Source organism: Phytophthora sojae, assembly GCF_000149755.1.
Source record: "Phytophthora sojae unplaced genomic scaffold PHYSOscaffold_13, whole genome shotgun sequence".
Taxonomy (NCBI): Eukaryota; Oomycota; class Peronosporomycetes; order Peronosporales; family Peronosporaceae; genus Phytophthora; species Phytophthora sojae.
The window spans coordinates 670,043-1,172,600 of NW_009258127.1; the positions used below are offsets into that span (position 1 = coordinate 670,043).

Consider the following 502,558-nt stretch of genomic DNA (forward strand, 5'->3'; position numbering starts at 1 on the left):
CTACGTAAATTTCGTTTGATGGCTCGGCGAAGACCGAGAAGCATGGTGGATACGGCAGTTGCGCCTGGATACTATGGCGACTTCCTGAATGGAGTGTAGTGGTCGCTGCGAGTGCGTATCTCGAGACCACGACTGTAAACCTCGCTGAGTACACCGGAATGAACAACGGGGTCTCTGCCGCCCTGGAACATGGGGCCGAGGACTTAGTCATCGTCGGGGACTCGAGACTCGCAATCCAGCCATCCCTAGGGGTGATCGCTTGCCGTAAGGAGTCGCTGATGGCACAACTGAATAAGCACAAGGAACTGACCGCGAGATTTCGGTCCGTGAAGTACCTACATGCTATCCGAGAGTTCAATGCAGCTGCAGACTCTTTAGCGAGCGAAACGTTGGAGAAGAAGGTGTCGACGACGGTGAACAGCGAAGACCGAAAACGAGAGTTGATGGAATTGAATCGGATCCGAGAAGTGCTCTATGAACCGTCAGCCGAAGCCTCCGAAGCTTCTGGAGAAGTTGCAACGTGTCACGTGAACTCGATACGCGTGATGTATACGCGTGACAGTGACCGTAGTAAGAATTTTTCGATTTTGTACGGGATACTGGACATGTAGCCGCGGTAACGAGGCAACAAGCCCGCGCGCGTGCGAAACAAGTACGCTTTGCCGATGAAACTTCGGGTGATGAACCAGAAGAGAGAACAGAAGGAGACGAAGCTAACGACGCCAGCAACGAAGAGTCTAACGAACTTCCGGACCAACCGAGACCTGACGCAACGGTGGTCCATGAACCGAGTGCTGACGACATCGACCCGCTAGTTGTGCAGGAAGAACGGCGCAGGCGCATTGGCACAGCCCAGGATGAGGAGTTCCGGTGGTCAAACCTCATAACGCTGCTAAAGGGAGACGAAGCGAAGCTTACCTACAAAGCTGCACGCGAAGCCTGGAAGATGGCTGACAAGTTCGTCTTAAGCGAAGATGGCTTGCTGTATTTCCTTGGTGCGAATCGTCGGTGGGGTCGCGACCGGGCCGAGGAGACGACACTACGCCTAGTCGTGCCAACAACGATGGTTCAGGAGATCCTACAGAACTGCCACGACTCGTTGGAGGGCGGTCACCAAGGTATCGTCCGAACCTACCACCGAGTCAAGGCTGACTACTATTGGATTGGCTTATTCGCCGATGTGGAGAAACACGTACGCTCGTGTCCAGACTGTAGCTGAAGCAAGAGTCGCCCGCAGCTACGTGGGTACTCCCCAGGCAACATTCTGGCCGAGCGTCCGCTACAAATTGTCTCGATGGATTTTGTGATACCCCTACCGAAGACTCGGCGGGGCAATACCGCACTGCTACTGTTTCAGTGTGCGTTCACTGGATTCGTCATGGGCAAGGCGATGGCGGACACATCTGCACTCTATGTAGCACAAGTATTCGAAGAGTGCGTGTACCGAAGGTTCGGAGCGCCGTCTCTGATCAGGCATGACCGAGACCCGCGCTTCATGAGCGAGGTCTTCCAAACCTTCGCCGAGATGATGCAGTCGAGATCTAGGGCTACGTTGAGCTATCGGCCTCAGGCTAACCGCCAGCAGGAACGCTCGGTCAAGACCGTAATGAAATCGGTGCGAGTGTACGCGGAGGACCCGCTGCAATAAGACTGGGATGAGATTGTGGAGAAGTTGATCTTTGCGATTAACAACTCGCAGGACGCCACGAGGAAGGACACGCCCTTTTACTTGGTGCACGAATGGGACGCAAGGTCCACCCTCCGAGCAATGTCCTCATCACTGAAGCGAGGTGTCGGGCGACAGTTCGATGCGTTGTCACGGCGCAGAGAAGTCAACAGGCAGCAGGGAGTTGCGTTGGAAATGGCTAAGGAGTACCAAGCAGTCGAGAAAGCTCGGCGTGCTCAAAAACATAACGAGGCTTTGAGCCGAGCAGAACGTGCTGCGCTTCCACCTTCCGCGACTGGCGAAACCTCGGAAGATGATCCGACAGGTGCAGAGGGTGACACACCAGACCCCGCACCGAAGTCTCTCTCCCAGCCTGGTGATCGCGCGTGGCTTTAGATGGAGCGCGTCAATCCAGGATTGACCAAGAAGTTGGCTCATCGATGGCATGGTCCCTTCCGCATCAAGCAGAAGGTTGACGAGTATGCGTACGAGTTGGATTTGCCTGACCAGAGTGGTTACCGGTTCTACCCTGTAGTGCATGTGTCCCGGTTGAAGGCGGTGAACGAGTTTGGTGATCGGCCGAAGGCTCGACTTGCTGCCGAAGTAACCGAGGAGACGCGACTGGATTTCGACGAGGAGTCACTCCCGGAGGATAGTTAGAAACCCGACCACCTGGTAGGCGAGTATGAGGTTGAAGCCATCTTGGATGACCGAATTCCCCTCTCGACGAGCACGGAGCGAGCCGTCCGAGAGTTCAAGGTGAAGTGGGTCGGCTATGACGAACCCTCGTGGGAGCCCGCGTCGAATCTGTCTTGTGGCGTACTATCTACGCGAGAAACGACGTGACCGAAGGTTGCAAATGGTCCAAGTCGCTGACGAGGACTACTGCATCCCTCTCAACATGATGAACTGCCGGCAGAGCTACGCAGCCTGCCTCAGCAGACGAAATATGTTACTACGGAAAGAATATTGTATATTTGTATGTTGCAGTGGACAAGACTTTACGAAGTGGAGATCACGACTGGAGAGACTATGGAGAACAGCTGAAGAAGGACAAACGACTATTGAATTGCATGGGCGAGCTAGTTATACTACGAACGAATTGTCTGAATACCCTGATCGAACTCAACCTAAACATGAAGGAACGATGGAGAACTGGAACGAAGCTTAGGCGTCCGAAGATGAGGCAACCTTGGCCAAAACGCGGAGACGCGCAGCCGGAGAAGCTTCGGCTTGCGTGGCAGCTTGATCAGCAGCACTTGGAGGCGAACGTGGTGCGTCAGCCGGAGTCTCGCTGGCTGGGGCCTCCTCAAGAGGGGCCTCCGAAGCCGCGACGCGATCTTGAGCCGAGCCCTCCGTTGCCGTTGCTGCATCTTGAGCTCCTAGCGCTTGTGTAGCTTCACCCGAAGTCGCTTGAGTATCCACGACGCGGCGAGACTCGTCCCGAGCCTCTTCCGAAGACTCTTCAGCAACCGGAGACTCGATCGCTTCAATCAGCTCCTCGACCTCCTCCTCTTCCGAGACTTCGTCTTCACCTGGCTGCCCGTCCTCCTGCAGACCGAAAGGAGGTCCGTGGAAGTTAGTGAACTCACGCACCCACGGGGCCGTAACACGGCGAGAGTCCAGCACAGGGTTGACCGTAATAGCTGTCGCGACTTCTCGAACGGTCATGCCACGCGGGACGAAGAGTGGAACCCTGGGGTTACACGGAGCGAAGGTTGTGTTGTACGGGTGCTCGGACGGCACATCGGTGACGCACCAAGCCGATCATCAGCTGAGCGAAGTTTGCGAAGCGTCGTTCCGAATGTTCGCGGAGCTCTTCGACCTCAGCCTGCACCTCGTGGTGGACGATGTCTTCCACAGCGTACCACTGCGCAGAAGAACGCGGAATAAGTCCCAAAGCCTCGTGCGCAGTTGCAGGCAGCGGGTCACCCGTGCGGCAGAAGTGTGCAGCATTTGACGAAGGCTCGTGCAGAGGACTGGAGTCGGGCGAGGACCTGAGGACCAGCTGAGTACACGCAGGGTCCGACGAAGCCCCGCTAGCGGACGGCAAAGCGGGAGTTGGCAACGTCGGAGCCACTGCACTCGAAGCCGAGGTCTCTCCGGTGCTTGCAGCCGAAGCATGGTGCGCGATGACCGAAGGTGCGGCCTGGAGACCGCCCGCCACCCCGCGTGCTTCTGCAGAGGCGGGAGTTGGTGACGGAGCAGCCCCGGCGCTGCCACCAGCACCAGACGATGGCACTGAAGCTACAGGAACTGCAGCCGAAGCCTGGGACCGTCGGGGCACCCCGCTTGCTGACGCAAAGGCGGGAGTTGACGCCGCCGAGGCCTCCGAAGCTGGCGCAGAAAGGTCGACGACGTGCCCCGCCGGGCTGAGGAATGATGTGTTCTGCAGCAAGACGCAGCAAGTTGAAGACGGTTAGACGCGATGAAGAGATCAAGCACAGTACTCAGGCACCTCGCACGAAGACTCACCTGGACGACTGGACCGAGGTCCGGGAAGGTGAAGGGCGGCGCGCTGCCAGGACCGCCAGAGTACTGCATGGCGTCGTAGCGCAGAGAGGCACGAAGGCAACACTGCGCTCACCACTTGGGACGGCTCGGGCCGAGTTGGGGGGCGCTGTGAGATCGGGAAATGACTGCGGCCGGGCGAGTTCCGGCCGAGGTCTAACTGCCTTGAGCTTGCGAGTGATGGCTGACCGAGGGCTCTGATTGTCGGTCACATTCCCCGCGCTTTAGTGCCCAGGAGATTGATAGAGACTACGGAGGGACAGGAGGGTCTCGGCGGGTCAAAATAAACCGCCTGCCGAGACCTCCGAAGTTTCATAGTGGGTACACTTTATGCCCAGTAGGAGTTCGGATTTAGGACGAAGCTTCGTCCGATTGTAGGATCAGCTCGAAAGCTCGGTCCACACTTGATATTTGTATAGACCTTAGTGGTTAGCTATAGGAGAGGCCTGACAGCCTCTAATCATTAAACAGAGCAGAATTTTCCCCCCAAGCCACACAAGGGTCAAGTCCGTCTACGGTAAGTCGCTAAGCTTAGCGTAGGGTCTGGATACACTCGGCTGCACGGGGTATGTCTGCCGGTGAGCATAAGGTGCATTGACCGAGTGTTCATCCTGGTAAGGCCAAGAGTGAGTAGGTGGCCGAGTGTTGGGAGGTATTAGAGACCTCTGTGTACAGTTGTACGTTTGACTGGGTGTGAGGCAAGGACCGCCAGTGTATTTGACTTCTAGCCGAGGCTTCGCCCCGGCGCCCCTGTAAGAGGCTTCGATTGGCCTGGTACCCTTCCTTTCTGAGGGACCACAGAGGTTTAGCGCGAAGCACGTATTATACATTGCATCCTAGCCGTGGCTCGTGGCTAAGGGTTTAACGAAGGGTATACCTACCTGACCCGCAACACACAGGGAGGCACATTCCAGCCCGTATAAGGGATCGGACCTGGTCTTCAGATTTATTATCCCGACAATCTATCGCCGACTCTTCGGAGACGGCGTGTGTTGTTGGTAGGGCTCGCCCTAGAGACTTCGGTTGATAGGGCGAGGACTCGTAAACTCGTGTTTTCCTACACGACATTACTGCGATTACGGAAGATGTCACGGCGGATAAGTTGACCCCTACGACTTCATGTGGCAACCCACCTACTTCACTTGTGAACGCTACCAAGCGCCTTTGCGCAACAACCGGTATTGTTTGAGACCGGTGATCGCGATGTGGTTCGTATTGTTCACCTCAAAGCATCTTGCTCCGAGGCATGGCGGCTAAATGATGGTGCCAACCGGGCGTTTGAGAGGCTTATCGCTACAAAGACTACTGGTCTACTCCACGAACCTCTTGGCCGAAGGCAGCGGCGAAAGGTTTCCGCCTTGCACGGCAATGCTATTAAATGGTCTTTATACCTGGCGCATCGTATGCACATGTCCTCCGCTGGTTGGATCGTCAACATGGCTTCAGCATCGTGCGAGTGTTGCTACTATTTGAAAATGGGGTACTGCTGTCATATTATTGGAGCCCGATTGATATCCGGTATTACCACGTACAGTGGGACAGGGAGTTGCATGCGGCTGAAAGATCGCAGGGTGAGAATAGCACGCCAAGCTCAGGTTAACACGGACAATATGTGTCAGCACGAAGGAACCTCACCGAATGGCCAAGATGTGGCAGGGTTGTCTGATGTTACCGCAGACGTCTCTGGCCATGTTTATAGCAACGCCCTGGAGCGTTTCAATGCCGCATACCATACCAGCATTTCGAGTCTGCTGCCAGATGAACTCTACATAACACGCAGAGGGATTCCCGAATCCAGATCACCCCTCCGTCTCGATGGCTTCAACCAGGACTATGGATTTAACGTGCAACCCCAAGTGACGTCAGCGCTTGAGCTGCTCTATCGTGTGCAATCACCTCGGAATCACGGTGGCTTCTCTCAGCGAATACTGAATGAGAAAGCTATGGACAGTGAGCAAGGACGTGTTCGGGAACCGCGGAGGCTAGGACGACCTCCGTTAGCTCGGCGCGCCTTAGAGATCCAGTACCTTCTCAATTGACACCGCAGTGAAGACAATTGATTGTAGAAATTGGTAGTGGGACTGCTCTAGCAATCGGCATGAATATGTATTCACAAGGAATAAACTCCATCTTAACCCTCACTGTAATATGCAGTTGTCTAAGCTTGATCTAACCATTAGTCGGGCCACTGTTCTCAGCAATCTGACCCAGTCATTTTATTGTGAATACTTGCGGGCCGATTCACAGGTGATCCGTACGCACGGTTCATATCAATCGGGCCGGTTCATATATCAGGATTTGCGGTTGAGATCCGCGCATTCCGGGTTTCTCGCTTCCCCCCCCCTCCCTCCCCCCTCCACCCAACCGACGACATGGGGAAGAAGACGTTAGTGCTGGAGCAATGGGAGGCTGTACAGCGTTGGAAGCATCACGGGTGGAGCACTGCTGAAACTGTGAGGATTCCGGGTGTTCTCAAACCCACGCTGTTAAGCTGGAAAAAAATACTGGAACATGCCCGAGCCTCCACCAGATGCCAACGCTCGCTACCGTATCAAAGGAGGGGGGGTGCAAATAGAGGTTTGCTCCGTATGAGTTTGATTTACTAACGTTCTATGATGGGTGCCTACGTGAGAAGAATGAAGCCACGTTCGCTGAGATGATGGAATTCTGTCTCAAAATCCCCGTGTTCGCAAAGCTGAGGGAACGCACCCAGCACACGCGTGTGCGGCGGTTCATGGACCGCTACAACCCCAAGACCGTGAAGACGGCGCCGGCTGGTGCGGCTCTCCGAGAAAGCGCACAGGTAGCTGCGAGAGAAGCCAACCAACGACCAACAAGGCTACGGTTGCTGAGCGCACTGCGGTAGACAGTGAAGCCAAGACCAGCGAACCAGGCGAAGAATCAACTTCAGAGCCCGCCGACCAATCAGGACCCGCCGACCAAGGACCCGCCGAAGGACCCGCCGACCAATCAGCTCACGAATCCCGTGGCGATTCAGTTGAAGAGTCCGGTTCCGAATCAGATGAGGTCTCGGTCAGTTCCCAGTCAAGTGCCATGGGGGCAGGACCAACAGGAACATCGGCGCCTCAAGCGACTGGATCAGGCGCTGCTGGATACGCATTCAGGCGCCGTCAGGACCCTCGCGTACCAGTCTCCGTTCCTGTGGAAGTGGGTGGTGACATGAGGCCCGTCACCATTTCCGTGCCTTTGTTTGCGGAAGACTTAACAAGCATCAGGGCAGGGAATATGGTGACGGGCGCCGTTGTAGACTACTGTGTCTCCCGTTTCGCCAAGAGAACCGAAGGACTCGTGTTACCGGTTCTAGCTGCCCTTTTCTCAGAGATCGTGTTTGCCTACGAGCGCCGGACAGAGAGGGTGCGTGGCGTGACGGAAATCACGGGTGATATGACTTGGGAAACCTTCCGGTATTTTTTGTTGCCCGTAATCTGGACGAACACTGGAGTTTACTTGTTGTCGAGCGTTCTCCAACAGGTGAAATGGTTTTCTACCACGTGAACTCTGTCGCCGGTGTGCACGAGCCGGGCTACCTGTTTGCGGAGCTCAAGTGGTTTTTCCAGGCACGACACTCTGGTGCGGCGGGGACGTTCAAGAACAGCTCAATTGCGTATGTAAGTAAGCCGCGTCAAGCCAACCGGGTCGATTGCGGTATTTATATGCTGCACTATCTGGACAAGGTAAAGTGCTACATCGAGAACCACCAGCCGCGAACGCTCATGGACGTGATGCGACTGCTAACGATTGGCCCGTTCAACAGTTCAAGCGCAGAGAAGGCGAGGGAGTCACTGCTGAGCCAAGTAACCGGAAATGCTTAGCAAAAGACCAACTGAGGTGCCTTGGATAACTACCATTTCAATTCAATCAAATGTTTGTACTGCTAGTCTTGCTTGGTTAAAGCTATATGCATCTCGCCTCCGCCAGCTCTTTCTACATTCGTCAGCTCTTACATACATCGTTGTCCCCTGTAGCAGCCCCGACGGTGCCACCTGAAGTAGCTGTGAGACGAGCTGCAAGCGCAATCGATGGCGCTACAGAATTGGGCAGCATGGACCCTGCTCTGCCGGGTAATTTCACATCACTGGAGACGACTTGAGAGGTGACAGGGCGGGAGCCGCGAGAGAGGACGTGTATCCAGCGAAGTGGCGTCCACGCAGGGGCGGCGGGGCTCTACAGACTTGAACAGAGCCGGCGGCCCCCGCGTAGTCTTGCGTGCTTGCATCCTTGGCGTGCTCGGTCTGGAATGAGTTCTCCAAAGTGGCTACACCTGCTAAAAATAGAGCCTGTCTTAGATACTCAAATGCCTACGATATGCACTTTGATAGTTCCTTTCCCTGGCGGTTGGCGCTTTCCTTGCCCCGTCTACTGCACATGTGTTTGGTTTTGATCTCTTTTACATTTTGATCGTGTCCCAAACGCGTTTTGATCGTGTACTTTACCCATCGACAGCGGGCTCCCCGCTAACTGCAGCGGGGCTACATACAAATTCCTATATTAGCCGTACAGATGCTAAAAACCAAAAACGGGCAGCTGGTACAGAAATATGCTTTTGGGATCGATTTGCATATTTTGACAAGCGTTGGTACTTTTTAGTAGTTCGTATGGAATTCCTGTTTGGAGCCCCAGACAAGAACTGCTTCACGAGCGTACTGCGCTGTGGATAGCTCCACCACCTCTAAAGGTAAGTCGACTACAGCAGTGCAATACTTGTACTTACCGTCATAAGCTGCATTATGCAGCCTGCATACTAAGGCGTATGCACGATTTTAGATCCGCTTAGATAGTATCATGGATCCCCTTTGGTAGATCATCGATCCGCTTCGGTAGTATCATCGATCTGCTTCGGTAGTATCATCGATCCGCTTGGGTAGATCATGGATCCGCATTATTAATAGAGTGTCATGCATTTGGTTGGCCTCTCATGAGCCTGCAGTCGCCATTATTTTGTCAATTTCTACATGTATCGTAAGGCATTTTACAGCCGACGATAAAGCTCATGGGTTTCACATGTACTTCTATACAGCTTACGTCTATTTTGAGGTTTACCGATAGCAATCTTTCGTGCATATCTTAGGGTACAGAAATGCATGCCTAAGTGTGAATGCATGTAGGTGGAACTTAGTGGTGGGACTTAGTAAAACAAGACACAACCTACTACTGTTCAGCGAAGACTCAAGCCAGCTCCCCGCATACTTACACCCCAGATAGCTAGCTACAGGTAGGCTACATGTATTGAAGCCGTTCATTGAACGTTAGCATTGTACCAACGTTTGTCAGTACTGTTGCGCCTGTCCTCGCTCCCCGCTGCAGTTAGTGGGAAGCTCGCTGTCGATATCACCTCCCCTGAAACGTCTAACAACAAAACTCTTCGTCGAAGTCGTCAGTCGCAGATCTTGGCCTACCGCCTTATCAACGCCAAGTAGACAATAAGCTAAGACGCCTGTTTGACCAGCGTTGTACATTTTGACACCTTGAGCTCTATTGCCTTTAGCTGGCAAGCTCCGCAGCAAGCTTAGCGAGGATCTGTCCTTGCCAAGCGGTGTCAATACGGTACCTACACCCACCGTCTGGGCTTTTCGTTTGCCTGTTCTGCTTGGCTCTGCGTACAGCAGCTCGATGCTGGCGCGACCGCGCTTCCAGCTCTGTGTGAGTGTTTGCCGACTTTGGTTGGGTAGTGTAGGGTAGAAATTGTTGATGGTGGCAAGGAAGGATATTGCCATGCTTGGTCAAGTACTTTGAGCTTCTCGGCAGCAGGGGACGACGTCACCGAATGCCTTAATGCCTTCCTCTCGTTTGTGTCAGGCAAGCGAGGCCACCCGAGTCAGTCCGCAACTGAGCGTAATTGGTAGGCGAGGAGTGCATGTATGCCATAACAAGTGCTCAGGTGAAAATGCCATTGATTGGCTAATATTAGCCTGTATGTCATAACAAGCAGTATGTGATGACAAAGGGATGCCGGTATACCTACAGAACTCCCCTGCTTACCCTCGCCTGCATAAAGTTTGATATCTCGCACAGGTAGTGCAAATCACTGAAGTCAGCATCCATGCCCATCCGTGCATAAACTCACCACGTACTGATTTAACTGAAAACGGGAGGGAAAGTGTCGACCGCGGGAAGCTTGCATGCACCCACTAGTTGCTAGATGGAAGTAGGAAATGAAAGGCTGCAAATGGACATTACATAGTGCGGTGAAGGAGTACGTGCGTGGTGTCTGCCTTCACTTGCCATTAAGCCGCAATGACCTCGCATCCCAACAAGAACGTTCGCCTGACTGTCGGGCAGAAGCTCGAGTTGTGCAAAGTTGCCAGCATGCGCATGGACTGGGCGGCGAAGGCATGGAAGGAGGTTACACCAGAGATTATTAGGAACTGTTGGGTGCACTCCTGTATCATCCCGAGGCCGACATACACTATGGCTATGCGCCGCATTCTTTGCAATTAGGCGGTAAGTTGTAATAAATCAGTACGCTTAGCCTCCTTCGCAATTCTCTTAACCTCGCAAGATTTATCGGTCCCACCTTTGTGGCTAAGGCGGGGAGTTCTGTATTTGTGAGAAGCTGTCCTGTCGTCGAATGCGTACTGTATCAGCATTCATCAGTGCACTGGATCACAGATAAAGACTTCGCCGTGTCGTCTGAGCGAAAATGCTGTGTCTTGACAAATCTCCACAGGGTTGCGCACAACACATCTCAAGGCTGTGCATTACAGCCAACCACAGCTTGAATTTTGCCCACACCGGCTATGCGAATGGACGTGAAAGCGTATTTTTCAAAGCCATACGATGCTTGTGCCGTCACTATTATACATGTGTGTCAGTGGAACCGAACAGCGCGTATCTAGCACCAAAGTGATGTGCTTCAGTGCTTCAAGCTGAAGCCAGCTGCATCGCCGTTCCAACCTGTATTGTGACTTTCACATATTTTGTCGGGTGACCTGTTAATTCAGGGGGAATTGGAGTCATAAAAGGGCGATCAACGCTTATTTAGTGCAAATTCTGCCTAAGATTGTGAGCGCTTCTCCTAACATCCGCGATCAGCATTTGAGAGCCAATCGACGGAGATACGAGCAGAATGGCATGGATTGGCGGGTAGGAAACCGCCAATCGCTCTGTTTCCGCCTACACTCCACGACAAAAAGATATGGACACCACCAAAAGTAGCTGTAACTTCGTCATTTTTTATCGTTTTAAGGTGCGGTTCGGACTAGAGTTGCAGAACACGCTGATAAAGATCTGCACGCTGCTAACACGCGCGCTTTTGCGCTTCTTCAGGTAGCTCACATATACAAAATCCTATATTAACCAAAACCCCTTACAAATGATACGACTTGGACTTTGTATGGGGCGACAAATTTCAAGTGTTGTTGTAGGGGAAGCTCCGCAAGCAGTAAAACCCCCGTGGACTCTTCCTGACTACATTGGCCTCAGCCAATCACAACAACTACACGCATCCAGGAGTCATTCTCAGAAACCCTCGGGTCTCTTCGAGTAGTCATAGTCCTCAACCACCACTTCATTACTCAGTCACAGACAACACGCAGTTGCTGCAGACTAAGTTATCCTCGAAATCACTCTTGATTTCTCGTATATCGTGCCACCATGCTGCAGTTTTATCTTTTGCTTGGTATCTACTGCATAGCCCCTAGTTGTCTCGACATCATAATATTTTACACCATTTCCGGGTCGTTCTTCCCAAATGCTCGATTCAAAACAACCAGGCCGAAAAAAGTACATTATACACGTCCGAGTTCGACCATAACAACACACGGCTTCAAAACAACCACCCGTAATGGTATTCCTGATGAGAGGGTATTCCTTACCTTGGGATTACTACCGAGAGGATCGTCTGTATTGTATAATGGTAACTATGCTGTGCAAAACAGCACATATACTTAGTTGCTATGGTAGAATATCGTGTCCGTTCGGACATCTAGAATTTCGCATTACAATATTACACTAGCGATTGACCTATCAGGAGACTTTGTCATACTTTGTGGGCCAATGGGCATTCCTAAAATCTCATGCTGTGCTGTAAGTAGCAAATCGGACAATTCGGACATATTTTGTCCGATCCTAAGAAAAAGATTTGATATGTTCATAATGAAAGCAAGACAATCTCATATTTTAAAAATACCGTGCTCGTTCGGACATATATCGATTTGGATAGGGATCCTGCAATGCATTGGAGTCGTCGTCACCAAGAAGAGCTTGGTGTCTTGCGGTCTCAATGCTGCAGGTGCACACCTCACTCCAACAGAAAAGCAATGCTCATTCACTAAGTCATTATAATAAATACGTATGGATTTTACTTTAGTATTGCGTGCTACATCTCTTAATTCGCGCTCCTCCTTGCGCACTTAACCTGGTCCTTAAACGCTAGAGCCTGTGCGTTCTCCTCAGGTCTTCCGGGTCAGGTAGAAGCGCTGGTAGCCAGCGCTCATGCCGGAGATGAAGACGTGGACTTGGGTCGCCATGTCTACGGCTTCTCTAGCTCTTCTGCCGCGCTCTTATCGACAAGCAGCTACCGCTGCACCTGCTGCCGCGCAACCGTACCCGCGTCTCGCTTCCGTCTTCTGCTGCTGCCTGGTGCGCTTGCACTAGAGGCCGCCGAGATGTTCCTCTCCTTCACAGTGCCACCTACACGGCCGCTCCGCCGTCCTGCGTAGCGCCCTTCTCCTGCTCCAGCTGCTGCCTCGTTGCCGTCATGACGTTCTCACCCTCCTCCACTTCGGCTTCTTGACCACGAGGGCCATCACCGCAGCCAAGGCCCAGCCGCCATCCTGCACGGCGTCCTCGTCCTCATCCTGCTGCTGGCCTCGAGGGCCAACACCCCGCCCGAGGACTAGCCACTGTCCGCCCCGCCTCCACGCATGACGCCCCCACTTGAGCATGCTGCTGCTGGCCCCGAGGGCCCCACCACTGGCGGCGGACGCCCGCCCGACGCCAATCCACTGTCTACGCCGCCATCGTCCTTCCTGCAACTCCTGCTGCCGCTAGCTGCGGCAGCGGACACTCCTCCCTGTCAAACCGCAGTCTATGCCACCGCCGTGTCCGTCCTGCCGCTGTGCTGCTGCAACCGCTGGCCCCGAGGCCGAGCACCTCCCCCGCCTAGGGGGCACGAGACCGAGAGCCACCACTTGCCTTTTGCTGTGTGTTTTTCAGTGTGCGCCACATTATCACTGTTAAAATTCATATATCAAATCCTACAATTGTCCGAATCCAATTTTCGGACATGAAATTGTCCGAACCTGCACGGTATGGTCAGCACTTGTACGTAAGCATGGATTCAGTGATACATACATACATCCGCTAGAACAACATTGCGCCCAATTCCGATTGCAAGATACCCATCGCGACCTATCTGTAAACCCTGTGAGCCCACATTTTGGTCTATCACTTTTAGGGGGACTCAATTGTCGCTTCGCCCCCCACAGGAAAAACGGGAGGGGTGGCGAATATTGTCCCTTGTTATAGTCGACCGCAGCGTTGCTGCGGTCGTGAACGTTATGATTGCGTTAGAATCAGTTAGCACGCAAGCTACACACGATTCGGCTCAACGCCCTCGAGCTTCTCACTCCTTTTGAGACCTTAGCCCGTGCAATCAGGAGCTATACAGCAAACTATTTTCTCAACTCGCATAATCTATCCTACCTACAGGTCGAATCCACGACTCCATCCAATGGAGCACAACAAAGTTTTTATCGTGATACAAATTCGGAGCTCCAATAGAAACGTTGTACTATGTACCAAAGGTGGAAAAAACATTTTTTCATTCTCTCACCGGCGACTTTCCATTTAGTGGGGATACATTGCATTCTCGACTGCTACATCGCATTTCTGATGGATTTATTTCATTCTGTACATTCGAAATGGCTGTTACACGCATTGCATATATTTTTCGGTTCAGGGCTTGTAGGGTTAACTGTTCGGTGCCGTACCGAAAGAATTAGAAGGGCAGCATCGAAGCAAGTTTCTGGAACTTTAACCTAGCGTCATTTACAGTATTTCTGGCTTTTAAAGGTTCGGACAAGGTTCACGGCAGGTTTAATCTTTATTACCCAGCCTCAAAGCGGCTCGGTCCAAATCCCACGCGTGGGCTCAAAAACAATAGTTGTAGATAAGACGTTTTCACTTCCAAAGCAATATAATTGATTCTAAAGAGCTCTAAATGACACAATGAAGTACAAGTGACTAGCCACGGACCCCCAGAAGCAACAGCAATTATTTATCAGATTATAGTTAGTGTGGAAAGTCGATTTGCCTATCTACCTCTAAAATGATACCGGCAATGGCCCAAGCTCTATAGACACATTGAAAACAGCACAGCAAGCCAAATGAATTCGCGTGATGCATGCACTGTTGGGACATAACTGATTGTAGCCTTCAACAGCCATAAGGCGTCACCTTGTTGTACCCATGACGAAATTGTAGGGATTCCGACTTTGGGAGTAGATCAGTGGCCAAGTAACGCTCTATCGAGTTGGTAGTGCTTACAGTAGAGTCTACACAGTATTTGAAGTGTTTATGTGGTCGGCTCTTGCTAAGTTTCACCGCCTACCACCATTAGAACGGCTAAGAAACAAACAGAGGTCCGAAATAATAATTGCGATCCAATAAATAATTGAGTTTTACAATACTAATTTTTATTATTGGAGATCAACGATTCCAATACAATACAGTATTGTACCAATTATTGAGAGGTTAATATGAAAAAAGGTTGCACGGGCACCAAACATAGCAAAGTACTCATAAAAGGTCTACATATGCAACGATTAAGGTGCAGTAAAAGCCATAATGGGCAATCAACATCTTTACAAACCAATATGTACGCAAGTCAGAACATCAATGACGTCCAGATGTAGTGAATCCCGCCGAACACATCGCATCAGGGAACGGCAGCGGATGGCAATCCACTAGGGACTTGAGCTTTATGTTTTGATATAGTGTGTATGCCTTTTGAGGCAATTGTAGGAGAAAAAGCGAAGTGGGTCCGCGAAGCAGTTGATCATACAAAATGCTTAGTCTGTAACTCATATCAGGTGCACACACTATGAAGTGTGTCTGTGTGAAGCTTGGTCATGATGCGGTGAACCCGTTACCTGTGGCTGGCGTGGGTCACCGCTGACATGCTATCGAGCCCTTAACTGCGGTGATACCAAGGTGAAACCCTGGAATCCACTACACCAGATTAACGATATATAGCAAGATCCAGATATATCTCGCTCACGTATTACTACCGGTAGGTTGTTTAAGCATCCACCATGCAAAGTTTTCTAAAGCAACACCCCAAAAAGTGTTTCTAAACGACTGTAATCATATGACGCACAGAAAGTGGTTTATTTCTTCAGTAGAAATGCCTCAAATTGAAGAGCAGTATATTTATATTGCGGCAATTTTTATTATTTCTCATTGCTGAATTGTAATTTTTATTACGGTCTGATCTCGTACTCAATTCAATATAGTACTGTAATTTCGGACCTCTGGAAACAAAATGCCAGCTATAATAGGTCATTTTTTGGCCCAATCTTAGCCGCTGTTGCTACTACTGCAGTACTTGCTTAATGCATTCCTTCCCTTATACGTAGAGGTACACCTCGATTATGCCAGCACCGATTCTAAAAACATACTTAGCAAAATGTTGCGATCAGGTCGCTATTTTCTCGACCAAAATCTTTGTCCGGACATTTTTTCGTGAAGACGACTCCGTTTGAAGCCGGGCAAAAGGCGCTGAACAGATCTCTATTTATATGCGGAAGGGTATCTTTAAATATGCCAGACAACAATAGTATCGGCGTTTTGAAGTGAGCCCACGCGTGGGCTCAATCGGTAATAAAGGTTCAGTACAGAAGTCGCTATCATATATATATTATCTAGGTGATTTAAGTACAGAAGCCGCTATCACATATTTTGCACCTAGGTGTGAAGCTTACCTTGCGAGGTTTGTCTGGCATGGCACAAAGCAATTTGCCATACCACGCGAACCTCGACGCCGCTTCCACAACGATGATGAAGACAGCGAGGCGCACATGGACGCTCTCGCGCGATGCCTAAAAGGCCAAGAGCGCGCCTGAGACCGGCTGATCGCTCGTCTCCGACGCCTCGACGAAGAAATCGAGGCGATGGAGCAATCCATGCAGCGGCTCGCTACGGCATTGAGGGCGATCCAGCACCAACGCCTCCGCCACAACACAGTCGCCTGAGAGGCGCTCTCCACGAACTCCTGAGTTTGTCGAGGCCTACGGAGACCATGACGACGACCTGTTCGATTCCGACTAAGTCCCCTGCCAAATCGGATTGTCTGAAATTGCGTTAACAAGAATACATGTTAGTCAGTAGTTTTTCGGTTAATTTCGACAAAAACTTCAGACAAGTGTTCATTGTCCAAATTTATCTTACTGGATATCTTTTAGCAAATCGTTCTTTTTTGGTATTTTATTTTTCATTCGGGTCATTTATTTAATTTCAGTTATCGTTACACATCCACCGTGCGCACGCACAGTTACTTCGCTCTGAATGGATTTTACATAGGCACAAACACGTTCGACGGTACAGAGTGTATGAATGTACACGCATGGTGCTGGAAAAATTATAATGTATACAAATATGTACGAAAATGTTCAGAATAAATTATAGTGTGTTTGTCTGAAAAAATCATAGTATGCTTGTCTGAATATCATATAGTGTGCTCGTCTGTCTGAAGCGGCTCTCTCCACCACGACATCGATCCCGATGCGCCAAACCGCTTTCCGCTCGTTGAACTATCATTCATTCTCGGTTTTTCCGGCAACCTCTCAAGGCCTACAAACAACTCTCGGCTGTTCAACACGCACCTCCTCGTCAACTTCTGGCTCCGTCCTCGTCTCGGATACCGACAGCGCCTGGCATCGAGGGGAGGATCGCTACGTCACCCCGCTGTGTGTGGACCGCTAGTGCGATGGTCTTCACTAGGGGATCTACGGAGAATAGCCCACGATCGAGCGGCAGTGAGGATTTTACGGGAGTCGTAACGCGTCGTCGTTCCCGAGCAACTCGCCGGCGTCAACGCAGTGAAGAGACCAACACGACCGCGGCTAGCCCCGGTGGTCCAGGCTTGGATGCACCTTCATCGCACGATGACAGCAGCGAGGAGTACCAGTATGAAGGCAGCGACAATGATTCTGACCCAGACGATTCAGACCAAGACGTGTCGTCGGAGATTTCAGAAAGCGAGAAGGCCGCCCCAGCAGTACGACAAAGCCAGGGACTGGCTATTGATGGGACGCTCGAACACCCAGTACGCTTTGAGTCTCTAGCCGAGGCTCGAGGGGTTCTCGATGGGCTCGAGAACGCAAGATCGCGCTGTCAAACAACAACAGTGTCACCAAACGTCTCTGGTGTAGTTCCCATGTCGATTGCACAGCTGAGGCACGTATCACTCTGGATCCCGACGGCAAGATTTGGTTGTCGCGTAGTGGTATGTGGCACCGATTGAGACGCACCGGACGGGGATGCACAAGCCATTACTTCCGGAGAACGACGGTTTATTGCTGGGAGGCCAAGGTCCCAAAAAGTGTTTGAACACCCTACGCATGAAGTACGGTCACTCCGAAGAAGTTCTCGCCTTGCTGCCATCAGCTTCCCAAGTCAAAAACAGAGCACACCGACTGCGAAAACGGGGGGATTTCGACATTACCACCTACGCTGATGTCATGGTTTGGGCGACGCCAAGACTCTGCACAACCCCAGCAGCATTTTTCGGTCATATGCGCTACAATCGCGAGCGGGACGCTCGGCGCATTGCTCGCCAACCCTTTGAGTTTCAAAATGAGCTCATAGTGCTGGACTGCTTCGCCGACACAATCGACAGTGGTGACACCTCAGTGCGCGATGGAAATCGGGTCGGAGCCTATCCAGCACTTTGCCGCTGGATCAGTTTCCGCAGAGGTTCTAGAAGCTGGTATACTCCTCTGCAACGACAAACGCTTCCCGACTCACAAACACAAGTCGCGCAGAGCAATCCGCAACATCCAGGCGAATTTCTTCAACCAGAGATACTATATCGTCCGGGACGACAATGTGCATGGATTGAAGGTGAACGCGAGCCGAACAAAGACCTATGAAAGCTCGCTCAGCGGATTCCTTAAGGATGATGAAATTGTGGAGAATGTCCAGCTTCGATATTTCTCACTGCACAAGGTGACGGTGTTGGATCGACTTCCGTATGAGCACGACTGGAACTCTCCGTTGTGGTCCCTGGAGGAGATCAACACCATCAGAAAAAAAATTCAAGTGTGACTGCAAAGATTTCTACCAGACGGGGTGGATGTGTGCTCATGTACTAGCATGCCTTCACCTCGTTGACAATCTTGATTTGACGGTGATGCTTCGAGGGCTCCCAGCTCGCAGGCCTCCCGGTAGACCGCACAAGAAAAGCAAATGCCTCCAGCGAGATGGTGTGAGAACATCCTAATACTCCGTCGATGCCCTGGTGAAACGACTTGTGGACAAGCCAGCAAGTGTTATCAACTGGAGCGTGCTAATCGAAAAGACAGTGGCCGAGGCGGATGACGAGGAGTCCCAGCGGGCCTATGTTGGCAAGATTAACCCCCCCTTCACTCGTGGAGGAAAGCGGTTCTGGGAGATCGCGTACGAGGATCGAAATGAGGTGACTGTCCTGGAAGTTGAAGCTCTTGCAAGGACGATCAATTTCTCCTTCCAAATGGGGGACAACATTGTTCCCAACTAATGCATATCTTCGACACAACAGCGGTAGCGTGAAGCTTCAGCAGAATAGCAAGTGGACGACATATGGCTAGATGTAGTGAGCACTTCGGGTGCTACGAACTAGGGACCGAGTAACCCGGATATTTGTTTTACATTTTCAATAAATGCAATATAACCCATGCGAATGCAATAACACCATCGAAATGAAAACTAGCCAATAATAAATGAAAAACAGACTTTTTGACCATAAAAAAAAGTAGCCGCTGAAAGAATGAAAAAAAACCGCGCCCACCAAAGATCGGTAGGGGGTTGTGGCGATTATTGTCTCCCGTCGATGACGATAAGGTCTATATTGGACAACTGGAACAACACGGTCACCGAGTCCTAACAGCTCTACTTTCGTGGGTTTACTCTTGGCCGATTCTTATGATGTCGGGGTCTGCCAGCAACTCACGCGCATCTCCGCTTCGGTTGCTCACAGCACCTCCTAGGCCCCCAACTGGCTCTTGTTTGTACTTAGTGCACGCAGGTAAACTTACGCTTGCGTAGGAGGTCGAGGCAACGCTGACGACAATAACGCGCACTACTTCACTTGGATGCTCAGCTGACGTTGTTTTTATTGTGTTCCTATCACTCACTAGAGCTAGTGCTAGCTTGTTCGCGCGAAATCTATTGATTTTGTTCAAATTTCTCGAAATGCATAACCAAACGCATACTATTTCTCTCTCTCTCTCTCTCTACGAAACACTGCACTTTTATTTTTTCGCGTGAATAGTAGATTAAGCTGTGCTGCATGCGCTAGAAGACGTGGCGCGCTGTATTTCAGTTATGCCGTAGCTTATGAGCCCTGTTGTTCTCGTCATCACCTTAGGCAAAGCTCAGCTTGCATTTCTTTAGAAAGGTCTTGTACGCGCACCAAGTACTATCAGCGCTTGTGCCACGCCAAATACCAGGCCCAAGGATGAAGGTTTCCTCGGTGACTGCGCTTGGCCGAATTCTGTGATTTATTCACTTTAGAGCAAGAGGGGTCCAAGACGAACCCAAAGCGAAACAGACGCACGAAAAGGAGCAATCCGTTAGTTGTTATTTCATTGAATTTGAATATATGTTGACTTGCAGTGAGAAAATGCACCGCTGGGCTTTAACGCCCAATAATTCGGTGGAATTGCCTACTACTTGAAGTAAAAGGCAAGTGTTGCCGAATCGCGATCGTAGCATGCTCTTGTGATCGTTCAATTTTCAACCTGAAGAAGCGAGAGTAGTTCTACCTTAAGGTAAGGTGCCAGTTGCGTGCCTACAACCAGCTCCGTGCCTACTTGTTTTAGCCAATTAGCATCTTCTCCTTGTTAAACTCTCGTAGTCTATTGGTAGATTTTTCCAGCGTCACATGCAATTTCCGGTGATGAGCCTCCTAGGATTTGCATAGCATACAAAACTGCTATCAAAAAGAGGCAGGAAACTGGCAGCTCACTCCAAATCAACAAGCTTTTCAAAACAATAACAAGAAGTTCTGCAACGTTTACACGGACCAGCGTGAAGTACATAAATTCAGCCCAATCGCGCAGATTTAGCGGGTGCAATCAGATTTCAGAATGGACAATTCAATGAAAAGTTATGCCACAGCAAGTCCGCAAGTTCGAAGGACGGCACGAAACTGGCAGAAGACCTTACTAGCAATTTACTAACGCAAACTAATGTACACAAGCAGCCCGGGGCCGCGCCGGACAAGTTGTTGTATCGCACCTAAGCGGGCTGCCCGCTCTGATTTTCCACCAATGGGCTCGTCTCTCTACCCGCCCATACTCAACCCAAGTCCCCGCCAACAACGAGATCTCGCCAATAGGGGTTTCACTATACCGTAATCGCGCGCGGCCAAGACCAAGCTCCAAGGCTCCAAGGCTCAGCTAAGCTCCTCGCTCCGCGTCCGCGCCCCTCGTCTGTGTGAGTCCGTGTGCGTGCCGTCAGCGTCAGCGTCAACGTCTTCTCCGTCCCCTCCTCCTCCTCTTTCGCCCCCCATCACTACCAGCAGCATGGACGTCTCCCCGTACGACGCGGCCGAGGCCGACCCGTCCGCCGCCAGCCCGCGCGCCTCTTCCTCCTCGGACGCCTACGCCGACCAGCAGCACAGCGGCCCCGTGAAGCTGTTCGTGGGCCAGGTGCCGCGCACCATGGAGGAGGACGACTTGCGCCCCGTGCTCGAGGTCTTCGGGCCGCTCGAGGACCTCGTCATCATCCGGGACAAGATCACGGGCGCGCACCGCGGCTGCGCCTTCGCCTCGTACTTCACGCGCGACGCGGCCGAGAAGGCCGTGCAGGAGCTGCACAACAAGGTGACGCTGCCGCAGAGCATCAACCCGCTGCAGGTGCGGCCAGCCGAGGGCCAGGCCGGCGCCTCGCAGGAGCACAAGCTCTTCATCGGCATGATCCCCAAGACGGCCGACGAGGCGGCCATCCGCGAGGTCTTCGAGCTCTTCGGCACAATCGAGGAGGTCTACATCCTGCGCCACCCGGCCACGGGCCAGAGCAAGGGCTGCGCCTTCCTCAAGTTTAAGGAGCGCAGCTCGGCGCTCGCGGCCATCGAGGAGGTTAACGGCAACGTCACGATGGATCGCGGCACCTCGCCGCTCGTGGTCAAGTTCGCGGACAGCCGTCGCCAGCGTCTCCAGCGGGCGCGCAACTTGGCGGCCGCCGCCAACGCCTACTGGCCTCTGCCGCCCGGAGCGGGCCTGGCGTTCCCGCAGCTTCAACAGCTGCAGCAGCAGTATATGCAGCAGATGCAGGCCTTCGGGGCACAGGCCGCGGCCGGATTGAACCCGGCCGTGGCTGGACTCGGATCGCCTGTCGAAGCTACGGCCGGCGGCCCTGGAAGCCCCACCAACTCGTTCATGTACTACAACCCGTACGGCTTCGCTGCCGGCGCGGCCGGACCCTACGGATTTGGCGGCCTGCCCAATGTCGGCGGAGCTGGCTTCGACATCCAGGCGGGCGGCCTGGGCGCTGGGTTGGATCTTCAAGGACAGGGCGTGGAAGCTGCCGCCAAGGCTTCGCGGACGACCAGTCAGCTCGAGGGCCCGACCGGTGCCAACCTGTTCATCTACCACTTGCCGCACGACCTGACAGACGCCGACCTGGCCACTGCGTTCGCGCCGTTCGGAACTGTTATCAGCGCCAAGGTGTATATGGACAAGATCACGGGCGAGAGCAAGGGCTTCGGCTTTGTTAGTTACGACAGCGCGGATGCGGCCGACGCAGCTATTGCTAGTATGAACGGCTTCCAGATCGGCACCAAGCGACTCAAGGTCCAGCACAAGCGCATTCACCAGAGAAACGACTACCTCGGCGGTTCCAGTAGCAGTCTTGTTGGACACGACGATGAGCTCGCGGGCATGGAGTACCACCACCAGGCGCAGCAGGGTATCCCCGGCCTGGATGATGGTCTGCACCCGCACGATGATGACAGCGGCGCCAAGTCCCCGAGCAGCGCTGCGGAAGGCAACAACGGCGTCGACACGTCATTAGAAGAGGCCGTGCAGAACCTGCGCATTGACGCGTAAGCCCGAGATCTCCCTCCCCACGGTGTGTTTTTGTGACTCGTCGATCATGTCAGTCAGTCAGTCTGTCAGTCGGTTGGTTGGTGGTGAGTTTTGAGGCGTGAAGGTGTACAAAATGCCGTGTACAAACAGCGATGCGATACTGAGATCAGAAGGACACGCATGAGACACGAGAAACTGAGAACCTTGCAAGTAAACGAGCATCACGAAGAGAAAGACAAGCAAGCAAGCGACGAAGAAGAAAGAAGAAGAGAAAGAGATGTAGCAAGCTTGCAGCGATAGCAAGCCAGCGAGCGTGTGTTAAATCATTGTGTATTCACTTGCACTGCTGTCTTTCTTACTCAACGTTGTCGCTCGATTTTCTTTTTACTTCAAGTTTGTGCGACGATTTCTCCTGCAAATACATATATGCAACAGTATCCGCACACTTTACGACCACTTCGCGAGCAGGCCGAAGATGGCATAGCCGGCCACCAGTGCAATGGACTTCTTCAGTGTGGCCGAGTCCTTCTGCTGGTGGCCGTGGCCCTCGTCGCCGCCTCCGTGGCTGTGGCGCGGGAACTCCTGTGGGATGACCTCCATGACGGCCACGTAGATGAAGGTGCCGGACGCCAGGGCCACACAAATGCCCGCCGCGGCCGAGTCTTCCGACGAGTCGGCCGCAATGATCCAGCCGACGACGATGCCGATGATGCTCATGAAGGAGAAGACGAACATGTAGAGCATGACGTAGGTCACGGGCATGGCGCTCTGCACGAGGCCCGAGCCCAGCGCGAAGGCCGCCAGCCCCTTGTGCATGATGATGGCCATGAAGACCCCCCACGCCGTCTCCGTCTGGGCGCCGATGCCCAGTCCCTCCAGCACCGAGTGGAAGGACAGCGCAATGAACAGCACAATGGCCACGGCCAGCGACCCGGCGTCGGCCTCATCGGCATGGCCCGGGCCGTGCGAGTGGCCCGCGTGGCTGCGGCGCACGTTGCTACCCGCGGCCAGGGCCTGTTCTTCGTCGTCCACGTCCAGGTCCCCCAGGTACGTGTCGTCGCTTTCCGTGGCCCCGCGGAGCTCCTCGTCGTCCTCCTCACTCTTGGCGGCCACGTAGGTGCCGGCCTCGCCGGCCGAGCTGCTCATCTTGGCCTGCGCGGCCTGTTCCAGCAGCAGCAGGCCCAGGAAGCCCATGGTGCAGAACATCTCGGCGTACGGGAACTCGTAGCGGCCCTCGTCCTCCGTGGACCAGCGGCGCAGCGCCGGGTTCTCCACGGCCGAGTGCAGCAGGTGGAAGAAGCCGCCGGCCAGGAAAACGCCGCCCGAGAACGCGCTGAGGATGCTCAGCGTCGGCGACTTGTCGTGTCGCGACGCCAGCAGCGCCGGCGTCAGGCCGCCCACGAGGCCCACGATCCAGATGCACCCGATGGACACGAGCTTGAAGACCGTCACCGGATCCATGGTCACTTCACCTTTGGGCGAGATCTGCACGGCCCGGTCACAGGTACCATTTTAGCGGTACCATCGGTCTCTCGGTCGAGCGCTGGTTTTGCGTCCTTAGCAATGAGATCTACCTTGCCACGTACTCGTGGCGTAGTTGGCCCTCAGCAAGGTAGCTCTAGTAAGACAACTATGCTCGTGGGCTTAGAAGGACTCTAGAAGATATCCTGGATGGCCTTGATTTGCATAGAGAGAAGAGAATGAAATTTATTAAAAGGCTATAGACTTGTAGAGCTGGCTAAAGAAACCTAATGCTGCTGCTGAGGGGTCCATACAGGCGTAGCTACAGAGAGATCATCGTCGTCGATGGGTTCGGGGAAACCCAGACGGCGCAAAACTGTCTTTATATCGTCGCTGACGAGATGAAACTCGGCCGATCGGCGATGGAGATGCTGGTAGTGTTGCCGAAATGAGAAGCCCAAGCGAGGAATGCTGGGGCTGACCACGCGAACACCGTTGAAATGTATGTCATTCCGTAGGCGCCACAGAGCGTGGAACACAATAACCGAGTGGATGCGCCATACCTTGGCATCGGCCAGGCACATAATATGTGCACTGCATCGTGCAGCGGGCTAGAGAAAGCGTATAAGCAGCCACTCGTGCCAAATTTCAGCCCCGTGAATAGTTCAGACGCAGACACATATTGCATGTATCCATCGGGTGTTTCATGTATACGGCAGCGTCGAGTTTGCCGTCCACGTTGACAGGGGGCACCGTTCATATACACGAGCTACCCTCATAATGCCCAGTGTCACTTGGGCATTCGACGTGATTTGATTATAAATCGACGGCAGTCCGCGGTATATGAACAGAGTTGGGGAACGCCAAATCGGAGTAGCATCCTATTTATATATAACAAAACAAGGTCTCAGCCAGTTTTGACCCTGGTTTATGGATCCGGCGTCATCAGTATCGAAAGCAGAGCACTCAGCACGGGGTGCCTGCCGCCTAGACATGAGCTTCCCCCAGCTCGGCTTGTTTCAGGGTACATGCGCCGAAGCTGCCTAGCTGTTGAGCTGCCAAGCTGACCTGCGTACGCCTCGCACCTCAGTTCAGCTCACCGCACATTCGAAAAGTCTTTGAACACCGCAAGCAACCACTTCACCACTTGAACCAACACCCACCCACCCTCACAGCCTCCATGTCTGCCTACACCAAGTTCGCCATCATTGGAGCCGGCGGCATCGGCGGCACCGTCGCGGACGAGCTGCTCAAGAAGGGCGCGGCTGTCTCCATCCTCACGCGGGACGACAGCCAGGAGGCGCTGCAGGCCCTCAAGGCTCGCGGCGCCAAGCTCTTCAAGGTCTCGTACACGGACGAGGACGCCGTCAAGAAGGCGCTGACCGGCAGCGAAGTCGCAGTGAGCGCCGTGTCGCCCTACCACCTGGACGTACAGCCGCCTGTTGTGCGCGCGGCCAAGGCGGCGGGCATCCAGCTCTTCGTGCCGGCCGAGTACGGCGTCAAGGTCACCGAGGGCCCCAACGCCTACAAGAAGGTGGTGCGGGACCTGCTCGCCGAGGTGAACCTGCCGGCCACGATCTTCTACACGGGCATCTTCGCCGAGTTCCTGCCGATCTTCATGGACTACCACTTCGGCGACGGCTACATGAACGTCGTGGGCAAGGGCGAGACGCCCTACAGCATCACGTCGCGCAAGGACGCCGGCCGCTTCGTGGCGCACGTGCTGTCGACAGCGCCCAAGAGCGCGCTCGAAGGCGCCAAGCTGCCGATGTTCCGCGTACAGACCCGTCCTATGAGTGGCGCGTTGCCCACAGCGTCGAACATTGTCGCCTTTGTCGGTTGTCAGAGCGTCGATCAGAATTAGGTTGGGCTTGGCTGGTACTAGTACACACAGCGTGTGAATAGCCAGTGTATTCCCGATGTTCAGGACATCGATCAGTGTCCTGAAGTCGTTTCCTGCATGTTGGGTACGCGCATTGCTGGCGTCCGTCGTGGTCGAAGCACTTGCCGTCCGCGCCGTGACAGTTTTAAAGCATCCATCGGTCGAGCAGATTCTCCTTCCTCCATGATGTAGGCACTTGCCCTTCCACGTTGGAACTTTGGTACAGCCATCTTCGGAGCATCGGGTGCCGCCACCATGACTGCCGCACCTGCCCTTCGACTGGACGGCTGACGTGCAGCCTGGTGTAGAACATCTTCGCCGTCCGCCATGAGCCATGCACTTTCCGTAAACACCGGCAAGCCTGGTACAGTCTGGCTGCGAGCATCGCTTGCCCCCGCCGTGCTGAGCGCAGTACCCTCCTTTCAAGCGCCCTTTGATGCAACCAGGATACGAGCAGAATTTCCTGCCACAGGGGGTGCGTCCAGCCTTGCCTTTTATGGGACGTCGGGGTTGCTCATTGTGATGAGCCTCCCTGTCTCGTCTTCGGCAACACTTCGTACATCTAATTCGCCTCTTGATTCATGCTGAGAAGCGGCTATCGGCATCACGATCTCCATTGAAGCCAGCCCGTCGAACACGAATACATCCCCGCCCACTTTCTTGAATAGATCAAGATCAGCCTCCACGAGCACTCCTTGTCCTTGGGCTGATGAGAAAAGCAAAAGACGCGGGATGCTAAATCCGGAACTCTTGCTATTTACAGCAGCTGACGGGATTTCTTGAGCAGCATTCTTATGCGGGGAGTAAATGCGGATGTTGAAGTGGACAACGTCATTCATGGCTGTAGAAATGTGTTGTTGGGCGTCTTCAGATGAAGATTCACCAAACACTTCAGGGCTGTCTAGCAAGTATCGAATTTGTCTCCGCCTTGAATGTCCTTGGTAACGTTAGTCGAATATCTCGATTCTGCGCCTCGAGCGTGCTCACAAACAATGCCACAGACAGACCGTCACGACACGGTTGTCGAAACCAGTCATCGTTGCCTTCACGGCAACGATAATGGTCGTCATTTCGAATGCAGAACTTGTACGTATACGATTCAACCCAGAACGGTACAGCATACATATTGCAATCATGCCCCCCCCCCCCCCAGCAGTGCTCTCCATGTATGCTCTTCTAACACGCATTTCCCTCGTTACCTGTAGCGAACTCGTTATCTTGGTTGACAAGCCAGCCGTCATTTGTTGCTGTTCCGCATAAAAAAAAATAGTAAGATGCATGTCACGGTGGCTCAAACTTGCTCCACCATCATTATAACGGGAAGCTAACTTTGAAGTGGTGCTGGCACGCAAATGCAACGACGGCATCGACAACTCGGAATGTTATAGCGAGGAGTAAGCAAACGCTTCCTATTGCATATACATTGCGACACTGGGCCTGGTTCCGTCATGCTTTTCCGTCGCAAGAAGTGCGTCGGGCTTCATGAACTTGGGGAAAAGGGCAACTTCCTAGCGAAATGTAGCCATCTGACGCAATCCGCACCTGCGACGTGTGAGCGCGGGTGTTCAAACAAAACTCCGAGCTAAGATGGCTCAGCCAACGCTTGTCGTGCACTCTTCGTCTGCAGCAAACATGCACACAATCAGCTCTTGTCCCACCATCTCCAACCTGGCCGTTGATTGGCTGAAGGAACCTACGTGGCGCACACCACCCGATCTCCGATCTTCAGCCCTGACGTCACACAATCCAAAAAGCTCCCAAGAGCTCAGCAAGGAAGACCCCCCCCCCTCTTTTCCATTCAACTCTCTACAGGATGAGCACGGACGTGGTGTACGACTACGTGGTGATCGGCGGCGGCAGCGGCGGCATGGCCTCGGCCCGCCGCGCCGCCACGTACGGCGCCAAGGTGCTGGTGGTGGAGCGCGGCCGCGAGTTCGAGGGGATGGGCCTCGGCGGCACGTGCGTCAACTTCGGCTGCGTGCCCAAGAAGGTCATGTTCAACGCCGCGGCCCACGTGGAGCACCTGGCGCGCAACAAGGACTACAGCATCAACACGGCCGCCAAGGACTTCGAGTTCGGCGACTTCGACTGGGCCAACATGAAGACCAAGCGCGACGCGTACATCAAGCGCCTCAACGGCATCTACGAGCGCAACCTGGGCAACGCGCAGGTGGACCACGTGCAGGGCATCGCCAAGCTCGTGGCCAAGGACAAGGTGGAGGTGGCCGGCAAAGTCTTCACGGGCAAGCACGTGCTCGTGGCGCCCGGCGGCGTGCCCAGCGTGCCGGACCTGCCCGGCATGGAGCACGTGATCGACAGCGACGGCTTCTTCAAGCTGGAGCAGCAGCCCAAGAAGGTGGCCGTCGTGGGCGCCGGCTACATCGCCGTGGAGATGGCCGGCATCTTCAACGTGCTCAAGAGCGACACGACGCTCTTCTGCCGCTTCGACCAGGTGCTGCGCAAGTTCGACCCGATCGTGCGTGACCTCGTGAACGAGGAGATGGAGAAGGCCGGCGTCAAGTTCGTGCGCAACATGCGCGCCGCGCGCGTGGAGAAGCAGGCGGACGGCAAGCTCACGTTCGTCGTCACGATCAACGGCGAGGAGCACAAGTTCCCCGACTTCGACGCCATCCTGTACGCCGTCGGCCGCGAGCCGCGCACCAAGGACCTCGGCCTGGAGGAGGTCGGCGTCAAGCTGTCCGAGGGTGGCTTCATTGAGGTGGACGCCCAGGAGAACACGTCCGTGCCTGGCGTGTACGCTATTGGCGACGCCACGATCACGGGCTGGGAGCTCACGCCCGTGGCCATCGCCGCCGGCCGCCGTCTGTCCGACCGCCTCTTCGGCGGCGAGAAGGACGCGTGCCTGAACTATCACCAGATCCCGACCGTCATCTTCAGCCACCCGCCCATCGGCACGATCGGCTACACAGAGCCCGAGGCCGTGGCCAAGTACGGCGAGGAGAACGTCAAGTGCTACACGAGCAAGTTCGTCAACCTGCTGCACTCGATGGCCGACCCGGAGCGCAAGGGCAAGACGGCCATGAAGCTCGTGACGGTGGGGGAGCAGGAGACCGTCGTGGGCGTGCACGTGGCGGGCGAGGGCGCCGACGAGATGATCCAGGGCTTCGGTGTCGCTGTCAAGATGAACGCCACCAAGGCCGACTTCGACAACATCGTGGCCATCCACCCGACGGCCGCCGAGGAGCTCGTGACCATGGCCCCGTGGGGCATGATCAAGGACAAGATCGTGCTGTCCCCCACGCCGGCGCGCCCGGCCCCGACGCCCTAGCAGTAAGTAGATACGCTGGCCCATTCATCGCTGCAGCCGTTTGACGTGAGGCGAATTAAATAAAATGCAACCTTTGACGATGCACCATACTCAACACTGCCGCTTGATTGCCAAAGTTCCCATCAAAGTTCTTTTGACCCAGCCTGAAAGAAATTCCGCCAGCTACTGTAAATTTAGTTTGAGTTATCCGTTTTTTTCTTCTTCTTACGAACGAGTTTTCTCACTACAACTAAGTTCCGGATTTAGCACTGAGCGTCCCGGGTCGGTTGCTTTCCTCAACCGCTCAAAGGAAAAAGTGCTCCTGAAGGCAAGGGAATGGGTGGGGACGTGTTTGTGTTCGACGGACTGGTTTCGACGGAAATCGTGATGCCGATAGCCACCGCCCAGCATGGGTCAAGGAGCGAATTAGACGTACCAAGTGCTGTCGAAGACCGAGACAGTAAAGCTCCCGGCAAAGGCAAAGTTGGTCGCACTCCTGGTGGCAAGAAGTTCTGCGCGTATCATGGATGCGTTAAGGGGCGCTTGATAGGAGGGCACTGCGCTCAACACGGCGGGGGCAAGCGATGCTCGCCGCCAGACTGCAACAAGTTGGCCGGCGTTTTCGGCAAGTGCCTGGCTCATGGCGGTTGGAGGAAGTGCTCCGTACCAGGCTGCACGGCAGGCAGAGGTCGCAAACAGTATGCACCGGCTTACCCGGACCGCCCGGCAGATGGCACCGGGTACCCGAATCCGCCCATGTGGGCCTTGTCTGAAGTTCGGGTACCCGGACCCGTCCGTAGATCCGAATCCGTTCGGATACCCGAAAAATCGGTCCGCCCGAAGTTGCGGGAAGGCATGTCCAACATGGATATGATGCGGAAATGCCATTTCGCGGTATTCACGGTAAGCTTCTAAGCTAAGATTTGCCTCGATCTAGCCTTCCTCCTTTAGGTGATCGCGGAGTTATTGTTGATCTAACGGTACGGTCATATGTCGAACAGCCTACGGCACTGCGTGCATGTATCAAAACAGCCCAACATCACAGGTAGCGGCCAGAGCGCTGTTCAGTAGATGACAAAGGTAGCATAACTATAAACTTGTGATAGTCTTCACTTCGATCTGCACGTGCTTCGCTCTTTGGCTCTGGCCAATACCTGAATAATCTGGATGGGAATTCTTGCACGGTTCGGCCCGAACTTCGGATACCCGAACCGATCCGAGGCTGCTTCAAAACTGGATATTTATCACTACTGACCTTGATTTCGTCGTACTTTATCAGTAGTGACCTTGAATTCGAATTTCGGCCAATGAGAGAGAGAGGTGCGTGCGATAATCTTCAGGTAACGATTATGTAATCATAAATTGTCAAAACGTGCTCTACTAAATTGTACTTCTACCAAAATGTGAAGCCAAGTTTACACAAGAAGCGTATAAAAAATAAGAGAAAAAACAACTTAAGCCCTGTACAAATTCGTTTATTCCAAATGATGCCTACCATGTTGTGCTAGAGCTGCCTACCATGTTGTGCTAGAGCTGCCTACCATGTTGTGATAGAGCTGCCTACCATGTTGTGCTAGAGCTGCCTACCATGTTGTGCTAGAGCTGCCTACCATGTTGTGCTAGCGCCTGTATTAGCCACAGGTTCGTCTTCTTCAAGTCATCATGGCATGTATTCACGAGTTCCTTCGCGTGTGGCGAACCGTGTACAGCCACAATAGCCCAAAACGCTTCATGGCAGCGCATTGCTAAGACACATCCAGAACAAGAGAGATGTAAAAAGCATTAGAACACTGTCATGAAGTGACTAGGCTACAAAGACACTACACCTGCGCAACACAGCAGTAACCAGCTAGACGGCAGCGAGGCGGCAGCTAGACGTGGAAGGCGATAGCGCGAAGGAAAGCAACTGGTCTCTGAGCGCAGAACTCTCGATAAGATAGCAGTGGCGTTCGACCAATCAGCAGTCGTCTTCTGAAATCAAGGTCACTACTGATAAAGTACGACGAAATCAAGGTCAGTAGTGATAAATATCCTTCAAAACTACATCGGGTACCCGTACCCGTCTGAAACTCAAACGGACGGGTATGGACGGCCGGTTTTCGGGTACCCGTTGCGAGCTCTGTCGGCAGCTGTCCAGTCGAAGGGCAGGTGCGGCAGTCATGGTGGCGGCACCCGATGCTCCGAAGATGGCTGTAGCAAGGTGCCAACGTGGAAGGGCAAGTGTCTGCAGCATGGAGGCAGGATAATCTGCTCGACCGATGGATGCTTTAAAACTGTCACGGCGCGAGACGGCAAGTGCTTCGACCACGACGGACGCCAGCAATGCACGTACCCAACATGTCGAAAACGACTTCGGGACACTGATCGATGTCCTGAACATCGTCAGCGTACTGGTTGCTCACACTCTGGATGCACCAACCAGGCGCAACCAAAATCGGATCGATGCTCTGAGCATAGTGGAGTCAGACAATGCTCAACGCCAGGTTGTGGGCAACGCGCCACTCATAGGACGGGTCTGTACGCGGAACATCGGGGCATCACGTTGTGCTCGCATCCAGGATGCACTCGTCACCCCAAATCGTCAAAAGGTTTCTGCAGTCAGCACGGTCGCGGCAAACAATGTTTATACCCAGGCTGCACTGCGCGCGCTGATTTTACCCATGTATGCGCTGAGCATGGCGCTACCCCGTGCTCCCACCCCAACTGTACGCGAATGGCCTACGTCAAGGACAAATGCAATTTACATGGGGCCAGGCGGTGCAAACATGAAGGGTGTGAGAAGCAAGCGAAACTCAGGGGGCTGTGTATCGCCCACGGAGGGGTTAGAAATTGCTCGCAGGAGGGGTGCACGAAGCGAGCCGAAAGGGGCGGTAATTGTATCAAGCATGGCGGGGAAACCAGGTGCCAAGTATCGGGATGCAAGGCACCAACTTTCAGGCAGACCAAGTGCTATGCGCACCGAGCAAAGTGTAAACAGTGAATACGAAGTATCCTTCGGAAGCAATGATGGTAGTATTCAATCCAGCCAATGAAATATCAAATGCTACACTAAATAGAGCTAGACTAGCCCTCTTGTCTGCCTGCATCCATCGTTATATACTCACTACAAGTGGATTTACGCAATGAAGGACTCGTACTTGGCCGGGTTCCAGTCCGGGAAGAACTTGGCCACCGTGTCCGCCACCTCCTGCTCCGTGCCCACGACGCCGCGACCCTCCTCGAAGATGGTCGTCAGGAACGCCACGAAGTCCGTGTTGAAGTTCTTCTTGTTCTCCTCGTAGTCGACGTGGCGCACCTCGATCTTCTTGCCCAGCTTCTTCTCGGCGAGGTCGCGGATCTGCAGCGGCGACAGGCGCTCGGCCTCGAACGGCAGCCTGGCGCCCTCCAGCGCGCTCTTGGGCGCCGTCGACAGCACGTGCGCCACGAAGCGCCCCACGTCCGTGCGCGAGGTGATGCTGAAGGCTGTCTCGCCCTTGCCCACGACGTTCATGTAGCCCTCGTCGTAGTGGTAGCCCAGGAAGTAGGGCAGGAACTCGGCGAACAGGCCCGTGTAGAAGATGGTGAAGGGCAGCTCGTGCTGCGTCAGCAGGTCCTGCACCTCCTTCTTGGTCGCGTTCGGGCCCTCGGTGACCTTGACGCCGTACTCGGCCGGCACGAAGAGCTGGATGCCCGCCGCCTTGGCCGCCGGCACGATGGCCTTCTGCACGTCCATGTTGTAGGGCGACACGGTGCTCACGGCCACCTCGCTGCCGGCCAGCGCCTTCTTGACGGCGTCCGCGTCGTCGTACGAGACCTGCACGAGCGTGGCGCCGCGCGCCTTGAAGGCCTGCAGCTCCGGCTTGCTCTCGTCGCGCGTAAGGACGGTCACGGACACGGCCTCGCCCTTCTTGAGCAGCTCGTCCGCGACGGTGCCGCCGACGCCGCCGGCTCCGATGATGGCGAACTTGGTGTAGGCAGACATGGTAGTGGAAAGTAGAGTGGGGGTGGAGTGGAGTGGGGTGGTTCGACTTGCGTCGTTGGAGGAATTTTGGATAATGAGATGGCAACACTCGCGTCAAGGTCGCACTATGGTCAGGGACGCGGAGCTGATTGTGTCCATGTTAGCGCTGTTGGATGCCCACCTGATCTACTGAATGCTCGTGTTATACGGTAGAGTAATATGGAGCTCCTGTGGCTGCTGACGTACTTGAGTTCAAGGCGAGATTATGGGAATACCATAGATAATGTATCCGAAAATAAGCATTCCAAAAGTGTGACCGAAAATAAGAATCCATTCACTGAAATCTTTTTCATAACGGGTTTTGCGTGTTTTTCAAAAGCGCAAATGTCGTAAGCTACTGCACAACATTTGCAGAGCTTTCGCGCGTGCGTAAGTGGTATTCATGCTGCTTTCGGAAATATGTACAGAAGTAGGTAGTTGTGTTCGATTCAGACCTTTGTCCTATCTTACACTCCGTAGTCTACGTGGAACAGCAACGTATCTCCATACATTGCACTGCGTGCACCCCAAGCAGCTTCTTTTATCTCTTCGACTGTGTCGTAGAGCTTTAAGCGGCTTGAGAGCTTGAGCCATCCCCCCAAGGAATGATGACTACACACTTATCACCTCGTTGGAAGTTGCCACAGTAACACTCTGTTTGGGTGTGTGGTCCCAAGGTACTGGCTCCGTGGATGAGTCTCTTCATCACTGTCGATACAAAAGCTTTTCACAACTCTTATTTACTTCGCCCTGAATTCTTGCGAAGCCGCTACGAGGCAGTCTACAGCTGCGTCGACGCGAGGCCATCGACGAAGAACCGCTCCCGCCTCTGATAGGTGCGGCGAGCGATTTGCTGTTTAATCTATCTACGGGTGTTGAAGTGTCATGTCGAAGCTGATTATTACCCATCTATGGTATTCGCAAATTTCAGATCCCGGACTTTTTTTTCTCAAGACACGTGCTCTTGTTTTTGGGGTCACAAGTTTATTTTCGGCTTCTACTTACGGTGGTCCGTCATCTCGACGTACGTCAGCAGCTCTAACCAGATTATTGACGAGCTTTCAGTGACATTCGAAAGTCCGCACAGTCCCCTACTGGTAGGTCGCTCCCACGCCAACCTGTGACCATGACGCCATCTCAATCTCCAAAACTCCTCCAACGACGCAAGTCGAACCACCCCACTCCACTCCACCCCCACTCTACTTTACACTACCATGTCTGCCTACACCAAGTTCGCCATCATCGGAGCCGGCGGCGTCGGCGGCACCGTCGCGGACGAGCTGCTCAAGAAGGGCGAGGCCGTGTCCGTGACCGTCCTTACGCGCGACGAGAGCAAGCCGGAGCTGCAGGCCTTCAAGGCGCGCGGCGCCACGCTCGTGCAGGTCTCGTACGACGACGCGGACGCCGTCAAGAAGGCGCTGGCCGGCAGCGAGGTGGCCGTGAGCACCGTGTCGCCCTACAACATGGACGTGCAGAAGGCCATCGTGCCGGCGGCCAAGGCGGCGGGCATCCAGCTCTTCGTGCCGGCCGAGTACGGCGTCAAGGTCACCGAGGGCCCGAACGCGACCAAGAAGGAGGTGCAGGACCTGCTGACGCAGCACGAGCTGCCCTTCACCATCTTCTACACGGGCCTGTTCGCCGAGTTCCTGCCCTACTTCCTGGGCTACCACTACGACGAGGGCTACATGAACGTCGTGGGTAAGGGCGAGACAGCCTTCAGCATCACCTCGCGCACGGACGTGGGGCGCTTCGTGGCGCACGTGCTGTCGACGGCGCCCAAGAGCGCGCTGGAGGGCGCCAGGCTGCCGTTCGAGGCCGAGCGCCTGTCGCCGCTGCAGATCTGCGACCTCGCCGAGAAGAAGCTGGGCAAGAAGATCGAGGTGCGCCACGTCGACTACGAGGAGAACAAGAAGAACTTCAACACGGACTTCGTGGCGTTCCTGACGACCATCTTCGAGGAGGGCCGCGGCGTCGTGGGCACGGAGCAGGAGGTGGCGGACACGGTGGCCAAGTTCTTCCCGGACTGGAACCCGACCAAGTACGAGTCTGTTACCCGCCAGCGGGTAGTGACAGTAGCAACGGAGCAGTTAGGAGGCGAAGCAGTTAGGAAACTCCAAGAGCAGAAACGGACGCCGCTCCAGTTAGGCGTCCTGCAGGCTAGATCTCCTTTTCAATGCTCACTTCAGATTTCTACTACTAGAGCTCAAGTCAAACAGGGAACAGAGTCCTTCATTGCGTAAATCCACTGGTAGTGAGTATATAACGATGGATGCAGGCAGACAAGAGGCCTAGTCCAGCTTTATTTGGTGTAGCATTTGATATTTCTTTGGCTGGATTGAATACTACCATCAATGCTTCCGAAGGACACTGTTTACACTTTGCTCGATGCGCATAGCACTTGGTCTGCCTGTAAGTTGGTGCCTTGCATCCCGATACTTTGCACCGGGTGCTTAATTAGCATTCTCAGTTGACGTGGTTGCTACGTTTTCCTTGCTAATACCTTCTTCCTAATTAGTATTTGCTTCTGGTGGTTAAAAGCAAAAGACCAGACTGTAGTGTAGACTCTGTAGCTAGATGCACTTGCAGGGTATCAGTATCGAGTCTTAAAGCGCCAGATGTACACCGTCCTCTCATCGCTTAGTAATAAAACTATGCTTAACCCTCTAACTTGGCGAAGTCGACAGTAGTATAAGAACCGAAGATGTATTTTATCCTTAGCGCTGACAACCAGCTGCCTAAGTGAACAATGTCTGATCGTCGGCCATGCCCTCAGTTCGTGTTTAGCTAGTTGAAACTTAACCTATATCCCCCGCGTCTCACTCAATCCAAGCATGGACCAAGACCGCTTCACGGTGAACCCATTCCCAGGACTACAGATCCCGGCAAACGACCAGGCCCAATTACAAGAGCTCGCCAGCTCTCTCCTGCAGTCCAAGATCGACGACTACAACGCGTACGTCTTGGCGCAGCGCAGGGTCGACTCTCGGCACTAGAAGCAGATCAAGGAGCGTGAAGGACTCGTCGCGTATGCGGAGCGACCGGAGTCTTCCCCGGCCGGTACTGGTTCACTCTCGGGCTCAGGTCTGCCAATGGTGCTGTGTGTCGGCACCATGAAGGGCAACCTGAACGACCTCATGTATGGAGTGGTAGGCAAAGACTTGAAGGCGATGCGCCTCATCGCCTCGTACACTAACAACCTCAGTGCGGGTGCTGTGCTGGACCCGATCATCCAGCCGACGATCCAAGACCGGTACCACACGCTAACGATCAAGTGGATGGAGCTCGACTTCCCCTTAGCGTCGACGAACCTGGTCAAGAACCGCGACTATGTGTGCTTAGAAGGCACGGGTTTCGTCACAGCGCAGAATGGAGATCGGCTCGGCTACCACCTGCTGCACTCGGTCAGCTTTGAGCAGACGCCGGAGCTGCCCAACCGCGTGCGCGGCAACGTCTCGATCATCGGCATGTGGCACCAGGCCGGGCCTAACACCATCGAGATGTACGGCACGGGCATCTTCGACCCGTGCGGCGACATGATCCGCATGCTCGTCGTGCCAGGCATCGCCTCCGGGTTTATGTCGAGTGTCAACTACGTGCACTGCGGTCAGATGCGCAAGCTCTCGTTCATGCTCGAGAAGGCGTACGCCGAGTCCAAACTGCTTGGAACGCCCAGCAAAGACAACGAATGCGTGACGTGTTCGGCGTCGGGCCGGCGCAAGAGAGACTTCGCCAGGAGCAACAGCACCTGCAAGCTCTGCTTCGGCCACGTCGTCCAGAAGCTGAGCTTTGAGAATCACGACCTGCAGCTGCAGAAGCGCAAGGTGACGTTCTGTACCAAGTGCATCGGCTCGGTGGTGAGTATGAACGCGATGGACTGTGCGCGTGCGAAGGTATTGGGAGTGCAGAAAGGTGGTGCTCGGTCTAGTATCGGGACCGACGGCTCGATGCGGAGTGGGGAGTTTCCCACCGATCTATCGTACGTGAGCAGCTCGTAAGAATGCGTGGTAGTAGTATTTACCCGCGTGTGAGTCGGAGGGGAGCAGTCTGCCCTGCCACATCAAAGTTAACGTGCGTGCTTCTTGGTTTACTTGTTGATCAAATAGTTTATTGCCGAATAATTTATTGACTCGAGTTTGGCCCCCTCGTAAAATAAAATAACCGATTTTACCGAATATAAGGCGGTCTTCTAATTCTCAGCAAACCGAACGATTCTGACGAGGGGACTTGTATTCGGGTGAGGACTTATATTTCATGGAAGCGTTGCATCAAGGTTGGTTCTGTACTAAGGAAGATCTACTTTTCTTGGTTAAATTCTCTACGAGCTCGCAAAGGAGCGTCTCGCTCGTTGTAAGAACCCCAAGATCATCGCATTGGTTCGTCTGAAAGAATTGGTGCCGTTCTCATCTACGACTGACACGCTGGCCAAGTCGAGATGCCAAGAAGTTTTGCCTAGGCTTAGGTAGGGCCGCTAAATCAGGGTGCCTGGAGGTACGCTCAAGCTCACATCGATAAACTTTTGGGAAAGAAGCAGTCCCTCGAGTGCATTAGCCGTGGGGGTTTAACCGCTTCTGCTATCTGTTTGCCCTGCACTTGCAGCAGCAGCAGCTTAAAATGGTTTTGACACTTTGGGCTGCACAAGTAAGTTCTAGGCCGTGCAAGACGCTGCAAAGGCGCAAGTAGGCGTTCAATGCTCGTCACGAAAAAGATAAACAGTCGTTCAGTTTCATCTTGTTTTAGCAGTTTACAGGTAGATCTTCGTCCAAGACAACAATGCTGATGGAGTGCATGTAGCGAGATCGGTACTATTCGTTGCTTTTTCCAGGTACATAGGGTTGGAATGAGTTCGAGCTCCAAAGCAAACAGAGTTTGGGCGAACATTTAAAAACTAAATGTTCGAGTAAGCTTACATTTATAAGAAATAGATGTCCGGTCTTGTATTTGATACAGGACTTCTGTTTTCAGGCACTCCAACCAATTCCTGACCGGACTTCTATTTCCTACAGCCTGTAGGCTACAGTTCTTGTATTCGGGGAAATCCGTTAAGTATTTTTCCGAGCTCTGGGTATTATCAGCTATAGGGGCGAGCACCTTTCAGCATGATTCGCGCCTTTTAGCATTGTTCTCTGAAATTTATTTCAGAGTCTACCGGTGGTACCACTTTCCGCGCAATTTTTATAAATCAAAATTTATACTGGGATAGCAGTGGCCGATAGGTTAATTCGCGCCTCGGTAACTGAAGTCAGTAAACTGAGGCCGGTATCGTGGTCCTTTGTCACTGGCTGTCTTTCTCCTGGTGACCCGGTAACTGGAGCTGGTAACTGAGTCCGATCTCGAGTCACTTGACTTCAGCCATTCGCATTCTAAAGCAACCGGCACCTACGTACGTACCTATCCCCCTGCTTTTCCTTTATCTCGCGAACTATTGCTCAGTACAGCCACAAGTTCCCTACACTAACATGGTCGTGCGTTTTTCGCCATAATTCGCCACTATCAGGTTCACTACGACGCTGAATTCGAGACGTGGTTTCGGCTGACTGTTGTAGTTGATGTCGCAGGCCGTGTCTACCTCGGTCTCGCTGATAGGCGCCATGGGACTACAGCTATTGTGCAATTTCACATTCTACCACTAAACCAAGCAGCCGGCCTACGTACCTAGCCACCGCACTAGGGCCCCCCAAAGGCTAGGATAGGGGTCTTTTGACCGTATCTGTAGTTGTTTTGTTTTTAGTTTATAGCAGGCTTTTTATCATTACCCATTGGCGTCTCCTGCGCCTGCTTCGCAGCCGCAGCATCTGCCTGGTAATGCGATCTGAAAAGTAGATACTGTCTAGTAAGTTTGGAGCGGTATGAGGACAACACGAGTTTTAACTACGAAATACAAATGCAGTAGCTACAAGACCGAATGTGTGACCGCAGGAGACACTAACTCTATGTCTGTAGTATAGCCCTCAATTATATCAAACTTTGACATTGAGCAGACTATTGTTTTTAGAAATCCTTAAATTTCAAAGCTTACGACTACGTTAATGGCCCCACGACCGCTACGTGCGACGATATTGCAGCTGGGGGTGTGTGTATACGGCGCGCATCTTGGCGCAAGAAGTCGTGGTCTACAGATAATTTTCAGGGTACAAACAATGCAAAGAAAACAAAACGCAACGTTAACTATGATACAAGATATTCAATGCTCCAGGTTTCTCATAAAGGTCGTCCATGAAGCTGATAGTTCTTCCTCTCACTTGCTAGGCAAGAGAGGCGACGAGTTTGAGGTTGCGCTCGCACGCCTTGATAGTCGTCGTAATACTACTGCTGCGGTGAAAGTTCTGGCTGCCCCCGTAAATTTGCTATCCCAGCCTATGCGTAGCCCTAGTCGATACCCTCTTTGCCTGATAGTATACATGTATTGTGCCTTTCACTTCTTTTGGCAAATCGGACTTCGGAAAGTGCTCGCTTAGAGAGAGGGCTAGGTTATTACGTCTGTTTTGACGGTGATTGGCACCACGAATTACCCACGTACTTAAAATAACATCAAATTTTACCCAGTCACAGTAGCGGAATTCTCAAATTCCCTCCAATTATATAGCTTCATACTACACTCTTGTGAAGACCTACGGAGCTAGTCACAAGCTCGGGAAAAGCTTGAATGGCCGACACTCACCCGGCCATTTTAGGTTTTCGTCGCTACGGAAGAGTTAAAGATGACCTACTCAATTGACATGCGTTAGAGAGGGATCGTGCTCATGTACGTATATTCCATAGACACAGCGACAGTAGCTAGTGTTCTAGGTCTATCGGTGCGTAGTTTAGGCCGCTGGTACCGTCGCTTTCGTACGACAGGAAACGTACTGAAGAATGAACCAAGGGCCAAGACGTCAAGATGGCCAAGTGAGGTGTGTGCATTTGTACGATCGTATGTACAAAACCACCCTTGCTTCTACTTCGAGGAGCTGCGCCTCGAGCTGCGAGCTAACTTCCGAGACACGATCAGCCTGTCGGACTCAACTATCTGCCGAGCACTTCGCTTCGACCTCAACCTAACCAGGAAGGTGCTCACAAAGCGGGCACGAGAATGTGTGCCTAGTGAGCGCCGTGAGTATGTCGCTCGGCTTCTGCCCTTCTATAGTGGCCCCGACCAGCTCGTCTTCATTGACGAAACGTCCAAGGATGTAAGGTATATTTCATACTTGAAGTTTTATTACTGGGAATTACTGACCTAACCAAATCGATGCCTATCTTAATGCTCGCTAGATCTCTTCTTCGTCGGTATGGCTGGTCAACCCGGCATACCCCTGCCCAAGTGACCCTACCGTTCAGTAGGGGAAAACGAGTGTCCATTTTGGCCGCAATGGACGTGCAGGGCTTCTTTGGGTGGGGCAATGTGGAGGGTACGTTCACGCGTGTTGATTTCCATAACGTGTTTAAGGAAAAAATCATCCTATTCCTCCACCCATGGCCTTTGCCGCGCTCAATTGTGATCATGGACAATGCCAAGATCCACATGTAGAAGGAACTTCAAGAGCTCATCCACGCAACAGGGGCTTTATTATTCTTTTTGCCCCCGTATTCGCCAGGAGAGTGGTTGCTGCACCCGTCTACTGGAGTCATCTTTTGAATTGTCCGCACCAATAACCTAACCACGCTTCTGACCTCCATCCGAACTTCGTATACGCGGTATACTTTCGACTTTCAACCATTCATTCGTAAAACTGCGGCGAGCCGCCACACGCATGAATCCCCCCGCCGCGCGGTCGCCCTGTTGGCCGTACAAGCATGCGCATGATGTCGACGACTACCGGTAGCGCCTAGTGGTGCTGCAGCGACACCTCGTGGCGACGATGACGTGGAGCGCTCCCTGACTGGCTGCAAGACTGCGGTCGACGCAACACAAAAGGCGTCAGAGCCCCCCCCTTCCTCCCTGCGCGCGTTTGAAGAGATGCACGAGCATCAGGCCACCTGTCAGTCCTGTCAGGCAAGTGACTGTTCGGGGGAGATCTACGCATTACTTGGTGTATTCATACTCGTGTCTGTACGCGCAGCGGCCAGCTTTAACCGGCGGAGACAGAAGGCACTTCCTGCTCCGCTTTTAAACAGCTTTACCAGGAGAACAAGCGAAAGAGCGCAAGCAGAATGCGTAAGACTTCAGCGTTTGGGATCAGTTCGAGGGCGGGGCTCGCTATGGCTATCGTCAGTCGGGTACAGCGGTATCAGTCGGGGAAAATAAGTTTCCAGTCGGGCGGTCGGGTACGGTGACGGGTGACGGTGTTCTCAGTCGGGTACCGGTGGTGATGTTTGTTGTTTGCGTGGCTAGGTCAACGCATGCGCTCAAGTTGTTTACCTGTACAAGACTACAGCTAGTGGCGTGGCCACAACAATCTTGCGAGCTGTTGGTAGGAGTTAACGTAAGAGAACGATGGAAAAATCAATGTAATGGACTGTCCGAGATGTGTAGTGTCCTGTACTGTTCGAAAATTCGCTCCCCGTAAGCTATGCACTTAGTCATTTCACTTAGAGGCCTCAGAGAGACCATTTGCAACCGAAGCAAAGCATAGGTCTGCAATATTCGGCGCGTGGGCCGGTAGGTATGCCTAAGTAGGAGTTTCTATCTAATCCAGATACCTCGCCTGGCCGAGCCGAGGACTTAGCGTAAGGCTCGAGGGGGTGGGGGAGGTCGCGCAGCGGCGCCCCTCGAAGTGCCGTTGCTAAGTCTACAGGCGAGAACCAACGTGAGAATGTCCTACCCTCTTTAACATCAAGCAACAAGTGCTTAGTCGCTTTGGTGGTCGGCATTGGGCCTTCTCGAACACTCTTCATCTAACCGGTCTATACATGGAGTATACAACTTGCTTCAGTTTTGGCCGGTTCTTGACGGTCGTGGTCGGGCGCAAACGGGTACAATAGTCTCGTCACAGCCTAGTTTTCCATATGGTGGACGGGTGCAGCAACAAGTGCCATTCGCCAGACCTGAACCCGATTGAAGTGGGGTTTTCCCTCCTAAAGCGCTGGATTCAGCGGCACGCCAACATGGCATTTCGCGAAGACCCACTTGCCGTGCTGAATGTAGCGATGTACAAGTGTACTAGACAGAAAGAAGAAGTGGGGAAAAACTTATATAGTCATTGCGGATACAAACCAAATGACTGAACGATAACAAGCTAATCTAGTACACACGCTCGTTCGAATGTGTGTGGTTTTCCTCTTATTGCTCCATCGATTCGACATTCGGGTCTCTGTGCTCCTTAGAAACGCCTGCTTGCCTCACCGTAATAGCTTCGCTCTGCATTGGAGTCGCGTCACGAGGCTAGCATCCTGACTCAGCAGTAGAGATCTAGAATCAGAAGGGGCCTCCTATGTCTGAGCAAAGCAAGCGCAAAATCGAGAAGCACACACACACCATCAAGCCAAAGGCACATACACTGACTCCCAATGGTCGCTGCTCCGCATTACCAGCTGTGCTTACCCTTGTCGCCTCTGTGGACACGTGTACGCAAGTCACATGCGCACCGACATGCCTTTTAGTCGCGCTCACCCTCACCCTCACTGCATCTGCGGATAGGCACACACAGCCCACAACCACGCGCACATTGCCTCTCAGCGCAGGCTGCGTCGCGCCACCAGCTGCGCTCGTCCTCGCCTCCTTTATATCTGAGCACTCACAGCCCGCAAAACGCGCACATTGCCTCTCAGCGCAGACCGCTTCTCGTCACCAGCTGCGCTCGTCCTCGCCTCCTTTGTATCTGAGCACACACAGGCCACAATCACACGAATACACTATCGAGCATATCACCCCTCAACCGCAAGTTGATTTGCATTTGTAGTTACCCGCTGGGCACTCCCTAAGATCAGCCCCCACTACGCTTTTTGACAAAACTTTAGTCCGACACAAATTTACATTTGTGAATTACAATTTTGACCTAAACTGGGTAGTGTTTGCGGATGCCCTGCACGAGGCCGTCAAGGTACTGGCACTTCGGGACAGTGCCGTTGAAGTACCAGGACTTCCACAGGTACATGTCCAGGTACTGGTCCAGGCGCTCCTTGGGGACACCGCGCATAGCCTTGATGTAGCGCTTCACGCGCACTTCCCACGTCCCTTTAATGCGGTTCGTATGGCCCCCCGTCTTGGGGTCCACAAAGAACTTGTCGTGGTTGACCCACTTGTGGGTGTAGTTCTTGCCCTTTAGCCACTTGTTGTTCTCCAACGTATGCTTCCCGTTGACAGAAACATACGAGGAGAACTGGTCGGAGATGATGGTCGACCCGGCCATGATATGCTTACCGATGAGAGGAGACAGCGTCTTCTTTTTGCGGTCGGGGCCGGTGACGATGCCGAACCACCGCCCCGTGGCCCGATCGACACCGCCGAAGAGCCAGTAGTCCTCGTGCTGCTGCCGCGCCCGAACTTGGACTTCTTCTTTAGGCTCGTCTCGTCGATTTCGACGGTGTGGCCCACGCCGCCGATCTGTATAAACATAGTTAGTACATATGTCACATATTGTAGTCGAATATTAGGTGTACATACCATCATGCTGCACTGCAGCATATCGGCGGAGCAGATGTCGCGGCAGAAGCCGTACCAGTCGATCGCCGTGACGTCTGAGATGCCCAGGAACTGCTCCGCGGTTCCGACGGGGATGTCCGACGCCCAGAAGAACATCAGGCGCAGCACAGTGCGGTACGCTCGCTTGGTGCCGTCGAAGAAGGAGCCTTTCTTCAGGCTGAGCTCCTTGTCCGGGTGGCCGCTACGGCGGCATCGCCAGCGGCGGTCCTCGTCCTCCGTGCCGCGTTTGTAGACGCACAGGTTCATGGGATAGTCGCAGTACTCGCATGTCTTAGAGGAGGCGAGGAGGCCGTGACGCAATAGGAAGCTCACGGCGGTGTCCTCGCTCGTGGTCGCCACCATTATGTTGTCGAACGTGAACGGGGACACCGCCGGATCCGCCACCGCGTACGCGTACGCGTACGGCGAGTTGTACACGACGGGCTCCTTGGGCGCGATGTTGGGCGGCGCTCTGGATGCGCGCACGCGCTCCGACCGTGATGCGCGCTTGCGTGGCGCGCGTGCAGAGCGGGGAGTCGTCTTCGAGGATGATTTCTTGACTGGGGCCATGGTGCGTTGCGTGTCTTGGGGCGGGGGCTCTTTTTCGAAAGTGATAGTGTTTGTGTTGTGGCGGCATCGCCGTGGGCGCGAAAAGTGGGGGCGCTCCTCGGGTTCACACGAGTACGCGCGCAACGCAAACTGATACATGGGTGCACTTAATATGTAATTTGTGTCGGACTAAAGTTTTGTCAAAAAGCGTAGTGGGGGCTGATCTTAGGGAGTGCCACCCGCTGCTGAGTCACTTGCCGCTTGTATACGGCTGTTGCTCAGCTCGAACCAGACGCCACACGCGCGCACGTAGTAATACCCACGGGAGGAATCGAACCTCCGCCCCCCGCAAGCGAGACTCTGCCGTTGAGCTACGTTGGTGCTGGAGTGTACGCTCGCGATTCGGTCTGGTCGCGAGAGCGGGCGGTTGCGCTTGCACTTGAGCCGGCGAGAGTTGGAGTGTGGGCCACGTGTGTTTGTCGGCTGTCCAGTCACATGTTTTATCCAATCAGGACAGCCGTTAATTAAGCCAATTTTTACTGGTCCATCTTTCAGATTAGGAAGACCAATCTATGCTCGGAACCCCTCCGGAGCTATCTCTGAACGTGGCAAAACGACAGAAAGGCACAATATATGCTGTAGGGGTCACCCATTTCTCAAACGTTGTAAATATAGTTTTTTTGGTAAAAAAAACACAGCCTTCGTAATTTAAAGGATCTGATTGTCTGGAAATCTTATAGATAAGTCTACAAAGTGAAAAATTGGTGATCCAATGCATGATGAAAACCCTGTAATATTGTATACCTCTCTTCGTTTTTAATCACCCACGTAAATGTTGACAACGCGTCCTGAGGGCTGAGGGCTGCCTTCGATACTTCACAGGCGAAATTTCAGAGCTTCTTCGTGCACAGCACGACTTTGTCTTCATATTGTGAACACCTACAATTGCACCGAGGAGCGCCAACGGCTCATCGCGTACGTGAATCGCCCAGAGAGTCTTCCCCCGCCGCGGCCGGTTCTCTTGTGTAGGTGATTATGGAGTGCGGCAATTACGAGGTTGTTTATGAAGGCTAAGTGTTGACGGGGTGCGCGGTATCTATGAAGCTGCCATTCATAGCCTGCACTATACGGACCGACCTGTGCGCACACGTAGCGCAAAACGAAATGCACATGTGAGCGCGTACTGCGTCCGTGTACAGTACCCGCAGATAAAATGATCATGTATACGATGAAATCTAGTCCATGGAGAACTGGCTCACGAGAGCTACAGTATAGCCCATTGGCGAAATGGAGGTAAGCTTAACACTGTCCACGTAGTAATTGCAAGCAATGCATCCTAGCAAGTGAATGCTACTGGAGCGATTTCCGCAGCACACAGAAGGCTGCGAGAACCGCCATTAACTGTAAACCCACTCCTAGTACTACTGTTGTAGTCTAGCACCTCTATTATCACGACGCCGACCCCCTGTTTTTTTTTGCGGCCTTTTCAGCAGTTCACTTCGCTGCTGCACCACATATATGGTAAATCTAATGCATGTACATTTTCGTTGGAGATGCTCTTGTAGTCCTTTAGTTTAAGTACATGTAAAAAGGAACCAAATCGTTCCCGTGCTTCCTTCCGCATGGACATCTGCATTGAATTACATGTAGATAGTCGGCAAACGGCAGTGCAAGACTTGCCGTCAGTAGTTTCATTCCACAACTTTCCCTACGCGCCAAACCCTCCAAAGCAGAATCCTTCAAACACTCTGCGTGTGTGCTACGTCGCCGTTGGGGTGCTACTTATTTTTGAGGAACTTTTTCTTACTTCTGAGGAAGGGCTCGCCAAGTCTGACTTCTGAGGAAACTTCTAACTTCTGAGTACCTACGGTACAATGTCCATTTTCCGTAAGAAAATGAACATTACGTACGTGACTATCCATTCGGGCACATGCGCAAGGTACTCCGGGTCCCATCATCGCGCCCTCCGCTGCACTACGGGGCTCGACGGGAACCTACTCAGGTCGACCGCGGAACGCACGACCTCCGCTACGCTCCGGTGTGCATCCTGGTCGCATATAGAGATAGAACCTACTTCGCAGCGCAACTCCTCCGGCCTACGCGCCGTCCCCTGACAGACCTCCGCTTCGCTCCGGTTGTCAAGGAGCCTCTCTAAGGCCTCACCAAGCACCGCTGGGTTGGCGTCGCAACGTTTCCTCAGAAACCAGCGGTTGCAAGAGCGCGTACCGCAGGAGTAGCGATTTGTAGGTTTTACTCATTTTTCCGAGCAGAATATGCTTTCCTCAGAAATCAGCAGCGTTTCCTCATTTTTAAGGCCGTTCCTCGCCGTTGTAACTGTGGCGATGATGCTTGCCAACTGTGTCGAGGAGTCCACTGCCTATCAGTCGCAAGTCTCGAAACTCGCTGTCGCGTCCGGATACAACAAACGTTTCCTCAGAAGAATCAAGGCCAACGCAGCAAACGAAGAGCGATCGGGAGTGCCTGACGGTATCGAAAAAAATGATCGAAGTCTTGAGCGGCAAGAACAAGGAGCAGGCGTTTCACTTCATGCAGACTTCCTACCCGCACTTAACCATGGAAACGCGTATAACTAGAGGCGAAGCTTTGGTCTGGAAGGACAGTGTAGACTTCCTTTGTGTGCCTATATTTATAAACGTGGGGTAGGCAAGAATAATGTAACATGAAAATTGGTGGCAAGTTTTCAAACCCTGGTGTAGCGCCTTTAAAAAAATGGCGAAATTGCCGCGCAAAAGACACGAAAGAACTTAAAGGCGCGCTCGGCCGGGGGCATAGAAAAAATAAAACCCAAAACGGAAATAAATATCTTTGCCCCCGGCCGAGCGCGTTGAGGTCATGCATTCCAGCTATACATATTTACACAAGAAGGATTCATGGGGTATACCGTTGTCAATTTACAGACGCAGGAAAGAGTGCAATCCGTTAGTTGTTATTTCAATGATTTTGAGTAAATGTTAGCTTATAACGAAAAAAATGCAGCTATCCTAGTTATGATTTTCCGAATAAATTTCATAAATTTAAGAACTGCTCACTAGGGACACGCCACGGATACGGTCGACATTCTGAACATGCTGCGGATGAGGATCGCAACGCTTGCGGTCACGCTTCTTCGCATCGAAGCTCGCGGCAGGCTAGCAGCAGACGCACGCCGTACAGGCTGGGCTTCATTGTGCTGAATTAACCAGGCAACTGTCGACTGCTACTTCGCGGGGCGCTCGAGCTCCACTGTATGCAGGCATGTCGTTTGTTAGTTAACCAGGCTACTTAAGTACACAAGTGGACTCGGCGCCACTGCCGGTGATGTCGAGACCGGAGCCAAGTAAGGCCAGAAGTGTCCAGTTTGACCGACAAGTACAGCGTGCTGGGTGGTTGCGAACTCATTGAGCATTTTCCCAGGTCTATTGTGAAATTTCCGATATAGCGCCAAACTACCGATTAGATCAGTCCTACGCCCCGAGCTAAGCTATTCAGACTTGCTAAAGTATTTAACGAAGATCACCTTCAATTGCGAGTAGCTAATCTAGGTTGGAACGACCTCAGTCTTCGACAAGTGTATCATAGCAAAATCGTGTAGTGCTAAGAGTCTGATAGAGCGCTGACAAACTCGTTTTAAGGTCTAGTGATCTGCTAGCACACTTCGTAAATTTACAGCTCACTTTGCAATCTCCCCCGATCTGTTCAAGACTACCTGCTGTCACTCGACTTAGCCAACATGCGCGTTCTCAACCGCCTCCTGCTCGGGGCAACCATTCTTGCAAGCATCGCCAGTGTTTCGGCAGCTGCCGACACGAAGCAGACCCAGCTCCTGGCGGCCGCCCACTCAACGGAGGCGACTCTCTCGGGCAACACGCGTTTTCTAAGAAGTCACAAGACCCAGAAAATGGAGGCTGCGGAGGACGAAGAACGGAGTGTGAATGAACTTGCGGCCAAGCTGGACGACGTGCTTAACCACGTCAAGTCGGTGAAAGACCTGAGTCTTAACAAAGCGATGCACCACCTTCAGATGGCCAGGGTTCCTTTTGAGAAGCACGAAGCCATTCAACGATTCGTGACTCTTGACGCTGCCGAGCGTAAGATCGTTCTTGATATGATAGTTGCTAACAACGCGGCAAGGCGTGCAGTCCAGTAAGTGGGTGAAATATTCTTCATGGCGAATGGCGAATACACGGTTTTGATTCGAGTGTCATTAGCAGTTGACAAGTACATTTGTTCACCAGTCTGAGCCATCTGAAGTTTTTTTTCTTTTCCAATATAAAAGCTAAGATGCTGCATCGCGTTTGGACTTGATATACAGCTTATGCATATTGCACGCACTTCACGGTAAAGCAATCACTAGCAGGAGAACAAAACTTGACACTTAGCAACCATGAGTATCGTTGACTTTACCAGTCCATTGTTCTCCACAAAGTAAGCACCCGAGCTCGCAATCGGCGAAAATCGGGTACAGTACCCACCCGACGGAAAGGACTTGGTTTTCCCACCCGCGCTGAATTGTGTTCTATCAATAATGGCCAAATCCATGTACATGTATTCGAAAGCCCGAAATTGTGGGAAAGTTTCCGAGTATGAACCTCTCTTCCGTCCATCTGCTGGTGTGCACCACACCAGCAGATCCGCTTGACACGCATCGCAATCGCACTCTTCCACCCACCTGCCGACGATGGCGGGTCCCTCTTCCTCCTCTTCCTCCTCTTCCTCCACTTACAGGCCCTCGTTCCTGTGCGTGGACGTGGTGCTGCGCGAGTTCCCGCGCGTGGAGGCGCTGGACCACGTGGTGCAGCAGCTCAAGGCGCTGCTGGACGTGTCCAAGGTCCTGTCCGTGGCCGTGGCGGCGCAGCACCAGCACTTGGGCTCGCAGTCCCTAACGCTGTTAGAACACGCCGCGTTACGAGAGAAGAAGAAGCTCTCGAGCTGGTCGTCCGAGTTAAAGCGTGGTTACAAACAGTTTCAGTTCGAAACGGCGTTAAATAACGCCGCCGCGAGAGGCTTCTTCGCCGGCGTCAGGTGGCTGCGCTCCAAGTACTACCCCAAGGGCAAGTTTCGCGGCGCCGAGCGCGCCGCAATGTACAGTGGGGACCTGCAAATGTTACGCTATTTGCACGACGAGTTCAGTAATAAAATGGTGGAGGACGCGGCCGTGGACAGCCAAGACGCCGTGGCCCACGCGGCCGCCAATGGACGGCTGGACCTCGTGCAATGGTATTGCGAGATGAAGGGTCCTTACGCCTTCGGGTGGAGCGTCATGGACGCCGCCGTGGCGCACGACCACATGGACGTGGTGCAGTATCTGGACAGTGTGGTGGGCAACCGCTGCACCCGACGAGGACTGGAGCTGGCCGCTCGAAATGGACACTTGCGCGTGGTGCAGTGGCTCAACGACACACGGTACTACGAGATCCGCACGTTCCGGTCGCTGGAGAACGCGATTGCAGGAGGACACTTGCATCTGGTCAAGTACGTCATGGAGAACATCGTCGTGGCCTACACGTCGTGGACGCAGGCGGCGTTGACGGCCGCGGTGTCATTTGGACAGTGCCACATTCTGCAGTGGCTGCACGATCGAGCGTCCGCTGATGCCGCGGCGTACAACCGCCACTTCCGGTTCGAGATCCACACGAACGAACTGTACGCAGTGGCCAGAAACGGACATTTGGACGTGCTGAAGTGGCTGGACGCTCATAATTACCCGGTGCACTGCAGACGAGCTCATGCCGTTCGAGGAGCGGCCGCTGGTGGACACAAAGAAATTATCGAGTGGATGGAAGAGACTTTTGAGCGGTTACGTAGGCAGCTACATCGTATTCGCGTGGACGGAGCTGCGGGATACGGAGACCTTCAGTTCGTGCAGTGGCTTCACCATCAAGGATACCGATTCACAGCCCACGCCGTGGATGACGCTGCTGCGGGTGGATATATGTCCATTGTGCGGTGGCTGCACGAAAATGTCGAAAACGCCAGCTGTACTACGGCTGCAATGGATCGGGCCGCTGCAAATGGGCACCTGGATATCGTGATTTTCCTCCATCACAACAGGAAAGAAGGATGCACCACTGCGGCCATGGACGATGCGGCTCGCAACGGCCACTTTGAGGTTGTTAAATTTCTGTACAAGAACCGCAGCGAGTACTGTACGGCGATGGCAGGCGAATCTCGATCAGTGGCAGTGCTGGAGTTTTTGAAGACGAAGAACCGCCTGCGCTCTCGGCTGCCTAAAACGACGGAAGCGGCGACAAGAGGCGACTTGGAGCTGTTGCAGTGGCTTTATGCTCATGACAGGAGGCACTTTGGCTACGAAGCTGTGGTTGATGAGGCCCGCGAGCGGAACCACTTCCTTCTCCTGCGCTGGCTGGAGGTCCTACCGGAAGCGGGCAGATAGATACTTCTAGGTATTAGTGTACTGAAATGAGAGTCCTCCGCATCGCTTCGTTTTTGAATGCACATGACAGGTCGGAAACCTGTGATTTCGGCGAATTTAACTCTTCAATAAGAGGAACATCGCCGTTGAGACCGACATGGATAGAAAGCCCTGCATCTAGTTTGGGTAATGCCGCTGTATGAAGCGCTAAATGTATGTAGATCTCGAGCGATTTATCCTCAAAGTTGGCGTTGCCTGGCGCCTCTGCGATGTTTCTTACCGTTATTTATGCAGCATATAAAAAGCTATATGCATTTGTGTGACCTTTCAGGAAGGGGTGAAAGATCGCGCATTACTAGCGACAAGATGACTGACAAATAGTAAGGGGGGAATGCACACCATGTCCTCGTTGCCGAACGGGACAAGAAAAAGAGAAGCCACTTTGGCATTACTCCTTTGATGGACATATTAGTAGATATGCAAAGTTTCAGCATCCCTAGACTCGCCAGGAAAAACCGAATTTATTATTTTCCCGAGATTCCCGTACATTGTTGAAGGGACGTCCAGTTAATACTTGCCCGCGGTAATTCTACAGTACCGTAGACAACCGTACGAATGGCGCTATCAAGGCTGAGGAATTCCAGAATGGCTTCGCACTTTTGCCTGGAGAGCCCGGTCTGCTGGAGATGGGTCATCACGCCTGTGAGTGATGTTTTGTTCATCGTATGCGGACCGCAACGAGCCGTCAACGAGCGACTTTCTACGTCCTCTGCGTCGCGTTTCACACTGCCACAGCTTTATTGAGCTGGCCTGCCCCAACGTTTGTAGTCTGCCGACGCTTGCCAGTACGGTGGCTGAGGCAGCCAGAACGATGTAGGACGCACGGTACAAGGCTGAAATATATTGCGAATTGGGTCTGTACCATAAAGCCAGTATTGTACGAAGGACGCACGACTAGAATGGTGACTAAAGGCATGCTTCTCTATCCAGCTCATCTTCGTACGCTGCGCCTACAGTTCTATTGTAGAAAATCCCACATTGCTGTGGAATACTCTTTGGAATATGCAAGTGTTTCCAGATCTGTGTACTGCTTCATAAAAAGAAGTGGAGAAGTGGGAACACAAAAATTACCTTTAAATTTAAAACTTACAGGTGTCTCAGCCCCAGGTCAGAATAACCCAGCCGCTTGTCACCCCTTCGCATTGCAACACTCTTGTTGTTGTCGTTGGAAAATACAGAATCTGCACGTACGTGCCAACAGAAACTCAGACAGATCATGAATTGCAGAGTCAGTTTCTTTGAAGATTTGCATCAACGAAACCCTGACACATTCCAAATACACACCACGTCCAACTATGTTTGTTTAATCATCGAACAGGTATCGCCTTCCAGATGCTAGTCGATCAATTCACAGAACATAGTGTACCCACATACTTCAAAGTAGCATCTTTTAACACTTTTTTTAAAAAAAGCAAGACAAGTGAACTTACCATATAGTATGATAAGTGACAACAATGTACCTCAATGCGAAAAGAAAAAGACAAGTGAATCATTTGTCTTGCATTTGAAATGATCGGTAATAAGAACATCTTCCTTTTATGTAATACGTGCCGACAACTAATGGAAATTTGTATGACTTTGGCAGAAGGCTACGTTTTCGTGACAGACTGGATAGTTATAGTATGGAAATCTTGATACTGCAGATTCATCAATCCGTTTGCGAGTTTGCACCAACAACTACACTGTTCACCCTAATTGGTCGTGTGACCTAAATAGTCGTGCACCTTTGGTAATCATTCCACCGGTTTTGAAAAATATTTTTAGTTTTATTAATACCTTAAATTGAGAAAAGAGACCGGTTTCGGGTAGATCTTGGCAATACAAATTGCGTGGTATATTTTGTTTTCAGTAAATACGAATTGTTTCCGAGAAAACTGAAATTCAAAACAGGGTGAGGCGCCCTTCAGGTCGTACATGGTAAATACGTCTTGTAGTCATGGCACGACTAATTAGGGTGAACGGTGTAGAAGAACGACTACACATGATACCCAAGAGCCAGTAATATATCACTTTGTGCGTGACCGTTTTCGTGCATCACTGCGAGCTGCTACTGGTAGTAGTATCTCTGAACATACCCAAGCTGAAAACAATGTTTGCTCTATCCCATTCTACGAGTGTATTTCCTGCAGCCAGGCGAAAAGAGCATGGCTACTTTACGCGTGTAGCGAAGATGTAGTACCAGATCATCACTTGCTCGATTGCAGCTTCGTCCTTGACGCCGCTGTCCCGCATTTCCTGAGCAGCCTGTTTCAAGCTAAACTTCCGAGTCTTCCAATCGTCAAAGGCCTGTACGAAAGTCTTGTCCATCTCCTCAGAGCTGATCTCATTCTTCGCGCCGTTAAGCTTCTTGAGATCAGCCGTGTCGTCAAGTTTCTTTGCATCCACCACGTCGTCCAGCTTCTTTGCGTCCACCACGTCATCCAGCTTGTTTAGGTTGTTCATTTCACTATTCATTTTGGGGGCCACGTCATCCAACTTCTCGCTGCCGAAGCTCTTGAACCAGTTGGCAATCATTTCCAAGTTGAACGCCCTCTCTTCTTCGCCGTCGCCGTCGTCTTGCATACCAGCGTGGGCTTCGCCGTGCTTCCCCAGGAATCTGCTGGTAGCGCCGGTCTCGCGTGTCCAGATCATCTTCGTTTGCTCCGTATTTGCGGTGGCCGAAGCAGCGTGAGCGCTAGCAAAAAAGGCCGCAGCGGCCAACAGCAAGAGGTGGTTAACGCGCATCGTAGTGAAGCTGTCTTCGTGGTCTGAGGAAGGCGAATTGCAGAATAGAGAGGTTTCGCAAAGCAACTTGTGGGAGTTAGCGACAATACATTCCCTACCCCTCTATAGAGACGTGTGTCTACAAGTTGTTCTCGACTCGTCTAGAACGTCTAGAACGCCTTGTACACGTTGGTACTTGAGGAGATACGGGTAAGCATTTTACAATCTCCCAGCAATCTTTACTATGGAAAAGCCAAGCCAAACGCACAACAACCCCGTGGAGGAGGCCCCACCAACGAAGCGTCGTAAAACGATGGTCCGCTTTACGGATGAGCTTCACTTCCAACTGATCCAGGAAGCTCAAGCGAGAAATCCGTATGGGGAAGACTACGGGAAGAAGTCCCAGGCTTGGGCTGATGTAGCTGCAGCTTTCGAAGTGGACGTCGACGGTCGCCGTTACCGCGAGCGCTGCAACCAGCTCTTAGATGCGTATGAGGCAAAGCAGAAGGCGGGTGAGAAACGAAGCGGGCCGTGTGAAGAGTACACGCCGAAGGACGAATGTCTAGCGGAGCTGCTGGAGATGCGCGAGATAGAGGCGCTGCTGAAGAACGACAAGAAGCAGCAGAAGGACCAGCAGCAGCAGGAGGACGAGCAAGCTAGCGCTATGCGCGACGCAGCCTTAGCTGGGATGAGCCGAGGAGGAGGGAAAGGTGGATCGCAGCAGCAGCAACTGGTTGCTTATCCCGAACGCCGCGACCAACTCGCTCAAGCACTGGAAGGGAAGAAGGTCGCCAACGAGGAGAAGCGGCTTGCGTTGGAGGAGCGACGCCTGGAACTGCAAGAGCTGCGAATGGAGCTTGAGCGAGACGAGCGACTTGCGTTTATTGAAATGTTAAAGGCTGTCGTCAGCAAGACTAGTTCGTAGTAGCTAGACTAAGATACTCCTCGAGGCTTGGCGGCTTAATTGAAAAGTATTTGCTGATCTGGTTGGGGTTGGAACAGTTGCGGAAGTTTGTCAGGAGTACACCGACCAAGTAGTGTTTCCACACAGGTGATAGATATAGTCTTTGACTCAGTCTCAGATCAAGAAACGGCCATAAGCGAATGATCCCTCCGAACCCCCACTCCACTGCCACGCGAACTTTACTCATAGCCGCATTGAATGCCTTTTGCGTATCACTCAGATTGGAGTCCTTGAAACCGACGTGCAGCGTTGGTTTGAGTGGGTAGGCAGGATCCCCATAGATGCAATACGGAAGTTCCCCGTCGTGATGTAAGACACGCGGAAGGCGCTCCAGCAGTCCACTCTGCCTTAAAAGCCAAGAGTCGTGACGACGTCCAACCGTAGGACCGTAAAAGTCGATGAATAGTCCGTCCGGCGCCATTACTCCTTGGTTTTTTAGCGCGTGTTTCCTCTTGTGTCCGTTGTAAACTTGTTTTTGGTTGCGCGTTGGGCGTTGGGCGTGCAATAGCACGCACAATGCCATCGATAAAACCAATGCATCTCGGCTCCGGTGCTCCACGTTGTGCCACAACAGCAGCGTACTCCTCCAATCGCGACGATGTAAGTAGCCCACATTCAATGGTGAGTAGGCATTTGTACTTGTCGTACACCAACCCCAGCATGAAGTTAAATATCATGCAGACAATAGGGGCGGACCGCCCGAAAAAGCGGCTTAAGTCTCCATAACGTCCCGGGTATGCCATGCGGCGCAAAGGCCCTCGACACCGGAGAAGACAGCTCGATTTGGGAGTTTATAGCTGCTGTCTAGGCGGAGTCGAAATAGGTCTCGCTTCCAGAAGCGAAAGTAGAACCGTGTTTCGTAGTCGTTGAGCGCGTTGATGTTAAAGCGTTCGCCGTAGGAAATGGACCGGGGAAGGTTGCTTGTGGACGACGTTCGAGCAGAGAGGAGACAAACCGCTTCTTCCTCTGAGAGCATGCCGAGCACGAGAAGGTCTTGTACGTAAGTAGAGTTCATCTTTGAAAATGCTACATACATACAAGTCTAAGTTGCGAAAGCTCGTTCTAGAACTTGGCAGAATAAATCTATGGCCGCTCTCTGTCAAATCTTTCGAACGGCTCTAACTTCCACAAGTTTAACTTGCGAAACCTCTCTAATGACCGGTAGAGCGCAACGACTGCAGATTAATCCGGTAAGTGTACGGTTTTGTCCCTAAACCGCATCCGATCTCATGATACATGTACCTGTAATACAGGTACCTGAGGTCCTGTATCGCGCAGATCCGGATAGTTGTTGTCTTCAAGAGCGAAAGTTTATTACAGTCACACCTCTATAAATGACATCCAGTTCGCTCGGTCTAATATTGTGTGTTCTGTTCCAAATTTCCACCCGAGCCAAATCTCCGGCCATCTCCGGGGCCACTAGGATTGGTTATAGGCACCCGTTTAAGTACGAATTGGCCTTGACATGCGGGACCTTGGACCATATGGTTTGGGCCCGGAGATTGGGTAAATGACTTGAGTTTTGTATTTGGCGATTGGAGCGGGGTCTCCAAACCGCCGCGATTTGGAATTTTTTTACCGGAATTCACAATACGCTGTTTCAGTTAAGGAATTGATCAGATAAAGAAATGGCTACACTTCTAATGGCTACATTTTCGTATGTTAGGTGCACAATAGATAGGTTTCGAAGCGTTCCTCACCCTCACTTTACCTTCACAGCCGTCTAAGTTCGCACTCGTTGCACTTTTTGCACACAGATCAGTGTGCAATCAGTGGGCAAATCCCTACATTTTGCAAAGCCACCAGAATTTGATCCTCAGATGCACCTGTACGAATTCATTGAGTTCACGTGCGAACTTTCCAATTCCGAACATTATCTATACAGGTAGACTGTACAACTGTATGCGCACCTATCTAGAGCAGCTTCCTGTACTCTGGTCCCGATTTTGCTCATTTTGCTCTGAGGGTGAAGGTGGGGTGAAGCGAATTTCGAAACCTATCTAATACAAGGGTTTTCCTTACCTGGTACCCCTCCAGCATTTTCGTACTCTTGTTTTGTTTCGTCTTCACACAAACAGAACTCAACCAATAACGGTAGGCGCGGTATTGTCTGTTCCTGCTCCTTCTTCTCATTGGTATTAGCAGAATCGCATCCCCTCAGGTTGTACGTGAGTTTCAATACAGCGAGGTTATTGGAATATTTGTTGTCCCGATATCCTGCCACCATGTAGCAGTTGTATCTTTTGCTTGGTATCTACTGCATAGCCCCTATAGTTGTCTCGACATCATAATATTTTAGTTTTTCGTAAAAAAATATATGTACGCTGCGCTGATTGTAAAATGCTGTGGCTAGCTTATTTATCAGTAGCTAGGTTGTCAAGGCTACAATACTAATATCAGAGCTAAGCAGGAAAAGCCGCAAGCTATAATACATGTACCTGATATATGCAGGCGACGCGTTTAAGCGCGGTGTTGTCGCTGCACTTGGCGAGTCTCGGGCCGAGGGTACTGTACATGCATGTTGATCGAAATTGCTAGGCTGCACATAATTACGAGACCGATGAGCGATTTATATTCCGATTATAATTGATACATCCCCGATTTATTAGTCTTCAAATCCGCATTGAGCGATGTTTAACCGGCTAATTCAGCAGTTTGAATTAGCCGGTTAAACATCGCTCCAACAATGGCGACCATTTAGAGAATAAAGAGATTTTTGATCAGTTATAGAACACCTATAGTGAAATCCATATAATCCCGTTTGCAGTCGAGGAATCCTAACCAGATAGGGAACACATAGTCAGTTAGAGGGGTTCATTTAGGGAGGTTAGAGGTGTTCATTTAGGGAGGTACCACTGTAAAGAGAGAAACGTAAGACCTCGGAAGCAAGTCTGCTCTAGCTACATGTATGTATACAACACCAGCTCTCTCCTAGTGCACGAAGCCACAGCCATTCACCTCAGTGTGCCCCGTAATCTTGTTGCCTGCATCATCAGCCCCGTAAAACACCATCGTCATAATCGTGCCCCGTAAGCAAAGTGACTCCACAATCTGAGACGGTCGAGCTGATAAGTAACACTTGCAGCTGCAACACCGCCCCCATCAGCTCGTACCGGTCATGTAACAAGGTTACACGAGAGTTACCCGCAGGGTTACGAAGTGGGTACACACTGTCTAACCTAAATTAGTAGGAGAATCAGTACATGGCGTCAGAGCCACGGATTATGCATATGACTAGGGTTCACTATGCTAGATAGTGAACCGGATACATTTACACCGTAGGCGGCTTTGCCGCAATAAAGGGAAATTCATTCAGTTTGGGATTTACACACTTAAGAGTTAAGGGTAGACTCTTGGAGTCCGTAAGGTGTACGGACTCGTACGTTCTGGTATTAGAACGGGCTATTTTAAGCTGAGACTCTGTGAGTCTGTTACGTCATCCTCTGACGCTAAAGCTACGGCAGCCCCGCTGCACTTGGTAGCACTCGTAGTCAATCCGACACCTGAGTCTGTATAGACTGACCCTCTGTGGAGAATGGAGCAGTTCGCTCAGTTGCCCCCGAAGCAGCAGGATGCGCTTAAAAAGCTTATGTCCTTGCTGGGCCCGGAGGGCGTGACGCAACTTGCGCAGCAAGGCCCCGACGCGGTAAACGCGCGTCTCGAGGCGTTTTCAAGCTACGAGAATTCTCTTCTAGAGCACCTCCAGCAGAGGATGGCGATGGCCGCGGCGCCCCAAGCGCCCGCTTCGTCATTCGACGCGGGAACAAGACCCAAGCCGCTCATGTTGAGCGTGAAGACCTTCGAAGGCGTGGAGGGTGAAAGCTTGATGCTTTGGACCCGTGAGGTTGAGATGGCTATGAGCTCAGCTCTACTCCGGACGGAGTCGCAGCGCGTGACACTAGCTATCCCGAAGCTCGGTGGGCGAGCGAGAGAGTGGGCGCTAACGTCCGGGACGTCGGTCGAGGTGGCCTTCCCGACGTGGGACCAGTTGAAACAGCAATTGTCCCGAGTGTTTGCTCCGCCTAACGAGGCGTATCGCGGGCGCTCACGCTTCCTAGCTACTCGGCAGAGCAAGAAGGAGTTGGTGGACTACGTCCAAGAGCTGAGAACTGTCATTGCAGGGATGTCTGCTGACCCGTTGCCGGAGGCAGTCACCGTTACGGTGTTCATGGAGGGCCATCGCACTGGCGTTGGCAGGACGGAGGTGTTCCGAACCCACCCAAGGTCTTTTGAAGAGGCTGTGAGCGTCGCATTGAATGCGGAACACAACTTTAAGTCGTCGCGACTTGGGTGGAATGCGTCTTACGCTAGCGCGTCGAGTGGTCCGGAGCCCCTGGACCTCAGCTATGCTGAAGACGAAGAAACCGAGCTTCGTGCTGCTGAGCAGCCTCGCGGTATCCGCAGATGCTTCATCTGTGGTGACACCCGTCACCTCCGCGCTGGGTGTCTGCTGCGCCATCAGCGCCAGGCTTCGTCAAGCCGCTCTTCGTGTTCGAGCCAGGGCTCTGGTTCGTATCGGGGAAACGAGAAGTCCCAGTAGGCGCGGGGCGGCCTACTGGGGAAGAACTAAGTTCTTTTGAGCCTCGGCGAGGTGGAGGTCGACAGGACTTAGCCCCGAAGAGAGCCGTACTTTCTAACACGGAACGTGTATGCAAGCCGGGCTTGCTAGTTGTCCAAGCTTGGGTGAGGGGCTTCACGAAGCCATGGACGATTTTGATCGATTCGGGAGCGTCGGGTAACTACGCCCGGCGTTCTACGATGGACGGATGTCAGCTTTATGCTGAGGCGCTGATAGCGCGCGGGAGTGACATCGTCACTGTTCGTCTCGCGACGGGCACTCGTGTCACGGTGCCTAAGGTCCCTGTGGACCTGGGCGTGAAGTTTTTGGATTTTGATAGCGTGGAACGCTGTCTGGTCTTAGACCTCAATTCGAGGTATGATCTCATCCTTGGTATGGCGTGGCTGGAATGCCACGAGCCTTGGATCGATTGGAGGTCGAAGACCCTTGGTGCTACGCACTTCTCTCCTGGCGGAGCATTGGCGAGTCATGAACCCACCCCTGCTAGGAAGCAGAAGCGCTTCTGGTGCGAGCACTGGACCGAGTCGGTCAATGTGCTGGACATCGGAGTTTCCTAGTTGCTGGACACTGAGTGTGTCGAGAACGAGCGTTCCGAGCGTGGCTCACGGACGGCAGGTGGAGCGGCACGAATTCCGCTGAGCGGGTGTGCGTCTGAGTGTGACGCCCTGCTGTATTCAATTGAATACAAGGTCGGCATGAAGCCGAGGAGCCATGGGCACGGCCGGCTGTTGAAGGACGTGGAGCGGCACTAATTCCGCCGAGCGGGCGTGCGTCTGACGGCGACGCCCTGCTGCGTGCCAGCGACGGCGCGGTCGGCACGATGCCGAAGAACATGGGGCTTTGCCCGGATGAAGATCGTGGAGTGGCACGTAATCCACTGAGCGGAGGCTGCGGATCCTGCAGCTCTTCGCTGAGTGTTCGTAAAGCCACTGGAGCTCCCCAGGAGCTGAACAAGGTGGTGACACCTGGCGTCAAGACGCATACGAAATCACGGAGCTCTTCAGGGCGGACGGTGTCCATGAAGAGGAGGCAGCGCCGCAAAGCGCTGGCTGCGAGACGCAGCCGTCTGCGATCTCACGAGTCGAGAAGGGCGTGTCGAGCGGTGAGGCTCCACGCGAGAGCGAGCAGCTCTATACACTCGTGAATGTAGTGACGGGCGACGTCGACGGAGGTATCAATCTCGACGACTTGCCCTCACTGTCTGCTCTCCTGGAGCTGGACGAGATGTCCTTGGCCGAGTTCGGCGAAGCCTTGAAGGCTGGAGACTTGGCTGAGGTAGTGGTCATGCGACCCGAAGAAGAGTTGAACTCGTCCTCGCTTCTGGATGAAGCTGTGCTGGAAGACACCAAGAAGGCGCTGAATGCGCGGAGCGGATCAGCAATCCTGAAGAACCCGTCGGATCCCTTGTATCAAGTGGTAAAGGATTACCAGGACGTGGTCTCGAAGGAGCCGCCCTCGGGGCTACCTCCGGATCGAGGTGTTCGACACGAAATCGGTCTCGTTCCGGGAACGAAGTACTGCGTGACGAGGCAGTGGCCCTTGCCGAAGGAGCAGTGCGACGTCATTGACGCGTTCTTCCGTGCGAAGCACGAGGCGGGCATGGTGCGTGAGAGTAAGTCTCCACACTCTACGCCGACGTTCTGTGTCAGAAAGCCGAATGGCAAGTGGCGTATCGTGCATGCTATCAACAAGCTGAATGCCGCTACCATTCCGGCGCAGACGCCGATTCCTCGGAAGGATGTTCTTCAGAACAACATGACAGGATGTACGATGTACGGTGTGCTCGACTTGGTCGATGGATATTACCAATTGCTCATGAGGACGAGCGACATTCCTCTCACTGCGGTGAGTACTCCGAGCGGCATGCTCTGGGAGTGGTTGGTGATGCCCCAAGGCCTTTCGAACGCGCCAGTGACGTTTAATCGTCTTGTGACGCATCTCTTCAGGCCCCATCGGGCGTACGCGCAAACGTACTTCGATGACATCTTTGTCCACAGTCGTGCTGAGCACGGAAAGACTGATATGGAGAACCATGTGGAGCACCTGCGTGCTGTGCTCGAATGCATGCGTCAAAACAAGTTGTATGCCAACATTGACAAATGCATCTTCGGAGCGGAAGAGATCCCTGCTTCATTGGAAAGGGTGGCCTGAGGGCCGACCCGGTCAAGGTCAAGGCCATTGTTGACTGGCCGGTTCCCAAGAACCAGAAGGATCTTCGCAAGTGGCTTGGCTTGGCCAATTACTTGCACAAGTACAGCGAGAACTACGCTGAGATGGCTCGTCCACTCTCCAATCTCCTGAAGAAGGATGCGGAGTGGTGTTGGGACACCGAGCATCAAGATGCGTTCGCGGCCATAAAGGACAGCCTCCTTCATGCGCCTATTCTGGCTTTGCCAGACCCCGCTCGTCCGTTTAGTGTCGTCTGTGACGCCTCGGACTTTGACATCGACTGTGCACTGCTGCAAGCAGACGCCGAGGGGCACAAGCGCGTGGTGGCGTTCGAATGTCGCCAGCTGAAGGCTGCGGAGAAGAACTATCCTGTCCATGACAAAGAGCTACTTGCGATGAAGTATGCGCTCGTCAAGTTCAGCGTGCACCTGTTGGGCTCTCAGCCGTTCGTGATTTCCACGGATCATGCGTCGTTACGCACTGCGACTCAGTCGCCTCACCTCTCGCAAAGGATGGCCCGTTGGCTGTCCTCTTTCGCGGAGTACAACTTCGAGGTGAAGTACAAGCCTGGCAGGCAGAATGTCCTTGCGGACGCGCTGTCGCGCAGGCCGGATTATGAGCTGGCTCATGATTTGATCCGAACGGCTTATGCCAAGGACGACACCTGTGTCGCGTTGCTGAAGGATCTGGGGAGCAAGGAGTTTCAAGACTCGGACATGGAATTGTCAGCGCGGCTGCGCGCGCGGCTACACCGCTATTCCCTGGATGGTGGCCTGTTGTTCTACAACACTGGCCCCGAGGATACGCCCCGCGTGGTCATCCCTCATGATGAGGATCTGAAGTACCGCATCCTCTATGAGGCACACGACACGCCGCTGGCCGGTCATCTTGGCCGTGAGAAGACCTACAGCTCGGTGAACACCCACTACTGGTGGTCGAAGCTGTACAAGTGGACGAGCACGTATGTGCGCACGCGCGAGACGTCAGCGAGTGAAGTCGTCATGTCATGCTGCAGCGCCGTTGGCGAGTTTGCCTATCCCTTCGGGCTGTTGGCAGTCCATGAGTATGGACTTTGTGTTTGGCCTGCCGGCGGACGCGGCGGGCAACACTGGAGGCGTGGTCTTCGTGGACCGACTGAGCAAGATGGCTCACATTGCGGCTGTGGCGGACGCCATCAATGGTAAACGTACAGCGACGCTGTTCTTGGACCGAGTGTTTCGACAACACGGACTCCCTGAGTCTGTAACGGGGTTACACGCACAAGTGGCTACAGTCACTTGTAACTCTAACAGACACGACGTCTGTTAGAGGTTCGAAAGACTTTCTCGACGTTGGTGTAGACACACCAAAGGCTACATACATTTACGATCACCACGACGGGTGGTCCATAGAGACTTAGAATTCCTATTGGCTGAGAGCAGCATCTCTTAGCCAATGAGCGACATGCATAGCATTGGAATTCTGCCAACGGCTGGTTGGCAGATTCCTATCTTAGAATATTACATTTAGAGGAAGTCAAAAACATAAAACAAAAATAGCAGTTCTCATCTTTTACCAAAACCCGCTACTTGGAGTCTTTATCTTGTTTAAAGTAGACTCGTGGATCTCGAGTATACTTAACTCAAGTAAAAGAAACCTACGCTTCCTCATACACGTGCGCATACGTGTACGCCGTAGTAGTGAGCCAAGGTAATAGGCCCATTACACCTGGTAGCACTTTGTAGTCCGTCCAACGACCGACTACCTGAACGTTCGTACGGAGCTGTACGAACGAGGAGCCGAGAACCTTTTCATGAGCGCGGAGGTGCCCACGGAAAGCTCCACCTCGCCTGCAACTCATGTTGCACGCGCTGACTGCCTCCACCTGTCGGATCCAGAGTGGGAGGCACTCCAACGACTGTCAACAGTCATTGTGGAGGCGGCAGTAGCTGCAATGCTGCGTACGCTATCGCCGACAGAGCAACATGGTGTTGCTCTGGGGGTTCATCATGAAGGAGCAGCGTGATGCTGCTTCCTCTACCACGGTGGCGTCCGAGACGGCACCGCGTGGACAATCGTTGAAGCTAAACGTGAGCAACTATGTCGGAAGAGAGGGCGAGCCTCTCCTCCGTTGGCTTGTCGAACTCGACACTGCCATCGCGGCTCGACGTATCGTCGACCCGTTGTCCAAGGTTGCGTTCGCCATGTCATGCCTTGGCGGACGAGCGAGAAGTTGGGCGTATGGACGTCGACTCTCTGATCCTACGTGCTTCAGCACGTACGAGGGTTTCAAGGAGGAGCTCAGGCAAGCGTTTGAGCCCCCGCAAAATGAGTTTCGGTCGAGGGCAGAGTTCCTCGACCTACAGCAGGGTAAGCACGATGTCCATGCTTACGCGCAGAGAGCACGGTACTTGGTCTCGAACATTGTGACCAACCCGAGGCGACCAAGGTCGTCACGTTCATGAAGGGTCTGAGAGATGGGCCTGTAAAGACCTATCTCTTCCGTGAGTACCCAGGCTCTCTCGAAGCTGCGATTACTCTTGCAATGCAGGAGGAGTTTAGTCTGACGCAGGCTAAACTGCATGCGAATGTGCCGAGGCTGCAACCGCCTCCGGTCGAGATAGCGGGAGGTCCGGAACCAATGGACCTATCGAATGCTGTCGGTTATCAACAGCAACAAGGAAGTAATATACGATGCTTCCGTTGCGGAAGGACCGGTCACTATGCCCGAGAGTGCACGGCACCCGTGCACCGAGATGGTGGTCGACGCGGCGAAGCCGGGCATCGTCGCGGACAAACAAAAAACGCTGGAAACCAGTAGGCACGGGGCGCCCTACTGGTGAAGCAGTCGCGCATGTCCAGTTCGGACATGCGCCACTGAGGACTGCAGCCCCCACTGAGGACCCTTCTCACTGCAAAATGCATGATGACAAACCGAACCTTATCATCTTGAACGTGTCTTCGAAGAGAGAGAGCAACTCTCTTCGTGCTTTGGTTGATTCGGGCGCGTCGAACAACATTGTTCGACTGCGAAGTCTATCAAGGCTTGACTTCGAGGATTTAAAGATACCTCGAAGTATGCTGGAGGTACGACTGGCAACGGGTGCCGTCGTGAAGACCGAGAAGCGCATGGTACGCGTGCGCTTCACGTATGAAGATCAAGAGTTTGTCGAGCCCTTTATCGGCCTGGATCTGGATGATAAGTTTGACATTGTATTGGGCATGCCGTGGCTTGCACGGCATGATCCGGTGATCGATTGGGAGAAGCGCACTCTCGTGCCCTTCGGTCGCGACAGCAGAACAGTGGGCGATGGACCTGTTGCCGCTACGCACGCACCGACAGGTGCGCGCGACTCCCCACTCAAGACATCGCCTAATGCCGCTGTCCCGGAGCACCCTGGGCGCGCGCGAGTACGCGCGCAAGAGCAGCTAGCGTCGGCGTTGCCGCCGACAGCTAATGAAGGAAATGTGTTGACCTCGGAGGTCGACACCCGATTTTCAGCGAATCAGGAAGAGTCTCCGACCTCAAGGGGCACGGATGACGCAGGCGAGTCATACGCCTCAGCTGTGGAGGCTGACGCGAACCTGATTGGATCAGGTCTGGCCAATAATAAGAGCCAAGGTGATGTAACGCCGTCGACTCCGGGAGTCGATGGCTTGGGTGAATTGGATTCGTTGGCTCGGGGAGCCGACCCACCCTCCGTAACGGGGGTCTCCGCCAATGGTTGGCGTCGAGGTATTGAAGTCGCATCGACTCCGGGAACCGGCGCTGCGAAAAGGAATTTCGCGTCGACTCCGGGATTCGACGCACCCCTTGTAATAAAAGGGCTCCGCCAATAACAGGCGTCGAGGTAAAGATGGCGTGTCGACTCCGGGAGTCGATGCTGCAAGCCGTGCGGACGGTTGCAAACGTTCCGCACCGGAAAAACTTGCATGCTGTCGTGCAGCCCGGCTGCACGACAAAGCGCCGGGCGACCAAGCCGGGCTTGAAGTCGCTCGCCGGCGGTATACAAGAAGAACACCCGTCCACGGCTGGGCCTGGACGAGGTCAAGAACCAGGTGGAGCGGGGCTCCGCAAAACAAGAAGACGGCGCATGCGAAGGTCGCTGCGCAAGTCTCGGCCTGGGGCCGAGACGCGACAAGAAGTGTCTGCTGGGCAGACGGGGGCTGAGAAGCCGGACGTTGAGACGTTGAACGTCTTGACGCGTACCTGTGCCGGGTTCCGGTACAGGGAGATGGCTCTCGCTAATGCTCCGACGCAAGCGTCGGAGTTGACTTCGCTTCCAGTCATGAGCTGGAAGCGCTTCGCGCGTGACTTGCACGATGGGCACATCGAGCAAATATGCATTCTCTCGGACGCCGAGAGAACGAAGAGCGAGAATGAAGAACTGAGGCAGTTCTTCATGGAGAGGATAACAGAGAGGGAGGACACTCTCAGTGCGAAGACTAAGAAGGAGCGCTTTGAGGAGCATAGCTGGGACTCGCTGAAGTCGAGTCCCTTCTGCGAGATTCTACGGGAGCACGCGGACGTGCTTCCGGAAGCGATCCCTGCGGAGCTTCCGCAGGACAAGGGCATCCAGCACGAGATTGATCTCGTGCCGGGCACGAAGTACTGTGTCACGCGGCAGTGGCCACTGCCGCGAGAGCAGGTCAAGGCGATCGACGACTTCTTTGAGAGTCGTCGCAGAGCTGGACAAGTGCGGGAATCGAAATCCCCGCACAGTGCTCCGACGTTCTGTGTCAAGTAGCCACAGGGCGGCTGGCGCATCGTTCATGCGTACAACATGCTGAACGATGCGACGATACCGGCGCAGACACCGATACCGCGAAAAGATGTCATCATCGATTCGATGGCCAGGAGCACTATCTACAGTGCTCTTGATCTGCGCGATGGGTTCTATCAGATCCTCATGCGTGAGAGCGATATCCCTCTCACGACTGTGAGCACGCCGCGCGGCATGCTCTGGGAGTGGCTAGTGATGCCGCAGGATCTGAAGAACGCCCCTGCGACCTTCAACAGGTGCGTGACGCACTTGTTGCGCTCGGTGCGCGACTACGCACCGAGCTAATTCGACGATGTGTTCGTCCACAGCCGGGCTGCGGACGGGATGAGCGATGTTAAGATGCACAAAGTGCATCTCCGGAAGCTGCTTGCGCTCATGCGCAAGCACAAGCTTTATGCGAACCTGAAGAAGTGCATCTTCGGGGCGAGCGAGATACCTGTGCTCGGGTGTCTCGTTGGGAAGAACGGTGTCCGCACTGACCCTGAGAAGGTCAGAGTGATCAATGAGTGGCCGACGCCGTCGAACGTCAAGGAACTGCGGCAGTTCCTTGGCTTGGCCACGTACTTGTGCAAGTACGTGAAGGACTACGCGGGCATGATACGCCCGCTGTCACAGCTCCTGAAGAAGGACGCCGAGTGGATTTGGACTGCTGAGTGTCAGCAGGCCTTCGATGCAGTCAAGCGGGGCTTGACCGAGGCGCCGATCTTGGCGGTGGCCGACCAAGATCGCCCATTCCACGTTGTCTGTGACGCATCCGACTTCGCAATCGGATGTGCGTTGATGCAGCACGATCACGAGGGCCGTGATCGTGTCGTCTACTACCAATCGCGTTAGCTGAAGCCAGCTGAGCGCAACTGCCCGGTACATGACAAGGAGCTCCTTGCCATGAAGTACGCACTCGCAAAGTTCCGAATGTATCTACTCGGAACCAAGCCGTTCGTGGTCTACACAGACCACGCGTCGCTGCGGACGGCTGTGAAGTCGCCGCACATCTCGCAACGGATGGCGAGATGGCTCTCATTCTTCGCAGAGTATAACTTCCGGGTTGAGTACAAACCCGGAAGACTCAATGTGGTGGCCGATGCGCTCTCGCGTCGACCTGACTACGCCACGACTGACGCCGACGTCAATGCCATTGACGCCATGTGATCGAGCACCCCAACGTCGTCACTGTTGGACGACGTGAAGTTCGCGTACGCGCACGACGCGGACGCGAAGCTCTTGCTGGCCTACGGCTCAGCGCCTTCTGACAAAGCTCGCCAGAGGCTGCCGAAGCATCTTCGTGCTCGTGCACACCGTTATCGGGTGCACGAGGGGTTATTACTCTACAGTGCAGTCGACGACAACGCGGTCCGCGTTGTCGTGCCCAATGGTCATGACCTGCGACTCAGGATCATGTATGAGTATCACGATGCACCGACGGCGGGGCATCCGGGCCGTGAGAAGACATACCTTCTTCTCACGCGAGACTTCTACTGGGCCCACCAGTATAAATGGGTGCGCAAGTACGTCCGTGCTTGCGAGGTTTGTCAACGTGTGAAGCCTGCGCCTTTCGCGCAGGCTCCCTTGCAGTCACTACCGACTCCACGGGAGTGTTGGCAGTCCATGTCTTTGGACTTCGTGTTCGGTCATCCCCCAAACAGCCAGGGGAACACGAGCGTAGTGGTCTTTGTTGACCGCTTCAGCAAGATGGTACATCTTGCTGCGGTACCCGCTGAAGTGACTGCGAAGCAGACGGCGCGTCTGTTCGTTGACATGGTATTCAAACACCATGGCATGCCGATCGACATTGTGTCGGATCGGGACCCGCGCTTCACTGCACACCTTTGGCAAGAAGTGTTTACACTTATTGGGAGTCACCTTTCGATGTCGACTGCGGATCATCCGCAGACGGACGGGCAGACCGAGCGCGTGAACCGCGTGCTCGTAGACGTGCTTAAGAGCTACGCTCACTCGTTCCAACACTGGAGCGAGTGTCTGCCGATGGCGGAGTTCGCCATCAACAACTCGGTGCATGCCTCGACCGGGCATACACAGTTCTACGTGAATGCCATCAGGCACTCACGCCGCCCGAGTCTACTCGAGATGGTGGCTCCTTCCTTAAGTGGGGGAGGATCTACGACTGCAACGCAGCAGCCGCAGAATGCCGCTGACACTTGCACAGTGTCAGCCGCAACGACACGAAGTAAAGCCAAGAACCGCGCGTCTGTGCAGGGCACAGACACCAACAAGAACAAGAAGACGAAGAGCGGGTCCGTGCAGGGCACAGACACCGCGAAGACGAACGCAGATGCCGGGCCTACTGCTGGAAACGAGCTGAACTCGTTCAGCTCGGACACAATCAACTTCGTGCAGCGCAGACAAGCCGTCATTCGGTTTGTCCAAGACGCTATTGCAGCTTCTGTTGATCGGCAGAAGCTGAACGCAGACAACGTTGGCAGGGGCAACACAAATGAATTCAAGAAGGGTTCATTAGTCTCGTTAGCTACTCAAAACTTGCCTAAACATGCCGTTTCCGACTTCGGGGCAAGCAAGCTTGCTCCGCGCTTCATCGGGCCGTTTACTGTGCTGGTACGGCACGGCAACGCCTACACACTGGACATACCGTCTAGTATGCGCCTCCATCCGACGTTCTACGTCGGACGGCTGAAGCCACACCTGCAGTACGAGCTACCTAGCTCGGCTGAACCGAAGCAGAAGACTCGGCGGAAGCCGCCATCCTCTCCAGCGCGACTTCGCGCTGGAGCAGCGGGTCCAGCTAATGGTCCAGCTCGGCCGGAACGATCGAGGCGGTCTGGGAGGCCGCCGCAACCTGAGGATACTTCCGAGCCCTGAACCCAGCGCTCTGGAACTACTTCACGACCGGAACTCGGTCGTGGGGAGACGCGAGATCAGGGTCAACACCAAGTTGACCACACACGGGGCGTGTTTCCACCACCACCGCCGCCGATTCGTGATGCACACGGCTCAACTCGATGGATTGTTGAGCGGATTGTTGATCACAGTATCCCGAGAACGAACAGGCAACCAGTTCGTTTTCGTACTCGTTGAAGAGGATTTCCTCTCAACCAAGATACATGGGAGCCACGGAACGTTTTGCTCCAAGACGTTCCAGACTTGGTGAGGGCATACGAAGCCCACCATGCGCTACATACTGGAACGTAATGCGAGCGCTGCTGTTAACAGCAGCGCCCGAAGGCTCTTCGAGGGCAGACATAGCTGTATTCCATGGTAGAACCAGGGAATTGTGTTTTCCACTTCAAAATAGTACTTTTGATATACCGGTACGCACCGGTATTATACCGGTAACCCTGACCGCCCACAGTCCAACCGATGGACGCGTGGCGTTCTCCCCTCACTTCGAATCAAGACCAACAAACAAGCAAGCAAGACCCGCCTCTCCTCGTCCCTTATCGGACTGAGCTGATGGTCATCGCACAAGCACCCATTAATGAAATTTCGTTTGACCCCCAATGTAGTGGAAAGGTACCTGCCCCCGCGGCAGCGACGCGCTTCGCACGTTGCCGTGCATGCTACTCAGCAGCAGAGAGGTTCTCCGCTGCTGCGCCAGCGGTCTTCAACTTCGACGCGCTCGTTCCATCACGAGCGCGCTCTCTTCAACGTCACGCATTGACCAAGCGGTCAATGGTGGTTGACATGCCGGGACCGGCACGTCTAACCTTGACGGGGGGATGGTGTAACGGGGATACACGCACAAGTGGCTACAGTCACTTGTAACTCTAACAGACACGACGTCTGTTAGAGGTTCGAAAGACTTTCTCGACGTTGGTGTAGACACACCAAAGGCTACATACATTTACGATCACCACGACGGGTGGTCCATAGAGACTTAGAATTCCTATTGGCTGAGAGCAGCATCTCTTAGCCAATGAGCGACATGCATAGCATTGGAATTCTGCCAACGGCTGGTTGGCAGATTCCTATCTTAGAATATTACATTTAGAGGAAGTCAAAAACATAAAACAAAAATAGCAGTTCTCATCTTTTACCAAAACCCGCTACTTGGAGTCTTTATCTTGTTTAAAGTAGACTCGTGGATCTCGAGTATACTTAACTCAAGTAAAAGAAACCTACGCTTCCTCATACACGTGAGCATACGTGTACGCCGTAGTAGTGAGTCAAGGTAGGCCCATGACAGAGTCGATTGTCTCGGACCCGCGTCCCGCTGACGCCGCCACGTGGTGGCCTCGGGCTTGGTGGGGGAGGAGAAGCCGACTTAGCTGATCGGCTAGCCGATGTCAGCCCGGCTACTGTTCGTAAACAGGTTGACGCTTTCTGTCGACGCGTCTGAGTGTCTTACGTCATGCGCGTGACGCAATGGCTGAAAGCCAAGACAAGCAAAAGGAACATGCAGATGCCAGAGGCAGAGGCAATGTTGAAAGTTATGAGGTCGGGGACCTGGTGCTGCTTAACGCTAAGAACCGACCTACACATGCAGTGTCAGCCGTCTTCAAGATGAAGTCGCGCCCGCGCGTCATCGGACCTTTCAAGGCTGTGACCAAGAAGGGCCTTGCGTACACGATCAATCTTCCGAAGAAGATGTGGATGCACCCCGTCTTCTACGTGGGTTTGCTCAAGCCGTACCAGGACCCGATGCAGGTGCAGATGGAGGCACCGAGGGTGACGAGGTCACAGGCGCGGAGGTTGCGGTCGTCGAGGACGCAGTCGCAGGCGTCGAGGACGCGACCATCAACGCGGGCACCGCAGGCACAGGCAGAAGAATCGGCGCCGGAGGTGCCGCGGGCACAGCGAGAGCCGCAGGCGCAGGAGGCGCAGCAGTCGGAGCCTGCATGCGGGCCAGGAGGTCGAGCTGACCCTGAAGCACAGCCTGCTGACGCTGTAGCTCCCCGAGCTCCCGGCCACGCTGCTCATCGCGATCGCGATAGTATCGCACCCAGTCCTCCAGGGCCCCAAGGAGGTCTCAGACCTCTCGAGGCACCTCGATCCATTGCGTCCGCTCGGCGAGCTGGTCGAGTTCAGTGGCAGTCCGGCCCAGACGCGCATCAACGTCATGGATGTGATCCCCGAAGGCGGCTCGCCTGCTGCCGCGCCTCCAAGAGCTCGTCTTGGGTCTCAAAGGGGTGCCCAGCGGCCTCCACCGGCTCTGCTCGATGAGCATGGGAATCTGCATTACCTTGTGGAGCGCCTCCTGGCGATGCGGCGGTGCCGGGATCAAAACCAGTATCTGGTGAAATGGCGAGGGTACCCTCACTCCGAGAACTCATGGGAGTTTGAGGTACCCCTCCGCCAGGATTGCCCAGACGTCGTGGACGCTTTTGATCAGCTTGATCGCCAGCGCCCCGAGGGTTCAAGGCCGGCACGCCGGCCGTCCCGCGCTTCCCGGCAATAAGCTGGGGAGCTGCTGGGTCAGCCGCATTGCTCCGAGGCTGACCCTGAGCCACAGCGCTCACTCCCTCGCGGGAAAGAGCGGCTGGAGTGCTCGAAGGAGCGAAGCGCGCAGTGCTAAACTGGGTCTGCGGCTGGGCGAGTGCCGAGAGGCTGCGCTTGGCTCGGACCTTCGCGAAATCGAAGCGGAGCTTGCGTTCAACGTGAACATCCACTTCACTGAAGCTGGCTCGGAGAGCATCCATGGAGCTGAGCTTCAGGCTGTGCTCGGCCCAAGACTCGAACTGAGCTTCGTACTCAATTGAGTCTTCCCCCGGGCTAAGTACCACCGGGTACGTCCGCATGGCGGGCACGGACTTCTGCTGGGCTTGCAGCCGCAGCCTCTCGCGATACTCCGCGACAGTCGTAGACTGTGGAGTGAGGAGTCGCTCTCGCAGAGACGTACGCAGTGCGAGCTCCTCCGGGGTACGGGCCGCGTGCCCAATGGCGTGCAGCGCGAGAGACTGCTGGAACGCCTGGCGACAAGCCTCCGCGGGGTCGCGAGGTCGGAAGCCGTAGTCGGCAGTGCTGGGGTTCAGCAGAGGTCGCAGCTCGGGGCGCTGGGAGCGCATGAGAGCCATCTGCGCCGCAACCGGCTCGGACTGAGCTTCGTCCAAAGGGTTGGAGATGACGGGGCCCAGGGGCACGTCCTCACCACGAGGTGGCGAGTACCGTGGCTCAGTGAGCGCACGCAGCTCGTAGAGACCGGGGGAGCGTTCAGGGAACGGGTTTGGAGTTCGCAGCGGTGGTCGTGGCTCTTCCCTCGACGGCGCGGCGCGCTCTGCAGGTGGACGGCTCGGCGATCGCACCGGAGACGTGCGCGCGGGGCGCTCTTGGTCGTGATGGCTCGGAAAGCCAACTGGGGCCGGCGAGCCTTCTTCACGGCATGTCGACGGCGTGTCGACGGCGTGGGCGAAGCGTCGCGGCGGCTCGGGGAGTGTCGCGTGGCTGGGGACGCATCTCCTCGGTTCGGAGGACCCAGCATGGACTCGTCCACCTCGCCCTCTTCACCAAAGAGTTCCTTAGGATCCATGATCGGGCGGGTTGATGCTCGAGGGGAGCTGGGGCTTGCGCGCTGCGAGCTGTGCTTCTGGCGGTGCACCGCGAAGTACTCGGACACCGAGAGCCTGGAAGGGGTCGAGGGTGTGCGCGTGGGCGCCGACGTTCGCGAAGGTGCGGAGGCACGCAGTGCAGCAGCACGAGAGGAGCGAGGCTCCGAGGCGGATCTCGCGAGAGGCTGTCTGCGGTCGAAAGACCAAAAGGCTTTATGACTTGAAGTCATGTGAGGGCGCGTTGCGCCGAGAAGTTCTCAGAGACGTCCACACGATATGGATTGACTCCTTCGAGAAGGAGGCTTGACGGAACAAGACCCGGCGGTTGACCGTTAAGCGTGAACACCCGTGCCCACGGTTTGGTGGGGGAGGGTGTAACGGGGTTACACGAGTTACCCGCAGGGTTACGAAGTGGGTACACACTGTCTAACCTAAATCAGTAGGAGAATCAGTACATGGCGTCAGAGCCACGGATTATGCATATGACTAGGGTTCACTATGCTTGATAGTGAACCGGATACATTTACACCGTAGGCGGCTTTGCCGCAATAAAGGGAAATACATTCAGTTTGGGATTTACACACTTAAGAGTTAAGGGTAGACTCTTGGAGTCCGTAAGGTGTACGGACTCGTACGTTCTGGTATTAGAACGGGCTATTTTAAGCTGAGACTCTGTGAGTCTGTTACGTCATCCTCTGACGCTAAAGCTACGGCAGCCCCGCTGCAGGTCAAGTCCAGCAGGGCCTCGCGCAGCTCTTCATCGTGCACGTCGTCCACATAGCTTCCGACCTTGGCTGGGACGTCTTTCAGCATCTCGGCGGCGGATTCCCACGAGTCTTCGCTGTTCGTGAGGCCGACCCAGCACACGAGCAGCTCCCATCGGCGGAGTGCGTCATTGAAGCGGTGGGATTTGAACTTCTCAACCCCCAGCAGCATGCCCTGATTAGAGACGATCTCCTCCGTGATGTTGAAGCTCAAGTCGGAGTAGAATTTTAGCCTCGAACCGTGGACTTCGTACTCGATGCCGGTGAGCAAGTGCTTGATCATGAAGGAGTTGGGTCGTAACTCCCCCACCTTGAACGGGCCCACCCATCTCGCGAGCAGCTTGTTGGTGCTGATGCGCTTGTCTACGCGCGACCAAAGCACATAGTCGCCCAGATCAAAGTTGCATGGAGATCCTTTCGACCTTGCCATCGCCTGCAAACGCTTGCGCTCCTTCCTGTCGATCACCTCCTTGTGCATTCCGCCCAGAGCCGCTCGCAGGGTATCGAGGTACATCGCCGCATCATCGCCGACCTTGCCCGACATTATTGCGGCCTTATCGCCAGCCTTGCCCGCCACGTGTCCAGCGCCGACGGAGCTGGTAATCCGAGGAAAAGCTCGATGGGCGAGAGGTTGCCCAGCGACTCAACTGGCGTGTGGTTGAGATTAGCTTGGACTATCGGCAAGAGATACGTCCACTCCTAGGCTCCAGCTTGTATTCGATCAGAAGCGCACGTAACACCTGTAGGATGTCCTTGTTCACCCGCTCGATAGTTCCATTAACCCAAGGTGAATATACAGGGGTGAAGGACTGCTCCACCTTCAGCTTGGAGCACAGCATCTTCACCATCTCATTGTGGAAGTGCGATCCTTGGTCGGACATCAACACCTCCGGCTATCCGTAGCGCATGTACCAGGAGACCATTCCGTCTGCTGCATTCCAGGCGGAGGGTGAGGCGCTCGGAAACAGCTCACAGTAGTGCGTGAGCGCATCCTTGATGACAAGAACGTACGTGCTCTCGCCAAAACTCTCTCCGAGAGTGAGGTAGTCCCAGTGCACGCCTTCATTGCGCCGCTCCGCCTTGAATGTTGGACCCCAGTGGCGCTGAACGAGGTGACCACCCTCGATGTGCTTACACAGCAGGCATCCTTGCAGGAACTTCTGCACCTTCGACAGCAGTCAGTGAATAGCGAATCGCTCGCTCAGGAGCGTTGTCATTAGAGCCTCACCTCGATGCCCATGACTTCCACGGTGTGCAATGACCATCAAGCAAACGATTAATTCATGGGCATTATCCGGTACCCACACTCGTCCTTCCACCATGATCACACCATCCACCACCTCGTGTACCATATCCCGCAGCACCTTCACGTGCTTCCGTTGGCATTTCACTATTTCATCACGTTGGGGCCATTTGAACCCAGGGTCTGACAGCGGCCGGATAGCGGAGACAGCGGAGCCTCTGCGTGTTCGCACTGCGAGGCATCGTGCTTCACCGCTCTCTGCGCCTGGTTGTCCCCATCGGCTGATCATGTCCGCCGACACGTTGCTGCTTCCGTCGATGTGTTTGATAGTGTAGCGCAGGCCCCAGAGGCGCATTGCCCACGGCTGCAACTTGTCACGGACGTGACGGTTGATCTCCATCGCCGGGTTGAAGATGTACATGAGGTTTGCGTGGTCTGTGTACATCCTGAAGCCCTTCTCTCGTTGAAGCAGGTACTCCAGGTCAGTACATGCCTTCACCAGTGAGTAGGCCTCCTTCTCAACAATGGACCAGTTGAGGGAGAAGCCTTTGAAGAGTCCACCTTTGCAGATAAGTAGCTCATGATCCTGTTCGTGCACGGGCACCTCATTCTTCCAGTTGCGAACTTGTGAAACAATAAGCCCCCAGCCCCCGTGTGAGGCGTCCGAGAGAACACAAATCTCCGCGTCAGTGGCAGAAAAGTGCTGCGGTGCCGAAGCTGCAATCAGACCACGCACCGCATCAAAAGCCTCCAGCTCCGGGTTGGTCCCTGTGATCCCCGCCTATAGCGCTTTCTTGTTGCGTCTGCCCACCGCCTTCACGTGCATGTCCAGCTTGGCCGTAAGAGGAGCGGCCATCCTAGCGTAGTCAGGCAGCGACGCTCGAAGCCAATTGGCTGCGCAGACGAATTGCTCTAGTGCCGCAATGGTTGGAGGCGGTGGCAGCGTCGACAATGCTGCAAGCCGGCTGGGATCGTGGCGCACGGTTGTACCCGATACGAGCCGTCCACACCACATGACCTCTTTGCAGTAAATGATGCTCTTCTTCACGTTCAATCTGAGGCGGTGGTCACGCACGAGTTCGAAGAATCTGCGAAGCGCAACCACAAAAACTGCCGCCGACTCGGCATAGACGATAATGTCATCGATCCAAATGAGACAATGGCGATCCAGCAGCTCGCGAAACACATCCTGAAGCTGAGTCTGGAAATGCACAGATGAATCCATCGCCCCTTGTGGTACCTTCACTGGCGTGAACACAAAGTCTTCGGTCATGAACGATAGCACTTCTTGCGAGTCAGGATGAAGAGGCATCTGCCAAAACCCCTTCATCAGGTCAAACTTCGCGAAGCAGGAGCCTGATACCTGCTCCAGCTCTGCGTCCAGGTTAGGCATTACACCGGCAATTGGGATCGTGAGCTTATTGACGGGCCAGTAGTCGTTCGTGATCCTGAAGCTGTCGACTGTGCCAGCTTTGCGGACAGGCACAGCAGCGCATGCCCATCTCGCAGCATCATTGCGCCGCACGAAGCCAAACTGGACCAACTCCTTCGTATAGTCCTTCAGAAATCGGCGTTGAACTGGAGAGTATTCACGAGCATGACATCGATATGGCACCGCATCCGCACGCAACGTGATCTTCAGCGGCGTAATCTTAGCTGGCGGGTCCGGGCCCAGCTTGTCGCGCCATGAGTCTCGGAATTCAGTCAGCAGATCCTACATCTCGGTGGTATCGAAGCCCTCCTTCACAGCGCCAATGATCATCTCCTCCAGAGCACTATCAATCGCGGTGTGGTCCACATCTCCATACTCCACCGCAGGAAATTCTTCGACTTCTTCGGCCATGTGCCAGGCGTGCCAGTTGCTCGTTGACATTAATGCCAAGAGATTGCAGGGTGGTGTCGCCAAGCAGCACCTCCTCCCTACTTGTAGGCATCACTAGACACTCCACGCCAGACACGTTTACAACGCCCGCTCTCGTCACCAGCTGTAAGTTTAGCCCAACGCTAGTCACACATTCCACCTTGGTGCCATCCGCCAGACAGATCCTTCGCGTGTAAGTCCAGTTGCAGTGCCTGGAGTTCCTCCAGCACGGCCGACGGTACGATCGTCCAGTCCGAGCCACTGTCGGCCATGAGTGGCACCGTGATTAGGCCATTTAGCTGCACCTGCGTTTCCCCCTCATTATCTGCTCCGAGGCCGACATGTAGCGCACGGGTGCCACCACCATCAGCTTGCTTGCTCCTCTTCTCTTGCAAGCGGTCCAGCACATTCTTGCGCTGCGCCTCCGTCAGATTCGGGCAATCCTTGACCCAATGCGGTCCTTTACAGCTCAAACACCCATTGCGTGGTGCAGACGGCGCCGCCTTCCGGGGATGATCAGCCGTGCGTCCTGGCGACTTCTTCGGTGTTTCCTTCTTCTCCTTCACCGTCGGGGTCGCGCGCTTGGAGCCGTCGCGCTGCACCTTCATCTCATGTGTCTGTTTGTGGAACTTGTGCTGGTTGGCTGCTCCACGATCAGCTTGTAGAGAGCACGGTCATCACTCCGGCACGCTCGAGCCTCAAATTCCACCAGACGCTGGATTTGCGTCCGCAGCATCACTGGCTGCACATTTTCGACCAGTAGGGTGCACCGAGTGTTCATGCGGGTCTTGAACGATGATGCATCGGTGGAGTCGCCGCGTCCGATCCAGCTTTGCAGTCGATTCTCCTGCACCAGCTTGTTGAAGTCCTGGAAGTATGTCAGAACACGAGCCTCTGCATCGTCGATCTTCATATCCATCACCAGGGTCTCTCGAAATAGGGCGCGCAGGTCAGGGATGTTCCCTCCGTCCATCGTCTCACATCGCGCCTGGATTAGACCACGCAGGTCCTCATCCGTCACTTCCCCGGAAGGCTTGCCCAGGATGTACGTGGCCATAGTCTCCAGCATCTCCGGGAGCATTGAGCCACGCACCGTTACACACACACATTCTCGTACGTCTCAGCCGTGACCGCGCAACGCGCGCGCATCTGCGACTCGTAGTGGGATCTGTCGCGGCTCCACTTCACCAGGGCCGGTGGATCGCAGCTCTTCAGCCTGGGGGCCGCGATGAACTCGTAGATTGGCTGCGCACCGTCATGTCGACGTCACCCTCGGCGTCCAACGCGTAGCGCCCGTTCATCGTCTTCGTTTCCACTGCGTGGCAAACTTCGGTAGCTTGTTTCTTGATCAATAAACGCCTCTTGCCCCAGCACCAATGACGCGACGTGTCCAGTGGAGCAGGGAACCTTGACAAAAGAAGCGTAAAGCTAGCTTTATCGCGCAGATCCAGATAGTTGTTGTCTTCTAGAGCGAAAGTTTATTAAAGAGAGAAACTTAAGACCTCGGGAGCAAGTCTGCTCTAGCTACATGCATGTATACAACACCAGCTCTCTCTTAGTGCACGAACCCACAGCCATTCACCTCAGTTTGCCCCGTAATCTTGTTGCCTGCATCATCAGCCCCGTAAACCAACATCTTCATAATCGTGCCCCGTAAGCAAAGTGACTCCACAATTCGAGCCGGTCGAGCTGATAACACTTGCAGCTGCAACAACCTGCAAGGAACAACATGGAGATTTGACAAAACGATTTGGTTGAGTAGTTGAGCCTGTGGTGATCAACTGCAGCTTCCTGAGGTGATAGAGTAAAAGAAAAGTTGGGCCTTCATCGAGGAAATATTGTTTTTTATGGTATATGTAAGTATTCAGTCACGGAGGACACAACGTTTCGCCATTAAATAGTTTCGCAGTTAAGCTTATAAAAAATTATTGGCGTAACGTTCCGTTACCTATAGTGCATGTATTACGCAAGTATCGCGCCATCCGTGCTTACCCGTTGCAGGAAAATGTGACCCCCTTCAATGAAGGGGGAAAGGAAGGCTTAATGCATTCTATTACAGCATTACATGTACTACAGTCTTGTCTGACCCAACAGTTCGCTGGATAACTTACAGTTCACCAGCCTGTGGCGGGGAAACCCCAGAAAAGGGTGTAGTCAATCCTCTTTACTCCGACATTCCGATAATTCATTTAAAACATATTCTAATATCATGTGATGTCTGAGTACTACACAGGCATCACACAGTGTGTAGTACAATACAATCGTCTAGAGGTAAAACCTAAAAAATCGATTTATATATTTATGCGTAATAAATACAATAGGAAACGAGCACTGTTCTCATCCCATATGAGATGCACTGTGTTACAGACATCGACGGTGAAATCCGCCATCCGCCATACCTTTGAAATCCGCCCTCATGCGATCAACCAATCACATCAGCGGTCTGTATATTTTGTGTAAAACGCGAACTTTCCACGTAATATATGCACTTGATCGTATACATTTTACAGTTTTATGCATACTCAAGACCCTGATCGGCCAATGGAAATACACTCGAAATCCTTAAAGATTAGTGTTATACTGGAGGATGGTTTTCAAATAGCGGGCGGATTTCATCGTCGTTGTCTGTATTTCTGTAGATCTAGGACACGCTAAATGAAGCTGGAGTAGTCAACCTTGTAGTATTCTTCACATTTTGCTTCGAAATTGTCTAAAAGGCAATATCAGTTCAAGTCTGTAGCTCTGTTGCGGTGTTTGCACCACGATCTAGCAGAGAAAACCGTGAACAGAATAGAGCAGAATAGAACAGAATTTTTTTTACATATTTCAAACAAGTCATGTAAGGCTGATAGCGTTAGATCTGTAGTGCCGGCTGCATCTACAGTTTCATCTTGCGCCGTGACGACATCCTGTCTAGTTTATTTAAGAGAATTTCCGGGCAGATACTGCGGCTGCGAAGCATGCGCAGGAGATGACCGGGGATGTTAGTCGAAAAATAACTAATAAAGGGGAATGTGCCAAAATCCTCCTATCCCAACCCTTCGAAGCCCCTAAAGGATGGGAACGGTACCCAACTATGACGAAAGGAAGCAAAGTATGGTCAGAGGCAGCGTCCTACACTATGGGGCAGGCAAAGGTGAGTCGATTTGCTTGGGTACCTGGGTTACCCTCCGAGAGTACTGAGAGTACAGCTGCACCATCGACGCTAATGAACGATCCCGAAGACATTGCCAAACGCTTTTGAGGGATGTGAACCTGGGAATCAAAACGAGACGTCAGCAATGGACTCAACGAACTCAAAGTCAACTGTCCCGCCGCCTCCGAGAGCGAAGAGACCAGATTTATGAGCGTGGCGAACGCTGGCATGCGCAACGAAATCAACAGCTTGGTATGTACCGACGGCATGACCTAGCGTGTTTGGTATCAAGCTCTTTGCTGCAATGCATATGACCTGGACAGCACTGGTGACGCAGTCTCTGCGACTGTGTAATCAGTGCTGTCATGTATGGGCGACTACCGCGGGCGCGTGTTGTTCCAGCATGCGATCCGTAGGCGAGGCTGCAGCAGCGCGCAGTATCGGGACTGCGTTCCGAACCCCTAAAAAGGTAGTCACTATGCGAAATTGAGCAACTACTTTTCGGCGACACGCCCTGGGTTATGTTGCTAATGCATAAGACGAACCGCTGCGAGACCACTTTAAAACATGGGCAAAGCGAAGTTGTGGATGCTAACGGGTATGTGTTGAGGCAAGCAATGAATCTACCTAGATGGGGTATTTTTGATGGGGACGTTCGAAGTAGATTATTTTACCGAGTCAGCGGTGAACATCCCGTTGCTGAATGATGTAAATTAAAACGCAAGTTTGAATTTCCATTTACGTGGAAGCGAAATGAATCAAGAAGCAAAATAGAATATCCAACAACTACGGCAAAAACTAAAATGAAGTCGACATCTCGTGGTATGCACTTTTTCGCTGGCGGAAATGGAATCCGATCGAACTGGAGCAGGCAACAGCTTGTGCTCCAATGTCCTCTTTCAATGTGAGCACCGAAAGATCGACAAGTGCGTTGCAGGGGACTTGTTCAATTACGCCAACGTAAACGCTATCCGCTTACTCTCAACTACGGCTTGTAGCTGGCATACCACTTCCGCAGGGGCAACGGTACCACAACTTTCGTCTTGGTTGGGTTTGGTGCAAGTTGTGGACATCCGTTGGTGGCGTTGAACAGCTCGGTGAAGTCGTCCTCCGGGGGGAGCTCCTGCCACAGCTCTGGGATGCACACACGCAGTCCGAAGTCGTCCTCCTCGCTCTCAACAGACCAGCAGGGAGGGGCGTCCTCAGTTTCACTCGAGTCATAGCCGTAGTTGTAGCCACCGTCTTCCTCCGATATGGTGTAGTTCCTCCCGCCAAACACGACGGTCACTTCACTCTCGTCATTGGGGTCAGCGGAGGTCCAATTGGCAGTGCGCAAGACCTCATCAACCTCAATGAGAGACGCAGTGCGGTTCGACGTCAAACAGCCGTCTGTGACGATGCTATCCCCGTATCCCAGTGAAGTCACGGCCCACTTGTAGCCCCTCCCATCGTGCACGACGATGGACTGCCGGGTTGGCAGCGCCACGCCCGACTCAATCGTCACCACGGCGTCGAACGGCAGCCACGTTCCGCTGTCATTTCGCGGGAACAGCAGGCCGCTCACGCTCGCGTTGCTGCTGCCGCCGTCCACGACGAGCTCGCTGGCGTTCTGCATTTGCTTCAACCACGCGACCAGTTTGTGTTGCGGACCGGTGAGGCTTCGCCCAGTCATCATTGCTGAGTGTCTCGAGACGAACGGGTCTCCTTCGGCAACCACGATGCCTTGGTGACTCGGGTCGTCTCGGTCCAGCGCGAGCACGAGCGCAACGGCGACCAGAATCAAGCCCGCCAGCACGACCAACGGCGTCCACGAGTGCCGCTTGTGCTGCGGGCTCTTCTCCGCAGCTTCATTATCGTGGTCGTACGTCGAGTCGAGCGACACGGTGCTCGTCGGCGCCACGCGCTTCTGCGGCTCCTGCAGCTCGCTCTCGCCCTCCATCTCGGTCGCAAAGTGGAAGTGAGAGGCTGTTGGTGGCTGAGCTCGAAGTCTTACGGAGAAGAAGGAGAAGAGTACGACAGCATCGCCGCCTCCCAGGCGAGGCCCAACTGTAGGAAGGCAGGGGTATGTACACATGAATGGGGCCTCCTGCCAAGAAGCATTTCGTGCTGAAGTGCAGGTTTCAGGCACATGAAGCTCCATTTGGTGCCGTCGCTGTTGAAGCAGAGAAGCTCATCTCAAAACTGCATTATGCACGCACGATCTGCTTCAAGTGCACCTACATTAATCGACCAGGTCCCAAACGCCGCTCCCAATGAGGAGAGCCAATCATAAGTGAGATTCCAAATGACTTCAACAAAGTATGGGCTGGTTTATCGGCTCCAAAGCCAGGAAAAAACCTTAAGGTTTTATTTTTGGCCGGCTGCGCAGCCTTCTCCGCCTTCACACTTTCCGCCCCCGCATCTCCAACACGACAACGCGCTCCGAAACAAATTTAATTTAAAAATTATCCCATCAAAATTTGCTTTCGTCAAATCTTTCTTAGGGGCCGTTTCACTCTATGCAATACATTTTAACATAGAAACCCTTGGATTTACGGTGATAACGATTCATATTCGTTATTTTTTGTTACTAATGCCAGCATTTTCTTTTCTGATATCTTCAACATATTTCACAATATATCTTTAATAACATACAGAATGTTCACGCTTCCCCGCCGACCACCCCAGATCTGAGTGCCCCCAGGCGCGCCCCACGCAAGGACCCGTCGAAAGCAGCTACAAAACCCGGCAGGGCGGGTGTTATGCTGCCGGTTTTGGTAGCTGTCGGCCAAGCACGCGCTCGCTGACGGTATGTGAGCGTTTTTCTATTGTGTATGACTTTGTATCGGGACTGACGGGAATCCATGCGCTGTGCTTAAGTTGTGGGATGGCGATGACGGGTGCATTTGCGCCTTGAATTCGATTATCCATGTTGTATGAATAGGAATGTATTAAGCGTTAATACAAGCTGCGTGATCCTACGACTCCAAGTCTTTTTGCTTCCATTAGTGACTAGCTGGTGTGCAGCGGTCGACGATGCCACCGTTCGCTTTGCGGGTGATAAATGCTGAGCAGAGCGCGTCGTACGCAGAGCGGTGGTCAACGCGCAGCTTTCTCCAGCGCTTCCGTAGCGACCCCGCGGTTTTGGATCGGCCTTTACCGTCGATACTCCCAAGCGCAGTGTTGACCTTCTTGTCCAAGTCTTCCGCTAGTGTCCAGACACGCTGCTTCCACAGCCGATACGCGACGCCGTCCCGGTCCAGTGGCGCCGTTGGTACGTCTACCTCTCGCTCTGCTGCTATGATCATGATGTTGACGCCTGCCTTGAGGTCAGCGCGAACAAACTGTTGTTTCTTTTGGGTTGCAGTGTGCCACAGCTCGAGTGTGTACCAGTTGTAGAAGCAGCCAGCAAGAGAGTGCGCTTCAACGACGGTGTCAGTGCTCGCCTGCGGGGCCTGGCCAGCACAGCGACAAGGAGCAGGACCGTCAGCGCTGGTGGACTTGCTCTCGTGGACCGCGACGAGCTTCTGAAGTGTGCGCTGCATTGCTGCGATGGACGATAGCATCTGGGTGACGGCTGCGGCAAGTATGGTCGTGTTTCCATTGATGCGTTCACCCAGCTGTCCGAAGTTCTCCGTTTGCCAAGCCGTGCGAAGCTGCCGACCCCAACCAATGCACGTGTCCAGCGAGAGCCGAGCTCCCAGCGCTACGTTGGTTGTGTCCAGAGCTTCGTGGAAGCGGTACAGGTAATGCGATGTGAAGCCTGTGACAGCCTGCTCCTGCTGGACTGCCGTCGCGACGTCGTCAAGATGGATGAGCAGGGACGCGAGCGCCGCATCCAGGACTAAGGCGTCAACGTTGAGCGTGGTGTCCGTGAAGCCGCTCGCGTTCTTGAAGAGCTGGCCGCGCAGGGTTAGCAGCTGGGCGTACTCGAGCGCAGGAAGAAGCTCGCTCAAGGTGGCTATCGTGGGTGTGACGCATGGCAGGTGCGGGTCTCGGTATCCAGCGAGGACTTTGCCGACACTCTGGTCCTCGCGTGTCGTGGTACCCACGTACGCGAATGCCTTCGTGAGCGAGTCCAGCAGCCAAACTCCCCGGGTCGAGATCCACTGGATCGCAAGCTACGGTGAGGCGTTTGCATACGCTGCGGAGCCGCGGCGCAAGGAGTGGCTGCTCAGCCCTGCGGTGAGCGTCGGGGGCAGCGGGGCAGAGGCCTGGGCTTGGTGCTCGCAGACCATGGTGATGACGTCCTTAATATACTTGGACACGTTGGGCCTTCCTCTCACGCGCTTTGTTGGTGGCTCGTTCCTTGGTTCAGCTTTCTCTTCAAGGTTCTCCCAGTAGAGTATAGCTTCGTCTTGGCTGTAGGTCTTCTCCCCTGGCAAATCCGATGCCGCCGCGTGCGGCACTAGCGGGAACACATAGCTGAAAGGCTACGACGCTCCGACGAGCAGCATTCCGAGGCCGTGCAGCATACACTGCTCCCAGTGAGTCGCGGCCTTGTAAATTGAGATGCCTTGAACCACCGAAGTCTTGATTCGAGCTAGATGCAGAAAGAGCTCCCCCGATGCCGCCATAGATAGATGGCTCTTCCTAGCAAAACAGGTATCGATCGCTCGACCAAACGTGTGCCACATTAACGTTGGTACAGCAGCGTCATGCAAACTCTTATAACCTGATCCAACCCCCTTAATCGCAGTTTCCTGCACCAGAACACGCAAGTCGCTGAGCGTGCAGCCTGGGACTTCATCAGTCTGCACGCCAGCTAGCAAATTTCGCTCCTCAATAGTTGAACCCATTTTGTCGCGTATTTTCGCAATTCGCTTGCTGTCTGACAAGTACAGAGGGTACCGCTCTCGGAGCAGGTTCATAACTTGGAACATTTAGCCCACAGCAGTAGCCTTAGCATGACGGCCTCCTCGAGCACTTGGCTTAGTTTGCAAGAAAATGGAGAAGGCGGTTAGCAAAGAGTAAAAGTTTTGACTTGGTAGAGCATCAGGAATAGACAATACTAGCAATTGACTCCTCATTCATGTTAGCAAGAGCTAAGAATTCGCTGAAGCACTTCATCGCCACTGCCTCCTGCCCTGCTGTCCCTTGCGGGATGTCAAGCCCTCTCGGTGCCCGCTGCATCTTTTCAAATGGGAGAGGAGAGAAAGCAGACGAGTCACATGAATAATGCAACAATTACACTAAACTTTTGTATTGGACATTATTCTAGCAAGACTGTAAATTCCCAAAATAATTGGGAAAATGTTGGGATACACACGAATCGATCGTGATTGGCTAAATTCATTGAAGAACTTGTCCTGATTGGATAGATGCAATGACAGAGAAGCGCAAGGAATGCCAAGTTGGGAGAAAGCTTCCTTATCCTAAATACTACGTCACTTGCCCTTGTCCGGCGTGTCATCTCTCATCTCTCTCTCATCTCTCATGACTCCTCTCGCTTCATGCGCTTCTTGCAAGCATCGATGTGTGGACCGGGGCATCGCATCGGCTGCACCGCGCACAGCTCACCTGAGGTCATGGGCGCTTCAAGATACTCGCAGTGAGCCAGCCCTTCAAACGGTGGATCCGCCTCCGTAGTGGTGCTGGACAGCACGTTGAGCTGCAGCGCAGCCTGCTTGCCACGAACCACAAGCCACTGGCTGTCACCACTGCCGCTGCCGTTGTCGCTTGCTGCGCTGCTTGATACTAGGATGTCGTTCTGCGCGCGCAGCCTCGCTCGAAGCCAGTCCTCGGCGCACGCCACGAAGGGCAGGCCGTCGAACTCGAACTGCAGCGGCTTGCAGCTGACCTTGAACGCCGTGTAGACCTGCGGCCGGAACGCGCTGTGCACTGCGTCCGCCAGCGTGTGCAGCGGCGGAAGGTCCTGCGTCGTCAGGCACGTTGCATTCGCGCCGCTGTTGCCAAGCGGCCGGCGGTACCCTCGATGGTTCGTCAGCACATACTCCTCGGTCTGGTTCGAGGACGCCACCACCATGCGTCCGTCGAAATGGAGCCTGCGCGAGCACTCCGAGAGACGAGGCCGCAGTCGGCCCGTCACGTTGAGTGCATGCAGTGGGCCAGCAGAGCTCATGTTCGTCTGCAGCAGCGACAGGTTGAACTCGATTGTCGACGCGTTCCTCACTGCGAAGAAGACGGCGTCGGCTTGACGCCGCGCGGTTGACATGGAAGTCGCAGCCACCCACAGACACATGAGCACGTTGAGCAGCACGAACACCGCGAGCCCGAGACAGACCGAGTCGCGCGCCGTCCAGCGAGGCTTCTGCAGGGTAGACAGCACCTCCATTGCAGCCAACTGGCAGATCGATCGAACACGGCGCTTTTCCCAATGTACAACACGCCTCCTAATTAATACCAAACGCCTTCCTCCTCCGTCTCACACACAGCTAGCTACAGACTCATAAAATACCGGGTGGCAACGGGCTCCAAAAGCAACGGCATCCGTTCAGGCTTGGGACCAGTCGGTCGGCAGATCACGCTCCACCGTACAGTTGGCGCGAGTCTGCGACGAAGAGTCCTCGTTGCCCTCACGTCACCCTCATCTGCACCCACCCGTCCCACCCACTCCTACCGCTGGCTTTTACAGAGTGATCAGCGGCCCGACAACCAGGTTCTCCCACCTCAGCGCTAGTACCAGCACCTCGCGCATCCAGAAGGCGGCGTCCGATGAATTGGCCGAGCCCAGGGAGCCGCCGTACTCGACCTCGAAGCCGCGGATCGGCTGGCCCTCCACCTCCGGCAGCGTCGTGAACTTCCACCAGATGAAGGCCTTGGACCAGATCACGCACTGCGACGGCGCCGTGGTCGCGCCGCCCATCATGAGGTGCAGGTCGTCCGCGTCCTCGGGGTTCATATCCCGGATGCACACGAGGTGTCCGTCTGGCGTCTTGGTCCGGAACAGCAGGTAGATGGTGTGGTGCACCCACCCGTCGATCGTGTGCTTGATCTTGCGGCGCACCACCACCACGTCGTTCTCGAAGCGCTGCAGCACCTCGACCTTGACCTCGAGGCTGTGGCCGAAGTAGCGCGTCACCTGGTCCTGCACCGCGCGCATCTCCCAGCTGCGCGCCGCCAGGTCCTCGCTGCAGTCCTTGGCGAACGTCTTGTGGAACATGAAGTTGACGTTGTTGCCCACGAGCTTGCGCTTCTCGCGCCAGCCGCAGATCTCCAGGCCGCTCGAGACGAAGTCCTCGCTGTTGGAGAAGGCCTCGATCTCGAGGAACGAGTCGCGCATGATGCGCAGGCACATGGCCTCCTCCATGGGGCGCCACGAGCGCGGCGTCTGCAGGTCGAACAGCTCCTCCGCGACCGAGTCGGACGTCGTCTCCCTCTGTTTAGATAGAGAACAATCAATACACGAGTCAGGAGTTGCTTCTCCGGATTTGCAGGAAAGGAAGAGGCTGAAAGAATAGGAGCCCGTCCTCCTTCCTCGGCGAGAGAAGGAGGCGGGGGAGGACATGAAACGTACGTGGTCGTACTCGAGCTGCAGCATCGAGTGGAAGAAGCGGTGGTCGTCCAGCGCCTTGCGCAAGTTGTAGTTGTGGTTGGTCAGATGCTGCGCCTCCATGGTGAGCTCCGAGATCTTCTGGCGCATAGGGCTCTCGCTCTTGGCGCCCTCGCACAGCTCGCGGATGCGGACCTCCATTGCTGCCACGGTCTCCTTCATGGTCATCATCGTGTGCTACGCAATGTCAAACAGGCCAAGAGACAGCCACAGCAGGCACAGACACACACACCACCGCAAAAAAGAACACGTCAGTCCTCAACGAACGAGTTAAACCATGCTGACTCAGCCGCCGACATGACACCGGCACATCGGCACCGACACCGGCCGTTACGGCTCCGAAATGGCCACTCACCTCTCTCTTGTGGCGGCTGCGGCGCTCGTAGCTGCGTAGCCTGGCCTTGGCCTCGGACGGCGGCGGGCGCTTGGGCTTCTTCTCCTTGGCCTTGGGGGACGGCTTGCGGCCGCGCCTCTTCTTCTCCGGACCGGGGGGCGGTACCAGCGCGCCGCGCAGACCGAGCGGCGGCAGCGGGGCCACGGCCGAGGACGGGAACAGCGCGTCGGCGTGCGCGGCGGCCTCAGGCGCGTGCTCCATCATCATGGTCATGACCTCGTCGGGCCCGCTCTCGGACAGCTCGCCGCTCACGAGGTCGTCGTCCTGGTCCTGCTCGTGCGGGCTCTGGGCCGCGGACTCGCCCAGCGCGGCGCTCCAGAGCGAGTCCAGCTCCTCCTGCTGCTGGTTGGCCTCCTGCTCCTCCTCCGACAGCGTGCCCGGCAGCATGATGGCCATGACGGCGTTGCCGGCGTCCTGCTCCAGCTGCTCCAGGCGTAGCTCGCCCAGCTCCTCGTCGCTCAGCATAAGGCCGCTCAGCTCGGCGTCCGCGGCGGTCGGCGCCTGGTGCAGCGCGTGCATCAAGTCCAGCATCCTGCTTAGGTATTCGTTCTTTCCTTCTTTACGGCCGGCAAATCAGACGGCGCTGGCTGGGGCTTTTTAGCTCCTGGCCGAGGACAGCTCGACGGGCAGCGAGCGAAAACGATACTGAGGGCGGGGCGGGGTTGGGCATGCGGGGGGTCAGTGGGGCCATACTGGGGCCAAGTCACTTTATTTTACCGGCTGGGCGAGAGGGGCTCACTTGCTTCCAGTATGCTTCCCGTTCTTCTTTTCCTGCGACTGGTTACTTCGCGCAAGTTCAACCTCCACATTAGGGGCTCTGCTGGACGCTCGCAAAACGGGGAAGGAAGCACGTGCGGGGAGGCAGCCGGCGGCTCTGAGCCCATACTGGAGCCCTGTATCAGCACGATTGCCACCTGGCGGCACTCGGCTGCTTTGGGCAGGGTGTGCCGGTACGGCAGCGCCGGCCCCGTTTCGACGGTGAGGCTTTTGGTACAGCGTACCGCTTTGGGCATGTCGCTTGCAGTCTGCTTGGCGTCCAGCGATTGGGTAGAAAAGGGTCGGTCGTGACGCGCCAACGTCTAAATACAGCTATCATATCGGTACAAGGCATCCAAAAACCAAGAGCGCGCGAGGTGTCAATTGAAATTCAACCAAAGGTCGCGCGTATCTTTACGACGCCAATTCGATTTCAGCAGCCGCGGCACAACCAGCCACGAAGGCCACCACGTGGCTGGCCACTGTTCACGCCACCACCAGCGCCTCCGCGAAAGAGCAGCAGGGCTTGCTCTGCTCGGCCTAGGGAACGCCGCAACGGCAGCCGCCGCGGCAACAGCAGATTCCTGCCGCCCGCCTGCGTTGGCTCACGAGCGACTTCAACATGAAGGGTTGTTAAAATACCTTGCGTTTCGCGCCGCGCCGCGCGACTCCTGTCAGCAGACGATTAACGCATGATTTCTTTGAGCGCTCTACTCAACCTGCATCACTCGTTTTGCCTGCGAACGGCGTTCGCACGCGCGGACATGCACCGCTCGAATCGTAGATGGCATGGCCGCTGCGCTCTGTTAAACAAACTAGCAAAGCAAGAGGGTAGAGCTGCGTGGTGCCGCTTCCTCCGTCGCCATAGCAGATAGAGAGCATTCTGGTGTTGCAGCCAGCCACGGGCTCTGATATTCTATCTAATGCGTGTGCGGGCTGCTAGCTGCGGTGAGGCGATCACATTGGTCTTGCTAATGGCGACACTGCTACCTGGCCTTCCCTGCCTCACTATCTGGCCCGTGCCGCCGCCACCTCGTCGTTAGCAACGCTCGGGCGCTGGTCATCCGCGTTTGCCGCACGGCGCAAACTCGGCGCGGGATTGCTGGCGCTCGTTGAAGTGTCCACCACGGAGTGACGACGCTCGTACGTTTTCGCGTACTAATCCGAGCTTCTTCGCGTGCTTTGACTTCAATGACGTCGGGTTTTCAAATTTGGTCTAGTGATTACAGCGCACTTAACAATCGCACTTAGTCGCACTTAGCACATCAATATGACGCTCGTCTTGCAGTCTCAGCATCCATTCCATACGCCTCTCGTCGTTAGCAAGCTGCAAGTAGCCTGCGTGTGCATGTATTGCTACAGTACATGGAGCTTGAAAGCTACAGCTCGCGTTCCGGCGGTCTCGTAACACCACATTGCACGAATGGCTGACGTTTAACAGTCCAGCCGGTCTCGCGTCGCTGCAACATGGAGCCCCATTAATCGGTCTCAGACCGCGTTCGTCCATTACGACCGTAGTCGTTGCACTGGGCATGGCGCTAGAACTGTAGAACTGACTGGTGCTGCCGTTGCAGCACGTCACGCCAACGCAGGATGAGTGCGAGGCCGCTTGGCTTCAGGGCTGAAGCGAGGGATGCGCCGTGAGCTTCAAGCCCGAGTCGGCCGCGCCGACGTCGCCTCTGTCACCCGCTCCAGTTCGACACCGACCGATGCGCTGACTCAGCTCAGCGCCGCTGAGTGGAACGGCGGACCAGAAAGCGACAAATCCTCTTATGTCTTATCCTTAGTCGTCGCTATACCTAGTGTTGCCGCAGGTAGGCAGCGAGTCTTCGCAATAAATCCATCGCCCGTCCGCTGCTCAGCTGATCTGCATGTCCTCCGCCACCTCGCCGTCCTCAACTGCATCAGCAGGAGCACCACAGGGCGCCGCCGCTTGGACGGGTGCGACCGGCGCGCTGGCCTCCTCGCTGCTCGCCGCCGCGGCGTCATCTCCCTCGGGCGCGAGTGACAAGTCGTCGAAGCCCAGCTTGGCCAGCGTGTTCTCCATGCGCTGGCGCTGGCGGTTGCGCGCCTTCTTCTTGGCGTCCTTCTTCTTGCGGTCCTCCACCTCGTAGATGGTGCGGTAGACTTCCTTCGACACCTTCTCCTTGAGCAGCGTGAAGAAGACGCCGCCGGACGTGCGGCGTCTCGGCTTGTACTCGTGCGAGACCTCGTCCACCACGAAGAAGAGCTCGGGCTTGCCGCTGGCCAGCGCGTTCACCTGCTGGCCGCCGTCCTTCTCGAGCCGCAGCGTCTCGCGCAGCAGCTGCCACGACACCTTGGGCCCCACGTGCTTCACCACGCGGTGCAGCAGCGCCACCTTGGGCTCCTTCAGCATCTCCGACAGCACGCGCGGCATGTCCTTGGTCAGCGGCTGCTTGAGGTTGTTGCGGCGCCGCTTGGGCTTGTGCGTCCCCTGCTGCTGCTGCGCGCCATTGCCGTCCTTCCTGTGCTTGCTCCTGTGCTTCTTTTGCTTGTGCGGCGAGCGCGCGGATGTGGACGCGGGCGCGGGCGCGGCCTCCGTCGTGACGGCCACAGGCGCCGGTGGCGGTGCTACTGCCGTTGCTGCGGTGGCGACCTCCATAGTTTGTCTATAGTCAAGTGAAGTGATGGATCCCGACAACCAGCAAAAACAAAACGGCGCTAAAAGTAGCGCGCCAAAAATAATTGTCGAATTTTAGATTAAACCTATTGGACAGAATACAATATGATAGTTCGTGGGGTGTTGAAGGCAGCTTCAACTTGACGCGTTACCGCCGCTGCATCGAGCCTGTCCACAATGAGCAGGCAAAGCAATGGTTTGTTGGTGTGGGTTGAATGCTACTGCAACACGGTCTTCACGCACGTACCAGCGCTCGCATGAGCTCGAGTTCTCGTTGCTGCAGACGCTGTACCTGTTCCTGCAGCAACAAAACCATCCGCGCGTCGCTGGCCCTGTCCTCGAGCTACTGCTTCAACGCTGCGATCTCCTCCGAGAGCTTCGCGTTGCTTGCCCGTAGTGTGAGCAACTCCTTGTCGTGTGCTTCGTCTCTCAAAGTTTGTTGAACTGCGTCCACTAGACACGGACGTTCAGCGCTCAAGCTCAAGCTTGACACCGGATCAACACTGGCTGGTTCTTGGGGCTGCTGCTTGACTGCGGCAGTCTCCATCAAGGCATCGGCCTCTGTGGTGCGTTCTGCGGCCGTCGTTGCTGCAACTTTTTCGATGATGTGGGCCTTTGGTGAAACAGAACTAGGCACAGTTTTCGCGTGAACGTCGACGATGTCGGCGACCTGCTGAAGCTCGTGCAGGCAGCGCGCACGCTTTGTTTTCCTCTCACCCAAACCCTACTGCTTTTCATCACGTTGCCGCTTATGAGCCGACACATTCTTTTTCGTCTGCTTTCGCTGGAGCTTGTCCAGTTGCTGCAAACACAACACCTTCCTCCAGTCCATCGGAGTCGCAGCTTTGGCCAATGGAGTGGAGGCGTCAAGTTCTCCGTCGGGTTCCTGGTTGCTAGCAAGCACTCGCGACCGACGGCCCAATAATCCCATTTCCCGTCGCAGCAGCGCTTCAAGCTCATCATCTTCTTCATCGTCTTCTCCATCGTCTTCACCGTCAGTCATGGACGGCGACCCTGGCGTACTAGCCACTTTCGCTGAAGCCTCCACGGCACCAGTTACTGCACTATATGGCACGCTCAATCTGCGGCGCTCCACGAAGAGCAGCATCGCTCGCCTCAGCAGCCGGTCAAGCTCGTCGTCGTCATCGTCCTGCTCTGATGTCGCCTCAGCTTTAGTCACCTTTGATCCCTGCTCGTCTCGTTGCCGCAGTAGCATCAGAGCTCGTTGCAGCAACTGGTCCAGCTCGTAGTCTCCCTCGTCCTCCTCAGGCTCCGCTGCCTGAACACCGCGGGCGCAGCCTGTCGGATCCGCCTTTGCACGTAGCAAAAGCACGAGTTCGCTGTCGTCCTCGTCCACTGCCGAGTGCGCGGCCTCATGTTGGTTGCCAGCAACGCACTCCTTCGTTGACTCGCGGTCGTCCCCCAGCTCACTCATAATGCGCTTCAGCCATTGAATCTCACGCATCGCGGCGTCCGACGGGTAGGAAGCTACTTCCTGCAACTCAGGCAAATTCGAAATGCGGTGCGCCTCTAGCCGCCAATCAACTTTTTTGCCGCCAAATTGTTTTTCGCGGGAAAGCAGATTCCATCTGGTAACCGACCAATGACAGGCCTTGAATCATTTATTTTTACTTATTCACTGCAGAAGTTCTGCAGCAGCACTAGATGTGTACTCCATCGATCTCCTGACTGGCCTGTACCGGGCCCAAGGAGGCACGATAGCGCGAGAGTCCCGGGGTAGCTGCTTGTAGTGCATCTGGCAGAAGTTGTGCGTGCGCTCGAACGCAGGTTTGATGCAGTCGGAGACCAGGCAGCGCTTGCCGCCGCCGTGCGCCCAACAGAAGCCTTTGCAGATGGTGACTTTGGTGCACCCCGGGTGCTGACACTGGGTGCCGCCGCCGTGAGACCAGCACAGGCCGCGCGCCTTCGCCTTCTTGTTGCAGCCATCGACCGTGCACTCCGTACAGCTGCCGTGTTTCCAGCACAAGCCGCGGTGCTTGGCGCCCGTGAAGCACCCGTCCACCAAGCACTTCTTGCCGCCCTGGATCGCAGACACAAGAACCGACGCAAGTGAATACGCAGCTCAGCTATAATGAGATATGTATGGAGGGTGTGTAGCCGTACCCCGTGACGACAGCACCGACCCATCTGGACGATGTACTTGGTGCAGCCCGCCACCTTGCACATGCGGCGCCACTTCTTCTCGTCCTGGACCGGACTCTTTTGTGTCGGCTCTGAAGAAAGCGCAGCTGTGTTGAGGATAAAGGGAAGCCCCCACTTATTCGGGCTGCTAGGGGGTTTCGTCGTCACTCGCATTGTGTCTTCAGTGTCGGTGAGTGTCGAGCCCAAGTCGAGTTCCCCGGCGAGGTGCTGGTGGATGTTCATGGTCGGCCTTCGCGCGCTGCGTCTCGTTGGGGAATGAACTGCCTGCTGGTTGTGCGTCCGCTGGGTGGACAGCTGAGCGACAGCATCGTTGAGACTCAGCGGTTCAGAAGCGGCGTGGATCGGGTGGTGAAAAATCTTCTGCCGTTGGAGGCCCGCCCGACGGGCGTGTAAACGCACGCGCTGCGTCCCCTTCAGGCGCTCAAAATCTGCAGGGCCTGCGCTGCGTTCGGCTGAGCGTGCGGCTGGATCAAACCTCGCGCTCACAAACTCTACGTGCCGCTCAGAGTAAACACCAGGTCATTAGCTCACCTACGTCCACGCAGCATGGCCACTGGTATGCAGCATCGCCAGGCTCTCGCTCGAATGCGGCTGTTTCTTTCTACGCCAACGCAAGGACACACACGATGCTGCGGCCGTTGCCACGGTCGCCGTGCTCGGAACTGCTTCTCGGCACGTTACGTGGGGCTCTGTGTGCGTGGGCTATGCCTCAGCTCAGGTCAGCGACCTTCCCCGCCGGAGGCGAACCCGCCGAACGAGACCAGAGCCGTACTGTTACCTTATTGGCGCAGTTTTACGTCTCCAGCAGGCCGCCGTGTAGTAGGCTACTACTAGCAGTAGCAGCTTTCAGCACGCAAGTAGCTCCGAGCGAGTTGCTCGGGCGGCGATGTCGTGCGCTGGAAGGCATGCACCTGGGGTTTCTGGGCTGCTTGGATACCATTTGTCTGCCCTGCCACGATGTCTATGTGCTGAAGTACAGTGCTGTAGTAACTGTTGGGTGCGAGCTGGTGAGTCGGCTCAGCACGAGAATCTCGCCAGCTGAGATGTAGCCCGCGGTCTGCGTAAACTCTTTGAGCCAACGACCTGCTCGTTGACGGTGCTGAGCGAACAAACACGTGGCTGGCAAGGCAAGCACTGGATCGATACGAGCTGCTGCTTGGGCCGAGTGCCTCCCGGCGGTTTCACTGCTTCACTTTGTCGCGGACTCTAGTACAATTTACATTGCTAATCTTCTAGCGCAGTGACTGCGACAGAATATAAATTGGTGCCGAGCTCTGATAGGGCGATCGCCTTCAACTTCAATCGTTGCAAATCTCAAGCGAAATGCCCAGGTGCAATTTTGTGTTGGTTTTCCGGCGTCGGCGCGATAGTTGCCACGCCTGAAGCTCAGCTTTGTCAACTTAGGAAATACGTGTTTGTTTTGTTAAAACATGGAGTTTACGATGACTTCAACTTGGTTACAGCTCTCGATTTAAGGCTGGGTAGGTGTGTGTACGCACTGACTTGTAGTGCCGCAACCGAGAAACGGCTCGGAGCGCCCCGAAGGGTACTCATTCTTACCGTTCTCAACCACGGTGGAAACACGCTCTCGACCACAGGTGAGTTGGTGGAAACACGCTTTTGTGCCCAAGCCGACTACAGCAGCAACGTCACGGGCTTTCCTTCAGAACGAGCTGCAGTCAATCGCAACAGAACAGGCCGGTCTCGAGTCTGGTACATGTAACTCGACGATGACCGGTTCCCAATGCCTGCACAGGACGCGCACGGATAGTGCTGAATGCTACGCAATGGTTAGTTTGTCGGAGTCTCGGACGCTGGCTGAGCAAAGAGAGCACCTTAGACAGAAGCCAACACCTCTGAGAGGAGCAAGGCTCGATCGACTCGGTTAACCCGGCGTCAGCCGGATCCAGGCTGCGACTGGCCGCAAACAGCATTTAACCAAGGGTGGTGGTCCTGAGCCAGGACTCCCGATCGTGTTTTTGCAGCCGCAGAAGAAACAGGGTTTGAAGGCATCGCTACAGTGCCCTAGCCAGTGTAGCTTGCTAAGTTGGGAAGCTACCGAAACAGAGGTCCAAAAACACACAAGACTCTTGCCCTTCAGTTCCGCGAAGAACAGCGGCAAGGTGCTGTCCGATAGTATCTCGAGACCAAGCGCTCCGTGTGGAGGAGTGCTGTCTAAGGGCGCCTCGCATGGACGCAGGAAAGTTTGTAAAACGGTTTCGTGAAGGTTTCAGGTGGAAGATTTTTTCACGCCGCCTACAAGAGCTGCCCGGGCGTCTACTACTCGACTGTCTTGCTCGTTCACAACCAAATCCTCCGCTTCGAGCCACCACCACCGCCGCCCGATATCATCTCAACTCCAACGAGCAACATGTCCACCTCGCAACTCCGCTTCCGACGGAAAATAGGCAACGCGCTCTACGGCGAAGTCATGGAGTGCGAGCTCCGGCAGTCCAACCAGCACCAAGCGCACGTCCCACTTCTCCCTCCTGGCCGGCGATGCATCGTCGCCGTCAAATGCATGTCACTGCCATGCGCGCGCGACGCCCAGCATAGGTTTGGCGTTCATCGCACTATTGACGATCCGCACCAAGAACGCCGAGTCGCTGAACTGCTGGCGAAGAGCGGAGGTCACCCCAACGTCGTCGCGTCCTACTTCCACTTCCAAGAGCACGAGTGTGTCTACATGGTAAGCGAGTACTGCGCCGACGGAGATCTGTACACCTACACCACCTCTCCAGCTCAAGGCGGCTCCGTAGACGAGCACACGTCCATCCGCATCATGAAGCAGATCTTCGCTGGCGTGGACTTCCTGAATCACCAGCTCGGTATCGCACACCGCGATCTGTCGCTCGAGAACGTGCCGATGCACAATGGAGTGTGCAAAATCTCCGACATCGGGCTATCTGTGAGTGTTAACGCTCGCTGTAGAGGTCGTGTGGGGAAGGACTACTACATGGCCCCGGAGGTGGTCGAAGGGGAGCAGTACGACCCAGTGGTAGCCGATATCTGGTCACTCGGTATCATGTGGTTCATCATGCTGACGGGGTCGCCTCTGGTCTCGATCGCGTCGCGGGAAAACAAGGCGTTCGTAGCGCTCGAGCAGTGCGGGGTTGAGGACGTCTTCACGTCGTGGTAGATCGACTGCAAACTATCGGGAGGTGTGATCGACCTCATCTCTCGAATGCTCCAAGTTGATCCAGCGAAGCGAATTTCCCTTAGTGAGATCATAAAACACCAGACTGTACAGACAGAGGTGACGCGATAGTTCGTCAACAAGCACCATTAAATTAGCTATAACGGAAGGAGGAATGCGCAACGATTTTTAGGCTGCATACGGACAAACATTTACTATACATCAGCAGCCATGGCTAGCTAGGCAACACAACCCGCGCTTTACGCGCAGCTATCTAGTTACGAAGCCTGCGACGCTTGCAGCCCTTGCCACCACTCGGTCCAGAGGCAGAGACACCGACCACCTTGCTGCCGGCGTCCTGCACAGGGCTGTCGGACTGCTCGGGGCTGTCGTTCTGGTCGGGACTGTCGGACTGGTTCGGGCTATCCAAGGTGCTGCCAGAGTCGCTTGACCCGTAGTCACCGCCCTTGCCCTTCTTGGCACCGTCCAGGTCGAGTCCCGTCGGGTGGCTTCCAGACCCGCTGGGAAGCTGCTTTGGGCTGTCTTTCGACACGGTCGGCATCGGTGTCGGTACTTCTTCCGAATCACTGCCGCTTGTCGTAGTCGGCGCCGGAGTCGGGGACGAGTCGGTGCTGGCGTCGTCACTGGTCGACGTTGTCGGTGCCGGTGTCGGAGACTCGTCAGTAGCGGAGGACCCTGCGACGGAGGACCCTGTGCTCTCGTCCGAGTAATCGTCACCGCTTGACGTGGTCGGTGCCGGCGTCGCAGCCGAACCGGTCTGGTCAATAGCCGAGGAACCGGTGGCCGAAGATCCTGTGCTGTCGTCCGAGTAATCGCCGCCGGTCGACGTTGTCGGCGCGGGCGTCGGAGACTTGCCACTTGAGACTGTCGTCGGAGTGTGGTTGGTAGGGTTGCCCTGCTCGAGGCCCGTCACCCCGTTCATGGCCACGGCCACGGCGACAACCAGCGAGAGGGCTTTCCACGAGAACATTGCGGTCGAAATAGATGCGATGAGGTGGTGAGTCGAGTGTGCTCTTGCCGAGGCAAATTGAGTAATGAACTTCCAGTAAATTTGGTGGTTGTTGACCGCACCTACACTAAAGAGGATACGGTGCGCATGCTGGTGGTGGAAGGCGAAACATGGTAAAGGGTGAGCGACACGATGGCAAGCCAAAGGGTGAACGTACCGAACTCGTGAACTGCAAGCTACTTGGCGCAGCGCTGTTCGAGCCAAATGGCGTCAACCGGATGTCGACTAAAGAACAGGGGGCGGGTCTTGTGTGGTGACGGACCTACACGCCTTGTCGTATGCTGCCACACTTCTGGTAAACAGATCCCCGGTCGATGCAACGTACAGAACAAATTGCCACAGCGCCAAAGCCAACGCCAACGAATCTTTGGTGCTTGTAGAGTTCCTGGTATGCAATGCCAGTGTGCCAACTGTCGTGACAGACGAAATGCTAGGAAAGCAGTTAGCTGCTAGGGTAATGGGCCGGTTTTCGGCCACCTAATTTTAATATAAGTTTTTTTTTGGACAGCCTACGCGCCCAGATTTCCCAGGTTAGAAAAATACTCAGATTTCTGATTCTGCAGGTATTGCCAGGTTATATCCAGGTATATGAATTATGAGCGTTATCAGATGAAAGTAATTTAAACAAGGATGGTTAAATTACCAGAACAGTTAATGTCCAGGTTAAAAACCTGGAAAACTCATGTGTGTAGTACTTGAGGAAAAGTGAAAATGACGGCCTACAGGCTGCGTCGGATGCATTCTAGCCATTCATTTCTTGTTTCAGTGTCCAGGTAGTTTGCAGGTATGAAAACCTGGAAAACTCATGTGTGCACTACTCGGAAAAAAGTCGAAGTGGCGTCGATTGGTATCGATCGGAACCACACGACATGATAATGGCTTCAAAACAATCATTGTGTACCCATCTACTCGTACAGGTTTCTAACAGGTTGTAAACAAAAGTTGTCCATGTATTATCCATAAGATGCACTTCTCGCTGCTGCTCACTGTCTAGCTACGCTTCATCGTGGTGATCTTGTGCAGCATTGCCCAACGCAGCTTGGTGACGCCACTGGGAGACACATCACTTGGCACTTCGCTGTCAACGCACGTCCACAATAGACGGCACGCAAACACCCCGCAGCTATCGCTATCTGTCTGCTTCGGCTCCGTCACTTCGACGTCGCTGTACGCTTCATCCTCAAGGGGGCCTGCAAGGAGCTCGCTTGCCATCTTCTTAAGCCGTTTCTTGTTTCTCTTCCCACCCATGCTGTCATACGTCTTCACTAGCCGCGCTTCACGGTCCACTACGATGCATCCCCAATGAACTCCACCGAAATTGACCGGCATAAATACAAAAGCATGCGCCTCAATACCACAAGCAACCTCGTCCAGCGACGTTGGTGCGAGTATGTGATTCCCCATCTTACCCTTCTTAAGAGGGGGAACCATCACCGTCACATTGTTCTTGTAAGTAGACAGAAACACGGTAAACGCCCGCAAGGCGTTGTCGTTCAGCCAAGCGGAGTGTCTGAAGCAGAAAAGGTCTGCGTAGGTCAGGTCGAAGCCAAAGCCATGTAGCGGTGTGTATGGCCAGCACTCGAGTACTTTGCCAAGAAACAGCCCAGGGGGGGCGGGGTCCGCTACGATACCTTTCACGTCTTGGCTTAGCCATGTGCGACACAGTACCGCATTCCGGCATGTAGCCTGCCAATTCCACAGCGACTGCATCGCTTCTAACTGCACCCGGGTAAATCTGCCAACTCTCTCAATGGCGGCCACGTAACCTTCCGTTTCGCGTGTCACCCCTCCATCACTGTCCAGCTCACTCTCCTCCCCTTTTGCCAAACCACCTCTCAGTTTAGCTAGAGCGTCTTCAACGACGGACTCCGGTAGTCGGAAGCGCACAACCTCCCAAATATATTCCGTGTCCGACATCCACTGGATTGATTTTCCGTCACCTTTCTTCTTTGTTTCATGCGTAGTCAAATACGAGCTGAGCTCGCGGACACCTGGCTTAATCAATTCCAGCGTTGCTGCCACTTCCGTCACGTCCTTATCTCGTAGTAGAGCTCTGAGTTTCATTCCATTGTTGTATTCTTTCAGCGCCAATGCTGCCTTCTCTCTCATCTGAGCACGATTCAACCGTGGTCGACCGACACGCCTCTTGTTTGCAGTCGAACCTTTGAGCCTTTGCCTGGCTGCACCGATTCCTGGGCGGAGGCTGTCACTTGTGTCGGGGGTTCGTCTTCGTCATCATCTGGTCCTTTTCCGTGAGCTGCATCCTCTCTACCAGAAGCACTAGGACGAGCATTCGTACCCCCGTTCCTGGGCTACCTCCACCGCCTCCGTGACTATCACTGCTAATACTGTTGCCCCCGCCACCACTAGCGCCAACCCGATCGGGGCCCGAATCGTCGACGAAGTCTGCATCAGCTTGCACCAGCGGAAACTTCCCTTGACGAAAGTCGTATCACCACTTATCAATCTGCTTCATCGCAGACTCGAACACAGTGTCATCGCATCGGACAAGCTCGCTGCTGATTCGACCAAACGCCTGCTGCGAACGCCGATACTTCTCGGCTTCACTCAAACTACCAGCGCTCGCAGCTGGATGCCCTTTGTAGAGCTTAGCAACGAACGGATTTTCCACCTCCATCAAGTCCTGTTGCGAGATGCGATTCTGTTCAAACCACCTATTCATGCACATCGATAACAAAACATGGTTAAAACTTGGTCAATACATGGGTAAAACGAGATACCTGGATAACACCTGGTCAATACTCATAGAAAAACTAGACATACCTGGGCGAAATGGAAGAGAATGGGATGATGAAGGGGCTTCCACACACTTTTCTGTAGACCATTGCATGTATGCACGGAAGCTTCATAGTCTGCGAAAACTCGCAGTCGCACACCCAGCCTTCCTTCTCGAGGAGATACTCGTTCTCCTCGCTTTGTACGGTGATCGTAGCGCCATTGTCCTTGAAAGCGTAGGTATCGACAACCCCGGGGTTCGTAGCAATGTCAAATTGTGTCTTCAGAGCAGCTGCTACCCACCTCGTGGTCATGCCCAGAGCGACGTTCAACTCCTCAGGGTACGAGGCGTCTCTCAGGGTACCCGGCATCCCGACCTTGGACCGATAGGCTTCTTCTTTGCGGCACTGATATTCCAGAAGCACCTCCAGACTAGCGCGCATAGTTAGATGGTCTTTCAGCTTTCGCTTCAGCTTACCGAATAGGCTCTCGACACGATTATTCGTGTGATTGCCGAAGTGTGGCAAATCGACACGGTAAGCCATCACCCACATCTCTCGGCACGCATTCCAGTTCTTGTCGAAATACTCCCATAGCTCCACACGACCATTCCGCGAGGCCAGACTCTTGAACTCATCCCGATGCCGCACATAGGCTTCCTCAGTTCTGGAGTATGTCATGTTCGTGATGGTGTGCTTCATCTGCGTCAAAACTTCTGCTTCGTAGGCTCCATAGGTCTGCGATTTCTTGATGGTTTCATGAAGCCACTTGATGACATGAAAGTGGCAGAGAAGAATCCGTGCCTCCGGAAATTTCTTGCGAATCACATCGATCTCGCGCATGTCCTTGTCGACGATGACTATCCGCACGAACCGCCAGTGCTCATTTGCACGCTTGAAGTGGTCGAGGCACTTTGACATGTGCCAATCGCCATTCGTTTCAATGAGGGAGTACTGCACCGGTTACCCTTGGCCATATTGATCCATAGCTACAATCGTGAAAAGCTGGTAGTTGTATCTATCCACAATTGATATGAAAACATGGTTAATACCTGGTGTAAACCTGGATGATATGCATAACAAAGTTGGGGGACTCACTGATTTGTCTGATGCGTGCAGTCCATCTGCAGAACCTCGGGAAAGTTGTCTACCATCGCGCGCATGTGTCCACTGGTAAACGAGATAACACCAGTATCTCCTCGTTGGCTTTCGTGAACGGAAGCTACATTAGCGGGCGAGTCTCCATTGAAGTTCAGGATCATCTCCGCAACCGCGTCGTCATCGGACAGTTCCACGCCTGCAGTCATAAGTAGTATAAGCATCAGCACACATATAATATAGAACAGCAGCATAACTGCCTTGCGTCTTCATTCGCCTGATCATGCTTCGCACGTCGTCCATCGAGACGCGGTGGTTCGAGATCTCCCTGATGTACTTGTACACGCTGGAAGTGCTGGCTTGGGCGTCGACCAGGAGCTCGATTCCGGGCATGAGCGGAGACTCGGCAGGAACCTGGCGAATACCTGGCGAATACCTGGGTAAGACCTGTAGATGTCGTTGGAAATGGGGTGGTTGTGGCTGTAGACTTCTCGCTTCATGACGATGCCCAACTTTCCATCTCGGCGAAGGACGACTTGTGCAAGCATCTGGAACGGACACTCAGTGCGGCGGAGCTTGTGCGACGTCCTCTTCCCCGTCGATTTCTCACGCTCCTTCCAGCCGTGTGTGCAGATGTACTTCCGCTGATAGGGCTCCCACTCGTCGGGCACGAGAGGAATTTCTGTGTCAGGAAGCCCTCGGAAGCGGACCTGCTTACGCAAGTCTGCGTTGCGGCGAGCCACGTTGATGACCTCCGCGATGACGATCTTCTGTCGCGTCGCATCCATGTACTCCTGTAGGCTGACATCAAGCAGGGGCCACGATCATGCTGGGCCTTGAACGCTAGAACGTGCACCAGGTCCTCGTCTTCAACGTCGGAAACGGTGTGCTTCTTCCATTGGCGCTGCCCGCCCTTGGTAGCTCCTTTCTTCTTTTTCTTCTTCTGCGCGCCCTCTTCTTCATCTTCTTCAACCTCTTCATCTCCGTCTTCCTCTTCGTCTGCATCTTCTTCCTCTTCATCTGCATCTTCGGCGTCTTCTTCCTCTTCATCATCTTCTTCTTCCTCTTCTTCTGCGACATCTTCTTCCTCTTCGGCCGTTTTCTCCTCTTCATCGCCAGTGGATGAGTCACCTTCTGCAGTCGCATGAGGGCCGAACTGCGTGGCCCGTGAGTCGCGGGCATCCTGAAGCGCCTGTGATCGCTGCGATCTGGTGCGCGCTGGTCACCTTCCTGCGTGCCTCCTCCTCCTGCCGCGCCCGCTCGGCCATCTGCGCCTTGATATGGGCCGTCTTGGGGGTGCGCGCCATGATGCTGGGGTCTCCAGGGCCGAGCAGGCACCGCACGTCGAATGCCACGTGGCTGGAGCTGCCCCCCCCCCCCCGAATTGGTGGCTGTGAGGCAAAAGCTGAAATGACGGTAATAAAAAACGGGATAAATTATCCCTGGACAATACCTGTCGCCAGACCTGAATAATAACTGTTTTGTAAAACTTGGGCTAGTAGCTTGCCGTTTTTTTTTGAACGGCTGCGTCAATTTTGGCTTGAAAGCCGCCATTGAATTGACTTGAGAAAACGTAAGTCCTGGACGCCGACGCTTGGAGAGTTCGCTCGTATTGGTTAAAATTGTGAATTGTAGACCAACACAGCTCCTTGTACAACGAAAAAGTCAGCGGCTGCTTGCCCGAGTGTTTAGGAGAGCTAGACTGGTTTTGCTCGGCCTCGATTCACTTGCACCCAGAAAAAAACTGCTTCATGTCATCTCCGTATTCTACAGGCAGCGCTACTCGTTTCAATCGATACAGATCCTTTATCGCGCTGCGATAGCCGCTTAGAGTCGCCGATTTGGCTGTACTTCGTTTGTACACCAAAAATTGCTCGAAGCAAGCTGGAGTGAACTCTGTGAGGTTTAGATCATCATCGGCATCGAAGAATTTAGCTGTATTGCGATCCTCCAGCGTCAGCGCATACACTTCTCTGATCCACTTCTTGATGCCGTTGATATTGCTGGTGTACTTTTTTCTCGTCTCTTTGGAGATGCATGCGTCGCGTATTGCCTTCATCTCCGCGACAGCGTCCTGCGAGCTTCCATCAGCCATCTTCGCACGAAGCGTTAGTTCTTAAAGTGATTTTGGCCAATCATCGTGGCGCCTTATCGTCGGCTACCGCCGCTTACGCCTTCCCGTAAGGATGCGATCCTAACTGCCCCTATAGTGGACCTCAGTCAAATGTGTCGTCCTCCAAGGGGTGGGAATACACCAATTCTGGAAATCATAAGCCAATCCGTCTACGTTTTAACAGGAAGTCCCATATGTAACTTATGTAAATACGAGAATGTAAAGAGTAGAATCTCCTCTATCTCGTGTACTACTTATAGCTTTGTGGAGCGAGGCATGTGATCAAGATCGACGAGCGGACATTATGCTTCGATTGAGATTATTTTCAATCGCCTCCCTTTTTTCGGCCACCTGGAGCAAATCAAACTGAAAAAAACAACGAACTTTGGCAACTAATTTCGGCGAATAAACATTCTTAGGGAAATAAAGTAACGGGCAGCACTACAACCACGAGTGACGTCTTGGAAATCTATACATAGCTTTGGATACCAAAACAATGCTTTTGGTGCTGAGCCTTACAACGAAGTTCATTGGAGTATCCGTAAGAGAGGACTGCGAAACTCGCTTGGGCTCATACGCTGGCAGTTAACGACACCGTACATGTATCGCACTCTTGATGACTACAATGGATTGGATTACTAGACTTTAGGACAAAACTTTACAAACTACGCGCTCATCAAATACTCTACGTCGAGCCATCTCCAGCCGATTCACGACTAGTGAATCGGCAGGAGATGGCTCGGCCGCGTAGTGAATCACTACGCGGCCATCTAGTAACGGCGTAGACGACGCTTGCAGCTCGTGCCCGTGCTCGGGAACGTCGCCGATCCGCTGCTCTCCGTGGCGGCCGACGCACCCGTCTGAGTCGGGCTCGTGGCGTCACTCCCGGCCTCGCTCGTCGGCGTAGAAGCCTCGCTGCCGGTCTCGTTCGTGCTTGGGGTAGCGGCATCGCTGCCCGCGTCCTGTGTGGTAGAGCCTTGCGTTGGCGTGGTTGCCTCGCTGCCGGCCTCGCTGGTAGGAGTAGTCGCGTCACTGCCCTGGTCCTGGGTGGCGGAGCCCTGCGTCGGCTGGCTCGCGCTCGAGTCGGAGCTGCCCGCAAGCGACAGAGATCCCTCGCACGGCTCCGAGCCTGAAGCACTGCTCTCGTCCAGAGCCGACGAGCCGGCCACGTCGCTGCCGGTCGCGGAGCTGCCGGCAAGCGAGAACGAGTCGTCACACGGAGCCGAGCCCGACGCCGAAGTCGACGCGCTGCTCAGGTCCAAGCCGCTTGAGCCCTGCTGCTCCTGGCTGCCGACAGAAGCGTCGAAGCCACCGGAACCGCTTGCAGTCGAGGACGTGTCGGGCGTCGCGTTGCTGCCTTGGTCGATGGCCGATGAGCCTTCCACGGCACTTCCGGCACTGCTGGCGGTGATGTCGGTTTGGCTGGGAGTGCTGGCGTCGCTGCCCTGGTCGATGGCCGACGAGCCTGCCACGGCGCTACCAGTGGACGGGTTGCTGCCACTGCCGCTGCCGCTGGGCAGAGCCGTGTCGGTCTTGCTCGGGTACGACGTGTCGGTGCTGCTCTGGTCGACGGCCGACGAGGCGTCCACCGACGAACCGGTGGTCGTCGACTGCACGGGGGACTCGTCCGACGAGGGAGTTGCGGTGGTGGACGCCGGCAGGTTCACGCCGCCGCCGTAGCCCTGCTCGATGGCAGCGACGCCGCTCATGGCCACAGCGGCCGCAACAAGCAGAGAGAGGGTCTTCCAGGATAGCATCGCTGCTGGTGCTGTTGTCGATGCGGATGTGCTGGTGTGTAGTGAAGTCTAGTGCGTCGAGCTGTGCTGCGACGCCCGAGGCAAATTGGAGAATGAGCTGCTCAAATGACCGCTCTGATCGATCGATCGATCAATCTACGGGAACGAACGGGTCTTCGAGGCACTCATCATCTGCCCCTTGCTACAGAGACTCGTTGATACCCGAGCCAGCGGTCTGACATCTCGCCCCGTTGCTCGTATCCATCTGCACGATCATTTGGTTACCTGTTTGCACCGCAGTCGTCACGAGGACCATGAACGGTGAGTGTCAAGGAACATCAGAGAATGGACGGGCGCACATGCGTTCATTGCAGCTCATGGACGCTCGAAGCTTGATCAAAGAGGGTTCGATACCGTAGTCGTTCATGTGCAACCCGCTCAACGTGCTCGCGGCATCTGCTGTCGAGCGTCCAGCAAGAGCACCCCCGCAGCTGGGTCTGCGGCGTTCTCGAAAGCATTGTGAGGCGGGCAGCCGATTTCCGCGCTAGTGTCGCGAGTGTTGCCGTCGTTGCTGTGGCACAATGAACTACAGGCGAAGTTTAACGCGACGGGGCTAGTGGTTTGTTCGTTTTGTTGGCTGGCATACGAAGAAAACAGCAGCGCGAGAAGAACGAAGCTCAATGGAGCCTCTAGCCGCATTTTATGCTTCGAGGAGCTTTTGCCCAACGTCCATGGTGTCGCCGTGCCAAAGGTATATGCACCTAGTTGCTCCGTTAACGCATTGATACAAAAGCATATTGGTCAGACCAGTAGCCTGAGAAGAACGAACTACTCTCACCGAGTTTTGCGTTTATCATTGCGGTGCGTTTGTCAATGCAGCGAGAGCCTTGCATGTCCAACGTTCGCGATATCTTCGTGTCAAAAGAATTCGTCCAGTCGCCCGCAACATCTTGGTACAACTTGGTACAAGCCTGAGGTGAACAACGTAAGAACAAATTGCAAGGATATTCAACGTTATCTGAGCCCTAGACCACCTTCGTATAATGAGGGTCCTAGCTGTCGGATAACCTCCTCTGCTCTAAACATGCTCGTGAAAGCGAAACTCACGTCGAACGTACGATGAATGAATGCACAGGGTGCTGGTCCTCGGTCTTCTTAGTGACGGAGACGACGAACTTGGCACCCACCCTTGGGAGGGATCTGGTCATCGTCGCCAGCCATCGAAGCTTCACCCGCGACGCTGTCATCGTCCGTGGAGGCGTCCCTGTCGCTGCCGGGGCCGCTTGAAGGAGGGTAGACGCCTCCCTTGCCGGGAGGAGTTCCAGCACTGCCGCCGCTACCGACGTCACTCGGAGGAGGAACATCGACACTGCCGCTACCGCTGGGCGGGTGGTACCCGCCCTTGCTCGGGTATCCACCTTCGCTGCTGTCGCCCGTATCCGACGGCGCGTCGACGTAGACGATGCTGCCGTCACCGCTGGCCACCTTGCCACCCGAGAAGGACTCGCTGCCTCCCGTAATGGACGAGCCGTCCCAGCTCAAGCTGTTGCCGTAGCTGCTGTCCGGGCTCGGAGTCTCGCCGGGGTAGCCGTCGCTCCCTTCATCACTCGTCGACGAGCTCTCCACTTGGCTTCCAGTGTCAGAGTCGCTGTCCTCGATGGTGCTCGACGAGCCTTCCACTTCGCTTCCAGTGGTGCTGTCGGTCGACTGCGAGTAGTCCTCACTGCCGCTCTGCTCGGCCGTGGAGCCTCCCGTTGACGTGGGCGGGGCGGTGGTCACAACGGCCGTAGCTGTCGTCTGACTCGGCGACTGGATGGGCGAGTCACTGGACGAATCGGTTGACGGCGCGGTGGTCTGGATGCCGCCTCCGTAGCCCTGCTCCAGACCCACGACTCCGTTCATGGCGATGACGGCCGCGACGACCAGCGAGAACGTTTTCCAGGACAGCATCGTCGTTGTAGGGAGGAACTGAAGAGTGCAGTGGTTGGGAGTGTTGCGCTGCAACTGACTTAGTAAGTTGGGGAATGAGCTAGGATACCCGACAAGCAGCGCTCAAAAGTCCAGTATCACATCGGGACTAAGAGACCGTAGCGAACCCACAGAGCTACATGTAGCGAAGCGTTCGACACCATCGATCGGCGAAGGAACATGTCGCTCGCGTTCTTGGCTGCACCAGGCCCGACTCCAGGGTGAGGAGGATGTTCGCCACAAGACCGAACATTCCACATCCCCACGTGGCTCCATGTTTAGCCCACCGCCAAGCGACTTAGCGCTCGTCGACCCGGCCCGGAAGCCAAAAGCGTAAGCCGTACGTATGTGTGGATATGCGGCTCACCTGTTTCTAGTCGACGTAGTCCATCCACGCGCACCGAAACGAAACGAGACGTGCGTCCGGAGCAACTGGCATCTGGTGCCGCGCCATGGACTAAAAGACAGCGCCAGCGAGTTGTGGATGGTGTCGGAGTCGGCCGCCGGTGCGTGTGGCTCACTCGAGCGCGCGCAAACCCTGCCACGCGCGTCGAGCGGGCACTACTGGCGAAATGATCGCTTGAAGTTCAGCAGCTGGTTTCGGGGCGCCTTCGCTCTCTGACAGCCAGTCAAAGAAAGTTCCGATCCGAATTATCCGGACAGTCTCAGAAGTTCAGCACTATATCCGGATGCGGGCGTTGCACGCCGCTCGCAATTCGACCAGTCCAGCTTCGAGTTCTTCCTTTGACCTGCCGAACAGCACGACGAACCTGCCTGCTTGTCTGTTCAAGGAACGATGGAGGCGGCACTTCGATCGATGTAGAGGAGGGTTTATTTTTCGCGTCGAAGAATTGAGCAACACGCCCATCAGTACAACATGTTCGACGTGTATCTTCGGCGCTTGGGCGACCCGTTGCTCTCTTTGGCAGCCGCTTCGTGGCTGTGGCGACCGAAGCCCGTGTCCATGGATTTTTTCTCGGGCAGCACGCGATAGAAGCCGCGGCGCGCGCTCAGAAAGCGGTCGTTTTCGAGCAACACGCCGTGCGAGAGGTACTGCACTGGCCAGAGGAACTGCTCGTCCCCCACAGTTTTCTCCAGACTGCCGATGCCAATGCCACCGCTACGAACAATGTGTTTCGATCGAATAGGAATGTCCAGCAGCTCTTCCAGTGGGAGTCTCTTGTACCCAGCCATTGCCGCCTGAGCAGACGAGAACCCAGCGATCGAAGGTCTTCTATTCGACGGCCGTGGGTGAACTTCCTGAACCTCGACAACAGCAGCCACAGCTTTAGTAACCCGGCGACGACGGTAATCGTGGAACAAGTAGCGAGCCGTCATGCCAATCCCAACGATCAGCAACGAGACCAGCAGCAACTCCACCAACGGCTCGTAGATCATCCACAGCACGGGGTTCCGTGAGCGAGCCGGAAGCAAGTATATCCTGTCTTCGAAAGCGTTGCTGATTGCCATTCTACCCGGAAACGCGGCTCCATCGACAATCCGCTGGTGCTCCATGTCGTGTTTCGTAGGCAGAATGGACATCAAACGACTGCGCAGGATACAGCCTGCAAGAACCACAGCCGCCACAAGCTCGTTGCTCGACACAAATGTGCGCGATGCCAGCATGTATGCGCGTCCTTCGTCAATGAGAACAAACACGCCCCAAAGACTGTGCACGAGCAGCAGTAGCAGTACCCACACGCGCACTGCAGATAGTAGGGTATTCAACGCAGCAACTGAGACGGAAGCTTCGTCACCACTAAGCGCCCACACTGCGGTGTGTGGTAGTAGCAGCAGCCACGACAGCAAAGCGGACAGAATGGTAAGCAGCGCAACCGGCGAGCTGTGTACCAAAGAGCAGGTGAATAACGTCCCGCGTCCTTCGCCCTCGATGAGATCCCTCATCTCCTGCTTGGTCGGTGTCCGCAGCAGTGGGGGAAGAACAAGACGTTCCAGTAGCTCAGCAGCGCTCCACGCGTGCATCACCAACAGCACCAGATCTATCAAAATCATGACATTGTACAGGAACCCAGAGCAGCTCAAGTTGAGTGCTGTGCGCACCTCCACCCGGCCTTGAAACGATGTCTGGCCTTCCCGACCGGAAGCTGCCGAGAGGGACGAATAGTAAGTGTAGCTCCGGACCGCATTTTGACGGAAGATGAAGTGCATCCCCAGGATGTCCACGTCGTCCGCTGTGAGCCGAGCCTTGTCCGTTTGCAGCGCCGCGAAGCCCGTTGCGAACTGTCCGACGAAGGCTGCACTTCTGCCGGGTAAATCGGGGCTTGCACAGCCAAAGATGCGTCTCAAATCTCCTTGACGGTCTGGTTCTTGGTCGCTACTCGGAAGCTCAACGCCTCCGACGCACACTACGGAGCTCAGAGGCATGCTCTTGCCGATTACGTCCAGCAGAGCCTTCAGTTCACGCTCAGCTGCCGACATTGGAGGCGCCATCACGGCACTAGTCACGTGCGGTGATCCGAGCCGATACTTGTGCAAGAACTGCGTGATCATGGCGTCTTGGCACAGCGGCGGTCGTCGCGACATGTACAGCAGCTTGCAGGCCGCCCACGCCATCGCATCCGCTCGCATATCACTGGTGAGAATCATCGTAGGGAACTGAGGCTCCATGTCTTCAGTGAGACCGTCAGGCGCCGAGCAGTTGGTTGCGAGCACGTGGAGGAAGTGGGAATGTCCTCGTCCCCCGGTCCAGCGATTGCCACTCAGAGCACGCAACTCGCTGCAAGTGGCGTGGAAAGCGCGCCAGCCAGTCGAGCTCTCGTTCATCGTCTTCTCTTCGGAGGTTGCTGACAGATCCAGAAGCCGCACCGAGTTCTTGGTGGTGAACGCGTAGGCGTCGCTCGGCCCGAGCCATCGCGTCTTGTACCACAGATCGCGGGCGTCTAAGGCTAGGAGAAGCAGCAGCAAGAGCGCATCCAGCAGCGCCTGCAGCTTCCAGTGCATAATCAATGGCTAGGGGTGGAAGTGCGGGCAGTCGCGACCACTCGACTTCAGTAGATTTAGGTTTTTGTTATTAATAGGTACTCGTATACAAAGTGGTGTTGAAGGGAGTAGAGCTAAATGATGAAGAACGCGCGAAAATCTTAATAAATATGGCTTGATCCGGTGAGCCACACGCCACGTTGGACGTGTGAGCCTTCGTGCCTCGATTGAAGGTAAGGTGCTTAGAATGGTTCGGTCTTCGTTTGCAACGAATCGTTTCGGTGCGCGTGGGTGGATCAGATCGGTTGAAACCAGCGTTTGGTGAAGTTGTTCAGGCGCTTTAACTTTAGTCTGTGTCTGCATGCCCGTCAACGCCAGCCAGAACGACCAAGCATGTACAGTAGATGCTTGAAACACACGTGGGGAATGAAAACCATCAGTATTATTGCGCGATGTCATTTTCACCCTGAGCTACGGCGCAGGAAGTTGAAGCGGAACAAGTAGCAGCTATTGAACCCAACTTCATGGCTGTGACCATGGCAGCGTGGAGTGAGGTGGTGATGTAAAGCTCCTTCTTGTCGGCACAAGTTCCCTGAAAGTCGGCGCTAACAGTTTATTCTCCAATTTTCTCGGTCACCTACCAACCACAATATCCGGACATCGTACACCAGCACCAATGCTATCGTGGAAGGCTCTATCGATGCTCCTCGCGACTGCCGTCGCTATGAACGGCGTCGTGGGCGTTGAGCAAGGCTACGGAGGCGGCGTTTGGACCACCGCGCCCTCGACTGACTCATCCAATGACTCGACGTTGACCCCAAGCGTGACGGCTGCTGCGCCGACCTCGACCGAGAGCTCTACCGACGAAGCAAGCGAGAGTGAGGGGTACTCCGGATCGACCGGTGGTGACGACGACAGCTTCAGCGCTGCTGAAAGCGATTCCGACACGGGAAGCAAAGTAGACGGCTCGTCGGCAATCGATGAGGGCAGTGACAGCCAAGCGGGCAGCGTTCACCCTCCACACTCGAGCGGTGACGGCAGCTGCGATCTCCCGCCGATGGCCAGCGGCAGCAGCAGCAACTTCCCACACCCGCCGTTCGGGAGCGGCAGCGTTGACTTCCCAACTCCACCAAGTGGCAGCGGGATCACCGACTTCCCACCGCTTCCAAGTGGAAGTGGCAGCGTTGACTTCCGGCCTTCACCGAGCGACACTGGCAGTAACAGCGCTGCCGGTCCCCCCGGCAAGGGTGGGGTGTCGCTGCCTTCCAGCGTCGATGGCAGCAACAGGGATTCCTCCTCGAGCGATGACAGCACCGCGGGCGAAGCGTCAACGGGAGGCGAAGGCAGCCACACCCTGCCGACCGGAGGATGCAAGGTTCGCACTCGTCGCCTTCGCCAGTGAAGCTGGCGACCTCTCTGCATTCCTCGGCGCGTTTGATTGATTACTCGGCGACGCAGGCGACGGGAATCTGTTTTTCCGGATCTTCGAGGCAGCCTAGACAAACGCGCTCTACACTCAACACTCTAGTTACGACGCATACGACGCTTGCAGCCCTTGGCACCACTCGGCTCCGAAGCCGATGTCCCTGCCACCTTGCTGCCGGCGTCCTGGACAGGGCTGTCAGACTGTTCGGGACTGTCGGACTGGTTGGGGGAGTCCAGGGTGCTACCAGAGTCACTTGATCCATAGTCGCCGCCCTTATCCTTCGAGGCGCCATCCAAGTCGAGGCCCGTCGGATGGCTGCCAGATCGGATGGGCAGAGTAGGTGGGTTCTTGGGGTTGTACGAGCCATCACCAGACGTGGGTGCCGGTGTCGGAGCGTCTTCCACCGATCCACTGTCACTGCTAGTCGTAGTCGGTGCCGGGGTCGAAGACTGTCCGGTTGAGTCGCTGCCCTCATCAATGTCCGAGGATCCAGCAACGGAAGATCCAGTGCTAGCGTCGTCCCCGCTCAACGATGTCGGTGCCGGTGTCGGCGACTGCTGTGTCGAGTCGCTGCCTTCATCAATGGCGGAGGATCCTGCGACGGAGGATCCGGTACTCTCGTCCGAGTAATCGTCACCGCTGGACGTGGTCGGTGCCGGCGTCGCAGCCGAACCGGTCTGGTCAGTAGCCGAGGAACCGGCAACCGAAGAGCCTGTGCTGTCATCCGAGTAATCGTCGCCGCTGGACGTGGTCGGTGCCGGCGTCGAAGACTTTCCACCCGAGACTGTCGGGGTGAGATCGGCAGGGTTGCCCTGCTCGAGTCCCGTCACGCCGTTCATGGCCACAGCCACAGCGACAACCAGCGAGAGGGCTTTCCACGAGAACATTATGGTCGATGTAGATGCGATGGAGAGGGAGCTGGCTGGTGGATCGAGTGCGCTCTTGCCGGGGCAAATTGGATAATGACCTATCGGTAGATAAGGGGGATTGTTGGCCACGCCTCCCCTAGAGAGGATACGGTGCGGTTGCGGAGACACTCTGCTCCAAAGGCACAGCATGGTAGAGAGCAAATGACATGCTGGTAAGCCAAGGGTGAAGGTGTTAATATCAGTTTAGAGTCTCTGAGCTCAAAACTGCTTGGCACAACGTTCGCTGTTCGAACCAAATGGCATCAACCGGATGTCGACTGGGGAACAGGGGGCGCGCCTTGTGTGGTAACGAGCATACACGCTGGCCGTATGCTGCCACACTTCCGCTGGAATTGCTAGATCCGGCGAGGCATCTGCTCGAATACCTGCCCGTAAAACTGCCCCCTGGGCGGTCCAAAGTACACGTGAAACCACAGCCGAAGTCAAGGCACTCGCTGGGCTCCGTGCAGAAATTTCAGTCTGCCAAGATGCTAGGAATGGGGTATCTGTTAGATTGCTCGATACCAGCGATTGACCAAGAGATACTTTTCAATGAATTGGATTACCAGATTCTAGGGACGAAACTTTACAAACTACGCACTGATCAAATACTCTACGTCCGGCACCATTCCGTGTCGATTCACTACACTGCATACGCCCATTCAGCCATCTAGTGACGGCGCAGACGGCGCTTGCAGCTCGTGCCCGTGCTCGGGAACGTCGCCGATCCGCTGCTCTCCGTGGCGGCCGACGCACCCGTCTGAGTCGGGCTCGTGGCGTCACTCCCGGCCTCGCTCGTCGGCGTAGAAGCCTCGCTGCCGGTCTCGTTCGTGCTTGGGGTAGCGGCATCGCTGCCCGGTAGAGCCCTGCGTTGGCGTGGTTGCCTCGCTGCCGGCCTCGCTGGTAGGAGTAGTCGCGTCACTGCCCTGGTCCTGGGTGGCGGAGCCCTGCGTCGGCTGGCTCGCGCTCGAGTCGGAGCTGCCCGCAAGCGACAGAGATCCCTCGCACGGCTCCGAGCCTGAAGCACTGCTCTCGTCCAGAGCCGACGAGCCGGCCACGTCGCTGCCGGTCGCGGAGCTGCCGGCAAGCGAGAACGAGTCGTCACACGGAGCCGAGCCCGACGCCGAAGTCGACGCGCTGCTCAGGTCCAAGCCGCTTGAGCCCTGCTGCTCCTGGCTGCCGACAGAAGCGTCGAAGCCACCGGAACCGCTTGCAGTCGAGGACGTGTCGGGCGTCGCGTTGCTGCCTTGGTCGATGGCCGATGAGCCTTCCACGGCACTTCCGGCACTGCTGGCGGTGATGTCGGTTTGGCTGGGAGTGCTGGCGTCGCTGCCCTGGTCGATGGCCGACGAGCCTGCCACGGCGCTACCAGTGGACGGGTTGCTGCCACTGCCGCTGCCGCTGGGCAGAGCCGTGTCGGTCTTGCTCGGGTACGACGTGTCGGTGCTGCTCTGGTCGACGGCCGACGAGGCGTCCACCGACGAACCGGTGGGCGTCGACTGCACGGGGGACTCGTCCGAGGGAGTTGCGGTGGTGGACGCCGGCAGGTTCACGCCGCCGCCGTAGCCCTGCTCGATGGCAGCGACGCCGTTCATGGCCACAGCGGCCGCAACAAGCAGAGAGAGGGTCTTCCAGGATAGCATCGCTGCTGGTGCTGTTGTCGATGCGGATGTGCTGGTGTGTAGTGAAGTCTAGTGCGTCGAGCTGTGCTGCGACGCCCGAGGCAAATTGGAGAATGAGCTGCTCGAATGACCGCTCTGATCGGTCGATCGATCAATCTACGGGAACGAACGGGTCTTCGAGGCACTCATCATCTGCCCCTTGCTACAGAGACTCGTTGATACCCGAGCCAGCGGTCTGACATCTCGCCCCGTTGCTCGTATCCATCTGCACGATCATTTGGTTACCTGTTTGCACCGCAGTCGTCACGAGGACCATGAACGGTGAGTGTCAAGGAACATCAGAGAATGGACGGGCGCACATGCGTTCATTGCAGCTCATGGACGCTCGAAGCTTGATCAAAGAGGGTTCGATACCGTAGTCGTTCATGTGCAACCCGCTCAACGTGCTCGCGGCATCTGCTGTCGAGCGTCCAGCAAGAGCACCCCCGCAGCTGGGTCTGCGGCGTTCTCGAAAGCATTGTGAGGCGGGCAGCCGATTTCCGCGCTAGTGTCGCGAGTGTTGCCGTCGTTGCTGGGGCACTGCGAGCTACAAGCGAAGTTTAACGCGACGGGGCTAGTGGTTTGTTCGTTTTGTTGACTGGCATACGAAGAAAACAGCAGCATGAGAAGAACGAAGCTCAATGGACCCGCTCACACCGACTTCCGTATCATTGCTGCGTTCAATGCTGGAATCGTCGAGGAGCTTTGCATCTTCAACGTCCGGAGTGTCGTCGTATTCATTTATCCATACGACTACCAACCGTAAAAGGGAGCATCTTGGTGATCTAAGGAGATGCCAAAACGGCAATCGACTGCCTAATACAAGTAACCCCTTAGGTTCTACACGAGGCAAGTCACATTGTTCGATTCAAAGCTTAGCTATACCTAGTACACAAACGATTCCTCTGCTCTAGACAAATTTTAACAAGGACGACATCTAAACTTTCCAAGGATCATCTCAGTGGGGCTAAGCAATAGTGTATTGCCTCGTTGCCTGGGAGTGGCGTGGAGGCGCCCCACATTGAATCTCTCCACGTCGATCACTGGCAGCGTTCACGACCACTGCAACTTCGCGTTCATCAACTTGAACGACCCAGCAGTACCTTACCGCATCTCTCCATGTCGATTACCGGCACATCAACTTGGACAATCCAGCGGTGCCTTCCGAGGTTAGAACGGGATAGTCTTCGAAGCAGGAAGAGAGACAACGCCCGAGCAGTTTAATCACTAATCGGTCTGCACCAGCATTCAGCAGCTTGGTTGCACCGCCGATCCGCACAGAGTGAGTTGAGAATCGAGAAGCATCGAGACCGGCCTTGGTAGCTGCTGCCTTGATTATCTTAGCGACTTGGCCGGATGACACACCGCCGGAATCGCCCATCTTGAGGGCTGGTTCATCAGGCCTTGTTCCTAGTCGTTTTGCCGCCGTCTTGATCCAGCGTGCAGCTCGCACGGGGCACAGCAAAGAGTCCCCCGAGGCGTGTTGAAATCGAAACTCTTCTCTTCCAAACTGATTATTCTTCGCTCCCCGCAGTAGGATACCCACGATCGAAGCCTTCCGCGGCTTAATGGCCTGCCCTTCATTATCGCAAAACTGAATGTCGCTGAGTCGAAGTACGAAGGGGTGAAACTTCTTGCCGATGTAGAGGTACTCTGACCGACGCAGCAAAAAGAAGTACGCGAGCAGTAAACCACCCCACAGGAGCTGATACTTAGGTCGGTAGATATCCAACAGAGTGTAGATTTGCCGAAGTAAGCTCGGCGACAGCGGTTGCTGCTTGACAACCGGATTCGTGAAACGACGAATGCCGCGCAGGAGTAAGGCATGATGAGCAGTAACTCCAGGGTCATATCCATGTTCGAAACGATGCCGCCAACGCACGGCGCACAGCTTCGCACATATAGTGCCGTACGAGTTGTCTTGTTGCCGGCGGTTCATCCCGAATTTCCAAAGGTACACGGCGAATCCACCAAGTTGGGCGGTGGACGCAGACGTTGCATCGCGAGGGAGCCACGGAGAGTAGTTCATAAATTCACACCATGACAGCCATTGCTTCCAAGCGCGGGAGTAGGCAACACGCGACGACTCGGCTAAAGCTCCCACGCGGAGCAGCGCTCCCAGACCTGCGAGAGTTTCCGCAAGCTCGGCGGGACATGAACCTGCGTCCAACCAGAGCACATATTAGTAAATTGCCGAAACTTGGTCGTCGAGTCCCAAACACGGCTGCCGGCGTCCGCCATCACGTTCTCCACACCAGGAATGTGAGCAGCAGAAACGTAGAAGTGGTGGCGAGCTTCATGTAGAGCGAGAACCCGAAGCAGAAGCTGGGCGAACGGGTTTCGGGATGCCCTCTTGTTGTTCCAGGCCACAGCCGAGGCATTGTCGATCCGCAGCAGGACATGCACGTCGTGGTCGTTGGTAGCCTGCGCCCAAAGAGGTCCCCAAATGAGTGCAGCGTAAACTGCGCTCATCAGCTCGCGCGTGTTGATGCCAAAGGCGCTGGGGCGTCCTGCCTTGAGATCCCGAATAGATGAAAGCTCGTCTTTCATCAAAGCAGACTTGTAGAAATTCTCGCCGAGCGGGATAGATAGCACACAGCCTGACATCACTGGCGTCCATGAAGATCTCGACCGCTGCGTGCTGAGAACTAGTAAACCGCGCGAGCGGGACGGAATTCAGGGCTGTTGCGGACAAAATTGCCAGAAACCACCGAAGATCATCACAGGCACCTTCGGAAAGCGGGACGGCGCCGTAACGCGGCGATCGACGTTGAGTGGTAGCCAGCCGCTGGAAAAATGGGGCCGCCGAACGGACACATGTAGCAACATGGCGCAACGAGCCCATAAGCTTGTTGAGTTGGCTCCGCGTGGCACGGGGTCGATCCAGGAGTGCTCGCACGCGTCGACGGGCTTTGTCGATCTTTGCAGCTGGAATAGAGAGCGTGCGGCGACTGAGGTCCCATTCTAGTCCCAGCGCTTTGCCTTGACGAAACCAGCCAGTGAATTTGTCTTCGTTGCACGCTGAAGGACCAAGTACTTGAACCATAGATGTCCGAAGCGCTGATTCTGCCTCCGCTAGGCGGGTGCCGACATCGGGCTCCGCACAATTGTGGTCATCGCACCAAACCTTTCCGTCGAAGGCGGCAGTTGCATGTGCAGGCTGGCCTGGCCAAGAGGGTCGGGACGAAGAATACAAATGATTGATCGCTCCTCCCGCGATCGCGTATGAAGCGGGCGAGTTGCGCCAACCAAAAGGACAGCACAGATGCACAACGAGAACGCCCAACTCAGGAATTGTGCCCGCAAATTTGCAGCAGTGGTCCGCGTGGAGAGGGATATGACGAAACGCACCACTGACATCGCCAGACATCATGCGAGCCAGGCCAGAAAAGTCGCGCTCCACCTCTTCAATGCGAGATGCGATAGCCCGAGCACCGTCGTAGCGAATATCGATGTCGTCTTGCAGGACAGTGAAGTCGTTTATCGATCGCCCAGGGGGGAACGAGCCGTGGTTTGGTGGAGGCGTCTGTTGCGAGGGAGGGATCTCTTCCCACTCTGGCATGACGCCATGCCGGACAATAGCTGCCTATTGGGCGGCAAATCGATAGGACTTCCACGCAGGAACGTTAGATGGCACCTGTAATGCCTTGTTGGGTCCGGGGTCGGAGGGTCGCTCTCCACGCAAGAGCCGAACAAATTCAGCAAGACTCGTGCCTGACCGTCGCAAATACTCACTGTAGGCTGCTTGTTTGTTCTGGTCAAGCTGATAGCGCGGTGGCCCCGCGGCAGCAGACGAACAAGTAGTGGGACAAGGAGCTGGGGCCGAGATACCGTAGTCGGCTAAAGCAGCGCGGAGTGCGCGTGCTCCAGCTGCCTTACGTAGGCGAATTTGGCTGAGTCTAGCGTCAATCCCGTAGCGCTGAGCGAGTGAGCTCGTGTGCAAGAAATCCGTAGCGTCGTCCGTTGACTGTTCCAGCCGCGACGGCCTCCACATCGCCGACGGTGACGCCCAACACTGCGCCGACCGTGGTGACTCTGACTGCGCCGACAGTGGCGTCTTCAGCTGCGCCGACCGTGGCGACTTTGACTGCGCCGACCGTGGCGACTTTGACTGCGCCGACAGTGGCGACTTTGACTGCGCCGACAGTGGCGACTTTGCCTGCGCCGACAGTGGCGACTTTGCCTGCGCCGACAGTGGCGACTTTGACTGCGCCGACAGTGGCGACTTTGCCTGCGCCGACAGTGGCGACTTTGACTGCGCCGACAGTGGCGACTTTGACTGCATGCACCGAAATAGGCGCCGGTACTACCGTTGACGATGGCGAACGAGAGTGCAGCAGCTGCGATGTGGAGTGACTACACCGGCACCAGAATTCTTGGTAGAGCACTTTGCATCGGCTCGATGAATCACAGTATCGTGGGGGTAAGTACCCAGCCCGCACACCTCGCCCCCGAGAACTCCCCGCCCGAGCACCTTCTCAGGTCTTTGAACTCCGGTTTAAGGCCGCCGTAGTTGGCCTCAATGAACTATTTCACAACTGCAGGGAGTTGCTGCGGACGGAAGTGGCCCCGGTAATTGAATGTGCACTGTGAACCACGCCCACGACAGCTCTCGACGGCCAAGAACCTCATGCACAGCCTTTTCCCATTCTGACTGGGTAGAGCGGCCAATACGTTCTCTGGAACGTGCTTGCCCTTGGTCCCTTCTCGCCCCCGAGGACGGTGGTTCTTGGAGATGCCGTGAGAGCCCCCGTGTCACTGCTCGAGCCGCGCAAGCTGTCGTCCGTAGATGATGTTCTGCACTTGCACGTAAGACTCGTGGGCCACATTGAACTCGCTCTGGATGGCTTCGCAACTCTCTGTGGACCCCAAGACCACGCGCGTTCGGATTTTCTCCAGGCGTTCATCGATCCAGAACACTAGGTCAGCTAGCGCTTCTTTGTCGACGATAGCGCGGAGCGTCTTCTTGCGGAGGAGAAACTTTCGTGCCGCTGTGACCACCGCCCCGACAAACGACTGATAAACCTCTTCGACAAGAAGAGCCAGAACATCCAACGCGGCCAGTATATCATCCATGTGCTCAGCTTCAGGTGGAGAAGGAAGACTGTTGCTGCTGGAGAAGTCGCACATATCGTAATGTCTTAACCGCTGACGTCGAGAACTCACATCCAGCCGCCCGAAATGCAGAATCGATAATCCTCGTGTTCCAAATTCCCAAGCGTAGAATCCCTTCAGCACAGCCGGATGAGGGAGGAACGCCAGCAGCTCGATTTGGGCCTGAAGTTGCTCCACAAACAGTTGAGCGTTCATATAGGCGTACGTACCGTTCACAATAGCGTAGTGTACCGTATTCTGTAGCCGTGACGCCCGAAATTGACCCTTGCCGACGCTGTCGGATGCTCCATTGTCCAGTAGCGGCTGGTGCGTTGACATTGGAAGCCTCTCCGACCCAATTGTCAGCCGAGGACGTGCCCGCGCACGGACACCGAAATCTATGAGATCGTTTTCACGTGCTCGTTTGGCAGTTTCTCGTGCTGCAGAAGTATCATCCGCCCGTGGTACATCGCTGGCGCTGGAGTCGCTGTCATCATCAGATTCTTCGAGTAGGCTAGGCTCCCCAGTGTTCCCTGCTGCCCGCTGCCTGCGGTTGCCCACGCTGGTTGCCGCTGGCCGCTGCTCGTGACCACTCAAGCGGGTTGCTGCTGCCCGCTGCCCGCGGGTGGCCGCTGCCGGCACCTCCGTGGTCGCGTCAGCCGGCGAAGTCGTTGCCGACAGCGCGTCCGGTGTAATGGGCTCATCGAAAATTGATTGGCCAAGCTCGATTGAGGAAGGGACCCTACGCCGTCCGCCATGGTAGAATGTGAAGTCCAACACATATTTAGCCGATACTTGAGATACCTGCATGCTGGAAATGTCCAACAATGGAACGACCCCTGACTCGTCCACATTCTCAATCTCGAGCTTGTTGCAGATTGTGGTGACCGCGCGCACAGCCGAACGTCCTCGCCCGTGGAACAACTTGTAAGCTGCCTCGTGAATAGAGCGCATCTCGGCTGGCATCACGGAGAGAGTTGGCTTCCCTTCGCACAACCTCATCGCTTAGGTCTCCGCAGCCAGTTCTTGCAGGAGTCCTTGATCGTAGGTGAATTCGAAGCTACCGGCGGAGGCAGTGATGTGGAGAACACATCGGTCCGGGTCCGCACTCCATCGGAACCCCGTTACTACCCCGTACGTCCACCGCTCTGCGCTTCCGTCCCATCGATGCGTCACGCAGACACAGCTCCCAACGTAGCTCCCAACGCGCCGCTTAACGCCTCTTGCTCGGACACTTCACGGTGACGAACCGCCGAAACAGGCAGCTCTGCTGCAAACTCGGCGAGGTCGATCCAACGTCCACTCGCTAGGCGCCGCACGTGCACTGTTGCGTCTCCGTCAGGCGAGCTATCGCTAGCTCCGTAGCAGAACCCAGAGGTGGAGAGAACCTCTGGCTTGAGATAGAAGTAGCGCGTAGTTGACATCCGTAGATCCGAGGGCTTCTAGACTGAGGGTCAAGGTTATTAGCTTGGGACTAAATCTAAGAATGAGCAGGCCTGAAGGCCCCCTCCTCTACCTGTCGCCTAGTCGTTGTCGACACGAACTGGCGCTCCTCTTGTACGGGTAAATCTTCTCTCAGCGAAATTTGCACGTTAACTCGCACTTTGGTGTTTCTTTTGAGGTGTTCAAGGAGAGATGTGAGTTAAACGTTTGCTTGAATGTATTAGAGCCATGAATTTGCTCAGACATAACAGTCTGTTGTTGACCTAGAGTGCTGTTCCCCCCTTGGTAACCACCACGAACAGCTTCTTGATAGTCTCCGCCTGCTCTTCGATCATGCTGTTCTGGCGCTCGAGCAGGGCGTTCTGCTGCTCCAACAAAGCCAGCATGCGATCACTCTTGGATTGATTTCCTCCGGCGTTACTTGGCTGCTGCTCTTGTAGTTGCGGTTGTTCTGCCTGGGACTGTTGCTGCGGCTCTACTTGAGGTTGTTGCTGCCGTTCTGCTTCGTCTTGTGGCTGCGATTCTGCCTGATCTTGCTGTTGTTGCTGCTGCTGGAATGTTATTGCGATGGTATTTGCCATTTGCTGTTGGTACTGCTGCAGTTGTTGCTCGTACGCTTGCTGCGCCATCGCTTCCATTTGTTGGAGCTGCGGGGACTGGTCTGCGGCCAGCTCTGCTTCGTTGTCAGGCTGACGATCATCGCCCTCCGGTAGAGCGTCTCTCTCCTCCACCAACCCGCCCGTGGTCAAGTTAAATCGCCGGCAGAAGTTGTAGTACCATCCGTTGGACGCCTGGAAGTTGCCGAGCCCGTACTTGGGCACGAGCAACTTGGCCTTCTCCTTGACAAGCGACGGCGGGACGGGCACTTTCCGCGCCTTGAGTCCGCGGACCCACTCGAACAACTCGCGCTCGAACGGCACACTCATCACGTGGCCTCCGCGTTTGCGGCCATCTCTGGTTTCGGCGCTGCCGTAGCGGTACCGCGCTCGCACCTCGGCGCCCTTGAGTTTGAGCTTCTGGATCGCGGCGCGCGTGATGCCGTAGCGTCTCGCGATCTCGGCGTTCGACAGGCTGCCGCCCGACTTGTCAATGAGCTCTAGGATCTCCACGCGCTGTCGGTCGGTGAGTCGTTTGCCGACGCCTTTGCCCTTCTTCACTGGTTCCGTAGAGGCTTCGGCGGCCTCGGACGGCGCAGCGGACGCCTCTGGCTGGGCGGTCGGCAAGACTGTTTGTTGCGTCGCCTCCAGAGCTCCGTTTAAGGCGGCGGAGGGCGCGAAGGACTCCGCAGACACAGCGGGGGCCGATGTGGCGACTGGTTCCGGGTTACCGTGGCTCTGGGGCTGCACAGGCGCCGCCGGAGCTGGCGTCGGGTCCTCAACGCGCGGTGTCGACATACTGAAGTCGCGCCTAGCGCAGCCTTCCATACAAAAATTCCTTCTTCGTATACTTTACCTCCTTTTCGTACTTAAACGAGAGTGCAGTATTTTACCACTCAGGATTCACCACTTACGGTATCGGTACACATGCAGCGGGCGGTGCTCACGACGCGGCGCCGGGCCTTCTCGCAGCAGGCTCTGCGGCGCTGGGAGGAGGTCGCCAACGGGCGGCGCGCGTCCACGGTCAAGCCCGCGAGCGCCAAGACGCTGGAGCTGGAAGGCCGCTCGTACCTGCTGCCCACGCTGACGCTGCCCAAGGGCTCGGGAAAGGCCAAGGACGCCAAAGACTCGCAGTTCTTCCAGACGCGGGCCAACAAACCCACGCCCGTGGTGCTGGACCTGCAGCAGGTCTCCAGTGACGGTGGGATAAGAGAGAGATAAACTATTTACTTAAGTATGCAGTATATTTTTCTAATCATGTTTATTTTAACAATGTTTTTTAGGCTCGCCGCACTCGCAGTCGATCAAGAAGCATGAGCTGAGGAACGAGATCCTGCGCCTACAGGTTGGCTGGTTAAGTGTTATTGTTGTGCTGTGTGAAATGTTACTTTGCTAAGTGTATCTGTTTCTGCTGCAGGAAGCTGGCTACATGCCCGTGGGCATCACCAATGCGAGCGAGGACGTCAAGAAGGCTGCGGCGGCGCTGAGCCTGCCCTACTTCATCGGCACGAGGCTGCATCTGGAGCAGCAGAAGGCCGGCGTGGCTGCGGTGGAGGAGCAGGAGGTGGAGGAAGATGAGATTCCCGATGCCGCTTCTAACGCGGCAGCCTTCGCTGAGGAAGAGAAGCCACGCCCGACGATTTCCGCCCAGACGGCGACCGAGCCGCTGCCTCCCATGGTTGTGACCCACTCGGTACGCTCTGGCCAGCAGATTTTCGCGCAGAATCGGTCGCTTGTGGTGCTCGGCAACGTGAGCTCGGGTGCCGAGGTGATGGCGGACGAGGACGTGCTAGTGCTGGGCGCGCTCAAGGGCCGCGCGCTCGCCGGCATCGGGGGCAACGCGCGCGCACGCATCGTCTGCCAGAGCTTCGACGCCGAGCTCATTTCCATCGCGCACTGCTTCACGACGTGCGACGAGCTGGAGCAGGATGAGACCGGATCGCTGCAGCTGCACAAGCCGACGGCCATCTCGCTGCAGGACGACCGGCTGGACTTTGAGTCGTCGACAGTGTGACCGCATTCGACGGGTTTTGCACGAGAGGGAGCGCACTTTCACCACCAAGACTGGCGCTTGTATATCTACCCTACTGTCCTCCTTCTCCGCCGAGGACGTCCTACAGCTTACTCTTACTCCTAGCCAAAAACTGCAATAAATAATCTGCTCTACACTACACTGGATGCGGTTGATCGTGTCTGTCTGCTACAACTCGCTGCTGCGCGTCCAGCCCACGGTCGAGCGGAAGGTTTCGCACTCGTTCACGACGTCCTGCAGGTCGCGCCGGTACTCGAACGTGCTCTGGCAGTCACGACTGCAGAACGCGCTCGTGTCGGGCGCAACAGCCAGCAGCCGGAAGAACAGCAGCCCGCAGTTGTAGCACGTGAGCTGCGCCGCCTTGCGTTGCGCCTGCGTGCGGAAGGCCGGCCGCACGCGCGCGTCCGTGGGCGTCCACTCGGCCGTCTCCTTGATGCACTCCTGGCAGGCCTGGAACTGCAGCTGCTGCCGTCGCCACTGCGCGCGCGCTCCCGCCTCCTCCAGCTCCTTCAGCAGGTGCACGCGCTGCCAGTCCGAGCAGAAGCTGCTGGCCGCGGTACTCGCCGTGCTACTGGTATCATCCGCATCAGTCTGCGGGTCGTCCACCGTCTTGGCTGGCGCTCGGGTCTCCATGTCGACGGGGCAGGAGCTCGCGCGCGGCCGCAGATGCAGTCGCCGCTGCACGAAGCGCCACGCGCGCGCGTAGATGCTGGCGTCCTGCGGCGACGCGCAGCAGTCCGCGCTGCTGGCGGTGCAGGTGAGACTCGGCGCGCATTGCGCGGGCGACACCCGCGGGTTGTTCGTTGGTGCTGCCGGCATGAAGAAGGAGGGTGGAGTGGGGGTTCTTATTCTGTCTCGGTCTTGCGGGGGTTTCCTCCTGTCGGTTTGTGAGAGAAAATGAGGCCGGACATGGCCCGCGTGTATATGTGTGCGGGTGACGTACGCACTGATCTGAAGTCGTCGCCGCGCCGGTGCTGGGCGACAGGACGGGTCGAGAACACGCTGGGGTTTGTTTTGGGTGTGTCCATTCTCCGTGACACAGCGCGACGCAGCTCTGAACCTGAAGCAGGCGTCAACAACTCTCATGTGTCGGGACCAGGCGCAATAAGTCGCTTCAACTGTCCACTTCAATGAGTACCGTTCTTCGGGTACATTCGGCGACATCTGCGATACGCGCAAGTCGCAGAATGACTGCGTCTTCATGTATGTGCACCACATCAACCATCGGATATCTCATTCCTAAATAAGGGGTCAATGCGGTGGACACCCCTATATCGGAGCGTAGCTCTTCGAGCTCACCTGTGGTCATCAAAGTCCGATCGTCATCCACCATGCCGAGCCTGTTCCTGCGTTCACGCCGCGTGCTGCCGGCGCTGGCGGGCCCCGCCGCCGCGCTCGCCGTGTCCTCCGCCCGCCTGGAGGCTGTGGAGCCTGAGGCCGCCCCGGCCGCCCCCGCCGTCGACTTCGTGGGCGTCTTCGTGGAGAAGGAGTCGGCCGCGCGCCTGCGTCAGCAGTTCCCGGCCAAGTTCGGCGGCGCCGACGAGCCGCTCGTGGTGGTGCTGCGCTTCCAGCCGTCCGAGAAGGAGCAGGAGGCCTTCGCGCCCATCCTGGGCCGCGCCGCCAAGCTGCACGTCAAGGGCCTCGTCGAGGACGACCACGCGCAGACGGTGAGAAGGCTGCAATTGCTACAGCGGAGCATCTATCCACCTCAGTTTTAGGCTTATTCTCTTTGGTGTTTGTGTAGGTGCTGGTGTCCGTGACCACGGAGACGGGCGAGTCGCTGGAGTACGAGGGCGCCGCGGAGCCCGCGCACCTGACGCTGTCCACGTCGGCCGGCGGCCTGAGCACCGGCTACTCGAGCGTGCTGCTGGAGCGTCTGCGCGCGAGCGACAAGCTGCGCTACCTGCTGGATGAGAAGGAGGAGACGAGCCAGTGGGCGGGCGAGCTGCCGGCCTTCGACTCCAAGCACCTGCCGCTCTTCAGCCCCTTCCCGGCCGTCGAGGCCAAGGTCTCTAAGGTGGACGTCAAGCAGAGCGACGAGCTGGCGCTGCAGGGCATCGTGTGCCTGTCGTCCCGCTTCGACACGACTGCGGGCGAGTGTCTGGCCCCCAAGGCCGAGTGCGGCTTCTGCAAGTTCATGAAGGCCGGCCCGTGCGGCAAGGAGTTCACGGCCTGGGAGGCCTGCCTCGACCGCTGCAAGAAGAGCGGCGACGACTTTATCGAGAAGTGCGGGCCCCAGACGCTGGCGCTGCGCGACTGCGTGGACGCCAACCCGGAGTACTACCACGTGCTGAACGAGGGCCCCGAGGAGGAGAAGAAGGAGGAGGAGCAGAAGGAGGACGCTAAGCAGACCGAGGAGGCCAAGCCCGAGGACAAGTAATTTTGCTTCAGCGTTTCTCCCGGTCACCGCGCGAGGACGTTCATTTTAGAGAAGCACGGCTGCTTTCCTCGCGCGCCGTTAGCTAGACGAGCTAGGAAGCTGCAGGGCGTAAGCGTCCCATTCAATACCGGCACGGAAGTGCGCCGTTTTTTTATAAGGTGGGGTGACTGGTCGTTACCCCGTGCTGTCGAGTCTAATTGGTGTTGCTGCTGCTGTGGTCTTCTTCCGTGTCACAGGATCCAGACAACGCCGTTAACCGGATGATCTCAAGCTCGAATGGATCGCAGACACAGCGTGAGCCCTCTGCTTCAAGCGGCCAGCGACTCGAAGCGAGGGCTTGGCGCCGACTTACTCCCAGCTTCAACGTCGTGGGATAAAGCAGCTCCAGCGCGGCGAGTGCAGCTAACGCAGCTTCCATCGGGCCCTGTATCCGCTCCGAAGAAGCTCCAACAACAGCAGCAGCAGGACGTTAGCCAGAATCAGCAGCAATCTGCAGCTGCACCGGTTCAGCCACTGCGAAAGACTTCGTCGGGTGTTCGACTTGCCAGGAATGCAGCGAAGCGCGTCACGAAAGTGCCGAAGCTTGCATTTGCCCAGACCACCAGAAAGCGAAGGGGAAGACACGCGATATCGAATCAGTTCAACGTCGATGGCGACGCAGAGGAAGCTGCGCGACAAGTCAACGCTGGCGTGTACTTGCTGGATAACACCAAGACCGGGCATCGCTACTTCGGGACGACCTGGGACCTTCAGAATGCAGCCGCGCAGAATTTTCACGACCTGCAGCTCGGCGTACATCCTCACCACGCGCTTAGCACGTGTTTCAAGCTATACGGCGAAGCTGCCAGCGGCATTCGCTTCCGAGTTCTGGAACACGTCAGTCCTCCTTCCTCTCCAAAGCCGCCCTCACACAACGACCAGCTCAGAGCGAAAAGGAGGAGGATAAGGCGACTTGCAGCTGGTGGTGGCGATAGCAATGACGACGGCTTTGACGTCCGGGCCATGGAGCGGAAACTGGCGGCTCGACTTCGTTTCCATCAGCGGAGAGTAGTTCGCCGAGCTGCGTACAGAATTGTTCGTAGGTTTCTGGTTGCGCCGGTGCTAGCGCGAGCGTGGCCGCGTTGGGTCCGAGCTACTGAAAGCTGCGTGCTCGTTGAGCAACTCGCAGCTTGTATAGAGATACAGCGTGTGGCGCGTGGTTATCTAGCTCGAGGTTTCGTCACTGGTATTCGACGAGATCGTGCAGCGCGGACGTTGCAGCGATTTATGCGCTACACGCACTTCACTTTAGCTTGTAGACGACGCGCGCGCATTCTGCGCGAGTCCAAGGCGGCCTGCGTTCTACAGCGGTCGATGCGCGAGTTTGTTGCGCGCCGAAAGGCTCGCAGAAGACGCGATGGGATCCGGCGGTGGCTTGCAGCTTGGAAGCTCCAGGCCCACATCAGAGGACATCTAGCACGTCGTCTTGTGAGGCGTATGAGAATGGATAAAGCTCGAGAAATCGCTGCTACGCGCGTGCAGCGAGTGACACGAGGGCATTTATCACGTTTACGAGTCCAGCGTCTCCGCCAGTGGCGTGTTGATATGCAAGCTGCAACTCAGATCCAGAAAATCTGGCGAGGTCACTCGACACGAGTCAAGGTCAAGCTGCAGCGTAGTCTAGGTGGAGCGCTGCCGACTCATCGACGTCTGGATCAAGGCCCTCTTGACGAACTGAGAGACGAAGCTGCGCGTACAATTCAGCAGGCGTACAACCGGTGGAGCACTCGACGGCTTCAAGAGCAGAAGGAGAAGGCCACAACGATCCTCATGGCTTATCGCAACTACGTGGCGCGGAAGTTCGGTTGGGCAGCAATGACGTTGATGCTCGAGACTTCAACGGCGAATCGGATCCAGCGTGCAGCACACCGCTGGATGTTCAAGTGTAGATTCCGCCGGGTGGTCGGCCATTATCGACGTAACAAAGCTGCGCTTACCATTCAATGCTCCACGCGGCAGCATCAAGCGAGACGGAAAGTTCACGTACTGCGAGTGGAGAAGCAACGTTTAGCGGCGGTCAGACGGATACAAGCGTTCTGGCGAGCGAGCTGGATGTTGCTCAAGCTCCGGGAACGCATTACAGCTCGGAAGCGCGAGCATGCAGCACGACAGATCCAGTCCAGCTATCTCGCGTGGAAGGCACGATGCAAGTACATCGCTATTCGAAATCTGGCGAGGCGCAATCGTGCTGCCACGAAGATGCAATGCATGTTTCGAGCGCGCCAGGCACAGAAGGAACTCATGCGTCGGCAAGTGGTCCGACGACTGGGTGCCTGCGAGAACTGCCGCTCTCAACTCGCTACGGTGTACCATTTTGAGGCCGAGAGTGAGCTGTGCGCTGCATGCTGCGCTGATTTCGCCTCTCTTGGTGATACCCCGATGGAGACGATCGACGTGAACGTGTATCGACGTATCCAGGTGCCTATCGTGAGCGCTCAACGTGCTTACCGAGCTTTCCAGAAGCGGATGATACAGCAGTTTGGCACTTGCACGCTCTGCGAGAAGCACGCTGTACGCAGAAGTTGCTGGTCATGCTTGCACAGTCACGGCTTCAATGTGGATGGCCAACGCACTGGTAAGTCTGTAGTGGGGATGACCTTCTGTCGGTCATGTGATGCACTCTTCCACGAACGTCGCCAATCAACTGGGGCCTCAAGCGTGCTCCAGCATCAGAGGAAGGATATCGAGCGTGCCTGGGCTGAAGACGATGCTGCTGTGACGATACAAAAGTACTACCGCCGCTTTGCTCAGCGTGATACGATAGCAGACCTGCAGTTCACGCGAAAGACAGCCGCTGCAATGCGTGTGCAGGAATGCTACAGACGTCACCGCCAGCGCAGGATCACCAGAGCAATTTGTGCTGCTCACAGACGGCGGCAGGCGCTAGAGGCCCATGCTGCGCTCACGATTCAGCGTGCAGTGCGTGGCCATTTGGCTAGGTGTGAACTGCGGCGCCTGAAGCACGAACGTGACTGTGCAGTCATAATTCAACGTGCGTTCCGTCGGTATCAAGCTAGGCGCGTGTACAATGCAGCGGTTGCCATCCAGAGCCACGTTCGCGCTTGGATTGCACGATGCGTAGCTGCCAAACTACGCCAAGAGCGGCTCGAGAAACAACAAAACGCTGCTGCTTGCTGCATCCAGCGCTACGTCCGTGGGTTTTTTGCCCGACGACGCGTTATGCACATGAGACGGCAGGCAGCAGCAGTGCTCTTGCAGTCTGTCTGGCGTGGATACGTCGCTAGGTGCGAGCTGAAAGTGCTGCGTTTGAAAAAGCAGCGGGAATTCAACGAGGAACTGCATCAGAGACTCACCGATCTAGCTGCGCAAATCGCCGAGACCGAGCGAGTTGCAGCCACGCGTCTCCAGACGATGGTGCGTGGACAACAAGCTCGAACTAAGCTGTACAATCTGAAGCTCGAGGCTGCTAGGAGTATCCGTGAAAAGCTTCGTGACAGTGCCGTGGCTCTCGAAGTTGCGGGCGCAACTTGTATTCAACGTCATGTACGTGAGCGAATCACGGAGATTGCTAGCCGCCAACGACTCCGAGTCCATTGCTGCGCTCGGTGCTACTTGAGTCGGCGCACTGTAAGACGAATGCGTCTCGAGAGACAGTCGGCCGTGCGGATCCAGCGCGCGTTCCGGTACTCCCGTGCTAAGCGGCGAATTGCTCGACTCGTTGACGCTGACGGAGCTGAAGACACTGCAACGAAGCCAGCTTCTGGTTGGGTCGAGCTCTTCGACGAGGCCAGCGGCTACGTGTACTATTACCACACCGAGACTGGACAAAGTGTCTGGGAGCGTCCACCAGAGATGGACGCTGCGTCTTCGACACCGGAGGACGCTTCCAACGAAAGTGTGGGCGAGTGGGTCGAGTACTGGGACGAGAACGTGGGCGCCTCGTACTTCTACAACGTTAAAACCGGTGAGGCTACGTGGACGACACCGGCAGGCTACCAGAGTAGCTACGGTAACCAGGAGGACACGTCAGCTGAAGCATGGCTACCGGAAAGCGGTGGGGCATACACGGAGGCAGGAAACCAACAACTGGGAGCCTATGGCGACCAGTACTACGGCTACGCAGACCAGGCTGGCACATACGCCAACTACAATGACAACAATGGCGACGGTGGCTACTACTATTACTACGGCGATGATGGTGGTGGAGCGTACGCGTATCCATTGGAACATGCAGACAGCAACGTGAATGAGCAGTACGAACCTGTGGACACGGAGTACGACATCAACTACAAGATTTACCTGACGCAAATCGACCGCGAACGGCAACAGGAGCAGCAGCAGGAAGGCCACGAAAACGCAGATGATAGCAGAACGCAGCAAGCTCACAAGCCTAATGAATAAAAGTTCACTCCGCCGTTGTACCTTGCACTCTTCGTTTATTCATTGAGTTTGCTGGCTGCCCCTGGAAATGTTGTTGCTCTACATGCGTCTACAAGGGACAGTAAGTAGGTGGGCATGTCGATCTACCAGGAGGGTTGGTAAGCCTGCGCGGCCTGGTTGGCCATGAGAGAGGCTTGGTTGCGCTGCTGCTGTTCGCGGTCGCGAATTTGTTGCTGGCGCAGACGCGCCGCCTCCATGTTGCGAGCAACTTCCTCTTCGTCGCTCTTGGCGAAGTTGAAGCCACAGCCCATGCAGAATTTTGCGGTGGACTTGCACTCCTTGCTGCAGGTCGGACAGTTCTTCGTGCTGGGCTGCGAAGACGGCGCCGACCATGACCCCGAGGTCGGGATCGGGGCTGGCAGCGGAACGGACGTGTATGAAGACGACAAGCTTGGGGTCGATGCAGGTACAGCGGCTGGTGCCACCTTGGTCCCGCAGTGCAGGCAGAATTTCTGAGTCGGCTTCAGTGGCTGGCTGCACTTGGTGCAGGCGCTCGGAGCTGCTGGAGTCGGGTCCGGCGCTGAAAATGATGATGACGAGCTGATGGACGATACAGGCGATGAAGCCGCGACGGGCGCTGGAGGCGGAGCGGCAGCAGCGCCCTTCGTGCCACACTTCGGGCAGAACTTCTGCGTGGCCTTAAGTGTGAAATGGCACGACGCGCAGCTGTGCTCACCGCCAACGAGCGATGACGATGACGACGAGTTCGACGCAGACGAGCTCGTGCGCTGCAGAGGGGCCGATGAGAAGCTACTGCTTGGTGGGAACGGGGCAGGCGACGAGAAGCTGTTGCTCGGCGTGAAAGAGGCAGGAGCGGCGGCAGGGGCAGCAGCGACGACCTTCGTTCCACACTGCAAGCAGAACTTCTGCGCGGGCTTCAAGGCCGCATGGCAGCTCACACACGAGTTGGACGCAGCAGCAGGGGCCGCCGCTGGGGCTGCGGCGCTCGAACCCGTCGAGGACACTGACAGCGTCGACAGTCGCAAAGCTTCCTGGCGCAGCTGCTCCTCCTGTCGCTTGGCTTCGAACGCCTTGCGCGCTTCCTCCTCCGCCTGGCGGCGGTTCGCTTCGCGTCGAGCCTGCTCTTCCCGAAGTCGTGTCGCCTCCTCTCTCTGTTTCTCCTTGGCCGCGCGCTTGGCCTCCTGCTTCTTCAGCTCCTCCTGAGCGGCCTGCGCCTCAGCGCGCAGTCGCTCCGCTCTGGCCAGCTTCTCCTGCGCCAGTCTCTCGGCTTCCTCGCGCCGTTCACGCGCCTGCTGCGCTACCTGCAGATGCTGCTGTCTCTGCGCCTCCAGCTCCTGCTGTCGACGCGCGTTTTCGCGCTCCACCGCCGCACGCTGCTGCGCTTCGTAGTCCGAGATGGCGTTCTGCGCGGATAGGCGCATGGCCTCGGCACGGTCGCGCGCGTCCTGAGCCTGGCGCTCCGCCTCCTCTCGGCGGCGCGCAGCTTCGTCCCGCTGCGCGTCGATGGCGCGGCGCTCGTTCTCAGCGGCGATGGCGCGCGCCTCATTCTCTCTAGTAGCTTGAGCTTCCACCTGCGCGCGCTGCTGCGCCTCGTACTGCGCGATGGCATTGGCCGCCTCCTGCTGGCTAGCGTCGGCGTGCATGCGCGCCTCGTGTGCGAGTAGCTCCGCCGCTTCACGCGACTGGCGGGCACCCTCAACGTCCGGCGTGGGGGCAAACGTCACGTGGCGCGCGGGAGCAGGAGCGGGGGCCGGCGCGGCGCCGGGGATGGCTTCGCCTGCAGTACACAGCCAGATAGATAGAGAGACATGGAGCGTTATGACACATGGGATTACGGGGGTTCTAGCGCGAGTTCGGGGGCGATTCCGACACGCCGCAACGTACCGCACTCGGGGCAGAAGGCGCCCTGCAGGTCCGGGGCCAGATACGAGCCGCACTCGCCGCAGAAGCCCATGGCGACAGAACGGGGAGGGAGTGAGGGGGGAGGTCCGACTCGCTTGATGGATTTGATGTGAGCTGCTGCTGACTTCCGTCTTGAAGCTGAAGTACCGTGGAAGGTCTCCACTAAGTGCGATTGTCGTTTTGTGTAATGTACGTTACACAATGTATCCATCTCGGGATCCGCCCCCGGCCGATCGCCACGTAAGACCCACAAAAGCCGAGAAGCGCTCAGGCTCAGGATCTCCGCGACCGCAGCTCCAGCGCCCCGCGTCTTCCTCTCTCGTCCTTCTAGCCCCTCGGCTCTCTCTCTCTCTCTCACAGCGCCGCCACAGTCTCCACCATGGGCGCCATGGACGTGCTGAAGAAGTGGGACTTCTACAAGAAGATCCCGGAGGTGCGGCCCGCCACTAATGCCAAAGCCATCAACCATGGACAATTGATGCTAACCTCGTGTGCGGTGCAATGCAATGCATTAATTAATTGTGGCAGGACCTGACGGTGAGCACGCTGCCGGGCGTGAGCCTGTCCATCGCCGGCTGCTTCATCATGTTCCTGCTCTTCATCCTCGAGTTCAACAGCTACCTGACGGTGGACTACAAGTACGACATCGTCATGGACGAGGGCCTGGACCAGACCATGCGCATCAACTTCAACATCACCGTCCCCGACCTGCCCTGCGAGTTCGCCACCGTGGACGTGTCGGACATGACGGGCACGCGCAAGCACAACATGACGTCCAACATCTACAAGATCCGCCTGGACCAGAAGGGCCGCAGCGTCGGCCTCGCCCAGGAGAAGCAGATCATGCCGCAGTTCGCCGAGGACGCCGAGTACGGCGACCTGCCCGAGTCGGACGCGGTCGTGACCGTGCTGGACGAGCAGACCTTCGAGCCGTTCCTCAAGCAGCACCACTACGTGGCCGTGGACTTCTACGCGCCCTGGTGCGTCTGGTGCAAGCGCCTCGAGCCCGTCTGGACGCGCGTGGCCAAGACGCTGCCGTCGCTGCACTACGGCCAGCAGCTGCGCGTGGCCTCGGTGGACTGCCAGGCGCACCCGCAGCTCTGCATGAAGCAGTTCATCCGCGCGTACCCGACCATCCTGTTCTACAAGGACGGCGACGTGTCGCCCGTGGAGATGTACTTTGGCGACCGTACCGTGGAGGCGTTTGTGGACAAGTTCAAGCAGCTCATGGCCGGCGAGGTGGACGCCGTGGAGGCCCGCAAGAAGGAGCTGTTCGAGCAGGACAAGAAGAACGCGCGCGAGCAGGGCAAGGCCATCGCGCGCTCGGCCGTCGGACCTGAGGGATGCCGTCTGTACGGCCACCTGTACGTGAAGCGCGTGCCCGGCAACTTCCACGTGCACCTGGCTAACCCGGCCTACTCGATGGACTCGTCGCTCGTGAACGCGTCGCACACGGTGAACGAGCTGTGGTTCGGCGAGCACCTGACGTCTGGCGAGATGTCGATGCTGCCGCGCGACGCGCAGATGCAGCTGTACACGCACCGCCTGGACAACCAGGACTACACGTCGTTCTACAAGAACCACACGTACGTGCACTACATCAAGGTGGTGACCAACTCGTACGTGCAGAGCGACGCGGCAGACATCAACGTGTACAAGTACACGGCGCACTCGAACGAGTACCTGGAGACGGACGACCTGCCGTCCATCATGTTCCGCTACGACTTGTCGCCCATGTCGGTGCGCATCTCGGAGGACTCGGTGCCGTTCTACCACTTCCTCACGTCGGCCTGCGCCATCATCGGCGGCGTCTTCACGGTCATCGGCATCCTCGACCAGATCATCCACCAGACGGCGCGCGCGCTCAACAAGAAGGTGCTCTAAGCTTAACGTGGGGGCAGCAAGCCATCGCCAATAACGAGACAACCAAGGTAGAACTGCTTGAAGTGTGTCAATCAATACACGTTGAAGTCTCCGCTCGCAGCACAAAACGTTACGCTAGACGCGTCGGATACCATCTGTCTCTTTTTTTCTCTGTCCCAGCCCACCCCCGTCCAATCCGATTCACGGCATTTTCGTATGCGCCGACCGAATCAGGCCGCCCTTTTGCGCGGTCCCTCCATCCATATTCAAATCTCCACCAAGCATACCGCACGGTTCATAATGGAGGACGCCGTGGTGGCGCCTTCGCCTTCGCTGCTAGCGGACGCGGCGACGCGCGCGCCGGCCAACAACATCTGGCACGTGGACTACAACGCGACCGTGGCCAAGGACGCGGCCATGGGCTGGCAGGGCATGGGCTTCGTGCTGGGCTTCAACGGCGTCATGTTCCTCGTGGCGCTGGCCGTGTTCCAGGCGGGCGCGCGCAGCACGCGCTTCAGCCTCTTCCGCTTCGGCTCGAGCTCCATCCTGTCGGCGCGCGCGCAGCAGGCGGCGCAGTTCTCGCTCAAGAAGTGGGGCGACCTGCTCTGGCGCACGCCCATCCGCGACTCGGACGTGGAGCTGCAGCTCGGGCCCGAGGGCACCTTCTACCTGCTCTACCAGCAGTACACGGCGCGCTTCCTGGGCGTGCTCAGCGTCTTCGCCATGCTCGTGCTGCTGCCGCTGTACCTCACGATCGGCGCCAACGCCATGCAGCAGGTGGAGGCGGTCGCGGAGGCCGCGGTCAAGGGCATCGAGGCCATCGCCGACGGCTCCGCGCGCGGAGCCACGGACCTCTTCGCCATGGACGGAGGCGACGCTGCTGACGCTGCTGCTAGTGCCGTCGGAAGTGCAAGTGGCAGCCTCGCAGCCTCATCGGCCGCGCAGGACGAGGACAGCCACTGGTGGAGCTTCGCGCACGCCACCATCCGCGTCATGCCGCACGAGTCGCCGTACCTCTGGGTGCCCGTGGTCATGTGCTACCTGACGACGCTCGTGTTCCTAGTGTACTACCGACAGCTGAGCGCGCTGGCCACCATTCCGACGCACAACTCGAGACGCCACAAGCTCGCGGGGCTCACTACGAGATCGTCGTCCATCATGTCCAACGCCACGAGTGTCGCGACAATGGGGCAGCCCGCCGGTGAGGTGGACAAGTCGAGCGCCAATGTCGCGGACGAAGCCGTCACGCCGGAGGTCGTGACCTCGCCGTCCAAGGCGAAGATGGAGGCGGAAGCGGAGCCCGAGGACCCGGAGAGACAGCCGCTACTAGCCAAGGAGAAGGCCAAGGAGGAGAAAGACCCGGCTGTGGTGGTGGAAGAGCAAAAGCCCAAGGCTCCTGAGCGCACGCATCTGATTGGAATGCAGCCCTCGGCGCTCAGTAACAGGTCGCTCTTCGTCCACCGCGGACTGCCCAAGCAGCTGCGTGAGCAGCGCATGCTGCGCTTGCTGGACGAGGTTTTCCCTGGCTACGTGGAGGACGTGAGCGTCGTGTTCAATCTGGCCGAGTTCCACAGCCTGCAGGCTCGTCGGCGCCGCGAAGAGACGGAGTTGGCGCGCATGAAGATCCTGCACGAGCTTGAACTTAACGGCGAGAAGCCCTCGTGGTCGCTTCGTCTTTTGCCCGGCGGCGTCATGATCCCTTCGCTTCGGTCGCTGTTGAGCAACTTGTTTTGCTGCTTCAGGTGGTGCTCGAGGCCTGTTCCGATGGAAGAGCAAGAGGAGAAGCTCCAATACCACATCAAGGAGCTGCGGGAGAAGGAGGCCATGTGCCTGTCCCGCATTCTGCACGAGAACAAGGGCGCCGGACGCGCATTCGTGATCTTCAAGTCAGCGAGACTGCGCGCCCGCTTTGTTCGTCGCGTCCGCAACCAGAGCATCACCTCCATCTTGGCGCGCTTTCCGGAGCACGCTCAGCCCAGACTTGTGCGCTACGTGCGCGAGCTGGGGCTTACGCGTTGGCAGCTGGAGGCGGCACCTGAGCCCGATGACATCGACTGGCAGAGCGTGTCGTTCCCGTTTGCGAAGCGTACTGTCGTGGTTCTGTTGGTGAACGTGTGCATCCTCGTAGTGCTCCTGCTGTTCACGTCCCCGATTGCTGTGACGTCGGCCATTTCCAGCAGCTCGTCGTACTCGACAGGCGCGGCTCAGTCGCTGTCGGACCTGGTGGCACAGCTGGGCGACCTGGTGAAGAAGGTGTCGCCCCACATGGCGAAGCTGTTGGCGACGTACATCCCCACGCTGATCCTGGTGATGATCAACGCCGTGCTTCTGAACGTGCTGCAGATTGCAGGGCGTATCCAGCCGATTTCGACGGACTCGGCGAAAGAGCGGTTGATCTTGCGCACAGCCTCCGTGTACTTGATTTTCAACACCATCTTCGTGCCCAGTTTGGCGTTTATGTCGATCGATGCGGTGCTGCTCTACCTCGAGGACGACGGCGAAGTGCTTGGCATGCTCGGCACACTCTTCCTGCACAACTCGGGCATTTTCTACGTGGATTATGTGCTTCAGCGCTGCTTCCTCGGTACTGCTCTCGTGCTGCTGCGCGCCACCGAGTACGTCAAATTCTCGTGGGCGAAGCCGCGCGCGTTGACGCCTCGGGAGAAGGTCCAGGCTGTGGAAGCAGATCAATTCTACACGGGCACGCAGTCGGCCATGCAGATCAGTACGCTGACCGTTGTGCTCATGTTCAGCACCGTCGTGCCAATGATTTTGCCGTTGGGAACGCTCTATTTCGTGATGCAGCATGGTGTGGATAAGTACTCACTGCTGAATGTGCGTCGCCGGATCAAGGGACGTGGTAGCATTGCCCGTACTGCCACGCACGCCACCTGTGTGAGCCTGCTGCTGTATCAGGGTGCCATGAGCGGATTCATCCTCGAGCGGGGCACCACGTCGCAGAGTGCCGCCGTGCTCGTATTGCTCATGGGCACGTACATCGTCGTACTGTGGGGCTACGTTCAGGACAAGGACCAGCAGCGCCACATGATCACTCGTAGCGGACACAGCTCCCTCGAGCACGTTCCTAACGCGCAGAACTCGGAGTTCCCGTTGAGCATGCTCAACTCCAGCCTGCAGCCGCTGGAAGAAGGCGGACCCAAGGGCCAGGACGAAGAGGAGCAGGAAGGAGGAGAGCAAGGCGAGCCCGAGGAACCTCCTGCCGGCGACGAAGAAGAACAAGCTCCAGCTGGACCACTTCGCGGTCGTCGGCCTCTGGAAACGCTCACCGAGTCTTCGGCACTGCTGATGTTCCCGTCTAGCAGCGGGGACCCCGACCTCCTCGCTGGCCCCGACGCCGACTCGAGCGACTTGTACCGCGAGCCCGCACTTCGCAAGTCCATGCGCATGAGCTTCGGCCCTCAAGATCTCGGGGACTACGGCACCTGGCGCCAAGTCTAACGGATCTATATCGAAATATGAACAACATGGGTACTCTTGTGTACACCACACCAATTCCATGTAAACGCACACAAACTCAGCTTTCTCGATCCCCCTCAATTATTGTGTTCCCCGCATCCGAGCTAGAGCAGCCGAGCCGCCATGGAGACCGAGTGGCACACGCTGGGCAAGGTGCAGTACCATAAGTGGGCCGTGTACGGCATGACGTGGGCGGCCGAGGGCGTGACGGACCTGCGCGACTTCGTGGCGGCCTGCGCGCCCTACGGCGGGCCCGTGGCGCTGCTGCGCGACCCCAAGAAGCTGGTCAAGGTAGCGTCGGACGCGCCGCTCGCGCGCCAGCTGCTGCTGTTCAACGCGTGCGGGCGCAAGCTGGGGCAAGTGGACTGGGCGCCCTTCGAGGACGCACGCGAGACGCTCGTGGGCATGACGTGGACGGACGAGCTGCGCCTGCTCTGCGTGTTCGCCAGCGGCAGCTGCGTGGCCTTCAGCATGGCGGGCGACGAGGAGACGCGCTTCTCGCTGCTGCCGCCCGGCTCCAAGGACAAGGTGGCCACATTCGAGGCCTGGGGCGGCGGCCTCGTGGCGCTCACGGAGAAGATGGCGCTCGTGCAGGTGCTGGACGTGGACTCGGTGCGCCCCAAGGTGTCGCTGCTGCCGGACTGCGGGCTCTCGGACGCCAACCCGCCCACGTGCATGGCCGTGCTGGAGCCCAAGTTCCTCAAGAGCATCTACCCGGAGGTGCTGCTGGGCACGAGCAACCGCTCGCTCGTGGTCGTGAGCAAGGACGGCGGCGCGCAGGACATGAAGCTGCAGGACTCCATCGCCGCGCCCATCTCGGCCGTGGCCATCGCGCCCAACGGCCTCTTCATGGCGCTCTTCTCGCAGGACGGCATCCTCACGGTGCTCAACACGATGATGGACAAGAAGATCCTGTCTTTTGACACGCAGAGCAAGGCCAGCCCCATGAGCATGTGCTGGTGCGGAGAGGACTCGGTGCTCATGTACTGGCCCAGCGCGGGCCTGGTCATGGTGGGGCCCTACGGCTCCTGGCTGCGCTTCCCGTACTCGGAGAGCATCGTACTGGCCCAGGAGGTGGACTGCTGCAGAGTGTACAGCGCGTCGTCGCACGACATCGTGCTGCGTGTGCCGACCTGTGTGGAGAACATCAAGGGCGTAGGTTCCACGGCACCCGCTGCCATGTTGTACCAGGCGCTGGATGCGTTCGACTCGGGAGACGCCAAGGCGGACGAACACATTCGGTTCATCTTGAGTCAGAACGCGCTGGAGGACGCCATTAAGGACTGCGTGGACGCAGCGGGAAGCGAGTTTGACTACGCTTCGCAGACTACGCTACTGCGCGCCGCATCGTACGGCAAGTGCTTTGTGGACTCGGCCATGGACGCGTCTTCGGCTCTTCCTGGAGGCGCTGGAACTGGCGGCGGCAACGCTATGATGGATGCAGAGTTGTTTGTTGATATGTGCCGCAAGATTCGTGTGCTGAACGCGCTGCGCCAACAGGATGTCGGCTTCCCCCTGACAGTGACACAGTTCGACCGATTGACAGCGGAGGTTGTCGTGAGTCGGCTGGTAGCAATGCGCCACCACTTTTTGGCACTCAAGATCTGTGAGTACATGAAGATCCCCACGGACCGCGTGCTCGTCCACTGGGCTTGCGAGAAGGTGAAGGCCGCCACGTCTTCTGATGTTTCCGATGAGGAGCTCGTGGCGCTTGTGCGCAAGAAACTCAAGAACGCGACGTTGGTGTCCTACGCTGACATTGCCAACTGCGCAGAGCGTGTGAACCGGCGGCGACTTGCTACGATGTTCTTGGATCTGGAGGAGAACGCGTCCGACCAGGTGCCACTGCTGCTGTCTATGGGTGAGTTCGAGCTGGCGCTGCGCAAGTCGCTTGAGTCCAACAACACCGACCTCATCTATATGACACTGTTCCACCTGGAACGCACGCTGCCGTCTATGGATGAGTTCCGATACGTGCTGAACCGCGAGCCCATGTACGCGGAGGCTGTGAACCTGATGTTGCTCTACTACCGCGCTACGAAGAGCTCGGGCAGCCCCGCGCTGTGGACCGACGTGGCCAGCGCTGAAAACGACCTACTGCTCTCATTCAAGACGTCAGATGTCGAAGAGAAGATCACGGCGCTGAAGGACGCCACCACCAAGTACACAAATGCCAAGCTGCCGTCGCACGCCAAGCTCGCCGAGGAGCAGATTGAGCTGCTGCAAGAACAGGGCAAGCTGGAAGAGAAACCGGAGAACGTGAAGCGCCGCAAGCTGGTGGGGCTGTCGATCTCAAACACAATGAAGCTGCTGCTTCGCGACAGCAAGTACGAGCCCAAGTTGCTGCCGCTGGTGGCGGCGTTTGCCAAGAAGTTCAAGGTCCCGGACAAACGCTTCTATCGCGTCAAGATTAAGGCCCTTGCCGAGACGCGCCAGTGGGACGCGCTGCACAAGTTCTCGATGGAGAAGAAGAACCCGCCCTGCGGCTTCAAGGCCTTCGCCATCGCGTGTCTGGAGGAGGGCGAGAAGCAGCAGGCCGAGAACTACACGGCCCGCATCACTTCGGTGGACGAGAAGTTCGAGACACTCATCCACCTCGACATGTACAGCGACGCTCTGCAGCTCGCCATCAAGCTCAAGGACCCGGAGAAGCTCACGAACGTGCGGAACCTCTGCAACGACGACAACATCTGCAACCAGGCCGACAAGGCGGCCATGGAGCTGGGCTTTGTGTCTTAGAGGGAGACGGCATTGAGCCTTCGCGGGTTCTTCACGTCGTGCGCGTTTTATATTGCCGTGCTTGTTGTGTTGGTAGCACAGCGTGGGTGCACTTGGTTGTGGCCGGGTAATACCAGGATCCACCGGCGTAGGTCGAGTAAAATAAGTAAAACTCAATTTTACAAGCAGAAACAGCTCTTTGCTACTGATCTCACGCTAACGCTCATGCATCCGAGATTGATCCGAACTCTGAGGTGTCATGAGCGCGAGCTTTACGTTTCGCGAGACACTGTATAGCTGCAGGAGTACATGTATCTGATATTCTCCGGACAGTCCACACCACTTGCGCTAGCTCACATCGTGCGAGAGATTGATGAAGTGTCAGAGCGGGAGCTTCGCACCTCAACAATTTCACACCGTTCGAGTTACGAGCGCGGACTCACAGGGACAGCCTAACAAGTCTGAGCTGACCGGCCAAGCAACCGAATTAGCCTATCGCTAGTACCGGCAACAAACGGCGACCTCTGACCTCCACGCTACTAGGGGCATGCCCACGCTAGCCCCAATGACATTACGTCACCGAGGCTGTGCGCTGGTCCAGCGCCGCTGGATAGAGAAGCCCGCAAGTTGTAGGGGATAGCTTCGAAGCGCGGCGAAAGGCGCGGAATGACCGTGGTTACCGTTGTACGACCACAACGCCCAGCAGCAGTTCTGCGTGTGGATAGATGTACAACTACCTACATCTGCTCATGCTACTAGGAGGGCTAGAAGCCAAGAGTAGAATCTAGCTGTACTGCTGAACTCCAGGGACTTGCTACGAGCACTAGCAATGCCAGTCGCCGGTGCATGGATGTTACTTCAACCTGAGCCATACTGAGTCCAAGTGAGAGGATGGGCAGATGGTATACTTCCATCCCTTTCAACGCAAAGTAATCACCGCGCGTCAGCCACTCGGTTCAAGCCGACCGAAGCCAACGCGCTCACCTCCACCTCTCGGTGCCAGCAGCAGCGCTGGTAGCGCCCAGCATGGTGCTGGGCGCCACGCGCTTCCTATGAAGTATCAGCAGTTCTGATTCAGCCTCCAGGCTTCAGGCTTCTTCGGCAAAGTTTCAAGATTTTCGAAAAGTCCAGCGCAACACGCACGTCATTCTCAACAGTCGCGGCGGGCGACAATGTACTGCGACTAGGATAACATGAATACCCCCACCGCCGCCGCTGAAGTGCACTACATGGAGTGGGCGGGGCGGGGCTTGGCTCTCCCTGCGGCTACTGCGTCGGCTGGGCCATGAGTTGCCGCTCCTCGGCCACGGCGGGCTCGTCCTGCTGGCTGTACCACGCGTAATGGTCGGTGCAGAAGTTGTTGGTGCGCTCGGACGCTGGCTTCCGGCACGTCTCGACGGAGCAGCGCTTGCCTGTATGAAAATGGACAGGGGAGGTCAGCTAAGATGACCCAAGCGTCGAAGCGGCAGCAGCAGCACTCACCTCCGCCATGCGCCCAGCAGCGGCCTAGCGAGACGGCGATCTTGGAGCACCCCTCGGTCTTGCAGCGGGTGCCGCCGCCGTGCGACCAGCAGATGCCCCGCGACTTGGCGCGCTTGGCGCAGCCGTCCACCTTGCAGATGGTGTAGCCGCCATGCTTCCAGCACAGCCCTCGGTTCTGCGCGCGGCAATTGCAGCCCTCCACGTTGCAGCGCTTGCCTCCCTGCCCAGTCGAACACAACCAACATCCGTCAGCAACAGAGTAGCACCCTGCAGCCACTAGTGTACAGCACACACCCCGTGTCGGATGCACAGGCCGTGGTCCACGACGTATTTATCGCAGCCGGGCTCCTTGCAGATGCGCGCCTTCCTCTTCTTGCGCTTGGGCGCTGAGGGCGTGGTGGCCTCCGCGTCCTGCCGGCCGCGCTTGGACGAAGTTGAAGTGGGCGTGGCCAGCCGCAGCTCCTGGCCCGCCTGCTCGGCGCCGGGCACCGTGCTCAGCTCCATCTTGACGGCCGCGTGGCTCGCGTCGTCCAGGATGAAGTCGATGGAGCCCTTGGGCGTCGCGGCCGCGTCGTAGCTGCTCAGGCCGTCGAAGGCCGAGCTGGGCGACAGCAGCGACGTGGCTGGCGGCAGGCGCGCGGGCTCGCTGGCGGACTTGACGAACAAGTCTTGGAACGACATGGAGCGCATGGTCGCACAATGTTGGTTGGGGTATAGTATGACTTTGATGGCGGTGGGGGTCTTGTCTTCTGCCCCTTGCCTGTTGATCGATGTGCGCACTTGGTCTCTTTCTGACGACTGAGCTTCGACGTTGGCTCGAGTAGCTAAAGTATCAAAAATAAACCTTTTGGTCGGGGCTATGCACAGATATGATCTTCTGTCGGGTAATGACAACGTCATGAGTCTCACCTGCGGGCCTCACTCCTTCACCCGCTCGCTGCGAGTTCAGCCGGCGGCGCTGGCAAGAGGCCGGAGAAGTCTCTCGTTTGATGCCGGCACCTCTATTTCTCTTTCGCTTGTCGTGAGCGCCGCGCTGCCACGAACGCTGGCTACCCACCCCAAACGAGGAGCGAAAGTATGTGTCCGAGCGTCGTGGGCTCGTACGGCCGGCCCCGCGCTGGTCAGCCGGGCGAGCCGTTTGTGCTCGTCGGCAGCAGATCTCTGGCGACGCCTGAAGACGGACGCGCTCCCTCCTGCAGGCAGGCAGGGCCTTCCTTCCGCCGGCTTTTCCGCCAAGAAACAATGGAGCCGAAGTAATCAGCAGCGCTGTGTGTCTCAAGGCTTCGAGCACGCTGTGCACGAGCCTTGCTTGTGTGGTCGTCGGCAGCAGGAAGGTCATCGAACGCCGGGGGGTCTGCATGTACTGCCTGCTCTGCCCTGTCGTCCAGAGGTTTCGGCCGGCCACAAGCAGACCCGGCTGACGGCGTTGCATGCGCTGTCTCATCGGCTGCAGGCCTGCCAAAGCGAGCAGTTTGGCGGAGCTCGACGCTATGCTCGACTTGCTGGAATTGGGTCCTGGACACCTCCAGCTCGGCGTCCTTGAAGCTGCCGATCGCGTTCGCACTGCTCAACACGTTGCCGCGTGGTACGGGCCGCTTTGGCGTCGTCACATGCAGCTGAGGGAGGATCGTCATCACGCGAGCGAAAGCAACAGGAGCTGTCGGCACCAGTCTTCTGAGCGACTTTGTCCCGGTGAAAGCAGCAAAGAACATCTGAATGGACGCGGTTGTCTTCATGGACGCCGAGTTGGCCGGCAAGTAGCTTTGGCTCGACTAGCGTAAGCGCTCGTGTAGCGCTCGTCACGCGATCCCACGCGTGGCGACTGATGAAGCGGGGCCAGCATCTGGCTAGGTGAGCGATCTCCACGCTGTCGACATCCGCTTGCTCTCTCTAATACATGCACTGCTTTCAGAGAGGGGCTCGAATCACACGTCGCGCGTGCAATCGCTCGCTTCTGGACCGTTGTCGGCGAGCTGCGTCGAGCGTCGATGCGTAGACTTCGGTCGAGATGGCACGCGCTTAGTGCGTGGCGGCCAGCAATGCACTGGCATGTCAAGCCACGTCGGACTCGACATTGACGCTGATTCATGGTGCAGGTGCCGATTGCCAAGTGATACGCAGCAAGCGCATCGCAATCGACAATGTGAACGTATCTGCAGAACTCAAGACGAATGCAGTGCATGGATAATATGAAGCGCGTTTATATATTTTACACGGCTGGCTGGCTGGTTGATCGTCTCCTAGCTAGTTCTACTTAGTTGGTCGCGGGCACGGGAGCAGCAGCCTGCGCTTGCTGGTTGCGCAGCGCGCAGTGCTCGGCGCAGAGGTTGCCGTTGCGCTCGTAGGCCGGCTTCTGGCACGTCTCGACGAGGCAGCGCTTGCCGCCGCCGTGCGCCCAGCAGAGCCCGTGCGAGACCGCGATCTTGGAGCAGCCGCCGTGCTTGCAGCGAGTGCCGCCGCCGTGCGACCAGCAGATGCCGCGCGACTTGGCGCGCTTCGTGCAGCCCTCCACCGTGCAGCGCGTGTAGCCGCCGTGCTTCCAGCAGAGCCCGCGGTTCTGCGCGCGGCAGTTGCAGCCCTCCACGGAGCAGCGCTTGCCGCCGCCGTGGCGGATGCACAGCCCGCGGTCCACCACGTACTTCTCGCAGCCCTCCGACTTGCAGATGCGCGTCTTGCGCTTCTTCTTGGGCTGCGGCTTGGCGTCCTGCGGCTGGATCATGCTCGTGGCCAGGGGCGCCGACGCAGCGGCGGCGTTCGAGTACGGGTGGTACAGGATGCTCGACGGAGCAGTCGACGCCGCAGGGACGTAGTGCTGCTGCTGCTGCAGCTGGTTCATGTGGTGCTGGGCGTCCGCGGCTTGACGCGCCGGCGGGTTCAGCAGGAACGAGATCGACGATGACGTGCGCGAGGGCGACGAGTTGGCCGAGCCGACGGGACCGCCCTGCGCTGCGAGCGTGCTCATGAGGCTCGGCAGCGTGGGGAGGCGCGGCGCCAGCGACGGCAGGCGGATGGTGCGGATCGTGTGCGGGGCCGTGTAGGGCTCCGACGGGAGCGAGGCCGCCTGCAGTAGCGGCGCGAGACGCGAGGATCCGACGGGGACAGCTTGCATTGTCAATGTTGTAGGTTGTGTGAAGCTTGGGGGCTTTGGCGCTCTTTGACAAGTGAGTCAACTGGGCTTGACAAACGCCTCTCGTGTGTGTTGGTTGTTGGGACCACGCCTTTGGCGACTGGCAAGATCGGCTCGTGGGATTTGAACGCGCTGGGCGCCATAGAAACCCTTTCCTGAGCATATGCCACAATAAACAAAATAAACAATCCGGCTGTCCCACACAGATGGGAACAAGGTCTTCTGTGCAGGCCGAGGAAGCCCGGGGAAGACTAGGAAATTTGCATGCAGAGCAAAGTCTTCTATGCCCTGCACGCAAGGAAAATGCAATGAAATGCGAACAGGGCAAAGGAACGCATGGACTCCTTCAACTACAAAGGCTGAAAAAAAAACAATTCACGATAGGTACACATTCAGGAACGGCTGGCCAAACAACCTACGCAGGTTCACTCCGATCTATGCGCGATTTCGGTAGGAAGCGTCACGCTTCAAGCGTGAATCCGTGCAGGATGGGATGGTGGCGGGGATAGGGCGTGACTGCCATCAAGGCGTTTGTCCAGCCCCGCCGTAAACAAGCTGCAGCTGGTCGTCAGAGCTGGCATCTTAGCGAAAAGTTGTGTGTTCGGGCTCGCAGCGCAGCAGCTATGCTATTCTCCAAGCCTTTCGAAGCACAGCCGCTGATCGAAATCCAAACTCTCCACCGCTCTTTTATTTGCGGATTGCGGATTGCGTGAAAGCCATTTGGTCTCGAGCAACAACTTCGCTAGTATGCATGCAACAGAGAAATAATTTGTGAATTGTGAGTCAACTTCAAAGGAATTGATGCATTCAGCCTTAGGTATGTTTAATGCAGTGTGAAGGACCGCGGAACCCACCAGAATGGGGGAGCGACGCTCAAATGCAACGCGAGAAAGTTTGTGGAGACGGTGGCCGACCACCCAGCAGCGATTATTCCGTGATTACTTTGACACGTGCAGGAACAGAGCGTCATCGCCTCCAATCGGTTGTTTAGAGGACGCCTGCTGCTGAAATCCCATCGTGCGCTCGTTGAACACACAAAGCACGAGCAAGTTGAACTAGCCGGCCAGCAAGTTGGTCCTCGAAGAAGCCAGGGTGGCTACCCCGCAGTCGTTACAGCACAGATAACTAGTGGTAGTACACACTGTAGTAGAAGAGATTTTATTTGGCCCAGACGGGATATCTGCGCCGTACTAGTGTGTGTCCGTACATAAAGTGATTATATGTGCCGTAGCGAGTAATCTGCGCCGTATCAATATCGTGTTGTCGTAGTTATCTGTGCCGTAACGAAAGTCCCGTCCGACCAAGTCCGAGTCCCGATTTTCTGACAACCATCGGGCGCACAACCCTCGACTACACCGATGTCGCTCGGCCGAAGTGCGCGAAAGCAATCATAATCTTCCTTCCTTCGTCCGCTCGAATCGATGCGAGCGCTGAGCGCCAGCCAAGCCCCACGAGTAACGAGACGTCCTGCCGGCAAGCACAGGATCGCCGGCGGGGTTTACGGCGCGTCGCGCAATTGAAAAGCATCCCCAGCAGCATGTCGCGGGCTGCTGCGAACTGTTCGAGCTGTCTTTCGCGCTCGGCACCGGCGATTGCACCTTGAGACGGACACCGGGTCGTCCTCTGGTGTTGCCCGCGGTGTCCAGTTGGTAAAGGAAATCGGAGCCCATGCCGCGAGAGCCCCACGCTGCTGAGATGGAGCACGCTCACAAACGGAATGGTCCGAGCTCGCCCGACCTCTCACCGACGGCTCCCTGCATTGTGCATTTCGCCAATCCATGCTGTGTTGCACTGGCACGAGTGTCTTCAATGCAATTCAATGCCGAGCCTGCCTCTATGTTATCCTTACTGTTAATCGAATGGGCGTCAGACGGGTGAATCTGAATGCAGCAGAAATGTCGATGCAAACTGCTGTATGCAATGCGAGCTTGCCCAGACTCGAGCTTCATTGCGTTCGGGGTTTCCTTCCACCAGCGCTCGCAGACTGCAGACCAGTCCGCTGCTGCGGCGCGCCATGAGCTGCCAGAAGCCACTGATTATTCGTTCTAGGGGTTTTCCAGCGTATTCAGCCCAGCTGTACATATATGACCGAAGCACACGCTCGCTCGACTAAGCGCGAGCGCGGCCATGCACCGCAGTGTGCGGCGCACACCTGGGATAGTCGCGCCCGCAACCTGATGCGGGGTTGAGGCAAATTTGTGGCGCGGCTTGTGCCGCGCAAATAAAAAATTCAACGCGTTCACCAGCGGGTGAAGCTTTCCCGCTTTCCTCGCGATTTGCAAAAGGCCGTAAACGCGAGTAGTGAAAGGCAGAAAGCCAGAAACTCGACTGTCACCGCTAATGGGTTAATTTATGTTAGTACAGATATAGTGTAGATTGGTTAAATTAGTAAGGTAATGGGGCGGGCTCTAGATGTTGTTAGCAAATTTTTGGTGAGAAAGTAAAAATCGTAAATGATATAAATATGGATTCTCCTAAAAATTCTGGATGGTTGATTTTAATTAAGTTTTGTTGTTGTTTACTTCTACTGTACGGACATGTACTTATATAAATGAGTTTCAATGATAGTTTTGAGCGCTGAATGACGCTTTCGCTGGGGATGCCGATCCATAATCACTTGCTGCTCGCCGGAGTTGAAGGCAGTCGCGGGCTTATCCTGCGGGAGCCGCTTGCTCGACGGATTTTGTGCAGCAACGGCGCGGCCTTCAGCGAGCAAGACGCAGCGAACTTGATTCCGTGAGTCAAAAACAGATCGGGGCTGCCGCGTTTGCCTCGCGTTTGGCTAGTTTGCTGGCGGAGCTGAACGAGGCCTTTGTCGAGAAATGCGGTTCGCTGGCTGGAATCCCATCGCCAGGAGCCCAATCGCGGTGCTACAGTACCTACCATAGAGCAATCCGATGCTGGCGTGCTGGGTCCAGCTTTGCAGCATGGTCTGTACATGTATTTCGCGGCTGGAGAGCTGCATTGCAGCAGCCGTCGGTCAACTGTAGGACACAAGACCACCTCGCTGGGTCCAACACGCGCTGGGCGTAGCCGTGTTGGTTGCATGAGACACCGGCGTGTTCACTTGAGGATTGGCTCGAAGCAGGTAGAATGAGGCCCCGAAGCGTACAGTATGTTCCAGCAACAACCTCTGATCGATGCAGCCCATGCAGTGCTGTGCAGCTTGCTCCTGGGCAAGTCCGAAGCCGCCAAAAATGCCTCTCATTCCTCTCCGACTTTGATGACGGGAAGCCCGAATCTGCCAGGTACAGTACAACGCCACGATGCATTTTGCCAGTTTACTGACGCTGCGCCGGACCAGCGCATTGATGGCAAGCGCACTGTCTCGGTCGGGGCTTTTCCGCCGGGCGTTTTCCTACTGAAATCGCGTGCAGCAACAGTTTGGTACCAACAAACAACCCACGCGCGAGCCAGAGGGCTTCGCTTGTTTACTCTGGACAGGCCTAATCAACATCTCAACGCCGCTCGCCTACGCCTCCTCGCAGAAAACTCCGGGCACATGCGGGTGTCGGTGTGAGGGTTGCAACCAGTCGAAGCGCGCAGAACCCTCGGCGCCAACCGAAGCGGATCAGCGCTTGGTGGGACAGCCGGCTTGTTTACTTTGGCATGCCGGGGGGAGGCAAATCGGCCAGCGTTTGACTTGGCTTTTGAATGCGGACAAATCCCCTCAGCCGCTCTTGCCAGTCGCCACAGCTGCGACCAACAACTCAGGCGTTCGGTTGTCAAGACCATTCAGGCTCGATGAGAGTGCTTACGTACACAGTCTTTTTTGATGGGGGTCGAGGGGGGGTGAATGTGATATAGAAGAGGAGGAGGCTCGCGGTTGCGAGGAGCGTAGCCGCAGCAAACCCGCGCGGGGTGCCCGCGTAGCAGGGCCGCGCGGTATTTGCGGAGGCGGGCCCAGCGACGAGCATTCCAGCGAGCCGAGCACTGTTCTCGCCAGGTGAGAGAATCTTTTTATCGCAGGAGCGCAGCGCAGCGGAGCAAAGCCATTTCCCGCGGATGACATCCGTCCTGCGGGAAGGTCGTCACATTGTGGGGTGATGGGCTGCCTATACAAACACCAAGATATCACCGAAAATAGACTGTGTACGTAAGTCCTGCCCAGGCTCGATCTCGACCAGTTCACTTGTCAATACGCCTCGAAGCCCGGAAGCGCCTCGACCGAAAGCTCCTACCAGTTCTCCGCTCCATCCATTGACAATGCAAGCTGTCCCCGTCGGTTCCTCGCGTCTCGCGCCGCTACTGCAGGCGGCCTCGCTCCCGTCGGAGCCCTACACGGCCCCGCACACCATCCGCACCATCCGCCTGCCGTCGCTGGCGCCGCGCCTCCCCACGCTGCCGAGCCTCATGAGCACGCTCGCAGCGCAGGGCGGTCCCGTCGGCTCGGCCAACTCGTCGCCCTCGCACACGTCATCGTCGATCTCGTTCCTGCTGAACCCGCCGGCGCGTCAAGCCGCGGACGCCCAGCACCACATGAACCAGCTGCAGCAGCAGCAGCACTACGTCCCTGCGGCGTCGACTGCTCCGTCGAGCATCCTGTACCACCCGTACTCGAACGCCGCCGCTGCGTCGGCGCCCCTGGCCACGAGCATGATCCAGCCGCAGGACGCCAAGCCGCAGCCCAAGAAGAAGCGCAAGACGCGCATCTGCAAGTCGGAGGGCTGCGAGAAGTACGTGGTGGACCGCGGGCTGTGCATCCGCCACGGCGGCGGCAAGCGCTGCTCCGTGGAGGGCTGCAACTGCCGCGCGCAGAACCGCGGGCTCTGCTGGAAGCACGGCGGCTACACGCGCTGCACGGTGGAGGGCTGCACGAAGCGCGCCAAGTCGCGCGGCATCTGCTGGTCGCACGGCGGCGGCACTCGCTGCAAGCACGGCGGCTGCTCCAAGATCGCGGTCTCGCACGGGCTCTGCTGGGCGCACGGCGGCGGCAAGCGCTGCCTCGTCGAGACGTGCCAGAAGCCGGCCTACGAGCGCAACGGCAACCTCTGCGCCGAGCACTGCGCGCTGCGCAACCAGCAAGCGCAGGCTGCTGCTCCCGTGCCCGCGACCAACTAAGTAGAACTAGCTAGGAGACGATCAACCAGCCAGCCAGCCGTGTAAAATATATAAACGCGCTTCATATTATCCATGCACTGCATTCGTCTTGAGTTCTGCAGATACGTTCACATTGTCGATTGCGATGCGCTTGCTGCGTATCACTTGGCAATCGGCACCTGCACCATGAATCAGCGTCAATGTCGAGTCCGACGTGGCTTGACATGCCAGTGCATTGCTGGCCGCCACGCACTAAGCGCGTGCCATCTCGACCGAAGTCTACGCATCGACGCTCGACGCAGCTCGCCGACAACGGTCCAGAAGCGAGCGATTGCACGCGCGACGTGTGATTCGAGCCCCTCTCTGAAAGCAGTGCATGTATTAGAGAGAGCAAGCGGATGTCGACAGCGTGGAGATCGCTCACCTAGCCAGATGCTGGCCCCGCTTCATCAGTCGCCACGCGTGGGATCGCGTGACGAGCGCTACACGAGCGCTTACGCTAGTCGAGCCAAAGCTACTTGCCGGCTAACTCGGCGTCCATGAAGACAACCGCGTCCATTCAGATGTTCTTTGCTGCTTTCACCGGGACAAAGTCGCTCAGAAGACTGGTGCCGACAGCTTTCGCTCGCTGTACTGACGTTCGCTTATTACTGACAATTGATTATAGCCAATCAAAATACCTTATCGTGTGCCTCCACTTGTTGCTGAGTCAGTAATACTGGCAACACAAAAATGGGCAAGGGTCAGTCATTTCCCAATCTCCAAGATAGAGTTGGGTCAAATCATTACCGAGTTAATACCAATTACCGTTATTACCTCCCTAATACCTTCCTATTAACGGTATTACCTTTTGTGTAAAGTTGGTGTGTCAAGACTACTTTAGCTAAAAAAACAAGGACGAGATGTGGCTAGCACCAATGCGCTCATCATACCTTCCTAGTAGTTAGAAGACACTAGGTGAGAACAAGCAAGAAGTCCTATTATTGTGGAGAAGCGCATTTTTGCGGACTCTGAGCGGAGTTTTGACTGTACACAAAAAATTCAGTTTATCGTACACAATCTTTACATAATGGTATTACCAATCGGTATTAGATAGCTAAAAATCCCAATACCAGTTATTAGGAGTTATCAACTTGGTAATAAACAGCACTACTCCAAGATGCCACCTGCCCGCAGACGCACCGCAATTGCGGCGGGACAACCACTTGAAAACTCAGAACAATCCATCTTGGCACATTTAATGCGTGATATCACCTTAATATTTATATATATTTAAACACATTGAAGATCTGAATAACACACAAAACACTGAAAAACACTGACGGGCACATCATTTGCCGGTGCCTCCACACAATGCCAAAAAAAATGCGCCGGATCCGGCTCTATTTGTGGCCACCCTGGCCGTCGTTCTCGTCGACCACAAATTGACTGGCACATGAGGTGCCCCCGAGCTAGCCTAATAACTCTGGAGATATAGCTCGAAGAAGAAAAAGCGTAGTTAATTCATGTGTGGTAGATGAAGACGAAGGGAACGGCGTGCCGCTTGCCTGCTCCCGACCAATATTGAGCGAGGAACAGTACTCAAAATCAACTGTCGGTACTTTTCACACAGAAACGGTACCACTAAATACCAATACGGTACTTGTGACTACACCACGGTACATACTCTGGCTGCACAGTGTCTCATTCGCTGCCACTCTCACTTGTGGATTCGTGTCAACCTTAAGCCACGATGGGGAGGGATCCCATCGAGTGGCGGGAGTTGGCCTACGCCGTAGCGCAATATGACGGGAACGAACTGCTCAATTTCAGGAAGGCGTCGCGTATTACAAGGTGCAACACGACTCGCTGCACGATTTGTGGAGATGCAACGAAGCATAACATGCAGTACCGGCTTCTCGAGTGCACGTCGGCAGCGTGCTTGCAAGGCCGCTGTGAATGGCGCGGAAAGGCCCTCACCTGCCCTACCACCCACAGAATGACCTGTATGAAGCCGGTCGCCATTGGTCAGATGCAGCGTCGCCCCGACGCGTGAAACTTACAAGACAGCAGAAGAAGTATTGTGGAGAGCTTGCTGCTCAGAGGGTGAAGCAAGTCCGCGTCCGTAATGCGCTTCGAGTCAAGTTTGGTCTACAAGGGGAATCGGTGCCACGATTGTGCTCCATTCAAAATTTTGTCCACTACTATTCATAGACACAGCTTGGCTGCAATGACGACCACGATGAAGTTGTGAAGATTGTGCGCGAGATGGCGTACCAAGATGGCGCCGATGACTTTCGACCGATTACTTTCATGGATTTCAAAAACCCCGATGGCCTGCTTCACGTCGGTGATGGCTCGGACGAGGAGCCTTTTGTCGTTGGAATAACAACCCGGGCGTTGTTGACACGTCTGGACCGGGACCCTTCAACGTTCATCTTCCACATCGACACAACGTTTAAGCTATCTCAGGTGGGCTACTCAGTGTTGGTTATGGGCATATCAGACCGCTCGCGCTCGTTCCACCTCGTCGCGTTCTGTATCCTATCCCAGCGTATCGAAAGCGTCTACACTGCGGCCTTAAGTGCTTTCCGCGCTATTTACACGGGGACTACAGGAAAGCAGATTCGTCTAAAGTTTGTGATGGGCGATGCTGAGAGTGGCCAGCTGACCGCGTTGGAGCAGGTTTTCCGACATGACTCGGACTTCATGTTCCTGATGTGCTTCTTCCACGTAATGAAGAAAGTTCAAGAGAAGACGAAGTGCCTCCTAGATCGTGTTGCCAATGGAGTACTCGCCCAGATCTATGACATGCATTTTTGCTCAAGTTTTCCCGAGTTGGTCCAAGCCACAAACTGTTACTGGAAGGAGTGAAATGAGCGAAGTGATCTCGAAGCGTTTGCTGCCTATTTCAAGTCTCAGTGGCTTGGTGCCCGATTTTCGCGCTGGCAATGTTGTTACGCGGCGCCAGGGTTTGCCAATACCGACAATCCTGTGGAACAGTTCAATCGTGTAGTCAAGCGGGACTACACGCTGCGGTCGCGGTTGAAAATGGGCATGCTGATAAACGTCCTGGCGGAGTGTTGTGCGGATATGTCACACCAACCTAAACCATTCCGGATGCAACCTGAAGCCACAACCCCTCTTGTCCGACGTGCGAAGCAGTTAGCCAGCGACAAACTTCTGCAGCTGAACAAGCAACCCACTGGCAGCCCCAATCCTGCCCATGTTCGAGTTCAATCTCGTCCGGCCCCTCGATTCTACATTCCCTCGAAAAAGAGAACCGTGGAGTACGTAGCTGTAACAGCGCAAATGGGTGGGAACTACGCGCGAATGGAGTACCACGGGCAGCCTGACGAAGGATGGCTTGTCGATACGGCGACCGGATGGTGTCAAAGCAGGTATTGGAAAAAGTTTGGATCGTGCATCCACCTCCTTCACGCGAGGTTCGCTTCGCATAGGGTGAGCGCCCAGGGATGGCGCATCCTAGTAAACCGAAACATCATCCGTAAGGCTGGAGAGAACCAAAACGTGGCTGCAAATGCTTCGGCAGGACGGCCACCGTTGAACGGTGCTGCTCTATCGCTCACGTAGCGTTTCATTGAGTCCCTCATCCTCGATATTGCGAATACAAAGCAAACGATCATGTAAAAGGGTTTGTTGACGTTGCTACATTAGCTTCTAACTACGCGTTTCGCATGAAACCCTCTTCGGTTGCTGCTTCCGGCACGAAGTATTGTGTTTTGCGGTTGGCCCCTCACCCTCAATATTCTACTAAAGCATGAGGCTGGTGTTGTCGTTGAACATTTTCTTAACCCACTTTAAGATGTTACTACGGTTTGCTTCTCTCACGCATTATCTGGCAAGTTATTTCGCCGTCGTTGCATCTGCTTCCACCTCCTTCGTTTCCTCCATCGTTTCCGTGCAAATACGAAGTAGGGCCGCGTTGTAAGACTGTGCCTCCGTACGCCGTCTTTCTTGTTGTAGCAACCGTTTCCGATTCAGTCGCGCGACTCTGATGCGCTTGGTGTAGCTGTCATGGGTAGCTTTTAGCAGATTGCTATTCGGTGCTCCGCACACTTCTAAGTCCGCGCGCCGCAGACATCTCTCCAACAAAGACCTTCCATGCCCATGATGTCGCTCTACCTAGTGCTTACGCTTGACCAAGCTGAATACGAAATAAGTGGTTTGTGTGCTTAAATCATACTAATTTGCGCCGTGCGGTATGAATGTTTTACATACGGTACCCCTTGGTAAGTTAAGGTACTACCTACTGTTTGGTCACTGTACACCAAATCAGGATACGGTACATCACGGTAATAGAAAAAGTACCGTGACCAGGTCAATATTACCGTTGGTAGTATGATAATACCGTTGGGCTTAATTGCAAGTCTAGCGAAACGGTACAACTTGCACTGGCACGGTAAAGTTGATAGTACAGTGACAACATTACTGATACAAATGACTCAACTTACAAATTTCAGTGTGTCGTTTCCGAGCCCCTCACTCTGTCGGTTGGAAGCGTCCGTGGTGTTGCTCGCTTCGCCTTGATCTATTGCATCCGAATTTACTACGCTTATTTCTCAACTGTACATATTGGCATGGCTACATAAAGGTTTTCACCGCAACCCGCGTCGCGTATTAAATCGAAGGTGTCAGTAACTGAACCAACCTCTGCGTATTTGACATAAGACACGATACTTCAAGCCACAATATCTATTAAAACTAGTAAAACGTTTTACCTGAGCCCCTCACTCTCAATATTGCGTCTTTAAGTCTGAGTGCCGTGGTATTCAATAGGTCTTGTTAGTCTGCACTCTACTTACTCGACTACGCTTATGAGCTAACTCCGAAGCGCTCATCCGAAAATCGGGTTGTTGGGGTCGCGACACTCTGTAGTGTGACACGCGTGCGTGAACCAGATGCGTTTAGAGTCTCGCACAGCCTTTCGGCGCGCTTTGTGGCCAGGTTTGCGGGAGAGAGGCTTAGGTTGGGGGTTGTTTTTGGGGCGCATCTGGCGGTGGGAGATGACGCGGCCACGGTAGCTTCTAGTCTCAGCTTTTGCGCCTTCTACGACTTCCAGCTTCACTTGCTGCGGTGGGGGCGCCCTCACCATGACCGGAGCCGAATCGTCGTCGGTATCGGCGGTCAAGTGGCGGGCGTCTGCATGGCTACCTCGCGCTGGGCTTCCTCGTCTTTGCTGCTGTCGCCGGCCGACAGCTCGTCGCTGTTCACCAGGTCGACTACGTCGGCGGAGCGCATTTTGCACAATGAAGAAAATGAGCACCGCACCACACTAGAAATACACAAAGTTGTGTATGCACACCAGCAGTGAGTGTCAAAAGTTGATACAATCAATAGCCAGACGGCGTCATCAACCGTCTTGTCCCACCTGACCTCATAAAAAGAAGTGTCAAGCGCAGCAGAGCTGCACTGTACGCTTCGTCTCTGTAAAACACACAGAAGTTTGTGTGTGTTTTCAGACCTGTGTCGGTATTCCTTATATTTTCTCATGCCTGTGCACAGTGCGGCGACATCACCACCGCTATCAACGCCTTCTACAGCGGCCTAGATGAGTTTGCGCATGAACAGCGGCGCAAACAGCTTAAGCGAAGGAAGGCTGGCGTTCCGTTCAAGCTAAGTAGTGCCGCCTGACAGATCGCTCATTGCCAGTTGGGTTGAGCGAGCGTGGGCGGAGTTAAGCGAGAAGACAGTCAAGACTGGGTACAAGAAGTCAGGGCTCGCAGTACAGGATGTAGACGTTGTAGCTAGTGAGGTGATCGCGGAGCTTTCTAGTCTGAGCCTGGTAGATCATCGCATTGGGGCTGTGGCCGACGAGCATGATACCATCGTAAGCAGCTCGGTCTGCGACGAGCTTCTCGAGTAAATAACGAACTTTTTTCTGTTTCACAATGCGCGGCAGACATCACTTTTTTACCCATTTATTGAAGCCAAGATGTAGCCAAACATGGTTGTCAGTAAAGAACGGAGGATGCCGGTATTGTCCCGGACACCAAACCTTGGACGGACTTTGAGTAATAATTAGGGCTACTTCCTTGCATAAAACCTATAACGATAGTTACATATAAGGGGTAGAATCGGGCATAGATTCCGATTTTGCGGTCTATTTTAGCGTATCTGAACTCCTTCCCGTTCATTTCGGCTGTTGGAAAATACTTCTATTTCTTGCAATTTTGTTTGCAATTGAAAGCCTGCCACGTAGTTGTCTTACAACTACCCAATTGGCCAAATCAGGATAGCAGCTGGGGATAAGCTCATAATCACGATAAAATACCACCATCGCGTCATTTATCCTACATGTTATAATTTGACAGCTGGTGTTAGAAACCTCGCACAACATATATGCAGTCCATTTTCAACGGGTAGGTCTTCTTCTGTGAAGAAGACCTACCCGAAGACCAGAGGGTCAAGGGGGCGCCGACGCCATGCACCGTCAGGTGCTTAAGGGGGACACAACCACCAGTAAGGACGAGGGCCTTGCTGGGGTTGGCCCGAGTCTTTGTGATGGGTGTACGGAAGGCGTACACCACAGAGTCCCGGGGTCCCTTGCGAGCACTGCCGCTCGCATTGGTGAAGGACAACGGTGGGTTGTCGGTAGTACACGTGAGTGTACGGGGATAATGGTATCCCTAGACATGATTGAGTCTGGGACGTCGCGCGGATGTTCGCACGTCGCCAGATGTGTCGGTTGGAATAACGACACAAGTGCCAAGACTCTGTGAGAGAGTCGAAGCACAAGGGCAGGTCTCATTGACTGAGGCTGGGCCGAAGAAGAACCTTGGGGTCCGCTGTGACCCTGGCTGCCGCGCTCGAGGGCGCTGACAGCAATGGAACCGCACATGGTCCCGGACATGGAACCGTACATGGTCCCGGACATCGTGCCGAAGTCGGCCCTGGGCATGGAACCGTACATGCCCTCGGCTTGAGCAAGTATGACTTGGCCCTGAGTGCGCCGTGCAAGCTGCACAGGCTCTCGGTCGAGTAGCGCGACAACGCCTTGAGGCTAAGTCAGCCCTCTGTGTCTGACAGAGCATTGGTGAGTCATGTTCCCACCTCTGGACAAACACAAGGGCGTCCGATGGGACCGCCAGGGCGCTGGATGCATCCGACAAGACGAAGAAGAAGGAAGGAGGCATCACTGACATGATGATCTCCATGAAGAAGGTGCAGTGTATCTGCAACCGAGGGCTGTTATGCCTGGCATGTGGAGCTGCCTCAACAAGCAATTCCAGTGCTGAGAGTCATTGCTCGGCATGAGCATTGACAAGGGTGGTGTTCGATGACACCACCAGGTGGGTAACCAAGGACCACTAACTAGCGGGTAACTTAGTTCCGCACAGAGCATGTAATGCTGAGGAGGCCGCTCAAGGCACCTCCGGCGTGGGTAACCAAGTACCACGGACGGTCGCCCAGACCTTAACCGAAGAGGAACGCGCTGCACGCGCTTCCTGTGTGGGTAACCAAGTACCACACACAGTCGCCCAGACCATAACTGAAGAGGAAGGCCCTGCAGGCACTTCCTGTGTGGGTAACCCAGTTCCACACCAGGTCAACTCAGACCTAAACTGATGAGGAAGGTGCACGATGCACTTCCTGTGTGGGTAACATGGTTCCACACGCGTCACTCAGACGGTGACTGATTGTGAAGCCGCATGATGCGCTTTCTGTGTGGGTAACGTAGTTCCACACGATGCCGTAAGGCTCCGCATGAGCCGAAAGGAGTCGCTCGAAGCGACTTCAGCGTGGGTAACTTAGTTCCACGCACGGTCAGTGTGACCAAGACTAGTGATCAGGTCACTTGGGTCTCCTCGCGTGTGGTGGATGACCACACGGAGTTTAAGAGGCTCGTGACACCGTCACGATGTCATAGCTGTACGGTCCTCTTGAAGGTGCCGCGCGGCTTTGATTTTAAGCGGGGGAGGAGTACTTACTTCCTCCAAGGGCTTGGCACCCGGTCATCATGGATGACGTTCGACTGGGTGTCGACCAGCGCAGCTGTGGCCATGCGCACAGAAGACGTGGCTTGGGTACACGACGTACCTGCGGCGATGCATGTTGCGTCGCCGCCGACTCGGCGAGCATAGTCGATCACGACTGGAACGTGTCTGCCGGAGGGCGACACCTCAATGACCACATGCAGGAGCATGCTCGGTCTGAAGGCAAAGGCCGCTGCGCGGCAGGGATCGTTGGTACGGTCTGTCGCGCCTAGCACTGTGCGGCGTTGGGACAACAAGTGTCCATGACTCGGTGCCGAGATGGCTGAGTCTGAGTATGCGTGCATGCCATGCAGCTACGCTGAATGCAGGACAAGCCGTACGCTGTCATGGGTGTCATTGCCCGAAGACGTGGGTAACTGAGTAATACGTCAAGTTACGCAGACTCAAAACTGCATCCAGGCTGGTAGATGCCAAGCCCTGGTCGCCGATGTTGACCCAGAGCCAAAGAAGGGTAGCTGCCCGTGCCACCAGAGTCTGCTGGCACAGTGACTCAGTGCTGCAGGGCGGCGCGAAGTTAGGCGGCCGGCTGGCGCCTGACCGCCGGGGCTCAAATCGTAAGTGGGGGAGGGGATCGGAAGTGCCCTTCCTCCCGAGGTCTCTGGCATGAGACTTGCTTCGTCGTAGAAGCCAGTGTAGTGTAGTCACTCGCGAAGTATTGCACGAAGGTGCTGGACCTGATGCATCGCTGCTCAGGTCCCATCGTCATGGTGACCGATAGCCAGCAACCTTGGCAGCGGCTACTGTCGCTGCTGGGCCGAAGATGGCGCGCGCATTCGCTGCTGGAAGGCTGCCTCTGTCAGGCAAAGACATGGCAGCCAGTCTGCGGCTTGGTCCGCGGACGATGGCATGTGTACATACACAACACCATACCCCAGCGTGCTGCTGTTGCAACACTGGACGCGGTACGTCTACCGGCCAGGTAGCCATCAGTCCCGAGCATGGGTGTTGCTCACGAGGGGAGAACCCGAACGTGTTGCCTTTGCAGACATTCACAGTTGGCGCGGCACATGCCGCACCTGTAAGGCGCGAAGCCATACGCGTGCACGTGGCACATACTACCTGTGAAATAGTCGCGGTGCGTGACGCTCACTGTGCGCGTGGCACTTGGTGTACGCGAGGTACCCCTAGTGCACGCGACACTACTTGTACACGTGGCACTTGAGGTGCACGAGGCACTTATGGCTGTCGTGGTACGTGCCATACACGACGTGCCTTTGGTGTATGTGGTGGTGCTCTCGTACACCTTGAGGTCCTGTATGGACTGTGTGCCATGCGGTCTTGCACGCACATCGGCCTGGTGTTGGTCGCCGCGACGCAGGATGCGATCGCCGGTGACGGAGGGCAATACACCCCACCCCACGATGAAGTACCCTTGCGGTACCCTGGTGTCGAAGGAAGACACCTTAGCGTCGGCGACGTGGTGGCCGTGACGCGCTGCAGGGCTTTAGACAAGTCCGCCGCGTTGCTCTGTATGATGAGCGGGTTGCTGGAAGCAGCCATGGTCGCTCAAGCAAACACGACGTTGAAGCATGACGCTTCATGGCTGTGGTCAGCGCTTGACCATAGCCCATGAGTCGAGCCGACGTATTCGGCCGACCGGCACACCGTGCTGTGACGAGCGGGGCCCTGTCATGGCCGGAGATGAGCAGCACAGCTCTCTCCATGGTTACGCTACGCGCTGACCGGAAAGGTGCTGTCCCTCGCGGGAGGCACTGCAGCACGAACGTGCCAGCGGGGCCCGACGGCCATGCGACGCCAACTGCTGGTTGTCTACGAGGGACACCGCAAGTTTGGAGGCACATGCATCCCGTGCCGAGGCACTCCGCGCCTGCTAGCGCTGTGAACACGGCCACTAAACACGTCGGCTTCGCGGCCAACATCGCCGAGGGCAAGGGGGTTCCGCGCGGGGTGCCCGCTGCGGGCACAAGTCACTGTGGGCGTGACGATGAGGCGCGCCCGCCTTGCGGCGGCAGCGCCCGAGAATCCGACCTTTGGGTGTTCGGATTCTCTCGAAGCTGATTGGAGAATCAGATGTGATTCTCAGATAAGTGGGGGAGGATGTAACGGGGTACAATCAAGTGTACCCATTAAATGAAGAGTGACGGGTGTCACTCTCCCGAGTACATGGTACATGGTACATGGTACCAGTAGCTCCGCAAGCCAACCATTTGAGTTTGTGTGGGCTTTTGTATAGTTAACTTGTAGTTTGTATTACGACCAAGTTAACCTCTACCAAAATACAGTCAGCCTTATAACCTACTCCTTTGTAGCAAACCGTTCCCTTTGAGGCCGGGAACTGGTGAACTGCTGTTCACCTGTATAGTAATATCCACACGCACTTCCTCTGTGCATTGTGCTGGGTGACCCCGTCACATTGCCAATTAAGGGCCGATTCGTTTGACTTGGGTTTCACTATAGAACTGACATCTGTCATTCGTATGGTATACTATAAGCGACCAATCAGATTCCATCTGATGAGGTGTATCGAGCATTTACTGATCAAAAGAATCGGCCCTTAATTGGCAATCGGCCCGAGATTGGGCTCACTGCCAAAACGAGCCCATTTTTCAGAACGGTGTAGTTGGATGGCCTGTCACGTGACGAAGGGCCACGAACAGGCAGCGCCAGACGATCGCGCGCTGGTGATCGACTTGACAGACGAGTAGTGTGGTGGACATCGGCCAGATCGGGTCGTGGTGTACGGCAGGAGGCGTGTGATGAAGAGGGCAAGCCAGTGGACTAGTGCCACCGGCTGAAGGCGGTCGTTTAGCAAGCAGTGGAAGTTGGTGATGGCGACGACAGAAGATCGCAGTGTGTGGGCGACATGCCGGGACAAGAGCGAAGAAGTATACGAGCGAGGAGAGGCGAGATCAAGGACAGGAACGTGAGGCTGTGAGGCCACGAGCATGGAGAAGGAGTCGAAGAGGGAGAGGTCCAGTAAGTAGGCAGGCGCCCGTGCGTAGGAGTAGATACAGCGGGGATAGGATTGAGTAGGAGGATACTGAGCGGCGGTCGGCCGACTCGACCCTCAGTTGCGGTTTTTCATAGGATTGTGGAGAGTCAAGACTAATATACACGAGTTGCGCCGAACGCACGGGATTCCGGTCTTTGGAGCAGCGACGAAGAGCGTCGGCCAAAGCGACGGCAATAGCGAAGGTACGGCAGTGGTAGGCCAGTGCACAGATGAGGGCAGTGTTCGAGTAGGGCGGCAGGACTGTGGAGAGAGACCACGGGGGCTGTGGTGTTGGAGCAGCCGCTGGTACCCCTCCCAGACACTCTCACACCTCCAAGCGTTGGTATATTGACTGTTTGCTTGTATGTAGTGCTTCCACACAACCCCATAGATATGCATTCCGTATTCTGATGAGGAGTAGCTGCGAAATGGCCGACCCAAAATCCGAATCCGAAGCAAATCCTTTTTGCAATAGGTCTGTTTGCGAAAGCTCTCTATTAATAATAGTTCGGACCAGTGCGGCGTATCATTGGTTGAAAATCTATTGCACACAGGCACCTTCATGTCCGCTTAAGTACGCAAGAAATTCTCCCTCCCTTCTGCGGGCTCGAGGAAAGATGGTGAAGCTCTACTGTGCGGTCGTAGGTGTGGCAGGCAGCGCGTTCTCGGTGCGAGTAGATGAGAGCGACACGGTGGACGACTTGAAGGACGCGATCAAGGCGAAGAAGCCGAACGACTTCAAGGACATCGACGCAGACAAGCTGGAGCTCTACGTGGCGAAGAGGGATGGTGTGTGGCTGACGGAGGCAGACGTGAAGAGCGGCGTAGCGGACATCACGGGCCTCGTGCGGTTGGAAGTGGTGCGGGCGAAGCTATTTAGTGTGGGGCTGTCGGATGAAGTTGTCAGCGAAGTGGATGCCCAAGAAGAAGCAGCAGGGAGAGGCCCGGTGAACGTGCTGGTGGTGGTTCCGATGAAAAAGCGCAGAGTGGATGCGGGAGTGGACGAGGAGAGGAGATTTTTCGACACGAGAGACTTCCCTCCGCTGCTGGCGCCGCCACAGCGTGGCGCGACTGTGGAATCACCAGAGGCGCAGTGGGAGAAGTTGTTGAATTCGCTGGAGTGGAAGGAGCCAAAGCGACTTTGCGCAAGTTCTGGACAGAATTGGCCATATCAAGGGGAATCAGAGCTTGCGGGTCATCTTGTGGAGCCGCTTGCACTGCATTATACTGCCTGGTATCTCCAGAACGAGGACAAGCAGAATCACGCCATCAACCTAGTGCTGAGTGGACCAGGCACGGGAAAGTCGCGCATGCTGGATCAAATGAAGGGCTTGATGTGTGCAGCTGCTGCCCGCTCGAACAACCGAAAGCTCAAAGAGAGAATGGAGAACGCATTTGTGTTTAGTGTGACGTTCGAAAACGGCACTTCGGCGACTGGATCATTACTTGATCGTGACAATCCTGAGTTCGACATCAGCTACCGAATGCTCTACCAACTCTCGAAAGACAAAAAAGCGTGGCCGGTGTTTGTTGACAAGCTGCGCATGATGTGCTCATCACTTCCTTTGCGTATTCAGATCGTGATTGACATTTTGGCCAAACTGAAAGGGATTGACGATGTGAAGAAAATGACGGTGATTTTGTGTGTCGATGGCCTCCAGAAGCTGGTCAATGATGGTACCAAAAGCTGCGACTTCTACCGCGTGTTGGCTTCAGTCTGCAGCTTCTTGAATTCGTCCAGAGCGTTTGCTGTTTGTGTTTGTTCGGCAACCGTTCAAAGTCCCGTCGATAAGGCACTTTCGGACTCTCCTCAGAAGCGCGTGTTTCTAGTCCCACCTCCATTACGTGGCCACGAAGTCCTGCCAACGAAGACAAGGATCGAGAAGCAGTTGGTAGACGACATGGGTGGGCATGGACGAGCTCTGGAAACACTACAACTCTTTCTGAGCCACTACACGAAAGACCAATTGGAGGAAATGGACCCAACATGGATGTTTGAGAAAGTGTGCGATGCGTTGCGACTCCAATATGGTGATATCTTTGCGTCTCCGTTTTTCCAAGATCCGTACAATTGCCGAGAAGTGCTCGCCGCAATCCTCTCTCGTCGTCGTTATAAGCTGTTTGATCGTATTGGGCGCACGGACATGACCGTAGATTGTCTTCGAAGCTTCGGATTGTTCCGATGGGGCGCGGAAGGCCATTTGGAATGCGCTTTCATTCTTCTTGTGCTGCTGATGCAGAAACTCCCGAAGAAGCTCGGTGAAGTAGATAATTTCGACGACCATCTCACGCGTACGGTTTTGGTATGGCAGCGATTTGAACAATTCGTGGCGTTTTACCGTCGAGTGAAATCGATCGCCTACTGCGAGACTCCGGTCGCACTGTCCAGTTTCCACGCTGGCGCTCGTTTTGGTGCTATCCAAGACATTATTATAACAGAGCCGACTTCACGCACTGTCGTGGAAGCACTGCGCCAAGAAGATACAAAATCCAGTTCCGATGATTCGACGTGCTTCACAAATCGTGATGGCGGCGTGAAGATTTCAGATATGGATACGATCGTCATCAACGGTGCTAGTGCTTCAGCTGGCGACTTATTTATGCGAGTTCAATTGAAGGTCGGTCGTCAAAACGTCCAATGCAACGAAGTGATTCAATGCAAGCTGCTTCAAACCAAGCAGAAGATACACGAAGACGCGTATGCCAAAGAACGAGCTAAAGCGGCAAACGAAAGCTCGGATGTGTTTTTGCTCGTTACGCCAGCACAAGCGACAGAGTTTGATCTTCCTCCACGATGTGGACTTGTTTCAGCAAACGAGTTTGGCCGATATTTTGGACCGTTTACAAGTCGCGCGTATCGGAGTTTTCTGGAGCCACCAAATATCAACACAGCTTCATTCCATGAGTTACGTCGACTCGAGGGCGTGGGTGACGCAACTGCCGCGAAGATTATCGCTGAGAGAACGATACGCCGATTCTCGAATCTCGAAGATGCATTGAATCGACTGGTTCCAAGCAAGAAAGGCAAGACCGCCATGATTCTGAGCCGCATGCATTACGATGACGATGAGGCTGATCTGTAACTCGATTTACATTGGCTGTTGTGCAAATGCTCGTCTAGCATGGCACTTTTCTTAGCGCAGCGCAGTCCCCCCCCAAATTAATCGAAGCGTCGCTTATTGCAATCGCGATCGACTTGTCTGTATTTCGCCGTCATGGTTATATCCCGAGTGTTGAGCATTTTCACATGGCGTATGCTGCTTCGAGTACCAATGCGGGAGTAATTTGGGTACTGTACAGTAGAAGCCACAGCAATGAATTGCAACTGGCTGCGGTGCAAACAGTGTGTGGCACCTCTGGGTACGGCTTTTTGCATGGAGGGCTCTTTCGAGAGGAAACATTGCTGCCACTGTATTCCGGTGTTTGTTGCAAGTACTCCACCACCTCCTCGCGTACGTCCGCCATTGCCAAGATACCCAAATGATGCACCTCGTTCCTACTGCTACCCAAGTCGTCCGACAGCTATCTGGATCCTCGTATTTGCTCCAGATTTTATCGGACCCCGATCAGGAAAACGAGCTCAAGCACATGATGGAGTTGTTCGCACCATACTTGCAAACTGCTGGTCAATAGAAACGAACATGATATTGGCTCGAAGCAACATGCATCTTTCCCGCTACAGTACACTATCCGACACTGACGACTGCTTAGCGGCGACGGCGCTCCTCGTACTCTGCCTGGATCTCCTCGTTGGTCTTTCCCGCCGTCTCCGGCACGAGCATGAGCGACAGGAAGTAGAAGATGATGAGCAGCACCGTGAAGGGCGTGTAGCTCCAGTCGTCGAAGGCGTCGGCCAGGTACGGGTAGCCCACGCCGACGATGAGGTTGCACAGCCAGTTGGCGCCGATGCAGATGGACGAGGCTCTGGCGCGCACCGAGTCCGGGAACATGTCGGCCGTCATGACCCAGACGAGCGGCCCGAGCGTGACGCCGAAGACGATGACGTAGAGCGCCGTGAAGACGATGGAGAGCGCCGACACGTCCACGAGGAAGGCGACGGTCATGCCGATGGACATGACGACCATGCCGGCGATGCCCCAGAGGATCATGTTGCGGTTGCCGAAGCGCGTGGCCAGCACGCCCGTGAAGAAGGCCGGCCAGATGTTGATGAAGTCGATGATGAGCGTGCCGACGCGCGAGTCCGAGATGCCGGCGTCCGAGAAGATGTTGCCTGAGTAGTAGAAGACGGCGTTGATGCCCGAGAGCTGCTGCGTGCAGGACAGCAGGAGCGCGCCGAGGAACTGCAGGCGGTACTTGGGCGACCAGATCGACTCGGCCGGCTGCGAGCTGGCGGCGTATCCGGCCTCGGCCTCGCTCGGCTGCTTGTTGGCCTCGAGCCAGCCCAGCGCGGTCTGCACGTGCTCCTCGCCGTACAGACGCGTGATGACCTGCCTGGCCTCCTCGCGGCGGTTCTTCATGAGCAGCCACGCGGGGCTCTCGACGGCCAGCGAGGGCGAAAGCAACATGTAGATGGCGGCCAGCACGATGGGGAAGCCGGCCATGTAGCGCCATCCATCGCCGCTGTCGGCGAAGAAGAAGCAGATGGCCGGCACCAAGATGCCGATGGTGGTGGAGATCTGCAGGCCCAGGCCGAGGTGGCTGCGCAGGTGCGGCGGCGACAGCTCGTTCACGTACGCGCCGATGGTGCCGGTGGCGGCGCCCGAGGCGATGCCGGAGACCATGCGGTCGACGGCGAAGGGCCAGATGTTGGAGACGACGGCCTGGATGACGGCGCCGCCGACCACATGAAGAAGCAGTTGAAGAAGAGCAGCTTCTTGCGGCCCATGATGTCGCTGAAGTAGCCGCAGAGCAGACTGCCGCACATGGCGCCGAAGATCCACGCGTTCACGGCGAAGGTCCACTCGAGCTTGGAGTGGCCGCTGAAGAGCGTGCATGTGCCCGGGACGACGGGCCGCGCGTTGCACTCGTCCGTGTTGTTGTAGTCGGACAGGTTGAGCTGCGAGGTGGACCATCCGCTCTGGAAGGGCTGCAGCAGCGCCAGCAGCACGCTCGTGTAGAGGATGCGGTTGGGCTTGATCTGGAGCGCGGCGGCCTTGTTGGCATCGTCGAAGGCGACGTCGGCCTTGGGCGTGGAGACCTCGTTGTAGACGTCGTCAGGGTGCGGCGGCATGTCTAGCGAGTTAGTGAGTTGGTGCGTAGTGGACACTTGGCTTGTGCGTTGCGCGTCCAAATGAAAAATGAGCAAAGTGCTGGTCAATGAAATGATAATTCTAACAACAACTAATAGAGCGACCGTCAAGTGTGTGCGTAATTCCGTCTGAAGCCCCATGGCGACAAAATTAGGGTGGTCCACATAACATAAATACACAGTCTTGGACGCCGAAGGCGGCCCCAAGCTGCCGAGCGCAGCGATGGCGGCACCCGCGTGCGTTCTAGCGGGCCGCAGGGCCCGCCCTACAACTATGTACTAATAACACGGCGAGTAGTGCAGCGAGCCGACGAGGCGTGCGGAACGGGGGCGATTACGTCACCCTGGCGCGACGCTTGGCCTTATACTTTTTGGAACACCAGCTATTAATTAAAATGGGCCCGCCGAGTAGTAGCAGCTATCGCTGGGGTCGGGCACCCTACTACTTAGTATAATAGCGCTGTAGCGAGGTTTGCTTCATATAAACACATGCTACGATAATTGGTATGGTAGTGAGCGATAGTAGCGCATAAGTTAGCGATAGCGGCGGAGAGTAGGCGATAGAAGCGCATAGTAATCGACATCAGTGCGCGTACATATAGTGGAGGGCGTTCACTGACTCGCATAGCATATTTTACTGTAATTATTTAGGAATGCACATACTTAAGTATTATAGCTACAGCGGCGCTCTGTGTTCATCTTGGGCGAATATTTAGCTACACTTGCTTGAACGTGTTTCGTATCTTTTATTAAGGCACAGTATGTAGCGGTAGGTTAATGCGTTATTGGGATAGTAGATATTCTGACATTCATTGAGCTGGGGCTTTTTATAAGAGTTCACGTAGAAATTCCTTCTCTACCATGTTTATTGGACCGATATACATGCAGGAAACGGAATTAGCATAGCGCAAACGCATAGTTACGGGGTAAGAACTTCTTACTTTCAATCCCTTAGCTACTGTAGCGATAGGTAAACCTACCATGCTACTTACTGTAGTACAATATCAATGTTGGATCAATACAAACACATAGTAAGCTACAGAAGCGTGCGAGAAGAAAAACTTTATAGCTAAGCTAGAGGAGGATCCTAAATTTGCAGCTAGACGGAATGCGGACATTGCTGGGATTAAAAAGAAGGAGAACCGTAAGCGAAAGCGCCGTAAACAATAAAGGCTTGCAACACTTTGCTGTACCGAATAAAAACTTCAACTACAGCGTTTTCGATACGTTATCAGACTTCCGCATGGGAATCGTTATGGATTATTGTGAACGGTAAGAACTCTTTCTACGTTGGATTTCTTGTTTATAGCTGTCAGTGAAGACGGCTCGCTCCATATCGTTATCAATACTTGTAGAGCAAACTGTCACGAGTTGTACACCTCAACTTAATGCCGAACCCAAGTAATATTGATAGCTGGGAAGCAAATTATCTACCATTTTTGTTTAGAATCGATAGTTAGTAGGTGAGAGGTTTTTAGTTGCGGTGGCTTTCCAACTGATATCGACGCAAACCTTACTATCATGACGCATAACTGTGAGCATGCTGAGTGTGTTCCAGTAACGTCATGCACGATACTGGCAATATTGTACGCGCGGGAGCAAATTAAATTGAGGGAAAAGTATCGGATTTGATGAAAGTTCATGTCCATCTACGCTTTTCATTCAGAATGTCCCTCTTGTTGTGCTCATATGCTTAAAACTGCCATACCTTACTATCATATAATGTAATGACGTGCACGTAAAAAGGCATTATTTGGCGCGCGGGAGCAAGTTATAGTGTGGAAAGTATCAGATTTGATGTAAGTGTATGTAAACCCTTCACATATAAACCAGAATTTCCCTCATTGTAGTGCTTAGCTGTCTATAATGGGGAGCAGTCATGAGTACAAGTTTATCATCGTGCTAGCTCAGAAGGTTATGAATTACTAGGTTGCGTGGCAACTTTCGTGAAACCCACAAAATTATGAGGAAGGGGTAAACAAAACACAGCTCTGAATTGCTCTAACAGGCGAATGACAGTTTCATACTCCTAGATATTGTGTTGAGCAGTGGTATACGTGGTAGTTTCCTGGTCTAATGTAATTTGGAGGTTGCAGTATGCCGAAAAGCGTTGAGTATTCTAAACATGTAAATCGAAACGTGTATTTAAACCTCGATTTATCTCAACAGGTACTGAATGTCTAGACATGCGATGCAAGAGGGGTCCGGCATTTGTTCTTGGGCTGGCGGATACACCAGTGGCAGGACAGAAGTTGCCCAATTCGGTGAAATGTCACCGGGCTGTGAGAATGGGGTGGGGCTTGGCGAGGCTAACAGCGAAATGTCGAATCCTGTGTAGTGTGGAGGCATTCCTGTCACAGTAATATCTGCACTGAGTAGTTGGCTCCAGCTGGCGTCAAATTGACTGTAGCCACCGCAAATACTTGCGTCCGTTGACGCCGAGAGATCCACATCATAGAGGTCGACCGTATCGTCGTGCAGAAAATTCTGTACGGCAGAGCTGACAAGTTCAAATTGCTCCGACGGACCGGTGTATGAATCGAGCACAAATTCTGCATTGGGAGCCGCCTGTTCGAACGAAGTCGAAGGCGCGCTGTGCACCCTCAAAGGAACCTTGGTTTTGGGGCCACGTTGGCCGCTACGGCGAATGCGTTGATTCTTGAATTTTTGGTGCTGCCCGTCGACACCAGGAACACTTAGACCAAACGCAACTCGACCGCATGGGCGCACGATAAAATTTTTGTGAAGTAGGGGCACATACACTCGAAGGTGTTCATGCGTACTACCCACCCACCTGGTGGCATACCTATGTGGTGAGACTGTCGGACTGGCCACTTCACGGCAGAGCGGTAAAACGTAGCTGCAGACCTTTTCTCATCAACCATCAAGCAACCTTCAGAGACAATAACCCCATTTGGATGCGTTGCGGCCGTCTGTGAATCTCCAATACCGGAAACTTCTTCATTATCTCCAATTCCATCGCCTAGATACAGCACTCGTACGACCGACTGCTCATCCGTATTGAACACAGCAATACGCTGCGATGCGACTAGGACGTTCGCAAGCTTGTAAGCCTCTTACGGCGGGATGGGCGCGCGGAAGTGGTACCATGTTGAACACAAATTGAAGTGTATTCCGCAATAGTCAGGAGCTTAAGAATTAAACGACGAGTACCCATAGCCTTGCGGAGCGTGAAACGCTTGATACTAGCGTTAAAAACTTCACATGGGTTGTTCGTTGTTGCGAATCCACCAGGAGAATGATAGATCTGCCATCGCCAAAATCTGCTGCTGAGAATCGAAATACTCACAAAAACTCCACAGTCGATTGTCACCTTTTTCACTCGCTAGACACTCGAGCCCACACCGTCATTAACTGGCCTTGAGTAGTTGCGTAGTGTATATCAAGAATGCCACTGTAAACCGCTCCACGAACGGTATCAGGTAGATGCCGGATGCGCTTACGCACGTTGTAAAGCACGTGAAAAAAAACATCAAGTAGGTGGCGTTCTCACACCCCGTAATAGGTTGTAGCGCATTGAGCTGGGCGGCCTCCGCGTCTCCCATCACCGTGTCAATTCTGAGTCTCGTTTTCATCTGCTTCTGAAAAATCTTGGAGAAAGTTGCAATCGCCTCGTAGTACTCGCTCTGTGTTCTTTGACTTACGATGAATAGAGCGGCGAGTCGGTAAATGCGATGCTTATCAGTGAAGCCACAGGTAATAACAGGGTAACCAAGGTCGCTCAGCTTGAAGGTAGCGTCCAAATGGAAAATCAGAAACGGTTCTTGAAGTTGAAGCGCCTTTGCAGCGGGGCTGCCGTAGCTTTGCGTCAGAGGAAGCTTAACAGACTTACAGAGTCTCAGCTTAAGATAGCTCGTTCTAATACCAGAACGTACGAGTCCGTACACCTTACGGACTCCAAGAGTCAACCCTTAACTCTTAACCGTGAATCTCAAACTGCATGTATTTCCCTCTATCGCGGCCAAACCGCCTACGGTGTAAATGTATCCGGTTCACTACCTAGCATAGTGAACCCTAGTCATATGCATAATCAGTGGCTCTGAAGCCGTGTACTGATTCTCCTACTGATTTAGGTTAGCCAGTGTGTACCCACTTCATAACCCTTCGGGTAACTCTCGTGTAACCCCGTTACACCCTCCCCCACCAAACCGTGGACACGGGTGTTCACGCTTAACGGTCAACCTCCGGGTCTTGTTCCGTCAAGCCTCCTTCTCGAACGAGTCAATCCACATCGCGTGGACTTCTCTGAGAACTTCTCGGCGCAACGCGCCCCCACATGACTTCAAGTCATAAAGACTTTTGGTCTTTCGACCGCAGACAGCCTCTCGCAAGATCCGCCTCGGAGCCTCGCTCCTCTCGTGCTGCTGCACTGCGTGCCTCCGTGCCTCCGCGAACGCCAGCGCCCGCGCGCACACCCTCGACGCCTTCCAGGCTCTCGGTGTCCGTGTACTTCGCGGCGCAACGCCTGAAGCGTAGCTCGCAGCGCGCAAGTCCCAGCTCTCCTCGAGCACCAACCCGCCAGATCATGGATCCTAGGGAACTCTCTGGTGAAGAGGGCGAGGTGGACGAGTCCATGGAGGGTTCTCCGAACCGAGGAGACGCGTCTCCACTCACGCGACGCTCCCCGAGCCGCGGCGACGCTTCACCCACACCGTCGACAAGTCGTGAAGAAGGCTCGCCGGCCCCAGTTGGCTCTCCGAGCCGTCGCGATCAAGAGCCCCCGCGCACACGTTTCCAGTGCGCTCGTCGAGCCGACCGCCTGCAGAGCGCGCTGCGCCGTCGAGGGAGGAGCCGCGACCACCGCTGCGAACTCCGAACCCGTTCCCTGAACGCTCTTCCGGCCTCTACGAGCTGCGCGCGCTCACTGAGTCACGGTATTCGCCACCTCGTGGTGAGGGCGTTCACCTGGGCCCCGTCATCTCCAACCCTTTGGACGAAGCTCAGTCCAAGCCGGTTGCGGCGCAGATGGCTCCCACGTGCTCCCAGCGTCCTGAGCGGCGGCCTCTGCTGAACCCCAGCACTGCCGACTACGGCTTCCGGCCTCGCTACCCCGCGGAGGCTTGTCGCCAGGCGTTCCAGCAGTCTCTCGCGCTGCACACCATTGGGACCGCGGCCCGTACTCCGGAGGAGCTCTCACTGCGTACATCTATGCGAGAACGGCTCCTCACTCCACAATCTACGACTGTCGCGGAGTCGCCAGGCGTTCCAGCAGTCTCTCGCGCTGCACACCATTGGGCCCGTGGCCCGTACTCCGGAGGAGCTCTCACTGCGTACATCTATGCGAGAACGGCTCCTCACTCCACAATCTACGACTGTCGCGGAGTCGCCAGGCGTTCCAGCAGTCTCTCGCGCTGCACACCATTGGGCCCGTGGCCTGTACTCCGGAGGAGCTCTCACTGCGTACATCTCTGCGAGAACGGCTCCTCACTCCACAATCTACGACTGTCGCGGAGTATCGCGAGAGGCTGCGGCTGCAAGCCCAGCAGAAGTCCGTGCCCGCCATGCGGACGTACCCGGTGGTACTTAGCCCGGGGGAAGACTCAATTGAGTACGAAGCTCAGTTCGAGTCTTGGGCCGAGCATAGCCGAAAGCTCAGCTCCATGGACGCTCTCCGAGCCAGCTTCAGTGAAGTGGATGTTCGCATTGAACGCGAGCTCCGCTTCGATTTCGCGAAGGTCCGAGCCAAGCGCAGCCTCTCGGCACTCACCCAGCCGCAGACCCAGTTTAGCGCTGCGCGCTTCGCTCCTTCGAGCACTCCAGCCGCTCCTTCCCGCGAGGGAGTGAGCGCTGTGGCTCAGGGTCAGCCTCGGAGCAATGTGGCTGACCCAGCAGCTCCCCAGCTTATTGCCGGGAAGCGCGGGACGGCCGGCGTGCCGCCTTGAGCCCTCAGGGCGCTGGTGATGAAGCTGATCAAAAGTGTCCACGACGTCTGGGCAGTCTTGGCGGAGGGGCACCTCAAACTCCCATGAGTTCTCGGAGTGAGGGTACCCTCGCCATTTCACCAGATACTGGTTTTGACCCCGGCACCGCCGCTTCGCGAGGAGGCGCTCCACATGGTAATGTAGATTCCCATGCTCATCGAGCAGGGCCGGTGGAGGCCGCTGTGGGGTCCTTCGCGACTCAAAGTGAGCTCTTGGAGGTGCGGCAGCAGGCGGGCCCCCTTCGGGATCATATCCATGACGTCGATGCACGTCTGGTCCGGACTGCCACCGAACTCGACGAGCTCGCCGAGCGGACGCGATGGATCGAGGTGCCTCGAGCGGTCTGGAACCGCCTTGGGGCCCTGGAGGACTGGGTACGATACTATCGCGATCGCGATGAGCAACGTGGCCGGGCGCTCGGGGAGCTACAGCGTCAGCAGGCTGTGCTTCAGGGTCAGCTCGACCTCCTGGCCCGCATGCAGGCTCCGACTGCCGCGACTCCTGGCCTGCGGCTCTCGCTGTGCCCGCGGCACCTCCGGCGCCGATTCTTCCGCCTGTACCTGCGGTGCCCGTGTGGATGGTCTCGTCCTCGACGACCGCGACCTCCGCGCCTGTGACCTCGTCACTCTCGGTGCCTCCTTCTGCACCTGCATCGGGTCCTGGTACGGCTTGAGCAAGCCCACGTAGAAGACGGGGTGCGTCCGCATCTTCTTCGGAAGATTGAGCGTGTACGCAAGGCACTTCTTGGCCACAACCTTGAAAGGTCCGATGAAGCGCGGGCGCAACTTCGTCTTGAAGACGGCAGACACTGCATGTGTAGGTAGGTTCTTAGCATTAAGCAACACCAGGTCCCCAACCTCATAACTTTCAACATTGCCTCTGCTCCTGGCATCTGCATGTTCCTTTTGCTTGTCTTGGCTCTCAGCCATTGCATCACGCACATGTCGTAAGACACTCAGACGCGTCGACAAGAAAGCGTCAACCTGTTTACGAACAGTAGCCGGGCTGACATCGGCTAGCCGATCAGCTAAGTCGGCTTCTCCTCCCCCACCAAGCCCGAGGTCACCACGTGGCGGCGTCAGCGGGACGCGGGGATGAGACAAGCTGTTCACGTAGAACGGCGTGTAGCCTGTCGAGGCGTGCACGGCGTTGTTCAACGCAAACTCAACGAGTGGCAGCATGGCGCTCCAGCGCTTCGGCGTCTCAGCGCAAATGCTGCGGAGCACGTCCTCGACGACGCGATTTACGCGCTCGGCCTGACCATCGGTCTGCGGATGGTCCGCCGTGGACATGTCCAGCTTGGTGCCAAGCACCGCAAAGACCGCGCTCCAGAAGTTGCCCATGAAGCGGAGGTCTCGGTCCGAGACAATCGACTCAGGGAGTCCGTGTTGTCGAAACACTCGGTCCAAGAACAGCGTTGCTGTACCTTTACCATCGATGGTATCCGGCACAGCCGCAATGTGAGTAGTCGGTCCACGAAGACCACGACTCCAGTGTTGCCCGCCGCGTCCGCCGGCAGGCCAAACACAAAGTCCATACTCATGGATTGCCAGCAGCCCGAAGGGACAGGTAAACTCGCCAACGGCGCTGCAGCATGAGGTGACGACTTCACTCGCTGACACGTCTCACACGTGCGCACGTAAGTGTTCGTCCACTTGTACAGCTCCGGCCACCAATAGTGGGTGCTCACCGAGCTGTAGGTCTTCTCACGGCCAAGATGACCGGCCAGCGGCGTGTCGTGTGCCTCGTAGAGGATGCGGTACTTCAGATCCGCATCATGAGGGATGACCACGCGGGGCGTATCCTCGGGGCCAGTGTTGTAGAACAACAGGCCTCCATCGAGGGAATAACGGTGTAGCCGCGCGCGCAGCCGCGCTGACAATTTCATGTCCGAGTCTTGACACTCCTTGCTCCCCAGAGCCTTCAGCAGCGCGACACAGGTGTCGTCCTTGGCATAAGCCGTTCGGATCAGATCCGGTAATGACGAAGTCACGGTCGTTATATAAGCCAGCTCATAATCCGGCCTGCGCGACAGCGCGTCCCGTAAATACGTAATCTGCCCGATCTTTGTTAGCTGAATGATATCCATGTTGAAGTGGCATAAGTCACTGACGCGTCCTCAAAGCAGGGACCTCGTCACGAGCATCGACGGGTTGGAACGAGATCAGCTCACCGAAGGCTGCAAACTCTGCATCGCTTTTCCTTGTGCACATGGCCCATGTCATGGGCTCCGCGCTGGAGCATTGGATCAGCTCGCACTCGCCTTCCTGTCACATCGGGCCGATCTATGTGAAATAAATCAAATGGCCGAGTCCGCTTCACTCGACTGCTCTGCTCCAGCATCTTGGCGTAATCGTTCGTGCGACTGCGAGTCACAACTTTGGAGCTCCACCAGCAGATCCTAGCAGAAAGGGGTTGTATCGATAGGACAGCTCCAACTGCAACATCGACGTCTCCTCGACAAGCACCACAACGCTAAAGTGCACGTTCCTTGCCGCCACCAGACTAGCGCAACGTTACCAAGCAGCAACAACTTCATTCAAGGTCTCATTTCCAATTCGGACGCACAACATACAAACCAGTTTCGCCCAGTACTTCTCGGTTCCACATGAAAATGCAGTCGATCGCCAGAAAATATTAAGTGTGGTCCACACTTACAATTCGATTGGCCAAAATAATATCTGCTACATCGGAGCTCACCGATCTCTAAATTGCTGACATGGGTCGCCTGCTCGGAGCAAGCGACCTCCCACCCGAGACAAAAGTCGCCGTTGCGCTCTTTCTCGTCGACCTGGCCGCCCGTGGTACTGGTGCGTCAGCAGCGGTTGCGGCCGCTGTTGATAGGTAAGTACCCTATCAAGCCTCGGACGGCGTGACTGTTGAGGAAGGACCGCATGTTTTGTGCGCACTGAATTAGTTCTGTAGTCATTTAATAAAATTTGGGTACAAAGTTGAAGCAGACGGTGGCCGAGTCCGCGACGGGGGCCAAGATCCTGGCTAAGACGCACGAGCTGGCGGACAAGATCGCGGCGGGCGCGACCATCGTCGACAGCGCCATGAGAGATGAGGAGAGCATCTTGCAGGAGCAGCTCGCCAAGCAGCAGCACGAGGAGGCTGAGGAGGCCGAGCGAGAGCAGACCCGACTCAGGCAAGAAGAAGAAGAAGCAGACCGACCCGAGCGCGCCGCAGCCGAGCGCGTGGATCGAGCAATGGGACGAGGCGCTGGCAAGCTCTCCTATGTCAACAAGCAGACGGACATGTCCTCCTGGGAGAAACCCCGACGAATTCTAGCAATGAAGTATTACTAGACCGCCTAGACCCCTGAATCGTCTCACGGTGAGCCTCACCGGGTCAACAAGAATGCCACCGAGGGTTATGTGTATGCTTGCTTACGCGTAGCTGCGGGTGTGCAGCGCTTTCATGGGGGCCGTCAGCCGTGGTCTGGGGCAACTCCAGTTCGCAAACAGGTAAATCGATCGAGCCCTTCACCTGGCGCGCTCCCGGCGGGAGCCCCGCGCTCCACTTGTTCACATCGTCCAGTTCAAGTTCACCATCCCGATCTTTCTCGTCGCCAAACTACCGGTAGCGTTTATATAGAGGCTCCTTCTCGCGCTGCAACCACAAGTACACGGCTTTAGACGTACCAAGGCAGTGCCGTATATGTTCTGACACCTTGACCAACCCAGGCGAATACATGGTCATCAAGGTCAAGAGTAAGGTGCTGGTCTCTTGGGAAAATGACAGAAGTCGGAGAAAAGGTATCTGGTCAATATAGGACCCCGGCTATGGCAAGTTTAACACGGTATACCGTATTAATACCTCTCTTGTTAAGGCAAATATGCATTCTTCATGTTAACACGCGGTATCCCAGCCTACCCGCACCCCCCAGATGACAAGCCCTATGATCGAGAGCTCAATTGAGCTGAAATTTGGCACATAGTGTGCTGACAGCATAAAAAGATGTACTGTGAAGTTCCGCCTTCGTAGCGCAAGTAGAAGGTATGAATGGGCAAGGGACTACGAAATCTGCCGAAATGTGTAAATGAAATGTGCCTTTTCTGTCCATTATGGCTACATTATAGTTTGTTTTATGCCCACAATGGACGAGTTATGGTCAAAATGTCATACATTGATTGCGATACCCGTCGACGAAGGGCCTCATTGACGAGACACATATCAGGTCTCGCCTCTTTGATCCATCGTATCTCCTCCATTTTCAGTGCTGCGAGTCTACAAAGGCTGCATCTACCATTTCTTGATCGGGTCTTTCCTTTGAACTCTAAGCGAGACCAATTTAGGTTGATTTAAAAATGTTGGAAATTTACACTTGCCATCCAAAAAGTGCGAAAAGGTGCGGGTTGTTACAGAGACAGGGTGTTAAAGTGTAGCTCCGTAACTTCAAAAGCTGGAAAATGATCTACTCAGGGCTGAGCTGTCTGATTCAAGAGGAGGGAATTGTAAACCTCGTTGGCTTGCGGTTGGCCCATGTGCTCTTGGCAAAGTTCGTTATTCTCTGGATTTTATATCCAGAGTTCCTCCGAGGATGGCACTCGAACCCAAACTAACTTTTATTTCGTATACTTCCGAGGAGCCCAAACTTAACTCACGCAGAATTGTCGTTACTTCGTACCCAAAATAATCTCAGAACTTGATCAACCTGTTATATCATGAGAACATTCCGATAACGCGTCCTGTTGGGTGGTATTCCTTCTTTAAACTTATTCAAGGGTTCCATGTATGGTAATGATAGCGCTGATTACATACTTATCTCATGCGACTGTAATATCAGATAACCGGTGTACAACGAAATAACCCTGGTGAATATTGCCTGTGGTCTTGACATTCACGCAAATACCCAGAAATGTCGTTTGAATGTACGTGGGTAAAGCTGTGTTAATTTCACATGTTTAAAAATTCTAATGGGATATAAGGTAGTTTTACCCTCCTTAGCTGATTTCCACTATAATACTGTAGAAATACCAGCCAGTCCAGCAACCAGCTTTGCAACCGTCATCTCATTGGTTGAAAATTGATTTGCAGGTAATGTGTAACATTGCCGTCACTTTGAAGCACTTAGAGGTAGCTGTATGAGCAGCGCAGCTGTGAAATGAGCTGGATAACACTTTTAGGAGTAGTACTGACGGCGAGCACCTCTTTGCAATGCACTATAGCAACTCACGGGAATGTAATACTGACTGCGATAATGACCAGGCCCTTGAACTCCTTCAACTCCTTCAACTCCCGTCGACAGAGCTACAACAGCTCACGCGGCACGCTGCTGCTGCTGGCCCCCTTCATGCCGATCCTGTGAGTCTGCGCCTACGGTAGCAAGTATTAGTCTGTTTTGCTACTCAACTCCTATACAAACTGCAAGTCACGGTAGCAAAACGGCGCCGTGTGGCAGATACCATACAAAACTCAAGTTAATTCGTTTATGCAGGGTTGCAAAGCGTTTATCACCCGTGGTAAGCCGTGTCGCCGCATACGGCGGCCTAGAGCTTTCCATGACCGGTCGAACGAGCCCATACTGTCGTGCCTGCACACGCCGGTGCTGAAGGCCTGTTGTGGTGGCGAAACTACCGGTAGAGCTTTCTCCGCTCCCTCCTGGTGCTGCTGCACAACCCGTACTACTTCATGCAGGCTACTCTATCACTTCCTCACCTACGGCTACTAGATAGGATTCAGACGCGCGCTCTACCCAGCTCTCACCGCAAAAGAGAGAACGCACAATGTAAGTTATGTCGCCATTTCAAATATTTTCTCATGTAATAGGCCATACTTGCCGCACAGTAGCATGCTCCGTGGGTTTGAAGCCATGTCGCGGCTGCAACCGAAGTTGCAAACGATACCGTACCATTTGGCTGTGACACCAACAACAATCGTGGTCGATACCGTGCAGCTGACCAATCAGAGCTGGTGATTTCTAGACATACAACCTGGGTTGCAAATGGCCGGTAATGTAGCAGTACTGTTGCAGCAGAGTCAACACTGGGATTTACTAACGCTACGTGACAGAAATACTAAAGCTCCGTGGTGGTACCCACAACGCCAGGATCATCTGCGTCACATTTACCGGATACTCAAAACTTATCAACGGCAAAGTACAGGCTTTGACGAACTCCAACGTAGACCCAAACACACGTATCCCGTTGACTACCACTAGAACGTCTAACTCTGGGTAACTACTGAAAAAGAGCTTATCATGCAAATGAAGAGCAATATTAAGAATACTAACCGGTATGACGCCATTGCAACGGGTCTGAGTCAGGTCTAACGCATACAAGTCGCTGAAACTTTCTCGGCATGACCAAGTAGTAGATGAAGCAGAGGTAACGTTTTATAGCTAACACGAAATCAGTTGTGACTTTTATTAAAAATTTGAAGAAAAAAATATGAAAGAAAACAAACATGACACAGTCACACTAACTGTTTCGGCTCTCGTATCTCCATCCCTCGACAACAGGCAAGGACAGTACTTACGGGCGTTGGCGCTGGATGGCAGGTTGCCGTATGGCTTGAATCTTACTTCAGGCTCGGGCTCGACTTTTTTCTTCTTGACTGTCCTCTTATTCTTGGCGGTGATGGTCGCTGTCAGCATCGGTGACTTTGAGGTTTGTCCAGCCCCCATTTGACTCGTTTGCACTGATCAGTGAGAAATGCCAAGGACTGACCGTAGAGAAAATGATACTTGGACCGCTACGCCACCCTACACGACATGCACCGCAACGATCATCATTCTACGTTGCCGTAACGAGGGTGAAAAATCTACGGCAACTGTATCTAATGGAGCCACTCTCCTTACAATTCCTGCAATATTTCAAGCCTCGTCCGTATGCTCTTCAAGAAAATCTTCGAGTCGAAGCAATCGACTTGGCTAGTTGAGAGGTGGATGATGAACAACCCGCTAGCAACTGGCAGTATATTGCGCTAACGCTAGTAAAAAATCCAGAGCTTCTCCGTGTATACACGGCGTTAGTTCGTTATTAGGCTGCGGGACTGTCCGAGGCGTCCAAACAAACAGTTACTCTATCTTCCACACCGAGGCCTGTTGCTCTAGTATTCGGCAGGCGAAGCTCAAACGCTTCAAATTTTATGTTAACCAGCGATTTGAAAATGCTTTCTTTGTGTTAAGAAAAAGCAATGAAACGAAACCAAATGCTCAAAAATCTTGTTTTGGCATTCTGTAGGTAGTATCATAATTAGGTATTTCAGCTACAGCCTTCCTTTCCTAGAGCTTATTCAGGGTGTGCTTGCGCCTCACTGCATGAGGGAGCAACATGAAGCATCCAATGACGCTGAGACTCGTCCTTTAAAGCCACGTCTTTTCGAAAAGACGGGATATAATCAGGGCGTTTCGGCCAAACTATATAAAAGCAATAGAGAGCTTTCGCAAGTGTCCTCGGTCGAGTGGCGCGGAGCTCGCATGTGCCAGTGTGCGAAGGGCTCTTGCTGCCTGCTGTATATAACCGGGCTTTACGAGCTGGAAACAGCTAGTGAGGCTACCCGACCACTAGTGCTTATAACGTTTCCTCCTAGCCATCCCTATCCTAGCCATGCGTGCAGGCCAGTAACGTCTGGTCGACACTGAACGGCCTCGCACTGGAAGAGACTCTGCTTACCGAGACGCTCCCTAGGTGCTTAGGTGAGCAGCTTGTGTTAACGATCTCCCTCCGACGCGGTGCAAGAAGAAGGGCACTCGGAGTGGAGATAACGACATGGTGGTCATGACAGGAGCCGTCTGGGCAGTGTCCATGAGTGGCGCTGGCGGTTTGGCTTCAGTGGGCTGAGCCCGTGGCGGAAAGAGAGGAAACGGAAACGATAAGGAGACGAGAAGTATACGATGGGCTAACGATCTTTGTATTACTGTGACAGAGTACTAGCGACGGAATGACGACCGAGGGAGTGATGGCACGTGACGAACGAGCTCAACGCCGAGCTGCGTCGGCGGAGCGAGCGGCGACGGAGGCGGCGAAGCAACAGCGGCTCCCCCAGCAACCGACGACGGTGACGACTTTGGAAACGGAAGACGGCGCCACGGTGACGTTGAGTACGGAGGAGATACGCCGTCCGACGGGCAACACGCCCGTGGCAGCAGGCGGCGCTGGACAACGCGACCTTGGCGGAGGTCAAGGCGGCGACCCTCCAGCTGGACAAGGCGACGGTTCGAGCGGCGGTGACAGCGGTCGCGAGAACACGAGTACGGCTAGTCAGCAGACCAACACGAACACGAATACGAACGCGGACACGACGATGGAGGAGAGGACGGTGGACTTGACGGGGAGTGGCGGTGCTGGCGGTGCCGGAGCGGAACACCCACCACCACCTCCACCTCAACCACGTCCCGCAGCGGCGGCGGCATCGAGTGGGCATGGTACGTCGCGTGAGAGTGCTCCTTAGCGGCCGATCATCGTCCGCGAGAAAGCCAAAGCGCTGAAGTTGAAGAAGTTCAAGGGCTTGGATGACTCCATGCCCGTGACGATGTGGCTCAAGACGGTGCGCGCGGAGGTCAGGCGCCAGGCTGTGTCGATGGGCGTCACGTGACAAGAGAAGCAGCTCTACCACGAGGTCGCTTCGCACCTCGAAGGCGAGGCGCAGCGCTGGTTCGCTACGGTGATGGAGTCCGTGCCGGAAGACGAGGAGAACATCAGCACCCTGGCCAGAATGCTGCGCGCCAAGTACATGACGCAACGCACCGGACCGGAGGTGGTTCAACGCGAGACGACAGATGAGAGGAGAGCGGTTGATCGAGTACGCGCAGTCGCTGCGCGAGATCGGCGAGCGCGGCGACGTCGGAGAAGATTGGCTGGTGAATGCCCTCTTGAAGGGGAGGAGCAGCCCCGAGGGCGCGACCCATGTGCGAGGCCACAGGCCTCAGACGCTGGATGAAGCAGTGAGCCTGGCGGTGCCCCACATCGGCGAGTATGGTGCGGGGTACGGCGTCGGGTTGGAGACGGCGATGGAGCGCTGGGATGAGCGCGAGACGTCGAGCGGACGCGGGCCCGTGCAGGGGGCCGCGAAGGGAGTCGGCGGCCAGGAACAGTCTGGGGTGGCAGGGAACTACGGGAGTGTGGTGACTGGCTACGGGCCCATGTGGGGCACGGCGGCGAAGCCGCCTAGGTACGACACAGAGGACAGGCAGGTGAGCTCTGGAGGAGCCAGTGCGACCGAGTGGTGGAAGGCGATACCGCCTGGGTTCCAGCTGGTGCCCGCGGGAGCGGTGGGTACACCAGTGGGTACACGTGGCAGTTTGGGAGACGGTTCGAAATTTCGAACGGCCAGCAGTGACCAGTACGGGACGAGGGGAAAACGGCCAGCAACGGCTGTGGACCAGAAAACGAAGCGAGCAGCCCAGACGCTCAAGGTTGAGGGCAAGTACGGCGGCGATGGAGCGAGTGGCGGGCGGTCCAACCCTGCGCTTGCGACGCGTGAGGGCAGGATGATAAACCAACAGCGCTATCTGCAGCGGCAAGCGCAGCGAGTTCACGCCTCGGCCGGGCACGGAGTGCTACTACTGCGGACGCACTGGGCACTTTGCGCGGCACTGCGAGGTGAAGGCAGCGGATCTCAACGCCAGCGGCGTGAACACGGCCGCTGACGCGACGGATAACACGACGGAGGAGTCGGGAAACGGCTCGCGAGCATAAGGGCCCTGGCCTTACTGCTCGCAGGCACAGGACCGGGTAAGACGGCGAGGAAGCCGTTGGTGGAACGGCAAGGACGGCGGCGAGATGGCGGTCGAGACGAAGGCCGTGGTCGAGGACGCGGACGACCCCGAAGACAGCGAGGACGTCGAGGACAACGAGGGCGCTTCGAGTCTGGTGATGTCGCGGCGGAGAATGGCGCGCCGGAGCGCGGCGGAGAGACCGACGGTACGAGCGGAACTGGGGATGGCGCGAGAAGCGCTGGACTCAGCGAAGAACGGAATAAGCGGCTTACGACCGGGGATGACGCCGAACGGCAAGTGGCGGTGGCCTCCCAGCCCAACGCCAAGGACAGCAATAGCGGAGCGTCGACGAAAAAGCGCGTGCAGTTCGCGGACAACGCGGACGGCGTCGACGAGAAGCCGTCGGCGAAGGACGCGATGAGCACCAGGGAGGCGACAGGCAGCTGCGCCGCGGTGGCGGACCACGGCGGTGGGGCTGGGAACGCGATGGTGGTCCAGCGCGCGGAAGGGAAGCGCGTGGTGATCGACTACGGCAAGTTGAGGACGACGGACGGCGGTCGGATCGACGGCAGGCCGGACGAGGAAGAACTACGGAGGAAGGTGGACGCGCAGCTGGCAGCAGCGCTGGCGGCGACCGAGCAGTCAGTAGATCGGTCGACGCGGGCGGCTATGAGTACGAAGGGCTCGAAGGACCACGCGGACGAGATGAGTGCGGGAGGCACGAGCAGGGGAGACACCAGCAGCGCGACGGACGACACGCTGAAGGCGGAGCTGCGCGTGCGTGACAAGGAACAAGGGCTAGTATTGCTGGTGAAGGCCCGGCAGCAAGCGCGTGACGAGGCGACGAAGCAGGAGATGGAGCGGCAGCTCCACAAGCGACGAAAGCGGCTCGATCACACCAAGGCGCGTCGAGAGCGGCGTGCTGAGCGTGAACGGATGGCGGCTGGTGCAGACAGAGCTACTGGGGTTCATGCTGGTGAAGAAGCCGATGGTGACAAGGGAGGCGCTGCGCGACGAAGTGGTGAAGGGCAAGACGAGCACGTGCGCGTCGGAGAAGCTGTCGGTGGTGACGAAGACGCAGAGGGTCGCGACGACCAAGGTGCGGCGGCGGATATGCTGCGCGGACGAGGACGAGCACAATGGCAGCCGCCAATGCCGGAGCTCCTGCAAGTGGAGACCGCTGGCTACATTGTTGAACGAGCACGCCGGCGAGTGCGCAACCGCGCAGGACGCTACGTGCGTGAGCACCAAGTGGAGTACAGCACTGGGCCAGGACGACCAGCGGGACGGCGATGGCTCACGGAAGCAGAGTTCGAGCAGCTCGAAGATGCTGCCAAGGTCGAGGACGACCTTGGAGCCGGGGATGGCGTGTAGTTGGATGGCCTGTCACGTGACGAAGGGCCACGAACAGGCAGCGCCAGACGATCGCGCGCTGGTGATCGACTTGACAGACGAGTAGTGTGGTGGACATCGGCCAGATCGGGTCGTGGTGTACGGCAGGAGGCGTGTGGTGAAGAGGGCAAGCCAGTGGACTAGTGCCACCGGCTGAAGGCGGTCGTTTAGCAAGCAGTGGAAGTTGGTGATGGCGACGACAGAAGATCGCAGTGTGTGGGCGACATGCCGGGACAAGAGCGAAGAAGTATACGAGCGAGGAGAGGCGAGATCAAGGACAGGAACGTGAGGCTGTGAGGCCACGAGCATGGAGAAGGAGTCGAAGAGGGAGAGGTCCAGTAAGTAGGCAGGCGCCCGTGCGTAGGAGTAGATACAGCGGGGATAGGATTGAGTAGGAGGATACTGAGCGGCGGTCGGCCGACTCGACCCTCAGTTGCGGTTTTTCATAGGATTGTGGAGAGTCAAGACTAATATACACGAGTTGCGCCGAACGCACGGGATTCCGGTCTTTGGAGCAGCGACGAAGAGCGTCGGCCAAAGCGACGGCAATAGCGAAGGTACGGCAGTGGTAGGCCAGTGCACAGATGAGGGCAGTGTTCGAGTAGGGCGGCAGGACTGTGGAGAGAGACCACGGGGGCTGTGGTGTTGGAGCACCTCGGTCGAGTGGCGCGGAGCTCGCATGTGCCAGTGTGCGAAGGGCTCTTGCTGCCTGCTGTATATAACCGGGCTTTACGAGCTGGAAACAGCTAGTGAGGCTACCCGACCACTAGTGCTTATAACGTTTCCTCCTAGCCATCCCTATCCTAGCCATGCGTGCAGGCCAGTAACGTCTGGTCGACACTGAACGGCCTCGCACTGGAAGAGACTCTGCTTACCGAGACGCTCCCTAGGTGCTTAGGTGAGCAGCTTGTGTTAACGATCTCCCTCCGACGCGGTGCAAGAAGAAGGGCACTCGGAGTGGAGATAACGACAACGGTCTAAACCTAGAACGGAGACTTGCAAAAATGGTAGTTACCGACACTTTTGATGTGGCCCCGCCACTGCCTGCTACTACCCTGGATCTTGGTAGGTAGTTCCGAGCTTTATCTGGGGAAACCGATGACAACAGCGCCTCTGGTTGAGCGCGGAAAAATAGATTTTTAGTGCGGAACAAACATATTCAAGTCAGCCCTGATCGCAAGGCATACTAAACAGAAGTAGCGCCGGGGCTGGTGGGCGTGTTGTGTCGAGTGGGTGTCAACATAAATGCAACACAATGGGGTTCGTAATACAAACACAGTAATATCTGCCCCGTTTCTAGAATTTGAATGCTCTAAAAAGTGGTCTAATCTGCCGGTGAGCCCGAGATTGGCCATTTCCCTTACTAAAACATTCTTTGTAGTAGGTCGCACTGAAAAAACGCGAACACAGATGAGAGAAGCTGGCACTTCCTTCAGTTGTCTACCGAGTGTATTGCGCTTGCCAGCTTTGAGATAAAACCAAAAGTGAGAAACCTAAACATGCATGTCGACTAGCTGCTCTACATCACCACAACCAGCGTCCCAGTGGTGGCACTCTTCACGACTTTCCGTAAGAGCTCCTTACTGCAACTTGCCCCTTCCACCTCGTGCCAGCTTGAGTCAACGAACGCACGCATGATGTGCTCTTGAGCACGCCAAGCCAGCACTCGCTGGTTGCGGCGCCGCTGCATACTCGGCCACAGCACTGGCTGAGCAACAGCACTCGCTGAGCAACAGCGCACATGGCTGACTGCAACTGCATGCTGGCAGCAGCACGCTGCCCAGCATCGCCGCCGCACTCGATTGTACTGCGTGGTCGTGGTTGGGCTTTCATGTCGCCACCCACTACAGTGAGTACCGTAATAGTGAGGTCTCCCGTTAAATACGCCGAACGGCTACAACAAGGTGCTCAGAGCTCCGTCGCGTCATGCAACTTGTCTTAGCGATTGCCTTCCGTTTGTTTAGTGCAGTCGCTTGACCGTTTATGCAATATTTACCAAGAGTGAATTTTTATGATGTCCCATACTGATTCCTATATAAAATGCTGTCCCACAAATGTGTCTCAGAACCGTGTCGGTACGGAGATAAATCAATCTTAAAGGAGCAGCTGCAGGTCCGCGAGGGCGCTCTTTAGTTCAACGTTCTTGTTCCTGAGAGCAGTTCTCCAACTCAGCTCGTGGGATCCTTAATGTTACCAATTAGCCAACTCGGTGTCTTCAGTGATGAGCATTTCCAATGCTACTAGTATGCCAGCAAATAAAAGGCGGATCTGTGTCCGTGCCTGTGCTGTTCTTCACGTACGGTGCTTATACTGTAGTAGAGGTAGGTTGTACGCAAGTTCTCTCGAAGTGCCATTCTCCTTTTTACTCCACTGGTAACAACTCGCTCACACCCCTCACCGGACGAATTGAGATCTTCGACCCAGCATGCGCTCGTTCTGTGTTGCGCTTGTGGCGATTACCGTCTTCCTGGCGACATGCGCTACTGCCATCGATCAGTCTCCGCTGGTCAGCGTCGCCTCCACGGAGTTTGACGGAGGGCGTCGAGTGACTGAAGCTGCGAGAAAACCCAAACGATCTCTGAGGCGGGGGAAGGCGTCTGAAGACAGTGGCGTGGATGTGAAGGAACTTGATGAAGATCGAATGTTATTGCTGGTATTTTTTTTACTGTAAAACTCTGAAAGCCGAACTCATTTCTGTAGTCGCAGCTGAACCCACTGAGATGGTACTCGTTTAGCGGTTGGGCCTGCGGTGGGTACCGCTTGCCCTTTCGACGGACGTGCGCGTACAATGGGGGCCGGACGGTTATTTCGACCTCTGCAGTCCTCCCACCCGCCAGAACTCGGCGCTTATTTCCTCTTCTGCAGCCCCGCGCGCACGCTACGCGTCGCTTGTACCCCGCTGTTAATTCGAGCGTCGCACCATGCTCCGTGCACCTGTCAACGCAGTGGAAGCCTCGTGGACGGGGGCAGGCACCGGCTCCCAGCTGGGACGAGCCAGCATAAAGGCCTCCTTGGGCTTCATCATGAACACCACCGACGTATCCGCGTTCAGCCACCACTGGGGATCCGATGCGGTTGAGTCGCCGCTCACCACGCCGCCGATCTCGAGTGAGAATCAGGCTGCTGCAAACACCCCCACGCCTGTCAAGGTAGACCCCAATCTGAGCAGCCAGTCCAAGCCCAAGGTCAGGAGGACCCTCAGCTACGAGGAGAAGCGGCGCTCTCGAGAGTGCAAGGTCGACGGCTGCGTCAACTATATCATCAACAAGGGCCTCTGCTTCCGCCACGGGGTGAGTTGCTTGCTTGCATAAAAGGTAATACGATAGGGGTGTGCAGATACTTATTTCAACCTTTGTGGCACATTGCTGCAGGGCGGCAAGAAGTGCTCCGTCCAAGAATGTCGCTCCAGTGCCAAGAACGCGGGGCTGTGCTGGCGTCACGGTGAGTACGAGCAGTCCTGCAATTACATTATCATTCGTGGTTTGCGACTTAGGTGTTCATTTTTTTCTGGTTGATCGACGAATTAACAAGGCGGGTCTGTGAAGTGCGTTGTGGAAGGCTGCGAGCGCCGAGGGAAATCGCGGGGTCTGTGCTGGGCGCATGGAGGAGGCACCAAGTGCTCGACGCCACTTTGTACGAAGGTGGCCGTGTCGAACGGCTGCTGCTGGGCACACGGAGGAGGGAAGCGGTGCGCGTACGAAGGCTGCAAGAAGGCTGCGTACGAACGCACACACAACTACTGCGTCAAGCATCACGATCAGCTGAAGGATGGAAGAGAGATCTTGCACGTTTGACGGGCGCGGCGAGGCTCCTGCAATATATACAAGAAAATGCAATGGCAACGGAACTAAATTGCATGTAAATCATCCACCGTTAAATGCTTTCAAGTTCAGCATACAGTCCACGTACTCGCCTGCATTGGTGTCAACGGGGTGCCCCTGTTAACAGACACACCTATGCCGATCTTCGATTTACCCTTGTGAGAATGGAGCTTCGGGAGCATGTAGTACTGACAGAGAGCCCCCCCCCCCTGTACGCACCTTCGAGTAGGTAATCCAGCAAACGAGGCTCGTCGAACACAGAAACTCCACTCCCTCGTTAACCAACTTCAACTGAGCGACTGCTGATAAAGTCGTCACTTGTTCCTTCGGCCTTGAACGAGCAATCGTAGTTCCATACCTGTAAACCCACAAAACGCATAACTTAGTTTATCGGAGTCAGCTTGCGCGTTTGATGAGACCGTCATCTTGTCAAGACCCACCTTGCGCTTCTAGGAAAGACTTGACGGGGGTTGGAGTATGAACGCCACGCTCAAATGTCCAAACTCAAACCGTGCTATTATATTCTTTAAGGCGACAGATCGATAGTGGCGTCTGACAGGCGCACTGTTAGACGGACCTTCGACACCACCAGAATACGATCAGCCCGTTACGATAACCCCAGTCGGCCCTCTTGCTAGGACAAACGGGAGGACAAAATCGGTTTTTACTTGATTTCAATATAGTGTACCACAAATTTTGTCCTAGACGGACCGCTCCTACAATATATCCATGATTAGCAAAGTTATTTCGCATTAGTGGCTGCCCCATTTGTGTCATTTGCACACCGCCTTCACGAACCTGTTCCATCCGCCACTGCTCTGTGTTGACTTTTCTCCATTTTTTGCCTGTTCTGCTTGCTTACGCTGATGTTGTTCTAGGACAAATATTCTCTGAAATTTATTTCAGAGTCTACCGGTGATACCACTTTCCGCGCTGTTTGAATATATTAGACTATAGCAAACGCCCTCTTTGCTTGAATGCTACATCTGCTGTACGGGTCACCCATTTCTCAAACTTCATAAATAGAGTTTTTTGATAAAAAAACACAGGCTTCGTAATTTAAAGGGTCTGATTGTCCGGACATTTTATAGATAAGACTACACAATACGCAGTTATCGATGCAGAGCAGTTTGTAAAACCCGTTATATCGTATACATCTTGCCGTTATGAATCATCCACGTGAATGTTGACCCTGGTCCATCTTCGCGCAACCCGCATCCGTAAGTAATTTATACGGTAATTTATGGCGTGGGTTTTTCTTGGGATAAATGCAACTTCCTATTTATCCCGTAGGGTCCGAGCCCTGAAAATTCCAGGCGCAAGCCCAACCCAAGGCCGTGGTCAACAAGGTCAACCGCGCGTGGGCTGCCCGGGCAGCGTTTCTCCTTCGTGTCCACCGTGGCGCCATCTCCACGCGCCGTATCGGGCGCGTCGGCCTGGCGAGAACATGGTGGTCGAGGAGATGCTCGCGTTCTGCGAAGGTCTGAGCAACCCAAAGCTGGGTGTTGGGGCCTATCATCGTAGCAGCTGCGAGGCTCATGCTCATGGCTCTCGCACGCAGATCAAATGTGGGGTCACGCACTACGGCGCAGCCCGCTCGGTCAACTACGACTCCTGCTACGGGCTTTACCCGGAAAGGGGCGAGGAGTACGCGGACGGGTCCATCAAGAATATCCATCTCGTGGGCCACAGCGACGGCCAACATCCACACCCAAGAAGACCTCGAGGCGCTGTGCAAGAACCCCATCAATACTTACGTGGAGAACAATTGCGCCACGATGCTCAGCACCACGCTAGTGAATGACACTATCGCCACTGCCGCAGAGGCGACTACGACGGACAAACCCGAGGACTTAGTGCAGTATTACGAATCAGTAGTAAGTGAGAATAACTAGCTTTTGCTGTTCTGTTGCCCTCCTACACTATTCATCGTTGCTACCTCTCACGATGTAGCTTTCTAGCCATGCCAACGTCGCACTAGAAATTTCAGAGCTTCCTCGTGCTCAGCACGACTTTGTATGGTACACTATACTTTACGTCCGTGAATTTCGGATTTGTCCTAGCATTTTTTCGGTTTGTCCTAGCAAAGTGCCCGACTGGGGATAAGGTGACGAAAAGGGCGCTCACGAACTTTTAGTCAAGAATGTAGACCTGATTTCTCCAGTCGTTCGTCCACAGACCATGCCGCAATCTTGTTGCTCATAAATATCCGCCGCCGATGCTCCGGCGAGTTCATGACCGCTTCATACAGTTGGGGCCGTTTGAGCAATCTGCAACGCTGCCCTTAACTTATTCGTATTGCCGTAATCTACAACTTGCACGGGTGAGCTCGGCACCTCGATTGTTTTCCTCATGATAACATCGTGTACCTGTCTGCGAGAGTTAATGTACGCAGGGTCGTTGTGGGGTATAAAGCAGAAAGTGGCGCGCAGGTACTAACCCAGAGCTCGTTTGATATATGCGTGCATGGTTAACGGGGAATATGAAACAGTTGGCGGGACCCCGGGGCCCCCCATCCAAATTCATCGGTATCGGCAATTATTTAATTAATTTTCGAGAGTGAGGGGGCATGTTTATCACGTCATTTCCATTTTTGATTTATAAAGTGGATGGAATGCGCAAGCGTTCTGTAGGCGACCAACAGAGAACGACGACGTTGTAGGAGCTTCACGGGTGAACAGTTGAATAAATCTATGTTCTATCATAGGCGAAGGCAGAGCGGCCTGCATTGTCGGTGCTTCCTACCACGTTCAAACCAGCACTGCTTTATGACTACATCAACACTATCGAGAGTTGAACCATACATGTTTGACATCTCACTCATGTGCGTGTATGGCATCGGGGCAGCTAACAAAAAGGTGCACAAGGACGTTCGTTCTGAGTCAGAATCTGACGCCAATGCATGAAATGGAAGGTACCCTTGAAGCAGAGAACTTGTTCTTTCACTAGAGTTGGCATTCTCAACGTGAGAAGGATTCATGGGCAACGAAACGTTGCGTCTTCTGTGGCACGACGCCCTGTAAATGCGCTGACTTGTTTGTTTCGTCCAGCGGTTCATAGGTTTGGTAAAGCGACGTTCCATATTGTCGTGCGCTGTCGATTTTATTTTGCAACTCGAGATTTGACAGTTTTGAATCGATAAACCTTCCGACAGCTAACTTACCACTTCAACTACAGGAAAGGATTTGCCACGGCGGTCGCTTTCTTCGCCAGTCTCAATCACTCCAGTCTGTATTTCTACGTCTTGGCAAACAGTAATCTAACGACATAGATGTCGTTTGAGCAAGCTATTTAGTGCTTACACCGTGCAGTGAAGCAGGTGAACGTCCGCCTAATGAGGGATCCTGCGACGTAGTTGCTGCAACCTCTTCCGCTGGTCGCTGTCGTATGCAGTCTGATCAACGCTCTGGTAGCTTCTTTCGCTCCAAGCTGCTGTCACAGCCGCACTCTGATGTCTATCGAGCCTTCCTCTCCTCTCGACTTGCATCAATTCACCTGGCAAATACACACGACACGACTGCGTCAGCCTGGGAGGACAAGGCTACGAGACTCAACCCAATCGTACGCACAGCTCATAGTAGTTGGCGTGACGCAACTGCACAAAGTGCTTCTCGCACAAGTTGTGCGTGCGTTCGTATGCCGGTTTGATACAGTTCTTGACCTCGCAGCGCTTGCCGCCGCCGTGCGCCCAGCAGAATCCGTTGGAGACGGCCACCTTGGCGCACCCGGTGTTGCGGCACTTGGTGCCTCCGCCGTGGGCCCAGCAGAGCCCTCGCGCCTTGGCCTTCTTGTCGCAGCCGACCTCCTTGCACTTTACAGAGCCGCCTAGCATACAGCAACATTTACAAGACAGACACAGACACCACAGTCAAGCGTCCTGTCAGCCCTGCTCCGAGTCGGCCGTCCAGTCGGTCGGCAATAGCACTGGAAGTAGCCTCTTGTTGCGTCCAACTGACCGTGTTTCCAGCACAATCCGCGGTGCTTGGCGCTGGTCGAACAGCCCTCCAGCGTACACTTTTTGCCGCCCTGCGAGCCACAGTGGACAGAGGGGCCAGTAACAAGTGTCCGCGTGAGTGTCACCATCGCGTCCACGGCCCCGGGACGGACCCCACGTGGCTGACTAAGCAGTCCCACACGCAGACACAGACAAAGAGAGAGACAGAGACTCACCCCGTGGCGACAGCAGAGCCCCTTGTGCACGATGTAGTTGCGACAGCCCTCGTGCTTGCAGGTGCGGCGGCGCTTCTTCTCCTCCTTGCTGAGCTGCGTCGCGCTGCCGCTGGAGCTGATGGCGCCCACAGATGCGGCCGCGGCCGGCACGTTGAGGATGAAGGGCAGGGCGAACTTGTGCTCGTCGGGCGGCGGCGTGGCCGGTTCCGGCTCGAGCGCGTCTGGCGGCTGCAACGCCCTGTCAAAGTCGCTCAGCTCCATTGAGATCCGTCTCCAGCCTCGGTGGTCTGTCAGGAAGGGCAGCCCAAGCCTCAAGCTCAAGCTCGCTCGGCGAATGAGGCCATGTCGGTCGGTCTCTTCACGGTACCGCGGCGCCTTCGAAATTATTTGGTCCGTGGATCGGCTGCGGCGGGCCAGAGACGCGCCTCATTCGGCCAGGTCCCACTCTGCCTTATTATTTACGACGAAAGGGGAGCGGTCGGACCAAAATGCGCTTGGCGGCGAAAAGCGGACGAGTGAGGGCGGTGAGCTGGCCACGGGAGAAAATGGAGCTAGCTGGGTGTCGATGTGTGCGCAATAACGGCCGAGTGCATGAGGCTGAGCCGCCCCCCTTCGATGTCCTCAGAAAGGTCGACCCCCGAAAGATACAAATGCCACCACGCCGATCTGGTGAAATCAGGCGTCTCGCCTGCCATTGGCGCGCGTTCCTCCGGGCTCGCTGCCCTCCGCCAACCGTTTCCTCCGATGAATTTGGACTGGGCATGCAAGGCGTCGAAGCGGGGTCGAATGTCATCTCGACTCTGAGCGTCTACGTGGTGCGGGTGCGTGTTGGTGGCCTGGCTCCCATTCTCGAGCCCTTCGCTTCGGCGTTTCGCTGTGGTTACCTGGTGGAGACCAGGTCTTCCGCCGTAAATAGCTCGACCTTCACCTGTACTGACCTAACTGGCGGTGTGTGTACAACGGCCACGAGAACTCCATGTCCGCTTAACAGTCAGCACTGGATAGCAGATCTGATCCCACACACAGTAATTGAGAGCTCTCCTTGCACTGTGCTGCATTTAGCTGCGCTGGCCTGGCCAGCCAGCTGGCTGGCTGGCTGGCTGGCTGATCGCACAATCGCAACGCGGGCTACGGGTAAGACTCTTAGCCTACGAGCCTCGCAGGCTAAGATTAGGGCGCAAAATGCATTCAAAGAGATCGCAGCTTCAAGAACAGCTTCAAGTTTGGCCTTGCAGAGGTCAATGGCCCTCAGAAAACCGAGGTCACTTCTTATGAACCTTCAGTGCTGCTCTTTGAGTGGTGGCGTCCTTCTCAGCAGCTTGTTGTGCGCCTGCTTTCGTGCCGATGAGACCAAGACCCCAGGCGGAATTGGCACTCGTTGCTGTCCGCGCTACAAGAAGACCATTCCAAGAACTTATCCAAGCTCTAGTGTCAGCAAGTTTGTGGGAATAAGAGGGGTGTTCTCACGCGCGCGGGCTCTACGGCGACACTGACTTCTGCGTGGACAGACTTGGAGATGTGGTTTTTTGGGTAGACTCTCGCCTGACGCTGCAGCAAGCACGAACATGCTGAGTCGTTGCTTCTTTCGTGGACTCCATCCGAGGACGACGCTTCGATACTAATCTGGACAGCTATGTGCTCGGTCTACGGGATAGCCCCATGGGTCCTGGGACTCTGTGGCTGGACTGGAGTCGAACGTCGAGGAGCAGTCAAAACTGCTGCGTAGTTTGGCGAATGGGAGCTCGAGCAGCGGGTGGTGAGGGGCAAATGGTGTGTGCGCTGAGATGGGACTCCGTTGCGAACAGTCCGGGTTTTCATCGATTCGAGCTACAACATCTTGCTGAGCGGCAAAAAGGCCGAGTGCAAACGCCTGTCTTCGCCGTGCGTACGCCCATCAAACGTGTGAAGATGCACATGCAAATGGTAAAACATCACTTTACAGGCGAGTTGAGTGCGGCGGCTCATGACGACGAACGCATAAAGATCGGATCACGGCTGCAGCGCTGGCTACATAACCCCCCCCCCTCCCCGACCATTTCATTTGAAGCATCACCGTCGACTGTGCGGCTGGCAAAGGAGTGACATCTTCCAGAGTTTCCTCCGGAAGACGTCTTCTATGACCACGAAGTACTAGCTCGTCGGTCTGCGAACAGTGTTCAGTTGATAACAACATGCATAATTTGACGTATCCAACGGCTCGTGAGTCTGTGGGTTTGGACATTTATCTGCCCGTTGTTGACATGTGCGCGAAGTTTTACTGCTATCGTATATCAATCTGGAAATTCAACCGAGATGGCGGTTGTCTTGCGTGCGTCAGCTAGCGTGCTTCATTTCAGTATCATGGCGGCTATTCAGTTGCACCGTCAGTTGGCAAGCAATCGCGGTCGGAGCGGACGAGTGCAGCAAACCGCGAGCTAAACAAAGATGACACGCCATTTCCAGTCTGTTGATATCGTGAAAAGGCAGTGAATCAATCTGAAGTAGGAGTTGACGCCCGTCAGCACGTTGACTATTTTTTTTACGAACAGGTTAGTGTAGTTTACCATGGATGCTTCCTTCGGCTAGATGATGCTTACCTGACAAACCCACCGAGCAGACAGACAATTCCTGCGTCAGACAACTTCTCATCTACAAAGCAAGACCACCCAATGATATAATGCGCACACTTCAAAGTAGTTGGCGTGGCGCAAATGCACAAAGTGTGCTTCACACAAGTTGTGCGTGCGCTCGTACGCCGGTTTGATGCAGCCGTTGATTCCGCAGCGCTTGCCGACGCCGTGTGCCCAGCAGAATCCGTTTGATACAGCCACCTTGGAACACTCGGCGTTGCGGCACTTGGTACCTCCACCATGGGCCCAGCATAGACCTCGCGCCTTCGCCTTCTTGTTGCAGCCGTCCTCTTTGCACTTTACCGAGCCGCCTGATTTACCGAACAATGTGAAGCAAAACACAACAGACTCAGCACCCTCAACTATTTCACATATAGGTATTACCTGACTCAATTAGTAGTGCACTACTAACCATGCTTCCAGCAGAGCCCTCGTGTTGCACCCTTCCAGCGAGCACTTCTTACCGCCCTAACGAATGCACGATAATATTATCAACAAAATCAGTTCCACGCCTGATGTAATTAATCACAGCACAAAGGGTGGGTCGTACCCCGTGGCGACAGCAGAGCCCCTTGTGCACGATGTAGTTGCGGCAGCCCTCGTGTCTGCACGTGCGGCGGAGCTTCTTCTCCTCCTTGCTCAGCTGGACCGCGCCCTTCTTCGCGCTGCCACTGCTAGTGGCACTAGAGCTGATGGTGCGGCCACGAGAGTCTCAGTCGGCGCCAGAATGAAGGGCAGCCGAACTTGCTCGTGTGCTCGTCAAGGCTTGGCAGGGGCTCCTGGCCCTGGCCGCTCTCGGAGGCGGCTGCATCGAGCTCATCGGGCCCCACCTCCATTTTTACGGTCTCCGGTGCGATCCTCGCCGCAAATGAGGCACTGCAGGGCCAACTCAGAATTGGGTCGTCCAGGTTGAGGTCCAGATTGGCCTGATGGACGCAAGTCCCACTCTGGCAGGTCTTGCTTGCACCTGCGACTCGCAGGCTGCGAGCCCCGAAACGTGAGCGCCCAATCCGGCGGGATCGTGTAAAGCCCCCGCCGGCTTGCTACAGTTTCCTCGTACTACCTGCATGACAAGGCAAGGGTATCTCGGGACAGGAAGAAATGGTCGACGCTGCAGCTCTTCCTTCTTCCGCCTCGGCGACGTTCAGCCTGAAATGAGCGCGATACATGTGCACGTACCAAAAGGGCACTGAGTCAGACCTTGCATGCCTATGCGACGAGATGCCGGACCACCCATGTTGCGTTCCCACTTTGCAGCCGCCTCAGGACACTCACTAGCCGTGTGAGCTGAAGTGTGTCGTTCTGGCAATCATATCCACCGAATTTATAGTCGGCGACGCTGACGACAAACGGCTGCGGTGTTATCTCCACAATTGGTCCTATTGTCATTTTGCTGGCAATGCTCGGGTCTCTTTTTCATCGGATAACGTTGCTATGGGCCACCGAGCAGCTCGTGCTATGCATGTTTTGCCGGCAAGCTTGTAAAGCTTCTGTTTTACCGTCGGATTATTTTGTGATCACAGTGTACCTTTGCCCTCAAAACCACGAGGCAAAAATATTGACGTGTCTCCATTACGCGGCCTTCAACAATCCGACAGGTCGATGCAAGTACTCACATCGCTACCACAACCAAAACCCAAAAAGTTGCCACCCACGCACTCGATCGCCGATGAAAATATTTGCGGTCTGGAGACGACTATCCGATCAGAGAACGGCGATCACTCGATCATGTGGCAGGTCGACGTGGGCCGAACTCAACTCGCTCGTAAAATGAACTCTACCACTGCACGGTGCATCTTCACACGCTTTGATGAGTGTCCGTGCAGCGAAGACAGACGAGTGTACTGTACATGCTCCATGGCCTTTTTGTCGCTCAACAGGATATTGTAACTCGAATCGCTGAAAACCCGCACTAGCACCGAACACCAAATATGCTGTCAGCAGTGCTCCCTCTCAGCTCAAACACCATTCGCCTCTCGCATGTTGCTGCTTGAGCTCTCAATCACCTACGCCAAACGACGCACTGGTTTTTGGCTACTCGTCGACCTTCGACTCCACTCCGACCGCCGAGGCCCAGCACCATGAAGTCCATCCCGTAGACCTAGCACATAGCTGTCCGGATTATTGTAGTGTCGAAGTGCCTTCCTCGGATGAAATCCACTCGTAGGGAACAACGACTTAGCATTCTGTGCTTGCTCCAGCGTCAGGCTAACATCCTCTCAACGAACCACAATATGAAGTCTGCCCATGCAGATGTCAGTGTCGACGCAGAGCCCGCGCGCGTGCGAAGACACCCAACCCAACGTACACTCCACCTGCGAGCTTGCTGACACACGACTCGACAGGTTCTTCGGGTAGCTTTCCAGTAGTGCGAAGAGCAACGAGTTCCCACTTCCGTCTTGGGTCTTGGTCTTCAGCGCGGAAAGCAACGCACAACAAGCCCTCGAGAGCGTTGTCACCATCCGGCTTCGTCTCCTGCGCAAAGCAGCAAGCGGCGAAGGAGTGTTCTTGGTTTTCTGAGGCCATCAACCTCTGCAAGGCCATACTTGAACGAGAGTGCTTACGTACACAGTCTTTTTTGATGGGGGTCGAGGGGGGGGGGGTGAATGTGATATAGAAGAGGACCAACGGAGGCTCGCGGTTGCGAGGAGCGTAGCCGCAGCAAACCCGCGCGGGGTGCCCGCGTAGCAGGGCCGCGCGGTATTTGCGGAGGCGGGCCCAGCGACGAGCATTCCAGCGAGCCGAGCACTGGTCTCGCCAGGTGAGAGAATCTTTTTATCGCAGGAGCGCAGCGACTGCCTTTGCGGAGCGCAGCGGAGCAAAGCCATTTCCCGCGCATGACATCCGACCTGCGGGAAGGTCGTCACATTGTGGGGTGATGGGCTGCCTATACAAAACTCCAAGATATCACCGAAAATAGACTGTGTACGTAAGTCCTGCCACACTTGAACCAATCCTTGAAGTTGCGACCTCTTTGAATGTATTTTGCGCTCCAATCTCGGTCTGCTCTTAGCCACTCGCCGCTGCGAGTGTACGCTGCGATTGTGCGATCAGCCAGCACAGCGCAGTTAAATGTAGCACAAGGCAAGAATAGCTTTCAATTACTGTGGGTGGAATGCCGACTGTTAAGCGGACACGGTTGTTTTCGTGGCCGTTGTACACACACACATGGCCAGGTTAGTTCAGTCCAGGCGAAGGTCGAGCTTTGTACGAAGGAAGAGTCCTGGTCTCGATCAGGTATGACCCACGAAACGCCCAACGCATCGCAGTCTTCTTCGAGAACAGGACGCGGGCCAACCGAGTCGAGCTGATTTTCGCGTCCAGGGCTGCATCGGAGGAAACGGTTGGCGGCAAACCCCGCGGCAAGATTCTCCTCCACGCCGGGACAGCGAGCCCGGAGGGACGCGCGCCAATGGCAGGCGAGACTTTCGAGGGTCGGCCTTTCTGAGGACGTCAGCACAACCCCATGCACTCAACCATTGCGCGCTCTGAGCGGTAGCGCTGACGCCCCGCTGCGTCTTTCTCCCGAGTGTGCCAAGCCTTCACTCGCTTTTCGCTCGCCTCCAAGCGCATTTTGGTCCGACAGGTTTGGTCCGCTCCCCTTTTTTTCGGTTCGTCGTAAATAATAAGGCAGAGTGGGACCTGGCCGAATGAGGCGCGTCTCTGGCCCGCCGCAGCCGATCCACGGACCAAATAATTTCGAAGGCGCCGCGGTACCGTGAAGAGACCGACCGACATGGCCTCATTCGCCGAGCGAGCTTGAGCTTGAGGCTTGGGCTGCCCTTCCTGACAGACCACCGAGGCTGGAGACGGATCTCAATGGAGCTGAGCGACTTTGACAGGGCGTTGCAGCCGCCAGACGCGCTCGAGCCGGAACCGGCCACGCCGCCGCCCGACGAGCACAAGTTCGCCCTGCCCTTCATCCTCAACGTGCCGGCCGCGGCCGCATCTGTGGGCGCCATCAGCTCCAGCGGCAGCGCGACGCAGCTCAGCAAGGAGGAGAAGAAGCGCCGCCGCACCTGCAAGCACGAGGGCTGTCGCAACTACATCGTGCACAAGGGGCTCTGCTGTCGCCACGGGGTGAGTCTCTGTCTCTCTCTTTGTCTGTGTCTGCGTGTGGGACTGCTTAGTCAGCCACGTGGGGTCCGTCCCGGGGCCGTGGACGCGATGGTGACACTCACGCGGACACTTGTTACTGGCCCCTCTGTCCACTGTGGCTCGCAGGGCGGCAAAAAGTGTACGCTGGAGGGCTGTTCGACCAGCGCCAAGCACCGCGGATTGTGCTGGAAACACGGTCAGTTGGACGCAACAAGAGGCTACTTCCAGTGCTATTGCCGACCGACTGGACGGCCGACTCGGAGCAGGGCTGACAGGACGCTTGACTGTGGTGTCTGTGTCTGTCTTGTAAATGTTGCTGTATGCTAGGCGGCTCTGTAAAGTGCAAGGAGGTCGGCTGCGACAAGAAGGCCAAGGCGCGAGGGCTCTGCTGGGCCCACGGCGGAGGCACCAAGTGCCGCAACACCGGGTGCGCCAAGGTGGCCGTCTCCAACGGATTCTGCTGGGCGCACGGCGGCGGCAAGCGCTGCGAGGTCAAGCAAGAACTGTATCAAACCGGCATACGAACGCACGCACAACTTGTGCGAGAAGCACTTTGTGCAGTTGCGTCACGCCAACTACTATGAGCTGTGCGTACGATTGGGTTGAGTCTCGTAGCCTTGTCCTCCCAGGCTGACGCAGTCGTGTCGTGTGTATTTGCCAGGTGAATTGATGCGAGTCAAGAGATGAGAGGGTCAGTTGACAGCAGACTGCAGCTGTGGCGAAAGTAAAGCTGCCTAGGACCGATCGTACAGGTAGAGTTTAGTAGAAGGAAGGATCGAGATTCTCATTTACAATAGTATCTCCATCAGATTGTGTGTATTTATCACTGCAATGTCACACGTGCTTGCTTGCTTTCAGTCAGGTGCAAAGGCTTTTCACGGGTTGGTCGTCGCTAACTGCTTCCGCCTCAGCAATATCTGCAAGTTATCGAGGCCACGTACGTGAAGCCGATTTGAGCATGCCGACCACCGAAAATGTATATTTCCTTCATTGCGGCATCGTAGGGGGCAAACGAGAACTTACCTTTTGCTGTTTTGAACTTACAATTTGCAGTTTTGAAGTTGAAAAGGTGCAGAGGAAACCCGAGTATCCTTCAAACTGCGCTTCTCTTCACTGCACTCCGTTGTGTTCCGCTTACTCCGTCCGAATACTCGCCAGGCACTCACTCTGGAAAGAATATCGTGTCCAGTGAAAAGAAGATTTGCCAATCCACCGCTTTTTAGAAAAGCCTCGCTTGATAGCAGTCCTGCTCAGCGCTTCCTACAGCTTCAGCGTAAATGACTCGACCAGCCGCGAACCACCCTACGTTCCACCCAGTCGATGAGTAACACAACTGTATCAGCGTCCAACAGCCATGCCTTACCGATCTGATCTCGCAGATGTCCAGGCCTTGGTTCGCGACGCTGCTTTTCACTCGACTCACCGAAATCCGTCGTGGGACCCTACATCCCAGCAGCTCCACAATGGATGGATTGCAGCTCGCGCTACACAACTTGTTGAGCAGGCTTGTTTGCTATGGGATAACGTGGCTCTCAAGCGCAAGGCCAAAGTCAGTCGATAATTGCGCGGAGAACACGGCAATTGTCTTTACAGCTCGCACGCACAATGATGCCCATCTCGCCGATTTGCTTCCTCGCACCGCGCAACTCAGATCCCCACCGAGACTACGGGATGCGTGAGTCCACCGCTGCTTAACGGCGCTGGGACGCTGCCAACTCCTCCTCCCATTGCCGCAGTCGAAGTTGTGTTCTCAAGTCAGTACTGTATTAGCTCAAATACGAGTGCCGGGCTTAACAAACCTATTTCTCGCTTCGCGAATCAGTGGGACAGCCGTTTTTGGACCGCGAAAGCGACGACCAAATAATAATGTTCAAGCACAGATCAGTTTGCGCTTCGCGGTGAAGGGCGCACTTCGGCCAGCCAACCATGGAGCTGGACCCGGGCGAGCTCAATAGCGCTGGCGACGAGAGTCCGCAACCTCCACAACGCGCCCAAGGACTCGAGCCGGAAGCAGCCAAGTTTGGATTGCCGTTCATATTAAACGTTCCCACCCGGTGCCGATCTCAGTCAGCGCTGGCTGAGACGGTCGGCGTGGCAGCTCCAGCAGGAGGTGGGAAGAAGGCCAAAGATGCTGGCACGAAGGAGGGGGCGGAACTGAGTAAGGAGGAGAAGAAGCGCCGCCGCACGTGCAAGCACGAGGGCTGCCGCAACTACATCGTGCACAAAGGACTCTGCTGTCGTCACGGGGTACGTCGGGCGTGAAATGATTGTTGTTGCAGAAGACTAATTGTTTTTAGGGAGGCAAGAAGTGCATTCGAGAAGGCTGCTCCACAAGTGCCAAACACCTTGGACTGTGCTGGAAACATGGTGAGCAGTCAACTATCCATCAGTTCGAAGCAAAAACGCCAGAGTTCTGACGAATGTTGTCTTTTGGTGCTGTCAGGCGGATCCGTGAAGTGCCGAGAGCACGGTTGCGACAAAGGCGAAAGCTCGCGGGCGGTGCTGGGCGCATGGTGGAGGCACCAAGTGCCGCAACAGCGAGTGCTCCAAGGTGGCTGTGTCGGGCGGCTACTGTTGGGCGCATGGCGGTGGCAAGCGCTGCGGTTATGACGGCTGCGTCAAACCGGCATACGAGCGCACGGGCAACTTGTGCGAAATGCACTTCGAGCAGCTGAGTACCGTGACTTACGTCGAGCTGTACGTAGTGTGCTGTGTGACGAGTAGCGGTGGTCGAGTGTCGTTGCTGAAACCATATTCTTGTATTGCAGGTGAATTTAGCTGGAGGTGACTTCAGGGAGTGAGCCGCTTGGCGCCTACCGGTGGAAGTAGGCGTGCAGGCGAGTGGAGCCCGATCCTTTCGAGTTGAAGTAAGGCAAGCCATCTTTTAAGCCCACAAGTGTCAACTTCAACATTCGGGTCCCAACTTCGTCACCGTTCACATCAAGTTCCGTTTCAACGCAGGGCTACGCGAATGGGACAAGGTGTCCCTGCCCAGTGCTCATCTGCCTTTCCAACCGCTGAAGCTTTCGAATCGCTCCCAAGAAGCCCCACCCCCCCTACTTCGACCGCCACGTTCAACTTCACGTACTCGAGCTATGACTGTATGCGGAGTCGACTTCACCTTCAGCATGAAGTGAACACAGCCTCAACTTCGCATTCGTGCGACGATCGGCTTGGTGTCAATCTCGCAGGTTCGGTGCAACGCCTCATCTTCAACAAGGCCAGCGGAGTAGAATCTATTGGCTTGGCGACCGATGCGTAGTACAGTGCCTGAGGCAAGTGTCGGTGACTCACAGCCGGTTGCTCGCGTACGGTACACTTGCGCTCAACTCGATCACGTCAGCTAAAGTGCATGTACCCCAGTCTTTTCTGCGCCCCCGCACAAAAGTCAACGCAGATATGTACACATTCCTCGTATCAATTGTTCGCGACCTGAAAAATGTGCTCACACATGTCAGAAACGGAGAAGTTGATACTAAGGCATCCTGTATCCTATACGTAATATTGGTATTGTTTTCAAGATGTATGCTGCAGCTAAACTACGTCAACTTGACTTCAATACATGTACTTCAGGTCTTGCAGTGGACGAGAGTTGGACATACGTCAGCGTGACAAAACTTCACGGCAACTGCATGTATTTACGTACTGTGCATACCGTACTGATACAGCACGTGGAGTTCAAGTGCTAAATAGTTGTGTACTTTAGATTACAGTTGCTAGGTATTCACTGCGCCGAGGTTGAAGTTTTGGGTCTCTTGGGCTGGTGCTTGGTGCAGCAGTTCTGCTTGCTCTGCGACGCCGGCCGCTTGCAGCCCTCGAACGCGCAGCGCTTGCCGCCGCCGTGCGTCCAGCACAGCCCCTTGGAGATCGTCGTCTTCTGGCAGCCGGCCACCGAGCACTTGGTGCCGCCGCCGTGCGACCAGCACAGCCCACGGGACTTGGCGCCGCGCGTGCAGCCCTCCACCGTGCACAGCGTGGAGCCGCCGTGCTTCCAGCAGAGGCCGCGGTGCTTGGCGCTGGCCGTGCAGCCGGGCTTGGAGCAGGACTTGCCGCCGCCGTGGCGGAAGCACAGGCCGCGGTCGATGGTGTAGTTGGTGCAGCCCTCGACGCAGCACTGGCGCGCCGCGCGCTTCTCGGTGGCCGAGAGCTTGCGCTTGGGACTGCGTTGTGTGGGCGACGACGACGACTGCTGCTGCTGTTGGTGGACGATTGCGGGGCTGCAGGGCGACTGCAACGCCTTGCAATCGTCCAGGATGAAGGCCAGCGAGAGCTTGGGCGTGCTCACGGGCGTCGTGGGCGAGGCCAGGTCCAGGCGGCGGTCGCTCGCGGCGAAGGCGGCGAACACCGGCAGAGGGGGCAACGCTATCGAGAGGTTGGTCATGTGGGAACGCGCGAGTGCGGCGGATCGAGAGAATGAGGAAATGCATCAATGCGCGGTCTCACGTGGCGAGCTTTGTCGGTGCGGATCGGCCGGCACTCGCTTCACTTGGCTTCAGTATGCGCGACACTGTCTAACGGCGGCTCTCGGCCTATCCTGTGGACAGGTCTCTGGACGCAGAGCAGCTGGTTCGGCCAATCGCGCTACGAACAGCGCAAGATTTCGGGCGTCACGCATCCCGCAACGATGTGCTCGGCACGAACAGCATGAGATGACAAAAGGCGTAGGCTTCCGCTGCTACTGTACAGACTGTTGCCTACTGTGCAGTGCTCACCGTGGCATTGAGTGGCGAGCATGTTGTCGCTCTGCGCTCCCAACGCATCGGCGACCGAGGACGCTGATTGCCGCTGGGCACGAGGCTGACTGGTACTGGGCAGATACCAGCTCGCAGAAGCAGCAGAGCACTGACGCTGAGCGCGGACGCAGCGGTCGTTCGCAGCGGGTGCAAACACGATCTCGATGACAGGATACTTTGGAGCCTCTGTCGCACTCGGCCGCACCTGCAAATGAATCCTCGCGCGAGCGTAATAGATGAATGCATGCATCAGACCGTGAACACAGATCTCGCTTCCGATAAAGAATATGACGGCGTCCTGGTGACTCGCTTCGTTGATCGCATCGCTGCCTTGTCCTGCGTTTGCCATTTGAAGGACGAAGGACGAGCGACAGAAGCAGGATCCTGAGATCAATGTCCACGGACGGTAAGTCGCCGGCCAGAAAAAGGGCTGGGGCATAATCACGATTGTTCTCTCAGACGCAAAATAGTCCGACCCCCCCCCCCCACATCGTTTTGCATACACGCATACAGGAACAGGCAACCATCTTGCCTTAGCCGGCACTGACACCCAGCACAGGACAACATGCACCCCTACTTCATACAGGCAGCGAGGCTCGAAGTGGTTGTTCTGTCCACTCGGTCACTCGCATCTAAATTATCTCAGGACGCGCATGGCCCAGCCGGTTGTTCAAGCAGTGCAAAGGTTTTGCTAAAGGCAAAGAGGAGATGCAAAGCGTCCACAACGAGTCTGCCCCAGCGGCACTTTTGCAACCGCTCTTAGCTGGAGCTCGGTGTACGTGTGTGTGTGGACCGGCAACCACGCTCCGTCTTGTCCGATCCTGCAACTGTGCAAGAAATCGATTAAGCGTGCGTGTACTTGGCCAAGATGGCGTCGCCACTCAACAACTGGCACCTACCCAAGCAAGACGAGTCCCCGCTCGGCACGCTGAGATCGCTGTTATTGTTGAACCGGAGCCCTCTTCGCGCAGAGCAGCAGAGCCCGCGCCATCCTGTCGCCATCGCCGGCTTCACGACACCTCTACCCTGTCGAGATCGGAGCGGAGCGAACAGAAGAAACTGGGCAGCCCCATTCGAGCTGAGCTGCTCGGCGCGATGCCGCCACGTAGGCACCTGCTAGGCAGAGTCTGCCGCAGAATGAAGTGACCACGTTTCGGGGCGCCCGCCCTATCATGAGATGCACGAAATGAACAGCAAAACGCTGCTTCTGGGCTCAGCGGCCCATACAAAAAGGCCCCCAAAAAGACAGGTTGTGCTGTTCGTCCCCGCTAGCTGGCTGCAGGATCGGCCAAGAGCTCACGCACTTGCTTGGCGTTAGACAGCAACATCTTGGTTACTGTCCGTCGACTAGCGGACTCGCCCTTGCAGAGAGAGACGCGTGACACGACACGCTTGAGACGGAGACGCATTCGCCAATTCACCCCGAGACGTGCACAACGCTCAGGAAAGCTGCAAGCAGACAGACGAGCATGAACAGCGTCACCGTCACCCTCCCGCCGCTCCGTGCGTGGACCAGCTTCGCGCTGCCGGCGCGCGCCAACCCTATGGCTGCCGCGAACCCCATGGTGTTCCACCCGTGCCCGGCGATTCACCAGCACCAGCACCACCATTACGCTCCGAGCACGCCCACCACCCCGAAGCTCTCGCTGTCCTTTATCCTGGCAGACAGTCGTCCGCTGACCCCGCCGGCGGCAGCGGCTCGTGCGCGCGAGGCGAGAGTGCCCCCAACGCAGCACCCTGTCGCCAAGGAGCGCAAACACAAGCGCAAAATGACGTCGGCGGAGAAGCGCGCGGCCCGCTCGTGCTGCGTCGAGGGCTGCACCAACTACACCATCGACCGCGGCCTGTGCTTCCGCCACGGCGGCGGCAAGTCCTGCTCCAAGCCCGGCTGCACGGCCAGCGCCAAGCACCGCGGCCTCTGCTGGAAGCACGGCGGCTCCACGCTGTGCACGGTGGAGGGCTGCACGCGCGGCGCCAAGTCCCGCGGGCTGTGCTGGTCGCACGGCGGCGGCACCAAGTGCTCGGTGGCCGGCTGCCAGAAGACGACGATCTCCAAGGGGCTGTGCTGGACGCACGGCGGCGGCAAGCGCTGCGCGTTCGAGGGCTGCAAGCGGCCGGCGTCGCAGAGCAAGCAGAACTTCTGCTCCAAGCACCAGCCCAAGAAGCCCAAGGCTAGCCCAGCTACTGGTATGTACGTGCAGTAAGCGCGGAAGTGAAGTCCTTACATTCTAATTGTACATATCTAATATAGCCAACAACATTGTACTATACCACATTTGCTTGTTCTCCTCACTCCACTTGCCGGCGTTTGCTTTCGGCCGGTATTGAGACTCGGGTTTCACGCAGCTCTTTTGTCCAGAACTTGCGGCATACGCTTTGTAGGTCACAGTACAGTACAGATACCACCCAGAAACTGCAAACCGTATAAATTGATACCCTTGTGGAATCATGATATCAATGGACATCATCTCAGGAGGGAGCGCCCGTCACATTGAAGTACCGCCACTGTGTGGTCTACACATTCCATTTTCATTTGAATCATCCCGCCAAAAGCATGGCGCACTTTTCCACAGACAAACTCAAGGCAGCACTGAGCACAGGACGCCCAGCCTCCAGAAGCGTTCTAAGAGCACCCAGAAGCGTATCAAGGGTGTGTGGCTAACCATCCAGCAGAAGTGCGATGTTATTGAGGAGTATCACCCTCTCTCTTAGAAGTAAAAATGAAGTTTGAGGAAATAGTGGTACAGTAATCTGCCCGAGTAAGGAACGCCTGATATATATAAAGACGCAGAATAATAACTTGATGTTAAGTTGAGTATACTTTTCCAATGTACTGATTTAGTTATTTCAAAATGAACTGAAGAACAGCTTTACCTACGAGTCCGGAATGATTCCAACAGTGACGTATGGTCGAAGCACTAACCTTTGACCAGGTATCCTCGCACCACAACAGCGCTGTCAACTGGTCGACCTCGTAGGGATTATCTAGCCCTTCACCAAGCCGGTCTAGAGCCTGCATCATCTTGCGGGATAGAATGTGTCGCTTAATACAATGAATGATTCCTTGGTCCTTCTCCAGCGGCCGCCCCAGCAGGACTGCACTTGACTTGATTATGCGGCATATCGTTGTCTTGCCTGGGGCGGCCGGGAGGCTGAACTCCGTCACAGCCCACTCAGCCAGGCCTCTGTAGGAGAGAGCAGGTGTGCGGGCTGCCTTGTCGAGGATGCCCACTTTCTCAGACCAAGTGAGGCGGAGACGCTTGGACGGTGTGGACTTCATGGGTGGAGTGGGGGGAGGGGGTGGGCTTGTGGGGCGCGGTGCAAAAGCAAAAGTGCGAGTCTACCACTACGGTACATGTAGTTTGAAGTCTAGTAAGATCGCTAAATGCGCGCCATTTTTCAAACGAGGGTGGAGAGCTGATGATTGGCACTGGATTTTTCACCTTAGTACCTCAGTACCTTGCAGCACCTTGCACATCCCTCTATCGCCACATCGACTGGAAAATAATATTAAGTATGTGAGGCTATTAGTTGTACACCCGTTCCTTATTCGGGCAGAATTCTGTAGTAACGCACCTCAACCCTGGTCGGGTTGGGGTGACGCCCTCCCGGGAAGCTAGGGCCGGCATGATGCTAGCCCAACGCTTCCGGCAGGTGCTTCACCGCATCTGCCAGTCTTTCACGGGTCTCTCGCTCTCTACTATCACCTCTCAACCAGTCTCTATCTCCCCACAGTCACCGCGCGGCCGCCCCGCGCGCACTGCGCCGCAGCCATGCCGTCATCTCCGCTTAGGTACGTTTAATGTGCAATCGCTTGGTTCACAGCACAAGCAGCACGAGACGCTTCCACGCGACCTGGATGCGTACAAGGTCGACATACTCGGGCTCCAGGAGACACGTCTCGCTATCAGAGCGAACAGAAGGCAGGTACGTTCACGCTGCTAACTCTACCGACATCAAACCCCCGCCATGGCATTGGTTTTGCTGTTTCCTCTCACCTCCGCAGGTTCTTGTACAAGTATTGGGCTGAATCAGACCGGGTTGGCGTGCTTCAGCTTCGCCTCCCTGCGGGGACAGCGTGTGAACGTTATCAACGTGTACGCGCCGCACAGCGGCTACCCCCTGACCGAGGTCGACGCCTTCTACGGAGATCTGCATGCGGCAACGTCCAAGCTACCCAAACGAGACACGACATTCATTCTTGGTGATTTTAATGCCAAAGTGGGCAGGATTCACGACCAAGAGCCTTCCCCTGGGGTCGATGCCGCCGCAACCGAAACGGCCACATTCTAGCGTCGTTTTGCGATGCAAATGATTTGTTTATCACTAACACTGCTTTCAGGAAAAGAGCGCGCAACATTACAACGTGGACACTGCGAATCCCAAGCTACAGCATTTTCAACCAGATCGACTACATCATTTGCAGCCAACATGTCAAGCAACTTTGTCGCAACGCCCAGTCATGGGGGGCACGCTCACCCCATCCGACCACAAGCTCGTGACACTCGCCTTTACCTACAAGCCCTCCGGCGTCTCCGCCGGAACCGCCGTGCCCCGCTTCACACTCCCTACACCCGCCTCGCAACCCGCAGTCTCGTACACAACTCGCAACTCCGTCATGAGTACCGACGGACTCTCGCAGACAGACTCATCGAGCTAAGGCGGGCAGGATCGGCCGACCAACAATGGAACGTAGTGCTAGCAATAGCGCTGGAGGCCGCAGCTGACACTGTCGGCTATCAGCCTCTGATACCTCACGCAAAAATCGTCGACCCGGGGCTTGCCCGACTCACGTTCGAACAGAGACGGCTCCGCCAGCTTATCAACAATGATCACGCCCAAGACGTCGCCGACCTACGAAAACGTCGTAACCGCCTACTCCATGAGATTCGAGAACGCAGCAAGGTACTGGCCAGCGAAGCCATCAACGCCAAGTTGGAGGCCATCGAGAACGCTCCCGTCACTGCGCAAATGTTCGAGGCCACCAAGACCCTCTAGCGACGACGCACCCCTCTAACCTCGTTATGTGACTCAACAGGCAAATATATACTCAGCAAGACACGCGCCGGCGAACGGATCAAAAAGCACTTCGCAGAACAATTCATCGACCCGACCAGAGAACCGATTGCCCCGGACGGCATTCAACGAGCCCTCCAGAACCCGATCACAGCCGCCGAATTTGAACGCGCGTTCAACCGCCTACGCAACGACCGCGCGTCAGGCCCCGACACCATCCCAGCCGAGCTACTGCAGTATGGAGCCGACGTCTTAGCTCCGCCGCTTGCCGAAACCCTCAACCACGCACTGTCAATCGGAGAGCACATCCATCTGGGAGATGGAATCCTCCTAGGCCTACCGAAGCCTAACAAACCTGCTGGTCACTGCTCCAGCCTTCGACCGATCGTCCTCCTGAACAGCATCCGAAAAGCCGTCTCGCTCGTGGTGCTGAACAGGATATCACCGAAAGTTGAGCAGTACCTGTCGCCACATCAAAGCGGTTTCCATCCCAGTCGCAGCACCGCAGACGCGGTGTGGGCTCACAGGTGGATAGCAGCTCGCGCCCAAAGATACATGGAACAATTTCACATCCTAGGGATCGACCTCACGCGAGCTTTTGACACGATCAATCGTGACAAACTACTCTCCGTGCTGGCTACAATTCTCGACAACGACGAGCTCCGACTCATACGACTTCTACTCCGCGGGACCCAACTCTCAGTCCGGCATGGCCACCATCTGCTCTCACCGTTTGAGAGCAATACAGGTACACCCCAAGGTGACTCACTCTCACCAGTTCTCTTTGTTGTCTATCTAGAAGCAGCTCTCCGTGACCTCGCAGATCAACTCGACGTGCCGCATGACCTCCTCGCCAATATGATTGTCTACGCGGATGACGCTGATTTTGTCTGCGCCAACCGCACGACGGTCGACCTGATCAAGTCTCAAGCCCCCGCCATTCTGTCCAAGTGGTCCCTCAAGATGAATACAGCAAAGACAGAGCACACCGTTGTTCATCGCAGCCTCGCGGCCCAGCCAAACCGAACAGACCGCGCCAAGGAAGAAACGTGGCGCAACACGCGCAAACTCGGATCTCTACTCGGCGACGCCGAAGATGTCTCCCGTCGGAAAACTCTTCCGACCGCAGCGCTCCACCGGATGTGGAAACTCTGGTTGCGACCGACAAATACCAAGGAAGCTACTCGTACCCGCCTCTACAACTGCTTCGTCCTGCCAATCTTGCTCTACAACTGCGGCACATGGGCCCTAACACGCGCCGACCTGCTCAGTCTTGAAGCTTTTCACCGTCAACAACTGCCCACAGTCATTGGCCGCAAGTACCCGTACTCCATTACAACGACCAGACTCTACGAGCGCACAGACACCGAGCTTCTTCGATACCATATCCTTCGGGCTCGATGGAGACTGTTCGGTCACATTTTACGACGACCACCGACGATTCCAGCATACAGATATATTCTGAACTACTTCGGCCCTAGCACCAGTGGTGGATGGAAAGGCAGGCGGAGACTGACGCTCCCCATGGTCCTCGACGCTGACCTACAGACGCTTTCCTTTGGTCACCGCCTCCAACGAGCCGCTGACCTCTTCCTATTTCGCCTCTGCGCGCAAGACCGATCCGGCTGGAGACATCTCACTGGCAGACTCCTCGACTGCACGCCTACCGACTGAGAGATATGAAGCCACAACATGAGAGATAGCACGAGAGAGAGAAACCCGACGCATGCGGATGTTCGACCTACCACACGTAGAGAAGACTGCTCGCGTAACGCGTTTACAATACAATACAACGCACCTCAATCACTTATCTCCTCAGATTATATAATTTCCTGTAGGAACTTGGATGTACCACTCTTTGCAGTTTGTGGGTGTAAGTTCGAGTACATTCGTCATAACGCCGATATCGACCCCGTCACAACTAAATAGCCCCGATCTTTCAAAAATAGATGTTTCAGAAATAGGCATCCAAGAGAGCAACTTTGTCATATGAAAAGCGCATCGTTGCGCGTAGATTATCATAATGCTCACCACGTCACATTACAGATCGAGAAACCAGCTTGCGAGATGTCCGGTAAACCTCAGTTGAAGTGGATGCGGCGCATGTGGCGGCCGCCCATACCCAGCTTCGTGCGCGCGTGCAGTTGCGAGATGTTGTCCATGACCACGAACTCGCCCTTCACCCACTGGTGCCAGTGAGCGAACTCCTCCGAGTACAGGCGCTGCCGCAGTGTCTCCGTGACGAAGTCGGCGTCCTCGTCCTTGTCGTTCGACTTCGGGTCAAAGCCCACCGACTTCACGTACGTTGGGTGCATCTTGGTCTTCTCGGGCCCCCATGGCTCGTGATACCGCAGCGCCAGCTCACCTGTCATCGGGTGCGTCACCACCACGGGAGACGTGTGCACAAACTCTTGCTGCTTGAAGAGCGACGTGCAATACTGCAGCGAGATCTTCTTGAGACGCTCCACCGTCGACTCGGGCAGCGACGACAACAGGCGGCGCGTGTCCGTGATGATGGTGTTACCGTGCTTCGGGTCGTCCTCGGGCGGTGCCGCCTCGACACAGTGGAAGAACATGAACACGGGTGCATCGCCCAGCTCCGTGGCGTCGGGTGTCTTCTTCTTGAACATGCCGTCGTAGTGGAACGACATGGCCTCGAGCGTCTGCGCGGGCAATGCGGTGCCAGGCTCCGTCTTGATGTCGAAGATGTTGCCCGCCGCGAACGTGCCCTTGGGCCACTGCAGCACGTCGCCCCAGCGCTCCGTGGCCGTCTCGAAGTCGTCGTCCTGCTTGAATCCGCGCAGCGTCACCACGCCGTACTTGAGCACGAGGCTGCGGATGGCCTCGCGCGGCACGTCCATGATGGACGGAGCCGGGAATCCCTCCATGGCGCGCGCGATGATGAACATTTTGGTGCGGACGAGCTCGACGTGCAGCGGGGCCCATTGTGCGAGTTCTTCGGGCGTGCACGGAGGTCTCTCGACGAACCCCCACATGCGGCCGTGCTTGTAGACGAGGTCGTACTTGTCCTCGTCCACGTCCTTGAGATCCATCGCGCGCACCGTGCCGTCAATGGCTTCACAGATAACTGAGTGCCACGGCGTGCGCGGGGTGTCCATGCGCTTCGCAGGCAGCAGGTGGATGCCAAACTTGGGGCCGGCGTTGTTGTAGCAGTGGATTGAGACGCGCACCGCGTGGGCGTACTCCTCGGCCACGAGCGAGGAGAAGCCCACGTTGCGCAGCATCATCTTGCGCGCGACGTCGTCGCAGCCCTTGCGCATCTCGGCCTCCGACTTGCCTTCCCAGCGGTCGGCCATGTCGCGCTCCATGAACTGCGAGAAGGAGCGGAAGTTGTTGCCGATGTCGGGCTCGTTCGCGATGCGGGCGTCCATGTCCATCTGGTTGATGCCGAAGCGCTCCAGCACCTCCTGCACGGGGTCGTCGGTCTTGGTGTAGTTCTCGAGTCCGTCGAACTGGATGTGCGTGTGGCCCGCTTCCTTCACGATCTCCTTCAGACCATTCTTGTACGCGCGGATGTTCTCCAGGGGCGCGCCCACGAGGTCACCGAAGACGCGGCCGTCGCTGAAGATCGTGACCTTGCAGCCGACCGGATAGACTTCCTCGATGGACGCGCAGAACTGCTCCAGACGCTCGAGCGCCAGCTCTTCGGCGCGGTCGGGCAGCGGGCCCAGCACCTTGCCGCCGTGGTTCGGTGTCTTGGTCGGGAACCCGGGCAGCACGATCGTGATGGGCTCTTTGCGGTCCACGAAGCGGCCGATGGTGGCTTCCAGGAAGCGTTTGCCCTTGGACTCGAACACGTCCGTGGGCGCGTCGAAGTGGCTTTGCAGGTCGGCAAACTTGGAGATGAAATGCGCCGCGACGGCGTCCTTGTCGACGGTCGTGTAGTCGCCGGAGTGTGCAGACTGGGTGGTAGCGTTGGGTGCCATGCTGAACGGGGTAAATCAGCTCGAGAGATGCGGAAGCGATCAGGGGGCGCTGTTGTGCGCGGGGTTGGTGGAATGAGGTGCGACTGGAAGTCCGGTAATTGAGGAATGACTCGTGCCCAGGCCGATCAAAACCGCCGGTTGGGTTTTCGGTGAGAAGGCAGCACCCTCGACGCGCTGCCGATCGCTAGGCTGCCAGCGCGTGGTGTGCACCGCTCTGCGACGAGTGTAAAGATGGCGCCCCCTCGCCCGCCGCCTCAATGCCAGGAGCGGTGTCTTGAATGTCACTGCTGATCGGCGCCTTGCTCTCGATAACGGGGGCGCGTTTCTGGGTGGACTGTGCTGCATCAACATCTCGACGCTATAGTGCGTTTACCAATGCAAGACCGTGGTCCAGTCTCGTTTACTTTGCCGTCGGTAAGCCCGTCTCGGCCGTGGTCCACACATCACGGCCGTGGGACGTTTTTTTTCGAACGTTTTACCGTGAGTGATCACGTCAGGATCGGCGGCTCATCGCTGCTCATCCCAATCGTGGGGCGCTGCGATTGGCGGAATCAGGCGGATCCGTAAACGAAAAGGATGACAAGGACACGCCTGCACGACGGGTCGACGACAGTCGTCTCGAAAGTAGCGTGATGAATGTGGATGACTGCCTGTTTGACCCTGCGACGAGTATTCCGAGCGGTGCGCTCCACGTGCCATGCGTGCCTCAAGGCTTACAGCTGGGTACATGTACTGGATCCTGAGGGTCTCACGTCGGCCCAGTCATCCCGGATTGCGGGCACGGGAATGTGCCACGGGAATGGCACACACAGGCAGTGCCTGTGGAGATTGAATCCTTCCCGTTGAGACTGACCAGCATCTCCGTCTACTCGACAGAGAGGCAGCGTTCTTATGTATCTGCTCATCTCGGTCTTTTGGCTAGTCGTACTGTAGATGTGCTCCGTGAACGATTGGTAGCGAGTGAGCGCGTCTAGCGAATTTCATCCGCCAGGATAGGGCTGTTGCGCGTGGACACCACCGGCATGGCTAGATCCTCCACGCGCAGCAGCCCTATCTTGACTGATGAAATGGTCGGCTTACTAGATAGATGTATACTAGCAGCGATGTGGCTGCAAGCAGCTCTGAATGGGCACGCTCCCAGATGTAAGGCTCACGCGGTAATAGAAGCTCATGGGCGTGTGGTGACGCGGTTAAAGCACCGCTTGGCTGATTGGTCCGGGGATAACGCGATATCGGATGACTCCTGCCATTACTTGTACAGTGTCCAACGCACTGAAATTCAATACCGCGTCCCAATTCCCGTTCCTTATGAGGCGACGTCTTAGAAGAAGAGCTTATGGAATGATGTCCCACAGCAACTCCGCTGTACTGTAGTGCAGCTCAAGCTGGAAGTTGTCCACTGAGAGAGGCGTCTCTCAAAAACTCGACAACGTGCGCACGCACAGTACATGTACACTGTAGTTGTACGGCTCTTGCTGCTGATACCGAAAAAAAACAAACACCCCAATGCAAATCGTGTTTTTTATCATGGCCATACTTTGGCCCAGTCTGGCAGCTGGGCGGGGACGGAGGTCACCCACGCCAAATCTACGAGTGCTCTAGGAAACGGAACGGCCTGAAGGCTGCACGAAATATCATTAAGTGAAGTTGGTGTTGTTGGAAAGCTAAAGGGCAAGGCGAGCTCTCCGATGAGCCCAGGCTTGCCTATAGTTAAGCGAGCGCCAGGTTCGGTAGGGGCGAATTTGTGAAATCCTGGAAATCGCTTTCACCTGCCGGCTGGTAACCCTAACCCGCATTGAGACACATAGATAATCATACAACTCACACAGTTCGTGATACCGCAAAACACACTTAGCCCTACAGTCTTGCGGTATCAGCAGAACTTCTCGTAGTTGTACTCGTACATGTACAGCACGCCACTTTTGTCACACAACAAGTGCCTGTGCTTGGACACCGTGGCACGCTGCATGGATGCGACCAGCGAAATCCGGTGCATCTCCCGTAAATTTATTACATGGCAAAACTGGGGAGGACTAAGCATCACACGGTGAGCGATGGTTGCCAAGGCTCATTATAGCGCTTTACCTGTCGACCACACGCTCTTAGCACCTTCTCCAATGGTAGTGCCAGCACTGACAGGACGCACGCGCTGTCGTTGAGCTCTCGATGAAAGACTCATGTCACCCTGCACCATGTGTGTCCCGTAAATAACATGGCATTACGCAAGCACCCGCGATCGACGGCATCGAACAAAGACACACGGCCGATGAGTGGGGTAAGCCTACATGTATACAGACAACGACGGATAAATCCGGCATAACTGAATGACATCCTCCATAGTAAATGTGCCAGAATTCTCTGTCGGGAACGATAGAGAATGTACAAGGCAATGACATAAAGTACACGTAACGGAGCATAAAGTACACACAAATTTAGAGAAAGTACTTAAAATCATATGGAATACAAATGTCAAGTGTAACTCTCGAAGCTGATTGGCTATCTGAATTACTTATTGTAAAAAGTACAACATATGTGTGCCGGGTTTTGCGTTGCCGTATTTATCCGTCGTTGTCTGTAATAGTCCGCCCCATCGTCGCTCTTTCTGTTGGTCCAGCCAGTCTTGCATTGACTGGCAGTCAATGACTGCTGGTGAAGGTGTTGCACGGTTTATGTGGATACGGCTCGAAAAGATCCGATGCGAGGAGCTCCCTGTGGCCCACAGGCTCCTCAACAAGACCACCAAAGACAGGGCGCTTCAGCGTTCGATGCGACTTGCTCGACTCCTCATTCCTCATTTTACTCGCTGTACCGCACCTCAACACACCACCAACATGGCGCCCAACCTCGACCAAGCCACCTACGTCCACCCGGTCACGTCTACATGGTCCAAGGAGCAGCAGACCAAGGTCTGGGACCACTTCCTCGACCAGTTCGCCACCATCCAGAGCCGCTTCCCGGCGCCAATCGACCGCTTCGACGCGGAGGGGAAGCACAAGATGCAGAAGACCGTCATGCGACTCATTAAGCGTCGCGCACCCATCACGCTGGTGTTGCCGTCGTTCCCCTTCAAGTCGCCGAACTCGGCCGACAAAGTGCTGGGCAAGCTGCCAGACCGCGCAGAAGAGCTGTCCTTGGCTCGGCTCGAGCGCTTCTGCTGTCAGGTGGAGGAAGCATATCCTCCAGGATGCAAGATGGTCATCTTCAGCGACGGTCGTGTCTTCAACGACCTGCTTGGCGTGAGTCTGAGTGACCTGCGTGCATTTGAGGACGAGCTGCAGAAGATGGTGGAGGAGGCCGGCCACACGCACATTTCCTTCGACTCGATGGACAATTACGTGAAGAACGTGGCCGACCCGATTCCCGAGATCCTCGAGCGCTTCAACGTGCTCCACATGGACTTCGACGCGCGCATCAAGACGGAGCCTGCCATCCGCAACACGTACTGCTCCTTCTGCAAGTTCCTCGAGCGGGACTTGGCGCCCCAGTGGGTGGGCATGTCGCGAACGGCCATGAAGCGAAGCTGCAGCAAGATCGCCAAGCAAATGATGCACCGCAACGTCGGCTTTTCCGCCTTGGTGGACGACTCGTACCCGGATGCACTACGTATTTCCATTCACCAGTACAACAATGCCGGCCCTAAGTTCGGCATCCATCTCATCCCGCAGAAGTCTGGCAAGCCTCGCACCCCCTGGCACTCGGCCATCTGCGAGGATATCGATGGGACCCCGCACACAGTTGATCTCAAGGACGTGGACGAGGACAAGTACGACCTCGTCTACAAGCACGGCCGCATGTGGGGGTTCGTCGAGAGACCTCCGTGCACGCCCGAAGAACTCGCACAATGGGCCCCGCTGCACGTCGAGCTCGTCCGCACCAAAATGTTCATCATCGCGCGCGCCATGGAGGGATTCCCGGCTCCGTCCATCATGGACGTGCCGCGCGAGGCCATCCGCAGCCTCGTGCTCAAGTACGGCGTGGTGACGCTGCGCGGATTCAAGCAGGACGACGACTTCGAGACGGCCACGGAGCGCTGGGGCGACGTGCTGCAGTGGCCCAAGGGCACGTTCGCGGCGGGCAACATCTTCGACATCAAGACGGAGCCTGGCACCGCATTGCCCGCGCAGACGCTCGAGGCCATGTCGTTCCACTACGACGGCATGTTCAAGAAGAAGACACCCGACGCCACGGAGCTGGGCGATGCGCCCGTGTTCATGTTTTTCCACTGTGTCGAGGCGGCACCGCCCGAGGACGACCCGAAGCACGGTAACACCATCATCACGGACACGCGCCGCCTGTTGTCGTCGCTGCCCGAGTCGACGGTGGAGCGTCTCAAGAAGATCTCGCTGCAGTATTGCACGTCGCTCTTCAAGCAGCAAGAGTTTGTGCACACGTCTCCCGTGGTGGTGACGCACCCGATGACAGGTGAGCTGGCGCTGCGGTATCACGAGCCGTGGGGGCCCGAGAAGACCAAGATGCACCCAACGTACGTGAAGTCGGTGGGCTTTGACCCGAAGTCGAACGACAAGGACGAGGACGCCGACTTCGTCACGGAGACACTACGGCAGCGCCTGTACTCGGAGGAGTTCGCTCACTGGCACCAGTGGGTGAAGGGCGAGTTCGTGGTCATGGACAACATCTCGCAACTGCACGCGCGCACGAAGCTGGGTATGGGCGGCCGCCACATGCGCCGCATCCACTTTAACTGAGGTTTAAAACTAGGCCAGCCGAGTGGTTGTACGTATACGAGTATTGTCAATTTAATAGACCATTTTGCACAAACACAGATACTCGTGAAAAGTTGGTGCTAATTCCTTTAACTGGTGGCTCTTGTAAGCTTGGTAAGCCAAAATATTTAGTCTTATACACCTACTCTAAACTTAGCTGATAGAACAGCCTCGAGTAGTTGGCTGCCTCAGGCAGTGATCATTTACTTTTGTGTGGTACCATCTTATTAACATGCCTATGACGTTTGTGGTATCACGATCATGAATCCTACCGCTAGTGTTCGCACAAACACTAGCTGTATAGTATAGCTAACACTAATGTTTGCAAACTGTTTGTTAGTGTGTTGTGAATCTGGTTTACATGTTTGTGGAGTTAGACAAATTCTGACTACTGGTATTTGTCTTGAACTAAAAAGAGTTGAAGCTCTTTTCACTGGTCGGAAGCTGACTTGCACGCGAAGGTCTTTGTCTTTACACCAACCATGATCTCTTCAAACTAAGCAGAACTAATCTTTTTTTTGCATTGTAGTCACTTAGAGAAATACTAACGACTTCTAATACAAACTCCTGCCTTCGCTCGTTTACGTCGCTGGTAAGCTACCACTACATAGCGTAATGGGGTCCGTTAATGCGGTGGACTACGCCGTCGTGAGCACTTACCGTTTTGATAGGCGCCCATCCATCCAGTATTGTATATCCCCAGCCGCGAGTTGAACTGCGGGCCTCCACAGTGTTTCGCTGTGCGCATTCCCATCAAACACGACCTGTCTGCTAAATCTGGAGTCAGCACTAGATTAATCTTGCTACGCCGTGGTGCGTACACGGATTGTCGACTCGGCAACGGGTGCTACTTAATTGTGAGTACACTTCACAGAGTAATTCCACATAGGGTGACTTGGAAAGATGCCACGTCCGGCATCACCACCTTGGACCAGACCGGAGGAGGATACAGCTGGGGAAGTGACGCATCGATCCACTTATGCGGACGTGAGTAAGCTAATAGAGAATTCAAGCGTCACCCAGCAGAAAACAAAAGATACTTTGCTCTAAAGGGTTTGTAGCACGTTATTTGTGTTCGAATGGCATCCCAACAAGCAACATCTTTAGCGTTTAGTCAATAGTTTCAAGTTGACGCAGCGCACGAGTTTTTAAACTGTAAACTTCATTTAAAAACGAAGTTTACATACTTGGAAAGTCCGAGCACATTACTCATTACTCGAAACTCCGCGAAATGTATTCAAAAGTAAGGATGGCCCCTCGAACACTAGCCATTAATTTGATCTGCTAGTGATAGAGCAGCAAACATCCAAACGCGTTTGCAAACAACACTTACTGTAAATAAATGTGTTGTTAAAATCACTAACATGTTTGTGGAGTATACTACCTACAGTCAAACCTCTAGAAATCTCAATATCGACACCGTCGGCAGGCCGAAATCCCATAGAGTACTCTGCTGTCCATGTACTGTACCTGCGCATGTAGTCGTGTTTTTGAGAGGACCTCACCGGAGCTGTCTTGGTGAGACCTCCGCATCATTCTACAAGCCTTCTAAGTGTTCTAACGCGCAGGGAATCGAACCGCGTTATTGTACTTCAGTGCGTTGGACAGTCCAATGACAGGAGACATCCGATATCGCGTTATCCCCGGACCAATCAGCCAAGTGGTGCTTTAACCGCGTCACCACACGCCCATGAGCTTCTATTAACGCGTGAGCCTTACATCTGGGAGCGTGCCCATTCAGAGCTGCTTGCAGCCACATCGCTGCTAGTATACATCTATCTAGTAAGCCGACCATTTCATCAGTCAAGATAGGGCTGCTGCGCGTGGAGGATCTAGCCATGACAAGGTTCCAAAACCACCACAAATGCCTGAAAAACACCATGCACACTGACAAGCACAATACCACGTGTTTTCACCACATCAGAACATTTACAGCCACTACAAAATCACAGGGGACCACATGAATTTATAAGCAATCGTCCCTTAGTGCGCACCAACACAACCGAAAGTATTCATCCAATCGTATACCTCTATTTTAAGAATTTTACCCAACCACATCACGCACTCCGTGGCCTAAAGTACAACTTGACTGGTCGCGCTCGTCCGAGACCTTACTTTCAAACAAATGCCTTCTCGCCTAGACCCCCCCCCACTCGCTTCTCGACAATGCCCCGCCCGTACGCCTGGAACCTGCTCTGCAGCGGTGTTTCGGCCGAAGACGCCGCTCTCCTTCTCCAAGGAATGAAAACGTGGAAAACTGTCAAGAGCCAGCTAATGTCGTGCGCGGCTTGCAGCAGCGGCACTCCGCACTCTATGCGCTACAAGGTGCTGCGCTGCGCCTGCAAGCACTGCACGGACGCAGTTCCCTACCTGGCCTGCCCGTGGCGGCTGAAGCTGCACGTCTGCCAGGAGACCGACGTCGTCGACATGCACGAGCTGGGCGAGCACCATTCGCGCGCTCGAACGCCGTCCAAGTCGTGCATCACGCCGCAGCAGCGCGACTTCATCAAGGAGATGGCCCGTGAAAACCTGATGCCGCTACGCATCCGACACGCTTTGGGATGCAAGTTTGGTCTCCGTCCTGCCGCGCTACCTAGCCTGCGCTCAGTGCAAAACATTGTGCACCACTTTCGTCGAACGCGGCTGGGCGGCAACGACAAGCGCAAGGCGATTGTGGAGGCGATGCGGGCCTCCGCATTTAGTGGACGTGAAGGCGACCACGACGCCTTTACGTTCACTAATGCGTACGATACCTCTGGTCTCCCCGAGATTGGAAACGGCTCAGATGCTGGGCCGTTCTTGGTCGGCATGACCACCAAGGTACTCCTGCGCAACGCCGCGCGGGACGCGAGCACCTTTGTGCTGCACCTCGACGCTACGTTCAAACAGAACAGCGTCGGTTACCCGGTGCTTGTCTGCGGCATCACCGACGCCACCATAGCCTTCCACCTGGTGGCGCTCTTCATCACGTCGCAGCTCCAGTACGAGCACTCTGAAGCCGCGCTCGTTGCGTTGCGCCGCGTGTATGCTCGGGTCAACGGCGCCGAGTGGCAGGTGAAATTCGTTCTTGGAGACGCAGACAAGGCACAACACAAAGCCTTCCGCAGTGTCTTCGCCGACTGCTCATTTACGTACCTCATGTGCTGCTACCACGTAGTGGCAAAGCTGCGCGAGACGACTCGCGGATTGAGCTCGGAGCTCTCTACATTAGTGTACAAGGGCGTTTACGACTTGCACTTCGCGCAGAGCAAGAGCGAGTACGTGGACCAGAAGGCGACCATGCTTAAGGAGTGGGCTGGGCACGCAGACCTCGCCGCCTTCGCCACGTACATGAAGTCCCAGTAACTTCGCGAACTGGCAGTGCTTTCTTACCCCGCCTGGGTACGCCACCACCAACAACCCGGTTGAGCATTTCAACCGGGCGCTGAAGCGTGACTACACGCATCACCGAGAGCTGAAAATGGGATTGCTGCTTGCACAGCTACTCGCATGTTGCGGCCACCGCTTCATGGCGTTGGCTCGATTCGCGCTCGCCCCTGCCTGTGCAACGACCTCCAGACCCGCACACGTGGGCTTCGTCGCCGTGGCCTGCTAAGCGAAAACGTAGTCACCAGATCCAGCATCGACTTTCTCCTTGGCGACGCCGACCCAGAACTGGTACACGTGCGTACACTGCCTCCCGTGAGGACGTTCGTCCCGGAGCTTAACCGTGCGAGAGAGGACATGGCGATTTCCGCCCAGTTCGGCGTCCACTACGCGCGCATGGAGGTCGAGGGCCAGTCTCGCACTGGCTGGCCGGTCGATCTTCGGGCCGCATACTGTCCCTGCAAATACCACTTCAAAATGGGGTACGGCTGTCACTTACTGTTTGCCCAGCAGTCCCGCAGCGTTGTGGACGAGTCTGGCGAGGAAATCCTTGTACACAGGAAGCGAGTTCAAAACGCTGGGCGCCCGCAAAGTATTGGCCACGCTCTCCAGCGTCTGTAGGTAGCAATGATAATAACACACGTTTGCAGCGCTCGCATATCCATTATGCTTGCCATTATCTACACAGTAACAGACTAAACCACACATACAGAACGCAACATGTTAACGACGAAGAGATAACACCCCGGAGTAAAGCGTCCACAACAGCTATTACCTTATTGCACTTACGAGATGATGTCTCGATCCTGCAGCAACCAACATGACGCTCATCGCGTGATGCAGGCAGTCGTCCGGGCAGGCAGCAGCGTCGTCTGCGAGCAGCAGGCAACCGACGCCGCACTCCAGTCCAACTCCAGGCGCTGGTCGCGCCAGCCGCGCGCAACATGCCACCGACGATACTTCTGCCCTGCTGTCCACGCGCAGCAGTCCACGGACGACGCGCTCCGCCCGCGCTGCAGCCACCGACGACACTCCGGCTCCGCAGGCAGCGGGCCACAGTCGACGATCTCCACGCCTCGCTGAAGGCCGTCCACCCAGCCGAGTTCTTGAATGGGGAGCGGGGAAGGGAGGGAGCTTTCGGGAGGTGAGACACTTAAACCTTGACCTAACGACAAGTTGCAACTGACTGACAGGATGCGCCGATGAGCCGTCTCTGTCATGGTGCTGAGCTGGATCCCATTGTGTTTGTCAGGGATCGTATGGTGTTTATGATATTTTGTGTCTAGCCATGCCGGTGGTGACCACGCGCAACAGCCCTATCCTGGCGGATGAAATTCGCTAGACGCGCTCACTCGCTGCCAATCTTCAGGCATCAACAAACTAGGCACTTGGTACATAAACAATCCAAAGTACCTAAATGGAATTTTCAAAATGTCCTTGTTTAAGAATGGCTTCAGGCTCGGTTCTATAGTAAATATGTCGTTGGTACATGTATTTCTCGGTGGTTTTATCTTATCTAGCGCAGTAGCAACTGGGCTAGAACTACTAGAACCACTCATTCCGTCGCCGCTACAATAACCACTGCCACCACCCTCCTCCCGTTACTTTCGTCACTATGCCTTCAAGCTTCGCGCTCTGCTCTGTGCATTTGGCACGCTAATGAAGCTCTCATACATGACAGCTCATTCCGCGTCAGCTGTACCTGCCAAATTATGAGATGGAGCTGGGTCGACCAGGCAATCGTAACAGACCAATATACCAAAGTAATTATTTTAAATAATAAACTAACTACATGTAACCTGGCAATCGACTTATTATCAAATCTTCGTTACCTTACATGGTTTGTGGATACCACAGAACGAGCAAAGAGCAGCTACACAGTACCTGCGCTCTGTTGCGCATCATGGAATTTATCAGATATTATGGGTAACAACTGCTCTCTAGCTTGGTGGACCACCACACAGACTGAAATTCTTGATCGGCGCAGTGTCGGGACTACCCGTGAATTAGTCCCGGTGTGAGAACGATTCACACTCGGCCCCATGAATAAATCTCTTGCCAGGAACACAAAAACTGTTGATAGCGACTTGTAGAACACATTATCTAAATCATATGCTTCACTTGCCTTACTAATATATAGATCTTTGTATGTTGCCTAATTCAAGATTTCCAAAGTGCCGATTTCAAGTCCAAATGGGCATTAGGCACAATATCCTAGTTTGTTGATGCCTGCCAATCGTTCACGGAGCACATCTACAGTACGACTAGCCAAAAGACCGAGATGAGCAGATACATAAGAACACTGCCTCTCTGTCGAGTAGACGGAGATGCTGGTCAGTCTCAACGGGAAGGATTCAATCTCCACAGGCACTGCCTGTGTGTGCCATTCCCGTGGCACATTCCCGTGCCCGCAATCCGGGATGACTGGGCCGACGTGAGACCCTCAGGATCCAGTACATGTACCCAGCTGTAAGCCTTGAGGCACGCATGGCACGTGGAGCGCACCGCTCGGAATACTCGTCGCAGGGTCAAACAGGCAGTCATCCACATTCATCACGCTACTTTCGAGACGACTGTCGTCGACCCGTCGTGCAGGCGTGTCCTTGTCATCCTTTTCGTTTACGGATCCGCCTGATTCCGCCAATCGCAGCGCCCCACGATTGGGATGAGCAGCGATGAGCCGCCGATCCTGACGTGATCACTCACGGTAAAACGTTCGAAAAAAAACGTCCCACGGCCGTGATGTGTGGACCACGGCCGAGACGGGCTTACCGACGGCAAAGTAAACGAGACTGGACCACGGTCTTGCATTGGTAAACGCACTATAGCGTCGAGATGTTGATGCAGCACAGTCCACCCAGAAACGCGCCCCCGTTATCGAGAGCAAGGCGCCGATCAGCAGTGACATTCAAGACACCGCTCCTGGCATTGAGGCGGCGGGCGAGGGGGCGCCATCTTTACACTCGTCGCAGAGCGGTGCACACCACGCGCTGGCAGCCTAGCGATCGGCAGCGCGTCGAGGGTGCTGCCTTCTCACCGAAAACCCAACCGGCGGTTTTGATCGGCCTGGGCACGAGTCATTCCTCAATTACCGGACTTCCAGTCGCACCTCATTCCACCAACCCCGCGCACAACAGCGCCCCCTGATCGCTTCCGCATCTCTCGAGCTGATTTACCCCGTTCAGCATGGCACCCAACGCTACCACCCAGTCTGCACACTCCGGCGACTACACGACCGTCGACAAGGACGCCGTCGCGGCGCATTTCATCTCCAAGTTTGCCGACCTGCAAAGCCACTTCGACGCGCCCACGGACGTGTTCGAGTCCAAGGGCAAACGCTTCCTGGAAGCCACCATCGGCCGCTTCGTGGACCGCAAAGAGCCCATCACGATCGTGCTGCCCGGGTTCCCGACCAAGACACCGAACCACGGCGGCAAGGTGCTGGGCCCGCTGCCCGACCGCGCCGAAGAGCTGGCGCTCGAGCGTCTGGAGCAGTTCTGCGCGTCCATCGAGGAAGTCTATCCGGTCGGCTGCAAGGTCACGATCTTCAGCGACGGCCGCGTCTTCGGTGACCTCGTGGGCGCGCCCCTGGAGAACATCCGCGCGTACAAGAATGGTCTGAAGGAGATCGTGAAGGAAGCGGGCCACACGCACATCCAGTTCGACGGACTCGAGAACTACACCAAGACCGACGACCCCGTGCAGGAGGTGCTGGAGCGCTTCGGCATCAACCAGATGGACATGGACGCCCGCATCGCGAACGAGCCCGACATCGGCAACAACTTCCGCTCCTTCTCGCAGTTCATGGAGCGCGACATGGCCGACCGCTGGGAAGGCAAGTCGGAGGCCGAGATGCGCAAGGGCTGCGACGACGTCGCGCGCAAGATGATGCTGCGCAACGTGGGCTTCTCCTCGCTCGTGGCCGAGGAGTACGCCCACGCGGTGCGCGTCTCAATCCACTGCTACAACAACGCCGGCCCCAAGTTTGGCATCCACCTGCTGCCTGCGAAGCGCATGGACACCCCGCGCACGCCGTGGCACTCAGTTATCTGTGAAGCCATTGACGGCACGGTGCGCGCGATGGATCTCAAGGACGTGGACGAGGACAAGTACGACCTCGTCTACAAGCACGGCCGCATGTGGGGGTTCGTCGAGAGACCTCCGTGCACGCCCGAAGAACTCGCACAATGGGCCCCGCTGCACGTCGAGCTCGTCCGCACCAAAATGTTCATCATCGCGCGCGCCATGGAGGGATTCCCGGCTCCGTCCATCATGGACGTGCCGCGCGAGGCCATCCGCAGCCTCGTGCTCAAGTACGGCGTGGTGACGCTGCGCGGATTCAAGCAGGACGACGACTTCGAGACGGCCACGGAGCGCTGGGGCGACGTGCTGCAGTGGCCCAAGGGCACGTTCGCGGCGGGCAACATCTTCGACATCAAGACGGAGCCTGGCACCGCATTGCCCGCGCAGACGCTCGAGGCCATGTCGTTCCACTACGACGGCATGTTCAAGAAGAAGACACCCGACGCCACGGAGCTGGGCGATGCACCCGTGTTCATGTTCTTCCACTGTGTCGAGGCGGCACCGCCCGAGGACGACCCGAAGCACGGTAACACCATCATCACGGACACGCGCCGCCTGTTGTCGTCGCTGCCCGAGTCGACGGTGGAGCGTCTCAAGAAGATCTCGCTGCAGTATTGCACGTCGCTCTTCAAGCAGCAAGAGTTTGTGCACACGTCTCCCGTGGTGGTGACGCACCCGATGACAGGTGAGCTGGCGCTGCGGTATCACGAGCCATGGGGGCCCGAGAAGACCAAGATGCACCCAACGTACGTGAAGTCGGTGGGCTTTGACCCGAAGTCGAACGACAAGGACGAGGACGCCGACTTCGTCACGGAGACACTGCGGCAGCGCCTGTACTCGGAGGAGTTCGCTCACTGGCACCAGTGGGTGAAGGGCGAGTTCGTGGTCATGGACAACATCTCGCAACTGCACGCGCGCACGAAGCTGGGTATGGGCGGCCGCCACATGCGCCGCATCCACTTCAACTGAGGTTTACCGGACATCTCGCAAGCTGGTTTCTCGATCTGTAATGTGACGTGGTGAGCATTATGATAATCTACGCGCAACGATGCGCTTTTCATATGACAAAGTTGCTCTCTTGGATGCCTATTTCTGAAACATCTATTTTTGAAAGATCGGGGCTATTTAGTTGTGACGGGGTCGATATCGGCGTTATGACGAATGTACTCGAACTTACACCCACAAACTGCAAAGAGTGGTACATCCAAGTTCCTACAGGAAATTATATAATCTGAGGAGATAAGTGATTGAGGTGCGTTGTATTGTATTGTAAACGCGTTACGCGAGCAGTCTTCTCTACGTGTGGTAGGTCGAACATCCGCATGCGTCGGGTTTCTCTCTCTCGTGCTATCTCTCATGTTGTGGCTTCATATCTCTCAGTCGGTAGGCGTGCAGTCGAGGAGTCTGCCAGTGAGATGTCTCCAGCCGGATCGGTCTTGCGCGCAGAGGCGAAATAGGAAGAGGTCAGCGGCTCGTTGGAGGCGGTGACCAAAGGAAAGCGTCTGTAGGTCAGCGTCGAGGACCATGGGGAGCGTCAGTCTCCGCCTGCCTTTCCATCCACCACTGGTGCTAGGGCCGAAGTAGTTCAGAATATATCTGTATGCTGGAATCGTCGGTGGTCGTCGTAAAATGTGACCGAACAGTCTCCATCGAGCCCGAAGGATATGGTATCGAAGAAGCTCGGTGTCTGTGCGCTCGTAGAGTCTGGTCGTTGTAATGGAGTACGGGTACTTGCGGCCAATGACTGTGGGCAGTTGTTGACGGTGAAAAGCTTCAAGGCTGAGCAGGTCGGCGCGTGTTAGGGCCCATGTGCCGCAGTTGTAGAGCAAGATTGGCAGGACGAAGCAGTTGTAGAGGCGGGTACGAGTAGCTTCCTTGGTATTTGTCGGTCGCAACCAGAGTTTCCACATCCGGTGGAGCGCTGCGGTCGGAAGAGTTTTCCGACGGGAGACATCTTCGGCGTCGCCGAGTAGAGATCCGAGTTTGCGCGTGTTGCGCCACGTTTCTTCCTTGGCGCGGTCTGTTCGGTTTGGCTGGGCCGCGAGGCTGCGATGAACAACGGTGTGCTCTGTCTTTGCTGTATTCATCTTGAGGGACCACTTGGACAGAATGGCGGGGGCTTGAGACTTGATCAGGTCGACCGTCGTGCGGTTGGCGCAGACAAAATCAGCGTCATCCGCGTAGACAATCATATTGGCGAGGAGGTCATGCGGCACGTCGAGTTGATCTGCGAGGTCACGGAGAGCTGCTTCTAGATAGACAACAAAGAGAACTGGTGAGAGTGAGTCACCTTGGGGTGTACCTGTATTGCTCTCAAACGGTGAGAGCAGATGGTGGCCATGCCGGACTGAGAGTTGGGTCCCGCGGAGTAGAAGTCGTATGAGTCGGAGCTCGTCGTTGTCGAGAATTGTAGCCAGCACGGAGAGTAGTTTGTCACGATTGATCGTGTCAAAAGCTCGCGTGAGGTCGATCCCTAGGATGTGAAATTGTTCCATGTATCTTTGGGCGCGAGCTGCTATCCACCTGTGAGCCCACACCGCGTCTGCGGTGCTGCGACTGGGATGGAAACCGCTTTGATGTGGCGACAGGTACTGCTCAACTTTCGGTGATATCCTGTTCAGCACCACGAGCGAGACGGCTTTTCGGATGCTGTTCAGGAGGACGATCGGTCGAAGGCTGGAGCAGTGACCAGCAGGTTTGTTAGGCTTCGGTAGGCCTAGGAGGATTCCATCTCCCAGATGGATGTGCTCTCCGATTGACAGTGCGTGGTTGAGGGTTTCGGCAAGCGGCGGAGCTAAGACGTCGGCTCCATACTGCAGTAGCTCGGCTGGGATGGTGTCGGGGCCTGACGCGCGGTCGTTGCGTAGGCGGTTGAACGCGCGTTCAAATTCGGCGGCTGTGATCGGGTTCTGGAGGGCTCGTTGAATGCCGTCCGGGGCAATCGGTTCTCTGGTCGGGTCGATGAATTGTTCTGCGAAGTGCTTTTTGATCCGTTCGCCGGCGCGTGTCTTGCTGAGTATATATTTGCCTGTTGAGTCACATAACGAGGTTAGAGGGGTGCGTCGTCGCTAGAGGGTCTTGGTGGCCTCGAACATTTGCGCAGTGACGGGAGCGTTCTCGATGGCCTCCAACTTGGCGTTGATGGCTTCGCTGGCCAGTACCTTGCTGCGTTCTCGAATCTCATGGAGTAGGCGGTTACGACGTTTTCGTAGGTCGGCGACGTCTTGGGCGTGATCATTGTTGATAAGCTGGCGGAGCCGTCTCTGTTCGAACGTGAGTCGGGCAAGCCCCGGGTCGACGATTTTTGCGTGAGGTATCAGAGGCTGATAGCCGACAGTGTCAGCTGCGGCCTCCAGCGCTATTGCTAGCACTACGTTCCATTGTTGGTCGGCCGATCCTGCCCGCCTTAGCTCGATGAGTCTGTCTGCGAGAGTCCGTCGGTACTCATGACGGAGTTGCGAGTTGTGTACGAGACTGCGGGTTGCGAGGCGGGTGTAGGGAGTGTGAAGCGGGGCACGGCGGTTCCGGCGGAGACGCCGGAGGGCTTGTAGGTAAAGGCGAGTGTCACGAGCTTGTGGTCGGATGGGGTGAGCGTGCCCCCCATGACTGGGCGTTGCGACAAAGTTGCTTGACATGTTGGCTGCAAATGATGTAGTCGATCTGGTTGAAAATGCTGTAGCTTGGGATTCGCAGTGTCCACGTTGTAATGTTGCGCGCTCTTTTCCTGAAAGCAGTGTTAGTGATAAACAAATCATTTGCATCGCAAAACGACGCTAGAATGTGGCCGTTTCGGTTGCGGCGGCATCGACCCCAGGGGAAGGCTCTTGGTCGTGAATCCTGCCCACTTTGGCATTAAAATCACCAAGAATGAATGTCGTGTCTCGTTTGGGTAGCTTGGACGTTGCCGCATGCAGATCTCCGTAGAAGGCGTCGACCTCGGTCAGGGGGTAGCCGCTGTGCGGCGCGTACACGTTGATAACGTTCACACGCTGTCCCCGCAGGGAGGCGAAGCTGAAGCACGCCAACCCGGTCTGATTCAGCCCAATACTTGTACAAGAACCTGCGGAGGTGAGAGGAAACAGCAAAACCAATGCCATGGCGGGGGTTTGATGTCGGTAGAGTTAGCAGCGTGAACGTACCTGCCTTCTGTTCGCTCTGATAGCGAGACGTGTCTCCTGGAGCCCGAGTATGTCGACCTTGTACGCATCCAGGTCGCGTGGAAGCGTCTCGTGCTGCTTGTGCTGTGAACCAAGCGATTGCACATTAAACGTACCTAAGCGGAGATGACGGCATGGCTGCGGCGCAGTGCGCGCGGGGCGGCCGCGCGGTGACTGTGGGGAGATAGAGACTGGTTGAGAGGTGATAGTAGAGAGCGAGAGACCCGTGAAAGACTGGCAGATGCGGTGAAGCACCTGCCGGAAGCGTTGGGCTAGCATCATGCCGGCCCTAGCTTCCCGGGAGGGCGTCACCCCAACCCGACCAGGGTTGAGGTGCGTTACTACAGAATTCTGCCCGAATAAGGAACGGGTGTACAACTAATAGCCTCACATACTTAATATTATTTTCCAGTCGATGTGGCGATAGAGGGATGTGCAAGGTGCTGCAAGGTACTGAGGTACTAAGGTGAAAAATCCAGTGCCAATCATCAGCTCTCCACCCTCGTTTGAAAAATGGCGCGCATTTAGCGATCTTACTAGACTTCAAACTACATGTACCGTAGTGGTAGACTCGCACTTTTGCTTTTGCACCGCGCCCCACAAGCCCACCCCCTCCCCCCACTCCACCCATGAAGTCCACACCGTCCAAGCGTCTCCGCCTCACTTGGTCTGAGAAAGTGGGCATCCTCGACAAGGCAGCCCGCACACCTGCTCTCTCCTACAGAGGCCTGGCTGAGTGGGCTGTGACGGAGTTCAGCCTCCCGGCCGCCCCAGGCAAGACAACGATATGCCGCATAATCAAGTCAAGTGCAGTCCTGCTGGGGCGGCCGCTGGAGAAGGACCAAGGAATCATTCATTGTATTAAGCGACACATTCTATCCCGCAAGATGATGCAGGCTCTAGACCGGCTTGGTGAAGGGCTAGATAATCCCTACGAGGTCGACCAGTTGACAGCGCTGTTGTGGTGCGAGGATACCTGGTCAAAGGTTAGTGCTTCGACCATACGTCACTGTTGGAATCATTCCGGACTCGTAGGTAAAGCTGTTCTTCAGTTCATTTTGAAATAACTAAATCAGTACATTGGAAAAGTATACTCAACTTAACATCAAGTTATTATTCTGCGTCTTTATATATATCAGGCGTTCCTTACTCGGGCAGATTACTGTACCACTATTTCCTCAAACTTCATTTTTACTTCTAAGAGAGAGGGTGATACTCCTCAATAACATCGCACTTCTGCTGGATGGTTAGCCACACACCCTTGATACGCTTCTGGGTGCTCTTAGAACGCTTCTGGAGGCTGGGCGTCCTGTGCTCAGTGCTGCCTTGAGTTTGTCTGTGGAAAAGTGCGCCATGCTTTTGGAGGGCTGCACCAACTACACCATCGACCGCGGCCTGTGCTTCCGCCACGGCGGCGGCAAGTCCTGCTCCAAGCCCGGCTGCACGGCCAGCGCCAAGCACCGCGGCCTCTGCTGGAAGCACGGCGGCTCCACGCTGTGCACGGTGGAGGGCTGCACGCGCGGCGCCAAGTCCCGCGGGCTGTGCTGGTCGCACGGCGGCGGCACCAAGTGCTCGGTGGCCGGCTGCCAGAAGACGACGATCTCCAAGGGGCTGTGCTGGACGCACGGCGGCGGCAAGCGCTGCGCGTTCGAGGGCTGCAAGCGGCCGGCGTCGCAGAGCAAGCAGAACTTCTGCTCCAAGCACCAGCCCAAGAAGCCCAAGGCTAGCCCAGCTACTGGTATGTACGTGCAGTAAGCGCGGAAGTGAAGTCCTTACATTCTAATTGTACATATCTAATATAGCCAACAACATTGTACTATACCACATTTGCTTGTTCTCCTCACTCCACTTGCCGGCGTTTGCTTTCGGCCGGTATTGAGACTCGGGTTTCACGCAGCTCTTTTGTCCAGAACTTGCGGCATACGCTTTGTTCGACGCAGCACGAGCGGGCCGCGCGCTTCTCCGCCGACGTCATTTTGCGCTTGTGTTTGCGCTCCTTGGCGACAGGGTGCTGCGTTGGGGGCACTCTCGCCTCGCGCGCACGAGCCGCTGCCGCCGGCGGGGTCAGCGGACGACTGTCTGCCAGGATAAAGGACAGCGAGAGCTTCGGGGTGGTGGGCGTGCTCGGAGCGTAATGGTGGTGCTGGTGCTGGTGAATCGCCGGGCACGGGTGGAACACCATGGGGTTCGCGGCAGCCATAGGGTTGGGGCGCGCCGGCAGCGCGAAGCTGGTCCACGCACGGAGCGGCGGGAGGGTGACGGTGGCGCTGTTCATGCTCGTCTGTCTGCTTGCAGCTTTCCTGAGCGTTGTGCACGTCTCGGGGTGAATTGGCGAATGCGTCTCCGTCTCAAGCGTGTCGTGTCACGCGTCTCTCTCTGCAAGGGCGAGTCCGCTAGTCGACGGACAGTAACCAAGATGTTGCTGTCTAACGCCAAGCAAGTGCGTGAGCTCTTGGCCGATCCTGCAGCCAGCTAGCGGGGAGCCTCGCAACACGAACAGCACAACCTGTCTTTTTGGGGGCCTTTTTGTATGGGCCGCTGAGCCCAGAAGCAGCGTTTTGCTGTTCATTTCGTGCATCTCATGATAGGGCGGGCGCCCCGAAACGTGGTCACTTCATTCTGCGGCAGACTCTGCCTAGCAGGTGCCTACGTGGCGGCATCGCGCCGAGCAGCTCAGCTCGAATGGGGCTGCCCAGTTTCTTCTGTTCGCTCCGCTCCGATCTCGACAGGGTAGAGGTGTCGTGAAGCCGGCGATGGCGACAGGATGGCGCGGGCTCTGCTGCTCTGCGCGAAGAGGGCTCCGGTTCAACAATAACAGCGATCTCAGCGTGCCGAGCGGGGACTCGTCTTGCTTGGGTAGGTGCCAGTTGTTGAGTGGCGACGCCATCTTGGCCAAGTACACGCACGCTTAATCGATTTCTTGCACAGTTGCAGGATCGGACAAGACGGAGCGTGGTTGCCGGTCCACACACACACGTACACCGAGCTCCAGCTAAGAGCGGTTGCAAAAGTGCCGCTGGGGCAGACTCGTTGTGGACGCTTTGCATCTCCTCTTTGCCTTTAGCAAAACCTTTGCACTGCTTGAACAACCGGCTGGGCCATGCGCGTCCTGAGATAATTTAGATGCGAGTGACCGAGTGGACAGAACAACCACTTCGAGCCTCGCTGCCTGTATGAAGTAGGGGTGCATGTTGTCCTGTGCTGGGTGTCAGTGCCGGCTAAGGCAAGATGGTTGCCTGTTCCTGTATGCGTGTATGCAAAACGATGTGGGGGGGGGGGGGTCGGACTATTTTGCGTCTGAGAGAACAATCGTGATTATGCCCCAGCCCTTTTTCTGGCCGGCGACTTACCGTCCGTGGACATTGATCTCAGGATCCTGCTTCTGTCGCTCGTCCTTCGTCCTTCAAATGGCAAACGCAGGACAAGGCAGCGATGCGATCAACGAAGCGAGTCACCAGGACGCCGTCATATTCTTGATCGGAAGCGAGATCTGTGTTCACGGTCTGATGCATGCATTCATCTATTACGCTCGCGCGAGGATTCATTTGCAGGTGCGGCCGAGTGCGACAGAGGCTCCAAAGTATCCTGTCATCGAGATCGTGTTTGCACCCGCTGCGAACGACCGCTGCGTCCGCGCTCAGCGTCAGTGCTCTGCTGCTTCTGCGAGCTGGTATCTGCCCAGTACCAGTCAGCCTCGTGCCCAGCGGCAATCAGCGTCCTCGGTCGCCGATGCGTTGGGAGCGCAGAGCGACAACATGCTCGCCACTCAATGCCACGGTGAGCACTGCACAGTAGGCAACAGTCTGTACAGTAGCAGCGGAAGCCTACGCCTTTTGTCATCTCATGCTGTTCGTGCCGAGCACATCGTTGCGGGATGCGTGACGCCCGAAATCTTGCGCTGTTCGTAGCGCGATTGGCCGAACCAGCTGCTCTGCGTCCAGAGACCTGTCCACAGGATAGGCCGAGAGCCGCCGTTAGACAGTGTCGCGCATACTGAAGCCAAGTGAAGCGAGTGCCGGCCGATCCGCACCGACAAAGCTCGCCACGTGAGACCGCGCATTGATGCATTTCCTCATTCTCTCGATCCGCCGCACTCGCGCGTTCCCACATGACCAACCTCTCGATAGCGTTGCCCCCTCTGCCGGTGTTCGCCGCCTTCGCCGCGAGCGACCGCCGCCTGGACCTGGCCTCGCCCACGACGCCCGTGAGCACGCCCAAGCTCTCGCTGGCCTTCATCCTGGACGATTGCAAGGCGTTGCAGTCGCCCTGCAGCCCCGCAATCGTCCACCAACAGCAGCAGCAGTCGTCGTCGTCGCCCACACAACGCAGTCCCAAGCGCAAGCTCTCGGCCACCGAGAAGCGCGCGGCGCGCCAGTGCTGCGTCGAGGGCTGCACCAACTACACCATCGACCGCGGCCTGTGCTTCCGCCACGGCGGCGGCAAGTCCTGCTCCAAGCCCGGCTGCACGGCCAGCGCCAAGCACCGCGGCCTCTGCTGGAAGCACGGCGGCTCCACGCTGTGCACGGTGGAGGGCTGCACGCGCGGCGCCAAGTCCCGTGGGCTGTGCTGGTCGCACGGCGGCGGCACCAAGTGCTCGGTGGCCGGCTGCCAGAAGACGACGATCTCCAAGGGGCTGTGCTGGACGCACGGCGGCGGCAAGCGCTGCGCGTTCGAGGGCTGCAAGCGGCCGGCGTCGCAGAGCAAGCAGAACTGCTGCACCAAGCACCAGCCCAAGAGACCCAAAACTTCAACCTCGGCGCAGTGAATACCTAGCAACTGTAATCTAAAGTACACAACTATTTAGCACTTGAACTCCACGTGCTGTATCAGTACGGTATGCACAGTACGTAAATACATGCAGTTGCCGTGAAGTTTTGTCACGCTGACGTATGTCCAACTCTCGTCCACTGCAAGACCTGAAGTACATGTATTGAAGTCAAGTTGACGTAGTTTAGCTGCAGCATACATCTTGAAAACAATACCAATATTACGTATAGGATACAGGATGCCTTAGTATCAACTTCTCCGTTTCTGACATGTGTGAGCACATTTTTCAGGTCGCGAACAATTGAAACGAGGAATGTGTACATATCTGCGTTGACTTTTGTGCGGGGGCGCAGAAAAGACTGGGGTACATGCACTTTAGCTGACGTGATCGAGTTGAGCGCAAGTGCATGTGCACTGTACCGTACGCGAGCAACCGGCTGTGAGTCACCGACACTTGCCTCAGGCACTGTACTACGCATCGGTCGCCAAGCCAATAGATTCTACTCCGCTGGCCTTGTTGAAGATGAGGCGTTGCACCGAACCTGCGAGATTGACACCAAGCCGATCGTCGCACGAATGCGAAGTTGAGGCTGTGTTCACTTCATGCTGAAGGTGAAGTCGACTCCGCATACAGTCATAGCTCGAGTACGTGAAGTTGAACGTGGCGGTCGAAGTAGGGGGGTGGGGCTTCTTGGGAGCGATTCGAAAGCTTCAGCGGTTGGAAAGGCAGATGAGCACTGGGCAGGGACACCTTGTCCCATTCGCGTAGCCCTGCGTTGAAACGGAACTTGATGTGAACGGTGACGAAGTTGGGACCCGAATGTTGAAGTTGACACTTGTGGGCTTAAAAGATGGCTTGCCTTACTTCAACTCGAAAGGATCGGGCTCCACTCGCCTGCACGCCTACTTCCACCGGTAGGCGCCAAGCGGCTCACTCCCTGAAGTCACCTCCAGCTAAATTCACCTGCAATACAAGAATATGGTTTCAGCAACGACACTCGACCACCGCTACTCGTCACACAACACACTACGTACAGCTCGACGTAAGTCACGGTACTCAGCTGCTCGAAGTGCATTTCGCACAAGTTGCCCGTGCGCTCGTATGCCGGTTTGACGCAGCCGTCATAACCGCAGCGCTTGCCACCGCCATGCGCCCAACAGTAGCCGCCCGACACAGCCACCTTGGAGCACTCGCTGTTGCGGCACTTGGTGCCTCCACCATGCGCCCAGCACCGCCCGCGAGCTTTCGCCTTTTTGTCGCAACCGTGCTCTCGGCACTTCACGGATCCGCCTGACAGCACCAAAAGACAACATTCGTCAGAACTCTGGCGTTTTTGCTTCGAACTGATGGATAGTTGACTGCTCACCATGTTTCCAGCACAGTCCAAGGTGTTTGGCACTTGTGGAGCAGCCTTCTCGAATGCACTTCTTGCCTCCCTAAAAACAATTAGTCTTCTGCAACAACAATCATTTCACGCCCGACGTACCCCGTGACGACAGCAGAGTCCTTTGTGCACGATGTAGTTGCGGCAGCCCTCGTGCTTGCACGTGCGGCGGCGCTTCTTCTCCTCCTTACTCAGTTCCGCCCCCTCCTTCGTGCCAGCATCTTTGGCCTTCTTCCCACCTCCTGCTGGAGCTGCCACGCCGACCGTCTCAGCCAGCGCTGACTGAGATCGGCACCGGGTGGGAACGTTTAATATGAACGGCAATCCAAACTTGGCTGCTTCCGGCTCGAGTCCTTGGGCGCGTTGTGGAGGTTGCGGACTCTCGTCGCCAGCGCTATTGAGCTCGCCCGGGTCCAGCTCCATGGTTGGCTGGCCGAAGTGCGCCCTTCACCGCGAAGCGCAAACTGATCTGTGCTTGAACATTATTATTTGGTCGTCGCTTTCGCGGTCCAAAAACGGCTGTCCCACTGATTCGCGAAGCGAGAAAAAGGTTTGTTAAGCCCGGCACTCGTATTTGAGCTAATACAGTACTGACTTGAGAACACAACTTCGACTGCGGCAATGGGAGGAGGAGTTGGCAGCGTCCCAGCGCCGTTAAGCAGCGGTGGACTCACGCATCCCGTAGTCTCGGTGGGGATCTGAGTTGCGCGGTGCGAGGAAGCAAATCGGCGAGATGGGCATCATTGTGCGTGCGAGCTGTAAAGACAATTGCCGTGTTCTCCGCGCAATTATCGACTGACTTTGGCCTTGCGCTTGAGAGCCACGTTATCCCATAGCAAACAAGCCTGCTCAACAAGTTGTGTAGCGCGAGCTGCAATCCATCCATTGTGGAGCTGCTGGGATGTAGGGTCCCACGACGGATTTCGGTGAGTCGAGTGAAAAGCAGCGTCGCGAACCAAGGCCTGGACATCTGCGAGATCAGATCGGTAAGGCACGGCTGTTGGACGCTGATACAGTTGTGTTACTCATCGACTGGGTGGAACGTAGGGTGGTCGAGTCATTTACGCTGAAGCTGTAGGAAGCGCTGAGCAGGACTGCTATCAAGCGAGGCTTTTCTAAAAAGCGGTGGATTGGCAAATCTTCTTTTCACTGGACACGATATTCTTTCCAGAGTGAGTGCCTGGCGAGTATTCGGACGGAGTAAGCGGAACACAACGGAGTGCAGTGAAGAGAAGCGCAGTTTGAAGGATACTCGGGTTTCCTCTGCACCTTTTCAACTTCAAAACTGCAAATTGTAAGTTCAAAACAGCAAAAGGTAAGTTCTCGTTTGCCCCCTACGATGCCGCAATGAAGGAAATATACATTTTCGGTGGTCGGCATGCTCAAATCGGCTTCACGTACGTGGCCTCGATAACTTGCAGATATTGCTGAGGCGGAAGCAGTTAGCGACGACCAACCCGTGAAAAGCCTTTGCACCTGACTGAAAGCAAGCAAGCACGTGTGACATTGCAGTGATAAATACACACAATCTGATGGAGATACTATTGTAAATGAGAATCTCGATCCTTCCTTCTACTAAACTCTACCTGTACGATCGGTCCTAGGCAGCTTTACTTTCGCCACAGCTGCAGTCTGCTGTCAACTGACCCTCTCTTCTCTTGACTCGCATCAATTCACCTGGCAAATACACACGACACGACTGCGTCAGCCTGGGAGGACAAGGCTACGAGACTCAACCCAATCGTACGCACAGCTCATAGTAGTTGGCGTGACGCAACTGCACAAAGTGCTTCTCGCACAAGTTGTGCGTGCGTTCGTATGCCGGTTTGATACAGTTCTTGACCTCGCAGCGCTTGCCGCCGCCGTGCGCCCAGCAGAATCCGTTGGAGACGGCCACCTTGGCGCACCCGGTGTTGCGGCACTTGGTGCCTCCGCCGTGGGCCCAGCAGAGCCCTCGCGCCTTGGCCTTCTTGTCGCAGCCGACCTCCTTGCACTTTACAGAGCCGCCTAGCATACAGCAACATTTACAAGACAGACACAGACACCACAGTCAAGCGTCCTGTCAGCCCTGCTCCGAGTCGGCCGTCCAGTCGGTCGGCAATAGCACTGGAAGTAGCCTCTTGTTGCGTCCAACTGACCGTGTTTCCAGCACAATCCGCGGTGCTTGGCGCTGGTCGAACAGCCCTCCAGCGTACACTTTTTGCCGCCCTGCGAGCCACAGTGGACAGAGGGGCCAGTAACAAGTGTCCGCGTGAGTGTCACCATCGCGTCCACGGCCCCGGGACGGACCCCACGTGGCTGACTAAGCAGTCCCACACGCAGACACAGACAAAGAGAGAGACAGAGACTCACCCCGTGGCGACAGCAGAGCCCCTTGTGCACGATGTAGTTGCGACAGCCCTCGTGCTTGCAGGTGCGGCGGCGCTTCTTCTCCTCCTTGCTGAGCTGCGTCGCGCTGCCGCTGGAGCTGATGGCGCCCACAGATGCGGCCGCGGCCGGCACGTTGAGGATGAAGGGCAGGGCGAACTTGTGCTCGTCGGGCGGCGGCGTGGCCGGTTCCGGCTCGAGCGCGTCTGGCGGCTGCAACGCCCTGTCAAAGTCGCTCAGCTCCATTGAGATCCGTCTCCAGCCTCGGTGGTCTGTCAGGAAGGGCAGCCCAAGCCTCAAGCTCAAGCTCGCTCGGCGAATGAGGCCATGTCGGTCGGTCTCTTCACGGTACCGCGGCGCCTTCGAAATTATTTGGTCCGTGGATCGGCTGCGGCGGGCCAGAGACGCGCCTCATTCGGCCAGGTCCCACTCTGCCTTATTATTTACGACGAACCGAAAAAAAGGGGAGCGGACCAAACCTGTCGGACCAAAATGCGCTTGGAGGCGAGCGAAAAGCGAGTGAAGGCTTGGCACACTCGGGAGAAAGACGCAGCGGGGCGTCAGCGCTACCGCTCAGAGCGCGCAATGGTTGAGTGCATGGGGTTGTGCTGACGTCCTCAGAAAGGCCGACCCTCGAAAGTCTCGCCTGCCATTGGCGCGCGTCCCTCCGGGCTCGCTGTCCCGGCGTGGAGGAGAATCTTGCCGCGGGGTTTGCCGCCAACCGTTTCCTCCGATGCAGCCCTGGACGCGAAAATCAGCTCGACTCGGTTGGCCCGCGTCCTGTTCTCGAAGAAGACTGCGATGCGTTGGGCGTTTCGTGGGTCATACCTGATCGAGACCAGGACTCTTCCTTCGTACAAAGCTCGACCTTCGCCTGGACTGAACTAACCTGGCCATGTGTGTGTGTACAACGGCCACGAAAACAACCGTGTCCGCTTAACAGTCGGCATTCCACCCACAGTAATTGAAAGCTATTCTTGCCTTGTGCTACATTTAACTGCGCTGTGCTGGCTGATCGCACAATCGCAGCGTACACTCGCAGCGGCGAGTGGCTAAGAGCAGACCGAGATTGGAGCGCAAAATACATTCAAAGAGGTCGCAACTTCAAGGATTGGTTCAAGTGTGGCAGGACTTACGTACACAGTCTATTTTCGGTGATATCTTGGAGTTTTGTATAGGCAGCCCATCACCCCACAATGTGACGACCTTCCCGCAGGTCGGATGTCATGCGCGGGAAATGGCTTTGCTCCGCTGCGCTCCGCAAAGGCAGTCGCTGCGCTCCTGCGATAAAAAGATTCTCTCACCTGGCGAGAACAGTGCTCGGCTCGCTGGAATGCTCGTCGCTGGGCCCGCCTCCGCAAATACCGCGCGGCCCTGCTACGCGGGCACCCCGCGCGGGTTTGCTGCGGCTACGCTCCTCGCAACCGCGAGCCTCCGTTGGTCCTCTTCTATATCACATTCACCCCCCCCCCCTCGACCCCCATCAAAAAAGACTGTGTACGTAAGCACTCTCGTTCAAGTATGGCCTTGCAGAGGTTGATGGCCTCAGAAAACCAAGAACACTTTTTCGCCGCTTGCTGCTTTGCGCAGGAGACGAAGCCGGATGGTGACAACGCTCTCGAGGGCTTGTTGTGCGTTGCTTTCCGCGCTGAAGACCAAGACCCAAGACGGAAGTGGGAACTCGTTGCTCTTCGCACTACTGGAAAGCTACCCGAAGAACCTGTCGAGTCGTGTGTCAGCAAGCTCGCAGGTGGAGTGTACGTTGGGTTGGGTGTCTTCGCACGCGCGCGGGCTCTGCGTCGACACTGACATCTGCATGGGCAGACTTCATATTGTGGTTCGTTGAGAGGATGTTAGCCTGACGCTGGAGCAAGCACAGAATGCTAAGTCGTTGTTCCCTACGAGTGGATTTCATCCGAGGAAGGCACTTCGACACTACAATAATCCGGACAGCTATGTGCTAGGTCTACGGGATGGACTTCATGGTGCTGGGCCTCGGCGGTCGGAGTGGAGTCGAAGGTCGACGAGTAGCCAAAAACCAGTGCGTCGTTTGGCGTAGGTGATTGAGAGCTCAAGCAGCAACATGCGAGAGGCGAATGGTGTTTGAGCTGAGAGGGAGCACTGCTGACAGCATATTTGGTGTTCGGTGCTAGTGCGGGTTTTCAGCGATTCGAGTTACAATATCCTGTTGAGCGACAAAAAGGCCATGGAGCATGTACAGTACACTCGTCTGTCTTCGCTGCACGGACACTCATCAAAGCGTGTGAAGATGCACCGTGCAGTGGTAGAGTTCATTTTACGAGCGAGTTGAGTTCGGCCCACGTCGACCTGCCACATGATCGAGTGATCGCCGTTCTCTGATCGGATAGTCGTCTCCAGACCGCAAATATTTTCATCGGCGATCGAGTGCGTGGGTGGCAACTTTTTGGGTTTTGGTTGTGGTAGCGATGTGAGTACTTGCATCGACCTGTCGGATTGTTGAAGGCCGCGTAATGGAGACACGTCAATATTTTTGCCTCGTGGTTTTGAGGGCAAAGGTACACTGTGATCACAAAATAATCCGACGGTAAAACAGAAGCTTTACAAGCTTGCCGGCAAAACATGCATAGCACGAGCTGCTCGGTGGCCCATAGCAACGTTATCCGATGAAAAAGAGACCCGAGCATTGCCAGCAAAATGACAATAGGACCAATTGTGGAGATAACACCGCAGCCGTTTGTCGTCAGCGTCGCCGACTATAAATTCGGTGGATATGATTGCCAGAACGACACACTTCAGCTCACACGGCTAGTGAGTGTCCTGAGGCGGCTGCAAAGTGGGAACGCAACATGGGTGGTCCGGCATCTCGTCGCATAGGCATGCAAGGTCTGACTCAGTGCCCTTTTGGTACGTGCACATGTATCGCGCTCATTTCAGGCTGAACGTCGCCGAGGCGGAAGAAGGAAGAGCTGCAGCGTCGACCATTTCTTCCTGTCCCGAGATACCCTTGCCTTGTCATGCAGGTAGTACGAGGAAACTGTAGCAAGCCGGCGGGGGCTTTACACGATCCCGCCGGATTGGGCGCTCACGTTTCGGGGCTCGCAGCCTGCGAGTCGCAGGTGCAAGCAAGACCTGCCAGAGTGGGACTTGCGTCCATCAGGCCAATCTGGACCTCAACCTGGACGACCCAATTCTGAGTTGGCCCTGCAGTGCCTCATTTGCGGCGAGGATCGCACCGGAGACCGTAAAAATGGAGGTGGGGCCCGATGAGCTCGATGCAGCCGCCTCCGAGAGCGGCCAGGGCCAGGAGCCCCTGCCAAGCCTTGACGAGCACACGAGCAAGTTCGGCTGCCCTTCATTCTGGCGCCGACTGAGACTCTCGTGGCCGCACCAGTGGGCGGCATCAGCTCTAGTGCCACTAGCAGTGGCAGCGCGAAGAAGGGCGCGGTCCAGCTGAGCAAGGAGGAGAAGAAGCTCCGCCGCACGTGCAGACACGAGGGCTGCCGCAACTACATCGTGCACAAGGGGCTCTGCTGTCGCCACGGGGTACGACCCACCCTTTGTGCTGTGATTAATTACATCAGGCGTGGAACTGATTTTGTTGATAATATTATCGTGCATTCGTTAGGGCGGTAAGAAGTGCTCGCTGGAAGGGTGCAACACGAGGGCTCTGCTGGAAGCATGGTTAGTAGTGCACTACTAATTGAGTCAGGTAATACCTATATGTGAAATAGTTGAGGGTGCTGAGTCTGTTGTGTTTTGCTTCACATTGTTCGGTAAATCAGGCGGCTCGGTAAAGTGCAAAGAGGACGGCTGCAACAAGAAGGCGAAGGCGCGAGGTCTATGCTGGGCCCATGGTGGAGGTACCAAGTGCCGCAACGCCGAGTGTTCCAAGGTGGCTGTATCAAACGGATTCTGCTGGGCACACGGCGGCGGCAAGCGCTGCGGAATCAACGGCTGCATCAAACCGGCGTACGAGCGCACGCACAACTTGTGTGAAGCACACTTTGTGCATTTGCGCCACGCCAACTACTTTGAAGTGTGCGCATTATATCATTGGGTGGTCTTGCTTTGTAGATGAGAAGTTGTCTGACGCAGGAATTGTCTGTCTGCTCGGTGGGTTTGTCAGGTAAGCATCATCTAGCCGAAGGAAGCATCCATGGTAAACTACACTAACCTGTTCGTAAAAAAAATAGTCAACGTGCTGACGGGCGTCAACTCCTACTTCAGATTGATTCACTGCCTTTTCACGATATCAACAGACTGGAAATGGCGTGTCATCTTTGTTTAGCTCGCGGTTTGCTGCACTCGTCCGCTCCGACCGCGATTGCTTGCCAACTGACGGTGCAACTGAATAGCCGCCATGATACTGAAATGAAGCACGCTAGCTGACGCACGCAAGACAACCGCCATCTCGGTTGAATTTTCAGATTGATATACGATAGCAGTAAAACTTCGCGCACATGTCAACAACGGGCAGATAAATGTCCAAACCCACAGACTCACGAGCCGTTGGATACGTCAAATTATGCATGTTGTTATCAACTGAACACTGTTCGCAGACCGACGAGCTAGTACTTCGTGGTCATAGAAGACGTCTTCCGGAGGAAACTCTGGAAGATGTCACTCCTTTGCCAGCCGCACAGTCGACGGTGATGCTTCAAATGAAATGGTCGGGGAGGGGGGGGGGTTATGTAGCCAGCGCTGCAGCCGTGATCCGATCTTTATGCGTTCGTCGTCATGAGCCGCCGCACTCAACTCGCCTGTAAAGTGATGTTTTACCATTTGCATGTGCATCTTCACACGTTTGATGGGCGTACGCACGGCGAAGACAGGCGTTTGCACTCGGCCTTTTTGCCGCTCAGCAAGATGTTGTAGCTCGAATCGATGAAAACCCGGACTGTTCGCAACGGAGTCCCATCTCAGCGCACACACCATTTGCCCCTCACCACCCGCTGCTCGAGCTCCCATTCGCCAAACTACGCAGCAGTTTTGACTGCTCCTCGACGTTCGACTCCAGTCCAGCCACAGAGTCCCAGGACCCATGGGGCTATCCCGTAGACCGAGCACATAGCTGTCCAGATTAGTATCGAAGCGTCGTCCTCGGATGGAGTCCACGAAAGAAGCAACGACTCAGCATGTTCGTGCTTGCTGCAGCGTCAGGCGAGAGTCTACCCAAAAAACCACATCTCCAAGTCTGTCCACGCAGAAGTCAGTGTCGCCGTAGAGCCCGCGCGCGTGAGAACACCCCTCTTATTCCCACAAACTTGCTGACACTAGAGCTTGGATAAGTTCTTGGAATGGTCTTCTTGTAGCGCGGACAGCAACGAGTGCCAATTCCGCCTGGGGTCTTGGTCTCATCGGCACGAAAGCAGGCGCACAACAAGCTGCTGAGAAGGACGCCACCACTCAAAGAGCAGCACTGAAGGTTCATAAGAAGTGACCTCGGTTTTCTGAGGGCCATTGACCTCTGCAAGGCCAAACTTGAAGCTGTTCTTGAAGCTGCGATCTCTTTGAATGCATTTTGCGCCCTAATCTTAGCCTGCGAGGCTCGTAGGCTAAGAGTCTTACCCGTAGCCCGCGTTGCGATTGTGCGATCAGCCAGCCAGCCAGCCAGCTGGCTGGCCAGGCCAGCGCAGCTAAATGCAGCACAGTGCAAGGAGAGCTCTCAATTACTGTGTGTGGGATCAGATCTGCTATCCAGTGCTGACTGTTAAGCGGACATGGAGTTCTCGTGGCCGTTGTACACACACCGCCAGTTAGGTCAGTACAGGTGAAGGTCGAGCTATTTACGGCTGAAGACCTGGTCTCCACCAGGTAACCACAGCGAAACGCCGAAGCGAAGGGCTCGAGAATGGGAGCCAGGCCACCAACACGCACCCGCACCACGTAGACGCTCAGAGTCGAGATGACATTCGACCCCGCTTCGACGCCTTGCATGCCCAGTCCAAATTCATCGGAGGAAACGGTTGGCGGAGGGCAGCGAGCCCGGAGGAACGCGCGCCAATGGCAGGCGAGACGCCTGATTTCACCAGATCGGCGTGGTGGCATTTGTATCTTTCGGGGGTCGACCTTTCTGAGGACATCGAAGGGGGGCGGCTCAGCCTCATGCACTCGGCCGTTATTGCGCACACATCGACACCCAGCTAGCTCCATTTTCTCCCGTGGCCAGCTCACCGCCCTCACTCGTCCGCTTTTCGCCGCCAAGCGCATTTTGGTCCGACCGCTCCCCTTTCGTCGTAAATAATAAGGCAGAGTGGGACCTGGCCGAATGAGGCGCGTCTCTGGCCCGCCGCAGCCGATAGTGGGACCTGGCCGAATGAGGCGCGTCTCTGGCCCGCCGCAGCCGATCCACGGACCAAATAATTTCGAAGGCGCCGCGGTACCGTGAAGAGACCGACCGACATGGCCTCATTCGCCGAGCGAGCTTGAGCTTGAGGCTTGGGCTGCCCTTCCTGACAGACCACCGAGGCTGGAGACGGATCTCAATGGAGCTGAGCGACTTTGACAGGGCGTTGCAGCCGCCAGACGCGCTCGAGCCGGAACCGGCCACGCCGCCGCCCGACGAGCACAAGTTCGCCCTGCCCTTCATCCTCAACGTGCCGGCCGCGGCCGCATCTGTGGGCGCCATCAGCTCCAGCGGCAGCGCGACGCAGCTCAGCAAGGAGGAGAAGAAGCGCCGCCGCACCTGCAAGCACGAGGGCTGTCGCAACTACATCGTGCACAAGGGGCTCTGCTGTCGCCACGGGGTGAGTCTCTGTCTCTCTCTTTGTCTGTGTCTGCGTGTGGGACTGCTTAGTCAGCCACGTGGGGTCCGTCCCGGGGCCGTGGACGCGATGGTGACACTCACGCGGACACTTGTTACTGGCCCCTCTGTCCACTGTGGCTCGCAGGGCGGCAAAAAGTGTACGCTGGAGGGCTGTTCGACCAGCGCCAAGCACCGCGGATTGTGCTGGAAACACGGTCAGTTGGACGCAACAAGAGGCTACTTCCAGTGCTATTGCCGACCGACTGGACGGCCGACTCGGAGCAGGGCTGACAGGACGCTTGACTGTGGTGTCTGTGTCTGTCTTGTAAATGTTGCTGTATGCTAGGCGGCTCTGTAAAGTGCAAGGAGGTCGGCTGCGACAAGAAGGCCAAGGCGCGAGGGCTCTGCTGGGCCCACGGCGGAGGCACCAAGTGCCGCAACACCGGGTGCGCCAAGGTGGCCGTCTCCAACGGATTCTGCTGGGCGCACGGCGGCGGCAAGCGCTGCGAGGTCAAGAACTGTATCAAACCGGCATACGAACGCACGCACAACTTGTGCGAGAAGCACTTTGTGCAGTTGCGTCACGCCAACTACTATGAGCTGTGCGTACGATTGGGTTGAGTCTCGTAGCCTTGTCCTCCCAGGCTGACGCAGTCGTGTCGTGTGTATTTGCCAGGTGAATTGATGCAAGTCGAGAGGAGAGGAAGGCTCGATAGACATCAGAGTGCGGCTGTGACAGCAGCTTGGAGCGAAAGAAGCTACCAGAGCGTTGATCAGACTGCATGCGACAGCGACCAGCGGAAGAGGTTGCAGCAACTACGTCGCAGGATCCCTCATTAGGCGGACGTTCACCTGCTTCACTGCACGGTGTAAGCACTAAATAGCTTGCTCAAACGACATCTATGTCGTTAGATTACTGTTTGCCAAGACGTAGAAATACAGACTGGAGTGATTGAGACTGGCGAAGAAAGCGACCGCCGTGGCAAATCCTTTCCTGTAGTTGAAGTGGTAAGTTAGCTGTCGGAAGGTTTATCGATTCAAAACTGTCAAATCTCGAGTTGCAAAATAAAATCGACAGCGCACGACAATATGGAACGTCGCTTTACCAAACCTATGAACCGCTGGACGAAACAAACAAGTCAGCGCATTTACAGGGCGTCGTGCCACAGAAGACGCAACGTTTCGTTGCCCATGAATCCTTCTCACGTTGAGAATGCCAACTCTAGTGAAAGAACAAGTTCTCTGCTTCAAGGGTACCTTCCATTTCATGCATTGGCGTCAGATTCTGACTCAGAACGAACGTCCTTGTGCACCTTTTTGTTAGCTGCCCCGATGCCATACACGCACATGAGTGAGATGTCAAACATGTATGGTTCAACTCTCGATAGTGTTGATGTAGTCATAAAGCAGTGCTGGTTTGAACGTGGTAGGAAGCACCGACAATGCAGGCCGCTCTGCCTTCGCCTATGATAGAACATAGATTTATTCAACTGTTCACCCGTGAAGCTCCTACAACGTCGTCGTTCTCTGTTGGTCGCCTACAGAACGCTTGCGCATTCCATCCACTTTATAAATCAAAAATGGAAATGACGTGATAAACATGCCCCCTCACTCTCGAAAATTAATTAAATAATTGCCGATACCGATGAATTTGGATGGGGGGCCCCGGGGTCCCGCCAACTGTTTCATATTCCCCGTTAACCATGCACGCATATATCAAACGAGCTCTGGGTTAGTACCTGCGCGCCACTTTCTGCTTTATACCCCACAACGACCCTGCGTACATTAACTCTCGCAGACAGGTACACGATGTTATCATGAGGAAAACAATCGAGGTGCCGAGCTCACCCGTGCAAGTTGTAGATTACGGCAATACGAATAAGTTAAGGGCAGCGTTGCAGATTGCTCAAACGGCCCCAACTGTATGAAGCGGTCATGAACTCGCCGGAGGATCGGCGGCGGATATTTATGAGCAACAAGATTGCGGCATGGTCTGTGGACGAACGACTGGAGAAATCAGGTCTACATTCTTGACTAAAAGTTCGTGAGCGCCCTTTTCGTCACCTTATCCCCAGTCGGGCATTTTGCTAGGACAAACCGAAAAAATGCTAGGACAAATCCGAAATTCACGGACGTAAAGTATAGTGTACCATACAAAGTCGTGCTGAGCACGAGGAAGCTCTGAAATTTCTAGTGCGACGTTGGCATGGCTAGAAAGCTACATCGTGAGAGGTAGCAACGATGAATAGTGTAGGAGGGCAACAGAACAGCAAAAGCTAGTTATTCTCACTTACTACTGATTCGTAATACTGCACTAAGTCCTCGGGTTTGTCCGTCGTAGTCGCCTCTGCGGCAGTGGCGATAGTGTTATTCACTAGCGTGGTGCTGAGCATCGTGGCGCAATTGTTCTCCACGTAAGTATTGATGGGGTTCTTGCACAGCGCCTCGAGGTCTTCTTGGGTGTGGATGTTGGCCGTCGCTGTGGCCCACGAGATGGATATTCTTGATGGACCCGTCCGCGTACTCCTCGCCCCTTTCCGGGTAAAGCCCGTAGCAGGAGTCGTAGTTGACCGAGCGGGCTGCGCCGTAGTGCGTGACCCCACATTTGATCTGCGTGCGAGAGCCATGAGCATGAGCCTCGCAGCTGCTACGATGATAGGCCCCAACACCCAGCTTTGGGTTGCTCAGACCTTCGCAGAACGCGAGCATCTCCTCGACCACCATGTTCTCGCCAGGCCGACGCGCCCGATACGGCGCGTGGAGATGGCGCCACGGTGGACACGAAGGAGAAACGCTGCCCGGGCAGCCCACGCGCGGTTGACCTTGTTGACCACGGCCTTGGGTTGGGCTTGCGCCTGGAATTTTCAGGGCTCGGACCCTACGGGATAAACAGGAAGTTGCATTTATCCCAAGAAAAACCCACGCCATAAATTACCGTATAAATTACTTACGGATGCGGGTTGCGCGAAGATGGACCAGGGTCAACATTCACGTGGATGATTCATAACGGCAAGATGTATACGATATAACGGGTTTTACAAACTGCTCTGCATCGATAACTGCGTATTGTGTAGTCTTATCTATAAAATGTCCGGACAATCAGACCCTTTAAATTACGAAGCCTGTGTTTTTTTATCAAAAAACTCTATTTATGAAGTTTGAGAAATGGGTGACCCGTACAGCAGATGTAGCATTCAAGCAAAGAGGGCGTTTGCTATAGTCTAATATATTCAAACAGCGCGGAAAGTGGTATCACCGGTAGACTCTGAAATAAATTTCAGAGAATATTTGTCCTAGAACAACATCAGCGTAAGCAAGCAGAACAGGCAAAAAATGGAGAAAAGTCAACACAGAGCAGTGGCGGATGGAACAGGTTCGTGAAGGCGGTGTGCAAATGACACAAATGGGGCAGCCACTAATGCGAAATAACTTTGCTAATCATGGATATATTGTACCGTCTAGGACAAAATTTGTGGTACACTATATTGAAATCAAGTAAAAACCGATTTTGTCCTCCCGTTTGTCCTAGCAAGAGGGCCGACTGGGGTTATCGTAACGGGCTGATCGTATTCTGGTGGTGTCGAAGGTCCGTCTAACAGTGCGCCTGTCAGACGCCACTATCGATCTGTCGCCTTAAAGAATATAATAGCACGGTTTGAGTTTGGACATTTGAGCGTGGCGTTCATACTCCAACCCCCGTCAAGTCTTTCCTAGAAGCGCAAGGTGGGTCTTGACAAGATGACGGTCTCATCAAACGCGCAAGCTGACTCCGATAAACTAAGTTATGCGTTTTGTGGGTTTACAGGTATGGAACTACGATTGCTCGTTCAAGGCCGAAGGAACAAGTGACGACTTTATCAGCAGTCGCTCAGTTGAAGTTGGTTAACGAGGGAGTGGAGTTTCTGTGTTCGACGAGCCTCGTTTGCTGGATTACCTACTCGAAGGTGCGTACAGGGGGGGGGGGGGCTCTCTGTCAGTACTAAATGCTCCCGAAGCTCCATTCTCACAAGGGTAAATCGAAGATCGGCATAGGTGTGTCTGTTAACAGGGGCACCAATGCAGGCGAGTACGTGGACTGTATGCTGAACTTGAAAGCATTTAACGGTGGATGATTTACATGCAATTTAGTTCCGTTGCCATTGCATTTTCTTGTATATATTGCAGGAGCCTCGCCGCGCCCGTCAAACGTGCAAGATCTCTCTTCCATCCTTCAGCTGATCGTGATGCTTGACGCAGTAGTTGTGTGTGCGTTCGTACGCAGCCTTCTTGCAGCCTTCGTACGCGCACCGCTTCCCTCCTCCGTGTGCCCAGCAGCAGCCGTTCGACACGGCCACCTTCGTACAAAGTGGCGTCGAGCACTTGGTGCCTCCTCCATGCGCCCAGCACAGACCCCGCGATTTCCCTCGGCGCTCGCAGCCTTCCACAACGCACTTCACAGACCCGCCTTGTTAATTCGTCGATCAACCAGAAAAAAATGAACACCTAAGTCGCAAACCACGAATGATAATGTAATTGCAGGACTGCTCGTACTCACCGTGACGCCAGCACAGCCCCGCGTTCTTGGCACTGGAGCGACATTCTTGGACGGAGCACTTCTTGCCGCCCTGCAGCAATGTGCCACAAAGGTTGAAATAAGTATCTGCACACCCCTATCGTATTACCTTTTATGCAAGCAAGCAACGCACCCCGTGGCGGAAGCAGAGGCCCTTGTTGATGATATAGTTGACGCAGCCGTCGACCTTGCACTCTCGAGAGCGCCGCTTCTCCTCGTAGCTGAGGGTCCTCCTGACCTTGGGCTTGGACTGGCTGCTCAGATTGGGGTCTACCTTGACAGGCGTGGGGGTGTTTGCAGCAGCCTGATTCTCACTCGAGATCGGCGGCGTGGTGAGCGGCGACTCAACCGCATCGGATCCCCAGTGGTGGCTGAACGCGGATACGTCGGTGGTGTTCATGATGAAGCCCAAGGAGGCCTTTATGCTGGCTCGTCCCAGCTGGGAGCCGGTGCCTGCCCCCGTCCACGAGGCTTCCACTGCGTTGACAGGTGCACGGAGCATGGTGCGACGCTCGAATTAACAGCGGGGTACAAGCGACGCGTAGCGTGCGCGCGGGGCTGCAGAAGAGGAAATAAGCGCCGAGTTCTGGCGGGTGGGAGGACTGCAGAGGTCGAAATAACCGTCCGGCCCCCATTGTACGCGCACGTCCGTCGAAAGGGCAAGCGGTACCCACCGCAGGCCCAACCGCTAAACGAGTACCATCTCAGTGGGTTCAGCTGCGACTACAGAAATGAGTTCGGCTTTCAGAGTTTTACAGTAAAAAAAATACCAGCAATAACATTCGATCTTCATCAAGTTCCTTCACATCCACGCCACTGTCTTCAGACGCCTTCCCCCGCCTCAGAGATCGTTTGGGTTTTTTCGCAGCTTCAGTCACTCGACGCCCTCCGTCAAACTCCGTGGAGGCGACGCTGACCAGCGGAGACTGATCGATGGCAGTAGCGCATGTCGCCAGGAAGACGGTAATCGCCACAAGCGCAACACAGAACGAGCGCATGCTGGGTCGAAGATCTCAATTCGTCCGGTGAGGGGTGTGAGCGAGTTGTTACCAGTGGAGTAAAAAGGAGAATGGCACTTCGAGAGAACTTGCGTACAACCTACCTCTACTACAGTATAAGCACCGTACGTGAAGAACAGCACAGGCACGGACACAGATCCGCCTTTTATTTGCTGGCATACTAAATGCTCATCACTGAAGACACCGAGTTGGCTAATTGGTAACATTAAGGATCCCACGAGCTGAGTTGGAGAACTGCTCTCAGGAACAAGAACGTTGAACTAAAGAGCGCCCTCGCGGACCTGCAGCTGCTCCTTTAAGATTGATTTATCTCCGTACCGACACGGTTCTGAGACACATTTGTGGGACAGCATTTTATATAGGAATCAGTATGGGACATCATAAAAATTCACTCTTGGTAAATATTGCATAAACGGTCAAGCGACTGCACTAAACAAACGGAAGGCAATCGCTAAGACAAGTTGCATGACGCGACGGAGCTCTGAGCACCTTGTTGTAGCCGTTCGGCGTATTTAACGGGAGACCTCACTATTACGGTACTCACTGTAGTGGGTGGCGACATGAAAGCCCAACCACGACCACGCAGTACAATCGAGTGCGGCGGCGATGCTGGGCAGCGTGCTGCTGCCAGCATGCAGTTGCAGTCAGCCATGTGCGCTGTTGCTCAGCGAGTGCTGTTGCTCAGCCAGTGCTGTGGCCGAGTATGCAGCGGCGCCGCAACCAGCGAGTGCTGGCTTGGCGTGCTCAAGAGCACATCATGCGTGCGTTCGTTGACTCAAGCTGGCACGAGGTGGAAGGGGCAAGTTGCAGTAAGGAGCTCTTACGGAAAGTCGTGAAGAGTGCCACCACTGGGACGCTGGTTGTGGTGATGTAGAGCAGCTAGTCGACATGCATGTTTAGGTTTCTCACTTTTGGTTTTATCTCAAAGCTGGCAAGCGCAATACACTCGGTAGACAACTGAAGGAAGTGCCAGCTTCTCTCATCTGTGTTCGCGTTTTTTCAGTGCGACCTACTACAAAGAATGTTTTAGTAAGGGAAATGGCCAATCTCGGGCTCACCGGCAGATTAGACCACTTTTTAGAGCATTCAAATTCTAGAAACGGGGCAGATATTACTGTGTTTGTATTACGAACCCCATTGTGTTGCATTTATGTTGACACCCACTCGACACGACACGCCCACCAGCCCCGGCGCTACTTCTGTTTAGTATGCCTTGCGATCAGGGCTGACTTGAATATGTTTGTTCCGCACTAAAAATCTATTTTTCCGCGCTCAACCAGAGGCGCTGTTGTCATCGGTTTCCCCAGATAAAGCTCGGAACTACCTACCAAGATCCAGGGTAGTAGCAGGCAGTGGCGGGGCCACATCAAAAGTGTCGGTAACTACCATTTTTGCAAGTCTCCGTTCTAGGTTTAGACCGTTGTCGTTATCTCCACTCCGAGTGCCCTTCTTCTTGCACCGCGTCGGAGGGAGATCGTTAACACAAGCTGCTCACCTAAGCACCTAGGGAGCGTCTCGGTAAGCAGAGTCTCTTCCAGTGCGAGGCCGTTCAGTGTCGACCAGACGTTACTGGCCTGCACGCATGGCTAGGATAGGGATGGCTAGGAGGAAACGTTATAAGCACTAGTGGTCGGGTAGCCTCACTAGCTGTTTCCAGCTCGTAAAGCCCGGCTATATACAGCAGGCAGCAAGAGCCCTTCGCACACTGGCACATGCGAGCTCCGCGCCACTCGACCGAGGTGCTCCAACACCACAGCCCCCGTGGTCTCTCTCCACAGTCCTGCCGCCCTACTCGAACACTGCCCTCATCTGTGCACTGGCCTACCACTGCCGTACCTTCGCTATTGCCGTCGCTTTGGCCGACGCTCTTCGTCGCTGCTCCAAAGACCGGAATCCCGTGCGTTCGGCGCAACTCGTGTATATTAGTCTTGACTCTCCACAATCCTATGAAAAACCGCAACTGAGGGTCGAGTCGGCCGACCGCCGCTCAGTATCCTCCTACTCAATCCTATCCCCGCTGTATCTACTCCTACGCACGGGCGCCTGCCTACTTACTGGACCTCTCCCTCTTCGACTCCTTCTCCATGCTCGTGGCCTCACAGCCTCACGTTCCTGTCCTTGATCTCGCCTCTCCTCGCTCGTATACTTCTTCGCTCTTGTCCCGGCATGTCGCCCACACACTGCGATCTTCTGTCGTCGCCATCACCAACTTCCACTGCTTGCTAAACGACCGCCTTCAGCCGGTGGCACTAGTCCACTGGCTTGCCCTCTTCACCACACGCCTCCTGCCGTACACTACGACCCGATCTGGCCGATGTCCACCACACTACTCGTCTGTCAAGTCGATCACCAGCGCGTCTGGCGCTGCCTGTTCGTGGCCCTTCGTCACGTGACAGGCCATCCAACTACACGCCATCCCCGGCTCCAAGGTCGTCCTCGACCTTGGCAGCATCTTCGAGCTGCTCGAACTCTGCTTCCGTGAGCCATCGCCGTCCCGCTGGTCGTCCTGGCCCAGTGCTGTACTCCACTTGGTGCTCACGCACGTAGCGTCCTGCGCGGTTGCGCACTCGCCGGCGTGCTCGTTCAACAATGTAGCCAGCGGTCTCCACTTGCAGGAGCTCCGGCATTGGCGGCTGCCATTGTGCTCGTCCTCGTCCGCGCAGCATATCCGCCGCCGCACCTTGGTCGTCGCGACCCTCTGCGTCTTCGTCACCACCGACAGCTTCTCCGACGCGCACGTGCTCGTCTTGCCCTTCACCACTTCGTCGCGCAGCGCCTCCCTTGTCACCATCGGCTTCTTCACCAGCATGAACCCCAGTAGCTCTGTCTGCACCAGCCGCCATCCGTTCACGCTCAGCACGCCGCTCTCGACGCGCCTTGGTGTGATCGAGCCGCTTTCGTCGCTTGTGGAGCTGCCGCTCCATCTCCTGCTTCGTCGCCTCGTCACGCGCTTGCTGCCGGGCCTTCACCAGCAATACTAGCCCTTGTTCCTTGTCACGCACGCGCAGCTCCGCCTTCAGCGTGTCGTCCGTCGCGCTGCTGGTGTCTCCCCTGCTCGTGCCTCCCGCACTCATCTCGTCCGCGTGGTCCTTCGAGCCCTTCGTACTCATAGCCGCCCGCGTCGACCGATCTACTGACTGCTCGGTCGCCGCCAGCGCTGCTGCCAGCTGCGCGTCCACCTTCCTCCGTAGTTCTTCCTCGTCCGGCCTGCCGTCGATCCGACCGCCGTCCGTCGTCCTCAACTTGCCGTAGTCGATCACCACGCGCTTCCCTTCCGCGCGCTGGACCACCATCGCGTTCCCAGCCCCACCGCCGTGGTCCGCCACCGCGGCGCAGCTGCCTGTCGCCTCCCTGGTGCTCTTCGCGTCCTTCGCCGACGGCTTCTCGTCGACGCCGTCCGCGTTGTCCGCGAACTGCACGCGCTTTTTCGTCGACGCTCCGCTATTGCTGTCCTTGGCGTTGGGCTGGGAGGCCACCGCCACTTGCCGTTCGGCGTCATCCCCGGTCTTAAGCCGCTTATTCCGTTCTTCGCTGAGTCCAGCGCTTCTCGCGCCATCCCCAGTTCCGCTCGTACCGTCGGTCTCTCCGCCGCGCTCCGGCGCGCCATTCTCCGCCGCGACATCACCAGACTCGAAGCGCCCTCGTTGTCCTCGACGTCCTCGCTGTCTTCGGGGTCGTCCGCGTCCTCGACCACGGCCTTCGTCTCGACCGCCATCTCGCCGCCGTCCTTGCCGTTCCACCAACGGCTTCCTCGCCGTCTTACCCGGTCCTGTGCCTGCGAGCAGTAAGGCCAGGGCCCTTATGCTCGCGAGCCGTTTCCCGACTCCTCCGTCGTGTTATCCGTCGCGTCAGCGGCCGTGTTCACGCCGCTGGCGTTGAGATCCGCTGCCTTCACCTCGCAGTGCCGCGCAAAGTGCCCAGTGCGTCCGCAGTAGTAGCACTCCGTGCCCGGCCGAGGCGTGAACTCGCTGCGCTTGCCGCTGCAGATAGCGCTGTTGGTTTATCATCCTGCCCTCACGCGTCGCAAGCGCAGGGTTGGACCGCCCGCCACTCGCTCCATCGCCGCCGTACTTGCCCTCAACCTTGAGCGTCTGGGCTGCTCGCTTCGTGTTCTGGTCCACAGCCGTTGCTGGCCGTTTTCCCCTCGTCCCGTACTGGTCACTGCTGGCCGTTCGAAATTTCGAACCGTCTCCCAAACTGCCACGTGTACCCACTGGTGTACCCACCGCTCCCGCGGGCACCAGCTGGGACCCAGGCGGTATCGCCTTCCACCACTCGGTCGCACTGGCTCCTCCAGAGCTCACCTGCCTGTCCTCTGTGTCGTACCTAGGCGGCTTCGCCGCCGTGCCCCACATGGGCCCGTAGCCAGTCACCACACTCCCGTAGTTCCCTGCCACCCCAGACTGTTCCTGGCCGCCGACTCCCTTCGCGGCCCCCTGCACGGGCCCGCGTCCGCTCGACGTCTCGCGCTCATCCCAGCGCTCCATCGCCGTCTCCAACCCGACGCCGTACCCCGCACCATACTCGCCGATGTGGGGCACCGCCAGGCTCACTGCTTCATCCAGCGTCTGAGGCCTGTGGCCTCGCACATGGGTCGCGCCCTCGGGGCTGCTCCTCCCCTTCAAGAGGGCATTCACCAGCCAATCTTCTCCGACGTCGCCGCGCTCGCCGATCTCGCGCAGCGACTGCGCGTACTCGATCAACCGCTCTCCTCTCATCTGTCGTCTCGCGTTGAACCACCTCCGGTCCGGTGCGTTGCGTCATGTACTTGGCGCGCAGCATTCTGGCCAGGGTGCTGATGTTCTCCTCGTCTTCCGGCACGGACTCCATCACCGTAGCGAACCAGCGCTGCGCCTCGCCTTCGAGGTGCGAAGCGACCTCGTGGTAGAGCTGCTTCTCTTGTCACGTGACGCCCATCGACACAGCCTGGCGCCTGACCTCCGCGCGCACCGTCTTGAGCCACATCGTCACGGGCATGGAGTCATCCAAGCCCTTGAACTTCTTCAACTTCAGCGCTTTGGCTTTCTCGCGGACGATGATCGGCCGCTAAGGAGCACTCTCACGCGACGTACCATGCCCACTCGATGCCGCCGCCGCTGCGGGACGTGGTTGAGGTGGAGGTGGTGGTGGGTGTTCCGCTCCGGCACCGCCAGCACCGCCACTCCCCGTCAAGTCCACCGTCCTCTCCTCCATCGTCGTGTCCGCGTTCGTATTCGTGTTCGTGTTGGTCTGCTGACTAGCCGTACTCGTGTTCTCGCGACCGCTGTCACCGCCGCTCGAACCGTCGCCTTGTCCAGCTGGAGGGTCGCCGCCTTGACCTCCGCCAAGGTCGCGTTGTCCAGCGCCGCCTGCTGCCACGGGCGTGTTGCCCGTCGGACGGCGTATCTCCTCCGTACTCAACGTCACCGTGGCGCCGTCTTCCGTTTCCAAAGTCGTCACCGTCGTCGGTTGCTGGGGGAGCCGCTGTTGCTTCGCCGCCTCCGTCGCCGCTCGCTCCGCCGACGCAGCTCGGCGTTGAGCTCGTTCGTCACGTGCCATCACTCCCTCGGTCGTCATTCCGTCGCTAGTACTCTGTCACAGTAATACAAAGATCGTTAGCCCATCGTATACTTCTCGTCTCCTTATCGTTTCCGTTTCCTCTCTTTCCGCCACGGGCTCAGCCCACTGAAGCCAAACCGCCAGCGCCACTCATGGACACTGCCCAGACGGCTCCTGTCATGACCACCATGTCGTTATCTCCACTCCGAGTGCCCTTCTTCTTGCACCGCGTCGGAGGGAGATCGTTAACACAAGCTGCTCACCTAAGCACCTAGGGAGCGTCTCGGTAAGCAGAGTCTCTTCCAGTGCGAGGCCGTTCAGTGTCGACCAGACGTTACTGGCCTGCACGCATGGCTAGGATAGGGATGGCTAGGAGGAAACGTTATAAGCACTAGTGGTCGGGTAGCCTCACTAGCTGTTTCCAGCTCGTAAAGCCCGGTTATATACAGCAGGCAGCAAGAGCCCTTCACACACTGGCACATGCGAGCTCCGCGCCACTCGACCGAGGACACTTGCGAAAGCTCTCTATTGCTTTTATACAGTTTGGCCGAAACGCCCTGATTATATCCCGTCTTTTCGAAAAGACGTGGCTTTAAAGGACGAGTCTCAGCGTCATTGGATGCTTCATGTTGCTCCCTCATGCAGTGAGGCGCAAGCACACCCTGAATAAGCTCTAGGAAAGGAAGGCTGTAGCTGAAATACCTAATTATGATACTACCTACAGAATGCCAAAACAAGATTTTTGAGCATTTGGTTTCGTTTCATTGCTTTTTCTTAACACAAAGAAAGCATTTTCAAATCGCTGGTTAACATAAAATTTGAAGCGTTTGAGCTTCGCCTGCCGAATACTAGAGCAACAGGCCTCGGTGTGGAAGATAGAGTAACTGTTTGTTTGGACGCCTCGGACAGTCCCGCAGCCTAATAACGAACTAACGCCGTGTATACACGGAGAAGCTCTGGATTTTTTACTAGCGTTAGCGCAATATACTGCCAGTTGCTAGCGTGTTGTTCATCATCCACCTCTCAACTAGCCAAGTCGATTGCTTCGACTCGAAGATTTTCTTGAAGAGCATACGGACGAGGCTTGAAATATTGCAGGAATTGTAAGGAGAGTGGCTCCATTAGATACAGTTGCCGTAGATTTTTCACCCTCGTTACGGCAACGTAGAATGATGATCGTTGCGGTGCATGTCGTGTAGGGTGGCGTAGCGGTCCAAGTATCATTTTCTCTACGGTCAGTCCTTGGCATTTCTCACTGATCAGTGCAAACGAGTCAAATGGGGGCTGGACAAACCTCAAAGTCACCGATGCTGACAGCGACCATCACCGCCAAGAATAAGAGGACAGTCAAGAAGAAAAAAGTCGAGCCCGAGCCTGAAGTAAGATTCAAGCCATACGGCAACCTGCCATCCAGCGCCAACGCCCGTAAGTACTGTCCTTGCCTGTTGTCGAGGGATGGAGATACGAGAGCCGAAACAGTAGTGTGACTGTGTCATGTTTGTTTTCTTTCACATTTTTTTCTTCAAATTTTTAATAAAAGTCACAACTGATTTCGTGTTAGCTATAAAACGTTACCTCTGCTTCATCTACTACTTGGTCATGCCGAGAAAGTTTCAGCGACTTGTATGCGTTAGACCTGACTAAGACCCGTTGCAATGGCGTCATACCGGTTAGTATTCTTAATATTGCTCTTCATTTGCATGATAAGCTCTTTTTCAGTAGTTACCCAGAGTTAGACGTTCTAGTGGTAGTCAACGGGATACGTGTGTTTGGGTCTACGTTGGAGTTCGTCAAAGCCTGTACTTTGCCGTTGATAAGTTTTGAGTAGCCGGTAAATGTGACGCAGATGATCCTGGCGTTGTGGGTACCACCACGGAGCTTTAGTATTTCTGTCACGTAGCGTTAGTAAATCCCAGTGTTGACTCTGCTGCAACAGTACTGCTACATTACCGGCCATTTGCAACCCAGGTTGTATGTCTAGAAATCACCAGCTCTGATTGGTCAGCTGCACGGTATCGACCACGATTGTTGTTGGTGTCACAGCCAAATGGTACGGTATCGTTTGCAACTTCGGTTGCAGCCGCGACATGGCTTCAAACCCACGGAGCATGCTACTGTGCGGCAAGTATGGCCTATTACATGAGAAAATATTTGAAATGGCGACATAACTTACATTGTGCGTTCTCTCTTTTGCGGTGAGAGCTGGGTAGAGCGCGCGTCTGAATCCTATCTAGTAGCCGTAGGTGAGGAAGTGATAGAGTAGCCTGCATGAAGTAGTACGGGTTGTGCAGCAGCACCAGGAGGGAGCGGAGAAAGCTCTACCGGTAGTTTCGCCACCACAACAGGCCTTCAGCACCGGCGTGTGCAGGCACGACAGTATGGGCTCGTTCGACCGGTCATGGAAAGCTCTAGGCCGCCGTATGCGGCGACACGGCTTACCACGGGTGATAAACGCTTTGCAACCCTGCATAAACGAATTAACTTGAGTTTTGTATGGTATCTGCCACACGGCGCCGTTTTGCTACCGTGACTTGCAGTTTGTATAGGAGTTGAGTAGCAAAACAGACTAATACTTGCTACCGTAGGCGCAGACTCACAGGATCGGCATGAAGGGGGCCAGCAGCAGCAGCGTGCCGCGTGAGCTGTTGTAGCTCTGTCGACGGGAGTTGAAGGAGTTGAAGGAGTTCAAGGGCCTGGTCATTATCGCAGTCAGTATTACATTCCCGTGAGTTGCTATAGTGCATTGCAAAGAGGTGCTCGCCGTCAGTACTACTCCTAAAAGTGTTATCCAGCTCATTTCACAGCTGCGCTGCTCATACAGCTACCTCTAAGTGCTTCAAAGTGACGGCAATGTTACACATTACCTGCAAATCAATTTTCAACCAATGAGATGACGGTTGCAAAGCTGGTTGCTGGACTGGCTGGTATTTCTACAGTATTATAGTGGAAATCAGCTAAGGAGGGTAAAACTACCTTATATCCTATTAGAATTTTTAAACATGTGAAATTAACACAGCTTTACCCACGTACATTCAAACGACATTTCTGGGTATTTGCGTGAATGTCAAGACCACAGGCAATATTCACCAGGGTTATTTCGTTGTACACCGGTTATCTGATATTACAGTCGCATGAGATAAGTATGTAATCAGCGCTATCATTACCATACATGGAACCCTTGAATAAGTTTAAAGAAGGAATACCACCCAACAGGACGCGTTATCGGAATGTTCTCATGATATAACAGGTTGATCAAGTTCTGAGATTATTTTGGGTACGAAGTAACGACAATTCTGCGTGAGTTAAGTTTGGGCTCCTCGGAAGTATACGAAATAAAAGTTAGTTTGGGTTCGAGTGCCATCCTCGGAGGAACTCTGGATATAAAATCCAGAGAATAACGAACTTTGCCAAGAGCACATGGGCCAACCGCAAGCCAACGAGGTTTACAATTCCCTCCTCTTGAATCAGACAGCTCAGCCCTGAGTAGATCATTTTCCAGCTTTTGAAGTTACGGAGCTACACTTTAACACCCTGTCTCTGTAACAACCCGCACCTTTTCGCACTTTTTGGATGGCAAGTGTAAATTTCCAACATTTTTAAATCAACCTAAATTGGTCTCGCTTAGAGTTCAAAGGAAAGACCCGATCAAGAAATGGTAGATGCAGCCTTTGTAGACTCGCAGCACTGAAAATGGAGGAGATACGATGGATCAAAGAGGCGAGACCTGATATGTGTCTCGTCAATGAGGCCCTTCGTCGACGGGTATCGCAATCAATGTATGACATTTTGACCATAACTCGTCCATTGTGGGCATAAAACAAACTATAATGTAGCCATAATGGACAGAAAAGGCACATTTCATTTACACATTTCGGCAGATTTCGTAGTCCCTTGCCCATTCATACCTTCTACTTGCGCTACGAAGGCGGAACTTCACAGTACATCTTTTTATGCTGTCAGCACACTATGTGCCAAATTTCAGCTCAATTGAGCTCTCGATCATAGGGCTTGTCATCTGGGGGGTGCGGGCAGGCTGGGATACCGCGTGTTAACATGAAGAATGCATATTTGCCTTAACAAGAGAGGTATTAATACGGTATACCGTGTTAAACTTGCCATAGCCGGGGTCCTATATTGACCAGATACCTTTTCTCCGACTTCTGTCATTTTCCCAAGAGACCAGCACCTTACTCTTGACCTTGATAACCATGTATTCGCCTGGGTTGGTCAAGGTGTCAGAACATATACGGCACTGCCTTGGTACGTCTAAAGCCGTGTACTTGTGGTTGCAGCGCGAGATGGAGCCTCTATATAAACGCTACCGGTAGTTTGGCGACGAGAAAGATCGGGATGGTGAACTTGAACTGGACGATGTGAACAAGTGGAGCGCGGGGCTTCCGCCGGGAGCGCGCCAGGTGAAGGGCTCGATCGATTTACCTGTTTGCGAACTGGAGTTGCCCCAGACCACGGCTGACGGCCCCCATGAAAGCGCTGCACACCCGCAGCTACGCGTAAGCAAGCATACACATAACCCTCGGTGGCATTCTTGTTGACCCGGTGAGGCTCACCGTGAGACGATTCAGGGGTCTAGGCGGTCTAGTAATACTTCATTGCTAGAATTCGTCGGGGTTTCTCCCAGGAGGACATGTCCGTCTGCTTGTTGACATAGGAGAGCTTGCCAGCGCCTCGTCCCATTGCTCGATCCACGCGCTCGGCTGCGGCGCGCTCGGGTTGGTCTGCTTCTTCTTCTTCTTGCCTGAGTCGGGTCTGCTCTCGCTCGGCCTCCTCAGCCTCCTCGTGCTGCTGCTTGGCGAGCTGCTCCTGCAAGATGCTCTCCTCATCTCTCATGGCGCTGTCGACGATGGTCGCGCCCGCCGCGATCTTGTCCGCCAGCTCGTGCGTCTTAGCCAGGATCTTGGCCCCCGTCGCGGACTCGGCCACCGTCTGCTTCAACTTTGTACCCAAATTTTATTAAATGACTACAGAACTAATTCAGTGCGCACAAAACATGCGGTCCTTCCTCAACAGTCACGCCGTCCGAGGCTTGATAGGGTACTTACCTATCAACAGCGGCCGCAACCGCTGCTGACGCACCAGTACCACGGGCGGCCAGGTCGACGAGAAAGAGCGCAACGGCGACTTTTGTCTCGGGTGGGAGGTCGCTTGCTCCGAGCAGGCGACCCATGTCAGCAATTTAGAGATCGGTGAGCTCCGATGTAGCAGATATTATTTTGGCCAATCGAATTGTAAGTGTGGACCACACTTAATATTTTCTGGCGATCTACTGCATTTTCATGTGGAACCGAGAAGTACTGGGCGAAACTGGTTTGTATGTTGTGCGTCCGAATTGGAAATGAGACCTTGAATGAAGTTGTTGCTGCTTGGTAACGTTGCGCTAGTCTGGTGGCGGCAAGGAACGTGCACTTTAGCGTTGTGGTGCTTGTCGAGGAGACGTCGATGTTGCAGTTGGAGCTGTCCTATCGATACAACCCCTTTCTGCTAGGATCTGCTGGTGGAGCTCCAAAGTTGTGACTCGCAGTCGCACGAACGATTACGCCAAGATGCTGGAGCAGAGCAGTCGAGTGAAGCGGACTCGGCCATTTGATTTATTTCACATAGATCGGCCCGATGTGACAGGAAGGCGAGTGCGAGCTGATCCAATGCTCCAGCGCGGAGCCCATGACATGGGCCATGTGCACAAGGAAAAGCGATGCAGAGTTTGCAGCCTTCGGTGAGCTGATCTCGTTCCAACCCGTCGATGCTCGTGACGAGGTCCCTGCTTTGAGGACGCGTCAGTGACTTATGCCACTTCAACATGGATATCATTCAGCTAACAAAGATCGGGCAGATTACGTATTTACGGGACGCGCTGTCGCGCAGGCCGGATTATGAGCTGGCTTATGTAACGACCGTGACTTCGTCATTACCGGATCTGATCCGAACGGCTTATGCCAAGGACGACACCTGTGTCGCGCTGCTGAAGGCTCTGGGGAGCAAGGAGTGTCAAGACTCGGACATGAAATTGTCAGCGCGGCTGCGCGCGCGGCTACACCGTTATTCCCTCGATGGAGGCCTGTTGTTCTACAACACTGGCCCCGAGGATACGCCCCGCGTGGTCATCCCTCATGATGCGGATCTGAAGTACCGCATCCTCTACGAGGCACACGACACGCCGCTGGCCGGTCATCTTGGCCGTGAGAAGACCTACAGCTCGGTGAGCACCCACTATTGGTGGCCGGAGCTGTACAAGTGGACGAACATTTATGTGCGCACGTGTGAGACGTGTCAGCGAGTGAAGTCGTCACCTCATGCTGCAGCGCCGTTGGCGAGTTTACCTGTCCCTTCGGGCTGCTGGCAATCCATGAGTATGGACTTTGTGTTTGGCCTGCCGGCGGACGCGGCGGGCAACACTGGAGTCGTGGTCTTCGTGGACCGACTACTCACATTGCGGCTGTGCCGGATACCATCGATGGTAAAGGTACAGCAACGCTGTTCTTGGACCGAGTGTTTCGACAACACGGACTCCCTGAGTCGATTGTCTCGGACCGAGACCTCCGCTTCATGGGCAACTTCTGGAGCGCGGTCTTTGCGGTGCTTGGCACCAAGCTGGACATGTCCACGGCGGACCATCCGCAGACCGATGGTCAGGCCGAGCGCGTAAATCGCGTCGTCGAGGACGTGCTCCGCAGCATTTGCGCTGAGACGCCGAAGCGCTGGAGCGCCATGCTGCCACTCGTTGAGTTTGCGTTGAACAACGCCGTGCACGCCTCGACAGGCTACACGCCGTTCTACGTGAACAGCTTGTCTCATCCCCGCGTCCCGCTGACGCCGCCACGTGGTGACCTCGGGCTTGGTGGGGGAGGAGAAGCCGACTTAGCTGATCGGCTAGCCGATGTCAGCCCGGCTACTGTTCGTAAACAGGTTGACGCTTTCTTGTCGACGCGTCTGAGTGTCTTACGACATGTGCGTGATGCAATGGCTGAGAGCCAAGACAAGCAAAAGGAACATGCAGATGCCAGGAGCAGAGGCAATGTTGAAAGTTATGAGGTTGGGGACCTGGTGTTGCTTAATGCTAAGAACCTACCTACACATGCAGTGTCTGCCGTCTTCAAGACGAAGTTGCGCCCGCGCTTCATCGGACCTTTCAAGGTTGTGGCCAAGAAGTGCCTTGCGTACACGCTCAATCTTCCGAAGAAGATGCGGACGCACCCCGTCTTCTACGTGGGCTTGCTCAAGCCGTACCAGGACCCGATGCAGGTGCAGAAGGAGGCACCGAGAGTGACGAGGTCACAGGCGCGGAGGTCGCGGTCGTCGAGGACGAGACCATCCACACGGGCACCGCAGGTACAGGCGGAAGAATCGGCGCCGGAGGTGCCGCGGGCACAGCGAGAGCCGCAGGCCAGGAGTCGCGGCAGTCGGAGCCTGCATGCGGGCCAGGAGATCGAGCTGACCCTGAAGCACAGCCTGCTGACGCTGTAGCTCCCCGAGCGCCCGGCCACGTTGCTCATCGCGATCGCGATAGTATCGTACCCAGTCCTCCAGGGCCCCAAGGCGGTTCCAGACCGCTCGAGGCACCTCGATCCATCGCGTCCGCTCGGCGAGCTCGTCGAGTTCGGTGGCAGTCCGGACCAGACGTGCATCGACGTCATGGATATGATCCCGAAGGGGGCCCGCCTGCTGCCGCACCTCCAAGAGCTCACTTTGAGTCGCGAAGGACCCCACAGCGGCCTCCACCGGCCTTGCTCGATGAGCATGGGAATCTACATTACCATGTGAAGCGCCTCCTGGCGAAGCGGCGGTGCCGGGGTCAAAACCAGTATCTGGTGAAATGGCGAGGGTACCCTCACTCCGAGAACTCATGGGAGTTTGAGGTGCCCCTCCGCCAAGACTGCCCAGACGTCGTGGACACTTTTGATCAGCTTCATCACCAGCGCCCTGAGGGCTCAAGGCGGCACGCCGGCCGTCCCGCGCTTCCCGGCAATAAGCTGGGGAGCTGCTGGGTCAGCCACATTGCTCCGAGGCTGACCCTGAGCCACAGCGCTCACTCCCTCGCGGGAAGGAGCGGCTGGAGTGCTCGAAGGAGCGAAGCGCGCAGCGCTAAACTGGGTCTGCGGCTGGGTGAGTGCCGAGAGGCTGCGCTTGGCTCGGACCTTCGCGAAATCGAAGCGGAGCTCGCGTTCAATACGAACATCCACTTCACTGAAGCTGGCTCGGAGAGCGTCCATGGAGCTGAGCTTTCGGCTGTGCTCGGCCCAAGACTCGAACTGAGCTTCGTACTCAATTGAGTCTTCCCCCGGGCTAAGTACCACCGGGTACGTCCGCATGGCGGGCACGGACTTCTGCTGGGCTTGCAGCCGCAGCCTCTCGCGATACTCCGCGACAGTCGTAGATTGTGGAGTGAGGAGCCGTTCTCGCATAGATGTACGCAGTGAGAGCTCCTCCGGAGTACGGGCCGCGGGCCCAATGGTGTGCAGCGCGAGAGACTGCTGGAACGCCTGGCGACAAGCCTCCGCGGGGTAGCGAGGCCGGAAGCCGTAGTCGGCAGTGCTGGGGTTCAGCAGAGGCCGCCGCTCAGGACGCTGGGAGCACGTGGGAGCCATCTGCGCCGCAACCTGCTAGGACTGAGCTTCGTCCAAAGGGTTGGAGATGACGGGGCCCAGGTGAACGCCCTCACCACGAGGTGGCGAATACCGTGACTCAGTGAGCGCGCGCAGCTCGTAGAGGCCGGAAGAGCGTTCAGGGAACGGGTTCGGAGTTCGCAGCGGTGGTCGCGGCTCCTCCCTCGACGGCGCAGCGCGCTCTGCAGGCGGTCGGCTCGACGAGCGCACTGGAAACGTGTGCGCGGGGGCTCTTGATCGCGACGGCTCGGAGAGCCAACTGGGGCCGGCGAGCCTTCTTCACGACTTGTCGACGGTGTGGGTGAAGCGTCGCCGCGGCTCGGGGAGCGTCGCGTGAGTGGAGACGCGTCTCCTCGGTTCGGAGAACCCTCCATGGACTCGTCCACCTCGCCCTCTTCACCAGAGAGTTCCCTAGGATCCATGATCTGGCGGGTTGGTGCTCGAGGAGAGCTGGGACTTGCGCGCTGCGAGCTACGCTTCAGGCGTTGCGCCGCGAAGTACACGGACACCGAGAGCCTGGAAGGCGTCGAGGGTGTGCGCGCGGGCGCTGGCGTTCGCGGAGGCACGGAGGCACGCAGTGCAGCAGCACGAGAGGAGCGAGGCTCCGAGGCGGATCTTGCGAGAGGCTGTCTGCGGTCGAAAGACCAAAAGTCTTTATGACTTGAAGTCATGTGGGGGCGCGTTGCGTCGAGAAGTTCTCAGAGAAGTCCACGCGATGTGGATTGACTCGTTCGAGAAGGAGGCTTGACGGAACAAGACCCGGAGGTTGACCGTTAAGCGTGAACACCCGTGTCCACGGTTTGGTGGGGGAGGGTGTAACGGGGTTACACGAGAGTTACCCGAAGGGTTATGAAGTGGGTACACACTGGCTAACCTAAATCAGTAGGAGAATCAGTACACGGCTTCAGAGCCACTGATTATGCATATGACTAGGGTTCACTATGCTAGGTAGTGAACCGGATACATTTACACCGTAGGCGGTTTGGCCGCGATAGAGGGAAATACATGCAGTTTGAGATTCACGGTTAAGAGTTAAGGGTTGACTCTTGGAGTCCGTAAGGTGTACGGACTCGTACGTTCTGGTATTAGAACGAGCTATCTTAAGCTGAGACTCTGTAAGTCTGTTAAGCTTCCTCTGACGCAAAGCTACGGCAGCCCCGCTGCAAAGGCGCTTCAACTTCAAGAACCGTTTCTGATTTTCCATTTGGACGCTACCTTCAAGCTGAGCGACCTTGGTTACCCTGTTATTACCTGTGGCTTCACTGATAAGCATCGCATTTACCGACTCGCCGCTCTATTCATCGTAAGTCAAAGAACACAGAGCGAGTACTACGAGGCGATTGCAACTTTCTCCAAGATTTTTCAGAAGCAGATGAAAACGAGACTCAGAATTGACACGGTGATGGGAGACGCGGAGGCCGCCCAGCTCAATGCGCTACAACCTATTACGGGGTGTGAGAACGCCACCTACTTGATGTTTTTTTTCACGTGCTTTACAACGTGCGTAAGCGCATCCGGCATCTACCTGATACCGTTCGTGGAGCGGTTTACAGTGGCATTCTTGATATACACTACGCAACTAGTCAAGGCCAGTTAATGACGGTGTGGGCTCGAGTGTCTAGCGAGTGAAAAAGGTGACAATCGACTGTGGAGTTTTTGTGAGTATTTCGATTCTCAGCAGCAGATTTTGGCGATGGCAGATCTATCATTCTCCTGGTGGATTCGCAACAACGAACAACCCATGTGAAGTTTTTAACGCTAGTATCAAGCGTTTCACGCTCCGCAAGGCTATGGGTACTCGTCGTTTAATTCTTAAGCTCCTGACTATTGCGGAATACACTTCAATTTGTGTTCAACATGGTACCACTTCCGCGCGCCCATCCCGCCGTAAGAGGCTTACAAGCTTGCGAACGTCCTAGTCGCATCGCAGCGTATTGCTGTGTTCAATACGGATGAGCAGTCGGTCGTACGAGTGCTGTATCTAGGCGATGGAATTGGAGATAATGAAGAAGTTTCCGGTATTGGAGATTCACAGACGGCCGCAACGCATCCAAATGGGGTTATTGTCTCTGAAGGTTGCTTGATGGTTGATGAGAAAAGGTCTGCAGCTACGTTTTACCGCTCTGCCGTGAAGTGGCCAGTCCGACAGTCTCACCACATAGGTATGCCACCAGGTGGGTGGGTAGTACGCATGAACACCTTCGAGTGTATGTGCCCCTACTTCACAAAAATTTTATCGTGCGCCCATGCGGTCGAGTTGCGTTTGGTCTAAGTGTTCCTGGTGTCGACGGGCAGCACCAAAAATTCAAGAATCAACGCATTCGCCGTAGCGGCCAACGTGGCCCCAAAACCAAGGTTCCTTTGAGGGTGCACAGCGCGCCTTCGACTTCGTTCGAACAGGCGGCTCCCAATGCAGAATTTGTGCTCGATTCATACACCGGTCCGTCGGAGCAATTTGAACTTGTCAGCTCTGCCGTACAGAATGTTCTGCACGACGATACGGTCGACCTCTATGATGTGGATCTCTCGGCGTCAACGGACGCAAGTATTTGCGGTGGCTACAGTCAATTTGACGCCAGCTGGAGCCAACTACTCAGTGCAGATATTACTGTGACAGGAATGCCTCCACACTACACAGGATTCGACATTTCGCTGTTAGCCTCGCCAAGCCCCACCCCATTCTCACAGCCCGGTGACATTTCACCGAATTGGGCAACTTCTGTCCTGCCACTGGTGTATCCGCCAGCCCAAGAACAAATGCCGGACCCCTCTTGCATCGCATGTCTAGACATTCAGTACCTGTTGAGATAAATCGAGGTTTAAATACACGTTTCGATTTACATGTTTAGAATACTCAACGCTTTTCGGCATACTGCAACCTCCAAATTACATTAGACCAGGAAACTACCACGTATACCACTGCTCAACACAATATCTAGGAGTATGAAACTGTCATTCGCCTGTTAGAGCAATTCAGAGCTGTGTTTTGTTTACCCCTTCCTCATAATTTTGTGGGTTTCACGAAAGTTGCCACGCAACCTAGTAATTCATAACCTTCTGAGCTAGCACGATGATAAACTTGTACTCATGACTGCTCCCCATTATAGACAGCTAAGCACTACAATGAGGGAAATTCTGGTTTATATGTGAAGGGTTTACATACACTTACATCAAATCTGATACTTTCCACACGATAACTTGCTCCCGCGCGCCAAATAATGCCTTTTTACGTGCACGTCATTACATTATATGATAGTAAGGTATGGCAGTTTTAAGCATATGAGCACAACAAGAGGGACATTCTGAATGAAAAGCGTAGATGGACATGAACTTTCATCAAATCCGATACTTTTCCCTCAATTTAATTTGCTCCCGCGCGTACAATATTGCCAGTATCGTGCATGACGTTACTGGAACACACTCAGCATGCTCACAGTTATGCGTCATGATAGTAAGGTTTGCGTCGATATCAGTTGGAAAGCCACCGCAACTAAAAACCTCTCACCTACTAACTATCGATTCTAAACAAAAATGGTAGATAATTTGCTTCCCAGCTATCAATAATGCTTGGCTTCGGCATTAAGTTGAGGTGTACAACTCGTGACAGTTTGCTCTACAAGTATTGATAACGATATGGAGCGAGCCGTCTTCACTGACAGCTATAAACAAGAAATCCAACGTAGAAAGAGTTCTTACCGTTCACAATAATCCATAACGATTTCCATGCGGAAGTCTGATAACGTATCGAAAACGCTGTAGTTGAAGTTTTTATTCGGTACAGCAAAGTGTTGCAAGCCTTTATTGTGTACGGCGCTTTCGCTTACGGTTCTCCTTCTTTTTAATCCCAGCAATGTCCGCATTCCGTCTAGCTGCAAATTTAGGATCCTCCTCTAGCTTAGCTATAAAGTTTTTCTTCTCGCACGCTTCTGTAGCTTACTATGTGTTTGTATTGATCCAACATTGATATTGTACTACAGTAAGTAGCATGGTAGGTTTACCTATCGCTACAGTAGCTAAGGGATTGAAAGTAAGAAGTTCTTACCCCGTAACTATGCGTTTGCGCTATGCTAATTCCGTTTCCTGCATGTATATCGGTCCAATAAACATGGTAGAGAAGGAATTTCTACGTGAACTCTTATAAAAAGCCCCAGCTCAATGAATGTCAGAATATCTACTATCCCAATAACGCATTAACCTACCGCTACATACTGTGCCTTAATAACAGATACGAAACACGTTCAAGCAAGTGTAGCTAAATATTCGCCCAAGATGAACACAGAGCGCCGCTGTAGCTATAATACTTAAGTATGTGCATTCCTAAATAATTACAGTAAAATATGCTATGCGAGTCAGTGAACGCCCTCCACTATATGTACGCGCACTGATGTCGATTACTATGCGCTTCTATCGCCTACTCTCCGCCGCTATCGCTAACTTATGCGCTACTATCGCTCACTACCATACCAATTATCGTAGCATGTGTTTATATGAAGCAAACCTCGCTACAGCGCTATTATACTAAGTAGTAGGGTGCCCGACCCCAGCGATAGCTGCTACTACTCGGCGGGCCCATTTTAATTAATAGCTGGTGTTCCAAAAAGTATAAGGCCAAGCGTCGCGCCAGGGTGACGTAATCGCCCCCGTTCCGCACGCCTCGTCGGCTCGCTGCACTACTCGCCGTGTTATTAGTACATAGTTGTAGGGCGGGCCCTGCGGCCCGCTAGAACGCACGCGGGTGCCGCCATCGCTGCGCTCGGCAGCTTGGGGCCGCCTTCGGCGTCCAAGACTGTGTATTTATGTTATGTGGACCACCCTAATTTTGTCGCCATGGGGCTTCAGACGGAATTACGCACACACTTGACGGTCGCTCTATTAGTTGTTGTTAGAATTATCATTTCATTGACCAGCACTTTGCTCATTTTTCATTTGGACGCGCAACGCACAAGCCAAGTGTCCACTACGCACCAACTCACTAACTCGCTAGACATGCCGCCGCACCCTGACGACGTCTACAACGAGGTCTCCACGCCCAAGGCCGACGTCGCCTTCGACGATGCCAACAAGGCCGCCGCGCTCCAGATCAAGCCCAACCGCATCCTCTACACGAGCGTGCTGCTGGCGCTGCTGCAGCCCTTCCAGAGCGGATGGTCCACCTCGCAGCTCAACCTGTCCGACTACAACAACACGGACGAGTGCAACGCGCGGCCCGTCGTCCCGGGCACATGCACGCTCTTCAGCGGCCACTCCAAGCTCGAGTGGACCTTCGCCGTGAACGCGTGGATCTTCGGCGCCATGTGCGGCAGTCTGCTCTGCGGCTACTTCAGCGACATCATGGGCCGCAAGAAGCTGCTCTTCTTCAACTGCTTCTTCATGTGGTCGGCGGCGCCGTCATCCAGGCCGTCGTCTCCAACATCTGGCCCTTCGCCGTCGACCGCATGGTCTCCGGCATCGCCTCGGGCGCCGCCACCGGCACCATCGGCGCGTACGTGAACGAGCTGTCGCCGCCGCACCTGCGCAGCCACCTCGGCCTGGGCCTGCAGATCTCCACCACCATCGGCATCTTGGTGCCGGCCATCTGCTTCTTCTTCGCCGACAGCGGCGATGGATGGCGCTACATGGCCGGCTTCCCCATCGTGCTGGCCGCCATCTACATGTTGCTTTCGCCCTCGCTGGCCGTCGAGAGCCCCGCGTGGCTGCTCATGAAGAACCGCCGCGAGGAGGCCAGGCAGGTCATCACGCGTCTGTACGGCGAGGAGCACGTGCAGACCGCGCTGGGCTGGCTCGAGGCCAACAAGCAGCCGAGCGAGGCCGAGGCCGGATACGCCGCCAGCTCGCAGCCGGCCGAGTCGATCTGGTCGCCCAAGTACCGCCTGCAGTTCCTCGGCGCGCTCCTGCTGTCCTGCACGCAGCAGCTCTCGGGCATCAACGCCGTCTTCTACTACTCAGGCAACATCTTCTCGGACGCCGGCATCTCGGACTCGCGCGTCGGCACGCTCATCATCGACTTCATCAACATCTGGCCGGCCTTCTTCACGGGCGTGCTGGCCACGCGCTTCGGCAACCGCAACATGATCCTCTGGGGCATCGCCGGCATGGTCGTCATGTCCATCGGCATGACCGTCGCCTTCCTCGTGGACGTGTCGGCGCTCTCCATCGTCTTCACGGCGCTCTACGTCATCGTCTTCGGCGTCACGCTCGGGCTGCTCGTCTGGGTCATGACGGCCGACATGTTCCCGGACTCGGTGCGCGCCAGAGCCTCGTCCATCTGCATCGGCGCCAACTGGCTGTGCAACCTCATCGTCGGCGTGGGCTACCCGTACCTGGCCGACGCCTTCGACGACTGGAGCTACACGCCCTTCACGGTGCTGCTCATCATCTTCTACTTCCTGTCGCTCATGCTCGTGCCGGAGACGGCGGGAAAGACCAACGAGGAGATCCAGGCAGAGTACGAGGAGCGCCGTCGCCGCTAAGCAGTCGTCAGTGTCGGATAGTGTACTGTAGCGGGAAAGATGCATGTTGCTTCGAGCCAATATCATGTTCGTTTCTATTGACCAGCAGTTTGCAAGTATGGTGCGAACAACTCCATCATGTGCTTGAGCTCGTTTTCCTGATCGGGGTCCGATAAAATCTGGAGCAAATACGAGGATCCAGATAGCTGTCGGACGACTTGGGTAGCAGTAGGAACGAGGTGCATCATTTGGGTATCTTGGCAATGGCGGACGTACGCGAGGAGGTGGTGGAGTACTTGCAACAAACACCGGAATACAGTGGCAGCAATGTTTCCTCTCGAAAGAGCCCTCCATGCAAAAAGCCGTACCCAGAGGTGCCACACACTGTTTGCACCGCAGCCAGTTGCAATTCATTGCTGTGGCTTCTACTGTACAGTACCCAAATTACTCCCGCATTGGTACTCGAAGCAGCATACGCCATGTGAAAATGCTCAACACTCGGGATATAACCATGACGGCGAAATACAGACAAGTCGATCGCGATTGCAATAAGCGACGCTTCGATTAATTTGGGGGGGGACTGCGCTGCGCTAAGAAAAGTGCCATGCTAGACGAGCATTTGCACAACAGCCAATGTAAATCGAGTTACAGATCAGCCTCATCGTCATCGTAATGCATGCGGCTCAGAATCATGGCGGTCTTGCCTTTCTTGCTTGGAACCAGTCGATTCAATGCATCTTCGAGATTCGAGAATCGGCGTATCGTTCTCTCAGCGATAATCTTCGCGGCAGTTGCGTCACCCACGCCCTCGAGTCGACGTAACTCATGGAATGAAGCTGTGTTGATATTTGGTGGCTCCAGAAAACTCCGATACGCGCGACTTGTAAACGGTCCAAAATATCGGCCAAACTCGTTTGCTGAAACAAGTCCACATCGTGGAGGAAGATCAAACTCTGTCGCTTGTGCTGGCGTAACGAGCAAAAACACATCCGAGCTTTCGTTTGCCGCTTTAGCTCGTTCTTTGGCATACGCGTCTTCGTGTATCTTCTGCTTGGTTTGAAGCAGCTTGCATTGAATCACTTCGTTGCATTGGACGTTTTGACGACCGACCTTCAATTGAACTCGCATAAATAAGTCGCCAGCTGAAGCACTAGCACCGTTGATGACGATCGTATCCATATCTGAAATCTTCACGCCGCCATCACGATTTGTGAAGCACGTCGAATCATCGGAACTGGATTTTGTATCTTCTTGGCGCAGTGCTTCCACGACAGTGCGTGAAGTCGGCTCTGTTATAATAATGTCTTGGATAGCACCAAAACGAGCGCCAGCGTGGAAACTGGACAGTGCGACCGGAGTCTCGCAGTAGGCGATCGATTTCACTCGACGGTAAAACGCCACGAATTGTTCAAATCGCTGCCATACCAAAACCGTACGCGTGAGATGGTCGTCGAAATTATCTACTTCACCGAGCTTCTTCGGGAGTTTCTGCATCAGCAGCACAAGAAGAATGAAAGCGCATTCCAAATGGCCTTCCGCGCCCCATCGGAACAATCCGAAGCTTCGAAGACAATCTACGGTCATGTCCGTGCGCCCAATACGATCAAACAGCTTATAACGACGACGAGAGAGGATTGCGGCGAGCACTTCTCGGCAATTGTACGGATCTTGGAAAAACGGAGACGCAAAGATATCACCATATTGGAGTCGCAACGCATCGCACAGTTTCTCAAACATCCATGTTGGGTCCATTTCCTCCAATTGGTCTTTCGTGTAGTGGCTCAGAAAGAGTTGTAGTGTTTCCAGAGCTCGTCCATGCCCACCCATGTCGTCTACCAACTGCTTCTCGATCCTTGTCTTCGTTGGCAGGACTTCGTGGCCACGTAATGGAGGTGGGACTAGAAACACGCGCTTCTGAGGAGAGTCCGAAAGTGCCTTATCGACGGGACTTTGAATGGTTGCCGAACAAACACAAACAGCAAACGCTCTGGACGAATTCAAGAAGCTGCAGACTGAAGCCAACACGCGGTAGAAGTCGCAGCTTTTGGTACCATCATTGACCAGCTTCTGGAGGCCATCGACACACAAAATCACCGTCATTTTCTTCACATCGTCAATCCCTTTCAGTTTGGCCAAAATGCCAATTGCCGCCTCAATATCGAGTTCCAGAGATCGATATGACTTCAACGTCTTGGCAAACTTCTTCCAGTTTGGCCGATCCTTTGAGAGTTGGTAGAGCATTCGGTAGCTGATGTCGAACTCAGGATTGTCACGATCAAGTAATGATCCAGTCGCCGAGGTGCCATTTTCGAACGTCACACTAAACACAAATGCGTTCTCCATTCTCTCTTTGAGCTTTCGGTTGTTCGAGCGGGCAGCAGCTGCACACATCAAGCCCTTCATTTGATCCAGCATGCGCGACTTTCCCGTGCCTGGTCCACTCAGCACTAGGTTGATGGCGTGATTCTGCTTGTCCTCGTTCTGGAGATACCAGGCAGTATAATGCAGTGCAAGCGGCTCCACAAGATGACCCGCAAGCTCTGATTCCCCTTGATATGGCCAATTCTGTCCAGAACTTGCGCAAAGTCGCTTTGGCTCCTTCCACTCCAGCGAATTCAACAACTTCTCCCACTGCGCCTCTGGTGATTCCACAGTCGCGCCACGCTGTGGCGGCGCCAGCAGCGGAGGGAAGTCTCTCGTGTCGAAAAATCTCCTCTCCTCGTCCACTCCCGCATCCACTCTGCGCTTTTTCATCGGAACCACCACCAGCACGTTCACCGGGCCTCTCCCTGCTGCTTCTTCTTGGGCATCCACTTCGCTGACAACTTCATCCGACAGCCCCACACTAAATAGCTTCGCCCGCACCACTTCCAACCGCACGAGGCCCGTGATGTCCGCTACGCCGCTCTTCACGTCTGCCTCCGTCAGCCACACACCATCCCTCTTCGCCACGTAGAGCTCCAGCTTGTCTGCGTCGATGTCCTTGAAGTCGTTCGGCTTCTTCGCCTTGATCGCGTCCTTCAAGTCGTCCACCGTGTCGCTCTCATCTACTCGCACCGAGAACGCGCTGCCTGCCACACCTACGACCGCACAGTAGAGCTTCACCATCTTTCCTCGAGCCCGCAGAAGGGAGGGAGAATTTCTTGCGTACTTAAGCGGACATGAAGGTGCCTGTGTGCAATAGATTTTCAACCAATGATACGCCGCACTGGTCCGAACTATTATTAATAGAGAGCTTTCGCAAACAGACCTATTGCAAAAAGGATTTGCTTCGGATTCGGATTTTGGGTCGGCCATTTCGCAGCTACTCCTCATCAGAATACGGAATGCATATCTATGGGGTTGTGTGGAAGCACTACATACAAGCAAACAGTCAATATACCAACGCTTGGAGGTGTGAGAGTGTCTGGGAGGGGTACCAGCGGCTGCTCCAACACCACAGCCCCCGTGGTCTCTCTCCACAGTCCTGCCGCCCTACTCGAACACTGCCCTCATCTGTGCACTGGCCTACCACTGCCGTACCTTCGCTATTGCCGTCGCTTTGGCCGACGCTCTTCGTCGCTGCTCCAAAGACCGGAATCCCGTGCGTTCGGCGCAACTCGTGTATATTAGTCTTGACTCTCCACAATCCTATGAAAAACCGCAACTGAGGGTCGAGTCGGCCGACCGCCGCTCAGTATCCTCCTACTCAATCCTATCCCCGCTGTATCTACTCCTACGCACGGGCGCCTGCCTACTTACTGGACCTCTCCCTCTTCGACTCCTTCTCCATGCTCGTGGCCTCACAGCCTCACGTTCCTGTCCTTGATCTCGCCTCTCCTCGCTCGTATACTTCTTCGCTCTTGTCCCGGCATGTCGCCCACACACTGCGATCTTCTGTCGTCGCCATCACCAACTTCCACTGCTTGCTAAACGACCGCCTTCAGCCGGTGGCACTAGTCCACTGGCTTGCCCTCTTCATCACACGCCTCCTGCCGTACACCACGACCCGATCTGGCCGATGTCCACCACACTACTCGTCTGTCAAGTCGATCACCAGCGCGCGATCGTCTGGCGCTGCCTGTTCGTGGCCCTTCGTCACGTGACAGGCCATCCAACTACACCGTTCTGAAAAATGGGCTCGTTTTGGCAGTGAGCCCAATCTCGGGCCGATTGCCAATTAAGGGCCGATTCTTTTGATCAGTAAATGCTCGATACACCTCATCAGATGGAATCTGATTGGTCGCTTATAGTATACCATACGAATGACAGATGTCAGTTCTATAGTGAAACCCAAGTCAAACGAATCGGCCCTTAATTGGCAATGTGACGGGGTCACCCAGCACAATGCACAGAGGAAGTGCGTGTGGATATTACTATACAGGTGAACAGCAGTTCACCAGTTCCCGGCCTCAAAGGGAACGGTTTGCTACAAAGGAGTAGGTTATAAGGCTGACTGTATTTTGGTAGAGGTTAACTTGGTCGTAATACAAACTACAAGTTAACTATACAAAAGCCCACACAAACTCAAATGGTTGGCTTGCGGAGCTACTGGTACCATGTACCATGTACCATGTACTCGGGAGAGTGACACCCGTCACTCTTCATTTAATGGGTACACTTGATTGTACCCCGTTACATCCTCCCCCACTTATCTGAGAATCACATCTGATTCTCCAATCAGCTTCGAGAGAATCCGAACACCCAAAGGTCGGATTCTCGGGCGCTGCCGCCGCAAGGCGGGCGCGCCTCATCGTCACGCCCACAGTGACTTGTGCCCGCAGCGGGCACCCCGCGCGGAACCCCCTTGCCCTCGGCGATGTTGGCCGCGAAGCCGACGTGTTTAGTGGCCGTGTTCACAGCGCTAGCAGGCGCGGAGTGCCTCGGCACGGGATGCATGTGCCTCCAAACTTGCGGTGTCCCTCGTAGACAACCAGCAGTTGGCGTCGCATGGCCGTCGGGCCCCGCTGGCACGTTCGTGCTGCAGTGCCTCCCGCGAGGGACAGCACCTTTCCGGTCAGCGCGTAGCGTAACCATGGAGAGAGCTGTGCTGCTCATCTCCGGCCATGACAGTGGCCCGACAGGGCCCCGCTCGTCACAGCACGGTGTGCCGGTCGGCCGAATACGTCGGCTCGACTCATGGGCTATGGTCAAGCGCTGACCACAGCCATGAAGCGTCATGCTTCAACGTCGTGTTTGCTTGAGCGACCATGGCTGCTTCCAGCAACCCGCTCATCATACAGAGCAACGCGGCGGACTTGTCTAAAGCCCTGCAGCGCGTCACGGCCACCACGTCGCCGACGCTAAGGTGTCTTCCTTCGACACCAGGGTACCGCAAGGGTACTTCATCGTGGGGTGGGGTGTATTGCCCTCCGTCACCGGCGATCGCATCCTGCGTCGCGGCGACCAACACCAGGCCGATGTGCGTGCAAGACCGCATGGCACACAGTCCATACAGGACCTCAAGGTGTACGAGAGCACCACCACATACACCAAAGGCACGTCGTGTATGGCACGTACCACGACAGCCATAAGTGCCTCGTGCACCTCAAGTGCCACGTGTACAAGTAGTGTCGCGTGCACTAGGGGTACCTCGCGTACACCAAGTGCCACGCGCACAGTGAGCGTCACGCACCGCGACTATTTCACAGGTAGTATGTGCCACGTGCACGCGTATGGCTTCGCGCCTTACAGGTGCGGCATGTGCCGCGCCAACTGTGAATGTCTGCAAAGGCAACACGTTCGGGTTCTCCCCTCGTGAGCAACACCCATGCTCGGGACTGATGGCTACCTGGCCGGTAGACGTACCGCGTCCAGTGTTGCAACAGCAGCACGCTGGGGTATGGTGTTGTGTATGTACACATGCCATCGTCCGCGGACCAAGCCGCAGACTGGCTGCCATGTCTTTGCCTGACAGAGGCAGCCTTCCAGCAGCGAATGCGCGCGCCATCTTCGGCCCAGCAGCGACAGTAGCCGCTGCCAAGGTTGCTGGCTATCGGTCACCATGACCGTGGGACCTGAGCAGCGATGCATCAGGTCCAGCACCTTCGTGCAATACTTCGCGAGTGACTACACCATGCAGCCACTACACTGGCTTCTACGACGAAGCAAGTCTCATGCCAGAGACCTCGGGAGGAAGGGCACTTCCGATCCCCTCCCCCACTTACGATTTGAGCCCCGGCGGTCAGGCGCCAGCCGGCCGCCTAACTTCGCGCCGCCCTGCAGCACTGAGTCACTGTGCCAGCAGACTCTGGTGGCACGGGCAGCTACCCTTCTTTGGCTCTGGGTCAACATCGGCGACCAGGGCTTGGCATCTACCAGCCTGGATGCAGTTTGAGTCTGCGTAACTTGACGTATTACTCAGTTACCCACGTCTTCGGGCAATGACACCCATGACAGCGTACGGCTTGTCCTGCATTCAGCGTAGCTGCATGGCATGCACGCATACTCAGACTCAGCCATCTCGGCACCGAGTCATGGACACTTGTTGTCCCAACGCCGCACAGTGCTAGGCGCGACAGACCGTACCAACGATCCCTGCCGCGCAGCGGCCTTTGCCTTCAGACCGAGCATGCTCCTGCATGTGGTCATTGAGGTGTCGCCCTCCGGCAGACACGTTCCAGTCGTGATCGACTATGCTCGCCGAGTCGGCGGCGACGCAACATGCATCGCCGCAGGTACGTCGTGTACCCAAGCCACGTCTTCTGTGCGCATGGCCACAGCTGCGCTGGTCGACACCCAGTCGAACGTCATCCATGATGACCGGGTGCCAAGCCCTTGGAGGAAGTAAGTACTCCTCCCCCGCTTAAAATCAAAGCCGCGCGGCACCTTCAAGAGGACCGTACAGCTATGACATCGTGACGGTGTCACGAGCCTCTTAAACTCCGTGTGGTACGCGAGGAGACCCAAGTGACCTGATCACTAGTCTTGGTCACACTGACCGTGCGTGGAACTAAGTTACCCACGCTGAAGTCGCTTCGAGCGACTCCTTTCGGCTCATGCGGAGCCTTACGGCATCGTGTGGAACTACGTTACCCACACAGAAAGCGCATCATGCGGCTTCACAATCAGTCACCGTCTGAGTGACGCGTGTGGAACCATGTTACCCACACAGGAAGTGCATCGTGCACCTTCCTCATCAGTTTAGGTCTGAGTTGACCTGGTGTGGAACTGGGTTACCCACACAGGAAGTGCCTGCAGGGCCTTCCTCTTCAGTTATGGTCTGGGCGACTGTGTGTGGTACTTGGTTACCCACACAGGAAGCGCGTGCAGCGCGTTCCTCTTCGGTTAAGGTCTGGGCGACCGTCCGTGGTACTTGGTTACCCACGCCGGAGGTGCCTTGAGCGGCCTCCTCAGTATTACATGCTCTGTGCGGAACTAAGTTACCCGCTAGTTAGTGGTCCTTGGTTACCCACCTGGTGGTGTCATCGAACACCACCCTTGTCAATGCTCATGCCGAGCAATGACTCTCAGCACTGGAATTGGTTGTTGAGGCAGCTCCACATGCCAGGCATAACAGCCCTCGGTTGCAGATACACTGCACCTTCTTCATGGAGATCATCATGTCAGTGATGCCTCCTTCCTTCTTCTTCGTCTTGTCGGATGCATCCAGCGCCCTGGCGGTCCCATCGGACGCCCTTGTGTTTGTCCAGAGGTGGGAACATGACTCACCAATGCTCTGTCAGACACAGAGGGCTGACTTAGCCTCAAGGCGTTGTCGCGCTACTCGACCGAGAGCCTGTGCAGCTTGCACGGCGCACTCAGGGCCAAGTCATACTTGCTCAAGCCGAGGGCATGTACGGTTCCATGCCCAGGGCCGACTTCGGCACGATGTCCGGGACCATGTACGGTTCCATGTCCGGGACCATGTGCGGTTCCATTGCTGTCAGCGCCCTCGAGCGCGGCAGCCAGGGTCACAGCGGACCCCAAGGTTCTTCTTCGGCCCAGCCTCAGTCAATGAGACCTGCCCTTGTGCTTCGACTCTCTCACAGAGTCTTGGCACTTGTGTCGTTATTCCAACCGACACATCTGGCGACGTGCGAACATCCGCGCGACGTCCCAGACTCAATCATGTCTAGGGATACCATTATCCCCGTACACTCACGTGTACTACCGACAACCCACCGTTGTCCTTCACCAATGCGAGCGGCAGTGCTCGCAAGGGACCCCGGGACTCTGTGGTGTACGCCTTCCGTACACCCATCACAAAGACTCGGGCCAACCCCAGCAAGGCCCTCGTCCTTACTGGTGGTTGTGTCCCCCTTAAGCACCTGACGGTGCATGGCGTCGGCGCCCCCTTGACCCTCTGGTCTTCGGGTAGGTCTTCTTCACAGAAGAAGACCTACCCGTTGAAAATGGACTGCATATATGTTGTGCGAGGTTTCTAACACCAGCTGTCAAATTATAACATGTAGGATAAATGACGCGATGGTGGTATTTTATCGTGATTATGAGCTTATCCCCAGCTGCTATCCTGATTTGGCCAATTGGGTAGTTGTAAGACAACTACGTGGCAGGCTTTCAATTGCAAACAAAATTGCAAGAAATAGAAGTATTTTCCAACAGCCGAAATGAACGGGAAGGAGTTCAGATACGCTAAATACAGGCATCCTGACAGGAAGGGAAACAACTAAGTAAGACTACTGTAGACACAAAACAATTCATGTATTGATACTCATTAACTCTCTTACTTCGAAGTACCTTACATATGAAAGTCAATGGCGCCTTGGTCAAAGCATTATACTCGGTTGTTGGCGTACTAATACTACGGCACGACCTGAGTCTAGCGTAGTCGTTGCCCACGACTCCTTGGCCCAGACGTTGTTGTTTCTGCGCTGGTTTCGAGGAATACGTAGTCTCCATAAACGAATGGAATGCAATAACTCACCACATACATATAAGGATGAGCAGCATGTGAGGTCTTACTCTGGCGAGCAGCTATAATATATAGGTACAGGTGATAGCTTACTAAAAATATCTAGAAACGACTAAGGGGGTGATAGTGAGACAGTGGTGGGCTACTACGTAGTATTTGTCCTTGCAGAATGTCTCCTCGTCCAAATAGTCGGCCCACATGAACATCTTTCACATTGCCAGCACTCAGTAGGGCAAAAAGATGAGCTGATAAGATATCCAAGAAGACAAGTTGAGCCATGATCCACTGTTGCGGTTGTTTGGTCCAGGTCTTGCGATTCGGTCATATAATCAATATGTTCAAATCCTACGCCTGATCTGCATAAGAACCAAAATAAAGGCAACCTGCTCAGTTGACGGAGCTCGTTCAAACACGTTGGAATCGACTGCAACGCGTCCATGTCGTGGCACAACCAAACGAGAGCTGGCTTGCCTCAATCCTTGAGCGTCAAGTTGATGTGGCGTAACGTCGTGAATGAAGAGTGGACAGGCAGGCAAGCGGCCTGTCCAACTTGAACCAGACAAGTCGATCGATTGGTGGTCCAAGTTGAAGTGCACGCGAACAGCAAAAAAGTGCCAAACAAATCTGATAGGGCATGAATATACATGTAAGTACATTTATCAGCATAAGCACAGAGAGATGATACCTGTGTGTGTGAGCTAAGATTTGCGAGCTTGACAACGCTCTTGTGCTGCAATAAAGCAGTCAAGTGGTTGAGCAGCAGCTTGGTTTATGAGTTGAACCTATGGAGCTCTACCAAAACCCACACAAACTCGATATTTGCTACGGTCATAAACATGGCGTATTTCTCGTAGCAAATCCGTCGTAATTTGTGGAGACGAATTGACGTCTCCACGAGCGCAAATGAAGCGTACCATTATTTTGGTTCAATTCCCAATCTCCAACTATAGTAACTTCAGTATAGGGATTTTTACTCCGGTGTAACCAGCTCGGCTTACCATTTCTCATAGTAGTAGTAGTAGAAGAGATTTTATTTGGACTACTATGATAGCCATTAAAATCCTAAAGAAGATTTCATCATCACCACTAATGGCGATTCTCTTGGTAGCTGCATGCTGCTTACCCGTACTTGTCCTGGTTGTTCAAGGATTATTAGAAAACTGTCGATACAGTCCTCCATCAACTTGCCTTGTTCAACTGTTTGTGGACTCATCTTGTCCCTCCTTGCTATTGCCTCCAACTGACGAACTCCCGTCACCCGGAACTCGACGCAACTTTGCTCTACCGATGTTGGTTCTCCTTCAAGATGAGCCTGTTGCGCACCATCCATTGCGTTGTGCTGCAAACGGTAGCTAAAATTCCCCAAAGACGTTTCAATGTGTCTTCATGCTTGGCCGTGCAAGACCCCGCCGTGAGGGCCACTCTCCTCTTCAGTGAGTCCGGAATCGGGGGAGCTTGCCGTGATGCACAGTACTCTAGGTACCCGAGGAGGCCACTGTCGGTCACGTCAGCGCCACCCCAGTGTCTAGTTAGCCATTTCCAGCATGCCACCGCGCACGGACATTCCCAGAAAATGTGACTCTGGGTTTCCTTTTCTTGGGTACACGCGCTTGTTTTCCTGCATGAATTGCTGTGTTGTCTCCCTTCAAAGAACAGGTTTAGCTGTCTGAGGGCCATTCTGTACACCGTCCACACTTGGTAGGGAGTTAGGGAATGGTCATGGCTCCATAACTGCTTGGGTCGTTGTTGCTGAAGCCCACGTTGCCACTGGTCTTGTTTCGCCTGCGTCTCCAGTCTCTCTATGACCACGCCAATACCGCCTCGCAATTCTGTCCGAAATCGTTCGAAGGCTTGTCGTTTGAGCCCCTTTGATACATGTTTGTTCTTGATTCTCTCCTCCACAGTCCAATGATACTGATGAAGGCTCGGATGTGCGTAAAATACTACGCCTTCAACTTGGGCCCACTTCTGTAAAGTCTGCGTAGTTTCTTCTGTGCAATTCTCCACTTCTATCTCCCAGTTGATGCCGTTGGGTAGTTGCCTGCAATTGAGTTGCCAGCTCGCCGTGCCTTGTGAGGTTGCTGCGCCTGAGAGATGCCCCGTTGGCCTTAGTCGCCACGACACATTGCGTAGCCATTGCGGCAGGTGCCTTAATTTGAATGGTGGATAGAGCCGACCTTCTTGCCAATCTCTCTGAGATAGTAAGATTACTATAATCGCCCACTTGCACATGGTTCTGTGACGGTGCCGACGCCCTTCATTTGATTTCTGTGCGACGCTAAACCAAAAACGCCCCTCACCTTCTTTTCGAGGTTCAAGTTGATCGAGAGTACCATCCCTTATCCGTGAAAATCTTCTCCCGCGTAACAGAAATCCAGATGGTGCTGTCAACCATGGGTTATCACTCCAACCGAAGGTCCCCCAAAATGTTTTAATGTGCTCCGGCCACGCTAGCCGCGAGGGCTCTACCTCATAATTCAGCTGAATCACGAACCCGCCATCGGTATCCCACCAACTAGTGCTCGCCTCTAGGATTGCTGCGTAATTAGTCTCCACTATTTCTTCTCGTTGCTTTACTTCTTCGTCCGCTGGCTGGAGCGATTCACTGATGAGCTGCATTCCTGGCTCTACTCTCTGATTTTTTGCATTTGACGTTCTTGGCGAGACCGACTTGTTTGGGGCCTTGAGTACCCAGAACTTCTAGGTTTGCAGGTAAAGATCGGGTTTTTGAGTCAGCCATAGCAATGCATGTTTCGCTTGCTGTGTTTTCACCGTTAACGGGACAGACACCAAACCGATCCCTCCTGCCTTTCTTGGTAGAAACACTAACCCAGGGTTAATCTTGTGTTTTCCTCCACTCGTTTCCACGTGCGCTTGCCAAAGAACATTTTTCTGAAGGCACTGAAGTTTTTTCTCCGCCCACTTTGGTAGTTGGAACGCTGCAGAAGTGAAAGTCACGGCTGGAAGCACCATCGCATTTAGTATTGACGCTCTGTCTTCTACCGAGGTAGCTACCCTGCACGCGGTGGCCAAACGTCTTTGTATTTTGCGAATTCGATCTGCCCAATTCACATCGCGCATCTCCGCAGTCCGTACTTGATACCCCAGATACCGGGTCGTCTCTCCATGTCTGAGAACTGGGATACCCAAAATCGTCTTTCTGTACTCGACGGCGGTGTTCAAACTTATAAGCACGATTTTCGCCGGCTGCACTCGGAGCCCCGAAAACTCACCAAACCTTCGGACTACCTTGAGCACACGCGGCAGTTGCTTTGCCTTTTGCATAAAAACCGTCGAGTCGTCGACAAACGCAGAGAACAAGTGCTCTCGCCGCTCCTTGTCACCCGGCACTGCTACACCCGCAATTTGCGATTCTTGTGGCAGCGCTAGCCCAAGGATCTCAGCAGCTAAAATGAAAAGCAAAGGTGCCAGCAGGCACCCCTGCCTGATACCAGATCCTATCGGGCTCTGATCCGATAGCTCTCCATTGAACATAAATCTAGCTGTTGTCCCAGCGTGTAGGTTTCGCATCACTTCCACAAATTCACTACAAAAGCCGAACTTGCTTATTACTGCAAACATGAATTCACGATCGAGCGTATCGTAGGCCTTCTTGAAGTCCAGCAGTAATATGCCGGCGCTGTCTTCTAAGTCTGCTAATGGGTCCGCCACCGCACTTTTTAAGTGAGCTAACATCATCATTACCGTCTTGTTCATATTCCTCCCATGTACAAAGCCTTGTTGCGAGTCTCCAATTAATCGCCCTAGAAACATTTGTAGTCTTGTTGCCAACACCTTAGCCACAATCCCGCAGCTGGTTTGCAATAGAGTTATCGGCCGGTAATCCATAGCGCTCGTCGAGTCACCCTTTTTCCTCAACGGAATTATCAGACCCCTCAAAAAAGTCTGAGGTGGGCGCTCGCCTCGAAGGATCGAATTTCCTACTCTCGTCAGGATCGGCGCCATTACGTCTTCCATATCCTTGTAAAAGTCGTTGTTCAGTCCATCTGGTCCTGCCGCTTTTTCTCTATTCAGCGCTCTGATAGCCTCCACGACTTTGTGTTCGTCCATGTTAGTAGTAAGCGCTGCGTTGTCCTTGTCGGTTACCATTTCTCATAACAATTTTGATCAGCTCAATACAACGATACAATCAAACACGATGGTGTATCAACTTTTTTAACAGTGAAAGCGTAGCATGGGTTCGTTACACTGGTTCTGCCTGTTTGATTGGCTCAAATGTTCGCCCACTTCTCGCACGGCGGGCGCACAAGGGAACAGCATACCGTCGCTGCGATGGCTGCCTTCGTCGTCATGAACGCAGGCGCCAATCTAGGCGGGACAAGGTGGCAATTTGGGCGAGACCGCAAGCCGTCACAGCAGACCCTGTAGTCATGAAAACTACTTTATCAATCGGTAGACTCACTCGGAAGACTCGATACTAACTGGTCTGAGCAGTGGCGGTCGTCCTGGTACTGGGGCCCAAGTGCTGCCACGCACGGCACTTGCAGTCATATGACCAAGGTCGCGAGCGCGGATACGACGTCTTTGGTCTGCTCGCCGCTAGCAGCAGAGGCGGGCTGTGAGCTTTCGTTGCGCTCAACTAAGACATATTATAGCAAGGGCTTTGTATTTGAGGTTGTTGTACGCGCCATCTCGTGGTCCAGTCGCCGAGAAACGCCGACAGGAGCACGAGCTCGTCCGGAGTCCCAGAGCGGGAAGGCAATGCGAGCAGCAGGAGATGGCAAGGTGCCCAGCAGCGGCGTCTAAGTGCCCGCACCTGCTGGGGAGGAATTGCACCTAGTCCAGTGGTGGTAATATGTAGGAGAATGCACTTTTAAATACCTATTAAAATAGGTGTAGACGAAAAAACTCATGAGCACTTTCAAGCTCCAGGACTCCTCGGTCCATACGCCGTCGTCTGGCAAAAGCACTTCAAAGCCTTATTTTTGACCAATTACATACCTCTGTCTATGCGTCATCTGGTCTGGTTACGGAATCTCGACACAAGTCAATCACCACTCATGCTGAGCGTTCACGCCCGCGCTCTCAAGCTCTGCGTCGCGCGCCCAAGCCGTGGACAGCAGAGCCAGCGGAAGAGACTGAGAGTTTACTACCACCCAAAGTTGATTGTACGTGCACCTTACGCATTGTTTGTTACTGACGATAAGTGAGTGTAGCCATGTATTTAGCACTCAAATGTGATGGTTTTGGTCGGTATCATCGGTTGTAGCAAACACGACGCAAACGAGGACATATTTGGCACACAAATTGCGATTTGTGACAGCGTTTGTGTTAAGAGCTCCTATGTATGCCACACAGTTGTTGTATCTGATTTGATTTTTGCGATCTTCCAGCGACTCACATTGGCGAGAGTCGCCATTCGCCATTCGTCTCCGCCGAGGCCAAGCTCAAGCCGAGGACATGCTGCGCTGCGTCCTCCCCCTCCTGCTGGCGTCGCTGCCGCTCACGAGCGCGTGGCTGCCGCCGATCGTGGCAAAAGGCAACAAACTCTTCGACGCGGAGACGGGGCTGGAATTCCGCATCAAAGGTTTGGCGTTGATATCGATTCGTGTATCACTCCCCTCGACCTAACTGCAGCGGATGAATCCCTGTTGGCAGGCATGGCGTACTACCCGCGGCCAAACAGCGGCGAGCTGGCCGACGTGAGCAACTACGACTGGGCGTCGGACGACCACGAAGACGTGTGGGCGCCCCACCTCGAGGTCATGCAGGACCTGGGCGTCAACACCATCCGCCTCTACTCGGTGGACCCGAGCAGGTCGCACGACAAGTTCATGTGCGCCTGCTCGCAGGCCGGCATCTACGTGTCGGTGGGCATGGCCGCGCCCTGCAAAGGCTGCTCCGTGGCCGACGTGGCCGCGCCGGACTGCTACCCGGACGGCATGTTCACGCGCATGCAGATGGTGTACAACGCCTTCGCCGTGTACGACAACACTCTGCTCTTCAGTGTGGCCAACGAGCCCAACCTCATCTCGGTGGACGGAGACACGGGCGAGTCGGTCATGCCCTGCGTCAAGGCCATGATCCGAGACATCCGAGCCTACGCGGACGGATGCGTCGGCAGCTTGAGGGAAGTCCCCATTGGGGTGGAAATGGCGGATATCCCGCCCAGAGCTCAGTGGCTGCAGTACTTCGACTGCACGGCTAGCAACGGCAGCTCCAGTGGCAGCGGAGATTCCAGCGAGAGAGCGCAGTGGATGGGATTCAACCCGTACGTTGAGTGCGACCCGACCGGACACACCGAGTACTCGCAGTCCACGGGCCTGAACACGCTCATGAAGGACTACAAGGACGCGGCATACCCACGCCCCATCATGTTCGGAGAGTTTGGCTGCAACACGGGAGACAACACCATGGACGGATACGAGAACCAGCGCACATTCTACGATGTGCGTATTGTATTTGCTGTCTATGTGGTTGGGGAGAGGCTGGTGGAGACTAACTCGCCGGTTGAATTTTGTTGTGTTGTTTCGTTTCACAGGCCAAGTGGATGAACGAGGAAGAAGACATGACGGTCGAGATCGTGGGCGGCAATGTATTCGAGTTCTCGACCGAGATTGCCAATCTAGAGGGCACAAAGAGTAGGTTTGGAGGGTTTGGCGCTGGAGCATTGGTGCGGAATCTAATGTTTGTTTGTTGTTTCGAGTAGAGCTGACGAAGAAGGCGGACAAGGGCAAGTACGGCGTGGGCTACTTCCAGCCCGACAATTGTGACAACGAGAACACAACGTGCGAGTTCACGCCTTACCCTGAATACGACAACCTCAAGGAGGCCTACACGACCACCAAGAACTCGACTATCGAGATGGATTCGTTCACGCCTGCGAGGACTTCTGCGCTCAAGTGTCCGTCTGCCCTCTCGATGGACCTCCCGGACACGCCCGATGGTAAGTATCTGCATCGCGCGAGGCTACAGTCCAAGCATTCGCTAACAACTTGACTATTGTGCTGAGCAGTCGAAAAGCTGTCTTGCTCTGTGGCGCAGCCTGTATGCGACGGCCAGAAGTCCAACAACTTTGACTCGAGCACCTTGGCCGACCTCAACGACGGCAAGACAGCGAGCAGCGGGTCGTCGACGGCTACGAAGGACGGAAGCAGCGATGCTCACACCGTCGTAGCCGCATCCGTCGAGGCACTGGCCCTCGTTCTCGCTGCCTTCCTGGCGCTGAGCTAAGTTCCCAGCTCCGATCTTTCATTGTGTAGCGATGCAGGACGCGTTTCACGTCACTATATATTAGTTGCTAATGAACGGAAGTAGATGTGAACGACAAAAAGTCCCATGCAGCCAGCTCCCGTTGCCTAGGGGAAATTGGACTCCATGTCCCCGCTGCTAACGGCAGCTTCGCGGCGCTCACCGAATACGTAGTGCCCCGCCACGTAGCCTGCAACGACCCAGAGTAGCAGCGTCAAGTCGTACGTCATGGACACGAGCATGAGCATGTACGCCACTAGGAGCGTCACGCCGTGCAGCAAGCTGTGCACGCCGTGCTGCGTCTCCGGCGACAGCATTCGGAACCACGCAGGACCGCACGAATCGGCCAGCGGCATGCTCTGCGCCGTCGACCGCAGCAGCTGCGCGCTCTCCGTCGCGTGAGGCGCGTTGCTACTGAGCAGACGCTTGACGCTGCTCTCCTTACGCAGCACGCGGCGCAGCTGCAGCAGATACTCATTGAACACCGCCACCAGCGCCACCAGAATACCACCGAAGATGTAGCGCACGCGCGAGTCCAGCACCCACCCGGGGAACCACAACAAGATGCACGGCGTGGAACTGCCGCTGAAGGAGAAGCCGTTGAGCATGGTCGTGCCAGGCCCCGAGCAGAACCCGCGCTCTTGTCCAGCGGTAGCAGCGGCGGCGGCGCCTTCCTTGGCGGCTTGGAACGACAGAATATCGCTGTAAACCTCGCGCGCGTGGGTCATACTACACGTGTGCACTGCTTGCTCTCCGTGCATCATCAGCACCTCGGGTCCGCTGGACACTGACGACTCCATGCCGCACACTGGACACAGCACGCTCCCCTCGCTCTCGTCGTGGCGGTGGTCGTGTGATGTCGGGGGAGACGCCGCGCCCTTCAGCCCCAGTTTCTGCAGGAACAATAAGGAAGGATAAGAGGAGAGAGTTAGGACTCTGCTCCGTGTGTACGTCTCCGCGTGCGGTGCAGGACGTACCGGGTCCTTGAGGAAGGCGTCGAGCGAGTCCTGGCTCGCGAAGCGCAGCTTCTGGCCGTTCTTGAGCTGGAAGTTGTAGGCCTGGCTCATGACCATCTCGCCACTCACCGGGTCGTCCTGCAGAGCGAAGAAAGCAGCAGGTTAGAGGTGGATTGCTGCTGCGGTTGATGCAGGTGGTTGATGCACGCGCACCGGCATGTCGTCCATGTCCATGGCGGAGGCGGCGCGCGCCACCCCGTGCAGCGCCAGAGTAGCCACCAGCAGCAACGCGAGGAGAGGTGAGAGGCGGCGGCGGAGTGTCCCGGTCATGGTGTGGGCGAGCGGAAGCGGGTCTGGGGCTGTGCGGCCGCAAGCAAAAGCTCTTCGCGTCTTGCTCTTGATGGTGCAGCTTCTCGACTGACGCTGACGACTGGAAAACGGGAATGACAGGGACGCGAGACTTGATATGTAATGCGACGAGTGAAGTATGGAAGTTCACCTTTCAAACAGCATATTAGGTGATTGTTGACTCGTTCAAGAGTGCTCGACGAGTTTACCAGCCTAAACTTTAGGCTAAAGCGGCTTGCCCGCCTCAACAACACTCCCCGGTAGAGTTAGACCTAGCTAGTCTTGCCTACTCTAGCGTTGGCTGCGTTCACATTGGGCCAACAGGATCTACATTGATGCAGACTGAACTTGGTATTTATTGTTGATGTGCCAATCCAACTGTTGCAAGTCTGTCGGGAGAGATACCGCTTAGGTGAGCTTCGCTTGGGCTGCCCAAGTTGGGCATTGCTTGTGTTTTTTTACAGTACTAAAGTATCGAGGTTGCTTGCAAAATCTGCAGGTTTTGTTTCTTACAGAACATGCACGTGTATGGTAACTTAGTTCTCGTGGAAATGCTTCATAGTTTTGCCCTTGCAGGTACAGTGAACAAGGAAGACTTACACGATAGTTTTCTTCCTCATCTTTTAAAAAATTCAACAACTTCGATGTTCATGCAATGGTTTACCATGTTCCCACTAAACGTGTATTCGGTGCTACTACACTGTTCTCGAGTAGCTCGGTTGCTTCTGCACTGCAGTCAAGCGTAGTGTGCAGTGTGTTCGCTTTTCATTCTGTGTTCGTGCTACAATTTGCAGCCTGCAAATTGCGAGGTTGCAAACGTTCTGCAGCAAGACTGGGAGCTACAACTCTCTCTACCCTCACCGTCCGTTGTCTTCTTAGCGCTATCACTTGCATACCATCGATCTCGAACAACAACACGGAACGCGATCGCTCTCAGAGCACCCACCTCTCGGTTTGGCTCTCGCATTTGAACCGTCAAAACGCAATTTTTTCTTATAAATCCGCCCTTTTATGCCGCGTATCTCATGTGTGCAGCGCAGCCCCAGTTGCCGTCTTACCCGGCTCGATCAAAGAGCTCATTGCTTCACTTCGCCAGCTACGATGGAGCACGGCGGCTTCTGCATGGGCCCGGGCTCGCTCATGGGCACGGCCGGCTTCAAGTGGGCGGGGCGCGACCCCATGGCGGACTGCTCCATGCTGTGGCTCGAGAGCTGGGGGCTCACGAGCGTCTCGCGCGCCGCCGCGGCCTGCATGCTCGTATTCCTGCTGGCCGCACTGTCCCAGTACCTGACGACGGCCAACGAGTGCCAGCTGCAGCAGTCCAAGAACTTCGCCAAGCGCCGGCTCGCCAAGGTGCTGACACAGCACACAACCAGCAGCAGCAGCAATGCAGCAGGCGGAAGCTTCTACGACCCGGAGCTGGGCCACAGGCGCTCGTCATCGTCCTCCTCCTGTGAGCGGCGCAAGGACTGCAAGCACGCGGAGGAGTCGGCGGTGCATCCCGAGCGGCCGGAGCTGCTGCAGGCGCTGGACAACAAGAGCACGACGCTGTCGACGGCTGAGAGGGCGCACCCCACGTCGGCGTCGCAGCCCGTGAGGCCGACGCCGCCCATTTCCGTCAAGGTCGGCAACTGGACGCACCTGGGCGACTCGCTCATGCGCGGCCTCAGGATCCTGCTCGCGTACCTGCTCATGCTGGTCGTCATGACGTACGACCTGTCGCTCGTCACGAGCATCGTCTTGGGATTCATGACGAGCTTCTTCGTGTTCGGCAAGGACACGGCCAAGGTGCCAGTCTCAGCGGACCCCTGCTGCTCGTAGATAGCGAGACTGCGAGATCGTACCTGCACGTTCACAAGTTTATCTACACCGTAATTTACTCTATTTGCCATCGTTCGCTGCCACCATCAAAGAAAACAAGAGTCGTTCGTGTATTATGCGTGCGCGAATTTTAGCGGATTATCATAACGCGCTCCCGAGAGCTCCATGCTCTTCTTCACGCAATTACTGACCGCACGTCGGAGGCTTCACTGCCGCGTCCGTGCTCACCCTCGCCTACTTACTGCTTCTTGGCCGCGCTGGCGTCGAAGTCCTTGGGGAGGATGCCGTCGCTGACACCGCGCGCCACGGTGTCCTGGAATAGCGCGGCCGCGTTGGGGATGTCCAGGGCGACGTCGTCCAGTACGAGTTTGAAGCGCTCGAAGCCCTTGATCAGCTGGCCCGTGGACACCACCTCGTGCGAGACCAGGTAGGCCAGCAGCGACGCCATCGCGGCACTGTTGGCCTCGCCGCCTTCCTCGAGCGAGTTGGTGATGCCGCGCTTGACCACCTCGTGGTGGAAGTGCGGCACGTTGAGCTCGCGAACGCAGCGCGCAGCCTCCTCGAGGTCGCGCGACAGCAGGTACTCCTTGGTAAGCTGGTCGATGGCCACCTTGAGCTCCTCGACGGGGCGGCCGTCACCAGGTCCCCAGGCCTTCTCCATTCGTGCCGTGGCGTGGTTGATGCTCAGCTTCTTGATCGCCTCCGCCGCAATCTCCGGGGCGTATCGCGTGATGAACGGGTCCTCCAGGAAGCTGGGCGGCAGGATCTCATCGACTACCGCACGGGCGCAGAAGATGGCCAGCATGTTCTTGGCGGTGGGGATGTCAATCTGCAAGTCGCCGGCCAGCAGCAGCACCCGACGGAAGCCCATAAGCACCTGGCCAGCCGTGAGTCCGTCCAGGTACAGCGCCGAGAGCAGACGCGACGCCAACTCGCGCTCCTTGTCGTTCTTGTCCATAGCCATGGTGATCGCGCGCTTGACCACTTCGTAGTTGAACTCGGGCTCGTCCAGGTCGTTGAGCGAGCTCAGCACTTCGTCGGCGTCGCCGCTGGTGAAGTACTCCTCCAGGATCTCGATGATGCGCTTCTTGATCTCGGGCGGAGGGTTGAGCGCCAGCTCCTTGGCCGCCAGCTCGTCCGGCTCGAGCGTCGGCGTCGACTTGGACTTGGTGGGCGAGCCGGGCGTGGACACCAGCACCACGTTCTCCTCCGCCTCGCTGTCGTAGTTGGGGTCGTGCTCGTCCGAGGGCACGGCCCGCGGGATCTCCGTCACCTTCCAGGACGCCTTCTGGCCGCCGCCCATGCGCTTGCCGGCGTCGCGCGACTTGCTGCGCTCCTTGCGGGCGGGGAGCGGCTTGTCGCCGCCGCCGGAGCCGCCGCTGGAGGCGGACGCTGGGGCCGGGGCCGGCTGCGCCAGGACTTCCTCCATGGTGGTCACGGTCTCTGCAGCGACGTCATAGCAGCAAGATAAAGTTAGCTAAGATGGCGATGATGAGGATAAATAACGGATACCGTATTGGGGGTGTCGGAGTTCCTCACCTTCGGGAGCGGCGGACATGGCGAGGTGGGAGGTGGGGGACAGAGGGGAGAGGAGAGGACGGGGGGAAGAGAGAGGGGGGACGAAAGGGAGTTGGCTGGCGTCGGGCTGCTCTGCTTCCGGGTGTCCTTCCTCCGGAGGTGCTGCTTGCTGGTGCTTCTTGAGCTTTTACTTTGGATACTGCCCCCTTTGCGCCGCGACATAAATAGTTGACTTGGAATTTGTATGCTGGAAAACTTCAATGTACCGGTAGTCACTGAAGTGAACGGCACGATTCACTCAGAAGAGTGACGGATCCATTCGAATATGGCGTGCGTGGAAGGTATATGGGAACCTTGGTTTGGGCGCATTAGCGCCTGGGTGCATGTGCGTGAATATGGAGCGCGGGACTATCTGCACAACAAGGTGCTGAGCGTCTAAGTGTAATCCTTTATTAATAAATTAAATTATACGCAAAATTGACCTTTAGTTGAAGCAAGTTGAACCACTCGCAACTCTGTAGATGTACGAGTTCGTTGTCTAAACAGTAATTCACCCAGGCAATGCCCGCTCCCTGGACTGTGCAGGTAGAAAATGTGTGTTTGCCTCAATCCCGAGGCTGCTGCAACATGTTCACGTTGATTGTGACTGGCGTTTGGTTTTGAAATTGGTTTTGAGAAGCAGCTTGCAGTCATTGTCATTCAAAACTGGTTGGTGGTAGGATGCAAGGGCTACTCGGCTTGGCAAGACTCCGTCCACCGGTATCATTTGCTACGGACGGCACGACTTGCTACTGGGAGGTGGCAAGATTCACGGGCAACATCTTCATCGGTCGCTTTCGTGGGACTTCGCACGTCAAATGCACTCAACGATCACGCACTCATACACGCACACGAGCAGACACACTCCACACGCACGAAACTCAACATGAAAGGCCATCACACCGCCTCCTTCTCCATCCCTTCCACTCGCGTAGGCTTGTTAGCTGACGCATCGGTTTGGGCAATTGCAGCTGGCAGCGTGCGCAGTGCCTACCCGACAGTCGTCGGGCTAAGATGTGTAGAACGTTGAGCGATCCACTTCAGGTAGAACCTCACTGCAACCGTGGCAAGATGTAGCGAACGAATCGTTAGCGGTGAAACAACTGTGCACGCAACAACAAAAAATGAGTCAATAAAGACTAATAATACACTGCAACCACAGATTATGCTGTGTTGCCTAGAGGGACGCCAGGCAGACACACTTACATAGAACATAGCCAAGAGTCAGCCACAATCTTGATATTGCTTGGCCCAAACACACGCTTCTGACCGCATTTGTCGCATTTGGGATTCCACACGCTTACGTCTGCTCGGCACTGGGTTCCAGCGCACTTCCACGTATCCCGCACCGTTTCAAACTGCACCGTAAGTATGCGCTGCGTGTGGACGTCCATTCGGCGTACGCGGATCATTGAGTTCTTGACATTTTTTGCTATAAAGAAGGCAAGAAACAAGTGCTCCCATCAGAATCGACTTCACCAGCAAAGTGGCACCCACCTTTGACGAAATAACGTACAGTTGAGTTCTTCCACTGCTTCTTCGGCCCCTTCCTCGGTTTCAAACGTCACACATGCGTCACCACGCCCAAGATGAGTGCGCTGGCTGGGGAATACTTCAATTGCTGGAAACCCAGTGTCGCGATCAACCTTCAATTCAGAGTCAGTTAGCACATCAAAACCCGCCAAAACCCCATCCGCAGGCACTTACCGCAACACCAAAACGTGCGAAGTCCCCCTCAATCTGCTCAGCGCACACCGTGGGATTTACCCCGGTCACATACACCTGCCTCACCATCAAATCTTCGTCCACTGGTACGCTATCCAGGTCAAAGCGAATGTCTTCGACCTCCTTAACAAAAGCGTTGCCGTCGTCGTCCGAGTCTGAAATGAACATGTCACCATCGTCATCGAACGTTGCCAGAGCGCCAGGTGAAGGAGGGACGTCTTCACGAGGTGATAATTTCTGCTTCTTCGCAAGACGATTGTTCTCGTCAATTTTCCCGTTTCGACAAACTTCACCCAGCTCAGGCGGATCACTCGGCTTATCGACGCTCTTCTTGCTGGAGTCACGCTTATCCGACGAAGGGGATCGACGATTTATACGGGGATCTCGGTCCCGATCGCGGCTACTCGAAACGGTTTGCTCCGAACGGCGATGATCATGCTCGCTCGGCCTCTCTCTTGACCATGATCTTGACCGCGAGCGGCGACGGTAACGATTACTACCATAGTCTCGACCTCGGGGGCTTGGAGAACGAGATCGAGAGCGTGACGACCCTCTTCGTCTACGATCATCACGTAACTTGCTGTCTCGGCTGTAACGATCACGCTCTCGAGATGGCGGTGATGGCGATCGCTTCCTCCTACGATCGTCGTCGCGTCTGTAGCTACCGTTTTCCCGACCACGACGCCCACGCGATGGCGACTCATACTTATCTGGCATAGATGATTGAGAAGCTTGAGGACCGTAGTAACTTGGTCCGGAGTTTTTGCTGGGTGGCCCGAAGCTTTTCTTGCGACGTTTGTTTTGAGTTTTCCCTGGGGTGCTTCTAGATCCATAGTCGTTTGCTCGTGAAGCTTTTGGTGGTGTATCCTGCTCAGCTTTCTCCGCCTGTGGGGGCTGTTTCTTCTTCTTTGGGATCGGAAGTTTATCCAAATCTGTATCTTGCAACCGGCTCTTAACCATCGGGGTGCCATTTCGCGCTGCTTCTTCCTGCATCTTCTTAAAGCGACTGGGACGCTTGTAGCCGGTCCCTTCGCGAATATCGCTAGCACTCTCTTGTCCATCCATGTGCAGCGCATCATAAATACTTATTTGTGGCTCTAGCCTGTATCCGCCTCGAGAGGCGGTCTTATCGTTCATCTGCGAATTTTGCCCATTTGTTGCAGCTGAAGAGTTTTGTGTTGTCGAACTAGATTCGCTGCCCCCGCCAAAGCGGGATTTCGGGACATTGCGAGTTGTTTCGACTGCATAGCTAGGTGCATCCTCGGTCTTCTTGGCACCAGCATACGCGAGATATCTGGCGTTGGATTTCTCCTCTGTCTTCTTAGACAGTTCTCTCGCCAACAATTTCAACGGCACATCGTCAAGGTCCTTTGCGGCATTCAAACCATTAGGCTTCTTCGTTGGCACCATCGTGTAGTGGTTCTTGTGTGGTCGTTTGGCTCCAGGGGTATCCTCAGGGTCGAGCATTTTCGTACTGCGTCTTGTCACGGCAAACTTGCCCTTCATGACGGTTGACGTTGCGATGGGCTTCTTGCTGGGACGAAGTCCGTTGGATCCAAGCGATGGCTTGTCCGGCGACGGTGTTTGCTTTGGCTCGACTGTTGCCTTCTTTGCATCATTGCTTCCCTTCTTTGCGTGGGTCTCAGTGTAGTCGTGCACTGGCAATGGCTTTGGCGCTGTAGTCGTCGTAGTCTTCGCCTTGGGCTTCAGTCTCAATGGCGTGAAATCAAAGAATTGCTGTACTCCAGCTGTCGAAGAATCAACCGCTTCATCACCACTTTTGCCATTCATTGACTTTCCACTGTCACCAACATCCCCAGCCTCGGATGTTTTCTGCGTGGGGGCAGCTCCATCCTTCTCGTCGCTCGGAGCCTTCGTTTCCCCACCTGCACCATTCTTTTTGCTGTCCGCAGGCTTATCGTCAGCATCGCTGTCATCACTGTACTCGAGTCCGAGATCGTCTGTGTCCGGTTCATCGTCTTCCAAAATCTCGGTTTCAGCTTCGGAGACGTCTTCATCCTCCATTTCCACATTCTCAGCGCTAGTTTCTGTGTCAGCATTCTTCGGCACAGTATCCACACTCTTTACTGTTTCCTCCCGCGCTCCACCAGCGTCACTGCCAGTTTTCACTTCGAGTGAAGCTGCCTCTTCACCAGCGTTACTGTCCTCATTCCCAAGTGACAATTCTTCTTCTTCCAAATCAAGGGTCCCGGTGTCCGAAAGATCAGTATCGCCATCACTCGAATCCGCCGGTTGCTGGGTGGCTTCCTCCTTGTCTGGCTGATTTGCATCTTGTCGGCCAGCGGTGGTTTGATGCAAAGCAGATCCAAGCGGAGCAACTGCAGCAACGTTGCCAGCTCTGCCATGAGCTTCTGAAGGCACCTTGTCCACTTCTGCATCGACGGTTCGCATTTGCTGTGTATTTTGCGAAGCATCTTGAACAGTCTGCGGGCTCTGGAAGTCTGCAGGGATCTTCAAGCGCACAATCGTCGATTCCTTCGTCACATCAACGTCCACCACCTTCTCCTGCGTACCATTTACTGTTGTCGAGGTACTGCTTTTATCATTGTCTTTTGCTTCATCCTCGCTGGATGAAACTTCGATCGGCTGATTCGAATTCCCTGATGCATCTTTATCTGACACTTCCGTCGATACACTTTTGGTCGTAGCTACCGTGTGATACGCTTCGCTCGCTGGCGAACCAACTCGTGTCTGCACTGGTGGGGTTTCTGCTTGAAGTGGGGCCTCCTTGGTGGTGCTATCTTGCTGACTCAGTTTCCGTGTGACGGCTGGCTTGCGGGGCCGTGGTTTCTTTTTCTTCTGCGTCGACGCTGCTTGGCGCAGCCGCTTTCGTTTCCGCTTTACAGGTATCGTATCTTCGTCACTGTCCAGGTAGTCGTCGCTGAGTAGGTCCACCACTTCAGGCTCGTCCGGCTCAGGAACCTCTTCTTCTTCCGCTGGAGAGTAGTCGCTGCTGAAGTCGTCTTCACTTTCACTGTCGCTATTTGTTATTTGTTTGGCCCTTCGGAGGGCTTCGCGCTGCTCTTCCTCTGAGCTCATCCCGTACCGATTTGTGTGCTTTCGTCTCCGTCGCATGTTCTCCTTGCGTCGAATCACCTCTGGATCGCGGTAACCTGATACCCAGCTCAGCATCTCCGCGGCGACATCATCTGTCATCGTCGTCGTCGTCGTTGTCGCCGGCGCTGCAACCTTCTTCTTGTATGGATCCTGCGGGCTCTTCAAGGATACCTGTTGCATGAACTTGGACTGCGTTGATCCAGCTGCGTGGGCTGCGCCACCGCTCGCCACCTTACTATTCGCTCCAAACTCCTTCAGTAGATGCGGGGGCGTGCTCTCCTCCGTCTTCGTCTCCTCAGCATCGGAGCCCTGCAATTGAATCACATCCACTTGCAAATTCTGCATCAACTCGTGAACGGCCACATCGCTCCCTAGCGTCGCGCTACCAGTCGCCGCCGTGGTCGCAGTAGTCGCGGTACTCGTCGCTGTCCGTACCGTCTTCGGATCCAACTGGGACATGGGCACCGCCTTCACCTTGGGCTTCAACGTGGGCGACGCCAGGTTCGACGGCATCGCGAGCGGCTGCATGAGCTCTGCGGCGGTCGGCATGCGCGTCTTCAGGGGTGGTCCAACCTCTACGTGCGGCATGAAGGCCGACGCCTTGGCCGCTTCCGCCTGCAGCAGCGCGCTCATGTCGGAGGCGTCCACGTCGCCCAAGAAGTCGAGCGCCAGGGCGTCGTCCTCGTCCTCGCTGGCCACGGCGTCGCTCTGCAGCGAGCGCTGGTGGTCCTTGAAGCCGATGTGCGCCTTGACGCGCTGGAAGAGCTGCTCGCGCTCCTGCTGCTCGTCGCGGCGCCGAGCCGCGAGCCACTGGCGCGCGCGCAGCAGCTCGCTCTCCCATAAGGCCGCGGCGCTGTCGCCCATGGCGCGATCTTCCTTCCGTCGGACGCCTGCGGGCGGCTTGGCGGCTTGCTTGCTCCTGCCGCTGCGGGCGGGCGTCGAATGCGGTGCGGGAGCTAGCGCCGGAGTGCGGAATGCAGAGTGATGGTCTCTGGCGCACTTGGCTCACCCTGATTCCCGTTGTGAAAGGCTTCGCTCTTGGTTTTAGAGTGGGCAACGGTAACTTGCCTCCTATTGGCTGAAAATACGCGATAACGTCCAATGGCGACGGCATTGCATCAAATGGCGGAAGAGCGACACTTGCCCGACAAGTCGACCTCGAGCATGGTGAAGCTGCGCGGCTACGACTTCTACCGCGCCATCGGCTCCCCGAAGCGCATCGTGGCGCCCATGGTGCGTGACGACTCTCAACTGTCAGCGATTTCCGCGTTGGAACGGAGAAATTCCGCCGCGTGACGACTCTTTAAGCCTCATTGAAGCGTGTCAACTAACTACGACTCTTTACTTGCTTTGCTGCAGGTGGACCAGTCGGAGCTGGCGTTCCGCATGCTGTGCCGCAAGCTCGGCGCCGACTGCTGCTACACGCCCATGCTGCACAGCCGCCTGTTCGCCGAGAGCGCCGAGTACCGCGAGAAGATGTTCGAGCGCCACATCCAGGACCGGCCGCTGGTCGTGCAGTTCTGCGGCAACGACCCCAAGACGGTGCTGGCGGCCGCCAAGATGGTGGAGGGCCACTGCGACGCCGTGGACCTCAACCTCGGCTGCCCGCAGGGCATCGCCCGCAAGGGCAACTACGGCTCCTTCCTCATGCACGACAAGGACACGGTCCAGGCCATCGTCGAGACGCTGAGCGCCAACCTCAACGTGCCCGTGACGGTCAAGATCCGCGTCTTCCCGGACGACAACGAGACGCTCGAGTTCGCCGACATGCTGCAGAAGGCCGGCTGCGATCTGCTCACGGTGCACGGCCGCACCAAGGAGATGAACAAGACGGCGGTGCGGGAGGTGGACTGGGACATCATCCGCCGCATCAAGGAGCGGCTGACGATCCCTGTGATCGCCAACGGAGGCATCGAAACACACGAGGACATCGCGCGCTGCATGGAGGCCACGGGCTGTGACGGCGTCATGAGCTCCGAAGGGCTGCTGGAGAACCCAGCGCTCTTCGCCGACACAAACAACAAACCTGGCGAGGACACGTCCTTCCTGGCACTGGCCAGGCAGTACCTTGAGTGCGCGACGCTGTACCCGCCTGCGAGCGACAAGATCGTCCGTGCGCACCTCTTCAAGATCCTGTTCCAGGACCTGCGCGTGCACTCAGATCTGCGCGATGCGCTGGCCAACGCCAAGTCTCAAGACGAGATGGTCGACATTGTTGAGGAGCTGGCCGTGCGACTGAAAGAAGCAGAGAGCGGCAACGCGGGACCGGAGACAAAGAAGGTGGAGTACGCTGCCGAGACGAGCTGGTACCGCCGCCACCGACAGGGGCAGGAGAAACTTCGCCGCCGTGACTCGTACGAGAAGTGCCTCGACACAGGTTTCGGCAGTCTGTTCGCGTAAGCAGCGCTGGTTGAGACTCCGTGCTGCACAGAGCTCACTTTGCTTACAAATAGAGTCTATTTGATCCTTTGCACGCGACTTGCGGTACTGCAGTTGCTGATGCGGTCGTGTTGTTCTCTATGGTGCTCCCTGTCGGCGTGCGTGAAGGCATGTTGACATCCTACCCTAACTAATGCAGAGGCTGCCTCACTATGATTCCGAGTTCAAACCCATGCCCCAGCCCAGCTTCACGCGCTTCTCACGTCGAGGCAAGCTGTCGTCGGTATCAACCATCGGCTGTGAAGGAGAAGACCCGGCGGAGGCGGTGAAGCTCGCCGGCAGCGGGACGTACTCACTGGCATCATGCATTTCTACGTCCTCCGCCGGGTGTTTCAACTCTCGTCGCGAAGTAGACAAAGATCTGGACTTCCGCTTGTCACTCCTGGACCTGTGCCGGTCGTGATGGCTTGACTTGTCGCCGCCTGAGGATGATCCATCGTGAGCCGAGGACGCCGACCGCTTGTGGCGATGGTGATCACTGCTATGCCTGTGTGAGGAGTGGTGGTGTGACGGTCGCCCCGAGCCGCTGCTTCGGCTGCTGCTACCAACACTTCGGTGTTTCTTGGCCTTCGACTTGAGCAAGTGCTGCACGAGCTTCTTCTTCTGCACTGGGAAGGTTGATGGAAGCCCACTGAAGTCGAACGTCCGCTCGCTGCTGCGAACGCTGTCAAAGTACCGCATCTCGAGCAGCTTCTTCACAGTGTAGCGCCTTGACGGGTCCAGCTGAAGCATGGCCTCCAGCACCTCCACAGCATCCTCAGGGAAGTCGGGGAACTTGGAGCGCTGCTCTAGGAGCGTTTTACGGAGACGCATCTTGTACTCGTTCTTGGGTCGAAATGTGTTGTACAGAGGGAGCTTGTGCGCGCCTTCCCACGACGAACTAGGAGTGCCACAGAGTCGGTAAATCAGATCCAGCTGCACCTTGATGTCGGGTCCTTGGAGGAACGGAACCTTCTCGAGAAGAATAGCAAGGGCGACACAACCTGCCGACCACACATCCGCTCGCCACGTGTACTTGATCTCACCAAGCAACACTTCCGGAGCAGTGACATACAGCCAAGCGCCATAGCAGTGCTCTTTGCGTTCTCCATCCGTCATCTCGTACGCAGCAGTGGAAGATCCTTCGCCGTCCTTTGGCTTGATATTGGCGATCTTCCGCATCGCATGGAAGCCACCGAGCTTGATGCCGTTCTTGAACACCAAGAGATGTGAGGGAGCAACGAAGCGGTGGACGTAACCTTGGTCGTGAACAGCAGAAAGACTCTGAAGCATATCGAAGATGGCCTTCTTGCGCAGCTCCGGTGTAAGTGAAAGGTGGGCTTCAAAAATTCCCGAGAACATGTGAAGCGGCTGCTCGAAAGCCAAGTAGTGCTTCTGCCGTGTCAACCGGTCCATTCCTTCAGGAAGCGGGTTGCCATCGTCATCAATAGTTGCTGCGAGCAGATCAAGTTCATCGGCGTCGACCGCCGTAGATGATGACTTGCTGCCAGCAGCTCCCGAGTCGTTTGTCTGACGGTCCTTCCTATCAGCAGGGAAGATAATTCCATAGAGCTTCATAAATCGGTCGGGTAAGAGCGAGGAGAGAGTTGTTGCAGCCGACAGCTCACGTAGACACGCCTCGTTGATGCCCCTCTCTTCAGTGAAAAACACCTCCTGTTCAAGGTATGGCCACGACTGTAGGTACACGGGTTGTCCGGCCAAATCCAAGTTCACCTCACTAGAGATGACGCCTAAGAAGGCTCGTTTCCGGATAGACTCGACCTTGACAATCTCATCCGTGTGCAAGCGCGTATCGCCGACAATCGTGTCGCTAGCTGCAGACTTATTCGGGAAAATAGACAACGCCGAGATGACACTCTCCGCTTCATAATTTTGACCGGTAGAAGAGCTAGGCACTGGAACTGAGCTGCCCATTGCCTTGAACGTGATGAAGTTCTTCACTCCATTCTGTGTAGGAATTGTTGGCGCAAAGCTCCTCATTCCCGTCGGTACCGGTGGTGCAGCGGGTGTTACACTTAGAACCGATGGAATCATCGGGGTAGCAGGTACGTTAATCCAAAGCTTCAAAAGCCGAGCTATCCGCTCAGAAATCTCCACATCTTTCTTGTCTTTGGAGACAGCAAACTGCTCCATATCGAATTCACTGGAGTCGGAATCCTTCGTTTGCTTTTGCTGCTGTGATGCCTTTGACTGCTTCTCCAGGCGCAGCCATCGATCTTTCAGCTGAGTGCAGATCGACAAGGAGCACTCCAGCAGCATTCGTGCCTCAGCAGCGTTCGCTTGCAAGTCCAGCTGCGGCAAAAAATCGGGCATTCTGGCAATAGGAGAGGCTGAGCTAGGATTCAGCGCCTCTGTAACAGCAGCGCTCACGTACACAACGCTGAGCATAACGCATTCCACCGGAGTATGCGTCCAAATAGGCAATGGAAGAGCCTCCGCGACCAAATGCTTCGCTTCTTTCTGCACCTCCGGCGGAGGCAGCGAGGAGAGAAACGGAGTTACTTGTTGAGTAAAACCGTTCTGAGACAGTGAGATTAGTTTCTTCGAGCTCTTGCGAGTTGTGAGGAGGTCAAGCAACGCGTAGGGGTCTTCACCAGTTACGTCATAGTGTAAACCTTCCAGTAGTTCACCTTCTGCCTTGACGAGGTGGCGCTTCAGGACTCCGAGTTCTGGTGAGGCAGCCGTGAGACGTTCAGCGGCTGCCGCGCCGTGCTTCGCTTTGTATACTTCCTTCACAAAGGCCGTCCACGGCACTTTTCGGGCGTGAGCCTTCAAGAATAAGTGCAACATCGTCGCAGCGTAGATATCCACCTCCATGGGCATAGCGTGAAACGTGAAAAACCTGTTTAGCGCGATGATGGCACTCGTGGCATCCTCCCGGTCAAGACGCAGTCCCTTGGCGATGTGGAAAATACTCTTCACATACTTCACCCGCAAAGTTTCCTCCAGCGATGCAGAGAGGACTTGCTGGACCGATAAATTCTTCAGTTCTTCTTCAGTAACGAGCCAGTTGAGCTTCCGTCCAAAGCAATATGGATCTTTACGCTCCGGAACCTGCGCGTTCTCCTTCTCTTCGGACGGCGATGAGTTGCTCTTGTCAGTGTTTGCATGTTGCCGCATCATCTGCACTTTGTTCTTCTGGTAACGGAAATTTTCCAGTTCCTTTGCACCTGCTTGGTACACTCGTAACATTTTGTCTAGCAAATTACGGCGGTCCAAAGTCTTGCGAAATGAAGCCGCCAACTCGTTGCTTTCCAATTCCACAAGCGCCCAGCCCGTACCGTCTAAAAAGTGAAATACATCCGCATCTACCAGTGCGTTCGGGTGCTTTCGGCTGAGAAACAAGCTGCGCAGCGCACGCGCGTCATACGCCTTCGGCAAGAACTTGATCAGCAACGTTTTGGATATAATTTTGCCGTCGCGGTCGAGCAGCTCCCCGTACTGGTTCTTCTTGACCGTACTGAAGCTGCTCTCCAACTTGGCCATCGCCACAGGAGGCGGTGTACCGGCAGGCGACTGCGACATTACTTCCCGCTTGGGCGACGGCTCTCGGCTCCCGGCGGCACTCGACATGCCCGACGAGGTCGGCAAGTGGCGTTTTTTCGGGATAGCGAACACTACATCGCCCTCCTTCTCCCCCGGGGGACAGAAGAGCTGCCACCCGTTCTCCTTCAGCTGCACATACTGCTTCTCACCCGGTTCCTGCTCCTCCTCGGTATCATTTTCATCCGTCTCGTACCCTGCAGGCTCCAGCAAGTCCTCCACCTCGTACCTGTCCTGTTCCTCGTCATACGCCTTAATCAACTGCACATCGTACTCCGTCTTGTCGTCGGGCGACAAGAAAACCCGCACGCGCTTCCCCACCAACGCCCGACCTGTGTCCTCCTTCTCCGGGTCGCGGAAGTATCCCGTCTGGGCCTCCGCGTCCTTGAGCGCGTCGTTCTGCGTGCCAATGACCCCCTTGCAGCTCGGCGCGCCGCAGTAACACTTGATCTGCCTCGACCCGAGCGCCTTCCACTGGTAATCGAACGTCAGCTCCTCGCCCACTTCAATGTCCCTCAACGCAATCACCGCGATCCTCGTCTCGCCCTTCACCGTCCACTTCTCCGTCTTGCAATTGGGCTCGCAGCTGTGGTTCACGAACCGCGTGAAGCTCCCCTTATTGCGCGCGTCAATGTAGACCCCCGGGGCCAATAGCAAGTAATAGAAGTTGAGCTCGTGCCGCGGCACGCTCTTGAGGCGCCTGGCCAGCTCCTTCTGGTCGATGATCTCGCCCACGTACTCGCCCACGATGCTCAGCTGGCCGATGTGCTGCCGCGTGCGCACGCCGTAGCCCTTGTGCTCCGTCTTGAACGGCTCCAGCTGCGGGTACCGCTCCGGGTGCTGCAGCCGCTGGTTGCGGCAGTACTGGCCGGCCGCGCAGGACGGCGAGCACTCGACGTACGTGGCGAAGTTGAGGCACGACACGTCGTCGCAGCGGCGCACGAGCTCCTCGCTGCGCCGCGCGTCCTCGCGCTCGACGGCGTCCGGGAACGTGCAGAAGCACAGCGCGCCGTCGTCATCGTCGTCGTCGTCGTCGTCCTGGCGGCTGGCGCGCGCGCGGCGCCGCACCTTGTCGCGCGCCAGGTGCCTGAGCGGGTACTCGTTGCGCTCGATGAGCTGCACGTTGCGCAGCGCCTGCAGCTGGTCGAAGCTCGTGGTGGCGTCCGCGTCCTGCTGCGCCTGCTGGGGACTGCGGCTGCGAGACCGCGAGCGTGAGGAGCTCCTCGCCATGGCTTTTAGTGGCCTCGGAGCGACGAGTTAGCGGCGGTTTGAAAGGGGAAACGGCGCAATCGAGTGACGAATTGCGCGCGGGGTGGCCTGGAGTTGACTCGCCTGTTGCTGCCCCTTGCCTGCCGTGGCCCAAGGAAGGCCCTTTGACTGTGGTGGTGTCTGGGCTGCGCGGCGAGCGGACACGGGTGGTACAGTGTACCGTTTTCAGATTACGGGATCGGGCGAAGTGGCGGACAAGAGACGTACATTTGGTGGGCGCTCGACATGTAGGCGACGCTACGTTGTGGTTCTACCTAAGCTTACGTGCAAATTCGTTGCTCTACTTACACGTTGAGTAGAGCGGCGATGGCGGCTGAAAGCATTAGGGCTGCGACCGAAGCGGCGGGCGTTGACGTCGTCGCGCCGGATTCCTTGGCCGTGCCGCTGCCCGAGGACGTGAGCGCGTCCACGCCGTTCGACGGCGTGCGCTTCTCGCCCACGGACGTGCTCGAGTCGGTGTGCGTGTACGAGTTGGCGCTGCTGCCTTTGCACACGGGTTGCAGCGCGGTGCACTCGAGGATGGTCACTGGGTCAGTAAGTATAACAGGGGATTGGTCAGTCAACTTCAACTTGTGTATACGAATCGTGTCGGTGGACGTACCGTTTGGCGTGGGCGGCAGGTCCGTGGACATGGTCTTGGGGCAGGACAGGATCTTGGAGCGCGTCGGCTTGAAGCTGTCGTGCGTGACGGTCGAGTTGGCCGTGGTGGTGTACGCCTTCTTGAGGTTGTCGTACTCCGGGTAGGGCGTGAACTCGCACGGGATCTTGTCGTGGTCGCAGTCGTTCGGCTCAAAGTACCCGATGCCGTACTTGCCAGCGTCCGCGGTCTTTGTTAGCGCTGCAGCAACACATCACTGTTAGTTAGGTGGGAGGTAGTCGTGGGATGTAGGTAGAGCTCAGCGTACCATCCTTATCGATCAGGTTGGTCAACTCGGTCGTAAATTCAAAGACGTTGCCGCCCACGATCTCCTGCGTCATGTCCTTCTCCTCGTTCATCCACTTGGCCTGCATCAAGTGAGGAGTTCGAGTTAGTATTCTCATGTCGATAGCAATGCACAGGCGGTGCGAAGCTTACGTCGTAGAATTCGCGCTGGTTCTCGTAGCCGTCGATCGTGTTCTCGCCCTTGTTGCAGCCGAACTCGCCGAACATGAGCGGGCGAGCGTACTTCACCTCAGCATACTCGGCCATCAGCGTCTTCAGACCGCTGGATTGAGTGTACTTCGTGTGGGTGGCGGGGTCACACTCGACGTAGGGGTTGAATCCCATCCTACGACACACAATCGAAGGAGGTTAGCTAAGAGAGCAAACCCCATCTAACCGGTGCTCATCTTACCATTCAGCTCGCGTGTTCTCGTCGTCGTCCACGGCGCAATCGTAGTAGGAGATCCACTCCCAGCGCGGCGGAATGTCAGCAATGTCGAGACCGAGAGGCACTTGACGCACAGCTCCCGAGCAGCTCGCAGCATAACTCCGCATGTCACGCAGGAAGGCCTTGACGCAGGGAGCGGTCGTGGTTCCGTCCGCGCCGTATTTCACCTGGAGGTTGTTCTCGTTGCCCACACTGAATCCCAGTGTGTTGTCGTACACAGCGAAGGCGTTGTAGACCATTTGGCCTCGAGTGAACAAGTGCTCTGGGTAGCACTTGGGCGGCTCCAGGTCCTGAACTGAGCAGTCCTCGCACCTACAGCACGACAAAGTCCGTCAGAATCGACGAAAAGGAAGGACCAGTCTGCAGAGAGTAAACTTACGGTGCAGTGATGCCCACGAGCACGTAGATACCAGCCTCCGAGCACGCGCACATGAACTTGTCATGCGATACGCTCGGATCCACCGAGTACAGTCGGATCGTGTTCACGCCGAGGTCCTTCATGATCTCCAGGTGCGGCTTCCACACCGATTCATGCTCGTCGGCAGCCCAGTCGTAGTTGCTGACGTCGGCCAGCTCTCCGCCGTTAGGCCGGGGGTAGTACGCGATGCCTTTCTGCCTAAATTCCAGGCCGATGTCCGAGTCGAAGAACTTGTTGCCCTTGGTGATGATCGGGGGGAGCCACGCATCGGTTTGGGGGAGGATAGTAGCGACAAACAGCGCTGCAAGGGCGCAGAGGCTGCGAACACGGCGGCTGAACGTCATTTTGGGTGGAGTTCGGAGTACTTTGCGGGGGGCTTTTGTCACCGAGCGGCAAGTTGGGGAGTGACCTGTGAGCAACTCGACGCCTTGGTCTCCATTGAAAGCCGCTCTTGTCACCTCCCATGTAACGTCCTGCGATTCCGAACAAGTCGGGTCGTTGCATTTTTCCAGTCACCTGAATGCCCTCGACTGTTTGTTGGTATCTGCTCCTCAGTGGCGGTTTTCATCTCGCCGATACTCCATCTCATGCCTCGGAAGGATGCCGGCTCCAGCTCCGCAGTCATCTCGCAGTGTCACCGCAACTGCCGCGTCGAAACGAATGCTGCGTGGGAGTTCTGTTGCGATTGTGCAATGTGTGAATTGAAACCTTCTCTGGGGCCAGCCAAACTCAAATCAGAAGTGTGTAAGTACGTTTTGCATTAACCTCTTCGGCCTAGACACTGTGGTGTACCCAAGCCAACCGACAAAATCTTGATGGAGGGCAACCAACTGATAGCTCTAGAAGCCCGAGAGAGCAGTGGTTGCAATTGTTGCTGCCAATAGCACGAAAGTTGGCATCAACATTGCAGCGGCAGAGGACGTAGTGCTGTCCGTAGAGTTCAGGGCGGACGCCGCACTGCTTTCGTCGTTTGTAGGCGTCACCTTGTCCCCGACCTTCGTACGCGACGACTGGTGCTTATACGAGTTGGCCTTCTTGCCGTTGCACACTGGTTGCGCCACCGAGCACTCCAAAACAGTCACTGCAGTAAACAGATTCAAAGACGCACACACCAATTCGTGACATATCCGTCAGCAAACTCCTTACACTTCGTCGGGCCTCTCTCAGCATCGCATGACTAATTAATTATCCACCACCGATATCGTACCTTCAGGGGTTGGCGGCAACTCGATCGACATGTTCTTCGGACAACTCAAAATTGCGTCGCGTTCAGGCGTGTAGCTATCGTGCATGACAGTCGAGTTGGCCGTGGTGGTGTACGCCTTCTTGAGGTTGTCGTACTCCGGGTACGGCGTGAAGACGCACTCGGTTTTGTTGTTGTCACAGTCGTCCGGCTGGAAGTAGCCGACACCGTATTTCCCTGCGTCGGCTGTCTTGGTCAAAGCTGCACAAATACACAAGCCGAAGCCTCAGTCCGGAAGTCCAGGCAACAAATCGACCAAGGGAGTATAGCTATACCTGAGCTATCCAGCAGATTGGCGACTTCAGTGGAGAATTCGAACACGTTGCCGCCCACGATTTCGTCCGTCATCTCTTTCTCTTCATTCATCCACTTTGCCTGCAGCACGAAGATATTAGAATTCCTCAAAGCAAATAATGCGCTTGACGGCGTGACTTACATCGTAGAATGCGCGTTGATTTTCGTAGCCTTCGATCGTGTTCTCGCCCTTGTTGCAGCCGAACTCGCCAAACATCAACGGACGAGCGTACCCAACCTCGGCGTACTCTGCCATGAGCTTCTTGAGCCCAGTTGACTGCGAATACTCCGTGTGCGTTGCTGGATCGCACTCAACGTAGGGATTGAACCCCATCCTGCAAATGCACACGACAAGATAATGTAAAACGCTATCGATCCGCAGTAATTCTCAGGTATCAAACAGTTTTCAGACTCACCATTCCGCGCGTGTGTTCTCATCGTCGTCCACAGGACAGTCGTAGTACGAAATCCACTGCGACCGAGGCGGAATGTCAGCAATATCAAGCCCGATAGGTACTTGACGCACGGCACCCGAGCAACTCGCCGCATAACTTCGCATATCGCGAAGAAATGCCTTCACACACGGCGCTGTTGTCGTTCCGTCAGCTCCGTTCTTGACCTGCAGGTTGTTTTCGTTGCCAACGCTGAATCCGAGGGTGTTGTCGTAAACGGCGAAGGCGTTGTAGACCATTTGCCCTCGCGTGAACAAGTGATCAGGGTAGCATTTGGGCGGCTCATAATCCAAAATGGAGCAGTCCTCACATCTATCATCGATTACCATAGCAGCACGAAAGACTTAGTCAGGAATGCCAAGTAGAATACAAGTACTAGCAAAGCAAAAGAAGACTTACGGAGCAGTGATGCCGATGAGCACATAGATCCCCGCCTCTGAACAAGCGCACATGAACTTGTCGTGTGATACGCTCGGATCCACCGAGTACAGTCGAATCGTGTTCACGCCAAGATCCTTCATGATTTCGAGGTGGGGCTTCCACACCGATTCATGCTCGTCGGCGGCCCAGTCGTAGTTGCTGACGTCGGCCAACTCTCCGCCGTTGGGTCGTGGGTAGTACGCCATCCCTTTCTGTCTAAACTCGAGGCCGCTGTCGGAGTCGAAGAACTTGTTGCCCTTGGTGACGATCGGCGCGACCCACGCATTGGCATGGTTCGCAATGACACCAACGCAAAATGCAGTGACAGCGCAAAGGCTTCGAGCACGGGAACCGAAGACCATGACTGGGTTGCGTTGATACTGTAGCTACGCCCTGTAGTCTGCTGCGGTCGAACAGCAAATTGGAAGTGACCAGATCGGCCACGCGCCAAACGCATTGCGATCGATCGACTTCTATCCACGACAGTAGTAGTCAGAGCCGAATTTCGCGAGGTTCGAACAGAAGTATCTGAGACTTCCCGACTTTGTGACCAACACATCGTACTAAGTCGGTTCAGTTCCTTGGAGGTTCGGGCCTCTAAACGCAGAAGTCGTATCCATTACGACTTCAATATGAGGCGATCGACAGCGTAGTGTATACTTGCTCTATCTGGCGTGTCCAAAGCTCTGAACACAAATATTACTTTGTGCTATGAACTTGTCGGGTGTTCGTTAGTACCTTAGCCAATGCAAGCATGAAGACGATGGTCACTGCAGTAAGCAGTATGACTATGGGAAGTCATTACCATCTTAACGTTCACAGCAGAAACGGTGGCAAACATAAGATAAAAACGTTGAGGCGAGCAAACATTTTTGTGTACTTTGCTTGTACTTGAGTATGTCATGGGCAGAAAGCGCATGCGTCCCAGCCACAGCTTCAAAGCATGATAGAGCGGTGAATAGCACTGCTGAGGTCACCAACGCAACTGCACCGGATACGCTACTGCCCAAGCTTGTGATTGCCGTGGTTTCTTCATTCTATGGAGTCCTTTTGTCGCCAACCGCGGTATGATAGTGGAGTCGACATGCTCGTACGAGTTGGCGTTCTCAGCGTTGTAGTGGATCATTACTTCAAGCCAGCTTACTGGAAGTTTTCTTCAACGCGAATTGTTTTACGCCACGCACAGCACAAGAAGCGCCGCCGTGGAGTCCTAGCCTAGACATTCTAGACAGTCTTAAATTTGCCTCGTAAGGCACAGGCCAACTCTTCACCAAGCCTCGAAAGGCACAACTAACAACAATACACTTGGCTCAAAACTTCCAGCAGGCTTGCCACCTGCCCCACTGCCGGAAAACATTATAACCGTTGCACACAGGCTGAGTCACAGAGCACTCCAACACCGTCACACATGTGACCAAAACCAGATACTTTGCTAACCAGCAACGCCCTTGTTACAGCCAAATTGGCATCAGCGGGCAACTGTACGTCGGCCATCAGACCCGTCGGCCTCCGCGTGTACCTGGATCACCACTAACCATACAGGATGAATCCATGGCGTTTCCGATGACATAAGGGAAATAAAAATAAGCACCTTGGCGAACATCTCACGGTTTTTGATTGAAGGTCCAATACACAAAACATCGGTGGAAAAGGTATAGTTGCCAGCACTCTTGAAATCACCCGTTCCGGTTCCCGTTTTGTCAGACTTGCCCTTGCTTACAGCGGCTCCAGTGACGTCCCATCCACTCACCCCCACACCGGCTTCGCTGCAGCTTTCGGTCGTCATTGCCGACTGCAGCGTGCTGATACTTGTTTGCGTTGTGGCCTTCATTTTAACCATCCTCGAAAAGACCCCGCCAAGGTGCTGATTCCCCGAGGGAATGTGGGAACCGTAGTCTTGCAAAAAATATCGCGCGTGGATTCGGCTTGAAACGGCGAGAGCAGCCCTCTGGGCCTCTGTTGTCAATGTCATTTCTTCCTTGGGAATCCGAAAGGCCTTGGTCGGGATAATTTCGTAGATAATCTGAACAGCAACCTCGCTCTTGGATTCTGCTTGGATCGTGACTGTGGAATTGGAGCTTTCAGTCGTGCTGTGGCTCCCTTCGACGTAAATGCCCCACCCCGAAGCTTGAGCAGCCGCTGCGATGCTGCTACCGCAGGATTCCATGGCAGACAGGAATCGGTCGGACGACTCAGCACTGAAAAGCATCACCTCCTTGGTGTACAGCCAGGAGTAAACAGCGGACAAAACAGCGGCGCTTCTATCAGAGGTTTTGGTGGTTTCGCCACAAGATCGCGCTCACCCACGCCCAGACAGAGCCCGTATGTTGCCAAGCACCCGCTTGCTTTCCCGACCACCTGCTCATCAGAGCTGTAGCGATTGCCCATTTCCAGTTCGCTTTCGGACGCTGACAGTACTTTGATCATCGAAGAGAGCCTGTCCATCACTGCCTGTGGGTCGCTTGAGCTCTGCAGCCCTTTTCTCCATTCACCGAGGCCCAGGTCCGACCCTATCTGTGCTAGACGCTGTTCGGACTGGCCAAACGCCTCCATTCGGCCGGCAGCGATGTGGCTCCTCATATCGGTGACCACATCAGACGCTTCCTTCGTTTTCGCCTTCAAACGCTCGGATCTCGCTTTTCGTTGAGCTTCAGTTCCCTTCCCGTCAATGCTTTCACTGCGCCACATCGTCGTGAGCTTTAGCCGTTCAGCAGCCGGCAGCTGGCTCATGATGGGGTCTAAGTCCTCCTTAGCGCAAGTCAGAATTGGCGTGGAGCCGATCACGTCCGCGACCCCTGCTGGGAGTCCGTACGTGCGCACCAGTTGACGCACTTCGTGATCTTGACTCCAAATTTGCCACACAGCATCTTCTTGGTCGCTCGTTGCTCTGCTCTCCTCGTGCTTCAGTAGCGCTTGCAAGCTGGCCCACGTCGCGTTTTGAACAGCCCTCTCAGTCGGGAACTCCCTGCAGAAGGCGCGAAACCAAGCGCTGGCGCTGGGAACCGAGGTCTTGGCCAAGATTTTGGCGCGAGTTCCCAACGTCAACATTAGCGACGCTCGCGCAGCTGGCGGGAGCTTCGGCAGGGCTTGTTCTGCTTCCAGTGCCTGTGCCAGCCCATTCAGATCGCAGACGTGATTTTCCACCAAGTGCGGCGCAAACTTGCTGACATTGAACTCGTGCAGCAGCTCAACGACGTCTAGATCCAAAGTGGCGGTCGCAGCCTTGAGCAGTCGGTCTCTCTGCTCCACGGAGTACGAGGTCTCATCAGGCTGGTTCCGTCGTATATCCACGATTAGCTCTTCCAGCTGATCCGTCGGCAATGGCGCCTTCGAGCTGCGCCCAGCGCTCATCCATGAGGCTTCTTATCGGGGAGGCGAAAGAAAGAATGAACTCCCCACGGACGCACTCATGCTTCCTTGTGGCGGAAGCACAATATAGCGAGATCTCGCTGTATCGTCCTGAATTTGGTGTCGTCATCTGGGTAGTATGTAGAGCGTGAAAGCCCTGCTGAACTGGTGTAGAAGCAGCTACCATCGGGTTGTAAGCGTACGTACTAGATTCGTTCGGGTTCACGCATGAAGTCGTAATGGACGCGGACGCCACGGACCGGCCCATACCTGTAGGCGCGCATGTGCTAGCCACCACAAGTAGCTAGCAAGCTGGCAGAAGATGTGTAGGATTCTGCTGGACGGAATTGGCTGAGTTGTGAGCAAGACTAAACGACTGTAACGTACCTCACCAAAAACTAAAGCTATGAGGTGGTAATGGATACGAATCGTATCATACGATATGAGGCAGTCGACAGCGTTGTGTATCCAAAGCTCTGAACGCAAATATCAACTTGCAGCTATGGATTTGTCGGGTGTTCGTTATTGCCTTGGACGATTCAAGCAGGAAGAAACTTCGCTGGTGAGCAAAAAAATGTTTGTATATAAGTTCACCATGGGCATGAATTGCCTAGCGCAGGCCAAGCGTCCTTTAAAGCGTGGATAGAGCGACCAAGATCAATGCTGAGACCGTTAGTGCAACTGCATCGAATAGGCTACTCCCCGAGCTTGTGATAGCCGTGGTTTCTTCGTTCGATGGCGTTCTCTTGTCGCCAAACACGGTGGTGGAGTCGGCGTGCTTGTACGAGTTGGCCTTCTCCCCGTTGCACACTGGCTGAGCCACAGAGCACTCCAACACCGTCACTGCTTATACAAAACCAGCACGTCAGATAACTTTGCCAACTTCCTCGACTAAGCGGACAGGTTTCTTACCTTTAGGGGTCGACGGCAGTTCCGTCGATATGTTCTTCGGACAGCTCAAAATCGTGTCGCGATCTGGCGTGTAGTTATCGTGCTCCACCGTCGACGCTGCTGTAGTCGTGTACGCCTTCTTGAGGTTGTCGTACTCCGGATACGGCGTGAAGACGCACTCGGTTTTGTTGTTGTCGCAGTCGTCCGGCTGGAAGTAGCCGACACCGTATTTCCCTGCGTCGGCTGTCTTGGTCAAAGCTGCACAAATACACAAGCCGAAGCCTCAGTCCGGAAGTCCAGGCAACAAATTGACCAAGGGAGTATAGCTATACCTGAGCTATCCAGCAGATTGGCGACTTCAGTGGAGAATTCGAACACGTTGCCGCCCACGATTTCGTCCGTCATCTCTTTCTCTTCATTCATCCACTTTGCCTGCAGCACGAAGATATTAGAATTCCTCAAAGCAAATAATGCGCTTGACGGCGTGACTTACATCGTAGAATGCGCGTTGATTTTCGTAGCCTTCGATCGTGTTCTCGCCCTTGTTGCAGCCGAACTCGCCAAACATCAACGGACGAGCGTACCCAACCTCGGCGTACTCTGCCATGAGCTTCTTGAGCCCAGTTGACTGCGAATACTCCGTGTGCGTTGCTGGATCGCACTCAACGTAGGGATTGAACCCCATCCTGCAAATGCACACGACAAGATAATGTAAAACGCTATCGATCCGCAGTAATTCTCAGGTATCAAACAGTTTTCAGACTCACCATTCCGCGCGTGTGTTCTCATCGTCGTCCACAGGACAGTCGTAGTACGAAATCCACTGCGACCGAGGCGGAATGTCAGCAATATCAAGCCCGATAGGCACTTGACGCACGGCACCCGAGCAACTCGCCGCATAACTTCGCATATCGCGAAGAAATGCCTTCACACACGGCGCTGTTGTCGTTCCGTCAGCTCCGTTCTTGACCTGCAGGTTGTTTTCGTTGCCAACGCTGAATCCGAGGGTGTTGTCGTAAACGGCGAAGGCGTTGTAGACCATTTGCCCTCGCGTGAACAAGTGATCAGGGTAGCATTTGGGCGGCTCATAATCCAAAATGGAGCAGTCCTCACATCTATCATCGATTACCATAGCAGCACGAAAGACTTAGTCAGGAATGCCAAGTAGAATACAAGTACTAGCAAAGCAAAAGAAGACTTACGGAGCAGTGATGCCGATGAGCACATAGATCCCCGCCTCTGAACAAGCGCACATGAACTTGTCGTGTGATACGCTCGGATCCACCGAGTACAGTCGAATCGTGTTCACGCCAAGATCCTTCATGATTTCGAGGTGGGGCTTCCACACCGATTCATGCTCGTCGGCGGCCCAGTCGTAGTTGCTGACGTCGGCCAACTCTCCGCCGTTGGGTCGTGGGTAGTACGCCATCCCTTTCTGTCTAAACTCGAGGCCGCTGTTGGAGTCGAAGAACTTGTTGCCCTTGGTGACGATCGGCGCGATCCATGCGTCGACTGAAGTACCTTGGATCGACACAATGGCAGCGGTGCATAGCGCAACCGATGCACAGAGGCCACGGACTCGGGAAGTAAACGCCATGCGTGCGCGGGCCAAAGATAAATGCAAAATGACGGATACCTGCCCAGTATCGACCGTCACCTTTCGGGGAAACCCCTCGGTTAGGACAGGCGATGGTGACCGACCTGCACTTCATGTATGAGCCACAACCAAATTTTTCAACCATTTCATGCACATCATACGGCAAAGAGAGGAGCACGTTACAAGGAGCACTCGCACGCGAATGGCGTGCCGACCTCTTAGGCGCCCACCAGGAGTTCTTCCTCTTGTTCACGGTTGGAACGCTGCGCTGCGTTCCGCTGTGTAAGTACGTTTCGCGCGACCTGTCGGCGGTTCATCCGGTCGCCAGCAAACCAACTTTGACCGTAGCTTGGCTTGACGCTATTCGGGTACGAGGTGACCTCCCTCCAGACAATCGATCCGTCCGAGCTGCCGGCGCCTCTGAAGAAGCTCGTGGCGCCTCGGATGCTGAACTCCCTCGTGACCTTGTTGTCCTTGCGGTAGCCGTATCCGCAGCCTCGGGACGTGGGGACGTTCACTTCTACCTGCCCCAGATAGACCCCCACGACTTGATCGAACGACTTGTGTGCGGTCCTGACTTTGAGCTCCGCAGCCTGAATCTTCTCTGGTGTAGCTTTACTTGATGTGCGCAATTTGTTGAGTCGACGATTCATCTCCACCACGTTGGCGCGTTGCTGCTTGACAGACAGCGCCGCCTGAACATTCTGAGCGTCGAGTTTGGCGGCCGCGATCTCATTCAGAGGAGCATTTTGGGTTTTCAAGGCCTTCCATCGAGCTTGCAACGCCGTCACTTCACCTTGGTTGATGGTATCGATAAGAGGGGACTTGTCCAGCATTACGCCGTTGATGCGGTGGGCCGCTTCAGGGAGGGCCATCTCCCGCACCTGGTTGGCCGTCTCCAAGTCGTAGAAGCGGCTCGAGTCCGTCACATTTTCCTGGCCCTTCTCGTTGAACCGGCCCTTGAGTTTGCTGTGGTGGCGATCGACATGGTCCACGTCGCGATGGCCGCGCGGATCATTGCGCTCGGTGGCCTGCTCGAACGCGAAGTCGACGCCGTCCACGTGACGGATTTCCTCGACGACTGCGCGCCGTTCGCGCTCGATCCGCTGCCTGCGTCTGACGTACTTCTTGGAGCTGCACCGCATCGCCGTCGTGAACGTACCAACAGCAGCCCCCGTCGCGAGGCCCATTAGCGCGGCTTGCTTCATGTCGGCTCCGGTAAGCCAGGCACCAGTGACGCCGCCCACGACCGACGATGCCGTGTCGATGCCGACGCCAAGGCCGTGGCGCGTTACGACCCAACTCGCAGCGCTGCGCTTGAGCGAGTCGAAAGTTGCCGCGCCGGCGCAAGCAAACAGACCGCCGACGGCGCCCACAGCCGCAGCGACGCCCACACCTTCAAACGGCTTGCGGTCATTCCACACGTTAGTGATGGTGTTGCACGTCACGGACGAAAGGGTGGAGCCAGCCACCATTCCGACGCCCTTGGTCGCGATCGCCTTCCACGCAGCCATCTTGACGCCCTGCGCGACCCCCTGGGCGAGCCCGCCGACACCCGCGCACAGCGCGCCGCCGACCAACCCGGTGACGGCGCCGATGGCGGTACTCTCGCCCCACTCTTTCCATGATGCCGGTTTGCCCTGCACGCAGTTGGTGATGGTCGTTGTCGCACCACTCACGCCAGCCGAGATGAGGCCACCGGCGACGACAGACGCGGCCCCGAACGATGACGCTGCAACGACGGCGCCGGCCACCACGAGCGCGACCGACACCAAGCACTGCGCGATTGCGGAGCCTGTGCCCCCCATCGCCAATGTCGAAATGTTTCTGCCGACCGTCCAGCACTCAAGTCCAGCGGGCGGAAGGCATCCGGCAGTGCACCTGGGTGCAGTGGTTCACTGCTCATTCCCGAATCATCAGCAGAATGGGCACAACGGCGTCCGCACCCCAACGATCCGCCTCCGACTGGCGCTCCTCCTCCGAAGCGTCCGATGACTCGGAGCCGGAGGAGCTGCTGCCGCCGTTCGTGGGGAGCGTGCAGGACATGGTGGTCCTCGCCAAGAGCGAGCAGGACGGCGTGAGGCTCACGACGCTGGTGCACCAGGCGGCCGAGCAGGAGCTCGACCTCTTCCACTACGCAGCGGCCGTGGGTGACCAGGACTTCTTCAGTATGATCATGGCGTTCCTGCCCACGCCCGTGTTCGCGCGCGAGATGCGGCGCCGCAACGCTAACGACCGACGGCCACTCGAGTGCTGCGAGCACATGCACCCGGCGCTGGCCTCGGCGCTCAAGACCTTCTTCATCAAGAACGGCGTGGATCTGGACGCCGACACCAACACTGCCGGGGCTGACAGAGCGCAAGTCGGACGGGCCGTCAAGCTGGATAAAATCGTGGGGATGAACGAGCCTCGCGAACGCATCATGCAGGCCATTCGGCTGAGTGAAACAACGCCCGACGTGCCCGTCAAACCGCTGCTGCTTGAGGGCCCGCCTGGTACGGGCAAGAGCTTTTTGGCGACGTGCATCGCCGCCGAACTGCAGCGCGAGGTCGTGGAGATCAAGACGCACGACGTGCTGAGCCACCGACTCGGTGGAACCGAGTCCCAGGTCCGCGCGTACTTCGAGCGCGCTGCGCGGGTCAAGCCCTTGCCAGCGCTCGTGGTCATCAACGAGTTTGAAAGCTTGTGCCCGAAGCTAAAGGACTCGAGCGAAAGCTGGCACTCGACGCTGCGTCAGTGCTTCCTCACGCTCTTCGACGACACCATCGACCCCGCGTCCAAGTTGTGCGGAGTCCGCGTGGTCCTGACGACCAACTTCGTGGACAACGTCGACCCCGCAGCCTTGAGCCGCATGGAGCGCATCCACATTCCGCTGCCGTCCGCGTCCGGCCTCAAACTGCTCTTCCCCAAGCTCTGTCGCGAGCGCGTGCCGCAACTCGGCGTCCAGCGCGTAGATTGGGACTCTGTTGCCTCTGTTGGTCACGAACTGCTGTCTGTGCGTGGAGTTCAAGACGTGATCGCCAGTGTGGCGAGGAAGCAGCTTGCGTCTGACACCGCTGTGACCTCGAGCGACTTCGAGGCAGCAGTGTACGAAGTAGTCGGCGACGTCCAGCCAGAACCACTCAAGCGCGCCGACAAGTTCATCCGCGTGGATATCCCGCCCAAACGCGTGCGGTCCGCCAACCTGGCGTCGTGTGTCGCGCGATGCGGCTGGCGTTTTTCCAGCGCTCCGACTGCGGTATACCGACAGGTTTTCACGCTTGAAGAGGTCAATGCGACGTCGGCGTTTATCCTCCGTGAGGTGGAGACAGAGAAGGTGTTTTCCGGTCGAGGCTGCTACCGCGCACTGGTTAACCCACGCGCCGACCAAAGCCAGTGGAAGCCTTTCGACAAGTACGAGGTGCGAACACGCTGGTCGCGTTTGTAGGCTCCATTACTATGCTGACTCGCTCTTTGGCTTGGTAAACTTGCAGGTCTTCGTGCGGTGCGTTGCCTCTGACGGTGATAAGATGGTGGCGGATGAAACGACCTCGATGTTCATCGAGTCGAGCGGGAACGCAGGCGTGCAGAGACTTGAGTGGACAAACACTGGAGCCCACCTAGCAGTGTATGAACGCGGGGCGTCGTCGGCTACTGTGTCGGCATGCCTCGCACCGCGGATGAAGCTGTTTGAAGCGGACTGTGTTTTCGTTGAGTCCAAAGCCAAAGCCGAGCTCACGAACGCAGACCCCAAGTCCGTCTTGGTGCTCCGCACCGACGACGACTCGTACCTTGTGGGCAGTGATGCTGTTCTAGTGGTGGGAGGAGCGACTTTGGACACGGCGGATCGACTCGGCTACCGAGTCTTCCTGGCTGCAACAGCGCCAACTGAGCTCGTTCCACCGCACGTTGCCGTCGCCTACCTTTCACCTCCTGACACACCGGAGAACGCGGGTTTGAAGCGGCTTGTGATCGGCCAAAAGAGATTCGTCGTGTGTTCAAACACGGCGACCACGGTCGGTTTGACTTTGCGCGCCAATAGCGTCTTCTACGCGGCGTTGGGCGCGGTCTACGTGCGCCAAACGCAGTTTAATGCCGCAGACATCGAGAATCTGCGCCGGCTTGGCCACAAAGTGCTGGCAGTGCCTTCAGACGGCCCCACGTCAACTTGGAGCGGCCCTTCCATCGCCGACTGCGCTCGCGAGGCCAGTTTCCTCGCCCTATTCGACGTGTACACACCGTGCACCGGTCCGAGTCAAGTGCTTGCGGCCGGAACGACTGTGATGCTCGACGTTGAGGTAAGCCATCGCAGTTTGATCTATTGACGGTGATGCACAGCTAACTAACCCTTACATTGTCGGTCATTTTCCAGGCTCTGTCGCAACCGCTTTCGGCCGACAAGAAGTTTGTCATCCTTCGGTACTACCCGTCGGCGCAACTGGTGCTTCAGGAGCTGTCGACGCACCACGGCGCAGTCATCAACGAGTCGGGTGCACGGGTGCGTGACAAGGGCTACAACGACGATGTGTTCCTCAAAGGATACCGCAAGGGCTGGTATGAGGACGTCTACTGGCGCACGGTGGGCGACCACCCGAATCGGTTCCTCTCCGGCGGCGTGGACGGCAGCGATTACAAGTTTAACATCCGCAATGAACACGGCTTCGGCTTCGACAACCGCCGCATCATGGTCAAGTTACCGGGAGATGGCGTCGTTTTCTGCCGAGGCGTGGACGGTGACGCAGGAAATCCCAAGATGGCGTGCGTACTGTTCAATGCCGACGGGTCCGTGCGGGATGCAGAGGGGTACAAGGGTCTTCTTGGACGCTGGAGCGACATCGTCCAGTAAGAGGAGTTCTGGTCAGCATGAACGCAGCATATACGTATTGTTTTCGATCACATTCATGTACATTTTAACCATTACATGAGAACAGAGTGCGGCATCCATAGGAGCGCATTACAAGGAGCCTTCGCACGTGATTACCGATCTAATTGACGCTCTAGAAGAGCGACATGGCAGTGGCCGCCACCGTGGCCACCGACAGAACGAACGCCGCGGCAGACGCCGTGGCACTGGCGCCGCTGCTGCCAGTGGTGGCGTCCGTAATGGACGCGCTGCTGCTCTCCTCGTTCGTGGGCGTTCGCTTCTCACCGACGGCGGTGCCCGTGGAGTGGTGCTCGTAGCTGTTGCCCTTGATGCCGTTGCAAACGGGCTGCGTGATGGTGCACTCCAGAATGGGGACTGCAAACAATGCACAGGATTGATAGGGTGAGTTCTCAAGCCCAAAGCTGCGGTCACACGAGTAGGCGGAGATAGCTTACCCTTGGGCGTAGGCGGCAGCTCGCTCGAAATGTTCTTCGAGCACTCCAGGATAGCGGTGCGCGTCGGCGTGTAGCTGTCGTGCTCGACCGTGGAGTTCTTCGTGGTCGTGTATGCCTTCTTCAGGTTGTCGTACTCCGGGTAGGGCGTGAAGACGCACTCGGTGAGCTCGTTGTCGCAGTCTTCCGGCATGAAGTAGCCGACGCCGTACTTGCCTGCGTCGCCGGTCTTGGTCAGGGCTGAAGAAGGGTTACGAACACAGATTAATCGTAAGTAAAGAGTTGAATGAAGCAGCATCAACGGAAGAGGACGCACTCTTGCTCTCGACCAGGTTGGCGATCTCCGTCGTGAACTCGAAGACGTTGCCGCCCACGATCTCGACCGTCATCTCCTTCTCCTCGTTCATCCACTTGGCCTGCACACACCAATTCGTCAGCAACCGATCCTTATCAACATCTTCACAGTCCTTTGGCACTTACATCGAGGAACGAGCGCTGGTTCTCGTAGCCCTCGACAGTGTTCTTGCCCTTGTTGCATCCGAACTCGCCGAACATGAGCGGGCGAGCGTAGCCGACCTCGGCGTACTCGGACATGAGCTTCTTGAGACCCGTCGACTGCGAGTACTCCAGGTGCGTGGCGGGGTCGCACTCGACGTACGGGTTGAAGCCCATCCTGTTGTGGAGCACAAGAGACGGTTATTAAGTGCAACCAGCTCTCTCTTTGCGGGGAGATCGTACCATTCGGCACGGGTGTTCTCGTCATCGTCAATGGGGCAGTCGTAGTACGAGATCCACTGCTCACGAGGAGGGATGTCGGCAATGTCCAGGCCGATCGGCACCTGACGCACGGAGCCCGAGCAGCTCGCAGCGTAACTGCGCGTGTCACGCAGGAAGGCCTTGACACACGGAGCCGTGGTCGTGCCAGCGGCACCGTTCTTCACCTGGAGGTTGTTCTCGTTACCGACACTGAAACCGAGCGTGTTGTCGTACACCGCGAAGGCGTTGTAGACCATCTGCGCGCGCGTGAACAGGTCGTCCGGGTAGCACTTGGGCGGCTTGAAGTCGAGCACCGAGCAGTTCTCGCACCTGCCAGCAGAACACTGTTAGTAAATTTCAAGAAACTACAGCAGCACCTAAAGTCTATGTACTCACGGAGCGGTCATGCCCACGAGCACGTAGATGCCCGCATCGGAGCACGCGCACATGAACTTGTCATGGGACTTGCTGGGGTCCACCGAGTACAGTCGGATGGTGTTGACGCCGAGGTCCTTCATGACCTCGAGGTGGGGCTTCCACACGGCCTCGTGCTCGTCGGCGGCCCAGTCGTAGTTGCTCACGTCGGCCATCTCGCCGCTGTTGGGGCGCGGATAGTACGCCATACCCTTGATGCGGAACTCCATGCCGGTCTCCGAGTTGAAGAACTTGTTGCCCTTGGTGATAATGGGGGGCACCCACGCATCGGCCGGGGACACGACGACAGCGGTGGCGAGTGCGGCGGCGGCGCAGAGGCCGCGGGCACGGGAACCGAAGGCCATTGTTGATGAGGTTGGAGTGAGGTGAGGTGAGGGGCTGTAAGTACTGAGTCGACCTGTGCAGGGCTTGTCAGTGGGGAGTCCGGTCGCTTCTCGTCGACGGCGAGCAGCAAAATGGAGAATGAAGAGCGGTCAGATGTCAGCAGGTGGGAGAGCGAGCTCAGCTCATGCGCTCTTATGAGCTGGTGTCAGGATTTGGGGCTCTACCGGCATTTGGACGACGCAGCTGCAAGTGACGATTTCGTGTGTGGGAGGCTGGATATTTCGTTTGCTTGCACTCGTGCATGACCGGGTTGACCACTGCAAACTGTTGCTGTTTTTGCTGTTTGTGAGATTGATTAATCCCAGCTGGAGGTAGTACAGAAGTTTGTCCTACAATTCATGAAAACTTTATGCATAGATATCTCAGGTAAAAGTTGTGTAAAGAAATACATGGGTACTGTAAGGTAAATAGTTACTATGGTAGCTAATTACTTTGGTTCTTGGTATACACATGAAAACTAAATTGATTTGGGAAGGTTATTATTTTGCATTGTTCCCTTTGTGCTGTAGCATTGTAACTTTCGCGTAGAGACGACCTCTGCATGTTGAGACTGCAGAGAGAGTCCCAGGGAGGGAACACGCCAGTTGTGTAGGGATCGGCGCCGCCAGCCGCTGGCAACTCGTCGTGTTGCTGGCGCAAAACGCTGTCCGAATCTCGTTCTGTGTTGCCCTCTCGTCCTTTTCGCCCACTTCGAATTGACACGACCGCGCTACAGCAGCGACACCTTGTCCAGCATGACGCTGCGTGGCGAAATACAAAGCACTGGAGCTGCAGGCTTCGACTTGCAGTAGAGGACTGCCGTGCGGTGCGTGTTGTAACCAGATCGCTCACCGAGATCGCTACCCTGGCTGCATGGGTTTCATACACGAAATATATGACCACCATCGGCGTCAGGGTTCGGCCAAGCTGGACTAACCGACAAGGGGGGGGGGTCCAGTAGCTTATAAACGCGCTTCCCGTGGATACTGCAGCGACGTGCTAAGCTTTTGGCGGTTACCATCCCAAAAGATCTGTGCGTGCACTGCAGCAGAATCCTTCCGACAAAAATGTAAGTTCGCTCAAGGTGAGCTGAGATCGGTATATGATCACCTGGACACCGTGTCCTCTCCTCGGTGTTCGACCGTAAGCAGCAAGGTGGCATTGATCATGTTAACCATTTAGGATAGTCTGGCCAGGGTCCTGGTCATCACGACCACGATGCTATCGACGAGGCGGGATCGATGCATTTTCCAACTGGAGCGGAACGACACAATGTCCTGTACATGAAACACTGCAAGTACACTTAAACGAGGTACCGGCCGCATCAGTTGAAAAGCCTGATGTACATGTTTCGAGGAGGAAAGTTGGAAGACACCTCGCCAGGACTACAACGACCACGATGCTAGCAATAAACCCTCGTTAGCTGTGGAATTCAGCGAAGCAGTTCCTCTTGCCGTTGAGGCAGAGGTGCAGCCAACAGACATCGCACATTTTCCTGGTTTGCTTCGTCTGGCCACCAGCAAGTCGCGCTTTTCGGCTGCAAAGGAAGCACGGGTGTCGAGTCTCGCTAAAAGCGGGCAAGTGAAGTATGCGCCGTGCTGCCACTCCGGACTCCAGTCTCGCTTTATTGCGAAGAGAAGACGGCGGCATCACACGGCACAGCCCCTCAGAGTCCGCGTCCGCAGCACGCCCGCTCTCCACGTCGTCATCGTCGAGGTCATCGTCGCTATCGTCGTCGAAATCAATCCATGAGATGCTGGAGCCCGTTCGTTGGCCGTAGAAAGTCTTGGGGACAATGGACCCGCCCTCTTCTTCTTCCTCCTCCTTCTTGTTACTTTGGCCTGCGCGCATCGTGGCTTCAACCTGCTAGCAGAAATCTTTTTTTTTCACTGATGATGTTGGAACATTATTTCATGTACGTCACACCATATTTTTATCCCATACAAAAAAGGCTCACACGCAATAATGGAGATCCAGCTGAACGCGGCTCCGGACGACGAGGCGCCCGCGGCGTCCCCGAGCCTCTCGCACGCCGTGCCCATGTCCTCTCTGCTGTCGACGGACGTGAGCACGCCTCGAGAGGATGACGCAATCCGCCTGGACGCAGCTGCCGCCGCCCCCTCTCGCTCCGGACTCTCGAGCCTCATGAACTCGCCGCTCAAGGACGAACAAGAAGAAGACGACGGAGAAGAGGAGGGCAGTGTGGGAATCGTCGAAAATGACGTCGTACTTAGTGCGAGTCAGGAGTCCGACGCTGTCCAAAACGACGACCAAGATGTCGAAATGGAGGCGCCCGTGTCGAAAATGCCGGCGCTGCGGCGGCCCGAGCTGCGCGCGCTGCAGACGCAGCTGCAGTCGGCCCTGCAGCGCGTGAGGACGGAGGCGGCCCCCGCCGCCAAGCGCGCCAAGAAGGGCAAGCAGAGCCGCCGCGCCAAGGCCGCTGTCAATAATGCACCGGCTGAGGCCGAGCTGGAGCTGCACCGCGCGCTGGACCAGCTGCAGCGCGCCGTCAGCACGCAGTTCGCGCGCCCGGACCTGCTGCTTGACGTGGTGCAGCTGAGTCTGGGGCTCTGTGAGGCCGCGGACGCCAAGGACGCCGTGCAGAGCTGGGTGGTGCTGACGCAGGACAAGCAGAGCGTGGATTTCGACAAGACCGCGGACAAGCTGCCGGCCAAGCCCATCTACGGCCAATTGGCGGCCGTCGTGCGGCGCGCCGTGCTCGCGGCGGACGAGACGACGGCCTCCGAGCTGCTGACGCTGGTGCTGGACTGGACTCTGGCGCACCCGACGCCCGCGCACTGGATGTGGCTGCTGCTGTCGGTCTCGCACATGAACTCGTACTGCGTCCAGGAGTTTCTGTTCCGCGCGGCCATCGCGCGCTGCCAGGAGGATAAGGAGGAGGTGGCCGAATTTCTGCCCGTGTTGGAGCTCCTGGCCACCAAAAACCCAGCTCAGATGGTGGACATTCTGCGGGACGTGCTGGACGAGTGCGTGGCAAACGACAAAGTTTCGGTTGGAGCAGGACTCTGTGCATTGGACGTGGTGTATCGACTTGTGGCTCTGGCGAGCGGCTCGGCGGTGCTGGTGAGCTCGTGTGATGACAACCTGCAGTGGATCGTAACGCAGGAGCTGGTCACGTCTCTAGCGGCCAAGTTCACAACGCAGAGTGGCAGCAGTAATGGGAGCGTCGGTGTTAACTTGGCGAGCTTGGAGGCGCAGCTTCTGAAGTTTCTCCGGGAGCGAAGCGCGGAGCTGCCCAACTCTGGCTTCCAGTTGCTGCTGCTGCTGCAAAATCTAAGGGCGTCGGAGTTGCCGACACAGGTTGGAGCTTCCGTGGTCTCTTTCCAGAAGAAGGTCCTGGAATTTGCCGGATCTGAGTCTTCATGTGCGTTCGCCAAGGGAATCTACCGCTTCCTCCCGTATATCTGCCAGAATACCCTTCGGTTGCTGCAAACGATGGTCCCAGCTCAAGGAACGACGGCGGACGTTGACATGCAATCAGGCAACGACGAAAAGGTCTCGGACGAGGCCGCTTGCCAGCGTTTCGATGAGTGGAAGCAGTGGCTGTGTCTGCTGGCGAAGGCGATTTCGCGCAAGGAGGTGACGGAGCAGCTGATCAAGGCAGAGTTGATGCTGGCTGAGCTCAACGAGGTGCCTCTCGCGCTCCCACTCACAGACGTCCAGCCGGCCGATCGCGCACTGTGCGAGCTGCTGACGTCGTTGTTGACGCCGGCGTCCCCTGAGTATGTTGCCTTTGTGCGCGGCATCATCCATGAGTGCCAAGCGGCTGCCCCACAAGCGCGGCGGTGCATTCTCGGCCTTATCCAGACACTGCTAAGTCTGAACGACATCGAGGAGTTGATTAGTGCCGCCTACGAGCTGCCGGTTACGCTGTCCACAGAGCAAGCTGCTTCCTGTATGCAGCAGCTAGCTCGCGCAAAGAGTTGGAGCGGCAGTCTGGATTCATTTGCGTTGTGGAAAGGAGTGCGGGGAGTCGAGTTTTGGGAGTGCTTTCTTGACTTGGTGCGCTCCAAAGATGGGGTGGTTGCTTCACGCGCGCTTCACCTATTGGCAAGGACGCCATTCTTGTCTCTGGAGGACCCGAACTGGCAATATCGCTGCGTGCGCAAGCTGTCAGGCGTATATTTCTCGCTGCTGCGGCAATATCGCGCCGAGCTCGTGCTGCAAGGCGACAAAATCTCAAGAGTGCTGAGTGTTCCGACTGACAGTGATTTACAGAGCCGCCTGCAGTCTCTAAAGATGATCTTGTTCCGAGTATTGGCGCTCGACGGAGGCGTTGCGCACTACCCGTCGTCTGTCTACAGCATGTTCGCATCCGTGTGGCTGGATGCTCTGCTGAGCACGACGTCTGCAACGAGCATCCCGACACATTTCCCGAATGGAGTAAACTTTGCCGACATGGATAATGACGACGATCTACTGGACGAGCGACAGGTGATTCGCAGTGAGCGTACCATCAGTTCGAAGTGTACGAACTTGCAGTCATCACAAGTGATTACCAAGGTTCCCGAGGCGAAGCTCGTCTACCGCAAGACGCTCGACTCGTCATGGGAGCGTGAAATGCACGCGGCGCGCGTCTGCAGTGTGTACGCGACCGAAATCTTCTCCCAGCTTCTAGCGTCCACAGGAACAGCGGCCAGTTTGCTGGTGGATGATCAGGATAACGCCAATACTATGCCCAACGCTGAGGAGGACGAGCAGCTAGAGCGGCGACTGAAGATAGTGGTGGATATGCTGCTGGAGCGTGTGATCCCGTGCTGTGGCATCCCAAGTGACGACATTTACAAGGATATGCTGCCGAATCGCTCGAGTTTTGACGTGGATTTGCGTGTGGAGCAGTGGCTGAACCACTTTCCTGCGTTCCTGCCGCTGCTGCGCACGGTCATCTCAACGTCGACAGCACTGGGCTCCTTGCAGTTGCTACGCCTTGTGCCAGTGTTCAAGTCGGCACTTATCGTCTTGCTGGGTCACTGGAACAGCGTGAAGGGGGAGCTGAGCATGGAGAACATCGACGTGCCGCCCTACATGCGCAACCAGAACCAACTCGCGATCACGTGCGAGTTGATGCGCCTGTTGCGCTCGACCAATTGGCTGCCGACGCCTTTGGGCAAGGCCGCAGAGCTGCTGCCACTGACGACGCCAGCCGACATTCGCTCGATCCTCTTCAGCTGCTGGTTCTACCTGTCGGACCACCCTCCGAGGATCGGGTCGCGTGCCCCCACTCCTGCGACGTCTGCGACCACGTCGCCCATTTCTTCGGGCTCCTCTCCTGCCGGCTTCAGCATTACGGGGCTGGCCACTGGCGGCTCCACCTCAAGCTCGAGTCACCCACCTCTCGAGTTCTATCTAATTCCACTGCGGAAGGCTCTGCATCGCAACATCCGCAAGGTTGGCGCAAAGTACCCACTCTTCATGTGCTGAGATCCCTGCTGTAGCAGTCAAGAAGAAATAAATAGTCGGTGGATGTCAATTACGTCGAAGTGTATGCACTTGTATCTGAACTGAGCTTGAGCCCGATTCCACTCGCAGTGATACTTCGAAGTACTAAGTACAGTCACCACGTGGCGACTAAAGCTTATGGTACTGCTCGTACTGCTCGTACTGCTCGTTCAGGTTCAACGTGGTTGTGACTGGCAGTTCTACAGTAGTGGCTTCCCGACTTTTTTTGCGAGTGAATCAAAACGGTAGAGTCCGCCTTCATTGCGATCCTCTACAGTAGTAGGGTATTGCAATGCAAGGAACTTGCACGGTGTTGGCTTGCTGGCCTGCAAGGCAGACCGAATACGTGTACTTAAAAGTAGTCAAGTGTGTGGGATACGCGATTACTACTACCGTATGACAAATACTTCACTTGGCAATTCGTACAGACCGATACGTACGCAACATCCGACTAATCATTGAGTGATCTAAAACACCAGCCAAAGTTTCCGCTCCGCAACGCCTTCAAACCGCAATTTGCGCCCCGTTAATTCAATCTGACCCCAAGCCCGTAAGCCCATGCAGACCACCACTCTCCACCCGCCCAACTGCCTCGCTCTGAGCGAGGACGTCATCAGCAGTGTGATGCAGCGTGTTGCGCCATATATACTACTGCATTGTATTCTATAGTGAAATGAAGTAAGAATCAAAGGATATGTTTTAGGGCATCTGATTGGATAATACAAAGGGCATTAAGAGCCATTCAAAGGGAAAGAAGCCAGCGCTGCTGGCAGCAATATGATAAGCCGAGGGATGTGAAGGAAGCAGGCTTTCATTGCCATCACTTCCACTTAGAAGGTGTAGGCAAGGAAGGGCTCTTGGTACAGGCACTTGAGGTGTTTCGGAAAGTGAATACGTGTTGGGCGAGCGAACTGCGCTCGCCTTAGCCTAGCTACCGAGGTGTTGATGCCACAGATTATGCGCAGAGGATACTTACAGCACTAGGGCCATGAGCAATCGCTCTGGCAACTACAACCACCATACCTATCAAGTTGACTTGTACCTAAGCAATGTCATACTACCTGTCTCATCTTTGGTTCGTAAATTGAGGTTGTGTCGCGGGGTCGTCCTTACCGTCAGGAGTGTGGGCACAATGGTGATGAAGTCGATGATACTGACAGGTGCTATGAAGTAACTGAGGCGGTTCTGGGCGGCGTACAAGTGCATGACCTAGAGTGCGCAGCAAACGATAAACGTGAGACTATGATTTTCTCATCGAAGTCATCGTGTACAAATGTGGTCAGGGCCTGTCACCGAGGCAGGCTCAACACTCCCCCTCAACTTGATGGGAAGGCAACCCCGCTTGCGGCGACCAACTTCATGAGCTGTGGCGTCGGCAACGCCTTCGTGAGGAAGTCGGCGAGCTGTCTTGAGGACGGAACGTGCTCGATCTTGATGTGACCGGCATCAACATGGTCACGAACGAAATGCAGACGAAGATCGATGTGCTTAGCTCGAGCGGAGCAACCGCGATTGCAGGCAATGCTAGTCGCAGCTAGGTTGTCGACGAGAACCCGGATGGTTGCACGCACTTCAACATGCATTTCAGCGAGAAGCTGACGAAACCACTGCAGCTCTTGCGTTGCGAGAGCGAGGGCCATGTACTCAGCTTCAGCAGTGGAGAGCGCGACAGCATTTTGGCGCTTGCTATTGAAGATCACAGGACATCCGTCCATCAGCACTAGCACTCCTGAAGTCGATCGGCGTGTAGCCATGTCTCCACCCCAGTTAGCGTCACAGTAGGCACCAATCGAGAGGTTTGATGGAAGGCCACGCTTGAACACGAGCGACGCACGCTGTGTACCCTTCAGATAGCGGAGCACACGGATAGCAGCGTGCCAATACATTGCCTGAGCCTTGTCCAGGTACTGGGATAGCGCGCTAATGGCTACACAGATGCCCGGGCGCGAGCCATTGGCGACGTAGAGTAGTGAGCCGATGAGTTGGCGATACGGCATGTTCGCAGCGAGCTGCGGGGCTCCGTCGATGGGACGCAGATCTTACCCGACTACATTCGGGTTGCGTACTGGCACCGCATCAGTTTGACCAAACCGATCCACCATGCGGGCAATGAACTGCGACTGCCGCAGATGTAGCTCCCCCTGCACACGATTGTAGTTGATCTCCATACCCAAAACAAATCGTGTGTCTCCTAGCGCCTTCATCTTGAAACGCTTTGCAAGGCACCGCTCAATGGCGACAGCTTCTTCCTCAACTGCAGAGCCCACCAACAGGTCGTCGACGTAGAGAACCACGAAAATAGGTCCATGTGGTCCAACACGTACAAACAGGCACGTATCACTCCGGCACTGGAAGAAGCCCATGTCAACGAAGGCAGAACGAATAGTATTGAACCAGACCGCTGCTGCTTGTTTCAGTCCGTAAAGACTGCGAAGCAGCTTGCATACCATTCCTCGTTCCGCGCGCACTCCCAAGGGGATGGCCATGAAGACAGCCTCGTCCAGGTCACCATTCAGGAAGGCGGTCTCGACGTCGAACTGCTTGATGAAGTAGCCCAGGTGATTGCAGACAGCAAAGAAGACGCGTAGAGTAGGAAGACCAGCAACAGGGGAGTAGGTTTCATGATAATCAATTCCAAACGTCTGCAAGAAACCCAAAGCGACAAGCCGAGCCTTGAATCGCACGATCTCGCCTCGCTCGTTCTGTGGAGTAGCGGCCTCACAGAAATCGCGGAGTTCGTCCTCGCACAAACCCGACGCGTCCAATCTGCGGTCGCGACGGGCAATTTCCCGGATCTTGAGTAGCGTTTCTTCGAATATAGAGCCCAAGTCTTCGCAAGCTTCAGAGTTGGGGGGGGGGGGGGGGGTTGAGTGGACGCTTGCTCCTTGTCTTAGGGCGTCGGTTGTTCCTTGGGCGTGCGGACTTATCGGGCCGGCGTTTCCTGGGGCTTGTTGCGTGGCGTTATCGGGCCGACGCGGGGTCTTGTGCACAGCGGTTATCAGGCCGTGCGGTCCTTCGTCTAGGCTGCGCGTTATCGAGCGCCTCCTAACCGGTATACGTTTTACGTGCCTTCGTTTCCAGCACGGGGTTTGAGGGGGTGAGTGCCCGAGCCAGCGAGCGACGGGGGGCCGCGTGTTCCTTGCGGTTCTGCTTGCCGACGCTTGGTGGTTTTCAAGAACCTGGCGATCTTCCGGAGGGGAGAGGCCTGAGTGGTTCAGAGAAATTTCGGGACTGAGTCCTTACCCTATCCTATGTCCTTGCTACTGGCTACTCTGTACTACTGCTTGCCAAGTCTACCGCTCTGTACCTATCCTTACTTCTGTCGTGCTTGCACTACCGTCCTTCAACCTGATTTGCGTGGCGTAATCACAACTCGAGCTCGATGGGATTCCCTCGACGGGATTTTCTCGACGGGGTTTTCTCGACGGGGTTTAGGGCTGACGGTTTTTTGGGGTCGACGGGGTTTGCATGACTGGGCGTATGAACCGGCTCGTCGAATCAGCCAGAATCAGCCTGATTCCGCCGCCGGTATGCGTGTCACACGGCCCATCATCCCGTTAACCTCTCTGGCCATCCCGACGCGTCGTATTCCATCCGTCTCGTCGGTTGCCATCTTTCCCGGCACTTCCCGTCACCCGTCCTCTGGCGCGACATCTCGTGGGGTGCTATTCCACATCCGTCCCGCTGCCACGCACGCGCACTCCCCAGGTGGGTGTGCCGTTGCAGAACTCGTCTCGCGCCCGTCGCGCCCCGTCCTGCTGAAGCCTCTCCTGTCGCCGTGCATCACCGTCGCTCCTCTCAAGTCCATGGTTCGTCGGGAAGACGTACGTGCTGCCGACATAGAGGTGGTCGACGACGAACTCGACACCGAGGACCTCGAAGCTGCCGGCTGTGCCGTCTGCGCGAGTGGGGCGCACCGCCCTCGTCCTCCTGTGCGTTTTACCGTCACGCTTCCAGCACCTGGTACGCCCGTTCCCTCGGTGGCGGCTCTCGTCGCCGACGCACATGCCCTCGCCCAGGAGAATCAGGCGCTCCGGGCTCAGTGTGAGCTTGTGTCGGTGAACAATGCCGGCTTGGCTGCTCACGCCTCCGTGTTGCACGATCGGAACCTCGCTCTCCTTCACCGCGCCCGCGAAGGTTACCAGGCGGGTATGGTGATGCTTGAGCAGGCGCTTGTCTCGCGCGCGCACGGAGCAGGCTAACGTCGACCTCGAAGACCGCGTACGCGGCCTCCGCGACCAGGCCGGACGCGTGGATGCGGCCGAGACCCAGCTCGGGGTGTTCAAGGCTTCGTCGGTTGAGGATTACCACGCCCTCCAGGACCAGCTCGCCGCCTCTCAAGCGCAGGTAGCTGACCTGTCCGCGCGGCTCGCCGCGGCCCCTCCGTCGACGTCTACGGTTTCTATGGCGCGGTTGTTCGCTGCGCTCGGTGAGCGGGACGACGCGCGTGCTGAGCGCGACGACCTGCGCACTCGGCTGGCTGCTGCGGAAGCTGCCCTCGTCCCTGTCCAGGCTCAGCTCGACGCTGCCGTAACGCAGCGAGATCGGGCGCGACAGTCTGTCGCCCGTCGAGAGCGAAAACGTGACGGCGCCCTCGCCGAACGTGACCAAGCACGTCGGGATCTCGTTGCGCTCGAGCAGGAGCGTGACGCAGTCGTCGGGGAGCGCGATCAGGCTCGGCAGGTGTCCCTAACTCTGGAGCAAGGTCGTGACGCTGCAGTCCGTGAGCGCGACCAAGCACGTCAAGCTCAGGCGGGAGTTGAACAGCAGCGCGACGCTCTGGTTGAGGATCTGCGCGTCGCTCGCAACTCGCTTGCTCAACGTCGAGCTGAGACTGAGTCTGCCCAGCGGCTGAACGACCCGCTGCAAGCCGACGTCCGGCGCGTGAATGCGTTGCTGGTTGCCCACGCCGAGGAGCTCCAGCGTGAGACGGCTCGCATACGCGAGCTGGAGGAGACAGTCGCAGCTGCCTCGACTGCACGCGTGGTCGCCGAGGCAGAGACGGCCCGGGCCCAGGCTAATGAGCTGCAGGCTGCCTCGCGATCCGGGCAGTATCGCACCGGCTGGTTGGCCATGCGGCGCCGGTCGCTGCAGCGAAGAGATGCGGCCGGCGCGCACATCCGCCGTCTGAGCGTCCGCGTTGCCGACCTGGCTGACGAACGCGATCTAGCGGTCCGGGAGCGTGACGAGCGTGCGGTGGCCTGGAGGCGCATGCTTCGAGACGCGCGCCGGAGCCGAGAGTTGGCTCAGCGCGTGCGCGACGACCTGGCCGGCAAGCTGGCCAACTCCGTTTCGTCGGTAGGCTGTACCATCGACACCGCCGACTTGATCCGCCGCCTCGAGGCTACCTACGCAGCGGAAGTGAACGCTGCCATCCCCCTTCCTCCTGCCGATCTCGCCAGGGCCACGCCTGTGGCTGTGTCCGTCGCGTCGCCTCCTGTTGTGGTCGCTGGGTCGTCCGGATCAGCCCCCAGCTCTGGCACCGTGCCTTCGACGAGTGTTTCAGCTCAGCGGCCGTCTTCCTCTGTCGGTACTCCGGCCCCTCTTCAGGTTCCGGGGTCTTCCTCGGCTTCGTCATTGTCGGGTACACGTCGACCTCGACCCAGTGGAGCCAGGCCTTCAGACTCTCGGCGCCCTTCTTCGAGCTGCGCAGGGCTCCCGGCGACCTCCACGTCGAGTTCTTCGCCACGGCGTCGAAGTCAGCGGGCTTCTACAAGGGCTGACACAGCAGCCTCGAACAGCACGGCCGCACAAGCTTCCCCTGTCACATCGTCGCCGGCGGCGGCTGTGACTGCGGCTGCGGCGCGTGCTCGTGCAGACGCGTCTCTCTTCGGTTCGGAGTCCTCGGAGAGTGACGCTGGGGCGCACTTTCCTCAGCCAAAACGCCGCCGTTTGCGGAGCCCTTCTTCCCGCTCGCGTTCTTCGCCGCGTTCACGTTCTCGATCGACTTTGCGTCCGCGCTCCCGTTCGCCCTCGGCGTCGCGTTCGGCGTCGCCTTCCCTCGCGGCTTCGCGTTCATCGTCGCGCTCGTCGGATCACTCCGTCGGCTCGGCGCGTTCCGCGGGGTCGGCTGCTTCCGCTCACTCGACCCGCTCGCGTCGGCCGGCGTCGCCTTCGCGGTCGGCACGTTCTCCCACGCGAAGTTCTCCCACGCGAGGTCGGCGACCGTCTCAGACTGGTTCGGCGATTCACTCCGGCGGGTCTGATGACTCTGACGGCGGTGATTCGTCCTCGTCGTCCTCTGCCTGCTCTTCGTCTTCCAGTTCCGTGTCAAGTGGCTCGGAGGGAGTCGCCCCTGTGGTGCCGTTCTTCGTTCCGGTAATCCCCCCGGCTGGCACGCCTTCGGGTTGGACACAGCGCCGCTACTTTCCGTGGCCCAAGTCCGTACGTCGTCTTCGGCTCCACACCATCACGGCTCGCGAATTGCGAGCGCGCTTCTTGCCGCCGCGGGGTTGGATCTGCCCCCGCGCGCCTGTCCCCGAACCGAGCCTTGGTGACACGCGCCAACGTCGACGCGTTGTACGCCACGCGGCCATGGCGCTACTTGGCTCAGGAAGTGGAGTCGGTGCTGTTCGCGTCGGGCGACGCCGCGTTCCAGCCGTTCATGCGTCGACTTCGGCACCACGTCGAGCGCTGGGCACAGGCGTACTGGGAGTCTACTCACGAGCTCCATGTGCCTGGCGCTGCGTGGCGGTCGTAGCGTTCGTCTCAGAACTCCCGTCGGCCGCACGCAGGCGACCACCTGAACAGTCTCCTCCAGCTGGTGGTCGACTTGTTTCGCCGCGGGCTCGCCGACATGGACTTGCTTCTGGACCCCGCGGTTCTTCACTTTCCACCGGCGCACTCACGAATCGGACGGTGGTTTCTGGGCCTTCAGCACACGACGCTGCTGGAAGCGCTCGACGACGTTGACGCCCAGGAGCCTTGACGTCGCTTCCACCGAACGCCGCTCACCGTCGCGCAGATGGATGTCAGCGTGCGTTGTCGCGTGACGCGTGCCCACCACGCTTACCTCGTGCCTCGCCTTGCAGGCAAGTTCGTCCAGCAGGTTTGAGCGTAGCCCGTTACTTTGGTGTATCTCGCAGCCGTAACTTCAATGCATCCCCTTGACACCTTCCCTCTTTTCTTTCTCTTTTTCACATCTTTTATGAGACGGCCCTCCGCCGTCCATCCTCAGCAACAGGCTGGTCCGCCTCACTTCCCTCATCCAATCCCTCGCTCCAGCCATTCCCAGAGTCGAGGCTTCCCACCTGTCCTCCCGTCGGCAGCCCCCTTGCCGACTTAGTCGCACCCGTGGGCGCTCACCCACCAGGCTCTGCCGCCTCCGAGTTCTCGTGCGACTGCATCGCCTCAAACCGGTTGCGTCCCGTGCGCCGGCGCAGGAAGTCGTACAGCAACCCGCCGCAATTCAGATCGAGCTCGTCGACCCACGTCGTGTCCGGGTAGCCTTTCCATTTGACTTCGAACTCGCGTCGCGTGCGCCCATACCGGGTAGCCCGCCCCTCGCGCATATTCACGATCTTCTCGACCTCGAAGACGTCGTCCTCCAGCTCGCGCGTGGCTTCCCAGCTATCCTCCGGCAAGAGCTCCTCGTCGAAGTCGAAGCGCTCCTCGGCCGGCACCGTCAGCTGCGTCGCGGGTCGCGACGGGAATTCTCGGATGGGCTTCAGCTTGGAGATGTGGACGACGGGGTACAGCTGATAGGGCGTACCCGCCGTCTCGAGGCGCACTGCGAACGCGCTGACCAGCTCGGCGACGCGGAAGGGTCCGTGCCACATGTGGGCGAGTTTGCGCACATACCCCGGCTTCACCCGATCCAGGTACAGCCAAACTTGCGAGCCCGTCGCGATCTCATGTTGCGTCGCGTTTTCAGTTTGTCGACGCGCTCTCTCTTCGACGGCCTCTCGGACTAACTCCAACGCTTGTGCCCTTGCCACCTTGTAGTGTCGCTGGATACGGAGCCTCCGCCGCCTCGCCTCGGCGTCCCGGGTCGACGTGTTCCCGACGGCCAGTGTCGCTTCCAGGGTCGACCGAGGATCCCAGCCATGCACTAAGAAGAACGGGGTTTCGTTCCTCGTCCGGTCGTGCGACGTGTTTAGCGCGAAGGTAAGACGCTCGGCGTATTCGTCCCAGTCGCGTTGGTCGACGTCCGCGGTGTACATCTTGATCGCTCTTGTAACCGTCTGCACCATCCGTTCTGCAGCACCGTTGGCTTGGGGACGATAAGCGAGCGTCGCTCGCTGTCTCTGACCCATGAGTTTGCTGAACGCCTTGAAGAAGTCGGACATGAAGCCCGGCTCGCGGTCGTGGCGGATAGCCTCGCTCGCGCCGAAGCGCCTGAACACCGCCTCCTCGTACGCCTCGGCCACCGTCTGCGCGGTTCGTGTTGCATTCGCTTTGACCACGACAAACCCCGTGAAGAGGTCGACGCAGACTAACAGCTCTGTGTTGCCTTTGTAGGATGCCGGCAACGACGGAATATGGTCCATGGCAATGACCTGGAACGGGTACGTCGCGACGATGTTGCCCGGCGACTCGCCCTGGATGGTCGGCCGATCCTTTCCGGTCTCGCAGTCGGTGCATTCGCCGACGTAGCGCTGGACGCTTCTGAAGATCCCTGGTCAATGGAAGTGGCGCCTCACGCGTTGGTACGTGCGGCCAATACCCTGGTGTCCGCCCTCCAGGCTCGCGTGATAGTGGTGGAGTACATCTTCCCGAAGCGTCTCCGGGATCACCAGCTTCATCATCACATCCCGATCCTCGGCGGAATCGTCACTTCTCGGCTGGTAGTAGAGCAGCCCGCCTTCGCCCTCTTCGTACTGAGGCGCAAGCTTTTGGCAGTTCTTCACCTCGCGCCGAGATAGGTCTCCGACGTCGCTGCGGAGATACTTCTTGAGGTTGACGATCCAGACCTCTTCGTTCTGGGCGACGCGGATGCGGTCCAGGCGCAGTCGTTGCACCACCCGCTCCTCCAGGACTTCTGGAGGTCGGACCCTACGTGTTTTCGTGCGTGCGGCAGCCGAGCGCGTCGTCACAGCGAGGACTTGTGCTGTCCCGCGTCCCGCGTCCATGGATTTCCCGACGGGGTCATTTGCGCCGCGCGTTTTCGCGTCACGATTTTCCGCGTCGCGATTTTCCGAGTCGAGGTTTTCCGCGTCGAGATTATCCGCGTCGGGACTGGCTGGAGACGCCATCCCGGGACTCGATGCCCGTGGTCGGATGACTTCTACCAAGCGATTCAGCGTCTTCAGATCTTGAATCTCCTCGGGACTGTGCGCGTTGCGGCCTCCTTGACGCTGCAGAGCTTGTCCAGCCAGCATGTCGGCACTCGCGTTCCAGTCTCGTCGTACGTGGAAGAGTTCGTGGCGCGGCCATGCCTGGAGTGCGTTTCGCGTCTTTTGTCGCAGCAGCTTCAGCCCCGGGGACTTGCAGTCCATCTCGTCTCGCATCTGCCTGATGACAAGGTTGGAGTCTCCGCATACGACGAGTCGGGTGACGTCGTCGAGCTCCTCTAGACGAGAACATCCGAGCAGCAGCCCGCGGTATTCCGCCTCGTTGACCGTGAGGTCCGTCGCATATCCCGACGCGGCGCGCACGATCTCCCAGTTCGGCAGCTGCCAAATGACGGCACTGTATGCTCCGCCTTCTCGCTTCGCCTTGGCCGATCCGTCAAAGCTCAAAACGTGCAAGACCTCGTCGCGCGCCTGGAATGACTACAATCCTGGACGCCCGTCTCCATGGGGCGATCTCTTCTAGCGCCGCGTCGACGAAGGCTCGCGGGGTAATGCTCGCGGCCAGCGCGCCGAGGAGTTCTTCTTCTCCCTTCATGGATCGGCAGATTTCCAACTTCCACGGCGAGAGGATCGCGGCCCACTGTGACGGCCGCCCCTGTAGTCCTTTGGACCGGAACAACCAGGCGAGCGTCGTGTGACGTGTCAAGACGCGGACCGGTCTCCCTGCTAGCATCGTGTAGCACTCGTTCAAGACGCGCAACAGGGCCAAGATCTCCTTTTCGACGATGTCGTAGTTCAGCTCGTTGGGCTTCAACGTACGACTGGTGAACTTCACAGGCATGTACACTTCGTCGTGGACCTGCGTGAGCACCCCTGAGATGGCCCAGTCGCTGGCGTACACGATCACGACGGATTCTCGGTTCGCGTCGAAGGGCTTCAACATTGGGGTCTCGGCGAGTTTTGCCTTGAGCGCGTCGAAGGCGCGCGTCGCGTGCGTCCACGTCTCATGTCCGTGGACTTCTGGACGCTTGGCGTACTCGTTGAAGTCGGTCTCCGTCAGCGAATACAGCGCGGTTGCATATACCGCAAAGTCTGCAATGAACCGGTGGTAGTAATTGAGGCTACCCAAGAACGATTACAGGCCCTTGAGCGTGCGCGGGAACTCGAGCGACGTCAGCGACTCCAGATTCTTCGACTTCGCCTCGAGACCGAGTCCTGAGACTCGGTGGCCCAGGTAGTCGACCTTGGACATGCCCCACTCGCTCTTCTCGACACTGATGGACAAGTGCCGCTGCTCGCAGACATCCTGCAAGCGTTCGACCTTCTCGCACAGGTCGTCCCACGACGTACCCCCGATGAGGATGTCGTCGATGTACGACCTCCGTCCCAGAACGGAGTGAATACCTGGCTTCACCGGTTCGCCGTCTTCAAAGACGTCCTGAGTGCTGCCATCCGGGGACAGCTTCATGAACCCGTAGAGCGCGTTGTCGATCAAGCGTTGGTAAATCTGCGGCGCGTTGCACAGGCCGAACGGCATACGCAGCCATTCGTACAGTCCCATCGGCGTGATGAAGGCTGAGGTGAGCCGGGCCCGGTCTGTCATGGGGACGACCCAGAAGCCGCTCGCCATGTCGAGGGAGCAGTACCACGGATACTTGTCCAAGTCTTCGAGCAAGTCGTTGACGAGCGGCATGGGGTAAATCATCAACTGTGTCAGCCCGTTGATGAACCTGTAGTCAATGCAAAGCCGGATATCGACGCCGTTCTTCTTAATGATCACGACAATGGGCGACGCCCACGGCGACTTCGACTTCTGGATCATCCTCGCGCTCAGCAGCCCTTTGATCAAGTCGGCGACCTTCTCTCGAAACAGCGGCGGGATTTTCCGGACGCGTTGCGCGACGGGTTTTGCGTCGCCCACGTCGATGTCGCAGACAACACCCAGGGCGGCCGGCGGCAAGGCGTTGCCTTTGCCGATCAACCACTTCCGTCGCTTCCAGATGATTTGGCGTAGCCGCGTTTCTTGTCCCGTGGCTTCCTCGGGCGGGAGTCCAGTCGGCATGCCGACCTTCAAGTCCTCGATCTTCACCTCGGCGGTCAGCGAGAGATCTGGCAGCACTGCCATCTCAGACTCGAGATCCTCTACGAAGAGGCCGGACCCCTCGTGGATGAGGACCGCGTCTTCTTCCTCCTGCTCATCCGGTTTTGCCTCGTCGCGTTCCGGCTCGGCGGGTTCTGGTTCGTCGAGTTTCGGCTCGGCGAGTTTTGACTCAGGCGATTCCTTCATCGCAGCGCTTCCAGCCACTGTCGGAGGCCCATCGGGTTCCACTTCCACCGCCTCCTCGCCCGTTTTCCGCTTGTGGTCGTCGGGCGGCACCTCTACCCCGCTTCCCTTCGGCGCGCTCGCGACAGCCGCCAACACTGGGTCACGGCGCGTCGCGTCCCGAGTTGTCTCGGCTCCGGGCGCAAGATGGCTTTAGGCGTCGGGTATGAGGGGCGATTCGTCATCGGCCCGTCGAGCTCGGCTAGGATCCAGTTCTCCTCCGCGTCGCGCATCGCGCCGTACGCCAGATTTTGCCACTGCTGGTACCGGGTGGAGCCCAGTCGGACGAATCCACGATTCCGAGGCTGGCCGTCAGACGGCGTCCACCACCCAAGCGTTTCATGCGCGTCGAGGGTTATCGCTGCGTCTCCGATGTTCGTGACACGCAGGTACGTTTTCTTTCCGACTCTCCCCTTGCCAAAGGTAGTCACCCACGACTCTGCCCGTGTCACCCACAGGAACGGCGCGTATCGATCCGGCCTCAGCAAGACTTCATGCGTGTCTCCTGGTTCGAGCCTCACAGGCGTCTTGACGTTGACCGGGTGCATCCGTGCGCCGTATAGCGGTCATCTGGATATGCACCTCGTCGAGGAGGCACGCCGTGCCATCCGCAGTACTCCAGCGGGCACCATGAAGTTCATTCCCAGGATTGCGTGTTGGCCGACCAAGTCGCCGACCCACAGGTGCATGTAGTACACCAAGTTACCAGCCAAGGTAATCTTGACTCTGGTTCTCCCCACCGTGTAATATGTCTCATCACGAATTCCCACACACTCTTGCGTGATCTCTGTGTCGATCAGGCAGCCTACCTCACGAGCAAAGGTGGTGACCAGGATGGACACCTCGGCACCTGTGTCGAGCAATAGCACAGCACGGCACTTGTTCAGCTTTCCATGAATCTTGGCCTGCTTGTACCACTTGTGCGGCGCGTAATGTTTCCAGTATCCGCGTCGCTCTCCTGGTTGCAAGTCGATCTCGTCCAGGGGTGGTTCACGTGCAAACTCGTCGTCCGTCGTACGTCGGACCGCCGAGATTCTCGACGCGCGTTCTTGCGTGGTACGTTCCAGGTTGGATTTACATGTATTATCATTCAGGGAAGTCGGGCTCTCACAAACCGCCTCTCGCGACTTCTTCGTCACATATGCATAGATGGAAACAGGTCGCTCGTCTCGTACTGGTTTCCAAGCCAGCGAGCGTCTTAGTTTAACATCTTCTCCGCGGCCGGTGGCAGCATTCCCGCGTGTTTATTCGGGTCAAACCACTGGCGCAATTGGTTGAAGAACTCCTCAATCGGGCATTCTCCGGCTTCGTGCACGTCACCGCAGGCCTTGCACACCCTCAACCATCGCTCCGTCGGGTGCTGGCCACCACACTTCTGACACGTCAACAACTTCCAGCAGTCTCCTTCGACATGGCGACGTGAACCACAGTGGCGGCACCGCGGGCGGTCGCGTCCCGAGTCGTCGGGATCGAAGTTGCGACGCGCCGGCTCTCCCGGCGGGGCCTGTCCCGCGACGAAGAACTTGGCGCGTTCTTCGTCCGCCTCGTCTTGGTCGTACTGGCGATCGTCGCTGTCGCGACTTTCGCGTTCCGAGCCGTACTCGTCCGACGCAACGTGAATCGCATGTACGGCGCGCGCCGGCGGAGTCGGCGCCTTTTGGCGGAACTTGTTCAAGCCGAAGAGGGTCTTCTTCTGGTGAGCCAATCCACGTTGTCGGGCACGCAGCTTCATCTCCAGCGCCGCGGAGTCGGCGACCTCCATCAGCGTGAGACGCGAGGCGAGTTCGGCTTCCTGCGTGTTCAGCGTCCGGATGAAATGCTCGACGTGTTCGCGCTTCTCTTCAGTCGTGCCCTCGGCGTATGGGATGTTGGCCCTCATGCCCGCGACGCTGAGCCGGTACAAGTAATCCAGAGGGGTCTCGTCGGGGCGCTGAACCGCATGGTAGTAGCTACTGGCCATTGACACGCCCTTGCCGCAGTACTGCACCCGGAATTGCTCCATCAGCTCGGTCCACGATTTCTTGACCTTCCTGGACAACTGGAGATACCATTGGCGCGCAGGGCCGCTCATTAGATCGCTGAACTGCCCGCACACTTCTTCGCCCGTCATCCCGTCGCGCCGCGCGGCGGACTTCAGACGGTTGAGCCACAGTCTGGATTTCTCTTCGCTGGCGTCCCGTCCCGAGAACTCTTTCAGCTCGGAAGATGCTGAGAGGCGTACGCGGGCGAGGGCTACGCCGCCGGCTGTCGCCGTCGAGACGGCGGCCGCGGTTCTTGGCACTCCGGTGTCCAAGTCGAACAGGTCATCGGGGTCCTCGTCCGCGTCGCGTCGAGTTCTGGACCTCGTCGAAGAACGCAAACTGACCGACTCCATGGCGACATCGGCTGCCTCCTGGGGACGAGCCACCGTGGGTGTGGGATTCGAGGGCGGCTTCGGCCCCGTCGGAATTGCGGCCGTGTCGGCGCGCGGGGTGGTTATCACTGTCGTCTGCATCAGCCTGATGATAGATTCTCTCAAGGCCTTGGGAAGCACCTCCTCGGCGGGTTTCGTCACCTCTGTGCGTGTGGGCGCCGCGGATAGCTGCATGATGCGCGGCGGCCGGTTCATGGGCATGCGCTTGGACGACTCGAAACTGCTGTCGGAGTCCACGCTCGATTGGTATCGAGGTGGAGGCGAAGGCGTGGTCGTCGAAGTCTGGGCTGGACCCGCCGAGGGGCTCGGCGCGTCTCGGCCCGTCGCGGAACTCGTCGCGTCTTGTTTAACGGATCCGGCGAGAATCGTCAAGGGCTCCTGCACGACGCTAATCGCGCGCAGCCAAGACTTGAGGTCCCAATCGCACAGCCTCTCCATCTCGAAAGCTCCCAACACGAACCCCGAGTCACGCAGCATCTGGAAGAGAGTCGGCGCGGCGTGGGCGACGCTGGTGAGGTTATCGAAGTCCGGCGCCACGAAGGGGCCTGTGAAGTTGCTCATCAACATGGACTTAAGGAAGACTAAGATTGGGTCTTGTTCTAGCAGACGGAAGAGCTCCGTGCGCGCCACGACGTACCGTACCTCCTCGACGGTGTACTGACGTCCCGTGTCCTTGCCTTGCGCCTTGGACAGCGACTCCTCCGCCGAGTCCGGCGCGCGCAGCTTCTTTTTCTTCCTCTTGGGCGACTTGCGCTTCGTGGCTGCCTTGGCGGTGGGTTGTTGTTGGTCGTCGGCCTTTGCAGGCTTCCGACCGGTAGGACTGTGACTTGCGTCGCGGCCCTTCGCGGCTCCCTCGTCGGGAGCCGCATCGGGAACGGCAAACTGTTCTTCGTAGCCCTCCTGGTCGTCGCTAGCCCCGTGGCCTGTCGTGAAGGTTCCCTCAGAGCTCCACGACGCGACAGGTCTCTCCCTGTGTTCTCTTGCGGTCGGCGACCTTCCAGCCGACTGCGCACCTGCCTCCGATGCCTCTTGGATCGTTGGCCCGTCATTCGAAGTAGTACTCCCGGGTCGCGGCACCATTGTGGAGTAGCGCCCTTGCAGAAATCTCGCGAATGCGATCTCGCACAAACTCGGCGCGTCTGGATAGCGGTCGCGCCGAGCGAATTATTCTCGGTTGTTGGAGTAGAGTATCTTCGAAATACAGGCCCAAGTCTTCGCAGGCTTCGGAGTTGGAGGGGGGGGTTCTTGTGTTGACGCTTGTTCCTTGTCGTAGGGCGTCGAGCCTTGGGCGTGCGGCGTTATCGGGCCGGCGTTTCCTCGGCGTTCCCGTCAGGCGTGCGGCGTTATCGGGCCGGCGTTTCCTGGGGCTTGTGTGGCGTTATCGGGCCTACACGGGGGGCTTGTGCACAGCGGTTATCAGGCCAGTGCGGTCCTTCGCCTAGGCAGCGCGTTATCGGGCGCCCACCTAAACGGTATACGTTTAACGTGCCTTTGTTCCAGCACGGGTCTGTGGGGGGTGAACACCCGAACCAGCAAACGACGGGGGGCCGGGATATCGAGGCGGCTCTACTTGCCGGCGCTTGGTGGTTCCCCTGGAACCTCGGAGAAGACGGGAGGTCTTTGTGGTTCAGAGAAATTTCGGGACTGAGTCCTTACCCTATCCTATGTCCTTGCTACTGGCTACTCTGTACTACTGCTTGCTAAGCCTACCGCTCTGGGCCTATCCCTACTTCTGTCGTGCTTGCACTGCCGTCCTTCAACCTGGTTTGCGTGGCGCAATCAAGATCTTACCTCGGCGCGTTTTGGTCGGCGGGGGTTAGGGTCGGCGCGTTTTGCAGAACCGGGTGCGCTGGTCGACCCGTCGGATGACTACGCGTCGCACTGGATTCTGGCACCGTGTCTCACGGCCCATCACCCACGTCGACTTTCCCGTCGAGCTCGGCCCTGCGTCGCGCCCATCAATCCGCGTCGCGTTCCATCAGCCGCGTCGAAGTCCATTACTCGCGTCCCGGCGCCTTCTTCCTCCGGCGCCCGGCGCGCCCACTTCTTCCGCGGGGTACTACACCACAGTGAAACTGGATGGTCAGTGTGTCAATCCCAGCGCGATACATGTGCGTCGCCCCTCCTGCTTTTAGGGAGTGGGCACTGTAAGAGCTGGGGTTGCTACCGGACTGAGCCGCCGCCCGTTGAATTGCCTTGGACAGGGTTGCGGAATATACGCACTCTGGAATGCCGTCCTTGTTCAGGTACACGGCTGCAGAAATGTTGTGCGGCAGTGACCTTCTTGCGTTGACAAGGCACAATGCTCCGAATACGGGACACACGAGGCGGTGTCCGGAGCGGTTTAGCATCCGTAGTGTTGGCTCGCCGCGCTGTTTTGTCTTAGAACCGGTGAGGCGGATGTGTACAGACGCCGCTGTCCTTGGGGATACCGACGGTGTGCCGCTATCGTCGAGAATAGCGATATCTTCGGCTTTCAGTGCGAACCACGCGAAGTTCCCCTTGTTGAGCGAAGCGATCTCGGATCGACGAAGCAGAAAGAAGAAGGCCAGACATATGACCCCCCAGAGAGCTTGATCTGAAGGTCGCACCAGGTTGAGTGTTTGAAAGCACAATTCAAGCTGGTGGATGGAGACGGGAGCCTTGTGCTGGACGGGAGTGTCGAGGCGACCGATGCCCTTCAGAAGCATGCGAATGTGTGGATGGCCACAAGGGAAATCGGACCCAGCAGCCACGAAGAAGTGACGAATGCCGGACAGCGTTGCCGAGATGGTCGAGCTACGCACGGGATGGCCCGCGCCGTAGCCTTCGCGAAAACCCCGCAGAACAAAGTCGGTGATGTGTTGGACGCTGGCTGATAGCGTCTCGTTCTCGAAGGTTGGGGAGATGCCGCTGCGCTCGCACCAACTAAACCACTTGCGTAGCGACTTGAGGTACTGATCATAGGTAGTTACAGGGACGGAGTGGGCTCGGAGATGGAACGCCAGATCGTCTCCAGATCGGACGAAGATATGGTGGCTTGAAGCTGCGACCAACCAGGAGTCAGAGGCGCAAATATGTTAGCACTCAAAGAATTGTTAGACATGCGTGAGCCCGCGTCCGCGACAGTGTTGTCCACCCCGGCGATGTGTGATGACGAGAACCGTAGATTGTGCTCCACTTCCCATAGCGAAAGCAGTCGAATGACCGTCTGAGCACGGCGGTTGCCGGAGGCCAGCTTGGATTGCCAACTTACTGCCGACGTATTATCGATGCGGAAGTGTACGTGTAGCGGGATTCCGGTGTTTGTGGTCTGACTGCGCGCTGCCCACGATGAACCCCATGTGTGAACCGCGAACGCACAAGATAGAATCTCCCGGTAGTTAATGTCAAACCCGACGGCGGGTACATTCTTGGTCTCCTCTATCAGCTTCCGCTCGATCTCGTTGCACTGGTACGTCAGCGCGCGCTTCTCAGCACGGATGATGGCGTATAAGCTCGAGTCGGAGGCATCCATCTCGACGATAATACTGGCTTCTGGAAGCATGTTGAAGTATTCTAGCGGGACGCCGTTGAGTGATGTCGTGGCCAGGATACGAAGCCACCAATGTAGGTCGTCACGCATTTCATTGTTCACCGGAACCGATTGCCAACGGTGCATGTAGCGTTCGTGCTGCCGCAGGCGTTGCAGGAAGGCTCGGGCCGGGCGGATGCATGTCGCCACGTGACGGAGACTCCCTAACAGCGAACGGTATGACGTCCGGCTCATGGAGGTGCATCCAAGAGCAGCACGCACAATACGCTGAGCTTTTGCGACTTTGTCGGCGGGCATCGACACCACCCCAGCGGCGGAATCGAAAATCAAACCAAGCGCCTTCTGTTTCGTGCACCAACCAGAGAACTTGTCCTCCTTGATAGCGGAAGGGCCAAGGATAGTCAGCATTGCGTGACGCAGAGACTGTTCCATGTCCATGCAATTGGACCCCACGTCCGCGGCCACATTGATATGGTCGTCCACCCAATGGTAACTGAAGAAGTCGTCAGGGTTAAACTTGTTCACCGTGTTGCCGTGGATGAAGGAGATAGCACCGCCCACGACACCATAATTACCCGGTGAACCTGACCAGCCGAAGGCGGCGGACATGTCAATGATGAGGGCAGCATCCCGGTGGAGACGTACACCGAAGAGGTGGACACACTGGCTGTGGATACACACATGTCGGTAAGCCGATGACACATCGCCAGCTTGCTCCTTGACCTCTGCGCCTGGGTGGCGTTTCTTTTCTTGTACAATAGTTGTCGCTACGGCGTCGCAATGTTGATATTTCGGCTGACAGATCGCGGTCCGGTCAGTGTGGTCGTTGAGAGACACGTTAACCGGGCAGGATAAGTCATGAATGACCCGGCCGGTGGTTTGAGGGTCACCGTTACCTTTGTCCACGACCCCGAAGGGGCTGATGTGAACTTCTGGCCACAACTCCAGAATGTCTTCGTCGACGACGATGCAGCGCTAGGCATCTTGATCGCGCCGGATGTTTTTGACGAGCACATTGTATCTTTCGTCTGCGGAACGGTGGTTGGGCGGGCGCACGGATTGGCGCGGGAGCGGGCCGGCTAACGGCACCCGCGCACCGGATTCTGCAATGTCAAGTAGGTGTGGTAGATATTTGTAGTCTCGACACGCTTGCCGCAGCACGGCTGGAATCATGTTTTTGTTGGGCCTGAAGTCGTCCGATGTTTGGCCCCGTAGTAACTCAACCAATTCCGGCAGCCCAATACGTGTGCGGCGGACGAATTCGGACAGAACTGACTGCAATGCTTTGTTCAGGTAGTATACCCCTGCCTCGGCAATAGGAGGCGCAGGAGGAAGCACCAAATCGACAGCGCCGAGAGCTGAACGAATGCGGCGAAGGCGCACGGTATCCCACAGCGCAGCGCGCTGAGTGGCGGCCCGGGCATACAAATGAGTCTCGGTGGCGGACGGGGCGCGACGAAGTCGCAGTTGCAACGGAAGAGTCCCAGGACACCCTGTGCCGCTGCCTGGGCGTGTTCGCTGATCCACAACGTCTGGCGCGCTGCTACGCTCGATCGTCACGGAAGCGGTTATTGCCCTGGCTGGCGGCAGGCCAGGGGGCGCTGCGTCTGAGATGCCGTGGGGTGACCTTGTAATAAGTATGCTGCCGTGGGGCGAGCATGGTGGCCGGCGGGACAAACTGTCCTGCGGAGTGTCTGAATGCAACGACATGCCATGGGGCGATGCCGCGCGTTGAGTGCTAGAAGATCCGGGTGGTATGGCGTCGGATGCGTGTGTAGCAGATAAGGGCTCACTAGCAGAGATAAAGCCACAAAGCGTGTATTTGTGTAATCTGCCGTTGATCCGAAGTGACGGTGAACCCGCATCACCTAGGCGCCCTCACTGACGCCCACGCCGGGAGTCTGCACTAGCGTCATTGCGGGAGTCGGAGCGGTTCTCTTGACACGCTGCCGCGCGAGACCCCAAACCAGGGCCGTAGTGGCGGTCAATAAAGTCTTGGACGTCGCGGGGCTGCCGGCGGTCAAAGCGGTGCGTGCGTCGGGAATGCGCGCAGCGTTCAGCGCTCCCACCGTAGCAAATACCGCCGCTGAAGTACCGGAGGCAAGGCTCGCGACCGTCGGCATCGCGAGGGATTTGGCGGCGTACATGGTCCGGCATGATCGGGACGCGGCCGGCCGGAGCTCCCCGGGGGGGGGGGGGGGGGGGAGCAGCGGTGCACCGCGGGGCCTGGCGCACCGATGCCTCGGAGGCTTGTGGGCGGGCGAGGCGAAGCGCCAAACCATTGAGGGCCGCTTGCCAATCCGCCGCGTGGTAATCCACGGCACGCACGGCTTCACAGTAATTGCGCCACCAGTCAGGCAAGTCTTCAACGAGATGGGCCATGGCCCGGCCGAGGTAGTTGTTGACGTACAGGAGGGTCAGCGTGACGCGTTCCGGTGTGTTCGTGTCTCTCTCCATGTTGGCCAATACGAATCGCTTCAAGCGAGATGTAAGGCGGCGTACGTGATCATAGAAGAGCGCGTCACCAAAGGAGGTAAGCCCGCTGATTGCAGCCAGCAGATCTTCATAGGTCGCGCACTGAGGTGTCGTCACTGCCAGTACGGCACCAGCCCCGAAGTCTAGCGCAAACTTGGCGTTCGTTGAACCACGGTGAAGCTGTTCCATCTCCGTCAACGGCCTGAAGTACATGATCGTTAGACCACGGTTGCCTTGACGGGCGCTGTACAGAGCCATCAACACGGTGGGGGGGGTTACCTCGAAGCGCACAAACTCGAGCTCACGCAGCTCTATAACAAAAGACAGCGGAGAGGCGTACGCACCTGCCCCGGAGCTCAATGTCTTGTACAGTCGATGCGCTGCGAGTCGGTCGCTTGCGGAGGGTAGTATTCTCCCTTTACCCGCGTCCGCGGGGCTGGGAAGCTGGCACAACGTAGATGTTGGATCGCAGCCGGAGGCATATCCTCAGGGTGCCCGCTCAAGGGCAAGGTCCATGCTGTGGTTGAGCTGGCCAGGCTCGCACCGGACCCGAGGGCGCCACTAGCGTCACTGCCACCTTCGCTGGCGTGGTGCTGGAGTCGGTGCCGGCCTGGCCGACGCAACGACTTGTTGCTTTAACTCGTGCACCATTGCAAAGAGCCGATCCAGCTTGCTCTCCAGCGACGAGGCAGGTGCGAAGGCTGGAGCCGCTGGCGGCCGCGGGGCCGACAAAGGTTGCGGGGCTGGTGCCGACAGCCTACCGCTGAACTCCTCCAGGGAGGTGTCGAGGCTGAATGCTGACGGTGCAGCCTGTACAGGATTGGGCGTGCCGGAAGGCCCCGCCGGAATGGGTACTGACGCCGACGAGGTCGCCGCGCGGGGCGCTGATGTGCAAGGTGCGGTGCTGTCGTCGTCGCTCAGCCAGACGAGGAACGACGAGGAGTACGCTCGCCCGAGTTCGGCCGCAGCGGTGCTAGCGCACTCGTGGCTGACTCGCGCTCGACCGACGAAGTGGCGGTGTCGGACTCGGGCAGCGCAGAGCTCGTGGTCGCAGGAGCGTCCGATGAGGACGTGCCGGGTTGCCGGCCGCCAGTCTTGGCAGCCTCGGCGACAGCCTTGACAGCTTTCCGTTTCTTCTTCCCGGCCGCTGCAGAAGGGGCGGCCGCGATGCTGCGCTTGGATTTCGTTCGCGCCGCCGCCGCCCGGGACGCGATCCGCGTGCTGGACCGTGACGGCGAAGCCGAGGGTGCGACTGGAGACGCTGCTGCATCGTCGACGACGATGACGTCGACCGCAGCGCCGTTATCCCCGGAGGTGGCCGGAGGCGCTGCCGCTTCGCCGCCGGTGGCTTTACCCACGGACAACGTGGCCGTGGTAGACACTGGGGCTGTTCCAGTGCCCTGGGCATGGTTGGTGTCGGACGCGGACTCAGTCGGGGCATGATCCTGGCTGCGCGGTGCAGACGCGGGCGATCGAGGCGACGACATGATCACGGGATCGGGAGGAAGACTAGTGTGGAAGGTAACTTGCTTGTTGTTTGCTTGGATGGCGGACACTTGCAAACTGATCGAGCTGCCCAACAGGCTAGCGGCGCCTTGACCTCCTGCGGTAGCACAGCCCCCGCCAGGCTACCCGACCCTCGTCCTCGAAGTCCTACCGGTAAATTCCTCTGCCGCATCACTTCTTTCCGGCGGAAACCTACATTCCTGTTGCTGCGCCCACGAATTACAATTCCCAAGCCCAACTGGCAATCAATCGTTTTTGATTTCGAGACGAGCATCAAGTCCAAACTCCTTACGCGTTGACATTCAGTCTACAATTTCACCCCCGCCGATCAAGTCTTTCTCCATGCGAAGCCACGTTCTCCATCCTCCCGCCAGCCACGCGTTGAGCGAAGACATTTTTGGTAGTGTCACCCAGCGCAAGCTGCCACTGCAGCACTCCTACAAAGCATGGTTCAGCAGCAGGGTTACAGACACCAACGAGTCGTCAAATAAACTTCCTAAGGTGAACCTCTCTATGTCTGACATCACGGCGATAGTAGACCCATCCACACTGAAGACGCTGCATATGCTGCAGCAGCTCAAACGAGAGCGTCGACGCGTATCCCAGCAGAAATACATGAAGAAGAAGGCCACGGCTGATGCAACCCTCGAGAGATACATCCCGCTGCTACGTGACGAAGTGAAGAGACTGGAAGTCCAGGGAGACCGTCTCCTACGTCCGAAAAAAACTCTGTGGTTGGCAGCAGTCGAGTACTTCCGCATCTTCGAGCACGGGCTGTCTGGTCCAGACGAGCCACACGCCAAGGACTTGGGGTTCCTGCGCGCAGTGGTGGCGCCGGAGGTGGATTTAGGTGCGTGTACTGGTTTCGAGGCGTTGATGACGAATTGGCGGACGTCCACGTAGTTCTTTCCAGACGTTAGCGTTCAGCTCACGAGCCTCAACCAGATCACCAAAGCCTCCATCGTTGCAGTACCACCACAACCATCACAATGACGGAGCAATCCCTGCACACCGTGTTCCCACGCTTGGTCGATGGCACCAGAGATGAGAAGGCTCACCGGGAGCGCATCGTTTCCCAATTGTTGGGGCAGCGGATCGTGCTAAGAGGCTCAGTGCGTTTTGGTTGGGACAGCGCGAGTAGGCGCGTGACTCAGTTGTATACCTACGCCGACATGGTTTGCCGCTGCTGCAGTTAGTCGGCAGTCTTGAAGACGTTTTACTCATTTTTGGTGACGCTCGCATCACTCTCGATTGCAACTTGGTCGCAGCGACCGCCAGGACACAGTTGTCACGGCGTCCATAGTGACCTTGATGGAATTGTGAGTAGGGACGACTTCACCTGTGCTTCCCAATTGTGCTAACCGAAATGATCCTATACCGACTTCCCACCTACTTCCCCCTTCTAGCCCCAGACCTTATTCTGTATCCTACAGAATAAGCATTAGACTTGATTAAAGTATACTTTAAAACCTGTCAAAGATTTGCTGTTGGAAGCCCTTTCGCATCTTGCGGTCAAGCGCTGGGTACATTGTGCACAGAACAGCTACGAAAGTGAACAAAACATGCTCAATGTATCCACCATATGCCGAAATGGCGAGCTTCTATTGGTCGTGGCGAGCGTAGAGCACGCTCAAAACCTGCTACATGGTAATATCTTGCAAGGCTGCTAAGGCAGCATACCTCGGCTCCAGCCACCCATCTTCGGCACGTCGCGATAAACGCGGAGGAAGAAATCGCCCTGTTCCTAACTGACGTAGTGAGGAGGAACTGAGCGAATTCTTCCTTGTGCTTGACATTAGCGCATCATTAGATTTCTTTAGCCCACCTAACAAGCTTGTTACGATTGTCTCTCTAACAACACCAGGGAGCTTGCATGCTCAATAGCCCGTAGTGATACGCACTACACACGGTTCCTCTTCTACGAAACAGGACAATATATGATATTCATGCCAACGTCTACTTCTTCCTTTACATGCGCACGCTCTTCAATGTTCGCGCCAGCCGTGGGTCATCTTCGCCATTTTGGCAGCCTCCGCTTTGCTCTGTAGCCTCCGGCACTGCCGCTCCATTCCTGCCGCTTTCATCGGTAGCCTCCGTCGTAGCCTTTGTCCATTCTTCTGTAATCTCCGGTGTAACCGCATCACGCGGAGAGCTTCTTCTGTAGCATCCGTCGTAGCATCTACCGCTTCTTCTGTAGTCTCCGGTGTAGCCACACCATGAGGAGCGCTTCTTCTGTAGCCTCTTGAGTAGCCACTGCATCAGCTACAATATAGCGGTAGACCCGGCTGTAGCCGGCTTCGTAGGAACCGATGAGGTTGTGCGCTGACTCCGCAATCGATCTGCCAATCGGGCCACACGCGAGAGCTCATAGCGTCGTCTGGATCGGATCACCAGGTCTGGTAATCAACATCGCAACGTAGAATCAATATACCACTAGTACGATGTTACAGAGCAAAGTACACGCTCTCGCTTACCTGTAGATCACAATGGCGCTCATCATGATCGTCTTCGGCCATGGTCCTTGGCCACTTGGGCGCGCTCGACGGGCCCCAACAAAGCTTGTATTGCGACGTCTTGAACAGCGCCGTTTCGGAATGAAGGAAAGTACGAGTGGCTGACACGCGGCGGTTTTAGGCTTCCGCCCGAATTTTCAAACCTGTTGGTGGTTTATTCTCGTCCGTCTATTACCGCGGAATAAACCCCGTTTATCTTCCCATCGCTAATCTAACAGGAAGATGTGCACAATACCGGCTATACAAACATCCATATGCGAAGTTCGAAAGAGAGGACAAGTTTGCTGGATATTATGTCCTGTGACAATGCTTATTCTGTAGGATACAGAATACGGGGTTAGAGGGGTTAATCGATCGCACGGCAAAGGCTGAGGTGACATCGTTCACCCTGCCCTCTATTCTTTGAAGTTAATTAAAACATGTAACTTGGGTGTAACTTACTTAAGTACCAAGTTGCTTAGGTGTATGGTATCCGGAATTCGTTTCCCTACTCTCCGAACAGCTTGGGTTTCCGTCGTTCTCGATGAGTGTCAACAGGGTTTGGTAGTAGTCTTCAGAATAGTAGCGTTAGTAGGCATATTATGACTACTACTACTATTACTACTACTATAGCTCTGGGATTGGAGCCATTAGTAGTACTATTTATAAAGCAGCCAAACGAAACATGGATAGTAGTACTATTATCACTACTAATGTACCCATTCCTCAACCGACGGCAGATCGCACGAGTGAGTGGCCACGCACCAGTCAGGATCCCTCATTAGGCTTCCAACTTCACGCAAACGTGTCATGAAGTGCGTGAAGAGTGATTGCCACCAAAGTGCCATATCGGAGACTTTTCCGTGCTGTGTATGCGGCCGACAGGTGCATCATTTGTGCAACAACGTGCTGTGTGGCAAATGCAAGCTAACGTTATCTCAAAGGTAACGCTTCTGTTCGTGGTTCCCTTTGTAGCTTCAATTGTACTAAGCAGCTCGCCATACGGATTTTGCGGCCGCACACGTGTTACCAGGGACTTTAATGCGGAGATACCGACTCCCAGGAGCCTACACTCAACTGTACATCTGAGAATTGTCCTTACTCTCAAGCCAGCCTTCTGAGTAAGAGTAACATACTTCAACTTTCGAGTACATTATTTCTTTTGGAGTTAGTTTGCTGTATAAAATAGAAGCTAGATATATCAACGTAAGGTGCTACAAGCGAAGTGAATAGCATATTACAAGCAGTCTGGGGAGTCTTCTTGGCCTGACGACGCTTAACTTTCCTATTAACCTCTTCTCGTCAGTACATGTATGCCGATGATCTCCTCCTCATGTATACTTGCGCTGTGCCTTCCTCCTCTTTTTTCTAGGTTGCCATACTGGGCATGGCATCTTTCCAAAGAAACCAGAAGCCATTTGCGAAGTTACTCAGAAGTCATCACTTTACTCTAAATCAAGTACCTCACTCTATCGCTTGTGATCGAGCAATGCGCCGACATTCAGGCAAGGCAGACGGATCGTGTGAAATAGAAGACGCAATATAAAGGTTTGGAGGGTTGAGCAGCTTTGAGGAAGCATTTACGTGTGCTGTTGGTTCGCGGAGGATCGCGAAAACTTACTCATGCTTGAACGCTGCTCGTCGCCAAGCGCGTCTAAACCGGGTCTTTCGTGAGGGATCCTCTTAAGATGACAACGGACAGCGCGCACCTACAGTTGTAGTTGTAGTTCATACTTCGCATATGGAGGCCAGTAAGCACCATTGCGGTCGGAATTCGGAATGATGGTCAAATAGTCAAAATTAGTAGTCATATTTGTAGTCATATTAGTACCACCGATGCCTCACTACTAATAGATATACCATTCTACTATTGCCAGAATTTGGATAGTAGTAGTATGACTACTAGCCAATATTCCCACTACTACCAAACCTGAGTGTCAATCTTCCATTCCACTCGCAGCGCTCAAGTCATTTCCAAGGTCCCCACTGCCCAACCTGGTAATCAAATCGATTAGTTGCGAGCCAAGCTTCACGTTCAACCTCCTTCAAGCGTGTCCGCCCCAACCTGACCCCATTCCGCTCGCACCAATCCAATATTTCTCCATGCGAAGCCAAGTTCTGTACCTAGCAGAGTTCCAGATGCCTTGCCGTCGAAGGAACGCGGTCGGATCAGCGAGTCGCCGCAGACCAACCTCTCCATGGCCGACTTGGTCACGATAGCAGACCCGGCAACGCTAGAGATGCTACATGAGCTGCAGCAGCTCAAACGCCAGCGCATATCCCAGCGGAAATACGTGAAACGGAAGTCCAAGGCTTACGCAGGCCTCGAGAAGTACATGCCGCTACTACAGTGTACGTGACGAGGTTAGTCGACTGCACATCCGACGAGACCGTCTCCTGGGCGCCAAGGAAACTCTGTGGTCGGCTGCAGTCGAGTACCGGCATCCTCCGTTCTTTACTGACAACCATGTTTGGCTACATCTTGGCTTCAATAAATGGGTAAAAAAAGTGATGTCTGCCACGCATTGTGAAACAGAACTAGAGGATTGGGCTGGTAGTGCGCCTGAATATGCAATTTCGTCGAAGCAAACCAAAATTGTTCGGTTAAATGAACAGAAACTTGCCAACATTTGATACGCATCTGCGGCGCCAGTGCTATTCACGGCGCGCCCCGGAAGTGATGCAGATGTGCTGAGCGATGTAGTGCAGCGGGTTGTTCTTAAACGGCGCGTGGAGCTGCTCCTCCGTGATCTCCTCGCCGAACTCGAGCACCACGTGCAGGTGCGCCATACGGCTCTCCGTCTTCTCCACGAGACTGGAAGCCGACACATGGCGGTTGGCCGCGTCCATAAGCGTTGAGCTGCGCACGTTCGATCAATAGTAAAAATGCATGACGGCTTACAGATTCATGCTATTTCTTCGCGTATTCTCAATATATTTTCGCATTGAATGATGTAGACTAGATATTGATCGACCATCGGCACCCAACGTTGCCACAAAATTAATTTCTTCGAGTAATCCTAAGAAAAGTTGTATGTAGATTTCCGCATTGAATGGTGTATACTAGATATTGATCGACCAACAGCACAAATATCCAGCCACAAAATTAATTTCTCCGAGTAATCCTAAGAAAAGTTGTATGAAAACGCGGTGAAAATGATGAGTGATCTGGACTACAGAGCGCTCCTACGACCACCACCTACGAGCGGTGTTCCGGCCCTCAGTTCAGCTTTTTCGGTCGCTGCAGCAGCCAACCCCCCCCCCCCCGTACTCACGGTAAAAAACTCCGCTGCTGTGGTGCCGAACTAGCTAGACTCACCTCGCCGCAGAACCACCGAACGGACCGACACTCAGACACCCCCCCTCCCCTCCTGCGACCACCTAGGTATGTCGCCGCGCTACCTACCGTGCCTCGCTTCATCATCATCTCGCCTTTGCGCATGCTATCTTAGCCGCATACTGCTGAATGTGTATTAGACTTTAGCATTATTCTATCTTGGTCGCAGCGCGTCAAACATCCTTCGCGTTTTTGTAGATAGATCAAATATTGCTGCACAAACTACTTGCATAGCAACTAGAAAACCGGGTTGCCCGCTATCGTCTCCTCCTTCATTCAAACATTTCAGAGCTGGCACTTTCGTACTTAACGTTTACTCTTAAGCTCTGGAAACGAATATCCTACTGAACTAGTTTTCCACTCCACCGAAAAAGCCTCTGCTTTTACGTGAATTTCAAGAAACTATGCGATTTCTGAGATTATTAAATGACTTTACTTGATTTCAGTAAACTTTTACTTCATGTGCGCCACATATCAGGTGCATCGAATTAGTCCTGGTTGGGCTGTCCATACTTCGTAACCGAAGCACTACCAGGAAAAAGTTCGTTGTTTACTCGAGAAGCTCGTCGCAGACCGAGCTGCTCTCGATGGTATCATGCTCGTCGGCCACAGCCCCAATGCGATGATCTACCAGCCTCAGACTCGAAAGCTCTGCGATCACCTCACTAGCTACAACGTCTACTTCCTGTACTGCGAGCCCTGACTTCTTGTACCCAACCTTGACTGTCTTCTCCCTTAACTCCGCCCACGCTCGCTCAACCCAACTGGCAATGAGCGATCTGTCAGGCGGCACTACTTAGCTTGAACGGAACGCCAGCCTTCCTTCGCTTAAGCTGTTTGCGCCGCTGTTCATGCGCAAACTCATCTAGGCCGCTGTAGAAGGCGTTGATAACGGTGGTGATGTCGCCGCACTGTGCCCAGGCATCGAGCACCGCGAGCTTCTCTGCCACCGCAATTGCGGTGCGTCTGCGGGCAGGTAGATTGGGAAATGACTGACCCTTGCCCATTTTTGTGTTGTCAGTAACAAGTGGAGGCACACGATAAGGTATTTTGATTGGCTATAATCAATTGTCAGTAATAAGCGAACGTCAGTAAAGAGCGGAGGATGCCGGTACTTCCGCACCTTCGAGCACGGATTTTCTGAGCCACATAACGAGAACATTAGGGGGAGTCGAACCTTAAAAATGGCGACAAAAATATCAACAGAGACGGGGCCGAATAATCAGCAACGTTCTGCCCTAAAAATCAACAAATCAAAGTAGGGTACTCACTCAGTTTTCGCATGTAGTTTGGTGAAAACAGCGAGCTATCACTTCCTTTTTCGCCAGCACGCGCAGGCTCTTGCTTAGTGCATATACATCTTCTTATATTCAGCTTTATACCTAGCAATGGCCGACTCCAACGTAACACTGTCCAGCAGCTCACAACGTCTCCATCATCGCGAGTTGACATCTAAAACTTGTTTATAGTGATAGTAAACATGTTTATTTGGAGAGGATTCGTGTGAAAACTTGCCTAAACACATACACAACAGTTTCTAATTGAGGAGGGACTTCAAAAACAGCAGAAATTGTATCAGAGGTCGAGGAGGGAACAGCAAGCGGTACCACTTGAAGTTCGAAATCATCATGATGATTTTTCAAATCAACCACCTCCGGAGGTGGTTGATTTTGAGAATCAACAAGATTTCGCCGAAATAATCAACATCAAATCGCCCTAAAAATCAGCACGTTTTTTGCCAGGTTCACTCCCCCTATTGAGTTCTTGCGCGCAGTCGTGGCACCGGACGTGGATTTAGGTGCTTCGACTGGTTTCGAGGCATTGATGGCGAATTGGAGGACGTTCACGAAGTTTTTTCCAGATGTCCGAATCCAGCTCAGGAGGTGAATGGGGGGTTAAGCATGTTGCGAACGACTCCCTCGTTGCCAGTACCACCACAAGCATCACAATGAGGATGAAAACACTGCAAAACGTGTTTCCACACTTGGTGGACGACTCTAACGTCTAGAAGCAGCGCATCGTTTCACAGCTACTCGGACAGCGAATCGCGATGACAGGCTCAGTGCGTTTTGGCTGGGACAGTACCAGCAAGCACGTCATCGCGTTGTATGCTCATGCCGACTTGGTGTCGCCGCTGCTGCAGCTTAGTCGGCAGTCTTGACGATGCTGCCTTTTTTTGATGACGCTCTCATCACACCAGACTGCAATTTGGTCACACGTCACAGAAATACTAGTAGAGCAACAGATACGACACCACCCACACGATACGACTCACTTGCTCGCCAATGCATTAATTCTTTCCACTAACAAAACCTCTGGAACTTATCTTCTTCTCTTCATGTTGGTAGCATCTCTGCGGTACAACTTCAGCTTGAGAGCTACACCCAGCTGTACGATCGACTCCATCCACTTTGGGCGCGGGCTCAATCAGCTTGTTTGGCCTTCAGCAGAGCCAGAAACTCGCGGTTCACTTTGCGATCTTCCTGACGCTCGCGGCGCTCCGCCTCCAAGCACTTCAACTCGCGCTCGCGGATCTCCAACTCCCGCTGACGCAGACTGACGTAGTCCGCCTGGATACCCGCCATCATGGTCTGCAGTGCCTCCGCGCTCTTGCGCTGGTTGGCCATGATCTCCGAGATGGTGGCCAGCAGCTTCTCTCGACCCGATTGGGTCTCCCGCTCAAGCGCAGCGGCAAACGACTCTTGGCCGGCGTCGGTCTCATCGAAGCTGACAACTTTCTCCTCGTCGTTGAAAGGAACTTCCTCATCTTCCTCCTCCTTAATGCTAGGCTTCTCTTCTTCCTGCCCCACATTCTCCCCTACCTCTTCCGCCTTCCCCTCTTCCTTAATGCTAGGCTTCTCGTCTTCCTCCTCCACTTGCCCCTCTTCTTCTTCGTCCTCCTCGTCTCCAACTCGAAGGTACTTGTCCTTCTCCTCCTCGGACTCGAGCGTCTGGTAGATGGCCCAGTGCACTTCGTGCTGAGCCTTCAAGTGGCGCATGAAATAGTCCGTCCGGAAGAGCGGCCCCGCCCAGCTCTTGACGTCCGGCTGCAGCTTCCTCTTGCTACCAACCGCCGCGTCGTCGTCTTCCTCGGGGCCGAACGCCCGACACATCCGACACTCGACTTCTCGCACGCCGTCCACGATACTGCGTCGCGACACTCGCAGCGCGTACTTGACGGCGTGCGCGTCTTGGAACGGCAGCTGGCGCAAGGGCTTCTTGGCCGCCGACGGCATCCTAACGGGATTTTAGCAGCAACCTCGTTCAGTCTCAAAACTCAAATCTGATAATGCTTCTCATTGGCTACCACAGCTTCTATTTTCAGCCAATCGCAGCAATTCGTAGCTCCTCAACCAGCACAACCCCACAATTAGCATAGCACTTTTCTTCTTCATTACAACGGACACGTCGATTACTATGGGCGGGTGTCCGACCATGATCCAGCGCCGCAACAAGGTGGCGCTGCCCCCAGGCTACAGCCAATTGGTGCGTGCATGCATGCACCTCACCTCAAATGCAGCAATGTATAAACAGTAATTGTTTTATTTCTTACTGCAGCACTGGATGCGGCTGTGCCAATCGGGACAAGACCTGTCGGGGCTTCGCGGCGGCCCGCCGCGCCGCGCCATCACCATGGAGGAGGTGAGTCGCCACAACACCGAGGAGGACTGCTGGAGCGTGCTGGACGGCAAGGTGTACAACATGACGCCGTACCTCAAGTTCCACCCGGGCGGCGTGGCCGACCTCCTGCTCTCGGCGGGCGGGGACTGCACCGACCTGTTCAACGAGAAGCACCCGTGGGTGAACGGCCACAGCATGCTGGAGAAGTGCTACATCGGCCAGCTGGACCCGGACTCGGTGGCCTCCTCGGCCTCCTCGGCCGAGTCCAAGGTCGCGCTGGACAAGACCCAGTGGCGGCCCTTCACGGTCGCGTTCAAGCAGACGGTGAGCCACCAGACCGTCAAGTTCACGTTCGAGCTGCCGGGCAACAAGCTGCTGGGCCTGGACACGCCCGGCCAGCACCTCAAGGTGCGGGCCAAGATCAATGGCCAGATGATCGAGAGGGCCTTCACCCCCACGTCCAAGTTCTCGCAGCCGGCGTCCTTCGACCTGATCGTCAAGGTGTACCCGGATGGCCTCATGAGCAGCTATTTGGACAAACTGGCGGTCGGAGACAGTGTGGAGATGCTGGGCCCGCAGGGAGTGCTGGGATACCCGGAAGCAGGCGTGGTCACGGTCGGCTGCCAGCCTAAGCTCACCAATGTTCGCCACGTTGTGATGATCGCTGCGGGCACGGGCATCGCTCCGATGCTGCAGCTGATCCGGGCCATCATGGAGAACAGCAAGGACGCGGCCAAGATTACGCTCGTGGACTGCAACCACTCGCTGGCGCACATCATCGCGCTGACGCAGCTGGAGCCGCTGGCCAACATGTTCATTGATCGCGTCAAGGTTAATCACATTCTTCGCGAAGCTAGCGACAAAGACTCCCAGGAGCTGGGGTCGTTCCGAACTGGCAAACGTCTGGATAAGGACACTCTCGCTGAGCTACTGCCGAGGGCGTCGCCCGATGTTGCAGCCTTCCACTGTGGACCGCCAGAGTTCGACGAAGCTGTGAACAAAATGCTGAAAGAGATTGGATTCAAGGACAACCAGATATTCATGTTTTAGATAACGGGCGATAGACTGGATGCTGTCAAAGGTAGACTTGTCTCTTCATGGCCTATTCAAGATAAACATATTTTTTGCTAGAGATTGCTAACTCGGCATAAGGCATGGGTATTGTTGGTCGTGAACAGCGCTGCAACACTTTTCAAAGAACAGGAGGGAGACATGTTTATTGAACGATCGCAATCGAAGTACTGTACCAGCAACTCCAGGATTGCGACCGGATATGGTGGCTTACTGCTATTGTTTTTTGGAGCGGGCAGGAATCGCGTGCCAGTAGTGTCAGTTCGGAAATTTCCGAAGTCGCAAGCCAAACTGCTGTCGACACCGGAATAACTCATTTCCAATGTCCGATCGACTCACAGTCGACACGACCGAGCCTGCCTCCGACGATCTGCCAAACCACCGAAATGCTCTGAACGAGCAGCGTTCGTCGCCTGAGTGTACGTCGCAAACAGGGTTCTGGTGTCCGTTTCCTCCTAGCGCATCAGACAACGAGGTGAGTAGCACGACAAGTGTGGAGACCTACCGACGTGAACGGCACCGACAGAGCCAACAGCGTTACCGGATGAAGTAGCGGAAGATTCGTCAGGTCTTGTAAGTCTCGATCCAACAACTGCGAGATGATCTTGACCACCTCGAGCACATGCGGGACAAGTTGTTGCTCAAACTCACAGCGAGACAGACAGTTTGGTCTGTTGCAGTGGAATACTTTCGCGTATTCAGTCGCGGGATGGCCGTACCTGAGGAGCCCTGCCCCTCCGTGGAGCTGGATTTCCTGCGTGCAACAATGGCTCAAGACGTCGATTCTGGGAATGTACGAGGTGTTGAGGCCCTGGCAAGGAGCTGAGGGATTTTTACTGCGTGCTTTCGAGATGTTCGCGTGCAGCTCGAGGGCGTGAAGAAGATCACAGACAATTCACTGGTCGCCGCCACAACCACGAGCATCACGATCACGAGCAGCTCCATGCGCTACGTGTGGCCGCCCTTGACCAAGCTGCAAGCTGCTGCCAAACTGCTAGGCCAACGCGTCGTCATGCGCGGCTCAGTGCGCTTCGAGTGGGACAGTACCATCAACCGTGTTGTGAGATTAATTTTTCAAGCCGACATGGTGTCACCAATGCTGCAGCTGCTGGGCAGTCTGGAGGACGTATCGCTCCTATTTAGCGGCGGTCTTCTCACGCCTGAAGGCAACGTTGTCCCTAGAGACTACCTGTACCGAGGTCCGCTCTACTTCTGCTAGATTACTTCCAGCGTAAATGCATCTCCAATACAAAGCAACATTTACTAGATCGGGTGTATCTCGAATGGTTAGTTAGTAGGCATTGTAAGTTAGTAGGCAGCTTGACAGGGAAGACCAAAGCTCGAAACCTTGCGTTGCCCCGCGAAATCCGTGCCAACTCCGCCAAGATGGTGAACACCGGCGGCATGTTGAAGTGGTGGGAGCCTCGATTCAGACACGATCCACACGGCCGCGTCAGCGGGAGCGTGACAACTACTACTACAAACTACAAGCACGGCAGGAAATTCTTGCGCTTCAACGTGGTCTGTGAAAGGACGTTGAGCACAAGTCGCAGATGGCACGTGCGCTCCGCTGCACTTCAGGCTGCGCGGAATAGCTGCTCGCGGTGAAGCTGCTGCAGCCGATGAGATGAAGCGCGAGATCCGTTCTCACTATTGCATTGGCGTCGCGGAGATCAAGTCAACGCCCCGATCATGAGCAGCGGTGAATCCTTCCGTTGTAGAGAGCTCCAGTGCCACCAAAGCGTCAACGCCGTCAACGACCGATCCAGCTACGTCGCCCGTCAACTGACCGAGCTTGACGTCCTCAGTGCCGTCGGATCGGTTGTGAATGCTGCTCAAGGCTGCGGGGTTGCTCGGTTCACGCAGTGTGAAGCCACGCGGACGACTTGGTTATCTTCGATTGAGCGAGCGCTGTTGGAGCGGCATCTGTCGCGCGTGCTGCGGTTCTCTCCGTCGCTGGAAGACACTTGCAGGCACGTTTGCAGCGATGCGCCGAGCGTCGTTGGCGAAGGGCTGGATGACTGCAACGCACTGGCCCATTACGCTGTCTTCGCATTGATCGATCAAGGACTGCATGACGATAAAATTGAGATGAAACCCGAACGGCTAGCGAGGATGTTGTACTGCGCCAGACAGAAGGCACTGCCGATGCTGGTGGCGTGGCTACTTGCTGAAGACTGCGCGTCGTTCCAACAGCTGATGCTGAACTACGGCAGCCAACTCAAGATACTTGAAGCGCTTCGACTGTCGGTGCGTCAAGAGCTAGCAGCAACACGCGTGTTCATCACAAAGTTCTTGGGTAAATTGGCCAAGAATTACGGGTCGGACGGCGGTGTTCTCATGGCCACGCATACCCCCGAGACTTTTATTCGCGACGGAGGGGGTACAACCTTCGGCGGGGGTGAAGCCATGCAATGCTTCAAGGACGAACTGGAGGAGCTTCGTGTTTCGTACGTGAAGTCACAAGGTTGTGCCAGCAGCCCGAGGTCAGCCATTCAAAACATCTTGGACCCGTCACTGAGATGCCGGGTCTACAAAGATGGCGACGAGCAGAAGTATCAGTGGCTGCCGACTGAATTCCACGTTGGACGAGATGGAGTCGTATCAATTCTCTCTCCGCTGCATGGGTCGATCCACCCGCACCAATTCCCTGGGTTGTGTGCGGTTATCCCGAAGATCCTCGGTCGCCTGTTGCCTCTTTTCGAGCGCGTCCTGGGTAGCATTGCAACGCACGATCCGCCATCGCCCTATCAAGCTGGTCTCGGCTCTTCTCGCCAGCTTCAGTATCGCACGGCAAGCAACAACGAAAGCCTCACTGGGTTCAGTCTCCGTGACCGAAAGCTCCAAGTGGTCGTGAAGCTCTCGACTATCAATCTTGACCAAGACAACCCAGCATTTGCTGGCGAGCAAGACCACGATGATAACCTCAACCGAGGTTGGCAACTCGATGGAGACGACCATGAGAACATTGTGAGTGTGGGCTACCACGTGCTGCAGTCGCGAAACATTACGCCGCCTAGACTCGCCTTTCGAGCATTCGCCCACTCTCCAGAAGAATCAGACTTGACGTCGCAAGAAGACCCTTTCGTTGCATTTGGAGAGAGGACATCAGCCTTCTACCGTGGGAGGTATGGACGACAATTCCTACAGCCGTGGGGGTCGCTGGTGCTGCACGAAGGCCGCTCTATCGTGGCCCCCAGCTTTCTCGCCCACCGCTTCGAACCTTTCGAGCTGTTGGATGCCACGAACCCCGAGGGTGGAGAGCTCACACTGGCCACCTTCTACCTCCCCGACCCCACCAGAGAGCCAATTGTCTCCACTCGCACGGTTCGTCCCGAGCAGTGGCAGCAGACTCGGCGATTTGTCCAAGCGAACGTCGATATGCTGCGCTGCAGCTCAGTTCACCCTTTCCTACCCGATGAAGTCTCGACCCTAATTGCAGACTTTGCGGCCTCCCACATCTCGGAAGCTCAGGCTCAACTCACCCGTCAGCTCCTACTGATGCAACGGCGAAAGCTGCAAGAGCTCCGCTTCATGACGCCGTCCCTACGACTAGAGGAGATGATGCTGCATCTTGATGAATGAAGTGCAAAGTTCCCCAGATTCAATCTATCAAATTGTGGTAAGCCTTAGCCGTGAAAGCGTAGGGTACATTTTTTCCTTGTGAACTTTCAATAAAACGTGTGCGAGCCACGTATTTGCCTCTCTTCAATTGAGATCATGAGCTTGTCTGCAGTATCAGAACACGCGGGCAAGCTCGTCCCGCAAGCTGCGAAACCCTGCGAGTTCATCGTCGAATACCGAGGTCGGTGCTGGGGCTGGTGGCTTATCATCCGATGCTTTATCCAATTCTCCGTCTGGTGCCGATGGAGTGAGGGCAGACGCTGACTTACTTAAACGTGGCGCGTTCTTGATCTGGTGCAGGAAGTTCCCCACCGACGCCGTATCCAACGACGCGCCCGACGAACGGTTTAGCGCGCTGCCAGCACCCGTTGAGACTGAGTCGGCAGCTGTAGTCCCGCTTGATCCAATTGACGATCTCTCCCCGATCGCAAATGGCAAAATCATGTCAGCGCCGTCGGCATCCAGGTCGTCACTCTGCCCGTCGCTTGAAGCTCCTCCTGCATCAGCACTTCCTGATAGCGACAAGAACCGTGGGCGACCGCCAGACGAGCTCCCCGCTGCATCAACGATTGCTAAGCCGAACGCGTCAGGCGTGTCGGGAGAGATTCCCCATGCAGTCACACCGCTGTCGCTGAAATCGGGCGAGAATCCGCGTTTCTTCGCCGATATCAGGCCTGCCGAGGACGAGAATGACGAGCGCTTCGCGCCATGGAGTCCCAGCTGGAATTGATCCGTCGTGATAAATGTCGGCACATTGCTGGAGCCGGACCGAAGGTAATTCTTGCTGTACGAGTATCCTGGCGACGTGGATAGCAGCTCGCACGGATTCGCTTGAAACGGGGGGCTTGAGGAGAACATGGGCATGCCGTCGATCGGTGAATTCTTTGCACCACCCGGGCGAATCGTGATAGCTTCTGTTTTCGTGACAGCGTCCGAAGTTACCGCAGCACTCTTGGTCTGGAGATCCTCTTGAATGCCTTCCGGAGCCGCAGTGAAGCCTGTATTGTCGGACACAAATGCGCCGTTGAACGAGCTCTTCCTGCGTCTCGGAACATGCGGCTGCTGCAGCGGTGAGGGAGATCCACTATCGAGCGTAAAGTTATCCAAAGACCCAGGCGCGTGCTGCGTCTCGTTTCCAGGGAGAAAAGGTTTGTGCGTCAGCGCAGGAGACGTCCGTCCACCGCGCAAGAGTGAGATAGATTTCGGGTGCCGAGGCGGGGTTGACAGGCGGTGATATGCCGCGTTGCTGTTGCTGGTCGGCGGTTCGTCGTGGAAGGACGTCTGTGAAACGTGTAAACCGCTTTCGGCGTCCTGATGGCTCGCTCCACCTTCCCACAGTTGCTGTTGGCGCTGCTGGAACGCAAGTGACGGCGATGACGTATGCTGCTGCTCGCGATCAATCGCAACATTCCCGTAGCCATAGGGTGCCGCCGTTACGTTCGGGTTGGCGGCAGCGCTTCGTAACCGGACATCGTGCTCGCCTCCGTACGAGTGAGCATGCTGAATAATCTTTCCGTCACTCTGTTCGTCCCCATATCCCGCCGCACCAGCGCCCTCTCGACCGCCTGCTGCCATAGCTCCTTTGCTGCTAACCCGCGGGATCGCCATAGGCTTAGACATTCCTGGCTGGGTCCGCACCGCTACATCATCATCCACTCCAATGTCACCTACAGGACCCGTGCTGCTGAACTGCTGGTGTGGTGCCATTGGGATCGAGCGAGGCGACGATCGTCGACGCTGAAGAACGCCAACGTTACCGCCGAACTTCTCCGCGTCACTTACTGGCACAAAGGAATCTGTCCGTAAGTCTGTCACCCTCATTGGGACGTCCGCCATCGCTGCGCTGGTACTGGACGGCACCGGTGCACTAGCAGGCACCAACTCCGGCGACCCGGGCACATAGTCTTGAATAATAAAATTGTCCTGGAAGATCCGCGACGGCGCCGCTTGCTCCTGCCGCTCCGTGAACTGGTCACAGTCCCGCCGATACACCGCTGCGACCTTCAGCAGTCCAAACGGCGTCGTAATGGGGATAAACGAGTACCCACTGGTTGCCACCCGCTGCGTCTCGAACGCGCGCGCGGCGTCACTAGCGGGCGCCGCGTGCATCGCGTAGCTGAGCATGGACGGGTACGACTGCGCGAAGAGCCTGTGTGCCGGGAGCTGCCGCATGAAGGAGAAGAGCGCTCTGAGCAACACGCTGATGCGCTTGCAGACCTCCTTAAGTTGCTGGATCACGTCCTGCGTCGAGCCCAAGTGCGCGCCCGATCCGCCGTCCCCGTCGGCCGCGAAGGTCACGCTCCAGCGCTCGAGCAGCACCTTGTGGCCGTCCCCGGCGTCCCAGAAGATGTCGATGGCCAGCGGCAGGCGCACGTCCTCCTTCCAGGCCGACATGGCCTCGCGCACGGCCTGCACCTCCTCGATGTCCAGGTTGAAGCGCGCGCGGCGGCTGCCACGACGAAGGTCCGGCTCGTGCTGGAAGTTGACGCGGCTCTGGACGATGAGCTCCGCCGCCTTGTACAGGAACTCGAGCACCACCTGCTCCGTCTTGGCGCGGCCCGCTGCAATGCACAAGTAAATATAACATTTAAGTAAAAAATATTGTAAAGTTATGGTAAATTACTGTACGCTGGGGACGCACTGGCAGACCCGGAGGCGCGCGGAGGCGGCGCGGCGTATCGCATGTTGTGGGCGTTGTAGCGCGCGTTGGGCGCTGCGAATTGCTGCGTGGAGGCGCGAGGTCCGCGGCCGGAGGTTGACAGGTCCACGGACGACATCATGGCGCCCCTGGAGACGTAGCGGGCGCGAGGTGGACGGCGCTGGGAGCGGCCTCTTCTTCCTCTTCTCCGCCTTCTCCGCGGGAATTATGCACCGCTTTGGGTTCGGCGGCGGCGATTTTGACCAATGGGGGGGCGGATTGGACAGCGGGGAGAAATCGGTACGCTGATTGGACAGATTGAGATTATTTTAACCCCCGAGAAGCCAATGGGAAGCGAGATTTCTTAGCTTTCTGCGACGTGTGCGCTTCAGCTCTTCAAGATGCAGCCTGCCAGCGGGTCAAGAAATTTATGCGCTGTGCTGGCCAATATGCTGACTATGCTGAGTGTAGCTAAGTACCAGCTACAGTAGTGGGAGGAAGAGGATGCGATAATGTGTCTTCCATAGTAACTAGAAGCAGCCGGCAGTTTAACATCAAAGCTGTTGGGGATCTATTCCGTACTGACTGCTTGCTGCGATGAACGCGGCAGAATACGACCAAGATTTTACTGTATGCGATCGATACAAAGCCATTTGGACGTGACGACATCGCCAACAAGAGAAGACTTATCGTGCATGTTGAAGTTGAAGTCGCTCGACGGTCGTAGGCTCTTCGTCCAGCACTACCACTAGCAACGCGTCTCCTTATCAACGTAAGCACTGCTGCAAATGCCCGTCCTCTGGTGTGTTGTAACGACGAACTACAGCATAAACACACAGTCTTGTTTAGACAATAGGGTGTATTAGGACTCTACTCTATTCCCTGCCTGCTTGTTGCGCCGCTTCTTGTTCTTGTTCTTATTTTTCTTCGGTCCCGACGCATTCTGCTGCTGCTTTTGCTGCGGCGGCTTCGACTTCTGACCAGTCGGACGCTGCTGCGGCTGCTGTTTGGGTCTCTGTTGCTGCTTCGGCTTCTGCTCCTGCTCCTGCTTCTTTTTCTGCGGGGACGGCGTCGTCTTCTTCTCCTGTTTCGTCTCATCTTCCTGCTTCTTCTCCTCTTCCTTTTTCTTCTCCCCTTCGTCTCCTCCCTCGTCCTCCTTCTGCGCCTCCTCCTGCTCCTTCTTGAGCCGCTTGGCCTGTCGCTCCTGCTGCTTCTCCTGGCCCTCCCTCTTCCTCCGCTCCTTGCGCGCCGCCTTGGCCGCCTCCTTCCACTCCAGGAACGTCTTAGTGCGCTTGGTAGCCAGCGCTGTGTCCAGCCACTGCTGCTCGGCCTGCCACTCGTGCACCAGCACCTTCTGCAGCAGCGCCGGGCTCAGCACGTTCATCTCGAGGAAGCCCTTGCAGCCGCTGGCCGCCACCTTCTTGCGGCCCAAGACGTCGATGAAGCGGTCCACGCAGAGCTCGCCGCGGCTGTTGGTGTCGATGTCGCGCGAGCGGTAGAAGGCCAGCAGCTGGTCGTTCTGCGCCTCGCTGGCCGCCACGAACAGCAGCTGCAGGTCCGTCCCCATGGAGATCACGCGCCCGTTGGCGATCTGCAGCTCCTCCAGCCACGCGCGCAGCACCGACACGTACGTCGCGCGCTCGTGGAAGTGGTCGATGCGCACCAGCAGCAGCTCCACGTCGCCCATGGCCAGCAGCAGCAAGACAAGACAAGATAGCGGATCCCAAGCGTCGGTCGGGTAGTGCCCACCAACGGACACGAACACGGCGCGCGATTGGTCGAAAAGAAGATATTACTGGGTAGAGGCACGTAATTAATGCAGCGAGTTGTTTGGGAGACGAATAGAATCGTAGGAATCCTTCAATAAGTAATATACAGATATCTTCCGAACAGCTTACTTATTTGCTTGTTAATATGTAGGTACAGTACGTGTATTACTATGTAGTAGGATGGAGTTGTGTCCTAGTAGTCCACCACTCGAGGCTAGTACACTGCTGGGACAGGTGCTCTCCGATCACGAGGTTGCAGTCTGGCTGGATGAGCGCGTTCTGGAACACAAGCGACACATCCTCCAAGCTTCCCAGGCACTCGAGTAGTGGGGCTATCATGTCGGCTTGAGAGACGAGGCCCACCACGCGATTGTTCAAATCGTCCCAGTCGAAATGCACCGAGCCACGCATCACGAGACGACGCCCCAGCAGTTTGTCCGCGATGGGAGACCAGCGGCATCGATTTGAGTCGGCCGAGGCAACCGACAGCCAAGTTTGGCAACATGTAGCGCAGCGAGTGACTGGTGATCGTGATGCTCGTGGTGGTCGTTGCTATGAGCGACCTATCCGAGGTCTGCTCGAGTCGTCTGAGCTGGACGTGGACGTCCTTGAAGTACTGGGTGAAGACTTTCCAGTTCCTGGTCAGCAGCTCAAAGCCGCGCACATTGCCAGCATCCAAGTCTTGGGACATTGTTGCTCGCAGGAATTCGAGCTCAACGATTCGATCCCCCGGAGAAAGCCGTGTTGTCGGTACGTGTAGCCCCCGACGGAAGACGCGAAAGTATTCCACGGCGACAGACCACAGCGTCTCTTTCGTCGAGATGCCGCAAGAGAGACCGTTGCGCTGGTTGTGAAGTCGCTCGATCTCGTTCCGTAGCTGCTGGTTGTCGATTTCTAGTTGCTCAGCTAGCTTCCGTTGCTTCTTTCTGTATCGTTTCTGGTTTAGACGACGGCGTTCTCGGTGATAGGCCTCAAATGCAATATCTAAACCTGAATTAGACATAGCTACAATGTCGATGTCGCGCAATTTGTCCAGTGTAGTTTGGTTGTATCAGATTACAGAGGTAACAGCACCGTAGGTATCATTCGCATTGTTAAGGACATAATAGGATAGAGCAGATGTAGGGTGGTTGTGGAAGCTTCTAGAAAGGAGCTTCCATCCACTCGAACTGCGGGGGCGGTCACTTTTGGTTTAGACCCGCCATCCCCCCAAGCCTGGCTTCCTCTTCGTTTTGAAATACTGGTAGCACTTGTTGGTCCCAGCAACCTGACAACGAGGAGCCCATGCCCACCATCACCCAACTACGCGCCGAGATCGATCGGCTGAACCAACCGATGGCGGACCGCACGCGAGTGCCGAGCAACCTGCCGAAGTTCACCGGCAAGCGAGGGGAGGATGTACGCGAATGGCTGTTCCAGATCGAGAACGCCTGTCGAATCAACAACATCCCGATCGAAGACGCAAGCACCCGACTACCAGGAATCGCGGGGTCGGCGATGGAGAAGCCTGCCTCCGGCTGGTTCCTGCACTGGTCGTCGACGACTCGAAGCGAGGAGCACACGTGGGGGATTTTCCGTGAGCATGTGCTCCAACACTTCGAGGCATCGAACTACCAGGCTGTCCTGCGCGAGAAGCTTCAGCGACTCAAGCAGGCAGCAGACATTGAGACGTACAACGGTAAGTACTCAGCTCTCATCTTCAGAGTGGAGGGCATGAGCGTACTCGACCAAGTTTTGTGCAACGCGAACGGTCTCAAGCCACGCACGCGCAGCTACGTCAAGCTCGAGAACCCCCAGACCCTGAGCGACGCTATGGACTTGGCTGTCAAGTACGAGGTGACTCACTTCGTCGAAGAAGCTCGCGACCGTCAACCCAAGCGTGACAAGAAGTTCTCGTCGGCTGATCAACCTCACGCCCAAGGTAAACCCTTCAAGGGGAAGCCGTTCCGCGGGAAAGGCCGCTTCAAGCCGAGAGCTGAGCCCAAACGCGCCGAGGGTCGTACCTGCTTCCACTGCAAGAAGCCTGGTCACATCAAGACCAACTGCTTTCTCTGGAAGAAAGAGCAGGAGAAACAGGGAAACGGGCAACCACGTCAGTGAAGGAGGGTCCTGTTGTGGCTGAGAGCGTAACCAGAACACTTACGATTGAGAATATCAGCCTTAACGTTCTGTGTGAAAACCCTCTGGTCTACAAGTCACGTCCGCTGTTCTCAGTAACTGGTGAGATCAGCGTGAGTGACAAGTGTCTCGCTACACGCAGCATGTTGCTGGGCTGTGGAGCCACCACAATCTACGTGTCAAAGCGTTGGGTCAGGGAGCACCAGCTTTGAACGACGAAGTTCAGCGACAAGAGCATTCACGTGAAGCTTGGAGACAACCAAATCGTGGAGACGGAGCTGGAAGTTCTGCCTTTGAAGATCCACGTGTCGGGTCTGGACGAGGCGTACCAGTGTGTCGCCGTCGTCTACGCGATACCCGACGAATTCGACTGCATCCTCGGGATACCCTTCTTCGAGGACAAGCAGCCCCAGATTGATTGGAGAGGTCTACGTATCGAAGGAACGAGAGAGAAGACTCTGCGCTGAGAGCGGACAGGTGATACCTGTGGACCGATCGAGGAAGGCGGACCGGTGATTGTCTCCGGGCTTCGGAGATCTGTCGAGGCGAAAGGCCTTTCGGCGAAAAGATCCGATTCCTGTCGAGGCGCCGCGCTGGAAACGGGTGTGAAGTCCACGTGCGAAGCTGTTCGCGACGCAGTGCTGAAGGAGACCCCGACCGTTGTCAGCAGACGACGAGGAGATGACCCGCAAGCTGGCGCGTGTTCAGCTGGAGAAGACGACGTTGCGATGCCAGAGCGCGAGAGTACTGCACGAGAAGCCGACGAAAGAAGCAGTACCAGGGGCAAAGACACCGTCGTGGAGAAGATGTTCACGATGGGTATTGTCGACGAGAGTGGTGTGCAGACCAAGTACATCACCCGCAAGAAACTGCGGAAGTTCCTGAGAATCAAGACCAAGTCAGCCGAGGAGCCCGACTTTATGTTGGTGCTCTCGAACGAGACGATCAAGCAAGTTGCACGCTCACTGCAACGACGAGACCAACCCGACAATGTTGGTAGTGCGAAAACACAGCGCTATCTGGAAACGGACTGGGACAGTTTCCGTGAAAATCCAGCCTTCGAACTCCTAACGGAGTACAAGGACAACGTGTTCCGTCCTGAGCTACCCGACGGTTTACCAGAGAAGCGCGACATTGAGCATCAGATCGATGTGAAGGATTCAAATCTGGCGATGTACCGACAACAGTGGCGACAGTCTCCTGAGCAGTAGCGTGAGATCGTGCGTTGGGTCGAAGACATGGTGAAGAAGAAGCTCATCCGACCAAGCATCAGTGGAACAGCCCGACCACCAGCTGCAACAGGCTGTTGAGGTGGTTGCCCGCGTGTGAGCGACGCGAGTTGCGCGCCGTGCGCCACCTTTTCCACGCCGCGCCCTGCACGAAGAGCTCATGCAGTACGCCTGAGCCCAGTGCTCGATGTGGTGCCGGAGCCGACGTAGGAATGGGCGGAACGCCGCGTCGCCGGACGCGAAGAGAAGCGCCTCAGAGGCTTGAGCGAGGTAGCGCCACGGCCAAGTCGCGTATAGCGCGTCCACGATGGCCAGAGTCACGAGGGCGCGGTTCCAGTTCGCAGGCGCGGGGGGAACACGGCGCGGAATGATCCAGCCGGGCGGCGGCAGGAAGAGCGTTCGCAACTCCTGCACGGTGATGAGATGAAGGCGGAGACGTCGTACCCGCTTGGGCCAAGGAGCGTAGCGAGGCTGCCAGCCAGACGGAGTTCCGGCAGGCGGAATCACAGGGTCGAAGAAGGGCGCCGCCGGAGCACTCCCCGCTGAGCCGCTGGAGGCGGTGCTTGAGGACGAGGCGCGGGACGACGAGGAAGCGGACGAGTCGTTGCCACTGGAGTAGCCCGAATCGCCCGGACCAGTGCCTGGTCCAGCTCCGGCTGCCGCACGGCCCCTCGACGAGGAGTGCGTCGGCCGTGCAGGAGAAGAGTGACGCGAGGCCTCCGACCCCGCCGAGTGCGCCGACCCCGCCGCGTGCGCCGAACGCGTTGAGCCGGCCGAACGCGTCGACGCCAAGGAGGGCGAGCGCGAGCGTGGAGGCGAGTGGGAACGCGAACGAGAGGCCGAGCGGAAACGCGAACGCGAAGCAGAACGGGAGCGCGGGGGTGTCCGGGAATGTGACTGCGAACGTGGAGGCGGACGCGCCGGCGACCGTGAGCGAGGCCCGGGGCTATGCAGCCAGCGGCGCTTGGGCTGAGCTCGCCGCGCTTGGTCCTCGCTGTCCGAAGACTCGGAGCCGAAGAGCGACGCGTCCTCTCGTGCGCGCGCTGCAGCTGCAGCGGCCGCAGAGGGCGTAGCTGCAGATGAGGCCTGCGCAGCGGCGTTGTCGGAGGCCGCAGTGTCGGCCACGGTAGAGAGCCGTTGACTACGTCGAAGGGGGGGAGAACCAGACGACGTAGCGGACGCCACTCCTGACGGCCTAGACGCGCGTGACTGAGAACCCGAACGACTCGACGCGCCGTGTCGAGGTCGCCGAAAACCCGACGAGGACGAGGCAGCGGACGAAGTCGGAACAGGACGGGAGCCCGAAGGACCTGCTGGAGGGGAAGCGCCAGTCGTCGAGCCCGCCGTCGAAGCCGACGAGCCCGCCCGGGCACCAGAGCTCGACGCAGTTGGAGCAGGAACAGGAACCGCGGATGCCACAGGAACTGCTGCGGACGTAGGAATAGCAGGGGGGAGGGGGATCGCACCGTCGATCTCCGCCGTGAAAGTGGCTTCGAGTCGCCTGACCAGGGCAGCGGTGTCGATCTGCCCGCCTACACGCGTTACGACGCCGGCGAGACGATCAGCAAGCTCGTCGCGCACCCGCCGCGCCAGCTCTCGGCCCCGACGCGCGTCTCGAAGCATCCGACGCCAAGCCACAGCGCGTTCGTCGCGCTCTCGGATGGCCAAGTCGCGCTCCTCCACCAGCTCGGCGACGCGAGCGCTGAGACGATGGGTCTGGGCGCCGACTGCTCCTCGACGCTGCTGAGACGACCGCCGCATGGACAGCCACCCAGCTCGATACTGCGCCGTGCGAGATGTGGCGCAAAGTTCGCCGGCTTGAGCCCGCGCCATCTCGGACTCGGCGGCCACACGGAGAGTCGTAGCAGTAGCCACTGACTCCTCCAGCTCGTGGATACGCGTCGCGCCGCGGCGGAGCTCCTCGGCGTGGGCCACTAAGAGCGCGTTGACGCGCCGAAGGTCGTCCCGCAGCGGGACGTTCAGGTTCTGGGCTGCCTCGATCTCCATGCGGCTCTGAGAAAGCGACGCACGGGCCGCGCAGAGCTCTTCGTCGACAGGGGCGCGCTGCTGCTCCAGAGCAGTCAAGGCCTGGCGAGCCTGATCTCTCTCGGCGACGGCAGCGTCTCGCCGCTGCTCAAGAGCGGCCACGGCTTGACGTTCCCGGTCCCTCTCGGTGACAGCAGCGTCTCGCTCGCGTCTCAGCGCCGTGGAGGCGCGACGCACTCGATCTCGCATGTCGAGGGCCCCGTCATGCTCTTGCTCGACGACCATGAGAACGCGGGTCACGCGGTCACGCTCGGCGAGAGCGGCGTCGCGCTCGCCTTGTGCAGCAAACAGCCGCGCTAGCGACACGGTGGAGGGAGGCGGCGTAGCAGGAGCGCGCGCGAGTTGGGCAGTCAAGTCAGTGACCTGGTCTCGTGCCGCCCGGAGCTGAGCTTGACGATCACGATATTGCTCTGTCAAGGAGCCTCGCTCGGCGCGGAGTAGAGCCTCGGCAGCGTCGGCGCGTTCAGCACGAGGGCGGAAGTCGGCCACTCGGTCCTCCAGGACGGCGTAGTCCCGCTCGGCGTGCTCCCGGGAGAGGAGCGCCTGCTCGAGCCGGATCATGCCTGCGCGATAACCCTCGCAAGCACGATGCAAGATCGCGAGATTGCAGTCATGCAGCACGGACGCGTGAGTAGCCAAGCCTGCATTGTGCGCTGAGACGAGTTCGTACTGGGCGCGCAGCTCCTGGTTCTCGCGCTGGAGAGTGTGCGCGTCGGCGACAAGAGCTGTCACCGAGTGGACGGGGGCGCCTGAAGCCGGAAGCTGGGCTTGGGGCGCGACGGGGAGGCGAGGACGATGCGCGCCGAGGGCACAAACCGCGCAGCCAGCGGCCTCGAGGTCGTCGGTGTCAAGCTCTTCTTCTTCCAGGTCGATGTCGTTGACGTCGACGTCGTGGCGGCGAGCTATGAAGCTTGGAGTACCGCGAAGCGGACTGCGAGGGCAGAAAACGCGATGGTGTCGAGACGAAGCGAAGGCGCGGGGCAGGTTCTGCGACGACACACCCACCTGAGGAGGGCGCGTGCGTGGCAGCGGGACGAATGTGGTGTAGTACCCCGCGGAAGAAGTGGGCGCGCCGGGCGCCGGAGGAAGAAGGCGCCGGGACGCGAGTGATGGACTTCGACGCGGCTGATGGAACGCGACGCGGATTGATGGGCGCGACGCAGGGCCGAGCTCGACAGGAAAGTCGGCGTGGGTGATGGGCCGTGAGACACGGTGCCAGAATCCAGTGCGACACGTAATCATCCGACGAGTCGACCAGCGCACCCGGTTCTGCAAAACGCGCCGACCCTAAACCCCGCCGAGCAAAACGCGCCGAGCAAGACGCGTCGAGCAAAACGCGCCGACCCTAACCCCCGCCGACCAAAACGCGCCGAGGTAAGATCTTGATTGCGCCACGCAAACCAGGTTGAAGGACGGCAGTGCAAGCACGACAGAAGTAGGGATAGGCCCAGAGCGGTAGGCTTAGCAAGCAGTAGTACAGAGTAGCCAGTAGCAAGGACATAGGATAGGGTAAGGACTCAGTCCCGAAATTTCTCTGAACCACAAAGACCTCCCGTCTTCTCCGAGGTTCCAGGGGAACCACCAAGCGCCGGCAAGTAGAGCCGCCTCGATATCCCGGCCCCCCGTCGTTTGCTGGTTCGGGTGTTCACCCCCCACAGACCCGTGCTGGAACAAAGGCACGTTAAACGTATACCGTTTAGGTGGGCGCCCGATAACGCGCTGCCTAGGCGAAGGACCGCACTGGCCTGATAACCGCTGTGCACAAGCCCCCCGTGTAGGCCCGATAACGCCACACAAGCCCCAGGAAACGCCGGCCCGATAACGCCGCACACCTGACGGGAACGCCGAGGAAACGCCGGCCCGATAACGCCGCACGCCCGACGGGAACGCCGAGGAAACGCCGGCCCGATAACGCCGCACGCCCAAGGCTCGACGCCCTACGACAAGGAGCAAGCGTCAACACAAGAACCCCCCCCAACTCCGAAGCCTGCGAAGATTTGGCCTGTATTTCGAAGATACGCTACTCCAACAACCGAGAATAATTCGCTCGGCGCGACCGCTATCCAGACGCGCCGAGTGTGTGCGAGATCGCATTCGCGAGATTTCTGTGAGGGCGCTACTCCACATCACGGTCGTTGGGCTTCCGACACTTTAAAGCAGTACACGCGGCTGTGCAGGGAATCCGTCTCAGCCCTCGCGTCTCGGATCATCAGCGGCTCGAAACACGTGAACAACCTCCAGTGAAGCCCACGATATCGGGCAATTTGGGGGGTTTCAACTTATCCCCTGCGGGGATCACATTAAAGGCCGACACCACGGCCTACCCTGCAATGATATCGACCGGTTGTCCCCATTACGAGTAAGTACCAAGGAAATGGCTTGTGCGTTGCGAGTGGAATTGCACACTGAAAATTATATGGAGGCTGGTATGATGTTTTTTGATTGCGAGCCAAATTGTGCAATTCATTGGTTTGAGCGCAAAACCACAAAACGTTTGATTTTAACTAAGTACGTATGTGTACATTGATCAGGTGTTTCCTACACAGTTGGTGGGGGCCAATCAATGGCAAGAATTGAACTATACTTAAGTACGTAGCATGCAAGCGCAGCAAGTGGTTACTGGACAACTGGCAGTAAAAAATACAGTCAAACCTGTTTATATGAGGCCCTGTTGGTGACCATCTACTACAATGACTCATATAAAATGGACTCAGTTTAAAACATTATGTGGTGCACGTAAAGAAATCGTGCATAGTCCGCTGCCGCTTTGCCTTCACCGTAGTCTCTCGAACCAAAGCGGTCACGGTCTGTAAAGCTCTTCGTTTTCTGTCAGTCTGCTCTCCGCATTGCAGCAGAAATGCAGCCAGCTCCATGCAGTGTCTCAGAGCAATGGCAGGTTGAACTGCGGGTTCCTGTTCCACCTCTTCCTCCTAAGCGCTCCGCCAGCTCATGCGCCTTCAGCAGAAGCACGTCGTCCGCCATCGCCGTTTTAGTTTCGTTCTGAAAGAAAAATTCCCTCAGTTCCCGCTCAAACTGAGGGAATTTCACTCGGCGCCGCTTGGTCCCACTCAGGTCGACGTGGCTGAAGTAGGAAGAAGGCAGGTTGCGCAGTCGGGCGAGTGTGGCACGGTTGACCCGGGCATTGAAAGTTGCGTAGATCCACTCGGCGGGCATGGGGTTGTTCATGCCAGGATTCTGCTTGAGTTTTAGGTGCACTTGGAGCTTTTGTTCTAGCGTCAGACAGGTGCGAGGAGACATGGCGAGCGAAGAAGGCTTGCGGTAGGCGTTGAGTGTTGAGCAGTGGTGCTTTGAAGAGTGTGTGGCCGTGAGCAGTGTGAATCAAATAAACAGGTGAGACCTAATTTGGTACCCAAAAATGTGACTCATATACCTTGTATGCATATAAACAGAGATCATACAAAAACTAAGTGAAATATTTGGTAGCGACAAAGCCTGCATCAAATAAACGGTATGGCTCAAATAGAGAGGATCATATAAACATACAACTTTTGAGTTGCGATGAAGCCATTTCATGGTTATGATTTTTCCGAAAACCTCTGAACCTATTTTCCACCAACCGCTCGCTCTGTCTCTATCGCAATATCCACCAATTACAGCCCCGCTGCCACTGATACGCCTTCATTGGGTTAATCGCGCCAGGAAGCACAGGTGGTGTCGTCTTCCGCGTGTGCGCAGTGTCCCTCTCACACATCCTTCAAGTTCACTATGCGCGCCATAGTTCCGCGCCGACGGCGCCGCAAGTTACAGCTTCTGACGCTCTCTGTAGCCCTCGCAAAGCCCGGAAACGCGTTGGTGTTCGGCTTGTCCGCCAGTAGCGACGTTCTGGCGCGCTGCGAGAGCCTCCAGAGCAACACCGCAGCGCTCACAACCCCCAGTGAGATAGACATCCCCAGCGACGTGGCAGCCACGCTGTCCGCGTCCTCTAATTCGGTCTGGAGCGACCTGGACGACGTCGCCAAGGTGGGGTTGCTGTGGGCGCACGGTTACGTCTTCTCGGGCGGCTCCAGCAACGGCGACAAGGCTGGAGACGCTCTGGTTCAAGTCTACACTCGCTGTAGTGATGGCTCGGCAACGGGCGTGGACATGGCGGACCTGGGCGTCTCGTACGACGACTTTACCGGTCCAGGAAGCGGCTGTGAGGCTGCGACCTGTGGCTCGTACTACCAGGCCACTAACGCCAACTGCGTGGCCAATGTGACGAGTTTTATTCAGTGCGCAGTGGATGGGGCGTCTTCTGCGCTGCCGACAGCTACGGAGGTGTCGTTCTGGTCCTCCGTCACGTCTTCCAGTACGATCCCGTACCCACAAGTGTACGAACACAGCATCACGTTGACTGACGCGACAGCGCTGCAGGTATACTCGATCCACATGCGGAACAGTGACTCGGGCGTAGTATGTGGCAATACGCTGGATACGATCATCCCGTGCTTGAGACTGGAGGACGTGGCGACATCTGGAACGACTTCAACCAGCGGGACGTCCGGATGGTGCAGACCGACAGTTGATGCGGATAAAGTCAAGAGCTTCCTGGCTGCAGTGACCACAGTGCAGGTGAACAAGCAGTCGGACGAGAGTGAGACTTCGGACAGTGGAAGTGACTCGGGGTTGCTATTGGGCGTGGCGATCGGCGGTGGCGTTCTCCTCATCGTCGTGATATTTATCGCGTGCTGTTGCTGCCGGAGGAGGAGGATGCAGAGAGAGGAACAACCGTCCGAGACTGCAGCTATTGGGACGGCGCGTGCACCGAATGAGACCGCAAGCGCCACGCGATCAGATCTGGGCTTCATTCCTCGGGTGATCGGTCGACGCGGGAAGAACAGCGACAGTGGCAGCGACACCTCGTCGAACGCCGCCACGAACGTGAACGTGCAGACAAACCGCGGTCGACGGTCCTCTTGGTACACTTTCGGCAACGCGAGTAACCGCGAGTCCTCAGCGTACGGGCGCCGCTCGTCTATGGCTGGGTCGTGGGTGGGGGCTGCGGGTGGCGGCAAAACTGTGAGCGAGTACTGCAACGAGTCCGAGACTCTGACGGAGTTTATGCAGGACCCGGAGGTGTTCACGAAGCGCATCGCCTTCGACGAGCTGACCTTCTTGCGGATGCTGTCGAAGGGAGCTTACGGCGAGGTGTGGCTTGGCCAACTGGAGACGCGTCACGTTGCCATCAAGCGGTTGCTACCGGAGAAATGCCAGTTCACAACCAGCTTGGAGCAGTTCGCGGGCGAGATCCAACTCATGTGCACCCTGCAGCACCGCAACATCGTGTCGTTCGTGGGCGTGAGCTGGAATCGACTACAGAATCTGTGCGCTGTGGTGGAGTATATGGACGCGGGCGACCTGGAGGAAGTGCTGAAGAAGAACCGAGAGAAGTTCACGTGGCAGCGCGAGAAGATCTCGATCGCGATGGATATAGCGGAAGGCTTAGTCTACCTGCACTGTTTACGGCCCATTGTGGTGCACCGCGACCTCAAGTCCAAGAACGTGCTGCTGAACCGCAAGTTCCACGCCAAACTGAGCGACTTCGGGGTTAGCCGCAAGACTCACGTGAACGAGACCATGACGTCGGGCGTCGGCACCCTGTTGTGGACAGCACCGGAGATCATCGAGGGCAAGAAATACTCGGAGAAGGCGGATATCTACTCGCTGGGGGTCGTGCTGTCCGAGATGGACACGTGCGAGCAACCGTTCTCCGACGTGACTTCGGACAAGGGCGAGCGGCTGCCAGGCATGCAACTCGCTCAGCTCGTGCGGCTGGGCAAGATCCGCGTGTCGCTGCGGGAGGACTGTCCGCCGAATCTCCGCAAGCTGGTAATGGACTGCACGCAGTTGGACCCGGACGCACGACCAAGCTCGATGCAAGTGGCCTTCACTCTCAAGAGTATCATCGCACCGACGCTGCGTATGTCGTCGACGACAACCACGACAGGCTCGACGTCTTCCTCAACTGGTTTCCCATCCAGCGGTAGCCATGCTACGGCTGGACAAGCTCTTCAACGCCCGTCGCCTTCAGTGAAAGGCGGTCGTATTTAATTACGAGCCAGTATGTCAGCTAATGTTGTAAGCATCTTAAAAACTTGTTGTTGGGGTGCTCTCCTGCTGATATCTGGTCGCGATTCCTGTAACATGTACTATCTACCTGATCTCAGATTTTAAGCATTGAACATGATGTTCCATTGAAGTAAAGCATTTTCGTGTGATTAGTAAAAATAGAAGTAAACTCTGCCAATGCAGAAGGTCTGTGCAAAACAGCCAATCGAACGCTGCAGCAACGTTCGATTAAAATTGAAAATCTATTTTTTCAAATGAATCTATTACTTCAGTAAAGACAATACATGAAATACTTCCAGTATTCACAGCACTCATTCCCTCGTATCGACCTGTTGCCATGGAAGATTGGTATCTCATCGTATACGGCGGGCATGTTGGGTTCTGTTGGGCAGTAGCCCACCAGAAATCCATGCGCTTGGCTTTGTACAAGTGAATGAAGCACAAGATGGAGCTGACAGCATCACTAAATCTCTAGAGCGGGCGATGAACCAGGTAGCACACTGCACCTTGTTGTCGACAGTTCGACTCTCACTCCAAGGCACCTTCCGGACTCCGAGTAGTACAGTGCCGCCAGTTTTGAGTATTAGGATGCTGATACGGAAGGACCACGAAAAGCCGTAAAAGCCTTGGTAAAAAATCACGCCAATCGGCAAAACATTCCGATGCAGTGCTTCAGAGAGCAGATATTCCGCAACAATTTACCATCAGTTCGGAGAACGAAATAAAGCCCAGCAGTAGCGAAAAGGGATTACTGGACTATTATTCGATTCGAAACACCCTACAGCGATTGCAGGACTCGATGCTTCTAGTTAAACGTAAATAAAAAACCTGTTACCCCCCCCCCCACGAAATACTTCCAGTAGTGTTACTAAGACCCTGACGTGCGGACCTACTCTTTCACTCCATTAATTTTGCTACTTTGCGTAAGACCCTAGCAACAAACATTTTCTTCACAGTGCAGTATATAATACAAAGTTGAAATAGCTAGGTTTAAAAGAAAATGGAAAGCAAATCTAACGCAAGCTATGGCACTTCAAAGTACATTTCCTCTGTTGCCCTGTGCAACAGTAATACTCAGTATCGAACCGATATGCCCTTATAGATAATTTCGTGGACAGCTCTAACGCGATCTAAACTTTTCAGCTGCTTCAGACTCGAATAAAAATGGCATTACAGGCTGGGAATCATCTGTACAGAGTGTGTATTGTATCCATTAATTAAAGAAAAAGTTATCCATTGTTCTAGAGCAGAGTAATTTGGGCGCCGCTGGTGCAGGCACCTTCTTAACGGGGTTGCAATTCAAACTAATTCATATTCGCGTTTGACCATTCTGTCCGCTTTTTTTAAAAGAAAAGAAAGAAATACTGGTACGAGCGGGGGTGATACTTCCCTAAGAAGCGGATAGGCACTCCTGCTTTTATCACCCTAGTCAATGGCTTCAAGCCGTTGAAGCCATCGTCTTGTTAGAGTGTGTTCTGCCTGGAAGATGTGCCGACCAGATGCATCGGTTCGAACAAGGAGCAGTTACAGCACACCGACAATCACTGGGGTTTACTCGAATGGCTGTTAGGTTGGCGGAGGCTGCCACCTCTGGCCTATAATCTACCCTCATTGTTCCATTCACTTCGGACACGACAAGCCACTCGCCAGCTCCCAACACTCGGATCAAGCGTGCTTCACATACCATGAACGAGCTCATCCTTCTTCTCGTGTTCGCGCTGACCCTCCTCGTGAGCGGTGACGCTCTGTCGGCACACTCCCAGACCAAGCTGCCCAAGTTGCTACCGTGGAGGGCGCTGCCCACCCCGACATCGACACTAAACCTTCGCTTCGTGGACTCAAGTCGACAGAGGTCACCGAAGAGAGGGGAATGACGGAACTCTTCGAGAAGATCAAGGCGTGGCTTCAGCGCGCCAAAAAGTGGATCGCCAGCTCCAAGACGGTGCAGGGGGCGAAGGACGATGTGCGGGCGTTGGCTCAAAAGAGGCGCGCTGCTACGGCCTCCAACCTTGTCAAGAAGGACGCCACGAATGACATGCTGCTCAAGAACAAGGTCACTCCGGACGAGTATTTCCTGGCCAAGGGGCTCAACTCCAAGGTGAAAGATTTCAGTGACGTACCGGAGGTGCTGGAAAAGAACCCCGGGCTGAAGGAGTGGGTTGCGTACGTGAAGTACTGGGACGAGATGGCATACAAGGCTCCGGTCTAGACAGCGAGGCGACACTTTACCAAAGACAGTAAACAGAAACGAACAACAAACATGTTTTTTTTTAGTTGTAGGCGAGCGTTATACGGTCTCCAAAAGCGATTTTTTTCTTTTTAGGACCCCCCTACTGTACTACCCGGAGCAATCGTCTCTGCAGATACAGGACTTTGGGATTAACGTCACCAATGACGAGCACTTATTGCGAAACCACAGCCACACACTCGGTCGACGCATCGATGAGCTAATGCCGTTGAGGTCAAGAGCGAGAAGAAGTGTATAGAAACTTACGAGGCTTTGAAGTTGGCAGCATTCTATCTTGTAAAACGATGTTTAGCTATACCCTTCATTGATATTGAAGACCACTATCGAAGGCATCGCTCAGAGACTGAGCGCCACCCTCGAGAAAATGGCTCCTAGCGCATCAATCCCTCACCGGAGCGGACGCGAAACCCAACTACCCGGCGCTTTGACTACCGTACTCGCAGCAGTGCGGTGTCCGCCCTCAACAAAATGGTCCTAGTTCGTCGACAACTTGAGGTAGAAGAGTCGGGTTTTGACCTTGTGGGAGCCGCAGTGGGGCTCAATCGATGTGATGAGCTCGCCTGGCTCCAACACCAACTTGTGCGACTTGCCACCTCCTCCACCATGAGCGAGCGTGCTGGCGGTGGGCTCCGAGACTTCCAGCTCGACGCCACCGACACGTGCTGCTTGCTTTGATCCGTCGAATTGGGAATGCGGAGTTACTTTGTACGGACAAGCAGGTCGCGGATGTCGGGGTCCCTTGGAATACATGCTAACTTCGCAAAATATTCTTCGCCGATGTCTGCATGTAAGCTAAGTTATCTAGCTTATATGGTTGCCTACAGTGACGTTTCCATCATGCCGTCGTTGTTGTAGTTGTCTGGCCAGGCATGTTAATATCTTGTAGAAAATGCGTTTACAACAATTACTTTTTCGAACGAGTCGTTTACGCTTTCATCATCTTTATTTATATGTGTAATACTACAGTGCTTTACCTTTTTTATGGGGAGGGGTCCAGGGCCTCGCTCAACCTCAAAGCTGTTATATAAATCGCAAACACACACCTAGCACAGCGCTATCATAGCATGAGCCTTTCTCTCGCCATTGATTGATCCCACCAACTTTGAAGGAAACACCTGCCCATACTTAGTTCGAGTCAAAAGTTTGTGGTTTCAAATCTCAAATAAATGTTTTATCACGACTTGGCTCGCAATCAAAAAGGTACATAATCATTAGCATCGCCACGAACTTGGGGTTCCACAGAGTTTCAGTCTACCATTTTGGTCGCACGGCTCAAGTCATTTTGCAAGATCTCGACTGCACGGACAACTGGCAATCAAAAACTTCTGATTGCGAGCGTCAAGCCAAACGTTTCTTCAAACTCTGCGCGCCACAGACAGCGTCGACTTTCAGTCTCCAAGCCCACTCGCGCCAACCAAGTCTCCCTCCATGCGCAGCCAAGTTCTCTATCCTCCCACTAGCCACGCGTTGAGTGAAGACGTTATTGGTAGTGTCACCCAGCGCAAGCTGCCACTGCGGCACTCCTACAAAGCAAGGGTCAGTTACAGACACCAACGAGTTGACGACGTCAAATAAACTTCCTAAGGTGAACCTCTCTATGTCTGACATCACGGCGATAGCAGACCCATCCACGCTGAAGACGCTGCACATGCTGCAGCAGCTATGAGCCTTTCGGCGGTAGTTCCAGGAAACTCACGTACTTGTCAAGGCCCGTCAGTATTGACTGGGGTCGACCTGCTGACTACATGGCAGTTGGCCAAAGGGGGTGTTTGTGCCTGGGGCTTTCCTCCTCGTGCCCGAGAGTGTGGTACGTTGCATGTAGTTGAGTGTGGTTGGCTAAGAAAAGAATGAATCACTTTGGAATTTGCCTCACTCAAGACAAGAGCCTCTTCTCCCTCGTTCACTGCTTCTCCTCGTCGTCAAGACTCAACACTATTCGCTGCTACTTCCGGGCACCGCGCTGCTACACTCAAGGCTCGACGCTGTTCGTCTCGGAGCGTAATAACTGCTAGGTTATGAGCCCAAAGCTCTACTGTTGGTGACGAGTCTCTTGAAGTGAAAGCGACGCAAGAAACAAAATGAGCAATGCTGGAGCTGGCAACGTGCAAGGCCAGCCGCAACAACAAGCACAACCGGCCGTTAATCCAGCGCGGGCGAGCAACAAAGCGCCCCGGTTCGAAGGCACGTTTGAGCTCTATCGCGCCGAATTGGAGCTCTATCTGGCAGAGCGCGACTCGTGGGCTGTAGTGAGCGGCGGGGAGACACGCCATGCTACGGATGTGGGCCTGCAACGCCAGTATGACGGGCGAGATCGAATTGCACGTGCGGCTATCCTACGCGGTCTGCGCGGATGCAAGAATGATGATGCTGCCAAGGTGTGTGGAATGGCTACGGCTGCGGAAATGTGGAATACACTGGTGGCGGATAACACCCAACGCGACTTCTCCTACGCGGTACTCCTGCGGCGACAGTTGCATCAAACCTCTCATAATGAGGGCCAATTATTGGCCGAGTACATCACGACAATGACGCAACTTCGGCAAAAGCTGCGCAATATGGGCCCGGACCATGCTATTACGGACAACGACATGGCCCAGTTGCTGCTGATGGGCGTGGCAGTGACGCATCCTGAGTTACTGGACCAGTTCGACCTGCCTACGCGTCAAGGCAACCCACCCACGCTGCTACAAGTGACCAATGCTCTAAGATCCAAGGATGAGCGTACACCCATGGCCGAGCAAGTGGGTGGGACGCGAAATGGAAATGGCAATAACTGCTATTAGCAGTTATTGCGCTCCGAAACGAACAGCGTCGAGCCTTGAGTGTAGCAGCGCGGTGCCCGGAAGTAGCAGCGAATAGTGTAGAGTCTTGACGACGAGGAGAAGCAGTGAACGAGGGAGAAGAGGCTCTTGTCTTGAGTGAGGCAAATTCCAAAGTGATTCATTCTTTTCTTAGCCAACCACACTCAACTACATGCAACGTACCACACTCTCGGGCACGAGGAGGAAAGCCCCAGGCACAAACACCCCCTTTGGCCAACTGCCATGTAGACAGCAGGTCGATCCCAGTCAATACTGACGGGCCTTGACAAGTACGTGAGTTTCCTGGAACTACCGCCGAAAGGCTCATACTGCGAATTGCCCGTAGCAATGTACTCCACTGGCAGTGGCACGTACGGGATCTTCTCGCCCTGATGTCTGCCCACCAAGAGCTTGTTCAGGTACTTGCTACTGACCGTGGCATCTTCGCGGAACTGCACGTCTCGGGCTTCGACAATCTTTCCAGTCCGAAAATTTAGCAGTCTGTAGCCCGTAGTTGAGCGCGCGAATCCCAGCAACAGCGCCGGATCTGCCTTTGGGCTCAACTTGTGCTTTCGCACCGCTTTTGGCACAAACACAAATCCCAGACACCCGCATACCCGAATCTTGCTGATGTCAGGTTTCTTGTTGAAGAGCTTCTCCGACGGAGTTCTGCCCTTGAGTGCCCGTGTTGCCGTCATGTTGTCAATGTCCACCACATACCGCAGTACTTCCGGCCAGAGTTTCTGCGGCAAGTCTGCTGCATGCATCGCGGCGCGCATCTTGTTCACCAGCACACCGTTGAGCTTCTCAACGAGTGCATTCTCTTCAGGGGTGTGCTGGTGAGTAGGCACGAACTTAATCCCATGTAATTTCAGGAACCCTTTGAGCTGGTTGTTCACGAATTCGCCTCCGCCGTCGCTTGTGAACGTCTTGATCTTGTGCCCCTGCGCACGCAGCTCCGACATCAGCTCCATCAAGTTGGCGTTGGAGTCGCTCTTCTGCTTGAGCGGATACACCCATTTATACCGAGATCCCTCGTCTTGGTTAGCTGGAAGTACCGATAGTTGCTCACACCGGGGAGATACTTCTGCATATCACAGACATCCGAACTCAAGCGCTCATAGGTAGTGAGTGTCACCCAGCACAAGCTGCCACTGCGGCACTCCTACAAAGCAAGGGTCAGTTACAGACACCAACGAGTTGACGACGTCAAATAAACTTCCTAAGGTGAACCGCTCTATGTCTGACATCACGGCGATAGCAGACCCATCCACGCTGAAGACGCTGCATATGCTGCAGCAGCTTAAACGAGAGCGTCGACGCGTACCCCAGGAGAAATACATGAAGAAGAAGGCCACGGCTGATGCAGCCCTCGAGAGATACATCCCGCTGCTACGTGACGAAGTTAAGCGACTGGAAGTCCAGCGAGATTGTCTCCTGAGTCCGAAAAAAACTCTGTGGTTGGCGGCAGTCGAGTACTTCCGCATCTTCGGGCACGGGTTATCTGGTCCAGGAGAGCCACTTTGGAGTTCTTGCGAGCGGTGGTGGCGCCGGGCGTGGATATAGGTGCAAGGACTGGATTCAAGGCATTGATGACGAATTGGAGGATGTTCACCCAGTTCTTTCCGGACGTTAGAGTCCAGCTCTCGAGTCTCATTCAGATCACCAAAGACTCACTCATTGCCAGTACCACCACAAGCATCACGATGACAAAACAATCCCTGCAAAACGTGCTCCCACATATGGTCGATGACACCAGAGACGAGAAGCCCCGTCGGGAGCGCATCGTTTCCCAGTTGTTGGGACAGCGCGAGTAGGCGCGTGACTCAGTTGTACGCTCATGCCGACATGGTGTCGCCGCTGCTGCAGTTAGTTGACAGTCTCGATGATGTTGCGGTTATTTTTTGCGACGCTCTCATCACACCCGATTCCAACTTGTGTCGTAGCGACAGCCACGGCACGAAAGAAGACTAAATCCTAGCCGCTTGATTTTTTTTCTCCGCCGAATTTGAAGTCAAAAAGATAAGTTCACATGCGAGATCTCTCGGCTACACTCTTAACAATGGGCTGGTTTGCAGATCCCTTTAGAGCGAAGTAAAACACAGTGAGTCACTGTCAGTGACCATCCTAGGCAGTACGACTTCCTACTGTGAAGTATACAGGACACTCACCCCTCAGGAGGGTGCATCCCCATGGCTCTCACTATGCGGTACCACCTACGCCGAATCCCCACCAGCGCACGCCACAGCCTTCTCCAGCAGCACTTCACGTTCGCGTAGCTGAGCCCAATCTCGGTGACAGTGTCAGCATCCGGCTTCTCCGTCAATAACCACAAGAAGTCCGGGTGGTCGTCGTTCGATCCGTAGAGCCACTCACCGCCGATGATCTCCTCATTGTCGTCCATCTCCAGTAGGTAGTCGTAGTAGGAGGCTCCCCCCGTGAAGTTCGCGATCAGACCCGAGGCGATCAGTCCGTCATCCTTCTCCGACTGCTCGATCCACGACAGACGCGACTTAACGTACACGATGCTCGTGGCGTTCTCGTTCCAGGGGTACGACTCGAGTCCGTAGAAGGTGTTGGCCGCCTCTTTCGTGCTCATGGCCGTTTGCTCGTACACCTTGAACCCAACGACAGGCTGGTTCCAGACCCTGTAGTTGGCTACGTGGTCAACGACGAAGGTCTGTTCAACAGGCCGAGGAGATTGGCAGTGGCGATGTGGAAGAACCCAGGGTTCAGGTCGCGGTACGAGTAGTCTGTATGGCGGCCGAACGCGTCAATGGAATCAGTACCGTAGCCGTCGTAGCGGGACCCTGCGAAGACGAGTGGTAGGTCGTCTATGGCGCCGTCGTAGACCTCCGTAATCAACGCCTGGGCTGGAAAGTCACGCCGTTGAACGTCACGGGGCAATTCGGTTCAGGCTCCAGGATGGCGGCTGAGACCCACGCACAGTCCATAGCGTACCACGTCGGGATGCAGTAGCCTGATGTCTTGTTGGGGCGTATCGCGCAGGCAATGGACTCATCAGCGCATTGATTGTCCGAGGAGCAGTTGGGAAACGTGTTCCTCTAATCGACACCATTCTCGGCTGAGACGTTGTTCATGAACGTGGTGACGTCTAGTCCAAATGCCGTCGCGTACTTCTCGGAAGCGCTCGGCTGGCCCTTGTTCCACTAGAAGTTAATGTTGTCCTGGAAGACGGGCCAAGGGCGGCCGGGCCACGGCGACGGACTGTGGACCGCAGTCGTGGGCATGCTTTTCAGCTTGCGCTCCATCGGTTTGCCGAAATAGTCCTCGATTGCGGCAAGGTCATCACTGTAAATCGACTCGAGCCTGCGGCCGCTACTGGTCGAACCTGAGCTCGAACTCGAGCTTGAGCTTGAGCTTGTCAGCTTGCGATCCATCGCGGTACCTTCGCTGGGCTACAGCATGCGACCGCTACTGCTTGGAGTCGAGCTTTGTGCAGGTGAACTGCCCGTGCTGTGTGACACAGGCGTCCGGGTCGCTGCCGGTGGGGGGCGTATTCTCCGACATGATCCGCTTCCCCACCTTAGTGAACACGGGCTGGGTCGGGGATGCGGATGCGTTCGACATCAGACCCTTGTACTTCACGGGGACGGCTGGTGTTTTGGCGGCCTGGTGCGAATGGGGGTCTTCCGGCACGGTGACGACGCAGTTGCCGTCGTCGTTGAGCGCACTGCCGCGGCCGGGGAAGCACTTGTTGCCGATCTCGTACGAGGTGCACGTGGTGTAAGGGTCGTACTTCAGCGACGTCGCTGTGGTCTGCTGCAGCTGGAGCGCCACGGGGGCGGCTGCAGTAACGAGGTAGGCACGGGGGAAGCACACCATGCCTTCGAGCTGGAGGTTCGTCCTGGGTCCGACGCAAGCTGGCTTTGCTGCTGCGGAGGAAAATGGGGAATGAGCCGAGTCGTAGTTCGATGCGTCGGTTGCCAGCAGGAGTTGGCGCCATACTACCTTCAAGTTGATGAAGTTGAGTCAAAAGTGCTGGTGTGGGATCGCAGTGCATGGGATCGGCTGGAGTACATAAGTAATCACAGGCCACCGCTACACACCGTTTGCTGTCCGAATTCATTGAGACCACAATTCAACTCAACGAATCGTTGGAATACGAAGTTCTAGAGTTGTAAGTATTGAATAGAGGCGGCATTGACAGAGGAGTGCTCTCCGCTGCAGCCCCCCATTTGATTGCAGCATTCGCTGTAGACTCTGTAACACCGAAGCAGTTCTAGAAACAGGTTAGTGGCTATCAGAGGCATTCAGAGCTCATTCGTACATAGTATGTATTACAGGTTCGAAATAGTCATAGGGCACGATAATCACTACTAACGAGAGCTATGCATAGGCTGGGATAGCTAAACAACTTAGTGTGAGCATCTTCACCGCGGCCGCGCCGTCACTATCTCTATCGCCATAGCAGCAATTCAACGAGAAACATAGTCGCGCGCGTTGCACGAAGATGCTCTGAAATCTACGACTTACCTGTTACCTACAATATCTGTGTCAGGTAAATTTGCTTTCCATTACAACGCATCTCCTGCGCCTGCTTCGCAGCCGCAGCATCTGCTACATTGACTTAGTGCCTATCAGGATTTTTTATTTATGAGCTTTTCGCCCGTCGACCATTATCATCTTCTGCTGACGCAAAATTTTCTTTCTTTATTTTTTTAGTAGTCACCTCAGCAACGTAGTACTAGATGCACTTGAGTGCGAGGGGGTTAAAGAGGTGACAGATCGTTCGGGGCGTACGTGTCGGCTGGAGGTGCAGCACTGAAAACGCGCGTTGTACTTCCTTACCTGTCAAGTAATATTAATACATGTAGTTGGATGTGCATCACTTACGGCCTCGCGGCGACAACCTGACATCGTTGATCACCGATGTGTGGACTGGTACGCGGTAAGCCGTCGCTTTCGAGGTATCTCGAGCTTGTGTCGGATTTGAGATGGGGAGCATAGGCGACAATCAGTTAACTTCAGTTACCGGGGCCAGTTTTCCGGCTTCAGTTACCGAGGTGCCGCCTAATTAATCTGTGTTGGGCTGGCCACAGCACTCCCACCGGGGTTACTGCTATCCCAGAAAAAGTACCGATGTCTTACAACTCTAAAACTATAGGCAGTGAAACGCGGGGTTCTAACGCACACCCCAACAATAGGAGTTAACTGCACGTGGCGGTATTGTAACTCGCTTAGCTAAAATGCTCGTCTAGTTAAGATTGCGCGGCAGGTTTGTATGAACGTCCACCGCCTGGTGTGCGATCCAGCATTTGCTGTCTGTAGCTTTTTAAGGCAATATGTTGTATTAATACTGCGGGTTGTTATTCTGTCTACTAATCAGGGGAGAGTCCGAGTGCATTTTGATTAGCTCTATTTGCGGTAAAATGAGAACTCAGTCCAGAACACATACGAGTATCGAAACTCTCAACGAGAGCGATTACATAGTGTTTTTTTCAGGTTCTAATAGATGCAGAATGTAAAAATAACATTACCACCGATACATGTCAAGATTGCAATATCCCCCCGCTAGGCCTTGCTTGGCGTGGTTACACGTACTCGTACGAGCAGGTGCTAGTCAAACAGCTACACACTGTCGAGGTAGTGAAGGCCAGCGACGACCAGAGGAACACTGTCGGTAGCAGCGAAAACGTTCATAAAAAGTGTTCTAAAAGTGCTCTAATTGTCCTAACGTATATTAACCTAATTAAGTAGAAATACCGGTAATTTATTCGGACGAGGGCGAGCGGATGCGAGCGCGAGGCTCACTCGATGCATTCACCGATAGCCAACACCCGCCGATCAGGCGGGGGAGTGTCTGCGCGAGCGAGTGGACGCGAGCGCTGCAACCCGATATATTTTTTTTCTAGACACCGCACCTGGCCGAGCCGAGGACTTAGCGTAAGGCACGAGGGGGTGGGGCAGGCCGCGCAGCGGCGCTCCCCCAGCGAAGCGAGAGAGGGGCGGCCCCCCGAAGTGCCGTCGCTAAGTCCGCAGGTAAGAGCCAACGGGCGAGTGTCCGCCCCCTTAGAGATTTTGGCCATGTTTCTGAGACTGTTCTTCCAGGAAGTGGTCCCGAGTACTGACTGTTAACTGGGAAATGTGCTTACTAAAGTCAAGTTAATATTTTTAGGAAAATTAGGGCAGTTTAGTTCGGTTTTAGGAAGTTTTAACCAGCACCACACCGTCACGGCTAGCGCCAACACGGAGGCCAATAGCACGCACTGCAACGCAGCAGTCTCACGTGCTCGGCTTAAGTACAGTACTATTAATAATATAGCTGAATACTAACTCGTCGGAAAAGTACTGATCAGTAGTTTTCTGGAACTTTCAAATTATTCGTCATCGGATGTCTAATGTGGTTGCCTCATAGGTTGTCTGCCTATCTCGTCCTTAATTGTCGTGTGTCCAGGGTCAGCACTTGACTGGCTCTGAGATTCGCCCCCTTTAGCTTAGCGAGCAGCACGCTCACGAGATGGAGAATGGGTAAACCTGTTGCTACGAAAAGTAATATGTACTTCGTGCAAAATCTGCCCTGAATACACATGTGGATCGAGGACATACAGTATTACTCTTTCCAGCAAGGCGGTTACGCTTTCACCATCTTTTGATTCCTCTGACTCCCCACTCAGGTACAGGTATTAGACAGACGGCTATGGGACTAAGCTCGGCGTGACTAAGCGCTTCGTCTTGATCCGTTGTCGAGGAGTCTGTTACATGTACCACCCCCAGCAAGCTGACACCCAGCAGCAGCACCAAGATACGACCTTACTGTAAAATTATTTATTTATTCTTTCTACACGAAGGATAATGCTGCACGCGGTACGCTGCAGTGTTTGCAGCAGCCAACTACGTGTAGATGTAGCTCGACTTTGCGTAGCCCGGTATTCTTCTTGTAACTTACCACTCATTGAAGAATCTTCGACTACATGTAGTCAACAATTCTTACGGTACTATAATGAGCAGACCTCTACTAATACGGGAAAGGTCAATTTTCCCACTTTTTCAGCAAATATGACCTTTTTTGAAGGTCAAAATATGGGAAATGTGGGCTGTTACTGCACGCTATATATATCAAATAGATAACACTAAAGTGGTTTGCGAAGGTTTTCAAAGCTATATTTCAGGTCCGATTTTGATAAATCGGACCCAGCAATTGCAGCGTTAGTCAAAATTACAGAAACTGTGGAAACCCCGAAGAACATCGCTAATGAAGAAAGCACCGTGGAACGCTTTAGCTCTATAACACTTGAAGTGACAATGACGGAGGCTGGCGACAGGTTTCAGCTTGCTGCTGTGCACAGGCTATTGCAATTTGGGTTAATTGTGTTCATGGCTTCATCTATAGCGTTGTTCGTTTTAACATACCCGATCTCCAAACACCGGCAGAATCTTGGTGTGCGGAAACTCATAAACTCATCGTCAGATTCAGGATTTTGACCGAGAAGTGAGAGGTTCCAAGCTAAAGCGCTGAAACATATATTGGGGTATATTCTGCGTTTGTTGGTGGTGTGGGCGGCTTGTGTTGTTCAATAAAAGAAGTCTTTACGTTCGAGAGAGCAGCAAGAAATGGCAATTAGCGGTCTCATGCAGTGGTAAGTTTACATTCTAGCACATTCTATTAACCCCTTTACTCCGTGTGCTTTTTCTGGGATAGCAGTAACCCCGGAGGGAGTGCTGTGCAGCCCAACACAGATTAATTAAGCGGCACCTCGGTTACTGAAGCCGGTATTACTGAAGCCGAAAAACTGGCCCCGGTAACTGAAGCTAACTGAATATCGCCTATGCTCTCCATCAATCTCAAGTCTCGAGAGTGATGGAGAGCATTTCGAAAATTCCGTATTTCGTCGCATTTGCACACGAGTGCTGCGAGGAATCGTTGCCGAGATCAGCGCTGCTCGCCGGACTTCGGCACCACGTCGCTGATGAGCGATGTTCTTAGCTTACGCTTGTTGCCGTAGCTCACCGATATGTGCCCCAGCAGCTGCGAGCCGACACCGGAACTAGTGCCGACGCCGACATCGTCAACTCAAGGAACGTCAGCTAATCGTGTAGCCGTTAGGCCGACGGTCGGCCTCTCAAGCGACAGCATATATGAAAACTATTTGCCGATCTGGTGTGGCAGCGTGTGGCAGCTCGTCCATCTACAGTACAAGAGCAAGTAATTTAAACTTACTATATTACCTTGAAAACACAGACATGCTCTCTGACGCCCTGAGCTCAAGGAGCGAAGCAAAAGTATCGGATGACATCGTCCGGTTCCTGATTGATCCATAACGGTGCGTGTTTGAAACGCTATCTGCTCATAGCTGCTTCATCTTGCTGGAGCATGTATCCTGGGAGACCAGCTTGCTGGCTTACAAGTACCAGCCTCACAACCCTTAGTTCGTCACGAAATGTATTCCCAGTTACAGGTAACTTCGCAATTAGCGAGAGTGCAAAAACTTCTGAAGAGCAAAATAATTGTTTGCAAGTTTTTAAAAGTAATCATTTCTCACTGAACTATCCTGTATTACCGGCCAGATGCTGCGGCTGCGAAGCAGGCGCAGTAGATGGCCGTAGTTATCGTCCACTAACCGCGCTTGTTGACTCGAATATTGTGTTATATCAAACCTTGTGCTGGCAAAACCGCTATCCACAGACATCTTCTGCGCCTGCTTTGCAGCCGCAGCATCTGCCTGCATTCGACTATTAGAACCTTCCATAGAGTTGTGGCTTAGCCCTCAACGCGCAGTTGCACAAGTAGTCGGCAACTACTGTACCGGACACTAAAGTATATAACGGGTTCTATACTAACGCCAACTAGAAGCACACGCGTTCACTTTACTTACTTCGAACAGTATAGTTTTCGATTGTGTCACATCGGCATACTGCATCTGAGAATCTTTCTTCTAAACTATCTGTCTGAGAACAACCAATGCAGAACTTGCACTTTCAGGATAAAACTAATACTAGTAGAAAAATGGTCTCTCAGACAATGCGCAGCAACCTTGTGAAAACATAGACCTTGTCTACAACGCGCTGAATTCTCGCTGGCGTTACCGGTCAGTGCCCACGAGCTCGGCCAGGACGTTAAGGCTTCGTTTTTTTTACAGCACGCTGCCGCCCTATCACTATCGCCAGACCCTAAAATAAATATATTACGAGGATTGAACGCACCCACAGCTACGTAAATTGTTGTTTTTCGTAATTTTCCCAGAATTGTCGCGTGGCATTACCTCACACAAAATCCTTTAGCTATCCCAGCCTTCGCATAGCTCTCGTTTTTCATCCAAAATGCGTTTGTTTTGCAGGCTTCTACGGACTCGTACTGGGAACACCCGAAGAATGAGGGGTGGACAGCTCCCAACGGATTAATTGGACGCGTAAGCGTAACCTGGCGCAACCTTCGTGCTACACCAGCCAGAAGGATGTCGACCGAGCAGGTTCAACGGCAACTTTCAGCAAGGCAGACTGAGGCAGGAAATGCACGTCAACAGACCCATGCACCAGCTTCAGAAAGTGAACTGCGGCACGCGCGATATTCATGGGTGTGGCCCCGCAGGGGCCACGCCCTTGAATCACGCGGGCCACAGTTCTCCCTTATCATGGCAATTAGCACCGGTACCATCACCAGCGTTTTATACCACTGGTGTTCCCAGCCAAGTCGAAGACGACCTAGTTATTGGGTTCGTGGACAAACTAGTCAATAAATGCGTTAAGTAGGTAGGTAGCTCGCTCGTTCCGGACCAGATAGAATAAATCCTGAAACTGATAAATAGAAGAGAACTGATGCATGCACTTATGCAGCAAGGTATAAAATGCAGTTGCTTCGATGTACCAACAGCTACATATAAAGCAAAAATGACCAGACTATCAACACGGGTGGATAGCTCCAATAAAGCACCTCAATCTAAATTCCTGCTATGAGAACTCTCAAAAATTTCTCCCACATTCAGTGATCGCCAGGATACGGGGAAAACGGGAAAATTCCTGAAATTCCCGTATTGGTAGAGGTCTGGTAATGAGTGACCGAAAGTGAACAGTTTTCTGCGAGGGTTGTGTGTTCGAGTGTATGTCGGCCCACCCGTATCTCCAGGACTAAACTGTACTTGCATTGTTCTCTGTTTTGGTCACCAGTCATGCGTTGTGCTGTTCGTAGAGCGTTGGCCCGAGGAATTCCATAAGTCAGTAAATACTACTGAGATCAAACCAAGCAGCCCCCAGCAGCTCATGACCGCCCCAGCTAACACCTTCACTGCGCTCTCCTACAACATCGGGGGGCTAGCAGGGCTGGTCTCGACCAATGACCGTGTCGGGCCTGTCAAAGAGATCGGCAAGCGCATTGCCGACTGGGACATTGTCAACGTCCAAGAAGACCTGTACTTGCACGCCTTCCTGTACGACGCGGACACCCACGCGTATCGCAGCGAGTCGGACGGCGGAGTGACCTATCGAAGAAACGGAGTGGACGGAGGGAGCGGCCTCAACACGCTGTCGCGCCTCCCGTTCTCCAACACGTCCACGTTCGGGCGAACCAAGTGGGTCGAGTGCAGCAACTTCGACGGCCGCGACTGCGACATATCCAAAGGCTTCTCGCTAGTCGAGATCCAGATTGCCGATGGTGTCAGCCTGGACGTGTACAACCTGCACGCCGATACCGTCTTCACAGCGGAAGACGAGAAGGCACGTGCAGCGAACTTGGCGCAGCTAGGAGACTTTATCGCGGCCAATTCGGCCAGCAACGCTGTGCTGGTCATGGGCGACACCAACACCAAGTACACAAGTGCCGGTGACACGATCCGGGAATTCCTCGACGGTCAAAAGCTCACGGACGCGTGGGTGCAGACCATCCGAAAAGGGAAGGCGCCGGAGAAGGGGTCGCCCGAGCTCAAGTGCGACTTGGCCGCCGTGACGAACGACTGCGAGGTCAGTAACAGAATTCTGTTTCGCGGCAACAACTACATCAACCTCGCAGTGGACACGTGGAACAACGAGCACAAGGCGTTCCTGGCTGCCGACGGCAAGACGCTGTCGAACAACGTGCCGGTCTCGTCCAAGTTTTCGTGGACCCTCAACCCAGACCTCCACCTAAGCAACGCCTACGGTGGACCCCACGCCGTCTGGTTCTCGGATATCGCGCTGGCTGCGCCCGGGCAGACTGTCACCTCAGTCACTATTCGGTCGGGACGATGGTGTCGAGCTGGAAGTGTCGGAACCCACCGCCAGCACGCTCGCTCATGGTGGAGGAGGTGGCAAACCGCACAAGTTGGTGCTGGAGCAGGCTCATCACGTCTATGGAGCTCCACTGGGGCTCCCACAAGGGCAAAACCCGGATTTTCTACCTCAAGTTCTCGACGAACAAGGACCATTTTGTCGAGGGAGGACACCGCACCGCTGCGAGTACTATTGCCAAGGCGCCTGACGGATTCCAGCTCGTCGGGTTTCACGGCCGCTCGGGCGACGAGATCGACGCGCTAGGAGCCATTTTCACGAAGGTGGCGGCCAGTACCTAGTTATGTCGTGGAGCATGCCACAGCATTGTCTCCATTTTCTACTTAGTGAGTCCTAAGTACGCCCGCCAGTCAAACTCAAGATCCTAGCTTGTGTAGGAGCCCCACCCTTTAGATGACGGGTTTGGCATTTGAGGGGCCAGTCGTTAGCTGCTACTAAGCAGCAACAATGATCATCAATTCAAAAGCAAAACAACAAGCAAGCTTGAGTGTGCCGGGGTATATCGAAGCTGGGGCTAAACCACGGGACAAGCTCGGTCTTATTTTAGAGAACTACATGTAGCTGTCAGCACTTTCAACAGCCACATCACTTGACCAGTAATGCTACGACCAAGGAGAGACACGTATATTAGATGCTGAACACAAATTGTATCATGAGGTAGTGTATCGTTTGCGGAGTGCACTATTATAACTGTTGACTCGAACTCCGTTGGCAGGCTAAGCACTCGCCGTGAGCGCTACGCGTTTTGCTGATTGATTCCGTCTGCAGACACCAGGTTGATTGTTTTTCGAGCATTATGTTCACGCTGTCCCAATCTTTTGAGCGCTACTGTAGCGCACACCGGTTCGTTTACATGTTAGACCGTCTCAATTGATGATTATGTAACTACGTTGCAGTTGTCATCAATGGTGCATTGTTGTGCGCTCGTTCAGATCGGCTTGTCCCAACGCGCGATGTTTGATGCCACAATGAACACTTGTAAAGTAATACACACTCTTGGAAGTATCACATGTAGTTAGTCTAGCGTTGGCGCTGGGCTCGATTTCGAACAACAAGTTTCGGCATGATTATGATGTACGCCAGCAGATCTCGAATTCATGCGCACAGGCAATTTGCTGGTTGAGAATCTTACCTTTGAGTCAACGCCCTCGTGTACCCCAGTAGCTACATCGTCGTCACTGCTGTCGCCCTCGTGGCACTGCAACTGCAGCAGATTGCGGCGTCATCACTGCAATTCGACCCGTACACCACGTGTAATTCCTACAACATCGGCGACAAGAACTTCCCCGGCCGCGGCACCGAGATCGAAGACGACGGCAATTGTGTCGTCACTGTGCCCGAGATCCCCGACTCGCTCAAGCACTCTGAAATTTCGGCAGTACTTGTGGCGGACAAGATGTTCCTGTGCATCTGCACTAACTGATGCGATGGGGGAGGGGAGGGAGCATCGTAAAAATCGCCGAAGAGTGGGGCTTCGCCCTCGGACTTGTGAAGCGACGCCCACATCGAGCGTTCAATAACGGTAGTTGCTAGGAAGGTCGAGAGTAACACAATAATCTAGTTTCTATTGATGTTAGCTACGCACTTAGTTTTTCCGAAAGATGGCGTTCACCTCGTCCTGATAAAAGTGTCCTTGACGTTTCTGCCGTTTCTTCTTCTTCTCACGCCGAAGTCGCTGTTGCTCCATCTTCGCGGCTGTCTGGGCCCGAGTAGACTTCTCATCCAATGCAAACTCCAGGTCTTCCACGTGTTCGTAGATAAAATCGGTCAGGGCGTCATAGTCCATTCCGATGGGGATGAGGATACCCATGCCCTGCTCGGGGGCCTCTTCGTCCCAGGAGACCTGCGGCTCCTCCACGTCCGCGTCCGCTGTGATCAGCAGCGTGATCTTGTTCCACACGAGACTGTGCAGACGCAGCTCCATAAAGTTGACCAGCAAGAAGTTGGCGATCCAGTGGAACGCGCTCTTCTTCATGTGCGGGTCCTGAAACTTGGGCAGGAAAAGCCTCGACCGAAGCAGACTCGTCAAGACCGCGTGTTGCGTCGCTGTATCGAGCACAAAAACAAAGAGAGGAAACAATGTTAGAGCACCACGGAAACTCCCCTCATAAGTCCAGCGAGCACTTACTCGGTCCGTCCTCCAGCCCCGTCGTGGTTTCCTGCACGATGTTCTTCTCGCGCGTGAGCATCGCGTGGAAGATTTTATCGAACTGCTCGTGCTCCCGCTTCTTAGCCTTGTTCTTCTCTCCAACACGGATACCGTGCATGTCGGCCTGGTCCGCAACCGTGTCCTCTTCCTCCAGCCACTCGGCCAGCGCCGTCCTCTTGGTCACTTCGCCCTCCTCTTCCACGACCAGCGGCACCTGAGCCAACGCGAACAGGTCCTGCAGGATGCGTCTCGTCGTGCGCTGCCACTCGCGAGCGAAAGGCGCCTGCAATGCAGCCTCTGGGTCCGTCCGAGCACTAACGGACCGTCCAGGATTGGACAGCGTCCGCTTCACCAGTCGACCGGGCACCTCGACGGTGTACTTGACCTCCACGAACCCGTCGACGCGGCTCTGGGCGTCCAAATCGTCCGCGGGGACGTGGAAAACCAATGGGAACCGCAGCGGCTGGTCCTCGATGGATTGCCGACTCTCACTCAGCGCCAGCACCTGCTTGCGGGCGTTGAATGCGTCGTTGTTGCAGCCCAGCGTGGCCAGCTCGAGGAACACGTTGAGGTGCTTGAGGGCCTGCTCGTTCTCCTGCGCCAGAGCCGGCGCTTGGCGTTGTACAGTGTCCGGGTGCAGCCGCAGCAGCAGAGGAGACACATAGGGCGTGAGGTTCAGCCCCTTGGCGCGGCGCGGGCCTGCGGACGTCGACAAGCAGCGGCGCAGCACTAACGGAGCTGCTCGACCCAGCATCATTGATTGAGTGGCTGGGGATTGGCTGAAAAGCAGAATCTGTGACGTGGTACCAAATATGGTGTAAACTTGGTGTGTCGCTGATATGTAGACGAATGTGGACACAGGAGGACCTACGAGCTGTCTGCAACCGACCGGAGGTGGACACAGGAGGACCTACGAGCTGTCTGCAACCGACCGGAGGAGGTTTGCAGTCTGCTTGAGTTGGCTACAGCTGCGACGGCGGCGATCGTCGATGCGTTCTCGTAGCCGCTCGGTCCGCTTGGCCACGACGTCGGTCATGCTCGCTGCTGAGAGCGACGACGAAGCGTAGCTGTCGCCAGCCAGGCTCGGTGGCTGCGCGAACCGCAGCAGACGGAAGGCGTCCGCGGCTGCATACAATCGCGTCTTCTGGCTGCGAGCGCGTCTTTTACTGGTGCTCTTCGCGCGGTGCCACTTCCAGGCTTGCTGCACCAACACGGCGGCGCTCTCTTTGCGCTGGCGGACGTAGCGATAGAAGCGCGCGACGTCCAGCACCGTTTGTTCTCGTGGGGAGAGCTGCAGGGCGTCGATGAGGACGACCCGCAACAGACACGCGATGACCATGCCACCGATGATGCCCCCGATTGCGACGACGATCTTGCCGCCCAGAGTCCACGGGAACGTGTCGCCGTAGCCGACGCCAGTGATGGTGACAATCGTGAGCCAGAATGCGTCGCTAGCGTTCGTCTCCGTCGGATTACTCGCCCTAATTGGTGTGAACAACGCACGCACAAAGGGTTTGCAAAAGCTTTTCATGAAATAATCAAAGTTGGCAACGCACCGTTCAAAGAAGTTCAACGCTGCCGAAGTGCTAAACCAGTCGATCCCCAATAGAGTCAACGCCGACTCGACTGGGAATTTCTGGAAGGAAAACTTGACCGTAAGCCAGATCGATGATAAATCGATCTGATTCATGGAGCCTAAAGCGCACGGCCATGTCAGTAAATTAGTCAGTGCAAGTAACAGAATGCCGCGATACTTACTAATCAAGCGCGCCTCATGCGACAGAGAATTCAAGCCGAAATGGTTTCGCAACACTCGACCAAGCAAATAAATGCGAGTAAAGACCACTACGTCTGTAGTCATAAGTCAGAACGGTGTCAGTAAAATATATAAAAATGAAGATCCAGGCTATTTCGCGTACCCAGTTGATCAAGGCATAAGACGTCGTACTCTCCCCACCGCCAGATTTGACGATCGGCGCTTAGCAGTGGCATGTGCGCCAAACACACTAGCACTTCAAGCAAAAATTGGCTGTGATGCATAAGAAAAAAGGTTAGTTCAGTACTAATCGTCCCCTGTGTTGCATAAGCACACATTCACAAACCTTCGAAGTCCCGAGTACGCACTGAAAAAAGTAGCATCAGGTGGCAATTGCTTCGCCATGGTCTTGATCTTGCACACAATTCCTGGCAGCAAAAAATATATTTTTAACAATCCGTCAGAGTCACAGCGTCCTTCATCGAGCGTTCATCAGGTAGAAGATAGAGAGACGTACGGTAGCGCATAACCAATGCATATACCAGCAACCCCGACGTGCCCGAGAGCACGCCCTTGAGTACGATGAACGGGATCGAGTAGGCGAGAGGATCGGCCGATGAAAACTCTCTCCTCTCCTCCACCAATTGAGCCAACTCGTCCCCAAGCAGCTCTCCCTCCACACTGACACACAATATGCCAATAACCGCCAGTATCAGCATGAAAGTCTCCCACAGCTTCTGCTCCTCGGCCAGCTACAAATAATTATTTTGCATGTTAGATTTATGATGCATCATTTATTGTAAATTATCATAAAAAGCTGAAAATAAGTTTCACCTTGCGACTGCGGTCGAAGCTTTGGATCGTGGCGATGGTTTCTTGCCAGGAAGCGTCATTGGATTGGAATCTGCTTCGTAACTAAATAAAAATCAGAGCTGGTCAATAATTTTATTATTTTTCGAAGGCGATGGACGCTCAGCAGGTGCTCTTTTTAATGGCAAGAGGACCTGGTGCGTGTAGACAGCTTGGCGGGGCGTCGATCTGGCTGCTGGACGTACGTGGACGCCCACGTGCTGCGCGGACTCCGGAGGCGCCATCGCGGATCAGTGATGGGGACCCAAAAGATGAAGTGGGTTCATGTGGGGTGATACTTATGTGGTACATACATCCGTTTAAATACGATCAACTTCAACTTCATGTCAGTTGGTGCAAGAAGATTGCAACATGGAAGAATGCCCGCAGGAGACTGGTGTCATGAAGTGCGTTCTGCACGACCAACTGCGAGGGATGTAGGCGCAAGAAGAAGCAGAAACGATAGGCGGCAAACACCTTAGGCAATGCATTGGACTGGATTGTGTGGTCTCAGTGGTTCAGCAACCAGCGTTAACGCTAAGCTTACCGCGCTACCGTCTAGCATGGCATGTAGCGCGACAGCGGATACTAGCAAGACAGTGTTTGCCACCATGAACCCACCAACCAACACCCCACTTGCAATACAAATTCAGAGTTCATTGCTGACATGGTACTCAAAACCTACACTTGCGGCGAGCAACATCAACTGTACCAGGCCCAAAGAACCGAAGCCACAGTCAACCGATGCCCTCGCCGCTCATACGCACGATTCGATGACTCTCTAAGCCGAGGCCGGGGTGGGGACGCCCGCCTGCACGACGTGCGCGCCGTCACCGATGCGCGTGAGGAAGCTGGCGGGCTTGGGCAGCTCCGAGCCGAACTTGTCCGCGGGGTAGCCGGCATCCAGCGTGTCCATGAGCTTCTGCGCGTGCTGCTGCTGCACGAGCGCCACGATGCAGCCGCCGAAGCCGCCGCCCGTCATGCGCGCGCCGAAGACGCCCTCGCAGCCGCGGGCCGTCTCCACGAGGTAGTCCAGCTCGGGCGTGCTCACCTCGTAGTCGTCGCGCAGAGACGCGTGGCTCTCGAACATGAGCTTGCCGGCCTCGGCGTACTGGCGCGCGCGGATGTGGTCCACGGCGGCCACCGTGCGCTCGTCCTCCGTGATCACGTGGCGCGCGCGGCGGTAGACCACCTCGTCGCCCAGCGCCTCGCGCACCGAGTCGAGCGCGGGCACCGTGGCGTCGCGCAGGTGCGTCATCTGCGGGTGGCCGTGGGTCTGCAGCGCCTTGACGGCCGCCTGGCACTGCAGCACGCGCTCCTTGTACTCGCCGCCGTTGAGCTCGTGCTTGACGTTCGAGTTGCACACGACGATGACGACGTCCGGGTCCTGGAAGGCCACGGCCGTCGGCTCCTTGGTGCGGCAGTCGATGAGCAGCGCGCAGTCCTTCTTGCCGCAGGACGAGATGAACTGGTCCATGATGCCGCACGGCACGTTGCAGTACTCGTGCTCGGCCGCCTGGCACAGCAGCGCCTTCTGGATGGCCGACACGCCCTTGATCTCGAAGAGGCTCTCGAGGAACGTGGCGAAGCCCACCTCGAGCGCCGCCGAGCTGCTCAGGCCGCTGCCGAACGGCACCGTGCTCACGATGGCCGCGTGCACGCCCAGGGGCTCCTTGCGGTTCAGGTGCTTGAGGTACTCGGCCGTCACGCCCTTGGGGTAGTTGCCCCACGACGGCTGCGTCTTGTCCAGCTGCTCCGTGTTGTCGGCCGGGAACTCGAGCACCTGGCCCGGGAAGCTCGCGGACGCCAGCTTGGTGGTGGCCGCCGACTCGGCGGGCGCGCGCACGCCCACGACCACCGTCGTCTTGTCCAGCGCCAGCGGGCACACGAACCCGTCGTTGTAGTCCGTGTGCTCGCCGATGAGGTTCACGCGGCCGGGCGCCGCCGCGATGGTCAGCGCCTCGCGCGGCAGGTTGGCGTACTGCGAGAAGGTCGAGTAGAAGAGCGTCACGGCCTGCTCCACGACGTCGACGTTGTCCGATCCGGCCATGGTTGTGCTTGTGATAGGGTGCTTGTGGGTGGGTGGGTCTTGTTGCTCGCAGAGGAGACAATTGCAAAGTGAGACCAGCGTGGAGAAGCGCTCGGCTCGTTGGAGGCGGGCCACGCGGGACCGCGTTGGTTGAAGCGGATACGTATGTATCTGTAGCCTACAATGTAGGCGCAAGTGCAATGACAGCGACGGCGATGCTGACGCCGAAGCCGAGGGGCTTGGACGCGGGAGCAAAGAGCTGCTGCCGACGTCAACGGTGCTTGGTCAAGTTGAAGAGCCACTGTGGGCGTGTGATACGTCGTCGACAGAATGGTGGGAACGATAATTGGAATATGGCTTGTGATGTGTTTCTGACACTATTGTCTGAAGTTTTATATTCATAATATATTCAATTATTGGTTTATGTCGACCATCTCAATCAATGAACTTGGTGCTCGACTCGGTTGCCTTTGGTCGCTAGACCGGGCTGCGATTCTCGAATGGAAGGTAGATACGTAGCTGTTCTAGTCTTGATAATGCGAACCATTCGTATAGAGCTAAACGAATAGGCAAACACAGTCACTCGTACATCAGCCCACACGCGTAGCGCCACCCCAAAACTGAAGTAGTGAGTCACTACTAGTAGTGATGAGCCTCCCGCAGCCGCAATTGCGCTGCACGAATATCCAAGCAATTGTGCAACTTTTTGAAGACTGCAGTATGACGTTCGTCGAGCAACTGTGTTAGCCGCTCGGCAGAGGTCGGAAAATAAAATATCATATTGTATTTTGGTCTTGGAGTCACAGTAATAATCATTGCAAGACAGGGTCAGCCAATAATACAGTATTTTCACAATTATTGGCAATAAATATATACGGGATTTTCGTAATAAGCTTAGTTTTTGTATGGGCACAAGTGTTGATATTGTATTGGGACAATTTTCCATTGTACAGGAACATCCTAAAGCAATAATAAATTATTCCGTGCTAAAAATGCCATAACTATTGTATTGATATTATTTTTTCCAACCCCTGCCGCTCGGTGCCTAATTATTATTTTAGTTTCAATATTTTTTTGTCAATTACGAAGTACGCTTTTCGCTAGGATATAAAGGGATCAGGCAATGGCAGCCCCCCCCCCTGCAGCGAGCAGGGCCCGCTGCACTACGCGCAGCATGGGGCCGAGTATTTGATAGAGTCGGGCGATCGGGCGTCCCTTTCGAGCCCAGGAAATTAGAGTTCATCCGAATGCCTCCTCAAACACAGCCACTCTTGGAGCATCACCACGAAATACTGAAGTACATCGTAGCCGTACGAACAGCGGAAGTATGAAGTACAGTTGCTACCGTATACCAAATCGGTTCGTTTGCTATGCGTAGATTATTAATAGGGTCGTACACTGATCGGGTCGGTGGATTTGGTCGGGCTCGCCTATACACAATTGTAGTGTCGATCAAACACTGTCGAGAGAGACCGTTTGCAACCGCAGCGAAGCGGAGATCTGCAATGGTCGGCGCGTGGGCCGGAGTAGGTATGTCTAAGTAGGAGTTACTATATTTTTACCGACGCCTTGCCCGCCATGAGCGAAGCGAAATTGGCGGTGCAAACGAGGAGCTCACCCAGGCGAAGCCCGACCAAATCCACCGACCCGACTAGTATACGAGCCCATAACTAGGGCTCCGCGAAGGCTGGGATAGGAGGATTTTGGTATAAACCCCCTCTTTAGTTTTATTGATGACTTTTCTTATGAGATACGGTCATCTCCTGCGCCTGCTTCGCAGCCGCAGCATCTGCCCGAAAATTGTCCTTAAGACTGTAGAAGCCAGATATCAACTGGCAACGCTTTACAACAAATGCGAACCTTGGCTGAGATCTGTTTGCAGCTTGTAGAAGTTTTATACTTGAAAATGCAAATGCTTATTTCTGGTGCTACTACAGTCCGCCTCAATCGTTCTCTTTACTTCAATTCGTTCACTGCTCGAATATACGTACTGAATCATACCAGTGTAAGTAATCCTATTTGGTCTGCGATAGCAGCACTAACGCTGCTTCCTATCCCAGTAAAAGTCTATCTTGCTATGCAAACCGTGACCACACGTGGGGCTGCGATTGCAGCCATTTCGGCAGAATCAGCGGGGGGTAATGAAACCCGCGAGCGCAAAGCTAACGCGCCGAGATCGAACTAAATGATCCTTTCATTTGAACGGGTGCTGTGAACGAATATTCCTTGCTGCGTAACGGTCCGCACAGGTAATCAATGAGGCTGCTGTGAATGAAATTCATTTGTCGTGCAGTGTCAATCGCTTCGAGTTCAATGGCAAATTGCGGTCAGGCCCGACAGTACTTTCATGGTCGCTGCCAAAGCAGAGATACACCACGTGAAAGCTCTCACTGAGTAGATTGTGTGTATGCACATTAGCACCTCGCTCTACTGTACTATTGACACCCAAGGCGGCTAACATGATACATGGGGGGAGCCAGAGCGCTCGGAGGCCCGCATTGGAGCCTGTGACAGGTGTGCCCCGCGCTACGCTCTTGAAGGCAGTAGATACCACGTCGAGACTTCAACAAGGGTATCCAGAGATGACATCTCCCTGTCAACTTCAGAGGGGATGACGCTCGCGGTCTCCAAGCAGGAGTGAAACTCTGCCAAGTTCAAGGACCGATGACATGCCACAGATGGCAAGCTTCGCTACTGTATCCATACAATGGTACGTGGCGACCAACGTACGTACACTCTCCGTTCCTGAAGAGGCGGGTGCTAACAGCGGCAACTTCAGGAAGTTCGTCGTCGACCAAGCTGTCAGTAAGCGCTGACACGCACATTTGCTTCGCTTCGCCGCCAACTTCAAAAACTCATCGTTACTCGCGCCACGCGGCCAGCCGTACCGCACACGAAAGGGAAGCTCAATTGGTGAGCCTGATACTGCCGGCCACCGGCAGCGTAGCTTTGCAGCAGAGCGGCGTTGTGACTGGGGCCCCTTTCGCTCCGGTTCGCAGCACCTTGGTGCTTTTCCCGGCTCTGTGTGGCTTGCGGGCTTGGAGGGGGGCGACTAGCAAAGTGACGGTGTTTGAAGTTGCGCGTGGCGGTTCTTTTCGTCTGCATGCAACAGTGCCATCTATTTTGTCGCCAATCAAAAGCCAACTTGAAGTTTTCGAGCTCACAGAAAACGTGCAATTTCCTGGAGTGTAATTGATTGCGCCATTTGAAATCGGTTAATACGTATTGGTGCTGTCTTTCGAATACATCCCTTCGCAATGTCGCCGATACTGAATTCCAATAATTGCAATTATTGCGAGGAGGATGTACCAGGGGCCTTCAAAAGCGTCCAGCCTGCCTCACTGTCTACGCTATCCCGCCGACAACAAGCATCAAGCGTAGCACGCGCGACGTAGGGCCTTGGTGCCTCCACTCTATCAACGCAGTTGCAGCAAGTGGATTGATCTTGATCACCATCCTTGCCCGCCTCCAATGAGCCAAGCGCTTCTCCGCTCTGGTCTCACTTTGCAATTGTCTCCTCTGCGAGCAACAAGACCCACCCACCCACAAGCACCCTATCACAAGCACAACCATGGCCGGATCGGACAACGTCGACGTCGTGGAGCAGGCCGTGACGCTCTTCTACTCGACCTTCTCGCAGTACGCCAACCTGCCGCGCGAGGCGCTGACCATCGCGGCGGCGCCCGGCCGCGTGAACCTCATCGGCGAGCACACGGACTACAACGACGGGTTCGTGTGCCCGCTGGCGCTGGACAAGACGACGGTGGTCGTGGGCGTGCGCGCGCCCGCCGAGTCGGCGGCCACCACCAAGCTGGCGTCCGCGAGCTTCCCGGGCCAGGTGCTCGAGTTCCCGGCCGACAACACGGAGCAGCTGGACAAGACGCAGCCGTCGTGGGGCAACTACCCCAAGGGCGTGACGGCCGAGTACCTCAAGCACCTGAACCGCAAGGAGCCCCTGGGCGTGCACGCGGCCATCGTGAGCACGGTGCCGTTCGGCAGCGGCCTGAGCAGCTCGGCGGCGCTCGAGGTGGGCTTCGCCACGTTCCTCGAGAGCCTCTTCGAGATCAAGGGCGTGTCGGCCATCCAGAAGGCGCTGCTGTGCCAGGCGGCCGAGCACGAGTACTGCAACGTGCCGTGCGGCATCATGGACCAGTTCATCTCGTCCTGCGGCAAGAAGGACTGCGCGCTGCTCATCGACTGCCGCACCAAGGAGCCGACGGCCGTGGCCTTCCAGGACCCGGACGTCGTCATCGTCGTGTGCAACTCGAACGTCAAGCACGAGCTCAACGGCGGCGAGTACAAGGAGCGCGTGCTGCAGTGCCAGGCGGCCGTCAAGGCGCTGCAGACCCACGGCCACCCGCAGATGACGCACCTGCGCGACGCCACGGTGCCCGCGCTCGACTCGGTGCGCGAGGCGCTGGGCGACGAGGTGGTCTACCGCCGCGCGCGCCACGTGATCACGGAGGACGAGCGCACGGTGGCCGCCGTGGACCACATCCGCGCGCGCCAGTACGCCGAGGCCGGCAAGCTCATGTTCGAGAGCCACGCGTCTCTGCGCGACGACTACGAGGTGAGCACGCCCGAGCTGGACTACCTCGTGGAGACGGCCCGCGGCTGCGAGGGCGTCTTCGGCGCGCGCATGACGGGCGGCGGCTTCGGCGGCTGCATCGTGGCGCTCGTGCAGCAGCAGCACGCGCAGAAGCTCATGGACACGCTGGATGCCGGCTACCCCGCGGACAAGTTCGGCTCGGAGCTGCCCAAGCCCGCCAGCTTCCTCACGCGCATCGGTGACGGCGCGCACGTCGTGCAGGCGGGCGTCCCCACCCCGGCCTCGGCTTAGAGAGTCATCGAATTGTGCGTATGAGCGGCGAGGGCATCGGTTGACTGTGGCTTCGGTTCTTTGGGCCTGGTACAGTTGATGTTGCTCGCCGCAAGTGTAGGTTTTGAGTACCATGTCAGCAATGAACTCTGAATTTGTATTGCAAGTGGGGTGTTGGTTGGTGGGTTCATGGTGGCAAACACTGTCTTGCTAGTATCCGCTGACGCACGGCCAGTTATGGCTCTAGTAGTAGTACAAGGCAACGCGGTGTTTGTTGCGTGTGAGATTTTGATGCAGTCTAGGTTTAACGCAGGCAGGCCACACCGCGGTCTAATGTACGTTTTGCCGAAACACCAATTTGCAGTGCCCAATGTGTTTGCAGCTTACTGTCTCTGTTTTGTGTCGCGTCGACACCCCTCGTAGTTGGCCGTGCAGGACGCAGTGTGTGGTCTCCTGCGTGGCATTCTTCGTTGCGATCTTCTCGCAAAACCTGAAGTTGAAGTTGGTTCCGTATTTAAACAGGTGCACCTACCACACTAACCACACTTCAATTGAGGGCATGCAAAACGCAACGGTGCATCCGATCCGATCCGGGAGACGGCGACCATCATGCTCCTCGCTCTGGTGCCCGTCCTCCTGCTCTACGCAGCCCTCAGCAACTCCGCAACCTACGGGAAGAACGTCACCATCCACGTGTGGGAGAACGGCCTCCCCGTTCTCCCCAGTGTAGGGCAACCCCACTCTACCTCCACCTCCTCAATGCCCTTCCAAGTGCTCCAGTACAACCTCTTCGGACGGCCCTACGAGGTCTCGAGCGACGGCCAGAGCGAGCGGCTGCAGCGCGTGCCCGGGTCTCTGCGCCGCATCTCTCCGGCCATCGACGTCGTGACCTTCGCCGAGGCGGACATCAAGCCGCAGCGGGACGAGATGCTCGCGCAGTTCCTCAAGTTCGGCTTCAACCACTCGACGACAGTGCTGCACGACCCGGACCCGTTCACGAGTCTGCTGAACGGAGGGGTCATGGTCGTGTCCAAGTGGCCCATCCTGCGGGAGGCGCAGCACGTGTACCGCAACGCGTGCCACTACTCGGACTGTCTGGCGGCCAAGGGCGTCAAGTACGCTCGCGTGCTCAAGACGGTGAACGGCACGTCCAAGATTTTCAACGTGTTTGCAACGCACATGCAGGTAGGGGGCGGGGCACATTTTGGTTAGAATACTGTGGGGAGGGGTGTGTATTTAAGTGGACTTGTGGTGGGGGTGCAGGCTTGGTCCACGCCGGAAGGTCGGTCGGATCGGATCCACCAAGCCAAACAGGTAACGTCTTGTATTGTTGCACCTCTGGGATTGCCTTTTGTGTTGAATGGTTAGGCTTTGGTGGTCGCAGATGCGTGAATTTATCGATGCTATGGGGATCCCGCATCACGAGGTGGATTTTTTTTCAATTCGAGAGGCTTCGTTTTTTGTTGAGGTGCTGACTACTACAGCGGCATTGATGTTTTAGCCGCTGGTCTTTGCGGGGGACTTTAACGTGGACAATCACACCTTCGGGGATGAAGTGGCGCACCTGGTCGACTTGCTCCAAGCGCATGAGCCGCGTCAAATCGGCAAGCAGATTTTCACGAGCGAGTACGTTTGTTTCACTGCCGAGCGAAGTGAGAGTTGGTGAACGAACTAACGTGATCGCATAATTTTCATCAGCCCTCACACGAATGTGCTGGTCGGTCGTGACGGAGCTGCCATCAGCAACAAGTGCTCTGCCCAGTACGTCAAGAACTGGGGGCCACCGCAGGTTGGTTTTGATATTGGCATCAACATGTACACCCAGAATTTTCGCTAATGGCTTTATCTTGTTTCGTTACTATGCAGGATGGCGTTTTCCACCCTTCACTACTTACTCGAACGACATGCGGGATGCACTCGGAGGCTACCGAGCCCAATTGGCTCGTGTTCGTCGAGCCCGATACCATGTGCTATTGTCCGTGCTGCCCGTTGGAGTGGCTAGACTATGTCCTCTATGGCAAAGGTAGCTTGATCGCTTCTTGATCATGATGCAGCAGCCTCTCGAACTGACGTATTTCGTGGTGTAGCTCCCTATCAGCAGCCCAGTGCCGTGCCAACGCTCGAAGCCTACGTGAACCAAGTTCCCCATTTCACAGTTGACTGGACGGCTTCGGAGAGCAACATGAAGATGGCGCTGGTTGACCTCTCCGACCACTACCCAGTGCTGGGCAAGTTCGAGTTCCCCGTAACGCGCGGCAAGGGCAAGGATGACGATCCTTTGACGTACCATTTGGACGGCTGCTCCACAGACGACGACTGCCACTTCCGCAACTTTCGCTGCTACTGCAATGGCCCCAATTGCTACTACGAGGGTAACCACACCAATGGCTGGGTCTTAGACTCGGAACACCCAGTCAACCGCAACTGCTTGTACCAGAAGACCTCCTTCCGATGCCTATGTGGCCCGACGTGATTTTTTGTTGAGAGATCGAATACTTATCAAGCAACAAGGTAAACTATGTGGCTGTGTCGTCTTTTGATGCATTTAAGCCTCTCTTTTGTCGTCTTTTAGCTTCGTCGCTCCACCCAACCTACGAGAGCGTGGCGAACGGGTCGTTACCGAAGTTTTGCATTGATGTCTGCCTCGGCGGTGCGTTCATTGGAGCCGCCGTCATGAATGGGGAAGCCTGTGGGCCTCCGAACCCTCCGTACGATGGCATAGCGTTAGTTTGCGGGCCACCGAAGCCCATAGGAGCAGGTGCCATACCGAAAGCTCCAACGCTACCGACCGTGTTGTACATCATCGGTTGGGCGGGGGCCATCCCGCCGTAGAAGCCGCCTGGTGCCTGTGTGGCGTTGTACATTGTTGTCGGGAACGCCATAGGGGGAGGTGTCGGCAGAACCTGAACCTTCTCCTTGGGAGCAAGCTGTCGAGCCTGCTCCAGCGTCTGGTAGCTCTTGGCAGAGCGTTGCACCGGCATCTTGTCTTCAGCTTTCAAGTTGAGGTTGACCATGTTGGAGGACCACAAGTCTCCAGCGTCGGCCTTCTCCTCTTCGGTTGGTGTCGGCTCAAGTGTTGCCTCCACTGGTGGGGAGGTCTCTTCAACTGGGGCAGGCGTGGTGAAGTCCAGCCCAGATAACATCGACGTGATATCTTGCTGCTTAGCAGGCATACTCGGCATGGCAGCGGGCATCGTTGACATGGCTGAAGGAGGCATCGAAGATACCGGGAACCCATCGGAGTCCGTGAAGGCGGGGAACGCGGGACTGGTCGTCGGTGCGGGACTTTGCCACATATCGAAGACGACGGGGGCCTCGGCAACAGATTTGGATGCCTGGCGAGGCGGGGAAGGCGGGGAATTGGGAGACGCCGCCACAGTCCTCGCACGCTGGCGCGACTCGGGGGCTGTCGACGTAAGGCACAGTCGTTAGTGAGAAGTGGGCGCTAACAACTCCAAAGTATGGCGAACGTACAAATGTAGTCGGGTTTCGGGTGGCCACAGGCTTCGCAGATCGGCGCTAGCGGCTTCTCGTTCACGAGCGTGCATGCCGTGCACTCCCAGGGCGAGAAGGAGTTCTCGCGCGACGAGTTGCGGCTGCCCCCGTTGGAGTTGCTGCCGTTGCCGTACCCGCCATTGGAGTAGTTGTACGTGAAGGAGCTGTTGCGGGAACCAGAGCCTCCGGTCGACGGGGTGCGCGTGGCCGACGTCACGACGTTGCCCTGCGGCTTCGTGAACTTGGTGGGGTCCAAACGATCCGGCAAACGACGGAAGGACATGCCGTCCACGATCAAGTCTGCAAGTTGTACGAGTACAAACAAGGTGTAAGTTGTTCAAGTTATGGCAACAGGGCTCCATGATTCAGAATTGTTACTGGTTGGTAAGTTTCGCACCATACATATCGTTGAGGTCCACCGATGGCTTGATGATAATGTGCACGCAGTGGCCTCCTGCGAGGTTGAACACGTAGTCCCAGTCGCCAAAGGAGAGCTGTTTAACAGACAAAGAGAGAGATGAGGGGTCAGATGTCCGGATTCGTATTGGAGACGCTACATAACCAAAGGCGTTGTGTTGAGACTCACCGACTGCGACGTGTACTTGACGATGCCATCGACGCGCAGCACCTTCTTGCCGGACGCGAGCGAGTGCGTGAGCGAGATCTCAAACTCGCGGCCTTCCTCGACCTTGAGGCGCCAGACGACGCGCTTCTTGGAGCTCTCGATGGTCTTGCCCACGTTGGACACGTTGTAGTACAGCGCCGCCGCTCGGGCGTTCGAGGCCTTGACGGTGCCCCACTGGCTCTGCCACGACATGACTGAAGAAGTACGAGCAAAGAAAGCTGTCTGCGGCGTGCGGTGAGGACTTTGGGAACTCTGGGGCAGGGCAGAACGGTCGACGTCGAGTGGCGCTAGGTCTAGTGACCAAGTATAGGGAGGTCGTTACAGCGTTTCTGCTCTAGCGAAACCAACGAGAAAAGGAGAAGCATGGCATGGCACGGCATGGCATGGCACGGCATGGCATGGCGCGTGTTCTTCATTTGATCGAGTATAATACATGAATTGCAGTGCAGCTCAGCTGCTTGGGAAGGATTACCATGAAAGACTTCCACGCGATTGCGGGGCCGAATGGATCATCATCGTTTACAGCCTCAAATCAACTGCCGGCGGAAGTTCTCACTTTTCAAGACCGACCGAGCACCCAAGTCACTCAATCTTCTCTTAATGGGCAACAGCAGCAGCAGCAGCACCGCGAACGACAGTCGATCTCAAGTTCCCGACAACTGGGACGCGTCCTGCATTTCGACGCAGAAGGGCAAAACGGTCGTCGTCACGGGCGCCAATTCGGGCATCGGGTATCACACTGCGCTCGAGTTCGCGCGGAATGGCGCGGATGTGGTCTTGGCCTGCCGCAATGAGGCGAGGGGCAAGGAGGCCGAGAAGAAGATCCGGGAAGCTCTGAAATCGACGCCCGATGCCGGCTCCGTCAAGTTCAAGATGCTGGACGTGAGCAGCCTGGGCAGCGTTCGCAGCTTTGCGGACGAGTTCAAGACGACCCACGACCGACTCGACCTCCTGATCAACAACGCAGGGGTCATGGCCGTGCCCTTCGCGAAGACTGTGGACGGCTACGAGCGGCAGTTCGTCACCAACCACCTCGGCCATTTCTTGCTGACCGCTGAGCTGCTCCCGTTGCTCATGCAGAGCTCTCCCTCTCGAGTGGTGAACGTGGCGAGCTTGGGCCACACAGGAGCTGACATTGAGCGCTTCAAGTGCGGGTCTGGGATCATGCGCACCAACGACCAAGGCTACCGCCCCATGGAAGTATACTCCGAGTCCAAGCTGAGCAACCTGCTCTTTACCTTTGAGCTGGATCGACGACTCCGCGCTCACAGCGAGGCGGGTGTGCTCTCTGTGACCTGCCACCCTGGCTTCACCGACAGCAACCTTGGCGTGGCGCCTGGACTCGAGAACAAGGGGCTCACCGGTTTCCTTTGGCGCATGGGGCAGTACCTGCCACTTACTCAAAGCGCCGCGATGGGGGGCCTCCCCACACTGTACGCTGCTACAGCATCTGATGTCCAGGGTGGCGACTACTACGGCCCGGGGAACTGCTTCGAAATTTGGGGGTTTCCCAAGCGTGTCCAGCCGAAGGGCTTTGCTAAAGATGAAGTGGCCGCGCAGGCGCTTTGGGAGGAGAGCGAAAGGCTGATGAAGGGGAAATTCGACGTCTGAATCATGAATGGATGGCATGGTATGCTAACACCTACCTAGTCGCTAACCTTGATCATCATGCAAAAATCAACTCGGTAGCAATATCTTATGTGGTCCGTTAGCTGTTGTCTATTGATTCAATGCAGTCACTCTTCGACAGATATGTGCTCGAGGATATAGCACGTGAACGGTGGCGTTCTTTTCTCACTCCATAGCGGGCGAACGACTTGTTGTGGCGCCAAGCAGTTCAGTGCATGAACGCTCTGTCTTAACAGACCCCCGTCGTGCAGATCATTCCGACAGCTTTGACATCTTGCCAACGAATACAATAGCCGGATTGATCTGATCCGGTATTGAAGTTGTGTTGATTTTTTATCCTCCGTCGTACTGACAGGTTACAGCTTGGCCCTACATGTGAAGCCCGGGATTGCTGTAGTTTTGGGCCGGGTTCTTAGCGGTATCCACGACTGCGCCGTTTGATTCACGGGAACAGCATATCCGGTGGATACGAACCAACAGTGCTAGGCGCGAGGGTGTTGGAGCTCTTTTCAGCGTTAACGATTTGAGCCAGGCGAAGCACAACCGCGATGGTCACAGCTTGGATAAGCTTTATCGTAGATTCTTGCGGTGCTGTGAGCCGTAGTGGTTAGTCGGAGACGAAATGGCAAGTGAATACTCGAAGCGAGTGCTGGCTAGGTGCATCTGTACGGTTTTCAAATGAGAGTGATCAAGTTAGACTGGCCGCTTCAAATTGTCGAACGTTGCTACCGATTACGTTGCTGCATGCGCTTTCGAAAAGTCGGCGCAAGCCAGCACAAGCGATCGCAGTATGTATTTCCGCTGAGCATAGCGGGCGTTTTACGTTGAGTACTTGAGTGCGTACAGTTCTGTGCGATGCCGCACTTTCAGGGCACAGTGCCCGGCGATTGGCCTATGAATTACGTCATTTGCTAGCCTCTGCGTGATTGAGTGACTACTGCATCGCTGACGTAGTAACATCGGATACACGTAAGCTGAGTAGCAGTATGAAGGTCAAGCAGTTTTATCGATGAAGCAATACTGTCGCTAAGATGATCTGCCCCAGCTTACAAATACACCACCTCATTCTACAGAGGAGGGTAACACCTCGAGTTCGTGGTCGAGCAGTGTGTTCTCGTCCGCGGCGAAGCGGAAGTGTCCCTGCACGCTCTTGCCGCCGAGCACGTGTGGCAGCCAGATGAAGTCGTCCGCCCACATGCTCTTGTACGGGATGTCCGCGGCGTCATACCACTGCGGCTTCATCTCGTCGCTCTCGGACGGCTCGCCGCTGAACTGCCGCGTCAGGAACACATGCACCTCCTGCAGCAGCACCCAACCGCATCGGCCACAAAGGTGAGTGAGACCACCCAGCCCAGCAGCCAGTACATTCCCCCAGTTTATTTCAGCCACGCACCATCACTTCCTTGCCCTCCTCGAACGAGAACAGCAGCACGCCACGCGGCTGCAGGTGCTCCGGCTGCACCGTCACGTTGGCTTCCTCCTGCACCTCGCGCGCCGCGGCCGCCGCAATGCTCGCGTCCGTCGGCTCCACCTTGCCGCCGAAGCCGTTCCACTTGCCCATGCCGAAGCCGCGCTTCTTCAGGCCCAGCAGCACCTGCATCCCGTCACCTCGCGCGGACGCGCCATCGCGCACGAGGAACGCCAGCGTGAGCAGCTTGCGCGGAAGCGGCGGCACGTGCAGCATGCTTGTCAGTGGCTGCCGGAAGATGTGTCGTCACAGTGTAGCCATGTGCGTCACACCTTAAATCAGGCCTCGATACGAACATAGAGCTCGTATCGTGCTGGATATCACAACTAGTAGTGACATTACACTTGAACTCACTAAGAAGGGTACAGATGCTGATGCTAAACCCGACATACAATCTCCCAGTCACCCACTTCAACGGGTGGTATCCTTTTCCGCACTCATTCGCAGATTAGCCACCACGTGCGCACTCGAGAGCGCGAGGAGTGTTGGCCGTCTGCCGCCTCGCCCCCCCCCCCCCCGTCGAGCCAAGCTGCTGCTGTATCTCGCCAACCGCTCGCCCACCATGCTCGGGGTGCTGGGCGTGGCGCTGCTCTCCGTGTGCGTCTCGCTGTCGCTCTGCGTGGTGCCGGCGCTCGCGCGCTTCACGGTCTTCCCGCTGCTCTCGGGGCTCGTGCACAAGTTCGCGGCCGCGTACCTGACCGACAGCATCCAGGTCGAGTACGCCTTCGGCTCCTTCGAGGTGCGCGGCCGCCGGGGCGCCGGCGTGCGCTCGGAGCTGCTGCGCGGCGTCACCATCTCGCTCTTCTTCATCCGCCTGCAGAGCGCCTTTCTCAAGACGCTGGCCTTCGCCAAGCAGGGGCTTGCCCCCGTGGAGCTGCGCAGCGTGAGCGTCAAGAAGGTCGCGATCCACCTGGCCACCACGTGGAAGGTCGTGGTCGAGGTGGAGGGCGTGGCCGTGGACGGCCGCATGGTGGACCCCAACGTCGAGGGCGTCTTCGAGGTGCAGGACGCCGTGGCCATGAAGCTCGTGGACGCCGCCAACTGGCTGAACATGCTGGTGCTGGAGCGCACCAAGACGGAGCTCAGGCAGAAGCAGGAGGAGGAGCGGACGGCCGGCGCGCCGCCCAAGAGCTTTTCGTTTAAAGATCGCGTGCTGCAGCAGATCGCCGCGCAGGTGGACGTCCACGTGAGCAACGTGAGAGTTGCCATCACGGGTCTGACCCCGGGCGTGGCTGCTATCGACGGACACGACGATGAGACCGAGGAGAAGGACGACGAGGACGCTGAAGTGGCCACGACCAGCTCCATCCCCGCTGTACTCAAGCCCACGCGCGTGAGCTTCTCGATGCAGTCGTACGACCTGCTCACGGATGTGCTGCATGACAACGCCGAGGAGGCGATGCAGCTGGTGCTGACGTCGGACGAGATCAAGGTCGAGTACGCCATGAGCATCAAGGGCATGGCCATTTGCGCTGCTACTGTGGAAGACGAGGACGACGAGAAGGCAGCTGTGGAGAAGAAGCAAGACCCACTGAAGGATAATGGCGGCGTGGGCCCCGGCGAGACCCCGTTGTTGTCTTTCCCAGAACTGGACTTGAAGCTGAAGGTGCCACCAATGCCAAGGCTGCTGGGAATTGTGGAGGACATTGCCCCTGTCCCATTGAAGCACCGCCTCGCGCAAGTGGAGCTGACGTCGGCTTCGATCAACAACATCTCAGTCACCCGTGAGCTGCTTGTGGGCGTGCTGCGTGACCTGTTCGTTCCGTACACTGACCACCAAATCTTGGTGCAGTCGGTGCGCGCGTTAGAGCATGATGAAACCGTCCGAAAGCCGCTCTCGCACGAAGACGAAACCTTTTACTTGGACAATTACGACCAAGTGGACACTAACAAGTCGCTGTCGACACAAGAGAAGAAGGACCGCAATGAGAAGCTGCACGCGCTTGAAGCTTCGATGTCGCTGAACAAAATTCTCAGGCTGCGCAGTCGAGCGATGGGGTTGGGCAAGTACTACCGTCGCACTCAGGAGGAACTGTCGCTTGCGGATTACACGGCCATCGTGCAGGAAAACGCTGCCAAGCCAAGCAACATCATGTTTAGAGCCATGCAGATCGCACTGCGCTGGGACAACATGAGCATTGGTTTTGCTGAGCGTGGTCGGCAGGTTGCTGAGATGGTGGTGGTCGGCTTTGGTGTCAATGTGCGCACCTTTGCTATCGCTGAGGGAGAAGAGAAGCAAAAGCTTGATGTCGACATGGTGCTGGGGCAAACTACCTTCGTCGTCAATGCGGGTTCTTCTGCGTTGAGTCCTGTTTCTCCGACAGCGAAGTTGATGTTTGCCGATTTCAGCAAGGTTGCAGCCAACTCGGACGCTCTTACACCGCCACAGATGCTGACAGCTCATGTTAGTCAATATGAAAGTGGGAAGCAGGATGTGCGCGCTGGTGTGAACAACGTCAAGCTAGTGCTTTCGGCGGCCGCGCTAGAGCATTTCTTGTTGTACGTGGATCGCCTGAGTACGAAGACTACCCAAGTGCTGTCAACGTCACGCCCAGCTACGGCATCTGTTGGTCATTCCGAGGCATCTCCCGCACCGGTTCAAGTCGCACAAAGTGAGGTGGAAACGGTGACCAAGGAGGTGTCCATGTCCCCGTTCAGCTTGCTTGGCGGAATGCTGCTGAACCTCGATGTGAACATGAACGACTGCCACATCCTTTTGCTCCCAACTGAATCGTTTTCGAAGTCGCTCTTCACGGATATCAACGTTGAGACGTGGCAAAGCGACTATGTTGTTGATTGCCGCGTGGATATTCCAGCGACACTTACGATTCACATCGAAAGCTCCAAGGTTAAGGAAATGATGGAGCTCAACGTCCACAGCTTCAGTATTGGTGCGCAATACGTTGAAGGTGCTAAGGAGGTGGAACCGGTTTTGGCTCCGACTGCCGTTGTGTTCCAGTTCAAACTGGAACAGGACACCAAGGATCCCTTGATTTGCCACCAGAACGTGATGATGCATATGCCCGACGTCATGCTTGCAGGATCGGACCTCAGTTTGTCGTTGTTGGCATCTTGCGGTGAAGCCCTTGGCAAGATGCAAACAACGACTCCCGACCAAGCTCGACTTCGGATGGAAAGTCTCATGAAGCAAGAAGAAATTCGCCGTCAGGCTGAAGTTGATGCCGTTCTCGATCGCTTGCATCGTCTATTCAACGAGATTGATGCCAACGGGAATGGCCGCATCGAGCTGGGTGAACTGTTGTTACTTCTTCGCCGTGTAAAGGTCGGAGACACTTTGCTGGAAAGCGAGTTAGAGTATTTCGTCCGCGAGCTGTTCAAGGAGATTGACCAGGATGGCAACGGCTTTTTGGAGTTCCAAGAGTTGCGTGTGTACTTGCGCGATGATCTACTGTCGGATGAGGCGGCAGCTTCGGATTCGTCGGCTGGAAATGGCAGCAACGCGCTAAACGGTTTCCTCAACTTGCGTGGCAATGAGTATCACTCATTTGAGGTGATCAACAAAATGTGTGAGACGAAGATTACTTCGACTGAGCAACTCGCCGAATGGATCAAGCGTCCTGCATTCGAAGGAAGATTCTGGGAATTGTTTGCGAGTGAAACCCGCGTCTCGAATCGGTCGTTTGGCGACCAGAACCCCTTGGAAGTGCAGAAGAAGCTGGTTCGACTGTTGAAGAACTACGACGCTGCTAATCTCATCTGGGACGCGTTAGTGTTGCCCGCTATGGAAGATAACTGCACAGATCACGTCATATGTGAGTGGTTGCTGCAACCGTTCACGCACTGCGGTGGAATTAGCGAGTATCAGAGTGCAGCGAAAGTGATCGCCAAGAAGAAACGTGATGGCATCTTCAGTGCTGCCCTGGAAGAGGCTGAACACCTGGTGAGCAAGCTCACACAGAACACAAACCCAGTAAAGAAGCAGCTGCAGTTTACGACGGATGTGAAGATGGGTAACCTGCGGTTCGTTCTTACGGACACAGAGCTTCCTGCTCGATTCTGCCGCGGTGACTTTGTCGTGAAAGATGTGAAGATGTCGATGGAATTGACTGGCAAGGAAATTGACGAGATCGGCCCTGTCGATTGGGTCGGCTTGGCTACCTCTGGCAATTCGGAATGGACGGTGCTGTTCGGGTTCAAGTTGTCGTCGTCATGCTACAGTGACATCGCGAACGATATGGAAAACATTATTGAGCCGTGGGAACTGGTTGCTGGTGTTTCATCTGATGCTGGTGAAAATGGTTTCTCTGTCTTGATGGAGGCTGCCAAGCGCTTCCAGATCAATGTTACTCCGAGCGTCTTGAAGACCTACCGCGCCTTGATGGACGCTCTTGACGGTGAAGCCCAACAGAACGCCCTGCAAAAACACCAGGACAGCTTCCAGAGCACTGCAGCCGCGAAGAAGCACAAAGAAACCGACTGCCTCGTGCAAAACTTTACTGGCTGCAAGGTCGTTCTGAAGCTGAATGGCAGCGACGAAACAATCACAGTCGAAGCTCACAATCGCGCTCATATCGAAAATGGAGCTCTCAAGGACGGTGAGGCTACGCTGGACTCGCTTGAAATTGACCAGTGGGGAACGAGCAAGTCTGCCGTTAAGTTGCCGTCGTTTGGAAATGTCAGCGTTGGTGTGAGCACGGCTGAAGCAGCTCCGTCAACGTTGTTTGTCACAGTGTTTTCGCGCCTGGAAAACCCGAAGCGTCAGCTGATCGTTCTGCGTTCGAACACCTACTTCTGCAACCACAGTTCTGAGTGTTACGAAGTGAAGTACTTGAGTCTCGGTAGCGAGGGAAGGAAGGCTGTGGAGTCTCCCACCATCAAGCTGCGGCCCAACGAGCGCATTTCGTTGCCACTCTCGCTTCTGATGGGTATCACCGAGTTTTACGCCCGTCCAGAGAATTACGAACACTGGATTGTAAAAACGTCGCTGAACAACGACGTGCTAACATCCACCGAGGCCATCAAGGAGCTGGATGAACATGAAGCCGAGCGTGAGGCGAAAAAGAAGCAGCGCCGAGGTGGTACGATTGTTTATGGCGAGACTGAGGAAACATGCACGAAAATTGTCAAGCAGTTGACGCCAAACATGATTGTGCGTCGCTGGTATCTGCGCTCGCACTTCGAGTGGGAATTGGCCCTCTTGCCTCCGTTTGTGGTGCGCAACTCGCTGCCGTATGAAATGGAATACCGTTTTATCGAGTACAAGTCTAGCTCGTCGAGGGACATGAAAACTGAATACGCAAAGGTGGAAAGACTACTGCAAAGCGAGACTTCGTTGGAGCTATCCGACGGAGTATTGAGTGGTGTCGTGGAATCGGGCCACGATACCGAGGTGTCCGGTGTGTCTGGGGGCTATCCTGGATACCTCTCCGTTCGTCTGGTTGCTAAGAAACACAGTACAGGCAAGCACGTAGCATCACCATGGTCAAAACCGCTCTTGATGATGATTCACAAGGGTGTGGAGCAGTTCACAACGTCTCGCGAAAGCGTAGACGCCGACACTGGGCTCAAGTTCAACATTGACCGAATCACGCTTCCTGGTTACCCTCGGCTCGTGCGGTTTTCGAGCCCCTACTGGATTGTGGACAACACCTCGCTTGCTTTCGACTTTGCATCAACCGAGCCTGGTGCGAAGCGAAGTTCTTTCAAGGCCATGGGCGTGTGCTCACCGTTCAGTTACCCAATCATGACATCGCTGTCGCAAGACCGTTTGAGTTTGAAGCCACGTGCAAATCTCAATCATCGCCCCGAAGCATGGGGGGCGCTTGGCAATATGCCGGAGACGGCATACAAGTCTTCTTCCGTGTCAGAACATGCCGTGAAGAACGCTGACTGGTCGGAGCCCGTTAACACGACCGCAATCAACACGATGGGCGAGGTTGTGTGTGGTCCTAGCGTCTTTAGCGTGAAGATGGAAGGTTTATACGGTCTGTTCGAGCCGGGTGTCTCGGTTACATTGAGTCCGCGATACTTCGTACAGAACCGTTTGAACCAGAAGCTGTACATTCAGAGCTTTGCATCACACGACAATGACCCGCAAAAGGTCGACGACATGTTCCACAAGCGAAGTGCAGAGGAGGTAAAGCAGTTACATTTGTCGCTGGAGGATGGTCAAACGACACCCCTGTACCACTTTGGGTCTTTGAAGAAGGGTGAATCAATCGAGCAGAGCCAGCGTTACGTATCGTTCTCATTCTCCGAGGAATGGGGCACCGATGCTGACAAGAAGAACTGGTCGTTTGCAATCCCGATCAACACGGCGGGAGACCTTTACCTTCAGGTCTACTCCTCTGTGCGCCAACGTTATCTGATTTGCCAAGCAAGTGTTCAAGTCGTGGACATGTACGTGTATGTGGTTCTGACGGACGTATCTTGCGCTCCACCGTACCGAATTGAAAATTACACGCCCTTCACGGTGGACTGCGCGCAGCTGGGTGAGTCCTCCATCTTCAGCAGCGGACAAAAAGCTATGGCTGTCACGATTAAATCGGGTGCATGGCATGCATTTGCCTGGTTCAATCCGTTGTCAAAGGAGCGCCACATTGAGCTACGCCTCTCGCACTTGGACGCCCCCAAGACCCAGACGAAGAAGTACGACATCGACTATGTGGGGTACCTGGATCCTATTACTATGTGGGTCTCGCGAGATGGCGAAAAGCCGCGTCCTGTTGAATTGACTGTCCAAGTTGTCGTCGAGGAGAGTACACGTGTGCTTAAAATCGCGGAAAGGGAGCTTGAACTGAGCCTCCTAGAGAACCAGGACTCGGAGGGAGAGGGCGATTTCCAGCATCGGCGGATGCTTTATGCGTCTTCGTTCGATATCGCCTTCGATGGTTTTGGTTTCTCCTTGCTGGATGGATTCCCGCAAGAAGTGTTCTTCTCGTCGGTGGATGTCATTAAGGTGCAAAAGGCGCCTGCCTCACTGGAGTGGACGTTCTCCGTGTTGCATTGCCAGGTGGACAACATGTTAGCGACTGCCAAGTTCCCTGTTATCATGAACCCAGTAAACGCCGGTTATAGTGACAAGTCGGTCGGCAAGGAGCCAACGCCATTCGTGAAGTTGGTGCTTGATGCTGATCTGGAAGCGCGCATGGGAACGTACAAGCTGCTCGAGTTCAGCTTGAGTGACCTTGCGGTGAAGGTGGATATCGATTATTTGGTCAACCTTGTGAAGCTGCTTGAGCCGTATCTGGTGTCCGATGCTACGATGGCTCACCGCTCGCGCTTGACGCTAGAGCGTACACTTCAACGCCGCGCGCCTCCAGTGCCTGTCATGCTGGTGACGGAGGAAGGCGGCATCCAGACGGATCTGGTGTACTTTGACATCTTGCGTATTTCTTCCCTGTCGGTGGATTTGGAGTATTCGATCACGCGTAAAGACATTGTATCGTCTACGGGCGGTGGCCACTCGGTGATCTTTGGCTTCCTGAGCCAAGTCGTCGGTCTTATCGGATCAAACCTCAGCGGCTCGCCGACATTCAGTTTCAGCGAGATCGTAATTGTGCGCTGTTTCTCCACGAAACAGCGCCTGCAGAGCCAGCTTGTCGCGAACTACGTCCAGCAGGGTGTCATGCAGGCGTACCGCCTTGTCGGTAGTGCGGACATCATCGGCAATCCCATCGGTCTCGTGGAAGACTTGGGTTCTGGCGTTGTCGAGTTCCTGAAGATCACGAAGGGTGAGCTGACGGGAGATGCCCAAACGCGTGGTGAGGGAGTGAAGGTACTGGGCAAAACCATTGTGAAATCGGGCGCATCTTCTGTCGCGAAGATTACGGGCTCGCTTGACAAGTTTGTTGGCGAGTTTGCCGATGACAGCAGTGCCAGTGCATCGGGCGGTAACGATTCATCTTCGAACGACAATGCCGGCCTCAAGTTTGCAAAGGATCTCGGTCGCGGATTCACTGGAATTTTCACGAAGCCGGTGGAAGGCGCGATGAAGGGCGGCGTAACCGGACTTGTGCAGGGCACGGTACAGGGCATTGCAGGCCCTGGTGTCGTTTTGCTAAAGGGACTTACGTCTACGTCCCACAGTCTTGCGCTGGGTGTTCAGTCGACAGTCGTGGATCGCTCCCCGTTTGGCGGCCGCCGTCGCAAGCCGAAGCTTGTCGAGAACGGCAAGCTAATCGCAGAGTTCGACGAAACCCACTACAAGCCCACATTGTTGAATCTGGAAGTGCTGGGTGCGAATGGTCTGGACTGTGACAAGTCGTGCGACCCGCTGTGTGTGGCGCGTGTGGACGGTGTGGATGTGATGAAGACTGCAGTGATCTACAACACAGTCAACCCGGTGTGGAAGGAGAAGACGCAGCTGGCGCTCACGGGTGACGAGAACGAAGTGCAGTTCGTTGTGAAGGATTCGTACGGAGGCACGGTAGCGAAGACCGTTGGCAAGTGCATTCTGAGTATGGCACAACTGCAGGACGACTTCAAGCCGCCCGAGTATTCGTCGGACCTGGCTCAGTGGGTGCACACGCAAGTGAAGCCTAGCAACACGAAGAAAAACGTGAGTCATGTGATTGAAGAGAAGGACTACCCACTTGTCATGCTGAAGAAGAACAGCTCCAAGGCAACCCACGCAGCGTCGTTGGGCGACGAGAAGCACCAGGTTCTTGTTACGGTGCTTGCGTTGCGTGATATGGTGGTCACGAGCTCGACGGGTGGTGGCGTACTTGGCCTGGGCAACCTAGGAAGCCGTACGCCGAACATTTCCCCGTACATCTCTGTGCACGTGGGCAAGGACGCCAACCGCACGAACACTGCCAAGATGTCGTTCACGAAGAATCAGAAGAAGGAGCAGGTGGGCAACGCCTCGTGGGGAGAGAGCTTCACGTTCCCGTTGACCGCGAAGGAGCTGCACCGCAGCGGCGCCGACTCGAGGCTAGTCGTTTCCCTCAAGGACAAGAGCATGCTCGTGGACGCACGCCTCGGCTCTGCGACGTTGGAGATCGATGCGTCCCGGATCAACGCGCCAGCATCGACTGAGGAGCTGGTTCTAAAGGACCAGTCGGGTCAGCTGGTCGGCTATCTCACCGTGAAGATCGAGGTTACGGGCTCTGCGACGTCGTCCCGGTCGCTGTCCATCCGCTCGATTACCTCGGCCGGTGACATGGACAACCTGCCGCCCGACGCCGTCAAGGCCGGCTCTATCCGAGTGTCCTGCGTCTTCGAGTAAGCCATCTCTGATTATTTTTGCATGTAAGTGCTGTAGCATCTATTCGTAGCACAACCCAATACCCTTTTGCCAGCCACGAGGTGTTTTGCAAAGGCTTTTTACGATGTCCTCACAGGCAATGGTGTCTACGAGCTTCGTGCTATGAATCAAGTAAACTTTCCGACTTTGATGCAATCGTTTTCATGCTAGCTGTAAGTTATTGTGGACTGCTGTGAGGTTGTCGGCAACCAAGAACTGCCATGTCCAAGCATGAGAGGCTAACATTCCTCAGCTAAAGTATCGGTTGGCACAGGCGACACACTTTACCCGCGTGACTTGACTCGGATCGATCAGAGAATTGTAGTCATTTGTGTAGGTCATTGAATATCTCCACAAAGGTTTTCTTCCTCACTTCGATCTCTCATTTCCAATGAATAACCATGCATTTGTTGTTGTTTTCGACAAGTATGTCACCACTCTTAAGACCATTGCGCCCACTGACTCTTTGGAAGAGATGAGCGCGGCGGTGAGTTGAGAATGGTATCGCTCTAGCAAGTGAAAAAAATTGGACTTTTCTACTGGCGAAGAAAAGAACAGAGTGTATCTTGCAACAATGGAATCGGGGGCAGGTACCCATATGCACAGAGAGAGAGACTCGTGACAGACATGTACGACCGCCGCATCAGACTTGAACGGACGGCGCCAGAGCAAGCGACGCAGCAGTGCATGCGGCTTCCGGACGCAGGGAATGCACTTCCCCACGCCTTCGCACCGCAACGCTCGCTTTCTGCTGCATACTATACCCACTCGCACACGTGGGAGGGTGCAAGCGGGCTGTTGGATGAGCACGCCACGTAGGGCACACACAGCTTTCTATCGTCTCGGCGTCGAATTGGCAACTGACCTGCCGGAAGCCGCATCGGCACTTGACACAAATGACTGGTGCAGGCTCGACGGCGCTGATGTGTTGCGCGTGGTGTGTCGTACTAAAGTCACAACGTTCCCGCAACATTCCCTTTCATGTGGCGTACACAAAGTGAGCTTTTTCGGAACCAGAAAGGTGGTGGGACCAGTCAGGCAGGTCTCACCTTGATGAGACGGAGTCGTAACGGAGCAGCCTGAAGGGAAGGAGGTGCATTGGCCAAGCGAGGCACAGCGAAGAGAGTCAGGAAAGCATGACGACCACCAACAGCTCGGAGCCCGGGGGGCGCCCGGCCATCCGCACGCGCTTCGACTCGCGCGACGAGAGCCACCGCCTGCACCTGGTGCCGCCGTCCTCGGCCGACCGCTCGCCGCTCAAGTCGTGGCGCAACCTCCCGAGCCCGCTGGGCGAGCACCACCTGCTGGAGAGCCAGCGCGAGTACGTGGAGATCGAGGAGCAGGCGCGCAGGCAGGGGCGCTCCAAGGCGCGCACCATCAACCACATCACGCTCGGCTTCATCGCCTACTTCGCCGTGGCCGCCGGGCCGTTCGGCGTCGAGGATGCGGTGAGAGCCGCGGGCGCGTACCCCGTTCTGCTGGCGGTCGTGCTGCTGCCGTTCACGTGGGGGCTGCCACAGGCTCTGATGGTGAGTTGGGGTTGAGAGGGCCTGGCTGTAGTTGAAGCTCGATGGACGGACATAAGGGGCTGACTATTGTTGTGAATTGGTGGTTGCAGACGGCAGAGCTCAGCTCGATGATAGACGAGAACGGGGGCTACATTCTGTGGGTGCGCCGCGGACTGGGCCAGTACGCGGGCTGGGTGAATGCCTTCAACAGCATCGCCAGCAACGTCTGCGACCTGCCCACGTACCCCGTGCTGTTCTGCAGCTACGTCGAGGCGTTCTTGGCGTCGGGTTATGGCTACACGCTGTCGGGCACGGAGCAGTGGCTGGTCAAGTGCTCGGCGCTGCTGCTGGTGTTCACGTCGAACGCCGTGGGCATGCGCGCGGTGGCGATGGCGTCAGTGCTGATGTCGCTCTTCGTACTCGCGCCGTTTGTGTTGGAGCCTTTGTCCATTGAGACCTTCAACCTCGCAACGTGGGGCAGCGTGGCGCCGCAGATCGACTGGTCGCTGTTCCTGTCGACGATTCTGTGGAACTATCAAGGTGTGTGATGCAACGCAGAAGTACGATGTGATGGGGTGCTGCTCGTGACTGACGTGGGTGTATGATGTACTGCAGGCTGGGACTCACTTGGCTGCGTCGCTGGCGAAGTCAAGGACGGTGGCAGAACCTACCCGATTGCCATCGTGATCGCGATGGGTCTTATTACTATTAACTACGCCTTCCCAGGTATGATGCACACCTGTAGTGGGCAGCTAGCTCTGAGGTCTCATAGACTCACATCTCTTCTCTGTAATTATATTCATTTGTAGTTGGTGCTGGCATCATGGTGCAATCGGACTTTTCGCAGTGGCACGAAGGCTCTCTGGAGACCATCGCCATGGCAATCGCTCCGTGGCTGGGCGTGTGGGTTGGTATGGCTGCAGTCGTTGCGACCCTGGGCGAGTTCAACGTCGTGATGGCGTGCAGCTCTCGAGCGTTGTGGGCGACGGCGGACTACAAGATGCTTCCCTCCTTCCTCTCTATCGAGTGGAAGCGCTTTGGAACGCCCATTGCGGCGGTGATCTTCCAGACCATGACCACCGGCGTGCTCATGAACTTCTCGTTCGAGTTCTTGGTGGTGCTTGACACCTTCTTCAACAAGTACGTGGCTGTTTTGCGCATTTCCTCTGATGCTGCGTGCACTATTTTCACTAACCGATTGAATGTTGGATTTACAGTCTCACGCTGCTGCTCGAGTTCTTTGCGTTCCTGCGTCTCAAGTACATCGAGAAGGACACCGAGCGTCCGTTCGTGGTGCCGTTCGGCAACACCGGCGCGTGGGCGATCACGCTACCCAAGATCTTGGTGCTGTCCGGTGTGCTGCTCGCGCAGAAACGCCACGTGTGGGTGACCTGCGGCCTGTTCAACCTCTTCGTGTCCAGCGCGTATTTGGTGTGGCGCCGCTTCCAGCCGGCTCCTATGGCGACGTACGGGTCCTCCACGACTTCATACGGAACTGGCGAATTGTCTTAGCGCGTGAACGAACCCAGCACTAGCATTTCCCTACTAACTCAAATTCGAATTATAAAGTGCAAAGATGGTTGAACGGTAGAATAGCATGAATTTCGATCTGCCGTAGAAGAAACTTACTTCCATTCAATCACCTTGGCATATAGGCTCACGGTTTCTTTGGCCGCAATTAACAGGTATCTTGTAGCGAAGGTTGCGCTTCTCCGAAGTTGTTGCGTTGGCTCCAGCAGTGACAGCACAGCAAAAGTGATCACAGTCTGGAAAATCTTCATAGGTGCTAGGATTGTTGTGGCTGACGCGTGGGGTGGTGGTGGTTGTGGGGGGTCAAATTAAAGAATGAACTCGTATCAAATTGAGCAGCGCGGCAATGAGCGCAGCACAAACTGCACGCGCCATTAAGACCCGTAATCAATAAATTTTGATCGCTGCTTTGAAAGTGAAAGCTCCTTTACGTCGGGCGGGTATTGAGAAAATGGTCTGTGGAACTGCATGATTTGTGTGCATGTACGACGTGCGCGACGCGTTCACGCGTTGATCTAGCTGTGGTGGCGGCATGCAGGAAAGTCGCTCAAGAGAAATCCAGGGACAACGTAGATGATGCAAATTCTGTAAACGCGGTCCCCAATTGTTGTTCGCTTCGTCGGCCTCGCTGAAACTGGTATGCGAGTACGACTATGGCAACTGACACATTCGGGCACTTCAATATTTGTAGCGAAAGCCAAGGCACTTGGACTCCCAACCTAGGAGTTTGCTAGCCGTTCCTGGTGGCATTCGACGTCTGCCACAATAGCCACAGAGACCCCCACGCATTTTTGAATCCCCAGGAGGAGAGCCCAATTTTGAAGCAGGCGTGAAGGCCCGGCGGAGCTACGTGTATATAATACATATACCTGGCCTTCATTGAACAGCGTGGGCGAAGGCCCAGAACATGCGCTTCTTCGACGACGACGGCAGCAGCAGCAGCTTCTCGCTGGACTGGATCGCCACGCGCCCAGCCAACTGACGAGCCATCATCTGCTAGCATTACCGTAGCCGAGGCAGGTAGGTAAGCAGGTGAAGGCCCAGCGCAGAAGACGTGCTACATAGTGTTCACGCAAACACTAACTGTATATAACACTAGTGTTTGCAAGCTGTTTGCTAGTGTGTTGTGAATATGGTTTGCATGTTTGTGGAGTTTGGCATTTTTTTTAAAAACTACTTAAGTATTTATCTTGAACTAAAAAGGGTTGAAGCTCTTGTCACTTGTCGGAAGCTGCCTTGCACGCGAAGGTCTTCTTCGTTACACCAACCATGATCTCTTCAAAATAAGCAGCACTAGATTACTCTTGCTACGCCGTTGTGCGTACGTGGATTCTGGACTCGACAACGGCTGCTACTTACTTGTGAGTAGACTTCACTGACTTCTGAGTAATTCCACATAATGCGACTTAAGAAAGATGCCACGTCCAGCATCGCCACCTTGTACCAGGCCAGAGGAGGATACAATGTGAATGCACCTGAGGAAGTGACGCATCGATCCGCGGACATGAGTAAGCTAATAGAGAGTTCAAGCGCCATCTAGCAGAAAAAAAAGATAATTTGCCCTGAAGGGTTTGTAGCACGTTATTTTTGTTCGTGAATGGCATCCCAATAAGCAACGTCTTTAGAGTTTAGTCAATAGTTCCAAGTTGACGCAGCGCACGAGTTTAAATGAAGTTTACGTACTCGGAAGTCCGGGCACAGTACTAATTCCTCGAAAGTCCGTGAAATGTACTCAAAAGTAAGGATGACCCCTCGAACAGTAGCCATTAATTTGATCTGCTAGTGATAGAGCAGCAAACATACAAACGCGTTTGCAAACAACACGAACTGTAAGTAAGTGTGTTGTGAAAATCACGAACATGTTTGCGGAGTACACTACTTACTGCTACCGGTACCTACGCAGGTGTGCTCGGAAATCTCGTCGTGCAGCAGCAAGCACGAGTTGCAGCCGCACAGGGGCGGCGATGTGAAGCGCGAGCCGTGTGAGGAGAGCGCAGGCGTGGGCAGCGGGAACCCAGTTCAGCTTGCTCGTGTCTTCCTTGTGCGTTCGCTGTTGGTCTTACAATTGCAGAATGGTCCCAGCTTACTGTTAGCTGCACACAATCACCAAGAAATACTTTCATCCTTTTCTATTCTGTCCAGGAGGACATTCAAGCTCTTGGACCAAAAATTGTGGCCTCAGTTTAGTCCTCCAGACCAAATTTTAAGCGTCACACAATTGAGGCACACAGTTCTCCATTGGTCTCATCGACGTCTCTCGGCAGGACCATGTCGACGTGTCCGCAGTGCTACACGGGCACGTGCAAGCGCCACCGGGGCCAGGACCACGGCCGCTCCATGGTCAAGAGCGCGAACGCCGAGTCGACGCTGCAGAAGATGTACGAGCAGCTCGTGGGCTCCAAGCTGCAGAAGCTGCAGGCCGAGGCCGAGCGAGACCCGTCCAAGCAGCACACCAGGGACTTCCGCAAGCAGCTGGACGCGTCGCGCGACAAGTCGATGAAGAAGTCGCACAAGTCGCGATCCAAGCTGGCCAAGGCGGACGTGACGGGCAGCGGCCTGAACCCGCAGGCGCTGGCCGCCATCTACGGCGCCGACTCGGACGACTCGGACCAGGAGGACGAGGAGCGCCGCAAGAGGCGGAAGAAGAAGCACAAGCACTCGTCGTCGTCCAGCAGGAAGAGGAAGCACAGGTCCAGCGACAGTGAGAGTGACTCGGACTCGGACTCGAGTGGCTACAGCAGCGACGACTCGCGCCGTCGACACAAGAGGTCTTCCAGGAAGCACAGCCACCACAAGAAGAGCCACAAGAAGAAGCACAAGCGCAGCAGGACCGACAGCGAGTAGAGGCATCACCCCCCCCCACCTCGGCTGCTACTGGGCTTGCTTGACCATAAAGTAGAGCTTAATTCAGTTTTGGTTTTGATTAGAATGGAGTTATGGGGAGTGAGTATCTATCTGGCCACCTGGAGCCCTTCAATTGATTCGAAGGCCAGCGACGGCCTTAGTCCATTGCAAATAAAGAGGAGGGTGCGGCAACTTAGGCCTCGTTGAGGATGGTCGTCTTGACGATGCGGCCCGTGACCACGTACGGGTCCATGTTGGACGCCGGGCGACGGTCCTCGAAGTAGCCCTTGCCCTCGGCCTCCGCCACGCGCGGGATGCGGATCGACGCGCCGCGGTTGGCCACGCCGTACGAGAACGTGTCCATGCTGGCCGTCTCGTGGCGGCCCGTCAGGCGGCGCTCGTTGCCCGTGCCGTACGCCGCGATGTGCTCCTTGTGCTTGAGCTTCATCTTCTCGATGGCCTCGATGATCTTGGCCATGCCGCCCTCCTCGCGCATCGCCTTGGTCGAGTAGTTGGTGTGGCAGCCGGCGCCGTTCCAGTCGCCCGGGATCGGCTTGGGGTCCCACGACACGTTCACGCCGAAGTCCTCGCACACGCGCAGCAGGATGTAGCGCGACATCCACAGGTGGTCGCCCGACTCGATGCCCGTGCACGGACCCACCTGGTACTCCCACTGGCCGGGCATCACCTCGGCGTTGATGCCGGAGATGTTGATGCCCGCGTACAGCGACGCGCGGTAGTGCGCGTCCACGATGAGGCGGCCGAACACCGAGTGCGCGCCGGCGCCGCAGTAGTACGGGCCCTGCGGGCCGGGGAAGCCGCCCTTGGGCCAGCCGTACGGCGTCACGCCGTCCTTCTCGAACAGCGTGTACTCCTGCTCGATGCCGAACCACGGCTCCTCGCCCTTGGCCGCCTCCATCACGCGGGCCGCGTCGGCGCGCGTGTTGTTGGCGATGGGCGTCATGTCGGGCTTCAGGCAGTCGCACAGCACCAGGATGTGCTTGCCGCGGCGGAACGGGTCCTTGAAGATGGCCACGGGGCGCAGCAGCACCTCCGAGTCCTCGCCCGGAGCCTGGCCCGTGCTCGAGCCGTCGAAGTTCCACACCGGCAGGTCGGCGATCGACTTGACGTCCTTGGTCAGCGTCTTGGTCTTGCAGCGCAGGTCCTGGCCCGAGCCGCCGATCCACACGTACTCGGCGAGCGTGACGCTGCCGGTGTCGAGCGTCATGTACTGGTCGTAGACGGCGCGGTCGAGCTTGCTCATGGTGGTGTAGGAGGAAGAAGTGAAGGCTTGGAGGCTTGGAGCTTGGGCTGCTGGAAGGCAAATTGCACAATGACCACACGAATGCCGGTGCCGGTGCGCCGGCACGGCCCGGGATCCTTTGGCCGGCAGTAGAAAGGGTGCGGTTTTGGATTTCGACGGTGCTCATTGGAGGAAACTGGGCGCGGACAGCCACTTCAACTTGCGCGTGCCAATCATTGCGCGGCACATACGTGGCGAGGGTCTCTGCGCCGGGCTTGGCTCGATTTGCCTTTGCATGGCTCGAGGCGAGTCTGCTCGTTGCGCGTTCGTGCCGCCAAGACGCCGGCAAGTTGGTTCGCCACCTTGATGATGTCCAGGCTGCTTGGTGCCGACTGAAGATTGTGATTCAAAGCGCGCGCGCTCTTCCGGATCGCCCAAGCCAGCTTGCGATAGATCGTACAGTAGAGATTCTCGCGCGCAGGAGAAGCCCCAGCCGCCGCCGAACACGCCGAGCGCTACTCGGAGACACGTCATGGATGTTGCGGAGCGCGCCGCCGCGGCCAGCGTCCAGAGGATTCTGCAATGTCGCGACCGCCGCAGATGGTGCCTTCGTTTGTGCAATCTGCAGTGTGAGGCTGCTGCCTGCAGCGCAAGGCGGGCGAGCAAGCAGAAGCAGCTCTTGGGGGTGGGTCCAAAGTCTCCGCTACAGTACCAATGTCTCCGCTGCCGAGCCTGCAGGCGCTCGAGCCTTCGGCTCCGCCGTCATCCAGCTCACCGTGGAGTCAGTCCCAGGCCGGACTCACGTGTTTTCAAGCTCTGCATAACAAGGGCGACCAGCTTCAGTTTCGGAGCTGAGTCGCGCGTTGTCTCAAACGGATCGGTGCCGGTGAGCACCGGAGCGCGCGCGCGTCAGTTGCGCGACTGCCGCGCGCACCGCCAGCGCCAAGCAGCACAGCAAATTTCCTTGCGGCCGCCGGCGCTGCGGGCCACAGCCTGCACGTCGGCGTCCAATCTGCCTCCACCCAGCGAGCACATCTAAACAGCAAGCCGGTGCTCGGCAGACTGCGTGCAGTCCTGCACCGCAACAAAAGCAACGACGCAAAGCCGGGCCGCGACTTTTTTATTGGCGTGACGCACAGCGCGTCGGCTCTGACATAGACTGCACCATCTGAGAATGGATTCTCGCAGGCAAGTTGAAGTCCGCTCCCACTCTGATTTTGCAACGCTAGCACACGTATACTGGGACCAAGTGAAAAAGGTGTAGCCATTTGCCGACACCCGAGAGGACGCAAGCCCTAGCGTCAAGTAAGCGGGTTGCAACTTTGCTAATAAGGCAACTAGTGCGTGACTCATCGCCGCGTGGCTTTGAGCATTGATGATTTTGGCGTTTCAACACGAGGATGGATGGCTATGCTGCGGCGGTGTCCACATGTACATCTAGCTCTGGGGTTGTTTTCGCATTCCGGCAGGCGACAATGCACAAACAGCGCTATGAGATGGGTCATTACGCTGTTCCAAGCGACTCAGACGCACCGAAGACAATCAAAATCGGGACAGACACGACCTCCGCCGTCTGCCGAGCTGCAGATCGCCATTTCGCGACCCCAACGATTATGCCGCGCTGTCAAGTTGCCCGCGTAACGTTTGGAGTAGTCGCGCTGCTTCCTTAGTCGCTGCTCGTGTCGAGACGGCTCGTCCTTAGGGAGAGCCTATCAAGCCAAGGCTCACTTTAGACCTTAGCCACACCTTAGGTTCACTATGGTCCTCAAACGTATTAATTCTCACAGTCTCCCGTTTCTTTCCGACCGTGACGTCAAGGGGAGGGCAGACCAGCTCAACGAAACGAGGCCCGTCTCCAAGGTACACTTGATTTGCGTATGCTATCCCCCACGTCGCCCCTCTCCTCCCATGGTGGTCAGTCCCCAAGCTCCGATCTTTCGCTTCCGCTTCCGCCGGCGCAGGCAGCGTCATTGCCCGATTTGCCTTCGACAAGCAAGTTCCAAGCCTCCCCCCACTCCCCCCCAGCACCATGAGCAAGCTCGACCGCGCCGTCTACGACCAGTACATGACGCTCGACACCGGCAGCGTCACGCTCGCCGAGTACGTGTGGATCGGCGGCTCGGGCCAGGACCTGCGCTGCAAGACCAAGACGCTGACCAAGGACGTCAAGTCGATCGCCGACCTGCCGGTGTGGAACTTCGACGGCTCGAGCACGGGCCAGGCTCCGGGCGAGGACTCGGAGGTGCTGCTGCGCCCCGTGGCCATCTTCAAGGACCCGTTCCGCCGCGGCAAGCACATCCTGGTGCTGTGCGACTGCCTGAAGCCCGACATGACGCCCATCGCCAACAACACGCGCGCCGACGCGGCCCGCGTGATGGAGGCGGCCAAGGGCGAGGAGCCGTGGTTCGGCATCGAGCAGGAGTACACGCTGTTCGAGAAGGACGGCGTGACGCCGTACGGCTGGCCCAAGGGCGGCTTCCCCGGCCCGCAGGGCCCGTACTACTGCGGCGCCGGCGCGCACTCGGTGTTCGGCCGCCTCATCGTGGACGCGCACTACCGCGCGTCGCTGTACGCGGGCATCAACATCTCCGGCATCAACGCCGAGGTGATGCCCGGCCAGTGGGAGTACCAGGTGGGTCCGTGCACGGGCATCGAGTCGGGCGACCACCTGTGGATGTCGCGCTACATCCTGCTGCGCGTGTGCGAGGACTTCGGCGTGAACGTGTCGTGGGACCCCAAGCCGATCCCGGGCGACTGGAACGGCGCCGGCTGCCACACCAACTACTCGACCAAGGCGATGCGCGAGGAGGGCGGCATGGCCAAGATCATCGAGGCCATCGAGAAGATGAAGCTCAAGCACAAGGAGCACATCGCGGCGTACGGCACGGGCAACGAGCGCCGCCTGACGGGCCGCCACGAGACGGCCAGCATGGACACGTTCTCGTACGGCGTGGCCAACCGCGGCGCGTCGATCCGCATCCCGCGCGTGGCGGAGGCCGAGGGCAAGGGCTACTTCGAGGACCGTCGCCCGGCGTCCAACATGGACCCGTACGTGGTCACGGGCCGCATCGTCAAGACGACCATCCTCAACGAGGCCTAAGTTGTCGAGAAGCAGTCGGCGCAGCAGTTAACGTCTGCGGTGCAAGCCTCTCGTTATTTGTAGTGGAGTAGAGCTCCAGGAGCAGCTCGTGGTGCTTCCTATATATGCTTATTGAGAAGAATAAAGTACTTCTTTGAGAGCTTCGTAGTGTGCTGTCGCTCCTAGCAACCTGTTCGGTTGCAATGGCGGTGTTGTGATGGTCTTTGTCAAAGCGGTGACCTCCACGTTACGCATGATTGACAAGCTACGCGGCAGATGTCGTTGCGCTTGCAGAAGATAACGACGGCTTCGCTAGCAAAGAGGCTCAAACCTCCATTGGAATCCGAGCACTCACCGTGTCCATCGGTTTATCGGTCCCAGCCTCATCCATGGTTGTGATGGGATGAGATGCAAATGCAAAAAGCGAGCTAAGCTGAAGTTGACATCATATTTGCATGTCGTGGCATTGTAGACGCTGCGCCAGTGTTGATCAAGTCTAAAGTGGTAAGGCGGTGCAACTACTGTACTGTACGTACTTCTACTCCTCGCGCCAAATGGCGTCCGACATCTTGGCCACATCGACCATCTCGGCTGCGTCGTGAACGCGCAGAATGTCAGCTCCTTGCTCGATGGCAGCGCAGCACGTGGCGGCGGTGCCCCAAGCACGGTCCTTCGGGTCTGGACGCCCACAGATCTCGCCAATGAAGCCCTTGCGAGAGGACCCCACAAGCATCGGCAGGTCATGGCACGCCTGCTTCACCGTCGATAGCTTCCGCAGCAGCTTCAGGTTCAAGACGCGCGCTTTGGCAAAGCCAATGCCCGGGTCCACGATGATGTTCCAGCGGAAGATCCCCGCGGCCTCCGCAGCGGCCACACGCTCCTTCAGCACTTCTTCCACTTCAGTCACCACGTCGTCGTACTCCTTGAGCCCAGTCATCGTTTGGGGCGTGCCCCGCATGTGCATCAGCACGATCGGAACCCGCAGCTTGGCAACCGTCGCGAACATGTCTGGGTCCTTCAACCCGGCCGAGATGTCGTTCACAATGTTCGCTCCCGCTTCAATAGCTTGCCGGGCCACTTCTGCCTTGGTCGTGTCGATGGAGATGGCCACCTCGCTCTGCTCACGGATGCCTCGGATCACGGGCAGCACTCGCTGCAGCTCCTCCTCCTGCGTCACGGGCTTGGCCCCGGGGCGACTGGACTCCCCGCCGATATCGATGATGTCCACTCCCGCACGCTCCATCTCCAGGGCCTTTTGCACGGCAGCTGTGGCTGTGTCCAGCTCGGCGCCGTCGCTGAAGCTGTCGGGCGTGACGTTGACGATGCCCATGACGAAGGTCTTGCTGCCCACGGCCCATGGCGCGGCCTTGTGCGCCGGCAGCATGGGCACCGGGGCCACGTAGCGCTGCTCGCCGGCCTGCAGTCGGTCGTACAGCGTCCGCATGGACTGGCCCAGAACTGGGTGCAGCAGCTCCGGGGCCAGGTCGCACAGCGGGGCCAGCACGAAGTCGCGCTCGATGATGCGCTCGTGCGGGACGATGAGCGGCCCGTCGGCCGTGTCCACGGCCAGCTGCTGGTCGTCGTACAGCAGGATGTCCACGTCGATGAGGCGCGGGCCCCAGCGCAGCGACGGCGTGCGGCCGATGTCGCGCTCGATGGCCTTGAAGGCGCCCAGCAGCTCGGCGGGCGCCAGCGTCGTGTGCAGCCGCGCCACGAGGTTCAGGAAGACCGGCTGGTCCTCCACGTACTGCGGCGCCGTGGCGTACAGGCGCGACGTGGCCTCCACGGGCCCCACCGTGGCGCTCAGCATGGCCAGCGCATGCTCCAGGTTGGCCACCTTGTCGCCGAGGTTCGTGCCCAGCGCCGCGTACACCCGCGCCGACCGAGCCATGTTGGTGTGATCCAGGGGACGTGTGTCACCCACATAAACCAGATGGTTCCGCTTCGACCAGATCTCCGCACATCGGTCACTCTTCAATCTGCCGCCGAGCCGTCATGACGGACCTGCTGCCGTCCGGCCTGCCGTCCGTGGCCGACGCGTGGTCCAGCGTGTCGGACGCCGTGTGCAGCCTGCCCGTGGTGTCCGAGGCGCTGGCCGCGCTGCCGGAGCTGCCCTTCGGCGTGCCCACCAAGTTCCTGGCCGTGGCCGGCGCCGCCGCGCTCGGCTACTACGTGGACCAGAAGCTGCTCATCTCGTCGGACCTGTACCACTCGGGCATGCAGGCCGTGGCGCTGCTGCAGGCCAAGCGCTACGCGCGCAACGGCACGCTGGTGCCGGACCTGTTCGAGCAGAGCGTGGCCAAGTGGCCGCACAAGCCCTGCATGCAGTTCGGCCACCGCGTGCTGAGCTTCCGCGAGGCCGACGAAGCGGCCAACCGCGTTGCCCGCTGGGGCCTGCAGCACGGCCTCCAGGTCGGCCAGACCGTGGCCTTGCTCATGGAGAACCGGCCCGAGTTCGTGATCGTGTGGCTCGGGCTGGCCAAGATCGGCGTCGTCACGGCCCTGCTGAACACGCACCTGCAGCTGGACGGCCTGGTGCACTGCGCCAAGATCGCGCACACCAAGTTTATGATCGTGGGCCAGGAGCTGGCCGGCAAGCTCGAGCAAGTGGCTGGCCAGCTGCAGGACATGGACTTCTACATCTACGGAGACGGTAGGAACAGCGCGGAGCCTGGCTACTATGCGGCCAAGTGGACTAATGCTAGGCCGTTGTTGTGGTCTTTTGAGCAGGGAATTTGACTGCTCAAGCTGCGGCCGAGTTCCTACCGAGGGCCTTCTCGCTGGACGAGGAGCTCAAGAAGATGGACACGGAGCGGCCGCCGGAGTCCATTCGCAGGGACGCCAAGATCTCGACGTCGGACATGGCGCTGCTCATCTACACGAGCGGCACAACCGGTTTGCCCAAGGCCGCTCGGGTCAACCACTTCAGCATCATTCTGCGCTCGCTGGCCTTCAAGTACTCGATGCATTTGTCCATGTACGACCGACTGTACTGCGCGCTGCCGCTCTACCACACGTCCGGAGGCAACTTGGCAGTCGGTATGATGATCTTCTCGGGCGCGACGCTGTGCATCTCGCGGCGGTTCTCGACCACCAAGTTCTGGGACGAAGTGCGCGCGTACGACTGCACGGTGATCCAGTACATCGGTGAGATGTGCCGATACCTGATGAATGCGCCGGCCAAGGCGAACGACAAGGAGAACCACGTGCGCGCAGCTTTCGGAAATGGCCTGCGGCCCGATGTGTGGGCCCCGTTCCAGGAACGCTTCGGTATTCCGTCCGTGTACGAGTTTTACGGGTCGACAGAGGGGCCAATGGGCATGCTGAACGCGTGCACGACCAAGGCGGACCAGGGCCACCTCGGCCGTCGCGGGTTTATTAACAACGTGGTCACTGGTGTGGCAATCGTCCGCTACGACGTCGAGAAGGACGACTACATCCGCAACAAGAAGGGCTTCCTCCAGTGCTGTGCCATTAATGAACCAGGTGAGTTGATCGTCAAAGTGAACCGGAAGGACCCCGCGCGAGGATTCCAGGGCTACTACAAGAACACGAAGGAGTCCAGCAAGAAGGTGCTGACCGATGTGTTCAAGAAGGGCGACATGTACTTCCGGACGGGCGACTTGTTCAAGGAGGACGAGCGGCACTGCTGGCACTTTGTCGACCGGGTGGGCGATACCTTCCGCTGGAAGGGGGAGAATGTGGCCACCAATGAAGTGGCCGAGGCCGTGTCCAAGTTCCCGGGGCTGAGAGAGATCTGCATCGACGGCGTCGAGGTGCCGGGCAACGAGGGCCGCGCCTGCATGGCCGCTATGGTGTTCGACGGGAAGTCGTTTGACTTGACCGAGTTCGCGCAGTTCGTCAAGCAGCGACTACCATCGTACGCGATGCCTCTGTTCATCCGAAAGCTGGAGACGATGTCCGTCACCGGCACCATGAAGCAGGAGAAGGCCAAGCTCCGCAAGGAGGGAATGGACCCGTCCAAGATATCGGATCGTCTGTGGGTCTTCAACCGAGCCAAGGACAAATACGAGGAGCTTACAAGCGCGAACTATCATCAAGTGATCACCAACTCGCGTCTCTAAAAGAAGCCGCGTTGACTCATCTCGTGGCCAGACACTATTACTTCATCAGCACGAAGGTGCCTCTCAATCCGTTTTAACTAACTCAATAACCTTTTGTTTGTTTGTTTTTTAAAGGGATGGATGGACCATGAGCTACTTTTTCAAGGAATAACCAGCTTGTTTTGTATTCATGCGTTGTTGTCGTACCAGGTCCGGTGAAGCTAGAAGAGAGGGCGTTCAGCGATACATGTAGGCAACTACGTGGACTAATCGTCCCAGTCGTCGTGCACAAAGTTGGCGTCTGCAGCAACACCTCCGCTCCCTACAGCAGCCTATAAGGATCAAGTTCGCAAGAGGTTAGCATTGATCACATGGTGCGAGTGGATACAAGAGATAGAGCCGTACCGGATATGAAGACTTGGACGCGGGTGCTGACGACGTAGGCTCCTCTTCTTCGGCGTCCCAGTCGTCATGGACGAAGTTGTTGTCGGCTGCGACGCTGGATACTGGAGCTTTGGGGTCATCACGGGCGGCCGCGTTCTTCGCTGGTGGTGGGGCTGGTTGATCGTTGTCCTCCTCGTCCGAGTCGAAGTAGTCGGAGGTCACGCGCTTACTGGGAGGTTTGGCCGCTGGAATTCGTTCGGGGTTCATCTGCTCCAGTTCGTCACGAGAAGTGTCTTCGTCAAGCGCGTTGGTGGAGGTTGTGACAGGCTCACGAGGACTCTCGTCCCCTTCCGGATCTTCCTCCTTCTTCTCGTAGTGGTAGGCGTCGTCTTCCTCCTCCTCTTCGCTGTCGGAGATGACGTTCTTGCACTGGGCCCCGATGTCTCCTTCGAAGGACGAGCCGGACTTGATCTGAGCTACGAGCAAGCTGCGCGTGCTGCTGTTGGTCGAGGGGCGAGGACTGTCGGCTCGGTCGTCTTCGCTGCTGTCGTCGTCGCTGTGCTCGTACTCACTGGGGCGATTGCTGGGCTCAGGCTGTCGAGCTGCTCTGGCGCTCGCTCTCTCCTCCTCTCGCTCTCGGGGTGAACGGCGGGAAGACTCGCGTTCTTCACGTTGTTCTCGTCTTGGTTCGGCGCGCTGCTTGGGCGACGGAGAGCGGCGCTTCCGTGAGTCACGATCGCGATCGTCGTAGTCGTCTCTGGGGCTGTGTCCACGGCTGCGATCACGGCCATGGGACCGTTCACGCTCTCGACGACGATTTTCCCTGTCACTGTCTTCTCGCTGTCGGTTCGACCGTGCGGATCGACTTCCTCGCTCGCGGTCGTCGTCTTCCACGGGGCGACGATCACGCTCTCGCTCTCGCTCTCGGTCGCGATCCGATCGCTGTCGCTGTTTGCGTTGCGCTCGGTCTTCGGCCTCCTTTTCGTCCGCCTGCTTGGTCTCTCGCTGGGATCGACGGGGAGTGCGTTCTTGCCTCGGCTCGGCCACTGCAGGCGTGGTCTGGACCACAGCGGTCGCAGACTTGGGCGGAGGATTGCAGAGCTTGTAGAGGCTGTCCGACCACAGGCGGTGCTCGACCGCCGTCTCCCCTTTCAGTCGAAGCGTGCGTGACGGAGACACGATCTCAATCATCTCCTGCAACAACACAAAGGCAGCTAACTATGAGCGGCCTGGAGCCTGCAACAAACTCTGATGCAGTTGAGGCTCACCCGACGGCAGTAGATGCCGCTGACGTCTTCGACGTAGAGCCAACCGCGAGGGTCTTTAGCCGTTCTACACAGTTTAAAGGGAGGAGCAGGATGAGGAGACTGGGGTCAAGATGTACACTCAAGGTTGGTTGACGGACGCACTTGCTGGTGGAGTAGGAGATGACGAGCTTCTTCTCGGAGCCGGGGCCCGGCACGAAGCCGACTTTGAACCAGCGGCGGTTCATGTTCTTGCCGAAGAAGCTGGGGTTGCTGTTGATCTTGATCATCCAGCCCTCCAGCATGGAGATGTCCACGCCGTTCACCAGCATGATGTTGGGCGGACCGCTTGGGTAGGTTCTTCCAGCTCTGCCAAATTTGAGTGAGGGCTCCACTGCCGTGCAAAGTGGAGAAGCGTAACGAACGAGTCGTGGAGACTACTGCAAGTGCTCCGAGTGTTTTTAGCCTGGAAACTGACGAGTTCGTCCAAACCGCTACCCGAATTTACGAATTCACTGCATGAACCAGCGCTTCGTAGTCATGAATTTCAAGGTAAGCTTACGATGTATTCATCATGTACAGTCAGCGAATGCTTGGCGATTGTTACTGGAATTTGGCGCTGATTGAGACCACATCAGCCCAAACGCGATGGGATCGGACTTGCGGTTGTATGTATCCAGTGTGGAGCATGTATCTGTCGATTGATCAACTTGAACAAGCTATAGATGCCATAGGAGCAAACAAAGCCCAAACACCAGAGCTCGCAATCAGCGAAACTCGGGTACCCACACCCACCCAGGGTGCCCGGCCAGACGATTTCGCCCACCCGGCGGGTAAAATTGGGTACCCGTACCCGAACCCACCTGACGGTAACCCCATCCGAACTCGGGTGTACCGGTAATTTACCCGGTTCGGGTACCCGATTGCGAATATTTGTCTTCGTAGCAACGCGCTACGGTGACACGAAGTTTGCTACATGTTAGATCACCCACAAGTTGTACTTCCCCCGACCTTCAGTACTTGGAAGTGTCAACACATATAAAAGCAAAATTATCCTTCGTAAAAAAACCCAACTCAAGTGAAGCCAGGATCGCAGCGAAAATACAGCAGTCTCTCATCATATGAAATCCCTTCATGTGCTACCGTACGTGTAGCTGCATTCACAAGTTGCGTGCGATTCGCAACCTTCGAATGCGAGCGCGAACGGACTACACCGACAATGCAGGTGCAAAGTGAAGGGCTTCGTACGGGTTAGTGTACAGTATCGGACGTTGGCACAAGCCCCGATTGCCGCCCAGTCTTTCCACCAGTCATCACCATTTACAATAGATTTGCTTCTCCTTCTGCTCTTCAGGCGAGCGAAATATGATGTGTGGTATTGCTGCTCGGTCTCACAATAGAGGGAAAACGTCAAAAGGTGTATGAATTTGAAACGTTTTGTCAAAAGCGGTTAACTCGTGTCATTAGGTGTATGCTAGGTTGTCGGTATGACAGTATGTGTATGTGGTTCCAAGCGCACTAAGGTGCATCATAAAGCTGCATCAGCAACGAATGCGGTGACTGGTGTGTGGGCTTAGATCCAAATCCATAAAACCCGGGGTTAGGAAGGCTTCTACCTGATGCAACTAGCAGCGAACAGCGTCAACTAATAATAGCATATAGAGCAACTGTACTCGACAACTTCGCTATTGTGGCTACAAGGAACTACCAACGCAAACCGCAAGCGTCTATAGCATGGCTGTACTAGGTAGGTTTTGCATCTGAATTTCGGTGGTGAAGGAGCTCTAGTGAGAGCCCCCAACCGGGGGAGAGTGTAGGTATTGTAGAACTGTGGCAACGCTGAGGCCTGGCTACAATGGATAACGACGTTCATTGTAGTCCCTCAGTCGTACAATTCGCTATCGAAGTCATGGGCACCACGAACCGGACGAGCGTGTCGTTAATAAACTACTGTGCTTGGAAGCTCGATCCTGGGTCTGTATGACCCGACCTCGGCCGAAATACCGCGGCAACCAAAACGTGTGTCAGTACGTGTATGATGAGACATGACGCGACGTGACGCCCACGACCACAACACCTATTGACAAACGTTTTCCCAACGCATGCACCTTTTGACGTTTCCCCACAATAGACAGTGCCGCCTCCACCGCACCCGAGGGAGGCACTCATTGTTCAATTCGACCACATTCGACAGAAGCCGAAGCATTGAATCGACATGAAACTCGTCTACGCCGTGCTCGTCGCTGCTGTGCTGAGCATGGCCCAAGTCTGCGTCAAGGCCGAGGAAAGCGCTGCTGAAACCGGCCCCGGTATTCTCCCGCCCCCGAACAAGCATTGGAACTCGCACCCCGATTGCAGAGGCAGCGTGTACAACCGCAATTGCTACCACCTGAGACAGTGAGCTGAGCGCTTCAGCCTCCATTCAAGAGATCAGGATGGAGGGTCGAGCAAGCGTGATGACGTATCGGTAGTGTACACGGATGTCCGTAGAAGAAAAAGAAGAAAAAGAAGAAAAACATGTTTTGGCCTGCGTGTGCTTCAGTAAATCTGCTACGTTATGAATAATTCCGAAGTATTGGCCCATTCTGCGTTATCACGTGGCTACCAAGGACATCATACACAAGAAACCTTACCTTCGAATCCGTTTACCATTTTCGGCGGCAGGATTTCTGCTAGCCGAATACTTTTAAGTAAGGCGTTCTGCAGATTGTTGAGAAGATCGAGTTCTCCCCTTGAGAAGTTGAGCTAGTTCCAAAACCCTCGGGCTGATCAATAATTTAAAACTTTTTTATTTTGTTTGGTTACTGCCAGGTATCACACCACACGGAGATGGAGCCATATTAACTCATTGCAAGCAGGCGCAACTTGGATCGACGCTAGCGACGAAGTTGGTAGCGGCACCCGCGGTTGTACGCGCCGCGACAGTCCGGGGTTTCGGGAATAGGCTTCGCGGCCACACTGTTCGCGGGCATGGGGGCTGAGCGTCTGGTGGAACTTGCGGCGTCGCCGACTTGAACCGCGCACAGCGCAACAGCAATGACCAGGAAAACTTGAACGAGCTTCATTCTTGACTGACAATGTGCGCTTTGGCCCGGGTCTTGGTTTGTTTATTCTTCGAAGAAAATAGGGAATGAGCTCTACAGTAGAGACACTGCAGCTCGATTATAATGCTTACGGGTCATCACTACTAATCTTGACTGATTATGGATAAACTATCCGAAAATAAGCTGCACAGATTAGATTCTTACCTAATAGCTTTATCCCCGCACGACTCCCTACAAATTCACATAAGTCAGAATTACCGATCGTTCCCAATAGCAAAACTACCACGCTGTGGCTGGGATTCGGGGGGGGGGGGAGGGCAGAAGCAAATAACACTACCCTGACAGAGCAGTCATGGTTTCTGCTTGTGCCAACCGCGTGGACAAAGCTATAAACCCGTATGCTAGGGACATTCAAGGCAACATTGAGCTGGGATTTATATAGCGGCTACGAGTGCCTTAGTCTAGTGAGAACCGATCCTGGAGAGATTTCGCAGGCCGATCACGAAAGATCAGCTGTCCGCCCTGTACTTCTTTAAAAGTGCTCAGCGGTGTATTTGCTATTAAAATAGCACATACACCGCTGAGCACAGACAACCAGGATAAATCACACGTAATTGTGGCCGGCCAGTTGGCACACCAAATACCGACGGAGCAGATTCAAATCCATTGCAAATGCATAGCCTCTTGCAGATTTCCACTGCCACATCGCGAAGTGCGCCTAGAAAATCGAAAGGGTGTTATGACATTTTAGATATTTGCAGTCGATCCAAATCGCTGCTATCCATCGCGGGTGGTACGTTAGCAACTGAACAACTGCTGGGTGACATTACAAAAAAAACTTTTCCCATCGCATATCCTACGTTAATCAAAACCTTGTCAACATTATGAAAATGTAACAAATCGCAACCTACTAGAACAACGTTCGGTGCCGCAATTTGAGATTTCCTGGAACTACCAATCCCACAATTGCCGTTTGCTCTGTTTGTGTATGTTCAACTTATTGTAGAGGCTAGATACATCGAAGTATCCTTTTTTACGCACAGGTATCGACTCTGTGATACGGTGTAGTGTTCTGGACCGACATCATGTAGCACCGTCGTGTCGACCATGTGCTAAATGTGCTATCGACGGGAGAGCTTACCGTACTAGTCTTGGTCAATCCTGCGAGTAGGCGTAGAATGATATAACAAGCTCACAGAATTACCTGCGCTTTCACTGCAGTGATCTGTTTGCTCTCGTAGAATCGCTCCCAGATATTTGTTCTCAGCTAAAATATAATTGGTGCTTTTTGGTATTTACTGACGAAGACTATCAACTCGTCGAGTGCGTAGAAAAAGAAGACAACGTACAGTAAGTGGGCTATGCAAACGAGCTCTCATGTCTCCAAGCAATTCAGACACCACTGAAAGTACGAGGCTCTCAAGCCCAAGAATATTTCAGAATTCAAGTCTCGCCGATGTAAGTTTTTTAAGGTAAACACAAATGCTATATCGTAAAATTCGATACAGTGTAGGGTACAGTGCATGTAATACAGTATACCGAGTCGGCGATAACACATGCTATGTTACGTTACCAGCCCAACGCACGTGATACTTTACACGTGCCGTACCGACTTTCTGTCTATGGGTTGAGCAGCACGCCTTGCTGTTCTCTGAAATTTATTTCAGAGTTAAGGAGCGATTGGAATCCCTGGTCTGATTAATCCCTCAGCCCATACCTGACCAACTTGATTCATCGACATCAAACAGTATCTGGAGGATTTAATACAAACAATAGGTTAAGCTAGAGTGGAAAAACAGAAGTCGCATACCCCGATTAAGATGATATTTTAGGTGAATGTTACCTGCGGCGGTAGGTACCTCAAAAAGATACATTCGAGCGACCTGAGCCGAGAATTTATGTTAACCGATCAGAATCTATCGATAGAAAAATAAATTACCGGGGTGGGTGCATGGTCTTAGCGCTAAACATCAATCGGATTGATAGACAGAGTATGACTTCACCGTTTGCTGTGATGCCTTCATTGTTCGCTCACTTTCGATTTCGCGCTCGATCACTTACCCAGAAGTATTTTCTCACGCCTGCATTAAGACAACTACCACTACAGGACCACATATTTTCGAGAACTCATCACAAAACTAAATCACTACCCGTCTTAAGCAGTTAGCTACGACGCCAAATTGGAACAGTCAGTAGCTAGCTACGGCTGACCGATGGTGACGCTCGGTCTCTCTACGGTATTTTTTAAGGCGGCAGATTTGCACCGGCAACGCTGTGAGCTCGATGACCAAGATCTTGCAAGATGAAGCAACTGCCAGCACGGATGCCAGCCACAGACGCCAGACCTTCCGTCCGCGCATGGGACGCGGTAGGAAACCCCCGATTGTGCAGATGTGCCAATTCGGGGACTGGTGGTCCGGGGGTTCGTAGTTCGCAGGGGTGAAAATATATCGATAGGATATCCGACAAGACGGACACACCGGCCAAACCATTCTACACAAACAGCACTACGACTCAACGAAGGCTGCCATAGGGAGATTTTGGAATACGTGTACTTCGAAAATTATTTTAGTATTTTGAGTTAGGACGTACTTCTTTTACGATTTATCGGCATCTCCTGCAGCTGCTTCGTAGCCGCAGCATTTGCCCCGTGCGCACTTCAAAGCATATAGAAAATTGAAAATTACTCAAGACCTCGCTGGCACGGCAGTAAAATGGTGTGTCGCTCGAAAGTCGTGAGAATGTCGTTCGCGCCTGGGCCGCCTAACGACCGTTCTTCGACTCTTCGAACTGCAAATACTAGCGCACCTGCAACACCCTTGATCAGACTGGCAAACCACAAGCAAACAGGTAAGAACCGCGGCTCCAGGTACAAGACATATCGCTAATACATGGCAGAATAGATAATTCCACGCATAGCTATTCTACATTTACACAATGGGCGTATATTTCTTCATCTCGCACAACTGTAGTAAACACAATGAGACCGAGCATATAGAAAACCTCAAATTTCAGAGCTTCTTGGGCCGCAGGCACGACTTTGTTTCTCTATGTACAGTACAGTATTCACACTGTACATGTACTATCAACTGTCTGCTCAGAGCACCAGTCGGACCTCCAGTAACAAATTTCGTGCCAAACTCGCCGAACGCTGCAACCTCGCACGCGAACTTGCAGTAATATAATACCACCCCAGAACTACATCTAATCTGCTTGACAATTTTTGTGCTTGACGGTAACGAAAACGGCGGATCTATTGTACGTGGCCTCGACATCACAAAATGCGTTAGATCTGCTGCCTGTCCTCAGTCACCCCCTGTTCGCGTTTGTGGGCAAGATTTCGGTATTAGAATCAATCTGCTCCTTCGCTACAAACTCTGACGTTCATTCTTCAATTCGACCCCGTGGACCCAAGTCCAAGCGTTTGATCCCACATGAAGCTCTTCCGCGCCGTACTCGTCGCTGCCGTGATCTGTATGGCCCGAACCATCGTCAAGGCCGAGGAAAATGCTGCCGAAACGGATCACGTCCACCCGCCGCCGAACAAGAACTGGAACTCCCACCCCGAGTGCAGAGGAAGCGTGTACGACCGCGCGTGCAGTCACTAAAACCTGCGTGCCAAGATCTGCACCTCACTCAAATTCAGAGCAGTCTCTAATGTTTCCCCGTAATACGTTAGCATTTGGTGTTCCGCACGAGCCCGCATCCTCTTCTTTGTACGATTTGAGCTTGTGCTATGTTGATGACTTCCTGCCGACGATAACACTTGACGCCTTCGACAACTTCGCAGAATGGCCGGGTCAGCAAAACACAAATTGGCGTATGTAGTTTGCGGTGTTGCGCAGGTAGGAATGATGTGGTTAGCGATTAGCGATGAATGTCTGACAGCCATATAAACTTGAGCGAAGCGGCGCCAAATGGCCTGCGCCGCAGCGTGCTACGTTGGCACGACTTCTCAGACATCAGCATACACGTTAGATCTGCAGTCGCCTGTTCTCATACTGCGAGCGTGTACAGTGCCTCGAGGCCGACCATTAGATCTTTGCGTTCGACTTACATGTCTTGCATGTAACCTGATCATACTTGCGTTACAAAACACAAACCAGTAGTGCATTGTAGTACCAGGAACAGATTGCATGTTTCCGTAAAGAACATACTTCGAAGTAGTATAGTTCTTGGGCTATCTCATCAGACTCTGAACCTCGCTGGGTCGTTCGTATACATACCTACACACACGGCTTCAAAATATGACCGTTTTTTCTTGAAGTACGAATTACTACTTGCCCGACCAAGTTGATTTTCTGGTTGGTACTTGTATTAACTACGCTCGTGAGTTGATTCTAGCTCGGATACAAAATGACTCTCTATTACATGTAAAGTTTACGTTAGTAAAACGAATACCAGTACCTGCGTATTGTCTAGATATATCGTTTCTCGGTGTTATTGAGGTTGGCAGCCGCCAAAAGACTCGAGCCAACACAGCAGCCGTTTGCAGGGCGCGTACTTATGTATAACGGGAGGGTTCGCAGAAATGTTTGTTAGCGTTCATTACAGGAAGCGTTACGGGGCCTGGTCTGACCTACACAACACGGTTGTGCCTCGCGAGCTTAGTGGTGGCAACCACGGAAGTACACGCTTCTTCCGCAGCCAGAGCGGGAATTCCAGTCTTTGTTCGGGGGTGGCAAAACTCCAGGTCCGACTTCGGCAACGTCGGCCCTGGCTCTGACGATGGTTTGGGTCACGCACATAACGGCAGCGACGAGCACGACGCGGATGAGCTTTATCTCGACTGCAGGGATACTTGAGCTTCTGTCGGATGTTAGCGATGAATCAAATTGGATAATGAACCAGCAAGGCAACAACAACGTCGTGTGCACAAAGCAACAGGGGATTACTGGCAGATTAACGTATTTGGTGATGTCGCTGCGTACAGACAGAAGACCGGACGATCCAAACAAGTGCTAGATGCGCAAACTGGTTCCTGTGTAGTTCGACCGCACCAATTCGGAAAAAAATGATTTCTCCATGCCTTTTGGGATCCTAACTGCAGTAGCAATTGCGCATCTGCATGTAACTCGTGCAATTTTCTAGTTTCAGCGGGAAATTTGGCCGAAATCGATGTCATTTACTAAGCTCCTCAGATTTGACACAAACAATGGTTGATACTCGTATCGTGACAAGCATACTGAGGGTGTGTTCCGCATCCAGCTTAAAAATATTATAGCAATTGCCATAATACACGTGTGTATATGGCTTACTAGTGGTACAACATTACACGAGTACTACATGTTGCGTTGTCATGGCATCTACCTTTGCGAGTAAGGTTAGGATGAACCAGTTTTATTTCTAGAATTTAAAGCCACGCGAATCGAAAAGTGCAGTCATAACCTAAGAAAAAACGCGACCGAAAGTTAGTAAAGTTCAGCGGCGCGAGATAATTTTTCAGTAAACTCGCAGAGTGCCCTGCACAGCCAAAACGTTAGTGTTATCTGCACCCATTCACGCTGCTTGTCAGCTACAAAGCGTAGTTGCTGGACCCCAGCATGCGTTTGAAGATAGAAAGAAACAACAATAGGCTACAAATTCTACATCATAACTTTCTTGAAGCGTCTGAGCGAATCTTTATCCACTCATTGTTCTAGTTTGGCCATGAGGGATAACTTATTCGTGTACTTACAATACTTTTTTGAAGTGCTCGAGTAACAATTTTATTAAAAAAGCATACACGCGCACACAGCCATCTTCACCCTCCCCAGTAGCGCGAATGGACTACAGACTGTACTGTACATCACAGTGTAATACAATACCGCATACAGTACAATACACCTGCATTACGTAACATTTACGTTGGCACGAGTCCTGAGTCTTTTCGCTGTCTATCAAAGCAAACGATAGGCTTGCTTTCCCTTCTGTCCGTCAGGGGACCTTCTCAATAACATGCGACCATGCATAGAGCGGAGATACGAATCGTGTCATTTGATATGTTTAGTATTCGCTATGATAGACGGTGCGTGTGTTGCCTCCTTCCTTCCTTCTGGCATTCATTTAGCAATTTGACCTTATCGACAGCGTCAAAACGAAGATAAGTCTAACTATCAAACCGAGATGAAGCTCTTCCACGTTGTTCTCGCCGCTGCTGTACTGTACATGATCCAAGTCGGCGTCGAGGCCGAGGAAAGCGCTGCCGAAACTGGCCCCGGCATTCTGCCGCCTCCGAACAAGAACTGGGACTCCCACCCTGATTGCAGAGGCGGCCGATTCAACCGCAATTGCCATCACCTGAGACAGCGAGGTGCGCTTCCGACTCAAACCAAGAGCTCAGGATGAAGGACAAGCATGTGTGGCGACTATCGATAGCATACACGGATATCGGTAGCTCTAGAAATCAATACCACGCTTGGTATTACGGTTGTGAACTTTCGAACACAAGAAAAACTAGACTGTAATTTTCCGTGGGGTCGCTGCGTAGACGACCCCTTCAATATTTCCAAGAAGAACAGCGCAACTGGGCTTCGGTGGAACTTGCTACAATTAGAACGAAACTTGATCGATGCGCTACTTTGCAGCATAAATCTCAACCAACGGACAATAACTAACTTATAGGTGTAACCAGTACGAAGGAGTAAAGCTCTCGAGCGAAAGAACACCTTGATGGCACGAATACAATAGGACGGGTTACAAAGCAGCAAAGTGTCAGCAGCTAGGTAGTGGGGTTCCAAGCAGCTCGAGTTCAGGTTGTTCATATACTTACCCATCCCGCCGAATTTGGTCACAAGCTAGATGAAGGAACTCATTATGAGAGCAGCTCTTCAACGTTAGTAGTTAATGAAAGTGTGTTTTCGCACCATGTAAACTTGGGGGTAAAGCGTGGCTAAAAGTAGCTTCATGGTCTAAAGGTGATCAATCATCTTGTTCAGTAACTCTGGCTTTGTGATCTATGGCTTCCAAGTGTTACGCCTTGGTGAAGTTATGGGAGTCGCTCCAGGTGGAGCTGCATGACCGATACTCGGGTGAACGCGTGATCAACTTGGAGAAATACACTCGGGAGAAGAGCTGGCTCCGCGCCATCGCTGTGCTCGTGGCTACTCCACTTCCCTGCCTAATAGTGACGTTGTCTATCGATCTTCTACCTTTATCAGACCCCTCATTGGGTATCAAGGCCAATGGATCCTTCATTGTACGAGAATACTACGCGTACCTGGGGATGACGTTCCTCGCTCTAAGCCAGTTCCGAGCCGGGGTCCGATGCCTCCCGTACCCCATGACGCGAATTTTCAGGGATACAATCCTAATTTCCTGTCTAACTATCGGCATTTTCTATGGCTTCGTCCACCTCATTGGATTTCCGCTGCCCTTCACGACGCTGACGATTGTGCCGTCCTGGGCGTCGCTGACTGTCGTCTTCATGGTTTTCCAATGGGCGAAGAAGGCACGAGAGACGCCTGGAGCTGGCCGAATGCTCTTCGGCATGTTCAAATTGTGGCTGTGCGACTTCGCGTTGGTCTTCACGTACCCGCCCTATTTCCACATCTTCACGACGTTAGGCAGCAAGGAGCAAATGGTGTTCACTGTGCTGCTCCCGGTTATCAAACTGCTGATGCGGAATTTATTTTCGCGTGCGGTGAATCATCTCGGGGACGAAATTCCGGAGCTTGTCGTGTTCAACGCCGACGTCTTCGGCTCGCTGTTCGTGTCGTACTGTATGCAGAGCGCTCCATCAGTCTGGACAACAGTCGAGGTGATGGTGGCGGATATCGTGATGATGGGGCTGGCACTTCGCGATATTGAGCTCGAGTGGGTTTGGGAGAATTGGAGAGTCAAATTGAAGATGAAAACTCAAAAGCCAACCACCACCGCGCAGTAACGTTCATTAACGAACAGCATCGGAGGCCGACCGCCATCCAGCGAGCGAGTACTTTAATCCTAGAGGAGCGTACACCCACCGTCACGCACATGTCGCCCATTCTTGAGCTCGAACGCGTAACACTTTACCGGCAGCAACCACGAGAAGGACCCATGACGGCGCAGATTGACCAGAAGAAGACGCAGTCAGTTGCTGTCATTGCCACGAAGACCCCTTCAAATACGCACATGTTATCGCTACAAGCGGCGAAGAAGCTGTTTGATCGAAACCGCGTCCAACCTATCGTTAATATTCGCGAAGTTCCACGTGAAAGGGGGAACAGGGATAACAAACAGGGTATACCGAAGACAATGCGCTACATTCGGAAGGTGCGGCGAATATTGTACATGGCCGAATTCCTACTTTTGATTAACTACGTCGAAGTTATTATCCCTCTCGTCTTCTGTAAGTCCTGCACTTACTTTCAGTTTGCAATGATAAATATCTAACGCCATTTCCACCACAGTCATCTACTTGATCGCCACGTTTTATCTGCCGAACCGAGAATACTACGCTGTTTACAACGGAATGGACGAGAGCCGACTCATTCAGACGCTGAACAATGTCATGATCTACTGTTTACTGCAGCTGATGTCGCTGCTAGTGCTGATATTCACGCTTAAACGCATGATGAGACTTTCCCCAATCCAGCAAATCGCATTCGTACTGGAGAAACAAGTGGCGTGGGTACAGATGAGTCTGGTCTTCTGGCTGTTCTACAGCGTCCAAGGCTCGCTGGTGCATCTCGGTGAGTAAATTCTCACCACCGTTGACGCCAGTTACATCAATGACACACCTAACTCTTGTCTTTGGATACACAGGCTACGATTACACGTTTAAGTTCGCGTGGCTTACGGAGTCAGCAAATGGTAGCGACAGTACTGGTTAAGAAACTCACGGTAGGCTGGCCGGCGCCCGCCACACCGATGTTGTAGTGCTCGCTTCAATTTTTATACTTCATCACATTTTGTACTGTAAGTGTTAAGTGAATTTATTCTACTGCCGGTTGACGCTAAACCCGAAGGCTCTGAGAGCCACGCGAACTTGAAAGAGTAACCGTAACCTGTAAGCCAAGCCACAGAGTGGTGAGACTAATACTTAGCAGATAATGTCATAATGCATGCGTGTCAACCAACCCAAGTGACGTAGTGAGCCTTGTACATTGTAGAAGACCAGACACATTTGCACCCAGTCGACTTGGTGTTGCAGAACAAACGCAATCTGCTGGATGGGCGAGTGGCCGATCATGCGCTTGAGCATCACGATCATGAGCACCATTGAAAAGAACTGTAGGAGGCAGTATAGCAGCACGTTGTCCAGCGTCTGAAGTAGTTGAGGCTGGTCCATATCGTCGTAAATGGGGTAGAAGTTCCGATTAGGCAACTGATACGTCGCCACGAGGTAGATTGTTGTTGTAAACACACACTCAGCCCTTTAATGGTGCAGCAACAGGTTTGGGTACGAACACGTACTCACAGAAGACGAGAGGGATAACGATCTCGACATAGTTGAGAAGAAGAGAGAACTCAGCCATGTATAGTAGTCGTCGAACCTTGAGAGAGTAGGCTACCGACAGTCGGCTTGGCGACTCAGCAACCTGATGAGAATCTGGGTGAATGCGGATTGTTGCGTGAATAGGTGGCGGGGCCAGCGTGTTTGCCTTCACGGTAGCTCCTGTGATACCCTTTTCCCCCGCCTGTGGGCCCAACCCAATCGCTTGAGGGCTTTGTTCTACCACGCTAACCCCAAATGGTCCTGGGTAGACACCAAGAATCTGAGGGATTTCTGGTCCTCTTTCTTGCTGGATCAGTACAGACGCACGCTCTAATGTTGTCAGTCGCCGTCCTTTTGTGCTGGTGCATACAAATGCGTTATGATTCCCAGTCTCGATTCGTCCCTCTAGCATCTCCAATTCCTTTCGAGCGGCATCAATTTCTCGCAGCGAAATCCCCATGAAAAGGATGTCAAAAGCCATAATTGCCAGCGTCATCCACGACGAAGGAGAATTTTGCATACAGTACGCGACATTGAGTGCCCCAAACACATCCGCGTGGCAAAACCACCAAGCTTGGGGTCTCGTCGCCGAGATGACATACTGCCCGCGAAAAGAGATTACGCGTTGCCAGCTTTATCACTGGTAAGAGCAGCCCAAACGCCATTTTGCCGTTAAAATTCGAGATTGTCGTGAAAACGTAAAAGTACGGCGGATGAACACGAGCAGAAACTCACCGAGCCACAGCTTCATAGTACCAATAAGCATCTCCCTTGCCCCAGGCGTTGAGTAAATTTTACCCCTCCATTGAACTGCCAGAGCTGTGGTCACCAGCGCAGCCCACACTGGGCTAAGTTCATGAGCGGTAGCGGGAAGCCGACAATCAGCACCAGGCCGTACAAAATCCCGACGCTTAGAGCTGATATAAGGAGGGAGTCTCGGGCAAGTTGTCTTGTGGGGTACGGGAGAACTTGCACACCTTTGCGGAATTGGTGGAAGGCGATCGACGTCATTGCCATATAAGCGTAAAATTCACGTACGAAGAGGAGTCGATTGGCTTGGACCCCTTCGGAAGGCGCAGCGAGGGGTATTACGTCGATGAGAAGCGTCACAACCAAGCACGGCACCAGAGTAGCCACTGTGATAGTCATTGCGTGAAGCCAACTCGTCTCGCGCGCATACCTGGCCAGGTGTTGAACGCGATGCGACGAGTAGCAACCGTGCAGCTTCACTTGCGTCGCCCTCCACACTTGGACGATCAGGAACCCAGGGGTCTCAGCAAGGGGAGGACGCTGGTTGATGCTAAATTCGACCATAATAATCTCAAACAACGAACACTGCAAATACACTTGCTGACGTGATCAGGGATTGACAGTAGTTTGTTTTGAACTACTATCCAGTTGATACCAATATTAAAATGATGCTCAAAATACTATAGTAGCTAGTATTTTGGGACGAGGAGCCACCTAATACTACTGCAGTAACTAGTAGCTCAGATATGGCACATTTATTAATGCTGACTACTGTCACGCACTTGAAGAAATTTAGCGGTGTGTGTCAATCTTTCGGCTTCCAAATGAGGTCTGGCCACATTCCCATTTAGTACAGATGAAGATTTACGACCTGCAGGACCACTGATCCAACCACCGTACACAACATTGCTACACTGGCTTTGGTCCCGCATACAGCAAACCCCGATCCCCTGAAGTGGCCAAAATTGCTTTGGTGGCGTGAGCTTAATTTCCCCTTCGAAGCAGAGGTCGGAAAAAATAGTGCAATACAATAAATAATCAGTTTTTTCAATATTAATTTTTATTATTGGGCTACATTGGTCCCCGTACAATATTAAATTGGCCCAATTATTGACAATAAATTCCATAAAAGTGCCTTGGCTGGACTCCTATAGTTTTTGTACAAAGCTCCCTGTTGATGGCGTCATCTCCAGCCTCCGATGACATCAAAAACGGCGTTAACCACACCACATTTCGCCCAAGGCAAATGACTGGCTTGGAGACGTGCTCCAACCAACTCCGCAGCCTGCAAATACGGCTCCACTGGCAGTTCATATCTGCATTTCCACAGGATAGCAATGGTCGCCAACAAGCAACTCGCCGCCTTCTTCTACACCTCGCGTGGTCAAGGCCTCTTCAGCTGCAACTTATGTAACAGCGTGCGCAAACAGTTGGCTGGGTCAGGTTACTCCAATCTGGTGGCACACCTGGCATCGAAGCACGCTGGCTACGAGGCAACGTACGCATCGCTCCAGGCCAGCTCGGACCGACCTCTTCAAGCGTTCGGCTTCGTCGCAGAGGAAGCCAGCCATCTCTTCCAATGGGTCCGTTGGATCATCGAACGCAACATGCCCGTCCACGAAGTCGAAGATGCACTAACTCGGGCCATCAGCAAGCTCCGACCTGTGACCGCCAAGGCCGTCAAGAAGTGCATGGAGGGGATCGCAATTGAAGTCGGCGAGAAGCTGGGGAAAGAGATGGGAACGCTCTTCGCCCTGATGTTTGACGGCTGGACCCACGCTGGCATTCACTATGTTGCTCTCTACGCCGTCTACGAGACAGCTGGTAAGCTGCGCATACCGCTACTTGGTATGTCTCCCCTTGAAGATGGCGATCAGATGGCAGACGCCCACATCAAGCTGTTCAAGAACATCCTGGATGTGTACGACAAGACCAGCGACATGGTGGGGTTTCTGGTGGGGGACAACTGCGCAACTAACCAGTCCATTGCAACCAAGATTGGTATCCCCCTCGTCGGCTGCGCCAGTCATCGTTTCAACCTGGCTGTGAACAAGTTCATGGAGCCGTATGACGACTTACTGGGCGAAGTCAACAACCTTAGGGTGGAACTTCGTCATGAAAACAACCGTGCCGAGCTGAAGAAGTACACCGATCTCGTCCCTATCAAGCGGAACGTCACGCGTTGGTCCTCGACGCTTACAATGGTGGAGAGGTAGATTCGTATTCGCGCAGAGATCAAGAAGGTCGACGCCGTGGAGGAAATGGTCGCAACCGGCGGGAAACACCGGAAGTTGGTCGCGCTGTTTGAGCACCTCAAGAAGTTCGAGAGCGTCTGTAAGCGGCTTCAGCGCGAGGACATCGATATGGGAGAGGTACGCCTGATGTTCGACTCCCTCATCGCGGAGTACCCTGTCATGTCAAAGCATCTGAAGTCGACCGCCAAGATCGCCCATACGCCTGCATTCGAATCGGGTGTTGTCAAGGTCATCTCTGGCACGGCTCTATCGTCCGCGGAGACAGCAGCTTTGAAGCGGTTCAAGCAGGCACAACCCACAGGAAAGAAGCGCAAGGAGCGGGAAGAAGACTACGCGATGATGTTGCTCCAAGTCAAGGGAAAGAAGAGGAAACAAGCGCCAAGTACCACACGTTACATGCCGCTCGTGAAAATGGTTCCTCCGACGTCAAACACGGTCGAGCGGCTTTTCTCTCAGTGCAAGCTGGTATTGTGACGGGGCACACAGCACTTCTTAACAGAGGAAGCAGGAGTATACAAACTCCAAGTGAACAGCCGTTCACGTGTCCCTGGTCTGAAGGGGACGACTTGACTTGAAAAGCGGTAGATCTAAGACTGAATGTATTTATAGGTTGGTACAGATTTGGCCTGCATACAAATCCTAAGTTCCCTATAGTTTGTGTCATACAAAATGTATCTGTTGGCTCTGAGGCCACTTGGGTCACTATCCAGGGGAGTGACCGATGTAGCCATCCCGGAATAGTGACAGGGTCACTATTCCATGTAACCCCGTTACATCCTCCCCCACTTAGATTCGATCTTATCGACCAATCATAGCGAGGTTACGCCGCCGACTCACATTTCACTCGCAAAGTCGAAATCCATCGACAACGGCGCGAGCTCTGGCGCATCGCCCCCCGGGACTCACAGAGCAACCGGCGCATCACCGAGCAAGCCGCAGGGTCTCCACGTCGACCGGAAGCATGCCTCCAAAGCGCAGTGCGCGCAGTGCGAAAGCACCTCCGAAACCGCGGGCCGTAGGGCCGAAGACCAGGGCGGCCAAGGCCAAGGACGAGTCGTCCGCGCTGATGGAGGCCACGAAGGCGGCCGAGGTGGTGCGCTCTCGTAGCAGCACGCCGGAGAGTGGCCGTCAGGCCGGGGCTCGGAGCAAGTCTCCTGACGCCGCGCAAGGCAAGGAGGAGAGTCCTCGGGGCCATAAAAGCCCGGCTCGCGACTGGGAAGCCGCCGTCTTTGACTGCACGATGGTCCAGTACTCCGGTGAGAGTTCACCCGACGACGAGAACGTCTCGGAGGGCAGCACGCACGCTGCCGAAGGCACGGAGCTGGCGGCAGGCGACATGACCAACGCCTCGGCCGACGCAAAGGCCTCGTCAGAGAAGGAGGCGGAGGACGCCGAGTCCGGCTCAGGCGACAGCAAGCAGTCGCACGACGAAGTCGCCATGGCCGACGCTGGGGTCGTGGCCGAGAATTCGTCGAGCGACGCGGGTTCCGAGCCCAAGGCGGTGTCGCCACCCAAGCATCTGACGCTGGCAAAAGGTCGTGAGCGCGCCCAAGCGTCGAAGGCGGCTGTCGCTGCGAAGACCGAAGAGGCCTGCGTCCCGTTTCCAGGTCGCCTCGCGGTCCCAGCTCCAAGCTGTTCAGCGACTCGGAGTCTGAGGACGAGGAGCGTGCCGTCCATGAGCCCAAGGAGCTCTCCAACGACCTCGACGAGCAGCAGGAGCAGTACCACGCTGCTCGTTCGGGGGCACACACCAGGCAGTCGGCTTCCGCGACTGCTGTCGAGTCTTCGTCAGGCGGTAGTGCCACGTATCCGCAGGGCTACTTCCCGCCCGAGCCTGGCACTGGTGCGCCGCACCCGGCTCCTCGTGGCCTTATCGGCGGGTACACCTCGAGGGGTTCCTATGAACGTGCTCTCGTTGAGAAGGAGCCACTCTTTCTTGGCGACATAGAAGCCGCCCGGTGTGTGCTACTAGCACCACACAAGCTCACACTGAAGGAGTTCACCACGCTTCGCAAGAAGCCGGAGGACAAGGGTGGACTCCATCCTGTGTGGGGTTACCACTGGGTCAAGCCGAATGAGAACATGACCTGGAACGAGGTGGAAGACCGCTTCTGGCGCTACGTCCAGCGCAAAGGATATTCCGACCAAGAGTTCAAAGAACTCCGTGAGGATCGCACTCTGTCCGCTATCCTGGACTTGCGCGAGCTCCGCATCGAGTTCGCTCAACTCGTGAGCAAGCGCAAGCTCCACTCGAAGATGGACGAGCTGAAAGCAAGAGGCGAGAGCCAAAGCTCGTGAAGAGCGTGGGCGTGGTGCGACTACGTCTGCTACCGTGCCCCTGGTATCGGCCAAGAAGCCAAGGACTACTTACGAAGCTGCCGCTGCTTCTCGTCCCATATCGCACCAGCCTTCGGGCAGTCTGCCTGGAGCTGCTCAACGGGCTCCCACGAGTTATCCGACTCAGGGTAACCCCTCCACTTCACGAGCAGCTGGTGCTTGCCATGGAGCCGCCGCTCCCGGACGACTCGTTCAACGTGGTAGTGGATCTGCCCATTACGATCAAGGAGGGCCGGCGGTGGCCTCGCACGGCCATGACTACGAGCCTGAGGCGACGCAGCCGTATACTGGGGGCCCGAGTCAGGTGGTGGCCCTGCAGCAAGAGGAGATTCGTCTTCTCCGGGACCGTGTGTACGTCCTCGAGATCGCGCTTGGCGTCGGCCTTGGTGGCGAGGCTGCCACTCGTGCTGGCCAGCCTGGTGCCGTGGAGCGGCTCCGTGAGGATGTTGCCTAGCTCTATCAAGAAAATCGCAGTCTCCATGGCCGTGTGGATCGTCGAGCCGACCTGTCGTCTTACGACTCGCTGCGAAACCAGCTCGCTGGCCTTCGGGTCGAGCTTCATGGTCACGCGCCGTATCCGGAGCAGCAGCAGCCCCACTCGTATCAGGCCCAGTTTGGTCAGGGCTCGTACGGGGCCCCTGCGTATGCTGCTCCGATGTACGCCGCTCCGTCGTACGACCAGCGCGCGTGTCAGGCGCCTTACCGCGACTCGACGCCGCGCTTCGAGGAGCTACGCTCTTCTCCACCGGGCCACCCACCGCTTCCTGCGGGGCAGCCAGAGCCAGAGGGTCATGGTACCTCTTAAGACGATCCACGTAAAACGTCGGGTGAGTCGTCATCGACTTGGGCAAGTCTATGGTGTACGCCGCGCCATGCCGGCTGAGGACCGTGAAGGGTCCAATGAAGCGGTGCTTCAGCTTGTTGCTCTCGACCGAGCTAACAGTGTTTAGCGGTAGGTTTTTATAGTATCTAGGAGAACTAAATCCCCAACCTTACACACGTTCATGTTTCCTCTTCCATCTCGGTCAGAGTACTCCTTCTTTTTATCTTGGGCTTGCGCCATGGTGTCTCGCACCCTGCTGATTATGTTCAGCCTGTCTTCGGCAAACGAGGACAGTTGCTTCCGCAAGGTGGCTGGACTCACGTCCGAGACTTGGGAGGAAAAGGTTTTCCGAGCCTCTCCCCCACTTAGGACCGAAGCCCCGGTACTGCCTCATAATATGAGCGGCACCTGAGGGTGGCGCAACCCGTTCAGGTAAAAGGGCGTAAAGCCCGTCGATGCATGTACCGCATTGTTGAGCCGCGGGTCTCGATCAGAGACAATGGTCTCGGGCAGACCGTGGTGTCGGAAGACACAGTCCATGAACAGGCGAGCGACCTCGTCGCCAGTGACGGTGCCACGAACTGGAGCAAAGTGGACCATCTTGCTCAGACGGCACACGAAGGCAACAACACCAGTGTTGCCACGGTCATCGGCCGGAAGTCCGAAGACAAAGTCGAGACTCATCGACTTCCAGCAGTCCGCTGGGACCGGCAGGCTCTGCAATGGTGCCGAGGCGTGACCGGCAGGCTTCACGCGCTGGCACGTCTCGCCCGTACGGACGTAGGTGGCGACCCACTTGTACATGTGACGCCACCAAAACATCTGCGAGACAGACGCGTACGTCGTCTCACGGCCGAGATGGCCACTGGATGGAGCGTCGTGCGCCTCCATCAGGATGTCGTACTTGAGATCCTCGTCGTTGGGCACGACAATACGGGGAGGATCCTCGGGCTCGACCCTATAGTGGAGCAAACCGTCAGCCCACTCATAGCGGTGCAGCCTTGCACGTTGTCGGGGCGTCACTCGGCCTTGGCTTCCGAGCCAGCGGCCAAGAACCGCACAAGAGGTTCGAGACTGGCATCGTCTCGGTACCCCAGCCTGATTCGATCATACAGATCCGTCGTGACCCGACTAATATGAGCAAGCTCGTAGTCGGGTCGGCGCGACAGCGCGTCGAAAAGCACGTTCAACTTGCCCGGCTTGTACTCGACACGGAAGTTGTATTCCGCGAAGAATGACAGCCAACGCGCCATCCGCTGTGAGAGATGCGGCGTGTTGACGGCAGTCCGCAAGGACGCGTGGTCTGTATAAACGACAAAGGGCGTCGAGCGCAGGAGGTGCACTCGGAACTTGACAAGAGCGTACTTCATGGCAAGTAGCTCCTTGTCGTGGACTGGATAGTTCCGTTCGGCTGCCTTGAGCTGCCTGGACTGGAACGAGATGACCCGTTCGCGGCCTTCATCGTCGGCCTGCAATAGCGCACAGCCAATTGCGTAGTCAGACGCATCACAGACTACGCTGAAAGGCTTCGTCTCGTCCGGCAATGCCAGGACTGGCGCGCGCTGTAAGCTCGCTTTGATGTCGTTAAAAGCATCTTGATGGCGACGCTCCCAGCGCCAGTCGACATCCTTCTTCAGGAGATCCGACAAGGGCCGTGCCAGCTCGGCGTAGCCTGCACTATACTTGTGCAGGTAGTTGGCGAGGCCCAACCACTGTCGTAGGTCCTTCTGCGACCGAGGTGGCGGCCAAGCCGCGATGGTTTTCACCTTCTCCGGGTCCGTCCGGACCCCGGCGCTGCTGACGAAGCAGCCCAGGACCTTGATCTCCTCAGCTGCGAACACACACTTGTTGATGTTGGCGTACAGCTTGTTCGCCCGCATGACTTCGAACACACGTCGAAGGTGCTGGAGATGTACCTCCATGACCGTCTGGCCTGCCTCGGCACGGCTGTGGACGAAGATGTCGTCAAAGTACGTCTGTGTGAACGCACGCAAAGGTCGGAACAGTTGTGTGACCAAGCGATTGAACGTTGCCGGGGCGTTAGAAAGCCCCTGAGGCATGACCAGCCACTCCCAGAGCATACCGCTCGGCGTGCTCACAGCCGTGAGTGGGATGTCGCTTTCGCGCATCAGAATCTGGTAGTATCCGTCCACCAGGTCCAGCGCGCTATACAGCGTGCAGCCGGCCATGTTGTTGAGCAACACGTCCTTGCGCGGGATCGGTGTCTGCGCAGGCACTGTCGCGCTGTTCAGCTTGTTATAAGCATGAACCAGACGCCACTTTCCGTTCGGTTTGCGAACACAGAAGGTAGGCGTCGAGTGCGGGGACTTCGACTCCCGCACCATGCCTGCCTTCGCCTTGGCGGCAAAGAAGGCATCAATGACTTCACACTGCTCCCGGGGAAGAAGCCATTGCCTCGTGACACAGTACTTCGTGCCCGGCACGAGATCGATCTCGTGCCTGATTCCCCTGTCCGGAGGGAGATTGGACGGTGGATCCTTGGACACCGCGTCCTCAAACTCCTTCCCCAAGGGGTACACCGGGTCCCGGGGGTTCTTAAGAATCTCAGAGCGCGCGCTGTCTCTGGAACTCCTCCAGGACTTCCTGGTCCATGACCGAGGACGAGTTCAACTCGGCCGACGTGGACTCCGGTCGGAGGAGAACCAACTCTGCGATCTCTCCGGCCTTTAGCTCGGCCAAGAAGTCCTCCATGGCGAGCTCCTCAAGGTTCCGCAACTCTGAAACCTCGGGCAGAGCTGTAAGCTCGACAGCTCCTGTCTTGACCCGACTACCGGTCACGCCGTCGAAGATGTGATAACACTCTTCGGCGGCTGGAGCCTTGGCTGGAGGCTCGGAGTCGCTGGCGACCGGCGTCGTCGGCCACACGCCTAGGCCCGGCTTACGACGTGACCCTCGGGTGTCTTCGTCTCGTGGCGCCGCCTTGACGGCACCACCGACCTTCTCGATCTCGTGCGGAACTACGTTACCCGCCTTGTCTTTGAGCGGAACTTGGTTACCCGCCTTGTTCTTGAGCGGAACTTGGTTACCCGCCTTGCTGGGTGGAACTATGTTACCCACCTCGCCGTGTGGAACTTGGTTACTCACACCAGGAGCGCTTCCAGCGACTCCCGCATGAGTTATGGTCTGAGTGACCTCCTGTGGAACTATGTTACCCACATCGGAAGCGCCTGCAGTGCCTTCCTCATCAGTTACGGTCTGAGTGACCTCGCGTGGAACTTGGTTACCCACGCCAACGCCAGCGGCACCTTCTCCAGCAGCCCTTGCTGCCTGCGGTTCTTCGTTACCCGCGTGTGGACCTACGTTACCCACCTGGTAGGTGCTGTCCGGCACCTCCACTCTCAGGCCTTGTCCGGCCCGGTCGGAGTCATCGTCAGTCTCGACGGATCCCAAGACAGAGACTCTCAGGGGCTAAGTCCCCATGGCGTGCGCCACCCGCACGCCCCTCATGAAGACTTAGTGTTTCCCCAGTAGGGCGCCCCGCCCCTACTGGTGTCCAGCGTTCCCCTGGTTCCTGGGGCGCGGCTTCTGCCAGCGACCCTAGAGCCAAAGGGCTTCGAAGAGAACTTCTTCTTCAGTCCTCCCGCGGGACAAGCACGTTTCATGTGCCCAAGCTTGCCACAGCCGTAGTAGCGAATGTCGCTCTGCTCGGCCATGCCCAGATCCATGGGAACCGGCCCGTTGATCGCTCCATTGCCGGAGTTACCATTAGGCGCACCGCCAGAGGCAGGGTTGCTCTGCCATACCGTGGCGGGGGTACGAGCCTGCTTGTGGCTGTACTCCTCCTGGAGGGCGATCTGAATCGCCTCCTCCATAGTGTTTGCTTGCACACGGAACAGTTGCGTGCGGGCAGGACCGACACGCAGACCGTCCATGAACACGGTCACCTTGATGTGTTCAGGCAGGGGGTTCCCCACCAAAGAGGCAGTAAGCACTCGCATCTCCTGGATGTACTCATGCAGCTCGCGCCTTCCTTGTTTGAAGGCGAGGAAGCGCGAACGCTGGCGGTACTCGTAGTTCGCCGGAAGAAACGCGGCCCGCAGCTGCTCGCACAGCTGGGACCATGATGCGAAGCATCCAGGCGTCGTCGCTTCGCGCGTATACGCCCAACTCTTAGCGCGACCACTAAGGTTGGAGAGCGCAAAGGCGACACGGAGTCGCTCGTCCGAGACGAGAGCCGCGTCCATCGCGAGCTCAACCTCTCGAACCCAGAAGTGAAGGTTTTCTCCTTCCTTCCCTTCGAAGGGTTGAACCTTCAGCCGCAGGGGCTTCGGTTGCACCGGCTTCGGCGCGGCCACAGTGGCCTGCAGCCCTTGAACGTGGGCGATGAGCCCTCGCTCGTAGGTGTCGAACGCGTTGATACGCTCAACCTGCTCAGCCGGCGTCGCGGCCGCTAAGCTACGCAGGGCATCTGTCCCAAAGATGCCTGCCATCTTACGAACGGACTCGTACTGCGAGTCGTTCAGATGGGGAAACTCCGTACGATCCATCTTGGCTCACTCGATGAGACCACAGAGGATTCAGGTAGTCCAATCTACCCGCGTAGGCGTAGGATTGACTACAAGTGCTACCAAGTGTGACGGGGCACACAGCACTTCTTAACAGAGGAAGCAGGAGTATACAAACTCCAAGTGAACAGCCGTTCACGTGTCCCTGTTCTGAAGGGGACGACTTGACTTGAAAAGCGGTAGATCTAAGACTGAATGTATTTATAGGTTGGTACAGATTTGGCCTGCATACAAATCCTAAGTTCCCTATAGTTTGTGTCATACAAAATGTATCTGTTGGCTCTGAGGCCACTTGGGTCACTATCCAGGGGAGTGACCGATGTAGCCATCCCGGAATAGTGACAGGATCACTATTCCATGTAACCCCGTTACAGGTATTGACACCGCAGCGTCGATCCATGCTTCCGGCCAACTTCGAGCAGCTGGCGTTTCTCCGGGTCAACCGCGGCATGTGGGACGTTTGCACAGTAGCCCGAGTTAGCAAGCAGCAGGGTAGCTAAACTAGCAGAGGCATTGATAGTGGGGAGCGTTCTAGCTACATAACTCAATAAGACCATCCCTAACATTGAAGTTTACACTCCTCATATTTTTAGAATTTTTTTAAAATTATGCCACGACACTAATACTGTATTTTCAATCCAAGTCAAATCGTAGTTATGTAACCAAGTATGTCCGCTTTTCAACGCAGGTATTCCCAGCCTCGACAGAGGCATATTGATGAAAAAGATGCATTTCATATCGAGCGTATGCCTATCTTGACCTGTATCCCCCTCTAAAAAGATATGGTCGGCCCGAAATAAATAATTATAGATCAATCCTTGTTTATCCTCAACATATCTTTGATAAGTGTAAAAATATACTGCTTGAAATACTCCTACAATAGCTAGCCAATTAGCACACACTTCAACACACGTCTACCTTAGATTCTTGGCTTAGCTAGCTATGCACTTGGGAAAAACAAAGATGCCGAAGAAGGGCAAGAGGCTCAAGCAAATTGCCGCTCTCGCGGCAGCTAAGCGGGCACGCGACCGGCAGGCACGCCACCAAGCTGTTCCAGCCCCTCTTGAAGTTCTCCGACAAGAAGCGCTGTCGACGCCATGGTGCTGTCCACGTCCAGCCGTGGACGAGAGTGATACGTCTTCGTTAGAAGACAACTCATCCGACTTCGGCGAAGGTCCCAATCTCTACACAGTAGACGCGATCTACGCGAAAAAAAACTAATCCAGCAGGTGCCGCTTATTATTTTGTTGGCTGGGTGGGCTATGCGGAGCTAACATGGCAGCCCGCAGTTGACCTACCTCAAGATCTCATCAGTGAGTTTGAACGTGCTTAGCTTGGTGTAAGCTGGCCGGTCGATTACCGAGCGGTGATTCCAATTGGGATTCCTACCGGCAGTGGCAGGGGTAGACTTGCTAGGCGCACCATATAAATTGCAATATAAATTGTGTGGATGCCTGCTTTTGGTGACGAGACTACTGGCAATCCGCGATTGTATGTACAAATGCAGCTGCGATACTACTGCTGCAGTATTCTCGAAAGAACGCGAGTCTATCTACTGCCCACTTTCATTTAATGTCGATCCTGCTTCATGCGATAACCACGCAAACTGGAAGCTGTAATCGTAGCCTACCAGGAACAGTCAGAGAACGACAAGACAAGTCAGTACTAGTATCTCTTGCCGTTGGAATGGAGTGCGACCTACCCAAGTGCTGTAGCGAGCTCTGGACATTGTACAACAGCCAGAAGATGAGGCTGATCTGCACGTAATCGACTTGCTTTTCCAGCACAAAGGCGATTTGCTGGATCGGGGACGACCCCAGCATGCGCTTTAGCATGAAGGTTAACAGCACCAACGACACGGATTGCAGTAAGCAGTAAAAGGCCACGTTGGCCAGTGTCTCGATGAGTTGGCCCTGGTCGATTCCGTCGTAGATCGCGTAATAGTCGCGGTTGGGAGGTGGCAACTAAGTAGATACCTCCAATACAGCAGCACACTCGATTAGAGATAGAGTAATCAGTAAGGATTCTTACACAGTACGTACAGAAGACGAGCGGGATGATGACTTCGACGTAGTTGAGGAGGAGCAGAAACTCCGCCATGTAGAGCAGTCGCCGCACCTTGCGCGTATACTTCAGCCTATCTTGAGAGCTCAGGGTTCGGCTCTCCGTGTCACGGGCGTCTCCTTTCAACTCTTTAACGATCCCCTTAACTTCCGGACTCTTCGCCGTGGGGTAAATACGACCACTTTCTTCAAACGCCTTGCGGAATTCCTTGGCAATCGTCGTGACGGACGATGTAAACGTTTTCTTCGCCGTGAGCGTGGCGAGTTTGGGCCCTTCCCGCTCTTGCTCGGCATCCAGCTGCAATATTTTAAGCTCCAGCAGTTGAGACGACCGAGAGGCCTCAGCGTGTGTCTGTGACTCCCTCTCGAGGAGAATACTCGCTCTCTCGATCGTGGTGGGCATTCGACCCCCTAGACTGATATAACCAACGGTGCCGTGGTGGCTGCTCCACATGTAGCTGTCGTCCACTTTGCGCTCGAGTTCGCCCAGCCCTTTGCGCGCTGTCTCGATATCCCGCAGTGACAGACCGATGAGGAAGATGTCAACCACCATGAGCTCCATCGTCGTCCAAAACGAGGGCGAGCTCTGCATGCAGTAGGCCACGAACAGCGACCCAAACACGTCCGCATTGAAGATGACGAGCCCAGGCGTCTCGTCGCCTAGATGACCGACAGGCGTGCGAACAGATTCCTCATGAAGATCTTGATCACTGGCAACAACAGCGTGAACGCCATCTGAGCCTGGCTCGTCAGTGAGGTGAAGATGTAAAAGTACGGAGGGTAGATGAAGCCCAGCAAGAAGTCGCAGATCCACAACTTCACCATGTCGATGAGCATCGTCACGGCCTTCGGGTTGTGTAGCAGATACCTCCCCCACTGAATGCCCATGGGAATAAGCGTCAGAGTCAGCCAAGCAGGGACGACCACAAGTGTCGTGAACGGCACGGGGAAGCCAATCCACAAGATGGCCCCACAGAGAACCCCAACCGTCAGTGCCGACACGATGAGCGTGTCTCGAATGACTCGCTTGGTCGGGTAGGCGAGCTCTGTACGCACCCCCGTGCGGAACTGGTGGATGGCCAGGAACGTCATCACTATGAAGCAGTAGAACTCCCGCAGCAAAAACAGTTTGTTGTTCATGATGCCCTCCGATGGGTGGGCCAGTGGCACGAAGTCGATTAGAAGCGTGACTATCAAGCATGGCACTGGAATCCCCACGACGACTGCAACGGCCCGCACCCAAGTCGTGTCACGGATGTACTTGGCCAGATCGATGACTCTACCGGTCGAGCAGGTGCCCGAAGTTCCACCTGCGTGGCCTCCCAGATTTCAAGCAGAGACGAACGCTTACGAACCATTTTGGAGGGATGCGTTGGCTAAAACAAGACTGAACGCCAATGACCGACGGAGACTTTCGAGTCAGGCTCAAAATATCGTTTTTAGGCTCATTTTTAGGATGGATTATCAGATGGTACACTGTACCAATGTGCCTACATACTCGTACTTTAGGGCTTTTAGGCATTTCACTAGGGTACTAGTAACGGATGGCGCCGACGGAGCGGAAGCGGCAGCGCGCGGCCAGCGACGACGCGGCATCCAGAGCGTCGGCCAAGCGGCCAGCGCCTGGCCAAGAGGATGCAGAAGCCTCGGGCGACTCGGCCGTGGACGTCGAGCTGGCCAGCATCAACGACCTGCTGCAGCAGGAGGAGACGTCCCAAAAGCGTGCGTAACTCGTGGCATTTCATCGTTAAAACACACTTTATCGCATTTTAACGCTTTTACTGCTAATAGAGACCTGGCAGATCGGCAAGCGGGTCAAGAGGCTGCTGGAGAGCAACGAGGCCCTGCCCGTAGCCAAGCAGCTGGACGCGTACTTCCTCTGGGGCACGGCGCTGGCCCGCCTGGCCTCGCTGAACGAGGACCCGACGCTGGCCGACGCCGCGGCCGACAAGTTCCAGCAAATGTTGAAGTTGAGCCAGGCGGACGCGGCCAACGAGGACGCGGCCGACGCCGCGCTGGGGCCCGTGGGCTTCTCGCTCTGGGGGTCGTCGCTGCTCATCGTGGCCACGGAGACGCGCGGCCGGCCGCTGCTGGACCAGGCGCTGGCCAAGTTCGAGCGGGCCGTGCAGGTGGACGGCGGCACGACGTTCGAGACGCGCTTCCAGTTCGCCAAGGCGCTCAAGGAGGGCGGAGACCTCGTGGCCTTTCTGGAGCAGGAGGACGCGGGCCAGGAGCAGGCCAAGAACGAGTACTACAGGAGGGCGCTGCAGGTGTGCGCCAAGCTGGAGGAGATCTACAAGGCCGAGGTGGCCAAGCAGAAGGAGGAGCAGGAGGTTGAGAAGAAGAAGGAGCAGGAGGAGGAAGAAGATGAAGAGGATGATGATAAGGTGACGGCGGCCGACTTTGCCGAGGCGAAGCTGCTCGAGGCCGTGCTGCAGGGCCTGCTGGAGGACGCCAAGAGTGCGGAGGACCTCTACCGCACGCTGGCGCTGTACAAGGAAGCTATTGGTAGGTTGAGCAGTAAGTTCGCCCAGAATTTCAGGCGCCTGACAGCTTTGTTTCTTTGCGCAGAGCTGAACCAGGACAGTGCCGAGGCGCTGATGGAGATGACCAACTATCTAGCTGCCAGGTGCTTGGCCAGGGAGAGTCTGGGGGCCAAGCCGACGGCCGAAGAGTGGACCAAGCTGTTTGACGACTTAGAAGCTCAGTACAAGCGCTTGTTGGCCGAGGCCGGCTTCGACCTGAAGGAGTGCCACGAGATCTGCCACCGTAAAGACACTCATGACCAAGAGGAGCCCGCGGAGGAGGAGATTGATGAGCGAGTCCCGCACCTGCTCAACACGCTGGGCAAGGGACTTGCGGCCTTTGTGCGCTCGTTCCCCGAGCTTGGAAACGAAGCGGCTGAACCTAGCAAGAAGCAGCAAAAGCGGAAGAAATCGAGCGGAGGCGCTCGCTTCACGCATGCGGTGGAGGTGTTGCGCTCCGCCCACCACTTCCACGACAAGCTCGGCGGCTACTACCTTGCGTGCTTGTACGCGTCCCCTGCATTCGAACACGAAGAGGTAAGCTCACTTTGTTCTATCATGCAAGCGTTGTCACTTTTACTAACGGAATTTTGGTTGACTTCGCAGCAATGCCGTACATGGCTCGAGACTGCGGATAGCTACGGCTCATTAGAGGACGAGTTCGACGTCCAGGAGTTCACCACGATGCACGAGAAGGACTGGTTTAAGCGCCTGGCCCAGCCTCCGAAACAAATAGACGAAATTGACGGTAAAGACCACGCCAATGCTGAGGATGACGACGATGAGTAGCTATAGAGTAAGCCGCTTGACTCGTCGATCGCAGAATGAAACGTGTTCAATCGACGGGATGCGCTCAATTGCTCACCTTTCTCAAGGGCATTCGTTGTTTGGTGGCAGGATTCGAGAAAATACAGCGGCGGAGGCGGACAAGATCGAGCAGTTTAAATTTTTGAGTTTCAGGCGAGCGTACTTTCCGACTGGTGGCTTTCAAAGACTTCAATTGCGGCGGCGAGCTCATTGTAGAAAGCCCTCGGCAGTGCAGACTCGCTCTTCCTGAAGTCTACCTGTGGCGGCAAGACAAGCATGAGCTGGCAGGACGACAGGAGCGACGCGGACGGGTACGAGTGGATCTGCACCTTCTTGAGCGGCTACGACGGCGACCTGATCGAGTTCGAGCTGGGCGAGGACGGCCAGCACTTCTTCGACAGCATGGACCCGCTCCCAGCCCAGGCCACGCCGAGCAGGCTGCGCGCCCAGGACGTCTGCAGCCCGTCACCGCAGCTGCTAACGCCGTTCGTCCTCAGCGTCGTGGCGGGGCTGCAAGGAACGCTACCGGACAGCGAGTCGCGAGCGGGGACGCCTCCATCGTCATCCTGTGTGAAGGGCAAGGAGGGTCAGTCTGCTGCGTTGGACGTGCTGGAGCTCCGTTCTCGAAGCTTTCGCCGTGCAGCGACCACCCCTCGCAACCGCCGCCGAAGCATTCGTCACCCCATGACTGCAGCCCCGCAAGGCGCGCCACAAGATCAAGCCCCGACTCGAAGCAGCGCGAAGGCAGACTCCAGCTCGAGCTCGCGCCAGAAGATCAACCGCCGACTCTTCTAGCCGATTCATGACCAGTTCACGTCCAAGACCAGCCGCCTCGAGCTCAAGTGTAAAGTGTTGTAGAGAGTGAATGTGTAGTAGCAGCCCGCCCGAGAACAAGAAGCAGTCACTGTTGTTGTACACAACAAACGAGTCTAGCTCTGATAACACGAATATGATTCAGGAGCGTATCATTCATCTTGTGTAGCCACTTTCAGACCGTGCATTTGTAGCACCACGCAGATTCCATGCCAATATGGGTTTGCCTGAGGGCTTCGAGGGGTTAAAGCTAACCCCTGACTCCGCCTTGGATTTATTCTTGTTCACGTTGACTCAATTTCAACTACCCCCTAAAAATACAAAAGGAAGTACGAAATTGTTCATCCGTATCGGTGCCTTCCACACCAACACATCCATTACGATCACACATTTAGGGTGTCGGGAGGCTTAACGCACCAACGCGTGATCCGAAAGACAATGCAACCGCAGCAACTCGCCCAACTGTGGGAGGCCGCGCAAGTCGAGCTACAAGGCAGGTACTCCAACAAGCGCGTCCTCGAGCTATCACGATATACGCGCAACACCAGTTCGCTTCGAGCTCTGGCTGTCGTTCTCGCATCCCCACTGCCCTGTTTGATCGTGACATTTCTCTTCGACGCGTTGCCCCTCGCAGATCCATCCGAGGGCGTCGCGGCCAACAAAAACTTTTTCATCCGGGAATTTTTCAGCCTTTTGATGACGACCTGCATGGTAATCCACCAATTCCGCAGAGGGATGCACGATGCGCTTCCGTATCGTTTCAAGCCATTTGTTCGCGATTCTCTCGTGGTGTCGACTTTGACTATTGGGAGTGTCGCTCATCATCGGGTTTCCTGTACCATTCAGTTCATTGGTGATCCTCCCCGGTTGGTCTATGATCACGTTATTCGCAATGGCAATTCAATGGGCAGTGCCGGCTCGAGACAACCCCTCAGCCAAACCAATGCTAATCGGCATGTGCAAACTGATGGTGTGCGACGCGTTGCTGATCTTCATTTACCCTCCGTACTACCACATCTTCACAACTCTGTAAGTAAAAGCCCAGACCGCCTTCTCGTTTCTACTCCCCGTGATCAAGCTGCTCTTGCGAAACCTCTTTGCCCGAGCTGTGCGTCATTTAGGCGACGAGACGCCTGAGGTCGTGGTGTTTAATGCGGACGCGTTCGGCTCGCTGTTTGTGTCGTACTGTATGCAGAGCTCGCCGTCCATGTATTCAACGATCGTGATCATTGTTGCAGATGCTCTGTTAATTGCGTTGTGCTTGCGCGATATTCTGCGTTGCCGCAAGAGGCTCGAGGAACTAGAGGGCCAAATTGACCGTGGACCAGTCTGGAAAACCTGTCACGGGACGGCGGGGTTCAAACTACTAAGCGGTCGCAAACCGACCACGTTAGAACGCGCGAACATCCTCGTGGAATTGGCTGAGCCCTGTTACTTTACGAGTTTGCAGTCCACAAAACCCCGAGCAGCAAAGATCCTGCCTTTCACTACGCACCAGCAGCGACTAGGACCCAGAGTTTCCGATCTTGGTAGTGTCAAAGGGATGGGCAATGGGGTTGGCGGAGGTTCCGAGTCCACAAGGGAGTTTGCAGTCTTTTCAGGCAACTCGCGAACTTCAACTGCATGGCTGGGGAAGAACACGGTTGTCCCAGAAGCTCCAGAGTCTTCCAGCTCCAAGACCAGGATAAGTTATATGCTCAAGGTGCAGCGGTTGCTGTATATGGCAGAATTTCTTCTGCTGCTCAACTATATCGAGGTGGTGATTCCTCAACATTTTGGTACGTTCTCAACAAGGTTTTTGGCATGATTCCGTAATTTACTCTTGTTAACATCATATCTTGTTAGCGATCTATCTGATTGTTACGTACCATCTTCCGAACCGCGACTACTACGAAGTCTTCATCAATATGAGCGAAAGCCAGCTCTACGAAGCGCTGTATAAGCTTCTTGTCTACTGGTTCCTTCAGCTTCTCTCACTACTGTGTTTGGATATCCTACTGCGGCGTATCCTGGGGCTGTGCCCAGTCCGACTTCTCGCGTTCGTCTTCGAGAAACAGGGCGACTTCGTGCAGATTCATCTGACCTACTGGCTCTGTTACAACGCACAGTGCGCGCTGAAACATATAGGTAAGTGTGTATTAACCTCTACAGTAGCTATTCCGTATAGTAGCTAAGTGGCGCGTACGTGTGTGTGTGTGTGGTGACAGGATACGATTACACGTTTCATTTTGCGTGGCTGTCCAACAAGTAGAGGTGCCATGGCAAAGGGAACGCCGACTCCAACTTACTCAGTTGGCTTGCCAAGTGTATGGAGCTACCAAAGTCTGGGCAGCTCTTGCATAGCGCATCGATCACTTTGCGACAGGACCCACCGATTCCCTGCATGCGAGGATAATAACCTGACGTTAGCTTGAAACAATCCCATGATCTATAAAAGTTAACAATGGCGATCATTAACCGACACGGTATGCTTACCTCACGGATCCGCATCAGGAATTTATTCCCCTAGTCTCGCTTAAACGCTCATAAAAACTACTACTAAAAATAAAAATCAAGTATGTGCTGGCGGTCCTCCGCGCACCTGACAAGGTTTGCAGACCTCAACACGCCAAGTTCATATCAACAGAATGCAACCTCAGCAAGTGGCCAAACTCTGGGAGGCCACGCAAGTCGAGCTTCAGGGAAGTTACTCCAACAAGCGCGTCGTCGACCTAGCCAAGTACACCCGAGAAACCAACTTGCTTCGAGCCTGGGTTGTCGTTGTCGCAAGCCCACTGCCGTCTTTGCTGGTGACGTTTTTAATCGACTCCATCCCCCTCGCTGATCCATCCGAGGGCGTCGCGGCCAACATGGCATTCTTTGTCCGGCACTACTTGTGTATTTTGATGACGACCAGCATGGTTATTCACCAATTCCGTAGAGGAATGTATTATCTGCTCCCGTATCCCACGAAGCCTTTTGTCCGAGATTCGCTGGTGGTGTCGGCCTTTACTACTGGGAGTCTCTATGTACTCTCGCTCGTCATCGGATTTCCAGTACCGTTCAGCTCGTTGGTTATTCTCCCGGGCTGGACTACGATTACTGTAGCCGTGATGGCAGTTCAATGGGCGAGTAGGATTCGAGAGACGCCCTCCGCCGTTGTGATGCTGATTGGTATGGCCAAATTGATGGTGTGCAAGGTATTCATGATCTCCGTTTACCCTCTCTACTACCATATCTTCACGACATTGACTGAGAAATCTCAAACGGCGTTCACAATGCTGCTCCCGCTGATCAAACTTCTCATGCGCAACCTCTTTGCTCGAGCTGTTCGTCACCTGGGCGACGAGACGCCCGAACTTGTGATCTTTAACGCGGACGCGTTCGGCTCGCTCTTCGTGTCGTACTGCATGCAGAGTTTGCCCTCGATTTGGTCGACTATGGTCATCATTGCAGCCGATGCGATCCTGATCGCGCTGTCGTTGCGTGATATCCTGCGTAACTGCGAAGGGCTCGAGGTGCTCGAGCACCAAATCGACAATGGGCCCATCTGGAGGCACTGGCGTGGAACGCTGGGGTTTAAACTACTTGGCGGTCGCAAACCCACTACGTTGGAGCGCGCGGGTATCCTGTTGGAACGAGGCGAGACGAAGAACTCACCACCAGCCAATCCTCGATCGGCTGTGCCCTTGGGTCCTACACAACAACCATTGCGGCTTGAAAGTGTTCAGAATCTGGGAACAGAATCTGTTGCATCAGCAGCTCCCAGAAGCGATTCCGCCTTCTTGCCAAACATTCCTCGAATATCGACAGCATGGACGCGTCAGAGTACCGTTCACCCAGCAGAAACTAACGATTTTCGTGCCCGAAAGTCAAAACCAAGGACGCCGATCACGACAAAATACACCCACAAGGTCCAACGGCTGCTGTACATGGCAGAATTTCTACTTCTGCTCAACTATATCGAGGTGGTGATTCCTCAACATTTTGGTACGTTCTCAACAAGGTTTTTGGCATGATTCCGTAATTTACTCTTGTTAACATCATATCTTGTTAGCGATCTATCTGATTGTTACGTACCATCTTCCGAACCGCGACTACTACGAAGTCTTCATCAATATGAGCGAAAGCCAGCTCTACGAAACGCTGTATAAGCTTCTTGTCTACTGGTTCCTTCAGCTTCTCTCACTACTGTGTTTGGATATCCTACTGCGGCGTATCCTGGGGCTGTCCCCAGTCCGACTTCTCGCGTTCGTCTTCGAGAAACAGGGCGACTTCGTGCAGATTCATCTGACCTACTGGCTCTGTTACAACGCACAGTGCGCGCTGAAACATATAGGTAAGTGTGTATTAACCTCTACAGTAGCTATTCCGTATAGTAGCTAAGTGGCGCGTACGTGTGTGTGTGTGTGTGTGTGGTGACAGGATACGATTACACGTTTCATTTTGCGTGGCTGTTTAACAAGTAGACGATGTCGTGACATAATCCACTTCGTATTAAATAATGCAAGGATCCGAGCAGCGACCACCTCGAAATAAAGAGTTGGTTCGCCTGGAGTTGGCACTTCCATTGCTACAAAATAGCGAAGATATGGATAGCATCTACATGTTGTAAAACGACGAAACATGTTCAAGCAACGACAGCTCGCGTACACGACGAAGCGAGTAAATACCGTTGCTAGAAAGCGTTCCGTGGTGCACCCGACTTGGCTAACGCAAAATGTAGCGCAACACTCATAGATGAACTTGATCTCTTGAGAAGCTTCTGAAACTGAAGACTATGCAAGAATGTCAACCTTATCCAATTCATGTCGAGAGCAATCGACACGATTGGCCCCCGTGTGTGGTGCTAAGTGTTGTGGCAGGCAGATCCATACACCCAAAAACGAAGCGACTGTGAAGTACTTAGCAGAAGATTTTTTTTTAAATGAAGCTATGAATCTGTAATGCAAGGAAAAATCGTTTTGCAACAAATTCCGAGGTGCATGTAGTGCCGCTGTAGGTCGTGGATTCACGAATTCGCTTTGTTGAAGTCGTAGCAGCTAAGAACGACGCCTGTGCCCCTCTCGTCAAAGTTGCCCTTTGTGACAGACTCTGGAGTCTCGCCTTGCTTCAGCCACTGTTTGAACTGCAGGTTCTGTAAATTCGCGAGTGCCTTGTCGGACTTACGGAAAACCATTGAAGGTGGATAATACAGGCAAAGAGCATGCAGCCGGTCCCTTTAACAGTAAAATCTACGTTTCTGGTCCTAGAGAAGTTTTAAAATGAATTCAGCTATGCTGGCAACCCAATTGCTCGCAGCGGGCATGAACAAAGGCGGCAAGGCTGCAAACACGTGCGGCATGTTCGAATGCACATCGAGTCGAACGTCTACACCTTCGGAACGTGCTTTGGTGTAGAGACGCTTAGCTTGGTCATGCAACAGATCCTTCTCTCCCGTCTGAACGAAAATCGGCGGGAAGTCTTGCATGTCGAAGTTCAGGCTGCATATCTCCTCCGTGATACTGCCACTGGAAACGCTAAAGTCGCGAATACCAGCCAGAAGTGGCGTCTGCACGAAGCAGTCCTTTGAAATGTCCTCTTTGCTGGGCCAATTGATCATAGGGCTGGCGCACACTGCTCCGAGCGGAAGTTCTACTCCGGCGTCTTTCAAGCGATGAAGCGTCGACAGCACAAGTCCGGCCCCAGCACTGTCACCAGCCAAGATAATATTCTTTGGCGACACTAGCCACTCCTTGATCAGATAATTGTACATCGCGACTGCGTCCTCCATTGGTGCAGGGAAATTATGCTCCGGAAGTTTGCGGTAATCTGCGAGTAAGCATCTCGAATGAAACCCGCGGTGCTCCCTCGTAGTCACGATCTTGCTGCTTCAACAGAGCACGCAGTTGATGCATAAGGCGGCTGCAAAAATCAAGGTAGAACCGTGGGCAGAGGACAGCGTAGCCCCCGCCATGGAAGTATAGCCCAACGATCCGCCTCGTGTCTTGGCCAGCAACATTCGTACAACTCGAAGTGAGCCACAGGTGACGCAGCCCCAGGTGGTGAAAACTTCGCACTTTCGTCCCGTGCAGGAAACCGGAAACCCAACCGATGATTCCCCCAGAATCTCTGTATTTCTTCGCATGATCTGAGCCTTCGGCAAGCGCACAATGTTCTCCCCTTTGGCTGTTAAAGCCGCCGCGACGACAGCCTGGAAACAGTCGAAAATGACGGCCCATTCGGGGATTCGAGGCTTGAATCCACGTGCCACGCAGGCGACAAAAGCTCGACAACCCGCCGCACAGACCATGGAACCTGACCGACTTCATCTTGCTCTGACCGCGTATCGGAGAATGCCTCGGTAATGAACAAACTGCAGCAACCATTGAGGAAGCCTGCGAGTGAAACAGTAAATTTAGAGATCCAAGTCCGATAGACAGATCTTGGTGCAAGGATGGATAAAGCTAAATGGGCAATAAACATGACGCGCTGAGGCCTGAACAAGTTCTCGGTTTTTGTAAGTATCTTGCCGTTATTACTACGCGCCTGCTGATTCCTTTTGTTGTTTCCTGGTTGTTGGATTCACGGTATTTCCAGCCGCCTTGGAGTTGTGTACTACGCGGCTGTACATACAATTGGCAGCAAACCTCGCCAGCCATTGAATTCCCACGTTAGCGCTCGGTAATATGACGGCAGGGAGCTCGTGAAGACGTGCGGCATATCTTCGTGCACATCGAGCTCCCAGTTTGAGGCTCCGTCAATCTCCTTTGCCTTCTCGACCAACGTTTGGGCTTGTGGAAGTAGGTAATCGCGCTCTCCAGCCTGTACAAACACTGGTGGAAGCTCGCTCAAGTCGTGGTCTGGATTTAGAGCCGACGACGAACGCCTCCATGCTGCGCGAGCTTCAGGTGTCGACAGATAACTCTGTCCAATAGCTTGCATCATTGGCTTGGACAGAATGCAGTACTCTGCATCGACGTCCTCTCCCTCGCAGAGAGTTGCAATATCAACCACGGGGCACGCCAAAATCGCAGCAAGTGGCAGGCGAGAAGTCCCTCTCTCGCGGCGAAGATGCAGCATCGTTGCCAACACCAGCTCTGCTCCCGTACAGTCCCCCGAATGATCTGCTCTGGCCGAAGGTTCTCATGGCTCAAAAGATAGTCGTACATCGCCAGCACGTCCTTTTCCGCGGCTGGGTGCCGATGCTCCGGCGCCTTGCGATAGTTGACGAGAAACGCATCCACTCCCACCGCCATGTCGACTTCCAGCTTCTCGTTCATCTGCCGCATGCTCTCACCAGCCAGAGTGACGCAGAAATCAATGTGGAACCGCGGGCTCAGCGCTGCGTATCCCCCACCGTGCACGTACATGACCACGAACCGGTTCTTCCTTGCCCTTTGCTCCCTTTTGGCCCTTAGCCAGAGATGCTCCAACCCGTTCACCGTCACCCCTTCCATAGTGCCGTGGCACCAGCACGCCACCCAGCCCCTCAGCGTCCCAACCACTTCACTCTGTCGCCGGATGTAGCGAGCGTGTCGTTCTAACACGATCCGATGGCCAAAGGTCCGAGTGCACACCCGCATGGCGGCAGTCAGGAGCTCGAACTGCAACGTCCACGAGGGGAGTAACGGCTGTGCCCCCCTCGATCTGTAGTCACCATAAGCCCGAGTCACGGCCAGCAACGCGTTGGATGTAAGCTTCCAGGCCTCCCACGGCGTCGCGCAGAATCCGGCGAAGAGCAGCATCCACACAACCGACAAGAGGGCGACGATAGCGACAGCCCACGCGAACAACTGAGGGTGGAGAATGGCGAGGGAGAGTAGAAGGACGGCCCCGAGCATGGAGGAGTGGCCAACGCAGCCGTCAAGCAGCTCGAGCGTGGGGGGTGTCATACGGAATCGAATCCGTTGGTCGGTTTCGGAGATTTTGGTAAGATATCGGTCAATAAAAACGTGCATACCAATCAAAATCTGTTTTAACATTAAAATGAAGAGAACATGGACAAGTCTAAATGTCTGTCTAAATTGATTGAATTTAACACCAAGAATGTTATTGTTAATGAAAACAGACTTGAAATTGCACCTACAAATTCATGACGACACCTTTTCACAAACAACGAATAATGGCTGCGATCCTCATTCGACGTCGTCTTCAGAAGGCTGGAGCTGCTCCTGGAAGTTGTACGGGTATTCGGTGCGTCGTCGCCTGCACCTGCCGCGCAATGAAGGCGGCGAACCTCTGGACGCCCACGGATGACTGCGGCATCATGAAGTGCGGGAAGAGCGTGAACACGTGGGGCATGCGCGCGTGCACGTCCAGCTCCACCTGCACCCCGTCGGACCGGGCGTTCCGGGCGAGCGCCAGCGACTGGCGATGCAGAATGTCGAACTCCGCGGCCTGCACGAAGAGCGGGGGCAGGCCGCGCAGATCCGTCTGCAGCATGGCCCCCTCTCGCCACGACGACGACGACGAGGGGGCCGCGTGCACGCAGAAGTCCCGGATGGCGTCCAGCATGGACTTGGAGATGAAGCAGTGCTCCGACACGGCCACGTCGGCCGACAGGTCCGCGTACGGGCAGTTGCACAGCGCGGCCAGCGGCATCTCCCGCCTGGCCCGCCGCAGTCTCAGCAGCGTGGCCAGCACGAGGCCTCCGCCCGCGCTGTCGCCCGCCAGCACGATGTTGCCAGGCGAGACCTTCTCCACCGAGACGAGGTAGTCGAACATGGCCATGGCGTCGTCCAGAGGCGCGGGGAAGCGCACCTCGGGCAGCTTCCGGTAGTTGGCCAGCAGCACCTGCACGTCCACTGCCTCGGCCCGGAGCTGGCTCTGGACCTGAGTCAGTAGACGACAGGCGAACTCGACGAAGAAGCGCGGGCTGAAGAGCGCGTAGCCCCCGCCGTGGTAGTACAGCACCATGACTCGGCGTCGCTGTTGTGGTGGATTCTCCCCTTCCTCCTCTTTCGAGTCCGTTCTGCCGCCCTTTGAGCGCAGCCACAGGTGCTCGAGTCCGTTGTGCCGGAAGCTCTCGAGCTGCGCGCCGTGCTGCCAGCAGGCCGCGGCCCCCAGCAGCCGCCCGATGAGCTCGAAGTTGCGCCGGAACGCCAGCGCGTTGGGCATCTTGAGGATGTGGCCGCCGTTGCGCTGACCCGCGGCCAACGCGATGGCCTGGAACCACTCGTACCAGAGCGTCCACTCCGGGAACTTGGGCCGCAGCCCGCGCGTGACGAACTGCAGCACGGCGGCGTTGGCGGCCGAGCCCACGTGGGCCGTCAGCGCGCACACGTCGCCGAACGAGAGGCAGAAGGGCCGCAGCAGCTCGTGCACGCCCAGCAGCAGCAACAGTTTGAGCAGCACCACGACGTGCGCGAGGCCGAGCCACTGCAGGTGCGTCGCGTTCACCCACAGCGAGATGGCGGCCACCGTCAGGAACACGGGAAGCGTGTAGGCCGCGCCGTAGCCCGACGCTCGGCCGCTCGCGAACTGGTGCACGTGCTTGCGGACGCGCTGCATGGCTCGAACTGGGGAACGTTTGAAGACTTGAGTAGCTCGAAGCGACTTGAGGAATGAGCGAGTGGTTGGGTGGCGGATCGAAGGCGTCGCGGGCCGAAGATCGCGTGTCCCTCCGAGCGCCGCCATATCCGAAAGTGGCCGACGCGTGACGCCTCGGCATCAAAGTCCAACATGGCGAGAGCTTGAAGTGAGCCGGAGTGCAGCTGGCCGACGGTGCATCAATAGCGGCGACCTTGCCGCTGGAAGACAGCGGCGGCCTCGGTGGGCTCCCTCCCCACATCTAGTGGCGTGTTGAGGCCAGCTCTGCACGAAGCAGACATCAGTGGGAGGTTGCGAGTCGAGTTTGCGTCGACGATCACTGTGGTGATCGACGGTGGCACTCGATCGTGTTTACTGACTGGCGTTGATGGCGCTAGGCTCGGTGCAGTGGTCTCAGCTAAGCTCGCTGGCTTCAGCCGCCAAGTAGAGGATTAATATACCGAGTAGAAGCGCAAACGCGCGAGAACTGTGATGATAACAATGTGTTTGACGGTGGGCACCAACATCAATTTGGAGTTAGAGAAGGCCGAAGGTTCGGCGGTGGTGGCGACACCTTACTCGCGGCGCAAATGGTGGTGAGGGCGGCCTCTGTTCAGATCGTTGAGGCAGGGGTCCTGCCTTTTGTTGTATTCCTTGTTGGGATCTGGGACGGCGCTCGCTTGAGCGATGCACAGCACAAGAACCACACTAGTGACGTGGATGAGCTTCATTTTGTTGGTCAGCTTTGTGTGAGCTTCGGAGGGAGTTGGCGTGTCCGTGAGAGCGAAAATCTGGAAGTGGGAGCCGATAGAGAGAGTACGAAGAGGTTCACAAAACCCAACTAACTCTTCATCAGAGTACTGCAGTACGTATAGGCATCGCGAGAGCAGATCCGGGCGGTGATCGTTGGCAGATCGCTCGCTGACGGCGGTGAAGGTGCAAAAGACAACCAACATCCCAGTAACTTAGGGAAATGATCCGCGCCAAGGGGTATGTGTAAGCAATAAATCTGTTTTGACGAAGTCTTGTCGACAACTAACCTTTCATGTACCAGTATTTATCTTTTCCACTGGTGTGTCATACACGGTGTATATACACCGTGTATGTACTGAGGGGCGATTCGTTTTCGCCCTCTTGTGTTGCGCTGTCTCGCTGACATGAAGAAGCAGATCATCATTGAAGTGCGACCGATTGTGTGGCCATACGGCCCGATAACAGCACGTGACCACGTTTGCTAACGTTGCCCGTTCGCTTGTCGTTTGTTGACCGATGGTACTAGTATTGTGAATTCCGGTCAAAATTTCCAAATCGCGGCGGTTTGGAGACCCCGTTCCAATCGCCAAATACAAAACTCAAGTCATTTGCCCAATCTCCGGGCCCAAACAATATGGTCCAAGCGCCCGCATGTCAAGGCCAATACGTTCTTAAACGGGTGCCTATAACCAATCCTAGTGGCCCGGAGATTGGCCGGAGATTTGGCTCGGGCGGTTCAACAAACCGCCCATGGAAATTTTGAACAGAACACACAATACACTGTGTCAATGTTTGCACCCTTTACATAGTGGTACATAGTACCAACTACCTCAGGAAACGGATGATCTGATACAAAAGGTCCCTTCAAAGCTGTTAGTCAAGGAGTAACTATGCTGTATAGTCTGTACCAGTGTAGTTTTGCTAGAACCAACCATCTAAACTCTGCTACTGGTAGTGCGCCATCTCTAATCTAACTCACTTCGTCTTTTGACGACTCCTCCACACTCCTCTCCTCCTAGTCTCTCCGTTAACCTCGCAACAGGTTATGAGCCCAAGCCAAGCCTCCAGCGACGACTTCCCCAGACTCGTCGGAGCCGACAACTTCGACGTCTGGAAGGCTCGCGTGGGCGCAGCCCTCGACTACTCGGCTTCGTGACGAAGCCCGAGTACGATGGTGTCTCCGAGGACGACAGCGAGGACACCGGGAGCGACATGTCCGACGCCGACGACCCGCTGAAGACCACGCCGGCAAAGACGGCTGAGATCGACTCCGACGCCGTCGACTACGACGAGAGTGACGACGATGACAAGCCCCAATCAGGCTCTGACGAAGACTCAAGTGGCGACTCGGACTCTGCGATCAAGCGCAAGGACCAGTTCGTTATCCGGCCGTTTAACCGCCGTGATGCACGTCAAGCGCGTTGAAGAAGCCGAAGGCCAAGCCTTTGAACCAGCGTGAGCGCCGTCGCCAGGAAGCCAAGACCAAGGCTGTAACGGGGTTACACGCACAAGTGGCTACAGTCACTTGTTACTCTAACAGATACGATGTCTGTTAGAGGTTTGAACACTTCCTCGACCTTGGTGTAATGTACACCAATGGCTGCATACATTTACGACCACCACGACGGGTGGTCCATGCACATTTAGGATTCCTATTGGCTGAAAGCAGCATCTTTTTGCTAATGAGTGACTTGATTGTTAGCAGAATCCTATCAACCAGCCGTTGGCAGATTCCTAGTTTAGAATATTACATTTAGAGGACGTCAGAAACATAAAACAAAAATAGCAGTTTTCATCTTTTACCAAAACCCGCTACTTGGAGCCTTTATCTTGTTTAAAGTATACTCGTGGATCTCGAGTATACTTAACTCAAGTAAAAGAAACCTATGCTTCCTCATACACGTGCGCATACGTGTAAGCCCTAGTAGTGAGCCAAGGTAGGCCCATTACACCTGGTAGCACTTTGTAGTCCGTCCAACGACCGACTACCTGAACGTTCGTACGGAGCTGTACGTACGAGGACCGAGAACCTTTTCATGAGCGCGGAGGTGCACATGGAAAGCTCCACTTCGCCTGCAACTCATGTTGCACGCGCTGACTGCCTCCTCCTGTCGGATCCAGAGTGGGAGGCACTCCAACGACTGTCAACAGTCATTGGGGAGGCGGCAGTAGCTGCGATGCTGCGTACGCTATCGCCGACAGAGCAACATGGTGTTGCTCTGGGGTTCATCGTGAAGGAGCAGCGTGATGCTGCTTCCTCTACCACGGTGGCGTCGGAGACGACACCGCGTGGACAATCGTTGAAGCTAAACGTGAGCAACTATGTCGGAAGAGAGGGAGAGCCTCTCCTCCGTTGGCTTGTCGAACTCGACACTGCCATCGCGGCTCAACGTATCGTCGACCCGTTGTCCAAGGTTGCGTTCGCCATGACATGCCTTGGCGGACGAGCGAGAAGTTGGATGGGCGCCGACTCTCTGATCCTACGTGCTTCAGCACGTACGAGGGTTTCAAGGAGGAGCTCAGGCAGCGTTTGAGCACCCGCAAAATGAGTTTCAGTCGAGGGCAGAGTTCCTCGACCTGCAGCAGGGCAAGCATGATGTCCATGCTTACGTTCATGAAGGGTCTGAGAGATGGGCCTGTAAAGACCTATCTATTCCGTGAGTACCCGAGTACTCTCGAAGCTGCAATTACTCTTGTAATGCAGGAGGAGTTTAGCCTGCGACAGGCTAAGCTGCATGCGAATGCGCCGAGGCTGCGACCGCCTCCGTTTGCGATAGCGGGAGGTCCGGAACCAATGAACCTCTCGAATGCAACGGCTGCTGATTATCAACAGCAACAAGGAAGTAATGTACGATGCTTTCGTTGCGGAAGGATCAGTCACTATGCCCGAGAGTGCACGGCACCCGTGCACCGAGATGGTGGTCGACGCGGCGATGCCGGGCATCGTCGCGGACAAACAAAAACGCTGGAACCCAGTAGGCGCGGGGCGCCCTACTGGTGAAGCAGTCACGAGTGTCCAACTCGGACATGCGACACTGAGGACTGCAGCCCCCAGTGAGGACCCTTCTCACTGCGAAATGCATGATGACAAACCGAACCTTGTCATCTTGGACGTGTCTTCGAAGAAAGAGAGCAACTCTCTTCGTGCTTTGGTTGATTCGGGCGCGTCGAACAACGTTGTTCGACTGCGAAGTCTATCGAGGCTTGACTTCGAGGAGGTAATTATACCTCGATATATGTTGGAAGTTCGATTGACAACGGGTGCCATCGTTAAACCCGAGAAGCGCATGGTACGCGTGCGCTTCACGTATGAAGATCAAGATTTTGTAGAGACCTTTATCGTCCTGGATCTGGACGATAAGTTTGACATTGTATTGGGCATGCCGTGGCTTGCACGGCATGATCCGGTCATCGATTTGGAGAAGCGCACTCTCCTGTGCTTCGGGCGCGACAGCGGAACAGTGAGCGATGGCCCTGTTGCTGCTACGCACGCACCGACAGGTGCGCGCGACTCCCCACTTGAGTCAGCGCCTAATGCCGCTGTCACGGAGCGCCCTGGGCGCGCGCGAGCACGCGCGCAGGAGCAGCAAGCGTCGGCGTCGCCGCCGACGGCTGAAGGAGAAAATGTGTTGATCTCGGAGATCGACACCCGCATTTCAGCGAATCAGGAAGAGTCTCCGACCTCAAGGGGTGCGGATGACGCAGGCGAGTCACACGCCTCAGCCGTGGAGGCTGACGCGAATCTGATTGGATCAGTTTTGGCCAATAATAAGAGCCAATGTGACGAAACGCCGTCGACTCCGGGAGTCGATGGATTGGGTGGATTTGATTCGTCGGCTCCGGGAGCCGACGCACCCTCCGTAATGGGGGTCTCCGCCAATGGTTGGACGGTTGCAAACTTGCATGCTGTCGTGCAGCCGGGCTGCACGACGAAGTGCCGGGCGACCAAGCCGGGCTTGAAGTCCCTCGCCCGCGGGACGTACCAGCCGGCGGTATACAAGAAGAACACCCGTCCACGGCTGGGCCTGGACGAGGTCAAGAACCAAGCGGAGTCGGGCTCCGCAAAACAAGAAGACGGCGCATGCGAAGGTCGCTGCGCCAGTCTCGACCTGGGGCCGAGACGCTACAAGAAATGTCTGCCGGGCAGACGGGGGCTAAGAAGCCGGACGTCGAGACGTTGAACGTCTTGACGCGTACCTGTGCCGGGTTCCGGTACAGGGATATGACTCTCGCTAATCCTCCGACGCAAGCATCGGAGTTTACTTCGCTTCCAGATATGAGCTGGAAGCGCTTCGCGCGTGACTTGCACGATGGACGCATCGAGCAAATATGCATTCTCTCGGACGCCGAGAGAACGAAGAGCGAGAATGAAGAACTGAGGCAGTTCTTCATGGAGAGCACCACTGAGAGCGAGGACACTCTCAGTGCGAAGACTAAGAAGGAGCGCTTTGAGGAGCAGAGCTGGGACTCGCTGAAGTCGGGTCCCTTCCACGAGATTCTAAGGGAGCACGCGGACGGGCTTCCGGAAGCGATCCCTGCGGAGCTTCCGCAGGACAAGGGCATCCAGCACGAGATCGATCTCGTGCCGGGCACGAAGTACTGTGTCATGCTGCAGTGGCCACTGCCGCGAGAGCAGGTCAAGGCGATCGACGACTTCTTTGAGAGTCGTCGCAAAGGGACAAGTGAGGGAATCGAAATCCCCGCACAGTGTGTCAAGAAGCCACAGGGCGGCTGGCGCATCGTTCATGCGTACAACAAGCTGAACGATGCGACGATACCGGCGCAGACACCGATACCGCGAAAAGATGTCATCATCGATTCGATGGCCAGGAGCACTATATACAGTGCTCTTGATCTGTGCGATGGGTTCTGTCAGATCCTCATGCGTGAGAGCGATATCCCTCTCACGGCAGTGAGCACGCCGAGCGGCATGCTCTGGGAGTGGCTAGTGATGCCGCAGGGTCTGAAGAACGCCCCTGCGACCTTCAACAGGTGCATGACGCACTTGTTGCGCTCGGTGCGCGACTTCGCACCGAGCTACTTCGACGATGCGTTCGTCCACAGCCGGGCTGCGGACGGGATGAGCGATGTTGAGATGCACAAGGCGCATCTCCGGAAGCTGCTTGCGCTCATGCGCAAGCACAAGCTCTATGCGAACCTGAAGAAGTGCATCTTCGGGGCGAGCGAGATACCCGTGCTCGGGTGTCTCGTTGGGAAGAACGGTGTCCTCCCTGACCCTGAGAAGGTCAGAGTGATCAATGAGTGGCCGACGCCGTCGAACGTCAAGGAACTGCGGCGGTTCCTTGGCTTGGCCACGTACTTGTGCAAGTACGTGAAGGACTACGCGGGCATGATACGCCCGCTGTCACAGCTCCTGAAGAAGGACGCCGAGTGGGTTTGGACTGCTGAGTGTCAGCAGGCCTTCGATGCAGTCAAGCAGGGCTTGACGGAGGCGCCGATCTTGGCGGTGGCCGACCAAGATCGCCCATTCCACGTTGTGTGTGACGCATCCGACTTCGCAATCCGATGTGCGTTGATGCAGCACGATCACGAGGGCCGTGATCGTGTCGTCTACTACCAATCGCGCCAGCTGAAGCCAGCTGAGCGCAACTACCCGGTACATGACAAGGAGCTCCTTGCCATGAAGTACGCACTCGCGAAGTTCCGAGGGTATCTACTCGGAAGCAACCCGTTCGTGGTCTACACAGACCACGCGTCACTGCGGACGGCTGTGAAGTCGCCGCACATCTCGCAACGGATGGCGAGATGGCTCTCATTCTTCGCAGAGTATAACTTCCGGGTTGAGTACAAACCCGGAAGACTCAATGTGGCGGCCGACGCGCTCTCGCGTCGACCTGACTGATACCGACGTCAATGCCATTGACGCCATGCGATCGAGCACCCCAACGTCGTCACTGCGACGTGAAGGTCGCGTACGCGCACGACGCGGACGCGAAGCTCTTGCTGGCCTACGGCTCAGCGCCATCTGACAAAGCTCGTCAGAAGTTGCCGAAGCATCTTCGTGCTCGTGCACACCGTTATCGGGTGCACGACGGGTTATTACTCTATAGTGCAGTCGACGACAACGCGGGCCGCGTTGTCGTGCCCAATGACCATGAACTGCGACTCAGGATCATGTTCGAGTATCACGATCCACCGACTGCGGGGCATCCGGGCCGTGAGAAGACATACCTTCTTCTCACGCGAGACTCTACTGGGCCCACCAGTATAATTGAGTGCGCAAGTACGTCCGTGCTTGCGAGGTTTGTCAACGTGTGAAGCCTGCGCCGTTCGCGCAGGCTCCCTTGCAGTCACTCCCGACTCCGTCGGAGTGTTGGCAGTCCATGTCTTTGGACTTCGTATTCGGTCTTCCCCCGGACAGCCAGGGGGACACAGGCGTTGTGTCTTTGTTGGCCGCTTCAGCAAGATGTACCATCTTGCTGCTGTACCCGCTGAAGTGACTGCGAAGCAGACGGCGCGTCTGTTCGTTGACATGGTGTTCAAACACCATGACATGCCGATCGACATAGTGTCGGATCGAGACCCGCGCTTCACTGCGCATCTCTGGCAAGAAGTGTTTACACTTCTTGGGAGTCAACTTTCGATGTCGACTGCGGACCATCCGCAGACGGACGGGCAGACCGAGCGCGTGAACCGCGTGCTCGCTGACGTGCTTAAGAGCTACGCTCACTCGTTCCAACACTAGGGCGAGTGTCTGCCGATGGCGGAGTTCGCCATCAACAACTCGGTGCATGCCTCGACTGGGCATACACCGTTCTACGTGAATGCCATGAGGCACCCACGCCTCCCGAGTCTACTCGGGATGGTAGTTCCTTCCTTAAGTGGGGGGGGGATCTCCGACTGCAACGCAGCAGCCGCAGAATGCCGCTGGCACTTGTGTCAGCTGCAACGACACGAAGTAAAGCCGAGGACCGCGCGTCTGTGCAGGGCACAGACACCGCGAAGGCGAACGCAGAGGCCGGGCCTACTGCTGGAACCGAGCTGAACGAGTTCAGCTCGGACGCAATCAACTTCGTGCAGCGCAGACAAGCCGTCATTCGGTTTGTCGAAGACGCTATTGCAGCTTCTGTTGATCGACAGAAGCTGAACGCAGACAACGTTGGCAGGGGCAACACAAATGAATTCAAGAAGGGTTCATTGGTTTTGTTAGCTACTCAAAACCTGCCTAAACATGCAGATTCCGACTTCGGGGCGACCAAGCTCGCTCCGCGCTTCATCGGGCCGTTCACTGTGCTGGCACGGCACGGCAACGCCTTCACACTGGGATACCGTCTAGTATGCGCCTCCATCCGACGTTCTACGTCGGACGGCTGAAGCCATACCTGCAGTACGAGCTACGTAGCTCGGCTGAACCGAAGCAGAAACTCGGTGGAAGCCGTCATCCTCACCAGCGCGAAAGTCGCGCTAGAGCAGCGGGTCGAGCTAATTGTCCAGCTCGGCCGGAACGATCGAGGCGGCGCCGCAACCTGAGGATACTTCAGAGCGCCGAACCCAGCGCTCTGGAACTACTCCACGACCGGAACTCGGTCGTGGGGAGACGCGAGATCAGGGTCAACACCAAGTTGACCACACACGGGGCGTGTTTCCACCACCACCACCGCCGATTCGTGATGCACACGGCTCAACCCGATGGATTCTTGAGCGGATTGTTGATCACAGTATCCCGAGAACGAACAGGCAACCAGTTCGTTTTCGTATCCCTTGGAGAGGATTCCCTCCCAACCAAGATACATGGGAGCCGCGGAACGTCTTGCTTGAAGACGTCCCGGACATGGTGAGGGCGTACGAAGCCCACCATGCGCTACACGCTGGAAAGTAATACGGGCGTTGTTGTTAACAACAGCGTCCGAAGGCACTTCAAGGGCAGGCTGTGGGTCCTGCCCCCGTGGCAGCGACGCGCTTCGCATGTTGCCGCGCATTATACGCAGCAGCAGAGATGTCCTCCGCTGCTGCACCAGGGGTCTTCAACTTCGACGTGCTCGTTACGGAACGAGCACGCTCTCTTCAAACGCCACGCATTGACCAAACGGTCAATTGTGGTTGACGTGCCGAGACCGGCACGTCTAACCTGGACGGGGGGATGGTGTAACGGAGTTACACGCACAAGTGGCTACAGTCACTTGTTACTCTAACAGATACGATGTCTGTTAGAGGTTTGAACACTTCCTCGACCTTGGTGTAATGTACACCAATGGCTACATACATTTACGACCACCACGACGGGTGGTCCATGCACATTTAGGATTCCTATTGGCTGAAAGCAGCATCTTTTTGCTAATGAGTGACTTGATTGTTAGCAGAATCCTACCAACCAGCCGTTGGCAGATTCCTAGTTTAGAATATTACATTTAGAGGAAGTCAGAAACATAAAACAAAAATAGCAGTTCTCATCTTTTACCAAAACCCGCTACTTGGAGTCTTTATCTTGTTTAAAGTATACTCGTGGATCTCGAGTATACTTAACTCAAGTAAAAGAAACCTATGCTTCCTCATACACGTGCGCATACGTGTAAGCCCTAGTAGTGAGCCAAGGTAGGCCCATTACAAAGGCATTTCTGATGAAGACGATGGACAACACGCACGTTCGGCTGGTCAAAAATCTCGTCACGTCTTACGACATCTTCACCTTCATCTGCGAGAAGTACGAGGGTGCTGCCTTCCACGGCGACCCCTACTTCATCCAGCACTACCTGATGGAGATCAAGTACGAGGAGGGCTCTGATCTCACATAGTTCTTCCTTAAGCTTGAGAACGCGATGAAAGCCGCGTCGGAAGCCACCGAATCGGTGATGACGGAGGGACAGAAGTCAATCTAACTGTTCCACTCCATGCCCAAGTCGTGGAAGGATGATCTCCGCGTTTGGAAGGGCCAACGGAAGTACATTCCATATGAGGACCTCAAGCAGAGTATTGAGGGCAAGGTGCGCGACCTCCAAGCCCAAGAGCGCTACACATTGGCGAAGGGCACACCGAAGACGACAGCGACCAAGAGCGACCGTGCCCTGGTTGCGGTTGGACCTACAAGTACTTCGCCCACCCATGGCAACAGCTACAACAATACCTGCTCGTACTGCGACCGCCCGCGCCACGCTATCCGTCACTGCAGGAGCCTACAGAAGGACCTGCGGACTGGACACGTGAAGGCCGGTACTGTACTGCCTGCGAACGTTGTGTTCAAAGGCAACTCAAAGCGTGAGTACCCGAAGAACAAGGGCAAGAACAAGCGCAATGGAAACGGTGCTGGTGGTAACTACAACGGCAATCGTGGCAAGGATCGACAGCGCCAAAACCGCCAAGAAAGCTCTGATTATGATGACTACCGTCGGAGCAAGTCCCGCGAACGCAAACGCCGCCAGGACGACTCGGACGATGATGATGAAGCCGATGGCAACCGTCGTAAGGTATTTCGCCAAGAACGCCGCGAGTCCGGCCTGATTGCTGTAGCCACCGCCATCAACCCGCCTCTGAGTCTCACAGCTCAAGCCAACGTTGATATGGACACCACGTGGACCATTGATTCTGGAGCGACGAGGAGAGGCGTGTTGTCGCCGTCTCTCTTCGGATCGTGACTGGGACAGCGCCTCCAGAGTTCGAAGAGATCATATGCCATGGCTTCAGTCTCTTCATCCTCGCCGCCGTCGTTGTCCTGCTCTTCTAATTCGTCGCCTTCTTCGTCTTCTTCGTGGCCGCCGTCGTCTGGCTCTTCTAATTCGTCGTGATCTTCCTCTTCGTGGTCGTCGCCGTTTCCCTTGTCAACGCGGTCGTCTTCCTGGTCGCTGTCTGCCCCTTTCTGGGAATCTGACAGGCCACCATCGTCGGCGATTTCGCAGGGGGCGAGCGGCCGTCGCCTTGATCCATAGCTTCACGGCTCTCCGATTGCGATGAGAAGATGCGACGCTTAGCTAGCGGAGTTGGATCAGGATCGGGCGTCTCGCGATCCCAATCCCGCTTGGAAGTACTTGATGCTATTTGTTGGTTGGGTGCTGAATCTGAACGGTCTCGATCCGAGGTTTCCGCGGTAGGCTGTTGTTCGGCGGATCCAGGAGGCGCCACACGGATCAAGCTGAGGATATATGCAGGATTCACCACCTCTTCAATCGCGCCGGGCCGAGCATCTGCCAGAACCCCTGTTAAGACCCGTTCCCATCCCCCACAAAAATACTATGGTTCTGAGGTGAATTCATGTTGGCAAGCTATTTTCAGATAATTTTGTGGCTTGATAAGCATCGAGCTCACTCAGACTCCAAACAAACAGGAACATACCCAGGTGGAAGCGTGTTTCTCCGGTAAATGATCGACCTCCAAACCATCCCCACTCATCACAAATATTGTCAAATTTCCGTAATTGGTGGTATTGGCAAGTAGCATTTAAGCTCAAACGGACGGCGAGCTGACCGCGAACTGGAAGAGGCCGTTGGTCTGTAGGCGATGCTACAGAAGAATGTAAGTTTAGGAGCAGTTTTATCATAGGCTATGTTAATAAATTACATACTTAATTTAAGTAAAGCGGCGCCAATATAAATACGTAAGCCCTACCGATCAAGCAACGTTACAGAGCTAGTCAAAACTTTTTTCACGATTAGTGATATATAATTCTTTCGCTGACATTGGTTTCTAGCTAATTCGTATGCGGACGAACCGTAACACTTTGAATATCGTAGATTGAATCCAAATTAGCACCGGCTATGTCAATCCCTAAGATATTTATCTTACTTTCACTATCGTCCCCCACCATACCCATTTTAAATCCTCAAGTCGTCCCCCTATTAATCTAATTGGGGGAAATCCTGCATTTCCCCCAATTAGGGAGGCCTGGGTATGTACATACTTGCACCCGCGCGCCCCAGTTGGCGCCGCGGCGATGAACACCCACCTGTGATATAATTTTCTGCTGGGGAGTTGATGCTGCACAGAGTAAACATTGTGACAAGTCTCCAGTTTTTTGTCTGACGATACAGTACCAATACACTGGTTACAGGTAAGCTTACTGTACAGTGACTGGGGCCAGGGATTGCCAATTGAGGTACATGTCTGTATCGTCAGTCTGTACCATTCAACTACGCGGTCAAGTGGCATTCCACGTTTGTCTTTCAAGACCACAAGGCCCCTCTTTCCAGCGGAATCCCTCTCCACAGTCATGTGCAGTCTATTCTACGTTGCTCTTGCCTTTGCGGCTTTAGCTTGCAGCACCGTCGTCGCAGAGCCCTCGAATCCTGACGTCTCTCCGCTCTCGTCGAAGGTATCTCCTGATTCTGCGGCCAAAAGATCCCTTCGGGTTGCAGGCCAACAAGTTGTCCAGAGCGGCAGGGGGAACGGGTACGGTGGGATATGGAAATCCATCACCCAGAGTACTAACAAGATCGTCCACAAATCGGGTGTCAAACTGAGCGCACTCATCGAGAAGGCCAAGAAGGCGACCGGTAAGAAGTAGCTCGGATGCGGAGAGAGAGTCTGCGACTATCTTCTTTCACTTGCGAAAAGTGATGCATTTCAGGACAAAGCATTCTGGACAACAATCTAGAAATACTAAAAAAAATCAAAGCTTGGCCGTGAGGGAATGTTCGCCGCGTTGAAGCGACCATCCATAATTCATGATCCATGCGACTTTGCATACGGAAATATTTCCCGGGGTATACATTTCGAGTCCTTTGGACCAACAAACGCACCGTACTAGTAGTATAATAGTATTATTAATACTATTTGCAATCTTTTCGGGGGACGAGCTTTACCGAATGGAGAACAAGGTGACGAACACCACCGATTTTGGTGGAGTCTGGCACAACAGCATACTACGCATTTTTGCATGAGGTCGGGCTATGGTTCGCTTATCAAGCTGCCTGAGGTTTATCCAGACGCTGGAGTACTTCAGACCCTCTACATCCTCTTTTTCCCATTGTCGCAATCCGCCTCGGCCATCCGTCCCAGGCTTTGAAAGTATTATAATACCTCCTGCTTTGTCGAGTGGATACAATTTGTCGGCTAGAGAAGATTGGTAGAAATGATCTTTCAATCGATAGAATCTCAAATGGGTCTTATACAGAACGGGCCTGGTATTTTATATGAGTTTTTGTACGTTGCCGCAACTCGGAGTTAGTTTTCTTTATGCGGGGGTCTGGGGGTTGCCCCCCCCCCAGAATGCCTAGAATGCATGAAACCCGACCACAGATCAGGTCCGTTCTGTATCTGACCGCAACGATAGGTTACCCTTCAATCGATAGAGAGCTGTGCTTTGCCGGCAAGCGTTTGACCAATCATGTCGCACAGACGTTGCTGGAATCAAGTTTCCAAAACGACAAAGAAAACTCTGCATACTACGAGTTACAGCGAGAACGCCCATGTCTTAATCTGCCATATCCACGTTTCACTTGGGCGAGAGACTTTCTCTCCAGACTTTTTTCATCCACATTCTAGCGCCTGAGCGATCTGTTGGAGCATGGTGCTCATATCATGCAAACGAGTACAAACATCTCGCTCTGCTTGCGACCTCAGTTGAAAAATATATTTTTGTAAGAAAAAACAACAATGTGGACATTTTCAGTCCCCCTGCGCCAACCATGATCGTTTCCGATGCGGTTTCTTCGATCAATCCGTGCCAAGATACGGGTTTTCACCATGCTCAGCAGCTTGGTGTAGTTGCTGATCTTTTCTTTTTCAATACTATACGTGGCTTTTGCCGACGCCACGCTGTCGAGCTCGCAGTGACAAACACCTAAAACAATGAGCTTCCAACCCTTGGATCCCACGCATGTATCAACAGCTCCAATGGTCATTGCGTACAGCTTACCAGTAACGGCAGCACCACGAGTAACGCGCGCCCAGGGGTATCTTCTGACGGAAAGCTGCTGCTTGCGCCCGGTGGTGCCGAGGTTAGCGTAGATACTGGCTCCAGCCTAAACGTGAAAGGCCATAACGGCTCGTCGGCGGGTTTGTTCCTAAATACTTCTCTGGGCCACCTAAGAAACAACATTGAGGTTTTTAGTATAGCGAGGTTTTTTCAGGGCTCACATTAATTTGTCAAAAATACGTTAGGGTTAGGTTACTTAGCGCGCGCTAAAACGTCCGGGGGGCACCACACAAACCAAGTTCCCGCCAAGCCCCGAGCACTCAACATCACAATGGGACGTCACCCCAAGCAGCCCAACCTGTCCTCTCAGAAGAAACTCGCCATCTTTCTCCAGCTCTCGAACCTAGTCGTGGGTGGCCGGCTCCCCTTTGGCGCCAAGGCCGCCACCAGCCGTTACTTTTTGTGTCACCGGACACGGTCGCGCGCATATGGGACTTGCGCCACACGCCAGACGTGCTGCTGCAGCCAAATCGCCGCCGATCAAGCGGCATCCACTACCCCGACATCGCCACCAAGGTGGCAGCAGTGCCGTTGCCTCTTCGGCAGAACCAGCGGTCCCTTGCTGCCGCCGTGAAGGTCTCCCGCACCACCCTCCGGCGCTACCTTAAAATGGGGTTATTGCGCCGGAGGGTTTCAACTGTCAAGCCTCGTCTCACGCCTGAGCACAAGAAACGACGTCTGGCATTCGCACTACGCCACGTTCGGCAACCCCCAGGTATGAGCATTTTTTTATTTTGTACAAGCGGTTGGATATATAATAACCTTGTTGCTGTATTATTCTTTTATTTTGTACAGGTCTTAGACGGCCAATTTTCGTCGATATGTACGATGTCATACATATCGACGAAAAGCGGTTCAATATGTATAAAGGATCAACCCACTACTGAAGATCTATCCCACAACACATCGGTCAACAAACGGTATATAGGTAAAGTAATGTTCTTGGCGGCAGTCGCTATGATTTTTTCCGCCGTAAGTTTTTCGATGGAAAAATAGGCATTTGGCCTGTGGTTGAGCGTGTTCAAGCAAAACGGACTTCGGTTAACCGTTTAGCTGGTACCTGGGAGACTAAAAATGTTTCAATGACTTCGGATGAGTACGAAAATATTTTGGTGACAAAATTATTTCCAGCAATTCGCTCGAAGTGGCCAGGTTTGTCATTATTTTTGTATTTGAGTGTTTATTGTTAAAGCTAACGACATGTACATTAATCCTATTTCATGCAGGAGGCAGAAGTCGGCCAATTCGTGTGCAGCACGACAATGCGAGTCCTCACGCAGCGGCTTCGAGGGCAGCAATTCAACTAGCCGGGCAAGAACGTCCATGGGATATCCGCATGGAGTATCAGCCGCCCAAGTCGCCGAACCTCAATGTTTTAGACCTCTCAGTCTTCTCCGCGATCCAGTCGGTGCAATATCAACAGCCTACCTACAAGGTGGACGCCCTCATTGGGGTAGTACTAGCTGCGTTCGGGCAGTTGCCGAGTCGAACGCTGGACAAAAGCTTCGTAACGCTCCAAAAGGTGATGGAGTGTATCATCAAGGCTGCGGGTGACAACAATTTTCAGCTACCTCGCGTGAGCAAGCTGTACATCAAGAAAGGAATCATACCAAGCTCAATTGCACGTGATTCCACTGTCTACGAAGCCGGCAAGGTAACATTAAAACAGCTGCAATAAAATCTAAAATAACTCGCCCCCATCAACTGTTTAATCCTTGGTTTAATTCGGAGCCCACCTTGATTGGTTGAAATTGGAGCGCGTTAAATGTTTTTCGTGACATATCTACTTATCAGGGTAAAAGACCTCACTTCTTTAGGCGCCTGTACGATGCTATCCCTACCTCGCCAGCGTTCAGATAAGCGTTGAATACAGTCGCCCAGTCGTGTAGATTGACCACGTATGCGCTTTGTCTATTATCGCCAAATATCGACGAAGATGCGCAAAAAACCTTATTCACTGCGTATGAGCGTGTTCAAAGTTAGTGTTATTTCGCTCAAATCGCTTGTTATTGAGCTTTAAAAAATACAGTGGGGTGCAGCGTGAACCCGGCTTTATTTTAAGGCCCTGCTTGCGTATAAGATGCAAGAACAGACTGAGATACGACGTCGGGAACGAGTTGTAGTTTCTTAGGTGGCTCAGAGAAGTAACTAACTCGTGCGCTCCTCGGCCGATCAACTGAACTTCAATGTTGTTGTGCCCGGCGCAGCCACTCCGTCGAAGGCTGTCGTGTTTCGCTCGAGTTGGAATGTCGCCGGTATCAACCACCTTAATGCGGATCAGCTCACGGGCAGGATGACCACGCCCGCTCAGCCCAACATCGAGTCCGTGAGCTCACCAACCGCGCGAGCGGAATCAATGGGCTGAAGCTCGCGGGCACTTTGGTCACGGCCATCACGCAGCAGCTTAATTATGTTGACACAACCCAACAAGGCAGTTGTGCTGGACGGTGACCGCAGCATCGCCAACCTCAATGCGGTGAAGACCGCAGAGTTAACAGGCACGCTGAAGACGGGCGCACAGCCTTGCATCCCTAGTGTCGGCGCGCTCGACGCGCTTGAGTTGGTGGGCCCGCTGCCGGGGCTCAAAGAGCTGTCCACCGAGAGCGGGCGCTCACTCGTCGTCAAAGGTAGCGACGTGGGCAACTGTGCGCGTATGTCCACGAGTCACCAGTGGTGATATCCACGTTACCACCCGAGCTTGAGCGCTGTTCACAAGGATGTTCTGTGAATTTTAGATCCAGAGTTTCTCCAGCGACGCGACTCGACCCAAACTTACTCTAGTACTTAATACGTACCATGACCTAAATTACCTTAAAATTTCGTTTGCTAATTTACCCTGGTACCGGAATATATGCATTAGGGGGAGTAGAACCTGGCAAAAAACGTGCTGATTTTTAGGGCGATTTGATGTTGATTATTTCGGCGAAATCTTGTTGATTTTCAAAATCAACCACCTCCGGAGGTGGTTGATTCGAAAAATCATCATGATGATTTCGAACTTCAAGTGGTACCGCTTGCTGTTCCCTCCTCGACTTCTGATACAATTTCAGCTGTTTTTGAAGTCCCTCCTCAACTAGAAATTGTTGTGTATGTGTTTAGGCAAGTTTTCACACGAATCCTCTCCAGATAAACATGTTCACTATCACTATAAAAAAGTTTTAGATGTTAACTCGCGATGATGGAGACATTGTGAGCTGCTGGACAGTGTTTCGTTGGAGTCGGCCATTGCTAGGTATAAAGCTGAATATAACAAGATGTATATGCACTAAGCAAGAGCCTGCGCGTGCTGGCGAAAAAGGAAGTGATACTTCGCTGTTTTCACCAACTACATGCGAAAACTGAGAGTGAGTACTCTACTTTGATTTGTTGATTTTTAGGGCAGAACGATGCTGATTATTCGGCCCCGTCTCTGATGATATTTTTGTCGCCATTTTTAAGGTTCGACTCCCCTAATTTCGTGCAACCACGGAATTCATGCAACCGGCGTAATTACTCCTATCTTCAAATCCCGCCCAAATATCCAATCAAATTACCAAAAGCTCTATTATGTGCTAACATGTCCATTCTATGAAAGTGCTATATCTTACGACAACCAATCAGATCGTGACCATAACAGCGCTCAGCTTTTTACGCGCGCTAAATCTCAGATGTTCGCTATTGCTGGAGTTCTTACATCGGTTGCAGGAAATGCGTACATTCCGGTAGTGCTCTCTGTAGTACGAGAAGTGTTGGTATTGAGCGCCGCCACTGCACGCGAGAGTGACGAAGGTACGAGCGAGGACTCATGCAGAGATGACTACAAGGAGAACGAAGTGACGGCAGGCATGGCACGTGCCTGGCCACGATGTGATTGGATCAACCGAGGACTCACCGAAGTATCGGTTGGTTATACCATACTGGAATCAAGTCAAGTCTGGTGTGCGCTAATCATGTGATGAGAGGCGACAAGGAGAGCAAGGAGGACAACAGGGAGAGGAGGACAGTAAAGTAGGTTTAGGCTTAACACTAAATGTCACTTCGGCATTTTCCCTCTTCACCACAAGTAGCAGCAAAACCAACAAGAAGCCCAACAGGGATTGATCGAGGCTTTAAATATGTGGTCCACAGGAAAAGTAGGTATCAAAGCAACACAAATTCCAAGCACAACACGCTTATAAATCAACGAATCTGTATCAACATCGCTTTTTTAATTTGTTATACAGTGGATTTTATAAAGTTCAGCAGGATGTAGGCTTAAATGAAATCTTACGTTATGTTTGGATGCAGTTCTGGATCAATACGTTAACATCCTGGTAGTGCTACTCTGTAGTACGAGAAGCCCAATAGCGCTTTGTGTGTCTTGCAATGACCATGCCGTGATGCTCATGCGCCGTCTCCAGCAGGTCCTCCAACTGCGCGCACTTGCATCATCGTGCTTGCCGCCAGCACCTGGTGGTCTGCCTAAAATCGCCAATCATGGATCCGTGGGTCGGTGCACCTTGTCACGACTACTCTATTCCTACGCGCCGTACTGCCGACACAGTAGTCAAGTAGGTAGTGAGTGTATTCTCAGATCCCTGCAAGAAGGCGTCGACCGCGGCCGCCATGAGCCCCTCGCCCTTCCCGTATCCGTCGCTGGCGGCCGTCACGCGTGGCGCGGCGCTTTAATCTGCTGCACATACACACAGCGCGCTCGGGGACGCGCTCGCACCTCAGTAAGTCGCGGCTGCCGGTTGTTCCTCACACCTGTAGCTCCGAACCGCGCGTGGTTTGCAACTTCCTTGCGAAACAATGTAAATTCATACTGCAGTCGAATACCTTGCTCAATGGGTCACCAGTCGAAGCGAAGGTAAATGTCTTGAATGTTTGTCTTGAATGGCGCGTAGATAGATGAATAGTTTCCGCTCCTTGCAGCAACTCGCCCGGCGCTACGACAGCGAATATAGACCACAAGGGCGGGGGCTGCCGCAGGAGCCGAACGCGTTGCTGCGTGAATCGAAATATGAAGATTGTGCTATGACGAAGAAAGGTAATCTCTTTTAATCAGCGCGGTTCTAGGAGAGTTGCGGACCAATTTGGAAATATCTCGACTCACTCTTAGTTCGTGGTTTGAAGAACTATCGTGGGGGGGGGGTCTCCTAAAGGCAGCGCGTATTGATCGTGCGACCTTCGGGCGACGTTAGGGCGACATCGGCGCAAGCGACGGGGACGGCGACACACGAGCGATCTAGCGCGAACGGCGTCGCGCACCCCAGCTTCGCAGCGTCGAACCGAGCGGACCGTGGCCAACGCTGCGCAGTGCTTGCTGGGCACGCACAACGGGCGTCGCTACGACGAGCCACTTCGTTTTGCGCGCGTGCGCAGTCGGCCGAGTTTGGCTCGCCAAAGGTGCGCGTGCAATGTGCATGCATTTGCGAGGTGGTCACTAACGTGTTTATCATCAATGTTAGGGACTAGCAAAGCATAATGGTTCATTGTGTTTCGCTCGGAGTTGGGTGGTTGCTTAGACCGTGGCCTTGGTCTGCCATGTTGGCGGCCACTGACAGGTGGAAACCCACCAACGTAGCATCGCTGAGGCCATTCAGCCGCTCTTCTTCTTGTATCGCGTGCGCCAGCAGCCTGGCCCACGTCGTCAGCTTCGCCGTCATCGGTTGTAGAGCTAGTAGTCCATTACATGCGGTGACCCTCGAGACAAGTAGATAAGTCTGCTACGGCTTGTTAATCACGGCCATCGACGAGTTTCAGTCGACGACGACCATGAACATTTGAAGCAAATAAATATCTCATTACGCTTTCACTCTATGACATCAAGAAGGACAACCCGATGCTACCACCACCGGGCTCAATCGTGACGGTCGTGCCGACTAAGCTCCGCTTCTACAACGACTGCTTCCAAATCGACAGCAAGCTCCACATGATCGCGACGATCGCGCCACCTTGAAGCCGTAGTCCCCTACTGCCGCTGCTACTGCTGCTAGCTGCGGCTGAAGTCAGGCGCTCCGTACCATGGCTCGATCATTCACGCACTCATTGCATCGCCTGGAGCATTCCACTACACCGTCATAACCGATTCAATAAAGGTCTAGCTACTGTATCAGTCTGCCAGCTCGAGTCATTGGCTGTGGAAATCTACAGCCGACGACGGCGCGCAGACTTTAACTTGCCCCCCCCCAACGCATCAGCCTTGAACTACGCGTCCCCAGGCTTTAGACGGGTCCCCAATACTGAGTCGACTCATTTTTCGCGTTCACACAACTACTGATGGTTTTGATATTTTGGACGCAACGCGCAGGCGACCGGTGCGCCGCAAGTGCGGCGTGCCTAAGTCGCCCGCGTGGGTTGCGTTTGTCGTTTGTATTTACTGTTAACTGAGCTCCCTTCGATGCTGAATGCGGCTTGGCACTGCAATTGAGTTTGCAAAAGGCGCTACCAGCCCAAACCTCTAGTCGAACCCAAACTTACGGTGAAACTAAATGTACTTGTGATTTAAGAGAGAATGGCAATATATGAGACCAAAGTGCCACTACTACCTCTTAATACGTATTGTGAGTAGTACTTGCGTGCTAATATCAAGTTTAAATACCCATTATAATAAATAGCCGGAAAACAATGAAAAAAGCTGGTGATGTTGGTTGTGGCGGCGGCACGGGTAGTATTACAACCCATCACCCACAAAATGTTACTCGAAGCTGATGGGTTTAATAAAATACTATAAAATAACCCACGGTCAAACATTCATTTCAGTGGACGCAATCGAACAGATGGGGTGCTACACGTTGGCGTTCAAGAGAACTTCGGTTTTATCTGTACGATCATATCGAGGCCTTCATTAGTGAGAATACAAATCCAGTTTGGTATGCGCCTGCACAAGTACTATCCAACTTCTAACGCGGTACCTAACTTTGGACGACGAACGGCATAACAACATACAGAAAGCTGTCGGAGCCTTTATTTCGAGAAAGCTTGATTCTGGAGAATGTTTAATGTTTAATGCACCGAAATTAGTGAAGTATGTAACGATTAGCGAGAGACAAAACTAGATCGCTGGCGCTTAAATCGGGAGGGCGTTTCTCAATTGAAAACGTGAAGTGGCTAGATGTACTTGATCGCTGTCGCTTAAAGGCTGTTCAGCTGTTGTCTGAAAAATCAAAAGTGAGGTTCATCTTCATCTTTCGATCGAATGGTCGATAGTAGCGAAAATAAAATATGCATGAAACTTTGGTAACGTTTTACCGTAGGGAATGCATAGTATACTAAGAAGCAATCTATGACTCAAGGTCAACGCTTTTCGAAGCTCATGCCACGTTTGTGAAATGCGCGACTAGATCACAACTCTCTGCTTATATCAAGGTTTTGATAAGCATAACAAGTAGCCTAAAATTAGTTAGTTGAGATGGTAGTAGATTTAAAAGTCTCATACTCCTAATGCGGACCGATGATGGTTGGGAACGCGTCATGCAAAAGCTCAAACACGTCGAAGTGTAGCTTGTAAGTAAGCCTTTCGCAGCATGGTTGAAGTCCGCGAAGCGGAGTTTGTGCCACCTTCATCCTCACCAGTCGTCAATATTGCCACCAAAAGATGCATTCCACAAAGCGGGGTTCGGTTGCCTTTATTTTCTTTCTTATGCAGATCAGATCCAGGATTTGAACATGCTGATTATATGACCGAATCGCAAGACCTGGACCAAACAACCTCAACAGTGGATCATGGCTCAACTTGTGTTCTTGGATATGTTATCAGTTCATCTTTTTGCCCTACTGAGTGCTGGCAATGTGAAAGATATTCATGTGGGCCGACTATTTGGACGAGGAGACATTCTGCAAGGACAAATACTACATAGAAGCCCATCACTGTCTCACTATCACCCCCATAGTCGTTTCTAGAGGTTTTTAGTAAGCTACCACCTGTATCTATATATTATAGCTGCTCGCCAGAGTAAGACCTCAGATGTTGCTCATCCTTATATGTATGTGGTGAGTTACTGCATTCCATTCGTTTATGGAGACTACGTATTCCTCGAAACCAGCGCAGAAACTACAACGTCTGGGCCAAGGCGTCGTGGGCAACGACTACGCTAGACTCAGGTCGTGCTGTAGTATTAGTACGCCAACAACCGAGTATAATGCTTTGACCAAGGCGGCATTGACTTTCATATGTAAGATACTTCGGAGTAAGAGAGTTAATGAGTATCAATACATGAATTGTTCTGTGTCTAGTATTACTTAGTTGTTTCCCTTCCTGTCAGGATGCATGTAAGACTGAAATACTCGAGAAAGACTACGTTGTTAGTCGCTGCCTCAAGTGATGACCCATGGTGCGCCCCCAATGTGCCCTTGCAAGGTCTTCAGGGTGCCATGGATCCGAGGTTGCCTAGCTCCTTCATGGTAGCACACTGGGCTCCACGTGATGTAGTCGATGTAGCCTAACTGTACCATAGTACAGTGAGTCTTGACAGTGTCGGCTGCTCCGTCGCCACCCCCGACACCTCCGCCTCCTTCTTTAGGGCCTCGTCGGCAGCTTCGACGTCTTTAGGCACCTTCGCTTCAGTAGACTCTAGTGCGTGCGCCAGAGCTTCGGCCATTGAGGAAACCTTAGTCGCACAAGGGTCCTCGGCAGCCAGGCTCCGGTGCAGCTTTCATCTCGGTTTGATGCGCTTGATCCACCGACTCCTGCACCCCTGATCCTTTCCTCAGTCTGCTGCGCTTCGCCGGGCTCGCCCACTTCGCCACCTCCGATGCAGGTATCCTTATCCTGGTGCATGGCGAACAGCTGGAAGGTCTTCTCGGCACCGCTGTTAGACGTAACAAACTGCACCACGCCGCTGATCATGTGTCCATTTCCACGAGCTCGTAGCGTGGGGCAGCCTTGACACCATCGAGTTGGAGGTCTGGTCTGGAGCGGAGCGTGGGCGTGGGCGTGGGCACGCCGACATCCGTCTTGGGCTTGGCGTTCTTGTTGTCCCTCCCCGTTGTCACAGTATGCAACGCCGTGGCCGTCGTAGCGGACGATACAGCAACGGTGCGCTGGAGCACCGACACGGAGTAGCAGGAGTCCATGTCTCTGCTCAGGAGCTTGCATGCGGCGAAGCAGTGGGCCATCGCCTCGCTAGCCACCGCTGGCAGGCCGTAGTAGACGCTAGAGCACCGCTCGTGTTGAGCTTCTGTTGTCGGTCCGGCTCGTCGCGAGCGGGTGCTCAAGGCGTTGTAGTTGGCGGCATGGATGGGGAGGAGGATCGGTGCATGACATGCTGGGCGGGTAGAACTTGAAATCTCTCGAGGGTGCTTTGCCACCAGTAAACTCGTGTAGGGTACCGGTACGTTGCCGAAAGATAGCACATGTGATCCAATCACTGTCACGATATCGCCAAAGCTATGAGGTGCAAATCGAGGCGCTACTGTGGTCTGGTAATTCCACTAAAATCCTCCTCTACCAAAAGGTATTAGAGACACCAACAACACGCTAACCCGCAAAAGTAAGCGCTTATTGAATCAAAACCTGAAGACCAGGAACGATCCCTTACATCGGGTCGGTTGCAAGCGCCTCTGTGCACCTTAGGTTATCTTCGGTCAACCCAAAAACCTGTACCACTAGCCACGAGCTAAGGCTAGGATACTATGTAGCGCTTTCGCGCAACCCCCCTGCAGTCATTCAGAAAGGAAGGGTACCGGCGTGTTAGGCCTTATACAGGGGACCAAGGTAAAACATCGGTAGGTAGACTAATACACTCAGGGACACTCTAATCCCACACATATATACTGAACGATACCCTAATACCGTTCCTGCCTCTCCGGCCACACCAACTCTTGGCGCTGCCAAGGAAACTCTCGGTCAATGCACGATAAGCTCCCCGACAGGCATCCACACGCAGCCGAGCGTGTCCAGGCACTACAATAAGCTAGCTACACTTACCGAAGTCGGACTTGACCCTTGCTGGCTTTGGGGAAGACTGTCTTTTTATTACTGAGTTTTCTGAGGCCCTGGGGGCCTCGTTCTGGCCATCCTATGACGAGTCCTATGTCCCTATACAAATATCTAGTGTGAACGATCGCAATAAGGCGATTCCGGACACATCAAGTGATGACCGCGGCTACACTAATAAGTGCGGCCGAAGTACGTAACTAAATGCATCTGTACCTAAAAGTGGGTACCATGAAGCCTCGTTCGGGGTTGTATTAGGACCCGACGAGGCTCCGGCCACTACCTGTCACTTCAACGAGGATAATGTCGCCAGCTTAACCAAAGCAGCCACTTCCATCTCGCGCTTGACTGCTCCTTGATTATTGTACCTTGATTCTTGGGCGACGGGCAATCGCTCCGGTAGTCTCCATTTTCCGATACCACAACTGCCCCCGCCTGGACACGAGCCTCAGCAACAGGCGAGCGTCTAGGCGCCTTCCGTCCGTCAACTTCATGGTTCATTCATTGCGCTTGCGCTTGACCGCTGCGACCGCCGCTCTCCTGGACCTTCAGTGTTCTGGTCCGGTACGCTGGGCGTTCTTGCTGCTCTTTGCCATCAGTTGGATCCTCGTTAATGACGCCAACTTGTTCTCCGGCATCCCAGGGTGCTGTCGATTTAGTCACCGACACTTTGCAACTTTGGCTAGGGTCGTAAGAGCTTTCATTACCCACCGGTGGTTCTGTTGGCGCTGATAATACGGTTCCGGTGCAAGCTGCACCTGTGACCGAGCCTCCAGTGATTTCCGTCGCTGCTGAAGTGTCGGTCGACACACCATAAGGTTCCTCCAGTGATATTTCATCTTCTGCTAGGGCCACCGAGGATTTGAGGATGCTTGGAACCGCACGTTACGCACGGTGATACACATGCCCGATGCATTCCGGTGGTCGTCTGGTCCGACGTTGGTCGTTCCACCGATACCATGCTTTTGCGTCTTGGTTCCGTTTACTTCACCTTCAGTGGCATCTTCTGCAGCGTGTAGCCGGTCATGCTTCAATCGTCAGTCCATCCATTGCGACACCACCGGAATTCCGGTGGTCGTATGGTCCGACGTTGGTTGTTCGGTCGATCCCCCGCGCACTGCCCCTGGGTTACACCTTGGCTCCGTTTCCTCGATGACAGCGGTGTCTGCTTTAGAAAGTGCTGCACCTGAGGGTCAAACTGAGCAGGATGCCCTGCCACTCTTCTGGCCGCAATACCAATCTACCGGAGTTCCGGTGGTCGTACGGTCCGACGTTCCATCGACATGCTGCTGACCGCCGCACGTCACACATCGTCCGCATACTTCTCAGCGTCGCTGACATCTTCTGTAGCTAGTTCTGCGTCGTTCGAGGGTTCAACGTCAACTGGTGACACGATGGAATTGGAGATTTTCGAGGATTCCCCGAGCTGCACCTGTGATTGGTTGGCTCAGTGGCTCACTATGGGAGAGGGAGGCAGCGACACGTGGCGTATGGGAAAAGCGGATCCCGCCCGGACTCGCGTTGACATTGTACAAGGTTTGGTGACCCCGGATGGAGATGTCCCCAAGAGCGGACCCCGGATGGAACCAAGTACCGAACGAGAGGCAAAGCCCAAGGGAGCGTAAAAGTGCCTCCGACTGGAGGCCGCCTGGTCTTGGTGCACTGTACAACGCAAGAGGAGCCCGACTGGATTGAGTGAAGACCCAGAAACCGTGAAGCTGTCCTAGATACCCCGGATGTGACGCCCTAGTGGAGTTTGATCCCGTTTGGAGATAATCATGAATCCCGAATGGAGATACCAAGATACCAAGATACCATCCCAGATGTGAAGATCCAGTATACAAAGTCCAAGGTGTTTCCGACCGACCAAGCCGACCAGCTGAGATCTGTTCGGATTCCGTGGAACATTGAACTTCGCTTGCGTACCCAGTTATGATTATACTTGCTGGAAGTATGGCACGAGGGACCGCGGACGATTACGACGACAAGACCATTGTGAAGACAAGTCAAGATGGAGTGCATGTAAAGATCGACAGAAGATAGCCAGACAGACAGAGAGACAGAGAGACAGATAAACAGAGTTCGTTTTGCCAAGGATCGCACAAGTGAGTTGGAGCAGCCTACCGGACGTGCATTCCCGGAGGACCGACTAAGTCTACGTGTGAGGGCCCAGCAACTATGACATCTGGGTCGAGCTCCCGCAATCAAGTCCAGTCCAAGTTGGGGTGAGTACCGGGCGACAGCCCGAGGTTGATCCATCCCATTTCATTTCCTAGTTGCGGTTGAGCTCGTCCAGACCAGGAAGGCCCCGCATTTCATATTACAGATTACCTTGTCACCCCGGTTGGAGTAGCCCCGGGTGGGAAGTATTGATTTAAGAGCTATTGTGTGATAGGAGGTATTTGATTGTGTTAGTCTCCCTCAGTAATTGAGGGTGGTACGCGTGAGCCAAAGCCGACCGGGATTGACCAGTATCCCGGAGTCCGGCTGGAGTTGACTGGAGTAGTGACCGACCCTTTCATGGTCCAAGAGAATAAGGAAGGGCTACGTGTTTGTATATAACTCAGTATCTGTTTGTATTGCTTGGTTATCTGAGGGCTGTCAGAGGCGACGTCCAGGAAGGTTACGTCCTGCCCTGCTACCCAGCGACCTACAAGTATCAAGACAACTCATCCACGGTTGAAGACCCCTGGTTACGAAGACAAACGAACCCACAGGGATTGTTCACAAGGACACACGCCACCCCGGTTGGAGTGTACATCTAGGTGTACTATCTTCGGCTAGGGTTTGTTCTGGGTGCACCCCATTCGGGAGTCTACACCCGGGACGCGCCAAGCTATACACCTGGGCGGTCAGGCGTTCACCCGCCTCGCCTGTGTGCCCGGATTGGAACCAGGGATTTCACCGGAGTTGTTTATATTTTGTAAGTTTATAGGTGTGAGGTGTGCTAACTTTCCTAACTAGCGTCTATGACAGCTAAGGAAGGAGACATGCGCGAAGGAGGGCGCGGAGGACGAGGACGCGGAGAGGCGTCGCGTCAATCGCGTCGTACGGCGGGGCTGCCGCCCGAGGAGCAACCGAGCCTGGAAGAGGTTCAACGCAATGCTCGGAGGGTTAACACTGAAAAGCGGAAGGCGGCCCTGGCCGGAGATGGGTCTTCGAACCAAGTCCAGCCGGCACCCGAGCCGGCCGTCCCAGATGACGCGCACCAAGTGTCGAAGGACGGCGAGCCCGAACGTGCTGACGCGGACGAGGAGTCGAAGACCGCTAAGGGGGATCCCGGCCAGGGTGAACCCAACCAGGCGTCTGAGGGAGGCGCCGACGTGGATGAGCCCCAGGCGGAGGGTCGAGTTTCGGACTCCTCTCTGCCTGGCCAAGATATGCAGCCGGACGCGCAAGTGTCCGCCGAACCCAAGCCGACGCCGTCTGCCGAGGAGGAGAAGCCGGCCGCAGTTCCTGTGAAGGCGGTGACCCCGGCCGCTGATGCCCAACCGGAGACCCAGCCGGGGTAACCCGCCGACGGAGTTGCCGGCCGAGCACCCAAGTGTCCAAGCGGCGAAGACGTACGCGGCGTTGCAGGCGTCCCGGTGGGAGAGAGCCCGGTCTGGGCTCACGCTTCCGCCGAACGTGGCGTATGCCTGGCCGAAGACCCCTTCCGGACTCCGTGCTGTGACTGACCGCGACGCTTGCGACGTCCAAGTACCTGGCGTCCAAGGTGGCTTCGCAGGACCCGGCCGAGGTTTGGTTGGCCGACCTGGCACCCAGCCGTCGGGACTTGTCGACTGCCCAGGACCTTGGCCGGAGTCCAGATCCCAACCGGGTTGCTGGACTCGCGGGAGTGCGTTGCGGTCCTACAGACGCTCCTGCTCGAGGCTGGTTTCCAGTTCGTCAACGTGGTGCCGGCCTGGGTGGAGATGCGAGTGTCCAAGGTGGAGCCGATGTCCATCCGGACCCTGGTCGGAGACGTCCAGCGACTGCTTGCGGTCGAGCTCATCGAGTGGCGCGAGCTGGTCGTCGGAGCGACGTTCAAGATCCTGCCAGTGTTGGAGACCCAAGCGAAGACAGAGAAGCCGCCGATAATGGATTATCACGCGGAAGACGCGGATGGAGATCTATTGATGAACGACTACGAACTCTTGCTGGGTCGGACCTATGTCCTACACCTACGCTTGACTGGTCTTCGTCCCATCCGGAGTCCGAGCGGGTCGTCCACCGGTGAGCCTGCGCCCAAGCGTCAGCAGCATGCGCCGCCGAGGGCTGAGAGCTCGCTTGCGTCCCCGCCGTCCCAGTCCGAGTCGCTGCCGTCCGAGTTCCCGTCGGCTGAGGAGTCCGCCCGGGATGCCCCGGCCAGAGGTGCAACTTCGGACCCTGTCCCGAGCATAGTTGGCACCTCCGACCGGGCTTCCTACGGTGCGACGTCCGAGTCGTATGTGTCCAGGAACACCACCTCGGACTCGTCGACCTCGACGCTCGAGTACAGCGCTGCGTCGCACATGCCGATGCCCCAGCTAGGGCCTGTGGCGGTGTCCGCCCGGGGTCCTGGTTGGCGTGTCGGTCGGTGCCGGAGACGTGGGCTTCTACGTGACGCGCGAGGAGGTCCCCAAGCGAGAGTCGACCCCCGACCAGGCTGATGTCAACATGGCGCGCTTGGACGAGGTGGCCAGCCGGGCAACATCCAGGACGCGGACGTCGACGAGGTCCCGGACGCACCGACGCTCAAGGCATGACTCGCTGTCGAGTGGCTCGGACTCGGATGGAGATGCTCGGCGTCGCCGCCGACGTTCCACCCGGAGGTCATCACGAGACCGATCCCGATCCAGGCGCTCGAGTCGATCCCGGCGCTCGTACCGGTCCACCCGGTCCTGACGGACAAGCCTGTCGGCCCAGTCGGGGATGGCGGAGATGGCGGTGTCGACCTTTCACCAGGTCCAGCAGCTTGGTGCCGAGCTGTCGAAGCTTCGCGAAGCTGTGTCGACCGGGAAGGATCCCAGCCGGGATGCCGAAGCCGAGCTTGCTCTGGCCGAAGCCCAACGGGAGGCGCGCGAAGCCGAGCGCCGGGCCCAGGAGCTTGAGCGACACCTGCATGAGGTCTTCGCCCAGGCGTCCCAGGCCGCCTCGCTGTCCCTGACGGCCGAGGCCGATGTCGAAGCTGCTCGTCTTGAGGCCG

At 55.5% G+C, this 502,558-nt stretch overlaps 169 protein-coding genes across 169 annotated transcripts; 82 read left to right on the plus strand and 87 right to left on the minus strand.

The window, feature by feature from the left end:
* Nucleotides 1–2,833: 2,833 nt before the first annotated feature.
* Nucleotides 2,834–4,210, minus strand: PHYSODRAFT_258196 (hypothetical protein; the record flags this gene model as incomplete). The annotated part of the gene is made up of 3 exons (XM_009539296.1): nt 2,834–3,400; nt 3,426–4,055; nt 4,142–4,210. The coding sequence occupies 3 exons, from the start codon at nt 4,208–4,210 to the stop codon at nt 2,834–2,836; spliced, it is 1,266 nt and encodes a 421-aa protein (XP_009537591.1).
* A 1,292-nt stretch (nt 4,211–5,502) lies between these two features.
* Nucleotides 5,503–5,685, plus strand: PHYSODRAFT_377235 (hypothetical protein; the record flags this gene model as incomplete). The annotated part of the gene is made up of 1 exon (XM_009539297.1): nt 5,503–5,685. A coding segment is annotated over one exon (183 nt), but the record flags the coding sequence as incomplete, so codon positions are not given.
* Nucleotides 5,686–6,688: 1,003 nt separating this feature from the next.
* PHYSODRAFT_306960 (hypothetical protein) lies at nt 6,689–8,010 on the plus strand (the record flags this gene model as incomplete). The annotated part of the gene is made up of 5 exons (XM_009539298.1): nt 6,689–6,754; nt 6,813–6,980; nt 7,016–7,602; nt 7,641–7,806; nt 7,879–8,010. The coding sequence occupies 5 exons, from the start codon at nt 6,689–6,691 to the stop codon at nt 8,008–8,010; spliced, it is 1,119 nt and encodes a 372-aa protein (XP_009537593.1).
* Nucleotides 8,011–12,588: 4,578 nt separating this feature from the next.
* On the minus strand, nt 12,589–13,159 carry PHYSODRAFT_341009 (hypothetical protein; the record flags this gene model as incomplete). Its single annotated transcript, XM_009539299.1, has 4 exons — nt 12,589–12,698; nt 12,746–12,815; nt 12,910–13,111; nt 13,152–13,159. 4 exons carry the CDS (start codon nt 13,157–13,159, stop codon nt 12,589–12,591), a joined length of 390 nt encoding a protein of 129 aa, XP_009537594.1.
* Nucleotides 13,160–18,058: 4,899 nt separating this feature from the next.
* PHYSODRAFT_384655 (hypothetical protein) lies at nt 18,059–18,280 on the plus strand (the record flags this gene model as incomplete). The annotated part of the gene is made up of 1 exon (XM_009539300.1): nt 18,059–18,280. A coding segment is annotated over one exon (222 nt), but the record flags the coding sequence as incomplete, so codon positions are not given.
* A 2,478-nt stretch (nt 18,281–20,758) lies between these two features.
* Nucleotides 20,759–22,673, plus strand: PHYSODRAFT_353005 (hypothetical protein). Its single transcript, XM_009539301.1, has one exon. The coding sequence runs from the start codon at nt 20,926–20,928 to the stop codon at nt 22,447–22,449; it is 1,524 nt and encodes a 507-aa protein (XP_009537596.1). The 5' UTR covers nt 20,759–20,925; the 3' UTR covers nt 22,450–22,673.
* Nucleotides 22,674–22,743: 70 nt separating this feature from the next.
* PHYSODRAFT_565745 (hypothetical protein) lies at nt 22,744–23,889 on the minus strand (the record flags this gene model as incomplete). Its single annotated transcript, XM_009539302.1, has 1 exon — nt 22,744–23,889. One exon carries the CDS (start codon nt 23,887–23,889, stop codon nt 22,876–22,878), a length of 1,014 nt encoding a protein of 337 aa, XP_009537597.1. The 3' UTR covers nt 22,744–22,875.
* A 1,180-nt stretch (nt 23,890–25,069) lies between these two features.
* On the plus strand, nt 25,070–25,753 carry PHYSODRAFT_341013 (hypothetical protein; the record flags this gene model as incomplete). Its single annotated transcript, XM_009539303.1, has 1 exon — nt 25,070–25,753. The coding sequence occupies one exon, from the start codon at nt 25,070–25,072 to the stop codon at nt 25,751–25,753; it is 684 nt and encodes a 227-aa protein (XP_009537598.1).
* A 198-nt stretch (nt 25,754–25,951) lies between these two features.
* Nucleotides 25,952–26,227, minus strand: PHYSODRAFT_374459 (hypothetical protein; the record flags this gene model as incomplete). The annotated part of the gene is made up of 1 exon (XM_009539304.1): nt 25,952–26,227. A coding segment is annotated over one exon (276 nt), but the record flags the coding sequence as incomplete, so codon positions are not given.
* A 1,357-nt stretch (nt 26,228–27,584) lies between these two features.
* Nucleotides 27,585–29,148, plus strand: PHYSODRAFT_550665 (hypothetical protein; the record flags this gene model as incomplete). The annotated part of the gene is made up of 1 exon (XM_009539305.1): nt 27,585–29,148. The coding sequence occupies one exon, from the start codon at nt 27,585–27,587 to the stop codon at nt 29,058–29,060; it is 1,476 nt and encodes a 491-aa protein (XP_009537600.1). The 3' UTR covers nt 29,061–29,148.
* A 389-nt stretch (nt 29,149–29,537) lies between these two features.
* Nucleotides 29,538–31,926, plus strand: PHYSODRAFT_380537 (hypothetical protein; the record flags this gene model as incomplete). The annotated part of the gene is made up of 2 exons (XM_009539306.1): nt 29,538–29,727; nt 31,169–31,926. Coding segments are annotated over 2 exons (948 nt in total), but the record flags the coding sequence as incomplete, so codon positions are not given.
* Nucleotides 31,927–32,154: 228 nt separating this feature from the next.
* Nucleotides 32,155–33,000, minus strand: PHYSODRAFT_530188 (hypothetical protein; the record flags this gene model as incomplete). The annotated part of the gene is made up of 1 exon (XM_009539307.1): nt 32,155–33,000. One exon carries the CDS (start codon nt 32,998–33,000, stop codon nt 32,155–32,157), a length of 846 nt encoding a protein of 281 aa, XP_009537602.1.
* A 1,232-nt stretch (nt 33,001–34,232) lies between these two features.
* On the plus strand, nt 34,233–35,625 carry PHYSODRAFT_258274 (hypothetical protein; the record flags this gene model as incomplete). Its single annotated transcript, XM_009539308.1, has 4 exons — nt 34,233–35,081; nt 35,227–35,269; nt 35,414–35,427; nt 35,605–35,625. The coding sequence occupies 4 exons, from the start codon at nt 34,233–34,235 to the stop codon at nt 35,623–35,625; spliced, it is 927 nt and encodes a 308-aa protein (XP_009537603.1).
* Nucleotides 35,626–35,849: 224 nt separating this feature from the next.
* PHYSODRAFT_258259 (hypothetical protein) lies at nt 35,850–37,013 on the plus strand (the record flags this gene model as incomplete). Its single annotated transcript, XM_009539309.1, has 2 exons — nt 35,850–35,993; nt 36,018–37,013. 2 exons carry the CDS (start codon nt 35,850–35,852, stop codon nt 37,011–37,013), a joined length of 1,140 nt encoding a protein of 379 aa, XP_009537604.1.
* Nucleotides 37,014–42,929: 5,916 nt separating this feature from the next.
* PHYSODRAFT_341018 (hypothetical protein) lies at nt 42,930–44,125 on the minus strand (the record flags this gene model as incomplete). The annotated part of the gene is made up of 3 exons (XM_009539310.1): nt 42,930–43,403; nt 43,457–43,477; nt 43,538–44,125. The coding sequence occupies 3 exons, from the start codon at nt 44,123–44,125 to the stop codon at nt 42,930–42,932; spliced, it is 1,083 nt and encodes a 360-aa protein (XP_009537605.1).
* Nucleotides 44,126–46,377: 2,252 nt separating this feature from the next.
* On the plus strand, nt 46,378–46,698 carry PHYSODRAFT_288990 (hypothetical protein; the record flags this gene model as incomplete). The annotated part of the gene is made up of 1 exon (XM_009539311.1): nt 46,378–46,698. One exon carries the CDS (start codon nt 46,378–46,380, stop codon nt 46,696–46,698), a length of 321 nt encoding a protein of 106 aa, XP_009537606.1.
* A 1,136-nt stretch (nt 46,699–47,834) lies between these two features.
* Nucleotides 47,835–50,498, plus strand: PHYSODRAFT_258303 (hypothetical protein; the record flags this gene model as incomplete). The annotated part of the gene is made up of 3 exons (XM_009539312.1): nt 47,835–48,192; nt 48,484–48,529; nt 48,830–50,498. 3 exons carry the CDS (start codon nt 47,835–47,837, stop codon nt 50,496–50,498), a joined length of 2,073 nt encoding a protein of 690 aa, XP_009537607.1.
* Nucleotides 50,499–52,685: 2,187 nt separating this feature from the next.
* On the minus strand, nt 52,686–53,261 carry PHYSODRAFT_306971 (hypothetical protein; the record flags this gene model as incomplete). The annotated part of the gene is made up of 1 exon (XM_009539313.1): nt 52,686–53,261. One exon carries the CDS (start codon nt 53,259–53,261, stop codon nt 52,686–52,688), a length of 576 nt encoding a protein of 191 aa, XP_009537608.1.
* Nucleotides 53,262–53,517: 256 nt separating this feature from the next.
* On the plus strand, nt 53,518–53,931 carry PHYSODRAFT_378731 (hypothetical protein; the record flags this gene model as incomplete). The annotated part of the gene is made up of 1 exon (XM_009539314.1): nt 53,518–53,931. A coding segment is annotated over one exon (414 nt), but the record flags the coding sequence as incomplete, so codon positions are not given.
* A 16,122-nt stretch (nt 53,932–70,053) lies between these two features.
* Nucleotides 70,054–70,326, plus strand: PHYSODRAFT_397555 (hypothetical protein; the record flags this gene model as incomplete). Its single annotated transcript, XM_009539315.1, has 2 exons — nt 70,054–70,117; nt 70,175–70,326. Coding segments are annotated over 2 exons (216 nt in total), but the record flags the coding sequence as incomplete, so codon positions are not given.
* A 5,858-nt stretch (nt 70,327–76,184) lies between these two features.
* On the minus strand, nt 76,185–77,683 carry PHYSODRAFT_306972 (hypothetical protein; the record flags this gene model as incomplete). The annotated part of the gene is made up of 5 exons (XM_009539316.1): nt 76,185–76,658; nt 76,694–77,110; nt 77,149–77,286; nt 77,307–77,448; nt 77,610–77,683. 5 exons carry the CDS (start codon nt 77,681–77,683, stop codon nt 76,185–76,187), a joined length of 1,245 nt encoding a protein of 414 aa, XP_009537611.1.
* A 2,479-nt stretch (nt 77,684–80,162) lies between these two features.
* Nucleotides 80,163–81,116, minus strand: PHYSODRAFT_531025 (hypothetical protein; the record flags this gene model as incomplete). The annotated part of the gene is made up of 2 exons (XM_009539317.1): nt 80,163–80,516; nt 80,574–81,116. 2 exons carry the CDS (start codon nt 81,114–81,116, stop codon nt 80,163–80,165), a joined length of 897 nt encoding a protein of 298 aa, XP_009537612.1.
* Nucleotides 81,117–82,161: 1,045 nt separating this feature from the next.
* PHYSODRAFT_530712 (hypothetical protein) lies at nt 82,162–82,722 on the minus strand (the record flags this gene model as incomplete). The annotated part of the gene is made up of 2 exons (XM_009539318.1): nt 82,162–82,602; nt 82,678–82,722. The coding sequence occupies 2 exons, from the start codon at nt 82,720–82,722 to the stop codon at nt 82,162–82,164; spliced, it is 486 nt and encodes a 161-aa protein (XP_009537613.1).
* A 1,868-nt stretch (nt 82,723–84,590) lies between these two features.
* On the minus strand, nt 84,591–85,451 carry PHYSODRAFT_530148 (hypothetical protein; the record flags this gene model as incomplete). The annotated part of the gene is made up of 2 exons (XM_009539319.1): nt 84,591–84,816; nt 84,907–85,451. The coding sequence occupies 2 exons, from the start codon at nt 85,449–85,451 to the stop codon at nt 84,591–84,593; spliced, it is 771 nt and encodes a 256-aa protein (XP_009537614.1).
* A 40-nt stretch (nt 85,452–85,491) lies between these two features.
* PHYSODRAFT_565755 (hypothetical protein) lies at nt 85,492–87,687 on the minus strand. Its single transcript, XM_009539320.1, has 3 exons — nt 87,025–87,687; nt 86,634–86,846; nt 85,492–86,495 (listed from the first exon to the last, which is right to left on the minus strand). Exons 1-3 carry the CDS (start codon nt 87,592–87,594, stop codon nt 85,746–85,748), a joined length of 1,533 nt encoding a protein of 510 aa, XP_009537615.1. The 5' UTR covers nt 87,595–87,687; the 3' UTR covers nt 85,492–85,745.
* A 1,990-nt stretch (nt 87,688–89,677) lies between these two features.
* On the minus strand, nt 89,678–90,492 carry PHYSODRAFT_565758 (hypothetical protein; the record flags this gene model as incomplete). The annotated part of the gene is made up of 1 exon (XM_009539321.1): nt 89,678–90,492. Exon 1 carries the CDS (start codon nt 90,440–90,442, stop codon nt 89,678–89,680), a length of 765 nt encoding a protein of 254 aa, XP_009537616.1. The 5' UTR covers nt 90,443–90,492.
* Nucleotides 90,493–91,184: 692 nt separating this feature from the next.
* PHYSODRAFT_258325 (hypothetical protein) lies at nt 91,185–91,925 on the minus strand (the record flags this gene model as incomplete). Its single annotated transcript, XM_009539322.1, has 1 exon — nt 91,185–91,925. One exon carries the CDS (start codon nt 91,923–91,925, stop codon nt 91,185–91,187), a length of 741 nt encoding a protein of 246 aa, XP_009537617.1.
* A 282-nt stretch (nt 91,926–92,207) lies between these two features.
* Nucleotides 92,208–92,671, minus strand: PHYSODRAFT_382077 (hypothetical protein; the record flags this gene model as incomplete). Its single annotated transcript, XM_009539323.1, has 2 exons — nt 92,208–92,501; nt 92,585–92,671. Coding segments are annotated over 2 exons (381 nt in total), but the record flags the coding sequence as incomplete, so codon positions are not given.
* A 2,323-nt stretch (nt 92,672–94,994) lies between these two features.
* Nucleotides 94,995–95,762, plus strand: PHYSODRAFT_341032 (hypothetical protein; the record flags this gene model as incomplete). Its single annotated transcript, XM_009539324.1, has 1 exon — nt 94,995–95,762. The coding sequence occupies one exon, from the start codon at nt 94,995–94,997 to the stop codon at nt 95,760–95,762; it is 768 nt and encodes a 255-aa protein (XP_009537619.1).
* A 271-nt stretch (nt 95,763–96,033) lies between these two features.
* PHYSODRAFT_306976 (hypothetical protein) lies at nt 96,034–96,750 on the minus strand (the record flags this gene model as incomplete). The annotated part of the gene is made up of 1 exon (XM_009539325.1): nt 96,034–96,750. One exon carries the CDS (start codon nt 96,748–96,750, stop codon nt 96,034–96,036), a length of 717 nt encoding a protein of 238 aa, XP_009537620.1.
* A 1,029-nt stretch (nt 96,751–97,779) lies between these two features.
* PHYSODRAFT_530077 (hypothetical protein) lies at nt 97,780–98,853 on the minus strand (the record flags this gene model as incomplete). Its single annotated transcript, XM_009539326.1, has 1 exon — nt 97,780–98,853. One exon carries the CDS (start codon nt 98,851–98,853, stop codon nt 97,780–97,782), a length of 1,074 nt encoding a protein of 357 aa, XP_009537621.1.
* Nucleotides 98,854–100,618: 1,765 nt separating this feature from the next.
* PHYSODRAFT_530178 (hypothetical protein) lies at nt 100,619–101,410 on the minus strand (the record flags this gene model as incomplete). The annotated part of the gene is given in 3 exon segments (XM_009539327.1): nt 100,619–100,821; nt 100,880–101,036; nt 101,048–101,410. The coding sequence occupies 3 exon segments, from the start codon at nt 101,408–101,410 to the stop codon at nt 100,619–100,621; spliced, it is 723 nt and encodes a 240-aa protein (XP_009537622.1).
* Nucleotides 101,411–103,610: 2,200 nt separating this feature from the next.
* PHYSODRAFT_439641 (hypothetical protein) lies at nt 103,611–104,492 on the minus strand (the record flags this gene model as incomplete). Its single annotated transcript, XM_009539328.1, has 3 exons — nt 103,611–103,983; nt 104,071–104,166; nt 104,224–104,492. Coding segments are annotated over 3 exons (738 nt in total), but the record flags the coding sequence as incomplete, so codon positions are not given.
* A 1,134-nt stretch (nt 104,493–105,626) lies between these two features.
* Nucleotides 105,627–106,421, minus strand: PHYSODRAFT_306978 (hypothetical protein; the record flags this gene model as incomplete). Its single annotated transcript, XM_009539329.1, has 1 exon — nt 105,627–106,421. One exon carries the CDS (start codon nt 106,419–106,421, stop codon nt 105,627–105,629), a length of 795 nt encoding a protein of 264 aa, XP_009537624.1.
* Nucleotides 106,422–107,254: 833 nt separating this feature from the next.
* PHYSODRAFT_565762 (hypothetical protein) lies at nt 107,255–109,406 on the minus strand. The gene has a single exon (XM_009539330.1). The coding sequence runs from the start codon at nt 109,398–109,400 to the stop codon at nt 107,307–107,309; it is 2,094 nt and encodes a 697-aa protein (XP_009537625.1). The 5' UTR covers nt 109,401–109,406; the 3' UTR covers nt 107,255–107,306.
* Nucleotides 109,407–110,055: 649 nt separating this feature from the next.
* On the plus strand, nt 110,056–110,781 carry PHYSODRAFT_341038 (hypothetical protein; the record flags this gene model as incomplete). The annotated part of the gene is made up of 1 exon (XM_009539331.1): nt 110,056–110,781. One exon carries the CDS (start codon nt 110,056–110,058, stop codon nt 110,779–110,781), a length of 726 nt encoding a protein of 241 aa, XP_009537626.1.
* A 122-nt stretch (nt 110,782–110,903) lies between these two features.
* Nucleotides 110,904–111,644, minus strand: PHYSODRAFT_341039 (hypothetical protein; the record flags this gene model as incomplete). The annotated part of the gene is made up of 1 exon (XM_009539332.1): nt 110,904–111,644. One exon carries the CDS (start codon nt 111,642–111,644, stop codon nt 110,904–110,906), a length of 741 nt encoding a protein of 246 aa, XP_009537627.1.
* A 739-nt stretch (nt 111,645–112,383) lies between these two features.
* PHYSODRAFT_319554 (hypothetical protein) lies at nt 112,384–113,356 on the minus strand (the record flags this gene model as incomplete). Its single annotated transcript, XM_009539333.1, has 3 exons — nt 112,384–112,613; nt 112,636–112,850; nt 112,938–113,356. The coding sequence occupies 3 exons, from the start codon at nt 113,354–113,356 to the stop codon at nt 112,384–112,386; spliced, it is 864 nt and encodes a 287-aa protein (XP_009537628.1).
* Nucleotides 113,357–114,428: 1,072 nt separating this feature from the next.
* PHYSODRAFT_565763 (hypothetical protein) lies at nt 114,429–115,313 on the minus strand (the record flags this gene model as incomplete). The annotated part of the gene is made up of 1 exon (XM_009539334.1): nt 114,429–115,313. The coding sequence occupies one exon, from the start codon at nt 115,311–115,313 to the stop codon at nt 114,501–114,503; it is 813 nt and encodes a 270-aa protein (XP_009537629.1). The 3' UTR covers nt 114,429–114,500.
* Nucleotides 115,314–117,390: 2,077 nt separating this feature from the next.
* On the plus strand, nt 117,391–117,690 carry PHYSODRAFT_530458 (hypothetical protein; the record flags this gene model as incomplete). The annotated part of the gene is made up of 1 exon (XM_009539335.1): nt 117,391–117,690. A coding segment is annotated over one exon (300 nt), but the record flags the coding sequence as incomplete, so codon positions are not given.
* A 2,484-nt stretch (nt 117,691–120,174) lies between these two features.
* On the minus strand, nt 120,175–121,305 carry PHYSODRAFT_530787 (hypothetical protein; the record flags this gene model as incomplete). The annotated part of the gene is made up of 2 exons (XM_009539336.1): nt 120,175–120,320; nt 120,606–121,305. 2 exons carry the CDS (start codon nt 121,303–121,305, stop codon nt 120,175–120,177), a joined length of 846 nt encoding a protein of 281 aa, XP_009537631.1.
* A 129-nt stretch (nt 121,306–121,434) lies between these two features.
* Nucleotides 121,435–123,414, plus strand: PHYSODRAFT_550682 (hypothetical protein; the record flags this gene model as incomplete). Its single annotated transcript, XM_009539337.1, has 4 exons — nt 121,435–121,708; nt 121,791–121,852; nt 121,925–122,047; nt 122,159–123,414. 4 exons carry the CDS (start codon nt 121,435–121,437, stop codon nt 122,519–122,521), a joined length of 822 nt encoding a protein of 273 aa, XP_009537632.1. The 3' UTR covers nt 122,522–123,414.
* Nucleotides 123,415–123,824: 410 nt separating this feature from the next.
* Nucleotides 123,825–129,320, plus strand: PHYSODRAFT_565773 (hypothetical protein; the record flags this gene model as incomplete). Its single annotated transcript, XM_009539338.1, has 6 exons — nt 123,825–124,206; nt 124,284–124,915; nt 125,240–126,044; nt 126,243–127,710; nt 127,879–129,087; nt 129,127–129,320. Exons 1-6 carry the CDS (start codon nt 123,871–123,873, stop codon nt 129,318–129,320), a joined length of 4,644 nt encoding a protein of 1,547 aa, XP_009537633.1. The 5' UTR covers nt 123,825–123,870.
* A 122-nt stretch (nt 129,321–129,442) lies between these two features.
* On the minus strand, nt 129,443–131,274 carry PHYSODRAFT_341047 (hypothetical protein; the record flags this gene model as incomplete). Its single annotated transcript, XM_009539339.1, has 2 exons — nt 129,443–131,097; nt 131,205–131,274. The coding sequence occupies 2 exons, from the start codon at nt 131,272–131,274 to the stop codon at nt 129,443–129,445; spliced, it is 1,725 nt and encodes a 574-aa protein (XP_009537634.1).
* A 327-nt stretch (nt 131,275–131,601) lies between these two features.
* PHYSODRAFT_319561 (hypothetical protein) lies at nt 131,602–133,106 on the plus strand (the record flags this gene model as incomplete). Its single annotated transcript, XM_009539340.1, has 2 exons — nt 131,602–131,655; nt 131,751–133,106. 2 exons carry the CDS (start codon nt 131,602–131,604, stop codon nt 133,104–133,106), a joined length of 1,410 nt encoding a protein of 469 aa, XP_009537635.1.
* A 279-nt stretch (nt 133,107–133,385) lies between these two features.
* Nucleotides 133,386–139,301, plus strand: PHYSODRAFT_530775 (hypothetical protein; the record flags this gene model as incomplete). Its single annotated transcript, XM_009539341.1, has 3 exons — nt 133,386–136,480; nt 136,510–136,538; nt 136,681–139,301. The coding sequence occupies 3 exons, from the start codon at nt 133,386–133,388 to the stop codon at nt 139,299–139,301; spliced, it is 5,745 nt and encodes a 1,914-aa protein (XP_009537636.1).
* A 1,245-nt stretch (nt 139,302–140,546) lies between these two features.
* On the minus strand, nt 140,547–141,266 carry PHYSODRAFT_529614 (hypothetical protein; the record flags this gene model as incomplete). The annotated part of the gene is made up of 3 exons (XM_009539342.1): nt 140,547–140,692; nt 140,763–140,982; nt 141,057–141,266. 3 exons carry the CDS (start codon nt 141,264–141,266, stop codon nt 140,547–140,549), a joined length of 576 nt encoding a protein of 191 aa, XP_009537637.1.
* Nucleotides 141,267–143,016: 1,750 nt separating this feature from the next.
* Nucleotides 143,017–143,871, minus strand: PHYSODRAFT_530958 (hypothetical protein; the record flags this gene model as incomplete). The annotated part of the gene is made up of 1 exon (XM_009539343.1): nt 143,017–143,871. One exon carries the CDS (start codon nt 143,869–143,871, stop codon nt 143,017–143,019), a length of 855 nt encoding a protein of 284 aa, XP_009537638.1.
* A 3,133-nt stretch (nt 143,872–147,004) lies between these two features.
* PHYSODRAFT_306991 (hypothetical protein) lies at nt 147,005–147,409 on the plus strand (the record flags this gene model as incomplete). The annotated part of the gene is made up of 1 exon (XM_009539344.1): nt 147,005–147,409. The coding sequence occupies one exon, from the start codon at nt 147,005–147,007 to the stop codon at nt 147,407–147,409; it is 405 nt and encodes a 134-aa protein (XP_009537639.1).
* Nucleotides 147,410–148,095: 686 nt separating this feature from the next.
* PHYSODRAFT_530566 (hypothetical protein) lies at nt 148,096–148,950 on the plus strand (the record flags this gene model as incomplete). The annotated part of the gene is made up of 1 exon (XM_009539345.1): nt 148,096–148,950. One exon carries the CDS (start codon nt 148,096–148,098, stop codon nt 148,948–148,950), a length of 855 nt encoding a protein of 284 aa, XP_009537640.1.
* Nucleotides 148,951–151,158: 2,208 nt separating this feature from the next.
* Nucleotides 151,159–151,917, plus strand: PHYSODRAFT_379541 (hypothetical protein; the record flags this gene model as incomplete). Its single annotated transcript, XM_009539346.1, is given in 2 exon segments — nt 151,159–151,778; nt 151,794–151,917. Coding segments are annotated over 2 exon segments (744 nt in total), but the record flags the coding sequence as incomplete, so codon positions are not given.
* Nucleotides 151,918–151,959: 42 nt separating this feature from the next.
* PHYSODRAFT_530463 (hypothetical protein) lies at nt 151,960–152,502 on the plus strand (the record flags this gene model as incomplete). The annotated part of the gene is made up of 1 exon (XM_009539347.1): nt 151,960–152,502. One exon carries the CDS (start codon nt 151,960–151,962, stop codon nt 152,500–152,502), a length of 543 nt encoding a protein of 180 aa, XP_009537642.1.
* Nucleotides 152,503–155,756: 3,254 nt separating this feature from the next.
* Nucleotides 155,757–158,945, plus strand: PHYSODRAFT_341056 (hypothetical protein; the record flags this gene model as incomplete). The annotated part of the gene is made up of 5 exons (XM_009539348.1): nt 155,757–155,815; nt 156,021–156,093; nt 157,997–158,116; nt 158,176–158,427; nt 158,493–158,945. The coding sequence occupies 5 exons, from the start codon at nt 155,757–155,759 to the stop codon at nt 158,943–158,945; spliced, it is 957 nt and encodes a 318-aa protein (XP_009537643.1).
* Nucleotides 158,946–160,496: 1,551 nt separating this feature from the next.
* PHYSODRAFT_348355 (hypothetical protein) lies at nt 160,497–162,962 on the plus strand (the record flags this gene model as incomplete). Its single annotated transcript, XM_009539349.1, has 1 exon — nt 160,497–162,962. One exon carries the CDS (start codon nt 160,497–160,499, stop codon nt 162,960–162,962), a length of 2,466 nt encoding a protein of 821 aa, XP_009537644.1.
* A 624-nt stretch (nt 162,963–163,586) lies between these two features.
* On the minus strand, nt 163,587–165,169 carry PHYSODRAFT_348356 (hypothetical protein; the record flags this gene model as incomplete). The annotated part of the gene is made up of 2 exons (XM_009539350.1): nt 164,755–165,169; nt 163,587–164,713 (listed from the first exon to the last, which is right to left on the minus strand). The coding sequence occupies exons 1-2, from the start codon at nt 165,068–165,070 to the stop codon at nt 163,587–163,589; spliced, it is 1,443 nt and encodes a 480-aa protein (XP_009537645.1). The 5' UTR covers nt 165,071–165,169.
* Nucleotides 165,170–167,784: 2,615 nt separating this feature from the next.
* PHYSODRAFT_530476 (hypothetical protein) lies at nt 167,785–168,141 on the minus strand (the record flags this gene model as incomplete). Its single annotated transcript, XM_009539351.1, has 1 exon — nt 167,785–168,141. A coding segment is annotated over one exon (357 nt), but the record flags the coding sequence as incomplete, so codon positions are not given.
* A 1,798-nt stretch (nt 168,142–169,939) lies between these two features.
* PHYSODRAFT_530872 (hypothetical protein) lies at nt 169,940–170,991 on the plus strand (the record flags this gene model as incomplete). The annotated part of the gene is made up of 2 exons (XM_009539352.1): nt 169,940–170,181; nt 170,433–170,991. Coding segments are annotated over 2 exons (801 nt in total), but the record flags the coding sequence as incomplete, so codon positions are not given.
* A 2,758-nt stretch (nt 170,992–173,749) lies between these two features.
* On the plus strand, nt 173,750–174,338 carry PHYSODRAFT_341061 (hypothetical protein; the record flags this gene model as incomplete). The annotated part of the gene is made up of 2 exons (XM_009539353.1): nt 173,750–173,854; nt 173,991–174,338. 2 exons carry the CDS (start codon nt 173,750–173,752, stop codon nt 174,336–174,338), a joined length of 453 nt encoding a protein of 150 aa, XP_009537648.1.
* Nucleotides 174,339–180,040: 5,702 nt separating this feature from the next.
* Nucleotides 180,041–180,196, plus strand: PHYSODRAFT_459517 (hypothetical protein; the record flags this gene model as incomplete). The annotated part of the gene is made up of 1 exon (XM_009539354.1): nt 180,041–180,196. A coding segment is annotated over one exon (156 nt), but the record flags the coding sequence as incomplete, so codon positions are not given.
* Nucleotides 180,197–180,566: 370 nt separating this feature from the next.
* PHYSODRAFT_288999 (hypothetical protein) lies at nt 180,567–182,113 on the plus strand. Its single transcript, XM_009539355.1, has one exon. It carries the CDS (start codon nt 181,112–181,114, stop codon nt 182,066–182,068), a length of 957 nt encoding a protein of 318 aa, XP_009537650.1. The 5' UTR covers nt 180,567–181,111; the 3' UTR covers nt 182,069–182,113.
* A 2,398-nt stretch (nt 182,114–184,511) lies between these two features.
* On the plus strand, nt 184,512–184,757 carry PHYSODRAFT_530689 (hypothetical protein; the record flags this gene model as incomplete). The annotated part of the gene is made up of 1 exon (XM_009539356.1): nt 184,512–184,757. The coding sequence occupies one exon, from the start codon at nt 184,512–184,514 to the stop codon at nt 184,755–184,757; it is 246 nt and encodes an 81-aa protein (XP_009537651.1).
* Nucleotides 184,758–185,292: 535 nt separating this feature from the next.
* PHYSODRAFT_376047 (hypothetical protein) lies at nt 185,293–185,841 on the plus strand (the record flags this gene model as incomplete). Its single annotated transcript, XM_009539357.1, has 3 exons — nt 185,293–185,376; nt 185,458–185,527; nt 185,618–185,841. Coding segments are annotated over 3 exons (378 nt in total), but the record flags the coding sequence as incomplete, so codon positions are not given.
* Nucleotides 185,842–189,114: 3,273 nt separating this feature from the next.
* On the minus strand, nt 189,115–190,523 carry PHYSODRAFT_356086 (hypothetical protein). The gene is made up of 3 exons (XM_009539358.1): nt 189,864–190,523; nt 189,477–189,732; nt 189,115–189,402 (listed from the first exon to the last, which is right to left on the minus strand). The coding sequence occupies exons 1-3, from the start codon at nt 190,336–190,338 to the stop codon at nt 189,399–189,401; spliced, it is 735 nt and encodes a 244-aa protein (XP_009537653.1). The 5' UTR covers nt 190,339–190,523; the 3' UTR covers nt 189,115–189,398.
* Nucleotides 190,524–190,622: 99 nt separating this feature from the next.
* PHYSODRAFT_319564 (hypothetical protein) lies at nt 190,623–191,570 on the plus strand (the record flags this gene model as incomplete). Its single annotated transcript, XM_009539359.1, has 1 exon — nt 190,623–191,570. One exon carries the CDS (start codon nt 190,623–190,625, stop codon nt 191,568–191,570), a length of 948 nt encoding a protein of 315 aa, XP_009537654.1.
* A 3,676-nt stretch (nt 191,571–195,246) lies between these two features.
* On the minus strand, nt 195,247–195,525 carry PHYSODRAFT_530544 (hypothetical protein; the record flags this gene model as incomplete). Its single annotated transcript, XM_009539360.1, has 1 exon — nt 195,247–195,525. The coding sequence occupies one exon, from the start codon at nt 195,523–195,525 to the stop codon at nt 195,247–195,249; it is 279 nt and encodes a 92-aa protein (XP_009537655.1).
* A 1,154-nt stretch (nt 195,526–196,679) lies between these two features.
* Nucleotides 196,680–199,449, plus strand: PHYSODRAFT_380654 (hypothetical protein; the record flags this gene model as incomplete). Its single annotated transcript, XM_009539361.1, has 4 exons — nt 196,680–196,766; nt 196,911–196,980; nt 197,112–197,221; nt 199,336–199,449. Coding segments are annotated over 4 exons (381 nt in total), but the record flags the coding sequence as incomplete, so codon positions are not given.
* Nucleotides 199,450–200,538: 1,089 nt separating this feature from the next.
* PHYSODRAFT_374827 (hypothetical protein) lies at nt 200,539–200,952 on the minus strand (the record flags this gene model as incomplete). The annotated part of the gene is made up of 1 exon (XM_009539362.1): nt 200,539–200,952. A coding segment is annotated over one exon (414 nt), but the record flags the coding sequence as incomplete, so codon positions are not given.
* Nucleotides 200,953–201,365: 413 nt separating this feature from the next.
* PHYSODRAFT_306993 (hypothetical protein) lies at nt 201,366–201,866 on the minus strand (the record flags this gene model as incomplete). Its single annotated transcript, XM_009539363.1, has 1 exon — nt 201,366–201,866. One exon carries the CDS (start codon nt 201,864–201,866, stop codon nt 201,366–201,368), a length of 501 nt encoding a protein of 166 aa, XP_009537658.1.
* A 1,120-nt stretch (nt 201,867–202,986) lies between these two features.
* PHYSODRAFT_341067 (hypothetical protein) lies at nt 202,987–203,721 on the plus strand (the record flags this gene model as incomplete). Its single annotated transcript, XM_009539364.1, has 1 exon — nt 202,987–203,721. The coding sequence occupies one exon, from the start codon at nt 202,987–202,989 to the stop codon at nt 203,719–203,721; it is 735 nt and encodes a 244-aa protein (XP_009537659.1).
* Nucleotides 203,722–204,359: 638 nt separating this feature from the next.
* On the minus strand, nt 204,360–204,797 carry PHYSODRAFT_530619 (hypothetical protein; the record flags this gene model as incomplete). Its single annotated transcript, XM_009539365.1, has 1 exon — nt 204,360–204,797. One exon carries the CDS (start codon nt 204,795–204,797, stop codon nt 204,360–204,362), a length of 438 nt encoding a protein of 145 aa, XP_009537660.1.
* Nucleotides 204,798–207,496: 2,699 nt separating this feature from the next.
* PHYSODRAFT_530202 (hypothetical protein) lies at nt 207,497–208,207 on the plus strand (the record flags this gene model as incomplete). The annotated part of the gene is made up of 2 exons (XM_009539366.1): nt 207,497–207,838; nt 207,890–208,207. 2 exons carry the CDS (start codon nt 207,497–207,499, stop codon nt 208,205–208,207), a joined length of 660 nt encoding a protein of 219 aa, XP_009537661.1.
* Nucleotides 208,208–208,614: 407 nt separating this feature from the next.
* PHYSODRAFT_530955 (hypothetical protein) lies at nt 208,615–210,480 on the minus strand (the record flags this gene model as incomplete). The annotated part of the gene is made up of 1 exon (XM_009539367.1): nt 208,615–210,480. The coding sequence occupies one exon, from the start codon at nt 210,478–210,480 to the stop codon at nt 208,615–208,617; it is 1,866 nt and encodes a 621-aa protein (XP_009537662.1).
* Nucleotides 210,481–213,491: 3,011 nt separating this feature from the next.
* Nucleotides 213,492–215,186, plus strand: PHYSODRAFT_529858 (hypothetical protein; the record flags this gene model as incomplete). Its single annotated transcript, XM_009539368.1, has 1 exon — nt 213,492–215,186. One exon carries the CDS (start codon nt 213,492–213,494, stop codon nt 215,184–215,186), a length of 1,695 nt encoding a protein of 564 aa, XP_009537663.1.
* A 2,184-nt stretch (nt 215,187–217,370) lies between these two features.
* PHYSODRAFT_341071 (hypothetical protein) lies at nt 217,371–218,549 on the plus strand (the record flags this gene model as incomplete). Its single annotated transcript, XM_009539369.1, has 1 exon — nt 217,371–218,549. The coding sequence occupies one exon, from the start codon at nt 217,371–217,373 to the stop codon at nt 218,547–218,549; it is 1,179 nt and encodes a 392-aa protein (XP_009537664.1).
* A 246-nt stretch (nt 218,550–218,795) lies between these two features.
* Nucleotides 218,796–219,790, minus strand: PHYSODRAFT_341072 (hypothetical protein; the record flags this gene model as incomplete). Its single annotated transcript, XM_009539370.1, has 4 exons — nt 218,796–218,991; nt 219,070–219,185; nt 219,360–219,442; nt 219,472–219,790. The coding sequence occupies 4 exons, from the start codon at nt 219,788–219,790 to the stop codon at nt 218,796–218,798; spliced, it is 714 nt and encodes a 237-aa protein (XP_009537665.1).
* A 1,966-nt stretch (nt 219,791–221,756) lies between these two features.
* PHYSODRAFT_306996 (hypothetical protein) lies at nt 221,757–223,622 on the plus strand (the record flags this gene model as incomplete). The annotated part of the gene is made up of 1 exon (XM_009539371.1): nt 221,757–223,622. One exon carries the CDS (start codon nt 221,757–221,759, stop codon nt 223,620–223,622), a length of 1,866 nt encoding a protein of 621 aa, XP_009537666.1.
* A 407-nt stretch (nt 223,623–224,029) lies between these two features.
* On the minus strand, nt 224,030–224,740 carry PHYSODRAFT_529902 (hypothetical protein; the record flags this gene model as incomplete). Its single annotated transcript, XM_009539372.1, has 2 exons — nt 224,030–224,347; nt 224,399–224,740. The coding sequence occupies 2 exons, from the start codon at nt 224,738–224,740 to the stop codon at nt 224,030–224,032; spliced, it is 660 nt and encodes a 219-aa protein (XP_009537667.1).
* Nucleotides 224,741–227,439: 2,699 nt separating this feature from the next.
* PHYSODRAFT_529765 (hypothetical protein) lies at nt 227,440–227,877 on the plus strand (the record flags this gene model as incomplete). The annotated part of the gene is made up of 1 exon (XM_009539373.1): nt 227,440–227,877. One exon carries the CDS (start codon nt 227,440–227,442, stop codon nt 227,875–227,877), a length of 438 nt encoding a protein of 145 aa, XP_009537668.1.
* An 863-nt stretch (nt 227,878–228,740) lies between these two features.
* PHYSODRAFT_417919 (hypothetical protein) lies at nt 228,741–229,076 on the minus strand (the record flags this gene model as incomplete). The annotated part of the gene is made up of 2 exons (XM_009539374.1): nt 228,741–228,914; nt 228,990–229,076. Coding segments are annotated over 2 exons (261 nt in total), but the record flags the coding sequence as incomplete, so codon positions are not given.
* A 1,141-nt stretch (nt 229,077–230,217) lies between these two features.
* Nucleotides 230,218–230,718, plus strand: PHYSODRAFT_306998 (hypothetical protein; the record flags this gene model as incomplete). The annotated part of the gene is made up of 1 exon (XM_009539375.1): nt 230,218–230,718. One exon carries the CDS (start codon nt 230,218–230,220, stop codon nt 230,716–230,718), a length of 501 nt encoding a protein of 166 aa, XP_009537670.1.
* Nucleotides 230,719–230,918: 200 nt separating this feature from the next.
* On the plus strand, nt 230,919–231,575 carry PHYSODRAFT_530195 (hypothetical protein; the record flags this gene model as incomplete). Its single annotated transcript, XM_009539376.1, has 1 exon — nt 230,919–231,575. One exon carries the CDS (start codon nt 230,919–230,921, stop codon nt 231,573–231,575), a length of 657 nt encoding a protein of 218 aa, XP_009537671.1.
* Nucleotides 231,576–231,731: 156 nt separating this feature from the next.
* On the minus strand, nt 231,732–235,575 carry PHYSODRAFT_565788 (hypothetical protein; the record flags this gene model as incomplete). Its single annotated transcript, XM_009539377.1, has 4 exons — nt 231,732–232,541; nt 232,613–232,868; nt 235,101–235,170; nt 235,315–235,575. 4 exons carry the CDS (start codon nt 235,573–235,575, stop codon nt 232,538–232,540), a joined length of 591 nt encoding a protein of 196 aa, XP_009537672.1. The 3' UTR covers nt 231,732–232,537.
* A 980-nt stretch (nt 235,576–236,555) lies between these two features.
* On the plus strand, nt 236,556–236,834 carry PHYSODRAFT_530262 (hypothetical protein; the record flags this gene model as incomplete). Its single annotated transcript, XM_009539378.1, has 1 exon — nt 236,556–236,834. The coding sequence occupies one exon, from the start codon at nt 236,556–236,558 to the stop codon at nt 236,832–236,834; it is 279 nt and encodes a 92-aa protein (XP_009537673.1).
* A 1,991-nt stretch (nt 236,835–238,825) lies between these two features.
* Nucleotides 238,826–243,020, plus strand: PHYSODRAFT_356089 (hypothetical protein). The gene is made up of 3 exons (XM_009539379.1): nt 238,826–242,271; nt 242,403–242,658; nt 242,733–243,020. The coding sequence occupies exons 1-3, from the start codon at nt 241,797–241,799 to the stop codon at nt 242,734–242,736; spliced, it is 735 nt and encodes a 244-aa protein (XP_009537674.1). The 5' UTR covers nt 238,826–241,796; the 3' UTR covers nt 242,737–243,020.
* Nucleotides 243,021–244,423: 1,403 nt separating this feature from the next.
* PHYSODRAFT_341080 (hypothetical protein) lies at nt 244,424–244,780 on the minus strand (the record flags this gene model as incomplete). The annotated part of the gene is made up of 1 exon (XM_009539380.1): nt 244,424–244,780. One exon carries the CDS (start codon nt 244,778–244,780, stop codon nt 244,424–244,426), a length of 357 nt encoding a protein of 118 aa, XP_009537675.1.
* Nucleotides 244,781–246,276: 1,496 nt separating this feature from the next.
* Nucleotides 246,277–246,825, minus strand: PHYSODRAFT_419449 (hypothetical protein; the record flags this gene model as incomplete). Its single annotated transcript, XM_009539381.1, has 3 exons — nt 246,277–246,500; nt 246,591–246,660; nt 246,742–246,825. Coding segments are annotated over 3 exons (378 nt in total), but the record flags the coding sequence as incomplete, so codon positions are not given.
* A 535-nt stretch (nt 246,826–247,360) lies between these two features.
* On the minus strand, nt 247,361–247,606 carry PHYSODRAFT_530220 (hypothetical protein; the record flags this gene model as incomplete). The annotated part of the gene is made up of 1 exon (XM_009539382.1): nt 247,361–247,606. One exon carries the CDS (start codon nt 247,604–247,606, stop codon nt 247,361–247,363), a length of 246 nt encoding a protein of 81 aa, XP_009537677.1.
* A 2,381-nt stretch (nt 247,607–249,987) lies between these two features.
* On the minus strand, nt 249,988–251,534 carry PHYSODRAFT_289013 (hypothetical protein). The gene has a single exon (XM_009539383.1). It carries the CDS (start codon nt 250,918–250,920, stop codon nt 250,033–250,035), a length of 888 nt encoding a protein of 295 aa, XP_009537678.1. The 5' UTR covers nt 250,921–251,534; the 3' UTR covers nt 249,988–250,032.
* A 370-nt stretch (nt 251,535–251,904) lies between these two features.
* PHYSODRAFT_446296 (hypothetical protein) lies at nt 251,905–252,060 on the minus strand (the record flags this gene model as incomplete). Its single annotated transcript, XM_009539384.1, has 1 exon — nt 251,905–252,060. A coding segment is annotated over one exon (156 nt), but the record flags the coding sequence as incomplete, so codon positions are not given.
* Nucleotides 252,061–257,761: 5,701 nt separating this feature from the next.
* Nucleotides 257,762–258,350, minus strand: PHYSODRAFT_341083 (hypothetical protein; the record flags this gene model as incomplete). Its single annotated transcript, XM_009539385.1, has 2 exons — nt 257,762–258,109; nt 258,246–258,350. The coding sequence occupies 2 exons, from the start codon at nt 258,348–258,350 to the stop codon at nt 257,762–257,764; spliced, it is 453 nt and encodes a 150-aa protein (XP_009537680.1).
* A 2,758-nt stretch (nt 258,351–261,108) lies between these two features.
* On the minus strand, nt 261,109–262,454 carry PHYSODRAFT_341085 (hypothetical protein; the record flags this gene model as incomplete). Its single annotated transcript, XM_009539386.1, has 2 exons — nt 261,109–261,765; nt 261,840–262,454. The coding sequence occupies 2 exons, from the start codon at nt 262,452–262,454 to the stop codon at nt 261,109–261,111; spliced, it is 1,272 nt and encodes a 423-aa protein (XP_009537681.1).
* A 1,244-nt stretch (nt 262,455–263,698) lies between these two features.
* PHYSODRAFT_530853 (hypothetical protein) lies at nt 263,699–264,055 on the plus strand (the record flags this gene model as incomplete). Its single annotated transcript, XM_009539387.1, has 1 exon — nt 263,699–264,055. A coding segment is annotated over one exon (357 nt), but the record flags the coding sequence as incomplete, so codon positions are not given.
* A 2,615-nt stretch (nt 264,056–266,670) lies between these two features.
* PHYSODRAFT_348361 (hypothetical protein) lies at nt 266,671–268,253 on the plus strand (the record flags this gene model as incomplete). Its single annotated transcript, XM_009539388.1, has 2 exons — nt 266,671–267,085; nt 267,127–268,253. The coding sequence occupies exons 1-2, from the start codon at nt 266,770–266,772 to the stop codon at nt 268,251–268,253; spliced, it is 1,443 nt and encodes a 480-aa protein (XP_009537683.1). The 5' UTR covers nt 266,671–266,769.
* A 624-nt stretch (nt 268,254–268,877) lies between these two features.
* Nucleotides 268,878–271,322, minus strand: PHYSODRAFT_565794 (hypothetical protein; the record flags this gene model as incomplete). The annotated part of the gene is made up of 2 exons (XM_009539389.1): nt 269,452–271,322; nt 268,878–269,382 (listed from the first exon to the last, which is right to left on the minus strand). The coding sequence occupies exons 1-2, from the start codon at nt 270,984–270,986 to the stop codon at nt 268,878–268,880; spliced, it is 2,040 nt and encodes a 679-aa protein (XP_009537684.1). The 5' UTR covers nt 270,987–271,322.
* Nucleotides 271,323–272,891: 1,569 nt separating this feature from the next.
* Nucleotides 272,892–276,091, minus strand: PHYSODRAFT_341088 (hypothetical protein; the record flags this gene model as incomplete). The annotated part of the gene is made up of 5 exons (XM_009539390.1): nt 272,892–273,347; nt 273,421–273,672; nt 273,732–273,851; nt 275,755–275,827; nt 276,012–276,091. 5 exons carry the CDS (start codon nt 276,089–276,091, stop codon nt 272,892–272,894), a joined length of 981 nt encoding a protein of 326 aa, XP_009537685.1.
* Nucleotides 276,092–279,090: 2,999 nt separating this feature from the next.
* PHYSODRAFT_409709 (hypothetical protein) lies at nt 279,091–279,513 on the minus strand (the record flags this gene model as incomplete). Its single annotated transcript, XM_009539391.1, has 1 exon — nt 279,091–279,513. A coding segment is annotated over one exon (423 nt), but the record flags the coding sequence as incomplete, so codon positions are not given.
* A 2,994-nt stretch (nt 279,514–282,507) lies between these two features.
* Nucleotides 282,508–284,356, plus strand: PHYSODRAFT_362341 (hypothetical protein; the record flags this gene model as incomplete). Its single annotated transcript, XM_009539392.1, has 6 exons — nt 282,508–282,634; nt 282,685–282,749; nt 283,008–283,496; nt 283,589–283,688; nt 283,757–283,993; nt 284,063–284,356. 6 exons carry the CDS (start codon nt 282,508–282,510, stop codon nt 284,278–284,280), a joined length of 1,236 nt encoding a protein of 411 aa, XP_009537687.1. The 3' UTR covers nt 284,281–284,356.
* Nucleotides 284,357–284,405: 49 nt separating this feature from the next.
* Nucleotides 284,406–285,488, minus strand: PHYSODRAFT_530559 (hypothetical protein; the record flags this gene model as incomplete). Its single annotated transcript, XM_009539393.1, has 3 exons — nt 284,406–285,131; nt 285,276–285,392; nt 285,468–285,488. 3 exons carry the CDS (start codon nt 285,486–285,488, stop codon nt 284,406–284,408), a joined length of 864 nt encoding a protein of 287 aa, XP_009537688.1.
* A 1,175-nt stretch (nt 285,489–286,663) lies between these two features.
* PHYSODRAFT_565800 (hypothetical protein) lies at nt 286,664–287,423 on the plus strand (the record flags this gene model as incomplete). The annotated part of the gene is made up of 1 exon (XM_009539394.1): nt 286,664–287,423. The coding sequence occupies exon 1, from the start codon at nt 286,704–286,706 to the stop codon at nt 287,421–287,423; it is 720 nt and encodes a 239-aa protein (XP_009537689.1). The 5' UTR covers nt 286,664–286,703.
* Nucleotides 287,424–287,510: 87 nt separating this feature from the next.
* On the minus strand, nt 287,511–289,835 carry PHYSODRAFT_356091 (hypothetical protein). The gene is made up of 2 exons (XM_009539395.1): nt 288,963–289,835; nt 287,511–288,866 (listed from the first exon to the last, which is right to left on the minus strand). Exons 1-2 carry the CDS (start codon nt 288,979–288,981, stop codon nt 287,662–287,664), a joined length of 1,224 nt encoding a protein of 407 aa, XP_009537690.1. The 5' UTR covers nt 288,982–289,835; the 3' UTR covers nt 287,511–287,661.
* Nucleotides 289,836–289,989: 154 nt separating this feature from the next.
* On the minus strand, nt 289,990–294,647 carry PHYSODRAFT_307004 (hypothetical protein; the record flags this gene model as incomplete). The annotated part of the gene is made up of 4 exons (XM_009539644.1): nt 289,990–290,083; nt 290,187–290,412; nt 290,497–290,626; nt 290,688–294,647. The coding sequence occupies 4 exons, from the start codon at nt 294,645–294,647 to the stop codon at nt 289,990–289,992; spliced, it is 4,410 nt and encodes a 1,469-aa protein (XP_009537939.1).
* Nucleotides 294,648–294,915: 268 nt separating this feature from the next.
* On the plus strand, nt 294,916–296,252 carry PHYSODRAFT_289018 (hypothetical protein). Its single transcript, XM_009539396.1, has 2 exons — nt 294,916–295,016; nt 295,143–296,252. The coding sequence occupies exons 1-2, from the start codon at nt 294,948–294,950 to the stop codon at nt 296,181–296,183; spliced, it is 1,110 nt and encodes a 369-aa protein (XP_009537691.1). The 5' UTR covers nt 294,916–294,947; the 3' UTR covers nt 296,184–296,252.
* A 120-nt stretch (nt 296,253–296,372) lies between these two features.
* PHYSODRAFT_565808 (hypothetical protein) lies at nt 296,373–301,130 on the minus strand (the record flags this gene model as incomplete). The annotated part of the gene is made up of 1 exon (XM_009539397.1): nt 296,373–301,130. The coding sequence occupies exon 1, from the start codon at nt 300,993–300,995 to the stop codon at nt 296,373–296,375; it is 4,623 nt and encodes a 1,540-aa protein (XP_009537692.1). The 5' UTR covers nt 300,996–301,130.
* Nucleotides 301,131–301,318: 188 nt separating this feature from the next.
* PHYSODRAFT_341096 (hypothetical protein) lies at nt 301,319–303,166 on the minus strand (the record flags this gene model as incomplete). Its single annotated transcript, XM_009539398.1, has 6 exons — nt 301,319–301,560; nt 301,636–301,872; nt 301,940–302,039; nt 302,110–302,302; nt 302,369–302,716; nt 302,784–303,166. 6 exons carry the CDS (start codon nt 303,164–303,166, stop codon nt 301,319–301,321), a joined length of 1,503 nt encoding a protein of 500 aa, XP_009537693.1.
* Nucleotides 303,167–303,661: 495 nt separating this feature from the next.
* On the minus strand, nt 303,662–305,593 carry PHYSODRAFT_249993 (hypothetical protein; the record flags this gene model as incomplete). Its single annotated transcript, XM_009539399.1, has 6 exons — nt 303,662–303,903; nt 304,030–304,266; nt 304,341–304,440; nt 304,502–304,694; nt 304,776–305,123; nt 305,211–305,593. 6 exons carry the CDS (start codon nt 305,591–305,593, stop codon nt 303,662–303,664), a joined length of 1,503 nt encoding a protein of 500 aa, XP_009537694.1.
* Nucleotides 305,594–309,210: 3,617 nt separating this feature from the next.
* On the minus strand, nt 309,211–311,067 carry PHYSODRAFT_529732 (hypothetical protein; the record flags this gene model as incomplete). The annotated part of the gene is made up of 6 exons (XM_009539400.1): nt 309,211–309,425; nt 309,492–309,728; nt 309,803–309,902; nt 309,964–310,156; nt 310,238–310,585; nt 310,673–311,067. 6 exons carry the CDS (start codon nt 311,065–311,067, stop codon nt 309,211–309,213), a joined length of 1,488 nt encoding a protein of 495 aa, XP_009537695.1.
* Nucleotides 311,068–311,285: 218 nt separating this feature from the next.
* On the minus strand, nt 311,286–312,875 carry PHYSODRAFT_341098 (hypothetical protein; the record flags this gene model as incomplete). The annotated part of the gene is made up of 1 exon (XM_009539401.1): nt 311,286–312,875. One exon carries the CDS (start codon nt 312,873–312,875, stop codon nt 311,286–311,288), a length of 1,590 nt encoding a protein of 529 aa, XP_009537696.1.
* Nucleotides 312,876–316,043: 3,168 nt separating this feature from the next.
* Nucleotides 316,044–317,897, minus strand: PHYSODRAFT_529965 (hypothetical protein; the record flags this gene model as incomplete). The annotated part of the gene is made up of 6 exons (XM_009539402.1): nt 316,044–316,285; nt 316,366–316,602; nt 316,679–316,778; nt 316,843–317,035; nt 317,101–317,448; nt 317,515–317,897. 6 exons carry the CDS (start codon nt 317,895–317,897, stop codon nt 316,044–316,046), a joined length of 1,503 nt encoding a protein of 500 aa, XP_009537697.1.
* Nucleotides 317,898–319,335: 1,438 nt separating this feature from the next.
* Nucleotides 319,336–319,767, minus strand: PHYSODRAFT_341101 (hypothetical protein; the record flags this gene model as incomplete). Its single annotated transcript, XM_009539403.1, has 1 exon — nt 319,336–319,767. One exon carries the CDS (start codon nt 319,765–319,767, stop codon nt 319,336–319,338), a length of 432 nt encoding a protein of 143 aa, XP_009537698.1.
* A 114-nt stretch (nt 319,768–319,881) lies between these two features.
* On the plus strand, nt 319,882–323,358 carry PHYSODRAFT_307012 (hypothetical protein; the record flags this gene model as incomplete). The annotated part of the gene is made up of 1 exon (XM_009539404.1): nt 319,882–323,358. One exon carries the CDS (start codon nt 319,882–319,884, stop codon nt 323,356–323,358), a length of 3,477 nt encoding a protein of 1,158 aa, XP_009537699.1.
* Nucleotides 323,359–326,906: 3,548 nt separating this feature from the next.
* On the plus strand, nt 326,907–329,099 carry PHYSODRAFT_341104 (hypothetical protein; the record flags this gene model as incomplete). Its single annotated transcript, XM_009539405.1, has 3 exons — nt 326,907–327,530; nt 327,574–328,902; nt 328,983–329,099. 3 exons carry the CDS (start codon nt 326,907–326,909, stop codon nt 329,097–329,099), a joined length of 2,070 nt encoding a protein of 689 aa, XP_009537700.1.
* Nucleotides 329,100–339,699: 10,600 nt separating this feature from the next.
* On the minus strand, nt 339,700–341,414 carry PHYSODRAFT_402366 (hypothetical protein; the record flags this gene model as incomplete). Its single annotated transcript, XM_009539406.1, has 3 exons — nt 339,700–339,864; nt 339,982–340,313; nt 340,382–341,414. Coding segments are annotated over 3 exons (1,530 nt in total), but the record flags the coding sequence as incomplete, so codon positions are not given.
* PHYSODRAFT_408630 (hypothetical protein) lies at nt 341,412–341,780 on the minus strand (the record flags this gene model as incomplete). Its single annotated transcript, XM_009539407.1, has 1 exon — nt 341,412–341,780. A coding segment is annotated over one exon (369 nt), but the record flags the coding sequence as incomplete, so codon positions are not given.
* A 60-nt stretch (nt 341,781–341,840) lies between these two features.
* PHYSODRAFT_405508 (hypothetical protein) lies at nt 341,841–342,158 on the minus strand (the record flags this gene model as incomplete). The annotated part of the gene is made up of 1 exon (XM_009539408.1): nt 341,841–342,158. A coding segment is annotated over one exon (318 nt), but the record flags the coding sequence as incomplete, so codon positions are not given.
* A 569-nt stretch (nt 342,159–342,727) lies between these two features.
* PHYSODRAFT_341107 (hypothetical protein) lies at nt 342,728–344,821 on the minus strand (the record flags this gene model as incomplete). The annotated part of the gene is made up of 6 exons (XM_009539409.1): nt 342,728–343,039; nt 343,095–343,645; nt 343,679–343,778; nt 343,879–343,944; nt 343,983–344,281; nt 344,317–344,821. The coding sequence occupies 6 exons, from the start codon at nt 344,819–344,821 to the stop codon at nt 342,728–342,730; spliced, it is 1,833 nt and encodes a 610-aa protein (XP_009537704.1).
* A 532-nt stretch (nt 344,822–345,353) lies between these two features.
* On the plus strand, nt 345,354–345,743 carry PHYSODRAFT_341108 (hypothetical protein; the record flags this gene model as incomplete). The annotated part of the gene is made up of 1 exon (XM_009539410.1): nt 345,354–345,743. The coding sequence occupies one exon, from the start codon at nt 345,354–345,356 to the stop codon at nt 345,741–345,743; it is 390 nt and encodes a 129-aa protein (XP_009537705.1).
* A 4,244-nt stretch (nt 345,744–349,987) lies between these two features.
* On the minus strand, nt 349,988–350,774 carry PHYSODRAFT_249961 (hypothetical protein; the record flags this gene model as incomplete). The annotated part of the gene is made up of 3 exons (XM_009539411.1): nt 349,988–350,192; nt 350,652–350,713; nt 350,739–350,774. The coding sequence occupies 3 exons, from the start codon at nt 350,772–350,774 to the stop codon at nt 349,988–349,990; spliced, it is 303 nt and encodes a 100-aa protein (XP_009537706.1).
* Nucleotides 350,775–352,940: 2,166 nt separating this feature from the next.
* PHYSODRAFT_565814 (hypothetical protein) lies at nt 352,941–353,905 on the minus strand (the record flags this gene model as incomplete). The annotated part of the gene is made up of 2 exons (XM_009539412.1): nt 352,941–353,446; nt 353,582–353,905. The coding sequence occupies 2 exons, from the start codon at nt 353,903–353,905 to the stop codon at nt 353,093–353,095; spliced, it is 678 nt and encodes a 225-aa protein (XP_009537707.1). The 3' UTR covers nt 352,941–353,092.
* A 181-nt stretch (nt 353,906–354,086) lies between these two features.
* On the plus strand, nt 354,087–355,340 carry PHYSODRAFT_250034 (hypothetical protein; the record flags this gene model as incomplete). The annotated part of the gene is made up of 2 exons (XM_009539413.1): nt 354,087–354,155; nt 354,228–355,340. The coding sequence occupies 2 exons, from the start codon at nt 354,087–354,089 to the stop codon at nt 355,338–355,340; spliced, it is 1,182 nt and encodes a 393-aa protein (XP_009537708.1).
* Nucleotides 355,341–356,190: 850 nt separating this feature from the next.
* On the plus strand, nt 356,191–356,580 carry PHYSODRAFT_529950 (hypothetical protein; the record flags this gene model as incomplete). Its single annotated transcript, XM_009539414.1, has 1 exon — nt 356,191–356,580. A coding segment is annotated over one exon (390 nt), but the record flags the coding sequence as incomplete, so codon positions are not given.
* A 57-nt stretch (nt 356,581–356,637) lies between these two features.
* PHYSODRAFT_348370 (hypothetical protein) lies at nt 356,638–358,946 on the plus strand (the record flags this gene model as incomplete). Its single annotated transcript, XM_009539415.1, has 1 exon — nt 356,638–358,946. Exon 1 carries the CDS (start codon nt 357,054–357,056, stop codon nt 358,944–358,946), a length of 1,893 nt encoding a protein of 630 aa, XP_009537710.1. The 5' UTR covers nt 356,638–357,053.
* Nucleotides 358,947–359,099: 153 nt separating this feature from the next.
* PHYSODRAFT_565817 (hypothetical protein) lies at nt 359,100–361,765 on the minus strand (the record flags this gene model as incomplete). Its single annotated transcript, XM_009539416.1, has 2 exons — nt 359,100–361,546; nt 361,627–361,765. The coding sequence occupies 2 exons, from the start codon at nt 361,763–361,765 to the stop codon at nt 359,100–359,102; spliced, it is 2,586 nt and encodes an 861-aa protein (XP_009537711.1).
* A 720-nt stretch (nt 361,766–362,485) lies between these two features.
* Nucleotides 362,486–363,190, minus strand: PHYSODRAFT_530979 (hypothetical protein; the record flags this gene model as incomplete). The annotated part of the gene is made up of 1 exon (XM_009539417.1): nt 362,486–363,190. One exon carries the CDS (start codon nt 363,188–363,190, stop codon nt 362,486–362,488), a length of 705 nt encoding a protein of 234 aa, XP_009537712.1.
* Nucleotides 363,191–363,560: 370 nt separating this feature from the next.
* PHYSODRAFT_319586 (hypothetical protein) lies at nt 363,561–364,395 on the minus strand (the record flags this gene model as incomplete). The annotated part of the gene is made up of 2 exons (XM_009539418.1): nt 363,561–363,736; nt 363,876–364,395. 2 exons carry the CDS (start codon nt 364,393–364,395, stop codon nt 363,561–363,563), a joined length of 696 nt encoding a protein of 231 aa, XP_009537713.1.
* A 281-nt stretch (nt 364,396–364,676) lies between these two features.
* Nucleotides 364,677–365,492, plus strand: PHYSODRAFT_530784 (hypothetical protein; the record flags this gene model as incomplete). The annotated part of the gene is made up of 1 exon (XM_009539419.1): nt 364,677–365,492. The coding sequence occupies one exon, from the start codon at nt 364,677–364,679 to the stop codon at nt 365,490–365,492; it is 816 nt and encodes a 271-aa protein (XP_009537714.1).
* Nucleotides 365,493–368,008: 2,516 nt separating this feature from the next.
* On the minus strand, nt 368,009–370,027 carry PHYSODRAFT_530344 (hypothetical protein; the record flags this gene model as incomplete). Its single annotated transcript, XM_009539420.1, has 2 exons — nt 368,009–368,862; nt 369,034–370,027. Coding segments are annotated over 2 exons (1,848 nt in total), but the record flags the coding sequence as incomplete, so codon positions are not given.
* A 2,484-nt stretch (nt 370,028–372,511) lies between these two features.
* PHYSODRAFT_341117 (hypothetical protein) lies at nt 372,512–377,063 on the plus strand (the record flags this gene model as incomplete). Its single annotated transcript, XM_009539421.1, has 2 exons — nt 372,512–374,768; nt 376,618–377,063. 2 exons carry the CDS (start codon nt 372,512–372,514, stop codon nt 377,061–377,063), a joined length of 2,703 nt encoding a protein of 900 aa, XP_009537716.1.
* Nucleotides 377,064–377,579: 516 nt separating this feature from the next.
* On the minus strand, nt 377,580–377,762 carry PHYSODRAFT_374484 (hypothetical protein; the record flags this gene model as incomplete). The annotated part of the gene is made up of 1 exon (XM_009539422.1): nt 377,580–377,762. A coding segment is annotated over one exon (183 nt), but the record flags the coding sequence as incomplete, so codon positions are not given.
* Nucleotides 377,763–379,180: 1,418 nt separating this feature from the next.
* Nucleotides 379,181–379,885, plus strand: PHYSODRAFT_530514 (hypothetical protein; the record flags this gene model as incomplete). Its single annotated transcript, XM_009539423.1, has 1 exon — nt 379,181–379,885. One exon carries the CDS (start codon nt 379,181–379,183, stop codon nt 379,883–379,885), a length of 705 nt encoding a protein of 234 aa, XP_009537718.1.
* A 410-nt stretch (nt 379,886–380,295) lies between these two features.
* Nucleotides 380,296–380,655, minus strand: PHYSODRAFT_377560 (hypothetical protein; the record flags this gene model as incomplete). The annotated part of the gene is made up of 2 exons (XM_009539424.1): nt 380,296–380,379; nt 380,521–380,655. Coding segments are annotated over 2 exons (219 nt in total), but the record flags the coding sequence as incomplete, so codon positions are not given.
* Nucleotides 380,656–382,070: 1,415 nt separating this feature from the next.
* PHYSODRAFT_249949 (hypothetical protein) lies at nt 382,071–383,749 on the minus strand (the record flags this gene model as incomplete). Its single annotated transcript, XM_009539425.1, has 4 exons — nt 382,071–382,497; nt 382,566–382,713; nt 382,980–383,073; nt 383,390–383,749. The coding sequence occupies 4 exons, from the start codon at nt 383,747–383,749 to the stop codon at nt 382,071–382,073; spliced, it is 1,029 nt and encodes a 342-aa protein (XP_009537720.1).
* Nucleotides 383,750–390,121: 6,372 nt separating this feature from the next.
* On the plus strand, nt 390,122–391,404 carry PHYSODRAFT_249965 (hypothetical protein; the record flags this gene model as incomplete). The annotated part of the gene is made up of 2 exons (XM_009539426.1): nt 390,122–391,083; nt 391,173–391,404. The coding sequence occupies 2 exons, from the start codon at nt 390,122–390,124 to the stop codon at nt 391,402–391,404; spliced, it is 1,194 nt and encodes a 397-aa protein (XP_009537721.1).
* Nucleotides 391,405–392,270: 866 nt separating this feature from the next.
* PHYSODRAFT_529952 (hypothetical protein) lies at nt 392,271–392,546 on the plus strand (the record flags this gene model as incomplete). Its single annotated transcript, XM_009539427.1, has 1 exon — nt 392,271–392,546. A coding segment is annotated over one exon (276 nt), but the record flags the coding sequence as incomplete, so codon positions are not given.
* Nucleotides 392,547–392,708: 162 nt separating this feature from the next.
* Nucleotides 392,709–394,029, minus strand: PHYSODRAFT_250004 (hypothetical protein; the record flags this gene model as incomplete). The annotated part of the gene is made up of 2 exons (XM_009539428.1): nt 392,709–393,169; nt 393,252–394,029. 2 exons carry the CDS (start codon nt 394,027–394,029, stop codon nt 392,709–392,711), a joined length of 1,239 nt encoding a protein of 412 aa, XP_009537723.1.
* Nucleotides 394,030–394,182: 153 nt separating this feature from the next.
* PHYSODRAFT_529885 (hypothetical protein) lies at nt 394,183–395,747 on the minus strand (the record flags this gene model as incomplete). The annotated part of the gene is made up of 6 exons (XM_009539429.1): nt 394,183–394,753; nt 394,829–394,967; nt 395,031–395,123; nt 395,192–395,301; nt 395,375–395,456; nt 395,546–395,747. The coding sequence occupies 6 exons, from the start codon at nt 395,745–395,747 to the stop codon at nt 394,183–394,185; spliced, it is 1,197 nt and encodes a 398-aa protein (XP_009537724.1).
* Nucleotides 395,748–396,658: 911 nt separating this feature from the next.
* Nucleotides 396,659–397,927, minus strand: PHYSODRAFT_530509 (hypothetical protein; the record flags this gene model as incomplete). The annotated part of the gene is made up of 1 exon (XM_009539430.1): nt 396,659–397,927. The coding sequence occupies one exon, from the start codon at nt 397,925–397,927 to the stop codon at nt 396,659–396,661; it is 1,269 nt and encodes a 422-aa protein (XP_009537725.1).
* Nucleotides 397,928–401,477: 3,550 nt separating this feature from the next.
* Nucleotides 401,478–402,746, plus strand: PHYSODRAFT_319592 (hypothetical protein; the record flags this gene model as incomplete). Its single annotated transcript, XM_009539431.1, has 1 exon — nt 401,478–402,746. The coding sequence occupies one exon, from the start codon at nt 401,478–401,480 to the stop codon at nt 402,744–402,746; it is 1,269 nt and encodes a 422-aa protein (XP_009537726.1).
* A 661-nt stretch (nt 402,747–403,407) lies between these two features.
* PHYSODRAFT_353028 (hypothetical protein) lies at nt 403,408–405,198 on the plus strand (the record flags this gene model as incomplete). Its single annotated transcript, XM_009539432.1, has 6 exons — nt 403,408–403,910; nt 404,110–404,151; nt 404,227–404,351; nt 404,424–404,514; nt 404,592–404,748; nt 404,813–405,198. Exons 1-6 carry the CDS (start codon nt 403,485–403,487, stop codon nt 405,196–405,198), a joined length of 1,227 nt encoding a protein of 408 aa, XP_009537727.1. The 5' UTR covers nt 403,408–403,484.
* Nucleotides 405,199–405,316: 118 nt separating this feature from the next.
* On the minus strand, nt 405,317–405,919 carry PHYSODRAFT_249985 (hypothetical protein; the record flags this gene model as incomplete). Its single annotated transcript, XM_009539433.1, has 1 exon — nt 405,317–405,919. The coding sequence occupies one exon, from the start codon at nt 405,917–405,919 to the stop codon at nt 405,317–405,319; it is 603 nt and encodes a 200-aa protein (XP_009537728.1).
* Nucleotides 405,920–406,594: 675 nt separating this feature from the next.
* On the minus strand, nt 406,595–407,037 carry PHYSODRAFT_530550 (hypothetical protein; the record flags this gene model as incomplete). The annotated part of the gene is made up of 2 exons (XM_009539434.1): nt 406,595–406,714; nt 406,807–407,037. The coding sequence occupies 2 exons, from the start codon at nt 407,035–407,037 to the stop codon at nt 406,595–406,597; spliced, it is 351 nt and encodes a 116-aa protein (XP_009537729.1).
* A 408-nt stretch (nt 407,038–407,445) lies between these two features.
* Nucleotides 407,446–408,456, plus strand: PHYSODRAFT_319595 (hypothetical protein; the record flags this gene model as incomplete). The annotated part of the gene is made up of 1 exon (XM_009539435.1): nt 407,446–408,456. The coding sequence occupies one exon, from the start codon at nt 407,446–407,448 to the stop codon at nt 408,454–408,456; it is 1,011 nt and encodes a 336-aa protein (XP_009537730.1).
* Nucleotides 408,457–409,536: 1,080 nt separating this feature from the next.
* On the minus strand, nt 409,537–410,158 carry PHYSODRAFT_319596 (hypothetical protein; the record flags this gene model as incomplete). The annotated part of the gene is made up of 2 exons (XM_009539436.1): nt 409,537–409,773; nt 409,868–410,158. The coding sequence occupies 2 exons, from the start codon at nt 410,156–410,158 to the stop codon at nt 409,537–409,539; spliced, it is 528 nt and encodes a 175-aa protein (XP_009537731.1).
* A 346-nt stretch (nt 410,159–410,504) lies between these two features.
* On the plus strand, nt 410,505–419,132 carry PHYSODRAFT_341128 (hypothetical protein; the record flags this gene model as incomplete). The annotated part of the gene is made up of 1 exon (XM_009539437.1): nt 410,505–419,132. One exon carries the CDS (start codon nt 410,505–410,507, stop codon nt 419,130–419,132), a length of 8,628 nt encoding a protein of 2,875 aa, XP_009537732.1.
* A 1,190-nt stretch (nt 419,133–420,322) lies between these two features.
* PHYSODRAFT_381482 (hypothetical protein) lies at nt 420,323–422,167 on the plus strand (the record flags this gene model as incomplete). The annotated part of the gene is made up of 5 exons (XM_009539438.1): nt 420,323–420,679; nt 420,769–421,198; nt 421,274–421,384; nt 421,468–421,798; nt 421,876–422,167. Coding segments are annotated over 5 exons (1,521 nt in total), but the record flags the coding sequence as incomplete, so codon positions are not given.
* A 2,289-nt stretch (nt 422,168–424,456) lies between these two features.
* PHYSODRAFT_307032 (hypothetical protein) lies at nt 424,457–425,032 on the plus strand (the record flags this gene model as incomplete). The annotated part of the gene is made up of 1 exon (XM_009539439.1): nt 424,457–425,032. One exon carries the CDS (start codon nt 424,457–424,459, stop codon nt 425,030–425,032), a length of 576 nt encoding a protein of 191 aa, XP_009537734.1.
* Nucleotides 425,033–425,221: 189 nt separating this feature from the next.
* On the minus strand, nt 425,222–426,346 carry PHYSODRAFT_289025 (hypothetical protein). The gene has a single exon (XM_009539440.1). The coding sequence runs from the start codon at nt 426,294–426,296 to the stop codon at nt 425,226–425,228; it is 1,071 nt and encodes a 356-aa protein (XP_009537735.1). The 5' UTR covers nt 426,297–426,346; the 3' UTR covers nt 425,222–425,225.
* Nucleotides 426,347–428,300: 1,954 nt separating this feature from the next.
* On the plus strand, nt 428,301–429,519 carry PHYSODRAFT_289026 (hypothetical protein). The gene has a single exon (XM_009539441.1). The coding sequence runs from the start codon at nt 428,305–428,307 to the stop codon at nt 429,373–429,375; it is 1,071 nt and encodes a 356-aa protein (XP_009537736.1). The 5' UTR covers nt 428,301–428,304; the 3' UTR covers nt 429,376–429,519.
* A 288-nt stretch (nt 429,520–429,807) lies between these two features.
* On the minus strand, nt 429,808–431,245 carry PHYSODRAFT_565841 (hypothetical protein; the record flags this gene model as incomplete). Its single annotated transcript, XM_009539442.1, has 1 exon — nt 429,808–431,245. One exon carries the CDS (start codon nt 431,243–431,245, stop codon nt 429,893–429,895), a length of 1,353 nt encoding a protein of 450 aa, XP_009537737.1. The 3' UTR covers nt 429,808–429,892.
* Nucleotides 431,246–431,800: 555 nt separating this feature from the next.
* Nucleotides 431,801–433,439, plus strand: PHYSODRAFT_565842 (hypothetical protein; the record flags this gene model as incomplete). The annotated part of the gene is made up of 3 exons (XM_009539443.1): nt 431,801–431,856; nt 431,974–432,007; nt 432,082–433,439. Exons 2-3 carry the CDS (start codon nt 431,983–431,985, stop codon nt 433,437–433,439), a joined length of 1,383 nt encoding a protein of 460 aa, XP_009537738.1. The 5' UTR covers nt 431,801–431,856; nt 431,974–431,982.
* Nucleotides 433,440–433,684: 245 nt separating this feature from the next.
* PHYSODRAFT_530107 (hypothetical protein) lies at nt 433,685–435,378 on the minus strand (the record flags this gene model as incomplete). The annotated part of the gene is made up of 6 exons (XM_009539444.1): nt 433,685–433,750; nt 433,824–434,390; nt 434,474–434,559; nt 434,669–434,996; nt 435,050–435,134; nt 435,212–435,378. 6 exons carry the CDS (start codon nt 435,376–435,378, stop codon nt 433,685–433,687), a joined length of 1,299 nt encoding a protein of 432 aa, XP_009537739.1.
* Nucleotides 435,379–441,524: 6,146 nt separating this feature from the next.
* Nucleotides 441,525–441,918, plus strand: PHYSODRAFT_307037 (hypothetical protein; the record flags this gene model as incomplete). The annotated part of the gene is made up of 2 exons (XM_009539445.1): nt 441,525–441,673; nt 441,714–441,918. 2 exons carry the CDS (start codon nt 441,525–441,527, stop codon nt 441,916–441,918), a joined length of 354 nt encoding a protein of 117 aa, XP_009537740.1.
* A 2,117-nt stretch (nt 441,919–444,035) lies between these two features.
* PHYSODRAFT_307038 (hypothetical protein) lies at nt 444,036–444,417 on the plus strand (the record flags this gene model as incomplete). The annotated part of the gene is made up of 2 exons (XM_009539446.1): nt 444,036–444,101; nt 444,160–444,417. 2 exons carry the CDS (start codon nt 444,036–444,038, stop codon nt 444,415–444,417), a joined length of 324 nt encoding a protein of 107 aa, XP_009537741.1.
* Nucleotides 444,418–445,027: 610 nt separating this feature from the next.
* Nucleotides 445,028–445,954, plus strand: PHYSODRAFT_249988 (hypothetical protein; the record flags this gene model as incomplete). The annotated part of the gene is made up of 1 exon (XM_009539447.1): nt 445,028–445,954. One exon carries the CDS (start codon nt 445,028–445,030, stop codon nt 445,952–445,954), a length of 927 nt encoding a protein of 308 aa, XP_009537742.1.
* A 1,173-nt stretch (nt 445,955–447,127) lies between these two features.
* Nucleotides 447,128–447,503, minus strand: PHYSODRAFT_381122 (hypothetical protein; the record flags this gene model as incomplete). The annotated part of the gene is made up of 2 exons (XM_009539448.1): nt 447,128–447,376; nt 447,444–447,503. Coding segments are annotated over 2 exons (309 nt in total), but the record flags the coding sequence as incomplete, so codon positions are not given.
* Nucleotides 447,504–448,312: 809 nt separating this feature from the next.
* On the minus strand, nt 448,313–448,801 carry PHYSODRAFT_531034 (hypothetical protein; the record flags this gene model as incomplete). The annotated part of the gene is made up of 1 exon (XM_009539449.1): nt 448,313–448,801. The coding sequence occupies one exon, from the start codon at nt 448,799–448,801 to the stop codon at nt 448,313–448,315; it is 489 nt and encodes a 162-aa protein (XP_009537744.1).
* Nucleotides 448,802–449,574: 773 nt separating this feature from the next.
* Nucleotides 449,575–449,853, plus strand: PHYSODRAFT_531057 (hypothetical protein; the record flags this gene model as incomplete). The annotated part of the gene is made up of 1 exon (XM_009539450.1): nt 449,575–449,853. A coding segment is annotated over one exon (279 nt), but the record flags the coding sequence as incomplete, so codon positions are not given.
* Nucleotides 449,854–449,994: 141 nt separating this feature from the next.
* On the plus strand, nt 449,995–450,453 carry PHYSODRAFT_530223 (hypothetical protein; the record flags this gene model as incomplete). Its single annotated transcript, XM_009539451.1, has 1 exon — nt 449,995–450,453. One exon carries the CDS (start codon nt 449,995–449,997, stop codon nt 450,451–450,453), a length of 459 nt encoding a protein of 152 aa, XP_009537746.1.
* On the plus strand, nt 450,454–450,966 carry PHYSODRAFT_530732 (hypothetical protein; the record flags this gene model as incomplete). The annotated part of the gene is made up of 1 exon (XM_009539452.1): nt 450,454–450,966. A coding segment is annotated over one exon (513 nt), but the record flags the coding sequence as incomplete, so codon positions are not given.
* An 8,764-nt stretch (nt 450,967–459,730) lies between these two features.
* Nucleotides 459,731–461,599, minus strand: PHYSODRAFT_341139 (hypothetical protein; the record flags this gene model as incomplete). Its single annotated transcript, XM_009539453.1, has 5 exons — nt 459,731–459,804; nt 459,881–460,142; nt 460,210–460,827; nt 460,911–461,501; nt 461,552–461,599. 5 exons carry the CDS (start codon nt 461,597–461,599, stop codon nt 459,731–459,733), a joined length of 1,593 nt encoding a protein of 530 aa, XP_009537748.1.
* A 186-nt stretch (nt 461,600–461,785) lies between these two features.
* PHYSODRAFT_353033 (hypothetical protein) lies at nt 461,786–464,368 on the plus strand (the record flags this gene model as incomplete). The annotated part of the gene is made up of 5 exons (XM_009539454.1): nt 461,786–461,963; nt 462,033–462,749; nt 462,813–463,303; nt 463,373–463,551; nt 463,912–464,368. The coding sequence occupies 5 exons, from the start codon at nt 461,786–461,788 to the stop codon at nt 464,366–464,368; spliced, it is 2,022 nt and encodes a 673-aa protein (XP_009537749.1).
* Nucleotides 464,369–464,833: 465 nt separating this feature from the next.
* On the plus strand, nt 464,834–465,046 carry PHYSODRAFT_377116 (hypothetical protein; the record flags this gene model as incomplete). Its single annotated transcript, XM_009539455.1, has 1 exon — nt 464,834–465,046. A coding segment is annotated over one exon (213 nt), but the record flags the coding sequence as incomplete, so codon positions are not given.
* A 1,967-nt stretch (nt 465,047–467,013) lies between these two features.
* PHYSODRAFT_530048 (hypothetical protein) lies at nt 467,014–468,834 on the plus strand (the record flags this gene model as incomplete). Its single annotated transcript, XM_009539456.1, has 4 exons — nt 467,014–468,048; nt 468,193–468,355; nt 468,423–468,704; nt 468,791–468,834. The coding sequence occupies 4 exons, from the start codon at nt 467,014–467,016 to the stop codon at nt 468,832–468,834; spliced, it is 1,524 nt and encodes a 507-aa protein (XP_009537751.1).
* Nucleotides 468,835–469,376: 542 nt separating this feature from the next.
* On the minus strand, nt 469,377–472,188 carry PHYSODRAFT_341143 (hypothetical protein; the record flags this gene model as incomplete). Its single annotated transcript, XM_009539457.1, has 4 exons — nt 469,377–469,502; nt 469,740–470,235; nt 471,018–471,406; nt 471,457–472,188. 4 exons carry the CDS (start codon nt 472,186–472,188, stop codon nt 469,377–469,379), a joined length of 1,743 nt encoding a protein of 580 aa, XP_009537752.1.
* A 310-nt stretch (nt 472,189–472,498) lies between these two features.
* Nucleotides 472,499–473,857, minus strand: PHYSODRAFT_529735 (hypothetical protein; the record flags this gene model as incomplete). The annotated part of the gene is made up of 1 exon (XM_009539458.1): nt 472,499–473,857. One exon carries the CDS (start codon nt 473,855–473,857, stop codon nt 472,499–472,501), a length of 1,359 nt encoding a protein of 452 aa, XP_009537753.1.
* A 1,661-nt stretch (nt 473,858–475,518) lies between these two features.
* Nucleotides 475,519–476,053, plus strand: PHYSODRAFT_249994 (hypothetical protein; the record flags this gene model as incomplete). The annotated part of the gene is made up of 2 exons (XM_009539459.1): nt 475,519–475,528; nt 475,671–476,053. The coding sequence occupies 2 exons, from the start codon at nt 475,519–475,521 to the stop codon at nt 476,051–476,053; spliced, it is 393 nt and encodes a 130-aa protein (XP_009537754.1).
* A 7,424-nt stretch (nt 476,054–483,477) lies between these two features.
* Nucleotides 483,478–484,218, plus strand: PHYSODRAFT_341146 (hypothetical protein; the record flags this gene model as incomplete). The annotated part of the gene is made up of 1 exon (XM_009539460.1): nt 483,478–484,218. One exon carries the CDS (start codon nt 483,478–483,480, stop codon nt 484,216–484,218), a length of 741 nt encoding a protein of 246 aa, XP_009537755.1.
* Nucleotides 484,219–485,810: 1,592 nt separating this feature from the next.
* On the plus strand, nt 485,811–486,074 carry PHYSODRAFT_388647 (hypothetical protein; the record flags this gene model as incomplete). The annotated part of the gene is made up of 1 exon (XM_009539461.1): nt 485,811–486,074. A coding segment is annotated over one exon (264 nt), but the record flags the coding sequence as incomplete, so codon positions are not given.
* A 7,162-nt stretch (nt 486,075–493,236) lies between these two features.
* Nucleotides 493,237–493,413, plus strand: PHYSODRAFT_529979 (hypothetical protein; the record flags this gene model as incomplete). The annotated part of the gene is made up of 1 exon (XM_009539462.1): nt 493,237–493,413. A coding segment is annotated over one exon (177 nt), but the record flags the coding sequence as incomplete, so codon positions are not given.
* A 6,968-nt stretch (nt 493,414–500,381) lies between these two features.
* PHYSODRAFT_530308 (hypothetical protein) lies at nt 500,382–500,903 on the plus strand (the record flags this gene model as incomplete). The annotated part of the gene is made up of 1 exon (XM_009539463.1): nt 500,382–500,903. The coding sequence occupies one exon, from the start codon at nt 500,382–500,384 to the stop codon at nt 500,901–500,903; it is 522 nt and encodes a 173-aa protein (XP_009537758.1).
* Nucleotides 500,904–502,558: the final 1,655 nt, after the last annotated feature.

Coding starts and splice junctions, on each gene's coding strand:
- PHYSODRAFT_565755 (XM_009539320.1), bottom strand. CDS start 87,594: ATGCTGGACTTGATGCACGCGCTGCACCAGGCGCCGACCGCCGCGGAC. Junction 86,847..87,024: donor GCAGCCGCCACAAGAGAGAG/GTGAGTGGCCAT, acceptor GACATTGCGTAG/CACACGATGATGACCATGAA. Junction 86,496..86,633: donor TGCAGCTCGAGTACGACCAC/GTACGTTTCATG, acceptor CTATCTAAACAG/AGGGAGACGACGTCCGACTC.
- PHYSODRAFT_289025 (XM_009539440.1), bottom strand. CDS start 426,296: ATGAGCAAGCTCGACCGCGCCGTCTACGACCAGTACATGACGCTCGAC.
- PHYSODRAFT_356086 (XM_009539358.1), bottom strand. CDS start 190,338: ATGGAGCTGAGCGACTTTGACAGGGCGTTGCAGCCGCCAGACGCGCTC. Junction 189,733..189,863: donor CGGATTGTGCTGGAAACACG/GTCAGTTGGACG, acceptor GCTGTATGCTAG/GCGGCTCTGTAAAGTGCAAG.
- PHYSODRAFT_289026 (XM_009539441.1), top strand. CDS start 428,305: ATGAGCAAGCTCGACCGCGCCGTCTACGACCAGTACATGACGCTCGAC.
- PHYSODRAFT_288999 (XM_009539355.1), top strand. CDS start 181,112: ATGAGCACCAGGGAGGCGACAGGCAGCTGCGCCGCGGTGGCGGACCAC.
- PHYSODRAFT_565762 (XM_009539330.1), bottom strand. CDS start 109,400: ATGCACTGGAAGCTGCAGGCGCTGCTGGATGCGCTCTTGCTGCTGCTT.
- PHYSODRAFT_289018 (XM_009539396.1), top strand. CDS start 294,948: ATGGTGAAGCTGCGCGGCTACGACTTCTACCGCGCCATCGGCTCCCCG. Junction 295,017..295,142: donor AGCGCATCGTGGCGCCCATG/GTGCGTGACGAC, acceptor GCTTTGCTGCAG/GTGGACCAGTCGGAGCTGGC.
- PHYSODRAFT_353005 (XM_009539301.1), top strand. CDS start 20,926: ATGGACGTCTCCCCGTACGACGCGGCCGAGGCCGACCCGTCCGCCGCC.
- PHYSODRAFT_289013 (XM_009539383.1), bottom strand. CDS start 250,920: ATGGTGGTCCAGCGCGCGGAAGGGAAGCGCGTGGTGATCGACTACGGC.
- PHYSODRAFT_356089 (XM_009539379.1), top strand. CDS start 241,797: ATGGAGCTGAGCGACTTTGACAGGGCGTTGCAGCCGCCAGACGCGCTC. Junction 242,272..242,402: donor CGGATTGTGCTGGAAACACG/GTCAGTTGGACG, acceptor GCTGTATGCTAG/GCGGCTCTGTAAAGTGCAAG.